A 563,989-nucleotide genomic window follows, 5' to 3' on the forward strand; every position below is an offset into this window, starting at 1 on the left:
CACCGTATATAAACGGTATACCGTGCAGGGAGCAGTATTTCCCTACCTTGGTCATTACCGACCTTCGCATTTTCTCTGGCAATTATCTGAAAACAGAGCAAGAACGTGGAGTAACGATTTTGGCACACTTAAGACCCTGGGAGGATCAAAGAAGCTGGTGTGACAGTTCATGAAATGGGGAGGAAGCAAACCGTCCCCCACTGCCAATACTAACACAGCCCTGTACTTGAGAGTCTGGGAGAGTCCAGTTGCCAAGTGTCTGCCTGCATTTTCTTTGAGGGGGCTGAGCTCAGAACAGGTCAGGAAAATTATGGCTTTTATCAGCAGACTCTGTGGCTCTCTTTGAGGATGGCCAAAGTCTCACTCAGTGCTGCTAATGGCAACACATGTGGTCTTTTCAAGAAAGGACATGAATATTTTCATGAACTGGGGGAAAAGGTGCCCACACGAGACTTCGCTTATTAGAGATACTAGGGCAAGGCTGAAAGCAGTGAGATGTTTGTAAAGAAATTAAGGGCGAGAGCTGTGGAGCCAGATTGCGTGGGTTTGAATCTTGGTCCTTTCACATAGTGCTCTGTATGACTTGAGCAAATTCCCTACCCCGGTGCCTCAGTTCCGTCGTCAGCAAAATGAAAATAGTAGTAAAATCTGGGCATCTGGGTGGTTCAGTGGTTGAGTGTCTGCCTTTGGCTCAGGTCATGCTCCTGGGGTCCTGGGATCGAGTCCCACACCAGGTTCCCCGCATGAAGCTTGCTTCTCCCTCTGCCCATGTTTCTGCCTCTCGCTCTGTCTTTCAAGAATGAATGAATGAATGAATGAATGAATGAATTCTTTTAGAAGCAATAAAATCAAAATCACAGGATTGTCTCACCAATGAATAGATGTGAAACACTTATAGAACAGTATCTGGGACAGCCCTGGTGGCTCAGCAGCTTAGTGCCTGCTGATCCTAGAGACCCGGGATTGAGTCCCAGTTAGGCTCCCTGCATGGAGCCTACTTCTCCCTCTGCCTGTGTCTCTGCCCCCCCCCCTCTGTCTTTCATGAATGGATGAATAAAATTTAAAAAAAAATAGAACACTATCTGGCACATAGCAAATCCTCAATACAGGTCAGCTGCTGTTATTTTAATTTTAATCATCATTATTCAGGAAAGAAAGCAATCAGGTTTTGTGATGTCCCAGGAGTGGCTTTTTCAGACTTAGTGAGTCCTCCCAAATCTTCACCGAGGGCGTAAAATGTACTAAGCATTGTGTTAAGCAACTGTAGATAATTCAAGAACAAACAAGTCCAATTATTTGCCTTTATATTCCAGAGGTAGAGATAGGAAAAGTCTGCACACAGGGGGACACTGCGTGATAGAGCGCTCTCTCCACCGGTGTGGCACTGATTATAAAGTACTTTCAGATTTCAGAAAGAGAAGTGAATTGCTCAGTAAGTGGGATGGGGCACTCTTTATAAAGGAGGTAGCATTTGACCAGAATTTGAATTATAGGTGGGATTTTGGGGTTTTAATGGTGGAGACTGCCATGGTGTGGGTGGCAGGCAGGTGCGGCAGGCGTAGAGGACTCAAGGCAGACGAAATGACAGAAGAGGTATTTGAGAGACAGGCATTAAATCAGAGTTTCTTGGTGGGAAGTTTCCAAAGGTAAAAAGGGGAGTCAGTGGGGGGCCTGGAATAGACATAGCCAAAGGAGTTTGCATTTTTACTTCATTAAGAAATTGGGACTTGGGGCTCCTGGGTGGCTTGGTCAGTTAAGCATCTGCTTTTGGCTCAGTTCATGATACCAGGGTCCTAAGATCCAGCACCACATCTGGCTCCCTGATCAGAGGGAGTCTGCTTCTCCCTTCCCCTACCTCTCCCCATGCTTGTGCTTTCTTCTTTCAAATAAATAAAATCTTTAAAAAATAAAAGTCAATTAAAAAAAAAAGAAATTGGGCCTGTTTAGGGACAAATCGGTAGTGCTAGAATTTTGGAGTAGAGGTGTGCTGTAGAAACTCATTCTGAGAGAATATCCTGACAAATCACTGACACTTTCTTACACAACACAAAAAGATATTTCTATCATCTATCATTGTCTCCAAGACATATTTTTTTAAAAAGAACTTTAAAAATTAACAAAATATCTTAACAAAACACTAATTCCTCAAAGATTATGTGTTATGAGGTTACAATTACAGAGTACTTTTACCAAAGGCTTATAGAGCACGTTATCATTAATCTCAATCATTTTTATAACAAAAGGGATTTGCCAACTGAGATTTCTCTTTTAAGAAGAGTCTCTTTCCCAAAACTCCATGTACTTTATTAACATAGTGCTGGCACTCGGATCTGTGTAACTACACACAAAATATTTCTTATGCAACAGTTTTGGTCAAAAGGCCAAGTTATTTCAATCATGCAAACATATGAAAAGAAACCTCAATAAAATAGGTTTTTCTAATATTCCTTGAAATTAACCTCAAAACTTCACTCCAAGTGTTAGTCACAAATTCTACAAACAGACTATTTTGAAGAGGCCCAAATACTGAATCTACATTCTCTTTGGGATACTAAGCCACTTGAATTTTGGGTTCATTCTTTTCTGTTTCAAAAGCTGTTTTAAAAGCTCTTCCATCTTCTCACCCTCCTTTTTTCCCTTTCCTTCTTTCCATCAATAAACATTTAATGAGTACCCCTTCTCTGCCAGTTATTGTACCAGATGCTTCCATATGAGTTTCCATCATGTAGGTGTTTTTATTTGTTTGTTTTTCCTGTGAAAGCTTCACTGTCAGTAATGATAGAGAAAAAACCCTACATCAAACACCACTTCAGTTGTTTCGTGAAGTTCTTTTATAAAAAAGCTCAGTCCTTCATTAGGGAGAGATGATTGCAAAGTTTTTCAGGGATTCTCTGGGCACTCTTTAGCCCCTTATAATCTCCTTTTTCAGTGCACATGACCCTCCAAACAGAAGCTCTGGGTCATAGTGACCTTTGAGGTTAATTAGGATTCTTCAGAACTGGATTCTGGTTATGATTCCTATATGACCCAAAAGTAAGCCAGTAACGCAATCTATCTGACCTTTGGTTTCTTAAACTGATATTGTATTAATAATACTTGCTGCATGCTGCAGAAGGATTAAGGCATGTATGTGGGCAAAGTATTTGGATCTCCTTAGGAGAAAAGAATTGTATGAATTATTAAATAAAAATAATAGAAATGGTAATAAAACCAAGATGGAAGAATATTGTGCTGTTTACTTCTTCCTCAATGGAGTTTTTCCACACCCTTAAAGGAGCTAAGAATTAATAGTTTTTTAAAGGGACAACTGACTGGCAAGTAGACCATTAAACAAAAGTGATATAATTTTGTGCAGCCTACTAGCTATTAAAGAGAGCATTTCATAGTAGAAAAGCAGCACCTAAAAGTTATCAGAAGATAATGTGGTGCCGTGGAGAGAATGCAGACTTCCATGCACAGCTGTGAGATAATAATAACTCAGGTTCCATGTCTATAAAACAAGGAAGTTTGACTACAGAATTTGTAAGATCCTTTTCAACACAAAAGGTCTTGCATTCTTGGAACCTCTTAATGCTAACCCCTAGCGTAAATGTCCAACCACTAACTTGAAAGTTTTTAGAATCTAAAATAACCATAATTTCTATTGTTTTGGTCTAGCCCACTCCAAAACTCACACCTTTCGATGGGTTAGCCAGAGAACACAGTGTTTTCCCAGGGTTCTTTGTTCTCAGTAGAATTATGCTCCGGTTCAACTTTCTCTAGTTTACTTACTCCACATTTTACTGAAATTTGGCATCCAACAGCTCAATGAAACATTGCACCACAATTGAGAGCTCAAGACCATTTATTATCTAGGGCCCTCTCAAATTTATTCCCAAAGAATGAGAATCTGAGAGCAGCTGAAAGAACACTCCTAAACCTGAACTTCTCTTTCCAGAGGCAGCTGAATTCAAGTGCGGGAGGCTGGTCATCTTGTCTGTCATCAGGAGAGTATATGGCCAGGTATGCTGCAATTCTCAAATAACATCACCATTTGTATTTAGATGAAATCAGATTGAAATGAACAAAGAATTCTGAATAATACTTTCTCATGCTGTTGTTTTAAGGTTTTAATTTAATGTATATAAAGTTTCTGAGCTGCATGAGGTACTAGTAGTTTGTGGTCATTATCAAGGGATACCTTAATTTATTGGGTCAACTCTCACCATACCCATCCCCCACTCTAAGCCTTACCAAAGCAGAAACCTCAGTTTCTCCATAGTTATTATGCTTTCAATTGCCACCGGGCCATTGCATATGCTGTTCCTTTTGCCTGTCCCAACCCTTCACTCCATTCCCTTTAACTAACTCCTTCCTACTCAACATTTTTAATATCAAAATTCATTCATAAATTCAACAAATATTTACTTAGCACCTACTACGTCCAGGGAACTGCTTTATGATGCTGTGAATACATCAAGAAACAAATCAGACCAAAACCCAGTCATGTGTTCTCCCTAACATGCCTTGTAATTACCAGATGCTCCTCTGGTAATGTTCTTTTTTATCCCCATGTGACTGCTTGCTCCCTGGGAGGGAGGACCATGCCTTTCATAGAAACAGAGCACCAAGCAAATGTCTGGCGCTCAAAATTGAGCAAATAAATCACTAAGTAAATAAAATTAAGAAGAACCAAGAATAAGTGGAAACAGGAAAGGGACAACACTTAAGCTATGTTATTAGACCATTAATTATAACAGAGCATGAGGAAAAGAGAATATTCAGACCCTGACCAATTGAACCCTAGAAGCTTTCTGCTGATCATTATAGATTTTATTCTAAAAAAAATCACAATTCTCTTAAAGGTAAATTATACATTTGTTTGATTCCAGCACACACTTAAAATTTCCCGTGAGTTTGCATGTTTTTTTTCCAAAGGGGGAAAAATCATTCTTTAAGATGTTTGCAAGGAAGCATTTCAAAGAGACCCATGAAAAGTGTGGCATTTGCAGAAGAGGAGCATGGAAAGAATTATGGAAAGAGAAGGAAACTTAAAAATCAGGAAGAAAAAATACTAAGAAAAATGCACTATAGAGGAAAGATACTGACAGTTTAAGAACATAAAAGCAGCAGAAACCATGCAAGTAGTAAATATGATTGTCATAAGTTATTCCTGAAATTGCTTTATTTGATTCATTCAACAGCTCTGTAAGCTCCGTAAGGGGAGTATTTTCCTTCCCATGTTATAAATAAGGAAACTATGGTTCAGCACTTGCCTGACAATTACATGGCCAGTAATCAATGATCTCTGATTTATTGTCTAAGAATTTTCCCATGAAAAGGGGAAGATAAGATCTCAAAACAAAGATAAGTATAAAAAGCAAGCAGTGCTCAATAAATGCTGATGGAATGGGAAACAGACAAAGAACAGGAAACAGAGGTTGAAGACACAAATTTCAACTTCAATGAAAGTGATTTCTCACAAATAACTAAGCATTTTCAAGACATTGGCTCCTGACACCGATAGTTAGTGCAAGAAATTAGTATTCTTAGTTTATAAATGAAAGGATTGGTGAGCAGTAAGTCAGTCAATAATTTGAGCACAGTATCAGCCACAGTGCAGGTGGGAAACAGCACACTCAAAGGGCAAAGAGAATTTAAGCAAGTAATGGATTTACAGAGATGGAGGCTGGAAGAACAACCCATGCACTGGCCATAGTGGGAAATGACTCCTACCCCAGACTGAAAGGGAACATGAACCTCAGTGAGAGCTGCAGCCAGGAGAGAGGGCTACTTGACAGGAGCCAAGGTCTTTGGGTCTCTGATAGAATAATGTAGCCATGGCCATAATGGTGGGGAGAGGGAGGCTGTGCTAAAAACCCTCTTCTCTGAAAACATAAAATCAAGAAATAAGGACAAGAAGATGAAGAGAAGAAGGATTACACTACTTCTACAGGATATAAAAAAGGAAGAGAAAGCATTTTTAAAGGTGTATGAATTTAGAAAATGGAATTTCCTAAACTGTATATGTATACATATATGGTTTGTTTGTTTATCTTTTAAATTTCCCTCCATTCATTCTGCAGCAGTGTAATGAGCCCATGATGGCAGACATTTAGAACCCCTGGGATGGGTGTGAGAACAAAACAAAACTCCTGCTCCAAAGGAAATCACAGTCTCCTGAGGAAGAAGATATGCAAGTGAACAATGCAAGCAACAATAACAAAAAATATGTCATGTTATAAAAGAAGTACACACACAATACCATGATGCGAAGATGGCAAGCACAACTCTGCTAGTGGTGAAAGGAGGGCTGGAGAGGGCTTGCCATTGGGGGTGATAGTCAAGCTCCATTTTGAAGTAGCAGTTCTGAAGCAGACCTGTGGACAAAGGCATTCTAAGTCGAGAGAGTGTTCTATGCACAGAGATAGGACTCAAAAGGGCATAATGACTTGGGAAACTGGGATAACTTGACAAGGCTTAAGTTCAGATGCATGGCACTGTGCTAAAGACCATGAACTATATTCCATAAATGAGGGCAAGCCATTGGAAATTTGAAAGCAACAAAGTGATGTCATTAGGTACAGAAACCAGCAAGTCTATTAATGAAGTCTGCTTCTAATTTAGGGACTGGAAAGGAAGCAATGAAAGGAGGAAAAAAGAACAGTAGACTATAAGTTTGTTTTCACTAAATTTCTATTTTTTAGATCATGTTTTCACATGTCTGTTGTATCTGTTTGATAAAGAAAGGCTATTGTGATCTGAGATCAGGAGAAGGGAAAGTCAGCGTGAAAGATGGAATGTATTGTCACACTGGTGTCTTTGGCTTATAGATATCTTGAATCAGGATCAGGTGACGGGGATCTGCTCAGGCATTGACCTGCAAAGGACCTTACCATTCAGGCGATTTCCCTCTGATTTTCCTTCTCCATGTGGCCAGCCCACTGAGGAAGGGAAAGGGAAAGGAACCCTCATCCTCTACCCAGTGCACCATTGGCAGTGCTGAGAAATGGAGCTGGGAACTTTGAGAGGCAAACCAGAACCCCTCACTTCTTTCTGTTATTCCTGACAACAGATGGAAAAAAGGCCAACCCTCACCTCCTGTGGTCACTGCTGCTACTCAACTGGGAACCTCCTCCCCAGTAGCTACAGATTTTCCTAATCATTCATCTTAACTAAACGTGACACTGAGTTCTATTGCCTCTCACGAGAAAGGCCTTGGGAGGCTATAAACCTATGTGGTTGGGAAAAGAATGTACTGCACTGAATGGGGAAGGAATGGAGCTACAGATTTCTGACTTTCACAGTTTGTCTGCCTGTGGAGACTGTGCTGCAATGTGCTCTTGAAATCATTTGGGTGGGCCTTGTTTCTGAGGAAATAAAGAGGCCCCAGAACCTCCCAAGTGAGTGAAAGAATGATTTCCAGATAGTCAAGTGGAGCAGCCTCTGGCTACATGAGCTGGATGTGCTTGGCAGTTATTCCATGTGGCTGGCCAGTATCCTGAGGTTAGCAAAGCAGAAGGCAAATCTTTGGGGAGCTCAAAGACATGTGCACATGCCAGTATTTTTGACAAATGCTCAGTTAATTGTTGTCTGTGATTCTTCTCCTGAGACACAAACTGTGTATACCGGGCACCAAGAACTACCTCCTCCCACCTTCCTAAACCTAGGGGGAATCTTCATAATTACAGATATTTGGGCCAAGTGTCTACCCCACAGGAAATGGACAGATCAGCCCCCAGGGGTTAAAGAATGATGCAGGGCATGGGAAAGTAGAGAAATCTCCTGGGTGACAAGGAAGACAAACTCACACAAGTAAATCCAAAGAGTTTATCTACCAACATGAGAAACTCAGAATTTCTTATAAGAATATGAAGGAAATGATGATCAGAAAAGACTTGGGTAAATTGCTGAGAAATCTGGATCATCATCCCATAACTGGTAAATAATTTAGTATTTGGAAACCTCAACATTCCAGGATGGAATTCAATTTGGGATGAGTTACTGGAAATCATGGCATATACAGTGAATTCAAAAACAAATTATGCCTATGCAGAGGTGAAACAGAAATCTAAACTCTCTAATCCATGACCTTCATGACTATTTTCTTCAATATCTAGCCTTTTTACAATTTTGCATTTTTTCCCCTACAGCTTTGTCTAGTTATGTTAAAGTCCTCCCGTTTGTTCATCAGCTATTTAGAGCTGCGCGTTGTGTAGGATGCCTATATACTCCGCTCTTGTTGAGTTGGAAAGATTTGGAAGCTGTATCTCCTCTGAATAAATGCTAATTGAATCAGAACCTTGCCAGTTAGCAGTGTTGCTTATTCAAGCAATAAACTGAAGTGGTAAAAAGTCCCACTTCTACTGCTAAAACTGCTCTGGAGATTGGCTTCAGCGGAAGATAACTCAATTTTGTCAAAGGGTTTGAAACAAGAGATTTATGCATTAGATATAAAATTTAACCTCTCTATGGTAGTGTTGAGGTGCTTCTTCATTACTTCTACCAAAGGTTGATTTTATGAATAATGACAATAACATGTCAAATCAATTTCACAGCAAGATCTTCAATCTAAATAAGTACCTATAGGAAAATTAAGATGCTGAATAATTGATTCAAGGATGAGTTATCCATTCTCTTTGATCCAAAATTCTCAAAAACAATGGAAACTTTCTTGGAAAAGAGGTTGAATTTAAAAGGCTTCAAATCATAAAGATAAGAAAGATACGTAGTTGAGTAAAGGATTATAAATATCTAGGGAAGTCTGTAAATAACCTCCCACAGAATATACTTAGTAAATGAGAATATAAGAGAAGAATGTATCAAGAATTTAAAATCCTAAACAACAAAATTGTTAATCAGAAAATAAAACAGGAATCGGGATTCGCAAATTCAGATTTTAAAATCTGACCAAGACACTCAGTATAAGTGGCGCAATAAAATTAAATAAAGGCAAAGAAGAATCTAAGCAGAAAGGGAGAAAAGAAGAGAAATAAGACTGATTTTTCCTCTACAAAAAAAAAAAAAGAAATAGTTTATCTTGAGCAACCATATTGACTTCCTCTAGGAAAAATAAAAGCGTTTTTTTTTTGTTTGTTTGTTTGTTTTAGTTTATTTTTTGAAACTAAGAAACAGCTGGGTCTGACTGAAATAAAAATAGTGACCAGAAAACTTGGTTGGATAAAAGATCCCACCGAAGCTCTGAAATTAGCACAAAGCTATTTGCACATAGAGTGTACTTTAAGAAGCAGTAGTAAACATTCTGGTATGCTTTGTTTGAAAAAAAAAAAAGTTAAAAAGCCCTCAATGAAACCTCTTTCAGACATGTGTCATGGGCTTTTTGTTGCTGAACTCTTCCATATTAACAAACTAAGTTGCTCTTCCTTTCATTCCTTTGGCCACAGGACAGACAAAATTCACCAATGTCTCTACCACAGACATTCTCAGATGTTGCTAATAAAAAGAAGAAACCCAAACCAGAATTGGTGGTCCACATTGTGAGAGTTGCTAAATATCATCACAAAGCAATAATTATCCTACAGCGTGCTTGGTGGCTCAACATTCTGAAATGCAAATGTCAAGAGCACATAATCTGGATGATGTTGCTAATGAGAGCTCATGTTTTGTGTTGGGTGGTCTTCTGTTCTGCCTGGTGGTCTTATTTCTGCCTGCTATGACAGCACTAATGGTTTCATGTAGTCCCCAGTCCTACACAGGATTCACTTGTCTCTCTTTAGTAATGCACGAAAAGTCATAAAAGACAGACTACCCAGAAATGACACTGCAAGTATTCCAGACATTTTCTCTCTTGGTGGTGACAGTTCCAAATCAAGTTGGCTCAGTGTTTAAGTCAAAGCATTTTTTTAAGTGGCGGCTTAAAACACAGCCTTAGATCTGGAAAATCAAACTGGGCTCCTCTTGCCTCTTCCATCATTGCTTGTAATAAATATTCAACTGTTGGACCGCAACTAGAAGCTTATGATAGATGACACAGAATAGCATCCAACTCTCTCTTTCCCAGATGTAAAGAACTCATCTTTTGGTTAGAGAGACTTCACTACCTTTTAATAAACATAGGCAGATCATTTTACATACTTTCTTGTCACACTCATTTAGGATTTATTTCCTAAAGTCCCACAAAGAGTAGCAAGGGAAAGTTCATAGCTGCACAGGATGTCAATATAATCTCTGTTCAGAGGGTCAAAATGTCACTTAGCCCAAAATTAATCCAAGCGGCTACCCCAGCTTTAACTCTAAAGTGGGTACCAGAATGTTCTTCAGCATAAGCTGACCTATGACTCTGTACTTACAGGACGTCAGAACAAGAATTTAATCTCAATAAAATGTGAGGGATCATAAGTTGAACTGGGCTTGGCCATTCAGTCCCAGCCCCCCATAAGCCACCCATCCCAAATTAATTTCCCTGCAAACTCCTTCAGCACTCCCTGCCTCTCCCATTCACTAGCCATTTTACTACATTTGGCCTTGTACTGTGGTTCCATTTTCATAGTAATTCCTTTGTTGAACAAACACAAATTGAGTTCCCACTAACCCTTTTTAAAACCTAGGAAAAGCTTCCCAAGGACAGTGAAACCATTCTAGGTGCTTCTATTACATCTTGAAGAAATGTCTGGCCTGGAACCTGTCAAAGTATATTGGAACAATTTTTCTTTTTTGTCTGTTTCCCCTTCTTTATTTTAAGTCCCTTGAAATTGGATACCAGACATATTCATCATCATTTACTCAGTGTCTAGCATGCTGCCTGGTACATAGCAAAGGGTTCATACATTTCTTAATGAGTGAATTAAACTTGGCCACGTTGGACTGCAGAAAGTGATTCTAAAGATGAATCAGTTCCTCTTCCTCCCCTCAAGGTCTTTCTAATCTAGCTCATGTCCAGTACAGGGGAGGTGCTCAATAAATGCTAGTCAGTTAGTCAATTCTCAGTTACCTTTTTTCGAATAGAAAGATGATGCTACCAAAACGAATGTATGCCAGTAAAGCCAATTACTATTTTGTTTCACTCTTTCTTGTGATATAAAATCTCTCCTCCTCTCACTCAGGATCCCAAGTACCTAAGAACAAGAAAGGATCAAAACATAGGAAATGTTTAACATACCAACCATAATATCTGAAGCCTGAACTTGGACACATGTTCTTAACCAGGAGAGGATATTTGAAAATAGGACCATCCTGGATCATTCATGATGTTTGGTTTTTAGTATTTCTGATCTCCAAAAAAGTCAAAACACATTTTATTCTTTAAGAATTTCTATTTCCTTCACAGTTGCATGAGAAAATAAATATGGACGTACTTTGAAACTGTATAACACACAATGCAAAGATAAGGGCTCTAAACAGAATATGTATTTCTGCAAAAAAAAGATACAGGAACTGATGTGGTGAGTGTATCTTACACAAAAAATAATAATTTGAAATCTTCGCTAATTTACATACATTCTTTATTGAATAGCTTAAAGGATGAGATCTAATGTGAAATCAAAGCCAAAGCATACCATAGAAGGACATAAAGCAGATGGCAGAAGAGTAGGGTGTTCTAAGAGTGAAGAGATACAAAGAGTCAATATGGAGGTATACAACCCAAGAGAGAAAATTGGAAACTTTCTATTCAACATCTATTCAACAGATTCATAAGTGTGCACCTCTAAGGTGCCAGGCATGGAGCTTAAAAATGTGGAGGACACCAAGACAAAAATCCAGCCTGGTGAGGGAGAACTCACAGTTTAGTGGCAGTGTTGGTAGGAGGACAGATAGAGAGAAAAAAAGAATGACAACATGTATAAATATAACAGCAGAAGTGCTCATTGCTGGAGGAGGGATTCAGATAAAGTATTTTGGGAGTTTACTGAAAGAATATATCTCTTCATTGAAGGATGCTTCTGAGTAATTTTATAATTTTATAAAGGGGATAGTATTTAAACTCAGCCTGAGATAGAAGGAATTCAAGAGTAGAAAAGGAATAAAGAACACTCCAATCGGAATTAACAGCATGAGAAAGTCATGGAAGCAAGAGATCTACTAGATTTGTTTAATGAGCATTAAGAGGTCCGTTTTGCCTTAAGTTTAAAGTATACACAGGGACATGGTGAGAAATGAGATTGATCAGCTGGACTGTGGATAGATTATAGATAGCCTTGAATACGAAGTGAAGGGATTTGGAATTTATTCAAAGCTTTTGAAAGCTATTCAAGATCTCATGAGATCAGAGCTATATTTTCAGAAGTTTAAAAACAATGCAAAGAGTAAAGAAGCCTGGGGTTGGGAGGTAAATTTGGTTTTTATAAATTAGTATAGAACTAAAATATCTTCAAGAAGGAGATGACTGCTAGAATGTAATACTATTAAATGTGGCAAATACCACTTCCTGTTTTTATCAGTGGGGCAAAATGAGTCAACATGGACTTGGATGGGAAGCCAATATGAATTAGAACTGAGGTGGGGAAAAGTCCCACTTTTAGGACTATAGCATCAGGCAAGACCAAAATGACCAAAGTCTTTCACGGTGAAGTCACATATAGAGTCTCCTGACAGATAGAGGAAGATGTGAGTAAAGTATCAGTGAATGTGAGGCAGACTTCAGGACTGGGGTCCCTTCCAGTGAGAGTTACTCAGATAAGAGACTTCAGACAAATGTGGCTTTGTTACCGAGGTGATTCTAACCTTTTCTAGAAAGGTCTGTCTTCATGGTGGTCTTTCTAGGTCTGAAAGAGCCCCTGAGGGTCTTTCTTGATCCACCAAGTTATTTACACAGAACATAGTAATAGGATGAACTCAGCTAAAAGGGTCTCCTCCTCTAAGATACTTTTCCTCCAATCACTCATTTATTCAATTAGCATGTGTTTATCACATAATTGCTGTTTGCCAGGACCTAGTCTAAGGACTTGGGATATGTCTGTGAACAGATAAAAAAAAAAATTCTACCCTTCTGGAATTGACATTATAGTAGATGAAAACATTAAACATAATAATTGAGCAAATTATATAGTACATTAGAAGGTGACAAATTCTATGAATAGTTTAAGTAGATTACAAAATAGAATGGAGTCAGAGAGATCATGAGGGTGGAGATGAGCTTGAGGAAATTGAAAGCAATTTTAAAAAGGTCATTGGGCAGGCCTGATTGAAAAAGTGTAACTTGAGCAAAGGCTTGTGTGAGAAGAGTGAGTTATCCATGTGGGTATCTGGGAGAAGAATGCTCCAGATGAAACTGCTAGCTCAGAGGCCTTGAGGCAGGAAAGTTTTGCTGTCTGCTAGAAAAAGTGAGATCAATGTGACTAGAATAGCAAATGAGAGAAAAATACTGAAAGATGAAATCAAAGATGGAAGAGATGGGCAGATCATGAAGGAACTTCAGGCCACTGCAAAGACTGGCCTTTCCGATGAGTGATGTGTGGAGCCGTTAGAGAATTCTAGCTCTAGGATTGACAAGATCAGACTTGAATTTTCAAAGCATCACTCTGGCTGCTTTACCAAGAATAGACTTTAGGGAGTCAAATGTGGACTCAGAGAGACTATTTGGGGGGCAATTACAGTAATCCAAGTAAGAAAAGATCATGTCTTGGCACATATTAGTGGTAACAGAGGTAGTGAGAAGTGATTTGATTCTAAATACATTTTGATAGTAGAGCCAACAGGATTTCATGGTAAGTGAAATATGGAATGAGAGATGAGTCAAGAATTTCTCAATATTGTTGATCTGAGCAATCAGAAAGAACTGCCAAAAGTTGAGGTGAAAAATTATAGATGCAGCAGGTTTGGGGAGGGTGATTAGGAATTCAATTTTCTATGTATTACATACATATGGAAATGATACATAGACATTTGAAATTCAGTACAAGAGGCTAGGGATATAAATTTGGGAGTCTGGTATATTGATGGCGTTTAAAATTATGAAACTCAATAAGTTCACCAAGGGACTGAATGTCAATACAGAGGAGAATCTGAGTTGTTACAACATTAACAGGGCTGGAAGAGGAAGAGGAACCAGAAAAAGAGATTGACACAGCATAACCAGGAAGGCAAGAGGAAAACAGAGGGAAGTGGTTTTCTGGAAGCCAAATGCGTAGACTTTGTATCAAGGAAGAAGTCAACCAATTGTGTCAGAGGCTGCTGCTTTTTCAGGCAAAATGAGCACTGAGAGTAACCATTGAATTTTTACCAAGGTTGTTAGGGACCCTGACTAGAGTGGCTTTGGTGGGCTGGTAAAAGCAAAAAGCTGAATGGAGTGGTGTTAAGAAAAAATGAGAGGAGAAAGCTGGACATAGCAAGCATATATAACTCTTTCAAGAAGCTTTTCTGTAAAGGGAAATGGGAAATGAGATGGTAGTAAGAGAGAGAAGTGGGGTAAAAAGAGGGTCTTAGTGTTTCTTCTTGTTGTTAGTTTGGGTTATAGCCTGAATTTTGTTTTACCCAAAATTTGTATATTGAAGACCTAATCCCCAATATCTCAGAAAATGACTGTACTTGGAGATAGGGCCCCTAAAGAGGTAATTAATCTAAAATGAGGCTGCTAGAATGGGTCCTAATCCAACATGACTAGTGTCCTTATCAGAAGAGATTGGGACACAGAGACACTAGGGATATGCACACATGGAAGGAGCACAGTGAGCAGGAAGCCATCTGCTAGCCAAGAAGACAGAACTCAGGGGAAACCAAACCTGTTAACTCCTTGGTCTTAGACTTCTAGATTCCAGAATTATGAGAAAATAAAGTTCTGTTGTTTAACCACCCAGTCTGGGGCATTTGTTAGGCAGCCCTAGGAAACTAATACAGTTATTTTTGTTTGGAGTGGCTTTGTTTCTGCTTTTGTTTCTGTTTGAGGGGGTAGTTTCTAAGATGGAAGAAATAATAGCATGTTTATGTATTTTTAGGAAATCCTAAAGAAATTATTATCTAGGAGTCAGAGGAGAATATTGACAGAGAGACATTTGTTGAGAAGGTGAAACCGGATGGGATCTGGTCTTTGTTATTCATCCCAGAGCTCCTCTCAGCCTTTGGCATCAAACAAGGACCTAAAAATAAATCTGATTTCTTGATGGTTATTGTACCAGAATCAGTAAACTTAATAAGGGAAAGAAGGAGTTTCTCCCATATCTGATTTCTAGAGAAACTGTGGATCTGTTAACAGAAATAGATCCAAAAAAGAGAAATTGCTTTTAAGTGGAAGGAAAGAGACAAGGAGACAGAACAGAAGAGAGCCAAGAAAAAAGAAACAAGGTGAATTTAACTTTGTCAACGAGAAGTTTGAGTTCAATAGATATGCAGGTGGAGATGTTCCTGTGGGTGTTGAAACTGTTACAAAAATATTAGCAAAATCCAGTGAAAGAGATGGAATGAGTCTTACAAACAAATCTCCCCTAAAAGGTTATATTTTCAATAAACAGTTTTCCTACTGTGAAAAAATTCCTGCTACCACACCACCCCTCCCTTTCTTTAAAAAGGCATGTAATAGTTATCAAAATAAGGTTAGTAAGATGAAAAAAAAGTGGTTTGGTAAAGGGAAGTTGGTTAAGAATGAGTTCCAGTTGGAGAGAAGAGAATGCCCATTCAGTCTTGGCATCTTTGAGATGTTTAACCACAGGCCGACGATACCACAGGAGATAAAGAAAAGAACACTAGGATTTTAGAGCTGATGTGAAGGAAAGTGGATCATCTTACTATCCCGTCTCACAGCATCCCTGGAATTAAGAAACCTACAAAGACTAACCCCATTTTGCAGTGGTGGGGGAATCTTAGCAAAGTGAGGTTAAGAGATTGGATTCATAATAAATATATTTTGAATGGGTCCCATATGTTTCAGTGAGTCAGTACCAAAATAAGGACTGGAACCCAGGGACTCCTGGTTCTTAGCCAGGACTCTACCCACAAAACTATATTTCTTGTGTTTTTATTTTTGATCTTGAGTTAATTCACCATCTCTTGCACATGCTCTTTCTCTCACTCTGGGTCTTTCTCCCTCCCTTTCTCACATGCCACAGATGACCCTTGTGCATGTCCTCCATAAATCACTCTATAATGGAGCCCCTTTGTTGTTCTCTTCTCTAGGTACCCAAAGGAAGATTATGGCAGAAAACCAGGGCTCAACATTAAGGGAGATAATTGAAGGTCATTCAGCTGAAAATAATTCCTATTTATCCATGGCTTCCTTTACCAGAGCATCTGGTTTCCGTTAGCCAGCATGGTGTCCTCTAGTTCTGACAGTGGTGGCCTACAGTAACCACATTTTTTGCTAAAAAGGAAAGAGAGCTTTCTTACATCTGTTCCCGAGATGTTTTTCAACTCTTGCTTGTACAAAGCAATGCTCTGCATTTAGATGAACAAAGACTAAAACTTGATGGTATTAGGTACTAGTGACTAAGCCTGCTCCTGGGCAGGTTCTCTGTTGCTTTCTCTTTCTGTCAAGATCAATCATAGAATTAAAGATTAGGAAAGTGAAGGTCAACCAGTTCACCCTGCTAACTCCTGCCAGAACTTCACTATTCTAAGCAGGTTTGGATTTCTTCTATTTGTGAAGAGATTTTGTTTGTTTGTTTGTTCTTATCTCCATGTATGGAGAATACATTAACTCACTCACTAAGTTATGAACTGAAATCTGTGTGCAGGCTTCAGAATACCTGCCCTCAGTAGGCACTCTTTATTTTTATTTTTATTTTTTGTCCATGACCATTGCATTAGCAATAGGAACTCTAATTTAGAACCGTAATCTCTTTTGGCCTACTTTATAAAAAATACTATATTTAAATTCAATTTGCCAATATATATAGTATAACACCCAGTGCTCATCCCATCAAGTGTCCTCCTTAGTGCTCATCACCCTACCCTACCTCCCCCGCCCTCCTCCCCTTCTGCAACCTTTTGTTTGTTTCCCAGAGTTAGGAGCCTCTCATGGTTTGTCTTCCTTTCTAATTTTTCCCCACTCAGTTTCCCTCCTTTCCCTTACAGTACCTTTCACTATTTCTTATATTCCACATACGAGTGAAACCATATAATAATTGTCTTTTTCCCATTGACTTATTTCTCTCAGCATAATACAGTCCAGTTTCATCCACGTTGATGCAAATGGTAGGTATTCATTCTTTCTGATTCGGCCTGTTTATTTAACAAATAATCCTTTGGCTTTACCTACTAGTTATCTTTTAAGAAACTTGTTAGCTAAAGGGACAAAACATGAGAAACAAGAGAAACAAAAGTGAGAAAGACACATTTCTTACCATAGGATAATATAAGAAACAATATGCATAAATATTAGAAAAATAGAACATGGAAGTGTAATCAACGGAAGGTGAATTCTAATCTTATTTTTAAATGAATGACATTGCTACAATAGTAATAGCTAAAATTTATCAGCTGCCTTCTGTATATGATGTATAATGCCTTAGGTCTAATATCTCATTCAATCCTCACAGCAAGTCTATTGGGCAAATAATATTCCTATACTGATTTTACATAAAAATAAATTGAATCTCAGATATATTTGTGAGTCCCAGCAGGAAACAGATGGAGCACTCAAAAATGGACTAGTTGGAGGAGGTTTTAATAAAAGAGCTGTCTGCCAAAGTATAGGCAGGGTATAAGGAATTCATAAAGGATAACACAGGACCCTGACGTGGGTAATGTTGGGGCCATTGCCATCCTTAAACCTGGAGCAGAAGGGAATGATTACCAGAAGCCAGGAAGAGAGCTAATGGGGATGATCACCTGACAGGATCTCCTTTTGCAGAAGCATGCAGCTGGCCTAAGGGAAACCCAAGGAAGTGGGGAATAGATATCCCAGCCTCATTCTCTTCCCATACTTCAGTGTAGCCAAAACCAGCCCCATATCAAGGGGTCCTGTGGATACATCCACAAATATCAGACTAGTAGAGAAGAAAATAAGGGGGGGTGAGAAGGGTGGAGAGTAGATCTAGTAGATTATGGTCTCCTTTCTAAGGTCACAGCAACAGAGCAAGTCACTAAGTGAATCAAAGTCACTAAGTGATAGAGCAGGGATTCAATTCCATAGCTGCCTGACTTTGGGGCTCAGGCCCTTAACCACTATGCTCTAATGCTAATGCTTTGAAGTGGCAAAAAGAAGGGAGGTCAAATCGGGCAGTATAGAGTATATGGAGAGGTAGAGAGGCAGGAACACACAATTATACATTTGCTAGACTTCCCTGAATCTATTTTCACATCTACAATATATATCTCTAACACAAAATGCAGCCCTTTTCTCTCAGAGCTAATATCATCAATTTCATTATAATAGCTTTGATCTAGCCTGGAATAAAAATAAGCCACCCAACCTTGTGCTCAGAGACAGGATCCTGCTCTGTCTGACAGAGTTCAATGCATTGTGGACAACTAACTGCCTACTCTGTAGGCCACACATTGTTAATTGGAGTCAGTAAGAAAGTGGCCATGAAATTTTCTGTTACTTTTTCATACTATTTGTACTTCACATGAGAGAAATACCCAATCATTTCACCAAACCTGATTGGAGAAATTTTGTATCTGTGGCAAAAGAAAACTTAGGAGAGGTGATTTGATTACAAGAGGGTTTTTCACTTATAAAAGAAATCCCTTTAACACAAAAATCAGTAGTAGTGATAATATAGGGGATTCTTTCATGCTGTGATCAGCCAACAGTAATGGGCCTGATAGTAGCAGTGCTTATGGGAGTCTCCATGGTGCCAAGGCCCTATGAGGTCTAAAGAGATGTCTCATAGCGGCTTACAAAATATTGTTCAGGAACTTCCTGTGCCAAAAGCAAAGGTGAAAAGCAGGACTGTAAATTGAAGAGGAAACCAAGAGAGCCAGAGGGAGCCAAGTAGAAAATGCACAGCAGGAGCAGTTTGGAAAGGAGTCCAGGATCATAACAGGGCCTCTAGTTTCATTGACATATGATGTAAGAGAGTATCAAGTTGAGTTAGAAATCAAATGTCCAGAATAAAACTCCAATAGAAGGATAGAAAGATACAGTCTAGTTTGCTTCCTGGAACTTCCATTACTCCTGGAGTAAAAAAGAAGAAAAATGGAAAACCCAAGAAAAGATAAGAGATTTAAGAGATGAATCCAGAAGACTGAACATCTAACTATTAAGAGTTTTGAGATGAGAGAGTAGAGAGAGAAGAGAAATAATCAGAAAAACAAAACAAGAATAATTTTCCAAACCGAAAGGCAAATCCAAAATGGAAGTTTCCACCAAATGCCAAGTAATGTAAATGAGAAAAGAAGCACACTTAGGAAAATTACTGAAAACATGAAAAAAAATGAAAAGAGTAAAGCATCCAGGGAATTCGCGCCTTGGAGGCTTTGTTAGCTAATGCTGTGGTGGCATTCATTTTGCAATGTCTATCTGTCTCAAATTGATGCTATGTGTACCCTCAATTTAACAATGTTGTATGTCAATTATATCTCAATAAAGCTGGGTGGAAAAGCCTCCAGAGAGAAATGCAGACTTCTTGTCAGTAAAACCATGTGCTACAAAACAGCATCTTCAAGTTCAAGGATCAATTTGTTTTAGCTTTGAATTTTATTTATTTTATTTGCTTTTTCATGATTTGATAAAGATATATTGTAAAATGATTACTACAGTAAGGTTAGTTAACACCTCCATCCCCTAACATCACCACCTTTGTGTGTGTGTGTGTTGATTACATTTTTAAGGTCTCTCTTAAAAACTTTCAAGTATATAATACATTATTGTTAATTATAGTCACCATGTTATACTTTAGACCCCCAGAACTTACTTATCTTATAGCTGGGAGTTTGTGCCTTTTGATAAACATCTCCCTATTTCTCCCACCCCTCAGCCTGGGCAACCACTATTTGGTCTATTTCTATGAGTTCAGCGTTTTTTTTTTTAAGATTGTTTAAATTTATTTTTGAGAGATAGAGAGCAAGCAGGTGGAGGGACAAAGCGAAGGAAACTTCAAGCAGACTCCTCACTGAGCACAGCCCCAATTCGGGGCTCAATCTCATAACCCATGAGTTTGTGACCTGAGCCAAAACCAAGAGACAGAGACGCTCAACCAACCGAACCATCAGGTACCCTGAGGTCAGCTTTTTTTTTAGGTTCCACATGTAAGAAAGGATATGAAGTATTTGTCTTTCTCTGTCTAACTTAATTCATTTTGGAAAATGCCCTCAGACTCACCCAAGTTGTCACAAAAGGCAGGATTTCCTTCCTTCTCATTGTTGAATAATATTCTGCTTTTTGCATATACCACATTTTCTTTATCCATTCATCCATTGATAAATACTTAGTTGTCTCCAGGTCTTGGCTATTGTGAATAATTCAACATAGAATTTTTTAAAAGATTTTGTTTATTCATTCATGAGAGACACACACAGGAGAGAAAGAAAGAGAGAGAGAGAGAGAGAGAGAGAGAGAGAGGCAGAGACACAGTCAGAGGGAGAAGCAGGCTCCATGCAGAGAGCCCCATGTGGGACTCTATCCCAGATCTCCAGGATCATGCCCTGGGCCGAAGGTGGGGCTGAATCGCTGAGCCACCCGGGCTACCTTCAAATAGAATTTTATAACCAAGCTATCAATCAATATAAGGACAGAATAAATATATTTAAGACAGGAGAAGACTACAAAATTGTACCTCCATTTATCTTTTTATAGGCTGTCACTTGCAGGAATAAACAAACAAACAAACAAAAAACAGGAAGCCATAGGATCCAGCAAATGGTGTATCCAATATGGAGAGATATAAAAGAAGCCCCAGGTCATGACAGCTAGATGAAAATCTAGATGAAAGAGGTCTCTGCAGGGGAAAAAAAGAGAGCAACTGGTGTTGATTCTCTGCTTTAAAAAAAAAAGTTGGTAAAAATTACATAGAATAGACATTAAGATGCAATACTTGGGAAAACTTAAGATTTTGATCAGTATGATACAGACACAAAGCAAAGAAGAAACCTCAAGATTAATATTTAAAGAGAACTCTATAGGGAAGGCAGAGTCCAAACAACAACACAACTGAATAGTGGCATGGTTTTCATCTAGAGGTCTGGGTCAGGGAAGGGCTGGAGACAGGAAAATCAGCTGGGAGACTATCTCAGTCATCCAAGTGAGAATTAATGTTGGTCTGATCCAAAGTCATGGCAGTGGGATGGAGATGAGTGGGGAAATTTTAGAAATAGGAATTAAAATAAACAAATTGAGAGGTTGATATCAGAGAGGGAAGAGTCAAGATAGACTCCATGGGTTTGGTTTAGAAATCTGGGCACAAAATAGTACATTCACTGAGAGAAGAAACAAGCCAGGAGAAGCAATATTGAAAATGATGAGCTTACTTGGGTCAGAGATGCTGAAGGGAAATCCAAATGAAAATGGCCAATCCATAGCTGGACATATGGCCTGGAGCACCAGAGCATAGTCTGGTCTAACATGTGGCATCTTAAGAGCAGAGAGTGGGTTCCTTGGGCGTATGAATCAAAATATACAAGATCAAACTTTCACGGAAAGTCATTTAGAATAAGCAACAGAATTTCTGTTGAATCTTCCTAAAGCTATATCTCAGTTGTTTTGATTCATACAGATGTTGAGCTTAATAAAATATATTCCATTCCTCCCAACCAAAATAATTTCAGAATAACAACTATTTTACTTTTGTTTCCTCAAACTGTAAGAAGTTGATACATAGTCCTTTAAGACTTCTTATTTCTCTCCTCAATCTGCGTCTTACACAAACCACTGCAAATCTCCTTTACACACTTGTCTTCTTACTCCTCCAGGCCCACTTTTTCCTCTCAGTTCTCCATCACAAAATTAAAAAAAAATGATTCAAACAAATTCAGGACAATGGCTGTAGAATGGGAAAAGAAATAGCCTGAGGTAGCCCAAGCTAGAGTCCTTTTCAGCATCAAGGAAGAAGAAATATTGGAAGTATGCATTTACTGATAAGCCTTATCCCATTCTCTGTGTATTATTTCTAAGTAATGACCCAGCAATATTAAATGTTCAATCTAGTTAGCAGCAAACTACTTTCTGGAGGAAAATCAGCTTCATCTCTACTGATGGGTCACAGGTGACCCAGTGCTGGATGTGACTTGCTAGTGTTTGTGCATTGCCGTCAGTCCAGGGAGGCCTGTCTCAAACTACTCAAAGTCATGGTAGATTGAAACTTATCAATCCAATTGACTGCCTCATCCTCCACTTAGGAGGAGATTCTCCTTCCAGGGTTTAGAATAATGCTATCTCCCCACACATAATACCACCTTCTCATTAACAGAATAGCTCATAATAAAAATGTAACTTAGTGAGCAGAGAATAAAAGCAATTGGAAATACATATGATCTCAAGCAAAGTTTCATCTGTATGCTAGAGGCGGGGCTGTGGGTGAAGAATCACTACCCCCATGGCACCCTGCAGTGACTGAGCATCTGTATCTCCCAGTTCCCCATCTCCAGACTTCCCAGCTGTAGGGCCCTTTTCCATTTGTCCAGACTGAACTGTCTTCTGTTCATTCAACTCTTTCTCCATAGAAAGTACAACACAGTTGGGTTCCAATTACTAAATTAAAATCACATTCTAGAACTGCCTGCTTGAAATTACACCCAGGTGACCTTAACTGGAGTTTTGTGTGTTCCCAAACACTTCAGGAACATATTTACAGATAGTCTCCAGACTTACTCCCACAGATGGCAAACCTTATTTCCCCTATTTCCAATTTAGGAGGAAGCATCTCATTGCTGTCTTAATTGTATTGCTGTCACTCAACAGAAAAATAAAAACCTATCAGTATCTCCCAGGAATGTTGGAGCCCTCCTTCTTCTGCCTTTTGTCTTCTGTCTTCTCTCGCTCTCTCTCTCTCTCTCCCCCTCTCTGAAGTGTACCTTCTCTAGCTATCCAAAAGTCAGAAAGTGTAAAAATAAGAGTTTTTCATGTTAAAGTATAAGAGTCCTAAGCCAAAGCAGAGATTAGTTAAAATATTTGGAGGTTGGTAACATCTCATTCGAATACTGGTAGGAGCTTCACATTAGATGGTTTTTCATAGATTTTTCTCTTTATTTTTTCATAAACTTTTAATTTTAGCCAAAAATTTTGCAAATTTTACTTTGATACAGCCCAAGTAGAACTTATATTCCTCAATTCACATAGCTGCTTCCATGGATTGATTTGTTTTGTGTTCTGATATAATTCCAACTGCTAATTTACCTTAATCTCCTCTAGTGTGTCAGTCTGCCATTTGGGAACACTGAGGAAGGGGTGTGACTGTGTTAGAACACAGTGCCTGGCATGCAGTTGATGTGATGATTCAACATGGCAGGGTAGACATTGGCTTCCTGTGCTCTCTGTCTAGACATTTCTCCTGCCAGTCTTCTCCAGACCTCACTGTCCTCTCCTCCTGTTTAGAAGGAACACAGAACAATCATTCAATTTGATGATGCCCAGGCAGAGCGAACAATAATTCACCAGGATAGAGAAGGGTTGAGGTAGAGATGGGTAGTAGACGCATTTAAGACTGGCAAGAGAAGAAGAAAGGGGATATAAGACATTGTCAATTCCATTTTCTGGCCCTTCTATGCCTCCTAGTTCTTAAGGTATCCATAGCAAATTTCTTTTATGCTTCTGACATCATTGTCATTTGGAGTTTTGGGCTCTGGATGGAAATCTGGAAAAGCTATTCAGAAGTTAGCTCTTCCTTTAGCACTCCCACATACAGGCAGAGAAACCCATACACAGACACAACAGGCACACCCACCAAGAAGCCACATGTGTACCTACGAACACATGGACAGACAGACAATGAAAATGCTCAGTGGTAGCCAGAACCGCTGCAGCCACACATGCCTTCTGCAGCAGACAGAACATGTGCTTACATCCTCACTCCTACGCGGACACAAAGACCCACACACAGATGCCACCACCACACCCACAGCCCGCCCTTACTCAGCTGTGACTTTGCTCCCGCATGCCCCATTTGAATGCAAGACTGTCTCAAATTAGAATTTCTCGAGTCCGTCTTGGCTTGACTAATTGAACTTCTCTCTGTGCAGCCTCATGAAAATTCACCTTCTGAATTCTTCCAAATAACAGAATGGAAAGGAAATAAAGTACAACTCACGAGCAAGCTAGGGGAATGGAGATTTGGAAAGCTAAGTGGGAAGGTGGTCAGGGCTGGTAGGGTCCCGCTCTTGCTGGCTTTTTCAGTGGATGGATACCTGAGTGGTCCTGAAATGGTAACGATACAGTAATTACTAAGGAGATGACCACTGATGCTAAGTGAAGAAGAAAATATGATGTACTATGGAAAGAAAATGAACTTTAGAACCAAACAGACTTGGACCTAAATCTGGCAATGTCATTTAGTAACTGTAATCTTGGGCAAGTTATTTAATATCTGAGTATCAGTTTACTCAACAATAAAATCTACATTGCAATATTTTTGAGAGGGTTAAGTGTAATGATATATGTAAAGTGGCTATTACATTGTTTGGCTTCATAAACATGTGTTTTATTTTTGTTACTTTTGTTCCTAAAGTATCCTATGAGCTCTCCAGGCAAAAGACAATGGTTTTGGCTTTCAGATTCTCTAAGGCAAGTTAGAAAAGCTACATGCTCACTCTTCCCTCAAGAATAGAGTGACATTGGTAAGCAATATTTGGTAAGGGAATAAACAAATGAGTGAAAAAATGGATGATTGAATGAATAGCATAACTACCTTTTACCTACTGTTCTTGGAATCACCAGTATTTAATAATGAACCTTGCACATAGTCCTAGTGCTAAAGGTTTCTCAGTTTAATGGGAGAAACAACTAGAAAAAAAATTCTAATGAAGAGAGGTATTGCAAGTTTTTATTAGAGCAGAGGAAAAGAATAACTCTACTGAGAGACAAGGGATGTTCCAAGAAAGCTCTTCAAAGCAGTGATATGTCTTCTCAGTCTTAAAGGATAAACGAGAGTTTATTGAACAGCAAAAACTAATAAAGCCACTCCAAGAAGAAGAGAGATCATGAGTACATTTTATGGCCTGGCCATAGAAGTTACATAAGGTCTCCTCTGCTTCCCTGGTCGAGGTAATCACAAGGGTCCACCCTGGTTCAGGAAGGGAACAGAGACCCTCAGCTCTGGATGAGAGGATTTATAATGTCACATCACAAGATCACAATGAGACATACTGTGGTAGTCATCATAGGAAAGTATAATCTGCAACAAAAACATATAAAGAAAAGTAAGTTTGAGTCCTGTTTTTAATGTGTTGAGCTTCAAATACCTGCAGGACACCCAGATGAAGAAGATAAATGGGAAATAATAAACTTGGTTTGGGAGTTCAGGATTTGTCAGAATTTATGTGGTGATGGAAGTCATGGGAGTTCTGTTATGGTTATCCAGGAAAAAGGAAGAAAAGGGAAAAGGGAAAGGAAGAAGAGGAGAGGGGTGGGAAGGGGAGGGGTGATGAGCAGTGAGGAGGGGAGGGGAGTGCAGTAAGTTTCATAGGGCTACAGGAACCAAGTACCCACACGCTGGACAACAAAAAGTGTTGTCTCACAGTTCTGGAGGCTAGAAGTCTGAAATCAAAGTGTTGGCAGGGCCATGATCCATCTGAACCCTCTTATAGAGGAGTCTTCCCTTGCCTCTTCTAGTTTCCAGTGGCTCCTTGGCTTGTGGCAGCATCACTTCGATCCCTGCCTCTGTCTTCCAGTGGCTGCCTTTCCCCTAAATATGCAGCATTTAAATTTCCTTTTCTTACGTGAACACCAGTCATATTGGACTCAGAGCCAACCCTACTTCACTGCAACCTTATATTAACTTAGCTAATTACATCTGCAATGACCTTATTTGCAAATAAGGTCATATTCTATGATATTAGAGGATCAAGACTTTAACAAATCTTTTTGGAAGGGACCCAGTTCAACCCATGTAGGGAAGAAGGCAAGGGAAAAGTAGAGGATGACAGAACCAGAAGCTCAGGGAAGTCACAATGTAAGGGTGAGGAAGAGGAAGAGGAGGGAAATGAGAAGGAATAATCAGAGAGGAATATGTGGCACAAAGATTTGGGGATGAAGAAAAGAAATATGTGATCCAAAAGTATTCAATTAACAAAAGGCTGAACCCTCTGCATTTGAGTCATGAACTGGGAGGTGACTAGAAACTTTTGTGGGACCAGACTTAGGAAGAGTGGTGGGCAGGAGCTCATCCGCCGGATGCTAAGGAAGATGGGGCAGTGGGAGCTGTCAGTCTACATCATAGGGCTGCAGAAATTCCAGAAAATCTCCTCCAGAACTTTGCCCAAACTAGCTCTAGTAACCTCTTCTTCCAATTAGCTCAGTTCCACACAAGGAACTAAAAGTAAAACTTGCAAGTGAGAGGAAGAGAAAAATCATGGGGAGCAAGCCGGGACTACCATTTTAGGAACTGTCTTGTGGTTGTCCCTGAAGTGGAAAATCAGCTCTCCAGCATGATCTGGGCCAGGACAGCTGCTTAATAGGGAGCACCCAGCAGCCCTTCACAGGGGTGAGAGCTGCAGATGCAGGGACAGGACACTGCAAAGAGAAAATGAGTGATTAACTTAAGGGGTAATATCAAAGGTTTGAAGAATGGAGAAAGGATGCAAATGCCAGGAGAAAAAGGATGTGGCTAGGGCTAGGCTTAATTGTTTATTTCCTTGATGCCTAAAGAGTCTCCAAGGAGAGAGGCAGTTCTGGGCAACTTCCTTTAAAACTGTAGCTTCTACAAGTGAGAGCCTGGGAGAACAGACTTCTTCCCTAACACTCTTTAAAGACTCATCCCATCCCCCAGACCCAGACCCCCTGACTCTCTCATTCTTCTCAAGTCTTCTGTTCCTTGTACATTCTACTCTTATAGTTTCTGCCCTCTTCTATTAAATACTTCTGGCTCTTGCTTTTCTCTTACCTCTTTTCTCCACCCATAGTTGGCCTAATCACATGCAGATGACTATAGGGGCAATTTGTCCTCCTCCCTCTCTGGAGCTTCTGTTCCATCCATAAAATCCAGGTCAGTAGTTTACATGCTTTGTTCACATTTTCTGAATCTCAATGACAGAAAAATGGAAAGACAACACTTGTGTGGTTCCCCCAGGAGATGGGGATATGCACACACCTGAAATCCAGGCTGTGAATTGATAGAAATAGCAAAATTTGAACTAGAGCTTTACAAGCTGAATATGGTCAGTGCAATGGTTTCCAATTTGTTCCCAAGGGGCAACTGATCCCTTCTTACAATGGGCGAGAATTTTGGCTTTAGATTCTCTCAGAGGGAGTTTTGTTCTTTTTATTTATTTATTTTTTTAATATTTTATGTCTTTACTTGACAGGGAGAGAGAGAGAGAGAGAGAGAGAGAGAGAGAGAGAGAATAAGCAGGGGGAGTGGCAGAGAGAGGGAGAGGGAGAAGCAGGCTTCCAACCGAGGAGAGCAGGGAGTCCAAACTGGGCTCAATCCCAGAACTCTGTGATCATGACCTTAGTTGAAGGCAGATGCTTAAATGACTGAGCTACCCAGAGGAGTTTTGTTTTATTTGGTTGAGTGCCCAAGGGTAGTAGTGATCTACCTCCTAATTTGTTAGCTTACTGGGAGAATAGAGTAAAGGAAAGTGGCAAATCCATTTATCCCAAAGTGTTTGGGATGATAAAGGGACAGTATCTTTACATACTCAGATAAAGGACTGAATACGAAATGTATTAAAAATGTGGCTCAGCACAAGTTAACAAGTAATATAACTATTCTCATATGAAATATACTGAATATTACTTGGGAGGCAGCTGAGTGTAGTGGGCAAAAGAGCATAATCTAGAGCCTGATTATGGTTCAGATTTGCTTTGCTGGAGCAAATTAGTCAATGTCTGGGGATGACCATGGTACCAAATCCACAGAGTTAGTGAGAAGACTAAATGAGTTAATATAGACAAAGATCATGGAACAGTACCTGGCACATAGTAACACTAGATAAATATTACTCATTATTATTTAAATTAACAATTAATCAAATACCTAAAACTGTCATAGTGCTATTTTAAAATTCTAGCCTCCAATAATATAGCATGGTCTATTTTATACAGCACATGGTATAATAGAACATTTTTAATTTGTCAGTTTTATTTTAAGTCATTTTTCTTACAAACATTTTAAATGTTTAAAATCTACAATAGGGTTTTTTAAAATGCAGCTTTTTGTGAATGCTGTTTGTTCTTTACTCAAATATCCAAAAATATAAACAATATATTTTGTTTTTATAAAAGGAAGTAAAATGAGGTTAAAATTGAAAATTAAAAGCAGATTTCTTTTTAAACTTGGCTTCTGATAAATACACAAGCTATTGTTTTCCACAATAAAATATAGCCAATGTCTTGGAAAGAATGCTATCCTGAGTATCAGATTTAATTAATGAAATTTAAAATCTCGATTCCTAACCTCTCCCATGTTTAAAGTATGACTTCAAAGAAACTGACAACCTGTCCCTGCTTTCACTTTGAAAATATCCAGATGACACTGAACCAGCTAACTTTGGGTACAGTAACATGTATCTTCTTACCATCACCTTTAAATGCTCTACTTGCCTACACACCCACCCCTCCCACACACACACATGGACAGAGCCAACTTCCCCTTAGTTTCATCAGCCACAATTGGGTCACCACTTATAATTGCAAAAGAGTCTGGGAAAATGAGAAGAACAAATTACTTAGGATCATCTTAGATCAAACATGATTCACACCTGGGCCTAGGCATTGCAACCCTGGATAAAATTAGGGCTATGTCTAGAGAAAATTTAAACTTTGGAAAAATTGATCAGAAAAACAAGAAGAATAAGAATACTGCCTTTGATTCCAAAGATACTCAAGTGGTCTGAAGATTATAAAAGGCAAAGTAACTGACATTTATATGTAAAATCAATACTGACATTTACATAATACAATTATTGGCTTTGAAATAAAAGTAAAACAAATCTAACGATCAAAAGAAAATTAGAGCTGGGGGTCCCTGGGTGGCTCTTTCAGTTAGGCATCTGCCTCTTGGTTTCAGCTCAGGTCATGATCTCAGGGTCCTGGGATCAAGTCTTGAGTTGGGCTAGCTCAGAGTCTACTTGAGATTCTCTCTCTCCCTCCGCTCCCCCCTCCACCCTGTGCTCTCTCTCTCTCTCTCTCTCTCTCTCTCTCTCTTCCTCTCTAAAATGAATAAATAAATCTTTAAAGAGAAAAGAAAGTTAGGGCTGTGTTACCAAGGAAAAAGAAAATAGAGCTATTAGGCAGGTAACCAACAATGTCTGTCAACTTAGGACTTATTGAGATCCTATATGTAGAAGGCACAGACATAGCCACTTTACATGCATTATGTCATCTAATCTTCACAACATTGTAACATAGTCATTTGTAAATGCTGGTTCTCTGTTTCATGTAGATAGGGCCTCACTGAAGTTCTAAGTATCTCACCCAAGGTCAAACAGCTAGTAAGTGGCAGGCTGGAATTTGAGCTCAGGTCTGATTCCAAGTTCACGTACTTTCCACAATGTCATACTGCCCATAATTTTACCATCTGTTCCTTGGCCATTCCTAATACTATCTGGCTACAACATATACCCTTAACTTCGTGCTGTCTTGATCACAAGCCTACCCACTACCAAGTCATCTGGAATCTTGATTTAGAAGATTGCACATTTTCTTTCTATATGTCAAAAGGTTGGAAATACAACAGTGAACAGAGCAAACTGTTCTTGATCTTTGAGATTCCACTCTGGTAGGGAATAAAGGCACTAAACATGCAAACGAAGATAATTCCAGGTAATGAGAGACTTGTGAAGAAAATGAAACAAGATAAATGGGATGGTAAATATATCTGCAGGCTACTTTTGATGTGATGGCTAGAATTGAACCCTGACTCCTAGAGATTAGGAGAGGATAGTCTGATCAAATGTAGGGGAAAGAGAACATCAGGCAGTGGATCTGTGGTGTGCAAAGGCTCTGAGACTGAAATGTTTTATGGTACAGAAAATTGGAGAATAATGATTGGAGAAAGACTTGATAAGAAATCTGATTTGAAAGAATCTGCATTTTTTTCAAAGTGTACTGAGAATTTTGACAGGTTTTAAATAAGCAGGGATAACACCACCTCATTTTTTTAAATCACCGTGGTAGCTATGAGAAAGCGGTTATACAAGGTACCTCAGAGGAAGTGAAGATTTCGGCAAGGTGGCTTGGCCAGAGCAGTGCTGGCAGAGATGGGGTAAAGGTGAATAGTTCAAGATAGACAAATACTGTTACAGAACTTACCTGTAAGGAATTTGTTCATTCATTCTATTTTACCTGGCTTTGCAATACTGTTGCATTTCATCACCCTCTTATGTATAAACTCTAATGAATTGTGGCTACATTTTCCTCTTAAATGCTTTTAAAATAAATGTCTTACCATGCTGACAAAATTCAACCTGATATTTAGCATTTTCTCCTACTTGAATTAACTGTATCTATAAGGCAGTCCTGGGGCAGTTAGTTCATTTAGCCTCTGAATTCAGAGCTCCCTCACCCTTCAAAAAAAATAAATAAATAAATAAATAAATAATGGCCAGTCATATCTTTTTATAGATACAGCCTGTCAGAGGTTTAGCTTTGCATAATTTGCCATGATAAATCATAAGCTACTCCATTTTTCTCTGAGTTCATGAAATTAGGATAATAGAAGTAAGATTCTCCCAGAAACTGTGTTCTGGGGTTAATCAGTGTGTTCCTAATTGAAATTATGAGTGGAGTAAGTGAGGAGAAACACATGTCACTTTTGGAAGCCTCCATCATAAATTTACTGTGGCTGAATGCTAACTCCTTCTGGAAAAGCCATCTTAATTTAGTTGCAGTGGGAACTGATATTAGTGCTAGTGTTCCTTCGAGAGACATTTAGATGACTATAACCCAGCTTATCCCATTCTGCTCTTTTGGTATCTAAGCCCTTTCAACAATAGCCAGTCATCCTCAGGATATGCTTTGTGCATCAAGTTTAACCTTCTTAAATTATGATGGAAGGGAGATATGTAGCACCGGAAGGAGTTCTTTGTCAATAATTTAATTATTTCACTTTCATTAATTTGGGAAGAGATGGCTTTATCCGCAAGTCCCAAGAGGAAACTGGGGTCTGGCTGTTGTATGCAGAATCAAACAATAGATGAAACTGACCTGGGTGGCTGAGGCCAGAAGTACTCCACGCAGGACATCCTGGGCTCTTGAATCTTTACAGCCTGAAAGATTCTACTTTTAAGACTTTCAAGGGGTAGGCCTTCACTTGGCGATCTTCAGAGGCTTGAAAACAGGTCTCCAGGTGATCAACACAGAGAGTTAATGTTTCCAGTCACAAGATCCAGTTCAAGTGTTCTTGTACAACCAAAGAAAAGAAATCAGAAGATATTTAATGCATTTTAAATCCAGGTAATTTAAGCATAATAAAAACACATGCCAATTCCTTGACTTCCTGACCTGATATGCCAGAATATGGTTGTAAAGACTGATCGAAACTACAGGACCAATGAACCAGAATGACTTGGTGCAATGGCAAAGTTTTCATAGGTCCTCTATTTCTGAGTTAGTCTCAGCAGCCAAAACTGATTTATAAAATGTTGGGGGAAATGGGTTTTTTATTCCATTCTTTAGCCTCCAAATAAATAATAGACATCTTTTGGTTATTAGGGATTGCTGGCCAATACTTGGTTTATCTACCTTACATCCTGTTAATGAAACAAAAAAAAAGGTTAAGAGAGCTGCTATTAGTTATCCATAAATTTTTTAAAAATTCATTAGAAACAAAGAAAGGGAGGCAGAGACATAGGCAGAGGGAGAAGCAGGCTCCCTACAGGGAACCTGATGTGGGACTCCATCCCAGGACCCTGGGATCATGCCCTGGGCCGAAGGCAGATGCTCAGCCACTGAGCCACCCAGGTGCCCCATCACATGCATTTTCAGTAGCAACAGACTATGTTAGTTTCTGTTTATTATAGACTTCCCTAATCTTGTTATATGGCTTTTAGATCGTATTAGTCTGATAAATATATTTGGAGCCCTCAGAATCTCAAATAACTGTTAGGATTTCATTCCCCACCCATCTGACTATTGCTCATCTCACTCTTAATCATGCAGTTCCTCCTTCCTCCCCCACACAGCAATGCTGCTTATGTACTTTGTCGATCAGAAGGCAATAATACTTGTAATACAACCATGTGACTTTCCCTTTCTGGCAAGCCAAACAAATCACTGCATATTTCTGTACTTCCCTCTCCTTTTATCAGTGGTCGGGGGGTAATCATCCTGACCGCCTACTTTGTTTTCATGGGTTCGAAGAGGACTGACATTCATAGAACATTGTGAACAAAGAAGAAAGCTGCCTATAAGTGCCTCGAATTACTATTTTCACATGTCTTAACTGCCATAACAAGAAGGAAAATCTTCACAGTTGAGAAGGCTTTCTGAAAATTAGCCCCACTGCACCAAACCTTTGATCCTTTGGTCAAACTGTCAATCTCTTGAGAACTCTGCTTTCTTGTGAAATTTCCAGGCTGTTCCCATAACAATTGGTTGCATAAGTTCTGAGAGCCAGACCCACAAAGCTTCTCTGTGTTTTGGAAAGTTCCCTAAATAGACCTAGGTAATGATGACACTATCACAGAGAAGGGTGAGTGGTGCCGCCCTGTCCTTTCCTAGCACACTACTGGCTTTTTTCTTTCTCTCATCATCTCTTTTTTTCCCTCCTACTACCCTTCTTTCTGTATTTCCCTCTCCTATTCCCTCCTTTGTTCCGTCCCCCACAACACTTCCAGGCTTTGGGCTGGGCTCTGACATCACCAGCTTTGCTTAGGCAGGTCTGCTGCTTGACCTATGGATGGAAGATGTTTCCCCATTCAACTAAAACCCAGGTGGGACACCACACACCACATCTGGACTGGAGTTCTGATTGCCAAGTGCTCCAAGGACAATGTTTTCCCCAATATATCTGAACTTTTGGTACAGGGCTTCAAGGAAGAGCTAAAAATTGAGTTAAAAATACGTAATATGTCATGCCAGATAACTGAAAACAAATAGTTGGTTTATAGTAGGACCTCACTGGTTTTCACTTTTATGAATTATAGAGAAAAAAATCAGATTCCTTTGTTTTGAAAGCAGGGTTTATTTGCTAAAATAAATATAAATGGAATAAATATAAATTGAATAATGTATAATAAATTATCAATTTAACTTTATTTTAAATTTATAATTTACTTTGATGTAGACTCCCTTTTGATTTAATATTAAAGGACTTAAATAAAACTATGCATGCTATTCTGTATTTTATATCAGTTAGTAAGCTTATGCTTACCAGTTTTATATACAATGATGAGGTACATAAAACTGACTTTTCAAGTATTTTACTTCTTAAATATGAAATTAATAAAAAATATAAATAAATAATTATAAATTTAGGAAATGAAGAAATAGATTGAGATACAAATTGAGATAATTTGAGAGACACCTGGGTGGCTCAGCAGTTTGGCGCCTGCCTTCGGCCCAGGGCATGATCCTGGGGTCCCGGGATCATTCCCACATCGGGCTCCCTGCATGGAGCCTGCTTTTCTCTCTGCCTATGTCTCTCATGAATAAATAATAAATGTCTGTCTCTCATGAATAAATAAATAAAATCTTTAAAAAAAAGATAATTTGGGATTATTGAGACTTTTCATCTACTAAAGACTTTTGAAGTAAGTCATAAACTGATTTCAAGGAACATTTTTTTTTCTCCTGGATAATAATGTTTCCATTAAATTATTTTGTTTTATTTTTTATTTAAATTCAACTAGCCAAATGTAGTACATTTGGATACATCAGTTTCAGATGTAGTGTTCAGTAATTCATCAGTTGTGTATGACACCCAGTGCTTCTCACTTCATGTGCCCTCTCAAGGAATATTCTTAAGCCAGTGCTAAATATCACTATATAATATCAATATAAATTAACCTAGTACATTTTGTTTGGGAGGTCCCTGTATATTTTCTTCTCTCCTTTGTAAGTGATAGTCTGTGATATTTCATAATCAGCGGGACCTCCTGCATGAGCATAAATGAGGAGCAGCTACTGGGGCTGAGATTAATAGCTTCAGTTAGCTCACCAAACTTAAATAGAGCAATTTAAAAGGTGTTTACTTTTCAAAAATCAGAGAATGTTTGGCAACAGAAATCAAATGAAGTTTTTATTATAATCAAAATATAATTGGATCAAAATTCCTAAAGATTAAAATTTATCTAAAAACAAGCTCTCCCACTGTGCTTCCCCCCCACTCCAAAGAGATGTCTATAATTGTTCTATTGCTTCCTAATGCACCATCTCTTACTACTCTGGGGGGAGAAGAACCATGAACTACTTTATGAACTATATAAATCAGCTTTTTCAAATAGCTATACTCACTCTTTACAAACACAGTTTTAAGGAAACCAATTTCCAGATACTCAACTTCCATATCTACTCTTCCCTAAAAGCAATCTGCCTACATAGGTGTCTTCAAAGAGATCTTCATAGGCCTTCTCTTTCTGACTTCCCTTTGTCCATAGACTATCTCCCACTTGGCAAAAGAAAGGTATAGCTGTCTCCCACCCCTGTCAGTGCCATGCATTGTTCCCAGGTATAATAATCTCTGCAGTGTCAAAGAAACAATTTTAAATATTTGTGTCACCTCATTGATCAAAACACCATAAACTTCCACCACCCATCACACTAAGAAATGCAATTTTCATTTTTTCCAATACAATTTTTATACACACTAATTACAAAAATGATAACATATGTATATTAGTTTTGATCATTTACATATGAAAAATAACTGTAGAGGGATACCTGGGTGGCTCAGTCAGCTAAGAGTCTACCTTCAGCTCAGGTCATGATCTCAGGTTCCTGGGATCAAGGCTTACATACAGCTCCCTGCTCAGTTTAAGGAGAAAAGAGAATGATAAAAATATCTAATTATTAAAGAGATTTGTATTCCTTTAAAAATAGATGATAGTGTACATATTATTGCTATAGATATATTTAAAAAGTAGAGTAACAGTTTTACCTTAAAATTCAATTTAAATGTGCCAGAAACATTTTAGTTTTAAACTTTAAAATGTGCAAAGGGGAACCATAGTGAAAATTATCTTAAGAAGCATAAAAGAAACAAAAAAGGTCCCTGATAAGGAGAATATGCTCTGCCTTGTGAAATTTGCATTCCTAACTGAAAGAAGTCAGACAGGGAGGGTAAGCACTTGGTGACATTTTTTGTTCTTACAGGAAATATGTCTTGTCCTTTCTCTTCCCATCTGGAGGAGAAAAAAAAAGAGAAAAAATCAAGGTAGACTATTTCCCTTCTGGTCTAAGTTGAGTTTACTTTATAAAATGACAAGAAAATACAAACAGATTTTGGCTGGATAATCTATGTCAAGACCTCCCAGTATGTCCAAGTGACTGGATTAACCTTGTGTTTACTGTATGTTCAACCAAATGCCAGCAGCCAACAAAATACTACATATAGCAGCAGGGCATTAACATCTTATCTAAATGAAATCGGTTTAAAATGTGCATCACAGGGATCCCTGGGTGGCGCAGCGGTTTGGCGCCTGCCTTTGGCCCAGGGCGCGATCCTGGAGACCCGGGACCGAATCCCACATCGGGCTCCCGGTGCATGGAGCCTGCTTCTCCCTCTGCCTGTGTCTCTGCCTCTCTCTCTCTCACTGTGTGCCTATCATAAATAAAAATAAAAAAAATTTTTTTAAAAATGTGCATCACAGAGAGATTTGAATGAGAAAGGAAAACATATAGAAAGTATTTGAAAGGAGACTCAGGGAAGGAAGAAAATAAGACCATACTATGACAGTACAAAGATCCAGGAGCTGGGGCGCCTGGGTGGCTCAGTGGTTGAGCATCTGCCTTTGGTTCAGGTCATGATCCCAGGGTCTTGGGATCGAATCTTCCATCGGGCTCCCCACATAGAGCCTGCTTTTCCTTCTGCCTGTCTCTCTCTGTCTCTCTCTCTGTGTGTGTGTCTCATGAATAAACAAATAGAATCTAAAAAAAACAAACAAACAAAAAACAACAACAAAAAAAAGATCCAGGAACTGATAGGATGTGTATTATTATCTCAAGGTAGGTGTGAGTGTTGGTGTTGGGGATGCTTTGTTCCCTGCACTCTGTTTGCTATGGATTAAATGGTTGAGTCTCCCAAAATTCGTATGTTGAAGCTTTAATTCCCAGTGTGCTGTCATGTGGAGGAGGGCCTTTGGAAAGTAACTTGGTCAGGAGGTTGGAGCCTCACCATGAGATTAGTGCCCTTAGAAGAGAGACAAGAAAGATGCTGTCTTTCTCTCTCTCTCTCTCTCTCTCTCTCTCTCTCTCTCTCTCTCTCCTTCCTTCCCTCTCTCTCTCTGCTCCCCATGCAAGGATACAGCAAGAAGGCAACCAACCATTCACATACCAGGAAGAAAACTCTCACCAGAACCCAACCATGTTGGCATCCTGATCTTGGACTTCCACCCTCCAGATCTGTGAGAAATAAATGTTTGTTGTTTAAGTCACTCAGCCTATGGTATTTTGTTACAGCAGCCTGGACTGACTAAAACTTTAATCCCCCCAGGTCTCGGTACTCGAGAGAACATAGAGACCAATGAAGATGAAAGAAAAGAATCTAAGAAGAAAAGGATACAAAGAAAAAAATGATGGAACCTGGGGAACAGTGGGAAAAATCAAAATTAAAACTGTGAGAAAAAATAAAAAATAAAATAAAATAAAACTGTGAGAGCATATTATCCAGTCTCAATGGAAAGCAATTCTATCCTTCGTTGGAGAGATATAAAGCAAATTCATTTCACCTGCCTTGTCATTATTTTAACTCAGTCATTCAATACCCCCTAAAAAATCACATTGGGATACCAACAATTGAGTTTTCTGAATAAACCACCAGAACAGTTATGGATCATGTCTGATTGCATTAGCTAATTGGAAGGGTTACCAACTAAATTTCAGTGAAGAACTAGTTTTGAGCAGACTTAGCTCTTCTTAGTGCTCTTGTAAAGATAAGGGGAGAGAGTAAAACCCTATTCTTAGATTTCACCCCAGAGGATGATTTACACTGAAGTTAATGACACTTAAGCTTCTAGGTGGCTCTTCAGCTACATGGACTCTATCCAAGGCCCTGAGAGGCCACATATGTTTTTGTAAATTTTCAAAAGTAAGATATTTTAGCCTCAATCAGTCAAGACCACTGTCTCTCTACATGCTCACTTTCCTGTCCATACATTTCCATACATTCCATAATTGCAAGGTTTGCTGTCATTTCCATGTGTACAAAGCGATTGCTAGCTATGCTGGTGTAGAAATATTATCCAGACCAATGCCTGTGGCCACCTGTGCTTTCTGGCCACTATCACTGCACAAAGGTGTGGGGCCAGGGGACATATTAAAATGGGAACATGTCCTGTGGCCCCAGTGTTGGGAGTACATAAGAAATAGCAGAGATGGAAGTGCAAAACCCGTGAAGCCGGAAGCCAATCTGCAGAATATTCTGCTAGTCCTCAGTGGTGTAAACTTTCAGTTTCTCATCGATGATTTGCTTTTCATAGATGCCTCGTCAAGACACACCTTCTTCCCTGACAGAAATATAATGTATCATGTACAGTTATAACATATTGCACATTATCATTTCCATTTTGATGGGAGCTGTGAGAAACAGAATATTGGAATCATCATAATTCTTATGTCTGTAGAGCACAAACTGGAAACGGTAGTAAAAACAGCATGTCTGCATATGAAATCACGTTTATATTCATCTAACCCAAAAGTAATAAAAACAAATTTCAATCAATTGTGCTAAAGGACAGACTGAGTTACCTTTCTAATCTCTCTAGAGAAAATAATACAAAATTGTTTTAATGTGAAAAGGTAATCAAAGAGTATGCAGTCAAAAATAGAGGAAGACAACATACTGATATGTCAGTCAATTAAAAAATATTATGTTATTTTTCTGGATTTTGTGACATTTGTAGTGTCAATCAAATTTTTTAAAGTTATTTTTGGGAATCTCTTCTCTCTTTCTAAGCTCTTCAGTTTCTGTTTAAGTCCCTAAATTGTAGAATCTTCACACTTCACTAAACCCGACTTGCTCTGCCCTGAATCCATGCCTCATCAATAGACATAAGTGATCCTGTCACCTCTTGTCTCTGTTCCAAGTGACATCATGAGCTTTGCCTCCTACATATGAGAAGCGATTGCTCTAAGAATAGGTAAGAGTTATTAACATGCATTTTTTTTCTTCAACACAGTTAAACAAGGGCTCACTCTCTGGATTTCCAGATGCACTTAAAATGAAATAATAATGTTGGGCCAGTCTTGCCCTGCTTTAAATTAATCACTCCAGGAAGAGACATTAAAGCTTTCAGACCACCAGTGTGCATAACTGCTTTAGTGCCCCAGACCATACACCTTCTCTTGATTATTCAAGACACAAGGAAAGGTAAGCTCAGTAAATGAGGCTGTTTTATGATCCATTTAAATAATCTGAAAAGGAAATTAATACTTTTATTACTTTTTATAAGTGAAAAACTTCCTTAAAAATCTCTAAGAGTTCTTTATGTTACAGTGGTTAGGACTACCCAAACCAAAACATGGATCCAGAGAAATAATGGAAGCTTAGGGAAAGGATGTATGGCCACACAAATCAAAATGGAATAAACAAGAGAGGTTGGAAAGTAATTTGCAGGGGGAAAAAATCACCTCTAACAGAGCCAAGAAAATTCACCTGATTGGAAATCAGGTTGTAATTAAAAATAAAATATTTCTTAGTCTTTTTTGAATAATATGAATGTTTGCTAGAACTATTGCACTTTGGAAGGGGAATCTGGAAAATATGTGAAAACAGTTTGTGGCTCTTGGCCCACATTGGTACCTTCGGTACTCCTTATATGTGAGAAATATCCTATTAGTCAGTTTGCAAACACTCATTTCAAACTTTAAGTGCTCATAACAATCCAGTAGAAAAAAGCAAAAATTTCCTAATTGGATAGAAAATACAACTATGGTTATTTTTCTGATGTCATCTTTTACCTGTTTCTGCCTCATTCAGTTCCAGCTGTGCTGGCTTTTGCCCTATGTTTGAAATACACCTTGCACACTCCAGTCTCAAAGTCTTTGAATCAACTGTTCCCACTGCCTGGGACGCTCTCTGCCAGATTCCACATGGCTTCCTCTTGCTGTATTTAGATATTTCACTTTCTCTCAGAGCCTCTACTACATTCTTCTTTATCTCCTTACCCTATTTCATTTTTCTTCTGAGCATGTCACAGATTTTCCACTCGCACTAAGTGTCCTCAAAAGCTTATAAATATTTGGAGATGAAACTTTATTAGAGCCTTGCTGAAAAGGAACAGAGAAATTACCTTTGCTCTACAAGCATGTCACATAAATGCTGGTTTCTAATCTGAGGCCTGGATCTATCTTACATGAGAGATTTTCAAACAGAACTCACAACTCGATTTTAACTAGGTATACCTTGTCAAATTCTTCTGTTAGCTGGACATTATCCCAATAACTTATTTCCTTTTACAGTGGCATTTAGACCAGTCAGGTTCCTAATAGGTACCAGTGGACATATTCAAGCTAAGAAAACTCTAGGAATGTTAAGTAAGGTACTCTTTACATGGGATATTAATTTCTTATGGCTGCTGTACAACAGACTAGGTGGCTTAAACAGAAGAAATTTATTGCCTCACCGTTCAGAAGGCCAAATGTCTAAGATCAAGATTTCAGCAGGGTTGGTTCCTTTGGAGGCCTGTGAAGGAGAATTTGTTCCTGCCTTCTCTCCTTGCTTCTGATGGTTTCTGGTACTCTTTGACATCCCTTGACTTGTAGATGCATCACCTTCAATCTCCACCTTCACTTTTACATGGCATTCTTCTTGCATGTATGTCTCTGTGTCCAAGTTCCTCTTTTTTTTTTTCCTAAAAACACAGTGATACTGGATTAAGGTCCATCCTAACAACTTTATGGTAACTTGATCATCTACAAAGATCATGTCTTCAAATAAGATCATAGTTATAGACACTGAAAGTTAGAACTGCATTGTGTTTTGAGAGGACACAGTTCAACTCATAATACACAGTACAGATGAGATGAGGTACAATTGTATTTGCAGTGTAGTTAGGACAGAACTGTTTCTACCTCTGGGCCTCAAAGAATGAAGGAAGGACCCAGATACTAGAACAGGAAGGAGGAAGTTTGTGTATAGAAGCTGCCTCAAGAAGAGCAATGAACTTTGGTTGGGCAACGTTGCCAGCTGTGGATGACCCAGAAGAGAGGGACCCCCTTTCCAATCTCCTACCAGGGTTCCTGTTAGCCCAACCCAACCAGGAGTCAATCTTTTTTCAGTAATCAACACAAATCAATGTTTTAGAAACACTTCTAACTTTTAGTATAATCTTACTGTTTTTAGTTTTGGCCTTTTGCAATTCTAAGAGAAATTTACTTGGAGGATCAGTTTACATTAGCTTGGAAGATTCTTATCTTTTTTCCTTTATTAGTGGAGAGAAAATGCAGGGCTTAAGAGGAATAGCTCAATGAATAAAGAGGTTTCTTTCATTACTTGCACTGGCTTGCTTAGAATTTTGTGTGGCGTCATGGCTCCACCATTTACTAAATAGTTAGAAATGGCATGCTTGCCAAGCATGTTTACTGTTGCATAAAATGAGGAGGGCTGGAGGTGAAGCAAGGAAGTTAGTGGTACTGTGTGTGATGTGACTTCTCCCATAACCTCTCAGATCTTCAGTAAAATCCCTAAACTAATGACATATTTGGGGAAAGCAGATTTTGTGTTTGGATGACACAAGATGAATGGAAAACAAAGTAGGGAAAACCAAGAGAAAGGAAGCCATTAGGAATTCAAAGAAACTACATAGGTATTTTTGAACCTGTCTAGGCATCAAATTGGAATCTTAAACCAAGTTGGTCTAAGTCTGCATTGGTTAGTAGGACTTCAGCTGACAGACTACTTCTAAAATTCTCCAAGGATTTTTATGCTTTAAAACTTTTTGTTCCATTATTTTAAATATAATCCCTCTAGTCAAGAACTTCAAGTCTAAATTTAAATTCTTATTTATGTAATTTCAGCTGAGAATAGTAGTTGTAGTAATAACCATAATAGCCGCCAGGGATGAGCAATGGAGTCAGACTCTCTGGGTTTGAGTCCCAGCTACACTACTTATAAACTCAGGTAAATTACTCACACTCTTGAAACTGGAGTCTTTTTATCCATAAAATGGTATTATGATGTCTACATCCACCATAAGGCAGTTGTGACGATCAAATACATTAATGTATACAAAAAACTTAACAGAGGGGATGCCTGGGTGGCTCAGCGGTTTGGCGCCTGCCTTCAGCCCAGGGCATGATCTTGGAGTCCCAGGATCTAATCCCACAACCGGCAACCTGCATGGAGCCTGTTCTCTTTCTGCCTATTTCTCTGCCTCTCTCTCTCTCTCTCTCTCTCTCTCTCTCTCTCTCTGTCTCTCATGAATAAATAAATAAAATCTCTAAATAAAAATTAACAATATCTAGCACAGAGCAAGTCCTCAATAATATTAGTTATTAATATCATTACCATATGTTGAGTATTGTGCTATTTAAATAAATCATCATATTTCATGCCCACAATAACCCTCAAAATTAGCTGTTTTAATCTTCAGTTTACAGGTAAAGAAATCAAAAATTGGAAAATTTAAATAATAAAAAAATAGCTTTTTATCCACGTCCTGCTACATTTATTGTGGGGTCAATGTGATCATGGAGAAATGAATGTTTGAATGAATGAATTTCCTCCTGTGACCTTTCATGGACCCAGAGAAGGGAAAAAAATAATTTATCTCTTAATCCTACCATTTTTTTACTGCTCACTAACACTCTCAAACTAAGGATTTGAGTGCCAATTTCATTAATGTCCTATTTTCTTTTTCTTCCAGAGAAGCAATAAAAATATTTATATGAAAGAGATGTAAACCATATTGCTTCCCAAGCTGCAACACCTTGACTTTTTTCTTTCTTGATTCTTCTACAAGCCGCCTTTGGAACATAATCTATGCCAATTGAAACTATCAAAATAAATTAAAAATACAATTTTGCAATTTCCTAACCAAACATTCTATAAAAACGTTAATAAATAACATCCGCTTTTCCCTCTCTCACTAATATAAATTTATTCTCCCAAGAAGTAATCTAATCTTCTTGGTACAGTTTTTCCTACAAGAAATCCATACTCTCTCTAGCTCATGATTTCCCTACTCATTGCCAATTTTTCTTCTTAGAATGCATCTTGTGATTCTTTAAAACTGACATTAGATGATCCAAATGATCCTAACTACAAGCACTTTCTCCATTTTGGGGCTGGGTCTGTAACTGAAGTTAGTATTAAGTCCCCTTAAACAGAGCCAGTATTTCTTGTAGATCCAGAATTACTCTGCTAAGAGTCATGGGGACATAATAATCATCAAATGTCTACACTTGCCATTTCTTACCTACTACTGCTTCTAATCTTCTGCTAGTTTTGTAAATAATCCTTTACTATTTTGTTGTTCAAATTCTTCTTTTCATTTGATAATGAGAAGCAAGCCTATGGAGGTATGTCCATCAATCCTCAAAGTACACTGGCCCAGCTCTAGACCATTCTGTCCTTTTCCACTAACTAGTCTGCTCCATATTATTAAGAGGTAATATGTACAGAATAGACTAGAGGGCATGGGAACTAAAAGAGCTAAGCAAAGATTTGAATCTTATCTATTACTATGTATCATTTAGTAAAAGATAAACTTCTTCAAAATTCAGTTTATTCAACTTTCAGTGGTAGTACAGTCTCCTCTTTTGTAGACATCATGGGCAACTGAAGAGCTTTAACTTCTTTACATAAAAGTGACTATCAATGTCTCCCAGGTGAAGGGCCTCTTATTTGGCCTTATTGCCTACTTGTGATATTTAACACTAGTGGCCCCTTGTTCTTCCTCAGATGTTTTTCTGCCTTAATTTTGCTGCCATTGTGCTTTCAGTTTTCTGCCTCTCTTTTGGATTTCTCCTCCTCCACTTTCCTCATCATGCATACTCACTAACTTTTGCACCTTTACTCACACACTCAACAAACTGGCACAGAGGAGAGGATACAGAAATGAATGGCACCATCCTTGTTCTCAGGCGACTTTTAGGCTTATAGTCAGGGATAACATGACATAAGATAAGTGGACTAATATGCTACTGGTGGCTCTGAGCTCCTTGAAGTATGGAATTATTTATCTTTCTCTCACAACTAAAGTCTTCAGAAAAAAAGGGAGGAGTTCTTGTCTAGCTGTGGTTACAATATCTCATAGCAATAATTATCTCTCCCTCTCTGACCGTTGGGTTGCTTTCACAGAATCAGAGAATTTCAGAGCCAACTCTCTTTTCATAGATAAGTCAACTGAACATAGAAGAGAGGAAGCAACTCGCCCACGGCCATAAGGTTTGTGCATAGCAAAGCTGGACCAGAACCAGACGACCGTGCTCCCACTGCTCCTGCTGTCAAGCCTTATAGCAGCTCTTTGTGGGCTGAATTTTCCATGTTAATCCATAAGTAACTTTATACTCAGTGACATAATGGTTTGGTATTTCCCTCCTGCTCCACAGAGGGGACAGCATGGCCTGCAGCTCTGAACAGGAACAAAAATTCACACTTCTCTTGACAGAACAAACAAATTCTTCAGGTTCCATGTAAGTTTGTGGAATATTCGCTCTGAAAGCCAGTGACCTCTGGCCTACAGGTTGGAGAAGTGGCTCTAAGTCCATTAAAATTCATGCTTGGAGTCTGATGGATCATAAGGGAGCTGCTGGAACAGAAATCATTCCTAAGGTCACACGGTGAGTTAACCCCCCTTGCTCCTCATCACAGTGATGACGGCTCAGATAAACAACAGTGGATTTAATGAATCCTTAGATGGAAAAGTCTATCTATGAATGGTCTCCCCCAAGGCTGCCTGACACAAGACAAAGTGTAGAAGAGCAAACATTGACAGAAACCTGATAATATTTGCCTTTCCAGTGGTAAAGATGACATGCAGATATTCTGTGACCAAGTAAGGAAATGGGAGAGATTTTTTAAAAAGCAAGGGAGAGGAGGGAAGTGGAGGAGGAAAGGAAAGGAAGGGAGGTTCCTGGAGGGGAGGGAGAGAAAAAGAAGGAGAGAGAGAGAGAGAGGGAGAGAGAGAGAGAGAGAGAGAGAGAGAGAGAGAGAGAGATTTGAGAGGAAGGAAGGATGGATAGATGAAAGGAAGGAAGGGAGGAAGAAAAGAATGAAGGGAGGAAGGAAGGAGAGAAGGAAGAAAGGAAAAAAGGAAGGAAAGAAGCAAAGGAAGGAGAAAATGACAAGAAGGAAAACTGTTTCACCAAACTGATGCCTGTCAGATAAAAGAGACTGAAGCCATAAATTCCTCGCAGCGTTTCTAATGGGATTTTAATACAGCATTTGGCCATCATCTTTTTTTCATTCCTTTAATGACATACATGCCTGAAGTGTAGCCACGGAGCCTCTGAACTCTGTATATTTCTGTAATACACAAAGAAAACAGCCGTCACATCCATTTTAAGGAACTTTTAAATACATTACAGTGAGGTCTATAGGCCCTGGATCCGAAGGGAACTGCACAAAAGCCTGTCTGTACATCATCTGTGACGGGCCTGAATTCCAGCCAAGGCAAGGTTTTTTTCTTTTTTTTTAAATAATAAAATAAAATACTGTGTTTTTTTAAAAGGAACATTATATTTTTAAACTGGAAATCATTGTATTTTGTATCTTATGTGGCATCTGAAAGTGATTTAGTTGAACAATGTGGTTTCTGATTGGTATTTGAATTGGTTCCAGAACATTTTTCATAATAACCATCTTAAAGATCCCAATTATCTGATCCTCTTTCCCCCCTTCACATGGTTTCATAGGAGGTTTCCAGAGAAAAAGAGAAACCTGCAGGGGCAGACAAGCCAACTCACATCTAGCTAAACCGTGTTTGCCTGCTAGGCTCAAAGGAAAGGGCTTGCTAGTTATTCTGAGTTGTCCAGGATGCATTTATGACTCCATAAAGGAGGCCTTGGCATTACCAGAATAATTACTTACTCAAACAAGCCCATAAAACCAAAGGGTTGCCCCAACTAAAAGGCAAGCAGGGAACTTTTTCCTTTTAGTGTTAACATGTAAATCTAGTAAACTGTATTTAGATTTCTATAAAATCAGCTCTGGATGCAAAATGGATGCTTGAGTTACCAGGTGGGCAGCTGAATCAATTCCCCAGGGTTACAGAGGGGCTAAGGGAAAGCAGTCCTGTTAAATATGAAAGAGCATTCATTCGTAAAGAGGCCCAGCCTCATTTGCAATGTGCAGAGATTGTGCAGAGGCTAAGAAAACAGGTCCGGGGTCAGCTGGATCCGATCCTGTCTCTACCACTATTGAATGGTGATCCATATTCTTTGTGTCTCACCTATAGAGTAGAGATCATGTAATACCTTTTACGAGGTCATTGGAAGAAACGAATAGAATAATACATGTGAACGGCTTAGAGTAATACCTTGCATATGGTGGGACACACAATAAGTAGTAGCTCTTATTGTTAGAAGTAATAGAACCTTATTGCAATAAACAGTAGTTTTTATTATTAGATATATTAATAATGCGAATAAATATTTTTGAGCACTAAGTATTGGCACATAGTGCCCAACACTATGCTAAGCATTTCGAATATGATATTTCGTGTAATCCTCTCAAGGTAAAATTCCTATCTCAGGTGAAGATTCTGGTAAGTGGCAGAACTAGACATAGAGCCACCAGATTTACCAAATAAAACTATGGGGTACCTAGCTGACTTTGAATTCAGATAAACAAGAAGTAATTTTTTTAGACTAAGCACATCCCAAATATTGCGTGAGACGTGCATATGTATCTGGCAACCCTAACTAGAAATCAAGCTCCTGGATTTATTTTATCAAGCCCATGCTCTTTTTAATTCATACAGAGTTATATCTGGAATATAACTTATTTTTTTATTCTCTAGCATTTTTTCCCAACCAGAAGGTTCTTAGATAAGAAACAGCCCAGGAACAGTATGTGCTTACCAACTATTAAGAAAAGTGAGATGCTGAAGATGAACAAACTAAACCAGGGCAGCTGAGTATAGAACTGGTACATCAAGCCCCATGTCCTTGAGATTATGATCTTAAAGCACATTCACAATTACTGAAAGCACTTAAAAACAGTGTGGCAAAATATCATTTTAGATGAGAAAAAATATTTTTGCATCATAATTTACAGCTATAAATTGAGCTTACCATGCTTAATTTTTTCTTAATGGTATGGATTAATAATCTGATTCACTCAACTCTTTCAATGAATTTACTGATTATCTTTACATCAAGTTACCATGTAGATACTGAAGGAAGAAAAACAGACGCTGCCCCTGTTCTCACAGAATTTACACTTTAATGAAGGGAACTTAAGTGATTAAAGAAAGCACAAAAACAAATACAAAGCTGAAATCATCATAAGATCTATGAAACACAAATACATGGTGATGAGTTCATAAGAGGGGCACAGCAGTTCAGAGAAGCTTTCCATGAAATAGGAAGGTTTCCTGATTCCCTGAGCTAAGGTGGAAAGAATGAATACGATTTGACCAGACAGTGTCAAGGGAACGATTACTAACATATGCAAAGCGCCATAGAAGACAGGAACATGGCCAATATGAGGAACTGACAGACTGTGTCTTCAGCTGATGTGGAGAGGTGAGGCCTGAGCAGTGTTGGGGATAGACGGGGCAGGAAATGTAACGTATTGGTTACAGTAGACCAGTCCGCAGCAACAAATGGACCCAACCACATCATGGCTCAAGACGAAAAATATCTATTTCTCTCTCACATTAACATCCCAAGGCAATTCCAGATTAGAGGTGGTGATGGGAGATCCACTGTCAGAAATTCATGCTGGTACCTTTCTGTCATCTTCAACATGTGGCGGCTTTCAAAGTCAACATAAATATCACCATTCCAATCACCTGGAGAGTCAGGAAAATACCTATCAGAGATTCTTAGGGCCTGGGCTTGAAAACAGCACAATATCACCTTTGCTCACATCCCACTGCTAAATTCAGTCACGTGGTCACCCCCAACAGTAAGGGAGTCCGGGATTTGCAAACTAAGTCACAGGAAGAAGAGGAATGGGTATTATTAACAGCTTGCAGTGTCTCCCATAAGCAGGTAGAGCCAGATGACACAGAATTTTAGTTTTATCTCAAGACCAGTGAAAATCTGTTGGGGGGGGGGGATGTAAGTATAAGGGAGTGAGGTGATCTGATGTATATTTTGAAGAGAGGACTCCGGCAACAAATTGGAGAACAGATTAGAAAGGTACCAGAATGGTTGTAGGGAAATCATATATTTGAGGAAGATATTCTAGCACACTAGGCCAGAAATCGTAGCAGCATGGCACAGAGAAGTTGTTGGTGCTGGAAATAGGGAATGGTGGATGGATGCATTAGCACCTGGTGACCAAGCAGTGGCCAGAGAATGACAAGCAAATATATAATAAGCCTATTTTCTTTGTTAAACTGTTTTCTACTTCCTGTAATCCCCCCACTCCCGCCGCCCCGCTATCCTTTTGTACCACTAAGGTTCCTCAATCAGCATCAGTAACAATGAAGATATAAGAATTATCATAAAGAATTCCTCAAATTTGGAAAAAGCTATCAAAAGGGCTTTAAAGAACCTCTACACAGAGTCCCTAGGGTGTGAATTGGTTCTGCACAGCCCACAGCTTTTTTTTTTTTTATACCAGGCCTGTAAAATGAAGTTAAAAGTGTTTCTTTTTTTTAAAGATTTTATTTATTTGAGAGGGAGAGAGTGCACACAAGCCGGGGGGTGTGGGGGTACAGAGGGAGTAGCAGGCTCCCAACTAAACGGGGAACCCACTTGGGGCTTAATCCCAGGACCCCAGGATCATGACCTGAGTCAAAGGCAGAAACAACCAACTGAGCCACCCAGGTGCCCCTAAAAATGTTTTTTTTAAAAAACAGAACACCGAAATGAGTATAAGACAGGAATCAGAGAAAAATAGGGCTCTTGTGTCACTGTTAGATTGTTTTCTTATATATAAAATGAGAGCAGTAATATCTATACATCCTAGCCCTTGTGTTTTGGATGTTGTGAGGATGGAGAGCTGTGGAAATCGCTTGCATTGAGATGTATAGTGGTTCATATGAACAGGGCTCCCTGGTGTTTGAAGTTCTGTAATTGCTTGCTCAAACTATTTAAGGAGGCATTCATCAAAGAATTTACATGTAAAATAAAGAATTGCATGTTCAAAAGCCTGTTCATTCTTCCCTTGTTTTACTGCTACCTAATATAACAGCAAGTGAAAGTTATTTGCCTAGTATAATGAGCTAAGCAAATACAAGACATATAAGCATGTTATTCAGTGTGCCATTTAATTGAAGAATTGAGAGTTCGTTGTTTGATTTTACTGGTGTGAAAGAGGGAACTGTTAAACCTGATCTTCCTTACTTCCTTTGGTTTCTCCCTTGTCATCTAATAAGCTGAAAATAGTAGATAGGAGCAGCTGGGTGGCTCAGTGAGTCCCACTCTTGATTTCCCACAACCTCAGGTTGTGATCTCAGGATCATGGTACTGAGCCCCACGTTGGGCTCCTCACTGAGTGTGGAGCCTGCTTAAGATTCTCTCTCTCTCTCTCTCTTTTTCTCTCTCTCCCTCTCTCTCAAAAAAAATAGTAGTAGGTAACACTTATTAAATACCAAGCACCATTCTAAGTAACACATGTGTAGAAATGTGCATACCACACACATATATATCAATATGACTTATGCCCCTCACCACAATCCTATCTAGAGGATACTGTTATCACCGTATGCAGTTTTGCAGTGAGGAAACTGAGGCACTGACAGCCTAAGAAACTTGTCCAGAGTCACAAAGCAAATGAATAGCTGGGCCACAATTCGAACTTTGGCTCCTCAACTCCAGAGTCCATGCTCCTTAATCCCATACTGCTGCATCTCTGTAATGTCCTAAATGCTGGATAAAGTGCTATATTCTGCCCTTTATTAAGATTATCCTCATTCTTAGGACTGCCTGGGTGGCTCAGTTGGTTAAGCATCTGCCTTCAACTTAGGTCGTGATCCTGCAGTCCTGGGATCAAGCCCCAAGTCAGGCCCCCTGCTCAGCTGAAGTCTGCTTCTCTCTCTCCCTCTTCCCCTACCCCATCCCATCATACTCTCTCTCTCTCTCACCCACCAATAAATAAATAAAATCTTTTTTTTAAGTTCTCCTCACTCTAGTTATTGCATTATTTTCTCTAGAAGAATTTTCACTGAGAGTCATCTGACTAAATTACTCCAAGAATTACCACTTGTCCCCACAGTTATTTAAGTGAGGCTAGTAAGATAATCCCAGATGGGTGGAGGAGCTGGAAAACTCAACAAGGAACTGCAGCCAGTCAAAGTCTTGCCCAGCAAGGAGCAGGTTGCTGTCACAAAGTTGCTACATCCATGTGACAAATTCCCAGGCCCACCAATGTGCAAGGACAGGGAAGTAAGGATTCAGGCCTGCCTTTTCTAATGTCCACTATTTTGTGGGATGGTGATAGAGAAGGCAGTACTTGAACTGAATCTTGGAAGTTAAATAGATGCTCATCAAATTGACAAAGGGGTTGGGGGCTGGTGATTTCAACTGGACCAAAAAAAGAAATAACACAGAAGGGAGAGAGCAAGGGATAGCAAGACAGCGGAGAGTAGAAGCCAAGTATGAGAAGAGGCTGCCAGGAGCCAGGTCATGCAGGGCTTCATGGAATTTAGTAACCTTATTCTGTGTAGCTGTGTAGGGTTTTGAGCAGATGGATGATAAGTTTCGAATACCAGAGAAAGTATTAGGGTTAGATTATAGTTTCAGCTTTGGACTTTCTGAGCTGGAGAAAGCCAAACTGAAGGAAATCCGGTGGAAGTGTCCTGCGGAAACATGGACATAAAGCCTACAGTTTAGAAGAGAGATACGGGCAAGAGACAGATTTGGGAGGCAACACCAGTGAATTGGCAATTGAAGCCATGATAAATGAGATTTTCCAGGCAAAAATACACAAAATGACAGAGGATAGAGATTGGGACCCTGAGGTTCACATGTGAGGGTGGTGGACAGATGAAGAATGAGCCTGGGGAGAGGAAACAAGTCAGGGGAATTACATGAGCAGGGCACCTGCCAAGGAAGGAGAGAGTATTATTGAAAAGGGTGTGGGCAAAAATGTCAAATGTCTCAGAGCGGTCAAATGAGGTGAGGGCTGTAAAACCCTTCCTATTTAAATGGAGTGACAGGGCCAGCTCCTAACTGCAGGAGGTGAAAAATGGCCTTGAGGTTAGGAAATGAAACGAGACAACAGGTGGAGAGGTTTCTGAGGAAGGAGAGGCAGAGGCAGCAACTTGGCAGCCATTCCACCTTTTGCTTCTCAAGGGCCCGGTTTCTTCAAGAGGCTGAGAAGAGGTACCTGGCTACACAGCCCTCGTCTCTCTGACAGCCTCTTAGAAGAGATTAGGGTTGCAGACACCTTCCCAGTTGGAGTTTCATGTGGGATTCCAGCAATCAATTTTTAAGGTTATTTTCCAAATCCTAAATCCCTATGACATGATCCACTGGGCCCTACTTTGAGACTCAGTTACCTACTACCTAATAGGCATGTGTGACTGCCTCAGAATGCAGGGTTTTGGGTGTGCCAGAAGCACGCTGTCTGAACCGAGTCTTCCTGTTATTATAAAACCCAGGTAATTTCACAGGCTGAAGGGAATTTTCACTGATTAGTTTTGCTTTCCTCTAGGGTTTATTAGTAAGTTTGGTTCATAATGATCAGGCAACCTCAGGGGTATGACTTAAGACAAAACTATTTGAAGGAACCCAGCTCTATAGAGATTTCCCTGATTGCCTTTCCTCATGTTTAAAATGTCATGGTTTGTTATCTTGGCCCCCCTGCCCCGCCTTGTGTCATCTTGGAAATGTCGGTTAACTTTGCAGGATGGCCTCATCTGTCTACAAAGGGGACTGGATAAGATGCTCAATAAAACCATATTATTCTACACCAGGGGTCAGCAAACCTTTTCTATAAAAAGCCAGATAATAAACACTTTTGGCTGAGCAGGCCATGTGGGCTCTGTTGCAACCACTCAGCTCTGCTGTCATAACACTAAAGCAGCCACAGACAATATATAAACAAATGAACATGGCTGTGTTCTGATAAAACTTCATTTACAAAAACAAACAGTGGGCCAGATTTGGTCTTCAGGCTGTAGACCTGTTCTAATCTTTAAAATTAAGTCCTCAATTTCCTAAGCTGGAGCTCATAGATTCACCTATTAAAACATCCATATCCAGAAAAGGCAAATTATTCAGCTACTATCAGCTTTTATGTGGAGGGAATCACAAAATGTAACTCACCCACTGCAAATGAGAAAAAGCAGAGAAATATAAGGTTTAGTATTTCACTGGTAAACAGTCTGGTCTTCCTCAAAAGGTAAGTGAGAAAAATATACTAACAATCCAGTAAAACTGACATATCGGTTTAATCCAATAATTTAAACAGTCTATTTGAGAAGTATTTAACATCTTTTTGTTGCTGTTAAAAATTCCCAATATCGGGATCCCTGGGTGGCACAATGGTTTAGCGCCTGCCTTTGGCCCAGGGCGCGATCCTGGAGACCCGGGATCGAATCCCACGTTGGGCTCCCGGTGCATGGAGCCTGCTTCTCCCTCTGCCTGTGTCTCTGCTTCTCTCTCTCTCTCTCTCTCTCTCTCTCTCTGACTATCATAAATAAATAAAAATTAAAAAAAAATTCCCAATATCTGTAAAAGCCTTTCTTCCCCCTACATAATGACAGTCATGAGTGAGGAGGTCAAAGAAGAGGAAGATGATTTGTGGGTCCCTAAGGGCCATAGGGAAGAGCAGGGTCTCCAGAAGCAATGCCCCCTCCTTCCAGCTCTGGGATACTGTCCCTGTCCACAAGCCGGTACATGCCCTGCTGGCTTTCAACAACTAAAGTCTACGGTCACTGTAACTTGCCATCCAGTGGGTCCTGGCTTGGGCTTTCTGGCCTCCATAGTGACCCTTGGCTGACTCTGCCTCACCTCCACTCCTGCTGGTGTTAGACAGCCCTCTGAGGTCTGGCCATAGCTATCATTCATTAGGCCCCAGTTGGATAAGTGTACCTTGCAACTTTCACCATGGAACCACCGCAACCCCCTCCCCCAATACTGTGACACCTCTGCCAAGTTTCAAAGCCAGATGCTCAGCTTTCTGAAGTCTGTATGCAGACATGGCTCAGGAAAAGCTCAACCTCAGACCCTTTCTCTGCCTGAGTTTGCTGCGTGACCGGGTGGGTGTGACTGTGACCAGCTTGGTTTAAGGCAGTCACTAAGCTGGTCTCTGCTCCAGTCCCAACATGTTTCTTTGAGTTCTCTTCACTTTACCCAAGCAGAGAGGAAGTGAAAGATACCTGACCACTTCACTGCCTTACTCTCTACCTTAATCTCCTTACAATCTCTGGAGCCAAAGGAAGATTGGCTTTTTTGTTTACTGCTCATTTATTCCGCACCCCCCACCCCCCACCCCCGCTGCCAAGGAGCTGCCTCCACCTCAAGGTGGAGAAGCTGTCTTATTAATGCTGGAAGAGAAGTCTCAGAGCACAGCCCTTCAGGCTGAGTTGTTCTTATGCTAAAGGCAGCAATGAAGGGATTTGGGGAATCACACTTTCCTTTTAATGCCTGCTTGGTTCTCCAGACTGTTGTTCTAAATCTATTTTGTATCTTAGAAGCTGTTTCCTATCTTTCTTCCTTGAATTCCTTATGCAACAAATCATAATCTTGCCCTAGGTGAATGGATGGATGAGTGCATTTGGAGCACTGGGGTAAAGAACTACCTTTAAGAGGTCAAGTAAGGAGTGCATATTTTCAAAGCAATATGTCTTTACAATCAATTTCTTAATTTATTCAATAGCTTTTTATTTTTCATTAAGACAGCTGAATAAGGGGAAGCTCCTGAGAGAAATAATCTCAGGACAGATTGGTGTTAATGCAGAAGAACAGGGAGATACAGCTAGCACTACATCAAGAGTATTTCTCTGAGCTCAGAGTTCAGGGCTCAACATGTGGCCATGCGGCAGAGGGAGGAGAAGGAAGGTTGTAGAAATGCATCATGATATGTACAGGATTAACATGACTCAGTATCACAATGGGAGAAAAAGACCTGAAGCATAAAACAGTCTACGATCCAGTAAAAAGGTTTGGAGAGAAACTTCTCTCATGAAGGAACAAGCTAGAGCAATGGTTTTACATTATCTGAGCACTAGAACTTCAAGAGTCCGTCCTTTTGGTAAAATGGTGTCAGAGACATAGAACCTTGTTCAGAAACAGGGCAAGTTTATTTAGTTGATTGTCTGTATGTGGTTCCCTTGATTATGGGACCAGATTCAAAATTCAGGAGGTACTAATGGTAAAGGATCCAATAGAATACCCCAGGGAGAACTAAAGAGAATAGCTTAAGAGAATCATACATAAAAATACTTAGTAACTGAATAGAAAGTTTATATTTTATTTAAAAAAGATAATTGCTTACAGTTAGAAACTTATACCTTCAATTTAAATGCCATCCTGCTACCTATAAAGCCATAGAAAACCCATAGGTAATTTACTCTTGACTTTGAAGTGCATTGTGTAATTTTAGAATTTTATTTTTTTCATAATTATGTCATCCCAAGGCTGACATCAGCATTTCTTGAGCATGCACTGACTAGTAAAGAGATGGAAGAAGTGAAAAACAATCCAATCTAGCATTAAAATGCTCTTCAGAGTGTGGAATATGTGCTTCATTTATTGACTACACATAGGAGTCACAAAACAATCCCAGGCACTTGTGTATATAGAATAAAGATTGTGCTGATTCCTATCCTCAAGGAGATTAAGGTTTAATGGGAGGGAAATAAAATACATAAAATCAACATAAATACATACAGATGTGCACAGCAATTACAAGAGTGAGGTGGTCATATGGAATCAAGAGTTAGGCTGATTAGTTAGGGAATGATTAGGTAAACCATATATATATATATATATATATATATATATATATATATATAGAGAGAGAGAGAGAGAGAGAGAGAGAGAGAGAGAGAAGGGCTGCAGTAGTCAAGGTTGCTATCAATGCAGTTTCCCCACCCCAAAATTTAGTCTCATAGCATTCCTTAAATCTATACCTATAGCATGCAATCCCCAGCATTTAAGAAACTTTATTTCTAAGACTTATTTACTTCCTAATATCCAAAATAACCGCATGGATTAAGGATGTTACTAATCGTCCCAGATTGCTGTTTCTCTAATAACATGAAATTAAATCTGAAAGCTTGCTCTAGTGTGATGGCAGACGTATGTATAAAGATGCATATCAATAACTCAACTGGGGCGTTTGAGTGGCTCAGTGGTTGAGTGTCTGCCTTCGACTCTGGTTGTGATCCCAGAGTCCTGGGATTGAGTCCAGTATCAGGGTCCCTGTAGGGAGCCTGCTTCTCCCTCTGCCTATGTCTCTGCCTCTCTCTCTCTCTGTCTCTCATGAATAAATAAATAAAGTCTTAAAAAAGAAACCTCAATCTTGTCAGGTACCCACAGCTGTGGTGTGGATAGTGGAGGATATTCATTTTCTCGGTGGGTTATCTGTAGCCACAACCCAAAAAACACTTCCTTTGGCCCTGTCTCCCTTCACCAACACTATATACATTCCAGTGAGCATTTATCTGTGCCCTGGAACAGCTGCAGAGCCTAATATCCTATGACCTATTCTGCAGTCTGATATAAACAGCCTCTAATTAGCCATTCCCTGGGATCTTCCATTCTTCTACTCCAGGCTAGAGGAATCAGGAAGAAGATCTATCTGCCTGTTTGTAAGGAATGCTGAAAGCACAATTTCTAAGAAAGGAAGGAATTAAAGGCAGAAACAAGTGAGAAACCAAAGAATATTCTTTATCCAAAGGGGGAACCAGAAAAGACATCCCATTGGAGAAGAAAAGAACCAGAAATAAAAAAAACATCAATATAGCAGAGTCTAGAAAGAGCTTAGAAGGGCTCTGGAATCCTACAGGCTGTTGCAGTCATTTGCCAAAAACCCACCCAGCAGTTCTCTGGGAAGAAAAAAAAAGCCCATAGGGACTGAAAACATTGACTAATAATTCTTGAATCCATCTCCACAATATTATTCATCTCTGCCAAGGTCAAGTTTGGTCACTGCATGGCTGGAGGTCTGGGCATGCTGTTCCCAGTTTTATTTTTACAGTAGTTATGGAGCCTTTTATATTTTCAAGGGCCCTCCTGTCACTTATTACCCACCCGTCCAGACCACCCACCCACGCTCCCACACACAATAAGTCCAGACACACCCACAAATACCCAGATTCTTTAAGCCTTATGGTGATTCAAGCTACAGGAATATTGTTTGCTCCAAATGACTCCATTCTACATTCTTGGAGTTTCCCAAAATAAATCTGTTTCCTTCTCTGAGGACCGATCTGTGGATCTTTCCACTCTGCAAACATTTACAGAGCACCTACTGTGTGTAGGGCACAGATGGATTCAGGAGCTAGAGGAGGCTCACTGGGAGGTGGGAAACCGGACGTGAGCCCCATCCTGCTGAGCAGGTGGCCTTGCTTTCTGTAACCGCAGAGTGTTGGGGCAAGGGGAGGCCCTCTCTGAATGGAGACCATTTCTCCCACTCACACTTCCTCCGCCCTCCTTCTTTTTCCTTCCCCTTTAATTCATTTCTTCATTTTTTGTGTCTCTCACTCTGACCCTCCTTCCTTCTCCTTTCTCTTTTTTCTAAGAAAAAGGGGAGGTTTCTAAAACCACCTCAAAGGTTCTGTCAGACTTGGAAGCTATCGCCATGCTTTTCCTGCCTCCTTAGTAAACAACTCATGGAAGAGGCCCTATGGCCATGCAAACTCTGAAAACATAAAAGGAGATTGAAAATACTTGTCCTAACTCAGAAAAGCTGACTTTGAGAAAACTCTTTTCCTCCACATCCTAACACTGGTGCCCGCATATCAGGAAGGGCGGCCCAGCCACACTGCGCTTAGGGCTGACTGTGGTGTGGACCTACAGCCTTCCCAAGCCCCCCAGGCCCTGGGCCCTTGGGATAATTTATGAGGTGTCAGGATATTCTGGCCACAAGGTCAGAATAGAACGGTTTTTACACTTCAGCTGCCGTGAAGAGAAACAATTTAATTCTGTTTTACTCTGGCACTGTCTGTTTTCACAATGAACAGGGGATCTGAGTCTTCTCAAGATTATTTGTCTAAGCAGAGACCAAGCCTCTGCTGAGTCTTGAGAGGTCTAACTTGACTCTGGCTTCCTTCTCCTTCCTCCCCAGCTAGCTAAGGAAGGACATACTTGCCTTTCCTATTGTACCAAAATGAGATTGGAATCCATTTTAACCGGGCAATTGTTGTGTGCCATTGAATAAGCCAGATGTCTCCCATCATTCCATCCTCCTCTGTTTTAATGGGAAAGAGTGGTTCTGGCATGGATGAGGGATGAGAGAGCCCTCTCCTAAATTCAGCAGGCCTCACAGTCTCTGCCAAGTCGTGGTCTCGAGTCTGAAGCAGTGTTTCCCTTGGCCTGGAAGCACAGCCTCCTGGCTCCTCCTGAAGCTACAGAACCAAAGACATTCCGCTGAGTAGCCTGAAGGTCTGCCTGCCAACAAAACCCAATGTCTCCGCCGAGAGATCTCAGAGTAGGAGCACAGGCCTCCCTTACTGACAGAGCAGCCAAGAAGACACACACAAGGCAAGCCAGCTTCACAAGACCCCACCACCCCCCCTCTCTGAGCCAGACTGGAAAGGTCATCTGAGAATCAGAATGGGACAGATAATTGCATTACGGACAAGTCACCCAGGGTGCTTATGAAGTAGAGAGGGGTGCCTGGACTCAAGGGTCTGGAAGCAACAAGCCTTCCCATACCAATCCATGTGATCTGCTGTGTTAAACTCATCTCCTAGGATTTGGCCACATGGCAAGCTCTAGAAAGGCAGGAACAGTAACCAGATAAAATAGAATAGATTTCATCAAAGTTTAAATGTAACTAAAAGGAACAAGAGAAATCTCTACATGCTGATGGGTAATAATCTTTAAGAAACATTAAGTGGAAAAAACAAAGGTACAATACAGTGAGATAAGTAGGCTACGAAATATATTAAATATATACTTATAGGAAAACAGAAGAGGCTTGTTTTATGGTTTGTCTCCAGAAAAGAGAACTAGAAGACTCAGGGTCAGAATTCAGGTGGAGATTTTCTTCTCACTATACCTCCTTTTGTGTTTACAAAAACTTTTTAACCCACAACTCATATTACCTTTACAGAACAGTTTTCACGAAGAAAGAAAAAGTAAAAACCCAGAGAATGGCAAAGAGAAAGGAGATAGAAGAAGAAAAGCAAATGATTGAACTTTAAATTGCTTCTTTATGTTGGGCCAGCCACTTCTGCAAAAAACCACTCCCCTAAATTAGAGCACTCAATTCTTGTTGCGAAGGGTAAAGGAGCTATTTGGTAAATGACCTCTTGGAGTTCCCTGAATAGTAGTACTTAAATATGTATGGCAGAGTTCTTTACTTTCATGTGGGTGAGATTAATCCCCCAAAAAGGCCTTCAGTCAATGCATGGACTTCTCCTCCTGTAATTTCACATCCAGTAAGCTTCAGTTTCAAGCTAAATGCTGAGTCAGACTGGTTTGCTCTCCACTCTGCCCTTGTCATGGTTTCTGAAGTTCTTTCTCTATACTACTTGTCACAGTAATAATTATCCTTTGCGTTTCCAGAATGTCATTGATCCAAAGCAAGTGTGTGTATGGGAAAGAACATTGGCTCCTAGGTCGAACACCAAATGTTACAGCACCAGCTGTTTTGGGGGCAGTTTGGTAAATCTTTTATAATTTCTCTGGGCTTCAGTTTTCTTATCTGTGAAGAGAGACATTTGAATGAGGTGCAGTACCATAAAGTGCCTTAAACACTACAGGTCTCTGATTTTTTGAAAATAACAGTCATCAGGCTGTGTACAGATGGAGCCCGGGGCATATAGCAGGCCTGTCACAGATGTCTGTGGTTCCATCTGACCTTCAGGTGAATGAAAGTACTTTCGAATTTGCTTCTTCGTTAACTAGAGGTAATTGAATTGTTTTCTCAAAGATGTTGCCCACCATCAGACAAGATTCTGGAAATACATTCTGCCCTGGCATATGACAGACAAAAGAAACTACTACATTGTGAAGTAAGCTTCAAAGGTATCCTGGTATTGCCGCCAGGACTTTGGATGGCTGGCCCACCGCGGGCCACGTTGATCATCCAAGAGGCATATCTTGTCACTGAAGGCTACATCCCTGGGTAGACGAGACATGCCCCCGCACCCCACCCCCCGCAGATGAAAGCCCCTCTTCCCATTCTCCATCCCCCTTCAGGTGGTCTGGGATGTCAGAAAATACTTTCTCCACATCAGGACAAGATACTTTGGTAGAGCAGCCTAGTACCACTGTCATGGTTCACATGAACCACAGAGGCCCGAGAGATGGTGAGAAAGAAAGAATGACAGAATTGCCAAGATGGCAGCCCTCATCTGTCCACTCTACTCTAACCTCAGATGGGAAATTTAAAGAACTCAGTTACCAGCCACACTGACATGTGTCTGATTCCTTCTCCGCAAATTTCTCTTCCTCCAACACATTCTCATCCAAAATATAATTAATTGCTCCTCATTCCTTTCCTCAGATATTCCAGTTCATCAGTGCCATGTGTGAACTATTCTACTCAATCTTATAACAAGTCTTAATTGGATCTTCCTGTTAGCTGTGCTTTTGAATTTATAACCTTGCCACAACTTCAGTACACCAACATAGTGTGAAAAAATGGATTCTAAAAAAATAACAGAGAACGGAACTTAAGAACATGAACTCTGGAGCTAGAACACCTAGTTTACTTCTAACTCGTTCCTTGACAACATGGCAGCAGCCAGGCACACCGTCAGTGACTTTGGACCTGCTGCTCATTGAGGACCAGGTCCTGTTGCATTGCAAGAGGTCTGCTGATCCTTTAGAGAATTCTAACAATGAATGATTCTTGGAAAGATGTCCAGAAGGTTTGAACTAGACTAGTGAATGCTATAGCTGGTAGTAACATAATGAAATCATAGATGCCAGTGGAGGGGAAAGGAAAACTTTTGGCTGCCAAGCTTTAAGATATTTGGCTGTGGTTCTGAAATTGACCCAGGCTCATTAGCCATTGAATAAGTTAAAGGAAAACAGTTGAAGAAGCCATGACTATCAAAGGCACAGGCATTGCCAAGGAACTGTGTCTTCCTCCCAACGAAGCTGCACTGCTCCATGCTCACTGGAGACACAATCATGGTAACTGTAAACTGTAAATTGGAAAAGAATGTCAAGAAATGAGAGATAGAGGGATATTTGGGTGGTTCAGCAGTTGAGCATCTGCCTTTGGCCCAGGGCGTGATCCTGGAGTCCCAGGATGAAGTCCCATCTCAGGCTCCTTGCAGGAAGTCTACTTCTCCCTCTGCCTCTCTCTCTCTGTGTCTCTCATGAATAAAAAAATAAAAAGTAAAAAAAAAAAAAAGAAAGAAATGAGAGATAGAAAAGAAACAAGCCAATGGACTGATGTCCATTGGATCTAGTCACTTGTTTTCCCACTCTCGGGGTGGCTGCCTTAAATGTCAAAAAGCCCTTTAAACCCTAATTAAGGAGCCATGGGATACAAACAACATTCAGCCACTTATAAATTATTGCTTTAATACAGGTGATGGTTAAATGACTTAATGTAGGTACAGTGCTAAGAACAGTGCCTGACACACAGAGCACTTTATCATCATCATCATCATCATCATTTTTATTAGTAATTGTTGGGGATATTATATATCCTTTAGGACCTTTACACACTGTGCCAGATTTACCAAAAGAAGTAAAACTCCTATTTCTGAATCTTTCAGGCACTTCCAGAGCCCTTTGTCATAACGATAGTTGACTGTTTCTTCACATGCCATGCCACACGTAGAGCTTCATCCATCTTTACTGACACATGTTTACTGACTTACATACCTATCCGTCACTTGTCCATAGTCTCTCAGAAAATAAAGCGTGTCTTGCTCTTTAATTTTGAACCATTCTCCTCCACTTTCCTGTTCAAAGTTCTAGTATTTAGATTTGAATACTAACAGAATATTGAAAAGTTTGAAAGGAATAGTCAAACTGACCACAATCTTTCATGGGATTCTGGTTTCCTCAGCATCTTTTTTTCCTTGAAGCAAAATATTCCATATGGATCTGCTTTCATTTGAAAGAGATAGAGGAGGGCATTTTCCCCTGTGAAATGAATAAGCTGGTATAGCAGACATTGTTCATTATCTCCCCAACAGCCATTTCCCCTCTTACTTACTGATTAATCTCCAGATATATGTAGGTGGCAAGCAGAGGTTTTGCACTTTGGAAGATGTTTAGCCCCTTCTCTGGCCCCCTTTGCCGTTAACATCCCCTTTGCCAAGAGAGTTGGTCTATGACTCAGATCTGGCTCATAAAATATAAGAGAAAGTCTGCTGGGGGGCAGGGTGGGAGAAGCTTCTGGCAACTATTTTCTCTTTATTTTTTTAAGTTTTGTTTATTTATTTTAAAGAAAGCATGAGGGATCCCTGGGTGGCGCAGTGGTTTGGCGCCTGCCTTTGGCCCAGGGCGCGATCCTGGAGACCCGGGATCGAATCCCACATCGGGCTCCCGGTGCATGGAGCCTGCTTCTCCCTCTGCCTATATCTCTGCCTCTCTCTCTCTCTCTCTCTCTCTCTCTCTCTCTCTCTCTCTCTCTGTGACTATCATAAATAAATAAAAAAAATTAAAAAAAAATAAATAAAAAAATAAAGAGAGCATGAGCTGGGGGAGGAGCAGAGAGAAAGGGACAAACAGACTCCGCGCTGAGCTTAGAGCCCAACACCAGGCTCAATCCCAAGACCTTGAGAACATGACCTGAGCTGAAATCAAGAGTCAGACACTCAACTAATTGAGTGCACTCCTATTTTCTTTCTATAAAAAGGAAAAAAAAAGTCACAAGGAGAAAGCTTGTTTTCTTTATCTCTAAATGAGGTGAGAATGTGATGCTGTGGCAGCTGTCTTAACATAATGAGGTACAAGTCTAAGGACCAAGAGCCAACAGGCTGACAATAGGAGAGTAAAAAAAGACAAAGAATTGAACCACTGTGACATCCAGACTTCTTTTAGTAAACTGTAAAGCAATTGTAATCTGGTCTTCTGTTACTCAATAGCTGATCCTAATACAAATACACATTTCACATGGAATGTTGAGTCCCTTGCAATAGCACATTCATTCCTCCTTGAGAATCTTCTGTGAGAGCTAATAAATACTTATACATATAAAGACCTTTCTACATTTCAAATCATTGTCATGACTCTATGATTTTTATTTGTAGATATTTCTGTTAAAAATGATTTACTTATCACATAATATTATAATTATCTCATCCCAATGAAGTCCAAATTCTTACAAGTACAAAATCATTTTCTTTTTTCAAATTACACACTTTTTTAAAAAAGACTTTAGTTATTTAAGAGAGAGAGACAGAGACAGCAAGAGAGCACAACTAGGGGGAGTGACAGAGGGGAGGGAGAAGCAGGCTCCCTTCTGAATGCAGGGCTTCATCCCAGGACCCTGGGATCATGACCTGAGCCAAAGGCAGACACTTAACCAACTGAGCGACCTAGGCACCCTTCAAATTACACATTTAAATAATTATAATCTTATTTTGTTCTTTCTACCCCCTATATTTATTATCTTTCCCTAAAGAAACTTTCGTTAAAAGCATGGATTTGGAATCAAAGACCCAGAGTCACATGTAGTGGTCATGTGAATGAATGAATTACTTATTTCTTCTGATACTTAACATCCTCATATAAAAATAATATCTAGGGCTGTAACCAAGGTGAAACAAGGTGACAGAAGTAAAACACTTCCCTAAATCTTGGCACAGACTGAAAACTCAAAAAAGTTTGGAGGAAAAGAAAAGGAATGGGGATAGGGAAGAAATAGTGAAAGAAGAAATAAAGGAAAAAGAAGAGAAAAAGTAAGATATGGAGAGAAGAAAGAAAAGAAAGGAAAAGGAAAGATGAGGAACAGATGAAGAAAGGGAAAAAGAAGAAGTGGAGAAAGTACAAAATAAAAGGAGAAGGGAAAGAGAGCTAGAAGACAGAAAGGAAGAAGAGAGGAATGGGAGGGAAAGACAAGGACAGGAGGTAAGCTGATGACATGATGTCCGTTTTAACACAGAGAAGAGCTTGGAGAAACAAATTAGTGTTAAAGTTTTGAGCCCAGACAAAGCCTTGATCATCTATATCTTACAATGATGTGATGCTTTTCCCCTTGAGCTTTGGTATTTTGTATGGCTAACTCTCATGCAGTTTGAATCTAGTTACTCCAAATATCACTACAAAGAAAATTACAAAGGATTATAAATCCTGGGCAATAGTCCTAGTATTTCAAAGAAGTGGTTGATTCATCAAGATTCCAGTGCAATCAAAGAACTTGGAGAAGTCCCTGGAGTTTGTTTCCATCAATGTGAAGTATGCCTCAATTAAACAAGCAAAAAATTAAATGAGTGATTCATTGGGTTTCTTCTGTAATGGCCAGGTGTCCTCTTTCTTTAATGATGACAAGACAAGAGGAAAGAGACTTTTTTTTTTCCCTGACACAAGAGGGAGATTCTTTTAACAGTGAAGGTTGGTAAAATTCCTGTAGGTTACAAGTTAGTTTCTACAGAGAGCAGTCGGGGTAAAGTGCAGCACAAATAAAGGTAGGTAAAGGTCTAGGAAAGTCTCTAAGAGGACCTTGTAGACTTATGTTTTTGCACTGCAGTCAGTGCTTATCTGTTTTTCAAAATGGGGATTTGGGGAGGGGTCTTCCTGTCACTTCTTCAGGTTTGTTTGTATCAGTTCTCTCCTTGCCTTCTGATCTCCCACAAAGGCTGACACGGGTCCTGGATCTACAACTCTTTCTTCCTGCTATGAAAAACATGTGCAAGTTCCCATTTTGTCTGTGCTACTCACTTCACACCATTTATACTTCCAACTTTCATTGGTATGCTTTATGAGCCTGAGACTTTCTGACTTCCTGAGTGCCATAAGCCCACAAGATCCCTCTCCCTTTTCTGGCTGTATCATCATTGGCAACCGTTTCTCAGACCATCCATGGCTAGTATTGCCAGCTCTCTTCTCCCCTCTACAGGATTCCAGCTTGATCTAATGCTACCCTTCATCACCATCATCCTAACCCTCCACCCTCTGGTCCTGATGCCTTCCCTTCTGCATTTAAGCTTTCACTTGAGAATCTTGTTACCTGGCATCACAATTCCAGTAGAGTGACTTCACCCAAGAAAGGCAAAGGAAGGAAACTCTTCTGTTGGCCTGAGTTAATAATGGAGAAAGGGGAGAAGTCTAATCTTTCCAGTGCAGAAGATGTGTGCATTGTTTGTTGTGAGTAGCCCTCAGGGACGCAGAGATTTCAAGTTCAGCATTTATGTGGCACATTTTTCAATTAGACAATATACTGTATGGCATTTCCCTTCCTCCCCCTGCCCCTTCTCTTTTATTACCACATGACATCATCTCCCCAGTGTGACTGACAGAGCCCATTGGGCTCAACACTGATAAAAAACATCTGGGGGAGAAACACTGCAATTTAGAAAACAATTAAGTACATCAATTTCAATTCATTTAGTTGGCCAGAGAAAGAAAAGTTCTTTCAAAGAGGTAACTCGATCTCCAGAGGTCATGGATTAAAGGGCATACAGACCCATTTTCTCTGGGTTGTACTGCAGAGGAGTACATCTTGGTTCAGAGGTCTAAACGCAGACATAAACTCCTGTGTTGCAATTTTTTAACAAAGAGTAAACCACAGTGAGTTTCCCTAATTTTCTCATTCCTACTCATTTTAAGACATTCTTTCCTTATCCTTCGCAAATTCCCAAAAACTTAAGAGCTTCCTCGAAAGATGTGCTTTCTCTCTCAAGTGCTCACCATATGCTCATTTGTTATGAGAGCTCTGTAACTGAACCTCAGTTTACTGTTAAAGACCCCGTTTGAAGGGCTGATGGGTGTGTGTTTGTGTGTTACTGAGTTTTCCTTCCGCTTTCCTCACTAGCTCTGTGAGCACCCATGGCTCCATTGCTTTAAAGGGTTCAGAACCTTTATGAATCATGGTATAAATTTTTATGCCCAAAACTTTAAATAATTTTATTATTTTTTCCACCTTCATTGAGAAATAATTGATATACGTCACTGCACAAGTTTAAGGCATTCAGCATGGTTTGGTTTACATATATTGTGAAATGATCACCACAATAGGAACCAGCTAACATTCATCTTCTCATACAGATGCAATAAAAAGAAAAGAATGAAGAAGAGAAAAAAGGAAAAAATTTCTCCTTGTGATGATCCCATTGTAACAACTTTCCCATATAAGGTACAGCAGTGATAGCTGTAGTCATCATGTTGTACCTTACATCCTGTATTGATTTGTTTCATAACTGGAAGTTTGAACCTTTTGACCACCTCTATTCAGTTACCCATTTCCGCACTCTCCACTCTGGTAACCACAAATTTGATCTCTTTTCCTATGACTTTGTTTTTACATTCCACATACAAGTAACATAATTTCTTCCTCTGACTTATTTCACTTAGCACAATGCCCTCAAGTTCCATCCATGTTGTTGCAAATGGTCAGATTACCTTATTTTTTATGGCTGCATAATAGTCCTTTGTATTATATGGTACAACTTCTTTATCCATTTATTAATCGATGGATACTTAGATTATTTCCATGTCTTGGCTATCGTGTATTCACGATATGTAGTGATGGACATGGGGTTTTCAAGTCAGTATTTTTGTTTCCTTTGAATATATTCCTAAAAGTGGCATTGCGGGATTATATAGTAGCTCTGTTTGAGGATCTCCATACCATTTTCCTTATATATATATTTTATTAGAGTTTGATTTACCAACATATAGTATAACACCCAGTGCTCATTCTGTCAAGTGCCCCCCTCAGTGCCCATCACCCAGTCACCCCATCCCCCCCGCCACCTCCCCTTCCACTACCTTGTTCATTTCCCAGAGTTAGGAGTCTCTCATGTTTTGTCACCCTCTCTAATTTTTCCCACTCATTTTCTTTCCTTCCCCTATAATCCCTTTCACTATTTTTTATATTCCCTGTATGAGTGAAACCATATAATGATTGTCCTTCTCCAACTGACTTACTTCACTCAGTATAATACCCTCATGTTCCATCCACGTTGAAGCAAATGGTGGGTGTTCATCATTTCTAATGGCTGAGTAATATTCCATTGTATACATAGACCACATCTTCTTTATCCATTCATCTTTTGAAGGACACCAAGACTCCTTCCACAGTTTGGCTATTGTGGACATTGCTGCTATGAATATTGGGGTATAGGTGTCTCGGTCTTTCACTGCATCTGTATCTTTGGGGTAAATCCCCAGTAGTACAATTGCTGGGTTATAGGGTAGCTCTATTTTTAACTCTTTGAGGAACCTCCACACAGTTTTCCAGAGTGGCTGTACCAGTTCACATTCCCACCAACAGTGCAAGAGGGTTCCCCTTTCTCTACATCCTCTCCAACATTTGTGGTTTCCCGTCTTGTTTTCACCATTCTCATTGGTGTGAGGTGGTATCTCATTGTGGTTTTGATTTGTATTTCCCTGATGGCAAGTGATGCGGAGCATTTTCTCGTGTGCTTGTTGGCCACGTGTATGTCTTCTTTGGTGAAACTTTTGTTCATGTCTTTTGCCCGTTTCATGATTGGATTGTTTGTTTCTTGAGTGTTGAGTTTAATAAGTTCTTTATAGATCTTGGGTACTAGCCCTGTATCTTATATGTCATTTGCAAATATCTTCTCCCATTCTGTAGGCTGTCTTTTAGTTTTGCTGACTTTTTCTTTGCTGTGCAGAAGCTTTTTATCTTGATTAATTCCCAATAGTTCATTTTTGCTTTTATTTCCCTTGCCTTCATAGAGGTATCTTGCAAGAAGTTGCTGTGGCCAAGTTCAAAAAAGGGTGTTGCCTGTGATAGAGAACCCAGAAATGGGCCCTCAAATCTATGGTCAACTAATTTTTGACAAAGGAGGAAAGACTCCACGGAAAAAAGGACAGTCTTTTCAACAAATGGTGCTGGGAAAGTTGGACAGTTAGATACAGAAAAATGAAACTAGACCATTCTCTTACACCATATTCACAGAGGAACTCAAAATGGATGAAAGATCTAAATGTGAGACAAGTATCAATCAAAATCCTAGAGGAGAACACAGGCAACACCATACCATTTTCCATAGTGGGCGCACCAATTTACATTCCCACCAACAGCATACAAGGGTTCCCTTTTCTCCATATCCTCTCCAGCATTTGTTATTTTTTGTCTTTTTGATGACTATCATGTAATAGGCATGAGGTTGTATCTCATTGTGGTTTTAATTTGCATTCCCTAATGGCCAGTGACTTTGAGCATCTTTTTCTGTACCTCTTAGCCCCTCATATATCTTCTTTGGAGAAATGTCTATTCATATCCTTTGCCTATTTTGTAAATGGGTTGCTATTTGGCCACAGGCTGGTATTATATTGGGAGGGGCAGAGCAGTCAATGTATAGCCGCTTCTCCTACCTACTAATCCAGTGTGTCTTGGTCCTTGTGGTGCAAAGGAGGTGATTCAGCCTCACCTGCATGTTCCAGGATGACCTCAGTGGTATCCTGTTCTTGAGTGGGTTTTAGTTGTTTTTCTTGTGAGGAGTGAATCAGGAACAATGTATGTCATCATCTTGGTTATATACCTCCCAAATAAAGGCCAGAAGCATATACCTAGGTAAAATGATAATCACTGCTCTCATCTCTTGAGCACCTACTATAGAGTAGTCACTATAATTACACCTTAATCATAATATCTGATTGACTCATGTTAGAAGGTGAAGGAGGAACAGTGAAGTATCCCCCAAACTGACACAGCACTTTGAGATTAGAAAATAAAGCAGGTGACTCCATTACAGTTTGCACTGAGTTTTATTCAGGGTAACTTACTAACAAGATGAGGATCACAGTAGCTGCAATGTTACTCTCCACAAGTCTGGACGTTAGTCCACAGATTTGATGTAGCAAAGGGACATGCAAAAGGGCACTGTAGTGAGATCAAAGGGTTTGCATGCACCTAATTGACAGCTAACTTTAATTAGATCTTGTGGCACCACCTGTAAATTAGGAAGGGAAAAGACTTATTTCCAACAGATTCATTGGAGGCCAAAGCAAGCCGTGTCCACCTCCACCCCCCCCACACCCAGCTTTGGCAGGTATTTCTAAGGTATGTGTATTAATCTCCAAGGGACCCAGAACATATAGCTCCAAAAGAGGCCATTGATTGGACATGAAAAAGATGGAGGACCAAAGATGGAGTCAGTATCATCAGCACTCCTACAACTTGTCACATCAGTCTTATTAAGTAGGTATTGTCATTCCTTTATTGAGAAATTGATTATCTTATTTTAAGGCATTAAGACTTGTACTCATATAAAAAGAGGAAAGACTTGAAGATTTGTCAGCTTCTTAGGTTCATGCTCTAAATATCACAAGCAAAACAACAGCCTAGGAAATAAACTCTGAAAGATAGGATCTAGTGATAGCTCTGAATTGAAAGTCTCTAGCCACATTTAATTAAGACAACATATATAGAGGAACTAATTAGTGCCTGGTTCAAAGTAGTTCCTCAATAAATTATAGCTCTAATGATTACATAAAACCATCTCTACTTATTCTCTACTCATCGTCAATTTCCCTCAAACTTCATAGTACACTTGGGATTGTCAAGTATACTGCTGAGGTTTTCTTACAGTCTCCACTTAAAATTTTCACCTATGCAGTCTAAAGACCTAAGAGCAAGATCCAAAAGTAGGTATTTCATGTTATCTGATTGAGAAATATTAACTACCAGGAAATTCCATTCCAGGAAGGAACGAATAGGTAGAAAAGGTCCTAAAGGAGAACTTGCTCTCCTTTTAAATTCTGCCTTGGGAAGCAGCTTAAAACATAAGCACTTTCATTTTGCCTACTGTAGACAGAAAATGCAATTACAATAATATCATGAGGCCATATGGAAGTGTGAAGTTAGGACATACACATTTTGTAATGAGCAAGAGTTGACTGACAGGATCACTCAACAAGTGGACCACATTGGCACTGGGAGGGCTTGAGGCTAGGAAACATAAGCAAAGAGTGGATTTCATGTCAGTGAATGGATGGTAAGGAAAGAAGAAAAGGACACCTGGGTTAGAAGGCATTGAAAGGCAGAGGAAGCTGGCAAAGGAGCCACTGGGAAGCCTTGGTTAAGCCAAGAAGCCTATAAGCTCCTGAAATTCAAGAATTTGGGCTCCTGGGTAAGGAATCCAGAAGTGATCTTGCAGCTCAGGAGAGTTAGAAGGTGGCTGGAAGAGTTCATTGGACTTAATTGTAGAGGTAAAGCAATGGGGCAGATACCTATTTTGAGCAGTAGAGTATTTGGGAACCTGGAAAATCATTGCAAATTGGAGTGTTTAAGGCACATCTGCTAAGGCAGGTCTCTTGGTAGGATTTGAGGAGATTAGAAGAAATCTGGATGGCCTGCTCATTAGAGGTGAGCAACAGGATGATTTCAGTAAGACAAAAGTGGGCAAAGTAACAGCAAGAAAAAGAAGAAACTGAAAATATGTCTAAAGACTACTGAGCCCCTCACCATTGTCCACCCCATCGATTCTTGTGTTTGGTTTCTTGATAATAATAGGAACAGGAGAGCTACTGTCTCCTGGGGCAAATGTGCTCACAGAGAAAAGGAAAAGTTGCTCATGATATGGTTTGGGTTATTTTTTCTATTTTTTGTTCATTTTAGTTTGGTTTGGTTTTTAACCTCTCCAAGTCAGCTCAGGACAAGAAGTCAATTCAAATTCAAAGGTATTGCTGAACTTATCAGAACCACTTGTCTTTTTGACTTTAAAAACCAGGCAGAAAATGTTGCAAAATAAGATTTCCAGTCTTTCTGGTCCTTGCTTATGCCAAGAATGCCCCATGACTGCCCTCTGAGAGGCAACAGCCCTTCAGATCATCAGGAAACCCTTGAGCTTGCTAATAAAAAGAAAGTGATTTTCCATACAAAGTAAACAGATCCCTCCTGCACATCTAAAAAGACTTGGCTTCAGATGCGGGTGAAGGTTTAGGGTGGAGTTTTAATTTTCATATTACAGAAGCTCACTCTGAGCTTGCATTTTCACATTATTCTTCAAAGCACAACAGAACCCCCTGTCAGGATATATCCAGCAACTGCATTCTTGGAACAGCTATAAATTAGCTTGCCTTTGCTTTTCACTCTTGAACTTGAGGCTCCTTTCAGGGACCCAGCAGAAACCCATTAGGAAGCAAGAAATGAAGCTTCAGGGATCTGTTCTGTTACCCAGAAGGATCGTTCATATAGAATCTAGTCTTCTTTAGTTTCCCCCCAAAACTGAAGCCTGCTCTTCCGTATCAACATAGCATAATAGATTCTGAACCCAAAGAATCATCTCTCTGGGCTGAATTGCTTTGTCATTGCACAGCTGAGCAGGAGATTTCTACGATAAAATTTTCCATGTGAATTAGAAGGAAAAAAGAGAGAGAGAGAACTCTTCTCCAACATCATCTTTTTATTTATGAAACACTTCTGAACCTATTGGCAGAAAGGCACAATCTAATGTAACCATACAGGGTGGTCCATTTAAAACAGTCCCCTTTAACACAGGATAGCTTTAAGTGTGGCCCATTGTAAGTGGGTCACCAGATGTATTGTTATGTCAGTCCTTCCTGGCATTGTAAAAACAGAGAAGGCTTTCAGGGGTTGGGAGTATATGTGGAAATACAGGAAGACTCATTGAGCTTTAGAACTGTGAAAATAAAGGAATCTACCAGGATGCCTGATCATCGGGAAATAAAACATAAGTAAACAAATAAGAAATGTGTTCAATCTCGGTGCTAATATCTTTTTTTTTATGACACGTAAGATTTCTGGGTTTTATTTTGTTCTCTTTTGATTTTTTTAACCACCCTGATGGTTGGTTGTATTTGTATTGTATTACTCATTCAATAAATATTTATTGCACATCTACCATGGGACAGCACTTGACTGAATGCTGGGAATATGACAATAAAAAGGCAAAGGCAATGCCTTCCAGAATGTATATTTTAGAGAAAAGAGATAAACAGATATATACATGATGTGTTGCTGACATGATGTCAGAATCTGATAATGTTTTGAAGAAAAATTCAGAAAGTGAGGAGAAAAGGGAGGAGAGAGGAGAATTGGGGAAGTCCTGCTTAATAAAGTCACGTTATAGCAGAGATATAAAGGAAGTGAAAAGTTTAGCCACATGCCTATCAAGCAGAGGAAATGGCAAATGCAAAGGCCCTGAGGCAAGCATGTGCTTGGTGATTCCAGGAACAGCAAAGACAGAAAAGCCTACATGGCAGGTCCTTGAGAGGTAAGCTTCATTCAAACTTTCCTAAAGTTAAAGATTAAGGGATAGAAGTGGAATAGGATAGAGCTTGGGTTGCTGTTATTTTACTGAAAATAGAAGTTGAAGTACAAAGACAAGAATCAACCTATCTCCGGTGTCCCTGAGCAAGTGGTCCCACAGAATGGTATATGGTTAGTGGGGGCTTAGAGGGTGAGGAAGATGAGGGGACAGTTTTGCCTACTAAAGTGAAAGAGGCAACCACTTTTCAATTAAAGACATGGCAAATTTCATGGTGCCCTGTCCCAGGAGGTGGCCATTCCAGAACCTGTACAATTATTCTGTTGACTTTAGTATGAAACTTGGCATTAGCAATGAGGTAAAAGTTTAACTGAAATAAACTATTTGTATCCTAAAAGCTTGCTATTGAGGATGGAAAAGGGAAAAAGTATTTTATTCCATGTCCCCCTTTCCCCTCTCCCTCCACCTGAGCTAACCTGAGTCATTGTTTTCCCAGAGCTGGTGAGTTCTCATTTCATTTTTAAAGGCAGTACTGAAGAGTGCTGGAGGACAGAGAGGTGGGTCTCACCTCATTGGTGTGGCCCCCTAGACCAATGCTACTGAGGCTGAAATAAGAGGCTGGACTGGCAGGGACTTACTGCCTCATACCAAACTTTAGGCTTTTAATGAGATGATTCTCTTTCCTTCCTACTGGTCTTTGACTTCTGCCTTCAGGACCTTTTTCTGGTATTGTTTACAAGTTGTTCATATATTCTGCAGGGTATAAAGTATGGGATTTATGAGCTAAATCCAACTCCCAAAGTTCCATCTGTCTCTTTACTTCCAGCTTTGTCCTGACCCACTCAAACAGAAACAGAGAAACAGAGAAATGTCAGCTTTTAAAGCATTTCATTTTTTCAACAAACATTTGTTTGACATCTACTACATGCTAGCCATTGTGCCAGGTGCTGGGAATGAAATAATGAATGACACTGATCTGACTGAGGGACAGTGCAGGAGAAGGTACAGAAAAGATGGAAATTTCTTACCTTTCCAAGTCCACCTTTCTCCCCTGAGACCCCATTTATGGGGACCCCATTCAGAGAATCTCATCACAACTCTCATTTCATAAATCACCCCACGTGGAACCCTGAAGAATCCAAGATTTATTGACCAGGAAAAATCTTTCTGTATCCTCAAGTATACATTAGACATCCCACACCCATTATTTTCTTTCTCATGTGTTTGCTTCATGGCATTCATCACAATAAAGATTACAGTTTATTTGAATACATGCTCATTTCATGTCTTCCCTTGACCAAACTGTAAGTTATTTAAATCTGTTTTGTTCCCCATAGTACCCCCAGGGCCTAGCATGTATTAGGTACCAAATAAATACTTGCCAGTTTAGTGAACAGTTGGACAAATGAGTCAAGCACTTCTTATTCTTTGGAAGAATTTGGAATTAATAATAAAGATTAGAACATATTTTTTATATATCTCTCTGAAGGAGGGATCACTGACATCACATTTCCAGATTAAACACAATCCATCAGGGGTACCTGGGTGGCTCAGTCGGTTAAGCATCTGCCTTCAACTCAGAACATGGCCTCAGGGTCCTGAGATCAAGCCCCACATTGGGCTCCCTGCTCAGTCTGCTTCTCCCTTTCTCTCTCTCCCTCATCTCCACTCATGCACTCTCTCTCTCTCTCTCAAATAACTAAATAAAATCTTAAAAAAAGCAATCCATCATCATTTCCCTCAGAAATGAAAATTTAAATATGCCTATTTGTAAACCAAGCTGTCTGGCCTCACCTTTCTTCCTTATCATCATGGGTTAAACCTGACTTGAGGGATCCCTGGGTGGCGCAGCGGTTTGGCGCCTGCCTTTGGCCCAGGGCACGATCCTGGAGACCCGGGATCGAGTCCCACATCGGGCTCCCGGTGCATGGAGCCTGCTTCTCCCTCTGCCTGTGTCTCTGCCTCTCTGTCTCTCTCTGTGTGACTATCATGAATAAATAAATAAAATCTTTAAAAAAAAAAACCTGACTTGAATATCACACACCAGACCCCAGGCAAGGGCCCGTGTATAGAGCACTCATCTGTCCTTAGCCAAGACTCTAATATTCCACTTTAGACAATCTGGGCTCCTGGATCCTTAAACTACTTCTTGTGCAGCCAGGCCTTGAGGCCCCAGAATCTACCCACATTCCAGAGAGGGTTAGGGTTTCTCATCAATCTCTGTCTAGACCCTGTCCTCAAATTAGCAACCAGTGAAATGCAATCCCTGTGAGGAGAAACAGCATGGCCCATGTAAAGTGTAGCCAATGAACCATCACTTCCCTGAGACCCGTTGTCTCCAACTTCTCACTTCTCCCAAGCACAGAACATTGAGTGAGAGAAGCCATTACCATGTTCTCACTGCCAAGCAGTCTTCCATCATTCCAGAAGGAGTGTAAAGGAGTCCTGCTTTCCCAGCCTGCCATCTCTACCCACATTTGGCATCCACAGAGGACAGTCTTCTGGAGTAGAGAAAGGGAATCACTTGGGTTCTGGACAGCAGAGTTGAGACTCTTTTTCCCAGAGTGAAAATAAAAGAGCAGGGAGGCTCTAGACAGGATCTATTCTGTAACAATTTGCCACTTTATAGTTTGTGCTCGTTTATTTCTAGAATGTCATACTGTGGGGTTTGAGGGTAGAGGAGAAAAGGGTTACGCAGACCAGAATATGGGAATATCAGAAAAGATCCAGAGATCACACAAGGCCTTGGGATTGGTAAGGGCAGAGGTAACCTCTTCTAGATCATCTTTGGTGCAGTTATTCTGCACTATTGCATGGTGCTGAAGAGCTCAGAGACACAACTGTAGCTGTGTAACTTCAGTTCTTATACTCTTTAAGCCTCAGTTTGCTGTTCTGTAAAATGGGAATAAGGATGGTACTGAACTCCTAGGAACATGAGGAGGCTAAGTGAGTTAATACTTAAAATACTGAAATATTTATAGGGATGCTTAGAAAAAAGCAATAAATACTTGCCATTATTATTTACCATCAGAATCAAATGTTGGGTTGGAATCTTTCCAAAGTCAGTTCCACCTTTAAGATTCCAGTTTACAAAGGTCCCTTCTTTAGACACATATGTATTTAAAAAATGAAGGAATCTGTTGAGATGAATCAAGTCTGGAAAAGAAATTCAGTCTAAATAAGGATAGTTTACCACCATAATAATTTCTATTCTAGCATTTCTCTTGAATTGACATGTAAAATTCCTTGTGTACACAGAAAAAGGGCTCAGAGCTTTCATCAAGTTTCAAATTCCAAAGATAAGGAAAGACAACTTTTCTGCAGGGTTTACTGAAACAACAGTGTACAAATCAAAAATCAATCTTAAGTGCAAGTTTCTTGTGTGGTTAAGTTAATTACCATATAATTTTCTATATATAAATAAATAAATAATAAAGGAATTATACTGATAAAATTTCTGAAATGTCCTGAAATTAGTTAAATGGATTGTAAACGCTTAGACTGTGGTAAAAGCTTGCTAAATACCTCCTTCCTGCAGATTTGGAGGAATGATCTAATAATACACTCTAATAAATAAATTAAATAAATAAATAAATAAATAAATAAATAAATAAATAAATAAAATAAAAATCAATGATAAGTCTACTGAAAACAAGTAGAGAAAGCCAAAGACCAAGGACAAGTCCAGGATTTTCCCAAAAGAGGGGTAGCAGTTCTTTTTGGACCATCATCTTATATAGTGAATGTTTGCCTGTGGCCTCCTGTGGAAGGCCTGGGGCCTGGCCACTCTGGATTATCCTTTTCACTGTAGATCTACTTCTCCAAACCAGGAGTCAATGGCAGTGGGATCATCTCAGGAACAGGCTTCAGGGCCAGTCTTCTTAGAGTGGCCATCTCCCTTAAAAATAATCTTAAGGGATCCCTGGGTGGCGCAGCGGTTTAGCGCCTGCCTTTGGCTCAGGGCACGATCCTGGAGACCCGGGATCGAATCCCACGTCGGGCTCCCGGTGCATGGAGCCTGCTTCTCCCTCTGCCTATATCTCTGCCTCTCTCTCTCTCTGTGTGTGACTATCAAAAATAAATAAATAAATAGAAGTTTAAAAAAATAATCTTAAGAATCTTCTGATATTATATGTGAGTGGGACAAGGATTTTTCTGGAGGGCAGAAAGAGAAAGCCATTACTCTCACCCAGACACAGGTGGGAAAACCACTAAATCAAGTTTAGGAAGCTCTACTTGCTGACTTACAAGTTTTACTCATCTAGAAAGAACACTTAGCTGAATCTATCTATGTATGGGAACGTAATGATGTAATGTAAGTGTGTAATTATTGTAACCATAATATTTTTGTATTCCCAGATATCCCCATCATTCCTACAGATTCTTTCAGGAGCATAGACTTTGCTATCAAATAGCCCTGGGTTCCCAATTACATTCGGTCCTCTGATCAGCCACTAATCTTGGGCTATTCTATTAACTCTTTAAAAGTCAGTTTCCATACTTATTAAATATAGAATTTATATAAAATATGTAAAATATCTATCTCACAGGGCTGTAGAACAATAAAATCATAGATATAAAGAACTCAGGCAGCCTTTGCTGAGTACTTACTATTTCCCCACATTTGAAAGGAAATTCCAGAAGCCAAAGTGAGGAGGAGACAGAAAGAACTACTCCTTATGTACTTTCTGAGCCTTGGAAAGGGCCAAAGGGCTAATATTCCAGAGATAGACTGACATTTTGGGTCAAGAAATGGTAGCTTGACCTGGAGCCACACCCAGAAAGGCTTAATGAATGGGACTCAAAATGCCACTGGCTATTTCATTGTTTGGCATGCCCGGCTTTCATCAGTTAAATTTCAGTTTTAACAATAAGTATTGTCAGAAAACATCTGGCAGACACAGAGGGCTTGTCTGCCACATTCCTTGTTCCTTCTTGACAAATATTCCTAGAGGGGGTGACAACCACACAGTCTTCCTTGACATCCTTTTGTTCTTCTTACAATAACCCAAATCCCTTCTGTACATATGTTTAATCCAGTGGTGCAGGAAAATGGCAGTCTACTTATTTTAGCTAAGGCCCCAAATGCAGGTGTTGGCTGCCTTTCCAAGACACTCTTGTAAAGAGTTTCTATCAAGAGACTGCCTAATTGCATTTTAGTGCATGACATAAACATGTTACATGACTTTAAATTTTCTGATTATTTCCTGATCTTAGTCACTGAAGGCACTCAGACACTGAAGATAGTTTTGGGGTATCATCCCAGCTCACCTCTCTTAGCTGTGTCAACTATAGCCCACAGCTGGGGGTGGAGACGGTGGGATACACATAGCCATGCTGCAATAGTTGAGTGAACAAGAAATGAGGCTGTGACCTAGGCCAGGCCAGCTAGTGACCTGATGATCCTAGCCAGTGAAATGAGAATGGAGAGCAAGATCAAGGGTGACTGAGAAAGAGTCAATCACTCTGTCAGTCACTCGGTATGGCTGAACCCAGAACAGGCGAACCAGGAAGCCCTGGTGGCACATGTTTTCTGTTTCCTGTTATGGAGATGAGGGAACAGAGAATGCCACCTGCAGGGAAAAAGAAAAATGAAGCATGTGCTCAGAGAGAAGCCAAGACTTGAGATAGAGAGGGTCTAATATCATGGGTTCCCAGTGGCTTTCTTGTCTCTGGTTCCATCCTAGGGCCCAGCTCCACTCTTGTCCTTGAGTTTTATAAAGCACCCTTGCACCCATGTACTAAATGTTCCCCTTTTTGCCCAGCTAAACCAATGATCCAGTCGATTTCCCTATCTTCTGTCTCCCTGAGTGCCCTAGTCCTACATTTTGTCCATGAGGCGGCACATTTCCTGTTTAGGGCTCACATATGATTAGACTACTTTACCTGAGTTGATATTTCCAGTTCCATTCCACTTACAGGAGAATGGAACACTTTGGGCCCTTTTCCATCTCTTACTCCTCCCCACACAAAAATACCTTCTCTTGTTGAGTTTGGGGAAAGCGATTGGATTCACAGAACAAGCATCATCTTCCCTCTTGCCTTGTTTCACTGTGGAAATAAAGCATAGAAGCCTGATGTTTGACAAGCCTTTCTTGTCAGTCTTCCATCCTCCCAGGGTCAGGAGAGATGGCAGATACTCTTGTATCTGTCTTGGCAAATACAAACCCTTCAGACCTGAGTTTACCCTGGTTGGGGTGCAGTGGGGCACAGGGGGCAGGTGAGGGCATCCAAGCCCCAAGATCTAGACTTGTGGGGTAGGAGGAGACATAGCATGAGAGAAAATCTTGTTTAAACTCCTTGCTTTATACTTAATCACATTAATATTTCATCCTTGATTCCTGAGTCCATATTTAAAGTAGCTAAACTATTTAGAAGAAAAAAATATGATTGGTCCCTCACAATCCTCACCATTCTTGAAGATACTTTAAGGAATGTTGAGTTCTACAAAAGAAAAAAATATATAACTACAGAATAAGGTATATTCATTAAGCTTCTGCTGAGTGATTACCTATTAAAAGGTGGGTCATCTGCTAAGGCATTTTAGTTGTTCTCATTTATTCCCTAAACTATAGAAGTTAACATATCCCACCCAGTTACTATAGTTGAAAATTCGTCAAGTCTTCCTTGATTCCTTTTTTTTCTCTCACTAACCACACTCAGTCAAACACCAATACCTGTTGAGTTCACTTTCCTGAGTTTCCTCTGCTCCTATGGGCATTGCCTAAATTCAGACCCTTTGATCTGTAGTTTGAGCTACTGCTGTACTGGCTGGTTATCTTCTCTGTCCCCAACCATTGCTACATTGTAGAGAGCCTTACCTTTGTGAAGTAAACCTGGTGAATGAGTGCCCTGACTACAAGCCTTAGGTAGCCCCTTTAGCTGGCAAATCTGAATGTATGAGACATACCACAGTCTGCCCCAACCTACACATTTTAGCAACTTCATTTTCTTCCATCATACTCTCTCATACCCCAGCATTTCTACACTACAGTCACTGTGGTCTAATTGGATGCCCCAGCCAGATTCATATATTCACCATTTCTTAAGTTCTGTGCCTTAGTACATGCTATTAAATGCCCAGCCATTTCATTTATGTCTAAAATATTCTTTCCCAGCCTGTTCACATTGTCCTGTCAATAAGGACAACCACTTATTCTTAGAGTCTAATATAAAATATAAATCATATATAAGATGGGTACCCTCCATGCTCCTCATTGCTATCTCCAAACCATTCTCTTCTCTTCTCTTCTCTTCTCTTCTCTTCTCTTCTCTTCTCTTCTCTTCTCTTCTCTTCTGTCTTTCTCTTCTCTTCCCTTCTCTTTTCTCTTTTCTCTTCTCTCTCTCTCTCTCTCTCTCTCATTCTCTCTCTTCCCTAGACATTCTTGGGATTGAAACTCATATAATTAAATCATATTGCCTGTTATCCTTCATTGTGATGTCACCAACCAATCCCTAGGATATATCCCTTTACTTCCCACTGGTTTTACTTCCTGGTTCACTTTCACTATCTCCACTTCTGTTAACGTCTTCATTCCTGGATGACTGCAATATACACAATAGATGATTCAGTCCAACACTCTAGCCTCTCCATTTCTTAAACTCCTCTCTTCCAGTGATCTGACCCTCCATACTACCTCATTAATTCATTTATATGTTCATAATCCTAGACCTTCTCATTACCAATAATCTCTCCATAATCTCAATTTAATTAAGTCCATTCATCTATCTATCCCTTCACTTCCTCTAGTGACCCAATTCAAATTTCACTGGGATTTCCAACCCACTGAACTATCTTTTGACTATCTCTAAGCTTCTTGATATTCTCTCTCACCTCTTTACTAATCTTAAAGTCCCTGATTAATCAGTATATCCACTTCTTTGTTTATACCCTTAATTTCTTGATGTAGTCACTTAGCAAAACCACAACCCTGGCTAAATCCATCTTTTTACCTAATTTGTGCCTTCATCCATGCAAAAGAATGAGCTGAAGACCAACGCTGTTGATCATGAGAGTGAACCTAAATGCTGCTTGATGACCATATTATACTCTTCTAGTCCATTCACTCTACCACATATGTGATGACTATTTTGTTCATTCTCATCTCTCTTCAAACCCCATAGTACACCACCTCAAACTTCATTCTCAGATGATGACCTTTTTACCAACTTCACTGAAAAAACTAAAGCCAACAGAATGGGACTTCCATCACCATCATCACCTTCTCACCAGAATCTACACATATAAACCCTTACTTCCACCTGCAACTGGAGGGGATTTAACCACGCATCTAGGGCAGCCCGGGTGGCTTAACGGTTTTTTTTTTTAAGATTTATTTATTTATTTATTTATGAGAGAGAGAGAGAGAGAGAGAGAGAGAGAGAGAGAGAGAGCCAGAGGGAGAAGCAGGCTCCATGCCGCCGGGAGCCCGACGCGCGGGACTCAATACCGGGACTCCATCCCGGGACTCCATCCCAGGACTCCAGGATCGCGCCCTGGGCCAGAGGCAGGCGCCAAACCGCTGAGCCACCCAGGGATCCCCTGGCTTAGCGGTATTTTAGCGCCGCCTTCAGCCCAGGGCCTGATTCTGGACACACGGGATCGAGTCCCATGTCGGGCTCCCTGGATGGAGCCTGCTTCTCCCTCTGCCTGGGTCTCTGCCTCTCCCTCTCTCTCTGTCTCTCATGAATAAATAAATAAAATCTTAAAAAAAAAAAACCATGCACCTATTGAAAGTCAATCTCCCCATTTGCAAATTAGATCCCATCTTTCTTAGTTACTCAATGACATTGCTCTAGCAATTCTCCCATTTCCTTTCCTAAATCCCAACTTCCTCCTTCCCTACCAAATCTTTCCCATCAGTGTATAAACACATAATTCATTTCTCCCATTTTAAAACCAAAACCACTTCACTTGCCCCACTTCCCTTGACTGATATTGCCTTGTTTGCAAATTACTAGCAAAACCCCTTGAATAGGTTGTCTATATCCATTCTCTGTAATTCCTTTCCTCCCATAGTCACTTAAAATGACTGCAAGCCAGTTTTTGTTCCTACCTGCTCTACCAAAACTGTTTTCCCTCAGTTTTCCTCTTACTTGACTTATCAGAGAGATAGGATACAACCCATCCCTGTCCTTGATATCCTTTCTTTTTTTTAAATTTATTTATTTATGATAGAGAGGGGGGGGGCAGAGACACAGGCAGAGGGAGAAGCAGGCTCCATGCACCGGAAGCCCGATGTGGGATTCGATCCCGGGTCTCCAGGATCACGCCCTGGGCCAAAGGCAGGCGCCAAACCGCTGCGCCACCCAGGGATCCCCTTGATATCCTTTCTTCAAGTGGCTTCCAGAATATCCCATTCTTGTTTTACTTTATTGCTTACTCCTTAGTCTCTCCTACAACTTTTTCCTTCCTTCCAGGCTCTTAATGTTGACATGCTTAGGGCTCGCCTATTGTTTTCCTCTCTATTCTCACTCATTCTTCTGGTAAACTGACTCTATGCTGATATTCCACCTCCAGCCCAGAATTCTCTCCTGAGCATCAGACTTGCACATTCACTCAGCTTCTCAAATCCTTAACTTGATGTAATCTGAAAACTCAGAAATGTTGGGTTTAAGCTCTTGTGATTCCTGATCTCTCACCATGAAAACTGAGTCACCACCCATTTTCCATATCTCAAATGATAGCAACTATGTTCAGGTCAAAAATTTTACACTCATCTTTAACTTCTTTATTACATTCCCACACAAACCATTCAGCAAACACAGTTGGCTTTCATTTCAAATATATCTAGAATCCAAACAGTTCTTTCCACTGTCAGTGCCACCACCCTGGTCTGAGCCACCATTACTTTTCTCCTTATTCAAGAATCAGCACAGGTTTGGGTTTTTTTGTTTTGTTTTGTTTTGTTTTTTTGTAAAGGGCCATATAGTAAATGTTTTCTGCTTTACAGGCATACAGTCATTTTGGCAACTACTCATCTCTGCTGTTATAATGCAAATAGACACAGGTGTATTTGAATAAAAGTGTATTTACTCAAAAGCAACAAGCTGAATTCGGAGCATGAGTCACATTTTACCAATTCCTGATCTACCTGGTCTCCTTGCTTCCATCCAGTGTTCTTTTCTCAAATCAGATCATCACTTTTCTGCTCAAAATTCTGTAATCTTTCCCCTTCTGGATCAGAGTAAAAACTCCTTCCCGGATCTTTGAGACCATACATGATCTGGCCAGTCATATCCCTAAATCCCATACTTTATTGCACTTTCTCTTTCACCCACCCTGCTGCAGCTGCACTGACCTCATTGCTTTTCCTCAAATAGGCCAGGCATACTCAAGATATGGGGCATTTGCACTGGCTGTCCTTTCCTCCCTCAGACATCCACACAGCCAATGTCCCTTACCCTCTTCACTTCTTTGCTCAAATGTCACCTCATCAAGAAAGCCAGTGCTGATCACAGTTTGAAATTACAGCCTTCCTTCATGACTCTCAATCCCCCTTACTCTTCTCTATTTTTCCCATTTTCTCCAAAACTTACTGCTTTCTAACATAAAAAGTAATTTACTAATTTATATTTACTGCATCCCCAACTCTCCTAGAATACAGGCTCCACAAGGCCAGGGATCTTCGGATTTGATTCCCTGGTATATATCCTGAGACCTTCAAGCTGTGGATGACACATAATAGACATTCAAAAAATGTTGGATGAATGGAATCCGTATGGCATCCCTCCAATCCCAGAGATGTGGTGAGTCATTCTGGTCTCTATATTACTTTAATTCTTTGTGCATGCTTCTCTTGTAGTCCTTTTTGGCCTGATTCATTATTATTTATGTATCTGTCCTTCCCATTACAAAGCCATGATCTCCTTGGACACTTTCTATGTTTATTTGCCTGTCATCTATCAAAAGGTCAGACCATGCCAACTTCATGAACCTACAAAGTACCATATATGCATAGTTCTCTGTCACCAAATCACTAACTCTGCAAGTCAGTTATTATTTTGAAAGTCTCTCCTCAACCCCCACTCTAGATACATCTATACACACACTCTACTAATTGAGATAATTTAAAACTATTTTTCACATATTTGCTTAATTAGCTTGCAATGACCTCTGCAAAAACACTGGCCTCTGATGATTGTAAGAGGTAGTTTTCTGGCATGGACACCAAAGCATCAAAGAGTCAGCTGGAACTAAGGAAAGCATAACACAACTGGTTTTAATTACTCATGACAGGCAGCTGAATATATCTGACACAGGTCTTCTCCCCAATACATCATTCAAAGCAGGCCAGTTTCAGGAAATGGTAGAAAGAAAAAAAAACAGGATTGAGCCAAAATGTGTCCATAATACAAAGCAGATCATCTTTCACATCGATGACCTTATTCATTTTGTCTAATATTTTTATGATGGCCCCAAATCTATAAAATTGCTGACCCCTTAAGACTTGGCATGCTCCTTTGCTGATGTTTAGGAGTGGTGGCTCAGGTTCTCAGAAGAGGAGGTAGGTGAAGACTGCACCCATTCATGAATTACTACATAAGCTAAGGGGTCCTCCAAAGTTCATCTAGAATTGCAAGTATGTTTGCAATTAATTCATCTGTGAAGTACAGGTGAGCACTTTCTACTTGTATTCAATGTTCACAGAAGGATTAACTTCATCTATAACCTAGTTTGTTTCTTTGGATTTGTTGCTTAGCAGAAAATGAAAGAGGATTAGGAGTTGCTTTGTAGACCTACCTACAATTTTAATATATATCTCTGATGAAATCTCCCCTCTCATCTTATGAAGCTATGGGCTTTGAGTTGGTCATGCCTTTGGGTTGGCTTCTATTAGAAAGAGATTTCCTAATTAGGCAGCATTTCACCTCAGAAACTAATTTCCTTGCTACAATCTCCTCCCAGATGCTTGATCCTTGAACTCACTGCCTTCTTGTTTCTGTGCATTTCCAAGTTCTTATGAGTTTGTGTTGTTTTATCACAGTTTTGACAGTCTTGCACATCCCAGTGCTCATGCAACTGCAGAAACCCTTGGTTTTTCTACCTGCTGCTTTGCTCTGATTCATGTTTGATGCCAGAAACTTAGACCGCCCCTAAGTCTTTCTACTTATAATACCACTTTTTATACTTTCAACAAAAGCTTGAGTTGTGCTTTACTAGGACCTATGCCTATGACTGAGACTCTAACCATGAATGCTCCATTAAAGAGCTCAGAATTTAACAGAGGAAATAGCAAGTAGCCTTGATTACAATACCAAATGATGAGGGCTGTGATGTCAAGCAGGGGGTATGAAGGTAGCACAGAGTAAGGGCACCTAACCCAGCAACTAGGGGCTGAGGGAAGCTTTCCTAGAGCCAACAACATCTAAGCAGTCTGTGCTAGACAAAACAGAATGAGAGATGTTCTATGCTAAGGAAGTCATATCTATAACTGATAAAGTTATAAATCATAGCTCCTTTAGGGAACTAAAGTAGTTAAGTATGGCTGCAGGGGATGTGGAAAATCTGAGGCTAGAGAGGGAAAGCAGGGCTAGATCACAAAGGTTAATATGTCACTCTAAGAAGATGGAATTCACCCTATCAGTGATGGGGAGTCATTGAAAGTTTATACATGATATGGTCAGATTTATATTTCAGAAAGACCGGCATCAGTGTGGAGAACGAATTTCACTAGCTATTACCCTGAAAAAGGCCCATGCTCTCACCTTCCCTGCTTTATCTTTCTGAGGTTCTGAATAGCTCAGCTCCACACCTCTTTTCCCATTAGTATTCTCAAACAAAACTAATGATCAAAATCAGTTTGAGACCTTATTAAAAAATACAGATTATCTGAGTCCACATCACAGAACTAGGTTCTCATGGGAACAGAGCCTATCAATCTCTATTTTATAAACCTTCCCACATAATTCTGAGGCAGGTGGATGGTGGACAGAATCGGGGGGTTAACATAGACTGTCACTGGCACCACAATGCAGATGTGTTGATGAACATCAGCAGCATGTTTGGCTTGTTGAATTAGATTGAAGATGTCTGAGGTCTCGACCGAAATGTCTTCCTTCTACACGATCTACACCTCTAATCCCAGGACTAGGAAAATCAGCCCCTTACTTAAATCCTCCGAAACCTTCCTTTGTTTGAATAACATGTCCAGTACTTAGCATGACCATCTCCTCTCCAGCCACTCTTCCCTTTACCTTGTACCTGTAATTAGCAGTACAAAGAGGGGATGTTAATGCAATTTACTCCCCAACTTCTACTTTCTCAATTAAGGATGGATATGGGAAATTGTATAAAGCAGTAGAGATCCGAAAACTGTCTGAGGAGCATTGGAAAGTGACTTGACTTAGGAACATAAAGGGACTGCTGGTCAGCCTCCAAGACTCACCTGAATTAAAGAACATATTTTTAGGACAACCATGTTATTTCCTCCAAAGCTCAAGAACCCAGGAGCAGAGAACACTGATAATTTGTCAACTAGCATTTGAGTATTGGCAAAGCAGAAAATCAAGAGATAAAAGAATTAAAGGTGCAAGTATAAAAGAAACATTAAATTTCTGGAATGGGCCTAAATAAATGTTTTGGCTGATTTGCTCTGAGGTGCAGAGGATAAAAATATGAATGCCCTTTTTTTTGCCATATTCAGTCTTTAACAATGGCTAGCCATTTTATTTAGTTCTGGTCTTTGGCTTGTTCCTAAGGTTCCAACTCACATTCTGTTATGTTACCCTAGAGTATGATAAGTGACACAACAGGTAGAGGCGCCAGAGGCAAAGTAAGTGACTTAATTTTCTAGGACATGACTAAAATTACCACAGTAATCCTATAACAAAGTAGTAAATGTTTCACTCCTAAATTGTTTTACTCCTAAATTAGAGCTCTGACATACAAGTATAATTTTTATGGTTACAGCATATCCATGCAGTTTTTACTGAAGATTGTTTTACTCCTAAATTAGAGCTCTGACATACAAGTATAATTTTTATGGTTACAGCATATCCATGCAGTAGACCTTCTTTACTTAAATTGATATTTTGTATCTCATACAAGACTCAATATGTATCAAAATACAAATTATGTCAATATACAAATAGATGCTTCAACATGAAGATATTGGAGTGCCTTAAAGCAGTTATATTTAAACATTCTGCTAATAAAAATTAAATTTTGTATTTGAATGATTTTAGATTTTTTTTTTTTTGAGGTGGAGAGGGACAAAGGGAGAAGGAGAAAGAAGATCCTCTGCCTAGCACAGAATTTGACACAGGATTCAATCTCACAACCCTGAGATCATGACCTGAGCAGGAATCAAGAGTGGAATGCTTAACCAACTGAGCCACCCAGGCATCCCTAGATTATTTTTAATTAAACCAATGCCTTAAATTAATCCACTTAGCTTAGTTTTCAGATTTATCATTTCCCTTCTCTTTCCAGTGTACATTCATATCAATGAAAGAAACAGGAGTGGCTGCAATGAAGCAAACAGTATTGAAGTCCAATGGTTAAAATTAGATTATCAATGACATTTACTTACATATTTGCAGCTGAAATTGCAATGTACAACATTATTTTTTCCTGAAAGGAGACACTTCCTCATCACTGAAATGTAGACTTCTGTTATCAAATTACATCCATATTACATCATCGGGTGGTGAATTTGACCCAAAATAGAAAGTGAAACCACATATACTTTTTCTGGGAAGAGAAAGGCTAGAGACAAAATTAAGCAATGGACTGGTTTTCATGAGATTATTTTGACTGGTGCCTTCTTAATTAGGGTGAGACTTTTGTCCAAGAGAATGATAGTCCCAAAGAGGAAGGAAATAGAATGTATCTAGCATGAGGGCAGAGATAGGGAGTCTAGACTTTTTACCCCACCCATTCCAGAATACTCCATAATGCAAATCTTCACTGAGAAGGCAGTTTGTGAACATTGATCCCTTTTCTGTTTTTGTGTACACTTGTATAGTTTGGGCGTACACAAGTAGTTCTTAAAACATTTTTCCTGATGTTTCACTCTATTCCGAAAAATCTGAATGTGTGTATATCCTTATAAAATTAGTGGAAATTTGTACATACTACATTAACCATTTCCAGACATGCATTACATTCCTTCTCTCCATCCCCTCATGAATTATGAGGAGAGCACCTCTGTCCTAAAGCACCACTGTGCAGTCCAGCTGTCCATTCCCACTGCCCATCAGGAATGTCCATCACTGTGCAGTGCAAACATCCACACTGGGATGCACTGCTCTGGAAAGCCATCCTGCTTCTCCTGGCCCAGCACCACCAGCCCACTCTTCCTAATGAGGCTCCGGAGGATGTCCATGTCCCGAGTCACACTGCTGTCAGAGAGATCGAAGATACAGCCCTCCCGAGCCACGTTGTCCTTCAGTATGATGACACCATTTTCTTTCAGGCCCGCTCGGCACCGGGAAAGAAATGCAAGAAGGTCTTTATCAGTCAGGTACCCTACAGGTGAGGCCAAGTAGATGGGGGAACAGGAAGAAATGGTGGGTGGGAGGGAGGAGAGTAGGAGGGCAGGTGAAGAATCAGGAGACCATTTGTTCGCTCATTCGTGAATTACTTAATAGCCTGAATTGTTCTAGTTTCAGGAGGCTTTGAGAATTTAGGTAAGAAGACAGGTATCCTCTCTGAGGAGGCTTGGTGTCCTGTCTATAAAATAGGTATTATACTAGCTGGTCTATCTACCTCACAGGTATGAAATAAACTATTGCTTATCCTATGAGTCCCTGCCATTGTCTCCAGACAACCCAACTCTGTCATCACTTCTTTGTGTTTCCTAGACACACACACTCACTTAGACCAGACTCTAATTCATTCCTGTCTCATTTCCTGGGAATTTATATCTTAAAAAATCTACTTTTGCCAGTAAATGGAGATAAACTTATTTCGACCCCACTTTTTGAAGTTTCTCAAATATTTGGTTTTCTTCTGTGAGTTAGGTTGGTCCAAAGGCACTCCATCCCTAAGGATGGGAATTTTCAGGCTTGTAGCAGAGGATCTTAGGGGAGAGATTGGGAAGACCAGAGCTTTGGGAGAGTATCTATGATGCCTAAGGCTAGCTAACTGCTCTAAGTACACCTACAACTATATCTCCCTTTACATCCATGCTCCCTCTCCACAAATCCTCAAATAGCCCAGGTCTTGACTTGTCTATGTGGGAAGGTGAGAAAGGCAGATGTCATGCCATGCAGGACTAACCAGAGACCCACTGAATCCAGATGACATCATATCTGCCCAGTGGGGGTGTAAATTCCTGTAGGCTGTAGCAGTGGTAGCTTTCTACCTTTTCCCCATTGACCTGCAGGTAGTTCTGGGCTTCAAGAAGGAATGATTCCATCATGTCCACCAGTTCCACGCTGTTGAAAACCGGCAACAAGACGTGCTTGCTGACCCTTCCTATCCCAGAGCCACAATCCAAAGCACAGTCTGTTCCAGCTCTCCCGGGGCCCTGCAGAAAGGTATTTTGTGGGATACTTCAAATACAGACAACCCCCTCTGAGTCTAGGACACTCCAATTGCCACTTTAAACAACTTTATTTTGGTCAGTTTCATGTAATAAAATGCACTATTTTAAATATACCATTCAATGAGTTTGGATAAAGTATACAGGCATGCACCCTCTACTATGATCAAGTTCTAGAACATCCAATTACCTTTTCAAAAAAAAAAATCCAACATTGCCAGTTTTCACTTTCTTTATTTTATCCAAATTTAGGTCTTCAAAAGAATTTCAAAGTAAGCTTTTGGAAAATAATGTCTTGGGTCTAAAAAATTGGCAATTTTCTCTAAGAACTGAGCCACTGAAAGCCCTTTAAAAGTAGAATTTTGGGCAGCCCGGGTGGCTCTGTGGTTTGGCACCGCCTTTGGCCCAGAGTGTGATCCTGGAGACCCAGGATCAAGTCCCGTGTCAGGCTCCCTGCATGGAGCCTGCTTCTCCCTCTGCCTGTGTCTGTGCCTCTCTCTCTCTCTCTCTCTGTGTCTCTCATGAATAAATAAATAAAATCTTTTTAAAAATTTTAAAAATAAATAAAAGTAGAATTTTATTAACTGCAAATTTGGGTCAGGTCAACAGCTAAATGGATGTGCATGGTAGCTTATTGCTTTCTTTAAGATGGGAAGGGAAGGGAAGGGAAGGGAACGGAAGGGAAGGGAAGGGAAAGAATGAAAGAGCAAAGCAGTGAGAGAGCCTTTCAGGCCAGGATTTTACTTCAAATCCAGCCCCAATGGCACACAGTCACATGGATAGAAGGTATTTGCAGCAAAGTCTCCTCGTCTCTTTTCATGCTAGAAATTTTCTGCCTTTGTAAGAAAAACTATATGGTTTACTGGGCACAAATTCCCCCCTAAAATTGCTTTTATAAAGTAGGTCCGTACACTAAATTAACTGGAAGTGAAGGGTAGATAGGTAGCACAGGGGGAAATCAGCCAATGAAAAATTTTTCACACTCACTTCTCTAAAGTAACATATACATATACACATATGTATGTATATATGACAGCTAAAACTTTGAGATATATACTATTTGGTTTCTATATATTATCTTGTCCAAATTATTTGGTCACAATTGGGATGACTGCGAAATATGTTTTGTTAGAAATTACAGTAATAAGATACTTATGCTGCCAATCAGGATCTTAAAGAGAAAGCCTACTCTTGGTTTCACAGGAACTAAAGATTTAAAAAAACATTTGGCTAAGGATCATGAGGTGAAGTTTGATCAGGAGGAAACATCAGAAATGCTGCTTTCCAGCCCACCCAAAAGGCCAAATGAAGAACAAGAAGGGAAACAATTGTAGCTTCTTTTCAAATGGAATCATAATAACCATGATTTATCACCTGCTTAAACATAGAAGTTCTTTGTGTCTGTAATAACTATGATAATCAAAACAATACCACAAGATAATGATTATTCCCCAATTTGAAGCTGAGGAAATTAAGATTTCTAATACCACACAGCTAATGGACTTGAACATGGAACTGTGTGAATTCAAAGCCAGTTCTACCTTAGGGCTGTCACCTTAAGTGACAACTCTGATTCCTTTGGTAGTATCTGTCTAATGCTATGCTGAAAAAGAAATTCTAAGGTTTCATTGAGACTTACCAGGAAAGAGTTCTGTGACTGACTAGTGATGTCTGCCTAGAGTGTGGGAAAGGGAAGTGGTGGTACATGTACCATAGGTTTGCCATTCCTACTGACACTATGACACCTCCCTCATCCTGATATTTTAAAGTAAACTAAGATAATTCAGAAAAAAAAAGCCTTAGGCTAAAGGTTTATGTTGTGAACACCATAAGGAAAACATTTTTTAAGTAAATCCATTACATAAACAAGATGGGACAAGTATAGGAAAATTATTTTAAGCTACTGAAAATGATGTTAGTAGAAATTCATATGCCCAATTGAAGATTATAACTACAGATTTTTCTTATGATTACTTGGCCTTAAAGTCCCTATAGATAATGTTTCTCAGATTATTGTAGCAAGTAGTCTTAGAATTAGAACCATAGAATGATCTCCTTTATTTCAATGAACTAAATAAACACGAAGCTGCTCTGGTTAAAGGGAAGCAGGGTCTCACTCACTCACCCTCCCTATCATTCTCTCAATAAAACCTTGAAGGATCTCAGTAAAACCCTAGAGTTTTTAAAGAACTCATGTCTAATTTCCCTACTTTTTTAGACAATGAAAGCAAGGCTCAGAGAGGTAAAATGTTTGAAATAAAATTCCCTTAAGAATTCTCAACCTTGGGATCCCTGGGTGGCGCAGCGGTTTGGTGCCTGCCTTTGGCCCAGGGCGCGATCCTGGAGATCCGGGATCGAATCCCACGTCGGGCCCCCGGTGCATGGAGCCTGCTTCTCCCTCTGCCTGTGTCTCTGCCTCTCTGTCTCTCTCTCTCTGTGACTATCATAAATAAATAAAAAAAAATAAAAAAGAAAGAATTCTCAACCTTTTTGTTTGTATTTTTCTCCAGTTTAGATGTGTGATCCTTGACTATAGTTACTTTTGAAACAACAGTTATTTACAGATTTTAAAAAGGTACCTTTCACCCTAATTCCATGTGCTGCTAGCCTCCCACACTATTGCTTATTTCTCTTTATCCCATTCCACTGCATGTGCTGGCACTGCATCCGCTATCTTGACACCAAATTTCTCTCTCATTCACACAAAGCTCCTCTGGGAAGGAGTATTTAAAGACTGACCCAGGGACATCTCCCACCACTTGGACACGATGGCTGTCCCTATTGAAACCTGATGTCTTTCCATGACTGTGACTGGACCTATGCATGATATGTGATTTCAGAACAAGATGTTTTGTTATTTTCATTGTCACTTATGATGCTGTCTTCCTATATTATGGATTCATATAAAACAGTAAAATGCTCTTAAGAATTTCATTTAAAAAAAAGAATTTCATTTTAGCTTTGACTCTGCCTATATATTTTGTTTTGAAGAACATAATTTTAAGCTCACCTAGGAAGTTTAAAACTAAAAGGAAAGTGTTAAATGCCACTGTATAAAAACTATTAAGTAGAACAAGTTAGACCCAGGGTATTCAGTCATCCAATTTCTGAGTAAGGTTAAAAGATAAATACCATCAAATGCTGATTACTTTTTATAAATTGCTGCTCCCCCCACATCAGAAAACTAAAACTAAGGAAAATTATCAGCCATGCCATTGACATCATCTTGGTATCATTTGTTTATTTGCTAAAGTAATCATATTTGTAATGAGTTTAAACACCTTTTCTCACTGTCCCATGTCACTGAGTGTTGAAAGGAAAGCAAAACTTTAAATTAAACAATCTGTCTTTTCCCAGTTGACATAAGGATAAATCATGTCAGATACTTATATTCCCTGACTCCTTGTATCTTGACCTGGATTCTAATTTAGCAGATTATTAAGGTCAAAGAACCAAAATATCATTTCTTTAAAAAGACTGTTTGTACTTAGTTAGAGGTCATGATTTCACAATGAGCCTTGTCTACTAAGAAGGACTCCTTATATTTGTTTGAAAAGAGCAGGCTTCTCTTTTCCAACATAAATATGCAAGCACAAGGCTGTTTCCTTTCCCAGGTCCATGGGTGTGTATATGGGCTCTGTCTGACCAGCATCCCTGTGGTCAGCCTGGCATTCCACATGGAGTGACAAGACAGCTGGATTACTAACTAAGCTTCTGAAATGCACTGGGATCAAAGCCGGCCTCACCACGAGGCAAACAGGAGGGATTGCTTTCAGCCAGGCTGGAGAAGAATTGAGGTCTGTGGTACACACACACACACACACACACACACACACACACAAAGAGAGAGAGAGAGAGAGAGAGAGAGAGAGAGAGAGAGAGGATTTTTCTGCTTTGTGAGACAAATGGAAAAAATATGTCATGGTTAAGAGTAGAGAGTTTGGTGTCAGAAGACCTGGCTGGGCTTAAGTCCCAGCTCTTGTCTCTTACCAGCTGCATCACCTTGACAACTTATTTAACGTCTCCAAATCTCAGTTTCCACAACTGGGAAAAACAGAGATAATGATAGTACTTATGTTTTAGAATTTTTGTGAAACATAAGACAATAGTTCTAAAGTGCTTAGCAGAGTGGCTATCTCAGAGAAACCACTCCATGTCAGCAATACTGATTTAGAAATATTCCCAGCAGCCCTGACCTATAAACAGCCACGGCCATCATCTCTAGCCTCACAGTCCTTCGTGGCTGTAGCTGATGTTCACACACGTCAGCCCCAATGGTGCTCCATCCTGACCCAATTCTCTCTGCTCCAGCACTTGGTGCTCCAGGGAGGTTGGATGTGAAGTGAACCTCACCTCAACACTAGGGATATTCTTAACAGCATGCTTCCGAGGAGGTTGACACCTAACCCAGATACTTATAATATTTATAATGTTTCTTTTATCAAAATAAAATGGACTCCAAATTTTCCAAAAGATGACTTCAAAATGAATTGGAGCAAAATCTGTTTGCAAATTAGGACTTTATGTCTTCAGCAGGAACAACAGCAGCTTTGTTGTGCTGGCAGCTTAAGTCTATCCTAACAACTACATGAAGCTCCTTAAACTGTAATGAATGCATTTTGTGAAAGCCTGTTATTATTAGGAGTGGAAATAAATTAGATTTATTGGGTAATAATTATTCATAACAAAGAAAGTACTTGATATATATTATCTCATTTGTTTTTCACATTATCCTATGAGGTAGGTTCTATGGTTATGCTCTAGTCACAGGAAACAGAGACTTAGAGCCCTTAAGAAAAAATTCCAACATTGCTTATACATTGAATAGAGGAACCTAATGACTCTGGAGTGCAAGATTTTGGCCTCTACGCAATACTGTCTATCTCCATGTGACAAGGAAGTAAGGAAGCAGTTTCACCCAACACCAGAGCTTCAAAGAGATCACATTTTTTCAAGGCAAAGTCTGCACTATTTATTAAATATATGAAGAGATTCTACTGTACTTAGTATCATTTAAAACCAAACATAAGCATGCATTTACTTGCTGTATTGAATTTGTATTACAGAAATCAATAAATCACTCCATGATCCTAAGTGGCAAAATCTCTCATCAATCATCTGGGTGTCAACTGTTTGATCTGTAAAACTCAAAAAGAGATGTCTTCTTAATTCCTAAATTATAATATTAGCACTGCTAGTTCACCTTCCCCTGAAGCATGAGAGATTAGCTGATACTAGGATGGTTAAATGCCAAGTGGGTTGAGCCAGTGGTTTGATGCAATCCATCTTTTCTGAATATCTTAAAATAGGCTTTCAGGCTAAACTTCTAGCTGAGCCATATGGGTTTAATATGACTTAAAAGACAACACAGAAGAGGTATGTGAGCTCAATGTTTGCAATGACTTTGCTTCCTCATCAAGCTGCAGTTGGATAACTCACCCCAACAAATTTCCTAAGAAATTTCCGAGAAGACTGGATATCTGGGTTGGACAGTTCAATGAAATTTCCCATCATACCCTCTTCAGTAGCAGGTACTTCTTGGTAGAAAAGTTTAGCTCTGGCATAGAACTGCATCTCACCATTGATGACTTGACTTGTTAAAGCATACAATTTCACTGCAAATGAAATATTATGAATATTTATTAATATTTATATGGCAAACAAGTTCACTCTTATCATACATTTAATTGCTTCTTAGAAGCCTGTGAATTTGTGCTGTGGAGGAAAGGCACAGTCAGAAGATATGGGTTTCAGTTCTGGTTCAGTGGCTTACTATGTAACTTTGGAAAAACTTCTTAACCTCTCTGATTTTCAGGTATTTCATGCATTGTGGCATTTTCATGACTTATTAACCCTATAGTTTAATGAAACTTTAGCTTAATACTATATTTTTAAAAAATTTAACAGCATTCACTATAGTAAAATAAGCAATGTCACAAGCTTCATAGTGAATTGTATCTTTGAGCTCCAAATGTTTTATGAGAATTTAATCATTAATCCTTCTAATCACAAGGTACGTTCAGGGTAGCTATTTTTTTCACTGCTTTTTCAAGCAACTCAACTGAACTATCTCTGTCTACTAATATTACAGAAGATATGCTTGAAGTCTTTCTTCTGAAAATAAAAAAATAAAAAATATAAAAAGATTTATTGAGCAACTATTCTGTACAAGATAACACCTTAATCACATTCACATACACTATGTAACCTCATTATTTCAGAAACCATATGAGGCATTATTTTAAGACACTTACTATTAGAAAAACATATGTTCCATTTTCTGAGGAGTAAGTGTGAATGTATGTAAGTGTTTTTTTTTTGTTTTTGTTTTTGTTTTTTTTGGTGGATGAAAATGCACCTCTTCAGATATAAAATATTCTCATTAGAAGACATTCACGAGAAATGATAAAGAGTGGATGAAAGGAAGGAATTTCTGGTTCCTCTATTGTAGGTTGAATACACGCATTTGTCTTTCCTCCTTCCCCATATCCCCCTTATGTTGTTTTAATAAACAACACATAACAGTGAACAAAATGAGAGGGGGGGCCACCGATGGACTCATGATTTCATCAAATGTCTGGAGACAAAAAGCAAATAGAACAAAGCTAAAATATCTTGTAGTCTTGGATAGATGCAAAAGGAAATAAAAATTAATCAAAAAATCTGTCTACAAGCCAACCAGTGAGAGGACAAATGCTTCCTCCCCCAAACAGGAAGTAAAGCTATAATCCTAGATGGTGGAAGTATCTTCTCAAAAAAGAAAAAGAAAGAAGAAAAAAGAAAAAAGAAGAAAGAAAGAAAGAAAGAAAGAAAGAAAGAAAGAAAGAAAGAAAAAAAGAAAGAAAGAAAGAAAAAAAGAAAGAAAGAAAAAAAGAAAGAAAGAAAGAAAGAAAGAGGAAAAGAAGAGAAAAGAAAGAAAAGAAAAAAGAAAAGAAAGGAAAGGAAAGGAAAGGAAAGGAAAGGAAAGGAAAGGAAAAGAAAAAGGAATTGCTTAAGTAAACCTAAAGCAGTTAGTGTTAGGATCCTGGAATACAACTCATTTTAGCATATAGATGACTCCAAGTACCTCATCTGCTCACACAGATCAGAATTTCATAAGATCTAAGATCTACCTGTACATGTAGAGCTTCTTGTCATCCTTTTTATTCAGGGAAGACATATGTAACAGAGGAAACCTTCTCCATTACCTAGAATCATTGACCCTCTCCTTTATTCCTAACTATGGATAAAAATTATTTCCAAACACATGGGGGTAAAACAGCAGTCTGAAGGAAAAGATAAAGATAAAAATAAACAATTAGAAATGACCCCAAAAGAAATAGAAATAATTCAGGAAATGGATGAGAACTTGAACCAAAACTAAGCAGAAAAAACACATCCCTGGAAAGATACGAGAACTGGTGCATCCATAAATCAAAGATAAGATGCCAAGAAAATGATAATTCAAAGAATAACAGAGAATTCTTAGAAATTAAAGTTTTGATTATCAAAAACATTGAGTAAATTTGTCAGGACATAAACAAAAAGACAGATATGAAAGATTGAGGTAAAAGATTACAGCTATAAAGACTTAATTTGGGAGGCCTAAATATCAAGCCAATTGGGATTCTCAATAATAGAGAAATGGAAAGAAGAAAATTACTAAAGAAATAATAGAAGGAAATTCCCCAGAGCTAAAAGTGATTGTAGGTTCCAACAAGTACTGAGCAGCATGGATTTTTTTTTAATATTTCAAAACACAGGGATGCCTGGGTGGCTCAGTGGTTGAGCGTCTGCCTCTCGCCCAGGGCATGATCCCAGAGCCCTGAGATTGAGTCCCACATCAGGTTTCCTGCATGGAGCCTGCTTCTCCCTCTGCCTATGTCTTTGTCTTTCTCTGTGTGTCTCTCATGAATAAATAAATAAAATCTTAAATAAATAAATAAATAAATAAATAAATAAATAAATATTCCAAAAGACAAAGAATAATAATCCTAGAAGTAGAAGATCCTAAAATTATTTAGAGGGGAAAGGTGGTTGACTATCAAGGAGGGTTGCCAGATTTAGCAAATAAAAATATGAGACACACAATTAGTTTTGAATTTCATACAAAGAATAAATAATTGCTTAGTAGAAGTATGCTTGAAATGTTGTATATTGCATGGGACATACTTATATAAAAACTATTTGTTGATCATTTTTAAGTTGAAATTTATCTGGAATATTATACTTTATCAGGCAACTATATTCAAAGGACTAGAATCAGGCTTATAACACAGATCTCATTAGAAACACTAGAAAAGAGGGGCACCTGGCTGGCTCATTCAGTAGAGCATGTGAATCTTGATCTGAGGATTGTGAGTTTGAACCCCACACTGTGTATAAATATTACTTAAAAATAAAAGCCTTAAGAAAAATAAACACTAGAAAACAAAGAAGTAACGCCATTAATATTCTGAGAGAAAATTATTTTGAGCCTAAAACTTAATACCCAGTCAAACTGTGGAAATACATTTACCTACCATGGATTCATTCTTCAGAAGTTTCTTGAAGCTATATTCCAATCCAATGATGATCAAAATCAAGAGAAAATATACGTCAAAAGAATGAAATTAGCCCAGGAATCCAATGAAAAAGAAATCCCAAAATGACAGATATTTATCAGATCTAAAAAGAAATCAGTCTTTATTACAACAGATACTATAGGCTTCAGAAACAGAAGTTCATCCAGAAGTAGAATGAATTGGATTCTGGGCAATAGAGTAAGAAAGAAGCAAAGAGACATTAGTGATATTCTAAAGAAGACATATTTTTTATCTCAACCATCTCACCCCCCCACACACACACACAAGAAGACAAGTGAAAGCTCCAAGCAAAATCAACAGTACAAAAATGTTATGATCAGCAAATCAAAATAGTCATAATTTTCAGTAGAAAGAGTATAAGAAAAGAGAATCTATTTAAGCTTAACCAGAATAATTTTTCTTCAGGCAACACCAAGGTTGACAAATTGGAATAATGCACTACTTGGCTCTGAATTGAATAACAATTACATTCTCCCAAATTTTGAATCTAAAAGGTAAAAATCCAAAAAACACCACTCATAATGTTTCATTGTAAAACATTCCATCTATGGAGTTACTACAGTATTTTCCAACTTAGATGTTGGAGCCAATGTTTGGACTTTTGAATGGTCATGGGTTTACTGAAAACAATATAAGAATCAGTTCCAATGTTCATTTTCTAGAGACTAACATTATATGAGATAGCCCCCATATATGTTAACTGTTATACATAGTTTTTTAAAAAACACAAATCTTTTAAAAATATTAAATATATAGATGCTTTTTTGCCATTTTATACACATATTAAAAACTGACTGAGAAAACACAACATTAAAAGGGGAGCCTTGAAGTTTAAAACATTGGGAACCACTAACCTACACCAAATCCTCTTCCCTAGCCTTAGTAAAGTGTTGTATAAATAGCAGGTGGCTCAATAAATTCTACAGGGATGACAAAAATAAAGTATAAAACCAACCCAATGACATGAGTGCTCCAAATTCTTCTGTATGTCTCAGAAAACCAGGCTAGGAAATCACAGCTCATAGAGTCTTCCTCCAGTCCGGCATGCTGCCTGGGATCACAAGCAAGCCACAGCCCAGTACTCTCCTTGATCCAACCAAAGTGGCAAAGCAGCCACACTCATCATCACCTGCTTAAGTCAACTAGTTGGTGAAGTCTATTAAAACCCTTAATCTGGAAATGGGAATGGTCCATTATGCCAGCAACATTTAGACCACAAGTGAATGCCAAGCCCAGCAGGGGTCAGACTCAATAGGTAGGTTTTTACGGTTATGGGCTTGAGTTCTCATTTTCACCTAATTGACAGGAGCATTTCACTAAAACGATATATGAGGTGTCATGGCCAGCCCCAGGTACTCCCCTCTTGATAGCTCCTGCAATGGTGCAAGTTGGCTCAGATAAGGTAATCAGTCATCAGCCTGTGCCTTTTTATTAAAGAAATACATCTAGCAGCTCACTCTTGTAGGATTGCAATGTCTCTGTGAAATTTGGGGTAGTCTAAGAAAGAGTTCTTGATATAGTTCTATTCGTTCTTGATATAGTATGGTACTTATTTCTGGACCTACATTATGGACTGAACTCTCAAGACCCTTACAATAGATTACTTGTTACAAAAAGGAAAGTAGAATAGAAGCTGATATGCCTTGAAGAAGAATTTGGATCTTGTGAACTCTCTAAGGAAGATTTTTGCTAATAGCTAAATGCTTATGTATGCTGAGTATCTTCTTGTCTTTTTGTTTCCTTTTTCTTCCTTTTTGTTTTTCTAAATGGTGGGTTATAGTTATTTTAGACTTCATTCCAGATGTTAGAACTGTTTGTCAACTGAAAATTGATCTGAAAGGATAGGTACACTAAGTTTAGACATTTAGTTTGAAATTATTTGAAATAGGATCATAGATCATGTTAATCTTTTATTTATAAGCAAAAAAAAAAAGCCCAATTAGGGAATGCCTTTATGAAGGATAAGACCTTCCATGAAAGAGATTTGCAGGTGAGCACTTCCTAATTTAGCTGTTCAAGAATTAATGGTAAAAATGGGAAGAAGGATAGAAGGAGATAGGGAGGGAGGAAGGACATAGGTACCATGGAATATATTATTCAACCATAAAAAGGAAGGAAATCCTTCATTTGTGACAACATGAATAGACTCTGAGGATATTATGCTAAGTGAAATAAGTGAGACAACTAAAAACTAACACCGTCTGACTTCATTTATATGTGGAATCATAAAAAATCTGAACTCATAACTATTTTTTTCACCAGCAGGGGAGAGTGAGAAGTAAAACTTTATCACTGGTCTCTGGTGGAATCCGAAAGTCTTGTGTGCCAAGAATACTAGAACGTTGTCATCATCAAGTCTCGGAATTGCCCTGAGGGACGCTGTAGGTTTGATTTGTTCCCTGAATGCTTTAGGTGTCTGGTGTTTCTCATCTCTAAAATAATGCACTGCCTACCATAATAATTTTAGAAGGTTTCTTCCTTTTCAGCTGAGGGCTAGTTCAGTGGTTCCTAATTTTTAACACGAATAAGATGACCAAAGTGAGGGCAGAGGGGACAACACACTTTCCCCACTTCGGCAAGGATCTACCACCCCACGTCACATCCCATACCCACTTGGCCAAACGTCTTCCCAACACTCTATTCCTACTTGAGCTTTCGACCTCACCTACTATCAAATTTTAGAAGGCTAGAAGGCAGGCCAAGAATTAGGGACAGGTTTCTCATCATGGGATTTGCATCAGAAGAGTCAGACACTGATTCAGCAGTCGCCAGGTGTCCTGTGCACCTCCACTGCATCCTGTGAAAGTTTCTAGTGCTCTATTTCCACATTTTACAAAAACTGTGTGGGTCTCTCTCCTACACTGAATTCTTCGGGATAAGCCTGTATCTTGTCTTTGCAACCCCAGCACTTACTACTATGCTTAACACATAGCAGAACTCTTTTGAATATTCATTGGCTAAATGAATATTGTCACACTTTTTGTTCTTTGAATAACACAGGTTCAACAAAGTAGAGAGTGGTTATAGGAAAACGCTGACATAAGTGACACAGGTTACACTTTTCGCAGAGTTTATATCTATCCTAATTAGGCATACCCATATCATAAAAAAATAGTAACTACCATTGATCAAACATGGTTGTATGCACAACCTATGCTTAGCATTTATGCCTAACAGAATAGGTAAAATGAATGTTGTTATTTATGGAAGAACACAAGGCTGCAAGAGGATACCTGAATTGCCCAAGATCGAGTAACTGGTGAGGACATTTCTGGAATTTAAACTGAGGTCTATTTAAATCCAAAACCCATATTTCATCCCTCTCATCCTGTGTGTGTATATCTGAAAGTCTGCTAAATAAAAAAGGAAGTCATATGGTTCTCCATTTCTTCAAAGAGAAAAATCATCTTGCAGTGTCTGCATTGCAAAGGTAACAGTAAACATTTGAACAATGTTATCACTGCTCAGTGAGTTGTGCAGCCATGATGCCACAGGGGTGAAATCAATTTGAAAAATACCAATGGTTATATGTTGAGTTTTATTTGGCAGTCCCACGTGTCTTACAGGAAGTGTTTTTACTAACTCTGGTCTTTAATTGTGATGGCAAAGAGGTGACCATTGTTATCAATTTCCTCCTTAGAGACTGATTCCTATAGAAAGAGGTAAGTGAAGTGTGGATACTAACAATTGGTGGGTACCTCCCATGCAACAGATATTATATTAAGCATTTTCATATCATCTCTTCACATTATTTCTTTTAATCTTCATGATGATAACACAAAACTGGTATTATATTACCATTTTGCAGATAAGTGATAAGATACTCAGAATTAATAACTTAATATACAGAAACAAAGTGTCAGAACCAGGTCCTACCCCATCCATATTCTGCTGAACTCTGTGGAACCATTGTTCTAAATGTGAAGTCAGACTAAGCTTTTAATGAAGTGCAGGAATAATAGACTCCTAGTATATGATTAACAAATAGTCATTGACTTCTATGTACTAGGGAATACACTGGATAGCATAGTGCTAGAAGGATTATTGAGTGGTTAATTTTTAGGAACATTTCACCCTTGAGCACTGGTACACAAACTGGAGATGTATACAATTATTTTCCTATTTATTTCCTATTTGCTCATAAATAGCCACCTTTGGAAAAATCATTCATTCCATGCCCCACCTTGTGCTGGTAGAAATAGGTTAAATGGACCTACTCACTGGCCTGCCTACCTTGTTGATTATCTCAGCTGATGCTTTTCATAGACTAGGTTTTATGTTCCTGTCGAGTCAAAAACCATCGTAAAACTCACATTGCTGCCTACGTAATTCAAGTTAACATTTTCACTGGAAGGGAGCATGATTTTGAGGTTCAAAAAGGGCAGACTCTGTGGTCAGACTACCTGAGTTCTAATCCTGCTTCCCCACTCACAGTCATGTGTCCTTCAGCAGGTTACTTAACTCCACCACACATCAGTCTCTTGGATACAAGGTGGGGAAAAGCACAGTACCATCTAATAGGCATGCTGTCAAGAGTCACTGAGCTGATACATGCAAAGCACTGAGAACAGTACCAAGCTTGCTTCCATTCCTTCCTGAAGAGGTGTTGTAATCAGTGGCATAGCTAAGCTTTCATTGGAGATTTGTGGTATGCGTGCCCTTGCTTCTCCACGAATTTCTGAAGCTAGCCAAGGATATTCCAGCAAATGTCCCCATGACTGAATGTCCTTTCATAGTGTACTGTGTGGGACTGGCTACCTAATGCAGGCAGTTGCAGGGAGGAAGGCAGGAAAGAAAGAATCAAAGAGTCTGGTTAGCCACTGTTCTTTCCAGAATTACCCCCAAACAACACACTCTCTGTGCTGACTCTACAGTAGCCATTCCCTAACCTTTTCAAAGAAGGGCTTTATTTTCATTTCTATGAAATTTTGAAATCATCAAAAGGAGGGGAAGTTGATTCCAACACACTTGAGTGGAGCTGGGGAGAGAGCACATCTACTGGCTAAGTTTTCATTTCAAACTGAAAAGCTTACTATCCCCTGCCACCTGAAGAGTCCCATACAGGGAGCTGAGCCTACCATTTTTGGTAATGCCTGTTCTAGGGAAGACCACATGGTGACATTAAAAGAGGCCTGGCTCTGAGGAAAGAAAGAAAAAAACTAATCCTTATTGAGCATTGACTATATGTAATGACTTTTAATTCTTCCAATTGCCCTGAGGAAAATGATACTCAGAGACTTTAGGAACTTGCAGAGGTGACTTTCTCTATCAGTAGCAGTGTCAGAATTTAAACTCAAGACTTTTGTGACCTGCAACTAACTAATTATTACTAAGGGGCCATTTAATGTGCTGTGAACAGATATCAAATTCTTTCTATGTACCAGGAACCATGGTAAGTGCTAAATTATACAGATATAGAAGAGGATATGAAAACTAGAGTCCAATCAGGGAACTATAGGTACACGTATTCCATATATAGAAATTACAATCTCCTGGGGGCAAAAAGCAAGGTTTAAGCAAAAAAATCAAGGCTTTGGGGAAAACTTGTGATTGGATAAAAGTTGTAGTGGCAGATGAGACATATGTGCTGGTTTCTTCCTGCACCTGCAAGTAGCTGATAGTCTCCTAGAGGGACTTTAGCTTCTGCCATGAGAAGAAAACACTGCAAAAAAGCTGAGTATATGAAAGAGCTGACAGTCTCCTGTAATCCTAATTTAAACCTTTTAAGGATTAATAAAAAATTATTTGTGGATTTGCCTCCATTACCAGTTTATAAAATCCTGAAGAATAGAGACTGTGTCTGTTTGAATTTTCTCCAGTACTCAGAACAGGACTTTGGATGACAGAGTTCCATAAATGTCTCTTCCACTAGATTGATCAGAAAGCAGAAATGTCTGGTGTTTCTATCTCTAAAAAGCAATGGGTTCCTCCCTGGCAGACACATTTCCTAGTGACTGGATATACCTATATTCCCTCACATTGCTCAGCATCCTTGCAGTTAGACAGGGTCACGTAACTGGTTCTGGGCAATGGTTTCTAAACAGATGTAATGGATGTCCTTCTGGGCAAAATATTTAAGGGTTATTAGGCAAAACTTTAGCTCCTATCTTCCTTTACCATGGTGCATAGCAGTGTTCCAGATGGTGGAGGCTTTATCATCCTAGATTCCTAAATGCCTATGTGGAGCACAGCTCCCCCCACCCAACCCCCATAATGCATGTTGAAATTATATAGCTGGGGATTTACCCCAAAGATACAGATGCAGTGAAACGACAGGACACCTGCACCCCGATGTTTCTAGCAGCAATGTCCACAATAGCCAAACTGTGGAAGAAGCCTCGGTGTCCCTCGAAAGATGAATGGATAAAGATGTGGTCTATGTATACAATGGAATATTCCTCAGCCATTAGAAATGACAAATACCCACCATTTGCTTCGACATGGATGGAACTGGAGGGTATTATGCTGAGTGAAATAAGTCAATCGGAGAAGGACAAACATTATATGGTCCCATTCATTTGGGGAATATAAAAAATAGTGAAAGGGAATAAAGGGGAAAGGAGAGAAAATGAGTGAAAATATCAGTGAGGGTGACAGAACATGAGATACCCCTAACTCTGGGAAATGAACAAGGGATAGTGGAAAAGGAGGTGGGCAGGGGGTTGGGGTGACTGGGTGATAGGCACTGAGGGGGGTACTTGACAGGATGAGCACTGGGTGTTATGCTATGTGTTGGCAAATTGAATTCCAATAAAAAAAAATTTAAAAGAAATGATATAGCAAAAACAAAAAATTAACTTTTATACATTCTGCTATTGAGATTTTAGGGTTGGTTTGTTATTGCAGGATAGCATAGTCCATACTTACTAATATAGCCCCCAATTGCTAAAATCAAAGTGATACTGTGGATGGGGCTACCTCTGTTACTCTCAGGGGAAACTAATGCCTGGGACAAGTCATCGGAATCAGAGAAAAGAAGCATTGCTTATTTATGGAAAACCAACTAAGTAAAATGGAGTCATCTTTGGCTTGGGATTGGACTAAGGGTTTTCAAACAATGTTTATGGAACCCAATGGGTGTTACAGAAGCCACTGGTGAGGCTAGGAGGACAGAGCAAGAAACAGATTCTGTCCCCAACCCTAAGCAGAAAATTTTCACTTTTTCTTGTTTTATACTGGGCTTCCATGGAAGACTTTGTTAAAATGTTTGTTTTTTCTCAATAATTTTTTTAAAAGATTGGAAATCTTTTTGGAAACCATCAGCACATTAATAGAGGAGAAAAATAGGTAAAACCAGAATGACTTTATGGATTAAAAATAGAATTGAGATCAAACATAACTTATAGACTTCTTGTCCCCAATTGATTTTCACTTGATTTTCAGAAGATTCTGTTTTACTCTTTCTTTTTAATATATCTTCACTACTTTCAGAGGTGAGTTCCTTTTTCTCTATAGTAATTATTTTTAAAATTTGGCAGCCATCTGCCCCATCATGAGTATCTTAGTAATTGTAATTGATATATTTCCCCAGACTACTGTAGCTAAGGCCACTAAGCTACTGTTATTGAGATGTGACACGCACAAGACTCTCAAGAGTATCTTTAGAAAAGCAGTGCTGTGCTAGTGTGTGGAGCAGAACATCCTCACCTTCCAAATGGACTGCTCTAGTTTTTCCACTTGGATGCAAATGAGATGCATAACATTTCCTAAAAGAATTACTTACAGGCAGTGTGATCTACCAGAAAGGGCCCTCGTCTTGGGTTCTTTTTCTTTTTTAAAGATTTTATTTACTCATGAGAGACACACAGAGAGAGGCAGAGACATAGGCAGGGGGAGAAGCAGATTCCCCACTAAGCAGGGAGCCCAATGTAGGACTCTATCACAGGACCCCGGGATCACGCACTGAGCCAAAGGCAGACACTCAACCACTGAGCCACCCAAGTGCCCCTCTTCTTGGGTTCTTCTTTGACATCAACATGAGACCTGTCTAGGTTTTACCTCATTATCTCTGAATTTTCTTTTCCCAGTTTGAAAAAATAAGATGGGGGCAGGGGTGTGAAGGCGGGAGGAGAAAATAATGATACTTATCCTATCTATCCCATAGTATAGCTGTGAGGTTCAAATAGTATCATAAATAAGGAAATTTGGTAAGGAACATTGAATAAGTATGAGATGAAAACATTTGTATGTCTAGAGTTAAAGATTCCTTCAAGAATGGACTTATAAAAAGAAAATTTGGTAGGCTGCTAGCATCTAGTTTCTTGAATGCAATACACAGAACTAAGTAGTGCCTATGATGTCTGGAAACCCTGGCCACATCAAGTGCACAATGGGGCTTTCAGGCAGCCTTAAGAAAACAGACTGGGGCTGTACACACTGGGTCCTGCTTTCATTGGGGGAAAATATAAATCAAAGGGTCAACCTTTAATCGTAAGTTATTTCCTCTTCAGTGCTGTTAAGAGTTCCTTGAAGTAACACTTTTCACAGAGGCTGAGAAAAATAGTGTAGACAAACCCAATAAGCTTTTTATTGCCCTATTGTCTAATTCCCGGAAAGCTAAAGGAAATAAGGAAAAGGGAGACATACCACCAACCCAGGGTTTTTTTCTTAATATTCAAAGACCCGACTAAAACCTGCTCCTTTTTGGCCCTCTACTATTGATTGTGACTCAGGAAAGCCAGATAGGATCGTGTGGAGTGTGGGCTAATGTACACACACACAGAGAAAGAACAAGGAGTCCTTGATCTATTATTGTTTAGTCTTTCTTTTTAATTCTTAGTTGACATATTACTGCATTAATACTCTCATCTTTTAGTTACCTAATTTCCCCTGCCTCCCTCTCAATTTTGGCAAATATTAAAAATGTCCTTCAAAACTTAGGAAATGAATTTCTGTAAGCCTGATACTTGGGCAAACCAACATCCAGGGAAACAAATCATGGTGCCCGAGAATGCATGGAAATCCCAAAATAGAGGACTGACTTGCCAGGCAGCACTTGATCTTTGCACCCTGCAAGAAAGAATGCCATTGAACCGTTTAAGCCCTCTGACAGTGGTTATTGGTTCTTTTTACATGAAAAGTGTCCTTGTCCTAACTCCTGGCAGAGGTCCCAGGACTTCACACAGTGCCCCTTTCTTGTCCCTTATCTAGTAGCTCTGACTCACTTACCCAGGGGAATTTTTTCCAGCAGGTAGAGATAGCTCTGAAAGAAGTCATTGCGAATGGCTTTGTGAAGGATAAAGGACATGCTATGTCGACAGAGTTCATCGTCGGTCTTCTGCCAGCGGGATCTGAAGGCAAAATGGGCTCCCAGGTGGGCCATGGTGAAGGGGGATGATAATTATCCCTACAGGGAAATGAAGCTTGCCTGGCTGTTTCTTTGAATTAGCCTTCTCCTCCTAAACGAACTTGAGACTGTCATTTTAAACCAGCCCCTGTCCATCTATATCAGGAGAAGCTGTCATAGGGCGTGGGGGAGGGGCCACAGACGCGGGAGGTCAAGCTCCTGGCACATTCCAACCCCCCCCGCCCCCCCCACCCCCCGTCTGATTGCTTGGGCGACACCACTCCAAGCCAGCAGGTGCTAAGTAAAGATGAAAACAGGCTGAGTGAGATCCTGCTTCATCCAGTAAAAAGCAGCGTCCCTTCTTTAGCTGCCACTTCAAACAGGGAGGAGCTCAACCCGCTAACACCCTATTTGCTTTAATTTGATTCCTAAATTGGAATAGCCTAATTTCCATTTCAAAGCGTTGGAAATATTTTGCAAGAGATCCTGTTTCCTGATTTCCATCACTCCTCCTGGAACATAGAATCCTCAAGTTACAAGGACCCTTCAAAGTCATCCTAGCCAACCAGTCTCCTCTCATCAGTGCAATTTTGCCCAAATAATTTCATAGGGGTGGATCCATGTTTCCCATTTTTAAGGATTCTATAAGAGACACAATTACATGAAAGCCTGTTTGGATGTTATATACCCATCTCTGCCAGCAAACTAAACCCTTCCAATCCAGCTTGCTCTAAAAAACACCTACTTTGCCTGTTTCTTCCTCTCTGTATATTGTGGGGATGATTTCCTCGTAAGTCCTCACTTGATTTCTATACTTCTGATCATCCCTCTGGGTTCATTCTCCACTCTTCCCACATACTGTGTACCCTGGAGGCCGACCTGTGTTGACAACATCAGTGGACTCCCTTGCCTTCTCAGTTCTAGTTGGGTTCAGCCAATGGGTAGTGCCAGCAAAAGACGAGGAGAGTGAGCTGATGTGTTTACTTCCCTGGCACCTTCCCTGTGGAGATGCCATAGGCTGACTGCTTCCTTTGGTGGAAAGTCATAACTCCTGTCTGGCATCTTCCCATACAGCTATCCTATTCTACGTCTGATAACTGCTCCCTCCTTTACTGCTTCAGCCCTCTGGGTAATGACATGCCAGACTGTCAAGAGCCCTGGAGTAATGCACTAGTCCTTACAATTTTGCTATACTTGCCTACATCTTTGTAAATAGTCTCTTTATCAAACTGGCTCAAACTCTTAACTTGCAAATGCCATCTGTTTCCTATAGGAAATACCACTACCATTTTATTCCTCTAATGTCCCTAATAGGAAAGTCCATAAGAACTCTATGCAATCATATCATGTGCAACCCCAGACACCCCACCAACTCCAAACATAGACACATACACACAGATGCACCAACGCACACATTGTGGTAGTATCTAAGACGGCTCCTAAAGATCCCTTGCTACTGCTTGATATTCACACTTTTGTGTAATCCTCTTTCCTTAAAGTAGGGTAGACTGACTCACTTCTAAAGAAAAAAATATAGCAGACATGACAGGATGTCACTTCCAAGATAAGGTTATAAAAAGACTATCTTGGACATTTTCTTTTGCTCTGTTGCTTGCTTTTTCTGAGAGAAGACAGTGCCTGCTGTGAGCTACCTATGGCAAGGAAACTGTCTCAGTGCGACAGGCCTGGAGTGCAACGGAGGGACTACATTATGCCAACAATCCTGAGTGAACTTGGAAGATCTTCCCCCAGCCAACTTGGTAAAAGTCCCTGAGTCAGCTAAGCTATGCCCAGATTACTGACCTACAGCAATAAATGTCTCTTCTTTTAAGCAGCTAAATTTTGGAATAACTTGTTTCAATATAGCAATAAATAGCTAATTCATACATCGTCAGTGTAAGTTTTCTAAGATGTGGAATCTAACCATGATCTTTCTTTATGTTTAATTTCCATGCTAATCTTACTGGGCAAGGAAGTAAAGATTCCATTTGTTTGACTCTGACTTATTTTCCTTCATTTTCCTATCTATTTCCCCATTTGCTCTCACTCCACCTCAAGGGGCAGCTATCCCATTTTGATGAAATTGACTCCATCCCTGGCTTCAGGAATTGCCCAAACTGCAATCCAAGTTATCCATTTTCTCCTTGCTGTAGTGAATGGTTCATGGAGGGGCACAAAATCCCATCCTGAGCCAATCAATACAGTGTTCTCTCAGGTCTGATTTTCTTTTTTTTTTTTTTTTTTTTTTAATTTTTTTTTTTAATTTATTTACGATAGTCATACAGAGAGAGAGAGAGAGGCAGAGACACAGGCAGAGGGAGAAGCAGGCTCCATGCACCAGGAGCCTGACGTGGGATTCGATCCCGGGTCTCCAGGATCGCGCCCTGGGCCAAAGGCAGGCGCCAAACCGCTGCGCCACCCAGGGATCCCCTCAGGTCTGATTTTCAGTTGGAAGCAATACATTATCTAAATCTGTTGAATCCAAAGCTGAGTTTTCTATGCTAGAAACATGGAGTTCAACTAACACAAATCCCATCCTGCCTCATTTATACTCAATTCTCATAACGATGGAAATGAAGTAGATGATACCAAACAGAACAGGGAAACTGAGCATTTCATTTGTGTTAAGAAAGGCTCTTAACTGAAACAGATTTGGCTAAGTTAGAAACTCATTTCTACCACTTACATACTGGGCAACCTTGACGAATTCTTAGTCTTTGAGCCTCACTTCCCTCTCCTGTAATATGAGGGTAATGGTAATAGTACATATCTCATCTAATTGTTGTGAGAACCAAATATACTCCCTGTAAAACACTACTGTGCCTGGAACACAGTATATGTTCATATATATGATATGATAGGTATCATCATTATAATCTCTGGAAGAAAGTTGATGATAAGTTATAGGTTTTGAAATTACTTTGTCTATACAGGCTTCTTGGATTATTTTCAATGTATACTTCCTCCTATCATGAAATTTCACCATCTACCCAGGAGATTATTTGTACTAGATACATTCCAAAGTTAAAAAGAAAAGACATCCAAATAAAATGTGCTATTAGAGTTCATTCATCTATCCTTCAGAATTTTCTATTGTTATCAGAAAAACTAAGTAGCAGCAGAAGAAAACTAAGGGATCCTCCTTTGTTTTATTTGCATTTGTCAATACATATATTAACAGGTTCTTAACTTTGACATCAGTGATGTTTTGATGACCCTTCCTATGGTGAAAAGGTTGGGATGTTTGGTTGTAGGAGAGCGATTGGCAATCACCGACCTCAGCTACCCACTATTCTTTATTTGGCAATGGATATTGGCAAGTTTATCAGTTTTTACAGAAAGAACTAATTTTCTTCACTATAAAATGGACATTAATTACTTATATTTGGAAAAGGATTATTAAATGCTCTAGGATCTCTATATTTCAGACCCATAATTCCTGAGTGGGGATGAAATACTCATTGGTTTATACAAAATGCCTTTGTCAGCTTTTGTTTATCTCTGTGAGTTACATAAGATACTGTACCTATTTCTCATACTGATATAGCTTGCACCAGTTTCTGGCTCATTGCATTTGTTTCCTTATGCAAATAATTTTTTTTCTTCGCAGATAAAATGCTCTATTTGTTACCACCTCACACCACTCACCTGTATTCACACAGTGAGTGAGGTTAAGACATAGATCTCCAGTCTACTACAGGCATTTAATTTCCAGGCAGGAAAAGAAAGCAATGAATGTAGAGAAACATGACAGTAGCAAGAGAAGGTGGTAACTCTGAATTTATTCAGATTGGTTTGCCTTCTCACAAGGGATCATGAAGAGAGACTCAGAAGTAAAAAAGATAAAGGAAAAAAAATATGTAGAAAACATATTCATCCAGTAGTATGCAAAGCTAAATATTTGGGAAATTCCACTAAATGTAAACTACTTATCAAATTAAAATTCCATAATCCTTGAAATTGAAAATTCAACAAAGAGGATGAAATAAAGTTAGCTTCAGGCCAAGATTGAATTCACATTCATAGGCACTCACAGAAAGATTAACAGAAAAAAAGTCTACTGCAGGAAAAGAAAATGAAAACAGTGTGTTATTAGCACAGGAATAGGTAAAAAGATTGTGAAAACAGGATAGAGCTCCCAAACAGATCTATTTATATATGGTAAGTTGATATAAGATAGAGATTGTTTTGCAACAGAGAAAAAATATTTTCAATAAGAGTACTGATGTTGGTACAATTGGATCTCTACTCACCTCCTGCACAAACTAACTCCAGATAGATTGAAGGCTTAGGTGTGGAAAGCACAATTCTAAAACTTTTGAACAAATTATAGGAAAACACATTTACAATACCAGGGTAAAAAAGATCATCTTTTTTAAGATGCGAAAAACAACTGGGTGGCTCAGTCAATTAAGCATCTGCCTTCCATTCAGGTCATGATCCCAGTGTCCTGGGATCCAGATAGCCCCATATTGGGCGCCCTGCTCAGTGAGGAGTGTGCTTCTCCCTCTGCCTCTCTCCTGCTAGTGCTCGCTCACTCTCTCTTTCTCTCTCTCTCTCTCTCTCTCTCAAATAAACAACGAAAATCTTTTTAAAAATTGGAGTTAAATAATTTGATTAAATTAATTTTTGAATAATGAACTTCTAGTCATCAAAAGAAACCATAAAGAAAGTGAAAAGTCAGCTAACAAAAAGATAATAAATATTTAGAGCATCAATGATCAATAAAAATTTGTGTACTAAATTAATAGCTCCAACAAAAAATAAGAACAGTATAAACAATCCTATAGAAAAAAAAGATGAAGAATAATATATATAGATTGGTGGCCAAAACAAGACTAAAATAAAAAGCACCTAAATGAGGATTCCCAAATGCAACCCAGGGAGGTAGATTTAGAAGGCTAAAATAATAACCTCAAATCAATGAAATTAAATTTAGGATAAAATCCTCAATGTATATTCTCATATACAGGTTTTAGTGAAAATTAATGAGAATACAGAATGAATAATTCTGGCTGATGTACTCAACGTGTCTTTCTGCTAAGGTGGGTATGGAAGTAGACTTCAAGTTAGAATGAGACAAAAGTATAAACGATTGTTCAAAAAAGAAGCAACTCAAACCGACCACCAGGCATTACTCCACCCTGTACTGGTCCAATTTCATATAGAGTATTTGCCTCTTTCTTTATCCTGTTTTGTTTAAGGAAGAGACATTCAATCAAGGTTACCCTGATAACAATTTGGAAATCATTCACAAAACCCATTACCTGATATGTGATTGGAATATATAGTACAAGAAGAAGTTTAGATGACTATTTTCCTCCACCATTGAACTTCATAGAGTACAGAAATGCTGTCTGTTCAGTATATAAACCAATTAAATTCAAGGTTAGCAGTCAGGTTTTAACTTCACCTTCCTTATTAAATGAATATGGGGTTGGAGGTAAGTGACCCTTTGCAGCTGAAGAAATAGTTAAGCCCATAGTTTTCATGTCAAGTCATTCAGTTTAACAGATGGAAAGGTTGGAGTGGCCCCTGAAGGACTCCTTCCTGTCGTACTGAGGAGAATTCAACTGGGCTGCCTAGTTTTCATTAGGGGGTTTGATTCCCCCAGCATTTAGATTTTTAAAAAATACATTCACATCTCTAATAAAGGAAATAATGTCCCTGTCTAAAGCATTTGTTTGGTGTGTGTGTGTACTTTTCTCCTTTCTATCACTTAATGTTAGTGGAAGAAAGTATAAACTATAAAATTATAAGACATTATATATATTATTGTATCACATATAGATAATATAAATTATAGAACACTCAACTTCTTTTTTAATTTTTTTTAATTTATGATAGTCACAGAGAGAGAGAGAGGCAGAGAGGCAGAGACACAGGCAGAGGGAGAAGCAGGCTCCATGCACCGGGAGCCCGACGTGGGACTCGATCCCGGGTCTCCAGGATCGCACCCTGGGCCAAAGGCAGGCGCCAAACCGCTGCGCCACCCAGGGATCCCCGAACATTCAACTTCTTATCAAACTCTCCTTTAAAATATAATGAAGCTTTATTTCACATAATTCCCATAATTTAATATTTCAACAGGACTTTGGATAGGTAAAAGTGCATAGAACACTATCCAGACAAATTAATCTTTGCACATTTTCCTCAACTAAAAAATATTAGGTAATGATTAATATAAGGAAATAAAATTGTACTTCTTTTCTTCATCTTACTTATAAAGTTAATAAATATGATGAAGTCTCAAGTTGACATCCTCATATTTCAATTTTCAACTCTTATTTCCCCTGTCAGTAGGAAGGCAAGTTGAGAAAAGAAGTTGAAATGTGGATTGGAATGTAAAGAGAATCTGTTTTCTCTATACTAATAGGTCTTCTTTATAGTTTAGGCACTGAGCATGGTGAGGTGGACAAGCAGGTAGTCTCTGGCCTCCCCACCCTCCCATGGACCAGAGGAGCAGACTTTAATTTTTATATATGAGAATTCTGTGTAGACTTACCTTTGAAAACAGTGCTGTGCTCCCATCACTTCCCTTCATCATACTTCCTTTGTACCTGATATCCTGGCTCCCACTTAATTTACCCCTGGCTTTCTATTTGACAGTGTTTTCATAAGCATATGAGCCTCCATGCTTATTCCATTGTGCATTTAGCAGACTAGATTTGGGGTGAAGCATTCTATTTAAACCAGACTCTGACATTGTGAAACTGAACATATGTAGACCAGATATAAATTTTTAGGAGCCCTAAGTACTGAAAGTAATAGGCTGCTCCATACACAATATATAATACAAAATAAAATATTCTCTCTCCCCTTTCTCTCTCCCTGGACTAAAACAAGCATTCATGTTACCATCTAATGTTGTCAAATGTAATATATCGTGTAAGCTTCAGATTATTTTTTCTTTTTAAGAATTAGACAGTTATACAAATATAATCAGGAACTCTTCCCTACCCTCATTGCTCTGCTGCCTTCCTTGGAAAATGTGTATATTAATATGATTAAATAATTAAAATGTTTATATTAATAAAAATATGTATTAATCAGCTAATTCCATGGGATGTAATGGTAGCAGCTCCAACTTTTCATTGTAACTTTGAGTTCCCTTTTTGTTTCTGGGGCTTTGAAATTTCCCCATTATTTTTAAGCACAAGAAAGTATTTAAAAATTTTAATTGTTGTCAGGCTGGTGTGACAAAATACCATAGACTGGGTAGCTTAAACATAGACATTTATTTCTCATAGTTCTGGAGGCTGGGAAGTCCAATATTCAGGTGCAAAATGGTAGACCCATTTTTCATTTCCAATATTAGTATTCTGTCCTGATTTAATCCATTCAAATCCTACAAAATGGTAAAAAAAAAAAGAAGAAAGAAAGAAAAAGAAAGAAAGAAAGAAAGGAAGGAAGGAAGAAAGAAAGAAAGCTGTCATATGAACAGTAAAGTAGCAAGTCTTATTGTTACAATTTTCCATTTCAGAATATTTTAATGAGGCTCTGCTGTGGAAGAGGAAAAAATATCTCCAGTTGTGCAAGCCGAATCCGGCCCTGGGAAAGCAAACACGAAATAGTTGAGATGGCCAAAGGTTGTCACTGGGGACTAGGGATTAGAACCTGGTCAAAGCAGCAAATAAAAAAAATTTAAAAAGCTCTTAAAAGAACCTGACAAGGGAAGCTTAAATCTTATTTAAGGGGTTGGGTTGTACTAAGCCTTGAAAAATTCAATCCTCTGGAGGACTATATCTCACTAAGAAAGCTCCGTGTAAGTTTATCATGTATCCAACACCTAGACATTGGGCCTTGGAGACCACTAGGATAATATTTCCTCTGGATTAGCACTGAAGCTTGGAAGTGACATTTGTACGAGGCAGAGTTTAAACTCTAGGGCTTTTCTGATTACAAAATGATAATTCTGAGGGGGGAAAAGTGCTTACTGTAGAGAGAAGTCGCCATGATTTATAAGCATTGGACAGTCTTCCTTTTTCACACAGGGTAACTTACTAGACCAAGTTATGTTTTGCTTTTCCTTTTGTTTTTAACTAAAGTTGTCTTTTGATTGATATTAAGGATAGAATATATTTGTTCTAGTGTGTTTCTATTTTTGCAGTTCCACCATGTCCAAAAGAATGATTGTATAAATCCTGGTTACAGGTGATATCAGCAGTTCATTTGTACACCTAGCACAGAAACATTAGCATGAAATACCAATGTTAGGTCAGGGTAAGCCCTGCAGCCTCACTGACTGGCCTTTCTCTGCACAGACTCAATAGACCACTTTGCAACTACTCTGGCTCTCTGATGAAAGCCAGACAAAAATGGGGTGACTCTGAAAAGCTGTCCCTCCTTTGCTCCTGGTGCATCTATCAAGATCTCTGGGATCACTGTGAAATCTCCTATCATTCCAGTTATAAAGGTATTTTGGATGAATTAAACGTCTACTGACAACCAAAGTCATAAACTACTTGGCTCCCTTGGGTCATTTTTCTGAGCCCATATTAATAGTGCTTTGGCCAGCAAGTATATTTTGTGCAGTTGGGAACATTGACGAGTCCAGGGATGTCATTTAAAATAGTGTGTCTCTCTATTAGCATTTGTATGAATACATTCAGGGTATCTAGAGAATAAGCAAGGCAGACTTGCATTTGAGGCCAAATTAAACCTTCTAACTTTTGTTCCACTTCATAACTGCAGGCTGGATTCCTAATTGACTCATCTCTTTTATAAATCTGTAAAACCTGCCAGTGCTGGGACTGAATAACAAATTATGGCTACATCACAGAAAATCCATCACCTCTGGTAGAAAAACATCTCCTAGATTTACTGACAAGGCCAGTAAAATAATCATTATACAAAGAATTCTTCCCTGTCAAAATGAAAATGAATCTTAAAACCAAATGTCATAAGCCAACCATCAGAAGATTTTTTTACACTCCACATATTCTATAGAATAAGGTTTAGAAACCTGGTGCAGAAAAATTCCTGACGGCAATTCACTTATCCACGCTGTCTTCTCCTTGTTTCTTCTTTTATCCATTGCTCATTCCCTAGTCCTCTCCTCATCTCTTGCACTTTTTTTATCTGGACTCTGGAGGTTTTATAGAGGCCTGAAAGTCATTGTAGGTTTTTGAGGTATGTGAAAGTTCTGTACATACTCAGAGCAGTTTTCCCAAATGTTTAAAAAATTAGGATATACACGTTTTTAGGAAACCATGAAGATTGGTGGTTCTTAAAGTTAGGCAACTCTAGAACCACATTTAAAATCAGCATTATGCGGAGTGAAGTAAGTCAATCAGAGAAGGATAAACATTACATGGTCTTATTCATTTGGAGAATATAAAAAATAGTGAAAGGGAATAAAGGGGAAAAGAGAGAAAATGAGTGGGAAATATCAGTGAGGGTGACAGGACATGAGAAACACCTAACTTACGGGAAACACATGAAGGGTAGTGGGAGGGGAGGTGGGCAGTGGGATGGGGTGACTAGGTGACGGGCACTGAGGTGGGCACTTAACAGGATGAGCACTTGGTGTTATGCTATATGTTGGCAAATCGAACTCCAATAAAAAATATAGAAAATAAATAAATAAATAAATAAATAAATAAATAAATAAATAATAAATAAATAAAATCAGCATTAACCAAAGTAAGACCAGAAGAACATAAAATTGTTGGTAATTTTAATATTAATTAATGGCAATATTCAATACAATGATTGAAATCAAATTCCAGATTTGAAGAGCCACACGAAGCAGCTATTAACAAAAGAAGGACCAACAGAAGAGCAGATGTGCAGATCAGCCAGGATTTTGTAGACTCTACCACGTATCACCTAAAGGAGAGGGAGCAAATCCTAAAATTTAAAATACCTATATAATTTGAGGAATCGTGGTATATTGGTGGTTGGATAAAATCTAACATAGAAGGGCACCTGGGTCAGTGATTGAGCATCTGCCTTTTGCTCAGATCATGATCCTAGAGTCCTGAGATCTAGTCCCGCATTGGGCTCCCTGCAGGGAGCCTGCTTCTCCCTCTGCCTATGACTCTGCTTCTCTCTCTGTGTCTCTCATGACTAAATAAATAAAATCTTAAAAAAAAGATCTAACATAGAATGAAAGTCGATGTCTAAACACACTATTTTATACCTACGTATGCATTTAAAAAGTTTTTTGATTACCTACTGTGATCCTGACACTGTACATGCCACTAAGGGTAAACTAGTGAACAAACTTAATCTCAATCCATTATTCTCATGAAGTTTACAGCCTAGTGGGGACAATAAGAATTACCCAGATAATCACAGACACATGAAAGCACGATGAGTGCCAAGAAGAAGAGGCACACATGCCATGAGAGACCATCAAAGGTGGATATGTTCTAGGCAGGGAACATTGCCCTGAGAAAGTCACCCTTAAGCTGAATCTGAGAAATAAGCAGAACTTAACTAGATGTATAATTAGAGAGAAAGATGGCTGCACTCCACTGCAGTGAAATTGAGGGTCCCTGGCTGACTCAGTCAGTGGATCATGTCACTCTTGATCTTAGAGCTGTGAGTTCAAGTCCCACACTGAGTATACAGATTACTTAAAAATAAATTTCAAAAAAAGAAGTGAAATTGACAATGTTTCTAGTTGTTTCTTTTTAAATATAACTCATCTACTTAATACTCTTAAGACTAGGATTAAGAGATATTAAAAGCGGCAATATGGATGGGTAGTTCCTTTTCCTCACCAAGCTTATTAAGGTACAATTGACAAATAAAAAATGTATATATTTAAGGTATGCAAAATGATGGGGGCTTTTTTGTTTTTGTTTTTGTTTTTTTTCAAAATGATGTTTTGAGGTATATCTACATTGTGAAATGTTTATCCATTACCTCACAGTTAACTTATTTATTTCTTTATTTCTTTGGTGAGATTAGTTAAGATCTAGCCTTAGCAAATCTTGAGTATACAATACAGTGTTGTTAATTATTGTTACCTTCCTATATACATTATATCTTCAGAATTTATTCATACCACATTTCTGAAACATTAAAACTTTATATGCTCACTACCCAATGAATCAAAGGAGCTTCAGTTTCTTGTCTGGTTCTGTTTGCAGGCTCTCTCCCCTGTTGGTTAGAATGTGGCTTTGATCCAGGAGCAAATTTAGCAAAGAAAGGAGGGAAGGGCATTCCGAGGAGAGGCAAAAGCTTATGAAAAGCCGTCTAGCTCAGGCAAGAAGCAATCTATGCAGAGCTTTATAGACCGTGTCAAAACACTCTGTCTTAATTCTAAAAGCATGGAAAGCTTTTGGGGACACTTTATGCAAAGAGGAAGAAATGTAGAGATGGGGCTGACATGACCAGTTTCTCATTTTGGAAAGATTATTCAATCTACAATATGGAAAAGAAGCAAAAGTAGTAAAGTTGTAAACAGTTTGATTGTATACACAACCTTTGCCTCTGAAATATTACTAAAATAAAAGGCTTCCATCATATTATATGGAAGGATATAATAATCCCTTTCCCATTTATTCATTCAAATGACATTTATGATGCACCAACTATGGTACCAGGCCGGGAGACAAAGTGCACTGCCTTCCTAGAGTTTACATAATAGACAAAATATAAAAGTAAATAATATTTATACCACTACTCCCAGATGAAGACAAAGCATAAGGCTCTGAGACATTCTTGGTCTTACTGGTGACCTCCCTCTTTGATACTATGCAGTCCTTGATGGGAAACCTGGATCAATAGACTTTTTGTCCTCTCTCATGTTGACCTATGGAGTTCCTGACCTGGGCTGGGCTTAGCAAGCCACCACAGCTGTCGTGTTTTCTGATTCTTCTCTGGTCCTCTTCTTGCCTTAACAACTTGACTCTTATCACTAATGTTCCTAAATATGGCCTGGAAATCTGATCTAATTCTCTGTATTCTTTATTTTCTTCCAATATGCTGCCATCTGTTATGTCCTTCATGTGAATCTGTTTCTCAAGTAAACCTGGGTAGTCTAATCTTGATCTTTGGTTGCCTGAGTTGATTAAGGATTTGGTGTAGTAGTACTCATGACACTATTTCTGGTTAATGCTACCATATGGTCCAAACCTTTTCTCTTGACAGCATTGTTACTGTGCCAGTATTGGTTGGCTTCTGCTTAGAAATGGTAATGGTCAAACCATGTTTATACAGTTAAACCAGAAGATTGGATAAGTTAGATCAGATACTGTCAATGAAGATATTAAAATGCGCTCCTGGGACAAATAAATCAAATAGGAGACCCTTGAATACAGACAAACTTCGACCCTTCTCCCAGAGAAGGAAAAGAGTCCAAAGAAAGGGCTGGAAATGTCATATAGAAACTTCAGCTCCCAGAGGAATTCCTTGAGTTTACCTTAGGGTTAGAAGGCTTACTAACAGGGTGCCTAGGTGGCTCAGATGGTTAAGCATCTGCCTTCAGCTCAAGTCATGATCCCAGGGTCCTGTGACTGAATCCCGCATCAGGCTCCTGGATCAGTGGGGAGTCTGCTTCTTCCTCTCTCCCCTGTTCATGCTCTCTCTCTCTCTCAAATGAATAAATTTAAAAAATAAAAAACAAAAGTCAAGAGGCTGCATGTGGGCTGGCATACCATTATAGAATCCTGAGAATTCTGGACACAAGGAGAGGCTGCAGTGTTCATCTACTCTTCATTGTCTTTAACTGAGAGTTCATGAAAAGATTGAGAACAGGGCAGGAGAATAGAAAGTCATCTGCTAAGTCACAGGTATTAAGAGCATGCACAAGCCTGAGGACAGTGTGGGAAATGTGAGTGAAGCCTCTCTCTGCTCTGGACCCTGCTGAATATAAGATAGCAACTGTCTACCACTGGAGAAGGAAAATGAGACTGAAAGAGATTACCTCTGAGGTTCTTGCAAACAAGGGCTGCTTAAATCCAAGGACAGAGAGAGAAAACCCAGTGGAATACTCTCTAGCTACTCCCAGAACCCCCACACACCTTGTACCAAGCGCCAGGCAAAGGCAGTCTAATGCTAAGGGAAGCGAAATGCTAAAGGAGCATTGAGAGAGATCTCACTGTGAAGATACAAGAACACATCTCCCCAAATCTAAGGGAGGAGTAGCAGAACCAATAAAATCCTCCTGCATTCTGGACACTGCCAAATATGAGGCAATAGCAGTCTAATTCTGGAGCAGAAGAAGGAGCGTTGCGATAAGACCACCTTTTGGCACAGGTACTTGACCTGCTAAATTCTGAGGTCAGAGTAGGAGAACTGAGATATATGTCTGGCACTCTAGGTTTTATTCTAAGTACCAGAGAGCAACAGCCCACCATGGGGAAAATGTGAGGCCCATGGTGCCCCGAACATAATTAAAGCAACCACAAGACCAGACCCATTCAATTACAGACTACTTTAAATGAATTCTGTAATTAATGAATTCATAGAAGAAGAGAAATGCCCTTTTTAGGGAGCAAATGTTGTTTACCACATTATATATTTCTACTCCATATCTGCATTCATTTGAAAGTTATGAGATACAGTCAAAAACAAGAAAATATGACCCATCATGAAATGATAAAATGGAACAAATCCAGGGATAGCCCAGGAGTTGTGATTACCAGACAGACTTTAAAATAATTATGATAAAAATGTTTTAAAATAATCTAATGGAAAAAGAGACAACCTACATGATAAATGGGGAATTATAGCAAAGATATAAAATACTCAAATGGAAAACTTAGAAATGAAGAAACATAATACTGGGAATAGATAATACTTTCAAAAGTTCAGCAAATTAGGAACAGCAGAGAACAGAATCATTGAACAAACCCAAAAGGATGTATTAGTGAATTCTGTAAAACATTTTAAAGAGAAATACTATGGGAGGGAGGAGTTGAGATGGCAGAGGAGTAGGGGACCCTAGTTTTGTTTGGTCCCTGGAATTCAGCTAGATAGCTATCAAATCATTCTGAACACCTGTGATATCAACCAGAAATCTGAGAAAAGAATTGCTGCAATTCTACAAATAGAAGATTGACTACTTTTTGCAAGGTAGGAGGTGTGGAGAAGTGAACCTGGGGATATATGGGAAGATAAATGGCAGGGGGACATCCAGGCCTGAAAGGTGCTCAGATGGTGAAGCAGGGGTGGAATCCTAGGTAGGAAAATGTGGTCTCAGGATCCTCAGAGTCACAGGAAGACTAGGGAAATGGAGTGGAAGGGCTGGGGGCCTAAGTGCAGCAGAGTTCTCAGGATCAGAGCAGGGAAACGGCCACAATCAGTGCCCAGGAGCAGGCTCTCAGCTGGAGGTTGCCATAAACCACAAACTGCTCTACAACTAGGGGCCCAGCAAGAGGCAGAACCAGCGCAAGATCTCTCTCCCTTCGCTAGGAGGACCTGTGCGATCCACACTGCAGGAGTCCATAAAGTTTGGAGACTGGAAATGGGATTGTGTAGCTGATATAAAAATGCTCAGTCAGAGGCTGAGGGAACACAGAGTTCTGACTGAAACCAGGGAGACCAGAGTGATTGCTGATCTGTGAGGGCTCACTGAAGACTGGGGGCGTGAACTTTCAGCGCCAGGGCTAGAGATCAGGGAGCCACCATTTTCATCACCCTCTACCCTGCGCCGCCCCCCCCCCCCCCCCCCCCCCGTCCATGCTGAAAGCCTTCAGGGAACAAAACAGCCACATAGAGCAATCCAGAACCGGCCCAGTGGTAAGGGCCCTGTAATTTACCTTGGGCAAAGACACCAGAGAATCAGTGCAACAGGCCCCTCTCCCAGAAGATCAGCAGGAACATCCCACTAAAACTAAGTTTACCCATCATAGAGAATGGGAAAACCACTGCTCTGGGATGATGGGGATATAGCATACATGGGTGTTTTTTGTTTTTTGTTTTTTTTTTTATTCTTTAGTCTTTCAGGGGTTTTGTTTTTCCCCCTCTTCAGCTATTTTATTTTACCAATTCTTTTTTTAAGTCTTTTATAATTTTTATTTTTACATTTATATGTGTATTTTTTTCATTTTTGATTTCCTTTCATTGTATTCAATTTTATTTTTGATAAAATTTTCCCTTTTTCCTATTTTGGGATCTGGTTTCTTCTAACAAACAGAATAAAACATACCCAGGATCTAGTTTATTCTTGTGTTCTGTTTTACTTTCTTGTTTTTCTTTTTCCTTTTTTGGTTTCTGTTTTCTTCTGATTTGTTTATTTGTTTGTATATTTCTGGTGTTTTTGTTGCTATTTTTGTATTTTCTCTGTCTTTCATCTATTATTTTCTGGACATAATGACAAGATGGAGAAACTCACCCAAAAAGAAAGAACAGGAGGCAGTACTCGCTGCCACAGTGAGTACTTAATTTAATAAATATGGATATAAATAAGGTATCAGAGCAAATATTAAAAACAATGATTATAAAAATACTACCTGGGCTTGAAAAAAAGCATAGAAGACACTAGAGAATCCCTTACTGGAGAAATAAAAGAACTAAAATCTAATCCAGTTGAAAACAAAAAGGCAGACTGAGATGCAGTCAAAAATAGAGGCTCTAACTGCTAGGATAAATGAGGCAAAAGAAGAGAGTCAATTATATAGAATGCAAAATGATGAAGAATAAGGAAGCTGAAAAAAAAAAGAGAAAAAAAACCCCTACTGGATCAAAAGGGAGGATTCAGATTAGTGACACCATAAAGCAAAATAATATTAGAATAATAGGGATCCAGAGGAAAAGGGGGGGCAGAAGGTCTATTTCAATAAATTATAGCTGAGAATAATCTGGGGAAGGAGGCACAGAGAACCCCCTTCACAATCAATAAAAATATACATATGACAGTAAAGCTGCAAATTTCATAGAAAAAGAGAAAATCCTGAAAGCAAGCTCAAGGAAAAAGGTTCTTAACCTGCAAGGGTAGAAACATAAGGCTGGCAGCAGACTTGTTCACAGAGACCTGGCAAGCCAGAAAGGACTGGTGTGATATATTCAGAGTACTAAATGAGAAAAATATGCAGCCAAGAATACTTTATCCAGCAACTTTGTCATTCAGAATAGAAAGGGAGATAAAAATTTCCAGGACAAACAAAAACTAAAAGAATTTGTGATCACTAAACCAGCCTTGCAAGAAATATTAAAGGGGATCCTTTGAGTGAAGACAGAGTCCAAAAGTAACAAAGATCAAAAAGGAACAGAGACAGAGATTTTACAGGTAATACAATGGCACTAAATTCATATCTTTCAATAATTACTCCGAATATAAATAGACTAAATCCTCCAATCAAAAGTCACAGGGTATCATATTGGACTAAAAAAACAAGACCCATCAATATGCTATCTACAAGAGACATTTTAGACCCACAGATACCTCCAGATTGAAAGTGAGGGGGTGAAGAATCATGTATCATGCTAATGGACATCAAAATAAAATAAAGCTGGGATAGCAATCCTTATATCAGACAAACTAGATTTTTAAGCAAAGACTGTAATAAGAGATGAAAAAAGACACTATATCATTATAAAAGTTCTATCCAACAAGAAGATCTAACAATTATAAATATTCGTGTGCCTACCTTGGGAGCAGCCAATTAATATAAACCAATTAACAACAAATTTAAATAAATGCATTGATAATAATAAAATAATAGTAGGGGACTTTAACACCCCACTCACAACAATAGGCAGATCATCTTAGCAGAAGATCAGCAAGGAAACAAGGGCTTTGAATGACACATTGGACCAGATGAACTTAATAATATATTCTAGCATTTCATCCTAAAGCAACAGAATACACATTCTTCTGGAATGCAAATGGAACACTTTCCAGAATAGATCACATACTGGGTCACAAATCAGGTTTCAACTGGTACCATGAATAATCTCAGACCACAATATTTTATTTTAAAAATTGTTTTTATTGAAGTTCAGTTTGCCAACATATAGCATAACACCCAGTGCTCATCCTGCCAAGTGCCCCCCTCAGTGCCCATCACCCAGTCACCCCAACCCCCGCCCACTTCCCCTGACCACAATATTTTAAAACTTGAACTCAATCACAAGGGAAAGTTTGGAAGGAACACAAATACATAGAGATTAAAGAGCAGCTTATTAAAGAATGAATGGGTCAACTAGGAAATTAAAGAATTTTAAAAATGCATGGAAACAAGTGAAAATGAAAGCACAACAGTTCAGAACCTTTGGGATGCAGCTAAGGGAACCAGCTGCACCTCGGAACCAGTGCTGCAGCTAAGGTGACCCTAAGAGGGAAATATATAGCAATACAGCCTTTCCCAAGAAATAAGAAAAGTCTCAAATTGTACCAAAACCCATAAGATAACTAGGAATAAACCTGACCAAAAGAGCTATACTCTGAAAACTATAGAACACTTATGAAAAATATTGAGAAAGACATAAAGAAATGGAAAAACATCCCATGCTTATGGATTGGAAGAACAAATACTGTTAAAATGTCTATTCTACCCAGAGCAATCTATACATTCAATGCAATGTCTATCAAAATACCATCAACATTTTCACAGAGCTGGAACAAATAATCCTAAAATTTGTATGAAACCAGAAAATACCCTGACAAACCAAAGGAATATTGAAAAACTAAACCAAATCTGGTGGCATCACAATTCTGAATTTCAAGCTGTATTACAAAGCTGTAATCATCAAGCAGTATGGTCCTGCCACAAAAGCAGATGCATAAATCAATACAATAGAATAGAGAACTCAGAAATGGAGCCTCAACTTTATGGTCGACTAATCTTCAACAAAGCAGGAAAGAATAGCCCATGGAAAAAAGATAGTCTCTTCAACAAATGGTGTTGGGAAAATTGGACATCCACATGCAGAAGAATGAAACTGGACCATTTTCTTACACCATACACAAAAATAAACTCAAAATGGCTGGGAGACATTGGCTTGTCTACAAGTGAGACAAGAATGCATTGAAATCCTAGAGAAGAACACAGGTAGCAACTTCTGTGACCTCAGCCACAGCAACTTCTTACTAGACACATCCTCAAAGGCAAGGAAAACAAAAGCAAAGATGAACTATTGGAATTTCATCAAGATTAAAAAGCTTCTGCACAGCAAAGGAAACAGTCAATAAAACTAAAAGGCAACCTACAGAATGGGAGAAGATATTTGCAATGACCTATCAGATAAAGAGCTAATATTCAAGATCTATAAAGAAGTTATCTAACTCAACACCCAAAAGACAAACAATTCAGTCAAGAAATGGGCAGAAGAAATGAACAGACATTTCTCTAAAGAAGGCCTACACATGAAAATATGCTCAACATCGCTTGGCACCAGAGAAATACAACTCAAAACCACAATGAGATACCACTTCACATTAGTCAGGATGGCTAAAATAAATAAGTCAGGTAACAACAGATGTTGGTAAGGATGCAGGGAAAGGGGAATACTCTTACACTGTTAGTGGGAATGCAAACTGGTGCAGCCACTCTGGAAAACAGCGGAGGTTCCTCAAGAAGTTAAAAATAGAGCTATGCTATGACCCAGCAATTGCACTACTAGATATTTGTGCAAAGGTTACAAACACAGTGATTCAAAGGGGCACTTGCACTCCAATGTTTATAGCAGCAATGTTCACATTAGCCAAAATATCGAAAGAGCCCAGAGATCCATCGACAGATGAGTAGATAAAGAAGAAATGGTATATATAGAGAGAATGGAATATTTATTACTCAGCCATCAAAAAATGAAATCTTACCATTCCCAATGATGTGGATGGAATTAGAAAGTGTTATGTTAAGTGAAATAAGTCAATCAGAGAAAGTCAATAATTATCATACGCTTTCATTCATATGTGGAATTTAAGAGACAAAACAGATGAACATAGAAGGGAGGGAAAAATAAAATAAGATAAAAAAAGAGAGGGAGACAAACCGTAAAAGACTCTTAATTATAGGGAACAAGCTGAGGATCACTGTAGGAGAGGTAGGTGGGGGGATGGGGTTACTGGGTGATGAGCATTAAGGAGGGCATGATTAATGAGCACTGGGTGTTGTATGTCATTGATGAATCACTAAACTCTACCTCTGATACTAACAATACACTGTATGTTAATTAGTTGATTTTAAATAAAATAAAAAATAATGAAATTAAACCTCATGATAGTATTGTACTGTAAAATAAAAACCCACCTAAACTTTAAAAATAAAAAGAAATATTAGGAATATTGTACAAACAGTTCCCCAAAAAAAAGGAGGAGGGGAGAGTTAGCAGCTGGTTTTATTAGGCCTGTATTACCCTGTTACTAAAACCAAAGAAAAGAAAAACAAAAAAGAAATGAAAACTGCAGAACAATATAAACATAGATGCAAAACTCCTTAGCAAAAATTAACAAATTAAATCCAGCAATAGATAAAAAGGACAATACACCATAACAAATTGGATTTAGCACCAGAATACAAAGTTTCTTTAACATTTGAAAAATATTCAATATAACTCACCACATCAACAAGTTAAGAAGAAAAGTTTTATGATTGTTTCAGTCGATATAGAAAAGACATTTCACACATTCAGGATAAAAAACTTACACCAACATAATAACAGAAGAAAGCATCTACAGCCTTATAAAAGACATCTACCAAAACCTCACAGTTAATATTACACCTAATAGTGAAATAACAAATGCATTTCCCCTGAGACTGGGAACAAACCAAATATGTTCACTCTAATTACTTCTATTGAATTCTATACTGGAAATGTAGCTTTAAAGATGTAGACAGAAGAAAAAAATCATTAAAATGGAAAAATTGTCTGTCTTAGCAGATGACATGATTATCTGCATAAAAAATTCCTAAGAATAGAAGGGAAGGGAGAAGAAATGGGTTGGAAATATCAGAAAGGGAGACAGAACATGAAGACTCCTAACTCTGGGAAATGAACTAGGGGTGGTGGAAGGGGAGGAGGAGAGGGGGTGGGGGTGAATGGGTGACGGGCACTGAGGGGGGCACTTGATGGGATAAGCACTGGGTGTTATTCTGTATGTTGGTAAATTGAACACCAATAAAAAATAAATTTATTATTAAAAAAATCCTAAGTTATCTATAAGAAAACTACTAGAATTAATAGTGATTTTAGCAATTTTGCATGATACGAACTCAATATGCAAAAATCAACTGCATTTCTATGTGGTAACATTGAATAATTAGAAAAATATTTTAAAGAGTATCATTCACAATAGCACCAAGAAACATTAAAATGTTAGGGATAAATGTAATGGAAGGTATGTAAACCTCTTTGAAAAAGTATAAAACATTGCTGAAAGAAATTAAAGGAGTCCTAAATGAAGAGATACTAAATAGAGGGAAGCTGTCAATCCATTCCCCTCACCATCACCATGTTGGTTGAGGTTCAGTGCAATTTCAATCAAAATGCCAGAAAGGTTTTCATATATATAAAATGATAAGCTAAAAAAATTGATAAGCTGTTTATAACATGATATGAAAATCAAGGACATTAGAATTGTTAAAACAATCTTTAAAACAAAGAACAAAATTGGAGAACTCATACTACTCAAATTCAAAACTTTTTTTTTGCACCAATAGTGCAACAGTTCCTTTACTCCATATCCTCATCAGCATGTATTGTTTCTTGTGTTTTTTATTTTAGCCTTTCTGACAAATGTAAGGTGATATCTCATTGTAGTTTTGATTTGCATTTCCCTGATGATGAGTAACGAACGTAAGCAACTTTTCATGTGTCTGTTGGCCATCTGGATTCTTCTTTGGAGAAATGTCTGTTCGTTTCTTCTGCCCATTTTTAAATTGGATTAGAATTTTGGGGGGATATATTGAGTTTGTAATTTCTTTATATTTTGGATACTAATCCTGTATCAGATATGTCCTTTGCAAATATCTTCTCCCATTCAGCAGGTTGCCTTTTAGTTTTGTTGATTGTTTCCTTCACTGTGCAGAAGCTTTTTATTTTGATGTAGTCCCAGTAGTTTATTTTTGCTTTTATTTCCCTTGTCTCAGGAGACATATCTGGAAAAAATGTTGCTACAATGAGTATCAGAGACATCACTGCCTGTGCTCTCTTCTAGGATTTTTATGGTGTCAGGTATTGCATTTAGAAAATAGGCAGCAGGAATTATGGAGTGCACTTATGCTGAGCACTGGGTGATGTATGGAATTGCTGAATCACTGTATTGCACACTTGAAATTAATATAACACTGTATGTTAACTATAGTGGAATTAAAATAATAAAGAAAATATAATATATAAATATAAATATAATTTATCAACTTTTCTTAAGCTACAGTAACCAAGGCAGTGTGTTATTGGCAAAAGAATAGAGAATGAAACAGAATGAAGTCCTAAAATAGACTCACACATGTAGAGTCTAGTGATTTTCACAAGTGCTTCAAAACAATTCAATTGTTAATGGAAATCTCTTCAACAAATGGTTCTGGAATAACTGGATATCCATGTGGTAAAAATGAAAATCCTGTAGAATGTTACTTTGTTTATTAGGATGCCCCAGAGAAACAAAACCAATAGGATGTAGATTATAAATAGATGATGATAGATGATGATGATAGATAGATGATAGATAGATAGATAGATAGATAGATAGATAATAGATGAGAGAGACAGAGAGAGACAGAGATTGATTTTAGGCAATTGTCTCATTCAGTTATGGAAACTGGTAAGTCCAAAATCTGCAGGGTTGGCCAGCAGGCTGGAGACACAAGGAAAAGTCAATGTTGCAGTTCCAACCCAAAGGCCATTTGCTGGCAGAAGTCAGTTTTTTGGTACTCTTTAGGCCTTCAACTGATTGAATGAGGCCCACCCACATTATGGAGAACAATCTGCTTTACTCAAAGTTCCTTGGTTTAAAGGTTACTCTCATTGAAAAAACACTCTCACAGAGACATCTAAAATGTTTGGCCAAATATTTGGGTACTGTTGCACAGCCAAAATGACACATAAAATTAACAATCATGGTTACCTTTTCAGAATTATGAGAGGAATAGCATAATATGACGTGTTTTCACAAGATGATCTGACTTCTGATTGAGAATCGACTATAAGGTGTTAAGTGTGAACTCAGTTTATCAAGTAAGAAACTATTGAGAATAGACTATAAGGTGATAAGTGTGAACTCAGACTACTAGGTAGGAAACTATTGCATTTGGAGGTTCAAGTCAAGTTGTTAGCAGTGAGTAATGAAGTAATGAGTAATGAAGTAATGAGTACCTTTGAAGTAACCAGATTCCAGATATAGTTTGAAGGTAAAGCTAATAGTTTCTCAACAGAGTGGATGTGGGATGTGAAATAAAGAAAAGAATGAAGAATAAGTTAAAGGTTTGGAGTCCAAACTGCTGGGAGGATGAAATATCCTACAACTAATGGAAAAGGCTGTGAGTAAAGCAAGTTTTGAGAAAACCTCAGGACTTTAAGAGTCATATACATAAGTAGAGATGTTAAGGAAGTAGTTGGCTTCATAATTCTGGAGTTCCTGAGGGACACTAGAGATATAAATTTGGGAGTTATCAGTATACAAATAGAGTGTAAAGCTCTGAGACTAGAGGAAATGAAAAAGAACTGATTATGGATAAACATACTAAAAACCCTGGCCACTCCAAAATTAACATAAGTATTATTCAGATTCAATAAACAATTTTTAAATAAAATGAAATTTATATTGGAAAACCATCTTTAATATTAGATAGACCGGACTTTATTTTTCAATTACTTAATGTATCTGTATATAAACAATTTATTACTAAAATGAAACAGGGCTGATTATAAATTCTATTACAATTTTTTAATAGGTATAGACACTGAGAAATGGTTCTCATGGTATGGGAATGGAAATTTTCTTACATTATATCTATATATTTATTTTTACTTATTGTTTATGTCAAAAATCCTATATGACCTATTATCAAAATATTATTAATATAAATTAATGTAATTATAAATTATAACATAATATATATTTTATATTATAAATATAAATAAATAATTTATATAAATATATTATATATTTATATATTTATAATTATATATGAATATATTTATATAAATATATTATAAATTATATATAAATACATTATAAATATAAATAATATAATTTATCATATAAATTAATATAAATATAATGTATAATAAATATGAATGTACAAATATGTAATAAGTGTAAATATAAATATTATTAATATAAAATAATAATAAAATATTATTATTTTGTTGAAAACAAAGAGTAGAAATTTTATTTGCAGATGCAGCTGTAACCCAGAAGCAACCATTTACTCAATATCACATTTATATTTCAAATTGCCCTATTGATTGGAGCCATAGAGATTTTTTACCCTCCAGAAAACTAAATCATACTATTATCCTAAATAGGATATCTAGATTAGACAATGAAAACAGGACAACTGCAAAAAGGAAGGTGGGAAAGGTGTTTTGTCAGGCAGGATCAATCAAAGTCAAGGATGTGAACATTTATTCTCTTAATTTTTTTTCAGATACTTTATTCCTAAGAAGGTCTTTGCATACCATCCAGGGTTTATGTATTCTAACTTGAAGAGTAGTGTAACAGGTGAAAAAGCTGAATCTCGACCCAATTTGAAATACTAACAAAATCTTGCATTTGCATATTAAGTTTTTTTTTATTTATTTAATTATGATAGTCACAGAGAGAGAGAGAGAGAGGCAGAGACACAGGCAGAGGGAGAAGCAGGCTCCATGCACCGGGAGCCCGACGTGGGATTCGATCCCGGATCTCCAGGATCACGCCCTGGGCCAAAGGCAGGCGCCAAACCGCTGCGCCACCCAGGGATCCCGCATATTAAGTTTTTGTTTATAACATGTGTTTATATTCATTGTTTCAATTCATCCTTTCAGCAATAACATGAGATAAGGAAGATAAAATTCAGAACAAAAAAAACCTTTAAAATGTGGCTTTATATATTCTCTTTTAAAAAGTTTTAGCAGGGGCACCCGGGTGGCTCAGTTGGTTAAGTGTCTGCCTTTGGCTCAGGTCAGATCTTGGGGTCCTAGACCTGACCCCAGGTTGGGCTCCCTGCTCAGTGGGGAGTCTGCTTCTCCCTCTCCCTCACCCTTCTCCCACTCGTGCGCTCTCTCTCTCTCTCTCTCTCTCATAGATAAAATCTTTTAAAAATGTTAACGTTTTAGCGACAGTGCTTTAAAAAGTTGTTCATTTATTTCTTCTCCTCTATATTCAGATACTATTATACAATGACTCTCACATAAATAGACTTAGTAAGAAATGTGTGTAGTGACTTTCCTTTTTCCGCATTGCAGTTCCATGTATGCCTAAGCACATATAAAAATATTCATCCACAAGTGAAGTTAACATAATAGGAAAAATAGGTCTCAAGATTAATGTCATCAGGTATACTTAACTCAGAATTTTCTTACTCTACGCAGTTTTCCTCACTTTTTTCTATAGGTGTTAAAAAACTATGTATGAAAGTAAAAAGTTGGGGTGCCTTGGTGGCTCAGTCGGTTAAGCATTTGCCTTCAGCTCAGGTTATGCTCCTAGACTCCCAGGATAGTGCCTCATGCCAAGCTCCCTGCTTATCAGGGAGTCTGCTTCTCCCTCTCCTTCTTTCCACTGTTCCCCTACACGGGGGAAACAATCCTTTATCTCAAAGAATTCATGCTCCAATGGGTGATATAGACAAGGATATAGCAAGCTGTAACATTGTAATAAATTCTATTCCCACAGAGGTGGAACAGTAGAAAGAAGTGCTCTCTTTCTCTCTCTTTGTCAATTAAATAAATACATAAAATCCTTTCTAAAAAGGAAAAAGTTATCCAAAAGTAAATTTGAGCATGAATATCAACCTATACAATAAATCTAATTTTCTTCAATGAAGTTCCCTGCCTCTCATGAATGCTTATTAGTAGTTGTATCATGATTTGCTTGACAAAGTCTTAATTTTATGAAGTTACCTACAGTACTTCCATAAGGAATTGTGATAAGAGTAAGATGTATAACTACACTCACATTTTAAGTCCCTGAAGAAAAATGAAAATATTCAGGAATGATTTACTTCAATCTATTTTGTATTGAGAAATACTATTTAGAAATGATGTGTTGTGAGCATTGATAGCATTACATATAGGCACATGTTAAAATATAACCTATGAAATAAATTAAACTAGTGCTAGGCTGACAATGATTTAATTTTTATGATGTTGTGTAAGACCATATGACTGAGATCATCACTTGCAATTTAAATCTTCAGCACCATGGCCAGCATCCATATTGCCTATGAGCTTCTGCATAGGCTTGCAATGAATATCATAGGTATCATCTATTTTCAGAGGTTAAGGAACCTTTAGGTCAATCAATCAACCATCCATTTAAACTTTCAATTTTTTTATTGCTATTGTGACTCTGTCTTGGATGATCAGCATCATTCTATGGTTATAGTAATATATACAACTCACTTTGTTAATGCCATCAACATAAACAAAAACCAAGACTAATGCAATTCTATAGCTCAAAAAGAAATATTTATTATAAATATATAAATGATTTTAGTGTCCAGCATATGCTGGTTCATTGATTAACTGACTTTACTTATTATTACAAGCCTCCATTGAGGTAAACTGCTATAGGTTTCTAAGAACTGATATGGGTTAAGAAGAAAAAAAAAGTGTGTAGAAGATACAATCCTTTATCTCAAAGAATTCATACTCTAATGGGTGATATGGACAAGGATATAGCAATCTGTAATATTGTAATAAATTCTATAATCTAGTTAAAAACACTGGGAGAGAAGAGGAAGCAATTCATTTTATTTTGAGAATCAATAACTATTTTCCTAGGAGAATGGCACTCAAAGATGAGCCCAAATTTTAAAAAGAGATAAACAAAAGAAGAAAATTCAGGGAAGCAAACTACATAAGCTAAGTTATTGAGTGTGAAAATACAGAGCAGTTTGGTGTTTTATAAGCAGACTTATATGACTTGAAAAGAGAAGATGTGGTGGGTAGACTGAGAAGGTAATGAGAAGCCAGATTGGAAAAGGCTTCAAACAGCATGCTAATGTACACAAACCCAATTACTATGCTGGGAGTTTAGTTTACAGAGCTGGGGCAGAAATCTGTGTGGTAATTAACCAAAATCCTAAAGAATAAACATTGAATAGGTCAAGAAATCAAAATGTCAAGTTCCTGAGACACACACATCAAAGGAATTTTAGTTAGCTCAACTAAAAGGAAGCCTGTGATTATTTTTAGCCAGAATTTCTCCGAATTGAATTTGGTCATTTGGGAAATTTGGTCATGTGGGAAGAACTCACAGTGGATTGATCTATGGAGTTCCAAAATTACTTAGCAAAAAGCAATAAGAGGTAGTGGTTTAGTTAGTATAATTTAACCAGAACTAGAAAGTCTCATGCCTGCCAGGTAGATTTCCCCTGTTCAGGTGTCTTGGTTCCTAAAATTACATAAGTCATTCTTTTGTTATATTCCTCATTAATAACTTCATGTGCACTACTGTAAGACATATTCTTAATCAAGAAAGAAGCCTGCTGGAAAGGCATGAACACAAAGAACTATGTATTGAAAGTTAGGAAAGGAGGTTATAGAAGAAGAATACCAGAGACAAACATCACATTTCTGCTTATTGCCAGCCCTGAAAATATACTTGGTATATAAAATATATTAAGCATCAAGTTTCAATAAAGTTAGTAAACGTTAACTTAGTACCTACTGTGTGTCAAGAAACTCGAATAAAATAAATTAATAAACCCTTATTTGAAGAGTTTACACTCAATTGGGAAAAATAGATGGTAAAAAGATAATTCCAATATAGTGTAGAATGTGCTCCGATAAAGATAGAAACAGGGTTCTGTAGATACTTACTCTAACTCTGTCAGGAGGCTTGGGCAACTGTTCATGGAGGAGGCAATAGTAAAGCTGGTTCTTGAAGAGTGGCTCTCTAAGAGAATGAGAGTGGGAAGGATATTCTAGATAGAGAAAACAGCATAAACAAATTGACCTCTGTAAACAGCATTCTTTGTATAGAGAATAATATACAGTGTTGGGTTTTTTTTTCTATATTACAAATTCCTAGATAGGTATTTTGAATGCAGGAGATCCTGAAACATGGAAAACTTCAGATTATTCTTTGTTTGCCAAAAATAAATGTTTTGTTATAGTGACCTTTACTTTTTGAGCTTCAAATTTGTTGGTCAACACTTTTACTGAATCAAACTAAAAATTACACTTATTTATTTAAATATGTATTAAGCTAGTTAGTAGGGGGAAAATCCAAAAAAAAAAAACAGCATTGGAAAGTCAAATGACAATATTATTTTATATTTTGAGAAGCAATATCAGGATGTCATTATCTGCATAGGGAAACATATATCATTGTAAGTCCAACTTTATTAAAGTTTGATCATTCTCCTATTAGCTGAACAGTGCATTCCACAAGTAGTTGAAACTTTGTTAACCAGGTTTTTGGTTAAATGCAAGTTATGCATTCAATAGATAAATGATCTCTAAAAATGGGAAGGAGAAAAATTAGAGAAAGGAGTCAAGTGCATTGATCCCATTTAGGAGAGAAAAGAGTTGAATTCACTCTTTAAGAACTTATTTTAGTATATAGTATATAAATATATATACTATATACTAAAATACTATATATACTAAATACTAAATATACTATATACTAAAATATATATACTATATACACACTAAACACCTCTGATATGTTAGGCACCATTGTCAAAGCTAGAAAAGCAATAAAAATAAAATAGTCCAATGGTTGGAAAAACATATAGTCTAGCCAAAAAGGCAGTCATGGGTGCTTGTGACAAGCTACAAAATCAAACAAAACCCATTAACTTTGAGAAGTTGAAGGGTTAGAAAAGTTTTCATAGTGATGACATTAAAGCTGAGTCTAAAATGAGTTCATCAGTTGAACAAATATGGAAGGAAGAGGAAATTCATGGAAGTTTAAAGTGCTATTTTTATTTGGCCATTTCCCAAGTAATGTGGGATGGCTAGAGGTATCTCACATAGGGTTATATAAGATATGCTGAGTTTAGCTCTTCTGTAGGTAATAGAAATTCATCAGTAGTTTCTAAACAAGGTTGTAATAAGTCTGTGTTTAGAAGGAAGGTTTATCAGCAAATAGAAGATTAGTTAGAGATGAGGGAACCACTTAGAAAGCAGTTCTACTTGCTGAAGTTGGTTCCATTTCACTAAGAGACATTGTTTCTTTTGCCCCTAGGACTTTGCGCTTTCTATTCCCTTGGTACTCTCTGTGCCTGACATCCCATCTATGGTGAGTTCAGCCCAATACTTTCCGAGGCAGTGAAAATTCATCACCACTAGACTATAAAACCAGTGAGGGTGGGGACTGGGCCAATCTCATTCACCTTCAAATTCCTATAGCCTGGTACATTAGAAGTTCTCAATAAATGTTTGTTCATTGGATGGATGAATTCAGAAGTGTTTAAGAGTGAATCATCATGATTCAGTGATCAATTACCTATGAGAAATGTGAAAGTAGAAGGAATAAAAAGCGATTCCATTAACTGTGAAAAGTAATTCAGATGAGAGAATTCTTTTTTTTTAGATTTCATTTATTTATTCATGAGAGACAGAGAGAGAGAGAGAGAGAGGCAGAGACACAGGCACAGGGAGAAGCAGGCTCCATGCAGGGAGCCTGATGTGGGACTCGATCCCGGGTCTCAGGGATCAGGCCCTGGGCTGAAGGGGCAGGCACTAAACTGCTGAGCCACTCAGGGATCCCCAAGATGAGAGAATTCTTGAAGAAGAAAATACATGTTTATTTGTAAAGAATACAAATACATGAAAAGTTGTTTGAGGCATGATAACAACTAGGAATAAAGTGGAAAGTGAGAACAAAGAGAAATTTAGGGGTAAACCAAACACAGTGCATGTAATAACTGGAGGCAGCACTTAGGAAATTTTTTTTTCAAAGGATCCATGATTTAGAAACCAGGATGGATTGAATAAGTGACTTGAAGTGCTAAGGGATGGCCTGAATAGGCAATTCTACCTTGAAGTGAATTTTTTACCCAATACTCAACCAAAAGGGGTTGGCATTTCCATGGGGAAAGAGTCTAAGACAAAAAGTCTAATGGACCTGGAAGGGACAGGGTGAAGCTTACTAAAAAGACTCCCAAATACCAAATGGAACAAAACCGGCCTCTATAATCAGAATGTGTAATTGTAAACGGTCTGTCCATAGTCAGCTAGAATTCTGGGATTTTCATGTTGGAGTGTGAAGCTAGATTGACAATATGATGACCAAGATGATTACCCCTAAAATATTCTTTAAAATTCCATTTTAGAGGGATGCCTGGATGGCTCAGCAGTTGAGCATCTGCCTTCCACCAAGGGTGTGATCCCTGCGTCCAGAATGGAATACCACATCAGGCTCCTGGTGAGCTACCTGCAGGAAGCCTGCTGCTCCCTCTGCCTATGTCTCTGCCTCCCTCTCGTGTCTCTTATGAGTAAATAAATAAAATATTTTTAAAAATTCCACTTTAGAGAGAAAGAGAATTTGACACCATACACTATTTCATCCCGGGTGTAGTGGCAATAGAGCCAGCCACAAAAATGCAGTCTTTCTCGGAGACAATATCCAACTCTAAAACCCAGAAAATTTAACCCCAAAATCTCAGATGACATAAATTTGCTTCTTGTTCTGCTATCTCAATTTAATAAACACACAGAATAAAATTGTTTACTTAAAATTTAAATTCTGAACACTTAACATGGTTCAGCACTTTGGTAGCCTTTGGAAAGAAATTCTGAGTAGTATTATCCTCCTTTTCAAATATAAAAAGGTTGTCCTAGTCATTTGGTTTGCGTCCCCTTAGTATTCATATGTTGAAGCCTCAGCCCCCAGTATGTCCGTATTTAGGGATGGGACCTCTAGGAAAGTAATTAGATTAAGTGAGCTCATGAGTGAGTGGGGGCTCTGATCTGGTGAGATTCGTCTCCTCATAAGAATAGATGCCAGAGAACTCCTCCTCTTTTTCTCTTTCCACATGAATGCATGTTGGAAAGGCCAGATGAGGGTTGAGAGGTGTCTGTTTACCAGCCAGGAAGAGTCCTCATTAAGAACCAACACTACCTGACCTTAATCTGGGATTTCTAGCCTCTACAACTGTGAGAAAATAAATGTCTATTGTTTAAGTCACCCAGCCTGTGGTATTTTGCTATGTGTGTCCAGGCAGAATAACACAGCTTGTAAATAACAGAATCAGCACGTACGCCTCAAGTCCTCTGCCCAAATTTCAAGTTTTTCTTACAGTACCAAGTACTTTAAAATCTAGTAATCCTCCTAGATAAGAAAAAAATGCACATGAGAGAGAAAAAGACAACAAATGATAGAATGTTCAACTAAATATAAACGATGCAAAGAAGAGGGTAATATTGGAGATTTCACAGAAGATTGAAGGACTGGTACAACTTTGAGTAGGTAATCAAAAGATGGTTGGGTGGGGATGATGGAGACAATATAAAAGAAAGAGCAGAAAGCAGCTTAGGCAATTAGGCAGAAGGCTATTTCATGGGAGAACTGGAATTTGAGGTTGGGATTAGTGAAGTAAAGCTAGTTGTGGTTAGAGATGATGGCAGAGCCTAAGGCAGTTACAGCAGGAAAGCACATCACAATTGAACTCAACTCCACTCCTGAGTCAGAAGTAAAGATTGGGTTATGCCTGGCAGGATTGAGAATCATTATCTCAAAAGCCAAGGGCAAGCTGATGCCTAACTGTACTTAATTCAGGGAACTCCTCTGGGACAGGAGTTTTACAAGAGTGTATGTCATGAAAAAAAAATGCAATAGCCATGGTCTAGAGTCAGAAAGTTCTTTAAGAATAGGAAACAAGGGACACCTGGGTGGCTCAGTGGTTGAGCATATGCCTTTGGCTCAGGTCATGATCCCAGGGTCCTAGGATTGAGTCCCACATCAGGTTCCCTGTGGGGAGCCTACTTCTCCCTCTGCCTATGTCTCTGCCACTCTGTGTCTCTCATGAATAAATAAATAAAATCTTAAAAAAAAAAAAGGAAACAAAAGGGGTTAGAGAGAAGCCTGGAGTCTACAATAGGAATGGATGCCAAAGAGTATGAAAACATTACCAGAATTTGTTTAGATCAGGTATGGTGAGACCCATAGATCAGATGACTGCCATTGAAAAGATTTAATTATCTATAATTCTCGAGAAAAAGGGCAATCCATGGCTTACAGAGCCACATGAAGAAACACTATGAAAATTATAGGCCAGACCCTTTATTTGGGTTTTTGAGGGAAAGAATGAGTGAGACAGGTAAGTACACTGCATAGGTTTACGATTGGATAGTCTGAATAATTTCCATGGACTCTGGGATATAGGGGTTGCCCCTGGTTATCTGGTACCTGCCTGTGGGGTGATTTAGGGCAAGGAGACTACTTACTGGTTTGGTGTGTCAAATTTGAAAAAGAAGGGGATTGGAGATATGAGCTCTGATTAGTTGGTTTGCATATCATAGGTGTGCTCACAGGTAAGATGTTTCCTATCTCTATGGAACTAGATAATAACCATGGGAGGGGCATGGGTCCCCAAGCTTCCCAAGATGTCAAATACAGAAAATAGAAGATGTGATCAATATACAAAACACTATTTAAAATATGTAGGATGAGAGAGTGAACTGAAAGATATTAAGTAGTCAGGAGGCGACATGAACCTGATACCTGGATCTTAAAACACCTGATTTAGCCACTTGGATTCAGATATGTAGACAGATGATTGATAAGAGACACAGAGAGAGCACGCCTTCCTTCCTCCCTTTTTGCCTTAATGGGGCCACAGCATTACCAAGTTGAATTTGGGAAGAGATCCTAGGTAATTAAGTAAAATAGAAATAGATTCAAATAACTGCACTTCCAGAAATTTATGAAGTCATTCGGGTGTACGTATGTTATGTTGGTTATGAGGCTTTACCAAATCATGCCTTTGTAGGGTGAAACAATTAATACACGTTCAAATTTACAGTTGTTGTATTTGTCAATCAGCTTACTTGTCTTTCAGCCTCTGGCCCAGTAACTTTCAATCCTGAAAATATATTTACAACAGACATGAGTTTAAACGATATTCTATTAACAAGCTCTATTTTAAATGAGTTTCTTTGTATAAGTTATGCTACTTTGTGCTTAATTTGTTCAAAAGCAATTTAAAATCCCTTGAACCTCAAGTGTATTACTATGTCTTAATGCCACTCTCATTTATGGAAACAAGTATAGGAGCAGAAATATTTCATTTTTTCTTTGCCAGTTGCTCCAACAGTAATCTAATTGTACTTCTTTAAAAGCAAAGTGACAATTTTTGATACAGGTTTATTTAATTAAAAAAAACTACTTAGAACAATCAAGCATAAACCTTAACAAGAAACATATGTGAGGCTCCAAATATTCTGAAAATGAATGCAAAGCAATGTTCCAATCAACATGAGGTCAGGTTTCCTGGCCTGTTTCTGCACATGCAAAATCGGAGAGCGTGCGAGGTTGAGTGTAGGTGTGTGACTGACTATTCATGACTGTAAGTGTATCTGTATGTGTTGTGAAAGACCCACCTCTGCTGCAGCTTCCAGCAGCCTAGAGAAGCAATCTTTTACATGTAGCAGGACACACTCCAGGATATTAACACTCTACCATTTCCAAGAGCCTCTGTTCACACCAGATCCAGAGTAAACACCATGAAAGAAGGAGCCTCAAGCTGCTAAAAAGCACACAAAGCAACAAGGAAAAGCAGTTCCAAATCTCATAAAACTAGAAAATGTTTCAAGAACAACTACCGATTTGTTCAGAGAGTGCCCACAGAGCAGAAGGGTAAATAAAACTCAGTACCTGTTAGATTTATAGGCAAATAACCATTATCTACTATGTGTAGATGAGTGAATGATAATTTTATGCAAACCACAATAAGTAAATTCAAACAGTATGAACTAAGCCTGCACAGTATGAGCAGGAAGTTCAAGGAAAGAAAAATAAGGAAATGGTGTTTTCTGTGTGGTGTATCACCAACCTGGGAAATCCATTATAGAGCCAAAAAATTGGAACAGGATTTTATAAAAGCACTGGCTTAAAATAGAGCTATAAGTCCCTTAGGACTTGTATGGTGACTTCATACCTTAAGCAAAACTCTGCTCCCCACGATCTAATTACTGATTGACTTTACATAGAGGATTATGGAGAATTAGCAAATTGGAATTTTTATATGACAGAGTATACAGTATAAATTTCTTGGAAGCCTTCAAGGTGCATTCAATTCTTTGAATGAATCCATGTCAAGTATCATCAATAGCCAAGCACCCTAACCAAATGGAGCTTACAATTTTATGGACTTGTGTCTAAGAGCTACATAGTTTTCTAATCAAAATAGTGCTTCTATAAGATTTTTTCAAAAGTGGAACATTCAACTTTGGCCAAGTTTAAAATCTCTCTGAGCACCATGAATTTTAAATTTGAAAGTGAAATAAAAGTTTTCAGATCCAGATCTTATTGACTCCATATCAAATGTAGTTTCCTGGGTGGTAGTAGAAGACAAGAAGGCTTATAAAAGATTCTATAAAATGCCTATAAATGGATTCATTCAAATAAGGGCACCACTTCACTTCTAACAAACCATATTTTAATGAGGCATGTGTCAAAGAATCCAACATTTGTAGATTCCGTTTAAAAGCGTGTGAGCATAAAAACATAGAGGAAAATGTTCTTAGGTCTTAGTGAACCTCATTTTGTTTAAATTTGTTTAAAAGCTCTAGTGACAGTATGGGATGGGATAGAAGCATAACATATTAAATGAGCTTTCAGGGGCTTTGAAGTCAGAAATAAACTGTTTAAATCTAGGCTGTGGAGGGAATGAAGAAAAATTGGAGAAAGGAAGGAAGGGGAGAAGAGAGGGAGGAAAGGGAAGAAGGAAGGAAAAAGCATGCCTTAGGCAGTTTCCCAGTCCCTAGTAATATCAAAGTTCTTTACATGTACATTTATCTTCTGCTGTTTGCTGGGTGATCTTGGGCAAATAACTTTACTTCCTTGGGCCTCAGATTCATTATATATAAAAAGAGCACCTATAGTAAATTCTAGAAAGATGGTTGTGGCAGCATAATTTTGAGGGGCTCCTCCCAAATCACATTATATCACATTTGGGCAAAGGCCAAAATCCAACAAAACTGGGTAACTAGGTACATCACAAGCCTCAAAATACAAGCAGGTAGAGACATATGATCGAGAACCACCAAATTTGTCTGTTGTTGGCATCTGTCACTTGTGTGGAGAAAAAGCAAGGGGAAATAGCAAGCCATTTGATGATGCTCAGAATAAGAGAATCAAAAAACATCCAACAGACACTATCTGAAAAGTACAACAGATCAATTTAAGAATGGCAGAAATTGAGAAAAGTATCATTTACTTCGGTAACATGTGAGCACCTTCTGTAAGTTCTATAAAGATGAAGCAGTTTACTGTCTGGGAACTCCCAAATCTGACCCATTACGGCACAGGGCTACTCACTGAGGAAAAACTACTGGGACTGGCAACACTTAGCAAGAAATATATGAGAGGTAAAGGAAAGAAGATATACATAAAAATGAGGAAGGCAAACAGAGCTAGGAAATCTCAAATAATCACAGGAAAAACATGAAAGAAAAACATGAAAAATAGAGAGATCAAAACTGCAACTTATTAGGCCCCTGGGTGGCTCAGTCAGTTAAGCGTCTGCTATTGGCTCAGGTCCTGTTCCCAGAGTTCTGGGATCAATTCCAGCATCGGACTCCCTGCTCGTCAGGGAGTCGGCTTCTCCTTCTTCCTCTCTTCCCTGCCTGTGTTCTCTCTGTCTCTCAAATAAATAAAATCTTTTTAAAAAAAAAACCCTGTAACTATTATTTCAAAAGAACCCAAACTATATTAATGACTTAGAACATGAAATAACACACATCAAGATTAGAAGTCAGAGATAAGCTGATACAATTCAGAAAAATAATTAGAAATTTAAAACCCTTTACAGATGTAACCTATTTGAGAACACATGAATAATAAATATGAGAAATAATAGATTAATAAAAGGAAATCATTAAATTGCAAGATGAAAAAGAGATAAAAGAATTTAAGAAAAAATAACAAATATTGAAGATAAAGAAGAGATGAGTGCTAGAAGTCCCTGAGAATAAAACCCAAGCAGGAGAATAAAACACATTTTAAAAACTATAATTAAAAACAATGTTCCTGATATTTTTTTAAAGGATGTGAAACTACATATTGAAAGAGGACACCATATAACTGACTCTATCATACAGAATATCTAACATCAAAAAATATATTTAAGTAAAATCATTGAACTTTGTAAAAAAAAAGGAAAAATATCTTTGGCCTATTATGCAAAAAAAAATGTGACTCATGAAGCAAGGAAAATTAGATTAACACGTTTTCATAACCCTTCATGCCAGAAGAAAATAGAACATACTGAAGATATTGAAGGACAAAAAATGCGAACCAAGGATTTTATATCCAGTTATACTGAACTTCAAGTAAAAAACACAGACAACTGTTATCAACAGGCAAAGCCTCAAGGAATATTGTTCCTATGAGCACTTCCTAAGAAATATACTCACGAATAAGTTTTAGACAGCAGAATGACTTACGGAGAAGCATTGAGCACAGGTGGATGGATACTAACATCAGAAAGAAATGAATGCAGGTGCTGTGTTCCTTGAGTAAATAGTATAATACCATCTATTATCTTGCCAAAGGAGTCAGACAGGAGCCTGATCAAGCCTCTGGATGTTGCTGCCAATTAGGACAAAATATATTTTTTTCAGGAAGAAGATAATAAACTCCATTGCAAGCATGCACTCAGCAAATCCAGAACATGGAAAATTTATAGGTAAAATTCTGCTGACTCTTCAACAAGTATAATGTAAGGAAAAGAAGGGGATAATAGAAATCTGTAAATCAATAGAGACTTAAGAGACATATTAAGTTTTTAAGAATGGGCAAAACCAAATATAACATCTAGAGTTACACAAGCAAAATTGTGATTGCACTCACAGGATAATGATGACTTTTGGAGGCAGAAAGGGGCTGATATTGGGAGAAGCTTCTGGAGGCTGGAAAAGTTCTACATGTTGATCTGATTACATAGGCATTTGCCATATAATAATTCACTGGGCTTTGCATCTAATTTGCATGGTTGTCTATATTCGTGTCACTTTATAATAAGAAGATAAGAAGATAAAGATAAAACAGGTAGATTTTACAAAAATAATCTGTTTTCTGCTAACTTGTACTGATTCTCTGCATTTCTTCATCTATAAAACATAATTTTCCCTCTTGTAATTTTGTTTCTGTTGGTACCTAGCCCATAGTATGCCCTCAATAAATATTCATCCCTCTGAGGTGCCTAGGGGGCTTAGTGGGTTAAGTGTCTGCCATTGGCTCAGGTCATGATCCCAGTGTCCTGGGATCAAGCCCCACATTGGGATCCTGCTCAGTAGGAAATCTGCTTTTCCTTCTCCCTCTGCCCGTTCCCCCTCTACAATGGCTCTCAAATAAATAAATAAAATATTTTAAAAAATAAAATATTCATCCCCCTTTCCTCCATATGACTACATAGAGTTTTTTTATGCAATAAAACAAATTTATCTTTCAGCCACAGGAAACCAATAGAACAGAAACCGATAGAACAGAAACCAAATAAATGTATACCAAGGTAGAAGTAAATAAAAGACAACCGCCCAAACTTCCTCTTCTTGACTACCCTCTCCATGACAGGATAGCATTATTTATGAGAACAAATGTCGAAGCCCAAATTTCTTTTTTTTTTTTAAAGATTTTATTTACTTATTTTAGAGAGAGAGAGAGAGAAAGTGCAAGACTGCAAGCACAGGGGGAGAGGGAGAAGCAGGATCCCTCAGGAAGCAGGCTCAGCAGGGAGCCTAAGGTGGTCATTCCCAGGATCTTGGGATCATGACCTGAGCTAAAGGCACACACTTAACTGACTGAGCCTCCCAGAACCGCCCCCCCCCCCCGCCGAGAAGCCCCAATTTCTATATAGTCTTCACCCTAATGGCCTACATGCAAAAAATTAAATGCAACCTACTACTTTATGACAAAGTACCACTAAGTTTCAATTTATTTGGTGATTTGACTCCTCTATAAGTAGTCAAAACTCATTTACTGAGCACTTCCTATAGCCTGTTTAGTTTGTTTGTTTCTTTGCTCTGAATAAATTGATCAGCAAATGAAAAAGTAGAATAAGTGTTCCTTAGGTGATATTTGACTTTCCACTTCAGTTTTTTCATATTTGTTCCATTTTAATATTATAAACTCATATGTATAGACAACAGAATAACCTTAGAATCAATCCTGGCCCCAAATCTCGGGTCAGTAAGAAAAAGGTATTCTGGTATCCAGGAAAATATTTTACTAAAGTAAAATAAAACCAATCTTGCTTTTAAAAATGTTTAAGTTGTTCATGTTTCCTTAGTTCAGATGGAGGAATTTCCATTAGCATGTCCACTTGGTTATGGTGGAGATTATTTCATAGAGTTCAGTGAGGATAAGACAGAGCAGGAACTAGACTCCGGTCCCTTCAACACTGACCACAAAACCAAGTATTCTTTGGCTGCCTCCACAAGGACAAAACAACAGCAACAACAACCTAAAACTCTATGTCCTTGAGTAGCATATCTTGCAGATATGCCTACCAAAAGGAGAATGCTTACTACAGAGATTGGCGAAGACCAGACCAAACTAGTCTGCACCAAGGTGGACCCCAGTGCTGAACTTTCATCAACCTTTTCCTTCATTATAATACTAAATATCACACCCAAGGCCCAAGGGCCTGGTTGGGTATCAAGGGCCTGGTTCAGTATCAAGGAAGTGCTTGAAGGAGAAATCTTATCACCATGCCAGAGAGAAAAATTTAGGGAAGTTTACTTTGTTTACTTTGTTTTGTTTTTCTGATGGCTTACTAGCACCTTTTATTAAGAGAATGTTGGCATCCTTAACTGACTCATTTGGAAAGAAAAAAAGTTCACATAGCAATGAAAGGGAAATGCAGCAAGACTGATTTGAGAGAAATATTTTACATTTTGCCAAGTTTGGAATAGAAGCATCTTACTTTTCAGCTCTCCCTCTTTGAAGAGAGATAGATTTGGTAGGAAATGCTCAAAATCAGATACAATTCTGTTTCTTTTTTTTTTTTTCAAGATTTTATTTATTCGTTCATGAGAGACAAACAGAGAGGCAGAGACATAAGCCAACAGAGAAGCAGGCTTTCTGCAGGGAGCCCAATGTGGGACTCTATCCCAGAACCCAGGATCATGTCCTGAGCCTAAGGCACCACTGATTCACTCAGACATCCCTACAACTCTTTTTCTAATGTGCAGTTATTTCTATGACACATGTGCTGTCTACACATGAAAAGAAAAAAAAGGGAGGAAAGAGGGGAGAAAAAATGGAAGGAAGGGGTGGGTGGGAAGAGAAGGGAAAGGAAATGAAAGAAAGGAAATATCAAAGTTCAAATTTTAAAGTCAAACAACATGTGATTTAATTTTAGCCCCTACTTAGGGGATTATGTCACCCATTAGATCGTAATATATTTCAACCCTAGAAGCACAAATTCATTTCACAACCAACTTCAAAGTTATTGTTGCTAACTGGTTGTTGCTAGGAACTGATTTGGAATGAACTGATGGTTCTAGTTCTGTTCTTAATGACATGGAAGGTATGTCACGCTTATGTTATGGCAATACCTTTCTTTAAGAGGTGGAGAAGAAGCACTCCTTGGTGACCCAACAGTTTTCAACTCATTTCAGCAGAGACGTTTGGTAGTAGTTGTCATATGCTCTCCAGCTAAAAGTTTTCCAATTCTGCTACTAAGATTTCAAAGGAAACATCTGGTTGCTAATACAGATGATACAAATTCAGATGCCTGAATTTACCCTGCCTGGACTACTACATTAGCTCTGAATTGTGCCTGGAACATATAATGTGTACTAAACTAACGTGTACTTGAATGAGAGATTGGATTCACTTAATATCTCCAACTCAAATGACATTTCTATCATTGTGAGAGATTATGAATTGAAGTAATAAATTGAAGATATAGTGTGGCATCCTCTTATAAGAACAAAATTAATAGGTAAGACAGTTTAATATAACAGGATCCATAAAAAAAGAAAAACATAAGTTGGGATGTGGGTGTGTGGGAAATATGGCTGAGACCCCAGTTACTTGTTCTTTGATTGGATTGCCTCTTTATAGACTTTGAACTCCTTCAGGGTAGGTCTGTATTTCACTCTCATTGCAGCCTCAATTCTTAGATGAATGCCCTGTGTTGGATAGGCATTAAGTGTCTTACTAATGATTCCATAGTCATCTTGATTTCTACAGAGATACAGTGTAACTCTACCATAGAACGTTTTACTTTGAATTTCATTTATTCACCTTCTGTGTATCCCTACTAGATTTAGATACACTTCTTCAAGTCAGGCACTATGTCTATTCACTTTTTGCATACTCAGGTCTAAAGCAATACCTGCTCATAAATTTTGGCTAAATTAATAAATATAGCTAATCTGGGTGAATATATTCAGATCCTCTTCCTTCTCACCATGTCATGAGCATCTCTCCAAACGCATAACAATACCTATGCTCTCTTGCAGAGAACTTCCAATTGAACATGTATGTATATATTCACATATATAAATTCAAAATCAGGGGTTTGTGTGTGAATGAATGTTTATGGATATATGTATGACTAAAGGTGCACATTTTCTACTTATATTTTATGGACTATTCATTTAACTGCATGTCTTTGAGAATCACCAGGTTGACACACAACACAAGTATTTTCTAAAAGTATGATTCAGACTATAAGAGAACCTGAGGAAAGAGAAAAGCACAGAGATTCATTATTTATTGTCCTTGTGGGTCACCTACCTCTTGTTCTGACTATTGGAGCAAACCAATGATGTCATAATTGTTGTCTGATGTCATACTAGTTGAAAACAGAGGTTACTACTGTCAAGAGGAGGATGTATTTTAAAGGGTCCTTTTAACTGAAATCTCCTTTACTTTAAGATGTGCATTGTGAGCTCAAGTTAATTTGAAAAGAGAGAAGATGACTGCATTAATAGCCGGTGGATGTGGACTCTTTGGACTACAATGGCCATTTAATGATATCCCAAAGGCAGTCACAAGGTAAGAAAGGGTTTTCTTTTTTTTTTAAGATTTTATTTATTTCTTCATGAGAGAAACACACACACAGAGGTAGAGACACAGGCAGAGAGAGAAGCAGGCTCCATGCAGCAGGGAGCCTGATGTGGGACTTGACTCTGGGATCACACCCTGGGCCGAAGGCAGACACTCATCTGCTGAGCCACCAAGGCGCCCAAGAGAGGATTTTCTATAGATTCTCAAAGCATATGAAGGAATGTAAAAGCAACATATTTGGAAAATAAAAATGTAATTCTTACACATCTGTTCTATGTTGCTGTATGGTAAAGTATAGAACAATTAATATTGCCAAAAGTAATAAATTTCAACATGACTTTCCTATATTAAAACAGTTCCATGGCTCCCCATGCCCAAAGAAAATATCCAAATATCATATTTTCTTATACTAGACTTTCCATGATCTTGCTCTTGCTGGCTCTTCTGAAATTATTTTTACTGCTCTTATGCAAACCTAATTCTCTAAACATCTCAAACTGTTTGCAGTTACTTAAACACACCATGATACTTCAAGCTTTTGTGTCTTTTTATGTCCTATTGCCTTTTTCTAGAATATCCCTGTTATGCGCTCTGCTAAGAAAAATTTTGTTCATCCTTTGTGACCCCTACCCTGAACTCTATCTACCAGAACGAGTGGATTACTCCCTCCTATATAAAACACTCTACCTGTTTCATGTTACCATTATGACATGCACTAATATGTTCAAAAGGTATTTGTTTACAGACCTGGTGACTACTTTATGAGCTCATTGAAGGTTGTAATTGTGTCTGATACAGCAGCAGTTACCATACATTAATTATGACTATGTGCGAAGCACTATGATTAGAAATGTAGTTGGAAATCCATGATTTTGTACCTTTTTAATCAGTCTTATTCAAAAAGATAGAAGTATAAACAAATTGTTTATACTCCATAATGTACAGTAAATGCAGTAGGAGAAAAAAGAAGGCACTTTACTGAGTCTGGAGTTTAGAAAAAGCTACCAAGAGGAAGAGTTTTGCTTATAGAGCCAAACTGTGATATTAAGAAGGCTTTCCAAAGCAGTGCAGCCTGACTGTTAATAGCTCCAAAGCCCTCCAGGAACCATTCTTGGAATGTCAATGTATCACTGGAGTTATTTGTATTTGTATTTTTAACACCCAGGGTGTTAAATTATAAGACCAAGAAGTTGCATTAACTATTCTCTATACTTTTAAACTCCTCACTGTAGCTAGTACAGTATTCAAAATGCAGTTGAACAAATCTAAGGGTAAAGTTGAAATCATAACAAGTTTCATGTAACTTTACAGTCTACAAGACTTTCACAAAATATTAACTCGTTTTCTACTCATCTAAATCTTTCATATTTTGGGTATTAATCCCAATTTTTCTAAATTAAGAAGATATAGTTTGAGTGATTTCTTCAGAGTCACATGATTAATATATGGTTTTCAAATACTTAGTTTATCTAATAACAGTTACTTACATTTATGTCATAATTACCCTGGTGTAAATTTACCTATGCTACCTCATTTAACATTACAATAACTCTAAGATACATAAACTATTATCATTCTTATTTTATAAATGAGAAAATCAAAGCTTATAATGTTTAGCTTGCCCAAGGTCAAAGAGTAAATAAATGGTGGATCAGATACTCTACACATAGTTCTGAGAATTTAGTTTTCAGGTTTTTAACCATCACAGAATTCAGGCTCTTACCTATCACAGCCGGTTCCATATGCTGAATGGGATTGGTTTCTTCATTCAAAAAATTTATAATCAATTTGACAGGAGGTTGGAATAAGAGGGAAATTTTAAATTAATATATATAAAATTATTTTAAAACTTCTGAAATCTCTTTATCTTTGGAATTATTTAATTTAATTATGTCTAAATATGAATTTCTCATTTCCTTGTTTATTATACCTTTTAAAACAACCAAATTGAGAAATAATTTATATACAATAAAATGAAGTCATTTAAAGTATACAGTTTGATGAATTTTGACAAGTGTGTTCACATATATAAATAACCAATACCCCAAATTCTTCCCAATCTGACTACGCTCTGTGTGTCCTCTCTGCCAGGCATAAGGAACCACTTGTTGGTCTTCTATCATAATAGTCTTTTTATTTTAATTCAAGAATGTCTTATGCATGGAATCAAACCATATGTTTCTTTGATCATAATGTTTTTAGATATATTTATGTTGCTGTATATACTAGCAGTTTATTTTTTTTAATGCTGACCCTCCCACCATTTGTATCAGTTGACATATTAATGGACATTTGGGTTATTTCCAGTTTTGTATTATGCAAGCAGCTGTGAACATTTGTAGATACCAATTTTTGTAGACATATGTTTTAATTTCTCTTGGGTAATTATCTAGAAGTGGAATTACTGGGTCATGTGGTAAATGTATGCTTAGCTGTTGTAGAAACTACCAAATTGTTTTCCAAATGGTTGTGCCATTTTGCATTCTTGCAAGGAATGTAGAACTCTAGTTGCTCCACATTCTTGTCAACATTTGATATTTTCTGATGCTTTATTTATTTTTTTTTCTACTTCAACTGACAATATTTTATCAGAGTTGGAACAAAGGATAAGTAAACCCCCCCACTCATTTATACTACCTCTTTCTAGCACTGCATAGTCTTCATTTGAAGGACAAGTAAGAAAAACAGAAAGGGAAAAAGGCACAGAAAGAAAGATATTGGAGCTGAGATTGCTTTTCACTTCTATTTTCATTCGTCTAAATGGCATAGAAAAATAGTCTATATTCTATGAAGTCCATGTTAGATTCGTAATGAATTTTTAAATCCTGCCTCATACACATACATTTTACTATAAATGAATTTATTTTAGGAGCATAAAGGGTTTTTTTTTGCTTGATATTTGTTTTGTTATATTTGTTATAATTATATTTATATTATTTTTATTGGAGTTCGATTTGCCAACATATAGTATAACACCCAGAGCTCATGCCAAGTGCCCTCCTCAGTGCCTGTCACCCAGTCACCCCATCCCCCACCCACCTCCCCTTCCTCTACCCCTTGTTCATTTCCCAGAGTTAGGAGTCTCTCATGTTCTGTCACCCTCTCTGATATTTCCCCACTCATTTTCTCTCCTTTCCCCTTTAATCATTTTCACTATTTTTTTATTCCCTGAATGAATGCAACCATATAATGTTTGTCCTCCGATTGACTTACTTCACTCAGCATAATACCCCCCTGTTCCACCCACGTTGAAGCAAATGGTGGGTGTTCGTCGTTCCTAATGGTTGAGTGATATTCCATTGTTATCACATTGTCTTTATCCATTCATCTTCCAATGGACACCGAGGCTCCTTCCACAGTTTGGCTATTGTGGACATTGCTGCTATGAACATTGGGGTACAGGTGTCTCGGTCTTTCACTGCATCTGTATCTTTGGTGTAAATCCCAAGCAGTGCAATTTTTTGGTCGTAGGGTAGCTCTATTTTTAACTACTTGAGGAACCTCCACACAGTTTTCCAGAGTGGCTGTACCAGTTCACATTCCCACCAACAGTGCAAGAGGGTTCCCTTTCTCCACATCCTCTTCAACATTTGTTATTTCCTGTCTTGTTAATTTTCACCATTCTCACTGGGGTGAGGTGGTATCTCATTGGGTTTTGATTTGTATTTCCCTGATGGCAAGTGATGCGGAGCATTTTTTCATGTGCTTGTTGGCCATATGTATGTCTTCTTTGGTGAAACTTTTGTTTATGTATTTTGCCCATTTCATGGCTGGATTGCTTGTTTCTTGGGCGTTGAGTTGTTTAATAAGTTCTTTATAGATCTTGGATACTAGCCCTTTATCTGATATATCATTTACAAATATCTTCTCCCATTCTGTAGGTTTTCTTTTAGTTTTGTTGACTGTTTCTTTTGCTGTGTGGAAGTTTTTTATCTTGATTAAGTCCCAATAGTTCATTTTTGCTTTTGTTTCCCTTGCCTTCATAGATGTATCTTGCAAGAAGTTGCTGTGGCCAAGTTCAAAAAGGGTGTTGCCTATGTTCTCCTCTAGGACTTTGATGGATTCTTGTCTCACATTTAGATTTTTTTATCCATTTTGAGTTTATATTTGCATATGGTGTAAGAGAATGGTCTAGTTTCATTCTTCTGCATGTGGCTGTCCACTTTTCCCAGCACCATTTGTTGAAGCGAGCGTCCTTCTTCCAATGGACAGTCTTTCCTCCTTTGTTGAATATTAATTGACCATAGAGTTGAGGGCCCATTATTAACCAATATAGTGGTTGTTTTTGTAGGCAAAATAATACTCTCCCCCTTCCCCCACCTAGCCAAATGCCTATATCCTAATCCCTGGAATCTGTAAATATATCACCTTAAATGCAAAAAGGGACTTAACTGATACAACTAAGGGTAAGAACTTAATTTAACATAGAGAAACTATCTTGGATTATCCAGGTGGGCCCACATGACTTATTAAAATTCTTATGGAAAACCTTTCCTGGCAGTGGTCTTAGGAAGAGTGATGATGGAAGGAGGACTATCAAAAAGGCAGTATGAGAATTTGGCCACTCTTGCTTGCTTTGAATATGGATAACAGAGGCCACGAGTAAATAATGGGAATGGCCTCTAGAAGATTAAAAAGGACACTGATTCTACTCTAGACCCTCCAGAAAGGAATAAAGCCCTACTGACAGCCAAGAAAATATATAGTTATAAATATATATGCACCTAAATAGAAAGCAAGGAAATATTAACAGAATTGGAAGGAGAGATTGACAGAAATAGAATAATAGTAGGAAATATCAGTATCCCACGTTCTTTCCTTTTTTTTTTTTTAGAGAGAGAGAGGGGGGAGAGATGGGGAAGTGAAGGGCATAGGGAGAGGGAGAGAGAAAATCTCAAGCGGGATCCATGCCTGGCACAGAGCCCAACACAGGGGCTTGATCTAACGACCCTGAGATCATGAACTGAGCTGAAATCAAGAGTCAGATGCTTAACTGACTGAGCCACCTAGGTGCTCCAATACCCTACTTTCAATAATGGATGGAAAATACAGACAAATCAATAGGAGAAACAGTAGACTTGAACAACACTATAGACCAAATGGGCCTAACAGATATATACAGAATATTCAATCTGACAACAGCAGAGAAAACATTCTTCTCATGTGCACATGAAACATCCTCCAGGACAGATCACGTGTTAGATCACAAAAAAAAGTCTTAATAAACTTAATAAGACTGAAATCATATCTAGTATCTTCACAGTAATAATGAAACTAGAAATCAGTAGCAGAAGGAAAACTGGAAAATTCACAAATATGTGGAAATTAACATAGTCCTGAACAACCAATGGGTCAAATAAGAAGTCAAAAACAAAATCAAAAAATTTCTTGAAACAAATGAAAGTGGAGACACAATATACCAAAATATATGGGATACAGCAAAAGCAGTACTAAGAATGAAATTCATAGTCATAAATGCCTGCATTAAGAAAGAAGATCTTAAACAACCTAATTTTATACCCCAAGTAACAATAGGAGAAGAGAAAGAAAAAATAACAAAGATCAGAGCAAAAATAAAGACTAGAAAAACAATGGAAAAAATAAACAAAACTAAGAGTTGATTTTTGAAATACACTAAGATTGAAACAGTAATCAAACACTTCCCAAAACAAGTCAAGCCTAAGACCAGATGGTTTCATGGTGAATTCCACCAGATATTTAAAGAAGAATTAGCACCAGTCCCCCTCAAACTATTCCAAAAAGAGTTGAGGAAGGAAAACTCCCAGACTCATTTGATGAAACTAGTATTGTCCCGATGCTAAAGCCAGATGAGTACAGTTCAAGAAAACTACTAGCCAATACACTTAATGCATATAAACACAAAAATTCTCAGAAAAAAACACTAGCAAACTGAATTCAAATGCATATTTGAACCGGATCAAAGAACCACAATCAAGTGAATATTGTGATGCAAGGATGGTTCAACATACCCAAATTGATAAATATGATAAATCATATTCATAGAGTTAAAGATAAAAATCTCACGATCATCTCAATAGATGCAGAAAAAGCATCTCACAAAATTCAACATCCCTTCATGGTAAAAAAAAGTTTCAATAAACTAGGAATGGAAGGAAATTATTGGAAGGAAAACCACTGCTAACATCATACTTAACATTGAAAAAATTAAAGCTTGTACTTTAAGATCAGGAAAAAGGAGGGATCCCTGGATGGCTCAGTGGTTAAGCGCCTGCCTTTGGCCCAGGGCATGATCCTGGGATTCCAGGATCAAGTCCCACATTGGGCTTCCTGTGTGGAGCCTGCTTCTCCTTCTGCCTGTGTCTCTGCCTCTCTCTCTGTGTCTCTCATGAATAAATAAATAAAATCTTTAAAAAAAATCAGGAAAAAGGCAAGGATCCCCATTCTTGTCACTTTTAATCAATATACTACTGGAAGCACCAACCAGATCAATTAGGCAAGAAAAAGAAAAGGCATTTAAATCATAAAGAGAGAAAATCATCTCTGTTTGCACATGACATAATCGATATATAGAAAGCCCTAAAAACATACGAAATCTGTTAAAACAAATTCAATAAAATTGTAGAATACAAAATCAACATAAAAATTAATTACATTTCAATACACTAACAATTAATTATCTGAAAAAGAAATGAAGAATCCCATTTACAATATAATCAAAAGAATAAAATGCTTAGAAATAAATTTAACTGGGAGCACACGGGTGGCTCAGTCAGTTGAGTGTCTAACTCTTGGTTTAGGCTCAGGTCATGATCATGGATCATGGATGGAGCCCCAGGTGGGCATCTGTTTAAGACTCTCTCCCTCTGCCCCTTCCTCCACTCATGTGTTCCCGCTTGCTCTCCTTTTCTGAAATAAATAAATAAATCTTAAAAAATAAATAAACTAAGAAGATAAAAGACTTCTACTCTGAACATTACACCGCATTGATAAATAAGAATGAAGAAGACATAAGTAAATGGAGAGACATTCTGTGTTCATGGATTGGAAGAATATTGTCAAAATGTTCATACTATCTAAAGTGATTTAACAGATTCAACACAACCATATCAAAACTCCAATGGTATTTTTTTACAGAAACAGAAAAAAAAATCCTAAAATTTATGTGGAACCACAATGAACCTAAAGTAGCCAGAGCAATCTTAAGAACATAATGGGAGGGATCATACTTCCTGATATATAGACCAATAGACCATAATAGAAAGCCTAGAAATAAACTGACACAGATGTCTTTATTAGAATGAGGAAGTCATCTTCTTTTTTTTTCTTTTTTTTTTTTTAGGAAGTCATCTTCTACTCTTACTTGCTGGTAGCTCTTTTAAAAATGAATTTTGCCAAATTCATTTTCTGCCACTATTGCTGTGAACATATTGTTTTTCATCTTTATGTTGTTAATATGTCAAATTATATTATTGGATTTTCATATGTTAAACCAATATTGCATTCCTGGGATAAAGCCTATCTGGTCATGATGTACTATTTCTTTATGTACTGCAGGTTTAATTTGCTAATATTTTATTAATTATTGTTGCATATATGTTCATAAGGATATTTGTGACTTTTGTTTTATATCTTTGATAATGTTAATATAATTAAATTAGTTGGTAAATATTCCTTCAGTCTCTATTTTCTGTCTAAATATGTAATTTGACATCATTTCCTAGGTAGAATTCATCGGTGATGCTGTGTCTAGAATATTCTTTGTGAGAAAAACTTCAACTAGTCATTTGATTTCTTTAAAAGTTTGTTTATTCATTTGGGGTTTTTTTAGATTTTACATATGAGTAAAATCACATGGTATTTGTCTTTCTCAGTCTGACTTATTTCACTTATCATAATACTCTCTAAGTTCATCTATGTTGTCACAAGTGGCAAGATCTCATTCTTTTTAATGGCTGAATGATATTCCATTACACATCATATACACACCATACCTTCTTTATTTATTCATATATTGATGGACAAACAAAAAGCAGAATCAGATACTAAGAGCAAACTGATTGATGGTTGCCAGAGGTTTGGGGGAATGGAAAAAATAGGTGAAGGGAAATAGGAGATACAAGCTCCCAGTTATGGAGTGAAGTCATGAGGATAAATGGTACAGCAAAGGAAATATAGTCAATGGTATATTGTATGGTAAAAATGGCAGCTATACCTGTGGTGAGCGTAGCATACTCTCAGGTGTTCAACACTGTTGTACACCTGAAGCTAATGCAACATTGTGTGTCGTCTACAGTCAGATTAAAAAAAAAACTTTTAAAGATACAGAGTGTTACCATTTTCTATTTCCTTTTGTCTTGGTTTTAGTAATAAGCATATTTCAAGATATTTGTCCATCTGAAATTGTTAAATTTATCAGTATAAAGTTATTCACAGTGTTTCCTTATTATCATTTTTTAAATATACCTATAAAATCTCAGTGATGACCTTTCATTTCATAAATCAATAATTTCTCTATATGTCTCTGTTTCCCTCTGATCAGTTTGATCACTTTGCTGGCAAAGACATAAAAAATGAACAAAATATTTGAGCAGAAGCTTCAAAAATGGTATACAAATGGTAAATAAGAACTTGGAAACATGCTCATACCATGAATCACCATGGAAATGCAATTTAAATAAAATAAGATAGCTCTGCACACCTGTTGGGATGACTACAGTAAACAAACAAACATGACAATAGTTTGTCATGAGAATCCATGAGAATGTGGATCAATCTGAATTTCTACATTGTTGGTAGGAATGCACAATGGCACAGCAATCTTGGAAAACACCTTGGCAATTTCATAGAATTATTCATATATTTACCATAAACTGAGCAATCCTATACCTAGGTGTTTGTACAGGAGAAGAAAACTTTAGTTCACACAAAAACCTGTATATAAGTATTTATAGTACTTTTATTCATAGTTGCCAAAATTTAGAAACAACCCAAATATGAGGAATGAATAAAGTGTGGTACATTCATACATAGAATATTACCTAACAATGAAACAGGAATAAGTTACTAGGAAAAAAAGGAATAAATTACTGAAACACAACATGAATGACTCTCAAATGTATTACCTAAGTGAAAGAAATCAGGCATAAAAAGCTACATCATGTAGGATTATTTTAAGATGACATTCTGGAAAAGGAAAAATTTCAGGAACAGAAAACAGATTAGTATTTACCAGAGCATGGGTTTGGGGGAATTGGGTGATTCATAAGGAACACAAAGAAATTTTAAGGGATAATGGAACTGCTTTATATTTTGATTGTTTAGTTGTTATATGATTTATGCACTTATCAAAACTCATAGAGCTGCACACCAAAACAAATATACTTAATTGCATGTAAGTCACACGGAAAATTTTTAAAAAGTTATCATACTGTAAGAAATCCCCTGCAATTTGCTCTTTTCATTCAGTATAATATTTCTAATACTCATACATGTGGCTTGTGTAGTTTTAGCTTATAAATTTCTTCACTGCTTAGTATTTTTTTAAAAGATCTTATTTATTTATTCATGAGAGACACACACACAGAGAGAGAGAGAGGCAGAGACACAGGCCGAGGAAGAAGCAGGCTCCATATGGGGAGCCCAATGTGGGACTCAATCCCAGGATTCCAGGATCGCCCCCTTGGCCGAAGGCAGGCATTAAATCATCCATCCACCCAGGGATCCCCATCTGCTATTTAATATTGTATAGTACAAATAATTCAGATGTATTTATCTATTCTCCTGCAAAAATACTTTGGAGTTCTTTTCCAGTTTTTCTTTTTCCATTATTCACAATGCTGTTCTGGTAAGTCTGGAACAAACCTTATTGCACACATGTGCTTGCATTTTCTGAGGTATATAACTAGAAACAGAATTGCAAAAAGTTAGGGTTATGTGCCTGTTCAACTTTGCAAAATAATACATTTTAGTCTCAAGTGGTAGTCCCAATGCACTCATACCTGAAATGTTTACTAAGTAATTTTCAGAGCTTCACATTTTCACCAGTACTTGATATATTCAGACTTCTTAATTTTTGCATCCTTGCCAGTGTAAAAATACATTCTTTTTTTGGTCTTAATTGGCATCTTCCTGGTTACTAGTGAGGTCGAGCACTTTTCATGTTTTGTTTGCTTTCTTTCTTGCTATTCCTATTTCCTCTTTTTCTTCTTTGCTCATTTCCCTGCTGGATTATCTGTTTTTTCCTTTTTGATTCATAGGGGATCTTAAAATAATCTTAATTTAATCCTGTGTTAGTTTTTATGTGATACAAATAGGTGTATCATTTTTTGATTTATATTTTCACTTTCTTTGTGGTGTCCTGTTGATAATCATAAGTTATTATTTTAATGCAGTGAATTTATCAATATCTTATTTTTAGTACTTTATCTTGTTTAAAAATGTGTCCTTAGCTGGAGGTCAAAGAGTAATTTATATTTGCCTCCTAATGTTTTTAAAGCTTTGTTTTTTACATTTAAGTGTTCACCGAATATGGAATTAGTTTTTGCAAATGGTCTGAGGTAAGGGTCCAATTTAATTTGTTACATATGCATAACCAATTGTCTCAAAATTATTTATGATAATACATTTTCTCCATAATGTTCTGAAAATTCACTTGTGTCATATTTCAAATTCACATATATGCATAAGTCTGGTTCTCTTTTTTGTTCCACTGGTTCTATTCTTATGCCAATACTATACCTTGTAATTATTATTCTCATAATATATCTTGATATCCAATTAGGTATATTCTCCATTTTTCAAGATCATCTTCTTTCTTTAATAAAGAAGATGTGAGATCTAACAGCTTGGTTAGATTCAGATAAATTTTTGGCAAGAATATTTACTGGATGATTTTTTGCTTTCTATCACATATATTCTGTTATGTACTGCCACTACCAATGATACTATCTGCTTGTTTATCAGGCTGACAGCCAGATCTCTCCTCTCTAAAGTAACATTTTTTTTTTCCTTTTGGAATTGTCAGGTAATATGTGGGGTGAAACTCTGCACATTTCAAATTATTTTGTAATAAATCATTGAGCTGTAGGTGAATCCATTATTTGTTAGGGCTTACAAAATAGTAACTGTCTTTAATTATTGTTCTCTGTTACTAGCAGGCATTTTAAATAGAGAAGAGATTTCACCTATCAAGAGGAGGTAAATTATAATTCTTTTCCCTGGATTAGGAAAGACCTGGATCAAATGCTTATTTCTTCCCCTTAGTTACTGATTTTCAGAGTAAGGTTATAAGGTAGCTGTTGCCTTCAATGAAAGTGAGGGTTTTTCTATCCATTGTTTCATAACATCATAGACCTCTGGATTTTATTAATGTGTTAAATCAACCACAGTAATAATTCCCTTTTTAAAAAAATATATTTATTCATTTGAGAGAGAGTAGGTGTGTGGGGGGAGGGGCAGAGGGTGAGAGAATCTCAAGCAGACTCCTTGCTCAGCAAGGAGCCCAACACAGGGCTTGATCTCATGACTCTGAGATCATGACCTGATCTGAAATCAAGAGTTGGATGCTTAACTGACTGAGCCACCCAACTGCCCCAGTAATTATTCCTTTTGATGTAAATTATCTCAAAATTGACCAGTGTCTTTTGGACACAGTCTCATAGTCTTTGAATATTTCTTTACTTTCAAGCATAAAATGCCCAGGCTCATCTTGTACTTTTCCTGTTATAGACTGGCAAGTCTTCCAGCTCAGTCCCAGTTTCAGTTTATCTTCTCATTGCTCTAATTTTCAGCTCTATCTTCCTTTCTGTCCTTGGGGCATTTCCTCTAGATTTTTGTTGTTTTTTCAAGCTCGGGTATGCATTTCTTTTTCAGCTCTAAGTATTTATTTAGTGCCAATTATTGGTCAGATGCTGTTCCAAGGGTACAGTGGTTAACACAGCAAAATAATCTTTGATCTCAAGAAGCTTACTTTGCAAGAACGCTTGTTATATTATCTATGCATTGTAATGGATATTGTGATCTGGCAGTTTTAGATATTGTGAGGGTTTTAAGGTAATCTAGCCATGAATGATAGCTTGTAAAATTTCATATCATTGTTCAGAATGAATATTTAGGAAATACAGAAAATAGGAAGTCCTGTTGGGAAAGAATATATTCCAGGTATGAAGTGGCTAGATGAACAGAAGTAAGAATGGAGAAGAAAAGCTGGATTACAAGAGTATCGTGAAGGAAGAAATGATAGGATTTTGTAACAGTTTAATAAGAGGGCATGACACAGAGGAAAGTAAGAGGCTTTCTTATTAGTGTAAGAGTTGGCATTTCAGGAGTTCCTTTGTTTGTATGTGCGTGGGGGATGGAGGGGTGGGGATGGGGGAGTCCACTCCAGATGCAGAATAGCAAACTGGAATCAATTCAGTGCACTGAATCAAAAGTGATTAACGGTACTCATTTTGAACGAGGATCAAACTATCTCCACAAATGAAGAGCTGCTCAGTGCAATCAGAGCACTTCCCTTTCCACAATGTCTCCAAACACAAACCTCAACTTTACAGGTTACAGCCCAGGGCTGAACTGTTCTACAGCATTCACTAATTAAAAGGCTAATGGATTCCCTTTTACTTTCCTCTTTTTTTTTTTTTTTTTTTGAAGTAAGACCTGAAATTTCAACCCAGTTGACCTAGATGACTCTTGCAATTTCCATCCTCAAGGGGGCGGTGACCAGAAGAGTCATTCCGCGACGGCCCACGCCGAAATCTGCCGCAGAGTCCTTCACGCTCTGCTCCAGGGTGCGTCAGATTAATCCCAGGGACCAGCATCTCACACTGAGCCTGCGCACAAGGCGCGGCGGAGCGGGCGCATGCGCCTTTGGGGCGGGATTGGGGGAGGCGGGGCTGGGCGGGGCTGGGTCCCTCCAGTGTTTTGGGGCCTGGGAGCTGTGGGAGGAGCCGGCGGTCTCACCGTGGTAACCGCAGCGCCGCCGCCGCCGCCCGGCCTTGCAGGCCTCGGGACTGTCATCGCCTTTGGGTGTGGGGATACTTTGGCCACCGTCCCCGGAAATTGCTCCGCCGGCTTTCTCAGATATCCCCATCCTCCCCACGCTGCCGTCGCCGCCGCCATGCAAGGGGAGGACGCCAGATACCTCAAAAGGTGACCACTCCCCAAGACTCGGTCCTGCTGCCCCGCCGGGCCCTGAAGATATTCCTGGAGGGCCTTGGGTTGGCTTTGAGGTGTCACTGGGCCAAGCTAGAACCTTAGAGTAGGGGTGGAAGACCGGGGGAGAAGTCACGGAAGGGAAAGGGGAAAGGTGCACTGGGGAAAAGATGAAAGGGCCCTTCGGGGGAGGGGGGGGCGAGGCTCCCCCTCTTACCTGGCAGGACCCTGACGGCATCGAAGACGGTATCCTCGCTGCATGCATCACATTGTGCACGGGAGGAGGGCGAAGGGCCCAGTAAACCGCGTCTTCCTCCCCCCCTCCAACTCTCCCTTTCTCCCTAGTGGAATAAATCCCTTAGGAGCCTGGGAATGAAGTCTCTTGGTGCCTCTGCTGTCTGTCTCCTGTTTGGGGTTCCCCGCCATGGGGTTTTGACACGATGAACGAAGAGAGAAATGGTGGCGCTTTATTTATGGGAGAGGCTGGGCTGAGCGGGCTCCTTCCTTCCAGCCTGTTTCTGCTGTCCTCATCCATTTCATCCCCTGGACTACCATGTGTACAGTGTAATATTCGTAGGAGGTTCATGATTATGAAGAGGTTTGTTCAGGAGCTTGTCGTGGGATGGGCCATAATGTATTTAGTTTAAAAATACTTGCAGTATCCCTTCCTCTTTAAAGAAATTGTGTCTGTTGGGATTATTTATTTGACTTCCTGTCAAAGATAAGATCATCCCTGATGATCCCTGATGGAAAGGATGCCTGTCACTGGACCAAGAGTTAGCAGTGATCCAATAGAAAGCAATCCTAATTAGGACTCTCCATTTTTAGTTAAGTCACTGTTAGGGATAAGGGGAGTACACAAGGAAAGTCACATGTATTCTTTTTTTTTTTTTTTTTTGGACACAGTTTCCTTATTTAAATATGGGGCAAATACCGCCTTATGGGAGATCTGTGGACCAAATATGAAAATGCCTTTAAAAGATAAAACATGCACATAATGTGGTGACATTATTTCAAGTCATAATATGCTTTTGCTGAATGTGTTCATCCCGGCTTGATATGGCCTTGATCGTTACAGAAAGATCTTCCAGCCTTTAATCGAGTCTTAAAAAGGTTTTAAATAAATATACGATCTGTCAGTCAACCAACTGCCTTGTCTTTGAGGACTGAGACATATATGGCTTGCCTTCCTCATTGTAGGTGAATATATCTGAAACTATAGAATAACCAGAGTTTATCAGTAAAATTTTTATAGCATTGTGTGGTCGTGACTAGTGTATGGTATTTGTTTCCTCACTCAAATTTGCTTACATTGGTCTTTTAAAATATCTTGATTGAAAATTGTATGGCAGAAGAAAATAATAAATTATTTCTCTTCCAACTTTGGATTCAAGATTATTCTAGACAAAGAGCCACTATTATACATACCATCAGCTTATTTTCATGTAATATAAGTGTGCCAAAAGAGAGTTTTATTAGGATTCTTGAACCTGTACGGGCCTTTAGACATATTTCTCAACCTAGTGCTTATTTTTAAAGGCAAGTTATCTAGAGTTAAAAAAAAATAAAACCAAACAAGTCACTACTGTAATGTTTGAAGTAAAATAAGGCCAGAATTTGGAAGGTTGAAATACACTCTCCAGTTTTGTCTAATTTTGACAATATAAGTAATGAACAGGTTGCATTGCTTGCTTTCAGATTAGAAATATGCAGCTGATGTATAATACAGGCCTGATGGTTTCTGATGTCTGGCAGAAACTTCCATTTTAATTATTGGTTCTTTGATAATGATTACATATATTCTATTCCTTTTGTAATATTTTTACCTTTATATTTTGTTTTTAACAGGACAGCAACATGTTTTCAATCTAATTGATTCACTTTAATTTTAATTAGTTGATTTCAGTGGTTTCATTGCAGTTATTACTGAGGAATCTCTAGTCTCTTTATGTTGAAATGTGTAGAAGATTATAGAATCAAATCCAGTTTCATTTTTTGTTCTGCTAAAAGTTAGTTTTGATTCAGGGGCGTTTAATGAATACTTGCAAAATACCTATTATATGTCTACCATTGTTCTGCTCATTGAGGAAATGGTTAAGTAGACATGGTCATGTCCTCAATCAGATATACACAAAAATACATAATTATTTGTGATGGGTTTTTTAGCCTCCTCTTAAAACTGTTCGACGGCTTTTTATTGCTTTTAGAGTTAGAAGCAACTCTCAGCTTTCTCTCTCTCTCAGCTTCCTTCTTACCCCCAATAATTTCCTACTTGACTCTTACAGAAATAACTTATTTTAGATCTCTGTGTCTCAGTATTAGGTTCCAAATGCCCTTCCCTTTGTCTGGATCTTGCCCTGTTATTCACCTAGCTAGCTCCTCATTTTTCTTATTTTTGCTTGAGTAGGAAAAAAGTCCTTTTTCTAAAAAGTCTTTCCTGAGCCGCCATTTTCTCATCCTACAAGCCACAAACCAGGTCAGATATACCAGCTAGGTTCTCATGATGCCTAATACTTTGTCTTTACCCACTCTTACAAGTAAATTGTTATAGTTTGTCTTTCCTGCTGGTCTATACGCTTCAAAAAGCTAAGGAACTATATATTTTACTTCTCATTGTAGCCTCACCATACAGCACAGTGCCTAGAACATAAGTATTCACTAAATAGTTATTAAATGAAATGAAAATAAGGCTACAAAGAAAAACAGTCCGAATCATATTGGTCTCAGGAGCTTTAGTAAAGAGTTGAGAAATGTAATAGCAGTGGGGAACCACTGAAAGATTTTTTAAGAGTAAATGACATTCATTCATTCAGTCAGTCCGTCAGTCAATGGTTATTTGAAATTCTACCATGTAAAAGTCACTGGGCTGAGTGATTAAAAGTATCGGATAAATGATACATACTTTCTCTGCCTATGTGGTGCTTATAACATAGCAAGGAATACAGACTTTAAATAATATATAATCAGAAGTAATTATTTATAAGTGCTATGAATATATGATAAGCAAAATCAGTATATGGCCTTTGTGTAAAGCTTCTTTTTTTATATACAATAAAATGTTTCAACATTCATCTATGTTTTAGCATTCATTAGTACTTCATTCCATTTAATAGCTGATTGATAATTCATTGTATGGATATAGCATATTTTGATTATCCATTCATCTATTGATGGAGATTTAGATTGTTTCTATCCATTGACAATTGTGAGTAAAGCCTCTTTGAACATTCCTGTACTAGTTTTAGTTTTTGTTTGAATACTTTTTTTTTTTTCACTCTCTGGTATATCCCTAGTTGTTGCAGAGTTATGTACTAATTCTGTATGTTTTAACTTATTGAGGAACCACCAAACTGTTTTTCACAGTGAGTATACCATTTTACATTCCCAGCAGCAGGGTATGAGAGCTCCAGTTTTTCGAATCACCAACAGTTGTTACTTACTTTTTTTAATTAATGGCCATTCAGTGGATGTGAATTAGTGTCTTATTGTGGTTTTGATTTACATTTCCCTAGTTATTAGTGACATTGAGCATCTTTTCACATGCTTCTTGGCCTTTGTCTATTTGCTTTGGAGAAAAGAGTTCTTTATGTGGTCTAGATACTAGACTCTTATCAGAAAAATGGTTGCAAATATTTTGTCCCACTCTGTGTTTGTTATTTTTTTTTTCATTCTCTTCATAATATCCTTCCTTATGCAAAAGCTTTAAATTTTGATGAAGTCCAATTTAATTTTTTCTTTAGTTGCTTTTGCTTTTGATGCCATTATTTAAGAAACCATTGCCAAGTAGTTAATTTCTTTTGTTTTCCCTTGCCTCAGGAGACATATCTAGAAAGATTTTGCTAAAGCTGATGTCAGAGAAATTATTGGATGTGCACACATTAAAAGAATTAAATTGGACCCTTACTTTATACCACATAATTAACTCTAGGATTTTTATGGTTTTGTATCTCATTTTTAGGCCCTTAATCCATTTTGAGTTTAGTTTTGTGTATAGAGTAAGAGAGTAGTCTAGTTTAATTCTTTTGCATATAACAAAATAAAGAAGCTTCTTAAAGCAAACAATCAACAAAACTGAAAGACAACCTACTGAATCAGAACATATTTGCAAATAATATATCTGAAAAAAGGTTAGTACCCAAAATATATAAAGAAATTTCTACAAATCAACATAAAAAACCCAAATAATCCAATTTTAAAAAATGGACAGAAGACATGAACAGACATATCTCCAAAGAAGATATACAGATGGCCAAAAGACACCTGAAGAGATGCTCAACATCACTTATCATCAGTGTAATGCAAATCAAAACTACAATGAGATATCACTTCACACTTGTCAGAATGCCTAAAATCAAAATCACAAGAAGCAAGTGTTGGTTGGGATGTGGAGAAAAAGGAACGAACTTTCATGCACTATTGTTGGGAAGGCAAACTGCTACATTCACTGGAAGACAGTATGGAGGTTCCTCAAAAAGTTAAAAATAGAACACATCTTATAATCCAGTAATTGCACTACTATATATTTATTCAAAAAAACACTAATTCAAAGGAATAGGTGCACCCTATATTTACTGCAGCATTATTTATAATAACCAAATTGTGGAAGCAGCCCCAGTGTCTATCAACAGATGAATAGATAAAGAAGAGGTGGTATATATTACAATGCAATATTATTCAGCCACCAGAAAGAATGAAATCTTGCCATTTGCAATGACATGGGTAGATTTGGAAAGACTTAGGCTAAATAAATTAAGTCAATTAGAGAAAGATAAATACCATATGATTTCTCTCATGTGAAATTTAAGAAACAACAAATGAACAAATGGAAAATAGACAAATCAAGAAACAAAAACTTAAATATAGAGAACAAATGGGTGGTTATCAGAGGAGAGGTGGATGAAGGGATGAGTGGAATAGCTGATGGAGATTAAAGAGTATACTTCTGATGAGCACTGGGTGATATATAGAATTGTTGAATCATTATATTGTACATGTGAAACTAATATCACTATAAACTATTCTTTGGATGTGGATACCTGGCTGTCTGGGCACCATCTGTTAAAGGGATCATTCTTTCCCCAGTGAAAGGACTTGCTACTTTTGTTGAAAATCAATTGATGGTAGATATAGGGGTTTATTTCTGGACTCAGTTCTATTCCATTGATCTATATGTCTCTTTTTTTTAATAAAAAATTATTTATTTATTTATTCATGAGAGAGAGAGAGAAAGAGAGAGAGAGAGAGAGAGAGAGAGAGAGACAGGCAGACACAGGCAGAGGGAGAAGCAGGCCCCATGCCGGGAGCCTGACACGGGACTCAATCCCGAGACTCCAGGACCGTGTCCTGGACCAAAGGCAGGCACTAAACTGCTGAGCTACCCAGGGATCCCCTATATGTCTCTTTTTATGCTAGTATTTCACTGTTCTGATTACTGTAACTTTGTAGTATATTTTGAAATTGGAAAGTGTGTCTTCCAACTTTGATCTTTTTCAAGATTGTTTTGGTTACTGAGGGTCCCTTGTGTTTCCATATGAATTTTAGGATCCCTTTTCCATTTCTATAAAAGAGGCCTTTGGGGATTTTATAGGGATTATATTCAATCTGTAGGTCACTTTGGGGAATATTGCCATCTTAACACTGTTGTCACTCATTCTGTGAACAAGGGATATCTGTCCATTTATTTAATTATTACCAAATTTCTCCAGCAACATTTCATAGTCTTCACTGTGTAAGTGCTGCTCTTCTCTGCTTAAATTTATTAGTACTTTTATTCTTTTTTTTAAAAAAATATTTATTTATTTGTGAGAGAGATAGAGTACGAGTGGGAGCGTCAAAGGGAGAGGGAGAGAGAATTTCCCCAGATGTGGGGCTCTACTTCATGACCATGAGATTGCTACGAAAACCAAAACCAAGAGGTGGACACTTAATTGGCTGTGCCACCCAGGTACCCCTTAGTATTTTATTCTTTTTGATTGTAAGTGGAATTGTTTTCTTGACTTCTTTTTTGGAATTTTCATTACTAATATATACATACACAACTGATTTTCTCTGTGTTCATAGTGTATTCTGCAACTGCTGAATTTATTAGCTTTAAAAGTTCTCAATATGTGAGATCCTATCATCTGCAGATATAGTATTCTTTTCCAATAGAAAATGCTTTTATTTTTTTTCCATACCTCAATTCTGTGGCTTGAACTTCCAATACTATATTGAATAGAAGTGGGTGAAAGTGCGCATACTTGTCTTATTCCTGTTCTTTAGGGAAAGCTTTGATTCTTTTACCACTGAGTATAATATTAGCTGTAGCTTTTTCATATATGCCCTTTATCATATTGAGGGAATTTTCCTGTATTCCTAATTTATTGAATGCTTTTATTTGAAAGAGTGTTAGGTTTTGTCAAATGCTTTTTCTGCATCAGTTGGAATAATCATGTATTTTTTCTTTATTCTATTAATGTGGTATATTACATTAATTGATTTTCATATGTAGAACTTCCTTGCATACATGGATAGAACCTATTTGGTCATAGCTTGTAATCCTTTTAATATGCTGTTGGATACTGTTTGCTAGTATTTTGAGGACTTTTACATCTATATTCATAAAAGATAAAACTATCCCTTTATAAAGGGTATTTATAAAAGATTTTCTATTTTGTGGTATCTTTGTCTCACTTTGGTATCAGTAATGCTGATCTTATAGAATGAGTGAACCAAAACCAAGAGTTGGACGGTTAACTGACTAGCCACCCAGGCATTCCTCTATTCTCTATTGTATCTCTCTATCTTTATTATTTCCTGCCTTCTACAATCTTGGGATTTAGTTTATTCTTTTTCTGGTTCCTTGAGGTGTAAAATCAGGTTATTGATTTGAAATCTTTTTATTGAACTATAATTGACATACAGATAAGTTTCAGGTGCACATCATAATGATTTGTATTTGTATATATTATGAAATGATCATCATATTAAGTCTAGTTAACATCCATTATTGTACAGTAATGTTTTTTCTTGTGATGGGAACTTTTAAGATTTACTCTCTTAGCAATTTTCAAGTATACAAAACAGTATTATTAACTATAGTCACTATGCTATACATTATATCCCCAGGACTTTTTAATTTTATAATTGGAAATCTGTACCTTTTGAACACCTTTACCTGTTTTGCCCACCTGCCACTACCTACCTTTGGCAACTACCAATCTGTTCTGTATATCTGTGAGTCTGAGTTTGTTTTGTTCTTAGATTCCACATAAAAGTGAGATCAGTCAGTATTTGTATTTCTCTGACTTATTTCACGTAGCAAAATGCCCTCAAGGTCCATCTATATTGTTACAACTGGCAAGATTCACACATATACATATACATACACTTTATCCACTTGTCCATCGATGGATGCTTAGATTGCTTCTATATATTGAATATTGTAAATAATGGTGCAGTGAACATGGGGGTGTGTATATCTTTTTAGTTAATGTTTTTGTTTCTTTCCGATAAATACTCAGAAGTGAATTCGCTGGATTATATGATAGTTTTGTGGTCAGTTTCTTGAGAAACCTCTATATGATTTTCCATAGTGGCTGCATTGATTTACATTCCCACCAACAGTGCACAATGGTTCCCTTTTCTCCATATCTTTACCAACACTTGCTATTTCTTGTCTTTTAGGTAATAGCCATTCTAACAGGTATGAGGTGATATCTCATTGTGGTTTTGATTTGCATTTCACTGATGCCTAGAGATTTTGAGCATCTTTTCATGTACCTGTTGGCCATCTGTATGACTTATTTGGAAAAATGCCTATTTAGAGCCTCTGCTAATTTTTTAATCAGATTGGAATTTTTTTTTCTGTTGAGCTCTATAAGGTCTTTGTATACTTCAGATATTAACTCATTATCAGATATATTATTGGCAAATATATTCTCCCATTTAATAGGTTGCCTTCTCATTTTTTGTTTCTTTTACTGGGCAGAAGATTTTTATTTTTATTTTTTATTTTTTTTATTTTTATTTTTTATTTATTTATGATAGTCACAGAGAGAGAGAGAGAGAGAGAGAGAGGCAGAGACACAGGCAGAGGGAGAAGCAGGCTCCATGCACTGGGAGCCCGATGTGGGATTCGATCCCGGGTCTCCAGGATCGCGCCCTGGGCCAAAGGCAGGCGCCAAACCGCTGCGCCACCCAGAGATCCCTGGGCAGAAGATTTTTAGTTTGATTTGGTCCCAATTAATTTATTTTTGTTTTTGTTGCCTTTGCTTTTGCTGTCAAAAAAAAAAAAAAAAAAAGAACTAAATCAAGACCTATGGCGAGAAGCTTACTGCCTATATGTTCTTCTGGGAGTTTTATGGTTTTAGGTCCTATGTTCCACTCTTTAATCCATTTTCAATTAATCTTTATATATGGTATAAGATAATGGTCCAGTTTCATTCTTTTGCATGTAACTGTCCAGTTTTTCAAACACCATTTATTCTTCCTCTGTTGTTGTAAATTATTTAGCTATATATGTGTGGGTTTATTTCTGGGCTCTGAATTTTGATGTATTTGTCTGTTTTTATGCAAATACCATATTATTTTGATTACTTTAAGTTTGTAATATAGTTTGAAACCAGGGAATGTGATGCCTCTAGCTTTGTTGTTTCCCAAAATTGCTCTGGCTATTCAAGGTCATTTGTGATTCCATACAAATTTTAGGATTGTTTATTCAATTTTTATGAAAAAAATGCCATTGGGATTTTGATTGGGATTGCATTGAATTTTTAGGTTTCTTGGGGTTGTATGGACACCTTATTAGTATTCTTCCAATCCATAAGCACAGACTATCTTTTCATTATTTGTATTATGTTTGATTTCTTTCATCAATATCTTCTAGTTTTCAGTAGAGAGGTCTTTTACCTTCTTGGTTAAATTTATTCCTAGATATATTATTATTCCTTTTGATATAATTGTAATTGAGAGTATTTTCTTAATTGCTTGTAAGAGGTTCATCATTACTGTATAGAAATGCAACTGATATTTAATACTGGTTTTTGTAACCTGCAACTTTCTTGAGTTTATTAGTTCTAACAGTTTTTGAGTCTTTAGGATTTCCTTTATAATAGTATCATGTCATCTGCAAATAGTGACAGTTTTACTTCTTGCTTTCTGACTTGGATGCCCATTATTTCTTTTTCTTGACAGATTACTCTTGCTTGGACTTCTGTCATTAAAAGTATGATATTAGCTGCGTGTTTATCATATACGGCCTTTATTATTATGTTGTGGTACATTTTGTATATTCATTTTGGTGACAGTTTTTATGGTAAATGGATGTTGAATGTTGTCAAATGTTTTATGCATCTATTAAGATAATCATATGACTTTTATATTTCACTTTGTTATATAGTATATCATAATGATTGATTTGCATTTACTGAACCCTCCTTGTATCCCTCAAATAAATCACACTTGATCATGATGTATGATGCTTCTAATGTAAACTTGAATTTGATTTGCTAGTATTTTGTTGAAGAATTTTGCATTTGTATTCTTTTTTTTAAATTTTTTTTAAATTTTTTATTTATTTATGATAGTCACAGAGAGAGAGAGAGAGGCAGAGACACAGGCAGAGGGAGAAGCAGGCTCCATGCACCGGGAGCCCGATGTGGGATTCAATCCCGGGTCTCCAGGATCGCGCCCTGGGCCAAAGGCAGGCGCCAAACCGCTGCGCCACCCAGGGATCCCTTGCATTTGTATTCTTTAGAGATATTAGCCTATAATTTTCTTGTGTCTTTGGTTTTGGTATGAAGGTAATGCTTGCCTTGTTAAAGGAGTTTATAAGTATTCCCTCCTGTTCTATTTTTTGGAAGAGTTTGAGAATAGTTGGTATTAATTCTTTGAATATTTGGTAACATTAACCAGTGAAGCTGTTAGGTCTGGACTTTTGTTTGTTGGGACAGTTTTGATTACTAATTCAATCCCTTACTAATAATTGGACTGTTCATATTTTCTATTTATGATTCAGTCTTGCTACGTTGAATGTTTTTTAGAATTTTGCCCATTTCTTCCTTGTTGTTAAATTTGTTGGTGTATAATTAATTGTTAAAACTCAGGATCCTTTTGTATTTTTGTGTTATCAGTTGTAATGTTTCCTCTTTTGTTTCTGACTTTATTTTTTTGAGTCCTATCTCTTTTTTTCTTGGTGGATCTAGCTAAAGTCTTGCCAATCATCTTGTAGTTTGATCTTTTCTCTTGTCCCTTTAGGGTCTATTTAATTCATTTTCACTTTGCTCTTTGTTATTTCCTTTCTTCTACTAACTTTGGGCTTTGTTCTTTTTTTTTTTTTTTTTTTTTAAGATTTATTTGTTTTGGAGAGAGAGCTGGAGGGAGGGGCAGAAGGAGAGGGAGAAAAAATCTCAAGCAGACTCCAGGCCGAGTGTGGAGCCTGATATGGATCAATCTCATGATTCTGAGATCACAACCTGAGCCAAAACTGAGTCAGACACTTAACCAGTTACATTACCCAGGTGCTTCTGGGCTTTGTTCTTTTTTCTAGTTCCTTGACGTATAAAGGAAACTTGTTTATTTGAGACTTTTCTTCTTCCTTGATGCAGATATTTATCCTTATGAACTTCCCTTTTAGAACTGCGTTTGCTGCATACTTTGATTTGGTATGTTGTAATTCGATTTTCATTTGTCTCAAGGTATTGAGCTCTCTTTTGATTTCTTTGACCCGTTGATTGTTCAGTGATATGTTATTTAATCTCCACATATTTGTGAATTTTTTGGTTTTCTTCTTGTAGTTGATTCTAGTGTTATATTATTGTGGTCAGAAAAGATGCTTGATATATTTCAATCTTTAAATATTAAAACTTGTTTTGTGGCCTAACATATGATCTGTCTTGGAGAATGTTCCATGTATGCTTGAAAAGAATATGTATTCTGTTCCTTTTGGATAGAATGTTCTATTTATGTCTGCTAAGACTATCTGGTCTAATGTATTATTTAAAAACCAACGTTTCCTTATTGACTTTCAGTCTGGATGATCTACCCATTTATGAAAGTGGGGCATTAAAGTCCCCTAGTACTATTGTATTGCTGTTTATTTCTCTGTTTAGGTCTGCTAATATTTTCTTTATATGTTTATGTGATCCTATGTTAGATGCATAAATATTTACAGATTTTATACCCCTTTGTTGGATTGACTCCTTTGTTATATAATAATCTCCTTTTTCTCTTATTGTAGTCTTTTTTATAAAGATTTTATTTATTTGAGAGAGAATGTGCACAAGTATGGGGCAGAGGCAGAGGGAAAGGGAGAAGCAAACTCCCTGCTGAGTAAGGAGCCCAACATGTGGCTCAGTCCCAGGACCCCTGAGATCAGGAGCTGAGCTGAAATCAAGAATCAGGCACTTAACTGACTGAGCCACTCAGGCACTCCTTTATTATTTTTTTCTTTTTGTTCCTGATTGGGTGAGTTCCACTGCCCTGTCTTTGAATTCACTCATCCTTTCTTCTGCCTCAGATGAACTGTTCTCTGTTCACTCTAGCCTTGTGGGTCTCATGAACACAAGACTTCCTGGTTTTCAGTCCTAAGCATTTTAGGGCTCATCTTCCAGGTGTAGGTCTTTAAAAGTTGAGGTATCAGATATAGGGTTCAAACCCTTTGCTCCTCAGGCTGAAGCTCAGGTTTGTGAGTTCCCTACTGATTGTAGGTCACTACACATTGGCAGGGGTGGGGTTTGTGGTGAGATTGTATCTTGGTTTCTCCTACCCACTTCAATGTGGATTTTTTCTCATTCACTTAATGTGTAGGAGTCACTCAGCTAGTTTTTAGGTGTTTTTATCCCCCAGAAGGAAGGTGGTCGTCATCGTCATCATCGTCGTCTTCTTCTTCTTCTTCTTCTTCTTCTTCTTCTTCTTCTTCTTCTCTTCTTCTTCTTCTTCTTCTTCTTCTTCTTCTTTTCTTCTTCTTCTTTTTAAGTTTTTATTTATTTTTCATTGTGTGTGTGTTTTATATCTTTAATACTTGAATGGCTTTATTTATTTATTTTTTAATTGGAGTTCAGTTTGCCAATATATAGTATAACACCCAGTGTTCATCCCATCAAGTGCCCTCCTCAGTGCCTGTCACCCAGTTACCCCAACCCCATACCTACCTCCCCTTCCACCACCCTTTGTTTCCCAGAGTTAGGTGTCTCTCATCATTTGTCTCCCTTTCTAATTTCTCTCACTCAGTTCCCCTTCTTTCCCTTATAATCATTTTACTATTTCTTATATTCCTTGTATGAGTGAAACCATATGATGATCATCCTTCTCTGATTGACTTACTTCACTCAGTATAATATCCTCTAGTTCCATCCACATCGAGACAAATGGTGGGTATTCGTCCTTTCTGATGGCTGAGTAATATTCCATTGTGTATATATATATATATATATATATATATACACACACACACACACACACACACACATACATACACACACACACACACACCATATCTTCTTTATCCATTCATTTGTTGCCTTCAACAACATCATGGCTCCTTCCACAGTTTGGCTATTGTGGACATTGCTGCTATGAACATTGGGGTTCAGGTGTTCCAGCATTTCACTACCTCCATATCTTTGGGGTAAATCCCTAGTAGTGCAAATGCTGGGTCATAGGGTAGCTCTATTTTTAACTTTTTGAGGAACCTCCACACTGTTTTCCAGAGTGGCTGCACCAGTTTGCATTCCCACCAACAGTACAAGAGGGTTCCCCCTTTTCTACATCCAGAGGAAAGTTTTTCATATGTAGCTGCAGATGTGATGTATCTATGGGAGTTCAGAATCCTCCCATGCTACCATCTTGAATGGAAGGTTGGAGTAAATTCTTTCAACAGCAATAGTTTTTTTTTTTTTTTAAGTACCTGTTTAATGAAAGATAATGAATTTTTGTTTTTCTAGAAAATTGATGAATGTGTAATGTAATGTCAGCATTTATTTTCTCTTTAAGGATCATAATTATATCATCAACCACATAAAGTCTGGAAACATTAGGATGTACTTCAGAAATTATTAAGAACATTGTATCCCCAGAATGACAACTATTACATGGAGTGCTAGAAGATATATTTTTATATCACTCTGTGAAGCATAGACTTCACATTGGTATTAAAAATGATTTTTCTAAATTAACTTCGCATATTTTAGGTTCTGGTTTTCTTATGTATATAAAAAAATAGAGGTGTTATTGAGAAGGCTCCATTTGTTGAAAAAATTTACAGTTAAAAGATAGCAGTTTTGTTATGTGTCATATGATGCTTCAAATAGAAAAATCAGTTAATTCCAATAATTAGTTAAATTTTTAAAAATCTAATACATGGGTTCCAGGTAAAGCATTTGAAAGTTCATTCTCTTGATATGTAAACATCTGACATCATTATGATTACCATGTTAAATTCAGTTTGAAAGTTCAGCTTTAAGACAAAATTATTCATTTTGTGGCGATAATTCAAATATAAGTTTGGCAAGGCACATTGGTTTGGAAAAATTTTCATACTAAATCAATTATCATCAGCAGATATGTACGTGTTATAGGTTGCATGCAGACATAATTCATAACAGTATCCAAATAAGCTGGAATATTTTACCAGCTGAACTAGAATTTGAAGCCATGGTTGTCAGTGTTGAAATATTTGTATCATACGTAGAGTAACTGAATTACAAAATGTTTTTAGCCTTTACAGAACTACTTGGTAAAGCAATCAAGTGCCCTATAATGATTTTGAATGTTTTGTAAATGTGTAAATTTTGTTCAGCATCAGTTAGAAATAAAGAATCAAGGTATTCAACAAATGGAGAATCTGTAATGTGAGTGTATGAATTTCTAAAGGCAAAGCATTGTCATAAAGTGACTACATAGTAAGTTTTAAATGTATGTTACTATTAGTGTAATATGAGCTTAGTTGTAATATATGTATTTTATTTTATTTTGAAAGATTTATTTATTTATTTGAGAGAGAGAGAGGCAGAGGGGCAGAGACAAAGGCAGAGGGAGAAGCAGGCTCCTCACAGGGAGCCCGCCGTGGGACTTGATCCCCAATGCTGGGATCACAACCTGGGCCAAAAGCAGGCACCCAACCGCTGAGCCACCCAGGCGTCCCTATATGTATTTTATATATTCAGTTACAATGCTAGGGAGAGTGGGAGGGGTTTATCCATCCATAATTTCCATCAGCCCCCACATTGATATAAACAGTAACTTGTGTTACTCTAATGTAAAGTGCCATTCAATGTAGTTTCAACTCTACCAGATTGTTACCCTTAGGTCTCTCCTATAAAGGAAATCTAGAGCTGCCACTCTATTATTTATATTTGGTAGAAAAATATCTGAATGTACATGTGCTAAATTTTTAAAATTGGTTTCTAGTTTTTTTTTTTTTATTTATGATAGTCACACAGAGAGAGAGACACAGAGGCAGAGACATAGGCAGAGGGAGAAGCAGGCTCCATGCACCGGAGCCCGACGTGGGATTCGATCCCGGGACTCCAGGATCGCGCCCTGGGCCAAAGGCAGGCGCTAAACCACTGCGCCACCCAGGGATCCCCTCTTCTAGGTTTTTGAGTTTATTTTTTTCTTTGCAATTTCGGTGTTCTGCTTTTCCTATAAAAACATAACCTGCTTTAGTGATAAACTTTTAAAAATTGAATGAATTTATTACTCTTTAAAACACACACACACACACACACACTAGCAAGAAGTGGGAAGATTCTTTGATCTATTTAATTTCTTTGAGAAAGGCAAGATATCAGACCAGAAGACAGCAATTAAGCTTCTATCTCACCTCTTGGTACGTGGAAGACCTACTGTGAAAGTGGTGGTAGGAGACTTCTCATAAGATCTGCATTTTTTATCCTTATGATTCTCTTCATTGAATTTGCCCCTTTCTGTATAGGAAATTCATGACTGGGTTTGCTCTCCATCTCATCAGGAAACAAATAACTAGTTTGCTTTATAATTAAGATAGTTTGTGTAGTGCTTCCTATTTAGTGCATCTTTTTTTTTTTTAAGCTCTTCTTAGTTCTTTTGATTCCTGTGATTTCTTTATTTTTTTTATTTTTATTTTTTTTAATTTTTTTTAAATTTATTTATTTATGATAGTCACAGAGAGAGAGAGAGAGAGAGAGAGAGAGAGAGAGAGAGGCAGAGACACAGGCAGAGGGAAAAGCAGGCTCCATGCACCGGGAGCCCGATATGGGATTCGATCCCGGGTCTCCAGGATCGCGCCCTGGGCCAAAGGCAGGCGCCAAACCTCTGCGCCACTCAGGGATCCCTGATTCCTATGATTTCTTTAGCTTTTAATTGCTAACCTCGACTTGTATCCATTTATCTTACCTTTTGGACTCTGTACCATCCTGTTTAGTATATGTGTGTTTATCTGATTTCCTGTTATTACTGGCCTGCCTGGTTTCTAGTTGCTTCCATTCTTTACCAGCTTTGTTCTGAACACCTTACTGTCAGTTTAGTTGCTGCTGATGTACCTACACTCTAGCACTGTTATATTTGATTTCCTACTCTGTCTCTCTACTTGAGTCTTAGTCATGGTCCCAATACAGACTCCATGTTCCTAGCTTTTTTTTTTTTTTACTTGAAGAATTCTGATGAAAATATCATTTAAAAAATTACACTGAAAATATACATAAGAAGCCATTTATTTCTAACAGAAGGAAAAGCTTTGGGTTTCTAATTATTGGAATCAATTTAAGACATTGTCATATTTGTGTTTCTTCTCATCAGGCTAAAATGCCCCCTAGCCCACTGTGACCACAGGGAGAAATTTATCTTGTTCTATTGCTTAATCTCTTTGAGTACAACTTGTCACCTTCAAATGTGTCCAAGTGACAAGGAATTAATTTGTCATTGGTTTTCAATAATTAAACATTCATTGTATAAACTCTAGAAGCTCGGAAGGATGATGTATATAGGAACTTTCCATGGGAACTGCTAGTGACACTATAATTTGAGATGTATAACTATAAAAAATGTATGATTTGAAAAATGATTAGGTACTAATGCCACAATCTACAGAGTTATATAAGATGATACATAATAAATATTGCAGTTTACATAATTTCTTCATGTCATTTTGTGTTACAGTTAATGGGCTAATTGTTAGGAAGATTGATTTTTTAAATATAAATTTTGGGGTGTGCTTGGGTGGCTCAGTTGGTTAAGCCTCTGAGTCTTGATCTTGGCTCAGGTCTTGATCTCAGGATCATGAGTTTAAGCCCTGCACTGGGCTCCATGCATGAACCCACGTAAAAAGAAAAGAGAAGAAATAAAACAAAAAAATAAAATAGAAAATAAAATATAAGTTTTTGGGCAGCTATCTGTGTTTTTGAATTGCTAATTTTTGTTTGAGGTTATTCTCTCCAAAACATTTATTTTATTTACTTGCTTTTATGCATGGTTCTTTGTGTAAATGTATTTCTTCCTCAGGTATAGCTATTTATTAAGATGCTTTCTGCAAGACTAAGCATAATAAGTATAGTACAGAGTTTACAGACTTGGAGAAAAAGACTGGTTTCTTGGTCCAAGTCAAGAGAAAATATAATTTAAATGCATATGTTAATCCAACCCACATGCTTTTGGAACTAGAAACTAGGTAAAAACCATGAACATTTTGTGAGTTTTTAATCTGTGTCTCTTTTTATCATATAGGAAAGTTAAAGGAGGAAATATTGATGTACATCCATCAGAAAAAGCACTCATTGTTCAGTATGAAGTGGAAGCTACTATTCTTGGAGAAATGGGTGATCCCATGTTGGGAGAACGAAAGGAATGTCAAAAGATGTAAGTTTTTTTCATTTGTGTATGTTTTGAAAGTAGTGAACCTTATACAAATTGTGTAGAAATCTGATGGTATTTATATCTGCATAGATGATAGATGGTTATAGCATTCTTCTAGACATACTTCATCTTAGTGAAGCAGAGACTATATTAAACTATAAAATCAGAGTATATTTATTCCAGAGAAGATCAGGTTTACATAAGCATGATGGGGCTTCTTGAAAAATATAATTTCTAATTTATCCCATTTAGTAAATGCATATAATAGAATATAAACTACTACAACTTGTGAAATCAGTAATAAAAGATATGATTATGTGAGACTTTTTTGCTTAATTTAGGAAATGTCTATTTTAGGGGATCCTGTCTGTATTCTTTTTTCCCTGGAACTGTAGAAAATACTATGAATTCTAGAATTCTCAAATGGGGCATGTACTTTTAATTCATCCCTTAAAAGTCTAGCCCTATGAAAGATGTTAGTAATAAAATGAGCATTTCTGACTCAATGAGTTGAGCTTATATCTCCTGACATCCTACATACTTTCCTTCCTTCTTTTATAATACTTTCAGGAGCCCATTGGAAACTGGCCTTTTTCATTAATCTATTAGTTGTGCTGCTAATTGTCTTGCCCTTCTTCCATAGTGTTGTGGAAGTAAAGAAGGTCTGAGATTACCTAGTATTCTCTCCAACATCTCTCCCTCCATTTAAAAAAAAAATTGATGTTGGAACTAAGTTAAAAGAGTTTTAACTAGTTAAAAAGTACTAGTATGTTCTGGTGGTGTAGCACACTGAAAAATACTGTATTTTAAATATATAGCAGTGGTTCTTAATTGGCTGTGATTTTTTTTTCCCCCAGGGAACATTTGGTAATACCTGGGGACATTTTTGGTTGTTGTAACTGGAGGAATCCTATTGGAAATCTAGTGGATAGAGGACAGGATACTGCTAACCATCCTACAATGTACAAGATAGCCACCTACAAACAAAGAATGATTTGGCTCCAAATTTTAATAGTGCTGCAATTAAGAAATTGCATGTGTGTAGCAACCTGCAAAGAGAAACTGCCTAATATCTTAGTAAGATCCCTAATCCATCTTCCTTTTTTGTGTTAGGAGACTAAATTACACAGATATTTCATTAAAATAACTGAGTCCTTGCATAATCCGCTAAACTGAAGAAAATACACATATACACACACACAGTACTTAGACTGTGTCCTCTTACACTTTCTCTTCCATTAATGTGTTTCTGATTGCTGCCTGAATTTTGTGCATTTTGAGGACATGTAAAAATCTCTTGAGATCTTATTAATTTGACTTCCAAAGAAGGTAGCAGATTAGTCTTTGCCTTTAGAACTTCAGATATCCACATTTCAGGTGAGAGATTTCATTTTTAGTTCTTAAGAATGCAGTAAGTAGCCTCCTTCAGCTAGAATTAAACGAGAATGTTGTTATTGCTTGGAAATCCATGGACTTTTTAGACAAAGGATACATTCACCCAAGTGTCAACCACTTGGCAGGAGTTACTACCAACTATGGCTAGAGTACGTGGATTTAAACTTCAGTAAGGGAAAACGTAAGTAATTCAACCTTGTGATACTCAACTGTGGCTGTGCAAGGTTTGGAGAGAAATCACTGTAGGACCAAAAGGAGAATGTAGTTTGTTGATAGTTCAAGAAGTTTTAGCAATGGCAGCAAGTGGGGATAAGGATTTTGAGAGGGACACTCATATAGGCTGATTTTGAGAGGGACACTCATATAGACTTAGACAAATACGAAGTGAAATTGTCATTAAATTGGGGGAGTCAGTGCTATGGCCCAGGTCTAAAAGACTTATACTATATTTCATTTTCCCTTATTAGGTAAAGGAATATTTAAGCCCATCTTCAACGGAGTCCCAGTTTTCTCAAGATTTCTTTATAAGATACTGATGATTATGGACCAAAAATAATTTGGGTATTTTTCTTCTAGGTTTTTGATGTTCTTAGTAGGTATGGACTGCCTAATGAGGTTCTGATTTTTTACTATGAGTATAATCAGTAAACATATGGTTGACATTTTCTAAAAATTCTAGCCCTACCTGTTTTTTCTTTGTCTTTTATAATGAGGGAAGGAGTTAGGAGAGAGGCATACACACTGAAAGAAGAAAATCTATTACCTTGGATAGAAAGAAGATGAGTCAGATTGTTAATATATATGTTGGTAGAAAATAGATCTAAAAAAGGATAGAAAAATCTACTTTATCAAATCAATATACCACTACATACCTATTGGAATAGGTAAAATCCAAAACATTGACAGCACCAAATGCTGGTGAGGATATAGAGCAACAGGAACTCATTCATTATTAGTGGGAATATAAAATGGTATTATAACCACTTTGGAAGACAGTTTGGCAATTTCTTACAAAGTTAGACATAGGCTTACCATATAATCCAGCAGTTGTGTTTCTAGATATGAACTCTAATGAGTTGAAAACACATGTCCACACAAAAACAGGAGAATTAATGTTTGTAGAAAATTTATAATTGTCAAAAATTGGAAGCACGCCAGGTATCCTTCAACAGGCAAGCGGGTAAACAAACTGTGGTGCATTCATATAACCAAGTACAATTCGGGGCTAAAAAGAAATCAACTATCAAGATGTGAAAACACATTTGAGGTACCTTACTATATTAATGCATATAAGTGAAAGAAGCCAGACTGGAAAGATTCCAATATGTGACATTCTAGAAAAGAAAAAACGAAAGTAGAAAGATTAGAGGCTGTCAGGAGTTCAAGGGATGAGGGAGGGGAGAATAGGTGAAGCACAGGGCATTTTTAGGCCAGTAAAACCATTTTGTATGATACTATAATGGTGTATTCATGGCATTATACATTCAAGACCTAGAGAACTGTAGGACACAAAGAGTGAACCCTAATGTAAACTGTGAACTTCATTCAGTGATAATGTATCAGTTTTGTTTCATCAGTTGTTGTAAAGGCACCACGTGATGCCTTCTGGATATGCAGCTAAAATTATACAAAAATAAATAGTTTAAGAGATTTAAAACCGTAGGAATATAAATAGATTAAAGAAAACTTAAATGGACTAAGTATTGCTGGTTGTCGCATACATTAGAAGCCATTTCAGCACATTTTTTAAAAAGATTTTATTTGTTCATGAGAGAAACAGAGAGAGAGAGACATAGGCAGAGGGAGAAGCAGAGAGAGAGAGAGAGAGAGACATAGGCAGAGGGAGAAGCAGGCTTCCCGCAGGGAGCCTGATGTGGGACTTAATCCCAGGATCCTGGAATCACAACCTGAGCTGAAGGCAGATGCTCAACCACTGAGCCACCCAGGTACCCCACCACTCTAGGGAATTTAAGCATAAAAGGAATTTGTTAAAGACTATTAGGTAATTTGTAGAATCCTGGGAGGACCAGATTGAGGGAAGACTGTTTAGCTGGGAATAATATATAAATCACTATGCTGCACTTATTTCAGATCATCAGTATTTGAATAATGATTTCACAGATGCTGAGGACAAAGCATTTTTCAGAGATTTCTGTCCCAACTGCCTCTAATATCTTGATGTCTCTTCCAACATCGGCTGTCTTCACCAAAAAATAATTCCACACAGTGGCTACTTTGTTAATGTTTCTCTTTTTGAATGTAAGGCATACATGGGTACATCTGCTTGAGTCTTTTGCCACCAATTGAGTTTTCACCTGAACCGAATTTTGCGTCTTCATGGCTCTCCCTGGTACCACAAATCCATGTACATTGCCAATTGTTTCCACCAGAACAATTGAATCTGAAAATACTGATATTATGTGTGTGTCCATAGTTAAATAATTGTGAGTTTGGTCAAGAAAATTACTTATTTTTGGCAATATGGATTCTCATATCCAATAATGATTAATTAAGACTTCATATATATTGTCAGAAAGACTGTTTTAAAACAAGATACCTGTCTTAGACAAGATATGCTATCTTGTCTAGAAGAGTCAGATGTAGATTTTATGTTCCTTTTGTGATCTTGCCTGTCCAGTTCAAAGAAATCATTTGTTTGCATTTTTCTAAGCCTAATTACATCTAATACTTTATTATATTTTACTAAAAGAGTCTGTGTCAGGTACCTTTAAATACTTTATAACTATTTATTTGTAAGTAGTATTTTTATCACTTACTTTGGCATTACCTGAGTTGGAAAATTTTGATATGCTTACAGCATTCGTCTTAAGAGTCTCAATGCCAACACAGATATATCTTCCCTGGCACGGAAGGTGGTTGAAGAATGTAAACTTATTCATCCCTCAAAATTAAATGAGGTAGAACAGCTGTTGTACTATCTACAGAACCGCCGGGATTCATTGTCAGGAAAAGGTAAGTATAATTCCTTACTTTTTAATGCATAACCAGAGTTCTTTATAGTTTTTGCTTTTGATATTTCAATCATGGGGTTTGTTTTGTTATTGTTTTATTTTATTTTGCCAGTGCTATAAGTAAGTAATGAATGAAAGAATAAACCTATTAGTTTCCTGCAGGAAGGCTCTGTATTAGATACTTCTATGCAAAATGATGTTTCTGTTTCATATTGTGGTAGGTGTGTGTTTGTGTTTGTGTCTGTATGTTTGTGTGTGTGTGTGTTGTCTATATTTCATATTGTGATGTGTGTGTATGTTTGTGTATATATGTGCTGAGGTAAGGAGTGAAAAAGCAAATGTCATATTGACTCTAGAATAATGAAAGGAGAGAATTTGGGGCGGCAAAATCTATTTTCTCTACACAATTAGATTTTATTTTCTAAATTTCTTATAGAGATTTAATTTATAATTTGAATGGGTTACTCAAGCATTTAAATGTTAAAATATATGTCATATGTTTTCAACTATCCTAAAGATAGAAGTTTTATGAATCTTTCTTAGGAAAATATTGCTTTTTCATTCATAATGTCTTCCTTGTTGCCATTCTTCTGTCTTCAATTTCTTCATAAAGAACCAAGCCATTAAAATATTAAAGCTAAGCAATTATCTTTAGAAGACATCATCAAATATTCTAAACCAAAAATGAAACAAAGTAAAAATACAGACATTTGAATAGAAAGTCATCTCAGATTATTGAATACATATTCTACTTCATAGTACTGATTAAGTTTACATGTCTTTCTTTCACCATTGGTGAGTTAAAATGTGGTGCCTTTGAAATAATTCATAAATGCTTAAGTGTTGATTATACTAAGTAGAAAGAAGTAAAAGAAAATTTGCTTGGGCTTTTTTCAAATTATTCTGTCTTTTCTATTTACAACAAATGAAATGCCTTGTGTCTAACATACACTTTTATTAGCCCTGAATATAATATCTAATGTGTTCAGTATGTATTTTTGGATGAATTAAGTGATGATAAATTTATTTAAAAGCAAAAATAAGCAGTTTGAATTTGATTCCATCCAACTACATAACTGGCATTCAATGTATGTTAATTATTCATAATAACTGCTATAAGGAAAATATTAAGAAGAATTTTTATTGTTTCATGATAGAATATTCTACTTAAGATCTCTATAAATGAGGGGGATAACTCCTTTGATAAATAAGTTCAAAGTGAGCAAAGTAAATCCTGTATTCTAGCAAGAAATGTGTGTACTTATTTTGAGTTATACAGTGTCCTTAAAATTGATCTTTCCTCATGCCTAATTAATTTAATCCCAAGTGCATTTACATTAGAGTATCTTTACTACTAAAACCCTTGAACTGTGTTTTCAAGGTAAATTAGTTTTCTCACCTTCTTCCCCCCAAATTAAAGGAATATAAAGAAATTTTCATGTCAACATGGGTAAATCTGTTCAAATCAATCTGCTTATGTAGATATTAATGTTTTGAAGACATAAATGAAATACTGTTGCTATGTTAAATACACACTTATTTTTTAAAAACTATTCCATTTTTCTTTTTTAACTTTTTTACTTGATATTCACTATTTCAAAGCCAGAATCTTGCACCCTAAAAGTGATTGAAACAAAATAGTAATACTTAATTTATGTGATTACTTACCTTCAGTGATTTTTTTTGCATTTTAGTTTTTATATTACTCAACTTATTAATGTATCGTTGCCTTATTGATTTTCCTCCTCCCATCTTAAATGTGAGTTAAGAAGGGACTATTTTGCTTCTTGTTGGCGAGTCTGGCTGTTTACATACCCAAAAAGATAGTAACAAAGGAGGAAATGAAATTATGACTTTGGGATCATTTATACTCTCCTTGATATCTTCATTAGAACAGATGGATTATAGGTGAACAGTTTTGAATTTTTTATTTATTGGGAAAAAGATGATTTTATAAACTTTGAAGTTTGAAGTTTGAAGATCCTCAACTCAGCCATAATTGAAGTCAGCTGCTAAAAATAAAAATTGCCCAGTAACTCTAAAAACTTAGTTCTTCTCATTAAAAAAAAAAAAAATCTTTTTACAGAAAAAAAAGAAAAATCAAGCAAGCCTAAAGATCCACCTCCTTTTGAAGGAATGGAGGTAAGACTGTATTCTGATCTAATAGATAACTGATTGATTGTAAGGTTGTTCCATTTTCCCATCAATAATTCATATAATAACATTAAATAGATATGGAAATTTTAAAAATTATTGAACTTAGAACCTGGAAAGGTAGATATTCAGTATTACATACAGGCAAAAGTTAGTGGCATGTTTTTTAGATATATTTACTTTGACAAGTAAGTTTTGAAGTGTTTTAAATATTCTTATTGCATTATATTTTGAAATACCAATTAACCTGTTGAAGTAGAACTAAATTATTTTGTATAACATTTAAGATACTTTATATTAATAGGCCAATTTTAGAGTATATATCTTATTTTTATATAATATATAATTACTTTTGTATTGGATTCCTAGCACCCAAAGGTCTAATTTTCCCCTCTATGAAAGGACTATGAGTACTTTGAAAACTTGTCTGTTATTAAAAGGGCAATATATTGACCATAAAATATCCTTCTTTTGACAGTAGCTTTGTTGAACATTGTTGTTCTTTTAGAGTACTTCCTCTTCCTTTCTTTCAGATTGATGAAGTTGCTAACATTAATGACATGGATGAATACATTGAGTTACTATATGAAGATATTCCTGACAAAGTTCGGGGTTCTGCTTTGATCCTGCAGCTTGCTCGAAATCCTGATAACTTGGAAGAACTGCTATTGAATGGTGATTTATATCTATAAATATTAAAAATAGAAAATTTGTTGTATAATATGGTTTTTAAGTTTATTACAAAAGAGAAAGCTAACATTATACCAAAGTTAGGAATGCATTTGTTTCCCAGATCTTTGTTACCTTCTTATGAAAATTTTTTAACATAAGACCATAACACTTAACTACTGTGAAGAATTCACATATCATTTAATTTAAACAATAAATAAAGCATTAATGGTACTATTCTCTTCTGAAGGACTTTTATTACCAGTTAAACTGGTAAAAACTCTACCAGTGTTTTAATACACTAATAGAGAAATGGATCTTCAGAGGTCCTTACTTTGGTGACAGAAATGCTTGGCCCTGAAATTCATTTTTATTGAAAGTAGAAAGTAGAGATGTAAATTTTTTGCATATTTAATAGACAGTTATTCCAACCTAGTTAGTGAATACTCCTTTCCCCAAAGATTTGAAATGTCATTTCTGTTAAATGCCTGGCATTCAGTTATTCAATAGATACTTCTTAAAAACCTATTCTTGCCATGTACTGTTCTGGTATATTCATAGGTATATTTTAATGCTTTTTTTTTCTTTTCCATTGATCTATTTGATAATTTGCATACCACTATTATACTGTTTGTTTTGTTATGTTTTGTTTTGTATTTTGACTAGAGTTTTAGAGTAGGTAGGAGAAATGTTCCAATTTGTTGATTTTTTTAAATAGGTGTTGCTGGTCTTATACATTTTCTTAATAAATTATTTTGAGATTGCTTTATCATATGCTCTAAAAAATTATAATGGAATTTTAATTATGATTGCATTTAACTGATAAATTGATTTTGGGTTATATTTTGGCCTTCAGTAAACTTCATAATTTTATTTTGGCTATTTCTTGATGATCTATGTACAATTCCCATAGCTATATTTTTATTGAGACACTTTTCTATTCTATACTAATGGAGAAAAATGAAATGAAATTTGGAAAATAGGTTATTAGCCATATACCTAAATTCATGACATTATAGTACATTATTTTCCAAAGCACAGTTGACTCTTGAACAATGGAGAGGGTGGTTTAGGGGTGTAGCTCTCCGCTCCAGTCAAAAATACACATGTAATTTTTGACTTTTAAGAAACTTAACTGCATATTGTACAGTAATAGAACAAGGCACCACACCTCTCCTTGTCCCCAAAGTTAAGCTGGATCATGGAGTGGCACCCGTTCCTTGCTTCCATACCCAAGAATGTGGGAAATATTTGTATACATGGAATCTGAGTGAAGGCAGAACACTTTCACCTGTCTCTCTAGGTTGCTTGCTCTATCAGACCAGACCCCCTTTATGAAGTTCTAATGCAGTTTCTGGTTATAGGAGATGCTGGCAAGTAGTGAGCTGCCAGTTCCCTTGAGGAGTTAGTTCCCCACTTTGGAGAGATTTCAGCACCACGGACAGCAACCTCCCTGCTGTCCACTCTGCATCCCAGGTTCCTGCTTCGTGCTCTTGGCCCCATTGTTCTGGACTTGTTACTCCTAGGTGGGGGATAGTGGAGGGCTGAGGGAGGATGGCAAGTTATTCTGTGGTCCTTGGCCGATTCTGGCCTGTGACTGACCATGCCTCACCACCTCAGTAACAGTCTCTTCCCAGAGCTGGTTCCTGTCTACCTCTCAGTTCAAGACCTCGATGAACCTACCTTCCAACAGATAGTGAGTGATGTGAGGCATGCCAGGAGCAGGCAAGAGCCCTGCTGTCTCAGACTTCTCTGCATCTTTCATTTGCCTTCCCTCCTAGTCATTTGGCAACTTCTATGTTTCTTTCCAATCATAATCCATAGAATTCATACCAGTGTGTTCAAGGGTCAACTGTATATTCTAAGAAATACTGGTTCCTCTGGATTATAGTGGTGAAATACTTTTCATTAGTACTGAATAAAAAAGTTACCAGGTTCTTTAAGTAGAACTTTGTGGAGCTTTTACATGTTAATGTATGTTGCCTAACTATTTACTTGACTCCAGACAGTTTTGTTCAAAGCATGGTATACCAGTGCTCTGCATTGTGAGTATTAATAACATTATGAAATGATATTGTAGGATGTTTTTTAGCTTGAAAAGTTCCTAAGTAGATTAATAATAGTTTCATATTCTGAATGACCAAAGAGCAAAAATAAGTTGAACACTTTCATTACCATAACTAATACTAGTCATGCAGTCCATAAAGTACAGTAGATTCTGAGTGCCTATTATAGAAAGTTGAATTATGATCTCTGTATAACACACATATTTTTTAATGCTTTAATATTTTAAGCATTGGTAAGCTATGTAACAATTCTAATTTGAAACTCGTCTCATTATTTTATGTTTACTTAGCATATGGTAATTCTCATTAATCAGTTCATTAAGTTTTTCCCTTTCTCAAGATAAAAATCTACCAGAGATGTTTATTCTACCCTGAAGCTAATTTTATGAAAGATTTTTTGTTTTATGTCTGTTGGCATTAATTTAACATAATATTAAAATAGATTTATTTTTATGTGTGTAAGTTTTATTTGCTTATTAATTTGCTTCAATGGAGCTAGTGTTAGCCTGCTAAACTGCTCATTACTTTTTAGACTGATTCTAGTTTTTTCCTTCTTCACAAACACATTAAATCAGATGTTAAAAAACAAACAAAAAATGGCACTGTAGTAGCAAGATTATAAGTGGAAATACAAATTTAAAAAAATTCTTTTTATTTTTTTGTCACTCAATGTACTTACCATGTTACTTTATCTAAATCATATTTTACTTTTCTGTTTGTAGTTAGAGACTTAAAGTTACATGTTATGAGTTTTTAAGTAAAAGCTGTATTTCAATTTTAAAAACAGCTTTCTGTGTTGGAAAGAAACACCTTCCTTTTTTATTCCAGTTCTAGCTTAGCTTTGTTATTTATTAATAAGTAGACATTTAAAACCAATCACCCTTTATACTATAGGCAAATGATCATTTTTATATGTTTCTTATGTCATTAGAAACTGCCCTTGGTGCATTAGCAAGAGTCCTAAGAGAAGACTGGAAACAAAGTGTTGAGTTGGCTACAAACATAATTTACATCTTTTTTTGCTTTTCTAGGTAAGTATAAAAATTAAGAAATAAAAGTAGAAATCTCTCTCTGTTTCTTTCACTTTGTTAATGGTTTGGATTGTGGATTACTGGTTTGCTCAGTCTTCCTGTATGTCTGCCCATGTTCTGTCTCTAAACTCATGCTCTCTTTCCCATTCTCTGTCCTTTCCATTGTTCTGTCCTTCATTCAGTCTGTACTGATCCATGCATGTGCAGAGTAGAATAGTAAAATGGTTTAGAATTTAAGAGTATGGACTCTGAAAATAGACTGGATTTGAATCCACGTAATAGCAGTACTGCTATTTACAACCCGTGTTGATTACATTATTTCTCTGTGCTTCAATTTCCTCATCTGTAAACTGGATAATAATAGTAGCACCATTTTTGGATAGTTTTTAGAATAAAGCCTGACTCAGAGTAAGCGCCAGTGATGTATCACTGTGTGTGTGTGTGTGTGTGTGTGTGTATGATAACTTTTAGGTATCCATATGTGTTTATTTGTATACATGTATTCTCTGGAAAGTTGTTCATTGAGATACTGTGAAAAATTTTCGAGTCAATTCCCAGAGAACTGCCTCTATTTTAAAACTGTGCCAGCATTAGCAAATAGATATTTATTAAAATAAATACTTGGATGAATGAATTGTATAGGAAACACATGCAAAAACCTGATTACTAATATTTTACTGATCTATATTCTCTGGTATCTATTTTATTTAATATTAGTATTGTTATATTATTAGCTTTGTTTTACAGCAGTCTGAAAGTTTATTTTGAGAGTATTAAAATGGTGGTTGATTACAAAAAAATGTGTTTTCTTTCATTTCTAATTTAAAAGTAATTTTATTTCAGGTAAGGATAGTATGTGAAAATATATTTAAAGTAATCTTATAACTTCAGGTCTCTGCCTAGTATACCATGGATGTAGTCATTTATTGAAATATATATCAAATTTTATTTTCTACATCCATTATACCAACGTACAAGTGTTTACTCAAAATAAATTTCCTGAATCTACAAAACATATTGCTTCAAATATATACTAAAATCTCTTCTTTAAAGCTTTTCTCAGTTTCATGGACTTATCACTCACTATAAAATTGGAGCTCTATGTATGAATATCATTGATCATGAGTTAAAAAGACATGAACTGTGGCAAGAAGAACTCTCTAAGAAGAAGAAAGCTGATATCCTTTCAGAGTGGCATTTCACCCCATGGTTGTTGCTATGAGATGTAGATAGGTGGGATAGTTTGGGGTTTTTTTTTTTTGCCATTTACATTATTTGGAAAAATAAAAGAGTGTGGAAGGTTAAGATGAAGATTGAAACTATCAGAATGAATATAGTTTGACATATGCTTTTTGTCTCTTTGATTAGTTTATTAGAAGGAGCAGATAATAGTGGTCCTGGATAATTGAGCTGGTGATTCTCTTAAGTGACCTTATCGTTATATCCCCTAAGATCCTTTGGTTAACTGACGCCCTGTCTCACCATGGTTTATGTAGTTCTGTCTGTAATAAGTTGACTTTGATTGGAATTAAATTCTGTTTTACTAATTATGTCCAAAAATTCTTAATATATTCAAATCTAAGAGGCTGCAGAATGATAGAACCTATGAAAAGAATCTTAAAGTGAATGGGTGGCGGGCACTGAGGGGGGCACTTGATAGGATGAGCACTGGGTGTTATTCTGTATGTTGGCAAATTGAACACCAATAAAAAATAAATTTATTATTAAAAAATTTTTTAAATGATGTATTTTAAACTATCTTTCAATGAAGAAATCTTTTCTGCAGCTTCCTTTACAAATTGGATATTTACTCTTTTCTTCAACAGTGTTTCTTCTTATTTATTTAGTTCATTCTGTGGTTTGACATCCTATTTATTATAATGTTCCTTTGCTTAGTGTACTAAAATCCACTTGTCAGTAACTTCTGTCCCTTGAATCTAATCTTGCATGCTAAATCAAAGTAGAATAGGTTAGTCTCTTAAACATCACTTTTCTTGTATTTGAAAATATTTATCATACTGCCTCTGTAGCTTAATTTTTCTAGATTATAGGTCCTAGTTTATTCATATGGCTTATTTAGCAACCATACTGGTAATTTTCCTTTGAACCCAATATTTATTGATCTCTTTTAAGAAGTAAAAATATGGGTACCCTGGGTGGCTCAGCGGTTTAGCACCGCCTTCAGCCCAGGGTGTGATCCTAGAGACCCGGGATCGAGTTTCGCGTCGGGCTCCCTGCATGGAGCCTGCTTCTCCCTCTGCCTGTGTCTCTGCCCAACCCACCCACCCCGTGTCTCTCATGAATAAATAAATGAAATCTTTACAAAAAAAAAGTAAAAATATTGTTCCTGTTGTGCAGAGTATCATATATTTCTTACCTTTCCATCATGAAATCCCCAAGATACTCTAAAAATTCACCCTAATGTACACACAAGTTTGACTTTTCTTAATTAAGATCTTTGCAGGTTTAGGGGTTTTCTGTTTGTGCTATGAACTTCTGACATCTAAATGGTATAGATTTAAATCCTATGGGCAGCTCAGTGATCCTGGAGACTTTAGATCATTTCTAGAGTTACAAGTCTCCTAAATACACCTGAAATTCATTTAATAGGAGGTGTATGGAGAGAACCACTAATGGAACTTTTAGTAATTATTAATTAATATTGTGTGATTGTTGGGTGACGGGAATTGATATTTTAGGATATATCATATTCCTGTTAAGTATCAGATATCATGGATTACAAGGCATACTGAAATGCAGGCGATTCCTTGTGTTTTGATACAAGCAGCAGTCAATGAGAGGGAAGTTTTTAAGTGCTTCCCCAAGCACTGATCCTGAAGTCAGACTGAAATAACTAGTTATTTTTGCAGTTGTCCAGAGGGTTACTTGGGGCCATAAGGTATAATTTAAAAATCTTGTTGACCTCTAACTTCAGGATAGTTCTCTTTGATGGGGAGTCTGAAGAGGATACTAAAGCATTTTAGATCTAATCAACATCCTTTGAATGTTCTGGGCATCTGTCCAAGGTGGAATTAAGTATTCTTATTAACTAAAACACTCTCTGAGGCAGCAATCCTTTTGATTCGTGGATCCACTGGTGTCCATACATAAGATATTTGCATAAAATTTCTGGGGATTCAGGTGTTTGGTAAAACCTAAACATGCATTTACCCAAAGTCTCCAAGCATAACCACGAACTCTTGTTTAAGAAGTTCTAAAATTATTGTGTAGAGATGAATATTTTAAACTATTGGTTATAGAAAATAACTGGGTAACACTGCACATAAAATAGTACTGTTCTTCATAGTATATTTCAGTAGATTTTCTTTGTTTCAACGAGTATGGATGATCCTTAACTTAAGTTGCTTACTTGATGAAGACCCTGAAAACCAAAGCTTGAGAAAAGATTATGAAAAAACCTTTAAAAAATACCAGGGACTTGTGGTAAAACAGGAACAGCTCTTACGAGGTATGATTTCCTAAGCAATGAGAAACACAACAAAATGTTCACACTACATTGATTTTGTTCAATCTTTTTTTCAGATTGGTAAAGCTAATATTAGAATAATTTAAAAGTCTCTAAGTTTTAAGAAGCTGTAAATTCTTTTGTCTTTAGCATGGGTAATAATGTTTTAAGTTTCATTCCATTATTTTTCCACCAAGAGGCCTATTCAGCTCTTTTTTTTTAATTTATTTTATTATTTTATTTTTTTCTATTCAGCTCTTAAATGTGTATATACTTGTAATTTGTTTACTCAGAGAGGATCTTTTAATCCAGTGTTTGTCCTTTTTGATGACAATCTGATCTCTCAAACACTAATATTAATTATAACATAATAGTACTAATGTCTTATTTATTTTGTGCTTTCCTAGGAAATCAATATAAAAATTCTCATAGTATTTCTCTTGATTAATAAAAAATAGTCTCTGAGGTTTGTTGAGAGCTCTAACAATTGAATAAAGTTTCACAGCCATTGATAAGATACAAAATTTTATGAAGGTTAGTGAGAGTAATGTAGGGATTTTAAGTGTACATTCCACTCCTGCTTTGGAGTTGACTATTGATTTTTTCCAGTTTTATTGAGATATAATTGGCATATAATTGTGTTAGGTTTAAGGTATACCATGTGCTGATTTGGTGTACACATATATTGCAAAATGTTTACCACAGTAAGGTTGGTAAACATGTCCTTCACCTCACGTAATTACCATTTTGTTGTTGTTGTTACGGTGAGAACACTTAAGATCTGTTCTCATGGCAGTATTAAAATACACAATACAGTATTGTTAATTGTATTTGCCATGGTGTGCATTAGATCCCTGGAACTTATTCATCTTATGACTGAAAGTTTATATCTGTTGACCAAGGTCTTCCCATTTCCCCCACAACCCAGCTTCTGGTAAGCATGATCTACTCTGTTTTTATGAGTCCAGTGTTTTTAGATTCCACATACTCAGTGAGAACATACAATATTTGTCTTCCTCTGTCTGATTTCACTTAAAATAATACCCTTAAGGTCTATCTGTGTTATCACAAATGGCAGAATAGCTTCCTTTTTTATGAATGAATAGTATTTTGGGGTGTGTGTGTGTGCATATGTATGCCACATCTCCTTTATCCATTCATCCATTGATGGACACTTAGGCTGCTGCTGTGTCTTGGCTATTAACAATGCCTCAGTGAACACAGGGATACAGATATCTCTTTGAGATCATGATTTTATTTCCTTTGGATATATACCCAGAAGTGGTATTGCTGGATCATATGGTAGTTTTATTTTTAAATTTTTGAGAAACATCCATTTTCCATAGTGGTTGCACCAGTTTATATTCCTTTAACAGGAATTTATATTTAACAGGAATATAAATTGCTGATTAAATTCCTCCCAATTTACATTCTTTTTACTCCACATCCTTGGCAGCATTTATCGCTTGTCTTTTTAATAATAGCCATTCTGACAGGTATGAGGAGATCTGTCATGGTATTGATTTGCATTTCCCTGATGATTAGTGATGTTGAACACCTTTTCATTTATCCGTTAGTAATTTGTATATCTTCTTTGGGAAAATGTCTGTTCAGAGCATTTGTCCATTGTTAAATCAGATTTGATTTGTTTTGATTTTATCCTATTGAGTTGTATGGGTTTCTTACATCTTTTGGGTGTTAACCCCATATTTCCTCCCATTCTGTACATTGCCTTTTCATTTTGTTGGTTGTTTCTTTTGCTGTGCAGAGCTTTTTTAGTTTGATGTAGCCCCACTTCTTGATGACTACTTTTGTTGCTTGTACTTTGGTGTCATTTCCCAAAAATCATTGCTGAGACTGATGTCAAGGAACTTTTCCCCTCTGTTTTCTTCTAGGAGTTTTACATTTTCAAGTCCTTAATCCTAATCCTATTTCAGTCCTTTTTTCTTTTGTAAGTCAAATTAATTTTCATGAGTGGTGTTAGGGGCCCAATTTCATTTGTTTCTATATGAATATTTAGTTTTCCCAGTACCATTTTTTTGAAGAAACTATCCTTTACCCTCTTGAGTATTTGTGGCTCTCTTGTCAAATAAATATTAGTTGACCTTTATACGTGGGTTTGAGCTCTAAATTGTTTCATTGATCTAATATCTGTTTTTATGCTAATACCATACTGTTTGATTACCATAGCTTTGTGACATATTTTTAAACCAGAAAGTATAATGCCTCCATCTTTATACTTTATCAAGATTGCTTTGGCTATTTTGAGTCATTTATGGTTCTATACAATTTTTTGTATTTTGTTCTATTTTTGTGAAAATGACATTGGAATTTTGATGAGAGGATATGGTTCCATAGATGTCTTTGGGTACTATGGATATTTTAATTATAATAACTTGTCCCATCATTGAACACAGCATATCTTTACATTTATTTGTGTCTTCAGATTTCTTTCATCAGTATCTTATAGTTTCAGTATATACATTCTTCACTTCTTTGCTTAAATTTATTCCTAAGAATTTTATTGTTTTTGATGCTATTGTAAATGAGATTGTTTTATTTCCTTTTATATAGTTGTTAGTGTATAGGAGTGCAAATGATTTTTATGTATTGCTTTTTTAATCCTGAAACTTTATTGAATTCATCTATCAATTCTAACAGTGTTTTGGTACTCTTAAGGATTTTCTATATAAGAATTAAGTCTTCAGTAAACAGACACAATTTCATGTCTTCCTTTCCAATTTGTATACCTTTATATCTTTTTCTTGCCTAAGTGCTCTAGCTAGTTCTTCCAATATTATATTGAATAAAAGTGTCAAGAGTAAGCCTTTTTGCTAATTTTAGAATAAAAGCTTTCAGTTTTCCACTGTTGAGCATGATATTGGTAATTGGATTTTCATATATGGCCTTGTATGCTTACTTTCTATTCTTAGGAGTTTTATCAAGGAAGAATGTTGAATTGTGTCAGATGCCATTTCTGCATCTATTGAGATGACCATATGATTTTTATCTTTTATTCTATTAATGTGATATATCGTGTTTTTTTTTTATTTGTGTATGCTAAATCATCTGTATATCCCAGGGATAAATCCTATTTGGTGATGGTATGTGCTTTGCATTCAGTTTGCTAGTATTTTATTGAGAATTTTTATATCTCTGTTCATCAGGGATATTGATCTATAGTGTTTTGTTTTATGTTTTTCCTTGTAGTGTCCTTATCTGGCTTTGTATCAGGGGTAACTCTTCAATTTTTTGGAGGAGTTTGAGAAGGATTGACATGGATTCTTCTTTAAATGTTTTCTAGGAGTACCCTGTGAAGTCATCTGGTCTTAGGCTTTTCTTTTTTGCAAGGTTTTTGGTAATTGATTCAAGCTGACTCTTTATTAGTCTGTTCAGATTTTCCACTTCATGATTCAGCCTTTTTTTTGAGATCACAAATAATTTTTATTTTTAAAATTTAATATCAATTTGCCAACATACAGTATAACACCCAGTGCTCATCATATCACATGCCCTCCTTTAATGCCTGTCACCTAGTTACCCTATCCCCCCACGCACCTCCCATTCAGCAACCCTCAGTTTCCCAGAGTTAAGAGTCTCTCATGGTTTGTCTTCCTTTCTGACTTTTACCCATTCAGTTTCCCCTCCTTCCTTTATTTTATTATTCTCCTTTATTCTCCTCCTGCTATTTCTTATATTCCACATATGAGTGAAACCATATGATAATTGTCTTTCTTCGACTGACTTATTTCACTTAACATTATACCCTCCAGTTCCATCCACATCAATTTAAATGGTAGGTATTCATCCTTTCTGATGGCTGAATAATATTACATTGTATAAGTATACCACATCTTCTTTATCCATTCATCTGTTGAAGAGTGGACATTGTTGCTATGAACATTGGGGTGCAGGTGCCCCTTTCTTTCACTACATCTGTATTTTTGTGGTAAATACCCACTAGTGCAATTGCTAGGTCATAGGATATCTCTATTTTTAACTTCTTGAGGAACCTCCATACTGTTTTCCAGAGTGGGTGTACCAGCTTGCATTCTCACCAACAGTGTAAAGTAGGTTCCCCTTTCTCCACACCCAGACCAATATTTGTTGTTTCCTGTCCTGTTAATTTTAGCCATTCTTAGTGGTATAACGTGGTAACAAATCATTGTGGTCTTGATTTGTATTTTCCTGATGACAAATGATGTGGAGCATTTTTTTTTTCATGTGCCTATTGGCCATGTGTAGGTCTTCTTTGGAGAAATGTCTGTTCATGTCTTTTGCCCATTTCTTGACTGGATTGTTTGTTTTTTGGGTGTTAAGTTTTATAAGTTCTTTATAGATCTTGGATATTAGCCCTTTATCTAATAGGTCATTTACAAATATCTTCTCCCATTCTGTAGGTTGCATTTTAGTTTTGTTGACTGCTTGCTTTGCTCTGCAGAAGTTTTTTATTTTGATGAAGTTCTAGCAGTTCATTTTTGCTTTTGTTTCCCTTGCCTTTAGAGATGTGTCTTCCAAGAAGTTGCTGTGGCTAAGGTCAAAAAGTTTGCTCCTGTGTTCTCCTCTAGGATTTTGGTGGATTCCTGTCTCACAATTAGGTCTTTCATTCATTTTGAGTGTATCTTTGTGTATGGCATAAGAGAATGATCTAGTCATTCTTCTGAATGTGGCTCTCCAGTTTTCCCAACACCATTCCCAACACTGTCTTTTTTCTATTGGCTATTCTTTCCTGCTTTGTCGAAGATTAGTTGGCCATGGAGTTGGTCTATTCCTGGGTTCTCTATTCTGTTCCATTGATCTGTGTGTCTGTTTTTGTGCCAGTAACATGCTGTCTTAATGATCATAGCTTTGTAATACAGCTTGAAGTCCGGCACTGTGATGCCTCCAACTTTGGTTTTCTTTTTCAGTATTCCTTTGGCTAAAGTATTTTGCTTTCATTTTTGAAGGACAACTTTGTGTAAAGTATATTTGGTTGGCATTTTTTTTTTCTTTTCAGCACTTTGAATTTACCATTCCACTTATTCCTGGCCTGTAAGGTTTCTGCTGAGGAATCTCCTTATGGTCTTCCCTTGTAGGAGATCTCTCTCTCTCTCTCTCTCTCTCTCTTCTTACTTTGAAAATTCTTAAAAAAATAAAAATAAAATAAAATAAATAAAATTATTTCCTGGGACACCTGGGTGGCTTAGTCAATTGAGCATATGATTCTTGGTTTTGGGCTCCATGCTTAGCAGGGAGTCTGCTTGAGATTCTCTCCCTCTCCCTGTGCTCCTATCCATGCTTGCATATGCTCACTCTCTCTCTCTCTCAAATCAATAAATAATATCTTTAAAAAAATAGATAAAATTCTCTCTTTGACTTTGATTTTACATGATTTTATGTGTCTTATAGAACATTGTTTTACATGTAGATTGAAATTTTGTGGTGAATTATTAATATTGTGATACTCATATCTCTCCCGAGACTTGGGACATTTGCAACCATTCTTTCTTTCTTCTTTTTTTTTTTTCCTCAGCCATTATTTCCTAAGTAAATTTTCTGCCCCTTTCTTTCTGTTCTCATTCTGGGACTCCAGTGATATGTAGATTGTTTTTTTAATGCACAAGCTTGAAGTTAGCCTTTCCTGCTGTGCACCTGCATTTCCACTGCCATGTGCACTTCCATTGTCTGTGATGATACCATACAGTCTCAGGAATGTACACGGAGAGCATAATTAGAGATTCATCTCATATTAATAATTAATTTCTTTTCATTATTGAATGATATGTCGTTGCATTCATCTATTAAGGGTTATCTGGGATGTTTCCAGTTTTTCTCAATTACAAATAAAGTCTGTGAACTTAACTGATTGAGCCACCCAGGCATCCCAGGAGTTCTTTTATATATTGGATACAAGACTTTATCAGACATAGGATTTGTAGACATTTTCTCCTAGTCTTTGGCTTACCTTTTTATCCTCCTAAGAGTGTCTTTTAGAGTGCAGAATTTTATATATTTATGTAGCACAATTGATTTCGTATTTCCTGAATTACAATTTTGATATTGTATCTAAGAAATTTTTTTGCAAAGATTTTTCTCCTCTGTTTTCTTCTACAAATGTTACAGTCTTAGGTTTTACAGTTAAGTCTATAATATGTTTTGAGTTAATTTTTGTATCTGGTGTGAAGAATGGATCAAAGTTCTATGCATGTCCAATTATTCAAGCATTATTAGTTGAATACACTATGCTTTTATCCTTTTATCTATTGGATTGTTATTTGTGAAAAATCCTTTATCCATGTATGTGCATTTCATTTCTCTACTGTAATTTGTGCTGTCCATCACTTTTGTAGCTCTTGATACCAATAGCACAGTGTCTTCAGTATAGTGGCTTTATAGAAAATTTTTAAATGAAGTAGTATTCCTTCAACTTTTTTTCCAAAGGAATTTTGGCTATTCTAGATATTATGCATTTTCATATTATTTTATAATCAGTGTATTCGTTTTCTTAAAATCCTAGGTTATTGATTCAGGATGCATTGAATATATATGTTAATTTTGGAAGAATTGGTTTCTTAACAATATTATCTTTGACCCGAGGAAAGGATCTCTCTTTCCATTTATTTAGATTTTCTTGAATATCTCATAGTGGTGTTTTATTGTTTTCAGGTTTTTTCATATCTTGTGTCAGATTTATCCCTAAGGATTTCATCATATTTCTGTTGCTATTCTGAACACTCTTTTAAAAAAATTTCAACTGATTATTTGTTGCTTGTATATAGAAATATTTTTTAATATTGGTTCTGAATTCTGCAACCTTGGTAAATTTATTTATTACTTATTTTTAATAACTTTCCTTTAAAGATTCCATCACATTTTCCACATAGGTGAATGTATTATATATAAATAAAGATAACTTCATCTTTTCAGATCAGGAAACCTTTTAATTATTTTTTAGTTTGTTTATATGGTGAATTACATTGATTTTTCAAATGTTAATTCAGCCTTGGGCTTCTGTATTAAATCCACTCATGTATCCTTTTTATGTATCAGTGGATTAAATTTGCTAACTTTGTTTTGCTTCTATGTTCATAAGGTATTTGTGTGTAGTTTTCTTGTGTTGTAAAATTTTTATGATAATGCTGGTTTCATAGGTTGATTTGGAATATATTCCATTCTATTTAACTTCCTGGGAGACCATGTGCAGAATGGTATTATTCCTTTAAATATTGGATAAGATATTCCAGTAAAGCCATCTGAACCCTTGTTTTCTTTATGGGAAGATTTTGTTTATTTATTTATTTTTATTTATTTATTCATGAGAGACACAGAGAAGCAGAGACATAGGGAGAGGGAGAAGCAGGCTCCCTGTAGGGAGCCTGGTGAGGAACTCGATCCCAGGACCCTAGGATCACACCCTGAGCCAAAGGCAGACGCTTAACCACTGAGCCACCCAGGCGTCCCTTTATGGGAAGATTTTAAACTGCAAATTCAATTTCTTTAATAGGTACTGTTCACATTCTTTATTTCTTCTTGAGTGAGCTCAAGTAGCTTGAATCGTTCAGGAATTTCTAAATTTCAGGTTGTTCTGTATTAATATTTCCTTATTATTTTATTAATACCAACAGAATCTATAGTGGTATATAACCTCTCTCAATCCAGAGATTGGTAAATTATGTCTTTTTTTTTCTCATGATCATAGTTGTTTGAGGGTATCATATATTTTTTTTTAATCTCAAAGAACCAACTTTTAGTTTCATTGATTTTCTGTACATTTATATTATATATTTGATTAATTTCTGTTCAGTTCTTTATTATTTCTGTTTCTGAACTAGCTTCGGGTTCGGTTTGCTCCTTTTGTAGCTTCTTAAGGTGGAAGTAGGATCATTTATTTAAAACCTTTCTTCTTCTATACTAAAAGTATATAGGACTATAAATTTCTCTTTAAGCACTGCTTTAGGGATATACCATAGATTTTGATATATCCTGTTTTTATTTTTATTTTTATTCCATTCAAAACACTTTTCAATTCCCCTTTTACTACTTCTTTGACACATAAGTTATTTAGAAAGGAGTTAGTTTGTTCTGAATATTTGGGAATTTCTGAGAGACCTATGTGTTACTAATTTTTAATGTGATCCCATTACTGTTAGAGAAGATACTTTTTATTTAAATTCCGGTTACCATGCAGTATACTATTAGTGTCAGGTGTTTCAATATTTCTATATTCTTAATCCCCTTCACCTATTTAACTCACCTCCCCCCCACATCTGCCTCCCCTTTGGTAACCCATCAGTTTGTTCTCTATAGTTAAGAGTGTTTCTTGGTTTGTCTCCCTTTCTTTTTCCTTTGCAGATTTGTTTTGTTTCTTAAATTTTATGTGAATGAAATCATATAGTATTCATCTTTTTCGGACTTATTTTACATAGCATTATAGTCTCTAGCTCCATCCATGTTGTTGCAAATGGCAAGATTTCATTCTTTCTCTTGGCTGAGTAATGTTCTATAGGTATGTATCTCCTACATTTTCCTTAACCATTCCATTCATCAGTCAATAGAGGCTTGAGCTATTTCTGTAATTTTGCTATTGTAGATAATGCTGTTAGGAACATCAGGGGGCATGTATCCCCTTGAATTGTATTTTTTATTCTTTAGATAGTGCAATTGCTGGATCATAGGGCAGTTTATTTTTAACTTTTTATAGAACCTGCATATAGTTTTCCAGAGCAGCTGCACCAGTTTGCATTCCCACATAGTACAAGAGGGTTCTCCTTTCTTGACATCTTTGCCAACACCTGTTGTTTCTTGTGATTTTGATTTTAGCCATTCTGACAGGTGTGGTGTGATTTGTAATTTTGATCTGAATTTTCCTGATGATGAGTGATTTCGAGCATCTTTTCATGTATCTTTCAGGCCATCTCTACGTCTTTGAAAAAAAAATGCCTCTTCGTGTCTTCTGCCCACTTTTTAATTAGATTATTATTATTTTCTGTGTATTGAGTTGTATAAGTTCTTTATATATTTTGGACACTAACCCTTTATCAGATAATGTTATTTCCAAGTATCCTCTCCCATTCCATAGGGTTGCCTTTTAATTTTGTTGATTGTTTCCTTTGCTGTGCAGAAGCTTTTTATTTTGATGGAGTCCCAATAGTTTATTTTTGCTTTTGTTTCCCTTGCCTCAAGAGACATATCTAGAAAGAAGTTGTTACAGTCAATGTCTAAGAAGTTACTGCTGTGTTCTTTAGGATTTTTATGGTTTCAGGTCTCACATTTAGGTCTTTGATACATTTTAAATGTATTTTTGTATAGGATGTAGCAAAGTGGTACAGTTTCATTCTTTTGCATGTTGCTGTTCAGTTTTTGCAACACTATTTGTTAAAGAGACATTTTCTCATTGGATGTTCTTTCCTGCTTTGTCAAAGATTAATTGAGCATATAATTGTAGGTTCACTTCTGGGTTTTCTGTTTGTTCTCTTGATCTATGTGTCTATTTTTGTGCCAGTACCATACTGTTTTGAACACTACAGCTTTGTAATATAACTTGAAGTCCAGAATTGTGATGCCTCCAGCTTTGCTTTTCTTTCTCAAGGTTGCTTTGGCTACTTGGGGTCTTTTGTGGTTTTATACAAATTATAGGATTGTTCTAGCTCTGTGAAAAAGCTATTAGTATTTTGATAAGGATTGCATTTAAATGTGTAGATTGCTTTGGACATTACAAATATTTTAACAATGTTTGTTTTCTCAGTCCATGAGCATGGAATATCTTTTAATTTCTTTGTGTTGTTTTCAATTTCTATATAGAGTATTATGTCATCTGCAAGTAGTGAAAGTTTCACTTCTTCCTTACCAAGTTGGATGCATTTTATTTATTTTTGTTGTCTGATTACTGTGGCCAGGACTTTCAGTACTATATTAAATAACATAGGTGACAGTGGATATCCTTGTCTTATTCCTGACCATCAAGGAGACACTCTCAGTTTTTCCCCATTGAGAATGATATTAGCTGTAGATTTTTATAGATGGCCTTTATTAAGTTGAAGTATGTTTACTCTAAACCTACTTTGTTGAGGGTTTTTATCATGAATGGATGTAGTACTTTGTCAAATGCTTTTTTTGCATCTATTGAAAGGAACATATGGTTCTTGTCCTTTTGTTTATTAATGTGGTATATCCTCTTGATTGATTTGTGAATATTGAACCACCCTTGCAACCCAAGGTCCTTTGGTCCTTTCTCTTTCTTCTTTAGGTCCTTTCTCTTCTTTTTGAGAAGGCTGGCTAGAAGTTTATCAGTTTTATTAATATTTTCAGAGGACTAGCTCCTGGTTTTTCGTCTGTTCTATTGTTGTTGGGTTGTTATGGTTTTTTGTAGTCATTGTTTTAGTTTTTATATCATTTATTTCTGTTCTAAACATTATTATTTCCTTCTTCTGCTGTCTCTAGGCTTCATTTGTTCTTTTTCTAGCTCCCTTAGGTATAAAGTTAGGTTGCTTATTTGATATTTTTCTTGTTTGGCTTTCCTGGTCTCTTGGTTCCATCTCTTGAACTCTAGAGTTCTTTTGAGTTCTGCCAGGATTTTTCTTCTCTGTGTCATGACCTGGAAACTCTCAAGGCATTATTCTGGGGCAATCATAGGGCCATCTCACTTACTTCTGTTGGGTCACTGTCCTTCATTATCTGATGTCCATTGTTGTGAAAATCTTTATTTTGTATATTTTCATCTGGTTGTTGTCGTTGTTGTTATTTCAGGTAAGAATTTAAATCTGGTACCCATTACTCTGTTGTGTTAACTTCCTAGAGCTGCCAAAACAAAGTACCACAAACTGGCTCATTTAATAAAACAACAGAAATTTATTTTCTCACTGTTTCTGAAAATTAGAAAGCCAAAATCACAGTGTTAGCAGGACCATATGCCCCCCGAAGGCTCCAGAATCCTTCCTTTTCTCTTCCTAGGTTTTGGTGGCTTCCACCTCAGTATTTCTTGGCTCATAGCCATATCACTCTATTCTCTGCCTCCATCCTCACGTGGCCACCCTCCCCCTGTGTCCGTGTCCTCTCCTATTCTTTTAAGGACACAAGTCATTGAATTTGAGGTCCACCTGGCCCATTACGACCTTATCTTAACTAATTACCTCTGCAAAGACCCATTTCTAAATAGGGTCAGATTCTAAGTTTCAATGGGGCATGAATTTTGGGAGATCACTGTTCAACCCATTATATTTCTCTTGATTATAAGCAGAAGTCTACTATATGCTTTTCAATACAACTTCATTTAGAAAAATTTTTTTAGAGAAATTGATTCATTGAGTGCAAAAATACTGTTTAAATCAGAGAGCATTCAACACAATTTTTTAATTCCCAGGGTTTTTGTTTTGTTTTGTTTTTATTTATTCATGAGAGAGAGTGAGAGAGAGAGAGAGAGGCAGAGACACAGGCAGAGGGAGAAGCAGGCTCCACAGGGAGCTGGACGTGGGACTCGATCCTGGGTCTCCATGATCACACCCTGGGCCGAAGGCGGCTCTAAACCGCTGAGCCACCCAGGCTGCCCTAATTCCCAGTTTTTTAACTGTATTGCTTGGTTTCAGACAGAGAATCAAGCCTTTTGTTGACATGAATATTAGGGGAACAGATCTAAAATACGTCAAAAATAGTCACACAAACATCCCACACCTTCTGTCCATGCAAAGACAGCATGGAAAATGGCATCAGAATGATCTTACAGAAACTTCCTAAATGAAAACACCCCAGTCACCTACTCTTAAGGTTGAGCATGGCTACCACAGAACCCCATCCAAAGATCCTGGGCAGCGCATGTGTGCAGCCAAAAAACATATGGGGCTGAAAAAGCCCACCGTCCCTGGAGCAGGTCTAAGTTTTGAGGACCCCCCCCTCCCTCCCATCTGAAAGAGACTTTAGATTTCACACAACTGTAAAACCTTTTAATAGTGCCTTCCATGAAAAGTCAGTATGATGCAGTAGTATAAATATGTGAGCTTTGGGTTCTGATAGGCTTGATTTTAATTTAGCTCCATCACTTTTTTGCTGTGTGGATAGGGCAAATTATTTAACTTCTCTGAATCTGAAGTTGCCCATCTGTAAAATTTATAATAAATACTTCTTTCACCATAAATTATCTTAAAGATAAAATGGTTTACTGTTTATATATCCACTAGTACAGTGCCTGGCCTACAGTGGCCCTAATTACTGCCTTTACAGCTCAAATATTTGCTAAATAAATTAAATATTTACAACTATTGCATATATTACTTATTTTCATAAAGGTATAGAAATGGCTTATAAGAATGCATGAAGTGAAATGCTAAAGTAATACAACCAAGATTATAGGATTGCGTTGATCATAATAGCCTACAAATTCTGATAGAAATCTTTTAAGTCTTAACTCTGAAACTTCCCGTCAGTCGAGGCAAAATGGAAAACAACATATGTTACAAATTCTGTCAAAAGGGAAGAATCATATGAGTTTATTGGAAAAACCTAAGCATTTTTATTAGAGGTGTCTAAAAGAAATTTTACTCAGAACTAGTAGACAATGCCTTAACTTTGTCTAGTATAACAGTTGTATTACTGAACTTAATATGGCATTTTCTGTAGTAACTATCAGAAAATCAGTTTGGATATGTAAAATAGATTTTACTATCCTCATATTTAGGTATAGCTATTTTACATGTTTTGGATTATAGTTCTTTTTGTTGTTTTTAACATCTAGTGTTATATTAGTTTCAGGTGTACATTGTAGTGATTCAACACTTCCATACATCACCCTATGCTTATCACAAGTGCACTTTTTAATCTCCATCACCTATTTCAGTCATTCCTCCGCCCACCTCTCCTCTGGTAATCATCAGTTTTTTCTTAGAGTATAGTTCTTTTTAACATTGTGGCTGCTTGTTGTTGAAGTTTTACCTTGTTTTCTACACATATACAATTCTTTCCCCCTGTTTTATTATATAGTAACATGTACCTTTAATACCATTTGCTTACTATTAAGCTTTAAAGAATCATTATCTTATTTTGGTTAGTGTCCTCAGCATCATAAGAAAATTATTTTATGTATGTATACTTTTTGTTTATTTTGTATAACATACATGTATTTCTCAATAATAACAAATGTTTTCTAATGAGCCAATTAATAATATTTTCAAAATAATGTATTCTCTTCTTAGAACTACGTGTTACTATACTGAGTAGAAATGATTAAGTTGTTGATTCAATATGCCAGTCACTTAACACTCATCTATTTTACTCTTCTAGTTGCTCTTTATTTGCTTCTGAATCTTGCTGAAGATACACGTACAGAACTGAAGATGAGGAACAAGAACATAGTTCACATGCTGGTGAAGGCTCTTGATCGGGACAATTTTGAGCTACTTATCCTAGTTGTGTCATTCTTGAAGAAACTCAGCATCTTTATGGAGAATAAAAATGATATGGTAACTTATATTTAAATATTAAATAGTCCATGTCCACTATTTTCAGGTTTGAATGTGTTGATAAAAAGTAAACACATTATATCCCTACTGAGATAATTCTGAATGAAAATTTTACAATAGCAGTAATTCACTTAAATGACTTCATTAGGAAATATATTCCTTATTAGTTCATATCCAACTTAATTGAGACTATTTGGATAAAATTTTTTTCCTAATATATTGCATAGGATGTATCTTTCCATATTCAACATAACATGTAGAAAGTAATTTATATTCTAAGATTGTGCTTCAGAATCACCTGGCTTATTATTTTCCCCTTACATTATCTTCTCTCCTACATTTCTGATATTAGTGTGTAGAGTTACAGACTAGCCCAATTCCTCCTTATTAACCTGCCATTCTAGTTGGTTGCTTCAACCTGTTTATTTGGTTTCTGAAGATCTCCTAAAGCTATACCTTCTTTCTTTCTCTGTTTTATTAGTTCATGCCCTCTTTATTTATACCCTTTGCATTTTCTTGTTTGAAGTATTATAGTAAGTTCCTGTTTGCCATCTTATATTGTGGTGATGCAGCAGTCTTTAAGAAATACAAGTTGATTATATATAGTACTTCTGAAAAATATACATAATTCAGAAATAATGTAAAGACGGAATAAAAGTTATCTGCTTTTTTTCACATTAAAAAGTCTTTGTAAACACAGTGTTACATTACATAGATCATATATTAACCATACCTTGTTTTCAGATATTTAGGTTGTTTATAATTATAGCTATTATAAATAACACTTGAGTGAATACGTTTGTACATGCCTCACTGTCTATAGTTCTGATTAATTGCTTAGATTCCTAGAAATGAAATTGTTAGATCATTGGCCTTAACTACATTGAGGACCATTTTAGAAGTATATGCTAATACAAGTCATTGTATCACTGTGTATTATTGGTGTAAGTGGATTCTCCTTCAGATAATCATAATATATAGTATTTTCACCTCTTTTTTCTTCTTTTGAAGTTAAATGGACTAGGAAGTACCTTATGCTCAGTGAATGACACAGCATAAAACCTGAGACTCCTATATCAGATTTAATAAGTGCTTTGAATTCTGATACTAGAAATAAATGAAATTTTATTTTGACCACAGATGTTTAATATCTGTCATTTTCATCATTAGTGTATAATTATTGGTGATCTGATGTATGCCTGATACTGTTTTAAGATTGAATTTACTTAGTAATAAAAAACATTTCTTGTTTTCATTGATCTTGTATTAAAGAAGACTATAATGAGACAGTGATATATATATTCATGATTAGAGTGTAGCTAAATAATTGCTTCTCCTTGCTATAAATTGAAGTATATTTTTTTCCATTTACATGTTTAGATTAAGTTCACTTTAGTAAGTTTGTAGAATTCAAATTGATTTGCCATCAGCACGTGTCTACTATGTTTTGGTTAGATTTGTGTTTCGGAAATAAACTTATGTGTTAATTCTATCAAAAATGATCTCAAAATCATTATTAGAAATCATTTTCTGGTAAGATTTGGGGAGATACCATATAAATTTTCTCATCAAATCTAACGTTTTATTAAGTAGGAAAAGCAGAGGTTCAGGAAGGGTCATTGATCCAAGGTCATAAAAATGATGTAATTAGCCACATTTTTACTATAGATGGCATGCATTTCATCTTTTATTGTGGAAGAAATGCATTTTTAAGGCATTGTGTAGAATCAAAATCTTCAGAGCTTGACCATATCTTACATCCATGTCTAGATTTAGCTAATTTTGCAAATGAAGTCACAGAAAATCAGAGAGGTTAAATAAATTACTCAAAGAAACATCTGCAGGTATTTGGCTTCCTACTCCTCTCTCTGTTCCAAGAGAAAAAAAAATGATTTCATATTTAAAAAAACATTTTTAGCAAGATTAGTGATAAGCAACTTTTAAATGTTGACTTCCAGAGACACTGAAAAAGAATTACTTAAAGGCTGAAATAAAATTGCTGATTGTTGATAAGCTGTCACTTTATATAAAACATTTAATAAAAGTACTAATTAACTATAAATTCCATTTTATAGACATAGAATTGGAAAGGCATTGCATGCTGAGACAATTACTAAATTTAGTTTTTGGGATTGGGCTTTTATCAATCAGAAACAGATGATTAGAAAGCTATGTCTAGTGTTTAGCCATCTGATTGGACTACATGGTACATATTTCACATTCCATTTTCTGCAATGGAAATACAAACTAATTTTTTAAAAAAACTCTCCAGTTACTTTATTATTAAGTTTACTATAACAACCAGTGTGTACTGTTGCTATTTCAAAAGAAAAATATTAACTTGATTTGATTAGTAACAGATGAGGCCTGTGGCAATTTTATTTAAAAAGGGTGGACAGGAGAAATGGTTGTTCTATTTGTGAGGTTGTGTTATTTGTCTAAATAAAATGTTCATTTTACTGTTGATATGAACTGATACTGACCTCGCTTTTTATAGTTAATGTATTTTAAAGGAAATTTAGTTCACTTTAAAAAGTCTTTCAATTAATGATTTAAATTGAGTTTGCATATTTACTAAGTAAATATAATAACAGAAAGGGAATAGGTCATATTAGAATATGATTTTAAGAGGAACAAGAGAAAGGATATGTATTCCTTAGATTGCTTATTTTCCTATTAAGTTTTCAGAGGTATTTTTTTAAATTTGGATAGGTCTTTTATCAGTTATATGTTTTGCAGGCATTTTCTCCTTTTCTGTGACTTTCCGTAAAGCAGAAGGTTTTAATTGTTATGAAGTCCAGTATATCAAAAGTAATTTTTTTTAGTAGATTGCATTTTGGTGTTGTATCTAAGAAATATTTGCCTAACTCAAGGTCACAAAAAGTTCTTCCATTTTCTCTAAGAAGTTTTGTAAGACATGTGTTATTGTTTATGTTTTAATCTAGGATATTCATTTTTAGTTAATTTTATATGGTATAAAGTATGGATCAAGATTCAAGTTTTGAATAAAGATGTCCAATTGTTCCAGCACCATTTGTTGAAAAAAAAGTCCTTTCTCTACTAAATTGCCTTTGCAATTGCTTTTGTACCTTTTTTGGAAACCAATTGGCTATATATGTGTGGTTTTATTTTTAGACTCTCCTATTTCATTTATCTACCTGTCTGTGCTCTCACTGATAAATATTTGCCTTGATTACTGTAGCTTTATAGTAAGTCTTGAAATCAGGTGGTATAAGGGCTCAAATGTTATTATTCTTTTTCAAATTTTTCTGACTATTTAATATTCTTTACCTTTCTGTATACACTTAGAATCAACTAATCTATTTCTTTAAAAAAAAAAAAACCCGGGAATCTTGACTGGGATTGCATTAAAATTATTGGCAAGATTCAATATATTTAACTACACCAGATTTTCCCCCATGAACATAGTATAGTGCTCCATTTATTTAGATCTTTCCATCATTTTATGGTTTTTAGCATAAATGTTTTACACATATTTTGTTAGATTTATACCTGTTTTACTATTAGAAATAGTTCTTAAAAAATAAATGATCAGTTTCCTGTTGTTGAATAATGGCATATAGAAGTTACAATTCATTTTTGTATATTTACTTTGTGTCCTATGACCTTACTGAATTCAGTTTTGTCATTGTAATGGCTTTTTATAGATTCTTAGAGATTTTCTAAGTAGACTATTATGTTATCTATAAATAGAAAGTTGTATTTCTTTCATTTAAATCTGTATGTTTGCTCTTTCTCAGCTCGTTGTTTTCTTTTTTTCTTTCTTTCCTTCTCTCCTTTATTTTCCCTTACTGTACTGGCGAAGCCCTCTAGTATGATGTTAAGGAATGCTACAGGGATCCCTGGGTGGCACAGCGGTTAAGCGCCTGCCTTTGGCCCAGGGCGCAATCCTGGAGACCGGGGATCGAATCCCACGCCGGGCTCCCGGTGCATGGAGCCTGCTTCTCCCTCTGCCTATGTCTCTGCCTCTCTCTCTCTCTCTCTCTCTCTGTGACTATCATAAATAAATTTTAAAAAAATTATAAAAAAAAGAATGCTACAAATGGATACTTCTGTCTTGTTACCAATCTTAGGAGGAAAACAATGTGTTTTACTATTAAATATAATGTTATGTAGATTTTTTTGTAAACACTGTCAGTTTATATAAGTTCTAGGTCTAGTTTGCTGAGACTTTTTATCATAAATGGATGTTAGATTTTTGTTAAAGGCCTTTTCTGCATCAGTTGAGATGATCACATGGTTTTTCTTCTTTTGACTGTAGACATAGTGAATTGCATTGATTGACTTTAGATATTGAGCCAGTCTTACATTCAGAGGATAAATATCACTTCTTCATGATATACTTCTTTTTATATATTGTTAGATTTGATTAGGTATATATTGTTATGGATTTTTGTGTCTGTGTTCATGAGGGATTACTAGTTTATAGTTTTCTTATGATGTCTTGGTCTGGTTTTGCTATTAGAATGACTGTGTCCTTATAGAATGAGTTGGGGAACATTCCCTTTTCAGTTTTTCTGGAACAGTTTGTGTGTGGTATTATTTCAGTTTAAATATTTAATAATATTCACCAGTAAGAAAGTCATCTGGGCCTGGAGTTTTCTAATTTCTTTCATAGCAGTGAGACTATCATGTTATCTGTTTCTATTTGAGTGGTAGCTTTGTAGTTTTTATCTTTATCTTTCAAGGAATATATCCAGTTCATCTATGTTGTCAAATGTATAGGCATAAAAATTTTTTATACTTTTTCCTTCTTATGTTTTTAGAGTCCAAAGGACTATGGTGATTATTCCTCATTTCATTACTGATATTGGTACTTTGTTTCTTCTTTCTCTCTCTTTTATAGGTTAGTCATTTATCAATATTATTAATATTTTCAAAGAACCAGCTTTTGGTTTCATTATTGATTATTGGAATATATTTTCACTGTATTCAGAATTCTAAGTTGACATACTTTATAAATATCACTCCATATTCTGGCTTTCATAGTTTTTGACAAAAAGCATAATTTAATACTTATATTTTGTCTTCTATATGTAATGAGTCTTTTATTTTCTACCTGCCTGCAAGATTTTATCTTTGCTTTTCAGCAGTTTCAACATATGTCTTTCTAGGCATATGTGTATGTTTGTGTGTGTTGTATTCTACTTAGAGTTCCTTGAACTTATATATGTGGTTTGATTATTTCATTATTTTTGGAAAATCCTTAGCCATTATCTCTTCAAATACTACTTCTGTCCCATTCTGTACCTCTTCTACTGGATTTCAGTTATGCATGTTAATCCAATTGTTACTGTTTCATGGCTCTTAGATACTGTGTTGCTATTTTATTCTTTTCAGTTTTTTTTTCTTTCTTTTTTTTGGGGGGGGTCAGTTTAGAAAATTTCTATTGACCTGCCTCCAGGCTTACTTACTCTGTCATTAGCTATATCGAGTCTGCTAGTAAGCCCATGAAGGTTTTCTTTCTCTGTAGTGTATGTGTGTGTGTACTTAATGTTTCCATTTAATTCCTTCAGTATCTTTTTCTCTGCAAATTCTCTGTTCATTTATGTTATTCATTTTTTCCAGTAGAGCCTTTAACATATCAATCACTATATTAATAGTAATTCTTTGATGTTATTTTAAATTCTCTGATAATTATACATATCATATTTAAGTCTGGTTCTGTTAGCTGCCTTCAGTAGGGTATTCTCTTGGTCTTCATGTATCATAATTTCTGATTGAAAGCTAGACACCAGATGTAGATTAGTTGAGATTGAGATAAATACTATCTATATCTAAAAATGGGCAGACCTGGGGCAACCTGGGTGGCTCAGTGGTTTAGTGCTGTCCTTCAGCCCAGGGTATGATTCTGGAGACCTGAGATCGAGTCCCACGTCAGGCTCCCTGCATGGGGCCTGCTTCTCCCTCTGCTTGTGTCTCTGTCTCTCTCTCTCTGTCTCTCATGAATAAATAAATAAAATCTTTTTAAAAAATGGGCAGACCTTATTTTCTCAGCCTTTAATGCGTGAGATTAAGTCAATCTTGTCAGGAGTTTAGCTGTATTTGGTTACTCTCCTTCATTATGAGCTCACACCCATGTAGCATTACTATGTCTTCAGTGTAGGGTATTGGTGCCAGAGAGTTTTTCTCAGTGTTGATGTTCCATCCTTCTCTTCAGACTTTCCCAATGTGTCTGTGTTTCAAAGAGGACCTCTCACTTCATTTTAACCCCTCCCAACAATATAGCGCTATATTACTTGTTACTTGGCTTTTGCTAATTTGGTACTAGGGCCAAGGAAGAGGAGGGAAGAAAGGAGACTTTTTTTGTTCTAATTGAGCTTTAGGTAAGTCTTAGCTGGGTGTTGTGTCCATAGTTCTCAGCAGTGGGGCTTCCTAAGTCATCCTGTCAACACCTCTCCTCAGGAATTTTTTTCTCTTTTTCTCAGCTGCAGTGGGCCTTCACATGTATTTTGGATGTGATAGGGTTTGAGCTTATTTTAAGTCTTTTTTTTTTTTTTTTTAGAGGAAAAAGGAGACAAAGATCTGGACAGAATTTTATGCCTTTTCCCCAGTGGCAGCAATTACCTCCCTAAGGTTCCCTCTACTGGGAGGGAAGTTTCCTTTGATCTCCGGTCCTGTCCCCAGTATTTTCTGTGATCTTCTGATAAGGTGCTTGGAAAAGACCTTGCAAGTGGTTTCAAACTCCCTGAAAATCTGCAGCTTCACAGTAGTCAGGCTACTTCACACTTGACCTTTAACAATTTGTTTAAAATTTTTCTTTCAGTCTTCTTTCCCAGTACAACTCTTTTTTCTCCAGGGATTTGCCATATATAAACCAGTGCTCATGACTCTTATCTCTTTAAGGGTGCCTATTTTCCTTATATTTCAAGCCAGTTGATTTCCTTGCAACCTCAGCTCTCTGATGGTTATTTTTTAAGTTATGATTTATATTTGGAATTTTCTTGTAGTTAAGAGTAGGACCCACATATCCTGTTCAGATTTTTACATCCTAAGAGTAAATTTGAGGTTCTGCCTACTTTTCTTTTTTTTTCCTTTTTCAGAAGTATTTTTTATTCATCTTTATATCTCCCACCCTGTCCAGCATAGGACTAGGCACATAGTTCTGCTTTTTTTTTTTTTTAAATCACTAATGCCTCTACTTGACTACTTCTGTAGCATGTTAATTAATCTCACTGTTTCTATTTTGGCCTCCTTCCAATACGTTGTCTACTTTGTAGTCAGAAGGATAATTTTTAGAGTTCCTTGAATGCTAAATTTTCCATGTCACCTCAGGGCCTTTGCACATGCTATTATTGTTTCCATCTAGGCTGCTCTTTGCCTCCTCAATTAACATTAGATAACTTCTGTTCATCTAGGAGATTATTCTTCCTCAGAGAAGCTGTCTTTGACAACTCTTCACACTGAGATTATATCAGATCCACTCATATTTTTCATGGTACTATTTCTTTACTATGTATTACTCCTTTTAGAATATAAGCTCTATGAAGGCATGAATTATTTCTTCCTTGTTCACTAATGTGTTCCAGTGGTTTAAGGTAAAAATATTTGTTGAATGAATGAACAGAGCTAGAAAAGGTGTTATTCATGCTATTGATAGAATTATGGTTTTGTATAAATCTGACAAATCTTTGTAACTGGCCTCTGTGAAAATTGTAGGAAGTTAACAAATGAATGATTGTCCCAGCTTGCTTAGAATACTGAACTCAGAGAAAGGGAGAGCCAAAGTTAAAGAGTCTTTGAAGACGGATTTGTACTTTTTAATTACAGTGTAACTGTGAAGATAGAGGTTTAAAGGAAAAATCATTGTTGGATTGTCAATTTAGTTTTTTTTTTTTTTAAAAAAAAAACAATGTTCACTCCTTAGCATGGAATGAGAGGAAAGGTTTTATGGAAGTCTCAGTTAGCAATGTGATTTTTTGTAGTCAATGAAAGACTGCAATTAAGAAATGGCAAGGGTGGGGATGCCTAGGTAGCACAACTCAGATAAGCACCCACAGGTCATCATCTCAGGGTCGTGAGATCAAGCTCTTTTCCCTTTTCTGATTTTGCTTTGCATCCTTTCATTGTAATAAATCAGTTATGAAGATGAGTACATGCTGAGTCCTGTGAGTCCTTCTAGCAAATTACTGAACCTTGGGGTAGTCTTTGGGCCCCCCAACACATTGACCAAGCCAGAAACCTGAAAGTCATCTTCAGTGCTTTCTCTTCACTTCTCCTTCAGATGCTCTGACCATATCTCCTTAACATCTCTCAGATTATTTCCTCTTCATCTTCTTTTTCTTTCTTTGATTCAGACCCTAATCAAATATAGTGCCTAATGCAAGATACTAAGTGTACCTACTTTTGATCTCTGCCTATTTCAGTCCATCCTTATACAATGCCCCCAATTCATTTGTTTGTGTCCTATTCTTTGCATGCATATATTTATATATGTCTGTATGTAGTGATATGCTTATCTTTATGCTACTGTTCTGACCACATTACCCTCTGGACTTAAAATCATTTAGGCATTCTTCTTAGCAGAGCATTTAAATCTTTTTGTGATTTGTCCAATATGCGTTTAACAGGCTCCTGCCATTTTCCAACTTATACTTTATGCCCTGCCATACCAAAGCATTTGCAGTGCCCCCCAGATAAGCTCTTTCAGGCCAAATGCCTATCCACTGGCTTTTTTTGTCGATTGTCCTTGCCTTTCTTAACCAGAGATCAAATTATTACATATTTTTAAAAAATTGTTCATCATTTGAAGTCTTTTCTGTTCTAGGTAGCTTAGTAGTTTTTCCATATTGCTTCCAGAGGACTTTGTGCATTCCATTCTTATTACATTACATTTTAATTATTTGTTGTATTTGTCTGCTCTCTTTTTAGACTGGAGAATCCTTGAAGCCCTTGTTTGAGCTAGCACAGGGTCTGGCACTTAGATGGCATTCAATAATGTGTTTTTAAGAACCCAGTGTAATTTGTCCTCCAGTTGATACTGTTAAGTAGAGGAAGGAAGGGATGATATAGAAATAATACATTTCTTTCCTCAAAAGTTTTATTTTAGAGAAGTTTATAGTTTAAAATGAGAATAAATAGATTAACACATAATTATAAAATAGATACACGAGGGTAGAAAAACAATGAAAAGTAATTGTTTTTTTTGTTTTTTTGTTTTTTTGCCGTATTGTACAACAGAACCTCACTGCAGTTGTATTATTATATTACATAGGTGGAAATGGACATCGTTGAGAAACTGGTAAAAATGATACCTTGTGAACATGAGGATCTGCTGAATATCACCCTCCGGCTTTTACTAAACTTATCCTTTGACACAGGACTGAGGAATAAGATGGTACAAGTTGGACTGCTCCCCAAGCTCACTGCACTCCTAGGTATGCCTTCTAGAAATTAATGATAGTGTTGCTTCACATTTCCAACACCACTGGAAAATTGAGCCTGTGTTGAAGTCTGCTGAGCAAAGATTATTCTGTATATGTTTTTTGATTGTGACTTAATACTAAAATAAGCTGAATGAATGAAAAATAACATGTGCCAGGATTTCCATGGTGCTATAGAATGAAATGGAATAGAAACTTTTAACTCTTGACTTCATTTATCCGTATGAAAGGGAAACCAAAGTGAAAATATGAACATACTACCAAAGAAGCAAGAAGGAAAGATTATATTCTCTTCAGTTTTTTAAAAAGTGGATATCATTTAAGTCCTTATATTCTGCTATACTTTTAAAATAATGCTTTTGAGTACAGAAATTGCCACAGCCTTTTTGTCATTAAATACAAAAGGGCAATTTTTGTAGCATGAGATAGAAAATACTGTATTGGCAGATTTGGTTAGTAATACATTATTTCCTTTAGCTGTTAGCAAGATATCTAGCAAGGATGGATTCAAGAATTCACTCTTGAATTCATACTTAATGCTTCTTGGAAGAGTATTAACAAATCCTTTATGATCCGTTCAGTGTCTGTCCTTACAGGCACCTACTATTCCCCAACATATACTTTATACTTAGGTTTAGACTGAACATATACTGAACATACATTACACTGTATACAGTTCCTTAAACAAGCTCTTTTATGCCTAGGTGTCTGTCCACCTTCTTTTTGCTCTACATGGAATGCCACTGTGTTTTTTTCAGTCAGAAAGTAAATTCTTACTCATCTTTTAAGACTCTGTTCCTTTGTTTCAGTACTGTTTCATTCTTTTTTTTGTAGTTTTCTGTTTTCAAATATTTTCTAACAGTTACCAATAGTAGTAACTGATAAAAGGCAAAGCTCATATTGAAACTCAGTTACATCTGCTGCCACAGTTGGATTTATTATCTACTATAATAAACTATACTGTATAGTTATATTAAGTAGACCATGTAAGTAGAATGCAGAGCTATAATTTAAAATTTTAATTCTCCAATTCCCCTTAAAGTAAGTTTTAAGGAAATTTATTCCTTACTCCTTTTCTCAGAATAGGAAAATCCTTTGTCACTTAGTCCAAGAACATGTGGCCCATTGGCCAGTCCACAAATATTGCACAGGACTTTTATTTTATATTGTAGAAGAAACTATTGAAAAGCACTTTCAAAAATTGCTTTTGTGAAATAAAGCAATACATTTAACAAGGAAACAGAAAACTTTAAAAGCAAAATTGATGGGGCTTTGAATTTAATTCATGTGATCTTTTATTTCTCACAAATCTAGCAGAATTATGTAACAAACATTAGGTCAGGTTTCAGTGTATGCAGATGAATAAGTTATACTTCTTGTCCTGCAGGACTTCAGAGACTATTTGGTTTATACAGTATCTAGTGACCTACTTTTATAAAACAAATGGTTTAAAAGAGATTTTGGGGAAATTACTTAAGGATACCCAGTCTATATTTTGTTAACAAATAATAAGTTTTGTTATATTATATTGTGATTATAATATTATAAATAAGATATAATATTTAGTACACAAAATATTTCATCTCTTCTAGAGCTCAATTTGCTGGAGTCAGACTGTCCTATTAGAATTATGACTGCCTTTACTTCTAACTGTGTTATGTTGGGCAAGTTATCCAAACTTTGATTCAGTTTTTTCATCTCTAAAATGGTGATAATAATTATAACCTACTTAAAGTTCTTTGGAAGATTAAATAAAGTATTGCATACAGAGTGCTTAGAATAGTACCTGACACAGTATTTTCTTAATAAATATTAGTTATAATCATTTTTTACCACCACCATCATCATCATCACTTGATCAAAGTGGACATTCTATAAATGTTGCTGACTTCCTATTCTCTGAGTGCAAATACCCTCCTCATAGATATTAAATCTTTATTGACAAACTAAGTAGATTATTTATTTTTACTTTCCTGTGATGTATGTGCAGTTTGATTCAATTTTAATTCAGGAAAATGTTGAAAATCTATGGCAAAGCACAAATGCTAAGCACTATAGGGAAATACGTTTCAATCTGTGGGTATATTGAGATTCAAAAGAGAGACTGTTCCCTTATTAGTAATTCATAGGCAGAGTGTCATTTGAGATGACATTGACAGATTTGTCCTTTTAACAAGGTGATCTTTATAAAATTAAGAAGAATGGAAGCTATAGGAAGTATTTCTGATAAAGTGATGAACATTATCTAAGGCACAGATGGTGCTAGGTCAGTATGAGGAAAAACAACTAAGAAGATAGCAGGAGATAATCCTGAAAATAAATGGGGTTTATGCTCTTATAGGGTATTATGAAGGTTAAGGCTATGCTAAGAAGTTCTACTTAATTTGTTTGATGGTGAGAATCACTGCAGGTTTTTGAGCTATTTATATCACAATCAGAGTGCTGCTCTAGAAAAATTAATCTGACATTATTCTACTGGAGGGACTAGAATTAGAGTCGAAAGATGAGAATCGTAATCAGTTGTAACAGCAAGACCAAAAGTACAGAAAACATGGAGTAGGGAAGAGGTAATATGTCAGGCATAAGGCTAATGTAAAGAGCTAAAGAGATACATATTAAAGCAAGACTTAGTATGACATGCTACTTTTCAAATGTGGGTAATGATAGAGAGGTGATGGTTAGAATGCTAGTGCCAGGAACAGGAAGAAGTGTGAAGGAAGTAGTTGGAGGGAGACAGCAGTAGATTCAGTTTGAGACATTTTGGAGACACAAAGATGTTCAGTGAGCAGATAGAAACATAGGTCTATAGCTCAGGAGAGAGAAAGGTTAAAAAAGAAAAACTTGTCACACAGAATAAAAGTCATTTAATTTTATTGAATTTTATTCAATGACTTTTATTCAGCTCACAAGTCATTGAATTTTAACTTAAGCAATTTTTTCTCAAATGTTCATGTATGCTTTGCTTAATAACTTTCTTTAGTTCCACCTTTTCATTCCACTTGCAAGCCATGGAAGCAATGGCAGTCATACATAATAAACAAAAGAGAAATCTACTGATATTCCAAGATCAAGATAAGGGAGAAGATGTACATATTGAAGAGGAATTAAAATATACTACAGAACAATGCCTTCAACTTCTTTAAAATACTTCAAAATGTCTATCAATGATGGGATGAGCACTGGGTGTCATACTATTTCTTGGCAAATTGAATTTAAATTAAAAAAATTTTTAAATGTCTATCAGTATTTAGAATATCTGCAGGTTTACATTTATTTGCTTCTCTCACATTTTTTAGTTTAATTATTTTAAAGGTACTATTATTTTCTACCTCTTTTTCATTTAAATTATTAAATAAGCTTCTGTAGGCCTTTTAGAAGGTGAGCCTGTGGAAAAAAAAAAGTTCCAAATTCCAAGTAACTGATTTCAATATGAATTTTTAGAACTTAACCATTTTGTAAACTTAAAATTGTTTGTATTTATCATGGCCCAAAAACGGTCCCTTTATTACCTCCCAGGAAAAACCTATCAAATTTTATTAGTGGAAGACAAGGCTATAATTGTTAATAAACAACCTTGAGATCTCAGTAGCTTAAAACACATCAGAGGTTTACTTCTTGCTCATATATCCATAATGAGTAAGTAAAAGTGTTGGTCTATGTTAGCATCAGTCAGAGACCAAGACTACCAGAACCTCCAAGCCACATGGCTCCAGAGAAGGAAGAAAGAAAAATATGGAGATTGGCAAACCTCTTGAAGGCTTCCACTCTGAAGTGATAAATATAATTTTTGTTTATATTTCCATTGATAATAGGAAGTCATATGGCTAAGTCAAATTTAAGGGGTAGGCAAATGCTTGGAAGGATTAGAACTGGAATGCTGGTGAGGAAGCAGCCTAATGATCCTGAAAGGTATTTTCTAGTTTTTCTGAAATTTTTAAGAAGATTTTATTTTATTTTATTTATTTATCATTTTTTATTTTTTTATTTTTAAGGTATTATTTATTTATTTGATGAAATAGCACAAGCAGGGGGGGCTACAGGCAGAGGGGGAAAGAGAAGCAAGCCTCCCACCAAGCAAGAGCCTGACGTGGGGCTCGATCCCAGGACCCTGGGATCATGACCTGAGCTGAAGGCAGATGCTTAGCTGACTGAGTGACCCAGGTGCCCCTAAAGATTTTTATTTTTAAGTAACCTCTACACCCATTGTGAGGTTTGAACTCATAACTCCAAGATCGAGTCAAACGCTCTTGCCTAAGCCGGCCAGGTGCCTAGGTTTCCAGGATTACTAGAATCCCTTAAAAAATACATCCTGAGACATTATAGCTATCCTACCATATCTAGTGTATCTAGCAACTGTAGTAGCGCAGGGCACATTGATTAAACCTAGAATTCTGGAGCCAGACTATATGACTTTGAATATTGGCTTCATTATTAGCTATTGTGCAAATTATTTAACCTATATGTCAGTTTTCTCATCTTCAATGTATAGAAAATAGTTCATATTAATAGGGAAGGATTAAATGAGACTACAGTGTTACAAAATCATAAATATGTGAAATTATATAGAATACAAACTATAGATATCCAGAAATAGATCTTTTTGATAGGTAAGTTTTCTCAGCTTATACCATTAAGGGTGTTTAATCATTTTATATAAAGACTTTTAAAGTTGATTATATCTTTCTTTTATAAACATTTTCTTAAATGTACTTTAATACAATAAACATAATTTAAATTTTTATTGAAAAGTATAGTGTAGGTGAATACTTTGGGTTTAGAGCCAGAGTACCTGGGTTCAAGTGCTTTATGAGTATTAGCTGTGACTGTTTTTTAAAATCGCTGATTCAAGTTGTAATTTTGAAGACAGTTTATTATATAGGAGTGTAAATATGACTGTGCTGAAGTATTTCTCCTTGCTAAATGGTTCCAAAATTCCATGTATTTTTAATTTTTATACACAGGTTTTCTGTTTTCTCCTTATTTTTAGCTGCCGCTTCTCATTTCTGTACCAGCAGTTCTATAGCAGCAATTTTCCTTTCCTCTAATGATATATTTCTAATCTCCTGTGGTCCTGGAAACTGACAACTGAGCTTATTTGAAGTGTATATTTTGTTAAAAACGAATTCCAAATAAATGCCCAAAAGTTTTTCTTCCCAATTACATACTGCTCCTAGTAAAGTTTATTTCATGGACTTTGTAACGTTTCTTTTAACTGTAAAGAAACCTATTTTGTTTGATTGTTCTCTCTGCTGTGTCCAAGGAAATTGTACTTAGTGTATAAATGATTTCCTGATAAATGATTAATAATAGAAGAGTCATTTTCATACTTGTTAATTTGTATGTTACTTATGTGGAAAATTATATCATTATCTCTTAACACGATAAACTGAACTTCTCAATTAAGTAATTAAATGATATATTTAATATCTCTGGTCTGTGGCCACTATTATTATTATTTTTTAAAGATTTTATTTATTCATGAGAGACACAGAGAGAGGGAGAGAGAGAGAGAGAAAGAGAGAGGCACAGACACAGGCAGAGGGAGAAGCAGGCTCCATGCAGGGAGCCTGACATGGGACCTGATCCCAGGTCTCCAGGATCACACCCTGGGCTGAAGGCGGCGCTAAACCGCTGAGCCACCCAGGCTGCCCTGGCCACTATTGTTATATAGAAGTTATAGTAAGGAAGCATTACAGACAGGGAGCATAGATTTTAAAGGGATAGGATATAATTAGTATAGAGCAGTGACATTCAAACATCTTTTATCGGGATCCCTGGGTGGCGCAGCGGTTTGGCGCCTGCCTTTGGCCCAGGGCGCGATCCTGGAGACGCAGGATCGAATCCCACATCGGGCTCCCGGTGCATGGAGCCTGCTTCTCCCTCTGCCTATGTCTCTGCCTCTCTCTCTCTCTCTCTCTCTCTCTGTGTGTGTGACCATCATAAATAAAAAAAATAAAAAATAAATAAAAAAACAAACATCTTTTATCACTATCTATAGGAAAGTACAGTTTGCAATCTAGTACTCATGTGTGTAACATGCTTTATGTATGCATGTGTATATATCCATATTAATATACATTATATTTTATTATATATTACTATTTTAACTTTTTAATATTCAGAAAGCAGTATTTACCATTTCTATGTGCAATGAACTGTATTTTCTATTCTTTTTTCTATTTATGACTTACTCATTTATTTTATGTTCTCTGATTTGATTCGTTCATTTGGAAAAAATTGAACTAGGAGAATGTAATTAGACTTCTTTACCATCAAATCTTTAGAAATATCAGTTACTGTCTCCACTGGAATTTTTATGTGTTGAACAGTAGATAATTTAAATTTTTCTAGGTTATTCTTGGCAAGTAGTGATTGGAGTGATTCCATGGAATTGAATTTTTTTTAAATGGAAAAAACCTTTTGCAAATCAAATATTTGAAGAATTTGGGGTACATTTTCTTCATTGTAGTCATGGAGAAGGAATTGAGCATAGAGAAGAACATGAATAGTCTGGGGTTTTTTATTAGAAAGAAATTCAGCTTAACATATGTTCAAGTTAATGACTGAATTAAAGAATTCAGTCATTTTATATGTAGAAATTGCTTATTTTTTAAAAGTTGCAAAAAATGTAAAACCACTTTAGTAAGGCTATACATGTGCTAGAACTTTTCAGAAGTGATTTTTAAGGGATGCTGTTTCAACTGAAAGCGCTATCAGATTTTAAGTAGGTTTTCTTTATTATCATTTGGGGATCCCATAACTGAAAACTCTTTTTATACTTAATGAGAGATTATTTTAACTAGAGTACAATGAATCATGAATCTTTCAGGTTCTAATAAAGCTGTGCAATATGAACATTTAATCCCCTTCTCTTGTATCCTGAAACATTTAACTAGTATATTGCGACCCCTGCTGTTGTGAGACTTGCCACATAACTGAAAAAAAAATACGTAATTGAGGATGATTGTGTGATTTGAATTATTACTAAAGGCAAAGGAGAAGTTTTCTTATGGTTCAGCTTTTTTGCCATGTGAGGCTCTGAGTGAAATGTAATTCAGTAGAACTAAAAATTATTTCAAAATTTTGTCATATAAAGCATTTCATTTAGAAATTTTGAATTTAGCTGTTTCTTTGACATCAGGGACATATAAAGGGATTAATAAGGAATTTTTGAAATCATTACTTAAAACTTTCTTTCTCCACTTACCCTGAAATTGATTTGTTTGAATAGTTTCAATAGTTTCCTAAACACTGAGAAGGAAGACTTATGTTCCAAAATGTTTCAGAAATTTTATTTGTATCCATGAGTAACCTCATATCTAAATATTCCTTTGTTTTACTTTACTTAAACACTACCAAAATGATTCAATTCTTACTTCATTTTTGATATGTTACTTTCCTAAGGTTTTATAAGGATCCTAAACTTACCTCTGCTTATTAGTATCAATTATAAATCTTTTCGGTTCTATTCATCCCCATACTTGACAGATAATTTCTTGTGCCTTGTAATTGTATGTTCTTATCTGGGAGACCTATCACAACCAGTGGTTTCAGCAAATGTGATTAAATGCGAGTTGAATTGGACCTAGAAAGTTTGGCTTTATTTATCCAATTGTTAGTTTAGTCAGGTTTTTTAGGGTATTGAATTAATTTTTTTAAGTATTTAAAGACTTTTTGGCTTATCTAAGAATCAAATCATTAAAAAAAATTCCCTGTCATAAATCCTTAAGCCATTTGGCCTTGATGTGTCTCAAGAGTGCTTTCTTATGTCAGAATATCCTAGGTTGGGAGATGGCAAGGAAATTCTTTGTCATGGTGTGTTCTTCAGTTTCCTGGAAAAGGCACTGATAGTGTTTCAAAAGTAACTTGAAAACTAAATTTTCTTAGGTTTTTGTCTGATGCACCAGGCAAATGTTTTTGTACCCTTCAGTCACTTTGGCTTGGATGTTTCACAAGCTAAGTATTGTTTGATGTGCTTAAGGGTGATGTTATAAAGATGCAAGCATAAATTCACAACTGAAGTGTATTCTTTGGACAAACCTAGATCATCATGACATAGTTCATACATATAACTTAAATATCACATAATGGTAGAGACAGTGTATTGCAGAATTTATAATCAATAATTTAAAAAATACATTTCACTAGTGAACTCTTTTGAACAATTTTGAGTTTATTTACAGTATTCTTTTTCCTGTGTAAATGATATTGATATGTATTTTAAATAGAGTAATATTCCGAGTTTTCATGTCAGCTTTTCAGTTTTTAGCTTGATTTCCAAAGGTATCTAAACTCAAGAGAGTAAACCTTATAAAATGTGCAGGTCTCATCCTACATATATGAATTTTTGTGTTTGTTAAAACAAAAATGGAATAGGCACAGCCAGCCTAATGTTTAAACAGATTAGGTAGCTGCTACCTGTAAGTTATAGGCAATCACCACTTTCCACAATTTTTCCGCTCTTTTGTAAGTTTCCCTTGTTTATTAGGAGAGACTGTAGGAATTCAATAGTTAGAGCATCAGTTTTCAAATTTTTGGTCTCAGGACTCTAACACTTAAAAATTATCAAGGACCCTCAAAGAGCTTTTTGTTTATGAGGTGTTATATCTATGGTTATTTATTCTATTTATAATTGAGAAAATTTTAAATATTCATTTAAAAATAACAAACCTGCTACATGTTAACATAAATATTTTATGAAAAATAACTTTCCAAAACAAAAAATTGGTGACAAGAGTGGCATAGTTTTACCTTTTGCAAATTTCTTTAGAGTCAGGCTTAATAGACAACATTTGGCTCTCCAAGCTCCCTCAACAATCTGTTGTGATATCATATTTTATGTATGTCTTATGTAGCCTCTTAAGAGAGAATGGGAATTTAAAAAAGAAAAGTAATATATTAGTATTGTTATAAAAATGTTGTGACTTTGTGGATCCCCTTAATGGGTCCTCAGGAAACCAGTGAGTTAAGGCATACCTTTCAAGATTTTAATTCCTATTAAATGCAAACACTCCTGATTGTAATAATACACTAGGAGTCTCAAATTAGCAGCTTAAATCCAGCTAGATGTGCCTGGGTTTACCAAAGTTAGTTTCTTAATTTTATATTTGGACTTCTTGGTATGACCCAAACTGTCCCATTCCTATAAGATAAACGTTACTTTCTCTTATCCTTAGACATTTAATTATATTTCTTGTCTTGCCCTTTAGACATTTTGAGTCTTCAACCATTCACATCTTAGAATCATTTTTATCAATTTGTTTGATGCTTTGTGAAGGAGGGTGGGGAATCTATGACATGGTATAGGGGTATGGAGATGGAAGATCCTGGGCACAGAGGGACAACAGTATACAGTAAATTCTGGATAATTAACCGGTACTAGACTTTTAATGCTGCCCAGCAGCCATACTACATCTTCTTTATCTGGTAACTCCCATTCTCCTAAGTGAGAATTTCATTCCTATACCTTCTCATAAATCTAACACCTCATCCTCAGCTCATTATCTTGTTTTGCTTCCTATTTCACTGAGAAAGTAGAAGCAGTCAGAACAACTTCTGGGAGTTCCTATTGCCACACACTTAACCTCCCCTCTGTCTGTAGTTTGCTTCCCTCCCACTACTCTGGATGGACTTGCTTCTCTTTCCATAGGCCAACATTCCCTCCCCATCCCATTCCCTGTCACCTACTCAATATTTTTGCTCTCGCAGTTCTCCTCTCTGCATTATTTTTTTCCTTTCTAGAAGATCATTCAATCAACACACCAATATGCTATTATTTCTATCATCTTAATGAAGATTCTTCTTGACTCCCACTTCATTCTTTTACCTTTCAACTATTATATTTCTTTTCTTCCGATTGTAAAATGCCTCAAGAACTATGGTCATTTCCTGCCTCCCAGTTTTTCTCTTCCTTTTTTCATACATTCATATCCTTTCTTGTTTCCTCTCTCCTCTTTCCTGTCTTGCCTCTCTCAACAGCCCCCCCCCGCCCCCCTGCATTCTACACTCTTTTTAATCTTTTCCAGTTAGGCTTTCACATATATGCCCCATCACACTACTTTGGTCAAGTTCCAGTGACCACTACATTGCTAAATCCAGTGGTAAGTTCTCAGCACTCATAGTACTCAACCTGTGAACAGCATTTGTTATAGTTTCTCTCTTCATCACTTTCCATTGATTTTCCAGGACACAATACTCCTCTGGATTTCCTCCTAAGTATCCAGTCCTTCCCAGTTGCCTTTTTTGTTGCCACCTTTTCTCCCCAGTCTGTAAGCATTAGAATACCTCCCAGGGCTTAGTCCTTAGAATTTTTCTCTATCTGGGGCAGCCAAAGTGACTCAGCAGTTTAGCGCCACCTTCAGCCCAGAGCGAGATCCTGGAGATGCGGGATCGAGTCCCACATCAGGCTCCCTGCATGGAGCCTGCTTCTCCTTCTGCCTGTGTCTCTGCCTCTCTCTCTCTCTCTCTCTCTCTCTCTCTCTCTCTCATAAATAAATAAATAGATAGATAGATAGATAGATAGATAGATAGATAAATAAATAAATAAATAAATAAATAAATAAATAAATAAATAGAATCTTTAAAAAAAAAGTGAAGGGGATGCCTGGGGGGCTCAGGTGGTTAAGCATCTGCCATTGGCTCAAGTCATGATCTTGGAGTCCTGGGATTGAGTCCCAGGTCTAGCTCCCTGCTCATTGGGGAGTCAGCTTCTCCCTCTGGCTCCCCTCCGGCTCTTTCTCCCCCCCCCCACTCAAATAAAATCCTTTGAAAAAGAAAGAAAAAGGGAAAGTTTGAGGGCTAATGGTTGCTAAATGAAAAAAATGAGCACAGAAAGTCTTGTTACCTCATATTTTTTACTATTTCTATGCCTGCTTATAGGAATTTGTTTTAAACCTTGAAATAGCACTTTAATTTCAATTACATATTTCTTTACTGAATTGTGTAATTCAACGCGGGAGTCCTCTAATTCAGTATTAACTCAAAAGTGTGTTCCAGCGACCAATGCACATTCATAAACTTTTTTACTCATCTGTAACAAGTAAATCTAGAAATCGAGGATAAGAGTTTAGACAACTTATGGCAACTTACTCAAATAATTATGTCTGTTGAATATAATACTTTATAAACTTCTATTTTGTGTATATTTTGCTTAATTTTATTTTTAGTATACTTTATAAAAGTATCATCTTTGACACATGGGATGAAAAATAAAAACTTGGCCCTCCACCACAGATAATTTGATAAACACTATTCAAATAGGTGAAAAGATAGATTTTTTTGTATATTTTTTATTGGAGTTCGATTTGCCAGCATATAGTATAACACCCAGCGCTCATCCCATCAAGTGCCCTCCTCAGTGCCCATCACCCAGTCACCCCATCCCCGCCCACCTCCCCTTCCACTACCCCTTGTTTGTTTCCCAGAGTTAAGGAGTCTCTCATGTTCTGTTACCCTCACTGATGTTTCCCACTCATTTTCTCTCCTTTCCCCTGTAATCCCATTCACTACTTTTTATATTCCACATATGAATGAAACCATATGTTTGTCCTTCTCTGATTGACTTACTTCACTCAGCATAATACCCTCCAGTTTCATCCACGTTGAAGCAAATGGTAGGTGTTCATCGTTTCTAATGGCTGAGTAATATTCCATTGTGTGTGTGTGTGTGTGTATGTATATATATCACATCTTCTTTATCCATTCATCTTTCAGTGGACCCCAAGGCTCCTTCCACAGTTTGGCTATTGTGGACATTGCTGCTATAAACATTGGGTTGGGGCAGCTCCAGTGGCTTAGTGGTTTAGCACCACCTTCAGCCCAGGGCGTGATCCTGGAGACCTGGGATCAAGTCCCACGTCGGGCTCTCTGCATGGAGCCTGCTTCTCCCTCTGCCTGTGTCTGTCTCTCTCTTTCTTTCTCTTTCTGTATCATAAATAGATGATAGATAGATAGATAGATAGATAGATAGATAGATAAAATCTTTTAAAAAATAAACATTGGGGTGCAGGTGTCCTGCCATTTCACTGCATCTGTATCTTTGGGGTAAATCCCCAGCAGTGCAATTGCTGGGTCCTAGGGCAGTTCTATTTTTAACTCTTTGAGGAACCTCCACATAGTTTTCCAGAGTGGCTGTACCAGCTCACATTCCCACCAACAGTGCAAGAGGGTTTCCCTTTCTCCACATCCTCTCCAACATTTGTTATTTCCTGTCTTATTAATTTTCACCATTCCAACTGGTGTGAGGTGGTATCTCATTGTGGTTTTGACTTGTATTTCGCTGATGGCAAGTGATACGGAGCATTTTCTCATGTGCTTGTGGGCCATGTGTTTGTCCTCTTTGGTGAAATTTCTGTTCATGTGAAAAGATAGATTTGATTTTAGATTAGCATACTGTTCTTTTAAGGTATTCAAAAACCCATATATGTACCCTTATGTTTATAGCAGCATTATTTACAATAGCCATGATATGGAAGAAGTCCAGGTATCCATCGATTGATGAGTGGATAAAAATGATGTGTATATATGTATACACACAGACACACATAATGGAGTATTATTCAGCCATAAAAAATGAAATCTTAACCATTTGCAACAAAATGGATATGACTCTAGAATATAATCCTAAGCAAAATAATTTAGTCAGAGAAAGGCAAATACTATATGATGTCACTTACATGTGGAATTTAAGAAACAAAACAAGCAAAAGGAAAAAAATAAGAAAGAGACACATCAAGAAACAGATTCTTAACTCAAGGAAACTGATGGTTACGGGGGGAGGGGTGGAGGGTTAAATAGGTGATGGGGATTAAGGAGGCATATGTTGTGATGAGCACAGGTGATAGATGGAATTGTTGAATCGCCACTATATTGTACACCTGAAACTAATATAACACTGCATATTAACTGGAATTAAAAACTTGAAAAATTCTGAAAAACCAAACCAACAAAAAAAGCCACACACACACACACACACACAAAAAAAAAAAAAAAAAAAAACAGACAAAATACTGAAATGTTGAATCCAGCATCACAAATTACCCTACCTAGGGATACTTCTTTAGTTCATTTATGAGCAGAGTAGAGAATATTTCCTTAAAAAACTGAGGAATTAGGAGTGTTACCTACAGAAGTTGCTAGCTTTTCAGCATTTGTAATAATAAAGATCAAACTCATACTCAATAAATATTCATCAGGTGCTTAACTTATATTAGGCACTTTCACATGTAATTTATGAATCTGTGTGCAAGTTAACTAAAAAAGTTAACTAGACCAGACATCTTTGTTTAGGTTGCCCTTTAATCACCAGAGGCACCAGCTCATTGATACAGATACAGCTGATTGCAACTAGTATGAGAGTTTGGTCCATAATTTAAATCTTGATTCAGATTTCTCTCTGTATAAGTTTTGATTCTTCTAAATTTGAAAGTTGTGAAGCATGGTAATTTGCATGGCTGGTTCTAAAGCTAATTTTATTGGTTATGGCCAGAAAATTAGGATTCCAGAGGTTCAGTAGCATATTGTCATGCCTTGTAATTCCACATGAATCATTTCTAAAAGACCTGAATTTTAGTCAGAGTATTGTTAGATGATATTCTCCTCACTGGAAGATAAATTAGGGTTTCTGAGGTGTTCTAAATGGATATAAATGCTTCTCCGTTCTGTGAGTAGACCCAGAATAGTTTTGAGAGTAAAAATGACACCTGATTCATCTTGATCTAGATTACATTAGGTAATCTAGGTTTCAGGGCATTTTCCAAGGCTGTAGAAAGATTTTATCAGCATGTAGTGAGTCAGACCAGGTCAAGAGTTAAGTGATAAATGTTTGATTTCTTCCGGTTAAGACAAGTCTGATTTCCCCTATTGTGGGAGATCACCAGCACAGATACTGTTGGACTCTAAACTTTGATCACTTAAAAATTAAGGGTTATTTACTTTGACCATTCTGTCATATGTCCTTAAAAGAAAATTTAAAAAGTTAAATTTTGAACACCTTTGAAATTCCTACCTGTTATTTTTCATTATAATTAATATGACTTAGTTTTTATTTTATCAAAAGCATCCTAAAATAAGAAATAAAATTTCTTTATTTTGTAAAGGGCATAGTATTTAGTAAATGCCTTTTTGACTTGTTTATTAAAAACTGGAAATTGTCAACATTAAATTTTTTCATATTAGGAGGTGTTTTCCATTTTTAAAAAGCTAGGTTAGGTTGTCTTTAAGATGATTTAAGAAACTTAAAGTAGACTTTTTAAAACAATTTTCATTTGGCCTGTTTATTACAAAACTGTTATGGAATTTCACACATCTGTTTCAGTAAGCAGCTCCTCATAGACTACTGCACTGTTTCTCAATTTTAATAGGCCTCATTTATCCTATAAATAAACCTACGTTTTCTTACCTGATCAAGTGAGCAAACAATAGGGGTCAGATGTGGCAAACGATTTAACAAAAAGCACATGTTTAGCCGTCAGGGTGAGGTAGAGTCATATCAAGATTGCTTGAAGTTATTAATGGCAGTAAAATTTATGCTTCCTCCTGTTTTCCCAATTAAATCAAGAAGCCTTTTTTCTTAGGATTCTTCTATCACCAGCTGGTTCCAATACTCTGTGTGTGAATATTGCCTGGGGTGTCTCCATTTCTACGTGGTAAAAGCTGACCAAAGCACATTAAGTCAGTGGTGTGGACCCGTAGGCTAGAAAGCAGTCATTATTAAGGGCTTTATTTCGGTCCCTATCATTTGTACCATAAATGTGCACATTTTGTAGGGTGTATTGTAAATAAGTTGTATGCCCTGGATGTAATAAAAGACTACTACAGACAAGGTAATACTTGAAAAATAAATTACATGGCTAAATGTACAGTTATACATACTGAAAATGGGTGAAAATGCATAATAGGTGTTGGATTTTAGAGTACTTAGTGAATACCTACTAATATAAGTGAACTATTGAGCTTAATGGTATAACTTGCAATTTCAGTTTTTTATAGTTTTTAAAGTAACTGAACACATAAATCATCCATGAAATACTGTATCACAAAATTGTTGTTACACTTGTTTTCATACTGATCACTGTAACCTATAAGTTCTGTAATTTTCACCCTTCAGCTCATGATTAAAAATTCTTGGTTTTTGTCGGTTCATCTCAAATCTTTCCTACATTTGACTACGAACAAATCTATTCTAATACAGGAGACTATCCAGCATAGTTGCAATCTTAAAAATTGATCTCTCCAAATTCATTTAAACTAAGGCTCTCATCATACTGGGCATATATCTTATCTTTTCATGGGGCCTTTGTGACTTCAAAGGGAGTTTTTTACTTTGAATGAAGACATGGAGTGCAGAAGAGAACGAGAATCTGGCTAATAATGTTGCCCATAACTTGTGTTCTCACTCTGTTTTTACAAAGTGTTGGGCTGGGTCTACTGCAGAAGCGGAAATTTGGCTTTGAGTTCTGGTGTTCAAACTCATATTTCTGCTTGACTGAACTGTGAACGGAAAATCCCAAGTGTCTTACAAAATTAGTAACTAACTGGTGTTTTTACTAATCACTTCAGAGATGAAAAACTGAAGACATTTTAAAATTCAAAACCCATCAGCATACGTTTGCCCTTTAATTGGCAGAAAATCGATCATGAGAGCAGTCCAGAGAACTGTTTTATTTTTTTCTCCTTCAGCTACTCCAGCTGAACTACAGCTGCAAATTTTTTTTTAAAAAGAGGGGGGAAAAAAAAACTTGAATGTATTTTATATGTGCAATAATTCCCACAAAATCAGTTACTGGAGTTAATGACCAGTTTGTTAAGGCATTAACTGCCCTCAGCTGGGAATGACCAATTTTGGGAGAATGGCTGCACAACTGCTAAGATAATTCAGTAACACTTTCAAATAATGATCCAGCTAATTAACGGTGAATTCCTGTGGAAATCCTATCGAAGTACTTATGACCCCTGCATTTAATAGCCAGTGAGTTCATCATGATTCATGTTTATTACCGTAAATACCAAAGGAATCATAATGACTAGGCCATTTTTTTCCACCCTGGCCTTATTACTTGAACAGATTTGACTAATCCACCTCCAGTCATTAAGGACCTAGTTCTCAAAATATTCAGTCTTTTCACTATGCTGCTCAAAAGTCACAGGGCCTTTGGTGCTATGCCAGCATCAGACTATTGGCAGCCTGTTTTTACTTGGGAATAATTGATGTCTGTAAGTCTTAAAGGAGCCCTTTTGAAATGCCTGCCATTTGTAGGATGTAGAGGAATCATAGCTGGTTAGCTGCAGTTTATGGTTCTTAGTCATGAATTCTTATGGGAAAATCATACCCCCAAGCCTCAAATTCATTTGGGATATACAAGACTTTTTTTGAAGTTTATTTTTTAAGAACTCAGATATCCTTTCTTCCAATGAATGAAGAAGATGATTAGTTTATAATGAAGGATAAGCTCTTAATTTTACTTGGATCATTTAATCTCTCTTAATGGCTGTTTATTGCTGTGTGATCTGCAAATTAGCCTTTAAGTAATAATAAATGTTGACTGCCAGAAAGCCATTACTTTTTGTGTGCAGCTGTGTTTAAAGAGATGAATTTAGGTTATTTCCAGACATCTTCCCACTCTAAGTAGGCACTTTTGTCCTAAAATACTTTGTCCTTTTGTTATAGCTCTCAGATATCTGCTAGATGCCATAAAGTTGTTATATACTGTATTTTCATGAAGCAACTAATCATTTATATAATTATTAATAATTTAATGAATAAGATACCTATGATATATACTATAATCTTCATTTATATATTGCAGTTCTTTAAAGTAGAAGGGAAATATGTGATTTGTAATAATAAGATATGAATTAGAATCATAAAGATTCTATGTGGGTAACAAGATCATTTATAGAATACATCTTTTTTCTGAACAAAAGGGCAAATAACATTTTCTATCTTTTTAAGTTCCCTCAATAAATGCAAAAAAAAGGAAGAAAATCAATTCTATAGGTATTTGTAAATCAATTGATTGGATTCTAGGGAATCTTTAACCGGACAAAATCCAGAAGACATATCAGCAACTTGTGTTAATGTTGACCTCTGAGTACAATATTGTAGTTCCTTAGATCTGTCATCCTTTCCCTTCACACATTCCTCAAGACCAAAAAAAAAAAAAAAAGATCTCTGGGTGTAATGTCAGTCATATTCCAGTTTCTTTTGTTCAGTTGTTCTTAGCCCAAGCAAGGGGGCAGGGGTGTGGGGGAAATATGGGACATGCTACTTAAATAAGTAATGTACCTCACTGTGAGATTTGTCTTCAGTGTCCTCAGACTTCTCTCTGTATCCTTTCACCTTCTTGGTAGCCGATCACCTCTAAAATTTCCTATTTTTTTTTAATTTTTATTTATTTATTTATGATAGTCACAGAGAGAGAGAGAGAGAGGCAGAGACACAGGCAGAGGGAGAACCAGGCTCCATGCACCGGGAGCCCGATGTGGGATTCGATCCCGGGTCTCCAGGATCGCGCCCTGGGCCAAAGGCAGGCGCTAAACCGCTGCGCCACCCAGGGATCCCTAAAATTTCCTATTTTAAGAGTGAAATTAAGTTCCATTACAGATACAGAAACATGGAAGACAGATGAGAGATTCGCAGTGCATTTGTGGTAGTGGTGGAGCGGGAACATGTACTGAATCTATACTTTGGTTATTTTATTTGGTTATTATATTTTGGTTATTTTATTTATTTATAATAAAACTTTCTCAAGTTTTATTTTTGTTAAGGAATTTAAAATAACCCTGTAAGAATGAGAGAATGGTGAAGGGTTCTTGTGAGATATGGGTCACTGAGGGAGTCTTGTAGTATAGGGTAACTCTCCTAAGCCTATATTTAGGAAATAGTAGAGCTTTTTAGAAAGGGACTGAGTAGGACAAGTGGCTCAGCCACAGGATCAGAATGTACCTGAACCCTGTCTAGCTTATCTTAGAGAAATCTCAGCTGCTTTTCAAAACTGCTTTTCCTCTTAACTGTGATCTAATTTTGAGACTGGAAAAACCCACTATATGTAGTAGGGGCACATGATAGTAGTGTCCTGTTGGTCAAATCAAAAAACATTCTTATTCACATAATTATAGTAAGGAATGATATTTACTGAATAGGTTTATTATTGTGTCAGTAAGATTCAGTATTAATTGCTTTACCAGGATTCTCTTAACTAATCCTACATAACAACTCTTTGAGTTAGGTACAGTTCTATCAATTTCATTGATTAAGAAACTGAAGTGTACACATACAAAGAAAGAAACTGAAGCACAGAGTTTAAATAACACTCACAGACTGTATAGCAAGTGAAAGAATCACAAATTGAACCCCAGCAGTCTGCCTCTCCAGACCCTGAGCTCTTAACTACAATGTTATACTACCTATTAACCACTCTACTCATCTTTTAAGCTTCTAAAAAGCACCTTGTTTTTCTCATAAAATCAAACACTGCTTGCTAACAGTTCTTGTCCAATTTAGTGAAAGTGAGTTTCAGAATTGCTAAAAATCTAGTTCCCAAAACTGCTGGGGGGATAATGCAATTTGTCCCTGTCAAGAACTTCTTTCATCCTTTAGAACTTACTGTATCTGGGCACAGGTCCTCCAATAAATAACTGATTGTTCTGCATTTTGTCTTTTTTCTTCCCCTCTTCTGCCACCTTCCTCCCTTTCCCAAGACTACCAGATCTTCCCAGGACTTCCCAGGACTTCCAGTCCCTTCTAATGTTATCTCCTTTCTGTACTGTGTCACTAAGGAATGATTTTGTACTCTTCTGCTGCCTCTTGGAAGACTTAATAGAAAGTCCACAAACAGGCTATGTAGTCACACCTGGATTTGAATCTGAAATTCACAGCAGTTTTTCCTTTTGAAGGAATATCATTGCTTGATGAATATCATTGCCTCATCTCCAAATTGAAGAGAATACCTATCTCTTCAGTTGCTAGAAGAATATGTAAGAAAATGTATGCTTACCATACAATAGGAACAATATCGCTGTTTGTTTAACCCTTTTTCTTTCTTCTTTTCTCAAAGAACTATGATTATAAAAAGATCATCTGTCCACAGTCTCTCAGGACAGCATGGTTTGCCTGTGACTTCTGTTTCCTCTCAGCCCTTTCGTTTTTTTTTAAATTTTTATTTATTTATGATAGTCACAGAGAGAGAAAGAGAGAGAGGCAGAGACACAGGCAGAGGGAGAAGCAGGCTCCATGCACCGGGAGCCCGATGTGGGACTCGACCCCGGGTCTCCAGGATCGCGCCCTGGGCCAAAGGCAGGCGCCAAACTGCTGCGCCACCCAGGGATCCCAGCCCTTTAGTTTTTGACATGCTGTGGGGCATGATAATTATTTTAGGTAAAGATTATGAGGGAAACAAATGATTATGGGAAACTTGGGAGATGTTCAGAGATTCTTTTTTTAATGGAGGATCATAGATTGAGAAGAATTAGGAAGGTATGGAGAACTGCAAGGAACTTTTACCTTTGGCCATGAGTACAAAGGGAGGAGAAAGAGAAAGCACCCAAGTACAGACTCAGGACTGGCTGCAGAATGATTCATTCTACTTCATCAAACTAGATATTTAGTTTTGGTGTGTTAAAAGGTAATGTAAGTTATTGTTACAGCTGAGATCTGTTTTTTTCATATGTTATTCATCTGGGTTTTAGAACTATAATTTTAAGACTCTTCTCCAGACCTCCTATTCTATTGCATATCCTTTGAGCTATCCTTTGGAAGCTATATATATGTGCGTATATACATGTATGTATATAAGGTAATACATATATTATCATTATATAAATTATATTATTATATATACATTATCATTAGTTTATTATGTTTTAGCCTCTGATTTTTTTTTAAGATTTTATTTATTCATGAGAGACACACACAGAGAGAGAGAGAGAGAGAGGCAGAGACACAGGCAGAGAGAGCAGCAGGCTCCATGCAGGGAGCTGGACGTGGGACTCGATCCCGGGTTTCCAGAATCACACCCTGGGCTGAAGGTGGCGCTAAACCGCTGAGCCACCTGGGCTGCCCAGCCTCTGATTTTTTAATGTAACATTACTCTTTTTTCCCCCAGCTTTACTGAGATTAATTAACATAAAACATTAGGATATAAGGATTTGATGTATGTATATATTCCAAAATAATTACCACAATAAGATTAGTTAACACATCCATCACCTTCCATTGTTACTCTGTGTGTGGGGCGGAGGTAAGAATCTTTAAGATTTACTCTTAATAACTTTCAAATTTGCAATATGGGAATGTTAAGTCATTATGCTGTTTAAATACTAAAAGTAAAATCAGTCAGCAGATATTTATTAGGAAACTTCTATATGGCCTACTAAGCCTTGAGAGAATACCAAAGTTCATGTCCTCTAAGAATTTCTAACCATCTTAAAGATATGCCTATTAGGGGCGCCTGGGTGACTCAGTTGGTTAAGGGTCTGCCCTTGGCTCAGGTTATGATACTTGGGGCGCTGGAATCAAGCACCATGTTGGGCTCTCTGCTCTGCAAGGAGTCTGCTTCTCCCTCTCTCTACTACCCCTTCCCCTCTCCCTGCAGCTCATGCATGCTCTCTCTTTCTCTCTCCCAAACAAATAAAATCTTTATTAAAAAAAAGATGCCTAATATATGAAAACTTCAATCAGAATCCAAAACAATTTTATATATTTTTATTTTTTTAATCTTTTTTTTAAGATTTTATTTACTTATTCATGAGAGAGAGAGAGAGAGAGAGAGAGAGAGAGAGAGAGGCAGAGACACAGGCAGAGGGAGAAGCAGGCTCCATGCAGGGAGCCTGATGTAGGACTCGATCACAGGACCCCAGGATCATGCCCTGGGCCAAGGCAGGTGGCAAACCGCCAAGCCACCCAGGGATCCCCAAAATGATTTAAAAAAAAACATTTAAGTATTTTAGTAATTTTATGGTATGATGGACACAAAGATAAAGTTAGAAAATGTATCCTCCATGTTAAAACATATTTAAAATCTTTATACACTATTTATCAATTAAATTCACTTACCTGCTTGATTTTTTTAAACTCTGGATATCTTCAAAGATTTCTCAGGATACTGTTTTTTGAATAAAACTTTATTTTGTTAGGGACACCTCAGAGGTTGAGCATCTGCTTTTGGCTCAGGTCGTGATCCTGGGGTCCTGGGATCGAGTCCCACATTGGGCTCCTGCGGGGAGCCTGCTTCTCCCTCTGCTTATGTCTCTGCCTCTCTCTGTCTCTCATGAATAAATAAATAAAATCTTTAAAGAACCTTTTTAGTTAAACCACTTCTCTAATTCTATTTCTGACTTGGAGTTCATAAATAGTTCCTTAAAATATGACCTACCTAAAAACAAGTAGAAGAATTGCATGATATATAAGAATCTCATTTTATTTTTCAGTATATATCATTTGCTGCTCTTCTCTCAGTTTCAAGGTGTATATGGCAAGAATCACCTGACCTCTGCAGTTCTGAGGCAGCCCTTAGAGTATGCTTAGTTCATAGCCCTTAACATTTTATAGTCATGTATTTTTTAATGTTACAAATACCTATTGCACTTTTTTATCATTTAGATTATTTTTCCAGCTTCTGATTCACAGGAATTAAATACTTTTGGCTTACTATTTTTCATATATTATTATTCTTAAGAACTGTGTTAATCACATATTTTGATGGAAGAGTAAGGGTGGGGAGGCCAGTAACCCAATCTATTTTATGGTAGGCAATAAAAATGATAAATTCATTGGTTTGTGGTTAATTATTTTTACAAACGTGCCTTGCAAAATACATATTATCTCTTGGATATTAGTGATATATCACAGACAGTATATTCCAAACATTAGGATTGAAATGGGGAACTCAGAATATTTTCTAAATCAGGAGTTTGTAATGATTTGATTCAGGAGTTTTTAATGTATTCATTTGAGTGGTTATACCAAGAAAATTCATTGTATCCATGATTTAATCATATCTTTGATTTCTTATGCCCAGGTAATGAAAACTACAAACAAATAGCAATGTGTGTTCTTTACCACATAAGCATGGATGACCGCTTTAAATCAATGTTTGCATACACTGACTGTATACCCCAGGTAAGTGGTTTCAGTGTTTTTTTTTAAGCATTAAAAAATTAGGTTATTTTTCACTTTGTTCTCTTGATTTTTCAGATACATTTTTCCTTTAAAAATTCCCCCTTAAAAGTAATATGAATTTGTGATAGAAAATTGGAAAGTACAGAACAGTATAAAAATGAAAATAACTGTCTGTTATCCCAGACCCAAAGATAAACATTTAATACTTTAGTATATTTCCTTCTGGATAGTTAAAAAAATAGTATATTGAGATTGTATGCTATATATTATTATATATTTATTTACTTTAGGTCATAATATATTCTCCCATGTCATTGAACAGCCTTCAAAAGCTGTTTCTGAGGGATGCCTGGGTGGCTCAGTGGTTGAGCATCTGCCTTTGACTCAGGGCATGATCCCAGGTGCAGGGATCAAGTCGCACATGGGCTCCCTGGGAGGAGCCTGCTTCTCTCTCTGCCCATGTCTCTGCCTCTCTTCTCTCTCATGAATGAATAAATAAATCTTTTAAAAAATAAATAAAATAAATTATTTCTGATAGTTGTATAATACTCTATTGCATAAATGTATCATGATTTTAAAATTGTTAAATTGTATATGTAATTTTTCCAGTTTATCACATAAAAATAGGTGTAAGCAATATATATAAACAAATGAAATAATGTGGAATAAATATCATAGTATGCAAATGTTTATCCACATCTCTGATTATTCTTTAAATTCCTAAAAGTAGAATTACTAAGTCAAAAGGTATGAATATTTGTGCATTTGACATATTATCTTCTAGGAAGGTATGTTTGTATTTAGGATTTCACTTTTTTCATTTATTTCATTTTAATTCCAGTATAGTTAATATAAAGTGCTATATCAGATGTAGAATAGTAATTCAACATTTCATAGATCACCCAGTGCTCATCACAAGTGCACTCCTTAATCCCCATCATCTATTTCACCAACCCCCCCCCCACACACACACGCACATACACACACACACACACACACACACATCCTCTGGTAACTATCAGTTCTCTATAATTAAGTGTCTATTGATTGGCTTATTTCTCTCTTTTTTTTCTTTTGCTCATTTGTTTCTTAAATTCCACATGAGTGAAATTATATGGTATTTGTCTTTTTTTGACTGAATTATTTTACCTAGCATTTATACTCTCAAGCTCTATCCATGTCATTGCAAATGGCAAGATTTCATTCTTTTTGACTAATACTCCATCATTTATATATGATGTATATACATAAATATACACACACACACACATATATATATATATTACACACATCTACACACCATATCTTTTTTATCCATTCATCTGTTGATGGACACTTGAGCTGTTTCCTAGCATTTCACTTTTAACAATATTTTTAACAACACTGGCTAGTACCATTTCTCTAAAAATGGAGTGTTTTTATTTCTTTTTATTTGTATTCCCATGCATATTGGTGAGGTCAAACATTTATTTGTATGTTTATTATCCACATTACTTATAAATTACTTATTCATGTATTTTACCAATTTTTCCATTGACATGTTGGTTTTTAGGTTTAATAAATGAGATCTATATATGAAATAACTGTTTTATTTCTTTGTGATATAATAAATAGTTCCTAACTTTAACTTTTCATTTTATTTATGCTCAATTATTTTAAATGCTTTGCATTCTCTGATGGGAAAATGCTTTATCAAAATTCTTTTACCTTTATAGTACCATTCTTAAAAAAGATTTTGTTATGACTGAGTTGCTTGATATATTTCATATGTTAGACCTCTTTGTCTTGGAGGAGTTTAGTGATTTTTTTTTACATGGATTATGTTGTAAGGGTAGAGATTCTATACATATATACATTTTACTCTTAGGGAATTTATAGTCACAGAATCACTATTGTGCCATCAATTTTTATTAAACTGAGCTCCACTAACTTGAATATGTGATGTTTGGACCCCTGGTTGGTCTGGTTTTTAATATTACATTATTTTTAATAAAATGGTTTTCTAAAATAAAAGCAAAATTGCAAGATGTAAACAATAAAAATGCCACTTTAAAAAAACAATAAATAGTAAGTCACACTTACTAAAGTAATTCCTCTTAAGACTCTCACTAGACAATTCTAGTCTAAAGTAAGTTACTGAATGTATATTACTTGGAAGATAATTAAGATAAATTAGTGAGATGGTTCTAAAATTAAGTTTACTATTCCAGAATTTTATACTTTATCTACATGCATTTGGAAAACTGATAAACTCTCAAGGGTAATTTCTTATCCTTTTATATCAATAGGATAAACTAATTATGTTTATAGGAAATAGACATTCTTCAAAGAATCTACGGCATATCTTATCTAACAAGGCAAGACTTCTTATAGAGATAACACATGTCAGACTCTAGCCAATGCAAAGTGTAATCAAACTCTTTGTCAAACAAGTTTTCAATAAAAGAGTAGCCATGTCAAAGGGAGATTACAGGTGATTTACTACAGTCTCACTCCATATGTTCCAAGGGTTTCTGCTTTGCAGTTTCAAAGGGTGTTCCTTTTCTAATCCCATTTAGTGTCAGAACTTCATTGACTACAGGATATGAATTGGAAAGCAGCCAAAAAAGAACAATATTCTTGTCTAGATTGACTATTTTTACCCAGATTAGATTTTAAAGAAAATAACAGTAAATAAAAAAAAAGAAATAAATGTAAAATAAAAAGGTACAGAAAACTTATTTTGTTGAATCTTCCATTTGGAGTTGTCCTCTTTTACAATGTATAATCCCAAATGTGAGACATACAACTTTATTTTAAATAAAGAAGTGGAGGGACAGCTGGGTGGCTCAGTGGTTGAGCATCTGCCTTTGGCTCATGGGATTGAGTCCTATATTGGGCTCCCTACAGAAAGCCTGCTTCTCCCTCTGCCTGTGTCTCTGCCTCTCTCTCTGTGTGTGTGTGTGTCTCTCATGAATAAATAAATAAAATCTTTAAAAAAAAATAAAAAAGGAAGTGGAAATAAGAGCCTAATGTTTAGGTCATTTCTACTACATTATTATTGCAGTTGAAACATTGTATGGGGATCCCTGGGTGGCGCAGTGGTTTGGCGCCTGCCTTTGGCCCAGGGCGCGATCCTGGAGACCTGGGATCGAATCCCACGTCGGGCTCCCGGTGCATGGAGCCTGCTTCTCCCTCTGCCTGTGTCTCTGCCTCTCTCTCTCTCTCTCTGTGACTATCAAAAAGAAATAAAAATTAAAAAAAAAAGAAAACATTGTATGTAGAAAATTCTCCCGTATCTTTTCAAGAACAATATTTGTGCATGTTTTCTTGATGATTTTCTAACGTCAAACATTTCTGCAATGGGGGATTTCAGAACATTTATGAACTACATTTCATGAATAAAATCTTCCAAAACTCAATTAGTAGTCAACATTCTCTTATTTTTTTATAAAAATTAAACCCTTATAGGAATAGTGAGGTGATGTTACCAAATTACATCATAAACATCCTGAAGCTTTTTAGTATGAGGCCATATTTTGAGAAACCAAATGATATTTTTGAATATATTTGGTCCTAAAATGCTATCCATCCTATAACTTGTACTTGCTAGGGCTCAGTTTTGACATATTTAGGGAAAACTTGACATGACTTGATTGCCACCCAGTACCAAATTCATTATAGAATAACAGAATTGCAGAAAGGAAATCTGGGATTAAATTGCAATTTCCAAGCTTCCTTCTCAAGTTAAAAAGATACTCCTTTCCTACTCAAATTAATGTTTTTAAAAGTAGCAAAGCTTTAAACTATTTGTTGAGACACCAGCTGGCTCAATCAGTAGGTGTGTGACTCTTGATCTCAGGGTTGTGAGTTCAAGCCCCACAATGGGTGTGGAGATAACTTAAAAATGCAATCTTGGGACTCCTGGGTAGCTTGGTTAAGTGTCCAACTGTTGGTTTCAACTCAGGTCATGATCTCAGGGTCCTGGGATTGAGCCCCACCTCAGGCTACCAGACTCAGCAGTGAGTATACTTGAGGATTCTCTCTCTCTCTCTCTCTCTCTCTCTCTCTCTCTCTCTCTCTCACTTTTTCGCTCTGTCTCTTTCTCTTTCTCTCTCTCTCTTCTCTTCCTCTCCCCCTCTCCCTCTTCCTCTTTCCCTCTCTCTGCCTTTCTCCCTGCTTATGCTTTCTCGTTCTCTCTTGGTCTTTCTCTAAAATAAATAAATAAACCTTTAAAAAAATAAAAATAAAAGATCTTAAAAAATAACCCAAACTCTGAGACAGCAATTGATGAACCTACTTCTTAAATAAAGCTGTATCTGATGTTTGGGATCTTAGAGTTAATTTAGTACTTGGTTATCTTTGAAATTATGCACCTTAATTTTTGTTTAGTAAAGACTGTCAAATCAATAAAATAACTTTTTGAAAGTTATGGTTCAGTAGTTATCCATATTCATTTCAATGACAAAAAATGTGGAATATGGTCATATTCTTTAATTACATTAGGCATTTATGTAAAGGAGCTTTATAAACCATAAAACACCATACAAAAGCAAGGTACTGTTAGTAAAATATCAAATGATTCACTTTATTTTGGATCCATTCATAGTCCAGTTTAAATACTACCTTTCTTATATGTGTTTTATAAGATATATCTATAAATTATTTAAAACTCAGAGTAGGTGATTATATGTTCAATATGCCTCATAATCTCTCCCAGTATTATATTGCTCTTTTTCTTTTGTACTTTAGTACCTCTAATTATCCATTATATTCTAATTTTTTCCCCATCACCATTCTGCAAAATTTGGGGTCCAGGGCAAGTCTGACTTTATATATGATCTTAATGGTCTCAGTGGGTGAATTGTTACAGGTAAGCAAACTTGGGGATAACCAGGAGTTAATAGTTGTATTGTAATAATAGTTAAAAGCACACATTAACAGTTCATTGTTATTTAGACCTCTAAGATGCACGTTTTGTTTAAATAGGTGTAAATGCCATCCAGATGCTTTTAAAAATATTTATTGGTATTAGAATGGCCAATCAAAGTACATGTTTAGGTAATGATGTCATGGTGTTATTTAATATTTTACCCCAGAACAGTATGTAAGAATCATAGTGATCCACATGTTTTCCACCACAGTTGTCCTATTTGGCCCCTCTTTGATCTACATGCTTCTTTTTAGCTGAATGCTGGTAAACGTCCTTTCTGACAGCCCCCTTTGCTCCTGCCTGCCATTATCTGCTGAAGTTCAGAAACCAGAGCATCACTTCAAACAGCAGAGTTAGGGAGTAGCCAGTCAGAAGAGATTCCTGAGGCATGCAAAGTTCTGCCATAATCATTCAAAGATGTTTGGGTAGGGGGATGGGGGCAGTAGAGGTGTATGTGAATACAGAGAGCTGTGGGGGTTGGCCTCTGGTCACTGGTAAATAAGTGAAGTCAGGTGCCAGAGAGTCTAGACACAGTGATTTCAGTCATGGGTCTTTGGTATCTGATACTCAATATGGGACTTGTCTGATTGAACACTATTGCCTCTTCATTGCACAGGCTGAAGCCCTTTTAGTGCTTTCCTGTTAGATTAGTAAAAGATGACAATGGACATAGTTAAAACAGAACAAATCTAGTTTTAATATTTCCTAGTTGTCAGCAATTACACTTACTTTTGAAGTGCCATGGGTAGCAACCAAATTAGAGACATAATGTTGTGCATGGAGTTTGAACAAAACTATTTAAAATGTGAATGCTTTAATTAAAATTGAAGTGTTTCCCTTTCCTATTATGAAAAACTAATTCTATATCATGATACATTTCAGTCACATTTAGTCCTAATTTCTCTTGATATGGTGGTGGTGGCGGGGGGGGGTGATATTTGGATAAGATTTCAAACTGCATTATTTTTTAAAAATCTAGCTCCTGATTACTTTACAAGATTTAACATGAAAATTACCAAAAACAAAACCCCTCAGCTTCTAAACAGATCACCTCTAACCCCATCTGTAAGGGCAATTTTCATAGCTACAAGACTGATTTCAAGTCAATAACAACAGATATTTTGCTTTGATGAAATAAGAGATTTTTGTTATTGTAAAGAAATTTCTTGCATAAATACAAGTCTGGAAGAAATCTATAGAAATTAATAACATTAATTAGAGGATTGTCACCTACATTTTTATTACTTAATAATTTACTTTTAATCGATAGTTAATAAATAGGTAGCAAAATTAGTTAAATGTGTATCTAATAGATTAAGATTATTTTAATTTTGCTATAGAATATATTTATTCTGTAATATTATTGAGGGTTAATGATTTTTTATATAAAATTCCATTTGTAGCAACACTTGTGGTTAAAGAGTTGCTCTCTGGAAAAAGGCATAATACATTGCCAACTATTCACCTGCTATAGTATTTTATAATTTTCAGCATATAGTATATATAAAAAAGTATAATATTGTTAGAATTATACCTACCTAAGTATAATTTTTTGAGCAATTGTAGGTAGATCTATGTTTTTATTTTTTTAAGAAATAAGGAAGGAAGGAGAGAGAAACTCTAGAAGACTCTGAGCTGAGCACAGAGCTTGAGGTAGGGCCCGATATCATGACCCTGAGATCAGTGCCTCAGCTGAAAACAAGAGTCAGACATTTAACCGACTGTACCACCCAGGCCCTCTGGATCTGTGTTTTTAATTTTGGTTTCCAGTTCATTGCTAGCACATGGAAATACAATTGATTATTGTGTGTTATATACATCCTTTTTGAAACTTAAAAGTTATCTGAAACTAATATAGAGAATAGTTAAACAAGATTTAACAGAATAGGGTCTTACCAGTCAACAAATAGTTATTATTCACTTACTATATATAAGGCATTGTGCTGGATTCATAAAGTCAAGTTAATCTAAAAAGGTATTGCTCTGAGACAAGACCTAAGGAAATGCTTAGGTGATAAGTTGTAGGATTGACTTCCCTATGTATTAGCAATTTGACTTAGAGAAAAATGTCTTTCCATAATGTACACTAGTTAATCTGATTTACCAATAATAGAAGACTAGCTTCTCAAAACTACAGCATAAGGTTTGTTCATTTCTCCTTTATTATAGCAACTATCTCATTATGACAAATCTAGATTACTGATGGATGGCTTCAGTAGCCTGCCTTTTCTTAGATGTCTACTTTTCTGTTTGCTGCTTTTCAGACCCACCTTTTCTTTCTCTTCTTAATAGAGTTCTTTTCTAATTTTATACCAATGTCCAAATGATTGGATCCAGCCTACAACTTCAGGCATCAACCATATATGACAATTCCTAAATATCCAATGCAAACATTTCTTTTAAATTCAGAGTTGCATTTATTACTTTTACTATCTGAAGCAGACTGTCACATAGGCAGCCTATTAAACTCAACATATCTAAAACTATCTTCCCTTTAAGGTTTTACTATAGTTTCTCTTGTTTGGTAAGTGTTAGCACCACCATCCATGTTGTTGCTCAGTACAGAAACCAGGTAGTCATCTTTGATCCTCCCTTTCCCGTAACCCCAACATCTAGTCAGTTATTAAATCCCATTTTGATTCTTGTTCCTAATATTTCTCTAATCCAGCCTTTTATCTCTATCCCTACAGCCCCACCTAGCACAAGTAGTCATCATCTTACCTGGATTTTCTTCTAGCCTCTTAGATGGTTTTTCCACATATTCTGTTTTAGTCTGTTTTCCACATGAGCCAGATCATTTTGAAATACAAATCTTATCCTGACTTTTTACTTATTTAGAAGCCTTTAATGGCTTTCCATTATCCTTATAATGAAGCTCCACATCTTTAACATGTACTTCAAGATCCTGCATGATCTGGCTTTTATTTTCTTATCTCTGAACAGTTTCACTCACTGTAAGCATCTTGCCTTCCGTTTTTCCTTACCTTGTAACCTGTGTACAAGCTATTTTCTTTACTCAAATGCTCTATTTCTACACAATATTTTAAATTCCTTAAATGCTAAGGCTGTATCTAATATTCCTTTTGTATTCTCTACTGTACTTGGTAGTTTGTATTTAATACCGAGCATCTCGTAGTTCATTAACCATTTATTCATTTAGTTAGGCAGTAGTGACAGCCTACAACTTCTGTGTGTTGAAATATAATTGTATTATATTATTCTCAACATATAATCTAAGATAATACATTGTAATAAAATACTCCTGGTGTTTTTGGTTTTTTGAATAAAACATTTCCTCTGCTTTTTGCTAGTTAATGAAGATGCTATTTGAGTGTTCAGATGAACGAATTGACTTGGAACTCATTTCTTTCTGCATTAATCTTGCTGCTAACAAAAGGAATGTACAGCTTATCTGTGAAGGTTAGTGCCTTTGAGCTCCAGAGATAGCTTTTATCATACAGCAACTGGCAAATGATAGAAAATAAATGATTAGGAAGTAAGAATTATAGTAGCTACGTAGATCCTATTTTTAAGTAGTTTTAAAATTATAGCTCTAATCCTTAAAGGTCAAATAGATTCAGAATAAATACTCTTATATCGTGAGTAGAAACACCCTTTAGTAACATTTTATAAACCAGGGTTTAGTTGTCCTTAATTGATATTTGATTTTTAAAAACATTTCTAGATGAAACAAAACTTTCTATTTGCAAAACAATCTGTTACAGCATAAGATAATACAATAGAAATATATTAGGTATTTGTTTCTATAATACCTACATATAGCTTTTCATGCATTATGATATTTCAGAGTCTGCTCCATCGTTTTTTATTTGAAAAGTATACATTTTTGTCTTAAAGAAAAAAGGACAAATGAGCAATAGGAAAAAAATAAAATCTTTACTCATGCTATCCAGAGTTATGATAGGTAAAATTTTGGTGCAATGCTTCTGTATATTTTTAAACTAAAATGGAATTTTTGTATCTATATATGGTGACCTTTTTTTTAAGTTAGTAATACCTTGAATCTCATTCCATGTGATTAAATACTTTTATAAGACATAATTGCTAATAGCTGCAAAATAATCCATGAAGGGATTTTCTAGAATTTATTCAGCTATTTTGGATATTTAGTTTGTTGCCACTTCTTTTCTATAATAAACCATGCTGCAGTAATTTTCCACTCTCTGAAACTTTTAAAATTTCAATTTTTATTTTCTTAGGATAAATTCCTAGAAGTACAACTTTTCTGGGTCAAAAAGTATTTATATTTTTTAAAATTTGTCGTGCCTATTCCATACACAGAAGAGCACATACTATGTAATTCTATTTATGTGAAATTCTAGGACAGGTAAAACTAATCTATGTTTGAAAAGAAGAAAGAAAAGGAAAACAAGAGGAGGAAGAGAAAAAGGAAAAGCGTTCACATTTGGGGAAGAGAATTGACTGAGAAAGGGGCATTTTCTGTAGTGGATGGAAATATTCTATACCTTAATATGGGTATGAATTATACAGGGGCATAGATTTCTCGAAATTAACCTGTTATACATGGTTATGAATTACCCACAGGCATAAATTTATCAAAATTAATCTTTGTACACTTCATATTGATGCATTTTACCAAGTGTAAATGTTTTTTTTTTGAGAACTATAAACAAGAACAAAAAATCATTAAACTTAAATGAACTTTAATTCTATTGGAAGAGTTTTCTATTTTTTTTTTTTTTTTGTAGGAAATGGTCTGAAAATGCTCATGAAAAGAGCTCTGAAGTTCAAGGATCCATTGCTGATGAAAATGATTAGGAACATTTCCCAGCATGATGGACCAACTAAAAATTTATTTATTGTAAGTAGTTTATTTCTTTTTGTCTAATAGTAGCCTGAGAATTCAAGCTTTAAAGTGCTACATTTGGAAATAAAACTATAACTGAGCTCTTACCAAATATTAACTCATGACCCAAGTTGGTTCTTTTGTTATTAACTTCCTTGTAAGTTTAGCTTCTAGAAATCCCAACCTAAGTTTTAAAGTTGTTTTTGTTCAATGATCCCTACCCCTAACCCTTCCATCCTCATGCCAATTTTATTGCCTTTTAAACCAGTGGCTTCTGGGGTACCTGGCTGGCTCAGTTGGAAAAGCATGTGACTCTTGATCTCAGAGCTGTGAGTTAGAACCCCATGTTGGGTATAGAGATTACTAAAAAATAAACTTTAAATCAATGGCTCCTATAGCAATTTGGTTTAAGTTTATTAAAACAAAGAGAATCATATTTGATACTTATTTTTTCTTCTTATGGTTTACATTATAAGGTTGGTTCTTCAGAAATCATATTTTAAATTTGTATTAAATTTCTGTTTTATTTAGGATTATGTTGGAGACCTTGCAGCCCAGATCTCTAATGATGAGGAAGAGGAATTTGTGATTGAATGTTTGGGAACCCTTGCAAATTTGACCATTCCAGACTTAGACTGGGAATTGGTTCTTAAGGAGTACAAGTTAGTTCCATACCTCAAGGATAAACTAAAACCAGGTCTGTGCAAAGTATTCCCCCTTTTGCATAATCATTAAGTTATTCCTTTCTGTTGTGAATAAGGTTGTCAGAGCAGTATTTTGTGACTAATATTGGGTAACACATTTTCTTCCCACACCTTGAGTTTCAGCTCTAGTTCTAGTTTCTTTCTAGAAAGATGGTCACTAGGTCTTCTTTTATGTGTATGTACTCTTATTCCAGCAATATGTTTTCTTAATATTAGTTTCCCTTCCCTATCCTGCTTATTTTTTATTCTGTCTTAAATTACCGAATACCATTTCTCTATAAAAATGCATACACATGCACACCAAAAGTCTTTGAGCCATTCAAATGAGACTTCTGTTTTCTGTGTTTACATTGTCATTCATTTATATTTTCAGAGGTATATTTTCACTTCTCTTCTGTCCTCCCCCACCACTATGAACTGTCTTCACTGAGCTTAGAAATGCGGAAAAAAGGACATATTTATAAGCATGTTAAGTAAGAATGAAGAACTGACTTAATAGCTTACAGCATCTTTTCTGTGCATTAAAGTTTTGGTAATATAAATGGATTTGGATCAGGAAAATTCAAAGAAAACTTTCTGTGGTTTTGACTTTACTAGGTGCTGCAGAAGATGACCTTGTTTTAGAAGTGGTTATAATGATTGGAACAGTATCTATGGATGACTCTTGTGCTGCATTGCTAGCCAAATCTGGAATAATCCCTGCACTTATTGAATTGCTAAATGGTAAATTATAATTTATCTTTATTTTTATGTAATATATAAACAGAATATTAGTTTACAGTTTTAAATGTAAAAGATCTGTAATCATGAAATACTAATATTCTAGCTTTTCTTTTTTTTTTTTAATTTTTTATTTATTTATGATAGTCACAGAGAGAGAGAGAGGCAGAGACACAGGCAGAGGGAGAAGCAGGCTCCATGCACCGGAAGCCCAATGTGGGATTCGATCCCGGGTCTCCAGGATCGCGCCCTGGGCCAAAGGCAGGCGCCAAACCACTGCGCCACCCAGGGATCCCATATTCTAGCTTTTCTTCTGTTGAGCTTTGTGTTGATTGAATCAGATTGCCTATCTTGTGCAAACGCTTTTTTTGATATCTTGATTTCAAGCTTCATTTGGAAGCTCATCCTAAGCATCCTATTCCTTCCTAAGTCTAGTACTGTCCTCTGAATTTTCTGTAATGAAGAAAATGTTCTCTATTTTCTCTGTCCATGCATGTGGCTGTTGAGTACTTGAAATGGGACTATTGGGAATGAGAATCTGAATTTTGTATTTAATTTTAATTTAATTAGCCTTAGTGGCTATAGTTACAGTACAGTTACAGGCCTGGATAGAGTTTTTCTCTGACTTTTATATTGCTATTGAGGGGCCAGGATTCATTATTTTCCACATTGCATGCAAAATCTATCTGGATCTAATGTTACTCTATTAGCATCAAGTTCTCTAGAACTTTGTGTTAGTGTACTTAGGCTACCATAACAAAATACCGTAGGTTGGGTGGCCTAAACCAAAAAATGTATATTTTCTCATAGTTCTGGAGGCTGAGAAGTTCAAGATCAAAGTGTCAGCCAGTTTGGTTTCTCATGGGGCCTTTTTTCCTGGCTTCCAGAAGGCCACTTTCTTAATGTGTCATCACATCCCCACAGGGCAGAGAGTACAAACAAGTGAACTTAAGCACAAGCACAACACTCTGGTATCTCTTCTTATAGGGATACTTATCCTATTAGGTCAGGACTCCACCCTTATGACCTCATTTGACCTTAATTACTTCCTTATAGACCTGTCTCCAGATTAGTCTCACATTTGGGTTAGGGATTGATTGATTGAGTGATTGATTGATTGATTTTATTGTTAAAGATTTTATTATTTATTCATGAGAGACACAGAGAGAGAGAGGCACAGACTTAAGACAGAGGGAGAAGCAGGCTTCCTGCAGGGAGCCCGGTGAGGAACTCAATCCCAGGACCCTGGGATCACAACCTGAGCCAAAGGCAGATGCTTAACCACTGAGCCACCCAGGCTTTTGGTTTTTTGATAGGCAAAGAGCTATTATAAATAATGCTCCTTGAACATTCTTAAACCTTTCATTTGGTGAATATATGTATGTATTCATTCCTATTAAACATATGCCTAGGATTGGAATTGTTGGGTTGTAGAGTCTGCATATGTTTGCCTTTAGTGAATAGTGCCAATATGTCTTTCAAGGCAGTTGTGCCAATTTTCAGTCCCACCAGCAATGTGCAAAAAGTTCCAGTCCTTCTACATCACCACTGTATCTGGACATTATTGGTCTCTTTAATTGTAGCCTACAGAGTAGTGTTTTTAATTTGCATTTCCCTAATGACTAATAATTGAGTACCTGTTTGTATTTATTGGCCAGTTAGTTAGGGCTAATAAAGTTAAGTACTCCTTTAAGTATTTTGCCCATTTCTCTGTTTTGAATTTTAAAAATTTGATTTGTAAATTCTTTAACATAATGCATTTTAATAAGTCATCTAGAGATAATATCTCCATATTGGAAGTGTTCCTACATATAGTATAAGATATTTACCTTGGTCTACCCTTCTCAAAGCCAGGAGTTTTCAGATTAAAAATAATTAAAGGAGAGGTAGTTGGGAGGTATAAGTGATAACAATGTAGTTGGCAGATTGAGAATGAGGATTTTATGATGAGTTGGAGAAAGTTGAAACAAATGGCTTGTCTTCCTGAATTGCTGTTCCACAGTGCTAACATGTGTATAAAGCAAGTTGACAGAGCCAGTTCACAATGTTTTACTATGTTTTTATGTTCTCTGCCATGAGGTTATCATAAGCAGAGGCTGTATACTTCTCTTTTTAAGAAATGCATGGATTTCTGGGAATATAGTCAATAATATTGTAATAATGTATAGAGATAAATGGGGACTACACTTATTGTGGTGAGCATTGAGTTACAGATAGAATTGTTGAGTCACTGCTATACACCTGAAATAAATAGAGCATATATCAACTATACTTCAATGATAAAATAAAGAAATATATTTCAAGATTAAAATCCTTAGGGTTAAAAAAAAATAAAAAATAAAAAAAAAAATCCTTAGGGTTAAGAGAGGGAACACTGTATACCATGAGAGTAATAGAATTTTAGCCCTGGGAGAGTGGTACATTAGCAAGTGGTTGGAGGAAATCCTTTGGACTTTCAGGGGCCCACAATTTATTCTACATGCTAGTTAGATGCTCTGTTGATCTATAAATCTGTATCAACAGGTATCATTGAACTATTTCCAAAAGCTGACAAAAAAAAAAAACTGTTAGTAAATCAAATTTCATGACCAGTGCCTAAAAATTAGATTTCTATAAGTATTTGCTTTTTCATTACATATTAATCAGTGGACATAAGTTATTCTGTTAAACTTTTTTTTTAAGATTTTATTTATTTATTCATGAGAGATACACACAGAGAGAGGCAGAGGCATAGGTAGAGAGAGAAGCAGACTCCATGCAGGGAGCCCGATGTGGGACTTGATCCTGAGACTCCAGGATCATTCCCTGGGCCAAAGGCAGATGCTCAACTGCTGAGCCACCTGGGCGTCCCTCTGTTAAACTATTCTTTGTATGATATTAAACATTTATTAATTAGCCTTGTGATTATACAACATTATTTTTACTGTTATAAAAAATTTGATCAAATAATTTATTATTTCATGACAATAGGTAAAATTTAATTTTGTTAACATTATTCAAGAATAATACCTCTTCATAATAGTTTTTCTACCAAAAACTTAGAATTTAGAAGGTGCAATTTTTTTTAGGAACTGTTTTTCTCATTTGAAGTCAATATTATACAAAATATAGAACCAGTTTTATTTCACAAATTAGAATAGTTTTAAAAATCCTATGATTGACAAAACCCAAAAAACAAGTGTTAGTAAGTGTTGCCATTTCACATTAGGGACATGGAAGTTAATTTAATAATTTCTTTATGTCTGTTGTCAAAACAGAGTGAGAGTTACAGAAAAGCACTGTTACAATGTTCTTAAACCAATCTCCTCCTTCAGTTCTTCTTCCTAAATACAACCTGATCTTTTGAGACAATGTCAAGTAGTCTGGTTTAAACTCAGAGCTGATATAATTTCTCTTTTTCAAAATAATATTTTTATATTTATATTTCAGAGTAACAACCTACTTAATTGAACAGTAACCAAAACTACTAAAACTTTTGAAAATATGTTAGAAGTTTCCTCAATGGTCATCATCATGGAATTTTTAAAAAATAACTGAATAAAGATAAAAATGGTATATGCCACCCATGTACTGTAAATAATGTAAACTGGATGTCTTTACCTGTCTCCTGTCACTTTTGGTTTTTTCATTCTCCACTATTCCAGTCAATGTTTTTCAGTTTTATATATAACTATAGTATTCTTTCATTTGAAGTTTTCTGCTTCCTTTCAGCTCAACAAGAAGATGATGAATTTGTGTGTCAGATAATTTATGTCTTCTACCAGATGGTTTTCCACCAAGCCACAAGAGATGTCATAATCAAGGAAACACGTATCCTTTTAATGTTTACAATAGATAATGATATTTCACATTCTCAAAAAAGATGCATTTTAGGTATTTTTCCTAGCATATATTCAAATAATGTAGGAAATATCAAACTTCAAAATAATTTTAGAAGGCAGTGTATTTTTCATGGAAGTTGTTGACCCCAAATGAGTATATAGGTAAAATCTTGCAAACAATTCTATTAACTTGTCAGGCTGTGATTCCTAAGAACTTAACAAACATGTAAGAACTTTCTTCTCTATTAACTTAAATATCAGATGTTCTTAGGACCATCCTTAGTACTATTTCAGTCTTACCATTATTCACTCTACATGGGAAAATACATCTGTTCCCAAGACCTCAGCTACCAACTATATGCTAGGTACTTAATATCTTCAAAATTTCTCTCTTGTGTCCCAGGCATTTGTTGCTATCTGCCATCTGGATGTCTTCTACCTATCCATAGAGCATTATAATCATATAGTCTGAATTGTAACTTACCTTTTGCCATTTAAAAGCTGCAGGACTTTGGATAAGTTATCTAACCTCCCTTGAGCATAAAAATCTTGCATCTATAAAAAGGCCATAATATTAATGAAAAGAATACTTCTTGCCTTATATTGATTGTTGTGAGTACTAATGGACTTGCAGTGCCTATAGTTGTTTCCAGCAAACAGAGATACTTAGTAAGTGATAGTTTATCATTATTACATTCGAAGGGATACTCGATAATGTCAATACCCTACCTTGAACAGTCTATCTTCTATATTCATAGTGGATAATAAAAGTACCATCTACCCAGTCTCATAACTGAACATTTTGTGCCTGTCTCTTGTACTACACCTAATCAGTCATTCATAATACAAACATTCGTCAAGTTCTAATCATCTAACAGATACTCTTTTGAGTGCTATATATATAAAAAGTCAATCCCTGTACTCAAGGAGTTTATAATCTAATTGGAGAGAGAGAGACAAGTGAATAAGAAATATAAAATTATAATTCAGTGTATTAATGTCATAAAGGTATGTGCATTGGGCATAGGAGAGAATATATAACCAAATCTGGGGATGTCATGAAATGCTGACAGTGGAAGTGATATCTAAGCTGAATGTGTGTGTGTGTGTGTGTGTGTGTGTGTCTTATTGTGGTGGCCTGCTTGTTTGTGTGCAAAAAAAAGAAATCTACTTTTGAACTCCACTGGTAAAATTTTTCATTACCCATGTGAAAAATCTAAATTTAATTTGACCGTTTTTTCCCAAAATTCCCCCTTTGAAACGAACTAGAGATGGTGGAAGGGGAGGTGGGCGGAGGGTGGGGGTGACTGGGTAATGGGCACTGAGGTGGGCATTTGACGGGATGAGCACTGGGTATTATTCTATATGTTGGCAAATTTAACACCAATAAAAAATAAATTTATAAAAAAAAAAGGAAACAGCCAAAATTCCCCCTTTAATTCTGCAATACACAATTTTTTCTTAGCATACCAAAATTTTTCATCATATCAGACAGGATGCATCTTATTGCCTCTTTGTGTGCCTTAGCAGCCTCAAATACATTTGTCTCTTTCCCTAATAATCTCCAGCTCATCAAAGGCAGATTTATAACCTATCTTCTCAGTTAAGCCTTTCTAATGCAGTTAAGCCTCCCTCCTTCCCAGTAGAAGTAATTTATTTTCACCTTCAATAAAGACCTTTAAATTGCGTATTTGTATGCCTGTTTTTACCAAAAGATTTTGCGCTCTTCAAGCCCAAGGACCAGCTTTGTCTTCCTCACCTTTATCATCAAAACTTAACACAGTACATGGCGTGTGGTTAGTACTTGTTTGGTCAGTGAACACATGTGTCTAATGGTTAATGCCCTTTTAAATTAATACCTTGGAAAACGTTTTTTTGTTTTGTTTTTAAGATTTTATTTATTTACTCATGAGAGACACACAGAGAGAGAAAGGCAAAGACACACAGGCAGAGGGAGAAGCAGGCTCCCTGCAGGGAGCTCAATGTGGTACTCGATCCCAGGTCTCCAGGGTCACACCCTGGGCCAAAGGCGGTGCTAAACCGCTGAGCCACCTGGACTGCCCTTGTTTTTGTTTTAAATGATCTAGGCTATAGTTCAAAACATTTTGCAAATCCTTCAATGTTACATTCAAACCCAATGACACATGCTTTAAGTATCATCTTTGGAGGAAATTGCCTTGCTTTTGAGGACAAGATTAAATTCTGAGGCCATATAAAATCTCCCATGATTCAAGTCTGAAGAATAACAAGTCTGAGAAATACTCATTTTGATATGGGCTGTCAAAATGCAAATACTGTTTGCCTTAACAGCTACATTAGAGAGAGCTTCTTTTATGACAAAGCAGTATTTTTTAAATGTGGCTTATAAACTGACTCTCTCAGGAAAATAAATTTCAATACATTCTTTTGAGCAGTGTTAATGTCATTGGAATGAATTCATTTTCCCCAGGGTGTTCCATGGAGCATCTTTTTATTAATCATTGTTTAATGAAAAAAGATTCTGTGATAAATGAATTGGGAAAACATTGAATTAAACAGGTTTTCTTGCTATGGGATCTTCTCAGAAACTTTAATATGCTTTTCTGAGTTGAGTGTCTCTGTAAGAAACACATGTTAGAAAACATTAATGTGAAAGCGTAGCTTCCCTAGGTGACTTCTTTGAAAGACAACTTTTGTTTACATTGTCATCTCATAGGTGTTTTTCTGAGGACTAAAGAAGAATGAAATATTTTTAGTACCAATCAGGTGGTAGTATATAGTGAGAAAGTGTGCATAAGTGAATAAGTATCTCTACCCTGGTCTGTTTAAAATGTACTCTCAGTACATTTAATATCAAAGTTGACAGTATTAAGACAACTTCCATTTGATTTTTCTTCTCAGTATAACTTTATTTTCTTCCAAGTTCAATTTTTGTTAAGCCATTGGATCTGAAGTGAGTACTTTTTAAATAGTTATTTTGAATAATATAACGTTGATAATGGAGGGGTTGGGAGATAAAAAAAATCTGCTGATTTAAAATTTTTACAAAAGCATCAAGGAATTCCACTTAGACCTGATGCTTCCATCCATGCTTTAAGATTGGATAAAGATTGCTAAAGTGTTTTTGCCCAGTGTTTGGTGTTCAAAATCCAAGATTTTTGTTGATGTCAATGACATTTAAGTATACCTTGTTATTTTTTGTCACATAATTATAAATGATTATTAAAATATTTTGCCATAATTTTAAGCATTTTTTTGTGATTCTTGGTGTGACTGATATACTTAAAATTTTTAAATAGAGATTTATTAGGCAATAAGCTATTTCTTTTTTCCATTTTTTAAATTTAGGGAATTTGATCGTTATTTGATATAATTTTAAACAGAATGAAATTAATTAATTTTCATACAACCCCCAAAATTGCAAAATGAAAAAGAAGCTAAATTTGACTTGGTCCTTTTAGGACTCTCCCTGAGAATATACCATTCTGTATTTTTTTCTATATTTTAAATATATCCTTTTCTTCCCCCATTAAAAATAGTAAGTAGCACTGATGCATAGAAGATGTGGGCTAAGCTCTGTCTTTGCTACTGCTTTAAAACTTGGTTAAAAAAAAAAACAACTTGTAAAAATTATTTCGTCATTACAGTCAGTGCTACAAAGAATGTCATTTGCTTGTACACATGTGCTAAAGTTTCTTGGTAGAAACCTGTGACTTCTGTTTCAAATACAATTTTAACCAAGACTGACTGTATTGGAGATAAATTTTTCTTCACTGCCTTTTTTAGTAGATTCATTGAGGTTTCTTGATGATTTTTCTTTATTCTTCCCTTTCCCCTACGTATTTATCTATTCCATTTCTTTTCCGGAGTTAAACCCAAATTTCAATATAAGTACTCTCTCTGATTTTAAAGGACTGTGTCCTTCTACTTGTAAGTCTAATCTTCCAGTCACTTGCTATCCAATATAATAATTTAACCTCATTTCTAGAACATTTTTCTGACATTTGAAAATGAATTATTTCAGTTATTGCCTTTTAAGAACCAGTGCTTATTTAAGGTTATAATATATTGACCTCCTCCCTTATTTACCATTTTTTCTTGAATTCCATTTCTCTATTTCTCTGTGTTGATTTTCTTTCATAATTATATTCTTATACTGCTAATTGGATATCTATGAATAATTAAATATATATCTGAAAATAACTAGCATCTTTTCTTTAATAATAAGTTAGCAGAATATAGAATTTTAGATTGCTAGTTATTTTCTCAGCAATTGAAAGATATTTTTCCACTGTTTTCTTGCCTGAGTTGATGCCACTGTGAGGTCTGTAGTCTGCTAATTATAGGTATCTGTCATAAAGTCTGATGACAATTAACTTTTTTTTCCTTTAAAAATGAATGACTTGATCTTTTTGCCAGTAACATCAGAGGAATGTCTTTTTTTTTTAAGCCAAGTTGTTTTATTAGATGTTGACAATACTTGCTTGATTTTTCCAAGTATCAAATGTGATCTTTCAATATGTAGTTCTCTTTTTTCCCACCTAATTTCAGGGAAGTTCTCTTAAATTACAGTTTTTAGTATTGTTCTGTTTTATTGCTTTTTTTTTATCTTCTTTGGAATCTCTATTATGTTGGATCTTCTTTGCCTATCTTTAATATTTGCCATTTTCTAATATTTTCTCTATTTTTAAATTTTACAAATTTTCTTCCTTTTGCCTTTCATTTCTCTTAGAGTTTTATCTGTTGTTTTTGTTTACTCATTTATTACTATAAATTTAGTTCTTATATATTTCAAATAATTTTTACTTTTATTTTTGGTTCTTTCATGAATTATTTTATTTCTTTGAGTTTACTAATTTATTATATTGTTCTTTCACACATATTCTATTGTTTTCTTAAATTCTTGTATTTCAAAAAGAAATACAACTTGGAAGGGTACAGCTTCCATTTTATATATGAAAATGTCTTTCTCATAATAACTGTACATAGCATTTGTGATTCTTTTCTGTTGCTATTTTTATGTGAAATTAATTTTCCTGAAGTTGGTGGGCCAGCTTGATCAAAAAAGCTTTATAGCTGTGCAGCTCTAGAGCTCCCTCTTCAGTTATTTTCATGTTTTCAAAAATTAGGGCCTTGTACTGAGATTTACTGGCTCTGTTTTCCTTACCCATTTTTTTTATAAATTATTTTTTATTGGTGTTCAATTTGCCAATATATAGAATAACACCCAGGGCTCATCCCATCAAGTTCCCCCCTCAGTGCCCGTCACCCAGTCACTCCCACCCCCTGCCTACCTCCCTTTCCACCACCCCTTGTTCGTTTCCCAGTGTTAGGAGTCTCTCATGTTCGGTCTCCCCTTACCCATTTTTATTTATTTTTCTTTCTTTCTTATTTCTGTTTTCCCTATCTTTTAAACAAGTTAAATGTTTCTGGTCATCTTTTATTAATGATTCTACTTTAAAATTTGAAGTTAGATTTCAAGGCAGAATTTTAATTTGGAGAAATGTGGGATTTTCTAATATGCTTGAATAGCCTCAATCTCAAATGTAGTTTGTATCTTTAACCACTTTTATTCAGAAGCCCCAGCATATCTCATAGATCTGATGCATGATAAAAATAATGAAATCCGAAAAGTCTGTGATAATACATTAGATATTATAGCGGTAAGTAATTTTGCTTCTTATGCAAAGTATAATAGTGGTCTTCATTTGGGAAAAAAGAAGACTTGATACATCTGTTTAGAACTCTGCATTTCATGTAAATGCAAACTTATATTTTGATAAATCTCTGAAAATACAGTGATACTAAATTCATTAATTCTTTAAACATTAAGATCTTTGACTTTCAACTTTTTAACTTTAGGCTCCTTAAAGCGGTTTTATACATATTCAGAGTTTTAGGTTTGGTCTGCATGTAATCTCAGAATCATTTGTTTTTCAGAGAAATTATTGCATAGGGACTGGAGTTTGATGAGAATTTCTACCAAAAGTTGATACACTCAATTTTGCAATTTGGCTATTAAGCTTTTTTAATAAGTCATGTTATAGCAATTATTTTTTAATTTGATTTTTGTCATATCCATGCACTTGTTTTGTAAGTTGCTTTGAAATGATGAAACATACAAAAATCATGTTATTCATGACTGTAGAACTTTTTAAAGAATATATAACTGAAGGAATATAATCAGAAGGGTAATCTGAGTCCTGAAATAGAAACTTGCTTTCTGTGTATAGTTTTTTCAGAAGTTATGCTCATGCTGCCCACCACAGTCTTCTGCCTAGACTTGGACCATGCATCAGGCATATGGTGCCATGCCATATACTAGATTACTTTAAATGTTTTTTTCATCTATGGCATATAGTGCTGCACACAACTTGCTTGCTTCCTTCTTTGAACTGGATTTATGCTTTTTATTTTGGCTCATTCTGTAAAATGCTTCTTGAATATAACCTATTCAGTAGTTTTCAGATTTTAGCATGCTTTTTAGAGGATCATAATAACATTTTAAAGAATCAGTTAACAACTTTATTACAAATTCTCTAAGTTGGCATTTGTGCTAGTGATTTCATTATGAAATCTGACAATCAGTATTAGGTACCTTCCTATCAATTTCCTGCATTTTATTTCAGAAATTGATCTTAATTGATATGATCTGCTTTGGATCTGAGCATATCATACTAGTTTAAACTTTTTTTTTTTTTACCTTAGCATGCACATGAGGTGGGAGAGGGGGAGTGAGAATCCTAAGCAGGCTCTAATTCAGGTCTTGATCTCACAACCCTGAGACCATGACCTGAGCAGAAATCAAGAGTCTGACACTCAACCCCCTGAACCACCCAGGTACCCCTATCATTACAGGTTTTAAAGTAAATGAGTACATTGTCATTTTAGCTTTGATCTCTAAATTAAAACAAGGAAATTTTACGTATTAAATTCTTGCTCCAGTAAGATGTTTCATACATATAGGTCCCTGGTCACGGGGTTTGTAAATAGAGAATGTTTATTTCTTGTAGAGAATAATTTCATGTCTCATATTCTATTTTTTTAAGATTTATTTATTTTTGAGAGAGTATAGGGGGGAGGGGCAGAAGGAGAGAGAATCCCAAGCAGACTCCCTGCTGAGCATAGAGCCTGACACAGAGCTGGATCCCAGGACCTTGAGTTCGCAACCTGAGCTGAAATGAAGAGTTTGATGCTTAACCAGCTGAGCCACCCGGGTGCCCCTCAAATCCTATTTCCTAGTAGATGATTAATGTCAGTTTTGTATGCAAAGTATATATAGTATAAGAATTAAAAACTTATTAAAGTTCTATTTATGATTATCTTACCTTAAGCAATGAGGAAAGGAAAAAAGATGTCAGTTTGTTATGGATTGCCTTTAGCATACTTTTAAAATTACCTTCTTGTTTGAGAAAAGGTAGGTGGAAGGCAGTAATGTTTAGATTTACACATTAGGCATGTTGGGTTTAGAATGTAAATTAGTACTAGTTCTAAAATGCCAGCTTATTATTATAAAAATATTTAGTATACAATATGAATATAAGGTACAAAAAATGTTATTCCCAATTATTTTTAAACTCTGGGCTACAGTCTCATTTTAAACAGGAATTTTCCTCGTGTGTCTACCTTTTTTTTCTAGATGGCTGTCCTAGTTCTCTCTTTCTCTCTAGAACCAGTGTTTTGAAAAAATTGTCTACATATTACTTTCTTCATTTCTGCACTTCCCCTCATCCTCCTTTCAACCTATACTAATTCTGGCTTCTGCCTCCATTATTACACTGATACGGTGCTCACTAAAGTCACCCTGACCTTCGTTTTTCTAAATCCAATGAGCATTTTTAATACTCATTTTACTTTGTTGATCTTACCATCCTTAAAGGAATTTCTAAATCCTGAGCAGTTAAAATGTAAATAAGGAAAATTATTTAGGTTATTATTTTTACAAAGAATCTTGTTGATATGGTCTTCAAAGAAGAGTAATCGGCAAAATGAAACTGGTGATATATCAGCTAGCTCTATATGTCTCCCTAAGATGCTTTCTGATCACTTGACTTAGTATAAAAAGAAATCTGAACAAGTAATCTGAAGGTTCACCTAATCTCTCTCTGACTCTCTACATGAGACTTAAAGTAAGTACTTGATATGATGCCAAGTAATTTTGGATTGTTTCATTTCACATGTTAGAAAACTTTAATCTGAAAAGATATTTAGAAATAATAAACTTACTAAATAGAAAATATAAAGATATTACTGTGTGAATTATGTAATTTAAAAGTCCTGTTGTGCTACTCAACTGAGTCATATTCATAGCTCAGTTTTTTAGAGGAAAGAAGTGGTCTACAGCTGATAGAAGGGCTAGAAACATCCCATATTCTGCTGGAAGAATGTTTCTTTACCTTTTTGCTGTTATACACTTATGGGAGTCAGGCCCTGGTTCAGTTTTAGATTGATAGTAAGGAGCTGCACCACTGGAAGCAGCTTCTTCCCAAAACTTTTTCTCCCTTTCTCACTTGGGTAGGGGTTCTAATCTTATATTCAACTTTTGGTCTCTCTGATGTGGCAACTTGGTTTAACGGAGTATTGCATCTAAAATATCACTGATTCTAGTTCTCTCACCTGCTAAATAACCACAGACCACTTACAACTTTTTGAAGATTTGGTTTACAATGATGTATCTGAGCATTAGAGAGTTATTAAGGTTAGAGAAAATATGAAGCATCTACCACATGATGGTCACTCTCTGTTTTGTTCAAACTAGACCAAAACTCAGATCTTGTTAAGAAGTTTATATGTTAATTCCATATCTGGACCAACATTTTCTTTACTTGGCACAGTTAATTATCTACTTTATTTTCTGTTCATTTAAATGTTTTAAATGGTATTGGAAGATAATCTGTTCACTGTTTGGATTTTAACTATGGAAAGTTATTTAGAGTATTATTTTGGCCAGACATATTACTATTCAGAGTTTACCTTAATATTTTTCTGCAAAATGACTGAATTTAGCATTTTAAAACTCTAGATCAGGGCAATTCTAAGTAGGGTAATTAACTGAAAGGCCTTAATTAGGACAGTGTGGTAAACAGAAATCTGCCATTTCTAGTATAGAAGTGCCTCATCTGTTAAATTACCCATATTCTGAATCTGTGGTGACTTATTTTAATTTGGACTCAATTTATCAGCTAACCTCAGAACAGAGTTATACTCCTTGCTAGGCCTCCTTATTTGGGAGAAATTTGAGGAGTGGGCCTTTTTAATGCATCAGTAAAATGACAGCCTCTCAGGTTCACTTGGGACATAGCTGCCAGTCTGGTTCTTTGAGCTCAGACTCTATTACTGATCATGACTCAGGGTGCTATTTGCTTGTCCCAAATCTTTTTCAAGAGTAAAACAAGAGGAAATTGACTTAATTCGAAACAGGAGAAATTTTGATTAGACACAGCAAAGATGATGAAACACTAGAAATAAGCTGTCAAGGGAGAATATGAAGCCTCTGTCCAGTTAGCATTAGTAATAACTAAATAACCAACTTTCTGAAATAGTTAGAAACCTGCCTAGAGTGGGAGTGGATGATCTCTTAAGATTCTTTTTACCTTTGGGCTTTGATATCCTACTATTCTCAGGATGAGTATATACTATAATAATTTTTAAATTTTTAAAAAAGAGCTAATGAGAATATTTGTAGTTTAAGGCAATTAAAGAAAGCAAATGAATTTGAATAAAAATTTCTTATTATTCCATGCTATATTTATTCAATACAAGCCTTAGGGAAATATGCCTTCTGCAGTAAAGAATTTGTCCCCCAAATTATGGAAATGATACATTAGTGGTGATTTGTTTAATGTATTTGGGCCCAAGCCCTTAGTATGTGTGGTGGCGGTACTTTTTGTACCCTAGGAGAATTATGTTTGGTGATGTCTCTGTGGGCTTATCAGCAAGTTGTCATCTGTCTGACTAGGCCTTCCATGTAGCTTTTGGAGGCAGAGATTGAAGTAGATGCAGAGAGAAGTGGGGAGACAAGGAGAGAGGAGCTTATCTTCTTAGTCTTCTAAGGGGATATATATATCTACATATAGTCTTCTAAGGGGATATATATATCTACATATATATCTGTATATCTTATATACAGATATATATGTATGTATATATGGCAGTTGATCATTATCTATTTTTCAAGCCTGGGGAATCCTGAAGGGAAGAACAGAATCCTTTAATCATAGAGAGCTTCTAAAAACCCAATTAGATTTTTATCCTCAGTACTTCTTCAGCTTTGTATGAAATATTTGATAACCTCATAAATTCTTCCCCAGTTGGTAAATAAATTCCTCCCCTGAGCTTTCTTAGTTGTAAAACATTTAGTACATGTTTATTAAAGATATACTGTGTCAAAACAGTAAGACACTGGGAATAACAAAACACAAAGTCCCTAGAATACAAAAGTTTACATTCTAAACTCTAGAGAACACCAGGATACTGTCATCTAGACATCAACTTACCTTCCAGGAACAGTACTATTATATGGCCCTATCAATAGATGTTATATACTAATGGCACATTGTGTCTATAAGGTATTTATGGGAAAAGGGATGTATCTAGGTTCCCTGGTAAAAGAGTGATGTCTGTCATCTTTCTAACCAGCCACAGGCCCATGTGATTTGATACTAACACAGGTTTGTGTCACTGAGATTGTGAATGGTGGCCTTTTTTTTTTTTTAATTAAGTCTAATTGTGATCATGGGAAGATTGTGTATATTTTAGTAACTTGGAATTATTACCTAGGTTTAATATTTTAAACTTAGAAAACAAGGTGCTATCTTTATTCCTGGATAGTCAAAATTATATTTAATAAGACTGGTATTTTGAAAAGAGATAAACCAAAGTAAGTTCACTATAACCTCTAAGACATCAGCTGGTATAGTCCCCACAAAAATTACCAGGCAAGCCTATGTCCTACAGAAGTGCATTAATATTGCCTGCAAGGGAAAGCACTTTAAAAAGATGTCTTATTAAGAAAAAAAAAAAGACGTGTTATAACATCTTGGAAAGGGAAGTTATAGAGAAACTTTCATAAGATTAGATTAGGGTTAACATTAGAACTCAGATTTTTTCAGGACAGGCTCTCAAAAGCAGGAAATGGGTGGGGATTGGGTAAAATGGATAGATGGCAGTCAGTTTTAATTGGCTTACAGGTTGGACACAGGTACAGAGCAGAGACAAATGAGTTGTTGACAGAAAACTACTTAGGTGTTCTTTCCAGAGCAGGTGGTGTTGGTTCTTGCTTGTTTTATAGTCTTTGTACCAATTTTCATTGCTCAGACTTCTAAGTTAGATTTTTCTCAATTGTATACAATCAAATTGGGTTTAGTGAGATGAATTTGGTTAGCCATCTTCTGGAGTTCCTTTTGATATATAAACCTGAAAGGCAGAAATTTAGGATATTCTTCTAGCTTGTTAAAATATAGACTATATATATATGATATGAATGTGATCATATGTATGTGAATGTATATGTATTCCTTGCTAGTTCTGTGCATGTTGCTTTTTTTTAAATTGACAATAGTTGGATTCAAAAGAACTCAAGCATAGTACGAAAGATAAAAATCATGATTTCTTAAATAAATTTCACTTAGTTCTAACTTTGTGGCCCTATTGGACATGATATTTGAAATGATATTGCACAGATGAGCTTCCTCAGCACTTTAAACAGGGGTTAAAGAGATGATTATATTTGAGATCTGGTTAGAAAATGTCATAGTCATGACTACAGAACAAAACTTGGGATAGTACTGTTGAGAAATAGTACTATCCCATAAAAGTCAACAACTCCGTTATGTGTGTTTAATTATGTGTACATATCTATATCTACTTATCCTGTACCTATCATCAGAATAAATGTTCTCTAAGACATAAAAAGGCATCTTTTTAGCAGCTATTACCTTAACCTTAATGAGCAACTAAATTACTCTGGATCTGCTTTAATTTAGTATGAAGAAGTGTATTAAATAAACCATATTACATTCTCAATTAGGGGCTGTCACATTAAAGGAGAAAGGAAAATCTGTTTTCCATCAGTTATGTTAGAACACAAAGCAGATCTATGTAGCTCTATGTTATCCTATAGTGTGTTAATCAGATACAAGGTGTGACGGAAGCCAGTTACAAAGAGTTTTTCTGATAGTGAACAGGCTCTGATAATAGGCTGGTTAAGGCTTCACAATGTTTCTGTGGTTAAGTAGTAAACAAAATGATGTCGGACTTCAAAAAGGATGGTACATTCCATTTAAAATCAAACCATAAGTCTTTCATGACACTTTAGTTTTTATGGAAACTGAGTGCCTAAGATCATGTCAGGAGCTGAGAAGAAAGTAAAAAAGCATGTGTACTTTTAAATGCAAGTCAAACTCGAGTCTCAAAGCAAGGATATCAGGGTACCCTTTTTGTAAAAAGAAGCATCTCAAAAATGAAGAAAAAACAACTATATTCCTGGAGTATTTCCACAATGGCTTGATAAATTCTTATGATGTATCTTGGCTGTGATTGAGCTGTACCATCCCTGAATTTCCTGACAATGGAGGGAGAGGGTGTTAAGAGAGAAGGAGAAATTTATGGGAGAGGGATTTTAGAGAGAACAGATTTTAACTGGTATATGTTGAGTTTAGTAAATTTTTGATACTGGATATTCATTTTGGAGTTGCTATTTAATTTTTTAAAATAAACTCCTCAGACAATATTCTTCAATTATGGAGGATAATTGTTTCAACAGTTTTATGAAATAATGGTATTAATCATAGATTTTTGTTTATAGAATGTTAGAACTTCAGTAAATCTTAGATTTGTTTCATTTTAGAAAGGAAGAATCTGAGACCAAAAGATATTAAAATACCTGTAGAAGTTTGCTTACTTCTATTAATATCAGAGCTAGACACAGAACTCAAGCCTCCTAACTCCAAATTTAAGGTTCTTTGAATTATACCTTACCATAATATCATTAATACCTATAAATTCAGACTCTGAGATACAACAGAACTGCCTCTGCCATGGCTGATAAAGTATGCTCTTTGAGGATAAATACAGGAGATTGTTGAAGCTATGTCTTCTGGAGTGCTGATCCGTTGGAGCATGACAAACCTTTTAGTGGTCTTCACTAAAATGGAAGAGAAAGGAAAAAAAGAAAAAAGTGGGAGAAGGTCAACGGAAAGGAGCACACATAGGGAGAGACCAGGGCTGGGGAAGAGTTGCAGATGTTAAAATTATTAACATGTTTTATATTGGGAGAGTAGATCTTCATTTTGAGATTAGCTCTCTTAACATTTTTAGTATTAAAATAGTCTTTCTTTTCTAAGACAGTAAATAGTAGGTGGCAGTTGATTCAATTTAACATCAGTTCCCAAAATTTGTCTTTGAAACTTTCCCAAAATCTAAAACTCTTAGGACTACTATCCTAGCCCTTCAGTTTAACACTGAATAGACTCTCAACAGCCATAAGCTAAAATATTTGATTTTCAAAAACAAAAGATCAAAAGCCAGCATTGCATAGTGAACCAGTACTATCTCATTTGATTTTCGCTAATGTTCTCTATTAAGGAAAAGGAGAAGCCAATTATTTAAACCAGTATTGTATTCCTCATAACATGCTTCATTCCAAAATGCTGTATTTGGGAAACATTCATATACTTAAAGCTGTATTATCACAAGTTAGAGCAAACTTTTATGGCACAAGTACAATATATTAAAAATGTTTCATACTTAGGTTCTAAATTTTAAAAATATGTATCTTAAAATATTTTCTAAAGTTAGCATTTGCTATTAGAATTAAGAAAGTCATTGCAAACTAATAGGATATATACAATACTTATTATTATTCTAGCTAGGTAAAGGTATAGATATTTTTTTCTATAATTTTCAGCTTTCAATACTGAAATAGTTTTATGATTATAAATATATAAATATTTTCAAAAAGTCACATTATATATAACTGCTTGAAACTTTAAGGCTTTGATACTGGTTGGTCAAGGTTTTTAGCCATTTTCTTCGCTATGATTTATAACAAAAAACCACACATACTTATTAAATCATTCTTCATAAGATTACCTCTCATGAAAACTCCTCTTGTCATTGTAGTAGATTCATTATAGTAGGAATCTGTAATCTTTATATCATCTGCAAAACATAATTTTTTATATCCTAAATGATCACACAGTTTGATATAGAATAACATATTTTGTCTACTATTTTCTGAGGAAGAAACTGTTGTTTTTTGAAGAGCTAAGCAAACAGTCATAGTGTTTTCATTGTTATCCTGTAAACAGTAATGCACACATTAATCATTATGCTAGTCATAGAAAAACCTATCGTTTTATAGTACAAAAACTTAAAAATTAGAATAAAATTATTTTTAGTAAAATGACATTACAGTCTGCCATCATTGTTACTATTATTTTTGGACTTACAATGTTAAGATTTGCCTTGGTTCTATAAGTTTACTTGGTTATAAACTGATAAAAAAATGTGGTAAAAACCTTAAAGGAATTCAGGTTGCATAAAGGTAGTCTAATTACATTTAGTTCTAGGTCTGTGTTAACTCACTGCTTTGGAAAATCAGCTTCCCTAAGATACTCACAAAACAAGCTTTAGTGTCAAAAGTTAGTGATGGATGTTCATGGATATTTTTGGTTTGTGTGTTTGGGCTTCTGTCAAATGGATAGTAGTCTGGATAGAGAGTCTCTTTTTAAAAACTAAGCCTTGTGTGTTTAGGTTCATTAATAACATTGCTGTAAGCTTGAAGGGTGATAAGAAGGCTTAAGTTTGAAGGGTATCTGTGAAGAAAATAGCAACTTCGTTACACATTTCTACATTTATCACTGTACTTTTATTATTAGAATAGTGAAAACTTATGAGAAGCATGTAAGATAGTAATGCCTAGAACAAGCATGATTTTTTTTCCTTGTGCAGAGCATTACCTACTCAGCTAAATACATTTTATGGCTATGTAATTTAAGGATTTACTTTTTAAATACTTTTTTAATAATAAATTTATTTTTTATTGGTGTTCAATTTGCCAACACACAGAATAACACCCAGTGCTTAAATACTTTTAAGGTTTTATTTATTTAAGAGCATATCAGCGTACCCCTGTACAAGCAGGGAGGGTGCAGAGAGGTAGAGAAAGGGAAAGAGAGAGAATCCCAAGCAGACTCTGCACACAGAGCACTAGCCAATCATGGGGACTTGGTCTCACAACTCTGAGACTATAACCTGAGCTGAAAGGAAGAAGTCGGATGCTTAACTGACTGAGCCACCCAGGCACCCCGATTTACTTTTAATATTATACCTATTTCTGTAACATTTCACAGATATTAGTAAGCAGCAAGTTTTACTGTCAGTGGAGTAGCAAACCCAATATTTTGTATGTTTTGAACACTTGACTGGGGTTTATCTCTTGTCTTTACCCTAGGAATCCATACACTTGAACCTAAATTATAATAATCAAGTCATATGTCTATCACCTTTCTTGAATACTTCTTCATTCAGATAATCAGATTTAAAATTTTTCTGTCAAAATTAAAAAGTTCATTTCATACCTCTTTCCAAGTGAAATAAGCTAGTATTCACAAAAGAAACAAATACCTATCAAATTAGTTCTAGCATTTAATGTAGATTTAATAGGATTTCTGGTAATATGAGGCATATTCTGGGAGTTTTGGTGACCTGTGACTAACTTTATCTTTTAGGAAAAAAGCCAATTATTATGGAGAATTTCTTGCCCCAAATGCCAATTTACTTCTTGTTTATGCATTAATTTTTTATCTTAATGTATAAGTTCATCCATTTCTTCTATAAGTGTATATGATCATTCTTAAATCATCTAGCCACTTCTAATATAACGTAATATATTTGTGCAGCCAGCTTTGCAGCTAACACACATACTGTGCCATATATGGAACCAAAAAGTATACCTGCAAAATCATGAATTTTGAAGAGGTTCAAAATTATATTTAGCATTTGGGCTAAATTATTTTAAAGCTAATCACAGTGCTCATATTGCATTATTAGCATCACTTAGTATTACATCTAGTTTGGGAAACCCAAAGTGAACCACTAAAATCTATAGTCAGTGAAACTACTTGTAACAACATCTCTGCTACTATTTTTTTAACTCCTCTTTCCCTATACCCTCCCATGTGTGGCCAGGTTAGAGAGAACATGATTGAGAATACCATGTGTTATAAAATAAACTTACCATACCAGAAGCTACTTTCTCTCATATCACTGCTCTGTCAACAATTCAACACATTTGTAGACCCTTAGAGCTGAAAGTTGACCCTGGAGTTCATTTATTATATTCTCATTACTAAAGAATCCATTCTATAGTGACTCTGACAATACTCTTTTATCCTCTGTTTAATTGCCTTTTCCACATTGCTAGCCCAAGGTTTACAATGCTATAATAGCCACAACTAGCTGTGTATACTTAGGTTAGTTCAGTGTTCTGGGCCTCGTTTTCTCATTTATAAAATGACAATAATTATAGTATTAATTCAGAGAGCTGTCACTTCAGTTAATTAATAGTAATGGCTAACATTAAGTGTTTTCAATATAGATTTTCTAAATGCTTTATATGTATTATCTCATTTTATCAAAACAACTTATATATAATCAATAAATGAATGAATAAATTATGGTCATATCTACTCACTGTAAGCATACCAATAAGATGGCATTTAGATTTAGCATTTATTTATATCTAAATTGTCAATTTCAAATATAGATTAAAATTGTAGATGTAAAATGGGATGGAAAAAAAAACCCTCCTTCGGGGCACCTGGGTGGGTCAGTTGGTTAAGCATCCAACTCTTGATTCCAGCTAGGGGTAGTGATCTCATTGGTCCTCATCTCGGGGGCCTTGGGCTCAGAGTGCCTGGCAGTGGGGGGGGGGGTAGCCTGCTTGAAAATTCTCTCCCTCCACTCTCACTGGTGTGTACTCTCTCTCTTTCTAAAATAAATAAATCTCTTTAAAAACTACTTCAGTGATTTAAATATTGAAATTGTAATAGTTGGATTAGTAAATGTTTGTTATTTTTAAAGTAAAATGCAATGTTTGTAACCGATCTTTTATGCAATTAAATTTTAAATCATAGAACTAATCAGAATGTTAAAATTTAACTATTTGAAAAAAGAAAACTTAATTTGGTGGCAAAACTGCCATTAGCAGTATCATCGCCAAAATACTTTCTACTTACCTCCTCAGTCAAGAAGGGGCATCTATTATTTCAAAGATGTCCAGTATAGAACACACAGTCTGACAGCTGCTGCTGTTGAGAGATTTATTGATGATGTAAAACTTTTAAAATTTAACGGGTAAAATTTTAACAAAATAATAATAGTTACATTCTTATAAAATTTTAGATTTATTCTTACATCCCAGAAATTCCTCCTGTGATGACAATTTTTTACTTTGAGCCTCAGCTTTGGATGAAAATTGATCAGTATTTAACTAAAATGTATATTCTGTCCACCTGTTAATTATCATGATCATCTTGACTATTGGAAGACAGTACTATTGGCTGGCACCTTGCCAACTCCTTTTTAGATAACTATAAACAAAAATATTAAAGATATAATGGGAATTTAAAACTAAGACCCTAAAAAAAAAAAAAACTAAGATCCTAGAGTTAGAATGACAAGAAAGATCTTGAATCTTTTTTTAATCTATGTTATCAGTGGTACTGTCCATTAATTGTTAAGTGAATACACCAGTCAGAAGTAACCACAATTTGTGGCAGAAGTTGAGAGCTAGATAGGTTCAGCTGTAGCTAAGAGTAATTTGCTGATAAGTCCTTCACAAATGTTCACCAAGGGCATTCTCTGTGAACAGATATTATAGATAAGCAGCCAAGAAGTCAGTCTTGCTCCTCAGGAGTTCATGATTAGAGGAAGAAATAGATATTTAAAGAAGTAATTATGACTAAATAAGATAATGTTATTTTGTTCTTTTAGATTTTAATATGAAATTAAATTCTAAACAAATAGAATTAATTGTTCTATTTAATAATATTAATAACAAATAGAATTAATTTAATTTAATGTAAAATTAAATTCTATTTGTTTTCCATGGTAAACTATTTCAGTACTTAGGAGACATACCTTTTTTTCCTATTGAAAAGTGTTGGGCAGCCCCGGTGGCGCAGCAGTTTAGCGCCGCCTGCAGCCCAGGGCGTAAACCTGGAGACTGGGGATGGAGTCCCACATCAGGCTCCCTGCATGGGGCCTGCTTCTCCCTCTGCCTGTGTCTCTGCCTCTCTCTCTCTCTCTCTCTCTCTCTCTCTCTCTGTCTCTCATGAATAAATAAAACATAAAATCTTTTTTAAAAAAATGAAAAGTGTTAATCTTAAAAAAAGATGTAGTGAAAGATGTCATATTAATGCTTAACCACCTATCATTAGTGTCACAAACAACTATAGCCACAAATTTGAGAGCTGAAGTCTGATTGCTTACCTAAATTCTAGTAATAGATTCTTATGAAGTTCAAACTTTCCAGTCTTTGCCATTAGCAATTAATTAGTAATTCAAACAGGTGTCTTTAATATATGTATTTAATTGGCTGTATTGATTATTATATAAAATAATTCTGAACAGATATTTTTAATGTTCCCACTGACCCAAAGAACCTCCAAATTAGTACTATTATCTGAGGTCCAAATGAGTTCCTTTATAAGCTTACATAATAATACTTAACTATTTGTTTTCAATAGGAATATGATGAAGAATGGGCTAAGAAAATTCAGAGTGAAAAATTTCGCTGGCATAACTCTCAGTGGCTAGAGATGGTAGAGAGCCGTCAGATGGATGAGAGCGAGCAGTTCTTGTATGGTGATGACCGAATTGAGCCATACATCCATGAAGGAGATATTCTTGAAAGACCTGACCTTTTCTATAACTCAGGTAAGATGATAACCAAAGCAAAATTAAACAGTTTGTGTGCTATAGAGATTTGGGTTGACAAACCTTGCTCATTCCCAAGCTTTGGAATTTATATTCATTCATTCATTCATTTATTTATTTATTTATTTATTTATTTATTTATTATATTTATAATATATATATTTATATACTACTTTCTTGTAGTATATAAATGGACTTCTGCAAATGATTTCAGAAGTACTATCCATACACACCATGCAAACCTATTAACTCACCATTTTTTTCCAAGTCAGTCTTTGATGTGATCTCCATAAAAAAGGTTGTACCCAGGAAAATTAATTACTCTTAGTTTATTACTTTCTAGAATGTGTAACTTAAAAAAAATCCTCAAGGTTTCTAGACTTCTCTTTGAAAATATAATACTCATTTTTCATCATTCTAGATTTATATAAATATATAAATAACTTTTGTTTTCCAATGTATTTCATTTTGCCATGGTTTTGCTCTAATTTTGAACCAGTAAACTGTACTTGGTTGGGAAGATTTAGGCACTTTACAGCAATAGTTTTTTCCTTCCAACTCTGCTAGTGTTTTCAGTGTAAAATTTAATTTTTACATTAATCATACATATATTATAACTTTGTTGATTCTGCCATACTTCCTTTTTCCAAGGATGAGTTTGGCACAAAGATTGGTAAGTTTCTGCATATTCTGGCTTTTAAAGTGTTGTACTGTTGCCAATATTAATATTACTTCATTGAACTCATTTAGGTGAGGAGAGAAAGAAAAGAATTCCTAATTAAGGTCTGTAGCAAGTTGGATATAAAAAGTATTAAGATATTATGTCTGAATTAATGGCTTACTTTTTCCCCCTACTATGTATTCATTCACACTTTGTTTTTATAATTTTGTTTTGTGCACATTGCCCATAAACTGTCTTATTTTTATTTTTGGTATAGATACTAGAATCTTGGAAAACTGATACTTTAAAAATTAAATGGATTTCTTCCTAACTGAACTTTACAGTAGTTATGAAATACTGCCTTGTGTTTCAAACCAGATGGAGTATCATTAATTTCAGCCAACCAGAATGTCTTAGTTCAGTAATGGCAAGCAGCTGTTCCTTACATATTCAGATATTCATGAAGTAAAGTGATGCAAAATATATATGATACGATTTTTTTTGTTAACCGGAATCAAAATTCTGTGGAATCAGGTTTCTTGCTTTGAAGATTGATAGCTACTTTTCAGTGTGAATCAATCACTAGTTTCCAAAACTGAATAAAACTTTTAACCACCTCAGTGTTCAACTTTGTTGTTTTAATATGATTAGAACTTCAGAATAAATTTCTAAAAAATGATACCACGTTCCCAAAATTAATCCACTTAAATTAACCTCTTAAAATGAAAATCATAAACATTTTTCTGAGATATTTTATAATTAAAATGTACAACATATGCTTTTTTGAGATATAGGAATTATATATATATTTTTATATCAAAATTTAGAAGCAGCCACAGCTGATGAACAAATAAATAAATAATTTTAAGTATTTGGGAAGTGGAATATTAGGTATCCTCATAGTTGTTTTGTTTAATTCCTGTAGTCTGATGTTATAGTAGACATTTGACAGTGGAGGTTACATTGCTGCTATGAGTTTAATAAAGATAAAGGCCTCATATCAAGCCATCTGTATAATTTTAGTTGATTAATTATTTTACCTAGTTTGTTTTGCATGAATTGTTCAGCTTGTGGTATTGTGGGATCTCTTAATATGTGTCATGGAAATCAGATAATATGTCTTTCATTGTGTGCAGTTGTGTCTTCAGAAACACAAGATAGATTTGTAAAACTGCAGATACATTTGAACACTTGAGCCATCTTATTTAAGTCCCTGGTTCCCCTTTAGGCTGCTGTTTTTATCAGAGATAAAAACCTTAGTAGCTTTTCAGCCATAGAGGTTAAGCTAAAGGGTCTGTGATTCCCTGGGTCTTATCTTTTACTTTAAAATAAAATAAGACAAAATCAGAGAGGGAGACAAACCATAAGAGACTCTGAATCATAGGAAACAAACTGAGAGTCACTAGAGGGGAAAAGGTGGGGGATGTGGTAACTGAGTGATGGACATTAAGGAGAACACATGATGTAATGAGCACTGGGTGTTATATAAGACTAATGAATCACTGACCTCTACCTCTGAAACAAATAATGCATTATATGTTCATAGAATTTAAAATAAAAAATAGAGCAGCCTGGGTGGCTCAGCGGTTTAGTGCCGCCTTCAGCCCAGGGCGTGATCCTGAAGACCTAGGATCGAGTCCCACGTCAGGCTCTCTGCATGGAGCCTGCTTCTTCTGCCTGTGTCTTTGCCTCTTTCTCTCTCTCTCTCTCTCTCTCTGTCTCTCTCTCGCTGTGTGTGTGGGTGTGTGTGTCTCTCATGAATAAATAAAATCTTTAAAAAATAAAAAATAAAAAAATAAGAGTAAAAAAAGGAAATAGCATTTGCTGCTTCCTAGTCATTAATATTGCCCTCTATATTTTCAAACTGTTAAATATGTCAGAATGTATGTTTCCCTCTTGCTTTTATTTTTAAAAAGGATCTTAAAAAATAAATAAATAAATAAATAAATAAATAAATAAAATAAAAATAAAAAAAATAAAAAAAAATAAAAAAAAAGGATCTTAGTATTGTCATCTGAAAATAGGAAGCTAGCATCCTTTTTCCTTAGAGTCTAAAGTTATTGTGATTGTAGTCACTGAGTAATTTACTCTTCCATCATAAAAATGATCATATTTGCTTTAAGCACGTTATCCATAAAGGAAGTATAATTATATAATTAAATGACTTTTTACTTTTTTGTTGTTTGTTCACCAACTTGCTGAATCTTATTCTTAGCATTTAATATGTGAATATATATTTCTGGAATATAAAGCTTACAATGCTTTGTTTCTGTCTCAATTATTATAAAATCATAGTTTTCATTTACTTATATGTTTCTGTGATATCTCTTACTAGCTATAACCCAATGAATTATAATTTTTCTATTTTAGTAATTTGTTTTTCTCATTTTCTTCATTATCAATATCTTTTTTCTCCCATACAGTCACAGCCTTACTTTTGGCTAGTTCACTAAAGAGCCCAATATTATATTTTCATTTGACTTTAAAAAATAAAGTTTATTTCAGTAACAATACATAAGAAGGTACTGAGTTCTTTTTTTTTTACATTTATTCATCATATCTATAAACCAGTTTTTGGCAACTGACTTGCAAAAATCAGAAGGTTGATAAATTACCTGTGCTAACAATAAATTTGCTTTGATTTCATCCTTGTTTCAGAACATACCCCATTTTACTTATAGCCATATTTATCTTCATTACTGGGAGCACCTCAAAAAGGTGTATTGTATAACTGTGGTTTAAAAGGTTTCATATAATTTAATAACCTAAATGTTTATAATGCTCCACAGTTTAAAAAGTGCTCTGGTATATATCATCTCTGTCTTCTGTTTGTTCTCTGGTAGTTTAAATGTTCCATAAATTTTTTGGTTCCTTGTTGCTATCTTTGAATCAAGGTTAGAGTAGGAGCTTTAGGACACTCTTAGATTTATCTGGACTTGATTGTCAAGAATATACAATTCCTTTTTATTACTTCTATAAAAGAATTAATTTTGGATGCAGAATGCTAAAAAACAGATAATTCCAAAAAAGTTGAGGTGTTTGAGTTGAGGATTTTGGTTATTGTATAATTTAATTTTTATTCTTCATTCTAGTAAAGAAAGATTGCCCATATAGCAGAGCTGCCTAAATTTTGTCAAGACATTTTAAAGGACACAGTAGAGGCCATAGCTTACTGAATGGAATGGCTGTGCTCTCCAATTATTAAAAATTTCAGAAGTATAAATGTCCAACTTACATAATGTCTGATTTATTATATTATTCTAATTGTATTCTAGATTTATAAAATTGCTGACTGAAATTTTAAACTCAGACATTTTTAATTTGATATCTATTTAATGAGCTCCTAGTTTGTAGTTCCTTGTATTCCTTTTGAAGACAGTGGGAGCTCCAGATCAAAATGAGGGTCTTGAAAAATTGACAATTTTTCGTTTAATTTCTTCTTAATCTGGCTTACTTCATTAGGTCATGTTTCATGTATAAACTTTTAAAATATAATTCAGGTATCGTTTTATTTGGTTATATTTATTTTCTGAGTGTTAGAATCTTTGTTCTACTGGCATGCTGAATATCTTCATATTCACTTTCAAAGTGTGATAAATATTTTATTTTGGCATTGTACTTAGTTGTGTGCCACTGATATTGGCAGATTTCTTAAACCTTGATCTTCAATTATTTGGTTTTCATTTAACAGAGGAACTTAATTAATTTCTGTGGTCTTAACCTTGTTAATTTTAGCCAAACTCCTAATATGTGTAAAATATATTCTAAGTGCTTAGCTCTCAATCTATTGGGTCTTGGTTTTTTCCATAATTTCATTTTTTGTAGCTTTTTTGGATTTAACTGGTCTTTTGATTTATTAACTTTTCAAGGACATGGATAATGGACTATTAAATACTTTTACCTCTTAAATATTTAAAATTCACTAAAGTAACAAAGACATTCGTTAGCAATTCAACAATTATATAATAATGCAAATCTTTAGTAGATGACGTGTAACAAATAAGTGGTACAGGAGTCATATGGAAAGACAAATCACCTACTTACTTACCAACACTTATTACTTAACATTACCATTCACTTGATTTGTAATAACTGTACTCCTCAAATAGATTTTGTCATTTAATTGCTGCCTGTCTTTCAAGACTCAAACCAGTTACACCTCTGCCTCATTCCTCCCCAGTTAGATTTTTCTAACCCCTACAAAACACAGTATCACTTTATACCCTCCTCTGCCTCCAACACTCATTCAGTACATGCATTCATTCCTGTTGTAGAACGTTTATTAATGAAGTGTATTATTTAATTGCATCCTAAGTGTCTTATATTTCACTTAATCTAAAATTCTTGAAAACAGAAACAACTTTTTGTATTTCCCACAGAACCTAGCAAAGTATTATTATGCAAACAGTAGGTCTAAAATGGTTATCTGGTGACTAAATAATCTGCTTACCTTGTGCCAACTTTATAAACAATGTTGTGAGTATGACCTAGCCAACATTTATCTATAGATCACTTAACAACCCAGAACACTTTTCAGAAAAGGAAACTTAGGCCTGAGAGCTTTCTAAATAATTACTACAAAAGCCATAGACTGAAATACATTTCTTCCAATGCATAGGTTAGCCCTGAAGCCATCACTTAGAGCTTTTTCCCTAGAATTCTTTCCTTATTCATAACTTATTCATAATTCTATCAGTAATAGGCTATCTGGTTTCTTAGAATAAATAAGAAAGTAGTATCATTCTAAAATCAGCAGGAATTAATAATAAAGACTTAGATAATGGAAAAGGAGCACTCTATAAACAAAGAAAAAGAACTGGAAAGCATAGTGGTGTAGAGCCAATTAGCATAGGCAGTCAAATGTAGCTAATAGCCTGGGGCACAATTATACAGTAATGGATATTAAAGATTAAATTATCAAGAAGTAATATAAAATAAGTTCAATGTATTTTCTAAAAACACAGAGAATGTAAAATATATTTACAAATATTGCTAACCCAAGTTTGTGTGTGTTTTTTAAGGTTGGCACTGAAAGTGTCAGGCATTGCTTATTTAGAAATTTACTTACTTGAAATCTCTAATTTCTTAATTATACTACACAAATGAAGCTGTCTGGGTATAAAATGTTGCTCTTTACTGATTCCATGCTGTTTAATGTTTCCTTACTCATTCTGTTTCCTTAGCCTGGACCATCCTGACTATCCCACATTACCTCACCTCACCCCTTTTTTTGTTTTTTACACAAGGCTATACATCCCTTGAAGGCAGAGATTGTCTTGTCTCTGTGTTAGTGTATTACCACCACATAGTAGCTGTTCAATAAATGTTCAGTTCTTTTGCTTCATCATTGTGAATACTTATGTATGGTCTTCTATATTACCAGAGAGAGTAGCATGTCATGCTAACATTTCTCTTTCCAGATTAAATAGATAATTTTCTATTGTGTTGCTTGATAGAATAGTTTCCTTTTTATTCCCTACCAGTATGTTTCACTAGTTACCAATTTTCCTTCTTTCTAGATGGATTAATTGCCTCTGAAGGAGCTATAAGTCCAGATTTCTTCAATGATTATCACCTTCAAAATGGAGATATAGTTGGGCAGCATTCATTTCCTGGCAGGTAAATAATAGTCTTTCAAGAAAAATCTAATATATTGATGTTTCCCTTGTTTTCGAAAAACTAGAATTCTTTTCACTCCCCATTTCTCTATTTTCATTAAAGAGGAAAAAAAGCCCTCAATATTTTCAAGAACATGCAAGTTTGATTTTAAATTAACCTATGAAGTCACATTTTTCTATATTAAAAAAAATGGAGATCGCAGATCTGAAAAAAAAAATGCTTCATTGTTTGAAAAATACAGGCTGTCCATTGAAGTAGACAGTACTTTTGCCAAATTAATGAACTCAGATTGTTTCCTGAGTGCTTTCTAAAGCTAGTAAAATATAAGAACACAGTACATGCATTTTAATAAGTATTCAGCATCACTATTTTAAAAAGTCTTATGACAGTTCTCAATAGCTCTTATGTGCCTATAAAAATAGAAAATAAATGATAATGTCTATTGATGCCATGGATGTGGTGGAAATATAAATGGTTACTATCTTTTTTGGAAAACAACTAAAAATATCAATTAAAAAATCTGTATACAAAAAAAAAGTTGATACTTTGGTTAAATTAAAGACTATTTATCCTTCCCTGAATGGCATTCAAATAAAATGTTTAAAGAAAAAAAATATGGCATGCCAGCATTGTTCTACAATTATAATAAAGTTTCTCCCAGCAGATTTCCCGCTTCATTACTGGTGGCATAGATTTTTAAAATTTTATCAGAAAGTATGCACAATATTTCCCCCTTCATATCATTCTTAGAGGTCAATATTTTAATTTAGTCTGACTGTTGAAATTTTGCATTACACTCATTTAATATATAGGTGGAGTCTTATCTGCCCCCAAGACTTTTTTTTTAATTGTTCATTTAATATCCTCTTCTAAAATTTCTTCTACTTTTCATTAATATAAATTATTTTCTCTTTGAAGGGTGTATTAATGTATTTTTTGCATGAAAGAATGCAGTTGTGACCAATATGTTGTAATTCTTAAATGGTCACTTATAATAAGCCATTTTAATCCAATAATTATTGCAACCAATATTAACAACCTATCATATATAATCTATTTTATGAACATTCATCATTTATTTTAACCTGCACAGCAATATTTTAAAGCAAGTATTATTATGGCCATTTTACAAATGAAGAAATAAAGGCTCTAATAATTTAAGTTTAAATAACCAACTCACATAAATAGGGTGGTAGAGAAAAAAATTTGAACTCCAAAGCGCAGGTTCTTTCTAGTATAACATGATACCTAATTTGGAAGGAGACATGGTATACCATCATGAGTTTTAGTGGTTTTTTTGTCTTTTTTTTTTTTTTTACCACAACTCACATTAAGAAATACATTTCATATTGCAACCTAGTGCACACACCCAGATATGATTATATATTTGTTAATACATATATACCTATACATATAAGTAAAACAAAAAAAGTGTACATGGTAATTAATCTTACTCCTTGCAATGCACAATTATATATTGTTTTAACCTATTCCATTTCATTTTTGAAGTACAGATTGCAACCTTCTATGTGATTTCACAATTCATTGATATTTGTGACCCAAAGTTTAAAAACATGTTGAAAACTTAGGAGTATTATATGAAATGCAGTATAACCTTATATATAGTTCAGTGTTCTGTAAGCAGACTTTAAATAAATAATAACACTTCAGAAATAGTTTCATTGGTATACTGGATTGTCATGGTAAGAAATTCCTTGCCTTAGGACATAAAAGTTAAACATGGTTAAATATCAGAAAGCATATGGCTTTTGATTGCTTCTGATGTTTTTGTCTATATTAGCTGTAATTATGTAAATATAGGATCTGTTTAATCATTGTAACTACTATATTCCATCATATGACAATTCACTGTAAAAATGTTTTCTGAAATAAAATTGGTAAAGGAAGAAGTGATTTGGATGTATAATCCTGATTACTTATATGAAGATTTTTGCTGATATCATTATAAGATTAATTATTGTGCCATTTATGTTTCACTATGAACAACAACATTATTTTGGTATCTCCTGCAGATATTTACTGATCTAAAAGTAGACTGATACTAATATCAGTCTTATTTCTGATTATAATACTTATTACTGATTATATAATAATGCATTATTTTTTTCATAAAGAGTTGCTTTCATTTTTTATATAATTTTATAATTAAGAACCTGAACACTTTCATTAAAATTGATTATTCAAAACAGTGAACATATGAGCTTAAGTCAGCAAAATCTCTCAATTCTGGTTTTCAAAAATGGTCATTTTATAAACAATAGAAATGTTTTAAGAGATGGTGGTGCCCAATGAATAAATTATATACTGTGTCCAAAGATTTCAGGATTTTATTCCTCAGCTCTATTAATAACTTTTTTTAAAAAGTCATTTTTTATAAAATGACTTTGGGAAATCTTACCTTTGTACTGTCAGTTCCTTCTTAAGGGTAAAAATATTTCAGTAGCTTCTTCTACATCATAAAAGACACATCACAGTAATGGTAGCTTAAAAGATTAGCTAATAAAACGTACTAGACTATTTTTTCAAATCAAAGGAGTGAAATACTTATTATAATCACTTTGATTTGAGAATTGTTTGACCTGTAAAAAGAACTTCCCCTGAGAAAGCTAAGTCTTTCATCTCTTGTCTTTTGTAATTTTTCAGGCCTTAAATCACATAACTATATCATTTTCTCTTTTTATTTCCAGAAGAAATAATTTACAATGAACTTCCTCAGCATTTTTGTAGGTAATAGATCAAATAAAAAAGGACTCAAAATTGTATCAGCAAAGATACAGAGAAGGTATACAGCATAGCCAAATCCTCATCTTTGCTTTTTGCTACATTTTGTTTTATTAACCTACTCTGTCATCATTTACTCTTTTATTCAGTCATTTTTGCTTGATTAGGATTCTTTTTTAATAGGATTTCTGTGCTCTTCTTTGATAGTAACAAACCAGACCTTAACTCTGGCTTACTTCTTAATTCTGCAAAGATTTAAGCATTTTAAATTGCTATATAATTATTCACATATTTATCATGATTATTTTGCTGCATAATGTCCCAGATGTGAAATTTTAAACTAATGGCTACCTTTTGGCTTCTGATATCCAGTAGGTAAATTTAAAGCCTATTAGATCAAATAACATTAACTTAAAATACTACTTTTGAAACTTTTTACTTTAACAAAATAGGAATATTTTTTGAGAAATGTGAACAGAGGGTATTGGACTCTTATTCTTTATCTCCACTGGAAAGACGAGAATATGCAGCCTCAATGGGCAACATGAAGAATTTGAGTTAACTCTGAAATATGAAAGTATAATGTCTTGATTGAATTCTGAATATGGAAAAAGTTGTTCTTTAAATACTTGTAAAAAGAGGAAATGTCACCTATTTTGAGGGGTTTTTTTTCTTTAAATCAGGGAAATTGTCCAGATGACTTACAATTTTTTCCCTGTTCTTTATCATATGTTTTTGATAAATAAGCACCATCAAGTTATCTGGAAGAAGAATTTTATTAAATTAATGTATAAAATGTGAATTTTTATCTTTGCCATTGTTTTTAATGATTCGAGAACATGAAATGGTATGACAGTGCCAAATGGCATACACTTCAGGCAGTACTCACAACTTCTCAGTCCTTGTGTTTTTGTTTTTGTTTTTAACATATTAGTTTTAGTGGGTTCAGGTAAAGTAGATGATCCCAAGTTCCTGAAAGGTAAGGAATAAATTTCTCATTTGTGTGATAAGAGGGTTTTTTCTTAATTGTTCAAAGAAAAAAATCTTCACTGTATTCCTAAAATGACAAAGTTTAGAAATAGGACAAATCTGTTAAAATGAGGACACTAAGCCAGATTTAAAGAATTGTTTAAACCATTTAAATTGGTATTTTTCTTAAAATCCAGGTCAGGGGATCCTTCTTAATCTGAATGCCTGCATTTTTGTAATATAGCAAGGCAGTTTAATTGGAAACAGCGAAAATTGTTAAACTCCTCTATCCTATTCTGCAGGAGAGACTGAATGTTTGATAAAATAGATACTGGCAGTTGGACAGCAAATCCTGGGTTTTAGACATGTGTCACTATCAGTTTGAACCTCTTGGCGCCAGAATTTCCCAACATTTAGAGGTGATGCAAAATACATTAGGGCTCCAAGGCATTAGCTATAGAGTTGCCAGCCCCAGAGGGTTAGATGTAAATCTTCCCCCACCCAAAAAAATTTGAACTGGTGTTAGAAAGTAAAGTGGAACTTGCTATTGAAGCTAATTAAAAATAATAGGAGTAGGACTAGCTTTTTTTCCCCTTATATACAATATATCCGTACCATATTTTTGGACCGTTTTTTTATTATAACTCTTACTTTTCAAGACTAACAAGAACCTCATGTTGAGTATTTTTAAACTGCTTCCAGCTTTTACAAATCAGTTTTTGTTGCAGTAAAAATGGTCCATTTTTCTTTTATAGGAATCCAATTTTCATAAACTGGAAAAAAAATTGCAGAGACTGCTTAGGTTTCCTTGGGGCTTTGAAAACTATTTTTTCGGAGGGCCTGGAGTTTTTTGTGGTTGGCACAGTGATGTCATTGACTGACCATTTCACTGCAGTCAAAGATGAATTAGATGTGTGCATTATCTGAGCCATCTGATTCTTACACTTTCATTTTCTGTGTGTTTTAGATAGCCTGCCTCTTTTTTTCCCTTTCTGATAATACTTAGGCATTAATTGTTCTGTCCATTATATGTATTACATACATACACACTTTTTATTCCATTCTAATTTTTTTTCAAACATTAAATCACAGTTGAAATGGTAGTTGCACTTTTAAAAATCATCCCAAATAGAACAAATTATTTTCTTAATACATAAAAAATAATCTTTTACCCAAATTTTTAAATGTATAATTTTTCCTAAGACAAAGACTCTACATGTCAAAATTAGACTTATTTCTTTAGCTTTCAGGCCACTTTAATTATACTCAACTACTTAGTTTTTTCACTTGAAAAAAAGTAACCTCAACATTACATATTCTTAGTCTAAATGCCATTGTGTAGTGTTTATAGAACTACATGTTATTTTTAGAACTATATGAGATTATTTCAAAGCAGTTATTCAAAAGAAATCAAATTACTGTCTTTATTTGGCTAGTCAAGAAGTTCTTTTATATTGAGAGGAACGTAAATATGCCATAAAATACCTTCTTTTTGATAAGTCCTATATCAATTTTAATTGATAACCCAAACTCTTCTATTCTAAAAAAGTTTAATGACCTTCATTAATGAGTAAGTAGTATAGAAATTATATAGAAGGATCAAAAGAAAAGCAAAAGAACCTCCTAGAAATAATTCTTTTGATAGATATTGAGACCAGCCATTTGTTCAGCAGCATTTTAAGATCTAAATGAATTGGTATACATTTATGAAATCTTTTAAAAGATAATAATTAACTAAAATACCGCTTTATTTAGTGTTATTAAATTTTTATCAAAAATTATTATAGCTTATTATTTACTAATTTCCTATTGATTTTTCTCAGAGAACATTCATTAGAAGCCTTTAAAAAAAAAAAAAAAACTCTGGCTTACTTTAGTAATTTTTTCCAGACATGGTGGTTACAAAATAAAGCAACCAGATTCCATTTTCACCTATCAATTGCCAAAAGTTTTTTTAATACTAATACCCACACATAGGAGCAAAGAAGTACTCTGATACACCCCTGCGGGAATTTAAATGGATAAAACCTTTGTGAAATGTATTTGGTAATAGAAAACAAGATCCTTACATTGTTCACTTCCTATAGCCCTGTAATTTCATTCCTAATGATTTATCCTTATGAAATAATCAGGAATAAGCATCAGATAAATAAGTTATTAAAGAAATAAGTGATCCTGCGTCAAAGTGTATGTCACTGAGTGTAGGGAGTGTAGTGTACACCTATCTAATTGTGGAGTATATGTTGTTTTTAGCACCTGCTTTTGTGCCACATGATTTTATTCATAAATTATATTACACCAGTGTTCTGATTTAAGAACATAAATATGAAGATCAAAATAGGTAAAAAAAAAAAATAGGTATATTTAGCAGTAGGTAATCATTTAACATTAAATTCTCCACTTTTTTAAAGAATTGCCTACAGAGATCTTTTAATTTGATTTTTTTCTTATTGAAAATTCTTTTTAAAAAAATGTTATTCACCTATAATGTTTTGATAGCGTAAAAGTGAGTATACATACCACTGCCACATCTTTGATTTCTAGTAATGAAAGTTGACAGTATGCTTGGAGTATTTGGTCATTCCATTTATATTCATTTACATGTATTGAAACATTATGACAAGATTCATTGATCTAATCTTAATATATAAACATTTTCATTTTAAGATAAGCCTATTACTAAAGAATGTATAGTATTAAAAAATAAAAACTTACTGAATGGTTTGATACACAAGGCATTATTATATATTTTATTGACTCTGTTCTTGGCATACACATTTGCATAGGTCTCTAATATTTGTTCTTAGCTGTATCTAATCTAGGGTATTTGCAAGAGTTACTTCTTAGTTTAAATGCAATTGTGTTAAATCATGATTAAGACACTTATAGTAGAATCTCTGTATAGAAGAAACTGATAGGGTTGGGTAACAGACTATATTCTATTTACTTTTAAAAGTTGCTCTGTTTCAGGTTATATGATTTAGTCTAAAAATAACTAGATCTGTGCAAATATTTATTACAATTGTATTTGGTTATCCAAATAGTATTGTTCTTAATATATGTAGACATGTATTTCAAGCTTAGTAATTAGTGCTATATAATAATAATTTTAAGTTCTTCCTCCTTTCATCAATAGTAACCAATCAGAAATGTATGGTGAAATTTCTGAAAATGAATAAAACCATTTATAAGAAATAATACTGTGACAAGTGAAATTATATCTAAATTAATGAAATTTTACTTTTAAACTTGTGGGATGGTGAAAACAGGAGAACAAGAGTGGCAATATTTATGTAACACAGTTCTGAAAATTAACCCAATGAAAATAAATGGTTTTTACACTCTGAGACCCTTGCTGTAATTCATACATTAAATTGCATTTTTCTTTCTAAATACTCCCAAGGGCAATTCTGCAAGGTTTTTTGTTTGTTTATTTCAGAAGATGAAATGTCTTAGGAGCCTTCTAAAAGTTTTAAGGAATAAAATGCTTAAATTTTTTTTTGGTCTAAAAGTATACAAAAACCAATAATGTGTATTTAGTTAGCATTTATATCATCATGCATTTCAGTTGATCATCAATAGTGTGTGAAGTAGATAAGGGAAAGAATAGTATTGTCCCTATTTTAATGAATGTAGAAATGAAGGCTTATAGATTTTTAAGGGACTAGTCCAAAACCAGATAGTTAATAAAAAGTGAAGCCTTTAGTATTATACCATTATGGCCTCCAAAAGGCAAGCAAATTTATTACTCTAACAGTGAACTGTATGTTAGAGTGTCTTGGAGTAAATGTTATTAAAATTCAGAGTAAGATATGTAGCTTTTGTTATGCAGCACAATATTGTTTTACCTACTTTGCTTTAATACATTTGACATTGTCTATTGCAGATTGGTGCTTCAGATTCTTGGAGACAAGTTGCTAAAAATATAGTAACACATTAATTAGTTGACTACTGTTAAATTCTTTTAGGTACTTACTAGTTCATTAAGTTCTCCACAGAATAATCTAGTCATATAAAAAATGAGGATGAAATGAGCAAAATAATCTCAGTCTATAAGGGTCAATGTCTCATGCAAATCATTTATTTAACTAATGAACTGAAATAAATGTTTATATATATGATGCTGTTGTTTTAAGCCTGTACACAAATCCTCATATATTGGTCTTAATTATCTTATTTGTTTAGACATTTTATAGACAGCTTCTTTCTGGCCTTGAACAAAGGCAAGGAAATTTGGTTCTGCTGCTTGGACACTAATGATTTGCATTTCCCAAGGAGAATTGAATTAGGTTTTATTAGTAAATTGGGCCCATAACTTTTAAGGCCAGATTTTATTAGATTATCACACATCAGCATTAGCAAATTGTAAACTCTACTGAAATCTAGAAAAAGAGGCCAAAATTCAAGGCTTAGAATCCTGGAAACTTGGGAAGATGTTTTATCCTAGAGAAGTTACACTCCTGACTTGGAAAAATATTTTAAGTGATTAACTTTCCTTTGGAAATTTAGAAGCAAGAGAAGAAATTAGCAACAAAACTATCCTCATAAGTTTGTGGTAATTTTCAGTGTGGCGATCTGAGCAGAGTTTTGGGAGGCATACATGTTATATATATAAAGTCCAAAGATGCTCCCAAAGAAAACCAAATTTATTGTCACTTTATTAGAACTTTTATTTAGATGGAAGTCAGCATAACAGAGTCTATAAATAAAAAAAAAGTAATCTATGACTAGATCCTATAAAAATGTTAACACATCAATTATGGTGTAGCTTTGTACTAGAAGAAATGACATGGGAGTTAATCCAGTCATGACTGGGAAGTTAATTATATCACCACCTTTTAAGAGTGATTGTCTAGTGTTAAAGTTTATACATTTTTTATATCTATTAATCACATTTTTGTTGACTCTACCAATATATAAAAATTAGTTGTAAATTTAAATGGAAAGAAAGTAGAAAGTCTGTCAGCAAAGATGACTGCTTTTATGACATGCTCTTAGTTTAAAAAAAAGGATTTGGGTTTTTTTTTTAAGGAAATAGAATATAAATCACTATTATAAAGACTTGCTTACTGACATTCTAATGAAAATAACAAAATTATAAGTTATTTATTTGATAAACACCACCATCCCCTCCAGAAAAATAAGGCAGAGGAAAACACAGCATGTCATCTCTTATTTCCTGTAAATCGGGACTTGTTGATATTGAGCTTACTCCTAAACTCAGAGATATTTTCTCATTTAAGGTTGATTTATAACTCATCTGTGTCTTGATTTAACGTGATTTAAGTATTCATGAACAATTGTTAAAAATTCCTTATATTAGAAATGTTCAACCAAATATTTTTATTTGTTTTTTAAAAAAACATGAAGCCTAGAGCAAATAGGTTCTTAAATATAATATTAATTAATTCCCATATTTCCCATATTGCCCATAGTCCTTCCAGATGTGCTATTACAAATAGCTCACCCTTCAGATATGAGCCATGTGGGTTCTGTAAACTGATTTGCACTTATTTTGAATAGGAATTGTATAGATTGCAGATGAATTATTAAAGTATATGTATAATTGCCAAATAAATCTAAGAGCAAAATATTAAACTGTAGTAAATGAGAAAAGAATGTGCAAATGAAGACCTGCATGCTTTATTTAATAAGTTTAGTGGTTACCTTCTCAGTTTCAACCAAAAGAAAAGAGTTGCCTTTTTTTTAAGTTTTTTGGTTATTGTGTTTTAAAAAGGGGGAGGGGGTCTATAAAACTGCTTACAGAAGTATCTAAGACAAAAACAAGGAAATATAATGTTCTAAACTCAGCCGATCCAAACCACTTGAGCTGCTATGACAGCTCATAAAACTGAGAGTAGTTTTTAACTGGGCTCTGTTTTACATTGCCAAAGTGAATTTTCCTTGCAGGAAGTAGCCAGAGGGTTTATTTAGTTTCCAGTCCATGGCTTTGATCTTTCTGTACTGTCACATCTCGGGTTACATAGCCCTTTTTCACTGCAGTAAATCTGCAACAGTTAATGAGAATAAAATTTCCTCCTCCTTACTGATCGCATGCTGTTAAATGCCAAACCACAGCCAACTGCATATTTGCAAAATTTTAGCTACAGTGTATGAAAACAGTGCAATCAATTTAATCTTGTTGTCTTTGTAATTCATTTTATTGGGCTTTCTTCCTTTTTAAGTGACCTACTTTATCAAGTAAGTGGTTGCAAAGCCAAAGCTGGGAGAAAGATTTAGAATGTTAATAAACTGAGAGGAGAAAGGTGTGCATGTGTTGGGGAGGAGGGGTGAAGAAGTGGGTGCTCATGTGTATATACCATCATTGAGTTTCAGATTGGGTCCTATTTAATACTTTTGAAAGATGAAGCCTACCTTTCTCTTCAAATAAAATAAGCTGATTTGTTATTATTTTGATTATGTTTTATGTTCCATTTCAACATAAATATTTACTTAATGAGCTTATTTAATAAGTCAGAACATTATTTTTCACTTTTGATTGTAAGGAAGATTCTGTAGTTTTTAATGGAATTTAAAGGATTTCAAAAAAGTTGATCTCTACATTATAAGAGCTGTTCTTAAAGTAAAAATAACTTTTTTTAGTAAAAATAACATTTTTTATAAGTATCTACTGAACCATCTTAAACAAATGGGTCATACTTGGTAATATTATAAATATCTATTGAATAAACTGATGGAAATTCAAAATCAACATTAAGCAAGCTGATTTTGTACATTATCAAATGTATACATCTTTATACTGAAGTACAATAAAATTTTATATTTTTTTTCTTTTGTGGCTACAGTGAAATCTCTCAGTTGAGGCATTATTTGATTCAGTTAGTGTATATTGTTAACTTTATTTCACTTACACCTTTAATCTTTTCTTCTGTCTTGTTTTGTAGTTGGCAACTGGAACTTAACTTCCCTCTCAAGAAATTCACACTTAGAGGCCATTTTAGATGATAGCCATTGATAAATATACTTAACTGATATTATATGTTTATATAGATCATGTGTACACATATAAATATGATATATTATAAAATAAATTAGATATAAAAGAAAGAAATCTGCTTTTAGTTTCTCACTATTAAATTCACAGTTCTGTTACAGCCATCTGCTTTCACAGAGTAAGGCATTTCTACTCTCATAAGAATCAAACTGTTGGTATATAAATCAACACTGCATAATACCCATTCATTGATTTAGAGCACTGTCATAAAAACAGTGACTAAAAATGTATTGAAGAGAATATTTCTAAATGGGAGGCAGTAAAGTCACATCTCCTAATAAAACAGAGGGAGGACCTTCTTTGGGAAAAGTGTCAGTTGCTAATTACCACAAGAAGAAAAGAGGGTAGGAAAGGAGTGGCTTGAAAATTTTAAAAGGCCCTAGGTCTTTCCAGCAGGTATTAACATATAATGTAGAAATGTTGAGCTTTAAAATTTTAGTTTGTTCTCTTAGAATTATTGTGTTTTTCAATAAGCCTGTCTATGTGTACTTAAACTGCAACATTGTAGTTTCAGGTTAAAAAAATTATTGAGGCTGAAATAAAATTTTAGCCTCTGTATCTAGTATGGAAGGTTGTTCCATAGTCTGTTTCTTTGTTTTTCTGTGTCAGACCTTTAGTCCATAACCCACCCAGAATTCTGTATTTGAAAGCCCATAGAAATTTCTGCACAAAATAAACATTATTTTTTTTAATTTTTGTTGTTCTTTAAAGAAAAATCTTAAATAAGTGAATCTCCTCGAAAAAGTTTGTTTCTGAAACATGCACAGTCCAGTTTTAAATGAAATTACTGGAAAGGAATAGAAACAACACAGGCTTCAAATACCATACAAATTGAATCTTTATTCGAATTGTATTATTTGAAAAGTTACTCTCTAAAATGGTTGCATCTGACTACAATCAGATATGTTGATTAATAATGATGGTATTTATTGAAATACATTTAATGAGTGCCAGGCAGTATGCTGATTGTTGTTTATCGCATTCTTTATCTAATTTAATCTTAACAACAGCTAAGGGAAGAAGACATTAAGAAAACCAAAGTTTATGAAGTAAAGCACCTTGCTCACAGTTATCATTCTACCACTTAATATCTTATTTTTACCCATCTTTCTTTCTCCCTTCTGTTATGATGAAGAAAGTGTCCTTTTTTTTCAAAGTCCAATCCATTCATTTTGTTCAGTCAGTCCTTCTTGCTTTCCCAAAGACTTCTCTCATGCCACCCTTCTTTTCCCCTCTTTGGTCATTCTTGCCAACATATAATCATAGTCTGGAATCCCCCACATCACATTTTACCCACTTTTTGTTTCTCACTTCCCTTCATGTAATACTCCTCAAAAGACTCCCATCTACCCTTCACGTTCTCTAGTCTGAAATCACCATTTTCATACTGCCAAATCCAGTGGACCTTTCTCATCTTTAACTCAGCAGTGTTTGACACAGATGTCAAAGCCCTGCTTTTTGAATCTCTCATCTCTCAAGATACCCCACTTCTCTGATTTTCCTCTAAGCTCTTCTCCATTCCTTTCCAATGTTCTGTACTGGATATTCCTCTTCCTTTTCACCTTTACACTGCTTGCTTTAGGGTTTCAGCTCTGTTCTCTACAACACCTCCTACCTAAAGGATTTCATCTAGATTCCATGGCCTTAAATACTAACTATAAGCTTATGTTTTTATCTGAGACCTCTTCTCTGAGCACCAACCATTCCTGTCACAATTTAACAGATCCAATTGCATGTTTCATAAAATCATCAAATGTAACTTTGATTTCCTACATGCAAATAAGTCCTTCCCCTAATCTCCCATCTCAGTGAATGTCTTCATCATTCCATAAGTCAAGCCATAGACTTTGGAGTATCTATTGGTTTGTTCCTTTTCTTCAAATACTACTACTTCAGAGAATCTTTTTCTGACAAAACCATCAAAGCAGCTCTTTTTCCCCCATCCTGTAGTTACTGCTTTAGCACCCTAATCATCTGTTTTGTGGCTCACTTGTGTATTTACCTCCTTCCACAAGAATGTAGTCTCCAGAAGACCAGGAACTTAGACTTTCTTATTCAAAGTTATATCTACAGTGCCTGGCATACACTAGCCTCTGGGTACATGTTTATTTTATAAATGAGTTATAAGGGTCAGAGCTGTTACTCAAATATATTGTATGTCTTACTTCATTTCCCATGCTGTATTTTGTTTTCAATGTTAACTTTTTTGTTATAATGTCTTAATTTTAGATTTAATCTTTACTATTTCAATATTCTTTCAAATGTACAATGCATGGTATTAATATGTAATCGATATATATAATATGCTTGTATTTTAAAATTTAGGATAGGAACTTATGCTATATGGGAAAATTTTGAATAACCTATATAAGATTTAAAAAAAAACTGTCTTTTGTATTGCAATACTTTATACAGATAAAGATACTTGCCTTTGTAGTTAGGATTGAATTAAATTCTTAGTACCCGTGTATTATATTACTACATATCTATTTGAATCTACTAAGAAGCACTCATCTGTATTGAATGTAAGCATTCTCTACCGTAAAAAAAAAGTATTGCCAAGAGAAACTTGTAATGTCCCAATATTACAAGCATTCCATTAGTTTTCATTACCAAATAGCTTAGTTCTGTTAGAAAAAAAATTCTATATCATACTTAAAATGAATAAGGGGTTTCTTTGATATTGTTTATTTCCTAATAATGGGTCTTAAATAATCACCTGTTGGTAATCAGTACATCAGAAGTTTAGCACATATGCTGTTGGAGGTTATTTTGTTATCTCCAAAAGATACCCTAAACTTTTACTTAAAGAAATTTAATGAAATTATAGAGAAATGACAAATGAAATTACCTTTATAGAGTGTAAAATAAAGATATTGTCAAGGTAAGGATGTGCATTAAATGTCTTAACACTTAAATTTTCCTTTACTCAGTAACCTTTTTAATTGACAAGCACTTGGATGGGCTCTAGGGATATACAGATCAATAAGAAATAATCATTTTCCCTTTGAGAAGCTTATAGTTCAGGTTAAAATATAATTTTTTGAAAAGATTTACAGTATCCTATTTATTATTCTTTGTATCAACTTTCTTTCTTTGAAAACATTTCAGGGTAATATATTAGCAGGCTTAGGAAGGGAATTAAGGAATTAATACTAAGTACATTGCCAGTATTTGGACATGGATGGTCTAATACATGTTCTGGCCCATTTTTATGTTATTTCCAAACCTTGATTAAATAAATGAATAAATAAGTGTATTATACATTTCTTTTATTTTTTAAGATTTTATTTATTCATTTGTGAGAGACACACACAGAGAGAGAGAGAGAGGCAGAGACATAGGCAGAGGGATAAGCAGGCTCTACACAGAAAGCCCACCCAATGCGGGACTCCATCCTGAGACTCCGGGATCACACCCTGAGTCAAAGGCAGACACTCAACTGCTGAGCCACGCAGACGTCCCTGTATTACACATTTCTGAATTGTCTGTAATCTTTAGCAGACACAGAATTAGTCTTTAGAAAAGAATGCCACTTTATCTTAATAAACAGTATCTTAAGAGTATGCTATTTGAAATATTGCTATTTCTTAACTTCCATTACAGTATATTATACCTTCAATATTTTTTTAAAAATCAGATAATCTGATAATCTTACATGTCAATTGTATCTCAAAGCTGGAAAAAAATTTAAAAATTTTAAAGATTGTGATGAATTTCTTAGATAACAAAGAAAATAGAGTGAAAGATTCAGATTTTTTTGCATTTTAAGCTAAGCAGTGCAATACTTGACAAGTAATCACATTATTATTGAAATATATAACCTCTTGAATTATATAGGCTGTTTAATAAAACATCATGCTTTGATAGTCCGGTAATTCCTAAAATTTAGTTAATTCATTAGAATGATAAGCACTTTGGGAGGATTAGTCTAGACAAACTTGTTATGGCTTTGTGATAGAGACAATGCTCTTTATAGACACATCAGTGTCCTACAAAGCATGATTTGAATAATTGCAATATTTGAGGAGAGCCGTTATATCAAAGAGTTTGATGTGAATGTTGATTTCTGATGCCTCCGATCTCATGAGCAAAGGTTTACTGAGTAGAAACTTTATTTTACATGGTAGGTATGTGGATAGACTGATAGATATTCCCAAGGGAACACATGACACTACATTTTAGTCTTTGAACTTCTTTTAACACTGACATGATTATTGATGAATTCTCAAAACTTTTAATTGAAAGGGGTTTCGATTGCAAAGGATTTGTATCAGGTTTTCTCATTTAAAAAAAAAATGAACAACAACAAAAAAAATGGCGGTAAACCTCCATTGGTGGTTATTTGGAAATGGACATGTTTGGAGTTAAGGAATTAATTATGAACTATAATCCTGTAGATTATAATCCTGTAAGAATTTTAGGCCAGTATGCTGCTTTCAGTAGTGACCCAAACCACTTGGTAATCTCATAACTGCTTAGTGCCTCTACCAATTATATAGAACTCAGACCTACTTCAGAGAGACAAGTGGGACAGTCTGTAGTAGAATCAATTTTCAAATATTACTTTGTTTTTATATCTTAAGAGAGTGATTAGTAATTTTCTAAACTGTATACTTCTATTTAATTGTTAACAATTATTGGTGAATGTAAAATCTATGTATGTCAATGTTGGTTTTTACGTAAAAGCTACATATTTCTAGTCTCATTTCAGACTAGAGAGGCACAATCAACAAATGCTTTCTTATGCTTTTTGATTGAGTTAAAGATTATAAAATAGTCTTTTGAAAAGACTCAAACAGGACCATAATTAATGATTTCCTGAATATCTTCTCTTATGTGGTCATAAATCTGCATTGTATCTCAGGTAATATCATATAAATTAAGCCTATTTTCTTTGTTTAGCTTGATCTAAAGTTAATACATCCCAGTTTTTCAGAAACTCTTTCCATTTCAGGTTTTTCCAGACAAAAACAAAGTACCTTCATATTGGCCTATCAGAAATTAAAAGGCAATATAATCTTAAAAAGGAATCCACACGTTTGTGTGAACAGTATCATGTGGCTAATTAAGAGCCCCTCAAATGTGAAAGGATGAGAGGAGGCCTCTATGAACATAGTTAAGCAAATAAATCTTTAAATTGCAACTGTAACATAAAAATTACATCTTTTCAAATTGACCCAAGAAACCCCATTCAAACATCATACTAAGATCTTTTTTTGAGGTGGTAAAAATCCAGAAATTCTTAAAAGTCTCAAAAAGTTTTTATAAAAAGTTTTCTGGGTTTTAAGGACTTTATAAATATTGGACTATTGTAATTTAATTTGTTCTTTGTATACACTAAGGGGAAAAAGGAAACTATTACAATTTCTTACAGTTGCATCTTGACTTTTTCCCCTGAAGTCTTGAGGTGAGGGTACTATTTGGCATCTCAAATGGGCACTGTAGTCATTTTAAATAAATCAATTTGTAATCTTTCCTTGTCCTGCATACTTGAAAAAAACTAATACAGATACACCTATATGATAGTTTGAAATACTGCCTAAAACCCTATACTGTCTGTAATCTCAAAAATGTATGGTTGGTGCATTCCCATCTCCCTGAAGATTTCTCCTCATAGTTGCCCAGCTTTGCTTATAAGTCCCAGGTTGTCAGGTTGGCACAACCCCAAGATAATGAACATCACAGAATGAAATACTCTATCCTACACACATGCATGACCTGTGCCCTTTTCAAACAGCAGTAAACCTGAGTACAGAAATGTGTGCAGTTTGGGAAGTGATGATTTGTGTGGAATAACCAAAAACCTTATCCTTGATTTACTACTCTCAAAATAAACTGACTGAATATAAAATAAGGTAAAGAAGCATGTAAAAAGACATTCCCAGTATTTTTCATCCCAACATGTGTTGCATCATTTGCATCAATCATGATATAGAATCTGAAGGGTTTTGATTGAATAACCTTATTTGTACAAGCAGTCTACTCTCAGTATGGTAAAAGGAAGATATGATTGGCCATGGCGTTATTTTAGTGCAATAACAATTAGTTGCCTATGTGTAAGCATAAATCTCTATGAATTATGTAATAGCCCTATAAAAGCAAACAGAAAGCATGTGTAAGAAGCATGCCAAATATGATAGAGTATGTCTTAACTGTCTAGATTTTACAACAGGAGCCAGAATTTCATAAGTATTTTTAGGAAAGGGTCTATCATTTTCATATGTCATAACAATAACAACGCCAAATATATGAGTCTGTGCTGTTCTTGTAAGAGATTTGGAAGTATAATAATCTCAAGGCATTTGTTAAAAGGGATGGTGATTATTTTTATTCTACAAAAAAATTATGACAGTTACAGATATAGACTATAACAAGTTATATCATTAGAAGCAGAAATCATATCCAGATATTCTGGTTTTGAGGTCATTGCACCCCACTAACTTTAATAAAATTCAGGAGTTCTTGATAAGTTCATACTTAAGCTAGTTTTGCTAATAAGTATAATTTCCAGTTCTTAAGGGAGAAGAAATATCCATGCATGTCAGTGATAAAGGGAAAAAAAGTATCCTGTTTTCTTATGTTGCTTTGAAAATAACTTTAAAATATGGTAATAGGAAAAAAAATATGGTAATAGGTATAAAGTCAGAAAGGTAATTGTTAGTATCATATACATTCCAATCTACATTGAATTTGCTTGGTATCAATGCAGCGTGTTTCCAAAGGGTGCTTGGCCTTATTCTGTGGAGATGATCTAGAAATACCTTGTTTCATCATAAGACTACAATTTGGTTGAACAGAATGACTTCAATCAGTCCATATCTTGACAATCTAAAATTAGCCTTAAATAAGTCATTCGGAAAAGGACAAACATTATATGGTCTCATTCCTTTGGGGAATATAAAAAATAGTGAAAGGGAATAAAGGGGAAAGGAGAAAACAATTAGTGGAAAATATCAGAAAGGGAGACAGAACATAAGAGACTCCCAACTCTGGGAAACCAATGAGGGGTGGTAGAAAGGGAGGTGGGTGGGGGTGACGGGCACTGAGGGGGGCACTTGATGGGAATTTATAAAAAATAATAAAAATAAATAAAATTAGCCTTAGACATAAGTAGAAAATGAACTATTTTTGTTTTTGTTTTGCAGACCTATAATATAACAAATATATTCTCAAGAACAAGAGAGCTTATGAAAGTTAAGAGTAGAAATTTTCTTAGTACCTGTTTGTCTAGTGACAAATGCAATTGCTATCATATTCTACAATATACTGAGATTTCAAATGCTCTAGAGGACACCAAATATACTATGAAACATTTATCTGACCTGTAGTGATTATTGAAATTGCTGAATTAGCAGCTGGAAGTATTTTATATAACACTGCCCAAAATAGATGTTTTAAAATATCATAATAATGTAAGGCAGTGCCTTTTAGTTTTATATTTAATATTATAAATATTATTTTGGATCAAATTTTCACACTATCATGCTTAGCTATTTAAAAATATGCACTTTTAATTTATTTCAATATAGTTTCTATTATCTTTACTTATGCCCTCAATTTTAGAAAAATATCACTTGGTTTGATTTTAGGTACCAAAATAAGTCTTTACTTATCAACCATCATTTGGTATTTTTTAGCCTAAAAATTATTGAGACAAATGAGTAAGTAGACTATGAAATAAATGGAAACTTTACGTTAAGCTTCTTATATTTGATAGAATTTTTTGAGATTGGTTTTTTTAATAACACTTATCTACCTCTTAGGTACTAAACAAAAGTGAAAAGTTTTAAAATATATCAAAATATCCCCAAACTGTACTATTTATTTAAAGACTTTGAAGACAAGATTTTAACAGAAGCTTAATGTTAATTTTTCATTTATGAAAGAGTGGTATGTAGCATGCATGTTAGGTAGCCATATTTACTCTGATTGTGTTTGCATGTCAGATTTTTGTCTCATAAAGAAAGATGAATTGATATAGCCCATTTAGCATAGCACTCATGATAATTTTAGATTCTCTTCCATCTTTTGATCTTGTTCACTTTGATAATACATTGTCACTTTAAGATTCTGGATGGTGCTTAAATTACACCAACTGAGGGTCATTATATATATTTTTTACTGAACTGAAAAGTTTTTAGTACTAATATTAACTTTTGAATTATGCTCAAGGTCTTAGACTTTGCAGCATGTTTAGTTTCTTTTCATTTCTTATTAGTATTTTTCAGTACTTAATAGTCTCCTGCTCCCACCTCCAACAAGAACTTCTCTCTGTTCAACATCAGAAACATTTTCCTATTTGGCATGTGCTTTCTAGTTCCCCAAGCAGTATAAGCAAATTGGAAAGTTCAGCTGTCATTCTTGGAAGGTCATAGATCACACTAGCAGCCTGAGTAATCCAAGAGGTTTTAAGTATCATAGCATTTAGTTTAAAGTGAAATTTGCTCTGACAGGGCTGGCAGACCAATAGGAAAAAGAAATATTTGTGCTTGGAGAAGTGCATATGTAGAGACCAAGAGTATAACTGATGGCTGGAAGTGATTTCAGTCTAAAAAAACAAATCATTAAGAGAGTGCATAGGGGTAAAATACACAGTTCATATTTTAAAGAGTCTCAAAATGAACCAGCAACTAAGGTTAGCATTACATAGTAATTAGCTGTGGTGTTCAGGCTTTAACTCACTCAGTACCAGACAGTATGGTTAAACTATCACTGTGAAAACATTGCTACTTATGTTATATTCTCTACTTTAAGCCTACAGCAGTCATTTTCGTACCTTAAAAAACCAAGGTATTATGACAGATTATATAAATGTTGAACCAGTAACAGACAAACAATTATTCAAAGGAGGTGCTAATGACTCAGTTTATTGACCTAGGGGTTACTTAAGCAGCTCAGTAAGTTCTCTTAACATTTGGTGGTATGAAATGAGGCATTGCTTGATATTATAGAACTGCCAATTTCAAGAAGTCCTTGCACTTAATTGAAGAAATATAAGTTAAGGATGACTAGATGGTATATTTTCATTAAAAGATTATTATAAAAAGTTTGAGCCCGTTATAGGTTTGAGTAAATATTCACTTTAGCTTGATAATCGCATCTGACAGCTTTCATTAGGCACCTATGAGAGTATTTATCCTGTTACTTGCTACAAATAAGGAAAAAGAAAATATGTTCTCATGGGTCCAGTTTTTTCTCTCAAGCCATTGTTCTCTTCAAGCAACCTTCACAGGACAAGGTCGATAGATTCTTTTCTTGAATTCGCAGAGCAGAATAATAGAAGCAAAATGGAAGGGACTTCCGGCTAGATTGAGTTGACTTAGAAACCCCCCTCCCCATATACACATATGGAAAAGGTTGATAAAATGTAACAAAAATTTATAATTCATGGCCAAATTCACAAAGAAAATAAACCCCAGGTGATACACATACACACACAAAATAACCACCCACAAGAATATATTCAAGTATAGGTTATATAGGATAGAAAAATGAAACTGAGTTCCCTATATAAAGCCTAGAATTTCAGTGGGCTGCCTTTTTCTTATTTGAAAAAAGGACTAAATGATCTCAATTCACCAGACTAGATAAGTGACTAAAATTTATCTTCTGCCCCAAGGTCCTAGGTTAGGAGGATAGCCATCCAAGGGAAGGGGAAATCACAAGCTTTCCCATGTGCATGAGTAGGTTCAGAATTTATGTTATTCATCTAACTCAGGGAACCCCAAATCAAGAAATTATTAAAATTGTTTCAGGATAGTGGAATCCCCAGGGCCTTGATATAAGCAAATACAGAACCTCTCTGTAGAAATATTTCCAAGTTCAAGGGCCAACAGACAGGCAAAAATAAATAAAAGAAACTAGAAGTTGAACATAATAAAAAATTGTAAAGCTCATGAAGAGAAAGGACTCATGAAGTTGAACTGTCAGATAAAACATTTAAGAGTTAGGATGCCCAAGAACTGGAATTAATAGAAGAATTTCAATTACACTATAAAAATTTTAAAAATAAAAAGGAATTTAGAAAATTAATGCAATGGTATAATATGAAAAGGGCCAACTATAACATCTCCACATAAAAAATATAATTAAAATAGCCCCTGGAAATCGGTTAAACAGATTAAGATGCATTATAAGAGAAGTGTGAATTAAGTGAAATTAGAGGAGCATCAGTGAAATGGAATTTCTTTACCATTTGGAATAAATCAGTGACTATTTTACACATGCTTCTTCCATAATAATTACTACAAGTTAGTTTTTATCTGAAGCATCTTAGTATAGTAACTAAATTGACAGGCTCTATCCCCAAGTTGGTATATTTCTTCTTAAAACTAGTAAGATGTCTTTAAAAATATTTTTTAAATAAATTCTAGATGAATACTTTAAGTAAAACCTCCTACTACTCATTTCATTTGCCCTTGATTTTTGGAAAAATATTACTTGGTTTTATTTCACTAAAATGTGATTCTTTAAGATTGATTAGCTGAATGGATAAAGAAGATGTGGTTTATGTATACAATGGAATATTACTCAGCCATTAGAAACGACAAATACCCACCATTTACTTCAACGTGGATGGAACTGGAGGGTATTATGCTGAGTGAAGTAAGTCAATCGGAGAAGGACAAACAGTGTATGTTCTCATTCATTTGGGGAATATAAATAATAGTGAAAGGGAATATAAGGGAAGGGAGAAGAAATGTGTGGGAAATATCAGAAAGGGAGACAGAACATAAAGACTCCTAACTCTGGGAAATGAACTAGGGGTGGTGGAAGGGGAGGAGGGCGGGTGGTGGGGGTGAGTGGGTGACGGGCACTGAGGGGGACACTTGACGGGATGACCACTGGGTGTTATTCTGTATGTTGGTAAATTGAACACCAATAAAAAATTAATTAAAAAAAAACTTAGCCATTAAGTTTTATCATAATAAAAGGGAAATTGATACTCATGCATATAAAAGGTTAAGAATAAAAACTAAATAGAAAATAACAGCTAAACTTGATATATATATTGGTAAAGCTTATCAAAAGACTGCTTAATTGTGCTCATCTCAGTAATACAAAGGCTCAAGTTCGATTAAGTAACACCTTCAGCAACCTAAAATAAACATTTATTACATATAAGTTTATAGAAAAGGTGCTTCTGACAAGTTCAATGAAAACTTCAGAAGCTGTCATATAGTAGTTGTAGTACCTTAACATGCACGTGCATTACATATTTCTGTGTCCAAGCCGATCAGCATCTTCTGTCATTTTCATGGGCCCCCACAATCAGAATTTTTTTTTGCATGTGAAAACTCCTATTTAACTCTCACTAAATTATTTCACAATTTATAAAATGATTAGATTGACCAAATGAGAAACCATTGAAAACCACATTCTATCACTGTTAAATATGCTGAGAGTTTAAATGAGAAGACTTGCTTTAAAACTTTATAAAAGTAAATGACACTCAGTGATAAGACAAGCTCTCCATCTAGTGGTTGGTTTATAAATTACAAGCATTTAGATCTCTAATAATAAATGTAAATTAAAAAAATAATAAAATAAAATAATACATGTATTGGAGGGATTATCTTATCAGTATTGTCTCATTCTATATATACTTCTTTTATTACTGTGTAAAAGTATTTCAAGAAAAAAAATGTTCTCTTCTGCCAGAATAGTCCAGCCCTACCTATTGAATTCAAAGACAAACTACTTCTACAGTCTGATTTCATCTGCATGGAATACCACAGCCTCTTAGTTATTTGATGAAGCATATTCCCACAGTAAAGGGACAAAATTGTTTCATTCCTATTAATTATAACCTCTAAAATTTCAGCCAGTTTTGAAACACTTTCCCTTCATTCTCATTTCCCAAGTGGTAAAAGTATAACTAAAAGAACCATTTCAAAAGAGAAGAAATACCATTTTTGTCAGGAAATGTAGCATGTTTGATTGTTATTTCTTCCATTTGCCTCTACAGGCTCTCAATACTTCACACATGGACAGCTGTGATATTCTCTTAAATGTTCTCCATGCTTTTGTCTCTTTACACCCATAGTTACCATAGTTATCTTTCTAAAACACAGAAGTAAGTTGTCCCCTTTCTAAAAACCACAGAGAACTCTCCAGAAGTATATAGTTAGCATGGCATATGAAGAGCTTTCAAAATCCAATCTTAACCTCCCTTTCTAGCCTTATCTCTTGCCATTTGCTTTCATCGTAAACCTAAGAATTTAAGCATAACAAACCAGTTGCTATTCTTCAGCGACTTCTCTCTCTCTCTTGCTGAAGCTGCCACATTAGGAATTCTCTCTCTTCACTGTGAAGTCCTACTTGTCCTTCTAGATTTGTCCATTCATAAAATAAAATATTTTTTGAATGCCCACTCTGTGTCAGATACAATGCTAACTGCTAGTGATATAGCAATTAATAAGACAGTGACAGTCTTTACTCCTTTATGAGACTTATAGTTTCATAGGAAATAAAGCAAAAGGATATACAGATAAATGTAGGTATAGTTAGGAAGTGACAGATGCATTAAAAGTATTTTTACTTTTAAATGTGCCTGAGTGGCATAGTCAGTTAAGCATCCAACTCTTGGTTTTGGCTGGGATCATGATCACAGGATCTTGAGATGGAACCCCACATCGGGCTCTGTGCTCAGCGCAGAGTCTGCTTGGGGCTCTCTCTCCCTCTCCCTCTGCCCCTCCGTGCCACTCACTCACTCTCAAATAAATAAATACATAGATCTTTAAAAAAAAAAAAAACCACACACAACATATTTTCTTTGAAGACTTTCTAGCCCCCTAGATTCTTTTGTAACAATTTATGTATACCTCTAATATACTCTCACCTTATATTAAATATCTGTCCCCCCCAAAAAAAAACAAAAAAAATTAAAAAAAATAAATATCTGTCCCTCTTCTAGTCTTCTGGATTAATTTATAAATGTACTAGGGTAATACAACACCATATTATTATTGGAATTTTTTTCCATGTTTAGTTGCCTCCAGTCCTGGTCAAGGACAATATCTTATTGCCTTCTCGGTACCACATTTTTTTAACATTGACTGTCAACACTACTTAACACATTGTAGGAACTCATATACCATTTGGATTAATGGATGGGTGGATGGATAAAAAGGATCACTATTACATTGCACTACTACAATTTCATATTACTAAATTTCTCATGACAAATTATAGTTAGGCTGAAATTACTCTGATCAATTTATAATCTCGGAAAGGAAGATAAAACTCATTTTGATTCTATGATCAATATATTGGAATAATGGATAAAAAGAAAAAACTGTTCTAGGAAGCTATTATCAGATCATTTCATACATCTCTATAACACCCTGGAAAGCTTCCTCTGAAGAAAATTAGCCTATGTTAAGTCCAAAAGAATTATTCCATGGATCACAAAGATAGGTAATAAGTAGTAATAAGAATCACTACCCTCTATAAATATATTGTCATAAAGTATGTTATCTTAGGGTGAATAGAATTCCTAAAGAAAGACTCAAACCAAAAAGGTGAAATTCAATGTGAAAATTTCATGTATGTCTGTGTATACACATGGACACAACTACACACACACATACACATTCAATGTGAGCCATTTTGTGGTAAGGACTCCTTTAAAAAAATTTAAGATCAATGCATTTTTAGCCTTCATTATTAGAGTCAGAAACAGTATTTCATTATATTCTATGCTGGTTTCAGACCACATAATAAGTACAGATACACATTATTTTCACTTCTTCATTTTAAAGTAAACATTGAAAAATATCAGTTATTTTAGAGAGCAAAAGAGATGGTAAACATTCTAGAGACTAATATATGAGTAGTATATCAATCATGAGGATTGATTAAATGAGAGTTGTGAAATAGCCATATTAGGGAAGATTTGGTTTATTTTGTGGTTCCAGAGGGTAATTCTAGAACCAATAGATTTCAGATCAAGATAAAGAACTTTCTAATAGTTTAACAGGCCTTTAAATGGAACAAACTGCCTTGTGAGAATTCCCACTTCTGGAGATGTTCTGTAAAGAATTCAATAGACCTGGTCAAGGATGTTATGAATGGAAGTGTAGTCTTGAGTATTTCTAAAAATGTTTCTAAGTCAAAGATTCTGTGAACCTATGATAAGAGAACTTGGCTTGAATTTATTTATTTGTAATTTATTTTTTGTAACATTCTCTAATATATACATTATTTACTCTGCATACCTTTTGCTGACTTGGGAATTTCAAAGAAGATAAAGACTTGTGTTGCTTTTTACCAAATTTTAATAAAATAATGATAATACTTTTCACTTATGCAGCACTTTTCATCCAAGGATTTCAAAGTGCTTTACAAATATGCACTAATTAAGGCTCACAAACAGCTAGAGGTAGGTGATTTTCTTCCCTCTCTACAGGAATGTCAACCCTGGCATAGAAGGCCAGTAGGAGCCTCAGAGTGCCGAGGATTCTTTACTGGCTGCTATTCCCCCTGTAACGTGCTGCATGTGAAGTATCACTTGTCATGCCTGGATTTCTCATTTTCCCCCTCTGAATTATTGCAAGTTTAGAAATACAATGAATGCTATTAAAAATTTGTTTGACATCTTGTTAGTATTACAGAAAATCCTGTCTCTTGCTTGCTGAATGCTAATTAGATTTCTAAATGTTTGGGTAAAGATAAAATCTAGATGTGGTTTTACGTTTGTTGTTAAATTTTAAATATATATTTTTTCTTATGAAGAATTTGTCATTTTCCTTTCTAGGTACCTCAAATCACTGTTCTTGGGACATAAAATTTAGTAGCAGACAGATTTGGGGGCCTTACCTGGTTGTCTTTTCATCACAAACCGGAACCATTTTCTTTTAACTAGAAATATACATTTTTAAGAAGAGATTGCATTTTGTTGCTTTTCTAACTTAAAGATCTAAAAAATGATATCTAGACATTGAGGATGATGGTTAAATGACACTACATAGTCCTCTTTTAAAAAGTGGTTTAGTAGTAGCATATTCCGATCTAGAGGTACACACCACTTTTTATGTAGGTTAGGAATACCAGGAAGAAAATATGTACATATGGAGACACACATGCAGTGTTAGATTAAATTCCAATAAAAATAGCCAGATATACAAACTTTCATCTGAAGGAGAATGGTCACACAGGGAAAGGACAGGAGTAGTGTATCACAGCTGTTTGAGTACTTGTGTTTCCTAGTGAGGGCATGCCAGTGCCTTTGTTACTGTGTCCTCAAAGTCCTTAGTGGATCAGGAAAGCACAATTTTTGCTGTCACAATTCCCTTTTATATTCACAGTTTCAATCCCCTTCTTGTAGAACTTATGTAAAGAATCTATCTGCTTGTGTTTAAAGGAAAACTTACTGTTAGGCTCTCCTCATTCTGAGCTAGATTCAACATTAATAAGGCTACATCTTGATTCCAAGGGTGAAAGTACAGCAAGTGTCCACGTATCCCAAAAGAATATCTATCTTCAGCTTTCAGCATCCTGAAAAGTCCAAGTTCTCCTCTATATTAGAATCAAATGAGAGTTTAAAGAGTCAAGCTTTTGTGTTTCAGAGTGAACTTTATTTAAAAGATATTAACTGTGTGAATATAGCTGATCTTTCATAAAACAAAAGGACCTACAACTTACATCAAAGTACCATGCAAACTGGTCATAATGTTTCAGACATTCTTTTCTTTAAACAGCAAGTTCATCTGTGATACATGATGGATAATTACAGAAAAACTGATTTTTAATAGTTTCTAATTTTTCCCCTTAAAATTTTTTCCCAAGGGATATCTATGGAAGTTCAAAAAATTTGGCCTAAACACACAGATGTCTCTGGGTGAACTGTCGACTGAGTAAATAGAACTTCATTACAGTAAACTTGCAGGCTCAGAAACTCAAACTCATCAGTTTGAGTTCAAGGTTTGATCTTACTTTAACTGACTTGGGAGTGCAAATTCTTACCAACAATGTGACGGACAAATCTTTTTTAAAACATCTGAGTATCTATCTGTCAGTGTACATCAGGCAGATTGAATAATGTCTAAGTTTATCCTTTACATAACCTTTTGTCAAATCACATGGGAATACAATAATCGGAAGTTTGCTTTTTGGTCGTAGAAATAAAATACAGCTTTGCAGTTAGAATGTATAATGACCTCAGACTCTCAGAACCTTTTTTAAGTCCTGTTCCTCAATGAGGACAAGCCTGCCAAAAAGGTCAGATGTTCCTGATAGTATCCTGATAGTCACCCCAAGGAATTGCTTGGGTTAGTTGCTAGCTTTGCCTCTGAGGAGCATCTTGTTCTGTGCCAACATGGCTAACAGTTTCCCTTCTGAGGATTCTCTTCTTCTTTTAGAACTATGGTACTGTTGCTGTGAGGTCCCTTTGTGAGATGTTCTGTTTTTAAGGCGCCTTTGTATATTTGTTTGTGCTTGTTGTTTCTACTCTGTGCTGCTTGTTTCCAAGTTCCTGAAAGCCTCTAGATTGAGAAAAAGAAGATAAAATTAACATGAGTTTAACCTAAGTCTCCTGCATCTCAGAAGAGATGCTAAAAAGAATAAGCAGTATCCGAAGGCAGGCAGTAAGTAGATGAAAAGGAAAGGAGTTGAAACCTATAAACTATACAATCAACCTTTACATAATTGAAAGTAGTTTGAATATGTGGGTATTTGTTAACCTTAGTGCTTCAGGAGAAAAATGTCACCGGCCAACTCTTCCTCTAATTTTAAACTGAGTTTGTGGACTGCATTACTTTCTAAAACCTCTTTAAAGCTACCTCTAGAACAATGTTTCCCTTCATCATAAAATTAAAATTTCTTCCCATGAGACCAAGGAAATATTTATATTTTTCCATTTCAAAATAAATTCAGACTTAAAAATTTCAACCAACTTTTAGGAATTATAGGCAGGTTTTGTTTGTTTTCTTTTTTAGAAGGAGCCCAAAAACTTTCTTTTCTTCAGGATGACTCACTACCAAATGTTAACGTAAAACTTATATCTCAGAAGACCCATTTCCTGAGCAGTAGATTCATGTGAATAATATACTCCATAGGCATTATATTTCCTTACATTTAGTAATTAGTCCTGTCTCAATAAACACATGCACACACATGCATGCACATACATACACAAATTATTTAAAACCTTAACATTTTAATAGTTACTTTTTTTGTGCTTTAACTTAATCTCATTTTGAGTTAAGAGGAAGTTAGTGCCTATGTAAATACAATTTTTAATCATATTGTGATTTTTCTGATACAGGAAAAATATTTTTTTTTCTTAAATATTTTATTTATTTATTCATGAGCGACAGAGAGAGAGAGCGAGAGAGAAAGAGAGAGAGAGGCAGAGACACACAGGCAGAGGGAGAAGCAGGCTCCATACAGAGAGCCCAACGTGGGACTCGATCCCGGGTCTCCAGGATCATGCCCTGGGCCGAAGGCAGCACTAAACCGCTGAGCCACCCAGGATGCCCAGAAAAAATATTTTTCCATCTAGTATACTCTCAAATCTTAAAACACTTAAATATATGTATTTTCTCAAAGTCTATGTTTCTACATTATCAATTGTTTCCTTTGGAAATAAGCTCACTAGCATTCACTGCATGAGCTATGCATGAGCATGTTATAGCTGCCATCTTTGCCTGGCAAAATAAATATCTTGTCATTTTGCTAAGTGTTGGATAATTCTCTGATCCTTAGTGTTTTGGAGAACAGATTTTCTTTTAAATTAGTAGTAGATGAAAGAATAATTTTCAAAGTAATAAAGTTTACCCATGCTTCAAATATCTTTATAACTCTGAAAGTTATCTTTAGGCTTCTGTTATTTCCAAGGAATAAACTGAAACAAAATTTATAATTATCTTGCTGTCAATCAAAAGAAACATGTACGATTTATTTGTTTTTTTCTAATTGAGGAGTCAGAAGAATTTGCAGATCAAATCTTGCTAACTCAAATGTTGTAAAATTCCTTATCATTCTTTCAGTTGTAGGTTTATAGTATAATTTGGCCTGAGTGAGAATTTACAGCTAAAATTCAAAATGCATGTCCTTTTTAACAATACTATATCTTCATATGAAAAAAAATGGTCTTGTTATAAAAACAAAAATCATTTTACTACAGTTTTAGTTTTATCATTCCCTACCACTGATACTTGCTAGCGCATAAAATCTTTTCATATTCTGGCATAAAAGCCATATGTGAATGTAATTTAATTTATTAAGAATTTTCTGATCTGTCCTCCTCTTTGTCTTGAATAGTACCTGATGACAGAGGTTTCCAACATTTTTAAGACATTATTAGAAGTAAATATTTATTATACAAGTTTTATGACTATATTTAATATATATTATATATAACATGTATATGTGTGTATATTTCATATGTGTGTGTGTGTATATATATATATATATATATGTATATACACATACATACTCACAGAACAAGAAAAAGGCCTAAATGACAGCCACACTTTTGCTGCTAGGAAGAGAATCTTGGAGGTGTAAAATTCCTGGCCTTCTCTTGGCCTACATTGTGTGATGAACAGTACAACTTATCATTCCTTTTTCTCTTTTCAGCCTCGGAATGGATGGCTTTGGCCAATCAGTTGGCATTCTTGGACGTCCTGCCACAGCTTATGGATTCCGCCCTGATGAACCTTACTACTATGGCTATGGATCTCGATAAAGTCATCCTTTTCCTTGTGTACTCTCAGCTTAGAAGAAATCTGTATGGGTTGGGTTAACTTTGAATCTTGGCTAATAATGCATGTTGATATTATTGCGGGTCTGTGGGGTTTTTTTTTTTTATTTTTTTTCCATGTTGTTAACTACAAATTAACTCTGATACCTTTGTCCTCTGTTAGGTACAGTTGATGTTTGACACTGTTCACTCATGAAACTACATATTAATGCTGAATAACATTTCCCATGTTATAAAGAGAGATGCAGAATTAAATACTGAAAGGCAATCAGACTGGAAAACAAACACTACATTATGTACATTAAGTGACTAATTTAATTTCTATTAAAAAGAAGGATAAAGTACAAATGAATTAGCAAAAGTCATGTGTTTCTGTTTAATGTGTTTCATTAAGAGTTTCATGCTTCTATACAGTGCATATGAATTTTCTTTTTCCCTGCCCATTTTTCCCCCTGTAAACTCTTGAGTTTTTCATGTAATGTGTGCTACTTTAAAATTTATAAAAAGAATATCACCTTTTTCCCCTATGCCATCTGCATTTTCAGGGTTGCTTCCCCAAGTTAACTATGTGTTTTCAATTAACAATGGAATATATGCCATAGATTGTTACATATATGTAGACTCTCTTCAGCAATTTGAAGTCTTTTCTTTCTGATTTTAAGGTAGAAAACCTGACATCTGTTAGTGCACATGAAACTAGATTCATACTAAGCTTTTAAATTTTATCATTCATGAAACCTAAAGTGTGGAAAGCTGTCTAATTGAGGAAAACTAAGGAACAGCACTTTTTCTTAACTGTTTCCCATTCATTTACTTGTATTTATAAGATTTAGGTGGTAAGAAATAGACTTTATAATTATTAATGAGTTTTGAAAGCAACTCATTAATGTTACAATGTTGGAAATTTACTTGACATACAAAGCAAAATAAATAACTATAATCTAGAGATATTTCCTTGAGCACCTGCTATTTAGAGAGAGGAATTATATGACGCTTTGAAGGAAATATATAAATCAAAAATAAGACTTCTGTCCTTAAATTTTAAAACCTCTGTGATCTACTACACTATTTATTTGGCTTAATTTATATTTTAAGCATAGAATAATAGAGCTAGAAAGGGCCTTTTAAATAACTCTATGTATTTGAGAAACCAAACATAAAAATTTGAAATATCATAAACAGATTTTCTTAACCACCTGCTACGTATCAGGAAGTATATATGCTCCTAGGGTATATGTGAGTCTAAGATATGATTTGTGTCCGAACTCACAACGTAATTGATCTTTCTGAAAGTATACATTTATTTTGTCTTCGTTTCCATTTTAACTACAGAATATTAAAGGTAGAAAGGGCCTTTGATGCCAAACCCTGTCACACTCTTTCTTTTGGTTGAAAAAGCTGTTGGCTAGAAGAGATGAAAAGACTTGCCCAAGCTTATAGATTTGGTCAGACTCTGAACTATCTCCATGTTTCCAATGCAGTAACCTCAATACTAAATATCTTGCCTTATTATTTATAATACATACCAAGTAAAATACATGTAATAAGTGACATTAATGATGTAGGAAAAGACTTTAGGTTTCGAAGCCGATGGCCAGGAAAGAATTCTTGAGGCATCTTTGGTACAAAAAGATGATTTTATTAGAGCACGAGGACAGGACCTGAGGGCAGAAAGCTGCACCAGGGTCATGAGGAGTGGCCCATTATGTACCTTCAAGTTGGGAGGGAGTTTGGGATAGCGTCTCTGAGGAATTTTGGAAGCAAGGTTCACAGGATCTTGAGGGTGCTAGCTATTGTTGGGAAAGGGTCATTTACTACCATCTAATACAATCTGAGTCACGAGATCCTTCAAATGTACATTGGTCAGTCATATGCTTGGGGGCTGATTGCCAACATGAATCTCGCGGGGCTTAGAGATAAAGGAAATTTCTAAAGGAATCTTTTTATTTTATTTTATTTTTTAATATTTTATTTATTCATGAGAGGGGGTGGGCAGAGAGGCAGAGACAGGAGGCAGGCAGGCAGAGAGGGAGAAGCAGGCTCCATACAGGGAGCCCGATGTGGGACTCGATCCCGGGACTCCGGAATCACGCCCTGAGCCGAAGGCAGACGTTCAACCACTGAGCCACCCAGGGATCCCTCTAAAGGAATTTTTATATGTTAAAGTTGACTTAAAGGATCCTAGAGGTCAGGCTAAGACTGCCTTTTGCCCTTAGCAACATAGTAACATCAAGGCAGTTGAGTCCCTAGAGGAAGGTCACTCTGCCTGTTTCAAGGACTTTCAGTGTGCTGTAGGCAGTAAGGAAATTTCATAATTTTTCTTCTGTGTTTGTTTCCCTCATCAATTAATAGGAAGACAAAGCCAACATTGTAAAACATTGTGAGCTGATTTGGGAAGAACACCACCCAAATTCAGAACGTTTCTGGGGCTGTGCTCACTGAAGTTCAACGCACACACTCCCTCTCCCTGTATAATTTTCTCATTATTTTAGGACTTCACAAATTTAGAAATTGTGAACTTTCCACTCAGTCATGAGCTGGCTTATCTTTACATTATTTATGAAGGAAAATTTTACTAAAGGAATAAGGAAGAATATCTAAAATTCTTACATACTTCAGAGAACAGAAAGTTTTGGCCTTGGGCACTTTTAGAAATACAATTTATATGTAAGTCAGATATCTTGGCCTCACTAGATTTTGACTGCAAATTAAAGTCACATTTACTTCAATAACTAAATTGCCATGGCCGTAGGCCATGATATATAGCTGGAAATTATTTCTCCTCATGAGGTTTCTGCTCTTTCCGAGAGAGTTCCCTAAGGTGCTTTCTCACACAGGGCTGGGAATAGCTTCCTCATGTTCTGTTTCCTCCCCTTGTCTTCATACTGCTGCATCTCTGTTGGTCATCTTCATAAGGTTAGCGTTGCCCCCCAACCCCCACATGGCAGAGCCACTGCTGTGTCCAGTCAGGACTTGGGGACGAAGACACTCTACCCTTTCTGATCCCCTTCCATATGTAAGAGCAGTACCTATTCTGCGCAGCACAGGACAACTGAAGCTATACATTTTACCACGACTCCAGAAGCTCCAGAAATGACACATGAGGTATATCACACAAAATAACTTGCTATTATTACTAGTTGTAGCTGTGATCAGAGCTGGCAGTCAGAAGGCTCTCACTTGGCCTTGCATGGTAGGGCTGGCTCCATGCCACCAGAAGTATGCTAAGAATCTTTAGGACAAGCCTCAGCCAGATTGTCAGAAGGTCCCACAGAAAAGAATGGTTTTTCTTCAACCCAGTTGAAGTCCTGCTTTTAGAGTCTTTATTTCTTAGAACAAGATTAGTTTTTACCAGCTCTCTGGTCTTCAGTCATGAAACAGAATAGGGAGAAATATAAAGTGATCTTTCTACCTTTTTCCAACTGTTACCTGGAGGGCTTTTTTCTAAATCCATCCAATTGTCTTGATTATTGGCAAGTCTTCCCAAATTCTATCATTGGGGATACACTGAGGTTTTCAATGAGGTGAAAGGTCATTGGTTCAGATCATGATGTCAGGCTTATGAGACGGAGCCCTGCATCAAGCATTGGCTCTGCACTGGGTGTGGAATCTGCTTAAGATTCTCTCCCCTTGAAATACAAATCAAAACCACAATGAGATACCACCTCACACCAGTGAGAATGGGGAAAATTAACAAGGCAGGAAACCACAAATGTTGGAGAGGATGTGGAGAAAAGGGAACCCTCTTACACTGTTGGTGGGAATGTGAACTGGTGCAGCCACTCTGGAAAACTGTGTGGAGGTTCCCCAAAGAGTTAAAAATAGAACTGCCCTACGACCCAGCAATTGCACTGCTGGGGATTTACCCCAAAGATTCAGATGCAGTGAAACGCCGGGACACCTGCACCCCGATGTTTCTAGCAGCAATGTCCACAATAGCCAAACTGTGGAAGGAGCCTCGGTGTCCATCGAAAGATGAATGGATAAAGAAGATGTGGTTTATGTATACAATGGAATATTACTCAGCCATTAGAAACGACAAATACCCACCATTTGCTTCAACGTGGATGGAACTGGAGGGTATTATGCTGAGTGAAGTAAGTCAGTCGGAGAAGGACAAACATTATATGGTCTCATTCATTTAGGGAATATAAAAATTAATGAAAGGGAATAAAGGGAAAGGAGAGAAAGTGAGTGAAAATATCAGTGAGGGTGACAAAACATGAGAGACACCTAACTCTGGGAAATGAACAAGGGGTAGTGGAAAGGGAGGTGGGCGGGGGGCTGGGGTGACTGGGTGACGGGCACGGAGTGGGGGCACTTGGCGGGATGAGCATTGGGTGTTATGCTCCAAGTTGGGAAATTGAACTCTAGTTAAAAAAAAAAAAAAAGATTCTCTCCCCTTTAGCCCTACCTCTCTAAATAGATGATAGAGATAGATAGATAGATAGATAGATAGATGATAGATAATAAATAAATAAATTTTTAAAGGTACAGGAACAATAGCCAAGATAGAAGAAAACATCTCTGAGCTAAAAAGGATTTCTCCCTACAATACAGGAATCATTTTTAAAAATTGGTGTGACATCTATCTTGACTTATCTAGAAAAATTCTTGAGAAAAATGAATTAAAATCTCCATAAGAATATTGAAAAGAAATATAAAATGCCTTCCAAGAAACAGACTGTCCGCAGGATTCTGACATTAAGTGGCCCTAACTAAAGAACATTCCCTGACCCAGAGTAAAGGGAACTTGACAGGTTGTAAGTGCGCCTGGCAGGATTTGAGATTTGTGATGAACCAATAACTTCTGCATATCTCCCACCACTCTCCTTTTGGAATGCAAGTATCCTTTGTGATTATCCTGTCCCTGCTTCAATCATTGTATGTTGGGTGGGAGTGGGCAGGGTAGGTGGCAAATAACTTCTCGCAGTTCATAACACCCGAATCAAGAGGAACCATGAAAACCACACCCAAGAAAGCTCATTCAAGCTAGAACCTAATGCCATAATGATATGAGACTTTTGGGAGAGGAGGTGAGTATATTTTGATGTGAACAGAATGTCAATAATTGTGGCCAGGAAGCAAAATATATTGATTGAAAAAGGTGGCCATAGTATTCTTCAGTCTTCACATCATGAGATACTCTGTTTTATCGTGTCTTAAATTTGGGCTCACATTGTACTTTGCTTCGACCAACAGAATGTGGCAGAAACGATGTATGAGTCTAGGGCCTGCACCTCAAGAAGACTTGCAGCTTCTGCATTTGGCCGTGTGGATTGCTCCCTGAGACTGACATGCTGTGAAGAACTTGGAAGAGAAGCCCAGCCATCTCAGCTGTCTCATTGGGGCACACCCCTCCTTAAGCTGACATATCACCAAAATACAGTCTTGTCAGTGAGTTCAAGAAAGACCAGAAGTAGGACCACCTGGTCAACCTTAGAGAGTTGACCTTTTGTGGAAAATGATAAAGTGCTGTTTAAAGTTTCTGAGTTCTAGGCTGATGTGCCAGATTGTATTTTCAAAAGATGGCCACCCCCACCTATTCCATTTCACATGCTCATCTTACAAAATGATATGGATACTCCTCCAGTCATTAATGGCATCTATGTCCCTTCCCCTAGAACCTGGATAGACTTTTTTTTTTTAACTGTTTCAACCAATAGAGTTAAGCAGAAGTTATAAAGACTAAGGCTAAGTCAAAGACAGTACTTTCAATTCTGCCTTGTTCTCTTGGGTTGCTCATTCTTGAAACCAGCCTCCATGATGTGAGAGGGCCAAGCAACATGGAGAGGCCACGTATAGGGGCTGCAGTAGGTGATCACAGCTGAGGTCCCAGCAGACAACCAGTCAACTGCTAGAGGTGAATGAGCCTTCAGAAGACTCCAGCCCCCAGCTCTCAAACTACCCCAGCTGAGGCCCATGAGCCAAGACAAGCTGCCTTGCCACACCCTGCCCAAACCCCTGCAAATTCATGAGCAAAAATATGTCATACTGTTTTAAGCTACTAAGTTTGTGATGGTTTGTGATACAGCAATCGATAACTGATATAAATTATATCAGGGATATATCAAAAGGCCTATACAAGTCCTCCAAATCACAAGTAGTATGACTTCCTTAGCCTCCTCACTTTTTCTTCACATCTATCACCACCACAGGTAATTTCCATAGGCACAAACATTATGAATTCATGAGAGTTATAACCTAAAATAAGAGCAATGGAGAACAACATCCCACTCTAGAGTGTGAATTAATTTAGGTTCATCTCTTAGCAAAATTATCAGTTACTACAAATCATGATCTCTCAAGGCATTTGAAGTATTTTGATTACCAGAGGTCCAGCATACAGGATTTTGAAGTGTCAAAAAAAATACTTTTATTTGATCCACATGACCACTTAATACAGAAACCCTGCAGTTAAGTAACCATGAGAAGAATTGTTTAACATGCACATCACCTCCTCTACTCCTTTTCTCTTCCAAGCCTTCTAATCTTGCTAGGTTGGCAGTTTGAGGAACTGAAGTCATTCTGGAATCTGGATGATGGTAACCACTATTTAAAGGCAGAATAAATATCTCTTACGAGTCAGCTTTTCTTCCTCCATCCCTACAATTTACCAATGTCTCAAGTCTGCTGTGTAATGAGCACTCAGCTATAAGTTGAACCCCACAGAGCATAAATATTACAGCTTGCACCAGGTGGGATGTGGAGCTGCCCATCAAAGCTTAGACCCCAGAAAGGCAAGTTAAGGAAGCATTGCTTTTCAATTAGCCTAACTTTCAGAGCTCATTTATTTCCAATGCTGGGTATGAAGGAATCAGTTTTAATTCAGTGATTTTGAAAAGGAGACCCACACAAATTTGGGGAGCTCCAAGCATCTACAAACTCCAGAAATGCAATGGAATGCTTTGGAAAGAGAAGCCGAACTTATCAATCATTTCTCATTGAAATTAGTTAAGTCTAGCTGGTTTTGTTTTTAAATATTTCTAATGCTATCTTTAAGACTATTCACATTTTTCCATTTTTCTGACATTTGACTTTTAATAATGTCACCAGTAGACTCCACCTGTTTATACTCACCGACCTTTGGTCCCACATTTTTCCTTAAGCTCTTCTTTCCAGCTTACCTCTTAACTCAAGCAAATGGAAACCAAAACTGCCCCTCCAATGATAATGATTGCCCTGATGAGGACTCCAGCTGGTGCAGACTCCCAGACCAGTGTGAGTGTAACCTTTGACTCATCTATGCAGATGGACCATGGAGTGACTTCTAGAATGACTGGCAAAACTACCTTTACCTCAATATACTAAAATCGCCATCGAGGGAGGATCACAAGCTTCATTCACATAACATACAATGTGTGTATAGGCATGTTTCCTTTAGGTGCATGTGCCTTATGCCCACCTCTACATCCCATGACAAGGGTTTCCTATCTCAATATTCATTCTAACCCTAAAAATAGAAGCCCATCCACCCTTGCTCTGGGGGTCACAGCTTTGGAAGCCATTCCCATGTTCTATTTGCTGCAAATTTACTGTAACAACTCCACCTAATGTAGTTTCTATCCTACCAAGGTGTGAACTCATGTTACTTTGGTTACAGTAACAGAATATGACATAAAGCACTTGCTATTGATGTAGAGTTCTCTTTTGTTACAACTGTTGCACAATGAAGATGACAATGATATCCATACACAAGGGTGCCTGCTCACACACATTAGGGTTGTTTTTGTTTGTTTGTTTTTTGAGAAGTAATGCATGTACTGTAAAAGTCACCATTTAAAAATGCACACACACAAAAAAAATAAAATAAAAATAAATAAAAATGCACACAAGGTGGTGCAACCATCACAACTATTTAATTCCAGAATATTTTCAGCACCCCAAAAAGAAACTCTACACCCTTCTACCCTCAGCAGATGAGGTAGCCTGTGAATCACTTAGGACAACTCATGGGAGTGGCAAGAAACAGGGACTTCCATTTTTAAGGAAACGGGGCAAATAATGTTTAACTTATCCTGAGCTAAAAGTGCAGTTTTGACAGGTAACAGAAAATAGGAGAGAATCACGTGTTACTATTTCTTGGCTTAAGTGTGTGACATTAGCTCAGTTGCCATCTACACCTTATCAGGAAATGTGAACAAGTTCTTCATAGTCACTGTGATATGCCTGCCCTGCAACATTGTTACCACATAAGAATCATGAGCAATGTTATAGATACAAGAATGCAAGAGCTTCTTGGGGCACCTGGGTGACTCAGTTAAGAATGCAAGAGCTTTCAATCTAAATTTACATTTCAGCTCCTTATTCCTTTATTAAATTGACTTCAAAATTAACAGAAGTAACATATGCTAACTGTAACACATAAAACTATATGCAGATACATAATGCAAAAGAAGTAATCCCCTCTCCCTATCCCAGATAGGGACTGTTAACAGTAGTGTGTATCTTTTGATACTTCCATTCATTCCGTCAAAAAACAAAATTCAAGTAAATTTGGAGACCTGATTTTGTGAAACAATTCAAGAATTGGGCAAGCATCCCAGCTAGCAAGTAGAGAGGAGATCTGAACAGCTGTACAAAGTGGAAGGTTTTTATAGGAAGGAGGGTGGGGCAAGAAAGTTATTATTAAAAATAAAAACGAAAAGAAAGGATTGTTCCAGACAAAGTCACTTTCCTTTAGGGGGAATGGTAGGGTGGTCTTATCATGCATAAGATCTCATCTTCCTGTGAGGTTGGAGGGCCCTTGCGGCAGATTCATTGGTGCCCATTGGGGAATTTCTGACTCCTTAAGACCTTCTGGGGGAAGGCTGAAACTACAGCTAGATTAAGTAAAGCCCTGGTTTGGGCCTAAGCAACACCATTTTGGGCCTGTGGTTTTCTTTTTTAACAATTCATTTATCAATACTTGTTGAGCTCCTGTGCCAGGCATTGTTCTAGGCACCTAGGATCCATCAGTGAACAAAGCACAGATTATTTTCCTTGGGGAACTTATGGTAGAGAAAGAAGGCATTAAAATACAATTTTTGAAAAGGCAGAATGAGGCAAATATGAGAGTCACAAGTCGATCACCTTTGGGGGATGCTGTCATGGGAGGTCCATCTAAAGTAACTCCCTTTCCTCTCCTGTCTTCTCCCTTACTTGTTGCTCTCTATCACATTAGGATGACAGTATGGTACAGTGGTTAAAAATATGAAATCTGTAGGCAAACTACTTCATGACATTGCCAGCTTTGTGACTTTGTTCAATTTAACTGTTAGCAGCAGGTCCCTTCCTTGCCTCCGTGCTGACCTTATTTCTTGAGTTCAGCCAAGAAGGAATTCAGAGTGAAACCTTTAAGTAAGCAAGAGTTTATTATAAAATCCAAAACTGAAAGTACATCCTCAAGATGGCAACTGTAGTGGGAGTACGGGGGTCTTTTCTTTTTATCTTTGCATGGCTTATGGGTCATAGTGCCTCCAACCAAGGGTGCTTCCCATCATCCAGGGGACTCTGCCTTCCTGTTGAGAGGGGGAGTTTGGGCCCTACAGGGCCCTAGTCAGAACCGTCAGGGCAGCCATCCTCCACAGGAGAGGTGAAAACTGCAATGTAAATGTATAATAATGAAGCTATAGGCTACTGTAGGGCAGCAGGTTATAGGGAAGAATGCATGTTTATCCCCTGGGGTCTTTTCTGGCTCTTTGTGGTCTGGGGGTGATTGGCAGTTTCTCAGATTATTATCTTTTTAATGGATGGAAAGTCCCATTCCCTGATAGTATCCAGCTAACTTTTCACTCTGTCATAACCTCCCTGTACATCAGTTTCCTTATGTGTAAAATGGTGTCGATGTCTAGCTTAAATGAATTAAACTCCAAGGTATGCCTCTTTGGCATATTCAATTATTCTAAACTGATTATTTTTAAGAAACTGCAGGATCAGGAGAAGTTCTGAAAACTGAGTAGAAATTACCCTTTTGTAAGAGATATTTATATGTAGAAGGGAAATCTCCATTCATAAAAGAGAGATGACCCTAAATCGCTAGAAACTGTTATGCATGGAGAAGCAATGGCTTTAAACCTTATCCTTCTTTACTGGGCTTTTCCTGGTAACCTTCCAAAAATGCTCCTCCACTCTACCCCTTCTGTCTTTAACTGGAGATGGTATTTAACATGATGGCTTTGGTCATTCTGGTGAGTTACTTAGTTTTCCTGAGTCTTTCTCATGTGTACTTGGAGGTATACATGTTACTAAACTTTTGTTTGATTTTCTCATGTCAATTTAATTCTTAGTATAGCTAGAAAACTCTTGAAGGGCAGAGTAGAATTCCTCCTCCTCGACATCTTGTTTTATTTTTTAATAGAACTTACCACTGTGCATACTGACCTTTGTTCATTTATATGCTAGTCTCTACTTCTCCCCTTAGCCATCAACCTCCTAAAATTTGGGGCCTATGAGAACAGGGAATTAATCTTGCTTTGTCTCCCTGGTCTGTAGCGCAGAGGCTGGTACACCATCCATGAACATTTGTAAAGTATTTGCTGTATTGAGTAAGTAAACAAGAAGCAAATGTCAGAAAAACCTGAGAAGGGAAGTATAAGGTCATTTATCTCATATTCAGCTTCAGACAACAGTAGCTTGAAACTTGCAGGTTCTTGGTGGTGGGGCAGGGCACTTTGCAAAACTAAGATAACATTTCTAGCATTAAGCTACTCACACATCCTCAAGCACTTAAAAAGAAAAAAAAAAGTTTTGTTTGGGCCCCTTGAGCCCACTTTTTTGCAATGATTATGTCTTCTTCCTTCTTTTCTTAGTGGTCAGCACAGTACATGACACGGAAAAAGTGTATATCAAACATTTGTGGAATATGTCTGTATCATCAGGTTTAAGTTTTGCAACATTTGTGTACTGCTTACAGTGTACAAAGTAGGCCAACAGTCCTTACAATATGGGTATTATGATGTCTGTTGCTGACTTTAAATTATTTCAGTATTGACAGTGTAATATTCTGTGTGGGTTAACTGGTTGAAGCCATGCCCTAGAAGCAGCTAGCATTCTAGTAATCAAGAATTCACACTCCAGAGGTAACTAGCTGGAATCATACCAGAAAGACTACATTCCAGAGATGGAGCTACAAATGCTTTAGCCACTTGGATTTCTGATGACACCGGATGTTTTGCTAATTATAAATGATACGCCAGAATGATGTAATTATAATGAATGCCAGAAATAGGTATTTACTGGCAAAAAATAACAGCTTATTAATTATCACAACAAATAGAAATGCACTCTTCAAAGAATTCAAGATAGACGAACTGTTTAAAACGTCTTAGGAAAAAAAAAATCTTAGAAAAATGTTCTCCACACCTGAATAAACACAGGCTAAAAATTCAAGGTGCCTCAGCCTCTGGAGATGCCATTTGAGGCCGTGTCCCTAATGGTGCTGGCTCTGCCACTGGCCTGGAAGATTTCTGGTTGCCAGAAGCTGAGGACACTGATAATGGAAACCTACCTCTGGAGCACTGTACTTCTGCTTCTCAACTTTCTAGTGCAAGGTGGTTGTCACCCTGCCCAGAATGGTATTCTCCGCTATGGTAGTTACTACCCACAAGGGACTATGGAGCATGAAGATACGGTGCGTAAAAATTCTTAAAAAAAAAAAAAAAAAAAAAGTATCACATTTTGAAGACCGTGCAAAAGATGTAAAATATCTCAACCATTCTGTATATCGGATGAATGTTTAAATGCCACTCTTCTGGATATATTGTGTTAAAATATATTAAAATTAACTTCATTTTTACTGTTTTCTAATGTGGCTACTAAAAAAAAAAAAAATCTTTTGGAGTTACATTTGGGGCTTGAAGTCCATTTCTAAAGGACAGTGCTGACCCAGAACAGAGCGCTCAGCGCTGGTCAAGCTTATCCAGCCTGCTCCCTAATAAATATTTAATACGTTTCTGAATTAATGGCATGTATCTGACCTTTTTTGCTTCCACTCAACCCTATGCAGACATTGTGGAATCCTTATCCATCTTAAACCTCTTCAGCTACCAGGAAGAACCTAAAAGTTTGGGATGATCGAACTATTCAGGTCAGCTGTCAACGGTGAGGTTGCAGAGCATTTAGCAGGGATGCGAGCGGGGAAAACGCAGTTCACTTAGTCGTTTCAAGACTATTAGGTGTATTCCCACAGCGTCCTATTAAATAAGCACCATTAATATTGATAATAGGTACCATAAATAGGAGCACCCGCGATTTACCCTTTGCTGAACCAAGCGTAACTCCAAACTTCCGTCTCAGCGGCTGAAGCCAGAAGCACCTCCAGCGCCGCCCGCCTCCACCAGCCACGGCACGACTTCGGCCCACGCGGCGCCACCAATCGCCGCCGCCGCCGCGAGCGACGTCACTCCGAAGGCCCCGGCCGGCTTCCCCACTTCTTTTCTGCGCCCCGCCCCTTCACGGTTTGTCAGAGGCGACGGCGGCCATCTTGGATTCGGGCGGACATCAAATTGAAACTGCGCGGCTAAAGGCCTAAAGATCAAAATCAAGGCAAACTTGAGAGTTCAACGTAAACGCCAATAGAAGAAACGTTCTCCCGGGCCTCCCGGGCCGCCCGGGCCGCTGGAAGGAGGGAGCGGAGCCGCGACCGGCACCGGCGCCCACACTCAAGATGGCACGGGCGTGAGAGTCACCTGTGAGGCCGCTCTATCTCGGTTCCGGGTTGGTTCAGCTCAGTGGTGGTGCCGGAGGGCTGGAGGCTGGCGTTCTGTCCGGTTTCCGGACCCGTCTCTATGGTGTCGGAGGGAGCGTACCCCCCGAAGATTGTGGGTGTAGTGGCTACAGCTTCACAGGGTAGGCGAGGGTGGTTGGTGTCAACAGGGGGCGAATTGGGGACCGGAGCCAAGACCCTCGGCCGCCTCCCCCGCCGCCCTCCCGCAGGTAACCGGGCGCGCCGCGCCGCGTCCGCCGTCAGTGCGGGGCCGGGCCGGGCCGCGGGGGAGGGGCCGGGCCGGGAGCGCAGGCAGCGGGGCGCGCGCCCCACTCGCGGGTCCGCGCTCGGCGCGGCGCCGCCGCCGGTTGAGCTGTGCCCTCCGCCTCCGCTCGGCCTCCCGACGCTTGTTTCCCGGCGCCTTCTGGGTCTGGGCTCCGCGGGCGACCCCGGGCCGGCGCGTTGCTGCCGCGCAGCCGGGCGCGCGGGCAGGTGTGGAGGGTGAGGGGCCAGCGAGCGGGAGCGCCCCCTCCCCCTCCCCCTCCCCCTCCCCCCCCCCCCCGCGGTGGCGGTGCGACCCCGCCGGCCCCGGGTCGGAGCGTGCGGTGGGAGCCGGCGAGCCGCCTGCGTTCGCGCTCCAGGGCGAGTGCCGGGCCCGGAGGAGGCCCAGCCGCCTGTGTCCTTGCAGCGTGCTTTTGCTTTAGGATAAAAAGGAAAAACCCTTCTTGTTGCCGGAGTGTATTTAGGAAACCATGAGACTACCGAGTGGGTCCTGAGTTCTGGAATCCGCGTTGCGGTAGCTTTTAAGGACCGGTGTGCATACCACGTAACACCTCAGATCCCAGCCGAAATCCTACTTCTTTTGGCCCATAAAGGCTTCGTTGTGTATTGCCGGTCAGCTGGCAAGGCCGGACTGAGCGCAGTCCAGGGAATAGGCGCTTGAAACAGACCAGAGCAAAGGAGGGGGAGTAACGCCGCCACCAGATAACTGGTGATCCACCGGCACAGGCGGCGACCTAAGGACTCACCATGCGAGCCCTTAAGTATCTCTGGAACCTCCAAGCAGAGCGAGCTGGAAACCAAGATCATCTCGATTAATTTTTGAGGAAGAAGAGAGAGTTCCTCGGATGACGTGGGTTTCTTGGTTGAGTGACCTCGACCAGCGCTTGCATAATCCACAGGTGGCCCGGAAATGCGATGTGCTCCCTGGGAAGCAAAAGGAGGGAGGAAGACCGGTGAACCAATACCTCAAGAGAAGGCTTTGATGCCGGCTTAAGTCCGAAACTGCCCGTCTAGCATTTTTGCAATAGCGGGGACGGTAAATTCTGCAAAATATCCATGCTGAGGTCACAGTATTAGACTATCTTTTTGTGGGTTTTGATTTTTTTTTTTCTTGTGACTTTTTTATTGCAAGGCGATCAACAGCACATCTCTTTATCGCCACCAAATAAAGTCTGTGCTGGAGGCGGCCTGTAATCCTACTACCCTGTGAGCATTGCCCTCCTGGAACGGAGCGTCAAGGTTGATCATGCTATCAAAAACAGTCAAGGGGCATCCTTTCTCTCAAGAAAGGGAGACATTTCTTTTTTTCTTTAAGGTTGAATTTCTTCATGTCTTAGACCCAAAATATACACTGCGAAGAAAAATGACCAGCGTGAAGCTTGTAAAGCTTTTGTAAGTCCAGATGCAGAAAAGCCCAGGGTTCCCAGAAAGACGGGTTTTGCTGTCTATAAATGACTACGTAAATGTCCATCGCTGTACCTCTTCTGACTGCCACTCATTCAGCCAGAGCATCGCTCTTCAGTCCTGGTGACCATCTTACCCTCTTTGGGGACTAATACTAAAACTAAACAAGCACCATGATTTTCTGTCAAGAGGATTTTCGTTTTCTTGCCAGTTGCACAGGTGTTGATTTTGGAGAGCTGTTATTTTGTGGCTGAGAGAGAAGGAAGTTAGACTAGCCTCCGATACATACTTTTCAAAGTAAGCCTTCTCTGACTAATCCCTCTAGTCTGACTGGTTTTTCAGACAGTTGTTGTAGAGTTGAGTTTTCTGCTGACAGAGTGGCAACTGGTTTCAAAGAACATGGACCCATTCAAGCTACCTCAGGTCGACCTCCGGCTACCCCTGATTATAGGGGTGTCCACGAGGCAGGGAGGAAACGGATTTGCAGCTGGGCTTCCCCAAGCCTCAAGATGGAGGGTAGTAATGTGTCCCTATAAATCTGACTAAGCTACTCCCAGTGTTTGCTTTTCCTCCTTCTGCCAGCTGCCTTCCTCTGTGTTTGCCAAGTTTCTGCTTGCTTCTTCATGGCTTCGGCTCACCAGAGACCTGACTCGACTCTACCTCATGGCATCCTTTTACCTTTAGCTAATGGAAATATCGCATGTTCATTCAGATTCCTGAGGCAAGCAAAGATCTGGCCATTTTAGCTTTTCATCCAGGCAGTGGGTCGTAGAGATGGCTGACGTGTGAATTGACTGTCCTTTGGCCCAGAATAGGCACTTGACCCATTCACTATGCACCAGAGGAGCAAGACCCAAGTACTGAACATGACCCTCACTGTTTAGCAGTGAGATCGTCACAGGTGGGCAGGGGCCACACCATCTCCACAACAGGGGAGTTAACAATAGTCACTTTTCTCTGTGAGCCTGCGTTAACACTAATTTTATTTACTTGTGGTCCTAGTAGAGATTGGGACATATGGTTGAGATACTTGGCATTTTTAATACGATGTGGTTTTTTTTTTTTCCCCACTGTTCTTAAGATAAATTGCAAAGCATATAGGAGCTCAGTGGATTTGTTGCAAAGATGACTTAGTTCTTATCCTCGGAAATATTCTTGGATTTCGAACAGTTTCATTTTTAGATAGCTTTAGCCCTCATATGTACTGTCTTCCTTATACAGTGATGTGTGCGGGTCTGTAGGCGCTGGGGATTCTCTGTGTTAGGTATGTGTCTTGAGCAGCATTTCATACTTTGGTAACACAAAGTGTCATGTGGGACTTCACTAAAGTGGAAAAAGAATCTAAGTAGTGGGTCTGTGATGATTATTAGGTGTATATTTATTCAAAGGATGGACTTCCTTAACTGAAAATTCTAAAGCTCTATGTAGCATTTTCGGCCATGTTATTTTGAACTAGCAACTTCTTGCGGCATCGCCAGAGTTAGTAAGAACTCTCTTTTGTGTTTTATTTTTTACATCATGGTAAAGCCAGAACTGCAAACTGACCCAAACTTTTCAAACATACGTAGTTTGGCCTATACAGGTTCTAAAAACATTTGAACTGACTTTGAAAAAAAATGGAAATTTCACATAAATATTCAGGCTCTTGGATCCTTATGGTGAAATGCATGATCTGGTGCCTCTGGAGTTGCAGTCCTGATTGGAGCTTGGTGAAGGCCACTCCCTCCGAGTGCAAGCCTTCTCGGTAGGTGCCCGTCACACGTGGTAGGTCCTGTGCTGCTCTCCTGACTCTGCAGGACTACCCTGCAGTCCTGGTATAACTGTGGGAATGTGTCTCCCCATTGTAGAGAAAAAGGTGTTTTTATTGTAGAAGATTTGGGAGGTGCAGGCACATGTGTGTCTGTCCGCCAGCCTGTGAATTACCCATGATCCGACACCCACCACAAATCTCTATTAATACTTACTTGAGCATATTTTTTCAAGTCTTTCTGTGTATGTGTCTCTATGTATATAAATAGGTAGATACATGCATATATGTAGACATAGATACATAATGTGTATTTCTTTTTGAAACAGTGTTATTGAGGTATGATTGATATAGAATAAATAGAACAAGTTTTAAAGTGTACAGTTTGATGAGTTTTAGTATTTGTAATCTCCCTTCACCATAATCAAGATAACAAATGTATCTGTTCCCCTAAAGTTTCCTTATACCTCCCCCTCCCCATCACAATCCTCTCTTCTCCCACCGGCCCCTTACCCTGAGCCCCCACCCCAGGCAACCACTGATTTATCTCCTGTCATTATAGGGTAGTTAGCATTTTCGAGAATTTCGTGTATGTGTGGGGTGTTTTAGCATTTGGGATGATGTTTTGCACAGTTTTGCACTCCCCTTTTTACTCAGCCTGACCAGGAAGAGCACGGAGGGCACTCTCTTTGTTATATTTCCTTTACTTGGTGTTCAGTGACTTGTCTCTTTCCTTTCCCACTGTCAGACTGGTGTTGCAGTGCTTTGCTTGGCCTGTATGAACTCTCCATTTGTTAACATGTTTCTAATCATTGTTAGAAATACTCTAGGTTGTAATGTTCTTTTTTTATAATTTTAAGTTCTTGTAGAACATACAGAAATTTTCTCACTGATGAATAATCAGATTTTGCAACACTTCCCTGTTAGGCAGGGCATGTGAGCCCGCTAGGGAGCACAGATGATCTTATTCTGGTTCTGTTTGCCCTCGCACTCGGGAAGGTCTCCTTAGGGCCGCGGTGTTGGGGAAGGGCAGTAACTGCCTGTACCCGGTTCAGTGCATTTTCTCTAGAGCAGATGGTTGTTAACTTGACAACAATTGCTGCTAACTTGCTGAGCATTTGCCATTTTCATTGTCAGATGGCCTAGTTGATGAGGATCAAAGAAACAAGTGGGTCTGAGTGGCTGGGTTGGGTCCTTGGAGAGCTCCAGTGCGTGTTGCAGATGGAGACTTCTGTTTGCCAGTGTTTTCTGTTTTCTTTCAGCTCAGCTTGGCTTGCAGAGGAGCTGCAGAACTGCCTCACCGCATAAGGGATGGGATCAGAGAGCAGTGCCTTGAAGAGCTATACGCTGAAGGAGCCACCTTTCACCTTACCCTCTGGACTTGCCGTTTATCCCGCTGTACTGCAAGATGGCAAATGTGCTTCAGTTTTTGTGTATAAGAGAGAAAACGAAGACAAAGTTAACAAAGCTGCCAAGGTACCGTGATAGGTGACAACTTCATAGTACTTTATACCGTCTCGTTTTTTTGTCTTTGTTTTTTAAAGATTTTATTTATTTATTCATGAGAAAAACACAGAGAGAGAGAGAGGAGAGAGGCAGAGACACAGGCAGAGGGAGAAGCAGGTTGCAGGCAGGGAGCCTGATGTGGGACTCGATCCCAGGTCTCCAGGATCACACCCCTGGGCCGAAGGCAGCGCTAAACCACTGAGCCACCCGGGCTGCCCCCGTCTTGTTTTCTGTTAAAAAGTATGACTTTGAAATTACTAAAGGTCAAAGGAGATAGACCATAAGGGATAGTGTTTTTATTCATATCCTTTAAGAACATAGCTGTCCTTACTTCATAGGAAAATCTCCCAACTGGCATTGACATGTCAAATACCACAGATATAACCCAAAAGCTTAATAAAACTCGGTGTGATAACTTTTATCATATTTTTTTAGTGAGAAAGTTTGGAAGGTAATTAATATGGCTAATATGAGGTAAAGGAAGTTAATCTAGCTTAGCAAAAATCTGTAAGTATTGACAGTTTGGTAAGTGTATTTTTTAATTTTTAAAATTTATTATTTTGATTTTAATTTTTAACTTTTTACTTTTTCTATTTTAATGTTTAACTTTTAATTTTTATGTTTTAATTCTTAAATTCGAGTGTAGTTGATACACCATGTTACATTAGGTTCAGGTGTCCAACACAGTGATTCAGCTTCTCTATATGTAACGCTGTGCTTACCATTAGTATATTGATGATGGACCTAGAGAAAAATATTTTAGAAATTTTTTTTTTTTTTATATTTTAGAAATTGTAACTACTGTTGTTTTTTTTTTTTTTTTTCTTTTCCCGAGGTATTGTGAGGTCCCCAGAAAGATTTGAGCTAGAATGTTGGGTTGGATGCCCCTGAAAGAACATTGGGCCTGAGCTCTAGTTTTTGCTGAGAGGCCTTAGTCAGATCAATTTCCTCTTCAGGGAAGAGGTCCTCCTGGCTCGCTCACACCTTCAGGCCACTGCTCCTGAAGGGGATCCCAGCCTCTTATCAGAAAACATGATTGCACCTCAGAATATAATTCAGTAAAACAACCCTAAATGTCATATTGAATTGGAGAAAAAGGCATTCATTGGTGGTTCTTTGGATAGCTAGCCATTTCCTTGGATATTGAGCCATTCAAAGTATCTTCAGGAAGTAGAGTTGTGGCTGTTCTGTGTTAATGGCAGGCATACTAATTTCAGATTGACTTACAGCTTTATTTTGTTAGAGTTGTGATCTTTGAGTCCCATCATGCTAGCAGTTACTTAGACATTGATCTCTATTTCATATCTGCTTCATAGGTCTGTTTAAATGGCTTTTACCTTTTTTTAATGATTATAAAGGGTTTTAGTATATATATCGGTAATGGAATTTTGGCATTTTATTTGTCACATCAGTTCATTATTTGATGTTATGTCTTTGATCAGGCATGAAGTTAACAGTTAAAAGATGGCGCGTAGGGAAAATGTTCTCCTTGGGATGCATTTTCTATTAATTGTGGTAAAAAGTAGAGCTGGCTGTTTTATTGCTAAATAATTTCGCTTTTTGGTAAGACCATGTTTTTGTCTTTTCCATCCCATGTAGGAACTGTTAATATTTTTTATTGCGATTTTGCAAAAGATAAAATGCCTTGCTTCACTGTCGTATTCTAATATGCAGTTCATATCTGACATACTTCCTGCTATTTTCATCTAATGAGATTGCATTTTTTTTAAGATTCATTCATTCATTCATTCATTCATTCATTCATTTATTTATTTATTTATGATAGACACACACACAGAGAGAGAGAGAGGCAGAGACACAGGCAGAGGGAAAAGCAGGCTCCATGCTGGGAGCCGGACGCGGGACTCGATTCCGGGACTCCAGGATCGCACCCTGTGCCAAAGGCAGGCGCAAAACCGCTGAGCCACCCAGGGATCCCCGAGTGCACATTTTTTAAGTAAAAAGTTAGGGTGATTAGGATGACTGTAAATACTAGAGATTTATCATCTTTTTTTTTTTTTTCACGAGACCAAGAAAGTTGAACAACTCAGATCATAAATTTTTGTTTTGTTTTGTTTTTTTAAATTGGCTCCATGCCCAGCATGGAGTCCAACACAGGCTTGAGCTCATGACCCTGAGATCAAGATCTAAGCTATGATCAAGAGTCAGATGTTCAACCAACTGAGCCACCCAGGCACCCCCAGATCATAATGTTTTTGAAATAAAAAGAAAAGATCCACTGTCAGTGTTTGAGACCTCTGGGCTATGGAAATTTCAGAGCTTGAGAGGGAAGATATTTTCCTCCCTAAGTATATACTTTTCTAAACCATGGCTGCATCTTTTCCAGTAGTTCATACTTGTCTCTTATGTTCTGCAGGCCATCTTGTGGCTTTGACACATGAATCTGAGGAATTTGAAATAGCAACAAAATGATAAGGAATCCCAATTTAGGCCACAGTACTTGGAAAAAAATGTATCTCATTACATCAGGTTTGAGGACGTTGATTTTCCTAGATACCTGAAATATTAAAACAATATAGTCTGCTCATGTCACTTTCTCTGGAGTTCAGGCTCCCAGTCCTACCTGTGATAGTTTTAGTAACCACTTCAACCACTTCAAGAAGATATACAGTGTTTTCCTTGTAAATTTTGTCAAGTCACTTATGTGTTCTTCCTCTTGTGTTATAAATAAAAAACAACAGTCACACTGTACTGTGACCTCTGGAATAAGATAAAGCGCAGGTATAACCTTTGGCTACAAAGCAGTATTAGAAATTCTTTAAGTCCTTTAGATCTTCTCATTGTATCTTGAATTCATTAGCTATAATAGTATAATTTTCTCATTGGTGGTTATGACTCATTTCTAACGAATAATCAATAAAGAATGGTAACTGCTACATCAGAATTTGGTTACGCTGGTTTGCTGTAATCTGAATGCTTTGTTGGGGCCTCATGGTAAGGACAGACTCCTAGACTGACTCCTAACTGTCTTCACACCACCAAGGCAGCCCACTGACTCCAGGAATACATACATGGATGCTGTGCGCATGCCTTGGGAGACATACGTTCTTCTTCCTGATGGATTCAAGCTGCTTTCTGGAAGGGTTGGTCAGCATTTTTGAGAGTGGTCATGAGAGAGAAGTAGAAGAGATGATTGTGTTGCACTTGGTGAATGCTTTGCCACTCTTCCTTATATTGACAGGTTCTCTTTGTTCCTGCCCCTTAGCCCTTTTCTATGCTATTTACAACTCTTCTTCCAGTAAATCAACTTCCCTACGTCGTCAGCTTTAAAAAAAAAAAAAAAAAAAAAATCCTTTCCCTTGTAATCAAACTCTGGTCCTCTTGCAAGACTCCTGAGCACGATCCACTCAGAACTTCAGAAGTGCCCCCATCCCTCAGGTGTGGTGAGCCCTCCAGATGGTGCAGCCCTTTTCCAGCCCCCACCTCAGTTTTCAGAGCTCACCCTCTCCTCCTCTCCCCTCTAGTGCTTAAAACCATCTGGCCTTCCACCCCCAGTGAAGTATCTGCTAAAACCTCTTGTCCAAGTTTCAGATCTGCAGTCTCACTTGCCCATGGAATATCTCTACCTGGGTATTTCATCAGCATTAACACCTCGGATACAAGCTCTCTAACACAGGATTCTATGTCCCCTTTTCTTCCTGCATGTTATTCTTTCTCTCTCATCTGACCTCCAGTTGGCATTTAAAGACGATGTACTTCCATCATTGTCTCACATTTACATTTTAGGGGAAGAAAGAAGAATATTTCTCCCTGAAAACTCATGCTCTGTAGTGTAGGCATCTTGGTTATTTTGTTTTATTTCTTCAAAAGAGTGAAATTATGGCTGACTTCCAGTCTGAAAACTTGAGGGTGCATTTCAGCTAAATAACTACTATGTTGTGTAGTTCTCAAAGAGAAATCACAAACCAAAGTAGAATGGGAATGAAAAGTTACACCCCTGGGGCTTGAATGAATTCTCTGGAGAGCTGGATCATAACCCATTCCTGAAAAGTAGAAGTAGTTTATATTCCAGACTTGGCTTTCACACGTCACATCTCTGTGTGGGCATAGATAAGTATAAATCTTGACAGATTATCCAGTGCTACTCATTTTTAATGAGAGAGGTCCTTACTCAGAATCCTCTTTCAAAGGCAGCACTGGAGCAGTGTATGGGTGTACCTTGAAGGCAGTCCTTCCACAAAGTCCCTTCTCTCCACCAGAACAAATCATTGATCTCTTTTTGGTTGATGTTCATTGAGAAAAGCTCCTAGTTACACTTAGCAGGTGCAATCTTGTAGCTCCTTTGGTTCTTTGGAGCAACAGAAGGTTGAATCAAGAAATGTTTCTATGTGATTAATTGCTAACTTTCCTGTGAATCTTTATGCAAAATATCATGTATGTGTTGAAGGGGAGCAACAAATGAGGCTCTTGCTAAGTTAAATGCCGTTCTAAGTCATAGGATGAGTCATTACTTTCTTCCTTCATTAAACAAGTCACTGTGGACCAAGAATTTTACTGAGAATGTAGAATTAAAAAATAAGCAGAATGAAATTAATTACTTCATTTATTTATCAGGTAAAATTTACTGACACTGTATTTCCATGCCAGTACTCAACCAGGGAGTATTTCTCCCTGATTTACTAGTCTGCCCTGAGTATTAGTAGAAGAAGGTACATAAAGCCAAAGGAAAATAATTACAGCCCTAAGAAATAAAAGCTGAATGAATCATTTTTTCCTGAACAGGAAAAAGTGAAAAGTTAAGAAGTATTTAATTTTTGTTTTGCAGATAATTTAAAATGATTCTTAAAATGCAAAAATAGGAAAGAGCCTGTATAATTTTACTCAGAAACTGTAGCTCAGAAGACACTTGTAAGAAGTTCTCTCCACTTAACTAACCATAGTCATTCAACCAGCGCACTAGCACACTTGTGATTCCACTCCTCTGGGTCTTTGCTGTATTTATACGCATATGTATGGATTATTTTTTTTAAGATTTATTTATTTATTTATGATAGAGAGAGGCAGAGAGGAGGAGGGAGAAGCAGGCCCCATGCCGGGAGCCCGACGCGGGACTCGATCCCAGGACTCCAGGATCGCGCCCTGGGCCAAAGGCAGGCGCCAAACTGCTGAGCCACCCAGGGATCCCCTGTATGGATTATTTTAAAGGCATATTATAAATCAATAGTTCATAATTGCTGAAGAATTTTTTAAAATATCCTTTTATGTTTTTTAAAAAATATTTTGTTTATTTATTAGAGATAGCAAGAGAGAGAACGAGCAGAGCAGGGGAGAGGGAGAAGCAGGCCCTTGTTGAGCAGGGAGCCTAACATGGGGCTTGATCCCAGGACCCTGAGATGATGATCTGAGCCAAAGGGAGACGCTTAACTGACTGAGCCACCTAGGTACCCCGCTAAAGAATTTTCTTAATTATTTTTTATTAGAATAACCCAGGGAACAGTAACAGCTTTCTTCTTAAGAACAAACGAAAAATCCTATTGGAGCTATTCCTACAGTTGTCCAACTTTGAGGTTATTATATGAAAAGAAAAGAAACCAAACAGACAAAATTTTTATTAGAATAACCCAGGGAACAGTAACAGCTTTCTTCTTAAGAACAAACAAAAAATCCTATTGGAGCTATTCCTACAGTTGTCCAACTTTGAGGTTATTATATGAAAAGAAAAGAAACCAAACAGACAAATCCATATCCTCAGAAGGCTCTGCTATGATCTTACCTAAGAGATGGGTTTGAAGTGACTGATAAAGAACTTGTACCAGTGCTGTGTTACAGGCTCCTACATGATCTCATAGTCTTTCAAGAAGGTATTTTGGAATGTTCCATCCTGAGTTCCATCACTGAGTATGTGAAAATGAGTATGTGTGTTGAGGGGTTTTCTCCAAGTGAAAACTCCCATTGGTCTCCTCCAGGTTCAGTGATGGGTTTACAAGGCTGCCTTAGTGTCTGGAGGACTGTTCAGGGCAGACCCTAAAGATTTGAGGCCATGTAATTTCTTTTAGAAAAACTAGGTGATTTGTAAGGAAAGCCATCATTCTAGAATTTTCATTTTGGTTGTAAATAAATGATACAGTTATTACTACCACCTGGGTTGGGAATTGTGGACTATTGATCTGAGTTACTCAGGTCAGGTTTTTCACAATATGCAGCATAGGTAGAGATTGGAAAGTCTGCATCTGATAGGGCTGTTACAAAACCAGGCAGGGAAGAAAGGAACCCTGCAGCTTGAACCTCTCATAGTCAGAATTATCACATGTTTGTCCTCCACCTTTGCATACTCTGTGTCTACTAAGAGAACAGGATGATGGGAAGAGGTGTGGGGCGGGGGAGCACTACATGTCAGGAATTTCTGAAGTGGGACGTCCATAACTTCGGGATTGTGCAACGTGATTCATTGCAGTTTGGGGGAGAAAAATAAGAATGTTTAAATTTACTTTTCATCTTTTGGTACATTGTATTTTGTGTGTATTTTATGTTATTTGTAGTTTATATATGTAAATGAAGTGTATATTGTATATACATATATGAGCTACTTATATAATGTTTCTACTGGTGTGAAGTGTGTGAACAAAAATGTTTCATGCCAGCTTTTCTAGATTAATACAATGATAACAGTTTTTTTTTTAAAAATCTTATTTATTCATGAGAGAGAGAGAGAGGCAGAGACACAGGCAGAGGGAGAAGCAGGCTCCATGCAGGGAGCCTGATTCTTGGACTCGATCCTGGGACTCTGGGATCACACCCTGGGCCAAAGACAGGCGCTAAACCACTGAGCCACCAGGGATCCCCAGTACTCTGTCTTGAAGTATATTTTCTCTGATAAGAATATATCCACTCTAGACTTCTTATGCTTATTGTCTTAATGGTGTATCCTTTTCTATCCATTTACCTATGTCTGTCTTTTTAAAGAAAGTCTCATAGGCAGCATATTTTTGGGTCTTCCTCTTTTATCTGCTCTTAATTGGAATGTTTAGATCATTAACATTTCATATAATTATTAATGTTGAATTTTATTATTCATTATTTGTTTTCTATTTGCTCCCTTTTGGATTTTGTCCTTCTGTTCCTCTTTTCTTTTCTTTCTTTATTTTTTTTTTTGGTTTATTTAAATAGCTCTTAGTATTCCATTTTATCTTGATTTTTCAGTTATACTTCTTTATGTTTTTTTAATGGTTGTGCTATGGATTTCAGTTTAATACCTAGCTCTTAATCATCTACCTGTGGTTAGTATTGTACCAGTCACATAAAATGTAGAGCCCTTGGAATCATATAGATATTTCTAGCCCACAACCCTACTGTCCTTTTGTTACCTACATGTCAGCTGTATACATATACAGATATACGGTTAACCTTTGAACAATACTGGGGTTAGAGGTTCTAATTCCCTGCACAATCGAAAATTTGCATATAAGTTTTAACTCCCCCAAAACTTAACTACTAATAACCTACTGTTAACTGGAAGACTTGCTGATAACATAAATAGTCGATTAACATGTATTTCCTGTGTGATATGTATTATATACTGTATTTTTATAATAAGGTAGGGTAAAGAAACTGTAAGTTATAAGGAAAATCCACTTATAGTACTATACAGTATTTATTGAAAAATCCACATTTAAGTGGGTTCTTGCAGTTTAAACCTATGTTGTTCAAGGGTCACCAGTACATCAGACACATTGAAAACCTCACTCAGTAGTGTTAAGGTGTCTGCTTTATTTTTTATAATTTTTTAAGTTTTTTTTTTTTAATTTACGATAGTCATACAGAGAGAGAGAGAGGCAGAGACACAGGCAGAGGGAGAAGCAGGCCCCATGCACCGGGAGCCTGACGTGGGATTCGATCCCGGGTCTCCAGGATCGCGCCCTGGGCCAAAGGCAGGCGCCAAACCGCTGCGCCACCCAGGTATCCCAAGGTGTCTGCTTTAAATAGTCATACAAATTTTAAATAAGAGCTAAAAATGTAGCCTTCAAATTGATCCTGATACTTGCCATTTCTGATGCTCTTCCTTCATTTCTCGAGATCCACATGTCCCTTTGGCATCATTTCCTCTTCAGCTTGAAGAACTTCCGTTAGCATTTTTTATAGAACAGGTCTTCTGGCAGTAACTTTTTATGATTGGGATGCCTGGGTGGCTAAGTGGTTGAGCGTCTGCCTTTGGCTTAGGTCGTGATCTCAGGGTCTTGGGATTGAGTCCCACATTGAGCTCCCTGCCAGGAGCCTGCTTTTCCCTTTGCCTATGTCTCTGCCTCTCTCTGTGTGTGTCTCATGAATAAATAAATAAAATCTTAAAAAAAAAAAAAACTTTTTATCATTTCCATGATCAAAAATGCCCTTATTTTGATTTTTTTCCCGAAGGATATTTTTGCTAGGTAATTCAGGGTTGATACTGTTTTTTTCTGTCTGTGCTTTAAAGGTATTCCTCTTTGTCTCTTGGCCTCTGTGTTCTTCCTTTTTTTTTTCCCCCCAAAGATTTTATTTACTTATTTGAGAGAGAGAGACCGATCAAGCGAGAGAGTGAGTGGGGAGTAGAGGGAAAAACAGGCTCCCCACTGAACAGGAAGCCTGACATGGGACTGGATCCCCAGGACTGGGGTATCATGACCTGAGCTGAAGGCAGATGCTCAACCTACCAAACTACCCAGGCATCACAGCCTCTGTGTTTTCTGTTGAGAAATTTCCATCATCCAAATTGTCAGTACCATTCACATACTATAGTTATTTTTTCCTCTAGCTGCCTCTGAGATTTTTATCTGATTTTTTTTCCAATCTGATGATAATGTGTATAGATGTGATATTCTTTGATTTATCCTGTTCACTGTTCACAGAACTTCTTAAATCTGTAAACTTAAGTATTTGACTGAATATGAAAAGTTCTCAACCATTACATTTTTTATATCCTAGTTCCTTTCTTCTCTTTTGGGACTCCAGTTACATATGTTAGACTTCAGTTTTTGTCACACAAGTTCTTGATGCTGTGATCATGGGGAAAAAAAAAAGAAGAGCTTTTTCTCTTTTTCTTCAGATTAGCTCACATAGCTAGGTTCACGGACTCTTGCCTCTACCATCTTCATTCTTTTGTTGAGTCTATTCATTGGATTATTTTCTGATACTTTATTTTTCCTTCCTAAAACTTCCACTTATTTTTTTTAATAAATTAATTTTTATTGGTGTTCAATTTACCAACATACAGAATAACACCCAGTGCTCATCCCGTCAAGTGTCCCCCTCAGTGCTCGTCACCCATTCACCCCCACCACCCGTCCTCCTCCCCCTCCACCACCCCTAAGTTCATTTCCCAGAGTTAGGAGTCTTTATGTTCTGTCTCCCTTTCTGATATTTCCCACACATTTCTTCTCCATTCCCTTATATTCCCTTTCACTATTATTCATATTCCCCAAATGAATGAGAACATACACTGTCCTTCTCTGATTGACTTACTTCACTCAGCATAATACCCTCCAGTTCCATCCACATTGAAGCAAATGGTGGGTATTTGTCGTTTCTAATGGCTGAGTAATATTCCATTGTATACATAAACCACATCTTCTTTATCCATTCATCTTTCGATGGGCACCGAGGCTCCTTCCACAGTTAACTTCCACTTATTTTAAATAACATTTTTTTTTATCCCTGAGGACTTCTTCCTATTTATTTCATAATTGTTTTCCTTCACCTCTAGGGAAGAATGGCCATAATATAATGGTTAAGCTGCTTTAAATTCTTTCTAATAATTCTAATATCTGGTACATCTTGGGATTGATATTTGCTGGTTGGCTTTCCACCTTTTTATGGTTCTTTGTTGAGTAAAAACATTTTGGATTGCATCCTGGACATTTTAAATGCCATGTTCTGTAGACTCTTGGCTCTGTTAAAATCTTCTAGAGATCATTGACTATTTTTGATTTAGTAGGCAGTTGATCTGCTTTGCTTCAGGCTTTAGGTTTTCTAAGTACTCTCCTCCTACCCTTCCTGTATATAGTTCAAACCTCAGTTCATTTCTCAAGAGTCTGCTACCTTAGTTTGGGTCTGTTTTGTCCACACTCGTTCAAGAGTTACTCTGAGACCTGTGTGGGTGTACAGATAACCAGAGCTTCTCCCTTCCAGTTCTTCCCCCTCTGTGATACCTTCATTCTCAGGCTTGGTGTGGCTGCTTTCTATCATTCTTCTGGCCAGAAAGATGGCAAGGGCTGTCTCAGAGTGGGGCCTACCTTCAGAGCTCAGCTGTGAGACAGGACAACCCTAACACACAACATGTACATACCCTCATGGACATCTCTTCTCCTAATTTTGACTCCCCTGCATAATCTGCCTAATTTTGTTTACTTTGCCAAGTTCTAAGTTATTGTTTTTGGTACTTTGTTCAGAATTTATAGTAGTACTCACTGGGAGGCCTGGGCTCCTAAGGGGGCTTACTCTGCGGTAAAGGAACTGGAAGTCACTGTAGAATTATGTAAATGTTGGTAAAGTGAATGAAGTCAGAACAGGTCATAGATTTTCCTTTGCCTTATTTGAAATTTAGGGGAGTAGGTGAGGAAGGTAGGGAGCTGGAGGGACCTTGAATGCAAGTATACATTTTCTGACTCTTACCACAGTGAATATGAAACTACTATTAGTCTAGTTCTGAGTCATTAACTTTATCAACCCTTCTGTTTGTATTTTTAAAGCATTTGAAGACACTTCGTCACCCTTGTTTGCTAAGATTTTTATCTTGCACTGTGGAAGCAGATGGGATTCATCTTGTCACTGAGCGAGTGCAGCCTCTGGAAGTGGCTTTAGAAATGCTGTCTTCTGCAGAGGTCTGTGCCGGGATCTATGACATATTGCTGGCTCTTACCTTCCTTCATGACAGAGTAAGTAACCTGGACAGAATCTGTCTCATAGGCTTTGATGTAGCCCAGAGGGCTGATGTGTGTGGTAGTGCTTTTAAGTTATGGAAGGTATAGAAATCATATATTACTATTCTTCTTTGAAAGCTTCTGGAGGGGAAGCTTTTTTGGAAGGCACAAGAAGTATTCCAGAGAGGCAGTTTGTGGAATGGGCAAGGGTTCTCCGACCCTGGGCAGTTTTCTATAGAACTTTATTTCAGTTTACTGTTGTCTCACTCTAGGGTAAGTCTTTACCTAAAAATACCTGTATCTGATGTTACTGTTCTTAAGACAAAATATAAAGGCTTAATTAACATTAGTGTTGCTGTGGACCATATTCCTGTTTGGTTCCCAGAATTTTGTTACATTTTAGATTTTGGAGGAAGAAAAGACTATTTCTTAGAAAAAGGCAGAGTTTTACACACTCCTTTTTTTTTTTAAGATTTATTTTTATTTATTAATGATAGACATAGAGAGAGAGAGAGGCAGAGACACAGGCAGAGGGAGAAGCAGGCTTCATGCAGGGAGCCCGACGTGGGACTCGATCCCGGGACTCCAGGATTGCGCCCTGGGCCAAAGGCAGGCACCAAACCGCTGCACCACCCAGGGATCCCCTACACACTCCTTCTTATTCAAGTAGGCGGTGCTATTGAGAGACAGCCTCTTTTTTTTTTTTTCCAAGGTTATTGTCACACCTGGGTGGCTCAGTGGTTGAGCGTCTGCCTTTGGCTCAGGTGGTGATCCCAGGGTCCTGGGATCAAGTCATGCGTCGGGGTCCCCACAGGGAGCTGCTTCTCCCTCTCCTATGTCTCTGCTTCTCTCTGTGTCTCTTATGAATGAATGAATGATCAATCTTTACCAAAAAAAGTTATTTATTAGAGAGAGACAGAGCAAGCATGAATGGGGGGAGGGGCAAAAGGAGAGGGAGAAGCAGACTTCCCACTGAGCAGGGAGCCTGATGCTGGACTCAATCCCAGGACTCCATGATCATAAACTTAGCTGAAGGCAGACACTTACCACCTGAGCCACCCAGGCACCCTCAGAGTCAGTCTCTTAACACTGTGGTCAGGTTTGCTCTTAAGGGGATGAGGGTATAGTGCCTTTGTTTACTTCTGGTCTATTCTTGACAGTATTATTGAGCTATTTCTTGATAGGATTTATATTCTGAAGTACTAAGGCCTTTGGCAGTCCTCCAAGATTTAAAATTACTAGTCACAAGTTAGAAACATTTCCATTTGACTCATCTCGGTGTATTTTTTTTTAACTTTTTCTATTAATGGGAGACAGATTCCAAATATCACTTTGGATTTATTGTCTCTTAAAAGTATGTTTAAGATTCACGTGGAAGCATTTTTCTTTGTTGGAGACAGTACATGCACATGGTAGAAAGTTTGAATAGTGTGGGAGTGCATATAAGGAAGAATAAGCCCTCCCATCCTGAATCTAGCACCTTACCTCTCTCCAGAGGCAACCGTGGTGATCAGTGTATTCATCCAGAGATGTCAGTGTGCATAGAAACAAGATATGCATATACTTATTCTTGTTTTTTCTCAAATGTAAAAATACCAAACATATTCTGAACCTTCCTTTAGAATATATATGTCTTGGAGTGTTTCATATCAAAATATGTGCATACTTGATCTAGTGAATACTATATTTAAGATGTACCTATGTACTGAAATGATTTCTAGTTTGGGAAAAAAACATATGCTCCAATCTTGTTCTCATTTTCTTCTTCCTTCTTATTTATTTGACTATATTATTTTTTATAGTTTCAAATTTTAGCACTCCTGGGTCTGTAGGGTATTTCTGGTGGTCCTTACCATTCCATTTTCCTCTTCTTTGGGCAGTTTTTTAATGCCTACAAGATTTCAGGTGAAGTGGTTCTGAGTTCATGATAGAATATAGGTGAGAAAGAATTTAGAGGAGAAAAGTAATACAATAACCTATGGAAGCAAAGATAAGCTTTTATCTTTGAAGGGTGGAAGCAAACGATGCGGGTTTTAACTCAGTTGAAGGAACTTTCAGTTCTCCTGACACCCATAGAACCAGTGATTTGAGCAAAGGAAAAGCCTTTCCAGTGCACTTTCCTGTACTTTAGCCTCATGATGCTGAAGCAGGCTTGTTCAGGCTGTCATTCCTGACATTTGTACCTTGATTCATTATGCCACAACTGGGGCAACTTGTCATATCTTTTTTTGATGTTCAGTATTTAGTTTTTAATTTAATTTATTTTTAAAAATATTTTATTTATTTATTTGAGAGAGGGGACGAGCAGAGGGAGAGTCAGAGGCAGAGAGAGAAACAGGCTTCCCACTGAGCAGGGAGCCCAACTCAGGGCTCCATCCTAGGACCCCGGGATCATAACCTGAGCCGAAGGCAGACGCTTCACCAATGGAGCCATCCAGGCGCCCCAGTATTTAGTTTTTTAAAACTCCTACTTCAAAAATTCTAGTGGCACCTCTTCCTGTTGTTTTTTCTAGGGACACCTAACACACAACAACGTGTGCTTGTCATCTGTGTTTGTGAGTGAAGATGGGCATTGGAAGCTGGGAGGAATGGAAACCGTGTGTAAAGTTCTGCAGGCCACACCTGAGGTGAGCCATGGGATAGGCCCTCTATGGCCCTCGACTTTGAGAGCATTGTGGTAGGTGGTTCTTACCTAGAACCAATTTTCCTTCAGTGGTAGGGTGATCATAGACTTGGAAACTTGACTTTTTTGTCAGTGCTCACATTCACAGGACACTAGGGATTTACCCTTCAGAGGGGCCCTGGCCGTCATTTATTCCTGTCTCCTCATTTGGCAGCTGAGGCACTTGAGACTGAGAGGTAAAATGGCTCAGTCAACTTTTTAATTCAGTGCTCCTCCTGCTGTTCCTATAGTACCCTGCCCTTAATGACTTCACTTAATGTTTAATATTAGAATTACCTTTACGTGTCTGTTTTCTTTCCCAGTGTTTGAGCTTCTTGAGAGTGTGAACATCTCACACATGTATCTTTACATCTCTGCCTAGACTAGTCCCCGGCATACATAGGTACTCACGAAATGTTCCTGAACAACCATCCACATTGTCCAAAGTTGTACATTGTGTCCTATGAGCTGGAATCACGATACTCCCAGAGGGCTGTGTTGTTGCTGCCTCCATGCTTCTTAGTTGTCTGACCGGGATCTGCACATTTCCCTCCTAGCTTGATGCACTTAGTCTCTTTTGTTTCTTGTTTTCACCACTTGCTGTTGCCACTAGACCTGGTCTCTCTAAAAAAACAAACAAAAAACCACAACCAGTCCCATCGTGGCAATCCCCCTGACATGGTGGCTCACTGACTTACCGACTCAGGCTGCTTTCCCCTGTTCTCTTGTGGGGCTCCCACATGTGAGCCATGCTGAATGTGCACCTTCCTGGGCTTTTCCACCATGAAGATGCTCCTCTGATTATTGCTGCCCCAGGCCATCCCTTTCTTCTCAAAATTCACCGTACATCTAATGAGTAGACCAGCATGTAGTTCATCCTGTGACTGATGTTCCAGGTTCTTTACCACAGCATCTAAGGCCCTCCACAGTCTCTTCCCTGGCCTCCCTTGAGCCTACCATACTTCATCCGGTTACCAAGCTGCAGTCTGGTCCCACCCTGTTCCAGGCAGCTCTGCCATGTTTTTGGATGTGGGGTCCTCCTGCTCTTCCTCCTTTGTGCGCCATTCTGTTGCTGGGAGGCCCGTCTTCCCCTGGGCTCTCTGGAACGTATAAGGTGAAGCTAAACTCTAAGATCTAGCAAGGTCTCTTTGTGAAGCCCTCCCCTGGGTATTCCCTACCCAACATAATTAGGCCCTCCTTCTGTGCTTCCATGGTACTCGGCATGTCACTGAAATTATTAGTTTACATTCTAGGTTGTGGGCACTTGGCTGGGGGCAGGGAATTTATCATAGTCCTTTTGTATTCCTTGGACCGTAAGTGGACATGGAAGCTCTTCAAAAATATTCTTTGAATCCATGAATGAATGTCCTTGTTCTGTGGATGTCATCTCTAGCTTATAAGGTCCTCCACTTTTGTATCTCATGTGGCAGCAAGCCTTCAGATTGACTTGATTCAGTTGGAAGTTTAATGATAGATTTGTTCTATGCTAGAAAAGCCTTTTATTGGGTAATAACTATGCAGGATGTATTCCTAATTGTTAGTATAAGGCAGTGAGATGCAGAGATGCCTATGAACAGCAGAGGGCGTCTTATGCCGGCTGGAGGGGACAGGCAAGGGTACTAACCTGCATTTTCTACCAAGCCTCCTGCCATGCCAGGTACTGTATTTACATTTTTTAACTAGCAAGGTTTTAAATTTGTCTGTTTAACATGTGGCATTGGTTTGAAGGCTTCATTGCTGCTGTTTCATTGCTGGTTGCTTCTGTAACTTGGTGTAAGAGATTGGTTCACCAAACCTATGTATGAATTATTTTCCTTGATTTATTTCTCTGTCTAGTTTCTGAGGACTATTCAGTCAGTAAGAGACCCAGCATCTATCCCTCCTGAAGAGATGGTAAGATGATATACGTCAGCTGTAACGAAGGCTTCTTTGTGTAACTGAGTATGAAAAACTTAAATGACCTTTCGTCTGCCCCTTCTTGCTTGGCTACATTGTGGATACCTCATAATGCCTTTGGCCGTGACAGCTTCTCAGATTAATCTTATCACCACAGCAGGGAGCCTTTTTCTTGACAGTCTGGTTCCATTTTTGGTTGTACAGACTGCCATGACACTGTGTAAAGATAGAGGTATGGCAGGGTGAAGAGAGTTGGTGCTTCATACACATTTCATGGTCCTTATATTTTGCTGGAAGCCCTGAGAGCTGGGGAAGCCACAGCCCTAGCCTTTCTAGGGCTTCCCACAAGCCTTTCAACTATGTATTGGTGATCAGTTAGGATTCCATGAGGCACAGAAGAGAGATTATTGGCATTAATAATCTTGTGTGACAAAGGTCCATCTACAAATTTCCCTACTAGGTTGATGAACCTTTCTTTTCTGTTTTGTTTCTGGTCTTCACCACCAGGTACTGGTGAAGAAAGATTGTATTTACCAGTAAATATGAAGAAAGTTGCTCCCTCTAAATTTGTTTTTTTTTTTTTTTTAATTTTTATTTATTTATGAGTGTCAGAGAGAGAGAGGCAGAGACACAGGCAGAGGGAGAAGCAGGCTCCATGCACCGGGAGCCCGACGCGGGACCCGATCCCGGGTCTCCAGGACCGCGCCCCAGGCCAAAGGCAGGCGCCAAATCGCTGCGCCACCCAGGGATCCCTAAATTTGTTTTATTTTTTTTTTAATTTTATTTTATTTTATTTATTTTTTGATAGTCACAGAGAGAGAGAGAGAGAGGCAGAGACACAGGCAGAGGGAGAAGCAGGCTCCATGCACCGGGAGCCCGACGTGGGATTCGATCCCAGGTCTCCAGGATCGCGCCCTGGGCCAAAGGCAGGCGCCAAACCGCTGCGCCACCCAGGGATCCCTAAATTTGTTTTAATAACTGTTGTAAACAGTGATTCCCCGAAGACATATTTAATATACTGTACAGGAAATACAAACCCAATTACAAGTCTAAATATAGACATAATACTAGAAATAAATCATGTTGATCCATATCAGTACTGTGTGTATGTACTAGTGTTTTTCAGACTGATTTGTGGGGTTTAAATCGAGTTAGAAGTTCTGACAAGCATTTTGAGAAAAAGGAGTAAAAAGGAAGTATCACTAAGTACTGTAGTAGTAAGGCTAATAAGTATTGTTTTATGAAGTTTTTGTTTCCATTATGTGTGTATTTATATATATGTGTGTACAGTACTACTACCACTAAAAATAATAATAATAAAAAATTTTTAAATCTGGGTTGCAGTCAAAAATATTTTTGAAAGCCATAGACATATCATATTTAGGCCTTTTATTTTCTTCTCGCCCTTGTTTGATACTTTTAAATTTTTGATAAATTGCATTCACTCATAGTTTAGAAGCCTGTAAGCCAGTGTTTGGTACTATGTAGTTAGCTGTATCATAAATGCAAAAATGGGAGACAGTGCTGCAGAGAAAAATTAGACATGTTTTATTCGGCAGATTCTCAAGTTTTAATGATCTCTACTGCTTTTAGTCTCCAGAATTCACCACTCTGCCAGAGTCACATGGACATGCCCGTGATGCCTATGCGTTTGGGACATTGGTGGAAAGTTTGCTCACAATCTTAAGTGAACAGGGTGAGTCGGAGTTCTTCTACATCTACAGAATAAGTAAGAAAGTTATTCACAGCCTGTTCTGCATGGATTCAATGGACTGCAGTCTGTGATGATAGTTAGGAACCTGTTGCTTTCCAGGTAACCTGTTTAGGGCAGATCTTCACAGCAGTGAGGAAGGAAGCTTTGATTTCTTTACTTTGCATAGTTAGAAGCATTTGAAGTAGGAGCCCCTCTCCGCTCTGACTGCGAGTATCACTGGCTACCTTTCTTATTAAGTGGTGTTGATATGCCGGTCTAACGCCTCTGTTCCTTACTCAGCCAGCCGTGTAAATGAATGCTGTTACTGACTGACATGTGACGATCTGAAGGAAAGAGGAGGATTCAACATTTTTTATTAATCTAAGTCAAGCTTACCATTTATTTGCTCTTATTCTTTCCAAGTCCTTTTGATTTGTTTCTTCTGGATATAATGTACTCATCACCTTTTCTTTGGTTGCCCCGGAAAGTCCAGGCTACTGAGCACGTGGTTTTCTTCTCTCTTTTGAGCTCTCCAGTGGCATACCTGGAGCCAGCCTCACTCTGCTCCTGCCACTCGAGGCCTCTAGGTGCCTGCCTGCCGCTGGGACTGGTGCTTAACGCGTGAGGCCCTCGCTGGCCTGGCTCGGGCTTGCACTTGGCCCAAGCTTCGTTCAGTTCTCATGGGGTTTCTTTTACTAGGTGCCTGCAGGGTTCTGAAGTTACAAGCATCATTCAGCTGCTGGCTCTAAATTGTCTCAGCCTGAATACTCCCTTAGGGTCAGGAAGCCTCCCTTGTGGGGAACGAACTCACTACTCCACTGTGTCTGGAATGGTGGCAATTATGTACCATCCTTGGAAGATGAGAGAATACAGCCACTCAGAAAACATTTCCTGTTCTGTGGAGGGGAACCCTGGTGGGAAAGGCCCACAGACCTGCCCTGTTAGACATTCTTCCGGCCTGAGCTGCATTAAAGTGCCAGCCAGGGAGCAAGGTTGGGGGGCTGGCTGTGTCGGCAGATCAGTTTTCCTCACCTGCCGGAGGAGTCTGGCTTCAGGCAAGCAGGAAGCTGGTTAGCAACAGCCAGGGCTTTGTTTGTTTGGGCTTTTACAGGTTGGTTTTTGCTCTCGTCAGTCTCCAGCTATAGAGGTCCTGGAAAGAGGGAGAAGGCATTGGAAACTAACTGTAGCTCTGGATTTCAGTTTCAGCGGATGTTCTCTCCAGCTTCCAACAGACCTTGCACTCAACCCTGCTGAATCCTATTCCAAACCGTCGGCCAGCGCTCTGCACCTTACTGTCCCATGACTTCTTCAGGTGAGGGCGTCTGGTGGGCCTTGCAGACCCTCCCACTGCCGCTGGCCTGCTCTCTGACCTGTGCTCGGCCCTGGGGCTCGGGGGCTCCGACACATGGCCCCTTCTGTTGTTGCTGTTCGTTGTCAGGAGAGGTTAAATCATGTCCATGTGGGAAAATAGAGGGCGAGATTGGGCTGCCTCTCAGGTTCCTATCACAGGAAGTTTGAGAAATCTTTAACTGTGGTGAAGGTTTGAGTCTAAAGTTACACCCAGGTCCCCTTAGGACTTCTGATGGAGAAGAAGCTAGGCTGTGTCCAGCGGTTTGCGGTTGTCAGGTAATTGAGAAACTCCCCTGCCATCATGTTATTGATATGAATTGTTACTGTTGAAATTTTTTCTTGTTGGGGGAACGGAGCTCATTTTTCTTCAGGCCGAAGATTGTCTTCTTGGTTTAGTAATTCGTGATGGACGAGCACAGAGGTCGATTTAAAGGGAGGGCACGACAAAATGTTAATACTGTCACTGGATTCAGAGATGTTTCTGAACCTCTCTTCAAGGTCAGTTTTAATGATGCATCCTCCTCCTCCTTTCCATGACTCACAGGTTAACTTCATGGTCACAATTTTTATTAGCAAAATTGACATTATGTCCATTTTGAAACTAAAGATCCTTATGTGTTTGCAGTTGGAGGGCCTGAGAAAAACCAGAGTGAGGGGAAAGCTGATGTTATCCTCAGAGGGGGTGAGTTACCTCCAGGGTGGAGCTAGGGGCCATATTAAAAAGGGCAGAGGGGTCATTACACTAAATTTATTAGAATTTTGTGTTTCAGAGAAACTGTTCAAAACCTTTCCCATTACAAGTCTTTTAACCAAGGCACTTTATTTACCTTGATATAAGGCCTCTACAAAGAATAGTCCTTTACTGCAAGTAGATTCATCGCTGTGTGATAAGAGTTCTTTAGTGAGAATTGTATTTTAAGTAGAGATGGGAGAGAAAGCTAAAACACACACTGTTTCCCCCTTCCTGAACTCTGATGGGTAGATGTGAGAGGAGAACCTGGCCAGAGAGAACAGGAGAAGCCGGGTTGGCATCTCTTGCTGAGGCAGCCGAGCCAGCTTGATTAGACTTCAGTTAAGAATTTTGTGCTTTTTGGGATCCCTGGGTGGTGCAGCGGTTTGGCGCCTGCCTTTGGCCCAGGGTGTGATCCTGGAGACCCAGGATCGAGTCCCACGTCGGGCTTCCGGTGCGTGGAGCCTGCTTCTCTCTCTGCCTGTGTCTCTGCCTCTCTCTCTCTTTCTCTCTCTCTCTCTCTCTCTCTCTCTCTCTCTCTCTGTGTGTGTGTGTGTGTGACTATCGTAGATTTAAAAAAAAAAAAAAAAAAAAGACTTTTGTGCTTTTTCTCTGCTGCTAAGCCAGAGTTTGGAAAGGGGTGTGGATGTAAGATGTGGCGACCCCGGGACAGGAAGCTGGTGAGGCTGAACACAGCAGTGTCCGTCCCAGGCCCAGTAGCCTTGTCCCAAGGGATAGGGGAATGGGAGCAGACTCTGGGACCCTGTGGGGAGCCCACAGCCCCTCACCCTCCTCCCTACCAGGTTGAGAAAATGGCCTCCCCGCTTCAGGCAGGAGTGATGGGAAGGCTCCTGTGATTGGCACACGAGATGCCTCTCCCCCAATCCTCTCATAGTTCTCACTCCACCATAGCAGACTAGAGATTCAGCAACTGTTGCAGTGCTTGATCACCTCAGTACCATCGCTCCCAGGACAGTTCATTTCACCACATCTGTTGCAACAGAAGTTCAGATGCCTCTGATTGCTCAAACCACCGAGTCTGTGGGTGTTTGCACACCATGTGTGCTGAAGCCTGTATCCTTTTCACAGATCTCTTTGCTGTTCTTAAAATGCTGGATTCTTCACGAGCTGGTTCAGAGCCCCTGCCTCATGAGCTACGTAGTTTAAATTATAGTCTTCTAAGTGGCACAGGACATTGTTTCCTTGAAGACTTACGTAGTGTGGTCTGTGGTTCTTGCTTCTGTGTTTAACATGCCTTCTGTAATCTATTGTCCTGTATATTTTTTTTCTCTTTGGCATTTAGGAATGATTTTCTAGAAGTTGTGAATTTCTTGAAAAGTTTAACATTGAAGAGTGAAGAGGAGAAAACTGAATTCTTCAAGTAAGTTCAGAAAGTTAAAGGCTTAAAATTCAGTAACGTGGACTAAGTCTGTGTCATCACTTCAGGTATTATAGAGAGAGGAGTTAAGACATTTTCTTTCTTGGACCAAGTTTATCAGACATTTCCTATGTGCTGGCTTTCTGCTAGGCCCTGGGTTGGAGGGAGGGTTCTGGTGGAGAAGCATACAGACTGGTAGTCCTTAAATGGTGATAGAGCTTGTAGGCGGCATTCTGAGACTCCAGAGGATGAAGGAGGCAGTGGTTGGAGAAGAAGTATTCTAGGCAGAGGGGCAGCATATATTAATGTGCAAGGCAGAGCACGGTGCATACTGTGTGTGGCACAACTAGCAGCTAGGTTCTAGTGGAGTGCAATCTCCAGGGCAGGGTTGGGTGAGAGACACCCTCAGGTAGGGTGGTGAGGAGCATTGACACTGTTCATAAGCAGTGGGCTTCAGGCATCGAAACTGTGGAAGTCATGGAAGCAGGCTATTAGATGGTTAAATCTCCTGAAGCAGATCACTCTGTTGTCTCTGGGGGGCACAGATTTATTTCTCATGGGACTCGGATGTTGGTAGACCATGGCAGGCCTCAAGTGAGGTCAAGATAGAGAAGAAGTACTCACAACATCAAATTGGCAGGCCCGTAATGATTATCACCAAGAGCATGAGAGGATCCTGGAGGAGAGGCCCTAATGCACAGGGATTGGGAGGAGTTTGGGATCAGGCCATCTCTGTGCTGAGATGTGGAGCTATAGGTGGAGATATGTGTGGGCATTTGGCCAGATGGATCTGAGGCCCAAGAGAGACATCTGCAGCTGACAAGCCAGTAGTGAGGATTGGGGTGGAGGAGCTTGCAGTTGGTAACAGTTTCTCAGAGAAAGCAAGGACATGGGGAAGACCCTGTGCTCAGATTATAACCCTGGGGCACCCACCCAACCTTGTAAGGGGGTGGCTGAGAAGTGAGACAGAACAATGATGGTTAGAGGAACTTCAGAGAATGCCCAGAAGCCTGGGAAAGGTGGGGAGAATGCCTGGTCACCGAGGAGTTCAGGGAGCACGGGCAGCCTTGTCTGAAGGGGAGCCAGGCCACAGTGAGTACAGAAGGGAACAGAAGGTGAGAAAGTAGACATTGGATAAAACTTCCTGAGGCTTCAGAGAAGAGAGAATAGACAGTAGCTGGAGAGGGGAGTGGAGATGGGAAGGACATTTTTAAGGGTGGAAGAGATGTGAGTACATCTGTAGGCTAAGGGAGTAGGGCTCATGGAAGATAGCAGTCCTGGAAGAGGATGGGTGAAGGTGATGGCTGCATGGAAGGCAGTCGGAAGAAAGAGGCGGCCCTGGGACCCTTGGGACCTAGGGAGGAAGCAGGAGTAAATATGTAGACCTGTTTGTTCACAGTGGCCTGTTTCCTCATGTGGTTAGAGGCAAGACTTCTAACGGTGATAGTGAGAGTTTACTACTGTTGCTCCCTAATATCTGGGTACCTCTTTTTTTTCTTTTTTTAAGATTTATTTTTTTGAGAGAGGGAGACAGAGAGCAGGGGACAAAGCAGAGGTTGAGAGAGAGAGAGAATCCCAAGCAGACTCTCATGAACATGGAGCCCAACATGGAGCTTGATTCCACGACCCCAAGATCATGACCTGAGCCAGAATCAAGAGTCAGCCGCTTACTGAGCCACAGAGCGCCCCAAATTATCTGTGTGTTAACAGAGTGCTCTTACATGTGTTATTTTAGAAAGTTTAGTAATAAAAGCCTGGTTTTTTTTTTTTGTTCGCTGTGGAAACTCTACATAATCTACTATCCTCCATGTTTTTTTTAATTTGAAGAAAGTCTTTTTTATTGGCTGGGAAGCCTTTGGCTTATTGGGGAAAGGATTGCAACCTTTCATAGCTCAGATCAGAGCTTGTATATATGTCGGCAGCCTTGTCTCACCCTCTGCATTTCTCCTAAAAACCTCGGACCTCCCTGTGCACTTTTTCTAGCCACAGTGCGTAGTGCTTCACTCTGACAGAAGTAGGAGAGAGCTGTATGTCTGAAGTGTACAAGGGAGTGGATCCGATGTCACAGCCAGGTTCCCAGGTTCTTTTTCTTTGCCCTCAGATTCCTGCTGGACAGAGTCAGCTGCTTGTCAGAGGAGTTAATAGCCTCACGGTTGGTGCCTCTTCTGCTTAATCAGTTGGTGTTTGCAGAGCCAGTCGCTGTGAAGAGTTTTCTTCCTCACTTGCTCGGCCCCAAAAAAGGTGAATTTTTTTAAAGGATTATTGGGTATTAAGGAGTTTGGGCATTACTAGTCTTTATTTGAGCAGACTGAGATTACTACCTGGTATAGGTAGAGAATGTCTCTAAAAATAGCTATTGGCCTATGAGGTGATCATTTTGACTCAAACCTGGGTACAGGAGCCCATGAGGTAAATAAGGAGCATCTCCTGGAGAGTCAAATTTACCGTAGAAGGGTAGTATGTTGAAAAAGTCCACACACACACACACACACACACACACACACACACACACGTAAGATTAGAATAGGAGATGCACGTGGAGTTTTAAGGTAAGGCATACATCGTCACAGGACTTTTACATTTGCAGTTAGGCCTGTGCCTTCTGACTTCCCAGGAGCAACCCATTTATTTTGTATTTTCAGTGGAAAGATTGAAAAGCATGGAGATCACTTTCCTACTTGGAGCTTCCGTTTTTTCTGAATGTGAAATGAGGTTATTATTCTAATACCCTGTTATTTTATAAGCGCTGCAAATGGTAACATACCAGGTTAGAGAATACAGCATTAACCCAGTTCTATAGAATTTTTTGTTAGGTAGAATTCTGTTTCAGAATTTATTGAAAGATCTCAATCCAAGAAAGTAGCATTATAGGTAATTATTTTACAATGTAGAATTTTTTTATATCTTTTGTCATTCCCTGAGGTGTTTTTTTTGTTTTGTTTTTTCCCCAATTGTATAGTTGACGCACAGTGTTACATTAGCTTCAGATGTGCAGCATACTGATTGGCCAGTCCCCGAATTTTTCTTTATAGCTCTGACATTTTGTTGCTCGGTAGACCTTAAATGGGGGTGTGCTTCTGAATCACCTGGGGAACTTTTTAAAAATTTGCTATAAGACTGATTCACTGGTCCCCAAATGACGATGATGGGTGTCTTTGATAACCACTGCCATAACTAGCAGGAAGAGAGGACCACCCAGCGTCAAGTCCTGTTGTGACATTTAACACCTCCTGGTTTTGCAGATAAAATGCAACAGCAATAATGATCTAATCTAGTTATGAAACTCCACATTAAGTGGAAACTTATAAAAAGTTACTGATTCCGGAACCTATTAAAATAGAAGCTTTTTTGTTACTGATGAAGTCTGATAGACCATTTCAAAAATATTTCTACAATTAAGATAATTGAGCCTTGAGTGATTTGGGTCAACGACAAAGGTTCCCTTTGGTTTGGGGCCCCTAAGAATTTAGAAGAGTACTTAGAATGTGTGTGCAGTTGAGGGCTCAGTTTATAAATTATCCTTTGTGCTCCCTTCATGGAAATGACAGTGTGCTTTTTTATCTCTAACCACCTGTGATCTTGGGGATAGACAGTGCACGGGGACAGACCCCCTGTCTGCTGTCACCGGCCCTGTTCCAGTCACGGGTCATCCCGGTGCTGCTGCAGCTGTTTGAAGTTCACGAGGAACATGTGCGGATGGTGCTCCTGTCCCACCTGGAGGCCTACGTGGAGCACTTCACTCAGGAGCAGCTGAAGAAAGTCATCTTGCCACAGGTTAGAGGCGGGCGCTGCACAGGCCATCTGGAGTGTGGCGAGGAGTGGTGGGTGCAGCAGGCACTGGTCACTTGGGGCCCAAAGGAAGGCGGGGGTTTTGGAGCATGGATATTGTTGCTTCGGAGGCTCTCAGGCAGCGGTTGGGTTTCAAAGCTACTGGGGTTCAGAGGGCTCAAGTTCAGCTTGCATTTCCATTCACATAGGCAGATTTGCTGAACTAACATATCTGGTCTTAACCCAGGAAAAACTGTTATTCTGTTTGCTAATTCTTTGGGGAAGAAGAACAGGAGTCCTTTGTGGATGCTTTGTGACATAAACCACAAGTGTCCATAATTATATACCATAAGATAATTAGGTTCTAACCAAGAGGAGCATGAAATCATTCCTACCAGTGGTCCCCCGCCTGTTGATCAGCTGCTCGGGGGCTCCAGGTTTGCGCTGGATTACTGTGGCTGATGGAAAAAATTACCACAGCTGGCCTGGCTGAAAACGATAGAAATCTATTCTCTTCTGGTTCTGGAAATCATGGTGTCAGTGGGACTGTGCTTCCTCTGAAGGCTGTAGGGGAGGGTCCTTCCTTGCCCTTGTTCCCAGCTTTCTGGTAGCTCCCAGCAGTTCTTGACGTTTCTTAGCTTGTAACTGTGTCATGCCGATCTGCCTCTGTTGTCATGTGGCCTTTTTTCTCCGTGTCTTCACTTGGCCTTTTTAAAAAGACACAAGTCATTGGATTCAGAGCCCACCTTTACCCAGTGCAACCTCATTTTAAGGTCGCATTCCAGGTGGACATGAATTTTTAGGAGACAGTCTTCTAAAGTACAAGATTTTAAAAGGTTTTGTCAGCCCTGTGATATCTTTCAGGTTAATTTGTTTTCCTGAGATTAATTTATTTGCACATTATTCGTAAGGCCTGGTTTCCTGCCAGGTCTTTTGTTTAGGCCCTGGGACTGTAGGCGTATATAATGCCCCTTGCTTTCAGGGAGCTAAGAGGTAGGAGAGAGACGTGTTTGTTGCTGTTGCTATGTGACACCCCCCTCTCCCCAGTGCCTTAGTGCCTTAAGACAACAGTCATTTTTGTCTCACAATTCTTTGGACCGACTGGGCACAGTTTGGGGATTCTGTGATTCCAAGTAACATCAGCTGATGAGCTGTCCCTTGGCACGCTGGAGGGGATGGCTGAAAGGCTGAGCTGGGCCAGGCTCCGCTCTCCATGTAGTCTCAGGATATGTCAGGGCCTCTGTTCCCCTTTGTCCCATCTCTAACAGGGTGGTGGACATCTTGCATGGCTGCCCAGGACTACCAGAAGCGCTAGAGTGGCCTTCCTGAGGCACAGGTTAAGAATAGATGGTGTCACGTGTCACCTCCATTACATTCTCTTGGTTTGAGGGAGTCATAAAGTCAGCCCAGGTTAAGTGTTGGTTTACACAAGTTCATGGATATTGGGAGACCCGGGCGGGGTGGGGGCTGGCTTTAGGGCCAAGCAAACCCAACGTAGCACTTTGTGTTTACATCAGCAGTAATGTTATTCTGATGTTGTGTGTCTAAAGGGGTAGAAGAGGGACAGAGCACTCCCCCCACAATCGAGTTCTCATAGGTCTCAGAATTGGCACTGAGCCGAGCTCAAAGAATGACTCGTTGTCAGTGTGTGAAAGACTATGAAGCCTCTCCTCTGTAGGGGAATAACTTGGCCAATTTTTTAAAAAGATTTTATTTATTTTAGAGAGAGCACATGAGCAGGAAGGGGTAGGGAGAGAGAATCTGAAGCAGACTCTGTACTGAGTGTGGTATCTGATGCGGGGCTCAATCCCACAACTGTGAGGCCATGCCCTGAGCCAAAACCAGTCAACCAACTGTGCCACCCAGGCACAGACCAAAACTTCTAAGACCTGCATGTGGCTGTCTTAGTTGAGTTTCTTTAGGTTGCAAGGAACTGAAACCCACTTAAGTGAAAGCAAAACAAGAGGCTTTAATAAAAAGATGTCAGGACCACCTTACATGGAAATCAAGTGCAGATGGAACTCAGGCATATGGTTTTCGTTTCTTCCTTTCTCTTTTTATCTGTCCCACTTTTGACTTAACACAGACCAATTTCATTGATGGGCATGTACACATGGCCAAACATGGTTGTGCCCGTAGCTTCCAAGTTCATTGTTCTCATTTTAGCAAGCCATATTGGTGTCTTTACATTCCAGTTATTGCTGGAAAGAGATCTCAGTTGGCTCAGTTTGGGCCAGATGTTATGTGCATCAGATATTAAGAGAGTTTTCCAAGTCCTGTCCTTTTGCATGTGTAAAGCTGGGAACAGGGTGGGGCTGGGAACATAAGCATGAGAGCCTGGATGAGTGATTCTGAGTGTGCTCAGTGGAACACTGCCAGCTCGAGAACTGTGTTTATGGTCCTGAAATGATATGAGTACAGATAAGGAGAGTGAACATTTAAAACATTTTTCAACTGGGATATAATTTACGTATAACGTTAGTTTTAAGTGTACCACATGATTCAGTATTTGTATATATTTGTAAACTGATCACCCCAGTAAGACTTCTTGGTATCTGTCACCATACATAGTTTATAAAATTCTTTTTTTTTGATAACTTTTAAGACTTACATTCTTTGCAACTTTATGCAGTAAAGTAATATTAGTGATAGTCGCCATGCTGTGTATTACATCCCCATGACTTTTTTTTTTAAGATTTTTATTTATTTATCTGAAAGAGCATAAGCGAGGGGAGGAATAGAGGTAGAGGGCTCCCCACTGAGCAGGGAGCCTGACATGGGGCTCGATCCCAGTGCCCTGATGAGATCATGACTTGAGTGGAAGGCAGATGCTTAACCAACTGAGCCACCCAGGTGCCCCTGACTTTTTTTTTTTTTCTTTTAAGATATATTTACTTGAGAGAGAGAGAGTGCAAGCACAGAGGAGGAGTAGAAGGAGAGGAAAATTCTAGCAACTCTGTGCTGAGCGAGGAGCCCAGCACAGGGCTCGATCCTGTAGCCTGAGCCAAAACCAAGACATTTAACTGACAGTGCCACCCAGAGACCCCTGACTTATTTACTTTATAACTGGAAATTTGTACCTTTTGACCTCTTCACCCATTCTGCCCTCTCCTCACCATCCTCTTTCCCACCTCTGGCACCACCAGTCTGTTGTATGAGCTTTTGTTGTTTATTTTTTCTATTATTAGTATTTTAAATTTTTAATTTTGGGGGGCACCTTGATGGCTCAGATGATTAAGCATCTGCCTTCGGCTCAGGTCCTGATCTCAGGGTCTGGGATTGAGCCTTGTGTCAGGCTCCCTGCTCACAAGGAGTTTGCTTCTCCCTCTCTCTCTGCCCTCTCCCCCACACAAACCCGGCCATCCCCCCTGCTCATGTTCTTTCTCTGTCTCAGAGTCTCTCTCCCTCTCTCTCTCTCTCTCTGTCTCTCAAATGAATACATAAAATCTTTAATAAAAAAAGATTTTAAAATTTTTATTAAGTCATCTCCACACCCAACGTAGGGCTTGAACCCATAACCCCAAGATCAGGTCACATGCTCCACTGATTGAACCATCCAGGCACCCCTGTTTTGTTTTTTTGATTCCACCTATAAGTGAGATCATATGGTATTTGTCTTTCTGTCACTTATTTCACTTAGCATAATGCTCTCAAAGTCTTTCCTTGTTGTCACAAATGGCAAGATTTTGTTCTTTATATGGCTGAATTATATTCCTCTGTGAGTGTATGTGTGTGTGTATAAATTCACATTTTCTTTATTCATTCATCCATTGATGGACACTTAGGTTTCCATATCTTGGATGTTGTAAATAATCCTGCAGTAAATGGGAGGGGGTTGTTAAATGTAAATTAAATGTAAGTTAGTGTTTTTGTTTTCTATGGATAAATTCCCGGAATTGGAATTGCTGGATCTTACAGTAGTTCTGTTCTGTTCTCCTTTTTGAGGAACCTCCATATTGTTTCCAAGTGGCTGCACTGATTTCCATTCCCACCAGTAGTGCACTAGGGTTCCCTCTTCACATCCTCGCCAGCCCTTGTTACCTCTGGTCTTTTTAATAAAAGTCATTCTAATAGGTATGAGATGATGGCTCATTTGTCCTGATATGTCACTATTACAGTATATCATTGACTGTACTCCTCATTCTGTGCCTATTACTCCTGTGATTTACTCATATGTTGTAACTGGAAGCCTGTACCTCTCACCCGACATCGTGCCCAGCCTTTTTCTCCCTCCTCTCTGGCAACCATCAGTTCTCTGTATTTATAGGTGTGATTCTGCTTTTTGTTTCATTTGTGTGTGTGTTTTGTTTTTTAGATTCCATTCATGAGTGGAATCGTATGGTATTTGTCTTTCTGATTCTGACTTATTTCACTTAGCATATCCCCTCTAGGTCCATCCATATTGTCTCAGGTGGCACGATTTCATCTTTTGTCACGGCTGAGTAGTATTCCACTGTGTATATATCCAACATGTTTCTTACCATTTGTCTATTGATGGACATGTAGGTTGTTTCCATGTCTTGGCTATTGTAAATAATGTTGCAGTAAACATGCAGTAAGCCATGTAGTGAACATGTGCCTGTATCTTTTTTTTTTAAAGATTTTATTTATTTATTAGAGACAGAGAGAGAGAGAGAGACAGGCAGAGGGAGAAGCAGGCTCCATGCAGGGAGCCTGACGTGGGACTTGATCCCAGGTCTCGGGGATCATGCCCTGGGCTGAAGGTGGCACTAAACCGCTAAGCCACTGGGGCTGCCCATGTATCTTTTCAAATTAGTGTTTTCATTTTCTTTGGGTAAATATCCAGTAGTGGAATTTTTAGATCATATGGTATTTCTATTTTTAATTTTTTGAGGAACCTCTATACTCTTTGCCACAGTGGCTGTACCAATTTGCATTCCCACCAACAATGTATTAGGGTTCCTTTCTTTCCACATCCATACCAACACTTGTTATTTTTTGTTTCTTTGATTTTAGCCATTCTGACAGGTATAAGATGATAACTCACTGTGGTTTTGCTTTGCATTGTATGGCTTTATTTCTGGGTTCTTGATTCTGTTACACTGATATATGTGTCTGATTTTAAGCAAATACCATATTGCTTTGATTCTACAGCGTTGTGTAATATGCTTTGAAGTCATGGAGTGTGATACCTCCAGCTTTTTTCTTCTTACGTTTGCTTTGGGGAAAAAAAAAAAAAGATTTGGCTATTGGAGGTCTTTTGTGGTTCCATAGAAATCTTAGAATTACTTGTTCTAGTTCTATTAAAAATGCCATTGGTATTTTGATACGCATTGCATTGAATCTGTAGATTGCTTGGGTAGAATGGCATTTTAACAGTATTAATTCTTCTAATCCATGAGCACAAGAAAATTTCTATGTATTTGTATCTTCAGCTTCTTTTATTAAATACTGACGTTTTTCAGGATACAGGTATTTTACCTCCTTAAATTAATTCCTAGTTATTTTATTCTTTTTGATGCAGTTGTAACTGGGATTGTTTTCTTAACTTCTCTTTCTGGTAGTTTGTTATTAGTGTATGAAATGCAACAACTTTTTGCATATTAATTTTGTATCCTGCAACTTTACTGAATTTTTTTTAAGATTTATTTATTTATTTATCCATGAGAGAGAGAGAGAGAGAGAGAATGAGAGAGAGAGAGAGGCAGAGACACAGGCAGAGGGAGAAGCAGGCTCCATGCCGGGAGCCCAACGCGGGACTTGATCCTGGGACTCCAGGATCGCGCCTTGGGCAAAAGGCAGGCGCTAAACCGCTGAGCCACCCAGGGAGCCCCTGAATTTTTTTTATTACAGATTTTTTTTTAGTAGAGTCTTTAGAGTTTGACTACATATATATGTTTTCTGACTAGTAACATACATATATACATCATCTGAAAATCGTGACATAAAACTGAAAAAAAAAAAGTAAAACCTTCTTTGTGATTTGTATGCCTTTGATTTATTTTCTTATGTAATGGCCATGACTAGGGGGATCTTTCTATTCCTCATCTTAGAAGAAAAGCTTCAACTTTTCAGTGTTGAGTATATTGTTAGTTGTGGGCTTGTCATAGATGGCATTTATTATGTGGAAGTACATTCCCCGTATAGCCACTTTGTTTAGAGGTTTTATCATAAATGGATGTTGGCTTTTGTCAAGTGGTTTTTCTGCATCTACTTAGGTGATTTTATGATTATTAACCTTTATTTTGTTAATGTGGTATATTACATTGATTTGCAAAAGTTGAAACATCCCTATGTCCCTAGAATAAATCTTACTGGATCATAGTGTATGATCTCTTTAATGTATTGTTGAATGTGGTTTGTGGGTATTTTTTGAGGAATTTTGCATCAGTGTTTATCAGGCATATTGGTGTGCAATTTTATTTTTTTTATAGTGCCTTTGGTTTTGATATCAAGGTAATGCTAACCTTATAAAATTGAGTTCTCTCCTCTTCAATTTTTGGAACAGTTGAAGATTGGTATTATTTCTTTAAATGTTTGGTATAAATTCTTTTTTATTTATTCATTCACGAGAGTGGTATTATTTCTTTAAATGTTTGGTATAAATTCTTTTTTTATTTATTCATTCACGAGAGACACAGGGACAAAGACATAAGGCAGAGGGACAAGTAGACTCCCTGCAGGGAGCCTGCTGTGCGACTCAAGTCTCAGGACCCTGGAATCACAACAGGAGCCAAAGGCAGACACTCAACCCTGAGCCACCCAGGTGCCCTGAATGTTTGGTATAATTCACTAGTGAAACCATCTGGTCCTGGACTTTTGTTTGTTGGGAGTTTATGGATTATTCGGTCTCCTTCCTAGGGATCAGCCTGTTCAGATTTTCTGTTCCTATATGATTCAGTCTTAAGAAGTTGTATATTTCTAGGAATGTATCCATTTCTTCTAGTTTATCTAATTTGTTGGCATATAATCACTCATAGTAGTCTCTTACGATGCTTTGTATTTCGGTGGTATCAGTTGTAACACCTCTTTTGTTTCTGATTATATTTATTTGTGTCCTCCCTTTTTTTTTTAATGTGTCTAGCTAAAGCTTTCAGTTTTATCTTTTCAAAGAACCAGCTCTAAGTTTTTTTTTTTCTGTTGTCTTTTTAGTTTCTGTTTCATTTTTTTTTTCATTTCTTTTTCTAGCTCTTTGAGGTATAAAGTTAATGTTTGAGATTTTTGTTGTTTCTTGAGGTAGGCTTTTATCACAGTGAATTCCCCTCTTAGAACTGCTTTTGCTGCATCCCATAAATTTTGTTATGTTGTTTTTCCATTTTCATTTATCTCATAAGGTTTATTTTTTGTTTCTCTCCTTTGATTTCTTCTTTGACCCATGGGTTGTTCAGTAGCGGGTTTAATCTCTATGTATTTATGAATTTCCCAGTTTTCTTCTTGTGATTGATTTCTATCTAGTTCATACCATTGTGGTTAGAAAAGATGCCTGATGTGGTTTCAGTTTTCTTAAATTTATTGAGACTTGTCTGGAAAATGTCCCATGTGCACTTGAAAAGATTGTGTATTCTGCTGTTTTGGATGGAGTGTTCTGTATATATCTGTTATGTTCATTTGGTTTAATGTGTCATTCAAAACCACTGTTTAAAAAAAAAACAAAACACTGTTTCCTTGTTGATTTTATGTCTGATTTATCTTTTGATGTAGGTGGGGTGTTCAAGTCACCTATAATTATTATTACTCTCTATTTTTCTATGTTAATATTTGCTCTGTGTATTCAGGTGCTCCTATGGTGTGTGTATAGCTGTTTACTATTGTTCTGTCATTTTGTTGGATTTTTCTATCCTCTTGTTGGATTGATCCCTTTATCATTATGTGGTGCCCTTCTTTGTTTCCTGCTGCAGCTGTTTTAAAATCTGTTTTGTCTGATAAAAAATATTGCTACCTCAGCTTTTTTTCACTTCCACTTGTTTGGAATATCTTTTTTAGTTCCTTCACTTTCAGTTTGTATGTATCTCTAGATTTGAGTGAATCTCTTGTAGGCAGTATATTGATGGGTCTTGTTTTTTTATCTGTGCAGTCACCTTGCATCTTTTGATTGAAAATTTAGTTCATTCATGTTTAAAGTAATTATTGATAGGTATGTACTCACTGCCATTTTAAACATGTTTTCTGGTTGTTTCTGTAGTTCTTTTGTGTTCCTTTCTTCTCTTGCTCTCTTCTGTTGTGGTTTGATGGTTTTCTTAGTGTTGTGCTTGGATTCCTTTCTCTTTTACATTTTGTGTATCTATTACAGGTGTTTGATATGTGGTTAGCACTAAGTTCATATATAAAATCTTGTGTGTATAGCAGTCTATTTTAAGTTGATGGTCTTTTCAGTGCTTTCTTTAGACTGTGTTTGAACTTAATTTTTACTCCCCCCCCCAACCTTTTATGTACATGAGGTCATGTTTTATATCTTTTTTTTGTGTATTCTTTGATTTTTGTAGATTATAGTTGATTTTACTTCTTTTGTATTTTAACCTCCATATTGCTCTAAAAGTGGTTATTTGCCTTGTACTATATGTTTGCTTTTGCCTGTGAAATTTTTTCCTCTCATAATTTTCTTACTATGGATTATGTCATTTTCTTTCCACTCAAAGAATTCCTTTAACATTTCTTGTATGGTTGGTTTAGTAGTGATGTACTCCTTGAACTTTTGTCTGGGAAACTGTCTCTCCTATTCTGAAAAATAACCTTGCTGGGTAGAGTATTCTCGGTTGCAGGTTTTTTCCTTTCAGTATTTTGAATATCCTGCCACTCCCCCTGGCCTGCAGAATTTCTCCTGAAAAATCAGCTCATAGTGTTACGGGATTTTATTTGTCTGCAACTGTTTACTTTTTTTTTTGCTGCTTTTAAAATTTTCTCTTGATGATCATTTTCATTATATTGTGTCATGGCATGGGCCTTCTTAGGTTAATCTGGTTAGGGGCCCTCCTTGCTTCTTGGGCTTGGATGTCTGTTTCCTTCCCTAGATTAGGGATGTCTTCAGCAATTATTTCTTCAGATGAGTTTTGTTTTCTTTCCTCCCCTTCTTCTGGGATTCCTGTAAGTACTGTTATTATGCTTGATGTCACTGAATTCCTTTAACCTATCCTCATGTTTATTATTTTCCTTTTTGACGTTCAATTTGAGTGCATTCCATTACCATTTTCCAATTGCTGATTCGCCAATATCAATCTTCTGTATCCACTAATCAACTGATATTTCCTCTAGTGTATTTTTGTTATTGAATTCTTTTTTTAATATTTTGTTTGTTGAAATGCTGATTTTTTTTGTTTTGTTGAAATGCTGATTTCACCCACTCTTTTCTCAAGTCTATTGAGTATCTTTATGACCATTACTTCAAATAAGGCATATTGTTTATCTCCATTTCATTTAGCTCTTTTGTTGTGATTTTGTTCTTTCATTTGGGGACATGTTCCTTTGTCTCTTCATTTTGTCTCTGTTTGTTTCTATGTATTAGGGAAATCAGCTACATCTTGTGTGGAAGAGGTCCTGTGGTTCCCAGAAGGGTAGTCCTTGCCAGGTTGTCGGTACCAGGCACTCCAGAGGGGTCTCCTGTATGGGCGATGCATACCCTACTCTTGTGGCTAAGCCTCATTTGCCTTTAGCCCAGTCAGCTCTTGTGACCCACTTTGCCTGCTGTGGACACAGCAGACAGTGTTTGCTCCCTGTGCTGTTGAGGCCTGAAGCTGCTCTACGCTTATTGGTAGGTAGGGCCAGTTGTCAGACTAGATGTCTGCAGTTAGCTCCTCTGCCACAGGTATAGGCTCTTGTCACTCTGTCTTTTGACTGAATATTTAGATTCTCCAAAGATTTGGAGAGGCCTCTATAGCCATACCACCCTGAACCCCACCCCATCTCAGCTAATCTGACAGTAAGCAGGGTCAGGCCTAATCAGTAGTTGCTGGGAGGCCTCCTTGGAATACTGGCTGTCATCAGTATTTAAGAGGCTGTCGTCTCTTAAAGAGCTGAGATCTCCAGAGTGCTCAGCTGCCTCTGATCCTGGGGCACGAGCTGACCAGAATGATGGACCCAAGTCTAGAACCTTTTATAGCAGTTTCACAGTAATTTTATATTATTTCTAATGTCTTTATTTTTGTTTTTTATTGTATTTTTAATGGTGTTTCAGTCTGTGATTGATTGGGAGGGGAAAATACTGGTCCTTGACCACAGTCAGTTTTGAGAGCTACTGACCTAGAACAGCTATGTAAAAAATGAAGTCATCTGAGCAAGCATAGACTGATTGCAGTCCAGTTAGTTGTTTATGGGAACAAAAGACAGGCAACATGGTTGTGTACACTTATGACCTGATTTGCTCCTAGGTGTTACTGGGCTTGCGTGATACCAGCGATTCCATTGTGGCAATTACTCTTCACAGCCTAGCAGTACTGGTGTCTTTACTTGGACCAGAGGTGGTTGTGGGAGGAGAAAGAACCAAGATCTTCAAACGCACTGCCCCAAGTTTTACTAAAACGGTCAACCTTTCCCCAGAAGGTAAGAATGAAAAGTACAGCTTTTTATTTTAATTAGATTTTTAACATTATACAAATAACATGGTGGGTTGTCTTCAGTCAAATGATACAGAGAATGGTAAAGAGTAATTTCCCTTTCCCAATTCCTTCTGGGTGTGTAAGGTAACCAGTTTTAATAGTTTAGTGGGACTCTTCCCTTTTGTTAAACCCACAATGGCACAGGCACACACATGTATGTTTATACACACATGCCCATATGTAGAATTTTTTAACAAAATAATGAGCAAATACTACATGCAATTGTACAGCTTAATTTTCTCACGTAGTGGCTTATCAGAGACTGGTTTCTAGGTCAGTACATAGTAATGGCACCTTTTTTGACAGCTGCCTAATATTTCACTGATTACGATTCAGTGATTTCCCTCTTAATGGATATTGCTTTCATTTCTGGATTTTTAACCACTACATTGATGCAGCAGATGTCTTTGTACCTGTATCTTTATGTAGTTTGGCTTTTATTGCTAAAAGATAAAGTCCCAGAAGTAGACCCACTGAGTCAAATGATGTATATTTAAAATTTTAATAGATACTGTCAGCTTCTAAAAGGGCTATAGCACCTTATAACACTAGATATTCAAATTTTTCTGGTATTGATGGCCTTTTAAGTAAAGAGCTGTTGGTTTTTAGGTACTTCAAGAAATCTTTATTTCTGGGCTATTCCCATTGGATGTTACATGGGACGGAGCATTAATTTCTGGTCTTTGTAGGCAGTAAAAGTCAAGAATTTTATATCAGCATTATTGCTTCTTTGGTCCTGGGTATAACCTAGAATCAGATGGTGACCTTGTGAGGAAATGCAGATCTCTGGTTCAGTTGTCGTGGATAGTGTATTTGATACTATCCAAATAGTTACAGTAGAAAAGACCTATCAGATTTTCCCCTAATTTTGATGCCAAGAGAATCTTTAAAGCAACACTGGCTTTCTGAAGTTTTGATGGGTCCAAGTCTTCATGGTGCCAATGAAGTCTGTGTCCAGATTTGCAGAAAGTCATGAAGAAGCTGCTCCCTCCTCTCCTGCCAGGATATGTTCACACTGCATTGAGTGAATGAAGGCCGTGTGTTACCAGTTTTTCTCTTAGCAGAGTACAACAAACAGCAAATGAGAGATTTATTTATATTTCCTAACAGAGGAACATTGAGGGGATGGTGGCGGTGGTATGTGCTATTTTGAGATAAGACTGTGGGAGTCCATCTCAGGGCAGCTTTGCATGTTGAATTAGCAAGAGTCCCCATTCTTCTTAACTGTTTTATTTATTAGATGCAGTTTCCTAGTTCTGGACATTTTATATACTATTGACGTGTAATCTTAGTCAGAAACCAAAAAGGCACCAAAAGCAGGAGTAACAAATGAATTTTTATTAAAAGAGATGTTCCTGGATACTTTACAAAACAGATCAAGGTCTGATCCCACTGACTTCCCAAAGTAGTTAAACTCTTCATCCAAGATGGCTGTCGACCCCTGGCTGCAGCCTGCATTTCAAGTTCATAGCTAGAGTGGTCCTTCTTCTGAAGGATGAGAGAGAATGCTGGGGAGGGGGCATGGATACAGGAGGCTACCCTTAAACTTTTTCCTCCTTCTGTTCTTCTGCAGTTTCACTATATGGTCAGACTTCATATGGGATAATATTGAGGTTTATGAAAAGGGTAGTATCTTACTTACATTAGGGAAGTCAGTCTGGATGGAGGAGAGTTGGAGGAGACCCTGGGAGACCCTCAGCAGGGAGGGTGGTGGCAGAAGCAGGCAAGAGGCTACAGGGCTTGCAGAGGTCAGGCAGGGCCTCCCTGTGATGACCTACCTAGGCATAGGAAGTATTAAACCAAAAATTTTGCTGGAATCCTTTTGACCAAAGCCCACTGTTGAGTATGAATTTTCTGGCAAACTGTTAAAGACCATTTTTTTTCAAAACATTTTTTTTCCCCAGCTGGGAGTTAAATGTTTGTAACATAAAATTGACCATTTTTACTGTACAGTTTGTGGCATTAAGTACATTCACATTGGTGTGCTTGTATTCTTAGACTTTTTTTTTAAAGTAGAATCAATTATTTTAAATTGACAAAATGTTCAGTGGCTGTTAATTTTTTTAATTAGGTATTCTAAAGGTTATATCTAATCCAACTGCTCACCCAATGCTTGAACCGTTTCAAGTTCCTTACCATCATGTAGACCTCAGCCTGCCCTGAAACACCTTGAGGACACAGGCAGGCCATTCTGTAATAAGTGTGTTTCTTCAGATATTTAAAGATTCTCTCTGCAACTTATCCTTTATCTGTGTTAAATATACCCATTTCCCCTGCTACTCACTTACCCTGACAGAGCAAGAAGCTATTTACTATCCTTTTTATTTTTGGGAGTTTTTATTTATCTTCAGATTCTCCCCCGCACGTCTTCTGTAGCCAGCAGAGTCAGACGGCGCCAATCTTGGAGAACCCCTCCTCTGGCATGTTCCCTAAATGTTTCTTTTCTGGCAGCATGCCCATCAGCAAGAAGCAGATACAGCGAGATTGCTACAATACTCTTTTACAGACAGGTAGAAATATTCAATTTATATAGTTTTTCCACTGTTACATGAATGTTATTCCTGAGTACAGAGTTTTAAATTCTAAAAATTAAGGGCAGTTTGGGAATAACGAGGCTGATTTCTGTATAACTGCAGTCAGCTGGGGTGTCCTCTGCTTTTCCTGGACTACAGGTTATATACCTACCATTTCTTCATAACTGGTAAGGAGAGCTAGCTGACGTTATTTTGGTACTTCTGGTGCTTTAGTGCAACATTTTCCAAACTGTATCAGAGGATGCTAATTCTGTTAGATGGCAGTAGGTATGCCATGAAAAAGAGAGTTGTGTGGTTAAGTAAGTTTGGGGAGATGTTAGTAGCAAGAGTCCTAACACACTACACTCATTGTGCAAGATTCTAGGACCTTGACTACATTTAAGGAAATCTGATTAAAATGAGGGTATGTTAGGGTTGCCTGGGTGGCTCAGTTGGTTAAGCATCTTACTCTTGATTTCAGCTCAGGTCATGATCTCAGGGTCTTGAGATCAAGCCCCTCTGTGCTGGACATGGAGCCTACTTAAGATTCTCTCTTTCTCTCTTCTGCCACCCCTCCCCCCCCCCGCCCTTCTAAAAAAAATAAAAGAGATACTATGTTGGGTTAAGGCAAACTTATTTGAGCACACAACACTTTTTGGGGTTAACACTGCCTGGCTTAGAACATTTCTATATTTGTTTATAGATAATACACCAATAAACAATACGCTTGAATATTTAGTGAAGAATTATAAGCTCTAGTTAAAGTATCTGAATAACCTGCCTCGCGTATTTGTTACATTCTGCTGGGATATCTCTTTTGCAGGTACAATTTAGTAACCTGGATATTTTTATGAAATTAGAGCCATACATTTTTTTAAAGTGTTAACCTTTTCCTAAATATATTACTTGCTCTTAATACTTTATGAAAATAACTTCTGTACATATCCCCACAGGTGATAAATTTCCTCAACCTATTAAGTTTCCCATGAATGGAGTCTCAGATGTGAAAAATAACTCTGGAGATGGTGAGAACTTCCCACCAGATTCTAAAAAGTCTGAGGAGTGGCCTGATTGGAGTGAGCCTGAGGAGCCTGAAAACAAAACTGTCAGCATCCAGAGTTGTCCCACAGAAGCCTACAAGACCTCCACATCCCCGCTCACTAACTTGAACATGGTGGAGGCGGTGGCTTGGGACGACTATGAACCCAGCAGCACAGATACTGAAATAAGTGCGAGAGATGGAGTCCCAGCTGTTAGACCGTGCACCTCAGGGGAGCAGGAGGCCATTCCTACTTTGCTTTCACTCACTGAAGAGTCCAGGCCTTTAAAATCAAGTCCACCCCAAAAGACTAATCATGCACAAAGCAGGGACAATCCAGACCAAACCAAGCCACCGAACATGTCATCACAAGAAAGGCGCCTTAAGGCTCCATCAGAACTTGGTTTAGGAGAGGAATTTACCATCCAAGTAAAAAAGAAGCCAGTACAAGATCCAGAGTTGGACTGGTTTGCTGATATGATTCCAGAAATTAAACCTTCAGCTGCTATTCTTATTTTGCCTGAACTGAGGACAGAAATGATGGTTTCCAACAAGGATGACGTCTCAACAGTGATGCAGTTCTCCTCAAAATTTGCTGCAGCAGAGATTACTGAGGTGAGGATTAGTAAATCGTACTAATTTAAGGGATATGTACCAGTTGCACTGTCTCATTTATAACAGACATGCTGTTTTCTCAATGAGGGAAGAGACTGATGTACACAGTTGCTTACAGTGACGGGTGAAGCACAAATGAATGCAATGAGTTCCTATAAATGATATCTTTCCTTCCCCAGAAAAAAGCAATGCTTAGACTAAGTGTTTAATGGGCCACTGGTTACTCTTAGAACCCATTGATTAAAAGGGGTTAAACCTAAGAATAGGGTGTCATCAAATCAATTTAATTGTACATATATGGCCCTTGGGAAGTTAACTTCAAGTGCTGTGGTTTTGTAACTCTGGAACCAAAGTAATCCTACTTTGCAGCTTCCTTTTAGAATAAGTTATTTTACTTAGCGTGGGGGCTGTCTTCTGGCAAGTGTTAGGTCCCTTTACATCCAGAAATGATTTGTCTCAGCAGCCTGCCCTTGATTTGCTCTGTCTTGCTGCAGGGAGAGTCTGAAGGCTGGGGAGATGAAGGGGAGCTGAACTGGGAAGATAATAACTGGTGACAACGGGTATAACTTTAGGGAAAAGGATTTCTTAAAAAAAAAAAAAAAAAATCAAACTAATACCTCAAAAGCGGGCTCTGCAGACAAGAAAACCCAAAAGCATCCATTTCTCCCATCTGTGCCAACTGAAGTGTGAGTGGTCGAGTGCTGGCTAGCACCCCGGCGGTGAAGAGGCTCAGCGCTGGCTTCTTGGAGGAGGAGCCCGTGTGCGTCTGACTAAGGCCAGTTTCTGTGAAGAGCAAGTAGCTGTGGAAAGGTTGAATTTACTGCTTTTTTCCAGGACAATTCCAGAAGAAAATAAATACAAAAATTCAAGCTGATTAGCTTAATTTTGTGCCATTTCTTTAACAGAAGAGTAAGCTTTATTATGAAATACAACTTACTGAAAAAGTTTTAGCTGTAAAGTATATAAATGATTTTAAATCGCTAAGGTTTCCTTAGGCAGCTTATTTATTTGTTTACAGTTGTACTATCTGTTGGCCCTGTGGGTACCTGGGCAGTCTTTGACTGTTCCACATGTATTACACTGTACCAAAGTTCTTCTTGAGAAATATCACCCCCCCACCTGTTCGCTAAATGTCCAATAAAGAATATTTTCACTAGATTCAACTTTACAAAAGTTGTTTTATATGTGTTAGAAAATGCATACTTACATCAATATATTCATTTACAAAATATAGTGTAGGATGATAAAAATCATACCCAGTTCTATCTATGTATGAGTAACATGGTCCAATCCATTTAAGGGCCACCCTAGAGTACACGTCGTTTTAGCTCATCAATCCTTTCTTGGAGGGTCTCCATTTTCATTAGAAACCATTCTGGAGCAGGAGACTTCTGGAGTAATGACTCAATTGCCTCCAGGGCCCCTGATGCTGCTTGCAATGCTGACCTATACTCTTCTTCCAAGGGGAACTCATGACGGGCTCTTTTTGAATAAGGCTGGCAAATGAGAAAAACATACGATAAGTAGTGCCATGGTACCCATTCCCAAGATGATAAAAGAACTTTTGGGAGTTTTATGTGCACATTTTATTTCGTCATTGGTTCACAAGGACAGGAGGGAACCTCCAAGCCCGTAATCACCTAGATACTATGCAAAGGCATTTCTCATTTGTCACAGTAATTCGGGGTGCTATTACTGTTAGGGTTCAAGGAAAGTAACAGGAATGCTGCCTCATCCAGTCGTTTCCAATGAGTACTCTTTGGAAATATCTTGTAATCTGTTCTGACAAAAAAAGCCCCAGGTATGCATCTTCTGAATGATTCCAGTTTACTTTTTTTTTTTTTTTCCAGTTTACTTTTTAATGCTAAGTGCTATGGCCTTTCAGATGCTTTTCAACCCAATTAAAAATTGTCAGGCTTTCTAGCATCAGTGCACTGGAAAGGGTGGCAGGGGGAGATCTGGGCCAACACATCTTTAGTAATCATGGTCTTCCCAATAAGGAAGATCATAATAAATTCTTGAGGGCTTATTTATACCACTGCTATGAAACTTTTAGGCCTGAAATCTATAAAGTTAAATATGTCTTGAAAACAAGTTACTAACATAAACTTAAGTTCTTTATATAAGAGTTCTAACTAAAACCAGAATATTGTTCCTCTTACGGATCGTTATCCTAAATATACTACCGGTGCTCAAAACAACATCCTTGGTGGTATCAGACTTCTGCCTTATAATAGGAAGATAGGATTTCTGGACACTGTCAGAAATTATTCAGGCTGGTTTGATGAAGGAGGCAAGGGATCAACCTAAACATTCTGGAAGGTGAGTTCATTGGTTTTCTTCTGTGGTTCAGAAACTGCTACATTTGTAGCTTCACCTTCCTAAAAGTTACTAGAAACAACTGAAAGTCATATTGAAAGAGTGTATGACCTAGTATGATATCTAAAACTTTTTTTTTTTTTTGTAGTCCCACCTCTGCTCTATGTGTTGATAACCTCTCAGGAGGAAGAAATGTAATTTTTAAAAGAGCAGCTACTGTAAAACAGGAGAATTTTATATGTCTAGATCTATTTGATTATATTTTGATAGTATGATAGTATGATAGCCAGGAACCATACTAATTTTTTTTATCAACAAGGGCAGAATTTCTCTTAAAGCTTGACCCATACTGAAAAGCAGTCCGTACCTGTAAAGATGACCACTTTGCTTCTTCTACAGGAACTTTAGCCAAGTGTTCCCAGAAAATGCCTTTTTCCTGTTTCACACGTTCCACTCCAGCAGCTGCAGTTTCCTCTACAAAGCCAGTCTGCCACAGATGATGAAAAATCAAGTGAGTATCAAGCATTCTCTAATAGGTGGCAAATGGTTTAATACTCAGAAAATGAGAAGGCCAAGGTGCCTGGGTAGTAGCTCAGTCCCAACTCTTGATTTTAGCTCAGGTCATGACCTCAGGGTTGTGAGACTGAGCTCCCACATTGGCTCCGTGCTGGGCATGGAGTCTGCTTAAGATTCTCTCTTCCTCTGCCCTTCCTCCTCAACTAAAAAAAAAAGGCTGTGTGTGCGTGCGTGCGTGTGTGTAGGCACCTAGTATTAAACTATTCTGGATTAGTCTGTAATCTAGGCAAATTTTGGAAGTTGGACTCATGTAAATGCATCATCTTTGTATAATCTGGATAAAATTACTATACAGCGTTCTTCCCTACAAAAATGTTGAGTGTTGTTTTTCCAGGGGAAGAAAATGATAGTCTGCAAACCTTCACAGTATAGGGTAAGCAACTGGCAAAAACATGTACACACACAGCTTCTGTGTAACGTATATGTGTATATAAAAACATAACCCAGTTTAATAACGAGTATAGTATAAAAAATAAGTATAATTCACTTTCTCCCAGTCTTCTAAATTTGTGGTTTAACTATTCTAGTAGTGTTAAAGTTAGTCCTTATATCCTAAAACTCCCCACGTAAGTTGCAAGGTGTGCACAAACATGGAAGCCAAATGACAGAACAAGTTTGGTTCTAACTATAAAAATAGCTTTAGGGACACTTGGGTGGCTCAGTCCATTAGGCATCTGCCTTTGGCTCAGGTCATGATCCCAGCGGGGATCCTGGGATGGAAGCACATCAGGCTCCCGGCTCAGTGGGGAGTCTGCTTCTCCCCCTGCTTGTGCTCTTTCTCTTGCTCTGTCAAATAAATGAATAAAATCTTAAATTAAAAAAAAAAAAAGAACAGCTTTAAAAATGTCATTTTTTGGAAAACTAAGTCTTCATCTCTGTATGGAAAAACTATGTATATAAATTGTATTTAAATTCGAGTGGTAAACATGTTGTGCAAGAGGCCTAGTCTGAGCAGGAGCTGCTTCCGGGCTCTTACTGCCTGAATGAGCAATGCTACCAGAGCCCACGCTGTGTGACTGCTCCACTACTGTAACCTGTCACACGGTCCCAGCTGCTTAATGTGTGTCACCTCTGTGCTGAACACTAGGTCACATTTACATGTATGGTTATAATCATACAATTTAAAAAAAAAATGACAAAATCTGTGGCTGCTATTTTAATCTATAGAAATAAATACCTTCTCCAGAAAGGATATTACTTTGTTCTTAGTGTCTTCAGAACGGAGGCATTGTGGAACTATTTCTTCATGATTTGTTCCCTATTAAAAGATCGATAAACAAGACCAATTTTAACGTATCTCAACAACTTGCAAAGCCAACTACATAAGTTTTAAGGGCTGAAATGCAGCAGAAATGCATTTTATTTTATTTTTTTTTATTTTTTTATTTTTTAGAAATGCATTTTAAAAAACTGTGTCAGAAGTGACTCAAATGACCATCAGCTCATAGCTCCCTTGGGGAGTCTAGGGACCACGCGGTGTTCTGCTTGAGCACAGGGCTATAGGCTGTGCTTACTTTTGCCCAGTCATCCTAATGTCTATAGGTCCTCATATGCCAAGGTGTGACTGCACAGCTACTGGCAAGAGAAGAGGAGCATCCCACAGGAGGCTCACCTCCATGGACCCGAGCTCACAGGTCCCTGTGTTCATCCACCTAACTCCTGTATGATTTTGAAGTGAAATGCACGATTCATTTCACATTCAAAAATACTGTCTGGAAGACAGTGAGTTAATAGGCCTGGTCGGAATGCATGGTTCTGGTTGTTACTACTCTCCTAGGACCTTAGGAAAGTACCTTCATTTCTTTATGCCCTGTTGGATACTACAAAATAGATCATTGGTAATATCTCCTCCTTAGTCATTGGTAATGACTAAGATCAAAAGTTGCTCCATGAAGGTTTTGGAATACCTGAAATAAGATAGTTTGGGAGTCACTGTGATATGTTGGTCTTAAAATTACCTCGGCAAACTGAGTAAATGCCTCCAAGGTATGTTGTTCTATTATCCAATTCCTGTCAGCTAGCAGGAAGTCAAAAATAGAAGACAAGTTGGGCAGAATTTTGTCCTAAAAAGAAAACCAAACCTTATTAAATAGAGGAAAACTTCAGTATTCTATCCTTAATATTGTCAAGCTCCCCTAATCCTGTCCCAGTGGGCACATATTAGTACGTGTTAGGGCATGTCAGTCCTTTGCTTAAATGCATCCAATAGCTTCTCATTTCTTTCAGAGTAAAAATCAAAGTCCTTATGATGGCCTACAAAGTCCCACTGCCTGTGTTTTGGCTCTATTGGCTCCCCTCAGGATATCAGACATGTTCTCAGGCTCCCCTCAGGATATCAGACATGTTCTCATCTCAGAAGCATCAGGCTTACTGTTTCCCTTACATGCAGGATACCTGCATGACTTGCTCAACTTCAGGATTTTACTCATGGGTCACCTTGGTGAGGACACCACTGCCCATACCCTACTTAAAACCATATCCCCACATTCATGCTCCTCTGATTTCTTTCCACAGCACTCAAAATAACACGCTACATCATAGCTTTATTAGTTGCCTTCCACAGGCTGAGGGTGGTGGATTCATTAATGAATTTCCAATTATTAAAACAGCACGTGACACATAGCAAAAATTCAAGAAATTTTTTCTTGAATAAATCAATCCATCTCCCGCTTTAAAGGCTTCTTAAATGTTGATGAATCCACCAACCTGTCAGACTACAGCCAACTCTAAATTATTTGTATGTCAAAATACATTTTTCTAAAAGAAAACTTAAAATGAGTTCTATTTTGATAAAGTGACTATCTCTTCACAAAATACATTTTCTCCCCCAACTTTCATTGTCAACAATCCACAGAATTCAAGAAATTAAAAGCCTGAGAATTTTAATAATTCTTACAGGGATTTTGTTAACACAGGCACAAAAGAATTAAGAGTATTACCTGAAAAGCTTGAGGTATAAAAAATTTTCCTAGAGAAGATACAAAATCAAGCACTGCCAAACAAACATGGTCAGGAGGCTCTAATTTAAGCAGTGAGGTCTGTAAAGTTACTACCTAAAGTGGCAAAAATCAAAGAACAGTTATAAATGAAAACAAATATTTTGTGTAGACATAATGAGTAAGATTCTGATGGGTATGTGGGGAGGGGAAACACAAAAAAACCCAAAGCAAACACTCTACAAAGCCTAAACTTCGTAAGTGGAATTTGAATAAAATGATCAAATGATTGACTCCATTTATTATAGCATTCATCCTACCCAGTGCTGTAAAGAAGAAAAAAAAAATGTATTTCTGAGAAATAATATACCAGTATGTGCTCTTCTTTCAAATCTTTAAAAATTGTTTTGTATTTTAAATTCCAGTGAGGGAAATTCACTATTTAAAGCAGGGACTGACAAACTTTCTATAAATGGCCAGATGGTAAATATTTTAGGTTTTATAGGTAATATGTTCCCTGCTGCATATTGTTTTTAATTTTTATTTTACAAACCTTTGAAAACCTAAAAATCATCCTCAGCTCTTGTCCTATAAACAGGAGGGCAGAACCTAGCCAGGAAGCTATACTTTGCCAACCCCTGATTTAAAGGAACACAGAAAGTGGTCTATAAAAGAAGCAATGCTTAAAAGAACAATTTACTAATGTTGAAATTTTAGAACTTTAAGTTATTTGGGTTTTTTAAAGGTAGGCACAAATATATCAAAATTGTCCATATTTAATTTCTTGAAAAGGATAACTAAAACCATCAGAACCCACAAAGTCTGAGTCAGTTATTTTACTGCATTCTCATTCTCTATAATTTAGTAATCCATGTTACACATACGGTAATTTAAAATATACCTAATTAGTATTTGTTAATGCTAAGTTCTTAATGTACACAACCACTAACCAAGCTACTAAAACAAAGCATTAGTAGTTTCACTTTCCAGCATATATGGTACTACAATATAGAGTGTTACTTCTAAGTAGGAATGACTAGTTTTACCTCAGAACTGTTTCTAAATGTGCCTGTAAGCTTAGGGCCAGCTCCTGATTTAGGGGATCAATTCTGTCCTTAGGGACTAATTCCAAAGCCTCTAAACCACTTCAGAGATGAAGGCCTTTGGCCTTTTCTTCTCTATTGGCTCAGAACCTCCAAAAGCAGGTCCCCCCCACCAGGGACCTCAGTACTGCCTGTCCCAGCCAGGCAAGCTGGGGGTCAGACCGAAAACTCAGTAGTCCTCCTGCTTCAAAATCACTTTATTTCTTCAGAAAAACAATGAGGATTATCCTTAAGCCCACACTGGTTACATTCCATACTCCCACAGCTGCAATGCCTCTGACAAGGTCCTGAATGCAGAGTTCACACATGAACTACGAGTCCTAACCTCAGGGATGTTCTGCGGTAGTGAAAGTTGTGACTGTTCAGCCTCAGGAGCTAGGAAAGAACAGATACAGGCTGAATCAACAGCCCCATGTACTAACCATACTCTCCTGGAAGAGCGAAAGAGATAGGGAGACCTTCCTGAGACGTTTACGTTCAGTTCAACAGGAAAAAAGTAACAAGCAAATTGGGCAACAAATCATTAAAAAGGACTGTTTCTAAAAAACTTTTTTAAGTCTTGCCAGTTCAACAATTTCCTCAGCAAAGACAGTATCAACTTGCTTACTGTTCTTACCTGACTTATCAGATGAGGATCTAGAGTTTGAACGAAAACTCCCAACAGTGGAAGCAAAAAACTAAGTGTCTGCTGAATATAAGGTTGACCTGTTACCTTAAATAAGAAACACAAAATAATTCTGGTGAAAATTTTCAATTACATGAAAATAGCAACTTTAGTGAGCATTTATTATATATTGGGCAATATGCTACCTCACATACACCTTATAACTTTATGAAGTAGATCTTATAACCCTCACTTTACTAATAATTAAGAGAAAGGGGCAGAGAGGTTACATAATTTGCTCAAGATCACATGACTAGGAAATTTAATCCGGACGGAGATCTAATTATTTTTGTTTGCCACTGAAAAACTTGTATATGCCTTAGTGTTCTTAAAATTCCATTTCTCTTCTTCATAATCATTTCTATCATGGTATTATAAACTATATCACCAGCAGAGAATCCTCAACGAATATTTATTGAATGATTCGTGAGGATTGGGGAAAAGCAATCACTGAAGTCAAAATACTGCAGAAAAGAAATTTAACTATTTATAAACATTAATGGTAAAACATTATCTGCAAAACCATTTCTAGGATTTACCAGAAGTATGAGTTTTGCCTTCAGCTTCCAGTGGCTGGCACTACTTAGTCAAAGAAAATGTCATACTTAGATTTTTAAATGTCATTTGTAAATTACAATAACCTAGGGGACCCCATATCATCCTAATTCTAGCCTGATCATCACCTGGCCTTCTACCAATGCTGGGGAAGAGGAACACGAACCAGCTAGAGCTACTCACTTGCCCCTGCCACCTTTAAGCCAAGCCACTCTCCACTGCCCAGAGGATTGTATGGAAGACCCCAGAATCACAGAAACACGCTACACTAAACCAGGAGAGGACAGAAACAATAGAGGAAGAGTTCGGGGGGTTTTAGGGTCCAAATGGTCATGAAAATAGTTAGCTGAAATATCACTGTCATTCATTAAGTTCTAGTTTTACTAATTTAATTCTATCACACTCAAAAAGAACCGGCTGAAAGAGTACAAAAAGTTATTTTACGTTCTAATTGCAAGTTCTACCAAGCACTTAAAGAAATTACATACATTTTACTCTACAGGGAAATTTCAGTACTATGCTCTTTTTTCAGTACTTTATTAGTTCTTCAGGGAAACAATCAGTTGCTCTCCTTACCAGTTTAGGGTTTAAAAAAGCCCAAAGCTGACTCCCAATTTCCATAATTGCAGTTTGCTGTGCAATATCCAGAACTTCACTAGCAGAATTACATACAGCAAGCAAAGCAGAGAGCAGTGTGTTCTAAAGGGAGAGAGGGAAGGGTCCAAGGTTAGATCCCAGTCTACTACAGGAGCTGAGGCTGCAGAGGTTATGATTTACTTATAACTCTTCATAAAAACCTGTGTCAAATTTATACTGAGGCCTGAAGCCATCTTTTCAGCTACTTCTTTAATATATATTATCTTATTAAAATAAATTTTACTTATACACAGAAACATTTGCTTCACTTTCTAAATATTTTTCCCGTTTAGGTTAAAATTTAATATTAAAATGGAAACACCAATATATTTTAATAAAGAAGTTTGATATAAATTGTCAATAGGATCAAGCTAATTTATAATGTTCATCAACTAAAAATTCTATTGTTTTTCATATTATGTATCTAGCAATCTTTTAACATTACTAGATTTCATTGTTGCTGGTGTTTTATACCTAACCTTTAAAATTCCTCAATGACACGACATTCAATAAGCAAATATAATACTTGAGAAGTACACTACCTAGAATTTGAAACTAAAAACCATCTTTTCTAGATTCACTCTTCTCTATATAGAATCTTTCTCTCTGGCCAGGAATGGGGTTCATTGAGGGGACAGTGGGAGTAAAGTGAAAGCCACTGGGAAAGTAATGATTAATAACAATGCCTTTAATCCATTATACCTCAACAGTCATACTTAAGTTTCGCTGATTACCATACAAGCTTTTTAAGATTTACCTATTTCCTTCTACAAATAAGCATGTAAAATGACCCACTGAACTAAAGTTTCAGTCAGGGCAAAAATATATTCAATTTTAGAAAATAGGTGTATTATTTTACATAATACGAAAGGTTTTTTGTCTTCAACTACAAAAATCAGTGCATAATAAATGTAAAATTGGAACAATTTAACCTACTAATTAAGTATTTAATAGTTTTCTCAAAAATAAATGCAAATAAAAACTTGTATTTCCTTTGGATATATGTATAGGCTTTAAATTATCTTAATAATTATCATCAGGTGCCACTATGTAACACTGTCAGAACATCTGCGCTTACTGTGGAAATATAAGCCTTGAGAAAACTCTGAACTCCTAATTTAAAATTGCAGATAGGCCCCTAACCTCTTGAATGCCCTGTCCCCATCCCTATTTTTCTCCACTTATCACAAACTGATACAACATATGTACATATATATTTATTACTTATTTTACTGTCCACAATGCAAGCTCATGAGAACAGGAATTTTTGTTTTGTTCTTGTATGCCTAAAACAGTGCTTGGCACATAAGAGCACTCAAAATATATTTGTTGGATGAATGAATGAACCAACAAAGGAGGAAACTAGACTGGAAGATTCAACCATATGTACTATAGTTCAATTTTAAAAAACCATGGATTTTTTTTACTTCTCATAAATGAATTTCTTTTATATTTAATTATTTTAAGAGGGAGCATTCTAAATGGAAAGCTACCTAAAGGCTCAGAAAAGGTGTGTGTAAAATGGGGGCTGTGTTTTATCAAATAGAAGAATCATGTACGCCTAATCTAATGATGTGTCAGCAAAACTCCTATAAACAAAATATTTCACAATAGGTTTCATCTTGGTCCAGTGTGTCTTGAACTAGTCTCTCTACCCCCAATATAATTTCATCAGTCAAGATAACAGGAAGTTTCTCACAGATCCCTTTACAATGCAGAAATCTGAAAATCCTGCTAGTTTCTAGCCTGAGGGCAGAGACTATATACATCTGAGTAAATAGCCCATCACTAGTACCTTGAGCAGTGCTCAGGAAACAGCTGCTAAATGAATCAAATCCAACAAAATTCTTATTTTACCAGAGATTCAAGTTCTCCCAAAGTCCGACTATTGCTTAGCCACTCCTGACACTGTGCAATCCCGACTCTGGTGATATCACATGCAGCTTGCTTCCTGAGCTCGGTTGGTAATGCCTGCAGGGAAATACACTGCCACAGAGGCAGATTTTCTGCTGCTTTAGGAGAAAATTTCTGGATAAACTCCACCTAAAATAAATCGAAGAAATAATAGTAACATGAGACAATCTGGTGAATGGATGAGTAAAAGCTAAGTACTAGTTTCCATGCTTTATATTTTTAAAAAGTTTTTAATTGAGTAGTAATACCACAAGTACCAGACCAAGGTAACTTAAAGGAACATGATTATTTTTTCTGTCGTTGCATTTGTTTGCAAAACAAACAGTTTAAGTGAATGTGATATGAAGACACGAGAAAGGTTGAAAACCACGCATTTCATTATTAGTCCAGTCAGCTCTTTTATTCTGCTTCTACCCATACAGTCTATTATTTTCCTACAAACTTTTGTGCTAGTGACCTTGTTTGGTTAAGTCCAAAAGAGGCCAGAAGACTGATTCAGCCAACCCTGGTGGCCACTAGCACAGCAGACTAGAACAGAGGACCTAAAGAAAGAAGCAAGTGGGTCATCAGTTCTGTTTCCTGTGGGGCTAGCTGGCTCTGCTCTCAGACAACACACAGAATCGGTTTCATAAATGTAAGCCACCAGCCCAGTGCAATGTGGCTGGCAAGTCCATTTTACCACTGCAATAATGCAAAGCCACTGCCAAGTTAACAGAAAAACAGCACTGTTATGTTAAAATGAGACATGAGCAGACAAACTAAAAACAAAACACAAACGGAAGAGGCCCGGAAGCAGGTGCATGCCAAAGAGTGGAACATGAACACCAGAGTAATGGGAAATGCAGCCTTTGGAGTAAGACAGATCTTGCTTGGATCCCAGCTCGGCTATTTATCACAGTGAGTTTGGAGATGCTCTTTTACTTCCCTAAACTACGGATTCTTCATCTGTGGAATGAACGTAATCCACATATCCCACAAGGCTAAGAACCCAGGAACTCCATGAACTGAAGTGCCTAGAACACAACCCAGTACATACTGTTGTCGCAGAAAAGGTCCATTCCCTCTTCAAAAGGGGGGATAATGTCTTTAGGGAAAAGGAAAAAGACAAAGCCTGGCAGAAAAACAAACTCTTGTGAAATGCCCCCTTCGAGCAGCTTCCGTTCCAGGTCTCAAGTCTCAGCCCTGCCTCTAGGGAAGGTTAGTATCTCAATTTTAGGATTAACTACACCCACAGACTCTCAAGACAAGAATTCAAGTTTAGGTATGCCCCTTTAAATTTTCACACCATTAACTTGACCAGGAAATCCGTATTTGACAACTGAAGGAAAAAATTAAAAGTAACCCCTCAAAATCCATAAAGTAACTTAGTATTCAATAGCCTCAATTATTTGGAGACACTTAGAAAATTGAGGAGTATCTAGATCCCTAAACAGAAACTAGTTTATCTATAACAAAGTTTCTAGATCTCACTTAGAGGTCATTCATTCTGAGTTGTATTTTCTAAAAGTTAAAATTTCACCACAACCCCGGTAAAAGGATAATTTTATTCCCATTTAATAAATAAGAAAAGTGAGGTTAAAAGAGACTTTCCCTCCCAATCCCACATCTTTAGCTAGGGCCTCCGTCACCAGAGCCACTATTAAGGTCAGTATACCAGGAACCAGGGAAAGACCTTTCAGAGAATAAAAGGTACTCAAATCTGAAGGGACATGGAGCAGATAATTCCTCTGAAGTTTTGGAGGGGAGAATACACCCCTTATGTATTTTCCAGAGGGCTAGGAAGTGGATCTACTGTGCTTTCAGCCTCAGAATCACCTGCATGGAAGAGGGCCAGGAAGTTGGGCATGGTTCCTTGGGGGCCTGGCAATCACTCTCAGGCAGGAAAGCAGACATGGACTTGAGGCAAATATTCTATTCAGAACAAACTCCCCCAGGGCACCGGGGTGGCTCAGTCAGTCGTCTGACTCTTGATTTTGGCTCAGGTCATGATCTCAGGGTTGTGAGATTGAGCCCCATGTCAGACTACACACTGGGCATGGAACCTGTTTAAGATTCTCTCTCCCTCTCTCTGTCCCTCATCCCCCCTCTGCACACTTGCTCTCGCTCAAATAAATAAATAAATAAATATTAAAAAAGAAAGAACAAATGAACCAACTACCAATATTTACTGAGCACCCTTCTAAGCATGGCATGATGCTATGCCTGGGACTGTCCATCCTTGGGCCTGCATTGTCCGGTTTTAGCAAGAATTCTGCTAAGTCAATCTAGAAAGGATCCCTCAGCCTTGGCATTTGATCACTTTGGTCTATGTTCAGCAAGAATCTTACTTGCCAGTTTAGCAAGAACCACCTCCTTACCCTTGATGTTTCCTCTAAGTAATTTCACCCACTGACCAGCACCTTGCTTGAGATCCTATGCTATATTCAGATCTGAGCCAAGTTCTACCCAGAGGCCTCTTTTCCCTACAGCAACAATCCCAGAATAAAACCCACTTTTACCACTTTACTGTATGGCTCTGGTTTTTAACAATATTAAAATCTAAACCCATCTAAAAGCAATAAGCAAAGCAATCACTACATTAAAAATTTATGCTCAGACCATGTCAACATTTAAACATAGAATATAGGGGCAGTGGGAAGCCTTCCAAGAGTTTGAATCCATTTCTCAGCAGCTGCTCAAAAACAGTGACTAACATGCTATCCTTGCCTGTTGTGATGGAGCCATGAAGAAGAAGAGCCGCCTCAACAGTACTGATAGGTTGGCAAGCTGATAGCACTCTCCAGGGCAGGATTTTATCTGGGAAAATAAAGGAGAGGAAAGATCGATTTAAAATCATGGCTTTTACAAGTTTTTATATGCTATAATATTAATAGCAGCGCTTTCCAGGACCAAAGATTTTAAGTAATTTAGAACTTTAATTAGTTTTTCTTCTATTAACCTAGATTACTTTTATAATGAGAAAACAATTCTGACATTGTGTTTATAAACAACCCTCTGGAATTTCTATTTGGAGGATAGAAATAGAATAATCATCCATACCATTTGGATGATAACTTGATATGTTAATCTTCCTACTCAAAGACAATTCATGGAAACTTTTAAAGATCTAAGCACAATAGTGCAGAGGTGGGTGTAACTCTAGATAGGAGCTCCATTAAAAGATTCTATAAGTTCAATTTTCTGAAGATCAATTCCTATCATAATACACTAGGAGAGCTTTTACTTAATTAAATGAATGCTTTTATTTGAAGAAGATAATATAAACATAATATTACTTTGGATCTGTCTTGTGCAAGATGTATTAAGGATTCAGAAGTGTGTATGGGCTCCAGATGATTAGCCCTGGAGACACATGTGCCAGCTGTTAGGTTATTATACACCTCACCAGACTTAGTCTACAACATTTTTAAACTGCAAACTAAGAACCATATGACATAACAGCTATTAAGAAACAAAAGACACATGGACCCAGATGACATCTTTATCAAAGGCCAGGGACAAAAAACTGAAATAAAGACATGACTATATCACATGGAATATATCAAACATCTCAAAATTTAAAAGCAAAAAAAGGTCAATGTTGAAAAGATTAAAATAAATCATCACTAAATCATTTTCTCTTTGTAACCATTCACAAAGCATGAGTTCTTTCCCAAAAAGGCATTAATCACTGCAACATTTAGTCCCTCTCAAATCATTATGATACAACAAAATCAAGAGGTAGTTAGTCTAAGTCATTTTAAAGAAAAGAAAAAAAAAAAGAAAAGAGAACTCTCAGTAATCAACATTACAACTAACTCTTTTTTCTTATTTTCTACTTTGCATTCAAGTTCAAATTTATTCTCCATTAAACTAGTCTTTCTTTTCCAGAACAATTCATAGAACTCTGTAAGATTTTGACAATATGAGACAATTTCTCCAGTTTGACATTGTTTCTGGCACACCTTTCTCAGTAGCATCAGCATTAATGCACAGCAAAGACACTGTCAAAGTAGCTACCATACTATCTCTCCTTTTGATATTCACATTCTTTAAGATTATCATATCCTTAAAGGAACTGCATGGAAAGTGGGTGTTTTAAGCCCTGTAATTCTACTCACCAGCTGAGCCACTATGGTGACATGGTGGGCACAGAGTTCAGCAGTCCCATATCTGATATAAGAGAAGATAATCTTTATGAAATAATTTATGCAATTATTCAGAAAAGCAAGGAGATGAACTTCCAAAAAGCACTAACTGTTCGAAGCTGCAATTTCCCCATGGGCAAAGAGAATACCACAATATACAAAACTACCTAAGTAACAGTTATCTATTACTTGAACCGTAAAAAGGAAAGAAGGAAACTGGTTCCTGATTTAGTGCTATGATATGAAATCGAACTATTTTTAAGGATTATTAAGACAGAATTTTTCTATAAATTTACAAGTACAACATCATTTACTATCAGTTACTACTATAAATCAATCCAAAAACCAAAAAAAGTACATCATACCGGGAAAGGAAGCACCACGCATCCATAGCTAACAAAGAGGTGATCATGTTAGCACTAAGCACAGCATTCAATAGGGCAACATCCTAATGAAAAACAGAAAGCACATGGTACATTATTATGATTACATTTCTCAAAATAAAACAAAACACCATCACAATCCAAGTAACAACAGATCCTCAGTGTTTAAAAAGCTCAACTTTCTAATATCAAAGAGAGCCTATAACACGTTCCCTCCATATGTACTGAGCACCTACTATATACTAAGCATTATGCTGGGCTATGGAGATTCAAAAGTGATTTTAAATATGGTTACTCAATCATTAGGATCCACAAAGGTTCCAGTGCTAGATATTAACCACTGTAAAATATCTTAAAGGATATTGATCCTTATATAAATCTCAAGATTTTTTTCTTATAATTTTCTCAACATCTTTTCTATTTTTAATTCCGTTAAGGAAAATCAACGTTATGCCTAAAATCTACAGGAGACTTGGTGCTATAATCTACTATTCTCCTTCTCTTTATGAAATTGAATTCGGTAAAACCTAACACTTTTCCTCTTTTCACTCTATCTTTCCAAATTTTCCCACGCAAAATGTTTTCAAAGGTTTTAGCTAGCCACTACATCTGAGTACTACAGGACTCTAGGATTACCATTTCCTAAGACAAAACTGACTTACAAGCATAAAATGTGCAAATTGAGAGAATGACATTCAAAAAGAGTACACATTAACTATACCTTTCTTCTGTATAGAAGTCAAAATTTCAGTGAAAAGAAAGCAGAGGGGTAACCTCAGTTTAGACAGTAGGCAACTAACTTACCAGTTCAGGAAACAGTGAAGGATGAAAGGAAGTAATAAATGTACACAGATGAACGCAAACATGCTCATACAAGGTGACAGCAACTTCCATTTGCCCTTTACTCTTTATTCCTTGTAAATGAACAGGCAGAGACAGTTCACCAGCACATTGCTCAAAACTGTAGAAAATGGCTTTGAGTAGAGATACCCTGCAGGGAAATTGAGAACACTGAACTTCTCACTATTCACATTTAACATTTAGCAGGTATCATAATAACATGGTAATATGGAAGGTTACTTTCACAAAGCAAAATGTCTCAAGAGGTGTATATCAATGACAGCTTCCAATATGTGTGAATATGTCACCATAAAAATAAAATATAGTCATTGCTAGACAAATTCCTTAAAGGACAATTTTCCTGTACTTTTTTTTTATCATTTATCACATTTATTATAGTACTGAACTACATAAAGATAAAATTAAAATTAATCAAAGAACCCGAAATTTAAATATATATTAGATATTACATAGAAAATAGAAAACAGGTGTAAAACAGAGAGGGATTTTTTTTTTTAATTTATGATAGTCACAGAGAGAGAGAGAGAGAGAGAGAGAGAGAGAGAGAGAGAGACATAGAGGGAGAAGCAGGCTCCATGCACCGGAAGCCTGACATGGGATTCGATCCCGGGTCTCCAGGATCGCGCCCTGGGCCAAAGGCAGGCGCTAAACCTCTGCGCCACCCAGGGATCCCCCCAGAGAGGGATTATTTTAAGATTGAAATAGTTTAAGAAATCTTCATAGAGGATTTGAATAACAAATTATACAACAGGCAAAATATACACAGGCAAAGATGACAAAGTACAAGGAGACAGCAGGTGTGAACAGCCAGTGTGACCAAAGTGAGGCATGTGTTCAGAAAACTACATGAGTGACAAGATGAGGGGCACCATTCAGGGGTGGCGGCAGAGGGCCGGACTTGGAGCCCAAAGCTGGGCAGCCTGGCATCGGCTTTGCTGTGTAAGCAGGATCAGGAGGCTCACAACAGGGCTTCAGGAGGTGACCTGCTCTGGCACACAGAGTGCACTCAAGGAAAGGCTGAGCGCTCCAGCACAGCAATCACCCCTGCAGTAAGATGCTACAGCCTGGTGGTGACCAGGGGGACAAATGAGGAAATTTCCTAGGACAGAACTTAAGAATCCAGCATTCTATTTAACAGAACTCATCTTTAAATGTTGGTAAATATATCTACCTTCTTCCATGCAAAGGTTTATAACACTAGGTCTCAGGCAAAAACTTCTAAAATACTGAATAAAATTAAAATATTTTTATCATCTCTTATAGACTTCTATTTTTTATATCTATAAAGTACCAATACATATGAGGTCTACACAGCAATTATTAACTAGCGTATCTGATGTAAACAAAAACTTAATTTCAAGATCATTCCAATGACAGGGCATTCTACACCATCTGTGAGATGACTGGATAGAAACACCACCACGTTTTCTACCTGGCTGTAGCTTCTGTGAGCTGGTTTTCCGTGCACCACAGGGCCTGCACATTCTCAGGCTGAGACGGCAGCTTATCCATGATGACAACCAGCAGAAGACATTGTGGGAACTGTAGTTCACTCGGCAGCTCTTACAGGAGATAAAAACATATGCATTAAGTTATAACAAATTAGTAAAAATATACTCTATGTATTTTCAACAGCTATCTGTGATGCGTAAGAAGTCAGAGGCATAACTGTTTCCTTGGACTGTTTTTCTCATTTAAAGAAAAAGTAGAAGGAATCTTAATAATCTTTAAAAAGGATGATTACAAAAAGGAAATAACCCTGTCTCTAACACATCATAATTATCAGAAGGTTTAAGATTAAATCTGTTTTGAAGCTTACCTAATTTACTGTCCAAAACCACTTGTACAAAAGGTTGGAACGTGAGAAGCTGATTGATGAGTGGATCCAGTGTAACTAGGAAAGTACTCGCTATTTCCTCCTGTTGTGCTTTAGAGATCTGGGCAGCATATAGGCTGGGAGGAAACTTGCTAGAAAGAGAGAGAAAAAGTTCATCCATTAATAGGTTTCTTCTAATTTTAGGTAGACATAAGTACTGCAAACCAATTGTAGCAGTAAAATATATAAAAAATATGTAGCATGTATTTTATAAAACAAAATTCAAAGCACTAATTGATACCACAATTGTATGAAGACCTCCAAACTAAGTAACATGAATATAATTCTACGGAATTAGAAGTTTATAATCTTAGAAAAATCCTTACTATTATTTTGGTCATTTTAATACCATTTTAACAGTAGTATCCTTAAAAAAAAAGACCACAAAGGAGTGTCTAGGTGGCTCAGTTGGTTAAACATGTGACTGTTGACTCAGGTCCTGATTTCGGGTTCTGGGATGGAGACCCACCCTGGGCTCCAAACTCAGCAGGGAGTCTCTTCGAGATCTCTCTCTCCCTCTGCCCCTCCACCCACTTTTTCTCTCTAAAATAAAAATGAATAAATCTTAAAAAAAAGACCATGAAAATATGAATATCAAATAACCAGTAAAAACATTACATATAGAAAGATATTCTGATAAATTGTGGCTTTGTCACTTCTGTTAAAAGTTGATTTGAATTAATACTCAGAAACAAGGGCTTTGTAAGAATTAAACTGTACCCTAGTCCTGAATGACAATTCAAAGACTTTTTCATGGAAGACGTCTCAGTTTATAGAGTTGAAACAAAACTTTAGTCAAACCTATGTGAAGTAAGATGTGTACTTTTTGCCACGTTATTTAATTGAGGATATTTAACTTGTTATTTAACTTGAAGATACCTAAGAAAACCCTAACGGAATAACAGCATTTAAAGGGATGCACTTAAGAGAAACACTTAAGGCCTTTATAGTGTAATGGAAAAGCAACAGTCTGTCAGTTACTAGTTGTGTGACTTCGGTTCATTCATTTGACTGCCTGATTCTTCATTTGTGGTGTTGATTCAGAGTTGCTGGTAAGGATTAAGGTATAAGTAAGGTGAAAGATATATATTAATAAAATATATAGTGAAACTCCATGGACTTGAACTACAGCTACTAAGCATCAAAGCAAGTACTTGTTTTTCAATCAAATGGTGTACTTTTTAATTAATTTATGTGACAAGTATTTCTTAAATGCATGTGTATACATGCCATGCACTGTTCCAAGAGCACGTAACACAGTAGTAAACAGAATGTACAAGGTCACAGCGTTTATAAAGTTCACATGCTAATGAAGGGGGCAGTTAGCAAACAAGTAAGCAAGTAAATCCGTAATATAACAGATGTTAGTAAGTGCCGTGGAGAAAAAAAAATAAAACAAGGTACGGTAGACAGGAAATTCTACTGAATTCTGTTTGAATAGTGAATCATTTGTGGGTTGGTACAGAGAAGTTCAGTGATCTCACTGATGTCTCATCACTCACTTTGGCCAACAGACTAGGCCAGGGTAGGATGCTCTCTGTGGAAACCCAGGTAAGAATACAGTACTGTATGGCATTGGATGTGAGCAGTTCTCGTGGTAAGAACTGGCCGCATTCAATAGGTATACACATTGAATACACACTGAATATGTCTATACTGGAGGCGATACTGACAATTTGCTAATGAATGGCACATAGAAAAAAATGTCAGCGATAATAGCAAGGTTTTTTGGCCTGATCAATTTGAAGAACAGAGCTGCCTGTTACGTATTTGGGGGGAAGGACTGAGTACTGGCAGAGGGAGAAGGAGAGAAAATCTCGAGCAGACTTCTCACTGTGCATGGTGCCCAACATGGGGCTCAATCCCACAACCCTGAAATCATGACCTGAGCTGAAACGAAGTCAGATGCTTAACTGACTGAGCCACCCAGGCGCCCCCAGAGTTTTCATTTAAACTGAAATGAGGATGCTATTAGGGAAGCAGATTTTTGTCAGGGGTAGAGATGGAATGGGTGGGAATCAAGAGTTTGGTCTGGGTGGATGTAAGTGCAGATGCCCCAACTGGCAGAGTTCGACATTAAAGGGGGAGACACACTTATCATGAGACAAAATGACCTAAGAGAGAAATGAAGCCTGAGGACCAAGACCAGCCGCTTAGGCACACTCAGCTTCAGCTGGGTAGACAAGGAACCTGTTGAGGAGAAGCAGCCAGTGAGGTTAGAAAAGAATAAGAGGGAGAAGTATTCTAGAAGCCAATGGAAGAAAAAGTTCAAAAAGAAGGATCAAGTGCTACAGACAGGTTACATAAGATGAGGCTGAAAACTGACCACTGGATGTAGCAATGTGGATGTCACTGACAACCTTGACGAGAAGTTCTAGTGAAGTGATGGAATGGAAAGCCTGTCTAGAACAGTCCCAAGAAAACAAAGTAGAGACAGTGATATAGACAGACAACTCCTAGGAGTTTGTTTTAAACAGAAGTGGAAGGCATGTGGAGGAGGATATGAAGTTGAGAGGTTTAGTTTTGTATTCTTACGATAAGAAAAATAACAACATGCTGGATATTGACAGGAAACCCGTAGGGAGGAAGACTAGTGATGCAAGAGGGAAAGGAAACAGTTGCTTGAGCAAGGTCCTTGAACATGTGCAGGCAGATGAACCAGTGCAGGCATGGAGGCTCGCCTTGGGCAGGTGCACAGAAAACTCCTTCACGGGAATGGGGAATATGCAGACCAAGACCCAAGCAGCACAGTCAACGTGTGGAGGAAATCATGCTTTCATCTTTTTCAGTGACAAACACAGTGAGGACATGAAATGACAAGGAGAATGGGGAGGAGGGGTGAGAGATGTGGAAAGTTTAAGGAAGGAGAGGCATGGAAAATGCTGTCTAGGAGAATAGAGGACTGCTGGACAAATGCTGGACAAATGAGTTGACAGAGTATTTTAGTGTCAAATTGAGGGCTCCTTGGAGGTCTGCAATTCCACATATCACTCAGCCCCTATTTAAATGATTCTTTACTGTAATTCACTTTTTTGTTGTTGTTGTTGTTGTTTTCTGAGACGGAGTTAACTACTACTTGACTTAAATTTCTAGAAATAAAACAAAAAGCTACAAAGATAAAAAATAATATATCCATGTATATATAACCTCTTTTTTTTTTGGCCTTTGGTATTTATCATCATACCAATTATAAGGTATAATTGGTATAATGTACTAGTTAAGATAGTATAAGGTATAAGGTACCTGTTATAAGGTACTAGTTAAGAATACAAAGATAAGTAAAACTCACATGGAATCTACTCTTTAAATCTTCAATTATTTTAAACAAGCAGATAAAAATGTACTAAAATAATAAAAAAATTACTCTTGTGTTTTATTTTAAATGGCCCACACTTTTAACCTTTGTATGGTTCACAAGGCACTGTTACATTTTAGTATCACATGGCATTCTTCTTACCTGTGTATCTGAAGATAAAGCTGGTGCAATGTACAGCAAGAATCAGAAAGTAAAGGAAGAAATTCCTAAAATAAAACAACTCTATTCATTCTTTGTATGTACTGTGCTTTTCTAACACATATCTTCTCACAAAGGCATGCAAAATAAAATAAAATTCTGGATGTGCCGTATTAAAAAAAAAAAGTTTCTTGTATGAGAATAAAAGGCTAAGGCTAAGCACCTAATTTACCACTAAAACTATCACCAAAACCATAATTAGCAGCTATCACTGAGTACCTACCAAGTGCTCCGTAGACATGTAGCAAATGACTTTAGGTATATCACTTTATCTTAGTCCTCTCAGAAATTTTATGACATACTATTATTCCATAATATAGAAAGCTAAAGTATCAAGTAACTTGATCAAGTTACATAGCTGAAAACCAGCAAAGTTAGAATTTGAGTACAGCTGTAATTGCCCCATTATGGCTAGGCTATCTCTTAGGAAAAAATAAATAGTTCTTATTGTACTATAGGATATAGAAAAAAAACTGAGGATATATTTTAAAAATTAAAAATTCCTCTGATAGAAAAAGATTAATTAAAAATGGCATAATTAGGCATAATTCTGCCTCCTACATATCAAACAAATATCAGATAGGTAATTGCCTATCAAGTGCCATTGGTGCCAGGACCCTTCCACCAAGGGGCCCCTGCCCAGAAATACACCTCCTGTAAGCTGTAGGGAACTGAATGTTAGAGCAGCCAACTATGGTAAGTAGCAGTTGCCCAGAAGGACCAGTTCGGAAGCATATCAAACAGGCTGACAATGTGTCAGGAGTCAGTGTGCCTGTCATGGAATTCTGAGTGTGATAAAGTCACTGGAGAGCCTTACCTTTTCCTTCAGAGAGGAAGACAAGGTTAAGGACAAATTCAACACAGACAACCATTTTTTTTTTTTTTTTTTTAATCAGCAGTACCTATTACTAATGATGTTTCTTTGGCTGTTATAAGCATTTTCTGCTCTTCTCTCCAAATAATATCTTGCTAACTTATCTACTCTATTCATAGAACTTCAACTATCATTGCTATCCTGATGACTCCCCAATATGCAAGTATTCTTAAAATTAGTATACAGTTTTAAAGCTTTGAATATTTCAATTAAAAAATTTAAAAAGAAGACAGAAGTTAATAAACAGTATTTAAAGCCAAACTGAATTATCTTCTGAAAATTGGCTTGTCCTTATAATTTTATTTATATTTATACTTAAAAAAATAATTTTTTCAGAGAATTTAATAAAAATAATAACATGATAATGATAGCAACTCAAATGAGATACTGGATGCTCAACATTTAATATTTTTTAGAAAACCTATAAAATACATTGACAAAATACCTTCATAAGATTAATTTGGCAGGAATGACAGAAGTAGGACAATTTATTATTTATTATAGATTTCACATTTACACATTATAAAAAATAGTTCTTACCTTAGTATAGTGCAAAAGGGAGTTAGCAAAGAAACGACACAATTTGAGTGTTTTCTGAAATAATCTATAATCAGCATTATCCTGTTCCAAATAAGGAAAAAAGAAAGCATAATAAGAATGAAATTAACTAACCTTGTAAATGAGACAATATTTTCTAAAAATATCTCTTAATAAACAGAGTATAAATCTTTTCCAAGCAAACATAATTCTTCTCTGAATTGTTAGTAGCAACACAAATACCAAATGACAGATATTTCAAAAAATTAAACTCTACTGAAGAGAAATCTTAAGTTATGAAGCAAAAGAGGTAGGTGATCATTCTTGGTTGGTCTGAAAGTGAAAGAAATTTAAATACCTTGTTGCTTTTTGCTATATGGAGATCAACAGATGGTCAAAAGAAAAAAAGTTTCAAATTAATAAAAGAATGACATGTGAAAGAAAACAGGAAAAATACATGAGAAGGCAGTTCACAGAAAATACAAATTGCCAATAAACTAATACTGAAAAAATTCAAATTATGACCTCATTCTGTACCTTTTGAGGAAAAGGCCATTTGATTAGCAAATATGAAAAAAAAAAAAAAAAGACTGGTAATATCCCAAAGTTACTGAAGAAGTGGGGTAATAGGCACTTTGTTTTACCATTTCTGGGAGCATAAGATAATACATTCTTTGCATTATTATTAAAAGCTAAAGTGTTGAATCCCCTTAAACCAGTAGCAGTTCCACTTCTGGAAATATATCCTATAGAAATACTAGCTAGGACAGAAATGCAATACAACTCTTTTTATATAGTGAAAACTGAAATGAATCAAGTATCTGTCACCTAGAGAATGGGTTAATAAATTCAAGGTATTTTCATAAACTAATTGCATAGAGCTATTAAAAGAATTGGGTAGATTTATCTTCACAGACACAAAAAGCCCTAAGATAATTCAGTGAAAAACCAAGCTGTAAAACTGTATGTATATCATCCTATTATTATTTAAAAGCGTGTCAATTTGCTCCCTAACCCCACAAAAATAAATCAAAATTTTACCTGTGGTTCTCTCTAGAAGATGAAGGTAGGATTTCACTTTCCATGTTAAATATTTCTGTATTATGATGTGAGGGTTTTGTGTGTGTGAAATTTGCAAACTGATAAAACAGTGGTAATACCAAGATAGCTATGTGTATGTGGGGGAGTAGAGACTATGGAGTCATCCTGCCTGGACTGAAATTCTGGCCCTACTACAGCTACTACATACCTTGGGAAGGTTATTAAACCCCTCTATGAGATTGCAATATGTGGCTTATCCTATAGTTATGGTGAGGTTTACGTAGGCAACTTAACTCAATAAATGTGGGTTGTTGTGTCACTCCCTATGTGTTAATATACACTGTAATCCAGAAAGCTTAAATTAGTACCATAAAATTAAGTCAAATAGATATCTTATTGTCTTTAATTCTGACAATTTTGTATGAAATACCCTATCTTAACTTTAATGTTAATTGACTATTTTTGATTTCTTTCCAATGTGGCAAAAACTTAAATAAACCAATCAAAACAGAACTGGATGATCCATTAATTAAATATGACCCTTCATTGTGATCTTTATTAACAATTTTTGGAAACAATTCCTCACCAGAAATACGTTAGATGAAAATTCACCATTCTCTGATAAAAAAAAACATGAATTTTCTTATAGAGTGCTATGGAAGCTTAAAAGTACAGAAATTAAAGACGAATCTACACTGACCTTATACTCAATAAAAAATCTTAGGCTTAGATGTCATATCACAAGAAATCTTCCCTGATTTCATGATTGGGTTCCTACTTTACTCTTATCAGCCAACATCCAGGTCTCCAAAGATCACACTATTCCAGGCCTAGACTGCAAATTGTTGAGGGCAAAAAATTTGACTTACACAGAGTAAAAACTCTGGAAATGCTTATTAAATGAATGGCCAGTAACATACAACTTATCTTGTTTGCCTACTTTCAATTTTTCTTTCTCATTCAAGGGGAAATTTTTAAAACGAGTGGTCAGAGGATCTAGTTTTAAACTTCATTACTAACCAGATTCATTAAATCTAGAGTTTTTATTTTGATATTTTCAAAAAGCAAGTGTAAAACTTATTTTCCCATCTTGACTTACTGAATAGCTTAAAACAGAAAGTTTATAGGGGCACCTGGGTGGCTCAGTTGGTTAAGCATCCAGCTCTTGATTTCGGCTCAGGTCATGATCTCAGGGTCCTGGAATGGAACCCCACATTGGGCTCTGTGCTTAGAGGGGAACTTGCTAGAGATCTCCCTCTGTCCCTCCCCCTTCTCTCTTAAAAAAAAAAAAAAAAAAGGAAGGCAGGCAAAAGAAGAAAGAAAGAAAGAAAGAAAGAAAGAAAGAAAGAAAGAAAGAAAGAAAGAAGAAAAGGAAAAAAGAAAAGAAAAGAAAAGAAAAGAAAAGAAAAGAAAAGAAAAGAAAAGAAAAGAAAAGAAAGAAAGAAAGAAAGAAAGAGAGAGAAAGATAGGTTTGCATCCTAATGTCAACAAAGAAGGTGTGGGGATATCATTTTCAATGTTTCTAAATACCAAGCATCCTTTCTTTAAAAATAAAACAAAAATACTAATAAAGCTAAATGTAGCATGCAATGAAGCTAAGTATAGGCATACAGATATAGAAGTACATGTTTATCATCAACAAAATGAAAAGCAACAAAAGGGAGAAGTTGCAAATAATATACTGATAATGAGTTAATATCCAAAATACATAAAGAATTCCTATGACTCAACACCAAAAAAGCAGACAATCTGATTAAAAAATGGGCAGAGGACCTGAATAGACATTTTTCCAAAGAAGATATACAGATGGTCAACAGATACATGAAAAGAAGCTCAACATCACTATCATTAGGAAAATGTAAATCAAAACCAAGATATCACCTTACACGTGTAAGAAAGGCTAGCATCAAAAAAATAAGAAATAGTAAGTGTTGAGGAGGATGTAGAGGAAAAGGAATCCTCATGCACAGTTGGTGGGAATAAACTGGGTAGACACCATAGAAAATAGTGTGGTGGTTCTTTATAAAACTAAAAATAGAAATACCATATTATCTAGTAGTCCCACATCTGGGTACTTACCCAAAGAAAATGAAAACATTAATTCAAAAACATATATGTACCTCCATGTTTACTGTAGCATTATTTGCAATAGCCCAGATATGGAAAGAACATAAGTTTCCAATGATAGATGAAATGGATAAAGAAGATGTAATGTGTACACACATAAATACACACACACACACACACACACACACACACACACACACTGGACTATTACTCAGCCACAAAAAAGAATGACATTTTGCCATTCGCAACATGGACTGATCTAGAGCATATTGTACTAAGAAGTCAGACCAAGAAAGACAGGTACTATGTGATTTCACTTACATGTGGAATCTAAAAAACAAAACAAAACAGAAACAGACTCATTAAGTACAGAGAACAAAATGATGGTTGCCAGAGGTGGAGGTGGAAGATGATGTAAGAGGATGACCAAAAAGGGTGAAGGGGAGTGAGGGGCACAAGCTTCCAGTTAAGGAATAAAAAGCTGCAGGAATGAAAGGTACAGCATAGGGAATATACTCCATGGTATTGTAATAACTTTATATGGTGACAAGTGGTAACTTAATTGTGATGAGCATTTTAATATTGCCTACAAATGTCAACAAATCACTATGTAGTATATCTGAAACTAATATAATATTGTAAGCCAACTATACTTCGATTAAAAATATTTTACGGGCACCTGGGTGGCTCAATTGGTTAAAGCACCTGCCTTTGGATGGGGCCATGATCTTGGGGTCTTGGGATGGAGCCCCACATTTGGCTCCCTATTCAATGGAGAGTCTACTTCTCCCAATCCCTTTCCCTCTGTGCACATGCTCTCTCTCAAATAATCTTTTAAAAAAGTATTTTTACATTTATTATTATAAATAAATATATATAGCTTATTAGCTATATATTTATATGGAAAAGTATATGTTTATTTTCCAAATATCAATTTTTATAAGCATTATATAAACAAAGGTAGCAATTACAGTGGAAATTAAATTTATTTTTAAATGCCTGATAAATAAATTTCCCTATCTTTATAGAAAAACTAAATCACTGGGCAGCCCCGGTGGCGCAGCAGTTTAGCACCACCTGCAGCCCAGGGTGTGATCCTGGAGACCTGGGATCGAGTCCCACATCAGGCTCCTTGCATGGAGCCTGCTTCTCCCTCTGCCTGTGTCTCTGCCCCTCTCTCTCTCTCTCTGTGTTTCTCATGAATAAATAAATAAATAAACCTTTAAAAAAAATTTAAAAAAGAAAAACTAAATCACTGGGGTTAAAAAACTATATGTTAAAAAATTTAATATGACATTCTCTTTTTGAAACTGTGTTCAAAACTTAATAGAGAATAAATGTCAATCTTAGGAGACTGTTAAAAAGATATGTTAAAGTTTTAATCCCCAGTACCACAGAATATGACTTTATTTGGAAACAGGGTCATCAAAGATATAATTAGGTAGGCTGAAGCTACAATGGAATAGGGTATACCCTCAGTTCAGTATGACTGGTGTCTTGTCCTTATATGAAGATGATGTGAGGACCCAGAGAGAGAATACCACGTGATGATAGAGGCAGAGAAAGGAGTTCTGCAGCTATACACCAAGGAATGCCAGTGACACCACAAGCTAACAGAATGGCATAGAGCAGACTCTACCCTAGACCTTTCAAAAGAACATGTTCCTTCTGATACATTATAGACTTGTCTCCTCTAGAACTATGGAATAATAAATTGTGTAAGGCACTCAATTTATGGTCATTTTTTTTTTTAAGATTTTATTTATTTACTCACGAGAGACAGAGAGAGAGAGGCAGACACATAGGTAGAGGGAGAAGCAGGCTCCCTGCAGGGAGCCTGATGCGGTACTCCATCCCAGGACCCTGGGATCACAACCTCAGCCAAAGACAGATGCTCAACCACTGAGCCACTTAGGCACGCCTGTGGTAATTTCTTCATTTTTTTTTTTTTTAGATTTTATTTATTCATGAGAGACACAGAGAGAGGCAGAGGGAGAAGCAAGTTCCCTGCAGGGAGCCCAATACAGACCTCAATCCCAGAACCCCAGGATCACCACCTGAGTCAAAGGCAGATGCTCACCCACTGAGCCACCCAGGTGCCCTTATAGCAGGCCTAGGAACCTACTACAGGGACTGATACATCTCTATGCTTTCATAAATAGCATAGCAGCTATTAAATTTGGTAGTTTTATTTTGATGCTTTTGAAAACAAAGTGAGAAAACTGCTTAGAAGACTTAAAATAATCATTTAATTCCTGAATAAATATCAATAGTGAACAGCAGAGGGCGTTGCTGCTCAGAATTTAGAGTTCAGAAGGGAGAAACCACAGAACCTCAAAACTCCATTTCAGGCAATGGACTGAATACAATAGTAGTGCTAGTCCCTTTATCAGTGCCAAATTTTCACAAGGAAAGCATGAAAATTTGCTTGGATGGTTAGGATAGTTTATAATTTATTCTTTGATTTCTACATACAAATGGTGTATAGAAGCTGAACGTTAACTATTCTGTGTACTAATAGCCACCCTGATCAGGCACCATCAGGACTTCTCTTTTCTCTTCCATTATACTATTGCTTGGACTCTCTCCATGTTTCTCCTGTCCCAAATCTCTTCTAATTTTACTCTCCCAGCACCAGCTGGAGGGTCTGTGGGGTCAACTTAAGAAGGAAAGCAAGACAAGAGGAGGCTGGGGTTGAGGATATAGACATACAGGACAGAAGTGGAGAAGAACAACCTTCCTGCCACGACACAAGATACTCAGCCAAATGCCCCCTCCTCACAGAAGAGTGAGGGGAACTGGAAAGGAGACTTGATGCAAGAAAGTAGGGGTGGGAAAGAAAAGGAGAAAAGAAAGGATGTAAGGGGAGAATAGATAAGAGAAAAAGAAGAGAAGCAAGAAGTAAAAGGTGACCCTAAAGTCATAGCTGCTCCTCAGTTCCTTCTTACCAACTTCAGAACTCCTTTTCAAACTACTGTCCTCCCCTTGTGTGGGTCCTTCCAGATAACCTCTGCTCCTGGAGTTGCAACCCTGTGTAGCAAAGGGAGGAACTTACACATCCACCCCCATGGCTGCTGGGTAGGGAGGGGCACAGGTACAAATGAATTGCCTGTATCCGCTAGCAAGTCCACAATGGGAAGGGAGGTTACTGTTACTTTACGGACGAATATTTAACTCATTTTCCCACCTAAATTATTACATATAATTCTTAGGTCCTGAATACTATTAATCCTATAATTTAGGGCCATTATGGGTTAAATAAAATTTAAAGGGCTAGTCTGAGAACAAAAGTCACTATGTATAAAACTGTTATAGGAAAATGAACTATTAATTCCCAATAAACTTATTATACATTTTAATATACTATGTTTCATAAATGGGATGCCAATTCAACACTGTAACTTTTTGAAATCAAAATAAATATAAGTGTGCATGAATTTGAGCCCACAGACACATACACACACAGCTGCATATCCTATCACTATAGGGTTGGTGAAGAACAGACAGTCTGCGCCTCTATCACATGACCTGAGATAAATACAGGACTAAGGAGTTAGATCTGTGACCTCGGGTAGGAAAGAATGAAAGAATTCTGAAGATAATGCCTTGACTAAACCAGTTATTACATAAAAAGCTGGGGATGGGGGTAGGTGGGAGGGACAACAGTCAGTTTCTAGAGGGAATAAGAGCAGGCAGGAGTCTAATGCAATGTTTGGGGTGAAAAGTAATTATGGACTATAAATAATCATAGATTAAAAAAATGACCACAAAAAAACAAATCAAAACCTTTTGAGGTAAACTGATACATAGATTCAAATGAGACTGAGTAAAACTGCCTAATGAACATAGAGCTACTGTCACACCATACTTACCTGTGCATCTGACTGTGTTATCTGCTCGGCTAACTGTAAACAGGAATGGAAGGAGAAAAGAATATCCTCACACAAGCTAGTGATTATATCTCTGTGTTTCAGCTGACTCTTTATAACTGACTGGTGCTTAAGGCTCTGCCTAAATGAATCAAAAAAAAAAAAAAAAGAATACAGTCATAAGTAACACATCAAGTAACATAGGGCCATAAAAATATGACTTGAAGTAACATGTAAAAATCATAATGCATCATCTGTATTAGACATGGCATCATTAAGACATGCTGATGTTACCTCTAAAGTGGTCATGTTAGCTTTATTAAGTGGCTAATTTCTTATTCCTCTTTATGAAATTTATTGAACTCTTACTAACATTCCACATATTCTGCTAGGCCTTGAGGATGGACAAGTGAATGAAGATACAATCTCTGCCCTGTCTGCATGGAACTTGTGGTCTAGCACAAGAGAGAACATTAAATAATTTTAAGAATAATTAATTACAGTTGTGAGAAATACTAAGCTAGAAAAGTCCAGGATACTATAGTAGAGATCTAAAATAACTCATTCTCAAGGTAAGAATAGCAAAGACCACTATCACAAGGACGTACACTTAAGCTGCTGACATGTGAAGGATAAACAGGAGTCAGCAAGATGCAGAGTATGGAGAGGAGCACCCCAAGCAGAGGGAGAGAGTGTGAGAAGGCCCCAGGACAGGAGATAATTAAGATTTTGGATATGGAAAATACATTACAAAAAGCAAAAGAAAAAAAAAAAAAAAAACAAAAAAAAAACTTACTTAATTATAAATTTCCAAGTATTGGCATGAAACGCATGGTCCATACTGGAAATAACAGAGCAGATATCCAACAATGAATGAATAACTACAAAAAAAAAAAAAAAAAACAGAGCTCTGAGGACATTCAAATGTCATATGGGGTGAGTTTCTTCATAATTTAAATCTACTGAACAGTTTAGACATTTGTTAAGATAGGCAATGCAGTTAGAAAAAAACAGTTTCAAAATAATTTTTAAAATAAGTGTCACATTTTTGATTTACGGTTTTTACAAATTACAGAAAATTAATTTTTGACATTTATACATATCTAAATAAAACTCAATGTCCTAAATAAACTAAAATAAAATGTTCAGCAGAATAAAAGCTGTGCCCTTTTATAATTGAAATATTCTATAGATATTCTAATCCAAAATGCAAAATAAGTTGCAAAGGAAAGAACACCAAATAAGGAAGAATTAAAGTAAATTTGCAAAGTATTTATGGAAGGCTTCTACGCTTCCCTTTTACTTATAAAAATGACCAGTGACTTCCCTTTCTGTGTCTACACTCCTGGACGTTTCTTTTCACACTGATCTGGGCCTCAGCTCCATGACTTACTTTGGTCAACAGGATAACAGTGCTTGCACATTGGGGCTTGTCCTCTCCTGATGGTGACCCTGAGGCCGTCATCAGGTGACAGAGCCTGGGCTAGCCTCCTGGATGATGTGCCATACATGGCCAGCTCCATGCTTCTGCCTCCAACAGTGAGATATGGGTGAGGTCAATGACCACAAAAACACGAGTGAGTGAATCAGCTGTTACCATGTAGAGCAGAGAAAGCTGTTCCAGCTAAGCCCAGCCTAAACTGCTAACTCACAGAATCATGAATAAGTAAAGGAGTTGTTTTAATCCAATAGATTTTGGGGTGGTTTTTTGTAGAGCAGGAGGTACCTGATACACTGCACAAAGCCAACTTAACTCTAACCCAAAGCTATAAAGTTTTGCCCTTATATATTACTGTTTTTCACACTCTGGGTTATAATCCACTGGTGAGTGATAAAATTATGAAGTAGCAATCAGGAATTCTCTAAAAATAGTATGACAGAGCACATTATATGCAAAACAGGTATTATTTTACATATAATAAATGCAGTCTATATATACAGAGTCACGAACATACATATATATGCAACTTATAATTCTCTGGAAAGAAATGCAAACTTCATTTCTTACTCAATTATGGTTTAAAAACTCTGAAAGTTACTGCCTCAGAATCTGGACTACTTTACAAGATATAAAGTTGCATGACTTTACTAATCACTGGGGAAAAATCATGTATGGTGAACATTAACTGAATATACAAATCTATGTTAAGGTACCACATATCAATTTTATAAATTCTAAAATTTAAAGGATTAAAAATTTATCAGATAGGATTTAAATTTTTTTATACATAATGAGTAAATACCATGAAGCATTAGAAACAACACTGGGTTCAGTAACTTAAATGGATATACAGTTTAGTCAACATATATCACATAAGTAGGAAGTTTCCTCACTCACCTATTACCATATTCAAAACATCATCATTTTCATCTATTAAAGGATCCATGCATACCATATCCAGTAGTTCCATTAGCTGCTTTTGAAGAGAATAGGCCTCCTTGAAAAGAGCCTGGAGAAGGTCTGAAACTAGGTGTAAATGTCCAGAATAGATAGATTCACTAGCCTGATCACAAATAAAAATGAGAGAAATTGCAAATCATAAAAAGCTTAAGGCCAAATTTATTTTAAGTCATTCTATCAAAGCTCATAACTTCAGTGCTTTCTACTGAATCACATATTTACTCATTAAACAAATGTTTAGTGATCATCCCTTAGATAGTGTGTCTTTATTATATAGAACTAAAAGGGAAATACATAACATTCAGTCAGGTGCATGACTTTTAGCACTCTATCACCAAAGAGAAGCATTAAACTAGTGATTTTATTCACCCTATGAATACCAGGATCAAAACTGCCTGTGACCCACAAATCCTAATTTTTATGCTTTAAAGCTGCCTCAGGAATAGAGATGGACTACAAAAGGACTCGTGTCCTTTTTATAGGCACCTAATCATTAAGGAATTCATCTGATCCACCACTGCCATAATAGAACAATTTCAGGATTCCTTTAACTCAACACAAATCTGTCTCTTCTTTCTTTGTAGAAAGGAAACAGAATAAACAACAACAAAAAACCCACAAAAGCCCATTTTTTAATAATCACTTCCTTTTAACATTTTGAAACAAATATTTACATACAGGTGCACCTCAGAAATACTGCAGATTCAGTTCCAGACCACTGCAATAAAATGAGTTAAATAAAGTTTTTGGTTTCCCAGTGCATATAAAAGTTATATTTATACTACACTGCAGTCTGTTAAGCATGCAATAACACTATGTCGACTGCTGATGGGAATGCAAGCTGGTGCAAGCACTCGGGAAAACAGTATGGAGGCTCCTCAAAAAGTTAAAAATAGAGCTACCTAACAATCCAGCAATGACACTACTAAGTATACACCCCAAAGATACAAATGTAGTGATCCAAAGAAGCATCTGCACCCCAATGTTTATAGCAGCAATGTCCACGGCAGCCAAACTATAGAAAGAGCCAGATATCCATTGACAGATGAATGGATAAAGAAGATGGGGGGGGGGCGGGGGGGATGACATTACTCAGCCATCAAAAAAAAAAAAAATGAAATCTTGCCATTTGCAACAACATGGATGGAACTGGAGAACATTATGCTAAATGAAATAAGTCAATCAGAGAAAAACAATTATCATGTGATTTCACTCAAATGTGGAATTTAAGAAAAAAAAACAGGATCACAGAGGAAGGGAGGGTAAAATAAAACAAGATGTAATCAAGAGGGAGACAAACCATTAGAGAATCTTAACCATAGGAAACAAACAAGGTCACTGGTGGGGAGGTAGGTGGGGGGATGGGGTAACTGGGTGATGGGCATTAAGGAGGGTACTTGAAGTAATGAGCACTGGGTCTTATATGCAACTGATGAATCACTAAACTCTACCTCTGAAATTAATAATACACTATGAGTTAATTAATTCAATTTATATTTAAAAAAGCAATGAATATACCTTAATTTAAAAATATTTATGCTAAAAAATGCTAACCATAATCTGAATTTTCAGCAAGTCTTAATCACTGATCACAGATCACTATAACAAACACAATAATGAAAATGTTTGAAATATTCCAAAAATTACCAGAATGTGATACAGAGACAAGAAACAAGAGAATGTTGTTGGAAAAATGACACCAACAGACTTGCTGGACACAGGGTTGCCACAAGCTTCCAATCTGTAAAAAACACACTATCTGGGAAGTGCAAAAAAACAAGGTATGCCTGTACGTGGTGGTTCTTTGTTCTAATGAAAAGTTTATTCCAGTAATATAGGCTAATATGTAAAATCCTAAATGCAAACACTATATCCCTCAGCTCTTTTGCCTGTGGATTCCAGGCCATTGAAAGTATACTCAGACACATTACTCACCTTACAATGTACAAATGTACTTTTGATTACATGTAGGACTGAGGAGGGAAGACTATGAATATTTTCTAGAATGATGGATTCCTGTGTGGCACAGACATGCTGAACACATCCTGTAAGAGCTGCTAGGAGCTGCACCATTGTCTGGAAATAAGGAAAGAAGTTTCATTCACAGTATGTTTTTGTGCAAAGATGTAGAAAAGGATCAGACAATATGCTGAGTATTAGGGATATAGCAGTTAGCAAAATGCACACTCTGTTCCTCCTTTCATTGAATGTTAGTCTATCAGAACTACAAATATTGGAAGAACTGGCTCCCATTTGGTTTAAAAAAAAAGTTGGAATCCTAACCCACACATCAAAGCATACAGCAGATGTTGTACATATATGCTTTAAAATTACAGGTAAGGCATGCTGTCTTGATTATTTGTTGTCTGATACAAGTTTGATGTTTACTCAGCATGAAACTGTATTAAAAAATACAAAATTTATCTTTTTGCATTCATATCTTTAATTCTATAAATTTAATTCCAACACTGAGTCACTACATAAAGGATACATAGCTAATTACTGTCAGTATAAAAACTCTTACAGTGTTTAAGCTCTTTCCCTATGTCCTTCCTAATAAATTTGACATACTTGTAAAATATTCCTTAGAGTGGTCTGGATTTCTAAATTATGGCTTGATAGTCCTTTGGCTTGACTGGTTAACTCGTACATCATGTCATCAAATAATTTCACAGTCTGTGAAAAGCAAGCACATTATAAATAAAGAGTAACAGAAAACACTACAAAGGGAAGACATATCTTTAAAGGAAAAAAAAATCAGATAATTTTTCATTAGTAATAGCTATGGGATATTATCTGGTTTAACAACAGCACTCAATAAAGTAAATGAAATTATACATATATATCATATATGTAACAGCTAGATCTTTTTCTGCTGGTCAAGAAAAAATTCTAAGAAACTTTGAGACAGAGATGAGATTGAGAACAATCAAGTGAATATGAGTAATAGGAATCTTGATGATTATCTGCTTCAAAGCTAAACCTAGAAATCATTTTAAAATGTTTCATTTTTGGCAAGAAAATACCTTTAATTCCTACAATTAAAAAAAAGTCTCTTTTCAGAGAAAAGGTATACCAATATATCTAAAAGGTAATAATGTAGTTGGTGAACTTAATGTTTTCTCTTGGTTATTCTAGGCTCTTTTTAATTTTAAGACTTCTTTAATAAAATTTGGCTCCTGGGGTGCCGAGGTGGCTGAGTCAGTTGAGCATCCAACTCTTGGTTTCAACTCAGGTCACGGTCTCAGGGTCATGAGATCAAGCCCTGTGTCGGGCTCTGCACTCAGTGGGGAGTCTGCTTGGGATTCTTTCTCTCCCTCTTCTTCTGCCCCTCCCCCATGATCACTCCTGTGCCATTTTCTTTCTAAAATAATCTTTTCCTAAAAATTGGCTCCATTTTTCTAGACAATGAAATTTAACAATAAACTACAGAGAAGATACTTAGCTAACTTCATCAATCTTAATTTTTCATTGAATTGCTATGAAATACAAGAGTATTTAAAATTAGCTATAAATAATGTAAATTCAGTTAGTAAAGGATCTATACTACTTAAAATAATTTTTAATTACCTAATGATCACACTCACCATCATGTTCTCACATGAGATCTATTTCTGATGTACAAATACATTATTTGTATTTCAGATATGCTGATACATTAGGAAAAAAGGAGCCACAGTTAAGAACAAATGATCTAAAATTGAGGCTAGATTAAAACAGCCTTTAGAACATGTAGACTGATTAAAATGATATTACACCTTTGGCAGCACTTGTGAGAAGAAAGTCTGTTCCAGTGTCAGGTGGTTCATATGAGGTAAAAACATTTCCACAATAATCTTCAGAATTTCTATAAAGCAAAACAGTAACATATTTTATTAGAATATTAAATCATGTCAGTCAACAGAGATCACTACCACCCTTCCCCAAACACAAAAATATGGAAGTACTACCAATCTGAAGCCTTGTACAACAGTTTCAAAATGCCATGTTCTCTGTAAAGAAACTATTTTTTAAAGATTTTATTTATTTGACACACACACACACATACACAAGTTGGGGGTGGGGAGGAGAGGGAGAGGGAGACTCCCTGTTCAGCAGGGAGCAGGACACGGGGCTGGATCCCAAGACCCTGAGATTGTGACCTGAACAGAAGGCACTTAACTACTGAGCCACCCAGATGCCCCTATGGAGAGAAACTATTAAATATCTGAAATAATAACATGAAAACAAAAGCTCAAAAAGATTCTGTATGTCCAGCCATTGAGGACCACTTATTGGATGTGGGTACATCTACTGAATAGGATTTGCTATCATTAAAATTATTGTTAGAGATCATTTAAAACTATGAAAAAGGGGATCCTTGGGTGGCTCAGCAATTAAGCATAATGCCTTTGACTCAGGGCATGATCCCGGAGTCCCGGCATCAAGTCCCGCATCAGGTTCCCTGCATGGAGCCTGCCTCTCCCTCTGCCTGTGTCTCTGCCTCTCTCTCTCTCTCTCTCTCTCAATCTGTGTTTCTCATGAATAAATGAATAAAATCTTAAAAAAAAAAACACTATTAAAGTATTCACAATACTTTAAGGCTAAATGACTAAGCTTCCAAATTAGTATACTCCCAATCTTACTATATCTAAACATGTATATACAAATAATAATAGCCTAGAAAGAATGTATAGAATCAAGATGAGAACGTGCTATACCAAAACCTTAACCATGTTGGATGTGGGTACATCTACTGAATGATTGTTTCATTATCTTTTCTGATTTTCTGCATGTTTTAAAATTTTTTTTTAAGATTTATTTATTTATTTATTTATTTATTTATTTATAAGAGAAACACACACAGAGACAGAGACACAGGCACAGGGAGAAGCAGGCTCCATGCAGGGAGCCCAATGTGGGATTCGATCCCAGGTCTCCAGAATCATGCCCTGGGCCAAAGGCAGGTGCTCAACCACTGAGCCACCGAGGGATCCCCGTTTCAAATTTTCTTTTTCTTTTTTTTTTTAAGATTTTATTTATTTATTCATAGAGATGCAGAGAGAGAGAGAGAGAGAGAGAGAGAGAGAGAGAGAGGCAGAGACACAGGTAGAGGGAGAAGCAGGCTCCATGCAGAGAGCCTGACATGGGACTTGATCCCGGGACTCCAGGATCATGCCCTGGGCTGCAGGCGGCGCTAAACTGCTGCGCCACCGGGGCTGCCCGCTGTTTCAAATTTTCTACAGTGAATGTATAACTCATACTCAGGATAAAAAAAAAACTTTAAAAAACTAGACTCAAAAGTCAACATAGTTGAAAATTATAAATATCCACAACCAACTGAAGTGCAAACAGAATAACTCAAATTTGAGTAAACTGTGTAGTCTAGTCTTTAATTCATCTCTTCTCCTAACCAAATAAGTAAATTAAAAAATCCAAGTAAGATTAAAGAACACAGATAAAGATGAGAAAGTCAACCGAGAGCAGACTGCAAATTATGTTTTACATAGGTCTAACCAGTTTAACAATTAACATTTAAAATATCAATGTGTTTATATGGACATTATCAACAGTTCTGGTATCCATCTAAAAAAGAGCTTAAAACTTTAAGTACTACAATTTAAAGGAATTTGGTCATTTTAAGTAACTGAAATTTACAGAGGCTCTAACACTAATAGAACACATTTGAAAGGAATATGAAACTGTACTGAGATATGTTGGACTCAGACTGTAATGACATCAAAATATATTAAACAATTAAGATAATTTTACTTACGAATATGCTCGATCCAACTGTCGGAATGCTGATACATAGAGTAAAAAAATTAAGGAAGACACTAGTATCACAGTAATAGGATGTTCACTACTAAGAACAAATCTAAAAAACAGCCTTCTTTAAGATTAGGCAATGATCAGTAAGAAACTGAAAGTAGATTCAATTTACTGGCTTAATTTGCTTTTAAAAATTTAATGTTCTTAGGTAGACTACAGTTTAATGAAAATACTTCAAGGAAATACTTTCAAAATTGAGCAGGGATAAGATTGTCTTTTCAAACTATGTATAGTTGATATACTTTTGACAGATGAGAATTAGTACTATATTATCCATGGATTTCTGGTTTCTAAAACGGAAAGAAATTTCTTCCTCCTTCACATCTCTCCAGTATTTTATTTGCACTCAACACTTTGTCTCCTTTCCATGTTACTTGTGTATCTCTTACCAACTGTATCAGACTGAAATTCTTCTGCGCATAGCAAACACAAATATGTGACATTAAATTATCCTATGTTCATTACAATAGTAATTATATTATAAACTGTACACTTGTATACCATCAGGAACTGTTAAAAATGTTTTATTGTAAAATAAGATTAAAGAATGTGTCAGTAAGAAAAATGAACAAACTTCATCACATTAATACAAGAATTGATCCTTCTTCTGACATCTTACTTTGCATATGAATTTTACAGCAGAAATCGAAATGAGGTATAGTCAGTTCATTTTATTTAGTTTAATAGGGTCGAATTTGTCTTACAGAAAAATTTCAGCAATGGTCAAAAAAATGTTGTACCCTTCCAAAATTAAACCTAAGTTAATGATTATGTAGACATGCTGCAAGTAAAGACAGGAAAATAATATGTAAAGTTCAAAACATGAAAATAATTATGTTTGGGTGATGTGACTGTATAGATTTACTAAAAACATATCTTTCATTTGTTGAAAAGTGTTGAAAATTGGGGGAAAGGGATCCCTGGGTGGCTCAGCAGTTTAGCCTCTGCCCTCCGCCCAGGCGGTGATCCTGGAGTCCTGGGATGGAGTCCCGAGTAAGGCTCCCTGCTTCTCCTGCTTCTCCCTCAACCTAAGTCTGTGCCTCTCTCTGTGTCTCTCATGAATAAATGGAAAAAAACCTTTAAAAAAAGGAGGGGGGGGAGAACAGGTTTAGGTTCTTTTGAATGTTAAGTCTGAGATGCAAAACCAAGTGGAAATGTTTCCTTCAATAACTGAAGTCCCTCATAAGGTTGAAGGAGAAAAGAGGAACCATGTTCCTTATCTTTGTTCCCCCAAAGCCTAACACCCTGCTTGGTATGTATTATGTAACCAGTAAAGGTTTTGAAGTTGGAGGATGGCTGTGCATTTCCCGAGTGGAAATCCTTCAAGACAGGGATTCCGAATCCACACAATGACTAAGAGACGGCTTTGGTACCTAAGCGGGGTTTTGCCCATGCCTATGTGAAAAACTTCTACATAAGGGTAATATGAAGAATTGCCTTCAGATGTAAAAAAAAAAAAAAAAAAAAATTGAAACTCTCTACAATGAAGGTCATTTTTTTTTTCTTTTAAGCGTAGCTTATGTTGAAAGGTGAGCTCCTGGGCAGCCCGAGTGGCCCAGCGGTTTAGCGCCGCCTTCAGTGCAGGACCTGATCCTGGAGACCCGGAATCGAGTCCCACGTGGGTCTCCCTGCATGGAGCCTGTTCCTCCGCCTCTCTCTGTGTGTCTCTAATAAATAAACAAAATCTTAAAAAAAAAAAAAAAAAAAAAGGTGAGTTCAAAGATGTTAAAAAAAAAAATTACCTTTTAACATGGAGAGCTAGGATTCCAGGCACATTCACAAGCACGAGAAAAAACAGTATGCACTTGGACCACGGAGACGTTAATGACTCAAACTCAGTATGTGAAAGCCAATTACAAAAGGAAGCACCTCCTTCTAACCAGCAATAAAGCCCAAAGAGGTCTGAGAAGAACATTTTTATTACAGGACGTCTGTTACACACATGGCACCGTGGCAGATGTACGTCCTCTAATTCTCTTCATCCTGAGAAAGGCATCCATATTCACCATCCAGTTTAGCGGCGAGCGCTCGGAGCATCTCCCTAACCTCATCCAGCTATTAGGAGTCGGAGCTCACCTGAGAGCTCGGGCCTGAGGGCCTGCCTCCCCTGCCCCCCAGGCGAAGGTGCCTCGACGCTTAACCGCAAGTGACAAGTACAGAAAAACCCAAAGGCACAAAGGGATGGAGAAAGCGCCACGGCCACGGCCACGGCCAAGATCATAGGGCGGAGCATCATGCGAGCCCTTCCAGCGCCAAGCGGAGGCCCCCGCCCGCCCCCTCCCCCTCCCCCCCCCCCATCTGGCTCATCAGCGAGGACCCCAACACGGCCCGGCGGCCCGTGGAAGAGGCCACAGAAAGGCTGCGACACCTGCCCCAACCCCCTCCGGGTGGAGCCGACAGTGAAGGATATAAGGAGCCGGGGCAGCACGGACGGCAGTTCCCGGCGGCAGAGCTCCTCGGTCCAGCCGCTTAACTCCTCCAGGGGAGCCGCGCTCGCCGGGGCCGCGCGTTCCTGAGACATATTTCGCCGACCAGCACAGCTTCAAACCGCTCCCGCCACCGCCAAGACCGGAAGCTCCCGCCGTCCCGGCAGGCCTTGCGAGCTCTCCGCCGGCGCCCGTAACCATAGAGAGGAGGCCGGGCGCGTTCCTAGGGAGCCCTGGCGCGCGCGGCTGGGGAGGCCGTCGGGCTAGTCTGGGCGGCGGAGGGCTCGCCTCGCGGGTGCGCGCTGCCCCTCCCGAGGGTCCGAGTTGGCGCGGGGTTCGTCGGCCCTGGGCCCTGGGCGCTGGGACCTTCCCGGGCGGTGAGCGTACTCAGGTCCTGGTCACTGGAAACGTTGCACTCAGGCGCTTTGCGGAGATCCCCAGAGGCGGAAGGCCCCAGGTTTGCTACGGTCTGTCCCATCGGGCTTGGAGACCGCACAGCCGCGGTCTGGGTGCAACTGGCACCTGCAGCCAGAAAATGAATGCAAGCCTCAGGGCGCGGTGGGGTAGGCAGACACCGGCGCCTTTTTTTTTTTTAAGATTTATTTATTTATTTGTTTATTATTTATGATAGACACAGAGCGAGAGAGAGGCAGAGGGAGAAGCAGGCTCCATGCCGGGAGTCCGACGTGGGACTTGATCCCGGGTCTCCAGGATCGCGCCCTGGGCCAAAGGCAGGCGCCAAACCGCTGCGCCACCCAGGGATCCCCCACCGGCGCCTTTTTACCCGCTTCACCGTGCCACCCAACTTCGTCTGTCTCGTGTGATGGAAATAAAGACCCCGCCTGCCGGAGTTGTGCAAACTGAAGCAGATGGTATTACAGAGTATCTAGCACGGTCGATCCTGTGAAGAGTTTCAACCAAGTTGCTCCACTTTATAAGGGCCTCTGCAGTCAGTGCCCTTATTTTGTTTCTCTACCACCGAACTAATCTTGACTGATTACTCCAAAATTCTCCTGCTGCTTTGCATCTAGGGCTGCTGGTCTTCGCTAGATGTTTGTAGGTGAGGTCATTTGGATGAATTTACGCACACCGGAGCATACCCCGTGCAGGTTTCTAAGGGGATGCTCACTTCCCAAAATAAAATCTTAAAGGCTTGTTGCTTGAAACAGTAACAGACCGCAGTGAAGAGATGGTGGCAGTTTAGGGGGTAGGTATGTTTGGACAGAGTCGTGATGGGTGAGAGACTAAGGTAGGCTTGTCCTTTGCGGCCTGACAATTTTGGACCTTATGTGTTTTTCACGTTGTTCTGTTGTCCTTTTGTTTGTTTTTACAGTTTATTCTCTTTCCCGTTTTTTTGAACTCTGAAGAGTGTATGTGTTTCTTTTTAAGAGAGGGATCTCTCCTTACACAGCTTTTACAGAAAAGGCAGCTGTGTAACAGAGCAGGATACTGGTTAATGTTACATTACTGAAATATATCATTTTACCTTTCTTAAAAGCTTTTTGTTTGTTCGTTTGTTTTTATGTAAGCTCTGCGCTCAATGTGGGGCTTGAGCTCAGAACCCCAAGATCAAGAGTCACATGGCTCTACCAACTGAACCAGCCAGGTGTCCCTCAGTTTACTTTTTAATAAGAATTCTTTTCTTCCCCCCCCCCCCCTTCAGAGCTAATTTGAAAGAAGAGTCACATGGCTCTACCAACTGAACCAGCTAATTTGAAAGAAGAGTCACATGGCTCTACCAACTGAACCAGCCAGGTGTCCCTCAGTTTACTTTTTAATAAGAATTCTTTTCTTTTTTCCCCCCCCTCAGAGCTATTTTGAAAGAAGATCAAAGACCTCTAAAAAGTCATTTGGAAACATCAGTAAATATTTGTAACTGCATATAAGCAGCTATAGAAAAATTAATCCTCAGTGAAACTAACTGAATAGTTGAAGCAAGGTTTATGTGTGTGTCATCGGTTCTATCCAGAAGTAGAAGAATCTTCATTTGAATTTAAGGATTGTGTGCCTTTAGTGAGAGGATGACTTTTCAGTTTAATTTCACCATAGTAAACCACCTGGAAAATGAATCAATGCCCCTTGGAGATGGAGCTTTGGCTGTGGATTCCTCCAAAGAGTCTTCAGTGTCAGAAGGTAAACACAGGGACAGGAAATGTTCTACAGAACAGTTTAACTTGCCTCAGAATCATTTGTTGGAACATAAGCAACTGGGAAATGCAGCTCCCTCTCAAGACACAGACAGCTCACTCACTGCAGCAAACAGTTCAAGTAACTTGGAGCCACAGGAAGAACATCCCTACAAGAGAGTTGCCAAAGAGCATACAATGCCTGAAGATTTAAAGAAAATGTTAGAAAACAAAGTCATAGAGACATTACCAGGTCTCCAACATGTATCAGTAGTGAAAACCATCTTGTTGAAAGAGAATTTCCCTGGAGAAAACATAATTTCACAAAGTTTTTCTTCTCACTCTGATCTGATCACAGGTGTTTATGAAGGAGGCTTAAAAATCTGGGAATGTACCTTTGACCTCCTAGCATATTTCACAAAGGCCAAGGTGAAATTTGTTGGGAAAAAAGTGTTGGATCTTGGCTGTGGATCAGGGTTGCTGGGTATAGTTGCGTTCAAGGGAGGGGCCAAAGAAATTCATTTTCAAGATTATAACACTTTGGTGATTGATGAAGTAACCTTACCTAACGTAGTGGCTAACTCTACTTTGGAAGACGAAGGAAATGATGTAAATGAACCTGATGTGAAAAGATGCAGGAAATCAGAAGTAGCACAAGAATTATCTAAATGCCGGTTCTTTTCTGGGGAGTGGTCTGAGTTTTGTAAGCTTGTACTAAATAGTGAAAAATTCTTTGAAAAATATGATCTCATTCTCACCTCAGAAACCATTTACAATCCAGATTATTATGGTACTTTGCACCAGACATTCCTTAGATTGTTAGATAAAAATGGACGGGTGCTTTTGGCCAGCAAAGCACATTATTTTGGTGTAGGTGGAGGTATTCATCTCTTTCAGAAGTTTGTAGAAGAAAGGAATGTATTTGAGACTAGAACACTCGAAATAATTGATAAAGGACTAAAGAGATTCCTAATTGAAATGACATTTAAGTAACCCAGTTAATGTCCACTGAGTGTCCCAACTGAAATAAACAGAATAACCAAAAATTTGTTTTGAAATGTTTGATTTCTGCTTTGCTATTATTTCTTTTGAAATTATGATGTTTGCTTATCCAAATAATATATCAGCTATATTAATAACCTTGTACTTGTTAGGCTAGACTAGATGAATAGTATCCTGAGCATTTGATGAGATTTAGATTATTTTGTAGGAAAGTGTTCTGTTCTTGACCTTTATTTGCCCTTTCTGCCACCTTTGATGTTATATAAATTTGTTCTTGGAGAAACTTGACATTTCCTATTTCAAGTTTGAATTTCACCTCAGTTTCTGTTTACATGAAGTGTCTGGTCAGATCACCATGCCATTAATTCTAAGGGCATACATATACATCACTAAAAGATACAAACCTAAATACTAGACTGAAAGCCTTAGGTAAATAGGAAGAAGTTTTTGTTTTATTTTTATATTCATTTACCTCATATATAAGAGTAAGAATGCTAAGCAGTTGAATTCACAATGAGATTGAAGCAATACAGGGGAATCATGATAGTATAAAATTGATACCAAAAACCAAATAAAAAACAAATATTAAAAAAGACAAAATAATCTATATTTTATCTTAAGAGACCAGAAAAAGAAGAGCAAAATAAACCCAACAGAGACAGAAAGAAGGAAATAAAGCTTAAAGCAGAAATCATGAAATAGAGAATAGAAAAAAAAAAATCAAAGCCAAAAGTGAGGTCTTTGAAAAGATCAATACATTTAACAAGCCTTCAGCTAGACTGACCAAGAAGTCTCAAATTATTAAAATCAGTAATGAAAGAGGGAGTATTACCAGTAACTGACAGAAATCAAACAGCTTTTAAGAAAATTACACAAGATCTAATTCAGTGAAGACACTGTGTTTTATGTTTGGGAGACAGTATTGTTAATCCCCAAATTGATCTGCAGATTCAATATGATCCCTAACAAACCTTCACATATGTACCAGCATTTGTTATTTCTTGTCTTTTCCATGATAGCAACTCTAACTTGTGGGCATCTGTGCATTTGCGAAGTATCTTTTACAACCTTAAAAGGCACAAAAGCAAGTATTGAAATATAATGAACTTAGAATTAGGCCTTTGGATCTTTGTATCACAATGTTGAAGCCAGATTTTGAAAATCAGACTTTTTAATTTTGATAACTGGATTTCATATACAAGAAATATATGTGAAAGGGACACCTGGGTGGCTCAGCGGTTGAGCATCTGCCTTTGGCTCAGGGTGTGATCCCAGGATCTGAAATCAAGTCCCACATCAGGCTCCCTGTGAGGAGCCTGCTTCTCCCTCTGCCTATGTCTCTGCCTCTCTCTCTCTGTGTGTCTCTCATGAATAAATAAATAAATCTTCTTTAAAAAAAATATATGTGAGAAATAATACAATAAGATTTTGTGGAATCTTCATCTGTTTTCTTCCAACAGGAACTTCTTGCAAAATTACTGTAAAATATGACAACTGGAACATTGACATTGATATTGTCGAGATATAAAAGAATATCATCACAGAGATTCCTTCTGTTGTCTTTTTTTTTTTTTTTTTTTTTTTTTGGCCACATCTTTCCTCTCTGGTTCCTTCCTTTCCTAACCCCCCAGAAACTACTGACCTGTTCATCTCTATAATTTGTCATTTTTTAAATGTCATACAGAAGTGTCTGGGTGGCACAGTTGGTTAAGCTTCCAACTCTTGGTTTCAGCTCAGGTCGTGGATTTCAGGGTTGTGATCTCTGGGTTATAAGATCAAGCCCCAACTCAGGTTCTGCTCAGTGCAGAGTCTAGTTAAGACTCTCTGCCTCTGCACCTCCCCTATCCTCCACTCTCTCTTCTCTTGCTCTCTCTAAAAAAATCTTAAAAATAAAAATTAATAATGTCATACAAGTAGAACCACACAATATGTCACCTTTTAAAAAAAAAGATTTTATTTATTTATTCGAGAGAGGCAGAGACACAGGCAGAGGGAGAAGCAGGCTTCCCACAAGGAGCCCGATGTGGGCCTCCATCCCAGGATCCGTGATCACACCCTGAGCCAAAGACAGATGCTCAACTGCTGAGCTACCCAGGCATCCCATGTATCACCTTTTGGAACTGGCTTTATTTCAGTCAACATAATCTATAGATTCATCCAGGTCCTTGCATGGATCAATTGTTTGTTCCTTTTTTTCTTTTTGTTGTTGAATAGTGTTAAAAAAAAAAAAAAAAAACAGTGCTTACAGTTAAGCCCTTGTAGCCAAGGAAGTAGGAGACCCTAGGGGAAAGAATGGAAAAGGAAAATCTCAGATTCTGGGAAGCATGGACTCCTTACTAATTAGATAGGAAAGAGGAGAGAAAAAGGTTTTGAGGCTAGTGTGAAAATGTTCACATTTGACAACCTAGAGTTGGGATCTGCCTTCCCTAACTGTAATTATAGCATAATTGAAAGTTACTATTTTTATCTTTCTTAGGGGTACCTAAAATAATGGTACAACTTGGATTCAATGAAATGTGTTATGGATATCAGGTAGGCACTTTATATAACATTTAATATGACCTTGTGAAGTATATGTCATTCCCACTTTAATAAGATTATGATTGCCAGCAGTTTTCAGCATTGACTGTATGGTGGGCAGAAGAGCTTTACATAAGCTAACACTTGGGTAAAAGAGCACATTTAAAATCACCATCACAGCTTGGGTGCAGCCCGGTGGAGAAGGTGCTCCGTGTCACAAAAGGATCCTTTACTGCAGCCCAGGGTTGAAGCTCCCAGCCAACCAGGATGGTTAGAGGAAGCCAGCATGTATTTATCACACTAGGTGTTCTCTCACAATTCTGATTCCTGTCTTCTTAAGGAACTCTAAGTTCAGATAACCTTTAAAAGTAGGTGCATCACTGGAGCACATGGATGGCCCAGTCAGTTGGGCATCTAACTCTTGGTTTCAGCTGGGGTTGTGATCTCAGGGCCCTGCAGCCACCTGGTGTTGGACCCTGTTGGACCCGGCTCAGGCTCCGCCTGGGCTCTGCACTTGATGAGTACTCTGCTTGGGTTTCTCTCTCCCTCTCCCTCTCCCTCCCCTCCTCCTCTCTGGAATGGATAAATAAATCTTAAAAAGAAAAAAAAAAAAGTAGGTCCATCATCTATAGAGGAGATTGTCAAAGATTGTGTTTTTTAGGAAGGATTAACACCCTATTTAAAAGATTATTGTAAAGGGCAGCCCGGGTGGCTCAGCGGTTTAGCGCTCCCTTTAGCCCAGGGTGTGATCCTGGAGACCTAGGATCAAGTCCCACGTCAGGCTCCCCGCATGGAGCCTGCTTCTCCCTCTGCCTCTCTCTCTCTCTCTCTCTCTCTCTCTCTCTCTCTCTCTCTCTCTCTCTCTCATAAATAAAAATTTAAAAAAATAAAAGATTATTGTAAAAATTATAATAATAACAAACAGCTTGAAAACCCAACTGTTCCTAAAGACAACAGGCCATTCTACCCCTCCCAGAGCAGGATAAGTGGCCAGTAAAGTTATGATTTCCAAAAAGATGATGAAGGGGATGCTATAGCTATTCTTTACCATGGTGTCCACTGATGGAATGGAAAAAATAGTTGGGAAGGCTTGCCTTCAGCAGTTACAGATCTTAGGCCTCTACAGTAGAATCAGAGGTACTCAGTCTCAAGGAACCCCAGATGCCTCAGCCATGCTGCTGCTGGACTGCACAGTGTCTTTGTGCAAAGGAAAAAAAGCTTCCTCCTCTAGGCCAACTCAGCCCCACATTAGGAAACATGATGGGGCAAACAGAACAGGGCTTTTTTCAGCTCCATTTGCCCCCCTCAGCTCTTCTTAATAGCCCAGTGACCCAGTCCTACAAACTTCCACAACTTTCCAACTTTCCTTTTGCATGAGACATAGGAAAAGGGACAATAAGCTGAGGAGCATCAAGAGACCAATGTGACACCCACCAAATGCAGAAAATAAGCACTGTAACAGATGGTGACTTTTTTTTTTTTCTCAAGATGACTTACAGTCTTTCTCCAGGGGCCAGCCTGCAAGGTAAATGGAATAAATCTTCATTATCTTATCACACAGCATGTGAACTCTAGGGAAACGCTGGATCTGGGGCTTAGAGCTACAGAGGCAAGTATTCCCATGTGACCTCCACTGGACACTGGACACTGCTGTGTCAGTCATCAAGGAGAGACCTTGAAACCTGTTCCTATTCCCCTGACAGGAGTCTCAGAAGCTCTTGGGCTGTCCTGGCTGCCTAGCAGCTGCAGCACAATTCTGAAAACCTCTTAACATATCCAGCTAGCCATATAGGACACATGTAACTCTAGCAATTTCCTCAGTACATCTGTCATCTCCAACAGTCCCCCACCAGCAAGGTCCAACTCCTGCTCCCAGAATAACAGACACCCATCATTCAATTGCCTCTCAATCTGAGGCTACAAAGGACCAGTCAGTATGCTTCAGAAAGCAATAATGAACTCACCCATTCTGAGAAATTTATTTTCTCAAAGAAAGACATAGAACGAAATAGTATCCTTGTTCTGTTCAGGGAAATCTGAGGCAGGAAAGATCTGGGCTCATTTAAATTCTTTGTGTCTAAAATCTCCTAGAACTCAAAATTTACTAGGTCCCTGCTAGTTTAGGCTAAATAACTTCTGGTGGATTTATATGAACTTGATTCTGAAACCCGTCTTAAAAAATGTGAAAAAGACTGTTTGAGGGGGCATCTTTTAGGAGAGAATTTGTGTGAAGAAACAGAATTAAGTCTACAAACTCAAAACACCCCCCATTTGGTCAGTGGCACACCACATTCTCATTAACCTATCTCTATGCCAGATTTTTTATATTCAGCCTCTGTGTTTTAAGAATCTTCAGAGGGAGATGCATTTTCAATGATTTGCTTTTCTTTCCAGAGCTTTCCACAAATTGAATTCTGTTTCCTGTTTCCTTTGCTCTTTTCAGCCTTCTCCAGGAGTTTTACAATAAGAACAGATTCCCTGCTCTAGGAAACGACCTCAGAGAAACATTTTCTAGGAAGAGTGGCACAGATGTTCCTAATGCTCTCAATTTTAGTTCCTTTAACAGGAAATGTATTCAAACCTGTGTTTTAAACATTAAGCCACCACTCTCTTCACCTTATGACTGGTTTTCATTTTCTCAGAGTGGGAAAAAGTTCTTATTCTGTGACCTCCCCACAAAATACTTCAGAAACTCCTCTTCCCTGTCTCCTATAATCCTGTAGTTTAGCATAGAGATAACCTTAGAGTGAAACTCATTAGAGATTTTTATGTCTCTAGTAATTTTAGTTTTCTATCATCCATTATTATCATATGGACATTTTACTCAATTGCTTAAAAGTAAGTGACAAAGCCAAATGTCAAAGCCTGAATATAAATTATTTTATCCATAATTGGTCTAAAGAGTCATCCTGGATGGGTCACATATAAACATGCTGCAAAGGTTTCTATCTTTTGGAAATACTTTAGTAACAGGAAGAATTGAGCCCCTCCCAGGTGCCAGCACCTTCAAATTGAATTTTTCCAACACTTGCCTATCACATAGAATTCTGCCCTAAAGCCCAGATGTGTTCCCATTCCAACAAGAATTCATCAAGTACTTATTTTGTATCAAGAAGACAATTTGTGTCTTTAATAATTTCTGTTAAAGAAATATAATACTTGTAAGAAAAATTTACTGTTCTGTAGTAACTGAACGCACTTGTAGTTACACCCCATTTCCTGGATGTTTATAGAAGTGATGTGATGAATAGATGAATCCTCAAACATCTTTGACTTCTATGTACCCCTTTTACTGTGATTTGTGCATATCCTTTGTTAATCAAGGGATTTGTCAAATTTAATTTATGAAGGATCAGAGGTTAACTAACAGGAAACAGAACAATAGGTAACTGACAGCTTTGGACTGGAGCCTCAAAAGAAGAGAGATGCGTGAGAGCAAGCAAGCAAATAAACAATAGAAAACCAGGGAACATAGTGGGGAGAGAAGAGAAATAAAGGATGACAGTGAGACAAACAAGGAATTATGTTAATTAAAATTTAGAGCAGCAGAAAGAGGTCTGGGAAAGGTAAGATGGTGGAACCGAAGGAAAAAGACCAAAACCAGGGAGTCAAGAGCTGCTTAGAACTTGCACAATAGTTGAACTTTTAAACAAATGTCTAGAGGAGAAATCACTGGTAACTCATGGCAGAGAAGCCAAGCAAGAGACAGGGTTGTGTGACAAAGATAAGAAGCCAATGTCAAGCATTGAATGCCAGCCCAAATGATCTTGCAGTGGCTATAGCATTTCATCCCAGTCAGTTTGGGTTTATGCGATTACACCAGTGAGCTTTATACATGAATGACCATACATTCTAGTATGCCTGAGGCAGTCCTGGGTTATACCCGTTGTCATGTCTGGCTTAAAATTCCAGCACCCTCAAAAGTTTATCGATTTGGATGATAATTATATGGTGAGCCTATTTCTATCAATCCTGTAGCAGTATCCTTAACTTTACAATTGTGTGGAATGAGTTGCAATTGAAAAAAAAATCACTCAATAAATGTTAACTTCCCTTTTTTTGATATTTTTTTATTGGAGTTCGATTTGCCAATATATAACTTAACATCCAAAGCTCATCCCATCAAGTGCCCCCTCCATGCCCGTCTCCCAGTCACCCCAGCCCCCCGCCCCCCTCCCCTTCCACTATCCCTTGTTCGTTTCCCAGAGTTAGAAGTCTCTTATGTTCTGTTACCCTCACTGATATTTCCCACTCATTTTCTCTCCTTTCCCTTTTATTCCCTTTCACTATTTTTTATATTCCCCAAATGAACGAGACCATATAATGTTTGTCCTCCAATTGACTTACTTCACTCAGCATAATACCCTCCAGTTCCATCCACATTGAAGCAAATGGTGGGTATTTGTCGTTTCTAATGGCTGAGTAATATTCCATTGTATACATAGACCACATCTTCTTTATCCATTCATCTTTCGATGGACACCGAGGCACCTTCCACAATTTGGCCACAGTGGACATTGCTGCTATAAACATTGGGGTGCAGGTGTTTTGGTTTTTCACTGCATCTGTATGCATCTTTGGGGTAAATCCCCAGCAGTGCAATTGCTGGGTCCTAGGGCAGTTCTATTTTTAACCCCTTGAGGAACCTCCACACAGTTCTCCAGAGTGACTGTACCAGTTCACATTCCCACCAACAGTGCAAGAGGGTTCCCCTTTCTCCATATCCTCTCCAACATTTGTTGTTTCCTGTCTTGTTAATTTTCACCATTCTCACTGGGGTGAGGCGGTATCTCATTGTGGTTTTGATTTGTATTTCCCTGATGGCAAGTGATGCAGAGCATTTTCTCATGTGCTTGTTGGCCATGTCTATGTCTTCCTCTGTGAAATTTCTATTTATATCTTTTACCCGTTTCATGATTGGATTGTTTGTATCTTTGCTGTTGAGTTTAATAAGTTCTTTATAGATCTTAAATACTAGCCCTTTATCTGATAGTTCATTTGCAAATATCTTCTCCCATTCTGTAGGTTGTCTTTTAGTTTTGTTGACTGTTTCTTTTGTTGTGCAGAAGCTTTTTATTTTGATGAAGTCCCAATAATTCATTTTTGCTTTTGTTTCCCTTGCCTTCCTAGATGGATCTTGCAAGAAGTTGCTGTGGCCAAGTTCAAAAAAGGGTGTTGCCTGTGTTCTACCTAGCATTTTGATGGATTCTTGTCTCACATTTAGATCTTTCATCCATTTTGAGTTTATCTTTGTGTATGGTGTAAGAGAATAGTCTAGTTTCATTCTTCTTCACATGGCTGTCCAATTTTCCCAGCACCACTTATTGAAGAAACTGTCCTTTTTCCAGTGGATAGTCTTTCCTGCTTTGTCGAATATTAGTCGATCATAGAGTTGAGGGCCCATTTCTGGATTCTCTATTCTGTTCCATTGATCTATATGTCTGTTTTTGTGTCAGTACCACACTGTCTTGATGATCGTAGCTTTGTAGTACAACTTGAAATCTGGCATTGTGATGCCCCTGGCTCTGGTTTTCTTTTTCAATATACCCCTGGCGATTCGGGGTCTTTTCTGATTCCACACAAATCTGAAGATGATTTGTTCCAACTCTCTGAAGAAAGTCCATGGTATTTTTATAGGGATTACATTAAACATGTAAATTGTCCTGGGTAGCATTGACATTTTCACAATATTAATTCTTCCAATCCATGAGCATGGAATATTTTTCCATCTCTTTGTGTCTTCCTCACTTTCATTCAGAAGTGTTCTGTAGTTTTTAGGGTATAGATCCTTTACCTCTTTGGTTAGGTTTATTCCTAGGTATCTTATGCTTTTGGATGCATTTGTAAATGGGATGGACTCCTTAATTTCTCTTTCTTCAGTCTCATTGTTAGTGTATAGAAATGCCACTGATTTCTTGGCATTGATTTTGTATCCTGCCACATTGCCGAATTGCTGTATGAGTTCTAGCAATCTTGGGGTGGAGTCTTTTGGGTTTTCTATGTACAGTATCATGTCATCTGCAAAGAAGGAGAGTTTGACTTCTTTGCCAATTTGAATGCCTTTTATTTCGTTTTGTTGCCTGATTGCTGAGGCTAGGGCTTCTAGTACTATGTTGAATAGCAGTGGTGAGAATGGACATCCCTGTCGTGTTCCTGGTCTTAGGGAAAAGGCTCACAGTGTTTCCATATTGAGAATGATATTTGCTGTGGGCTTTTCATATATGGCTTTTAAGATGCTGAGGAATGTTCCCTCTATCCGTACACTCTGAAGAGTTTTGATCAAGAATGGATGCTGTATTTTGTCAATGCTTTCTCTGCATCTATTGAGAGGATCATATGGTTCTTGTTTTTTTCTCTTGTTGATATGCTCTATCACATTGATTGTTTTACGAGTGTTGAACCAGCCTTGCATCCTGGGGATAAATCCCAGTTGGTCATGGTGCATAATCTTCTTAATGTACTATTGGATCCTATTGGCTAGTATCTTGCTGAGAATTTTTGCATCTGTGTTCATCAGGGATATTGGTCTATAATTTTTGGTGGGGTCTTTGGTTTTGGAATTAAGGTGATGCTGGCTTCATAGAACAAGTTTGGAAGTATTCCATCCCTTTCTATCTTTCAGAACAGCTTTAGTAGAATAGGTATTGTTTCTTCTTTAAATGTTTGGTAGAATTCCCCTGGGAAGCCACCTGGCCCTGGACTTTTGTGTGTTGGGAGGTTTTTGATGACTGCTTCAATTTCCTCCCTGGTTATTGGCCTGTTCAGGTTTTCTATTTCTTCCTGTTCCAGTTTTGGTAGTTTGTGGCTTTCTGGGAATGCGTCCATTTCTTCTAGATTGCCTAATTTATTGCCATATAGCTGTTCATAATATGTTTTTAAAATCATTTGTATTTCCTTGGTGTTGGTAGTGATCTCTCCTTTCTCATTCATGATTTTATTAATTTGAGTCTTCTCTCTCTTCTTTTTAATAAGGCTGGCTAATGGTTTATCTATCTTATTAATTCTTTCAGAGAACCAACTCCTGGTTTTGTTGATCTGTTCCACAGTTCTTCTGGTCTCGATTTCGTTGAGTTCTGCTCGAATCTTTATTAACTCTCTTCTTCTGCTGAGTGTAGTATCTATTTGCTGTTTTTTCTCTAGCTCCTTTATGTGTAAGGTTAGCTTTTGTATTTGAGTTCTTTCCAGTTGTTGAATGGATGCTTGTATTGTGATGTATTTCCCCCTTAGGACTGTTTTTGCTGCATCCCAAAGATTTTGAATGGTTGTATCTTTATTCTCATTAGTTTCCATGAATCTTTTTAATTCTTCCTTAATTTCCTGGTTGACCCTTTCATCTTTTAGCAGGATGGTCCTTAACCCCCATGTGTTTGAAGTCCTTCCAAACTTCTTGTTGTGATTTAGTTCTAATATCAAGGCATTATGGTCTGAGAATATGCAGGGGACGATCACAATCTTTTGGTATCAGTTCAGACCCGATTTGTGACCCAGTATGTGGTCTGTTCTGGAGAAAGTTCCATGTGCACTTGAGAAGAATGTGTATTCAGTTGAGTTTGGATGTCAAGTTCTGTAGATATCTGTGAAATCCATCTGGTCCAGTGTATCATTTAAAGCTCTCGTTTCTTTGGAGATGTTGTGTTTAGAAGACCTATTGAGTATAGAAAGCGCTAGATTGAAGTCACCAAGTATAAGTGTATTATTATCTAAGTATTTCTTCACTTTGGTTATTAATTGATTGATATATTTGGCAGCTCCCACATTCGGGGCATATATATTGAGATTGTTAAGTCCTCTTGTTGGATAGATCCTTTAAGTATAGTGTCCCTCTTCATCTCTCACTACAGTCTTCGGGGTAAATTTTAGTTTATCTGATATAAGGATGGCTACCCCTACTTTCTTTTGAGGACCATTCGAATGGTAAATGGTTCTCCAACCTTTTATTTTGAGGCTGTAGGTGTCCTTCTGTCTAAAACGAGTCTCTTGTAGACAGCAAATAGATGGGTCCTGCTTTTTTATCCAGTCTGAAACTCTGCGCCTTTTGATGGGGTCATTAAGTCCATTCATGTTCAGAGTTACTATTGAAAGATATGAGTTTAGTTTCATCATGATATCTATTCAGTCCTTGTTTTTGTGGATTGTTCCACTGAACTTCTTAAAGGGGAATTTTAAGAGTTCCCCTTAAAATATCTTGCAGAGCTGGTTTGGAGGTCACATATTCTTTCAGTTCCTGCCTGTCTTGGAACAGGAAGACGCTCTTGGAAGCTCTTTATCTCTCCTTCCATTTTAAATGAGAGCCTTGCTGGATAAAGTATTCTTGGTTGCATGTTCTTCTCATTTAGGACCCTGAATATATCCTGCCAGCCCTTTCTGGCCTGCCACATCTCTGTGGAGAGGTCTGCTGTTACCCTAATACTCCTCCCCATAAAAGTCAGGGATTTCTTGTCTCTTGCTGCTTTAAGGATCTTCTCTTTATCTTTGGAATTTGCAAGCTTAATTAAATGTCGAAGTGTTGAACAGTTTTTATTGATTTTTTTTTGGGGGGGTCTCTCTATTTCCTGGATCTGAATGCCTGTTTCCCTTCCCAGATTAGGAAAGTTTTCAGCTATGATTTGTTCGAACACATATTCTGGCCCTCTGGCCCTTTCGGCGCCCTCGGGAACCCCAATTAAACATAGGTTTTTTTCTTCCTCAGGCTGTCGTTTATTTCCCTTAATCTATCTTCATGGTCTTTTAATTGTTTGTCTCTTTTTTCCTCAGTATCCCTCTTTGCCATCAACTTGTCTTCTATGTCACTCACTCGTTCTTCCACCTCGTTAACCCTGTCGTTAGGACTTCTAATTTGGATTGCATCTCATTCAATTGATTTTTAATTTCTGCCTGATTAGCTCTAAATTCTGCACTCATGAAGTTTCTTGAGTCCTTTATGCTTTTTTCTAGAGCCACCAGTAGTTTTATAATAGTGCTTCTGAATTGGCTTTCTGACATTGAATTGTAATCCAGATTTTGTAACTCTGTGGGAGAGAGGGCTGTTTCTGATTCTTTCTTTTGAGGTGAGGTTTTCCTTCTAGTCATTTTGCTCTGTGCAGAGTGGCCAAAAACAAGTTGTATTGGGAAAAGGAGAAAAAGAGAGAGAAAGAAGGAAAGAAAAGAAAAAAAGAAAAAAGGAAGAAAAAAGAAAAAAAGAGAAGAAAAAGAGAAAGAAAAAGAAAGGGAAAAAAGGTGGGGGAAGCAAACAGAAATCAAAAAGAAAACAAATAAACAAACAAAAAAAACACGGGGGAGTATCTTCTGATTCTGTAGACTTTAAGTCCCTTGACTTCCCCTGGAACTGGTCCGTCCAGCTGGTCTTCTGGGGGAGGGGCCTGCTGTGCTGATTTTCAGGTGTTAGCACTTGGGGGAGCTGCTCTGCCCCCTGCCTGGTGCAGGGCTCAGTGGGAGTCGTTCACCCCGTGAGGCCCCAGGAGGAACAGCCGCAGTGGCGGCGCCAGCTCTGGAGCCCTGGAGTCAGCCCCCGCAGGAACTACGGGGTTCTCTGTCTGCAGGGCCTGGAGGCTCCGGGGCGGGGCCGGTGATCTGCTCAGCTCAGGGCAGGAGCGTCCGTCCTCGCTGTCTCGGGCCCTCCCGGCCTCTGCCTGTCCCGGGGGAGGCCGGATCCTGGGCTGTGTCCCGGCGCCCTGTGCTCCGGGGCCTGCGCTGGTGGATTCGCGCTCCCGCCCCGCAGCCCCCTCCGCGGAGCCGCTGCCCGAGCCCCTCCGAGCTGCTCCCGGTCCTGCTGTGCGCGCTGAGCCCTTAGGGAGCTCGGCGCACTCTCCCGGGGCGCAGGTGTCTGTTAGTGTCCCCGGGAGCCCGAGGGCATCCCCGCCCTCCTGGGTCCTGCTCTAACTCCCTGCGAGCCCCTTTCCGCCCGCCCGGGAAGGTTGGTGCAGCTCCTGCTCCTCCGGGACGGGGCTCTCCTGTCCTGGGGACACTCGCCCCGGCCTCAGCCTGGCTCCTCGCGGGGCCCCTCCCCCTCGGAGGCCTTTTGTTCCTTTATTTCTTTTTCCCCGTCTTCCTACCTTGATAGAAGCGCGAACTCTTCTCACTGTAGCGTTCCAGCTGGTCTCTCTTTAAATCTCAGGCCGAATTCGTAGATTTTCAGGATGATTTGAAGGTTATCTAGGTAATTTGGTGGGGACAGGTGACTTGGGGACCCTGCTCTTCCGCCATCTTGCCCCTCCTCCCAGCAAGTAAAATCTTGGGGAAAAAAAAAAAACAGACAGATAGTACAAAGAATAGGAGAAATGGGCACTTAATGGGGTTATGGTGGTTTGAGAGAAATTTAGCCTCTCCTAAACTAATATCCCTGACCTGTCCAAGTTGTGAGTTTCAAATGTATATTAAAGTTTCCTATAAATCTGTGACAGTCGTCTTATTTAAAACCACTGCTCCTGATTCCTATTTCCTTTTTCTTTATCATGTTTATCATGTTTGGCTAAAACAAACATTTCTAGTGCTGTAACTGCCATTATTTAATTAATTGCTTCCTATGTTTATCTCTCTCTAATCAAGGATTCCCCAGTTCACCCAATACAAATTCAACCATTACTAATACATTCAACCCTTACCAACACATAATAGTTTTCATAGCACACTGATTTCATCCCATCTCTTCTTTGATTTAAATTTTTAGTAGCTTCTCTTTCTCAAAGACTATGATCTCCAAAGTGAGGATATAAGACACCTTAGTGTAATGCAGGAAGAAAATATTAGACCATACACTTGTATTCACTTTTTATCTAAAACATAAGAAAAAATTAACTCTTGGTTTATCTCCATGGCATAAGATGCACCAGGATGTTTGTACCATCTCTGGTATACTCCCCTCATTACTGTCTCAATTTACATTACCTCCAGACCATAAGGACTATGTCTATAGGAATGAGGACTCATGAAGCTTTCATAAAGAAGGATAAAGTGGATCGCTATGGGAAGACTTTGTAGGGGAAATTGTAAAAATGACTTGCATTGATACCATTGATTATACTAAATGCAGCTGCTTCAACAGACTTCTGGAGAAAGATCTATGTGCCTGAGAAAAGGGTCAGTGTCTTTTAACTCTTCTACCTAAAAAATGTTAGTATCTCTATTATCTAAAGGATAAAATTCTAATCACTAAGTCTGTATTCAAGACTCTCCTAATGTAGCCAAAACTACTATTTCTATCCTGTCTCTACAACATTGCTATAACTATTCCACCCAAAGCAATATTTCAGTATCAAAGATTACTCACCCCATTATGACTACCTGTGCTTCCTTTCTCTTTCTCTTATTAATTTTATTTTTTCTTTCAGTTTTATTGAGACACAGTTGGCATACAGCACTGCACAGGTTTATGGTGTATAGCATAGACTTGACTCACATACCTTGCAAAATGATTGTCACAAGTTTAGTTAACATTCATCATCTCATATAGATAAAAAAAGAAAAAGTGTATTTTTCTTATGAGACAATTTTTAGGATTTACTCTTAGCAATTTTTAAATATACCATATATCAGAATTAACTGTAGTTATCATGTTGTACATTATCACATCCCCAATACTTATTTATTTTATACTTGGAAGTTTGTACTTTTAACCTCTTCATCCAATTCTCTCAGTCCCCTGCCTCTGATAACTACAAATCTGATCTCTTTTTCTGTGAGTTCTTTTTATTCCACATATGAGATCATATAGTATTTGTCTTTTCCTAACTTACTTCACTTTGCATAATGCTCTTGAGGTCCATCCATGTTGTCATAATGGAAGGATTTCCTTTGTTTTCTATGGCTGCACAGCGTTTGTGTGTGAGTGTGTATGTGTGTGCATACAGTACATTTTCTTCCATTTACCTATTGATGGACACTGAAATTGTTTCCAATTGTAGCTATTATAAATAATGCTGCAATGAATATGGGGGTGCAGATATCTCTTTGACAGAGTGATTTTGTTTCCTTAACATACATACCCAGAAGTGGAATTGCTAGATTGTATAATAGTTCTATTTTTAACTTTTTGAGGAAGCTTCACACTGTTTTTCTTTTTTTTTCTCTTAGATTTTAACATTTCTATTCCTCATTCAAGGTCTACCCTAAGCCCTCCCTCTGTGAGGCCTATCCTAACCTTTTGATCCACTATGTTGGCTCTTTTCTCTGAACTTCTTTCCCTATAATATGTCTGTGTAACCTCAAATGAAAAGCTTTACAGTCATATAATTATCATCCAAAATTGAGACACTTGAGATTAAGGTGAAACAGATTTAATAAACTTTCCAGGGCATCAGGTGTAAACTAGGACTGTTCTAAGCAAAACAGGATAGGTGGCTCCTGGTTACAATAATGCTTATTATTCTCCCAGTGAAATTTTAATGTCTTCAAAGTGAGAACTACATGTCTTAAATTCTTGTATTAGCTGTGCTTTATCTATATAATAGAGTTTTGTAAATGTCAATGGATGGTTTCATTGATTGGTGGAAATATTCACAATCACCAGATTATATATTATTTCTGTCATCATTAACGTCAACATGCAAGAAATCAAATTTGAAAAAATATAGCTTTTAATATGAGAAAGGACAAAACATGAAGCCATAACATGGAAAAAGTCCTGCAACAACCATCCTAATGTCAAATTTTGCTCTAAAGTTAGCAAAAGGCTAAATATATGAAAAGCTGATGAATGGAAATTTGAATCCTTTTACATTTATGTTTTATGTGGGGCTCTCTTGATCTTGTTGTTTTTTCAGGGGACTCTCCCGAACATAGGACAGTCGTTCTGTGGTCCACAATGACCCTTTATCCTAACAGACACAGATGCCTGATACAGTGATTCAGTGCCTTGTTACCCTCTGGGTCTTTGACCCTTGGATTAATTAATTAGTTGTGCTGGTGTAGACCATACCAGTACTCTTTTCACTGTCAATTCTCAGGAGATATTTCCAAACTTGAAACAAAGGAAATCTGGCCTATTCTTCATGGTGTCCCTTTATTGGATTTCATGGTGAATCAAACAAAACAGCACTGCCCCTTCCAGGAACTGCCATTCATCACTGGGCACCATTGCTTCTTTAAGGCCCTGCTCTCTTTAGTGGGTACCAACAGTGCTTCCAGTGGGCACCACTGGTTCTGATACCTCTTACCAAGCACCTACATTTTCCACAGAGCACAGTTCCAAGATGCCAGAGCTGTTCTGACACAAGTTCTTTGCAGAACCTTCTGCTGTACCCCTTTCTTGGATTACATTCTATTAGTGCAAAAGGTTTTTTAGTTGTATTTAAAGCTTTTTTCTTTCTTTTAGCAAGGCATTCACCTCCACCTCCTCTGGATTCTGTCATGAGTTCATTACAGGTCTGGGCACATACAGAACTGGGAGGAAGATGTCATAATTAAAAACAAACCTTTTTCCCATCCTAAAGATTTGTGACAAAATCCTCTTTCTTGAAAATAGATGAGTCCTGTCTCCAGGAGAATTGTCAGATAAAATACAAATATTTTACTGAACATATGTATACTAAAAAAGAATTTGTTTATCTGACATTCAAATTTAACTGTATGTTCTGTATCTATGTTCTAATTCTAATAAACTTACTCCCAGGGAGCTCCTTAGTCTCCCATAGTTGTCTTTTGGTGAATCTAGCTAAAACTCAAGCCAAAAGCCCAACTATATTTATTTATACCAATGTAAATGTTTGTCAAGTTTCCTTCATGGTAGATAAACTGATGTAAAGGAAACAGGCAAGAATATGAAGGATAACATAAAGGAATCACATTGAAAATAAAAATATGCCCTGTGATGGGAAGGAAATCACCTTTATCCTAATCAAGGAACTGACCACTTAATGTCTTAAGTGACCATTGCCTGTCATCATTCACTAGGCAGCAAAATGTAATACACTTACAAACCTGTAAAAATGACTGAAACTGGAGAGTGTGATGTCCTGGAAAAGGACGGATGAATGGAGAAAGAGACTGAGTGTCAAATGCTGTAGACTGGCCAAGGAAGATGAATGCCACTGGATTTAGCAATGTGGAGGTCCACAGTACTGTTAATAGGAGTGGTTTTGGTGGAGCGATTGAAATGGAAGCATAAATGGAGTATGTCCAAAAGAAATCAAGAGGAGGCTAGGGACAAAACACATACAACGAGTTTGAAGAGTGGAGAAATAAGGTGACAGCTGGAAGAAGTGAGATTTGGAGAATGGCTTCTTAAGGTAGGAGGAAAATAGAACATAGGATGTTTGAATGATGATAGACTGATTCCTCTAAGATGGAGGACTTGATGGAAGAGAAGGAAAGAAAGAAAATTATTGGAGTAGTGGCTCTGATTGACAAGAGTAGATTATATGCAAGGCCATGTGAAAGGGTTGACCTGAGAAGCACAGACAGTACATCCAGAGAAGCAAAGACAGACAGTACAGCCTGAGAAGCACAGACAGATAGTACACACATGTAAACAAGAGGAAATTTAAAGCATATGGTATAGGGGAAAATGAAACTGTGGGACTTTGTAGAAATCTCATTGATGGCTCCTATTTCTTTCAGTGAAATAGCAAACAATGTTATCAGTTAACACTGATTGTAGGGAAGACGATACCGGAAGTCTGAAGAGAGAGGGAATGGTGTGAGTAGTCATCCATTAAATAGGCAAATTAATAGAACTTGGGAAATATAGTATGATTAGTAGGTGACAGTGTAGGGACCGCTTGAAGTTCATAACCATGAATTTCAAGGAAGACCAGTGAGCAAGGCTTTTCTCCAACCCCTCTCAGTTGCAGGGGTGGGGTGGAGATGCAGAGTAGGAGAGAGTGATATTTCCACAGCTTTGGGATTTGGCTGAATGAAACCAATGACCCAAGTTCAGTGACTCATCTGTAAGACAACAATGCTAAGTCCTTATACCTGGAATATGTCTCCTGTCCAGTGCAAAGAAACGACCATGCATCTGTGAGCTGCCAACAGACCCTTGATGGTAACATTTAGTAGGATCCTTGCATGTGTGTGTTGCCTGAGGTAAAAGATTAGTGTAAATATACATGTATAGTGCCTCCAATTGTGCTAAGAAGGTGATATAGTCAAGATATAGCCTCTCATAAGAACCCTTCTACTCATATCCACTCATTAGCCCTTCGTATATTTTTGCAATTTGCAAACTTGGATCAATATGAAAAAAGTAGGTTGGCTTCAGCTGGCAGGGGGGTTGTGGTTCTATGCTACATTTCAATGTTTTGTGCTTTCCTATATTAGAAAAGCACTGTTCCCTCAATTTAATTGCTGATGAGGATAGAAATAATATATGGTCACTGGTGGCTCTGATATTTCTGCACATTGATTAAGCCATCAACAACCTTTGCCAAACTCCCACTCTCTCTAGGCCCTGTCTGATGTAAGAATGTAAGACACATAGTCCCTGACTTTGTATTGAGTAGTTAATAAGCACTAAAAACCTTCTCATCCAGATGGTGAGTGAAAGAAAACATTTTCTAGGAATTCAGAGAAAGAGCTAGAGTCTGGGGGGTTATGGCAAGATTCACAGAGATAGGTTTTAAGGTGTGGAAGCAGCTAAATTAAAAAGAAAGGGAAGCCATCCTGGGAAGATATTGGTGTGAGGAAGATTTGTTAAGGAAACGCTGACGGTAGTGTTCTTGAAAATGATTGAGCCAAATCCTAAAGTCTTAAGGAATTTTGCCTTTATCCTTGAGACAATAGAAAGCCATTTCAGATTTAGATAAGTGCTGTGAAACACTGACTCTATTGCTACACTCCTCAAGGTTCTCAGGCGTTCTCATAGAATGTTGTTAGGGCAGGCTGTATTTTGAAGGGGGTTAGAAATTTAAAAAACAGCTTTATAACAGGAATTGAATGATGGTGCCACATTTAGTCTCAGTCCATATGTTTAAAGCATTTGTAACCATGCTTTGACTCTTAGTTCTATACTTTAGTAACTGCATGAGTTTGAACCAGTTAGCTAACTGGATCTGAGCACCAGTTTCTTCATCTGTAAAATGGGGATCATAAAACTAATCTCATGGAGTTTGTTTGTTTGTTTGTTTGGTGAGGATTAAATGAAATAATACGTGCTAAACATTTACCTAGTTCCAGTACCTAGTAAAATGCACTTAGCACATGATCGGTAAACGTTTGTCAAGTAAATATTGTCACAGAGAGCCATAATCCCCTAAAAGTCAACTGCGAGTGGTTTTGCTTTGTATTTTCTTAGAGAAGAAGGTAATTCAATAATGGATGAATGGTTACAAGCAAATTTTGATATAAAATCTGGTGCATGGAGTGCCTGCACACATCGTATGATTGGAGGGGACCAAGGAACCCCCATTCACATGTACTTCTCAACCCTTTGTCCAAAGCATTTGAAATGGAGTAGAGAGGCTATTGTTGCATCAAACAGTGTTCTCTTCATGGGATTCCTTTGAAAGCATAATGACATTAGGACACTAATACATTCATGTAAATTATTTTATCGAATCACTTTTTGTATACGTGCGTGGGTAGAGGTGAGACCTGAGGACAATGATACCTCTGGTGGCTATGGAAGGAGAAGACACACACATGCAAAGAGGGTCTCCAAAGATTAATTTTGCTTGTGTGATATTTTCTCCAGTAATTTCTCTGAGAAAGGGAACCCATTTGCAAATGAAAAACTCTCATTTTCAGTTCAGGGTATTTCCTATTAGTCAGTTATCATCATGGCTTATAAATCTGCCCATTGTAAGTTTGTGAGTCTACAGCAATTCTCCAGGGGCTATTCAGCCCTTAGTAAGTTTATGATTTTCACAGTTTCAGGAACAAAGGGTGGAAAGATAAGGTACAGCGAGGCAAGAGGTTGGGGGAAACAGCTTCCATCCTTTGTCTTACCATGTTAGTCACTGAGGACTATTGTCCAATTGCTATGGAAAGTGTCTTCATAAAACAAATCTTGTTTGAGAACTGTTTTTCGGTCGTCTAGTCCAGTCAAGCATATAAGCACTTTTCTTGCTACTGATAGAATTTTGGAAACAGTTAATCCTAAGGACCTAATGAACCTTGGACCTTTCTAAAAGGGTCTTCAAGCTTCTATCCTGAACAGGAAGCAACTTGCAAGATATTAGTCACAATCAATGAAAAACCAAAAATTTTCCACTAAAAACATGTCAATATCAATGATCATATTTGAAAATTCTAAGAAACAATGTATCTGAATTTCAAGGACTCTTCTGGTGTCGTGTTTTACTGACATGGAAGTTAGAACAAAACTCTAAAGCCTCCTGTCTACAATGTTGATTTATTCTGTTACCAGTATCTCTTTCATGGCAAATCGTAAGTATCCATCTATCCACTCATCCTGTCATTCAGCCAGTAAGAATTGAGAATAGTGAGCATAGCTATATGCTGGGTAGTACAGATGTATAAAAAGAAGGATAAGATACTGTTCCTTATCCCAAACCATTTACATTTCCATGGACAAAGAAGATATATTATGACTCCATGCCTATGTTCCCTCGTACAAAAAATATATATATATATATCATCTCTTACTGTTTACATGTTCTTATTTTTCATCATTTCCTTAATCTGTTCCAGTTGATCTTCTGTCTCACCGTTTCATTCAATGGACACATCACTTCATATTCCCCAATCCAGTGGTAATTTTCTGTCCTTACTTATACAACTGCTCGGGAGTTGATGACTGCCTTGTTAAAATCCTCTCTCCTCTTGCCTTCTTTGATGCTGTATCCTCCTGGTTTTTCTCCCATCTCACTGCCTCCTTTGTCAGTTCATATTGCTCTGATAACTGTCTAAATGCACCGAGAACCCTTAAGCCTTTTTACCTCTTCATCTTCATCTTCTTCACTCTGAGTACCTAATCTACTCTCACAACTTTAAATACCATGCATGAGCCAATAGCTCTCAAATTATTTTCTTTGGCCTTTTCTTTCTACTGAGCTCTGCTCATATGCAAGCACCTTCTCAAAATATTCATTTACATGTCTAAAATAACTCTCATGATAAATTTGGCAAAATGAAGCTTGTGATTTTAATTTTTCTTCTCAATCTTATCTCGATTCATAGCACCCATTCATTTGGTTGCTCAGGCACAGATATAGGAATCATTGTTGCTTTCCCCCTTTCCCTACTCCCACATACACTCATAAACAAATTGCATTAGCTTTGCCTCCAAAAGAGATCTCAAATATGTGCCACTTTTATTTATTTCCACTACTACAATCCTAATCCAGTCCTGGTCTGGGATACTGAAATGGCCCCTAACTAATTTCATTCCTGCCATTTCATAATTGATTCTACATAATTACCTTTTAAAAATAGAAATCAAACCTCCCACCCTATTTGAAAACTTCTAATGGTTCTCAAATGCTATTGGAATATGATCCATGATAAATTTGTATAAATTTACTTATGCTCTCTAAGGGTCTGTATTATCATGCCCTGTTCATAGTTCCAACTTCGGCATATCCCCTTTTTTCCCTCTTTGCTCGCTACATACACTACAGGCACACAGTCATTCTTTTTGTTGCTGAAACAGGCCACTAGTACTACTATCTTAGGAGATTTGTACTTAGTTATTCACTCTGAACTTCTATACCCACATATTTGCACACATAGCTTCTTGGTATTCTTCATATCTGAGCTCAAATGTGCTTACCTTCTCTAAGAGACCTTTTCTAACCATTCCAACTTAAGTAGACATTCTGCTTTTGCCTTGTCAGTGTCCAAAACCTGTATTTTCTTCACAAGTGACATAATTGTCTGAAATCACCTTGTTCAATTATATGTTTACTCATTTACTATCTACCTTCCCTCTCTGGAATGTCAGGTCTGTGAGGTCTGGAACTTTAGCTTATTCACTGCTACATCCTTATTGCTTAGAATGGAGCCTTGCTCATAGAACACTCAATCTATGTTTGTTGAATGAATGAGTGAAACAATTCTTAGCTGTTTCCCACTGCGTGGAGGATAATGTCCAGGCACTTATTACCCAGGGCTTACAAGCTGCTCACTGCTTCCTTATCTGTCTAGGATTTTTAAAAAGATTTTATTTAGTTAGTTATGAGAGAGAGATTGAGCACACAAGCAGGGACAAAGGCAGAGGGAAGCAGACTCCTCACTGAGCAGGGAGCCCAATGCAGGGCTCAATCTCAGGACCTTGGAATCAGGACCTGAGCCAAAAGTAGATGCCCAACCAACTGAACCATCCAGGTGCCCCCCTTATCTGTCTAGGCTTATCTTTCACTACCCAGAGCCCCTCTGAATGCTTCATGTCTTTGATTGCATTGTCACTACTTACCACTCTGCATATATTGTCTCTGTCCTTGGATGCTCTTCCTCCTCTGTATCCGTCTTTGCCTGACTAATTTCTGCTTACCTTTTAGGTCTTAGCTTGGACTCCATTTGCTCTGCAGTCATTGTTGATGATCTTGCCAAACTGTTCCCATTCAGACCAGAAGGCTTGGAGGCCACATTTAGAAAGTTCAGAGGTCTCTTTGTCTTCCTGGAATTGAGTATTTCCATAAATGTCAATAACAAGACAAATCCTGGTGGCTTTGACTGAGACAATGGTGTGACAATTTCTAACCAAATCCTGTTTTACTTATTTATTTATTTATTTATTTATTTATTTATTTATTTATTTATTTTTGAGTACCCTCTATGCCCAGTGTCTGGCTTGAGCTCATGACCCTGAGCTCAAGGGTCGCATGCTCTATTAACTGAGCCAACCAGGCGCCCTGAACACGTATTTTAAATAGCTTATTGCCATAGCAATCAGAAAATAGTCCTAGTGACTAATATGTAAAAAAAAAATTTAAAGGTTCAGTTAATCAAGGCATTTCCTATACAAACCAACGGCTTTTGGTTCATTACCCTACTGCACATGGACCCCTCAGCTCTTTGCTGCATGTTTCCTATGTATCAGATTGAGGAATCGGTCTCTAATCACCAAATTTCAGAAACATATTTCTAAGCCAAAGTCAGACATCTGATTAATTTTAACTGGGCAGTATCCTTGAACTTGAGAATGGGAATTTGCCATTTGTAAAAGTTATTTCTTTCTTCAGGCAGACAACTGAGGCAGAAAAAAACAAGTATCATCATATATACATGTTCACTGTGATCTTGCAACTTGTTTTTCCTGGACTTCCAGACTGGATTAAGTTTCCCCTATCCTGTGCACTAATACTTCTTCTATCACAATACTTAGTACATTATAATTGTTTTTCTACTTGTCGATTAGAAAATAAAATCTCAGACTGACTGTAATATACTTAAACACAATCATCTTATTCTATTTGGCATTTAACAAATATTTGTTGAATCGTTGGATTATCAAGTGAAAATTAAAAGTAAATAAGTCAACATGGAATATCACAAGATCATCTGTGAATAAATGTGAATTACAGAGTCAGAAGAATGTCCTGAAGTGCAGAATAGGTAAAAATCACTGTGGGCTGGAGTAGTTGTGGGATGCTTTATAGGGGGTGGACAAGAACAAGGTTGAATACAGTCAAGTAACAAGCTGAGTAACAGTTGAATAACTGGATACAGTTGAATAGAGAGAGGATACCACTCCAGAAACAATCAGTGGCAGAGAAGGCTTAGGCAAGAAGCAGAGGGCCAGTGAATGGCCAACTACTGGGGTGGAATTAATCCCATACCGTCAGATTGAGTTCTGATGGGGGAGAGCTTTGATGCCCAGGTTAAGGAGTCAGAGCTTTATTTATATAGATAATGGGAAAACATTAAAAATCTTTAATTGTACAAATAATATACTGCAAATTCAATTTAAGGAAAGTGTATCTTGTCATGGAATGCAGAATGTTTTGGACACAGGAGGAAATGGAAACAGAGAAACTAGTTTGGAGTCTCCCATGAGGTGTGAAGGGAGTGCTTAGATTTGGCAAGTGACTTGGAAAGGCGTATTTAGAGGAGAAGGATGGCAGCCAATGGTGGTGATACAACAGGTAAGGGAAGAGATGATCCACAAGTCCTTTTCTTCAGAGTAAGTGTGTGCTTGAATTCCCGGTGGCCTTTGTGAATTCTCTCCCTATATTCTTTATATGCATCAAGTCTCAATGTCCTTCATCAATTCTAAATCAAGACCTTAAATCCATAAGATTAGGGCCTTCCTTCCTTCCTTCCTTCCTTCCTTCCTTCCTTCCTTCCTTCCTTCCTTCCTTCTTTGCAGTGTAACAGATATATTCTAATGGACTAGAAACTCAGGCAGAACCTGATGTCACACTCTTGAAGCAGAATTTCTTCCTTCCTGAGAAACAACAGTTTTTGCTCTTAAGACCTTTCAATTGATGTGGATTGGTTCATCCACATTCTTGAAGGTAGTTTCCTTTAAGTCAACTAGTTTTGTATAACTATAGTTCAATTTTAAAAGATGGATATTGACATTGGTAAAATACACAGCTTTATCAGATTTCACCAGCTTTATATGTGTGTAAAGTTATGCAGTTTTGTCACATGAGTAGATTCATGTAACCACCACCACAGCTAAGACACAGAACTCTTCAACTGCATGGCTGTCTTTTGCTACTGCTTAATAGTTATATCCCACTCTCCAAGCTGAATCAGAGGCAACTACTATTTCATCTCTATTTTTATTATTTTATTATTTTAAAATGTTACATAAGTAAAATCACACAGTATGTACTATTCAGAACTGCTTTTTTATTTTGCTCAGCATCAATCCCCTTGAGATCATCCATATTATTGCATGTATCAATCAAATTGTAGCTCATAACTACATTTCTTTTTATTTATAAGTAGCATTCCATTGAATGAATGTACCACATTTGTTTAACCATTTACCTACTAAAGGACATTTGGGCTATTTCCAGTTTTTTATGAATGAAGTTTCTACAAACATTCATACACAAATTTTTGTGTCAACAGATCTTTTTTTTTTTTCCATTTCTCTAGAATAAGTGTTCAAAGCTCAATTGCTGGGTTGCATGGTTAGTACATGTTTAGTGTAAGAAACTGCCAAACTATTTTCCAGAATATCTGTACAATTGTCCTACCAGCTTTTGGTTATACTTCTCTCCTAAGGTCCAGAACTTTGCTTCCAATTGCCTATTAAGTAAATTGACCTGGATGTGTCACATTCTTGAACTCAGCTTGTTAAAACTTGAGCTCATCATCTTCCCCTACATACCAGCAATACTGTATTTTCTATGTGGATTAACATAACCCTTTATTACCCAAACCAAACATGGAGAGCAACCTACATTCCTCTCTCACACCTATATCTGTGCTAAATTCATCAATTGGGTTGGTCCATTTTATCTTCTGTCTCTCAAACAGAGGGGGAAAACAGACCATCATCCACAGAAACGACTATCTGTCCTCACATAAGAATGTCCTAACTTGAGGAATTTTTGTCAAGTTAAGAGTAGGTATTTTACAGTTGTTAGTTATATTAATGCTTAAAGCAAAGAGAAGTGAAAAAAAAAAACCTACCTGGTCTTCTATAAGTAGGTCTAAATTGCCAAGTAAACTCAAATTCTTCCATATGGTAGCAGATTAGAAAACACAGACCTATTTTTGGCAGAGCTGTAGCCTCAGGTTTGGGTAGAAACTACACATGAATTCCATTGCATTTGTAAAATAACTTATTTTAGCAGTATGGACAATCAATCATGTATAGCATAGTCTGCTGGCTTGGATCACTGTCAATTATAATAATTTGTAAAATAGTAACTAAAATACTTACCTAGGAGTTTAGTTAATAATAATTATGCTTTGCTGACATAATAGTTACTAAGTGTCTATGCTTAGGATTTCTAAAGGAAATTTTCAAGTGCTTTGTGAAATGGGCCAGAACATACTTGTTCCTGCTCAGTACTTCAGGCATTAAATACAATTTGAGCATCATCACTCACTGCCACTCACTAGCTACACTTAACTGGAGTCAATCACATGACTCCAGACCCCAAACTAGATCTTCCTTGTCCCTGGAACAAATTCTCCTCGGATCAAACCTAAGGGGCATGAGTTAATACAAATCAAACTGATATTCTGGAATAAAGTCTGCTGAGAAGTAAAATAAGGAAGTACACAACACAGTCAGGTGGCAATCCACTTCGTGGCTTCCTGGAGATCACCCTTTTCCAATCTTCCTTTCTAGTTGGATAGCCAATTTACTCCTAGTGGAAAAGCCATTGACTCTTTTGCTCCTAGTATAAATATCTATTAAGAAGTTGCTTATGTTGAAAGAAATCACTAATATAATCTCCCTAGAGACTGTGTAGTGTGACTACTTGGCATAATTGTAGATGAGGAAGCCAACTCAGCTTTGTAACAATAGGGAATATGTTCAGGAAATCCCCCATTTAAGCCAATTTCCAACCGGTTTTGTCCAACTAGTGCTATGAGACATTGGAGACCTTGGAAGATAAAGCCATTATTACTGTTATATCCTTCATTATGACCAGATTCCATCAGGCACTGTGACTGCAGCCCAAGTCACGTGAGAGAAGCCAGTTTCCTACCACTTGTTCTCCTGCTTGAAGCATAACTCATTTCCAATCCCATTTATCTTCCTAGCTACTCAGGATCCAGCATTGACTTTCCTATGGATATACTGGATATAAAGTGAGCCTAAGAAAGTGAGGCTGGAGATCTGGACATAATAGTTTGCCATAGAGCCAGCTAATCATCTGAGAAGCTTGTCCAGCGTAGGCGCAGATATCTGCAAAATTTTCAGGAAAGAGCTCACAATGAATTCTTCTTATACTAGCTTTCCATTGTTGAAGTAATAAGTTACCATAAATTTAGCAGCTTATCACACAAATTTATTATCTTACCGTTCTGTAGGTCAGAAGTCTGACACAGGTCTCTCACCTGGCTAAAATCAAGGTGTCGCAGGGCTGCATTCCTCTCTGCAGGCTTGAGGGGGAGATCCGTTTCCTTGCTTATTTGAGTTGTTGGCTGAAAACAGTTCTTAGGATTGAGGTCCCTGCTTTCTTGATTGTTGTCAGCTGAGCACTTTTCCCAATTTCTCAAATATATCCACATTCCTTGGCTTGAGACCTCCTTCCTTTAACTTCAAAGCCAGCAGTAGTGGGTATACTCACTTTCCCACTTCAAATCTCTTCTTTTTCCTCTATCTCATCTCTTTACAACCTAGGAAGGAAATGTTTTTTGCTTTTAAGTCTCACATGATTAGTGCAGGCTCACATGGGTAACCTAGGATAATCTCATAGTCTCAGGGTCTCTACCCTTAATCATGTCAGCAAAGTCCCTCTTGCCATGTAATGTAGTATATAAAATTCAGGGATTAGAGTTTGAGCATTTTGGGAGGGGAGAGTCCATAACTCCACCTACTATATTTTCTAAAGGTAAGGATTTGTTACTGATTTATTCAACAGGCATTTATTTAGTGCCTACTATATACAAGACAATTTGCAAGGCACTGGATGCTCTGTCCTATTTCACTTGTGAACTACAAGAGGTAATAGAGAAGTTGTGCATTGGGAAAACTTACCTACTGAATTTTCTCTTGAGCCACACTCACATTGTCCACAAAAAAGAAGAGGACTGGGAAGGAACTGACGACATAGAAGACTCTCAGACAAGCTTAGCAGTGAATGGTGATCTAATTCTCAGCCTGATCCAATTCACTTTTCATAGATTAGGGCCTGAGTGTGAAATGAGGAATTAATGATGTGGAAGTACTACTGTGGAAGTTGTCTTTAATTCAGAAAGAATCAATTCATGTAACAATACATAAAAACTTCGATGTGTGCCATAGTGTCAAGCTAGCATGCATACATATAGGTTTTGCTCTATGAGAGCTTATAGTGCAGGTCAGGAGACATGGCACTACAAGCAGTTTGACACCAGTGCAGAGCAAAATTCATTTAATTAAACCAAAAGTCATGCTTCACCTCACTGGCAAATTGAAAAGGATAAAACCAGTGTGAGCTAATTACACAGGAAAAGTTCCTTTCCTTCTTGTGCATGTCAGAGGCAGAGGTGGTGGAGGGGATGGGAGAGAAAAGGATAATCATTAAAAACACCAGCTGTGGCCAGAGTATCTCATTAATTGATGGACTCTTAACAAAAGACAGTACTGTCATTACATAGGAACTCTCATTCATTGTTGGTAGGAACACAAATGGTATAGCCACTTTGGAAAGTAGTTTGGAAGGCGGTTTCTTTTCTTTTTTTAAGATTTTATTTATTTATTCATGAGAGACACAGAGAGAAGGCAGACACATAGGGAGAGGGAGAAGCAGACTCCTCACAGGAGCCCTGTGTGGGACTCGATCCCGGAACTCCAGGATCATGCCCTGAGCCAAAGGCAGACACTCAACCACTGAACCATCCAGGCATCCCAGGAAAGCAGTTTCTTAAAAACCAAATACACCCTTACCATATAATCCAAAAATCACACTTCTACACAAATTGAAAACTTATGTCCACATGAAAACCGGCACATGGGTGTTTACAGCAGCTTTATTCATAATTGCCAAACTTGGAAATAAACAAGATGTCTGTCACTAGGTAAATGGATAAATAAACAGTCATACAGGTTATTTATTATTTATTTATTTATTACATAAATACAATGCTATTATGTATTTATTTATTACATAAATACAATGCTATTACTCAGCGTTAAAAAGAAATTAGATATCAAGCCATGAAAACATGAAGATAACATAAGTGCATATTATTAAATGAACAAGACCATCTGAAAAAGTTGCATACTCTAGGATTCCAACTAGATGACATTCTGGAAAAGTCAAAACTATGAAGACAGTGGGTGTCAGGAATTGAGAGGAGGGAGTGATAAATAGGTGGAGCACATAGGATTTTTTAGGGCAGTGAAGCTATTTTGTATGGGACTACAGTGCATATCATTACATATCATACATATCATTATGTACATATCATACATATCATTACATATTGTACAGTACATATCATTATAAATTTGTCTGAACTCATAGAATGTACAACATCAAGAGTGAACCCTAATGTAAACTGTGCACTTTGGATGGTAATGATGTATCACTGTAGTAGATCCATTAATAGTGACAGGTATGTCACTCTAGTGGGGAACATGGATAATGGGGGAGGCCAGGTAGGATGAAGGAAAAGGGTTATATGAGTACTCTACCTTTTGCTTAATTTTGCTGTGAACCTAAAACTTCTCTAAAAATAAAGTCTGTTTTGAAAAATGCCACTGTTTTTTAAATTGCTACTATTTTTGGAGTACCTATTCTGTGCCAGGCAACAGGTTAGGCTATGTTAGTTATCTCTTCTCTTCACAGCAATCCAATGAACTAGGCATTATTATTTTTATTCTGCAAATTAGAAGCCTGTTATTTGAAAAGATTAAATTAATTACATTAATTTCTCAAGGCCATTCAGCTAATATGTGACAATCTGAGATCCTAACCCAAATTATCTGGCTACAAAGATCAGCACTTTTTTCTTATACTATTCCATTATTCACTAATAAGCAGTAATATTTTTCCTTTTTCTAAATACCACAAGGGAAATTATATTTAACCATATAGGGGACACTTGATAATGTCAATAAATCTACAAGAAGTGAAATATCTGACTTAGGAAGTAAGGAAATAAAAAGAATATGACTGAGAAAAACGGGAAATAAGGAAGTACACAGGAAGTTAGTTGAAAGTCCTTTCCAAAGAAAAATACTATTCAGAAACCAGTTATATTTAGAAGCTTCTAGCTTCTAGTTATGGAGCAGTAGTTCCTATCAGACTAACTCTCCCATAGAAAATAACCATAAATTCTGAACTCTGGAGAGTAACCTAAAGTAGGCAGGCATCAGAGGAATGTCTACACTTGAAGAAGTGAATAACGCAGAGATGAAAAAAATTCCCTTTTTTTCTAGATTTTTTTTTTACACTCAGAGCAAGCTAAAATTTTTTATAGTTCTTTTTTTTATTGGAGTTCAATTTGCCAACATATAGCATAACACTTAGTGCTCATCCTATCAAGTGCCCCCCTCAGTGCCCACCTCCCTTTCCACCACCCCTTGTTCGTTTCCCAGAGTTAGGAGTCTCTCATGTTCTGTCACCCTCTCTGATATTTCCCACTCAGTTTCTCTCCTTTCACCTTTATTCCCTTTCACTATTTTTTATATTCCCCAAATGAATGAGACCATATAATGTTTGTCCCTCTCCAATTGACTTACTTCACTCAGCATAATACCCTCCAGTTCCATCCACATCGAAGCAAATGGTGGGTATTTGTCGTTTCTAATGGCTGAGTAATATTCCATTGTGTACATAAACCACATCTTCTTTATCCATTCATCTTTCGATGGACACCGAGGCTCCTTCCACAGTTTGGCTATTGTGGACATTGCTGCTAGAAACATCGGGGTGCAGGTGTCCTGGCATTTCACTGCATCTGTATCTTTGGGGTAAATCCCTAGCAGTGCAATTGCTGGGTCGTAGGGCAGATCTATTTTTAACTCTTTGGGGAACCTCCACACAGTTTTCCAGAGTGGCTCCACCAGTTCACATTCCCACCAACAGTGCAAGAGGGTTCCACTTTCTCCACATCCTCATTGTGGTTTTGATTTGTATTTCCCTGATGGCCAGTGATGCGGAGCATTTTCTCATGTGCTTGTTGGCCATGTCTATGCCTTCCTCTGTGAGATTTCTGTTCATGTCTTTTGCCCATTTCATGATTGGATTGTTTGTTTCTTTGCTGTTGAGTTTAATAAGTTCTTTATAGATCTTGGATACTAGCCCTTTATCTGATAGGTCATTTACAAATATCTTCTCCCATTCTGTAAGTTGTCTTTTAGTTTTGTTGACTGTTTCTTTTGCTGTGCAGAAGCTTCATCAAGCTAAAATTTAGATAGAAAATCCAAAATCTTATTAGCCTGAAGAACCCAAAGGGCAGAACTCAGACCAGTCATAAGAACTGGAAGGAGGCAATCCACCAAATGACACATCTAGAAACGGGAGCCCCAAATTCTGTATATAATGTGTCCAAATCTTTAGCCTACCCATGAACTGTATATATACATGGCAGATGTCAAACATATAATTAACGGTTAAAGAACTGAACAAAGATTGCAGCTGCTGTCCATTATTGAGAGGCTAAAGCTCAGAGTTTAAATTCAATCAAGTTACCTGCCTGGTGGAAAAAATTCAAACTCTTTAGAGAATCCAGGGTCTCCACAATAAGCAGTTCAAAATGCTCAGGTGGCAACCAAAAATTATTATGCATATAGATAAACAAGAAAATATGACCCATACTTTAAAAAAAGGCAATTTAAAAAAGACTGAGCCCAAGATAATGCAGGTGTTGAAATTTGAAACAATGATTTCAAAGCAGCTATTATAATCATGCTCAAAAATTATTTGGGGCTCTTCCCTCCGGTCCCGGGCGTGAGCCGTGAGGGGCGAGCGCGTGTGCCGAAGCCGCAGAACCATGGCGTCCCTTTCCCTCGCACCTGTGAACATCTTCAAGGCTGGAGCTGATGAAGAGAGAGCGGAGACGGCTCGGCTGTCATCTTTCATTGGTGCCATTGCTATTGGAGACTTGGTGAAGAGCACCCTAGGACCTAAGGGCATGGATAAAATTCTATTAAGCAGTGGACGAGATGCTTCTCTTATGGTAACCAATGATGGTGCAACTATTCTAAAAAACATCGGTGTGGACAATCCAGCAGCTAAAGTTTTAGTTGATATGTCAAGGGTTCAAGATGATGAAGTTGGTGATGGTACTACCTCTGTTACTGTGCTAGCAGCAGAATTACTAAGGGAAGCAGAAACTTTGATTGCAAAAAAGATTCACCCACAGACCATCATTGCGGGTTGGAGAGAAGCCACAAAGGCAGCAAGACAGGCTCTGTTGAATTCTGCAGTTGATCATGGTTCTGACGAAGTTAAGTTCCGTCAAGATTTAATGAACATTGCGGGAACAACATTGTCCTCAATACTTCTTACTCATCACAAAGACCACTTTAGTCAGTTAGCCGTAGAAGCTGTTCTCAGACTGAAAGGCTCTGGTAATCTGGAGGCAATTCATGTCATCAAGAAGCTAGGAGGAAGTCTGGCAGATTCCTATTTAGATGAAGGTTTTCTGTTGGATAAAAAAATTGGAGTAAATCAACCAAAGAGAATTGAAAATGCTAAAATTCTCATTGCAAATACTGGTATGGATACAGACAAAATAAAGATATTTGGTTCCAGAGTAAGAGTTGATTCTACAGCAAAGGTTGCTGAAATAGAACATGCCGAAAAGGAAAAAATGAAGGAGAAAGTTGAACGTATTCTTAAGCATGGGATAAATTGCTTTATTAACAGGCAGTTAATTTACAATTACCCTGAACAGCTCTTTGGTGCTGCTGGTGTTATGGCTATCGAACATGCAGATTTTGCAGGTGTGGAACGCCTAGCTCTTGTTACAGGTGGTGAAATTGCCTCTACCTTTGACCACCCAGAACTAGTGAAGCTTGGAAGTTGCAAGCTTATTGAAGAAGTCATGATTGGAGAAGATAAACTTATCCACTTTTCTGGGGTAGCCCTTGGTGAAGCTTGTACCATTGTTCTGCGTGGGGCCACTCAACAGATTTTAGATGAAGCCGAAAGATCTTTGCATGATGCTCTTTGTGTTCTTGCCCAAACTGTGAAGGATTCTAGAACAGTGTATGGAGGAGGCTGTTCTGAGATGCTGATGGCTCATGCTGTGACACAGCTTGCCAGTAGAACACCAGGCAAAGAAGCTGTTGCGATGGAGTCTTACGCTAAAGCACTGAGAATGCTGCCAACTATCATAGCTGATAACGCAGGCTACGACAGTGCAGACCTGGTGGCCCAGCTGCGAGCTGCCCACAGTGAAGGCAACACAACTGCTGGCCTGGATATGAAGGAAGGTACCATCGGAGATATGGCAGTACTGGGTATAACAGAAAGTTTCCAAGTGAAGCGACAAGTTCTTTTGAGTGCAGCTGAAGCAGCAGAGGTGATTCTGCGTGTGGACAACATTATCAAAGCAGCACCAAGGAAACGTGTCCCTGATCACCACCCCTGTTAAACATTCCCATGTGCTGTTGAGCTCTGGACCAGTTAGTTCATAGCAAAGTTGTGTTTGAAAGACTTCGACCTCTCAAAGAAGACTGTGGAATCGAAGTTTATCTGTGGCTCTTATATCCTTAAGTTTGGACATATAACTGACCTTCTATTTTAACATGGGTCTAATTTATTTGCTGTTTCATTTTCCATAAGATTCAGATGATTTAAAAGTTTGTTTCTCATACTGTGCATCAAAATAAAAATTTGAACAATTAAAAAAAATTATTTGGGAAATCAATGGGAAATATGATCCTAATTAATGAAGAAATAGGAAATCTTCACGGAGAAATGGAAACTATAAAAAAATCCATGGGGAAATTCTAGAACAAAAATATATAATATCTAAAATTAAAAATTCACTGAATAGACTTAGCAGCAGATTAGAGAAAACAGAATAGAGTTCTTGAACTTGCGTTAGTTAAATTAGAACTATTCAATCTGAAGAACAGATATATTGAATATAACTGAAAAAAAGGAAAAAAGAAATAAAACCGTCAGAAACATGTGGAATTGACAATGTGGTTGGTAAGATAAGACAAAGATGAGGTTTCTCTTACTGGCCATAACTCACATTTTCTATATTCTAAGTGCATACTTTCTGCCTATACTAAATCTTCTACTTTCAGGATGATGTCAAATATTTGGCTCATAGGTCTCTCTATGAGAGCTGCTCTTCCTATTCTTAGTGGATTTATTAGTTCATTCCAAGCTTTTATTGAGCCTTTTTTTCTCATTACAGCCACTATGCTAATTGCTCTGTTCCTTTCTTTTATTCTCTTTCCTTGTCACTGACAACTTTCTGTAGTGTTATGCTTGGCTTCCACTCTCTTTATTTTTGGTGTATCTATTATTGGTTTGAGGTTTATGGTTACCATAAGGTTCACAAATTACATCCTAAGTATATAGCAGTTTGTATTAGTTTGATAGCCACTTAAGTTTGAAGACATTCTAAAAGAACTGATTTTTTACTCCCCCAACTTTACATTTTATGTATGTTGTCACAATTTTTTTTGTTATTACAAATAATACTGCAATGAACAACTTTTTATATGGTTATCTACGTGGATATTTCTGGGTCAATAGGTAGAATTTTGATAGCTATTGACAACATTTCTTCCAGAACATATTGTCACAATTTTTACACTTAACTAATATTTCACAAACTCTTATCTCTTCATTTGGATCATGTACCTGTCCTCACTGAGACTTGTAAGAGCTCTAATTTGACTTCCCCATTCATCCACATCTCAGTGTGGTTAGTAGCCATAAAACACTGTCTATTGTCTGGGACATCCTGTGAAACATGAAATATTTACTAAAATATGTGTAGTCCTCTATCTCCTTAATAATATCTCCAAAATTTATATGCAGAAAACACAAATATAAATAGTTTTCCAATATATGATGTGAACATGTGGATGTCAGACATTATGCAAGATTTATTTAACCATGTGAAGTTTAGCATTTCCTCAGGGCGTGGTGGTAGGGGATGGAGATGAAAAAAAATAGGATGGAAGTCCTTTTTCGAGATAAACCTGGAACATGCCAGTGAGGTTAAATCAACAATTTTCCTATCATCTCTCAGAATAACTTTACTAAAATAATGAGAATAGCAATTTTCCTGTGTTTGCTTTTAGAACTTACAAACCCTTAAAAGGTAAGTGGGGTATGAATTAATATTCCCATTTTACAAGCAAAGAAACTGAGGTTGAGAGAACACAATGGTCTTGCTGGGTCACATTGTAAACGGCAGAACAGGAACTTAAATACAGATCTACTTTCCATTGTATGGACAAGAAAGACCGAAGTCAGATTAAGCAGCGCAAACAGCTAGGAGCATGCCTGACTGCCTTTCCTCTGCCTCCATTCATGAAAGGGTAAGCAAAGTTCCTTTTCAGTTCCTGAAAAGGAATCAGCAAAATAGCTCTTTGATGGAAGCATTGCTCCTGAATTCTTACGTAGCTGTCTGCTCTGGAACTGTCATCTTTCCTAAGATCCTCTCTCTTGGGGGCTGGTGCTGCCACATCCATGCTGGACCTCTCAGGGGGCCTTGATCCCTCTTCACCCCTTGCCTTACTGTGATTAAGTATGAGAAAAAAAAAGGTTGATAACCATTTATTAACTATTTTCCATGTGACGGTTACCGAGTTAGATTCTTTAATATCATGTCATCAAAACTGGAATTAAAGTCCTCATTTTACACCTGAAGCAACTGCCAGGACTCCAGGAAGAATAGAATAATCAAACCCATCTCTTTTTCCCTTGAAGTGAAGAATTCTTTTGCATTTTAAAATTAAAATGGTGCACCAAGTATTAAAGAAAAAAATGAAAACAAAATCAACCATAATTCCTCATTCTAGCAACTACCTTTTGTGTATCATCTTATTCTTATGTGCACATATTTTGCTAGAAGTTGCCATTGGCATGTGCACAAATTTTATGCTCCACTTTTAGAATTTAGCATCAGAATTATCTTCCACGTTAGCACAGTCTTCATAATAAACATTTTAGTGGTTGCACACTAAATGATTTCCCTAATGGACATTTAGGTTCTTTCCAGTATTTGGTTGCCCAAATCAAATTGTTATGTTTTATGCTAATAGCATTTGTTACTATTATATTATTTCCTTAGAATAAATTCTCAAGAGTCTTCTTATTGAACTAAAGGGTATAAACATTTTTATAGCCCTTATCACATTACTAGGCAAAAGGCCTGTATGAATCTACGTGATACACACAAAGAAGTATAGAGTTAGACGTTTTCAAAAAAACCATGCCATTTTCCATTTCTGGCCCTACGATGAACCTCCAAATTAAAACAACCAACATACTGAATAAGAGATGAAAACTATCTTTTTTTTTTTATATGATAGTCACAGAGAGAGAGAGAGAGAGAGAGAGAGAGAGAGAGGCAGAGACACAGGCAGAGGGAGAAGCAGGCTCCATGCACCGGGAGCCCCACATGGGATTCGATCCGGGGTCTCCAGAATCGTGCCCTGGGCCAAAGGCAGGCGCCAAACCGCTGCGCCACCCAGGGATCCCTGAAAACTATCTTAAATGAATTCCTGACCTGCCAAGAAAATAAGGAATCTCACATCCTGAAATTAAAATCAACAACCCCAGAAAGTAGGTAACAAATTTGGTCTTCCCCTTAGGTGGCTTGCTCTAAAGGAAAAAATATGACATTGATGATGTTGTATTCTTTCCAGTGCATCATTTTAGGAGACACATAATTCAGTTTGATCTATTGTTGGTGATGTTCAGTTAAACACTAAAATAAGGTGGTATCTGTCAGATTTCTCCATTGTAAAGGCACCTCTTCTCATTGGTAATTAATAAGTTATCAATTTATTGATACCATAGGGTGATGTCTTGAGACTGTATGAATACCTCATTTCCCAATTATCTTTACTCAATGACAATACATCCATTAATGTATTCTTGCCTGAAAGAAGGTGATTTTCTCCATTATTTAAGTACTGTCAAATTCAAATCGTTTCAGCCAGTTTGCACTCTACCACAGGGGTGTCAGAATTTCCAATGTTCCATATCTTCACCAAGCTTGCTGAGATCAGATTTACCAAGTTTTATCATTTTAATGGATATGGGATGGTATTTTCTATAAACTGATGGTTAGATTTAGAGGCTTGTTCGAGATTCAGGTTCATTTATTTAGTCAAGAATACTCATACATAATGGTGTATACTTCTTACTATATCACATAAAGAGGCACAAAAATGTCTGCTTGTCGTCAACAGGTTCAAATGTGGTCGACCTTATCTACCAACAGATATAATAAGGTTTATCATTTTAAAAACTTTGCATATGGTATTATCTATTTTTTTTACAAAACAACAGTTTTATATATGCATTCAGATGTCTCTAAAATGATTATTACAAATGTCATTTGCAAAACAATTTTTCTCCAGTTCTGTCATTACTTCTCTATTTGTTATTTGATATTCTTCAATAAGTAAGAGCTTCCCCTCCCTTTTTCCTCCATGGGCTATGGATTCTCTTTTATTCAAAGTATTATAATCTATTTATCTCAAATTCTTTTTTTTAAAGATTTTTATTTATTTATTCATGAAAGACACTGAGAGAGAGAGGCAGAGACATAGGCAGAGGGAGAAGCAGGCTCCATGCAGGGAGCCCAGTGTGGGACTCAATCCTGGGACTCTAGGATCACGCCCTGGGCCAAAGGCAGACGCTCAACTGCTGAGCCACCCAGGCACCCCTCATATTCTTTTTTAATGCTCAAGTTGTCCCAATTCTGGCCCGTGAGGCTTATTACTTCCAGCTGTCTCATATGTCCTTTTGACATGTTCCCCTAAGTTTTTGCACACTTGCTTATTTCTGGCACAGCAAGAAATTCCAGGCTCACCTTATACTTTACCTGTTCCAGACCTGGATTCAGTTATTTCCCTAGGAAACCTTGTACCATTTGGAGAAAGGTACTTAGAAATCACATTTTTGGCAATAAATGCACTTATTTCCACTAGGATATTACTGAGTGTAGGCCCTGTCAGTGGATAAAGCTAGGAGATGTATTTTTTTTTTAAACCATGATTTTATAAGGATATCTCATCACAGGGTCTTTCTCTCATTTGTCAAATCTACATTTATATTTCTCTTCTCCCACAGTGATAATTTTAGTTCCTCATAACATCAATATATTTATTCACTTATTCAACCCTGTAATACGCAAAAAGTAGTTTCAGAATTAGGCATCAATGTTACTACTAATAAAATCCTACAAGCCAAAGTCCAAGATGTTTTTACAATTCTTTTTGTCCTTAGAATATATCCACTAAGTATGGACAGTCAGAGCACTATGTTCCACTGGTATTTGAATTGGCTCTTTTTTTTTCTTCTCTGAGTTTATGTTAGTTTATTTTTATTTTTTTAATGTATAAACATGAATATGGGTTTCCCAGTGAAAACCATATGTAGATCCATACTCAAAGAAGCCTCATTCTTTTCCATCCTATCCCCACTAATGCCAAGAGATAACCAATATTATGAGTTTCTGACTTAAACTTCTTGTGCTTATTATTGCAAATAAGCAGATGCATACATAAATATCTTATTTCCCATTCTCTATACTAAAGCTGGCATACCATACACCCTTTGGCACGTTGAGTTTTTAAAATTAACAACATAATTGAACAGCACTCCATTGTAAAGATGTATTATTGTCATTCATTATGTTTCCTATTTTGTCCATTTAGAATATTCCCAATATTTTGCTTTAAAATTATACTGTAGTATATAAACGTGTGCATATATACTTTTATACTTTTGGAGTATATCTTCACCCCAAATTCCTAGAAATGGGATTGTTTGGTTAAAGAATAAGCGCAGACAGCCTGGGTGCCTCAGCGGTTTAGTGCCATGTTAGCACCGCCCAGGGCGTGATCCTGGAGACCCGGGATCGAGTCCCACATCAGGCTACCTGCATGGAGCCTGCTTCTCCCTCTGTCTGTGTCTCTGCCTCTCTTCTCTCTCCTCTCTGTGTATTCTCATGAATAAATAAATAAAATCTTTAAAAATGTATTAAAAATAAATAAAGAAAAAGTGCACGTGTAATTTTGCTACATATTTCCAAACTCCTCTTTTTTTTTTAAGATTTTTATTTATTCATGACAGACACACCGAGAGAGGCAGAGACATTGGTAGAGGGAGAAGCAGACTCCTTACAGGGAACCTGATGCGGGACTCAATCTCAGGACCCTGTGATCATGACCTGAGCGGAAGGTAGACACTCAACCACTGAGCCACCCAGGTGCCCCACCCAAATTCCTCTCTATAACAGTGGTACCATCCACACCAGGAACATTCAAGTGACATTTCCCCTCAGTCTCACTATAAGTGTGCAGTCAAACTTTTGAAAAGACCCCCCCCTCTTCAAATAATTTGATCTCATCTGGTCCTGATTCTCCTTCTTCCTTTCACCTTCCATAATTTTTATAATATTTTTTCTTTGTTGAGACTTTCTATGGTTCTCTTAAATCTCCAGAAATAGCACAAATGGAGACTCCCCCATATCTGCCTTATCTGCCTTGGAATTTTTATATTTATATTTTGAGAGAATCTGCTTATTTGTAACTAGTCTGGTCTAAGGCAAGAAGGCTCTGCTGCATAGTCTCAACAAAGTATTTTTGAGTCTGCATAGTCTGCATAGTCTCAACAAAGTCTCAAAGTATTTTTACTTTCTTTAAAAAAAACCCCACAGTGTTACAATGTAGAAAGAATTCACATTTGACAGATACCATATTGTTTTACAGACGATGAATCTGAACTTCAGAGAGATTTAATACTTCACAGAACATTTAACTAAATAAAAACAGTTTTAAAAATGATTATCTCTGAAAAATTCGCACACTATTACGCTGAACTTTGCAAAAGCAAAGCCAAATTTCTTCTAGGATCAATTACTCAGCAAAACAAATCTCAAAACAAGTTTCTCCTACCTTGAACTTTTTTTACATGACTATGTACAAAAGGGAAAATGAGTGTCCAAGTCAACGTCAAAGGTTGTAAAATAGATGGGAAAAATGATAGGAAAACATCTTATATTTCTGCTTATGTAGGTAGGAGGCTGGAGAAATTTATTCTTGTGCAAATGTTTTCCTTTTTTTTTAATCAACAGGACAATTTTCATTAAAGCAGAACCAATGTTTACAGAAACACTTATCTATCCAGCGGGCCCTTGGCTTACTAAGACAATTTATTTGCAGACTTGAGTGTTGAATGGACACAACATTTGGTAATTTATAATTTTGCAAAGACTGGAATTGGCATGATTTACAAAGCACACAAGAAAGGCAAGTATAGACTGTCCCCTAGCTAGTGCTAGAAAGGCAAGGGTAGACTGTCCCCTAGCTAGTGCTGAGTCGTTCTCTCTAGGGCTCTATGAGTTTTAATTATGTATACACAGATTATGGAGAAAGGATAAATGGTGTGCATTTTAATTTAGGTTGTTCCCAATATTCTGCTACTAAAATTATGGCCATAATGAATAACCTTGTCCATAGTTTTTCATACTGTTAGCGGTACATCATAGAATGGTGTTGTAGGGAAAAAAGAATCCATAATCAAGTAGATTGGGAACCTATTGAATTAAGAACACATATCCACTATACTGAAGAACTTCTCAGAGCTTTTAACAGGCTCTTCGAGACTCTTCAAGAAGGGAGCTGTATTATGTAGTGTTTCCAAACTTATTTGCCTCTGATATTTTTTTCACATCAATGGAAAGTAGTGTTCTATGGAACATATTTTGTAAGCTACTGCTGTGGGTGGCATTATATACAACTGGGAACTCTGGTAGGCCTTGGTGCCCACTTCATAGGAAGGTGGAGTATCTTTTCTACTTCATCTTCCGGGGTTCAGTCCATCCTCTCCAAATTTTCCAGAGAACTGTATTGCTTTACCATGGGCAGTCTTTCCTATTTCTTTTCCTTCATTCAATCCAGGATCTGTTTCTCAAGGAAAGGGCTACAGAACACTAGCCTGGAAATTTTCCACCTGCGCAGGTGGATAGAGTCTAATTTAGGATTCAGGCATTTGCTAACAATTATTTAGTCCTGGTATAAAGGCCAGGCAAATTCTCAGTTGCCATCTGGCATAGATAGCTCCGCCATCTCTGAATAGCTAATTCTAAAATTAGCATTTCTAGGGCACCTGGATGACACAGATGGTTAAGCCATCTGACTCTTGATTTCAGCTCAGGTAATGATCTCAGGGTCATGAGATTCTTTCTCTCCCTCTCCCTCTGCCCCCCACCCCCCACAATAAAATAAAATGTACATTTCTAGCAGTATTTTACATGGCACTATTTATTGAGTGACTATCCATAGCCAAGTATTTTATTCATATTATTTCCTTTATTTTTACTTTCTTTAAAAAAAACCCCACAGTGTTACAATGTAGAAAGAATTCACATTTGACAGATACCATATTGTTTTACAGACGATGAATCTGAACTTCAGAGAGATTTAATACTTCACTGAAGATCACACAGCCAGTTTGTGGCATTAGCCAAAATGTTTGTTTGTTTTGCTGACCTTCATAACTACAATGAGCAGATTTTTCTTCTATTTCATGCTACTTCCCAGTAATCCAGCAAAGTGAAGACTGTCATCAATTATCTATTAGATAAAGAAAACCCAAAAGAATGTACTTTTGCTTCAATTTTCTGAATATTTCAAGGGAGGAAAATGACTCATTTCTGATCACTTCAGATAATTGCCTTAATTTTCCTGAGTTTTTGGTCAATGGGAATTATGGCTGGCCGACACTCACATCAGAGAAAGCATTTCATTTTCCCAAGTCAGGGGAGGCTCTCTTAATTAAGGGAAACATTCCACTTGGTGGAATCATAAAGACGCTCCCATGCTGATTACCTTTAGCTAGACTGACTGGAGGCATCTTTTTGTAAGATCAAGCGATAAAACTGAGCTTCTTAAAAAGGTATTGTTCATCTCTTCCTCTCTTCCTATCTACTAGAAGCAGAGATGAGTCCTTGCTGGTTTTGTGAAACTGCCCTCTGTATTCCAGTAACATTCCTCAGGGGATGACCTGTGGGTTTTTGAGCTCTGTTTTCTCTCCAAAATCAACATTGTTGAACAAGGAAAGGAACCTCTAACCATCAAAGGTCAAGGAAGCCAACATCCAGAGAGCGAGAAAATTCTATTTTGGAAGTTAGCCCCAAACCTTCTTCCGCAGTCCTCTTTCTGGACAATTCGTGTAAGCTTCTCATTGTCAGGTTTATCATTTATTCACCCTGGATGCTCTGCTTCCCCATAAACATTACCTTGCCCCCCTGTAACACTGGCAAACAAGGTGAAGTGGATGCAGCTGACTGTCCTGATTGCTACATCATAGATAGATGGCCCTTGTCTGTGGACAAGGCATAGTTGTACACACACAGACTCAGTGCCAGGGTGGCTGACTTGGTGTGGGAGGAGTCCAGAGGGCTCTTCTCTCTAGACGTTCTCATCATAAAAGAGATTGGTTTCCTACCTTTGTTCTAGCATTGTCCAGTTTTGACATGAAGGCTATAACTTCCCAGAACTAGGTAGGGAAGTTCCACATATTCTAGTAAAATTTTAAGATTTTTTTAAAGTAGGCTCCATGTCCAGTGTGGCGCACAAAATGGGCTTGAATTTGCTACTCTAATATCAAGACCTGAGGTCAGATCAAGAGTTGGACACTTAACCAACTAAGTCACACAGGCACCCTAGAATTTTAAGGTATTTTAAAGATTTGTGAATGGCATAGGTCAGAATCATTTCTTACTGAGAAAAATCTCCTACTGCCTTTAAAGATAAAAACCACTTATAATAATTGAGCCTCATTATTTTCCAGTGGAAGTATCCCCCTAAAGGAGTGCTCCTTACTCCTCTGTGATTTGACTATAGGTAGGCACTCAGCATGAAGAGGGACGTGGATAGGTTCATCAAACCTCTCACTTAGCTTCTCAAATTTGGCATTCAGTTTGGTACTAGGAGATATTGAGGCTTTTCCCATATGGTTTTCTGTCTTTACATTGTATGAGGTTGAAGCAGAAAGAACACTTCCTTTTTAGGATGCCAACTATTCTGAAATTCATGATTAGGACGCAAAAGTCATGATTTCAAGTGCTTCATTCATTTGTTAATTTAACAAATATCTGTGATCATTTACTAAAAGCCAGGCTGAATCAGGTGCTGGGGATGCAACAACAAATGAAATACTCTATGATGTCCAGAATTACCTGAATTTTTCAATAAGAATTTGAACACCAGCAATTAATTGACAGTAAGTAAAAGTAGGTTATAGCAAACATCATGTATTGGAAAATGACTCCAAATAGTGAATCAGTCCTTACATATCTCTCTTTTTTAGGATGACTCAGCAAAATAAAATTCCAGTTTATTACTGGACAAAATTGTTTCACATATACATCACACAGGCCAAAAAATAAGCAGCAAGTTCACAGATCAAAAAAGAGAGAAAAAGAAAGCTTTTATCTTTGGCCTTGCTAACCATTTTATACAAACCAACTATTGATAGTACAGCTAAGTATAAACATAAAAAAGTTACTGGAATGCTCAGAATGAGATTATTTTGTTGTTGTTTTTGCCTTTTTTATAAGTTTTATTTTTCTCCTTTGAGATTATAGCAAAAATGGTCACACCATAAGTAGAGTCAGAAGTAGGACAGGATACACACTGAAGGCTGGTTAGATCATCTGAGATCCTTAAAAATAGCTGACCTCTAATAATATGTATAGAAATATGAAAATAGCAATTTTCCTTTTTAAAGCACTTTCAACAAAAAAGTATGTCCTTGGGATTACTGGTCCTTCTGTCCTCCCTTGTTTCAAATCCATGCAGAAGTGGTGGACAGAAGAGCAATGAGGCAGAAGAAGAAGTTGGAGAGATTTGAGAGAGGGATTCAGCCATTGCTGAGTTTGGAAAGAGAAAGGGTCATAGGCCAGGAGATGTAGGCCCCAGACACTGAGAGGGACTCCTGGTTGGCAGCCAGCAACCACAAAAAAACTGGATTCTGACAACCATCTGAATGATCTTGGAAGTAGGTTCTTCCCAAGATCTCCCAAGAAGAGCCAAAATGGCTTACACTTTGATTTTGACAATGTGAAACCCAGAGTAAAGAAGCCATCCACCATATTTCTGACCTACAGAAACTATGATAAATTTGAGTTGTTTTTAGCCATCAAATTTGTAGTAATTTGTTACAGCAGTAGTAGGAAACTAACAAACCCATCTTGTCCCAACACTGCATACAGAAGCCAGATCATGTCATTCTCACCTGTAAACACCTGCCATTCTTTGTGGAGGGCTTTGTCTGGCCTCAGGAATCCAGACAATTCCTCTGAAAGTGCAGAAGAATTAACCACATCCTCCCCGCTCAGCTCTCAGCCAATGACAGATTGGAGTTGGTGGGTCCACCCCAATTCCTTCACCCTTCCTTGGGGCAAATCTTAGACATCTCCCAGAGCTGCCTGGTGGGCTGAGGCCTTGTTCCCACAGTGGTAACCTGCTTATTAGCACACCCTTTACCAGGTTCCTTGCTTTCCCTGTCATACTTCCTTACTCACCTACTATGCTTCCTGGGATCGTGTCCCAAATAAATGACTTTCATTCGCATCCTTGTCTTAGGGTCCACTTTAAAAGGATCCCAACATGACACTGAATTGACAGGGCCAGCCATGGGTATGGAAAGTGAAACATGCTGCTTTAACATTTTTTACATGCAAAAACTAAGGTATATTTCCTGCTGGGGTTTTTGTCTGAGCAGGCATGGAATGAACACAAAGGACACAGTCTTTAGAAGAACACAAACATGGATTTGAATCCCTATTGATCATTTAATAAGTCAAAAAAATCACAGCATGTTGTTTAACTTCTCTGGGTTCGTGTTTCATTCTCTGTGAAATGAAATGAATAATGTCTGCTTTTATTTTGTGAAATTTGTATGGAGTAATGTATGTAAAGCACTTGGTATCCAGTAGACACTTTATATATGATATAATTATTGATTATTACCTAAAGATGTCACAGCAAGGAAAAATAATGAACATTTGGACCTAAATTGGTGTCTTTTCCTATATTTATACATTATGTTATAATATATTATAGCAGCCAGGACTTCAGTCAAGCACCTTTGGTTCTCAGATGGGAAATCTGAGGCTTAAAGAGACAAAAAAAACCTTGCTCCAAGTTATGGAACTAACTAGTGTGAAACAGTAATCTCTTGTCATTCAAAGACTGACCAGACCCCAATTTTTCTGATGTGAAGCACTGAGAGCAAAGCTAAGAATAGTCCTTTAGGAAATCTCTGTGTTACAAAACAGGCAGCACTATGGCCAAGGAAAACAAGCAAAGGGATTTTTCTAAAATCTAGGGACATTTTCTTCAGTCGGTTAACCAGTGTCGGCAAACAGTCTGGCTACACTCAGGAAAAGCTCTGTCAATTCACCAGGCTGCCCGCACTTGTTTCTTCCGCTTTGGGAATTCACCGCAGTTGGCTCATTTTGAAGATATTCCCATTAGTTAGTTCTTAGATCCCAAAACAGAAAGAGGAAACTTTAAGATAAGGCGCTGCCAAATAGGAAGCAAGGAAACACATCAAATTTGTAAGTCTCACAATTGTTTAGGAAGTTCATAATGGGAAATTTGTGGAATTACAGAGTGCTTCTGAAGGAAGGGAGGAGAATACCTGAATATCTATATACTTACATCACTTCTTCAAGCAGTTGTTCTCTTTCTTTAGTTAAAATCCACTTACTTTCACATATAAGAACTCAGAGCATCCACTCATCCCACATATTACTTGTTTGGTCCCAGCACTGTTACAAATAGGGCCTCTGGCCATCCAGCAGAGAGGGTCAGGATTAGCTACAGTGACATTTTAGTAAAAATTCTGGTACCTATCACTAAGCACCAGCCATAGGGTCTTCTTAATATTCTCTCCTAAATTAGGGTGGCCCTGGGCCGTTACATCTCAAAGTGTGGTGGGGTTTGGGCATCTGTTTCAGAATTATCTGAGATGTTCATTGACAATGAAGATTCCTGGGCCCCACCCAGACCCACTGAGTCAGAGTCTCTGAGCTCTGGACCTGAAGACACACATTTTAAACAAGCTGCGCAGTGAGCCTTCTTCCTGTGAGAGAAGTGTCTGAACCCCACTGTCCCCTCTGAGCGTGGGAGCTCAGACTGAGGAAGAGCCTGGGGCTCTCACCTGACTCAGGTGTTCTAAGATAACTACAAATCCCAAATGAGTGAACATGCCTACCCGGGGCTCTCACCTGACTCAGGTGTTCTAAGATAGCTACAAATCCCAAATGAGTGAACATGCCTACCTATTTTGATAAATTCAAAAGGAACAAGACCAGCTTTCCATTGAATAGGCTTATGCTTTGATGAAGAAATGACATTTTAAAACATTATATTGTTTTTTTTAAATCATTATATTGTTAATTTCATTTCACAATCGGGGTGTATGAGAAATATCACATTTTTATTCTGTAAATAGAATTGTGTCCATATTGGGATTTCCTCTCCTTACCTTAAACTCTGCAGAAGTACATTAGGTGTTGGCAGAGTAGAATGTGATGAGGAAGCTATCAAGACTAAAACAAAAAAAGTGCCCAGCAATACTCCTCAGGGGAAAGGGAACCAATCAAGAGCCCTGAGAAGGCTACAGCCCATGCCTTGCAGTTTCCCTCCAGCAGTGAGGAACCAAAGCCAAATTCATGCCTTGAAAGTTGGTCTTGCCCCATGTGGTTATGGCTGGTGCTACCATCCATTAAACCCAACAGTCTCCTGTACATACCTTTTATTTGTCCCTAGCTGTTGGAAGTATATAGGATGGCTTTGGATAAAATTGGAACATTTGTCTTGGCAACCCCCATATCCTTTTCTTGGCCGTCTCTCACTCCCTAAGGGATACCTCTTCACCATAAAGGTGAGAATGAGTCTGGGCAATGAAGGGAAGGTCGGTAAAGTTCTTGATGCCCATTAAAGGCTGGCAAGAAGAGGACAAATGACTTCCAGGAAAAGGGATGAAGAAGCTAGGATGTGTGGCGCCTCACAGATGAAATAGTTTTGGTGCTGGAGCTTGGACTGAGCTCAGGTTTGCATTGTCTTTCCTCTTCCCTTAGTCTCCCCAGTGTGCAGGCTGTAAAGGAATCCATACGAAGCCAGAGTTTAAACTAAGCAGTAGAGGGACTGCAGCGTACATCTTCAGAACCTGGGAGATTCTATGGGGCTTTCAGGCACTTCTAGTCAGTGTATTACTCAGGGAACATAGGTTTATTTGGGGAGGGGGAGATTATGCTCAAAATCCCCAGCTATTCAGCTCTTGCTCAATTGTTCAACTCATCCTCCATCTCCAGCAAGTGGGTGCCCTCATCAGATCTTGACAGTTGCTGTCTCTCCCCCTCCTGCCTCTCACTGTGCTGAGGTGTCTCCATGAGAGGGAGACTAAGTCTGCTCATGGCCTCTGCAGCAACCCTGGAGCCTGAAGAAAGCCTCTAGGTCCCAGTACCCGGGTACCTGATTTGCTGACCCAATCTCAGGGGAATATTTTGGGAGAATGCAGGATAACTTTAAGGGTGAGTGGGTTTGGAATATCATAAGTCTGATAATAAAGTACCTTTCCTCTCAAATTTACTCCACTTCTTATCTCTCTTATATCTCCTTCTGGTATTGGATTATCTCCCCGAAGTTCTCTCAACGTAAATTTAGCCAAAGAGAGAATTTTCCTTTGCAATTAGGATCTTCTGGAAGGTACTTATAGGGGTCAACAACTTTCCCTATGGAAATTTAAATGATCTGCATTTACTGTGTCTATCATTTAAATTAGACAAGATGCAGAGAAGGGGATATGCTATCACCCCAAATAAATGTCAATATGAAGAGTAGAATAAGTGATATTATATAGATCCCCTTCACCTGCATTTGGACATAGGATCCTTTAAACTGTGTTATTTTTACTATAAAAGTAATAGAGAGCCATTGCCAAAATTGGAAAATGCTGAAAATACTCATGAAGAATTTATTCATGAAGAAACTTACCCCAAGTCTTGCCACCCAAAGTTAGCCACTGTTAACATTTGGGTACAGTTTTGTTATTCTTTACACATACATAATTTAAAACTCTTAAATAAAATTTGAGTCAATTTAATTATGAACACATATAGTTTTCATCTTTTTTTTTTCACTGAACAAATCATGAATAAATGTTTTCCAGACATGGACAACTAAATGTTTCCCATTTTTGTTGTTTTTAAGAAACAAGGAATTATTTCAAATATTTACCTGGGAGATATTATTTCTAGTAATTTAGCTATCATTATGCACAAGATCTGAGGATATACCTTGTGACTCATTCCTATGTGTGACACTGTACGTTAAAATGGGTTGAATTGGTAGATGAGAGAGAGAGAGAAAAAAGATTGGTGGCCCACAGCTGACAGCTACAGGTGAGAAAATTAAGAATGGTAGTCCACAGATAATAAAACTAAGTCTGAGTTTTGCTTCTTTTCATGGAATTCTGGTTACCACCACAATTACAGGAGAGATGCTGCTAATAAGCAAAGTTTTTAAACTTTTTAAAGACATCAATTTTATGTTATTAAAATTTAAGACCCAAACGTATGCCATATTAATAGGATTAATGTAAAATAAAAGGGCATGTGAGCAAAGAAGAATTAGCTTGGAGGCTTAGAGTTTCTGACATCACTGTAATTTTTTGGAGTTATGGATATTCCCGGGAAACTTTTTGGATGCTGCTGGGGAATTCCTCTTCACTGGGCTTGGACATATCCTCCTATTACTCACAGGAAGCGAGCTTCCCTATAAAGGGGCTCCAACAGGAGCAATGCTCTGCTGTTCTTGGCTGACTTCACATCAGACCTGTGAACTGGTACGAGACAGAAGCAGCAGTGACACAATCAAGAATCAAATCGGCATCAAAACCACCGCTTCACAGAATAGTAAGTGCAAAGAGTCTTTATGTGGGTGGCCATGAAACAAGATTATCCATATGAATAGAGATGCAGAAAGCCTTTTGACAAAAGACTTGTTCAGGTTCTTGTATTCAGACTCATTAAACTCTGGCTTTTCTCTTTCATCTACATGATGAAAATTTTAATTTTGTATGTGTGCAATCCAGTCAACTTCTTTGAAACAAAGATGATGGCACTGTTATCCTTTACCTAAAGTCTTATGATACTACTAAAAACATCATTGTAGAATGATCTCAGTAACCGGCTACCTAAAATTTCTTTCTATAATGAATTTTGTACTCCCTCTCTCCACAGAAAGTCATTTTAAGACTAATTTTTTGATGAAAAGAACTCTAGAAGTCATGATCACTTCACAGCTTCTCCCTGCTCTTACTCTTGGTAAGTCAGTGTCATTTGTTAGACCAGAGTTTCTCATCCTTGACACTACTGGTATTTCAGACAGAATATTTGCTCCTCACAGGGAGCTGGTGCATTGTAGGATGTTTAGCAGCATCTCTGGCCTCTCTACACAATGTGTTCCAGCCTGGGCCAGGGGCAATTGACCTCTTTGTGTCTCAGCTTCCTAATGTATAAAGTGTTGATCATAGATAGCCTATTTCCCAGAGGCATTGTGAGGAGCCAGCATCACAGAAAGGGCATCAGACGGTGCTTAATGGTGTGTATTAAGTGCTCAAAAAGCTTAGTTACTCTGATTATTATTCTACCGTAGTGGACATACTGATAGATTATGGTGGATGAGCGCAGGAGGCTCAGTCATAGGCGTAGTTTATGGTAGTTTCTCATCTGTACCCCTTCTTACTTTGGAAAAGGTGAAAAAAATTTGAGACATTCCAAAGGCCACTGTATGATGACAATAAGATTGTAAAAAGCCCAGTTAATAGCACATAGCAGTGCTAACCTTCCCATGCCTTTCATCCTTTCCCCTTTAGTGCTTCTCCTATTTAAAGAGGGTGGAGCCTGGTCATACAATGCCTCCACAGAAGCCATGACTTTTGACGAGGCTAGTACTTACTGTCAGCAAAGGTACACACATCTTGTCGCGATTCAAAACCAGGAAGAGATTAAATACCTGAACTCCATGTTCAACTATACACCAACTTACTACTGGATTGGAATCAGGAAGGTCAACAAGAAGTGGACCTGGATAGGGACCCAGAAGCTACTGACCGAAGAAGCCAAGAACTGGGCTCCTGGTGAACCAAACAATAAGCAAAACAATGAAGACTGTGTGGAGATCTACATCAAGAGGGACAAGGACTCGGGGAAGTGGAATGACGAGAGATGTGACAAAAAGAAGCTTGCCTTATGTTACACAGGTATGGGCTGCTGTGGGAGAGAGGTTCAGGCTGTGGGCATCTTGACAAGTTGTTGACAGCATGAAAAATCTGGTCTCTACTATGGTAATATTCTGTTCTAAAAAATACAATTTTAAAGCATTCTATTTGGTACATTATATCTTTTTGCTTCTTTGTGTGAATGTAGGCAAGCATGTAGGCAAGAAAGCATATGTGTACACATATGCATATATGTACGTCAATACATATATAGTATTATATATATATTGTATATGTATGTGTATAGTGTATACACATACAACACACTTTACTCATTTATGTGTAGAAGGAGAACTATCTATCAAATTTATGATAAAGGGAATTTTCTATTCTTGATGCCAGTGACAGCTATACCCCTGACATCTCTACATTAACATCAAGGTTTAAGATAGCTGAGCCCTGGCGTTATGTGAAGCATTTCAGTTAAAATCTCTGGCAGTCCCTATAATTAGTGACACCTCTGTCACACACTGCTGATCCTAAGTCCAAGGGAAAGCATAACAAGCACAATGATGATCCTCCTCATCATGGATTGTGTTTTCTGCAGCTGCCTGTACCCCTACATCCTGCAGCGGCCATGGTGAATGTGTGGAGACTGTCAACAACTATACATGCAAGTGCCACCCTGGCTTCAGAGGTCTCAGGTGTGAGCAAGGTAAGTCCTCGTTTCACCCATTCCTTCACTTGAGTTGATAGCACCATCCTGTGTCCTAGATGACTTTGGTATCAGGTGTGCATGTCTTCCCTTCCCTGGGACATGTAGTGTCACGTGGTGCGTAAGAGCCAAGGCCATCATGTCTTGGCTTCAAAACCACTATTACTTACAGCACCTGGACTGGGTAGTTAAACTCCCTGAGTGCCAGCTGTCTCACTGTAAAATGAGGGTGGTAATAATAGTATGAACCCCAATAGTTAGGTCTATGTGAATGAATGCATAGTGCCTGGCACATAGGAGGCATTTGATAAATTGTAGTTACAGTTTCCAGGACTTTCTTATTTTATGCTGGGTGATAGAGAGCAGATCTGATGTGGTTTCTCCTTTCAGTTGTGACCTGTCAAGCTCAGGAGGCCCCTGAGCACGGAAGCCTGGTTTGCACTCACCCTCTGGGGACCTTCAGCTACAATTCTTCCTGCTTTGTCAGCTGTGACAAGGGTTACCTCCCAAGCAGCACAGAAGCCACACAGTGCACTTCCACAGGGGAATGGAGCGCTTCTCCTCCAGCCTGCAATGGTAAACCTCTCTCCAAATGCACACACAACATTCTCTAACTCATCCCTGTTGCCTTGGTTTTTGATCCAACTTACAGCATTTTCAAAACTCCAGGGAAAGTTCTTTTTGTTATTGTTTTTAATAAGACTTCTTCTCCCAGCCAGCTTGTGTGGCCTATAGGGCACCTGCTTGGGTTGAGAGAGGTTTTTATTCCATGTTTGAGATGGGTGCTTCTGAGGCTCTGGTGGTGTGTAAGGGAGTGCCTATAGCAGTGGCACCACACTTTGAGAAATCTTCATGACTTCTCTCCCCCTGCCCGGCCTCTCTCAATGCAGTACATAAATTGAAGACCATGGTAGTCAAGCAGTCCTGACAGTGTTTTTTTTTTTTCCCCTCAGGCTTATCTTTCTAAGCTGGAGATGGAAACTTTTTGTCTCCAGGTCCTGCTGGGCTGACATAAATGAATGTGTTGTGTATGTCAGTATTCTTGCTGTCACCATTAGTCATAAATCCTGATCTAGAATCTGTTTATTTTTCTTTGTTTTTGCCTTACTTAAAATAGATCAGAGACATGATGAGGTATGTTAACACAGGCCAGAGACCACTCAGCATAGTCAAAGTATAAATCAATCAGGGAAGAGGAAGGTATTAGGAAAAAGCATAAAAGCTTTATTGTGTCTGTGCATGCTTCCAAGAATTAACCTAGGACTTTGGGATCTGCTGTTCGAAGGCTGCTTCCTTGCCCTGTTATAAACTTCAACTCAATAGGAAGTGAACGTATCATTCTTCTGTAAAATTCATGATGCTTTCTCAATCCCCAGTGGTTGAGTGCAGTGCTTTGACAAATCCTGCCAATGGAGTCATGGACTGTCTCCAAAACTCTGGAAACTTCCCATGGAACACGACATGTACCTTTGAGTGTGAAGAAGGATTTGAACTAATGGGACCCAAGCGCCTCCAGTGTACCTCATCCGGGAACTGGGACAACAGGAAGCCAACATGTAAAGGTAGAATGGCTCCACAGCAAGATTTACCGTAAACATTCTTTTTCTCAACTTGTACTTTAAATGGTCAGACTTGCTAATGTCCATGATTACCTATGTTACAGCTGTGACATGTGGTGCCATCGGCCATCCTCAGAATGGGTCTGTGAGCTGTAGCCATTCCCCTGCTGGTGAGTTCACCGTCAGATCCTCCTGCAATTTCACCTGCAAGGAAGGCTTCCTGATGCAAGGGCCAGCCCAAATTGAATGTACTGCACAAGGACAATGGAGTCAGCAAGTCCCAGTTTGTAAAGGTAAGCCCAAGAGCTCCTCCTTTACACATCCCCTTCCTGAAAGGGCAGCGATCTTCAAACATGGGCAGTTAAAATGAAACTAGATGCCTACTTTGACTAGAGTAATCAGATGTGATGGGCAACATTCATCTTCTATTTTGAGTTTCATACAAAAGAACCAAAGCTTACCTGGGGAAGGGATTGTATGTACTGAGAGTGCATGCTTTGCAGGCTTCTTGACTGTGCCGAGCAAATAGAGCTTTGTAGACATTGCTATGGAGTGGGCAGAGAGCTTAATCTAAGGGGAAATCACATGAGAAGATTTAAAGTGGGATTGTGAGAACATGACTTGATTTTAAAACTCTTAATACTTTTCTTCTGAAACTGCTCATAATTAGCAGTGATGAGAATGCACCAAGTGTGGTGTCATACATAAAGACACCCTTAATACATGCCTAAGTGCTAAAACTTAATTTATTTTAAAGCAAGAGCAGTGATGCTGAAAGCAAGCTATCACAAACTGGTATTCTTACAGCCAGATATTGTACACAATCATTTCTAGTGGTAAGAAGCCACAAGACCAAAGCCAAACTGCAAAGCAGACACATTTTATGTGCTGCCTCCTTACCTTCCTTTTATTTTGGCATCATCCATTAGCAGCCAGGACCCATAAGTTGGTCTCTGACTATGTAAAATCTTTCTCTTGACTGTAACTTCTTTCGAATGTCAGAACAGTGCTCAGGATCCACTGGTTCTCTTAAAGGCTGTCCTTTACCGAGGGCCATTATCAATGAAGGGGCTGGCATTCAAAGAAAACAGTCATCTTCCCAGTTGTCCAGGGATTAATGAAGAGCCTTGGTATCTCTGAGCATTGCTTTGTCCAAAATGAATGGATTCGTTCATCAAATTCCAAGGACTCGCCAGTTCCACTGCAATCTTTTCTGACCATCATTTTGATGTCTCAGCTTCTCAGTGCAAGGCCTTGTCCAGCCCAGAGAGAGGCTACATGAACTGTCTTCCTGGTGCTTCTGGAAGTTTCCAAAGTGGGTCCAGCTGTGAGTTCTTCTGTGAGCAGGGATTTGTGTTGAAGGGATCCAAAACACTCCAGTGTGGCCTCACAGGCAAATGGGACAGTGAAGAGCCCACATGTGAAGGTACAGTTTTTGCTTTAATATTAAGATAAAAACTATTGAAGAGCTCAGGATTTGATTATGTGAGACACCTGTTGCTGCCTGCTACAGACTTTTAATGTGCTCACTCATGTCTTTCAGCTGTGAAATGTGATGCTGTCCAGCAGCCCCAGGACGGCTTGGTGAGGTGTGCCCATTCCTCTACTGGAGAGTTCACCTACAAGTCCTCCTGTGCCTTCAGCTGTGAGGAAGGCTTTGAATTACATGGGTCAGCTCAGCTTGAGTGCACATCTCAGGGACGGTGGTCACAGGAGGTCCCCTCTTGCCAAGGTAGGACTGAATTTAGACTTTAAGGAGTTAGGTCAAATACTTTGTATGTATCTGAAGCAGTATTGTCCCACGGGGCTTGATCCTAATTCCCTACATGCTGAAAACTAAGTGCTTATATGTTATGTTTACTGATGACTTTTCAGTCAGTTTTAGCCATTTTCCCAGGAGATTTTTGTTAACATCTAATTATGTGCTCATCATTTGCAGTGGTGCAATGTTCAAGTCTGGCAGTTTCCGGAAAGATGAACATAAGCTGCAGTGGGGAGCCTGTGTTTGGTGCTGTGTGTGCGTTTGCATGTCCTGAAGGATGGACACTCAATGGCTCTGCAGCTCTGATGTGTGACGCCACGGGACACTGGTCTGGGATGCTGCCTACCTGTGAAGGTGAAGCCCTGATTGGCACTGGTTGTCTGGGGGACTGGAAGGAAGAAGGGGAAAGCAATGAACCATTCATTAAACCAGAAAGGTTCCCAAGGTTAATAAGCTGGAGAATATTTAATTTTGTGATGATAGAGAGGAAACAGAAGAGGTGGCAAGTGACAAGGGGTACGGGTAACAGAATGGGTAACATTCTGACAAGTGGAAAAAGGGGAGATACCGGTCAAAGAAGGGAAAAGGAAACCAAGTAAGGGAGAGAGCACACATGCGGTATTGACCGAGGAGCAGTGGGTTCTGGCAGATAAGAGCTCTCATGGCAGTGGCGGGATACCGTCTGGCACGGGTGGTTTGGGCTGACCTCAGAGGCCGTTAGTACCTACCATGCCTCCTCCTTATGTATTGAAGTTGATGGCTAATCAATGTGCAAAGGAAAGGGCAAATGGCCAGAACAGAAAGACTTTAAATTCAGTTCCTTCTCATGACAATTCTTCCTCCACTGTTTGCCTAGCTCCCACGGAGTCCAGCATTCCCTTGGCAGTTGGACTCACTGCTGGGGGGACCTCCCTCCTGACAGTAGCCTCATTTCTCCTCTGGCTCCTGAAACGCCTGCGGAAGAGAGGTAAGGGAACTTGTGAGCGTATCCCACCCAAAATGTTTTTGAAAAATGTCTTTTCCCCCCTCACTGATGAATCCTGTTTTCTCTTGCACATTTAAACAGTAATTAGACTCGAGTTGCTAGATAAACACCAATAAACTGCCATTAATTGAGCCATGGTCTTAGAGAAAGGGTTTATAGTACAACTCAAAGTGGGAAGAGTTTTAGGAAAAATAAAAGTTAACAGTGGACAACTCTAAGGGATGCTGTTCACCGGAATTCTGTGGTTCCCCTGGGAGCTGTGCAGTCAGACTTATGTAGTTAGTGCTCCCAGGAAATGGCTAAACATTTCCAAAATATTTATTTGGAATACAGGCGTAAATGTGGGGTATCTCCTGGGGACTTATGCAAACATATCTAGCCACACTTATGATCTGTTTGGTTTACAGAATATTTATTATTTTTTGAGTTAAATTCTGATATTTATAAAATGGGAAATCGCACATAAAATCTAGACTTCTCATGAAAAACTGGCAGATGAACTTGACAAGCTAAGGCTACAGCTATCCGCTGAGCCCTTAGGATGAGCGCGTGCTTTGCATGTCACCAAGATGTGTTTGCGCTCTGATTATTACAGGGTCCCCAAAGGAATGGTGTTCCCTGGTGAATAGAGCCATATTGTTTCTGAATTTGATATGTCCTTAAAAGTCTTTTAGTCCAAATTAATAGTTTTCTTTTTCTTGCAGCAAAGAAATTTGTTCCTGCCAGGTGAGTTGTATTCTTGTCTGAAGCATGCCATTGACTATTCTGTACATTTTTTATCTGTTTGTGTTGGAAAACAGTGTTTGACTTAGTGTTCTCATGTATTCCACAGCAGTTGCCAGAGCCTTCAATCAGACGGATCCTATCACATGCCTTTGTAGTTATTTTAAGTCCAAAGGAATGAGGTAAGACTTGAAATCACATATGATTTTGAGAGAACGTATCTGTTCTTCATGTTCTGTTGCTCCTTGAATTCTCCAAACCTGCCTATTTTCTGAGGCAGAGTATTACCATTTTCACAGTGTTTTACGGAAAGCTGTTTCATTTCTTTGTAGAAGGAGGGGAAAGCAGCAAGGATCTGGCCTTTACATAGTGATTTCCCTTGTGAAAGTTAATAAGAATAATGATAGCTAACACTTACGTGATATTTACTATTTTCTACCTACTGCCCTAAGATAGGAATTGTGTGAGATAGGGACTGTTGCTATATTTATTATCATATAGATGAAGAATATGAGGCACAGACAAGTTACATAACTTGCCTGAAATTTCAAAGCTAGTGAGCCAGAGTTCAAACCCAGGTAGTCTAGATCTAGAACTGTGTTTTTGGCCACTCTGCTCAGCTTTGTGAGAGTTTGGAAGAATCAAGTCCTCCCTGAATAGATTTTGTAAACTAAGAGACTTTATATTTTTAAGCAGTTTTAGATTTACAGAAAAAGAGAGCAAAAACTAGAATTCCAACATACCCCCTGATGCTCCAATTTCTTCTGTTATTAACAACTCAAGCTAGTGTGGCATTTTGTTACAACGGATGGGCCAATATTGATACATTATTATTAACTAAAGTCCACAGTTTACATTAGAATTCCTTCTTGGTTTTGTTTTTTTTTTTAATTTTTATTTATTTATGATAGTCACAGAGAAAGAGAGAGGCAGAGACACAGGCAGAGGGAGAAGCAGGCTCCATGCACCGGAAGCCCGATGTGGGATTCGATCCCGGGTCTCCAGGATCGCGCCCTGGGCCAAAGGCAGGCGCCAAACCGCTGCGCCACCCAGGGATCCCTCCTTCTTGGTTTTGTATATTCCATGGGTTTTGACAAGTGTATAATGCCGTGTTATCCACTGTTATGATATCATACAGAATAGATTAGTTGCCCTAACAGAATAGGAGTTTGCTCTTCAAATTTGGACTCCCCAGTGACAGTGAACACAGTGGTTTGTGCGAGAAGGTGAATTTTGTTGTTGCTATTAATGTAGAATATTAAGTGTCCTGATGGCATGCACTCTTCCTTTGCAGGAACACCGGTACCTCCAGGGAACTAGAGCAATACTCTGATGATGGTAGAGACAGAGAGCACTCCTCTGGTTCCTGGCACTTCTCACCTCCCACAACCTGCCACCTTTACAGCTGAGAGCATGGCCCCATGAGGACTTCAACGTTCCAAACTCCAGTGGGTGAGGCCAGCCTGCCACCAGCAAGACTCGGCTTTCTCTTTCCTCTTCTCAGCATCTGGAAAATGTTGGCTGATGGAGGGAAAACATGTTCTCTTCCAGGCAAAAGTGAAGAGACTCAGGTTCTGGAATCTCCGAATCCCTGTTCTAACTCTCTTCCCTGCTCACTGTGAGATCTCAGCAGAGAAACAGTATTTTGTGATATTATTTCTTTCTTTTGCTCCTCACGGTGTCTCAACTACTGATTACATGGTTGCTGTCACTGGGATGAATAATTGTCAAGGAGTTTAGGGGAAACAACTTGGTCAAAGATACTCTATCACCAACATGCAAAAAAATATTTTAAATGCCCACAGGCGAGTACATGGGGGAAATCCTGCTTAATACTCTGTGCAAGGATTGCTAAACACAGTCCTAATCCCTTTTACCCTTGTGGGATTCAGTGCATTTTAAAGTGTTCTTAGAGATTTTAAAGTGTTCTTTTATTTGCATTGGCTAAAGTACAATTTTCCCTAATTCTTAATTCAGTGTAAGTGTTTAGAGACTTTAAAATATATGCATGTTAGGGCTAGGATAGGGTAAAAGTTACTTATCATGGATCTTTGTTTATGAAGGGACTCTAATGTTATATCTGTAGTAAATTCATTTTTAAAAGGGGCAAATGCTGTCCCCAGTATTACGTGAATCAGTGGAAAGTTGTGAATGTTTTTACTATAGTTGCTTTTAAAAACATGAATGGTAAAAAAATAAAAATAAAAATAAAAATAAAAATAAAAAAATAAAAACAATAAAAACATGAATAGTGGAGCACCTGGGTGGCTCAGTCAGTTAAGTATCTGACTCTTGACCTCAGCTCAGGTCTTAGTCTCAGGGTCATGAGTTCAAGCTCTTCATTGGGCTCCATGCTGGATGTGGAGCCTACTTTTAAAAAAAAATAAAAATATGAGTAGTATCAGGAGAGTAGAACCTGCATGGCATATATTTGTACACTGTCAGCTATTTTTTCAGAGGTATGTGGTTTTCCATGATGAAAAACTTCCGTGAGGCCATTTATGTATTATGTAAACATAAATGCAAACCAGTTAAGGTACACTTTTATGAATATCTTTGTTGAAAAAAACATATAGAAATATGGATGTGCTTTGCATTCTTACAAAGATGCTTGTCAGGTGCAATGTGTCAACATATAATTCTTGAATATTACATAAAATTTTAAATTCATGGTAGGAACTCACTGTGTAAAGGATTTGCCCAGTGGATTCTTTTAAAAAGTGAAGACTTTTAATATTTATTCCCTAATTGAGTTATTTTGTTTATTAGGATGTTCATGAAGAAAGGAAAGTCTGTATGAGTGTTTATATTTATGTATAAAGGAGTTTAAAATTCCTAAGGAATCTCCAAGATTCGATTGATCATTGACAGTGAGAAATTCTTGGCCCGTCCATCACCAGAACTTCTTGCTCCATCTTGCAAATGATGTGAGAATCAAAACTCTCCCACACTTTCACTAATTTAGCATGTATTGAAAAATAAAAGTTTCAGATTAAGTGCAGGCTGCATGTTGGCAAAGGCAAAGCCAAAAGTAAACAGGGAAGAGGCTCAGGGTCAGAACGTCAGAGATTTTGACAGGGCAAAAGAACTCTGGGAAATAAAGCTACCTATGGAATAGGTACCTATGGAATACCTACGTATCATTTTCTCTGAAATTGCTCAAATATTGTAAATATGAATATTTGTATATACTGCAATGGAAATATTGTCTGGAATGTAAGTGTGGTCTGTGTTTGGGTTTGATAAAGTATTTTAAATTATGATTTTAAAATATTTTATAGCTTTTAAAGTATGTATTTATTTAGGCTTATGCCATACCTATTTTGTATTTGACATGGCAGTACTAAGTTTGATAATAAAAATGTTTGTATTTAGATCTGGGTGTAGGTCCTTTCTTAAAAGTTCTATTTTATTTGGATAAAATTCACGTACCATAAAACTCACCCTTTTAAGTGTACAGTCCAGTAGTTTGGGTATATTCTTTTGGGGGGGGGTATATCCTTAAGATGGTGCAACCAACACCACAACAGAGCTTTGGATATGATAAAGGGGATTTTATTTGTCTTCGTAATGTCCCAATGGTGCCAAATCCTTTCTATTAATAGCTCTTTTAATAATCCTTAACCAGCTGTATTCCATTCACACTGACAGCCTCAGAACAGACCCTTACCACCATCCCTGGATTACATGATAAAATCCCCAAAACTCATTTGTCTCCAGGGTCTCCGTTTGCTGTTGGGAGGGACTGTGTGGTTCCAAGTCATTGCCACAGGCCACAAGTCACACAAAATCTAGTCTTGCCTATCTACACTCCTCATTTCACACCATCCCCCTTTAGGCGTTACACTCTATCCACAACGGAGAGCTGTGTCTGCCCACTTGGAGCTTTTGAACACGTTGGCTTCTTTCACCTGGAGTTATCTACCCTCCCCATCTAGGAGATCCCCACTTTTTGCTTGTTTGACTCCTACTCAGGTTTCAGGTTCTCTGCTCAAATGTCCCTTCATGACAATTGACTGCTTAGACTAGGTCATCTCTTTAATGCTCTTACAGCACATAGTTTTCTTTCTTCCTTTAATTCTAATTAACTAATTATTTGTGTAATTGCTTAATGTCTGTATTTTCTACTAGATTCTAAGTTCCTTAAGGGTAGGAACAAATGACCTTGTTCATTGCTGTGTTTCTAGAATGTAGCATATTCCCAATATGCTGTAGATACTTAACAAATATTTTTTGAATGTATGAATGAATAAGTGGACAAACAAATGCAGATGGGCTCACGATAAGGAGCAGGACCATTTTTCTCAAATGGAATGAATTGTCTCAGAAGGCAAGTTTTAAAATCCAATTATGGAGACAAGATATGTTTGGCAACAGTACAGAACAGAAAAAAAGAAGGAATAAAGGAACTAGTTAATGGCCTGGATGTTCAATGAGGTAAGATTGACAAGTGTTCCAGTGAGATACTTGAACACTAGATCTACAAGAATAGGCAGCAGTAATTAAAGAGTGAGATGCTGTAGTATGTGATTTTAGAGCTGATATAGTTTTGGGTGATGTCAAAGTTGAGGCTATGTCCAACTATGTCCAACCAAACTACTAAGGTAGTTTAAGCTGAGTGAAGGAGATTGGAGAACTGGGCATCCAGGCTGTGGGGTTCCTGGTTGTTGGGTGAGACTATGCATTCCTTCTACCCATGATAAACTCATGTTGGAAACTGCAGTGAACACAGCCTTGGTTGGCAGCAATGAACAAGTAAGTCTTGCAGTCATCTGTGATGGGGGATAGGCACAAGGGAAGGCCATGGTCCTTTTTATGGACCTAAGGCTTCTTCTGTCAATGGTACTCCGTGACCCTTTGTTCGACCATCTCACGGTGGGCAAATAGTCCTCCAGAATTGGCTTCAGTCTCTCCAGGGTTTTGTGATGGTTTATAATGCTCATCTAAACATTCTAGTTCTGTCCTTTGGGGATCACAGAATACCCGAAAAACCACTCTTCTGACCACCATTCAAGTGGCTGCTAATATGTCCTATGACCTTGCTTACCCAAAATCTTCTCTTTAGATTGAATGTGCACTATTTTTAAAATTATTATTATTGAAGTTCATATAACATAAAAGCAACCATTGTAAAGTGTGTGATTCAGAGTGGTACATTTCATAGTGCTGTGCAATCACCACCTTTATCTAGTTAAACATATTCTCAACAAAAGAAAACCCTATACCCATGAAGTCAGTCAGTTCCCATTCCTCTCTCTTCCTAGCCCCTGGAAACCACCAGTTTGCTTTCTATTTCTATGGATTTGTCTATTCTAGATATTTCATAAAATGAGGTTGCACAATATCTGGCCTTTTGTGTCTGACTTCTTTCACCAAGTGTAATGCATTCAAAGTACATCCACGTTATACCATGTATCAATACTTCACTCCTTTTCATGGTTGAATCATATTCCATAGTATAGATGAATGTGTACTAACTTTAAGCCAAAATTTTCACTGAATGCTCAAGAAAAATGTTTTTAATAAATACAAAATCCATCCATATGACTCAAAAACATCCATACAAAAATGCTTTGATAAAAGCCAAAAAACGTCATTGATGAACTCAGTGAGAGGAACTTAGTGAGGAGCTAAGTTGATGTGGTCTGAGTCCTGTAAAATCTAACTTGATATAAAATGTATAGAAAAGTGAATAAATTATGTGTATATCTGACGATGTCACTGAATAACTCCTTTCCGCCCCCACACCCCCCAAAACCCCAAATTTGGTTGGACCTGAGGTCTCGCTTTCCTTCGACAAGGGCCTGAAATTTCGGTGTATCATGTAGCCATGGTACAAGTCTGGAGTCTGGAGGTAGTTTTGGCTGGGTACCAGACAACCTAAACCAGCTTGCTTTTTTTTTTTTCCCCTTCAAAATAAGTTTAATACAAAGGATGTAAAAATCTCTAAATCAAAAAAGTGGTTCGTCTGACCTACTGGATGTCGGGAGAGAACATCACAGAATGAAAGTGAGGACAACAGCTTGACTTCAGATGGAACTGGACTATTTGAAATGGCATTTCCAGGAAAAATAGGCACTGATCTCTCGAAGGAAATTCACTCCTTACTGAAGCTATTTCTTGAGCCAATACGGCTGGTTAACATTTTCACCAGTGCGGAGGCCCCATTCACCCGACGCGGAGGACGACCTCCCCGACTTCATATCAGGGTCGGGTCTGTGTCTTCCCACACTGCAAATGTCTGGTATCATAGAAGGTACCCTGCTGCTTACCCACTTAAACTACTCTTCGAGTTGATTGGAAAAACTTTGCTTAAAAAACCAAGGGTAAGAAAAGGCATCGCGTTATCTCATCCAGGCTGCCCGCCCCAGCCCCCCAACTAGAGGCATGCGGGGTGGGGGGATGGGTGGGGGCACCGGCTGTCCTCCCGGGGGAGGGGGGGCGGACAGCCGGAGGGGGGTAGCTGGCGGGTGGCAGGCCCAGGCCTGGGGGAGGGGGAGGGGCACTGCTTGGGTGGGGGGGATGTTGGGGTTGTAGGTGGGGGGAGTGGGTGGCATGGCAGGAGGGGGGAAGGAGGCTGGTGGAGGGGGCACTAGGGGAGGGGGCGGGTTAGGGGTAGACGTGTGGGTGGCAGGGCAGGTGCGCTGGCGGGCCATAGGCTGGGGGCCGGGTGCCATACGAGGGGCCCTCGTTCTTCACCATGGACCGCAGGCTCTGGTGGCCCCCTCCCGACATGTAGGAGCTGGTGGTAGACGTCGCGGTCACGCAGCTGGAGGGCGGTGGGGGCGGCAGGTGCCCGGAGCCGGTGGGCTGGAGGAGGAATCTGGACTTTGGGGAGCTCACTGGCATCCACAGGGCCCGGGGGCTCCGCCTCGCCTAAGGGGGCCCAGAGGGGACGCTTCGGGTCTGCAGGGGGTGCGCCGGAGGCAGTGGAGGGTGAGCGGTCTCAATTTGGGGGATTTAGGTGGCGGTGTTTCTGCTGCTTTGCTCTCTTCCTTGGGAGAAACAACCATGGTGGCTTCGCTGGCGGGCGGGGAGGACTGGGCTGCGGGGAGGACTGGGTGCGGGGAGGATTGGGCTGAGGGGAGGAGTGGGTGCAGGGAGGATTGGGTGCGGGGAGGACTGGGCTGCAGAGAGGACTGGGTGCGGGGAGGACTGGGTGCGGGGAGGATTGGGCTGAGGGGAGGAGTGGGTGCGGGGAGGACTGGGCTGCGGGGAGGACTGGGTGCGGGGAGGACTGGGTGCGGGCCGGCTTGTCGGGCTGTGGGCCCTGCTGCGGCGGGGGCTGTGTGAGCGGGCGGCTGCGAGGCCTTCTGCGCTGGCTGGGGCGGTGGCACCTGTGGCTCTTGCGGTGTAGACTGGGGAGGTGGGGGCTGCTGCAGCTGGTGGGGTGTGTGATGAGGCATCTGTTGTTTTCCTTGTGGGTAAAGATCCAGGATTGGGTGGCAGATGTCTTCCAGAACGTCCACAGGGACATCCTGCACAAACTGCTCCCACCATCTCCTATATATGGGTTTGGAGGTTCCATTCTCCTATTTCAAATTTGCACAAACGTCCTGTGAGATACATCACTGCCACTGCTATGATCTCTGGCTCCCACTAGTGACAAGGTTGTGCAGAGACTGTCATTTACAAACGTCCATGTCATTTGAACCAACTTTTGAATTTTGTTTTTATCGCCTTTGAGTTGTTTGGCTGCTTGAGGAGAAACTTGTATGGATGTTCCACCTGTAAATCAAACTTCATGGTCTGGAGTAGGATTCTGTCTAGAACCATCACTTCTTCCTTTGGATCTTTTCCAAACTGGCCAAATTGTATATCATTTAATAAACTACAAGCTGTTTTGATGATATCTTTACATTTCTTTGGCGTTTCTTCTATTTTCCCAGCCAGAAGGAGACAACAAGCTCCCGTCACATATCTTGGGAATTGCTTGAAGGAATGAAACATGTAGAAGTGATTAAAATAAATTATTCCAGTTGCCAGGGTATCATAGTGTAATCCCAAGCGTGTGCCCACATCAAAGATGAACAGAACCCCTTTTTGGTGACACCGGGCCTCAGTGGCTGGATAGGGTCCCTCCAGCTGTGAGGGTGTAGGAGCCAAGTCTTTCTTATCCCAGTACCAACGTAGTTTTGTGTGGTCCAGGTTTGCTGAGGTTACTGAAGGGCTTGAATTTTCTTTATTCTCCTTTATTTATTGAAGTAGACTTGTTCTTTCCAAAAGATTTTCTGAAAATGTTAGAATCCGCCTGCCTCAGGCAAGCCCCTTAGCGATGTCTCTCCTCGCCAACTGCCCTAAACCAGCTTTCTAAGAAAACCCTAGATCTCAGCTTTCAAAGAAGAGTAAGAATGTCCAACAAACCAGTAGAATAACAAAGATATCCAACAAAATAATAAAACTTTAAAAAAGGGGGAGATAAAGTCTTTCCTTAAAAGAAGAAAAGGACATTTGCAGTTTGTTTATTCACTTATTCAACTGGCATTTATAGAATTATGGACCTTCTGCTACTGAAAATATAGAGAATTAATATTCTGAAAATTCTACTGCTGTATTTTAAATTTATTGGTGGATTATAATAACCTATTTAAATGAATAGCTGAGGGATCCCTGGGTGGTGCAGCGGTTTAACGCCTGCCTTTGGCCCAGGGCGCGATCCTGGAGACCCGGGATCGAATCCCACATCGGGCTCCCGGTGCATGGAGCCTGCTTCTCCCTCTGCCTGTGTCTCTGCGTCTCTCTCTCTCTCTCTCTCTGACTATCATAAATAAATAAAAAAAATAAAATAAATGAATAGCTGAGCTTACAAAAGAAGAATGGACATCTCAGAGAACAAAAATGATTAGGAAGCAGGTGCCTGACCATGTAAGATTTTGTGAGCCATCATAAGGACTTTAGATTTTACTCTGTGTGGGGTGAGAAGCCATTGGAGGATCTGATGTGCGTTCTTGTGTTCTGGTCATCTTCTTCCCCTCTGCCACACCCCCCTCACTATCTATCCATTCTCAGGCCTCCCTGCCCTGTGTCCCAGGAGGCTGAGCCCTGCAGACTGCATCACTGGCGGGATGGTGCCTGACTGGTTTGACTAATAAGTGATTGGATATTTTGATGGCAAAGCCAACAAAATTTTATGACATATGAGATATAAGTTGTCAGAAGAAGAGGGGAATCTCACTAACACCAAAAGCTTTGGTTTAAGTAACTGGAAGAATGGACTTAGAATTTACTGAGGTGGCAAGAAGCTTGGGAAGAGGAATTCAGAAGTTCATTTTGGCACATGTAAAATTTGAGAGGCTTTTATTTCATTTTTAAAGATTTTACTTATTTATTCATGAAAGACACAGAAAGAGAGAGGCAAAGACATAGGCAGAGGGGGAAGCAGGATCCCCATGGGGACCCTAATGTGGGATTTGATCCCAGGACTGCGGGATCACATTCGAGCCAAAGGCAGACACTCACCCACTGAGCCACCCAGGTGTCACTTTGAGAGGCTTTTAAAACAATTAAATTAAAATATCAAGTAGGCATTTGGCTGGGAAGAGTCCTTGCTGGAAATACAAATTTGGGAGTCATCAAACATTTAGATGCTCTTCAAGGTGAAGAGGCTGGCTCGGATCACCAAGAAAAGAAGAAAACTAAGATGAGCACTGGAACACTCCAAGCATTTGCAGAGTGGAGAGATGAGATCAACAAATGAAACAGAGAAGGAACATTCCTGCGAGGTAGGAGGAGAACCAGAGGCTGATTGATTAGATAACATGAGGATGGAGAATCTGTTGTTGGCTTTGGTGAAATGGAGGACCTTGGCGGGAGCAGTCTCAGGGAATCAACATGATTGATAGTCTGATTGGACAAGTGTCAAGAGAGAATTGAAGGAGAAGACTCAGAAATACAAGTCTAGGCATTCCTTCAGGTTATGATAGTAGGAACATGGGCACCTCATGGAGCTCCTTGGCTCCAGCTTTGTCCCCACTTCAACTTATCCTCCAAGTTCTTGGTAGAAGGTGTGCCCCCTAATCATCAAGATCAGAGGCTTCAGAACTGACTGGCCTTGGTTAAAAACCCCAGCTGTGTCTCTTATTAGCTTTGTGACTAAACACAACTTCCTTAAGCTCTCTGAGACCCTTTTAAAATGGGAATGATGATAGCGCCGGCTGGGGGATAGTAGTACTTAACCTTCATGAAGATCCAATGACCTGATCCATGTGCAGTGTTGGCAGAGCTCTCCAGTTATTGCTGTTATTACTTATCTTTTAAAAAATACAAAGCTGATTATATCCTCACTTTTCACTGTCCTCCATCATATAGGTCCTAGTTTCATATGCAGCCTATTTCCTTCATATTTTACAGTTCAGAAATGTAAAAGTACTCTAGGCCCCCAAAGTCACAGGGCAAAAACCTCCCCAGGGCTTTGTTCTCATTAGGGCTTAACTTTAGGAGGTACCATTACCAAGGACCTCCACCTGGGGGCGAGCAAGGAAAGAAGGAGCAGGAACTGTTTACTGAGGCTAAACAGGCATCAGGAATTGGTTCAAAACGCTGCTGTTTTGACTGTGTGGTGTTTGCAGTTATCTGGGACCCTTTACCATGGATAACCAAGAGTTAGCACAGGGTTTATTCAAAAAGAAAGGCAGGAAAGAGAGACAGCAAGAGAGATGGGAGTGGAGGAGAGAGGGAAGCAAAGAGAAGGAGAAAGAGGAGAAGGAAGGCAGGAGGGAAGAAAGGAGGGAGGGAGGAAGGGAGGGAAGGAGGGAAGGAAGGATGTAGGAGAAGGAGGAGGGAAGGAAGGGGGAGAGAATCTAGCAACAATGCCCCTGGTTAACAGCTTTTCTTTTCTCTGGGTGGTGACAGAAACTAGACTAGGAAAGGGGTGGGGAAAGGGGAGGAGGATGTGAGACTCAGTCTGAGAAATGAAAGAAAGCAAGCCTTTCTGGTGGCACTCCACCTAGCCTCCCAAAGCACAGCACACCCAGCTGTGGGCAAGGAGCCAGACACCTTGGTGCTGAGTTCACAGGCTGAAGTCCAGAAGAACTAAAGAAGGAAGGACAAAGCCATGGTGAGCTTTTCAGCCTCAAGGACTTCCAGTTACTCAGCTAGAACCCGTTGGGATTTCAAAGACAGGTGGCAAAGGACAAGAAATAACACATTTCATTTTTGGTTTTAGCAAAGCCAAGAATTACAAATGCTGGTTCTAAAAAGTGCTCTTAGAACCTTTCTTCTCAGATGTGCTGATTTCTCCTCATTGACTTGTCTTTGGTGAGATTCTTGAGGGAGAACTACCTTGTTGAAATGAGCACTTTTGTGGATAAACATTGGGGTTACTGGAGAAGTGATACACTTCAGAAAATAGGTTTAAGGTGTGCAGAGAATTTGTGGTCTGGGTTCTGAAAAATGTGTTCCTTTTAAATGGAAAAAGAAATGAATTGCTTTTCTTTGTTGGTGTCTGGCTATCTGATACTTTTAAGTATCTGAAGCATTGAACCATTATAATCCAGTATAAAAATTTAACATTTAAATCCCAGACACCAAGAGTTCATTAAGCATCAAAGAACTAAAATATGTATATATATATATATATATATATATATATATATATATATATATATATAAAGTTTCAAATAGTGTCTTCTAACAGCTCAGCAGAAAGGAAATTCAAAAAATTACTGAAATGTAGAGAAAATCAGAGTAGTCACAATCAGCAACCTGAGGCTAAAACATGAAAAAGAAAAGAAACAACTCTTTATCAATTTCAAAGCAAATTTAATGCCACTTTTTTGTACACATCTAAGATACCTCTTACCTCAGACAGGGTTAGTAAGTAAGTGTATTTTATTTTGAACCTTAAGAAAGTTCAGCCACCTTCTTAAGGTGCTGTTAACTTGTGACTTAAGAACATAATCTAACTATAGCTTTGTATTTTCTTTGCAGATATTTCCATGGAAATGTCAGAGCGCTCAGAGGTGCTCATGGAATGTCTTCAAGTTTTGGGTCTGGACAGTGCTCTATTTTGGTACGTTATGGTATTTGTATATTGCTAAGCCCTTTTTAACTTAATGCTTATTTTTCTTAAATATCCACTGGGTGTACATAGTTGCAGCAAAGATTATTAGGTAGATAGTTGTTAATTCTATCTTTCCTATGAACATCTTTTTCTTCTTGTTACCTCTAGTACTTCCTCAGAAACATCCAAAGCCTGCCACACCCTCATTGCACAGTCCAGATCCTGATAATCCCACATAAGTCTTAATTATGAAGAAATAAAGTCAGTTAAGAAATGTCTGATGGGGGCAGCCCGGGTGGCTTGGCGGTTTAGCGCCGCCTTCAGGTCAGGGTGTGATCCTGGAGACCTGAGATCGAGTCCCACGTCGGGCTCCCTGCATGGAGCCTGCAGCTCTCTCTGCCTGTGTCTCTGCCTCTCTCTCTCTCTCTCTCTCTCTCTCTCTCTCTCTCTCTCTGTCTCTCATGAATAAATAAATAAAATCTAAAAAAAAAAAAGAAAAGAAAAGAAATATCTGATGGGACATTTAAAATCCATACCAAATATTTAGCATGGTTCTTTCTTTTTTAAAAAAAAAAATTTTTAAGTGTTCTCTACACCCAATGTGGGGCTTGAACTCACATCCCCAAGATAAAGAACTGCATGCTCTTCCAACTCAGCCAGTCAGGTAGGTGCTCAGTACTTTCTATTTTTTATCAGTAGTTTAGTGCACATCTAGGTCATTTCTACAATTAAAGTATGATCTCCTTAAGGTCAGACCCTCTATGTATTTTTTTATTCTTCTCCCATTGGTGTGACAAGTTTTATGTCTGATCCTTGAAGACTCTGCTGCAATTGTTTTAAACCGTCTTTGCCATTCCCAAGTAATCTAGTGTCCTTTTACCCTTTAGCCTAGATTTTTAGCTCTGGCCAAACAAATGTACTTTCCTCTGCCCCTGACATATTTCTTATACTGTGTCTGCCTCATGTCACCTGCAAAGTTGGCACTCTTTTCATTCAACGAGTGTTTTCCAAGTTCCTGGAATGTGCCAGACACTCTTCTAGGCACTGAGGATACAACACTGAACCAGTTTCTTCCTTCTTAGGACTTATATTCTGGCAGAATGTTTCTCTACAACTCAATTCCAAATGTTTATTTTATTACATTCTTTATATTCATTAATCATATCTGTTTCTCTGTTTTCTGTTCCCTTCTGACATATTTAATTTGATCAAAATTAATTGTGCTTTCTTTGCATCTGTTATTCCTTGTTCATAATAAGCCTTAGGAGACTGTAAAAATTGGATCTATGTTTTCTTTGGTATCTTCCATGGTTTTTGTCCTACCTGGTGAAAACTCAACAAATGTTGATGGTCAAAAAAACATTTACCTTAATGGTAGAACTGTGTTTCACATAGATCATACCATGCTTAGAATGGCATATGCTACCACGAGGTCATGGCATAATTATGTATTTATTTCTATTTTTGTCAAAGTCCTCATATTCAAAGTGCCATATGATTGTTAAACACCATCAGCTGAGTATTTTTGTGCACAGAACATGATCTAAATCAATTTCATAATCCTGCTTCATTTAGTTTTGTAAATTTTTCTTTTTAGAAATATATAGTTAAATATATAAGGCTTGAGTTATGTATTGAGGCTTTCCCAGAAGCAGCTCTTCCTGTGGTAAAAGATTATCTTTTTGATATGAAAAAGATTACTTAAAAGTATGTTGTTATGCCTGTCCTCATATTATTCTCCCATAGAAAGATAAATGTTGGCTTTTAGGAAATTATCCCAGGATAAAAAAATGGAGAGTAAGTTTTAGGGAAATATAATTATACATAAATGGAAAAAGAAATATGAATTTCTAAAATATGTCAGTTAAATTTCACTTGGAAGAATTTTGAGAAAAAATGATGTTATAAAAATTAATCTAGGAAGCCACCAAATTTGCCTAAAACAGAGAGATGAGTAAAAAAGTATTTTATGTTACTGTGAAAAGTGATTAGAACCCTAAGGTCTAGGTTCTACTTCAAATCTGCAAATGACTGATTCTGTGGTCTTGGTTTCATCATCTCTCCGTGGCAGGCTCAGCCTGGATTACTTCTAGATTCTTTTCAGCTGTTAACTGTGAACCTACATAGTTCACACTGGTGTCTTTCAGATTTCCTTGCACATCATGGAACCAACTGCTGGACTTACCACCATTCTGAAAAACCCATGAACTGGGCAAAGGCTAGAAGGTTCTGTCAAGCAAATTACACAGATTTAGTTGCCATACAAAACAAGGGGGAAATTGAATACCTGCAGACGACACTTCCCTTCAGCCCCACTTACTACTGGATAGGCATCCGGAAGGTAGGGGGGATATGGACTTGGGTAGGAACCAACAAGTCTCTAACCAGAGAAGCAGAGAACTGGGGAGTTGGAGAGCCTAACAACAAAAAGTCCAAAGAGGACTGTGTGGAGATCTACATCAAGAGGACCAGAGATGCAGGAAAGTGGAATGATGACTCCTGCTTCAAACAAAAGATAGCCCTCTGTTACACAGGTAGGGAGTGGCCACAGTAGAGAGAATGATGGGACTAATCCCAGAGTGGGTGGCAGGAAAGAAAGGAGTTCCTAGTACAGTCTAAAATAAATCCAGTCCTCATAAATAAAATAAAATAAAATAATAAAATAAAATAAAATCATGTCACTTCTGTGCATGTGAGGCTGGTCCTAACACTGAAAAATTACATTCTAAATCAATTTACATCATTATTTGAGTGTATGTGAGAAGTAAGGTAAGGAAGTGGAAGCAGAAGATGGGTCTGGCCAAGAGCTCAGGCCATGCCCCCTGTTTCCTCATTGGAAGGTAAGGGGCTTTATGCTCATGTTTCCTTCTTGGCTTAATCTTATATGGTTCTATATAATGAAATACTGCCATATTTCATTATCTGTGGAAGACGAAAATTTCTGTTTTCAGTTCTAAAACAGATTTTTCCAAGTCATATTTCAACATTGAAACATCCTGAATTTGATCTCTTGTAAATTGGGCTCTCCACAGACTTCTTAATCTTTCTCTGGTACTTTCTATAAAGAAAGGGATTGCCAAGCATATTGCAGAAATAGTTAGGTCATCATTTAACCTGCTTATAATATTTATAACAAAGTAATTCCAAGAGTTTCAAAGTATGTCACTAAGTTTCCGCAAAATGTTATGTAGTATTGGCCTTGGTGAATTCATTCTATGTATATGTCTGTGGCTACATGGCCAGTATATTACATAAACAAAAAATTCTAGCATATGGCTTTTATGCAAAAATCCTATGAATGTACAAATAAACCTTTCCTGTTTATTAAAATAGTTGCAGCAAAAAACTTATCTATTCCTAATGAAATAACTATGAGTACTAAGAAGTAATCACATTACAATAATTTATTTTCGACCTCTCCTTAAAGCTTCTTGTCAGCCCTCATCATGTGGCAACCACGGAGAATGTGTGGAAACCATCAATAACTACACCTGTAACTGTGATGTGGGCTACTATGGGCCCCAGTGTCAATTCGGTAAGCTCCCTTTCCTGACTTTGTCTCTTCCTATGTAATGTTACAGGGGTTATTGTAGCTTGTGGAATTTGACTGGGGCGAAATTATACTAGCCATTCTGAGAAATGAGAAGTTTTGATCTGAAGGATATCCTTGCACAATGTTGTTAGCTTTCCTGAAAGATTTCATAAGTCAGCATGAAGTTTCACTTCTTAGCAAATCTTTCTACCACAAAGAACCCAGGGCTGGGAAGAAAGCTGGAACAATGACAATAATGCATCAAGGATGGTAGATTCCTGTTCTTAGGGAACTCATAATCTAGCCAATTTGTTGGATTCATGAGAAGCCTAACACTTGAAAGAAACATTGTCATTTATTATGAGGGGGATGAGTTACCCATTAGGTAATCTCGCTTTTTTATGTAATCCACAAAGTCATGACAGGGAAGCCCAAAAAGTTCACAAAATGATATGAATATAGGTCATAGAAACATAGTAGTAAATCCAACACATTTAATTGGGCTGGGTATTTGGGGGGACACAGAGACAAATCTATTATAGATTCTGCCCATAAAGGATTTGCAATTACCTAGTAGAAATTATATATGCTCATAATTTAGTTTGATGGAAAGCAAGGTAAACTGGAGTTAACTGCCTAATGCAAGAATCTGGCCTTTATTTGACAATGGGAGGCCACTTAGCATCTTAACACCTACATTTGGGGCAATTTTCCTAGAAGCAATGCATAAAATGGATTGGAGATCAAAAAGAGAAGATGGAGAAAATCGGTGGGAGTCTGTTGAAATCATTCACAGTCATGGTGGTAGAAACAGAAAGGAAAGAGCATATAGATTCAAAGTCAAGGAGTCTTTGACCTAGTCAACTCACTACTGAAAGAAATATTAAATCCTTTGATATTTATTGAGTTTCAAAACCATGGTTGAAGTATCTGGTGCATAGGAGAAAAAATTATAAGAAGAGAAAAGCAGTGTTTGTAAAGAACAAAGAATTAGGGGCTCCTGGTTGGCTCAGTGGTTGAGCATCTGTCTTGGGCTCAGGACGTGATCCCAGAGCCCTGGGATCCAGTCACATCAGGCTCCCTACAGGGAGTCTGCTTCTCCCTCTGTCTATGTCTCTGCCTCTCTCTCTGTCTCTCTCTCTGTCTCTCATGAATAAATAAATAAAATCTTAAAAAAAAACTGAGGAATTAAAGTCAAATGTCAAATAACTGCAATAGGTCTAATTCATTTCACTCAATTCCTACCCAATACCTTCACTCCACTTCTGAAGTTTATTTTTGTTTATTTCTTTATTTATCCTTAATATTTTTATCTTTTATTTTTTAATTCTTATATCTTTGGCATGCCCATTTCACTCCTTTTCAAACATTTTACTCTTTTTCTTTTTTATCTCAGCTTCCATTTTATCGTTCTTTTCTGGTCTTCTTTCTACCTGTAATCATTTCTTCTTGTGATTCTTCACTGGCACTTATCCAAGCCCATACAATATTGTTATTTCTCATCTTCTTCTATCTTTTGTCCAAGGACTCTACATGACCCCGTTTTGGTCAAACTACCAACTTCTGTGGACTCACAAATGTATGTGAGCTTCACACTGACAGATCTTTTTCCAGCCCTTTCCAGCTAGGCATATCTCTTTTGATGCCCCAGAGACTGTAAAATCAACTGTCCTGGCCAGGTTTCCTTTTTGTATTTCTTATCTTGGTATGAGACCTCACCATTTATGTGGGCAACCTGATATGAAACTCTTTCACCTCCCCTTACATTTATGCAAGGTAACATACTACACATTTTTATAATTTAATTAATTATTAATTATTTATTAATATTTCTCTAATTTGCCTCTTATTTGTTGATTCTGCTACCACTGCCCTCATTCCTTCTAGGTTATTGCATTAATTTCTTATTTGAGTTCCACAACTTTAAATTAACTCCCCATTAACATACTATTCATACTATAGGTAGGCTGATCAATCAAAAACAGACAAACATCACACATATATGCACCCTTCAATTTCTAACTATCATTTGTCCTACAGGATGAAATCTGAACTCCTCACGCTTAGAGAAAAGCTCAATGTATAGTAGGTACTCATTAGATCAACGAAGAAAAGATAATAGCATTTTGCTTTAACTTCTACCTTTCTTTCTAATTTCATCTCACATCATCTCCTATCTCCTCTTTCCTTCTAGTTACATTAAAATGCTTGGAGTTCTCCACACTTTTCATATGTTCCTTGGATCTCATTGACTTGCTCAAGGTTTTCTCTCACTTTGCTAGTGCTTTCTCTCACATGGCTAGCGCACCTGTTCATCTTTAAGACATAGTTTAGGGACCATTTTTTTCAGAAAGCTCTCTTTGGACTTAGAACAAGCTAAGTCTCCCTATTCTATGTTCTAATAGTTCCACATATTTCTTTCTTGTTTATCCCACATTTATTGAAGTCATCCATTTACTTGTCTATGTCCCCTAGAAGACTGATAGAAGCTTGAGATTAATAAGTATTTACCATTTCATATGTCAGAATGAGGCTATGCCTGGAATATATTAAACACCTACTTGTAGGCATGGGTTGAATTGGAGAACATAATTTAATTTGTGTTTGTACTGTATATGGAAAATATAAAAATTCTTCTAGCTCCTCAAGTCCATTCTTACCTGAAATCTCAAAAGTAAGGTCTGAACGATGGCTCAAATTTGATAAGGAATAGGACAGAAGAGTAGAAATATTTGCTCAAATGATATGGCAGGACCTAGAAATGTGAAAATTGATTTCCAAGGCTCAATTTGATCTACTATACCACCAGTCAGAGAAGGAAAATAGATAATTTCTGAAGAGGGGTGAAAGTAGGAGCTAGAGTGGTTGAAGACAGAATCAAGGCTGAGATGTTTCCTAAAGCTTTCCCACTCTTTTTCTATGCCTCCTGATCCCAGCACTCTAATATACGTAGGCACTCTGATGCGATAGTTATTTCCAAATTGGTCTGGTCATTCCCATGGAAACCTACCTAGGTTTAAACATTCTCTCCTTAGATAATGCCAATAATAATAAAAAGACTAGCTAATGTTTAATTAGTCCTTCCTATGAGCCAGGTTCTCTTCTAAGTTATTGATCTGTGTTAGATCATTTAATTCCCACACCAACTCTAGGAAGCTAATACAACTATCATGATTCCTCTTTCATAGAAGAAGAGACTGGAGTTGGAAGAGGTAATTTACCTTGTGCAAAGGCAGAGCTAGGATTTAACCCCAGACATCAGATCTGCTTAACACTAGCCAATGCTGTTTCTTTTCTTGCTGCAGTGATTCAGTGTGAGCCTTTGGAGGCCCCTGATTTGGGGACCATGGACTGTAGTCACCCCTTGGGGGACTTCAGCTTTACCTCCACCTGCACCTTCAATTGCTCTATGGGGACAGACCTCATTGGGATTGAGGAAACCACTTGTGGACCTTTTGGAAACTGGTCATCTCAAGAACCAACCTGTCAAGGTGAGTAACTCTTCAGACTAGAAGCTTTGTCATGGCTGTCTAGGGTTTACAAACTGAGAAAATGCAGTTGAAACTTGCTAAGAAGTCTCTGTCCTCTTTGGAACATAATTTAATCTAGCTTAGATCATACCATGATGTTTTTAAAGGGACCGTTGTTGCTCATATCAAGAAGAAAAGCCACAAATAAAAAACAACCAAATACCTCTGAAACCATCTCACAATATGCACATAATTTTCAGTAATACATGGTGTAACTATACTGTAATTTTTATTTTAGTTTTCTCATTGTCATGGCATAAATAGCCAGTCTTGCTGAGTCTCAGTTAAATGTTGGTTCTTCTGTCCTCTCAGTAACACCCATTTTATGTGGCATCTTACTGAACACCAACCAGTTTTCTTCTCAGGGAGTTGAGGGTTTGGTGTTTTGTTTTGTTTTGTTTTGTTTTGTTTTAAAGTGGGCTCCACGCCCAGTGTACCCAATGTGGGGCTTGAACTCACAACCCTGACTGATATCAAGACCTGAACTGAGATCAAAAGTCCGACACTTAACTAACTGAACCACCCAGGAGCTCCAGTAGAGGTTTTTTGATTGTTTTATTTGGTTTATTCTTGAAATCATTTTTACTTTTCCTTCTCTGTGAACTCTCAAGGAAATAACAACTGCTATGAAAAACAAACATAGTCTCTTGATCTTCTTCTTTTTTTATTTGAAATATGGTGGATTTTTTCCTTTTTAACTGTCATGTAAACTATCCCTATATGGGAGAAAACTGGTGGTGTCTGAACTTGTAACGTTGTAACGTTTTAGTTACATTTTCTCCATTTATGCACCTGCCTCACTAATTTTAGGTGGTTTAACTCTGAGAAAAGCTCTCAATATAATATTGAAGTCATAGAGCTAAATTGACCAACCTGCTGAATTTTGCAAAAGTTGAGTGACTTATTTCAGACAATTGGGGTGTTTTTCAACCCTGTTTGCTTTAGAAGAAATGGAATGGTAGGAATTCTCTGCATTCACTGAACCTATTCCATAAGATCTCTGGAGGCCAAGGCCATGTAGCATGGCACTTCCAGTGGTGTTGCAGAGTTACCAGGACTAGGGCAGCAGCCAGGAGCAGCAACCTGGGCAGCAAACTAGGGTAGCAACCTGGAGCACCATCCCCACTTCCCCTCCCTCCTACCCCCCAAGGGCTGTCAGTGCTCCTGGCTTCCCCCTCTGACACAGCACTCTCTATCATTCTCAGGAAAGTAAAGTATGGAAGCAGCATTATCAGAACTAATTTTTGGAGATTCTAAAGGTCTAGATTCAATCAAGTGGTTCTATAGTTGTGTCAAGCCAACATTGGTTAAAACATTTGGTCAAGGTCTCTGCTCAGAAATACTGCTTTTTTTTTTTTTCTTTTTCATTGAAGTAATTCAATGTGTGCCTTTGGAGGCCCCTGATTTGGGGACCATGGACTGTAGTCACACCCTGGGGAACTTCAGCTTTACCTCCACTTGCACCTTTAACTGCTCAGAAGGAACCGAATTAATTGGGGAGAAGGAAACTATTTGCCAATCATCTAGAATCTGGTCAAGCCCTAAACCAATATGCCAAAGTAAGTAAGTTTGCCCTGATATACTAAAGATTAGAAAATGGAGCTGGTGGATAGGAAGATAGTGGGGAAAATAGAGTAAACTTTTATATTTCATTTTGCTAAATGTATATGGCCTAAAAATAAATTTGTACATCTTAATTTACTGTAAAATCCTGGGCTGTTCTTGTGTATTTTTTTGATGGCAGCCATTTATTTCTTCAGCTGATTTTCAACTCCTCCTACCTTAACTCTTAACATCTACAGGCACTAATTGTCTCTGACTTATTTCTTCTTCATTCTTCTATTTCACTGCTATCGTACTTCTGTTAGGCCATTAAAATGTCTCTAAAAGGTCGCCAATGACTACCTAATTCCCCAAATAGTGGACATTTCTCTATTATCACTAAGCTGATGCCTCCCTAATCTGTGTGTGAGGAGGACTATGTCTTCCTTATTTCCATGGGCTCTCCACTTGATGCAGTGCCTATGATAAGCAAATAAGTTGTTCTCTGTTTTCATCGTCTGAGAACTTGAGCCCTTTTTCTATTATATTTTTGGGTATGAAGATGGAACCACTTTGAAAGGGTTCATCAAAATAACATGAAGAATAAGGGATACAGACCCTGTACTAATATGCAAAAGTATGTCTATTTAGTTGGCGGTATCAGAACATACACTTTATTCATATGGGTATTTCTTCAATAAAAGTTCCCAAATGAACTTAGTTCACTCTATTTTTTTTAAGATATTATTATTATTTATTTATTCATGAGAAACAGAGAGACAGAGAGGTAGAGACACAAACAGAGGGAGAAGCAGGCTACATAGAGGGAGCCTGACATGGGACTCGATCCTGGGTCTCCAGGATCATGCCCTGGGCCTAAGGCGGTGCTAAACTGCTGAGCTACCCAGGCTGCCCCTAGTTCACCCTTTCAAGAGGATATATAGGTGTATCCATTTGGTTATTTGTGAAGGAAGTAGAAATACATGGTAGGACTACATCATTTGAAAGACAGTTTAGTGTGGGTTCTTGGCATGTAAACAACAAGTGCCTATGTTTGCACAGCTGTTTCAAAGTAAAAGCATTAATAGTTTCCTTTGATTGATATGTTATCTGGTTCAGATCACTGGATTTTATTTTTTCTGAGGTCATATTAGATATTTTAGATCCTCCTTGTATCTTAGAATCCCAACTATTGAACAAGGCCATGGAGTAAATGCAATGATGACCACAGTTTGCCAAGATTTTTAGGCACTTCTTCTGGGAATTCCATTAATTGCATATCTAGAAATTAAGAATTTATAGGCTTCGGCCTAGAAAAGTTTGTCCCATCTCTGCCTCTGCTGAATACTCATCATGGTCCTTCCCATGGCGGTTTCTTCATCTGTCAAATGGCATCAAATGGGCTATTACTGGAATACGTGGTGGAGGAACAAAGTCTAATGTCACAAGATGGTGCCTAAGTAAGTGGTGCTGTGGCCTCATGCTATGTGCCTTACTGATCTCTTTCAGAAGTGGACAGGAGTTTCTCAATGATCAAGGAGGGTGACTATAACCCTCTCTTCATTCCGGTGGCAGTCATGGTTACTGCTTTTGCTGGGTTGGCATTTATCATTTGGCTGGCAAGAAGATTAAAGAAAGGTATGTGAGTTGCCTTCATATGAAAGTAATACAATTCAAGGTGGAAAAAAACATTGAAACCCACAGGAAGTTAAGTATGATCAATTCAACTGAAGCAGGATACCAAGCTCTGTGTTCTATAAACATCATCCCTGGGGATGTGTGAAACAACTCACGTATGCTTCCATTAAAACAAGTTGGCTGTATTGTGCCTTTTATCTGACAAACCTTTTAAAAATGCCTAGTGTTTTCAAGGCATGCTAGAGTAATAATAGACAAATTAGATATTTTAATGATTCTTTGCTCTTATTTAATTCTGAAAAAAGGATGCATAATCTCTGTCCTTTAAGAAGTCTCCATGCCTTTGATCTCAGTGCTTCAATTCCACTAGAAAATGAATCTGATGTTTTTAAGGTACTGTTCCTCAAAATCTGAGCCACATACCTGTCTGGCTTCTAATGTGTGGGAATTACAATGTCCCTGGAAGAAATCCTCACACTTTCTCCCCAGTGTCTATTCACTGAGGTCACAGCTCTAACCAAATGCACTGTATTTGCTTTCCCTCCACTCTGGCCTGGAGAAGAAAAGGGAATAAGGAGGACTGTTTGAGAAGCTAATAGCTGCTGTCTGGAACAGTACATGGAACACTAGGGAAAAACAATTGAATCACTCCCCTCAACTCCCCCCTAATTATGTCCAAACCTCAAAGTGGGATTGACTTGCTGGTTAGAGACCCACGGTCTGGCAGGCCCTGGGTATACACTGCCACGTTTGGACAAACTGACCTAACAGAAATGTTTAAGACTATGAAATTCATGGAGATTAAGCAGCTTTTGAGATATCCCTGCTTTAAGTTCAGAGGCCATTGATGATCTCAAAATAACTGCTAACCAACTGCTTTGCGTTGCATTTCTATGGAGTCAGCTGATTGCCATTTTAATTTTACTTCCATCAATTAATTAGTATGTATTCTGCTCATTTGAATATGGTGTATAAAGGCTGCCCCTCACCCATCCTCACTGCCAATTATAGGAATATTATCTACCAATCAATCTTCTACTATGATCCGATCTTTCATTCCAAATTTAAGAATGGCACTAGATTCATTTTATAACCAACTCAGAAAGAAAATGGATGGGGGCACCGTTGATGTGCTAAAACTTCACTAGTGTCAAGTGAGAACACTGAGCAGTTCAAATGTCTCTGCTCCTGGTTTTGGAAATTCTGCTAAGATTGGATCCCATGATCTTACTGCACGATAATAAGCACTTAAGTATTACACTAAGGCACAGGAAGAATGATATTTTTTCTCCCACCATTGGTTATCCTTTCCATTGAGTCTTCAAAGCCGGACCCCAATCATCTTTTTTCCCCTCCTACCTTGGGTGATGGTGATAGAAATGAGGGGTAGAGAATACAATGGGCCATTACACACTGCCCTCTGGACTGTTCTCTAAATAACCTTTAAGGAATTGGGGGCTGTGAGTCATCTTAATAAGAAGGATATCTCCAAATTCCAGTCTTTTAATAACTGATAGTAGAATCAAAAGAATACAATGAAGTCACTTGTATTCAGTGGCAGGGTGAGGGGTGGGGTTAGCTAGCTCAAGTGGTACTATCAGCAGGGCTGAGAAAAGTAGTGGGGTTGTTGTTTTTAAATTTTTTACCTTGGAGTCATTTCTGTACAAGATCTCAAACTGATAACTTGAAAACTACATGCCCCTGCTGTGGGAATAAGTGTGGGGCAAACAGGAAACAGATAACGGGCAGTTAGGCTAGATACATGTATGCCAACAAAAAGAACAGAAGCCCCAAAAGATCACTGACTTTGTAGGAGAGTCAGGGTATCTTTAATGTAGCATTTTAATAGCCTTCATTTATAGAACATCTTCTGATATTTCCAACTTCCAAGTAACTTTGTTTTCCAACGATTGTAGTTGTAAGTTAGTTCTTTGCAACACGAAGAATGTTTTTCCTATAGCAATGGTATTAGGAATGATGGATAGGTTCCCAGGCTAACCCCCCAGAGCTTTTCTAACGGTGTAGCTGGCACATTTACAAGAAAAAAGTGAAAAGCAATAAACTGCATATATATAGTAGTTATCAACTGGGAAGATTTAATAAGTGTTTTGGGTTCAACAAGCTGGAAAAAGAGGAAAGGTGAATATTTAGGACATAGTAGCCAGTGAAATGACTAGATTCTTTTTTTTTTTAAGATTTTATTTATTCATGAGAGACACAGAGAGAGACAGGCAAAGACATAGGCAGAGGGAGAAGCAAGCTCCCTTTGGGGAGCCCGATGCGGGACTTGATCCGAAGACCCCAGGATCACGACCTGAGCTGAAGGCAGACACTTAACCATTGAGCAATGCAGGTGTCCCACAACTAGATTCTTGATACCTGTCCTGTCCTTGGATGGATTTTCTGAACCTGCACTTCAGTCGCTGCTCTAGTTGTCTTGATACCCAGGCATTTGCTCCTTTCTTCTGGAAGAGAAATAAATGCAAATCCAGAAATGTGTGCCCTTCTGTATGAGCTTATCTAGAAATAGTTTTTTTTTCCCCTAGATAATCGTTCTCTGATTAGTCATTATCATTGGCCCTGTTTGATAAATAAGGAAACTGAGGCAGTGATTTTAGACCAAATCTCTCAAATCCCATATTGGCAGGGGCCAGAATGAGAGATAGATTTCCATCCATACATGTCCCCTAACACCAAAGGTGTTCAGATTAATGAGGCTCTATATTTTCTCTTGGTTGGGAGAATTTCCCACCTGAATTAACCCACAGGGTTAGAATGGGGCATGAAACTGAACACATGCCCCTTACTTCCTTTTTCTTCACAAAGAACTCTCTCAATAGTGACAGATTCTTGCTTATGTATTGTTATGCGTTTCATTGTTCCTAAAAGGAAAATATATTTCTATGAAGATAAACAAGCAGAACTTGAAAGTAATTCAGATTTAATTCTCCTTTCTCAAATGCATTCAGCTCATGTAATCAGCAGGCTGAATTTTGGAAGAAATTTTTAAAATAGTAAATTCTAATATTTTAAAAGCTTAAAACAGTAACTGAGCAAGCAGCATTGTGTATGTGCTAGACCCTGGCCTAAATACTTTGAATACGTTTTATTTTACCAACTCCATGAGGAAGATGTAATTATCATACTCTTTTTACAGATGAACTGTGGCTTGAGAGGGTAAGCAGTTATACAGAGACATACCACAGTTGATAAAACAGAATTTGCACCCAAATTGGATGATTCTAGAGCTCCAGTTTATAGCCACTGAAATATAGTGCTTCCAGGTGTTTTTTTTTTTTTAATCTTCAAAAAGCTTTTTTTTTTTTTGCCTTTTTTTCCCTCTAGAGTCCAACCCTGCAGTTCATTCATTGATCTATTTATTTATACACTGCTTTTTTCAGAAATTATGTAAGACGGTTTATGAAATGCATTCAACATAGTAAGTTAAAATTAGTCTAAAAGTAGATAAGAAAAGAAGCCCAAAATTTAGGTTGCAAAAATAAGTTGGAACAAGAGGTGCGGTTCGTACACAAAAATATGTGTCACAAAGCTCTGTACACTTGACAGAAAAGGGTCTCAGCTCTGGTCTGTTTCCTGGCAGCCAAAGAAGGGAGTGTAACTTGTTATGATATTTACTGTGTTTGTGAGATAAAAACACATCAGTTACTCAGATGAGATGAGTAATTCCTGCCACTGAGACCCAAGTGAAATTTCTTTGTGGATTTTCACAGACAAGGTGATGTGAGACGTAATGACACATATTCTTACAGGATTAGCAGCCAAGTCTCTTAGGGAAGAATCTGCAGGTGGGCTAAGATGATGGGTGAGAAGGGGTAAACAACGTGTATGGGTATAGCAGGACTGACAGCCAGACAATTTGGGCTAGACTTCTGTCTTCATGATCAGCACAGAGGGTGGAATGGAATGCAGAAGCATGTGCATCAGTGGATCAGTCATACCTGAGTCTCTACCACTGTTTGAATTAGAACATTAAGCCAGTATCTCAAATCCCCTTACACACAGATGGGGTCCACCCAACCAATGTGTGATACACTTCAAAAGCCAGTTTTAGGAGTGGGACTCTGCCTTCCCTCTTACTTAAAAAAAAAAATTGGAATTGCCTACTTATGCTGATGCCATTTTTTTATTTCTTCTTTTTTTAGGTAAAAGATCTCAGAAAAGGTAAGTTTCATCAGTGAGGAGTTTCTGCATTTGTTGATCTTTTCTCTACCTTCCTTGAGGTACTTCCTGTTATAGCTAGACACATTAACTCCTTAGTAACTATTTACATGGGATCTCATTCAATGAAATTTCCATATAAAGTGATTATCTACTAGCCTCCTTGAAAAGCTATGCTTTTGGCTTTTTTGTGTATTGGTGGTTTTGTTTCAGTGCCAGGGGATTAGAATGAATGAATGGTGCCCTATTAAGAAAGGACAGTTATGTGAATGAAGCTCTTTCTGATTATCCCTGAATTTTCTGTAAGGATTGGAAGCTTTATGATATGTCTCTTCTTGTCCTAGAGGAATACAAGGGCAATATCAAGTACAGTATTTAGGAAACATTCAATTCATCAAGCATTTTTTGAGAAACTAATAAATCCCAGACCCTAATTCTGGACCCCAGGCCTTCAGTGCCTAGTACAAGAATATAAAGGACTACTGCTCTGATAAGCATTGACCTTCCGAAATATGGAAGAGGTAGGGAACATGAATTCTGCCTGTGGCTTCCCCAGTGAGGCAATTTTTTTTTAGCTTGGTTTTGAACCTCAGATGTTTTTTCAACTGGAGAAACACAGACTGAGAAGAGATGTACACATGTGTCCATACATGGTCCACCTGCAGAAGTGAGGATGGCAAACATTTCTCAGTTCAGGGGTCCAGTGACTTGCTTTGGGATTTTGGGAAGGAGATTATAAATAGGAACAACTATGGAGGTGAGGCTTTGGTATATACTGAGAGCCCAGGTAGAAAACTGAAATACAGGACACTTGGGTGGCTCAGCGGTTGAACGTCTGCCTTCAGCCCAGGGTGTGATCCTGAAGTCCCAGGATCGAGTCCCACATTGGGCTGCCTGCATGGAGCCTGCTTCTCTCTCTGCCTCTCAGTCTCTCTCTCTCTCTCTCATCTCTCATGAATAAATAAATAAAATCTTAAAAAGAAAAAAAGAAAACTGAAATGCTGGAAGAAGCAGAATGGTCCCTGAGGAGATTGGCTGCTTATTCAGACAACCATGCTACCAACCACAAATTGTTATGAAGTTCTTACTAGTTCAGTGAGCTGTAGCTGTGAGTGCAAAGGAGAAGTCATGGGACACTCAACTCTGGGGAACACACTGAAGGTTGCTAGAGGGGAGGTTGGTGGGGGGATGGGGTACCTGGGTGATAGGCATTAAGGAGGGCATGTGATGTAATGAGCACGGGTTGTTATATGCAACTGAAAAATCACTAAATTCTACCCTTGAAACTAATAATACCTTATATGTCAGCTACGTTACATTTAAATAAAATATCTGTTAAAAAAGAGATTCCAAGGAGACATAAGGCAACATAAGCCAGATCATAGAATAATTTATAAGCCATAGTAAGGAGTATGGACTTAATCCTGAGGTCTTTGGGGTAAAGCAGGTGAATGCCATGCTGAAATTTGCATCTTATAAAGATCATTCTGCAAACAGGGGAGTTGGGTGAGTCTGAAGGCAAAGAAGTGTTTTGGGGGAAGATACTAGGTTAAAGATGATGGTGCCCATCTAGAGAAATACCAATGAGGTTGAGTTCATGAGGTGAGAGTTAAAATCATGAGGTGAGAGTATAGTTAATTGGCTGAGAAAGAAAGAAGAATCAGAAGTCATCATGTTTTTTATTGGGAACTGGTGGATGGTTACTATATACTATACTATGTACTGAGAAGGGAAGACAAAAGAATGAGAAGTTTTCGAGGTGAAGATCATAGATTCAGTTTTGTCTTTATTGAGCTGTGGTGACTGTGGCTCATCCACATTTAATTGGTTCAGTCTGTAGCACAGGGGCCATCTTGGGGCAGGAGAGTGGATTTCGGAGTTCTCTCATTCCAGGAGGTTATCTGCTATTTTGAGGAGAGCGTGGAGTGGGAGAAAAAAAAGAGGTTGTGGGAGAGAGGTGGGAACCAGGGGAACATCCATATCAAACAGGTCAGTGAAGGAAAAAAGAGGATGGGGAGAGGTTGCCAGAGAGACAGAAGGAAAATGAGGAGAATCTGGATCATGAATACCAAGGAAAGAAAGAAGTAGAAACAGTTTCAAGTGCTGCCTGGTGAGTTCTCACTGGATGTAACAAGGGTGTCAGTGCAAAGACTGTTCTCAGTGTTTGAGGTCATGACGGAAGTCTGATAGCCAAGTGTTGAGGATTCAGTGGAAATGAGGAAGTAGAGAGGCAGAACATGTAAGCCATCTCTTTTTAAAAGCTTGGCTAGGAGATGAGACAGTTAGAAACTGGATAACTGGGGAAGGACATTGGGTCAGTGGAGGTTCTATTCTATGTTACCACCCTATCTTCCATTTGACAGTGCAGATGGGGACCTAGACCCTTCTCTGGGCTGGGCTGCCTATCTCTGTGGGCAGGAAATCCACAAGATGTAAAGATTTCTTTCAAGCTCACACCTACCGAGTGAAAGTCTTTTCTGGCACAATCCACCCAGAGCCCTTTTCTTGCCACAGGAACCACCTGTTTTTAATTGCCACTAGATGGAAGCAGATCAATTCAGTTTTTTAGAAGACCTTGGGGGACAGGAAGAGAGGCTAGCAGGAAGAGTATTAACATTAATTACCACACTCAACTAATTGCCGTATTAAGTTTAATGACTCACTGATTTTTACAATGAATCAATCAATAGTTGTTTACTGCATACTTTTGTGCTGGAGCAATGCTAAGCTTGACTGAAAACTGAAAGAAGTTAAGTCCTTGACCCTGACCTCAGGAAGATTATTATCTAGTAAGACAGAAAAATAAAAGAATTATTTTCAGAACAATATAAGGCAGATGGTAATGGCCAATGAACTCTGTGTTAAAGGACTTTTTTGATACAAAGAAGCTTGGTGATCACAGAAAACCTTATAAAGAAGGTGGACCCTGGGTTGGTTTCAAGAATGGATAGGATTTAGGTGTATGGAGAGAAGCAGGGAAGACAGACTACAGGGAAATGGTGTAAACATACTATGGCAGTGGGGCAGGGACAGCATGTTTGGAGATCACTGACTGGAACTGCCCAGAGCCCAAGGTGTAGAGGAGCTGTGAACAGAAGTTGTAAGGGAAGGCTGACCCCATCAAGGTAGGTTCTGAACGCATCACCAGATATTCTAGGACTTTGCAAAGAAGCATTTTTTGGTCATTTATTGACCAAGGTGACTTTAATTCATGCAATTATAAAATTTTAGGTCTTGAAAGGATCTTGATGGACATCATGTTCAAACTTTCCTTATAACTGAGTCAGTTAAATAGCTTTCCAGTAGGCCCTGAGCTAGTGACATAGTTAAAATAATTGTAAACATTTGTGAAACATTAATTCATTCCATGCTGCACACTGCTCCGAGTGTTTTAAGTGTCTGAGATAATTAAATGTTGCCTACAAACCTGTGGTTGAGAAGTACTATTAATATCCTCACTTTACAGGTAAAGGAACAGAGGCAAAGAGAAATAAAATATCTAGCCTGAGGTCACAGAATGAGTGACAAAGCTGAGATTTGTACCCATCTAGATCCAAAGATCATGCTCTTAATCCTTATGCTTCTAGAACTCAGGACTCATGACTCTGATGATAGAGTTCTGAGTCCCAGACACCCTCCACCCACGATGTATAATTTTTCACCCTGAAACCATTTGTGATGGCACTGAGAAAGGATAAGATGGAAGAAACATTAAAAAAATGAAAACCATCACATGAAACACTGGAGCTTTTTTTTAAAAAAAGTTCTGGAGCCAACCTTCATAATCCATTGTGCTCATCTTTATTAACTCTTTGCTGGCAAATGACCATCTCCTAGGGCATTGGTGGTTTCAATTCTTGCTGGGTTATTTTCATTCTTCTGCAAATTGGTTCTGTTTACCACCTCATTTGGTTTCTAGTGTCTAAATTCTGCCTGGGTAAAACCTACACCCAAGATACACAGGAAGATACAATGCCAACCTCAGTGGAGGGTATATGTGAAACTTTGTTTTCAGAAACATTTTTATCTCTGTATTGGCAAGCACATTTGCAGCTGGTGAACTGTGGTTTGCCCTGGCAGTTCATCATGAGAGCAGAGTCTTAGAATCTGGTTCTCCCTTTGAAAGGTGCTATTAAGACATGCCATATTTGGTTCCCTCTCTCCCAAAGGCCTCCCCCATCCTCTGTAAGGAGGAGACAACTGTGTCACACACATAAAAAGGTGCCATTTATTTCAGGAAATGAGATTTGTCACTATCCCCTTAAAACATGTCCCACCAGAATCAGACATTTAGAATTACCACCATACCTTTCATGAGTTTTGATTTTTCTCTAATTTCTCTTTCCACTTGAGCATTGTCATCTTCTACTTCTCACTGAATTTCCACTGCTCAAAATCTATCTAAAATGCCCTTTGAACTCATTCAATCCAAAGTCAAAGCCCGTGCCCCAGAAATGTCTCCAAGTGTGGTTCATGGACCAGCAGCATTAGTATCACCAGGGAGCTTGTGAGAAATGGAGAATCTCAGGCCCCACTCAAACCTACTGAATCCGTCTGCATTTTACCACCACCTCTGGGGTTAAGCAGCTGCAAGTGTGAGAAGCATTGCTCCAGGATTTTCTTCTCATTCCTTTGCCTTAGTGATTGTCCTGTGCCCTGTCCAATCTATTGGAAAGGCATTTTCCTTCACTCCTCTTCTGACCTTCATGAATATTTACCTATACTGCTAACACTGTTCAGTTTTGCAAGTTTTAAGCTACCTGTTTTAATTTATATTCTCCTGTTTTTCATTCAGCATGGATGATCCGTATTAAAGCACCTTCTGTGAAAGAAAATTCTTGGGATACTTACTCAAGTGTCCCTGGATGCTTCAAATCCCTCCCTGAATAGTAGTGCGTGGTGGTGTCTCCTACGTTGAAGATGGAGTGCGTCTCTTTCAGCACATCTGGAAAGATTTCAACAGGACCAGCAGCAATTTCTGCTCCCATTGTGTCCCTCACCCACTCCCGCACCCTCACCTACAGTGCTTTATATAGCTCAGTGTTTTAGTCTCTTACTTGTGGACCCTGCGGGGGGAGAAGATTGCTATGGATTGTGAAGATGTCTGATTTTGCTGTCTTAACTCTACTTCCAATTTCAACCCAACGCTCTACCTGATGACTTTAAATACAGTGGAAACTTGATACATGTGTACTTATAGACTCCATTTTGTTGTGAGTCATGTTTGATCTCGCCTGCCCTCCAGTCACCTCTAGGAGTATATTCATGTTTGATCTCCCCTGCCCTCCAGTCACCTCTAAGGGTATATTCTTAGAGAGAAGTTCATAAAAGTGATGTTACCCTTGCTTTCCAACTCCAGCAAAGTAATGGGGTTCTGCTCCAAACAGAGAAAGTCCTACTTGCATCGTAGCCTCACCTGCTATAAATTGAGACCATCCTATTTAACTGCCTCCAGCCTCCCCACCTTCTGTCTCCTCTTCTTAGTTGGCTGGCTTCCACATGTAGCATCTCAGGAGCACGAAACCAAGAGAGAGAACACAGAGATAGCCTGCACTGATTTGTTTTTGGTTTTCAGTGTTGCTCTTTTTATTAGACCCACCAAGATGTCTTGTATTGGATGCTTTTTTTTTTTTTTAGTGACCACTATATTGTTAATAAAGAAACATCACTAGGATGCTAACTGCAGGGAACACGTCTTCAATGTTACATGGAAGAGTTAAAACAAGTGAAAAGAGATTCCTCCATCCCAGCCCTCTAACCCATCTATGGAGAGTCTCTCTAGTCTTTAAGATCCATCTCGGGCACCCTCTCCACCACCCGCTGCCCGCGCCCATTTCTTTCATAGCTACTCCTTTCAAAGCTGGTCCAGACTTGTGGCTTCTTGATGCAAAATTGGTTTTGTATTTAGTCTTTTTTAAATGTTACTTAGTCTGTTGTTTTAAAAATTGTCATGTGTATGTTTTCTACCAATGAAATTCTATCCACCTTAAAAGCAGAGATTGTCACATCCCTAGAGTGTCTAGCTCATTACTGGACACTCAGTAACTGTGTATTCATGTAACTCAGAAAGAGCATATAGCGTACTCTAGATATAAATTGCAGTAAAACATCTCTCCATGGCATATGATGACTTGAACAGATACTCATCTACAGATATTCATCTAATGTGACTAGCTTCCTATAACAGAATAGGGACCTGGTAAAAACTAGTTGAAATACCTTCTTGCCCCACGACCAATACTTTTTTCATACAAAATTACACATGTTGTGAGGATGATTTTTTCATAATGATTATATTTTCTTTTCTCAAATCCATCTCGGATCCTGCATTACAGTATGGGCTGTTGCAAAAAATTCTCCATATTATACAATATAAATCTAGGCTATACCATTCACATTCATGTAATTTAAGATATATCCTGTAGAGTTGTACAGTGCACGACCTGCACAGACTCACACAGCAACCATGATTGCAAGGCCTTATTCAACTAAGACATCAGAATCCAAGAACCCATATGGTGGCTATTTCTTGAGAATGAGATGTGTACAGACTTAAAAACACAGTCCTTTGTTTAAGCCATAAAGCTAATATGTGATCTTAGGAATTATGTCATGCTACATCTGTTAGATAAATATTCACAACATTCATAAAAAAAATAAATAAGGACTACTAAGATAAATTTCTCCAAATACCTTGGGTTTAACGTCCCTGAGACTTAGTTTCCTGTTTCCTTACTTGTAGCATAAGAATGAAATATGCCTTATTTGCCTCCTGGAGTTATTGCGATGATTGAATCAGGTATGAAACTGATTTGTGACCTGAACATTAAAAATAATGTTCCAAATCTTGCTTTCCATGCTTTCTCGGTGTAGGATTTTGGATCTTATGCATAAGCTTGAGCAGAAGCAGGTCTGAGAACTTGTCCTGAGCTTAGAAACCAGAGAGTTCTTCATTTGTGTTCAAATAGGAACCTGGTGCTCAGATTTTTCACCACAGGTCAGCTCTGCTACCTGCACTCTTGCTGGGGTGACATGGAAGGGCACAGGCTGGGGAACCCCCCTCAGTGGGAATCCTGCCCCTGCCCCTATGATGTGACCCTGCAAGTCATTAACTTTCTGAACTTCAGATTTATTTATGAAATGAGGCTACCATTATCTTCCTCACACAGTTGTGTTCCAGAGTAAATGAAATAAGCCTTTTCTCTCATTACCCAGAATACCAGCCTTTTGAAATTGACAAGAGTCCAAGGGATACACCCATTTCTATGTATTTGTTCACTAGAGCTCAGTGAGCCTGGGCTATATTAATGCAGTTTCCTCGGGAAATATTTCATTAAATTGATATTTAATTTTATGACCTTAGCTCTGTTAAGGAAAACCTATCATCTGAGTGTCACACACTTCCCATGTATGCCCTAGTTTTCACCCTTGACCTCCACAGGACTGTGCTCTCTTCTTTGATACCCTCTGAAACAGACATAGCTCCATAATGATTTAATGAGAAACAGATGAGTCAAGTAAAAGGCTTCATATCCAAATCAGACTGTGGAAAATTAATAAAGTTATCCTTTAGACATCTATGCTCTTCATCCTCAAAGATCCTATTCTCTGCCAGCTGTCTCTTCATTGTCTTTTCCCAAATTTCTTTGAACATTTCCATGTCTTGACTCTAGAAATTTGGTTCTTCCCTCTGTTTACATGACCCATTCAGGAAATAAAAGTCACTAGAACCAAAACAGTCCATTACCTGTGATAAAGGACAGGGAAATTATTAGCAGAATAATTAGTAGAAATAATGAGATTTTTTTATTTCCCTTCGGCCTTGGCAGTCTTGTCTTATTAGTGGCTGTCAGCATTCCATGAGGTGCAGCCTTCCCTGTGTGACCCTGAAAGGCTAATTGGAGCTAAGCTTTACTCGGTACCTTGGTCGAAGCAACAGATCTGATGGTAGTGTACTAATATTTGTAATAGTAGTAGGTAGCATGATGATCATATTATTAGGGTAAGGGATTTTTAAAGTTAATTATCTTAAACTTATTTTAGGTGACATCCAATTATCTTATTTAACATCCAATTTCGGGCAGTCCGGGTGGCTCAGCGGTTTAGCGCCACCTTCACCCAGGGTGTGATCCTGGAGAATTGGAATCAAGTCCCATGTTGGGCTCCCTGCATGGAGCCTTCTTCTCCCTCTGCCTGTGTTTCTGTCTCTCTCTCTCTCTTTCATGAATAAATAAATAAATAATTTTTAAAAATCCAAATCCATATTATATCAGGAGAAAACTGTCCTTTCTTGATAAGGCTCTCAGGTAGAAGAACATTACGAGAAACGTTACCAGAGGCTGCGGACACACAGAGCATCTAGAGGTGGGAGGGAAAAGTATCTCCAACTGCAAGTCGAGGCAACATATGCCATAGCATGCTGAGGAGTGCAAGCCAGAGATGCTGTGGTTCAGAGAAGGGAGAGATCTCATGGCAAAAGGCAGCAGAATTTATAGATAGAATTAGATCCTGAATGAGGTCTAATCAGGAACCAGAAGGTTAAGTTAAGCAACCAATGTAAAGGTATTGAAGTCAGAGATGTCAGACAGGTTTTATGGGCTTAGCAGAGAACCAGCAATGACAAAGGCATAAAACAGCTTTAAATCCCAGGTGAAAGCCTGCAAAATTTGTTCTGGGGTTTCTGGGAACCCTTGAGCAAAGAGTGACAGGATCATAGTGACATTCTGGGAAGATGTTCACTTCCAAGGGTTTAAGAGTCCAGAGAAACGGAAGCAGGGAGACTAGTCAGTGAATGTAATTATTCAGGCCTGATGATTTGGGTGGGGGCCAGGAAGATCTCAGGGTGAAACATTGTCAAGGCTTTGGTCTCTGACTTGCTGGGGTGGAGGGACAGAGAGGGCAACTATAAGGAGCTGCAACAAAGCATTCAGAAAGGAAAAACATAAAACAAAGGTTCTGGTTAAATATGGTTTATGCAAATATTCTCTTTTTCAAAGAACTTGTAGGAAAGTCCCTTCTTTGTTATATTTCCTCTTCATGAACATATCTCCTTTATTGTTAATATAGGACTGAGTCAGGGATACAGTCAGAATGGCTCTGGATTCATGAAAGCAAGTGGTGAGACCGAGGATAGGAAGGTTAGGAAAAGCCCCCAAACTCAAAGCTCTTAAAAATGTGGGTTTGAATCAATTCTGACTCCTTAAATGAAAGCAATATGAGTTTAGTTTCAGAAATGCCATTTTGATAGAGACTCTAATGCAGACAGGCCAACCCTGTCTCAATGTGCTGGGAAGCTTCTGGAAATGTCTGTGGGTAGGGCTCACTTGGACTGAGTGGTCAGTTTCATGTGGATTTAGACTTAAGCGGAAGGCAAGTTTGATGGTGCACAAGACATGCTTGATTGTTCTAATTACCTCTGGAGTTTTGGATGAACTTCCTAGAGAGATCAGTATCTCTTTAGAAAGCATGTAACTGCAGGAATCCAAACTTTTCTATTATGAGGAATTCTCGTTAAAGTTACAAAATTGCAAGATAGTAGTTATTTTTACTATCCACTAGTTGAGAAAATACAGATGTATGTATGGATGATTTAAAAAAAAAAAAGACTTCTTGCCTAGAGGGTAACTAAGGCCCAGAGATTAAAAATCACTGCTTGTTTCCACACTGCAATTTTTTAACAAGATTTTAAAAAATTTTTTTGAGAGAGAGAACACACGCATGAGCTCCAGCAGGAGCAGGAGCATGAATGGGGGAAGCAGCAGAGGGAGAGGCAGAAGCAGACTGCCCTCTGAGTGCAGAGCTGCCCTGGGGTTGATCCTAGGACCCTCAGGTCCCAACCAACCAGAGCAGAATTCATATGCTTAACAGACTAATGCCACCCAGGCATCCCTGCAATTTCTTTAAAGAGGCCAACTTTGGGACAGCTGGGTGGCTCAGAGGTTGAGCAACTGGCTTCATTCAGCTCAGGGCTGATCTGATCAGGGAATCGAGTCCCACATTGGGCTCTCTTCGAGAAGCCTGCTTCTCCCTCTGCCTATGTCTCTGCCTACGTCTCTGCCTCTCTCTTTGTGTCTCTCATGAACGAATAAATAAAAATCTAAAAAAAAAAAAAAAGCCCAACTTTACAGATAATCAGTCTTTTCATCTTCATCAGATTGTGTATTCACCTGCAAACCCCATGCAAAAAAGACCTATGCTTGATTTCATGAATGTGTACAGAACATCTCACTTAACAATTAGGCAATTCTACTACATTTGGAATATATACAGAAATAAACCATATATTGAACTGTAAAGCAAGTGTCAATAAATTTCTAGGAACTAGATCAAAGATTCTTCTATTTGTTTTAAGTTAATAAAAAATAAATTTTAAAAAATTCTAGTATCCTTAATATTTAAATATATTTAAATAACTCATAAGTCAAAAAAATCAGAAAGAAAATTTTGAACTATTATAATTGAATGATATTAAAAATAGTGCATACCAGCAAAAAAAAAAATGTCAAAGAAAATTTATCATTGTAATGCTTATATTAGAAAAGCCAAGAAGGCTAAAACTTAAACATTCAATTTAAGGAATTAGAGAAGCAAATGATAGAACAAGCCATAAGCAAGTAAAAAGATGGAAAGAATATATTTAAGAGAAGAAATTAATATAGAGAAACAAAGGACAATAGGATCAAAGAGGATCAAAAGTAGACAACCTAATAAAAAAAGAAAAATGGTATAAATGTACAAAATTAGAAGTATAAAATATATATATTTAAAGATATCGTGGATGATTTTTTTTAAAGATTTTATTTATTTATTCATGAGAGACACAGAGACAGAGAGAGAGGCAGAGACACAGGCAGAGGGAGAAGCAGACTCCATGCAGGGAGGCCGACATGGGACTGGGCCTCCCGGATCCGGGCCTCCCGGATCACGCCCTGGGCTGAAGGCAGCGCTAAACCACTGAGCCAATTGGGCTGCCTGATGGATGATTTTTTTAAAATTAAGAAAACAGTAAGAACAATTTACTAAAATTATATTTGGTAATATTGGGATCCCTGGGTGGCGCAGCGGTTTGGCGCCTGCCTTTGGCCCAGGGCACGATCCTGGAGACCCGGGATCGAATCCCACGTCGGGCTCCCGGTGCGTGGAGCCTGCTTCTCCCTCTGCCTATGTCTCTGCCTCTCTCTCTCTCTCTCTCTCTCTCTCTCTCTCTATCATAAAGAAATTAAAAAAAATAAAAATAAAATTATATTTGGTAATATCAATTTAAACACATTTGCTAAAGAAAAAAATTTACTTGAGAATTTTATTCCCCCCAAAATAGAAAGACTGAATGGTCTCCTATAATCATTAAAAAAATTGAACCTGGAGTTAAAACTCATATCACATGTTTTCATCAGTCTCAGGGTGCCTGAGTGGCTCAGTTAAGTCTCTAACTTTTGCTCAGGTCATGATCTCAGGGTCCTGGGGCCTAGCCCCACTTTGGGACCCCACTCAGCAGGGAGTCTTTCTCTCTCCCTCTGGCCCCCACATTCTCTATCTCATATAGATAAACAAAATCTTTAAAAGGAAATAAAACATCAGACTTAGATAGTTCTACAGGTGGGTTCTACCAATTTTCAAGCAAGCAAACAAAGAAACTCCAGATTTTATCACATACGTTCAACAATTCCTAGAGATATAAAATAATGAACTATTCTCCAACTATTCTATGAGGCTAAAATATTCTAGATTCATAAACCAGATAAAAATTTTGGAAGAAAAAAACAATTATAGTCCCATATCACTCATAAATATATGTGAAAAAATTTTACACATAGTATTAATAAGCCAAATATAGCAGAAAACAAAAAAATATAACCTTGTGTTCAATCTAGGTCTATTTGTGGAGTATAAGGGGAGAATTTACATTAGAAAATCTTTATAAATCACCAATTAATAGATTAGAAAATAAAAACTATATAAGCATCTCAAAATTGCAAAAAAAAAAAAAGAACTTATGATTTTTAAAAAGGAAAACTTTTGGCAAGTCATAAAAGGGAATTGCCCACAACATTCACCATGTAGTACAGGCTCATTGTATGTGTGTGGGGCTCCTCTCATGCAGGACTTTGCCTAGAGGATTCCCAGCTGGGCTGGCTGAAGCTGTGTCAGGGCTGTGCTACCATCTGGTGTGCCTGCTACCCATTCTCCCTTCCTTCCCCCTTCTTTTATAGGAGTCATGCTTGCATTCCATTCTAAAGGTTCTTCCTCCCTACTGATTTGTTCCGTTTAGCCTCCATGGGTGTTTCTTTCAACACGACTCTTGAACCAGATGGTGAGTTAAATATCTGTCTACCCATCTAAGTGCCTGTGTATTGGAGAACCTGACCTGACACACTATCATCACTACTTCAATTCTCCATTATGCTGTGTGCCCAAGGTCTGGCTGGTGCAGTCTCTGGTCCTCGACTTAGGCTCTAGACACCCTAGAGTAGTTGCCTTTCCTGAATTTGCTCTGTGCTTTCTTGTTTCCAAATCTTCACTTGAGCTGTTGCCTAAACCTTCCCCGATCCCCATTTATTCAAGCCTAGCTCATCCTGCAAGACCTAGCTCATGAAAGGGGATTTCTCCTAAATCCCCAAATTGGAGTCATCTCTTCCTGTACTAAAATTCAACAACACTCTGTGGAATTACAGTATTGATCACAATCTGTCACATATTTGGTGTATAATTCTTCTTCCAGATGATTAGCTACTAAAGTATTGTCAATGGCCAGATGATTAAGGCCTGAAAATTGCTCGCAGCTGTGCTCAGTAAATGTTAGAGTGAAACCAAGATAAAAATGTAACCCATCCATTTATGCCTTGTAAATAGGAATAAAAACATCCTTTTTTTTAAAGATTTTATTTATTTTATTTTTATTTTATTTATTTATTCATGAGACACACACACACACACACAGAGAGAGAGAGGCAGAGGGAGAAGCAGGCTCCATGCAGGGAACCTGATGTGGGACTTGATTCCAGGACTCCAGGATCACACCCTAGGCCCAAGGCAGGTGCTAAACTGCTGAGTCATCCAGGGATCCCAAGAATAGAAACATTCTAACACAAAACACTCCCACTCATTCCACCATACTTCATGACAGGGATAATATGTCATTGTGGACCCAAACCCTGCAGAGTTCTGCTTAGCTGCAATCATTTTAGCTTTCCTTTTCCAGGAAGGATCCTGTACAGTACCTCCCTGAAAAAAGTAGTTGTGACATGTAATTAAACTAGTATTACAAGAAGTTCTTTACATCTAGCTTAAATCCCTCTTGCTGAAGCCTCAGTATATTTTCTTTTCTTTGGGGGAATGAGTAGAGACAGATGTGATTGGCCAACTCTTCCACAAGGGGAAAGCCAATATTCTAGTTACAGTTAACCCAAGATCATTTATTTTTGACAACACCTGAATGCCTTCAAAAAACTTTAAACAGAAACTGGTGGTGGTCCTGAACCATCACCCCTGGCTAAGGGTCTGCTTCTCCTGGTTAGGGTTTGTATTTCTCCCATATGTGAGTTGTCTAGGCTGGGCCACTTCCTCAGAGGACGACAGATATTGGGTGGGCCATCTGGAAAAGTTCCCTGAGGTTACAGGTCACCACTTCCCCTTCCTGCTTTATTGAAAAGTAATGCCCAGGCTTGGCTGAAGCCTCCCTGGCCAAGTGCTAGTCAGCCCCCGGGTTGGCTGAAAGTGTACTCATCGAACATTTTCAGATGATGCCCAGAAGAAAGTCCTAGGGAAACATCTGAGTCGGAGCCTGATTCATGCCCTGGTAGCAACAGTAGCAATGCAAACAGATAACAATTTGGATAACAGAGTGTGTTGGTATAAGTGAAGATAAATTTAGCTATCAGCTTTGTAATGCTGACAAGGGACATGCCAAGAGACTCACTTTTCCTCAGAAGCAATTTGTTATTGCCAAATATCCGGTTGGTCGGATTGCAGAGGAGGGTCTTTCTGTATATTCCGTCCCTCTGTCCTGACTGTGAGCACCAGCTGAACTGCCCCTGGATGCAGAAGAGAGATGGGGTACACAAGGGAATTGATATGACCAAGCTCTGGAGTGTGAATGATAAAGGAGCACATAGCACAAGCACCGATATTAACTTGTCTAGTCAGAGTTTACTTTATCCTTCTCCCTCTGCCACTGTGTTTATTGGGCTTGAGAGGAATAGTGAAGCTGGAATTTAAAAGGCTTAAGATTAAACCCAGTTCCCAAGTTTATAGCTGTGTGTCATTTTCCATAGCCTTAAAATGAGAATATCACTTGTAGAAGGTCTCTGCAGCTAATATTAACCCTAAACTGCTCTTATGAAACCCAAATACATTCAGCCTGAGAGACTAATAAAGGGCTACTTCATGATGATTATGACCTGCAAAGTCACTCTGGATAGCCTTAGAGCTCCTATACATACTTCACTATTCCAGGGGACACCATTTACGATGTAGTTCATATGGATGGCACCCCCTTGGGTTAAGCAAGGTATTTACTCTGGATACTAAAATGTAGTATTTGTATAAAAATTACTACCATTTATGGATAGACAATCACAATGGTCTCAAATTCACATAAAAATGTTGCAAGAAGGAATTATCTCTGTTGTATAGATGGGAAATCAGAAGCTCAGAAAGTTCAGTCAGTTGGCCTCCCCTCTCTCAAAAAGAGTCAACAGTTGAGGATGAAGGAATAAGGTTTGAAATCCATTTGCCTGAGTGTACCTGAGTGGTTTAGTTGGTTAAGAGACTGACCCTTGATTTTGGCTCAGGTCATGGTCTCAGAGTCATGAGATTGAGTCCTGCTGGATGCAGAGACCCTGTTTGAGATTCTCTCTCTCTCTCTTCCTTCTCCCTCTACCGACACCCCCCCCCCCCGCCATTCTTTCTCTCTCTCTCTCTCTCTCTTTCTCTCTCAAATAAATAAAATCTGAAATCTGTTTGCCTGACTCAAAAGTTTGGGCATTTTTCCACCATTCTGTCAAACTCAAATACCTCAGCAGTAAACTAACTCTGTGAGGTTAATATTATTTTTGTCTCTATTTTGCAGATGAAGAAGCTGAGGAAGAAGAGTAACTTGCTCAAGATTACATATCTAGTCAATGACAGATCTGGGATTTAAAGTTATTTTTTTTAAGATTTTATTTATATAATAATGAGAGACAGAGAGAGACAGAGACGTAGGCAAAGGGAGAAGCAGGCTCCCTGCAGGGAGCCCGATGCAGGACTCAGTCCCCAGAGCTGGGATCATGACCTGAGCCAAAGGCAGATGCTAAACCGCTGAGCCATCCAGGCATCCCAAAACTGGGATTTAAATCCAGGGGGTTTAGCTCCAGAGTGTGCCCACTTAACTCCTGGCGATACTAACAATGATTATGTAAATCACTATTTCATGGCTGCCATGGTACATGCTATAAAGTAAAAGCATAGTGTTAAAACATATAACGTTGTATGTATTTTTATTCAAATGTCATTACTCTCTCAGTTTTTATTCAAATTTATATATGTCTTATACTGAGAAAGAAATATAGGAATATGTGTGTACATGGGTGTGTACATGTATGTAGATATTCTATATCAAATTTTTAACCTCAACTATCTCTAGGTGGTAGGATTTCAAGCAACTTTTAAAAAAATATTATTTATGATTTTTGTAATATCTACTTTTTAAAAACAAGAATGGTATGTTGATTTAATTATAAACATTATAACGCATTTTGGGAAAATATCCTATATACTATAAAAACTAGATTTGGATTTAAAATATTATCTTCTGGTGGAGTGGGGGGGGGCTGATATCCAAAGGAAAAAAACATTCACACTGAATCTTTCCATGACTTATCTCTAAAAAAATACATAAAAATTGAGACCCACATCCACTAAATTTCTCAACTAAATGTTGAATAAGAGTCCTTAAGCTTCAGAAGACATGATACTATACTCAAATTTTTCACCATTTAACAATAAATCTCTAACATTCAAATCAATATTTGCCTGACTTAAATCAAACACAGGAAGGGGCTTCTCTTCATGGGAGGCATGCTATTGTGGAAAAGCAAAGGCTTCCAAATCATTTAGAACTGCAGCCAAATCCTGACTCTTCCACTTCCTAATTATATGACTTTGCCCTATCATATAATTTAATCTCTCTGAGGCTCTATGTCCACACATATATATATCATGGAGGATATGTCAGTGCTGCAGGATTGTTATTAGATTCAACTCCATTGTGAGATTAAACATCACATATGTAAGGTGCCTGGTTCTTTGCTTAATAAGTGTTAATTTCTCCAGTGAATTAAACATTTTATTTTAACACAAATGCTCAGATCTATGCCACAGAACATTTTAATTCTCCCTCACCTTCTTTTGAGTAAAATGTGTTACCAATACTCAGCAGGTAGGAAGAGAAAAAAGTCTAGGATGGCATATGTATATACATGTATGTATGTATATGTATATGTGTATGTGTACCCATGCATGTGTGTACTATTTATATACCACATTCTTTACTATTTTTTCTGGGTGATAGAATTCCAAGTGGTTTTTAGAAATATACTCCTATTAAGATGGTTTTATTTTTAAATTTAACTGCAAGTACTAGGATGACTTCCATTTGTGCTTCTTTGGAGAATCCTTCCTGGCCCCAGTCTGCTCTTTTCAGGACTGACCCTGTGGATGAGAAATGAAGCAGCAGCAGATGGGACAGCCGATGGACTTAAGGAATAGATCTTGAGAACAAAGAAAGGGAAGTATGAAACTTCCATCCTATGGCATACATATAGTTTCAGATTATTTTTCCTGACAAGTTTTAAATACTTTCTACCCTATCTGATAGGAAATAGAACCAAATTTCTCCTTTTCCCTTTTTACCAAGTGTGGTTAAATGCATGTTTCTGGTGTTGGAGGTGGATGTTGAGGGCTGGAATCAAGGAATAAACCATGCTCTGTAATGTATGGGAAATAAACCTATTAATGTAAGAAACCTATGACCTGATAAATGACCTAATTCAACCAAAGTTCTTAATTTTTTACTCCAATCTTTCCTCCCAAATTTACCCATTCTTAAAATGATTGATGGCTTCTTTTCTGGAAAGGTGAAACCATGATCAAGCCAGAATGCTGAGAGGCTAACTTAGCTAATTATTGCTGATCACTGTTTGAACTTTTTAAAATAAAAAATAGACACGAGAAAGGGTACATGTCAAGAAAGTACAGCTTGATGAATTTCCTCGAACTGAACACATTCATGTAATCAGCACCCAGATCAAGAAACAGATCATTACCACACCCCAGAAGCGTCCCTCCTATCCTGCCCAGTTGTTAACCACCCCCCACCCACCAAGGATAACTCCTTTTCTGATTTCTGACAGCACAGGTCGGTCCCACCTGTTTTGAACTTTATAAAATATTTCAGTTTCACTATGTCTCCTTTTTTTGGTTTTTGGCGTGGTTTCTTTCCATATTGTAATATAGAGATTGTTTACCATCATTGCTTTATAGCAACCTGTTCGACATATAAAATTTTTCTTATCAGCTATTTGTTTTCAACACATAAAAATGATTACGTATTGATGTTAAGGCTTTCTTTTTCCAATTTTATAAACCCCCTCCCAAAATGGAGTTTCCTAAAAGAGTTCAGCAAGGAAACTCCTCACTATAGAAAGGAAGATGTTGAATTCCAGTTAATCTGGTTTGTTTAGAGTTTTCCACAATGGAAGGTATGAAAAGGGAAGATAATGCTGCCTGGGAAAGGCATCGACTATTTATCATCCAAGTTTGCCAGATCAGTGTAACTGGCTTCCTGTGTAATTCTCCAAAAACTGGAAGGCAGGAAGAGACAGTGCCGCCTGGCTGCTCCGGTGGCGGTGCCCAAACCAAAGCTGGGGCCTGGCCCAGTTGTGACATGGGCTAAATCAGTCTCTAGTGCTGCCGCATTCTGCTTATCACCATCTGCAATCTTATATTGCTCCCTAGGGAATCTCGGATTTTATGCCCCCCCTTTTTAAAAATATTTTATTTATCTATTCATGAGAGACACACACAGAGAGAGGCAGAGACACAGGCAGAGGGAGAAGCAGGCTCCAGGCAAGGAACCTGATGTTGGACTCGATCCCGGGTCTCCAGGATCACACCCTGGGCTGCAGGCGGCACTCAACCGTTGCGCCACCGGGGCCGCCCTATGGCCCCCTTTTTAATTGATAGGTACACACCACCTAGAAATGATAGAACCGGGTGGTTTACAATTGTTTCTCCATTGCTTATTACCCCAGTTGGGATCTTAAGAGATGGTATGAATAAGCCAATTTTCCTACACCATGCCACGACCCTTTGTATGTGATTGTCTTTATACCAGAGATCCTTGAAGATTATCTTTTTTTAATTTTTAAATTTTTCATTGAAATATAGCTGATTTATAATATTAAATTAGTTTCAAGTGGGGCAGCCCAGGTGGCTCAGCGGTTTCACACCGCCTTCAGTGTGATCCTGAAGTCCCGGGATCGAGTCCCACGTCGGGCTCCCTGCATGGAGCCTGCTTCTCCCTCTGCCTGTGTCTCTGCTTTTCTCTCTCTCTCTCTCTGTCTATCATGAGTAAATAAATAAAATCTTAAAATAAATAAATAAATAAATTAGTTTCAGGTGTATGACATAGGGTTTCTGAAATTATGTACATTACAAACTGCTCACTAATTAAGTGTATTACAGTATTATTGACTATATTCTCTATGCTGCACTTTTCATCCCCGTGACTTATTTATTTTTGAGGATTTATTTATTTATATTTTAAATTTTTAATTCAATTAATTAACATATAATATATTATTAATTTCAGAGGTAGAGTTCAGCGATTCATCAGTCTTACAGAACACCCAGCGCTTATTATATCAGGTGCCCTCCTTAATGTCCATCACCCAGTTACCCCATTTCTCTACCCCAGTCCCCTCCAGTAACACTCAATTTGTTTCCTATGATTAAGAGTCTCTTACAATTTGTATCTATTTCTCTGATTTCATCTTTTAATTTTCCCTCTCTTCTTCTATGATCCTGTTTTGTTTCTTAAATTCCACATGTGGTTCAGATCATATGATAATTGTCTTTCTCTCATTGATTTACTTCACTTAACATAATACCCTCTAGTTCCATCCATGTTAAGTATCCCCCAAGTAGAAGAATATGAGTTGGCCAACCTAGTAACATAGGGAACCCTAGTGAGAATATGAATCTTTCATAGGCAATGGAAAGCAGTTTATGATTCCATACTAGACTAGGGTCTGCTGGTACCACTAGTATTCTTCTAGAACATTCAGGTCAGTCATCTGCATAGGAATGGGAGGATCCAAAAATCTGGTGCTTCCCTTGTGCCTCCCTTTACCTGTTTTATTCATGGTCACACTGGGGAGATATAGCTTTTGCTACTCTTCAAAATCTCATTCTTTTTCTTAGGCAATTGTTTAATCAATTTGCCTTGTACAAACCATTTGCCCTTACAAATGGCCAACAGACACATGAAAACATGTTCAACATCACTCAACCTCAGGGATTCACATCAAAACTGCAATGAGATACCAACTTACATCATTCTGAATGGCTAAAATTAACAAGTCAGGAAACAACAAACGGTGAGGATGTGGAGAAAGAGAAAACCCTTGCACACTGCTGGTGGGAATGCAAGCTGGTGAAGCCACTCTGGAAAACAGTGTGGAGATTCCTCAAGAAGTTAAAAATAGAGATACCCTACGACCCAGCATTTGCATTACTAGGTATTTACCCCAGAGATACAGACGTAGTAATCCAAAGGGAGACCTGCACCCAATGTTTATAACAATAATGTCCACAATATCCAAACTGTGGAAAGAGCCCATATGTCCATCAACAGATGAAGAATAAAGAAGATGTGATATATATAGTGGAATATTATTCAGCCATAAAAAATGAAATATTACCATTTGCAATTACTTGGACGGAACTAGTGGGTATTCGGGTAAATATTACCATTTGCAATTACTTGGACGGAACTAGTGGGTATTCGGGTAAGTGACATAAGTCAATCAGAGAAAGACAATTATCGTATGATCTAACTTATAAGGTGGAATTAAAGAAACAAAACACAGGAGTATAGAAGGGAGAGAAAAATAAAACAAGACAAAATAAGAGAGGGAGAAATTATAAGAGACTCTTAACTGTAGGAAACTGAGAAAAAAAAAAAAGGAAACTAATTGAGGGTTCCTGGAGGGGAGGAGTTCAGGGGACAGGATAACGGGGTGATGGACATTAAGGAGGGCATGTGATGTGATGAGCACTGGGTGTTATATAATACTGATGAATCACTGACCTCTACCTCTGAAACTGATAATACACTCTATGTTAATTAACTGAATTTAAATAAAATAAAATTTAAAAAATTTAAAAAACCAATTTGCTCAACAATAGTGATCATATTGTACATGTCTCTCTCTTCTAGGGATGTTGGAAAATTGATAGAAGATCCTGAGTGCCTAAATCCAAAGAATAAATGCCAAATTTATTGGTTAACAAAAAAATAAAAATAGGCGTTATTTTATAGATTATTTGCTAGATACCAGGTACTATGTTAAGATTGATAAATGCATTATTTCTTTTAATCCCATTACCCTTATTTTGTGAATGAAACATAAAGCTCTAGCAATTTTTTCAAGGCCATATAGCTGATAAGTGACAGAATTGTAATTTGGTTAAAGCCAGACTACCGGACTTAAGAGACAAGTTCTCAGTCATAGAGACTCCTTTGTATTATGCAGTTACTTTTCACAACAACAATTCTGCTTTTTACTGTTTTTGTTGTTGTTGTTACCATTATTTCTTTGCTCTATCACATATCATGAACTTGTTTTTTTCTCATACCTGTCCCTGGTGCCATTTCCTCTTTTATTTCACTGAGCATAGCAAATAACAAGTTGTGTATGATGGTCTTCTGATTCTTCAGATTGATGAAATTAAATCCTTTTTGGCGGAAAGCTTTGTTTAGCTCATGACTTGGTTTCTCTTTTTTTAAACAAGATTTAATAACTTTTCAACCATGTTATGTAAGTTTTTACTGTAGTATACTTGGCATACAATGGTATTTTATTTTCATACATACAACATAGTGATATAACACTTACATACATCATAAAGTAATCACTGCCATACATCTAGCTACCATCTGTCACCATACAAAGCTGTTACATATTATTAACTATATTTCCTATGCTATACATGGTATCCACACATCTTATTTATTTTAGAAGTAGAAGTTTATATTTTTTTAATCCTCTTGCCCTGTTTTTCCCATCCCCCACCTCCCTCCATTCTGGCAGCCACTGCCAGATTATTCTCGGTATTTATGGGTCATTTTCTGTTTGTTTTTTTTTTAACTATTGTTCATTTGTTTGGCTTTTCAGATTCCACATATGCTATTTGTATTTCTGATTTATTTCACTTAGCATAAGAATCTCTAGGTCCATCTGTGTTGTTGCATTTGGCAAGATTTCATTCTTTTTTATGGCTGAGTAATATTCCATCACTTATATATACACTGCCTTTTCTTTATCCATTCATCTATCAATAGGTCATTTCCAAATCCTGGCTATGTAAACACTGCTGCAATGAACACGGAGTGCATAAATCTTTTTGAATTAGTGTTTTCATTTTCTTTGGGTAAATATCTAGATGTGGAATTGCTGAATTGTAAGGTAATTCTATTTTTAATTTTTGAGGAACTCCCATACTGTTTTCCACAGTGGTTGCCCCCAATTTGCATTCTCACCAACAGTGTGAGAGGGTTCACTTTTTTCCACACCCTCACTAACACTTGTTATTTTTTGTCTTTTAGGTAATGGTCATTCTGACAGGTGTCAGGTGATTTGTCACTGTGGTTTTGATTTGCATTTTCCTGATAGTGATGTTGAGCATCTTTTTTGTGTCTGTCGGCTATGTGGATGCCTTCTTTGAAGATATAACTATTTAGGTTCTTGCCAAGTTTTAGATTGAATTGTTTGGGGTTTTTTGATGTTAAGTTGTTTGAGTTCTTTATATATTTTGGATATGAACCCATTATCAGTTATGCCATTTGCAAATATCTCCTCCTGTTGAATGGGTTGCCTGTTGATGGTTTCCTTTGCTGTCACAAAAACTTCTTATTTTTATGTAATCCTATGTGTTTATTTTTATTTTTGTTGTCCTTGTCTTAGGAGACATTTGGGGTTTATTGTTTTATTTGGGGTTTATTGTTTTATTGTTATGATGTAAGACAATGATCCGGTGTCATTCTTTTGCATCTTGCTGTCCAGTTTTCCCAACACCGCTTATTGAAGAGACTGTCTTTTCCCCATCATATTTATTCTTCTTTATGAAGTATTTTTCCCCATACTATTTAGTTTCCAAGTCTGACTTGTTGATTTGCATTGCTAATTGTTATTCACAGTTTCAAAAGAGAGTTTTAAGTCATCATCTTACTTATTGAAGCTTCTTAGGACAAGGCCAAAGTAGCAGGCAATAAGGAATGGTAACCCTGAGCTTGCACCGGTGGGCCACCAGGGCTTCCTTAGCTCAGAGGGGGTATGCAGATCCCAAACCCCATTTCTGATGCAGAGTTGTGGATAGATATTCCCTCCACAATGCATCTGCATGTCAAGGTTAGGCAATTTAGAGGAGAAAGTTGGACTATAGCAAAATCTTACTGAGTTGTGGGGCAGGATGCAGCCTTCATTATTGCAATTACTGAAAAAAAAAACATTAAAATGTAGTAAGGCATTGAAGATAAGAACTCTGCTGACATTACCACATAGTCCATGATCTTCCCGGAATTCCTGCAGCCTGAGTCTCCAATTCATGGCATTTATTTGAAATAGTCCAGGGAGGATAGCTTTTAGAAAAGAAGCATCCCTGTGATCACATCACAGCTGCTGAGGCTTGGCCTGAACAGAGCCCCATGGTGGCAGCGTGTGTAAGCACTCAACACACACTGCAGCAGCAAACCCCACAGGAGGCTAGATCCTAGGACCCTGAGATCATGACCCAAGCTGAAATCAAGAGGCAGGAGTTTAACTGACTGTGCTCCCAAAGTGCACCCCACCCCATCACCTCTGAAGCAAATCCTCAGGAAGGTTATTAAAACTCTGGATAAGGGAATTCCCTCCTATTGGAAGCCAGGATCATAGAATTATTTGAGGATTAAAAAAAATCAAACTTGATTTGATTACCTCCAGCTAAGTGACCTTATGTATTGCTGTTTTTGTATTTCCTTATTATGTTATCGTATATTTGATATCACAGAGTATAAATATTTCATTCAATGACCCATTTTGGTAATGAAGGGATTTGAATATCAAGTTTTCCACAATATGTAGGGAGTTTTCATACTATTCACATTCACATGTTTACCAGAATTCCCCTCTTAGAATTAACGGATTTCTAGCCACGAAGTCTCCAGCACACTGAGGAATGAAAAGACTTCATTTTCTAAAAATGAGCCACTTCACCAATCCTCCAAAAGGCAGTCAGAAAAAAAACAAAAACAAAAAACAAAAAACAAAACAAAACAAAAAACCAAAAGGCAGTCAGGCCGAAGTTGAACAACTAGAGAAGCAACAGCCACAAAACCCAGGGGGCAGTCCCCATTTGTGTCTTGGATGCCTATCTTTTCATTTATTTTTCACCTTCGTTGAGCCAGCCTTTCACCTTTCATGCCTCACTGCTTGTGTCTGTACCAAAGTCCTTCAGCTTGTGAGTGACACAAGGTGACTTCCAAGGCAACTTTACACAGTGTCCTCATTTTTAAAAATATTTCTTTGAAACATTACATACTGGGTGAACTCCACAGTAACCTAAGTCATAGAATTTACAAAAACGAATCTTCTGTTGTTGCTGTTGTGTACCAGCTTGGCCAAGTCTCTTAAGACTGACAAAAAAAAAAAAAAGACTGACAAAGCTGAGTGCCAGAGCAGGTTTGGGTGCACTCTCAGATACTGTTGCAAGAGTTCAAATTCATACTTTCATTTGGGGATAATGAAATTATATCTGTCAATATTTTAGGTGCACATGTGTTACCAAACCCAAGTACAACTGGCTGCCAATCACCTGAATGGCTCTTCCTCAAAAGATGAGTTTTTGCTTGGAAAGGAGTTTGAGCTTTATGCAGGAGGACAGCCACCTGGAGAGAAGGTGGGCTTTTGTCCAAAAGTCACTCCCATGCTTCTGCCTGGCCCAGGGTTTTGTTTTTTTGTTTTGTTTTAATTTTATCTTATTTAAATTCAATTAATTAATATATAGTATGTTATTAGTTTCACAGGTAGAATTCAGTGATTCATCTGTTGCTTATAATACCCAGTACTCATTACATCACATATTCTCCTTAATGTCAATCACTCTGTTACCCCATCTCCTCACCCACCACCCTTCCAGCAACGTAGTTGTTTCTTATGATTAAGAGTCACTTATGGCTTATCTTCCTCTCTGATTTCATCTTATTTTATTTTTTCCCTCCCTTCCCCTATAATTCTGTTTTGTTTCTTAAATTCCACAGATGAATGAAATCATATGTCTTTCTCTGATTGACTTACATCACTTAGCATAATACCTTTAGTTCCATCCAAGTCATTGCAAATGGTAAGATTTCATTTTTGATGGCTAAGTAATATTCCACTGTGTTTATATACCACACCTTCTTTATTCGTTCATCTCTCGAAGGACATCTGGGCTCTATCCTCCACAGTTTGACTATTATGGACATTGCTACTATAAACATTAGGGTGTGAGTGCCCCTTTGGATGATTATATTCATATCTTTGGGGTAAATACCTAGTAGTGCAATTGCTGGGTTATAGGGTATCTCTATTTTTAACTTCTTGAGGAACCTCCATACTGTTTTTTTCCAGAGCAGCTGCACCAGCTTGTATTCCCACCAACAGTGTACAAGAGTTCCCCATTCTTCACATCCTCGCTAACATTTGTTGTTTCCTGACTTGTTAATTTTAGCCGTTCTGACTGGTGTGAGGTGGTATCACATTGTGGTTTTGATTTGAATCTCTAACATTGGGTGATGTTGAGCATATCTTCATGTGTCTGTTGCCCATTTGTATTCTCTTAGGAGAAACATCTGTTTATGCCTTCTGCTCATTTCTTGACTTATTTTTTTGACTGTTGAGTTTGATATATTCCTTACAGATCTTGGATACTAGTCCTTTATCTGATAAGACATTTGCAAATATTTTCTCCCATTCTATAGGTTGTCTTTTGGTTTTGTTGACTGCTTCGAAAACCCAAAAGACTTCACCCAAAAAACTCTACCCACAAAAGTGGCAGGATATAAAATCATTGCACAGAAATCAGTTGCAAGTCTATACACTAACAATGAGACAGATGAAAGAGAAATTAAGGAATCGATACCATTTACAATTACACCATAAACCATAAAATACTGGGAATAAACCTAACCAAAGATGCAAAGGGTCTTACTCTGAAAAGTATAGAACACTTATGAAATAAATTGAGGAAGACACAAAGAAATGGAAAAACAGTCCATGCTCATGGATTGGAAGAATAAATACTGTTAAAATGTCTATACTACCCAAAGCAATCTATGCATTTGGTGCAATCCCCATCAAAATACTATCATTTTCACAGAGCTGGAACAAATAATTCTAAAATTTGTATGGAATCCAATTTGTATGGAATAGCCAGAGGAATGCTGAAAAAGAAAACTAAAGCTGGTGGCATCACAATTCCGGACTTCAAGCTTGTATTACAAAGCTGTAATCATCAAGACAGCATGGTATTGGCACAAAAACAGACACATAGATCAATGGAACTCAGAATTTCTGAGTTCATAGAGAACTCAGAAGTGAATACTCAACTCTATGGTCAACTAATCTTTGACAAAGCAAGGAAGAATATCCAATGGAAAAAAGAGAGTCTTTTCAACAAATGGTATTGGGAAAATTGGACAGCCACATGTAGAAGAATGAAACTGGACCTCTTTCTTACACCATACACAAAAATAAACCCAAAATGGATAAAAGACCTAAATGTGAGACAGGAATCCATCAAAATCCTAGAGAACACAGACAGTAACCTCTGTGACCTCGGCTATAGCAACTTCTTGCTAGACATGTCTCCAAAGGCAAGAAAAACAAAAGCAAAAATGAACTATTGGGACTTCATCAAGATAAAAAGCTACTGCACAGCAAAGGAAACAATCAGCCCAGGGGCTTTGGAAGGGGTTTAGGGTAATTCATCAGCACAGGGAGTGCAGTAACTGCAACATTTCCAGATCTTGTGCAGACTCAATGCTACCAGCTACAAATATTGTCTCAGGGCTTGTTATCTCAGTGCTTAGGGATTGTGAGAGGGTCTTGTTCTGGCTCCATGGTGTGCAGGAGTACTCTGTTCTATCTGCAAAGAAGGGCAAGATCTATAGATGCACAAAGAGAGGTTAGTAAAATCATTTGTGTGATCTAAAAAAAGGAAAATGCTTTGCTAAAAAATGCTCGCCTAATCAGAAAGCCAGTGTGGCTTCAAACACATGTCCTTCTTCTGTGGCTTGGGAACATTCCAGTTCTTCACTCCTCAGGCCAGTGGTCTGCAAATCTCAGAGAAAGCAAATTAGTTCTGTTCCACAAATAATCTTAAGATTTGTGTGGAATCAGAAAAGACCCCGAATATCCAGGGGAATATTGAAAAAGCAAACCAGAGGCGGGAGCATCACAATGCCAGAGTTCAAGTTGTACTACAAAGCTGTGATCATCAAGACAGTATGGTACTGGCACAAAAACAGATACAGATCAATGAAACAGAATAGAGAACCCAGAAATGGGCCCTCAACTCTATGGTCAACTAATATTCGACAAAGCAGGAAAGACTATCCACTGGAAAAAGGACAGTCTCTTCAATAAATGGTGCTGGGAAAATTGGACATCCACGTACAGAAGAATGAAACTAGACCATTCTCTTACACCATACACAAAGATAAACTCAAAATGGATGAAAGATCTAAATGTGAGACAAGATTCTATCAAAATCCTAGAGAAGAACACAGACAACACCTTTTTTTAACTTGGCCACAGCAACTTCTTGCAAGATACATCTATGAAGGCAAGGGAAACAAAAGCAAAAATGAACTATTGGGACTTCATCAAGATAAAAGCTTCTGCACAGCCAAAGAAATAGTCAACAAAACTAAAAGACAACCTACAGAATGGGAGAAGATATTTGCAAATGACCTATCAGATAAAGGGCTAGAACAAAAATTTCACCAAAGAAGACATACACATGGCTATCAAAACAAGCACATGAGAAAATGCTCCACATCACTGGCCATCAGGGAAATACAAATCAAAACCACAATGAGATACCACCTCACACCAGTGAGAATGGGGAAAATTAACAAGACAGGAAACAACAAATGTTGGAGAGGATGTGGAGAAAGGGGAACCCTCTTGCACTGTTGGTGGGAATGGGAACTGGTACAGCCACTCTGGAAAACTGTGTGGAGGTTCCTCAAAGAGTTAAAAATAGACCTGCCCTATGACCCAGCAATTGCACTGCTGGGGATTTACCGCAAAGATACAGATGCAATGAAAAACAGAGACACCTGCACCCCGATGTTTCTAGCAGAAATGTCCACAATAGCCAAACTGTGGAAGGAGCCTCGGTGTCCATCGAAAGATGAATGGATAAAGAAGCTGTGGTATATGTATACAATGGAATATCACTCAGCCGTTAGAAATGATGAATACCCACCTTTTGCTTCAACGTGGACAGAACTGGAGGGTATTATGCTGAGTGAAGTAAGTCAATTGGAGAAGGACAAACATTATATGGTCTCATTCATTTGGGGAATATAAAAAATAGTGAAAGGGAATAAAGGGGAAAGGAGAGAAACTGAGTGGGAAATATCAGAGAGGGTGACAGAACATGAGAGACTCCTAACTCTGGGAAACGAACAAGGGGTAGTGGAAGGGAGGTGGGCAGGGGGATGGGGTGACTGGGTGATGGGCACTGAGGGGGCACTTGACGGATGAGCACTGGGCCTTATGCTATATGCTGGCAAATCGAACTCCAATAAAAAAATATACAACGAAAATTAGTTCTGTTCCAGATCAAGGGCCTTAGGTCATCAAGTAAGGAGTGTATTATCTGGGAGCAAGTTAACCCTCAAGACTGGCTGAAGTGCTATACTATACACTTCCACCATAGTAAATCTACTTGTAGCAGTTTTCCTAGAGAAATTATAGGAAAAATACAGGCAAAAAATAAATGCCCTGGGATGTCTTGCAGTGTTGTTTTTGATAGCAATTACCCCCCCCAAAAAAAGATAATACCAAGAATTTCTTTAAGAAAGTGTTTTAAATTACAATGCAATTTCAAAAACGTTTATTACTTTTTTTATCATGTACAGAAGTTTTTTTTTCTTTAAGCTTCTCATGCTTATAAATATTTTAAGCATAAATGGACTACTAAATATGTGATTTTTTTTAAAGATCCTAACAGAACATGGTATAACAAAATTGGTCTTCCAGGTTTTATTTATTTCAATTATGTATAGTATATCAAGGCAGATTTATTTGTGTCTTATTTCTTTAAAGAGGTGTACAGCTAATAGCCCAAACTTTCAGTGTGTAATTTGAATAAATAAATCTGTATTCTGTGAATTATCCTGAAAGTTTTAAACAGATGACCTCATAATTCTAATAAAGAATATTATTTACCTAAAATGTGCTAGCAGCATCTTGCTCAGCCATAAAGCAATAAACTTCTCAATAATCTTAATTTTGACATTTGGATAAACAATGGAAACTCTCTATTTTGAGGACATATACCCCATCAGTTGGACTTAGTGCCTTAAAAAATAAAAGGCAGCTTTTCGATGGAATTAATAGTGATATGAGTGTTTGATACAGGCAATACTTTCTTTTTTTAAAAAAAGATTTTATTTATTTATTCATGAGAGACACAGAGAGAGAGGCAGAGACACAGGCAGAGGAAGAAGCAGGCTCCGTGCAGGGAGCCTGACGTGGGACTTGATCCCGGGTCTCCAGGATCATACCCTGGGCTGAAGGCGGCGCTAAACCGCTGAGCCACCAGAGCTGCCCAGGCAATACTTTCAATGCTAGAAATCGCTCCTTGTAATTTTTAAAATAAAAGGTCAATTATGATAAAAACAAATGGCAAGATTTTCATCAGTATGGAATATTTTAAATAAGTTATGCTGCATTGTAAAATAGAATATTATGCAGCCCTTATAAAGGTTGATGTAGACCTATATTAACATGAAAAGATGTCTTTAATATACAGTTTAGTTTTAAAAACTAATAAAAAATAAAGCTTGAATATATTTTTGCTGAAAATTTATTTGTGAATATATGAGCTAAAAAATTCTGAAAGCCTACCAACTTGTTAACAGTGATTGTCTTTAAAAAAAAAAACAGTAGTTGTCTTTAGTGAATATGACTAATGGCTTTTACTTCTTTTTGCATTTCTGTATGGTATGGATATTTATAAGAGAATATATTACTTTTATGCTTTCATTTTAGCAAAGGACTATTTTCATATGGAAATTTATTTTTATTATTTACAGTAACAGATGAGCTACAAAATTTTAGTTTTACTGTTATAACAAAGAAACAAGAAACTAGCCATTGAAAGAGAATACTTAGGAAGTAAAGTTTAAGTACAAAAAAAGCTGTCACCCAAATAACAATCTCAAATTATGCCTTTACCTGTCTCTTAACTGTTAAAAGGAAAGCAAATCCCTAAGTGGCTATTATCCCTTTTGGTAAAACAATTCCCTTCCCTTTTATCAGAGCCAGAATCATAGAATTATTTGAGGATTAAAACATTGCATTTGATTTGATTACTTCCAGCAAAGTCACTCTACACAGCTGTTATTTTTCTGATTCTTTATTTTATTCTAATCTATTGTTTAATGTCATAGCTTGAGGTTACATGTGTTTCAGTAAATTACCCATTTTGATAAGCAAGATATTGACAAGAAAGGGAAGCAATTTTGAAACATAGTTCAAAATTACCTATCCACTGGGTGCTAAAGTTGCCTTTGTACTGTTCAGGCCTAGAGAGTCTGCCTCCCCTGGGTAAGCACACCCTTGGTCAGATTGCACAAGCAATCTAGTATTTTTTCAGTTCTTTTTTTTTTTTTTAAGTTTTTATTTTATTGTTTACTCATGAGAAAGAAAGGGGGGGGCGCAGAGACAGGCAGAGGAAGAAGCAGGCTCCATGCAGGGAGCCCGATGTGGGACTGGATCCCCAACTGCAGGATCACCCCCTGGGCCAAATGCAGGCGCTAAACCGCTGAGCCACCCAGGGATCCCCTATTTTATCAGTTCTATTATGTTTTTGTTTAAACAGAAAGCTGTGTAATGGGAAAGTCAGTGTGTGGCCAGAGAGGACTGGCCCAGAGGCAAGGAATCTGATGTGACTTGAATTGACTTTTAACAGGGTTACTGAAAGCCAGGGGACACAAAAACAACTAAGGCATGGTTTCTGCATTGGAGAAACTTAGGGTCGCAGAAAGATGGATTTCCAGGCCCAATCAGGAAAGGCAGTGGCTGCCTACACGCCTTCTCTCATGTGACTGTCTCATGCCTGCCATTTCAGATCCTCCAGAAAATACAGTTTCTCTTCCAAAACTTGAAGAGCCGCCACCTCAAATACTTTCAGAATGGAGTAGATGGTGTTTGCCTTTTCTGATACTCATTCTGACCCTCCTATGCGGTAAGCCAGGCCAATCAAGAAGGAGTATGGGCTCCTTGCTGGTGCCCTAGCCTGTCCTCTCACTGTCCATTGGCCTCCTCTCCTTTGCAAAGTTCCTTCTCTCTTGACGTTGTCTGTGGCTTCAGGGATTTGACTTTCAGATCTCCTTAAGGTCCCGACCTGCCCATCTGACTCTTTCTTCCCAGAACCTTCTTCATTTAGTTCCTAGGGACTTAGCCCTAAGCTTAAACTGGCCCAGACCCTGCCCCGCAATAGAGTTTGGACACTTTCTGCCAGGATGAGGTCAGACATTTTTGACTCAGAATTGAGGAAGTTAGGGAAAAATAGCAAAGAAAAAGGAAAAGAAAGTTCTACATTCACCAGACTCATAAAAAAATTATTATAGTTGAAAATAGTACTTAAAAATAAAAGTGTATGTGCAATGTGTGTGTGTGTGTGTGTGTGTGTGTGTGTGTGTGTGTTGGGAAGAAGTATAAAATGCATTTCTCCCCTGCAATCCCTCTCTGCTTAATATGAAATTACTCAATTTCTTTTCTTTTTTCTTTCTTTGCACTTTCTTCTTCTTTCTTCTTATTTCTTCTTCTTCTTCTTCTTCTTCTTCTTCTTCTTCTTCTTCTTTTCTTCTTCTTTTTGTTTTTTGAGAGAGAGAGTGAGTGAGTGCTAGCAGGGTGGATGGAGGTGGATGGGAGGAGAAGCAGAGAGAAAGGGAAAGAGAATCCCAAGCAGGCTCCATGATCAACGCTCATTGTAGAGCCCAATGCAGCCAATGCAGGATTCAATCCCACTACTCCAAGATCATGACCTAAGCCAAAATCCAAAGTCAGACGCTTAACCAACTGAGCCACCCAGGCGTCCCTGAAATTGCTCAATTTCCAAAACCCAATAAATATTAGCATTTTCAGAAATAATTGAATTGGCTATCTAGGAAGAGTCACAGCTGTACAGGATGCTGTGGGAAGCTGACATCCTCTAGACTTGTGTGGTTGGGGGAGAAAGCGCAAGATGCCTCTCCTGTCCAGCCCCAGTTCTTAGCTAGCTCACAGTCTCACTGCACTCTAGCCACCTCCTGGTCTGTATGGGCATGTACAGTCTCATGTCATCATCTCTCCTTTCTCTGCATGTGGCTTACATCTCCAGCTAGATTGAAAGCTTGCAGAGGCAGCTCTCCATACAGACTCAGCAAATTGACTTTCATATGTGTCAAGTCCCAAGTTCTAGGACAATGTCTCACTCACAAGACCCAGTCAATAAATTATTGATGATAATGCTGTTAAGTAGAGGGATGCTTGTCTGAGAGGTCTTATTGCATAATACACTTAGTTCTCAATTAAAAAAAAGTTTAATTAATAAGAGAATCACTTTTCTGAACCACCAGAGGTGCCTCTGAATGACAAATTCATCTTTTTAATTCTGTATTTGGTTGTCCTGCCTCTAGATTGCTGAAGGTGGTGGTAACTGTGAGGTCGTTATTAGTCTCAACCGCAATTCAAATCATCAAACTGGCTTTACTGGATAATATCTTGTAATGAAAATATGTGATGTATTTTTCTCCCAGTTTGCTATCTTATTTGCTATTTCAGAGATATATCCCTCAAAGAAATGAATGATTTCAGAGAGCAGGCATAATTGCCATTAGAGGCACTCCTCTGGGTGCAACAAAAGAAAGCAAATTATATGATGCAAAGATCAGCAGCTCTTCAATCTTTTATTATATTTGATCTTGGGAAAGAGCAAAGCAAGTCAGTGAGGAAGGTTACAGGAAACTGTAGAAACTCTGAAGTATATAATCTTAGTCTAGATGACTGGATGGGGGCTCAGAAATTAGCCTGTTCTTCAATGTTTATAGCAGCAATACCTGCAATAGCCCAAGTGTGGAAAGAGCCCAGATGTCTATCAACAAATGAATGGATAAAAAATATGTGGTATTTATACACAATGGAATACTATTCAGCCATCAAAAAGAATGAAATCTTGCCATTTGCAGTGACATGGATGGAACTGGAAGGTATTGTGCTAAGCGACATAAGTCAATCATAGAAAGACAAATACCATATGATTTCACTCATACGTAGAATTTAAGAAACAAAACAAATGAACACAGGGGAAGGGAAGGAAAAATAAAATAAGATAAAAAAAGAGAGGGAGATAAACCATAAGAGACAACCATAGGAAACAAACTGAGGGTGGCTGGAGGGGAGCTGGGTGGGGGTATGGGGTAACTAGGCAACTAGCATTAAGGAGGGCACGTGATGTGATGAGCACTAGGTGTTATACTTGCAACTGGTGAATCACTAAGTTCTACCCCTGAAACTAATAATACACTCTATGTTAACTAAACTGAAAGTAAAAAAAAAAAAGAAGAAAGAAAGAAAGAAAGAAAGAGAAAGAAAAGAAAAGAAAGAAAAGAAAAGAAAAGAAAAGAAAAGAAAAGAAAAGAAAAGAAAAGAAAAGAAAAGAAAAGAAATTAGCCTGTTCTGCTTCCCATCCATTCTTGCCTTTTTTTTCCTCTGAAGTGAATTGGAACATTTTTATGTTTGCCTCACATTTTCAGATAAAAGATACCTTCCCCAGCAGATTGGCTACAATTTCCCTCTGTGATCAAGGTAATGTTAACCCAATCAAGCTCAGTAACAGCAGACCCTGAGCTGAGAAGTAATATCGTGTCCTGATATGGATGTGATAAGTAGCTTGATTCAGTTTAACTCTTAATACATCTTTCAGTGCCAGAGCTTTTGAGCATAGAACACTTACCAGACTACAAGAGAAGGGGGTCAGAGGCACCTCTTCTTCCCTTCCCAGGAAGCACTTTTTACTGAGTTTAATTTAAAAAAAAAAACCCAGAGCTTAGTGTAATATTGTTTTAATTAGACTCAAATTTGAATTCTTTCCTTTTATTTTGTCAGCTGTCATCTTGAGCAAGGCATTTAACCCCCAAGTCTCATTTTTTTCAATAAAATGCCAGTTATAATAACCTCTGAATAGATGGACCACCTGGGCAGATAGAATCTGCCTCATAAAGCCATTGTGAGAAGTAAATGAGACACAGATTTTTAAATGCTTCCCACAAAGTCTGGCCTAAGAATAAAGTGCTCAGCAATGGTAGCTCATAAGTCTAACAGTATCTCTGTTTCACTTCCTCAGTGACTTTTAAATAGTCTATTCATAGTGTTGATTTATAGACAAGTCACCATTTCATTATGTTTCTAGTGTTCTAGTATAGGTGATAACCTTTCTATGGTTATCACAGCCTTCTGATAATCAAAGGGCCCCAGACATATACTCTTCCAATATGCTTTTGGAGTAGTAAAAATACTTTTAATGTGATAAAACAAGTCCTAATTAATCTGCTGAATTTAGAGTATTGTCTGTGTGTACATGTCCAGCCACTGAGCTTGCACAAAAGTATCCTACTTCTTCCATTCAGCAGAAGGGCTGTTTCCTCCAAGCACCTCCTCTAACCACTCTCCATTGCTCCCATCAAGTAATTAGCTGTCTTCTGATGGGGCTGATGCAAGAATGGGTGCATATGCTGGCTCCTCCAAGGTGTTCATAATTATCTGTTTCTGTGTCTGTGTCTCCACTAGTTTTTGAGCTCCTCCAGGATGGAGGCTGTGTCTTATTCACTTAGATGATAACACAGAGCACAACCACGTAAAGATGCATAGGATAAATAAATGAACCCCCAGTGGGGCTGAGAAGGCATAAACATAGTAATGGGGAATTTGTCCAAGGAATTCAATTTCTTTTTAAGGTTATGTGGGTGGGCATATTCACTGCCTGAGACCTTTGCCAAGATGACTGATTGCACTGCCTTTCCTTCCCTTCCAAACTGGAGGGCAAAGATAGAGAAAAGAAATGCTTAATCATAACACCACAGGCCAATTTAAATAGAATTTCTGCGGGAAGATTTAGAAGCTCAAGAGTCTTGTGGGTGGTATCTTCTGAAAGCTATACAGGGAGGGTTGATATCTTTTTTCATGACTGTGTCAGCCACCAGGGGAGGGACAGATACTTCAGGCAAATAAGCCAGAAGGGCTCCTTTTGTCTGGTAAGTTTTTTTCTTCTCCCAATCCCTGTTTTCTGGGAAGTTTTGATAATGTCCACTTAAGCCATGGAAGAGTTGACTTTATCCTTCATTGTGGATCTTTATGTTGTACGTATATCTCTACTTTCATCTATTTATATATTGGGTTTTTTTTAGTTGTAACTATAGCATAAATATACTTTAAAGCATCACAAAGGTCTATGATATATTATGAAACAAAACAAAACAGCATTGTACTGAATGGATGTAATCGGATTTCAGTTCTATTCCAATTCCAATTCAGTATTATGGGAGATCTCTTCCCCCTTCTCTGGCTTTTCTGAATTTTCTTGTCTTTTTTTTTCTTTTTTTATTAGCAACGAACACATTGTATTGACAATAAGGGGGAAGAGCAATATACTCTTTTTAAAGTTCTACCCTGGGGCAGACCCAGTGGCGCAGCAGTTTAGCACCGCCTGCAGCCCAGGGCGTGATCCTGGAGACCTTGGATCGAGTCCCACGTCAGGCTCCCTGCATGGAGCCTGCTTCTCCCTCTGCCTGTGTCCCTGCCTCTCTCTCTCTCTCTCTGTCTCTATGAATAAATAAATAAATAAATCTTTAAAAAAAATAATAAAGTTCTAGCCTGTCGTCCTACAGCCTGTTATGTAGAAAGTTCCCTAGCGTTCTCCGAGTAGAGGGAGCAGGCGTACAGAAGGAATTAACTGCCTTTTATTTCACACGATGACACATGGAACACATACTGACAGCCATAACATGATCTGAGACTGGGCGTGGTCCAGAGGCTCTCTACCTGTCTCGCCTCCTTTACCACCCTCCAGCCAGGCTGCCCCAAGTCTTTACTGACCTAGAATGTTCTCCCCACCTGATGCAGTAATGCTTATTCGAAGTAAGACCTCAGCTCTGAAACCACTGTCTCTGGGGAGCCTTCCTCAGGTCAAGTTCCCAACATATCCTTTCACTGCACCACGTTTTTTTCTTTCTGAATTTATATATGTGATTTTTATTTAATATCTAATGTCTCCTCCTTAAAAAAAAAAAAGTGAATCCCACTAGGGTTTTACCAAATCCCTAGTGCTAGCATGCTTCCTGGAACCCTGAAGCAACTCAAATACTTGTTGCATGTATGAAGCATCTATGTAATAGGATAAGTAGAAATCCACGTAGAGAGGGGAGGTGGCATTTTCATCGGTCTACCCAGAGTCATCAATCTAACTAATAAGCCACAGGTATTTGCTGAGTGTCTATTTGTCCTCTGCTAGACACAATAGCAGAGAAAAACTAACATAGGAGAGGGGCCCATAGACTATCAAGAGATGAGAAAACATATGAAACAGATAAATTACACTACTAACTAAACTACATTGGAATTACATTGCATTTTTAATGGCCACATAATTAGAAACGATCTAAATTTTCTACATAGATGATATCTCTTGAGCAAAATATTTGTTCAGATATTCAGCCTGAACAGCTTTTCAACAAAGTCAAGAATTTTTCTGCCATTTAGCTTCCCAGAAATCCTTCCCTACTTCCCTCAGACTCTCTAAAACTTAACATTCTGCACCTTAAAACACACTATCAATATGGACCTACCATCTACAGAGCACCTTCCCTCAGATCCATCTGAGAAATTTTTCTAATAATGACCCATGTTTGTTATATTTCATTTTAAGACTGTTTCCAGCAATCACCCCTCACTGTCAGGATTTTCTCAGTGGCTTTTTCCTTTCCTACCTTATTTTTTTGTATTATTATTTTTGCTCCCTTGCCTGAGAAGGCTGCTGGAATTGTTAACATTGACTGAGACTTCACAATAACTGGAAAATTTGCCCTGGGCATTATGATTAAGACAAAACATTTTCCAATGTACGACCTTAAACTGAGGCTTGTATCATAATTAGAGGAAATTTGACTCCTGGGGGTGTGGGCATGATTCCTGCACTGCACAGCCCGGGATGTCCAGGAGTGATTCACACTTGCCCCTGTCTCCAGACTATCTCCCATGGAAGTAGGTGACCTTCTGCCCTCCTGGTGACCACTGCTACTAAGTATTATCAACTGCTCTTGTGTTATCAACATCCAACTTCGTGGGAAGGGCTGTGGTGAATTTCTGGAACTTGCTGAACTAGGAAGTTGCTTTTCTAAACAGCTTGACACTGAAGGGAGGCAGCAAGACTATAAGAAGTCTGGGTTGGGCAGACGGCAGAGAGGAAGCCGAGGCTCAGAGGAGATGGTAAGTTCATTTCTCTGTATTCTGGGAACTGGAGGCTGAGTCCATGCAGGTAAAGGATCAGAAAGTGAGGAGGAACAGTAGCAGTCATGGTATTTTATGTTGAATAGCCCTTTAGAGTGTGAGCATCTCTAAGCCTGCTGTCCACATTGACCCTCCAAATATCCTTGGGTGTTGAGGTTGCCATTTCCACGTTCCACTAAGCCTTATAGAGACCAGGCATTTTACCTATGGCCTCACTGCTAGGCTTGACATGGTCTGGATCTAGACTTCTATCCTCTGACTCCACTGCTGCTGTTTTTCCTATTAGAGTTTACAGAAACTCTCATGGCGCAATCATAGGTGCCCTGGGACAACCTATGATTGCATGTGTTCTTATGCCAGCCTTTCTGGTTCCTTCTCTAAGCCCTAGGAGTCCACTGGGACTCATGTGGAGTATCTCTATATGGCTTCCATTTCTGCCTTAAGTCTCTGTCCTGTTAATGACTCAGTTTCTTTATCTGTAAAATAGATATAATTCTAGCACCCCACAGTGTCATTGTGAAGATTAAATAAGTTTGCACTGAAAAGAATTTAAATCTGAGGCTGACACATGGGAACTTCTTAGTAAATGCCAGGTATCATTGTTGTGAAAAAGAAAAACATTGTGGGGTTTAGGATCCAGGGAAGATCCCAGGAAAACTAGACATTCTTGAACTCATTAACAGATAAGACCCACGTTTTTACTCCCGACTTACCAGGAGTATCTCCCACAGTCTCAAGCTCCCAAAGTCCAAAATCCTGCAATCTGTGGCTAACAAGAAACCAACTGTCTCTGTTTTTGAGCCCCTTTCTAGATGCCAGAAGAAAGTAGCACTCTTACGTGATTCACGCCACCTTTTTACTTTACATACGCTTTTCAAATATTTGCAATGGGGATTTTCTTTATTGGGGATAAAAGAGAAGAAGACTCTGAAGAGAACAGGAATGAGTTTGAGTCTCCTGAGTTTGAACTCCAATGACATAAGAATGTGGATTGCTTTTGTTTCATCTTTTGCATATTATATTGTGTTGGTCAACTTACATGGACCAGGAGTTAGTCATCTCTTCCTTCTATTTAATTTGGGATCCTCCTCTATTTCAGAAGTATATTGACCCATTGGATCACGGGGTTCTTTGAGGTTCTAGTGAAAGTACAGCTCTTCACCCCAGATGAAAATGCAAATGTCCACATAAACACTTGTCCACTTTCTGGACAAGTACAGGGGGTTCCCCAGCCCCCACATGGGTTTTGGGTTAAGAACTCTACTCTATTGCCTCCTGTGCTTTCTTCTTAGAAGCTCCTCCACTAGTATCTTGAAGCTAGGCTGGAACTCTGCAATCTAGTGCTGAGGACTCCAGCTCTAGAACTGTTACCATAGTCCAAAAGTAAGACCTCTTCCTTTGCCCCTGAGTACATTTGGCTCTTGGGATTCAGGAACCTCAACCCTCTGTATGTAAATCTGGCTTCAAGGTCAGAGTGGTTTCAATTAACCTCCAGGACCTGAAGAAAGAGATTAAGTATTCTCTGGTGGAGTGTTTTCAATCAGAGGAATCTCAGAGAGAGAACTCTTGACTGGTAACTTGCAGCTAAAGTGTTCTGATGTTAGAGTTTTCGTGGATTAAGAAGCAGATGTAGATTCTCTTCCATTTATACCATAACAAGTGTGGATTCTATTCCATTTATACCGTAACTACTTTAGGTCTGTGGCTTCTAGTTCTTACTCTTCCTTCCATGACCTGTTTTTTGAAATGTAGCTACACAGTTCCCACTCTTCGGGCTGGCTATTGGCTCTTAGAATATGTAGCTTCAGAATTCTGTAGGTGGAAGCTTATTAATCAAATCTTCAAAAGTCAAAGTGACCTACTGCATAATGGGCAACACTGAGAAAAGAACCTGGATCAATACTGGAAAGTAGGCACATGGTTTCATGAACGACATTTATTACATTGTCTTCTAGGTGTCTCACTTCTTTGAAAAGCAAACAGAAATTTTATCAAGTCAAATACAAAATGATCCCTCTATATTTGTAGGGATATATAGCTCAGTCATGCTCCAATGGACTTTTGAAAACTAGGTATGCCACTTTATTTTTATTTTTTTATTTTTTATTTTTTTATAAATTAATTTTTATTGGTGTTCAATTTACCAACATACAGAATAACACCCAGTGCTCATCCCGTCAAGTGTCCCCCTCAGTGCCCGTCACCCATTCACCCCCACCCCCCGCCCTCCTCCCCCTCCACCACCCCTAGTTCATTTCCCAGAGTTAGAAGTCTCTATGTTCTGTCTCCCTTTCTGATATTTCTCACACATTTCTTCTCCATTCCCTTATATTCCCTTTCACTATTATTCATATTCCCCAAATGAATGAGAACATACACTGTTTGTCCTTCTCCGATTGACTTACTTCACTCAGCATTTCCCTAATGGCAAGTGATGCAGAGCATTTTCTCATGTGCATGTTGGCCATGTCTATGTCTTCCTCTGTGAGATTTCTCTTCATGTCTTTTGCCCATTTCATGATTGGATTGTTTGTTTCTTTGCTGTTGAGTTTAATAAGTTCTTTATAGATTTTGGAAACTAGCCCTTTATCTGATATGTTATTTGCAAATATCTTCTCCCATTCTGTAGGTTGTCTTTGAGTTTTGTTGACTGTATCCTTTGCTGTGCAAAAGCTTCTTATCTTGGTGAAGTCCCAATAGTTCATTTTTGCTTTTGTTTCTTTTGCTTTCGTGGATGTATCTTGCAAGAAGTTACTGTGGCCAAGTTCAAAAAGGGTGTTGCCTGTGTTCTCCTCTAGGATTTTGATGGAATCTTGTCTCACATTTATATCTTTCAATAAAAACCGTTCAACTCCTCAACATCTAATAGTGAAGCTTGCAAATTCCAAAGATAAAGAGAAGATCCTTAAAGCAGCAAGAGACAAGAAGTCCCTGACTTTCATGGGGAGGAATATTAGGGTAACAGCAGACCTCTCCACAGAGATGTGGCAGGCCAGAAAGGGCTGGCAGGATATATTCAGGGTCCTAAATGAGAAGAACATGCAACCAAGAATACTTTATCCAGCAAGGCTCTCATTTATTTTTAATACTAGTATTTCAACCTAAATAATGGCGATTGGTAGTCTAATGTAAATATGTGCTTTGATTCTTTGTGTTAATGTCCTGGGCTCCTTCCTGTCTTTATTTCTCATTTGCTGTTGGCCTAGAGATCTCTCTCTGTCTCTCTCTTGCTGTGTTTCATTTTCTACCTTTAAATTATTGGAACTACTAACATCTGTGCTATGCCACCACCACTACCATCCAGAAACTTCAGGGAAGTTTGTGGCAGTTGTAATGCCTTGTGAAACCTGGACTCTGCTACCAGCTATTTGTATAGTTCTGTCTCCTCCAGGACTCTCACATCTACTTCCCTGCTTTGCATTCCCATTGTTCCCGACCCAAGCCAGAACCCCTTTCACTCCTGCTGAGACTAGTACAGTAGCCTTCCCTTGTCACAGCACAGCCTCTCTGCCGCTAATTCATCACTGCCATCACTGTCAGGTGCATCTGTTCAGGATGCTTCTCTGTTCACAGCCCTGACAATTAGATCTCTTTTGTGACATATTATGTCAGACTCACAAAATCCGGCCCTAACCTAATGTGGTTTGGAGTGGGGGTGTTCAGAGCCTGTGGCCAAGAAAGAATTCTTGAGATATTTTCACTGCAAAAAGGGTGTTTTTATTATAGCACAGGGACAGGACACATGGGCAGAAAGAGCTGCACTGGGGTTGTGGGGAATGATTGATTATAAAAAATTTTTCTACCCTATGGAGGGAAGGGTGATGTTAGGGTTCCAGGAAATTGAATCTATAGCTTTCTGGAGATTGTTTTATTCTTGTAAATCATTTGGACAGTCGCAAACTGATGGAGACTCCTGTCCTGCAGGACTGTGATCTCATATAACCCTTTGTTTCTCCCTTCCCTTTGTTCTTGGGTAGCCAGGAGTGTCTGAGGAATGTCACACATGTCCCACCAGGAGGGAGGCGGGGTGCCAGGTGTTAACTTGTGCTGTGCCCTCAGTTTCCCTTTTGCTCCCTCATCAAACCTACTTTTTCAATTAACCTCTAGGACCTCCCAGTCTTTAACATCAATCAGACCACATCATTGCCTCTACTAAAATCCACACCCCCAAGCCTCTGACTCCTCTTTGCACTTAGAACAAAATCTCATCCCCTTGTTTTAGTTCTCAAAGCCCTGGAGTGATCTGTCACCAGCTTCATCTCATGCTCTTCCTTCCACTGCTCATTCCATTCCAGACACACTAATGGCTTCATGTTCTGTGAACACTCCACACTTTGCTACCACCCAAAGCCTTCACATTGGATTTTCCTTTTGTCTTTAATTCTCTTCTTCCTGCTTCTTCCTGGCTGGCTTTTTCTGGCCATTCTGCTTTCAGTTCAAAATGACCTCCTCAGAGAGATCTGCCTTTAGCTCCCTGCTTAAGGTAACCATGCATTCCCTCTACCACTTAACCCCACTTTGATTCCCTACCTAGCACTTATCACTAGCTTCCAGGTTTATTTGTTATGAACTGCTTGTATTTATTGGCATTTCATTGTCTTCCTCAATAGACTGTATATTACACAAGGAAAGGAATGATTTCTGTTTTCATCATTGTAACTCCAGTACTTCAAAGAGTATCTGACACATTGTAGACAATTGATAGGTCAATAGTTACTGAAATAAGCAATGGGAAAGAAAAGGCAATAACAGGGAGCACCCGTCTTGGTGGGGACAGTGGGGGAGGGCAGGATTGGTGATAGAGAAGTCTCCTTTAGGAGATTTTTGGATTTATAGAGCTAGGAACACATAAAAGGAGAACATAGGGCACATATAGCGCATTCTGGAAACTACAAAATGTTTTGTTATAAATACATTGTAGAATTGTATGGAAGCAGTGAATAAATTGAAAATTAATGGCAAGAGATGAGATAGACAAAAGGAAGAATCCACATTTCAAGGGGTCTTAAAGAGTTCTTCATCTTGAAGAGTTTGTGTTTATTGCTCAAGGAGTAGGAACACCTGATGGATTTTAAGTAGTAAAGTGATATGATCAGGCTTTTGTGTGAGGAATATCATTCTGACTTCATTCTAGAGAAAGAATTGAAAATGGGTAACTTGAGGATAAGAGGCTAATTAAAAGATATGCAGGAAAAAAAGAATGATGTCTGCACTAATACTTTAGCGGTAAGTGTAAATCTGGAGAATGACTAGCTATCTGGTCAAAAGGTAAAATCAATAGGTTTTGATGACAAGTTGATGTGAAGGGTTCAGACAAGGAGAGAGATCCTTGGTCTTCCCTACACAGCCCACTTGATGAAGGACTTCAGGGTCATAGGACTCACGTCAATGAGACTGTCTGTTAAATCCTTATATGACCACCCTTTAGTGCTGGAGCCTTTTTTAAAAAATTTTATTTATTCATTCATGAGAGACACACACAGAGAGAGAAGCAGAGACACAGGCCGAGGGAGAAACAGGTTCCACACAGGGAGTACATGGGACTTGATCCCAGATCCCCAGGATCAGGCCCTGGGCTGAAGGAGGTGCTAAACCACTGAGCCACCCAGGCTGCCCTGCTAGAGCCTTTCTGAGAGTCACACTCACTCCAGAGGGTTAGACTGAAATTTGCTTTCTCATCCCCAACTTTGAGGTCCTGCTACTATTTGATGCCCCACAAGCTTTCCGGAAACACAACACCTATTATAACAATCCTTGGTTTCCCCACTTCTTCACGTATCCCTCTATCTCACCTGCGGGGTATAAGAGAATGAATCGGCTCATTTGTTTCCTCACACAGGGTGCTTGTCTCTCTCACACGCAAATAGAATGAGACATAGTACCAAGATCATTTTTTTGCACAGCTTTCTTATGCTCTTCTGCTTAATCATAATATATTTTTAAATTTGATACAACCACTGCTGTAACCCTTAAATACTGAGCAGTATTCATCACATATCTTTATATTTTCCTACTCAGCACACACTTCTCTTACTTCTAGTCATTCCTCTGCCATTGTTCTTTCATTTATTTTTCATTCATTCATACAATATTTATTAAGCATTAACTTCTGCTCTCTACTATAGCTGAGATTCTGACATAAGTCATCTGGCCCTTGAAAAGCCTCTACCAGCAGCATCCTCCAGCTGTATGCTCATTTGCTTGCTTTGCATTTAGATTGCAGATGGCATGCTCAGGAAGATAGTCAGGAATGGAGATGATGCCTGAGGGCCATTTGGCAAACGGATGGCCAGAAGAAGACCTCTGGAAAGCAGAAGAGTCATAAAAAATAGGGTCATGGAGTCAGGAACCCAGGGAAATCTCTATCTCTACAAGTGCAAGCAGAAGGTTGAGGTAGATTCAAAGGAAGACTCATCAAAATTGCTCAAGATGTCAGAGAAGAGCCAAGAGAAGAACCAATGGAAGCATTTTAAATAAGAGGAAGTAGTCACTAGTATTTATTGCTGCAGAAAGGCCAAGGAAGATAAGAAGGGAAAGTGTTCATTGGGTTTTGTAATTGGGATTTCAGTGGTAAAGTTAGCAAAAGCACTTTTGCGGGCTGGTGATGGGAGAAGGCTGGAGAGTAAAGGGCGCCAAGGAAGTTAAGGAAGCTAAACTGTAGAGAAAGGAGAGAAACCAGTATCAGGGCAGAAGGCAAACAATCCAAGGAAGGACATTATCAATTCTGCCTCTAAAAGGGCACAGCTGTGATCTACAACATGGGCAGGAGACTGAATCCCTTTCCATGGTACCCTTTCTGCCAACTGTACACCACCCACAATGCTGGCAGCTATGGGACTCCTGCTGGCATCCATAGGTCTTCCCGAGCAAAGTGAGAGTGAGGGAAAAAACACTCGGTCTTCCACTTTCTCTCTGCCCTTCTCTTCACCTCATACTTTTAATTCTTAGGAAAAGTAAAATTAAAGATAACCACAGTGTGAAGCAGCTTTAATGAAGGTTTACACAGCTGCAGGATGTGATTCTAATGACCCAGTCTCAGACTTTTTCCCAGTGGCTTCCAGTTTGAAGTTGGCTGCCAGAAAATATTAAAGATTAGCAAAGCACGTGGCCATTTCTCTTAGAGACATTTCCTCTTGTTTCAACACTTAACTGGCTTTGTAATATCAGGGAACAGTCCTTAAATCTCCAGGATCTTAGATTTGAAGATGACACTGTAGAACAGGAGCAGATGTGAAAAAGCCTGCCCACCCCAAGGAGGTTTCAGAGGAAAAGGGCCACTCAGAGGAAGATTATTAGGGATCATGCATCTTCCATGCCCACACACAAAACCCTTGTTCTTTGCCAGTGACTTACTCTGTTGCCTTACAGTTCACAAAGATTTGAACTTGTGGTCTGTCCTGACTATAGCTTTGTTCAGACTTTCAAAGGAATCAAAAAGTCCTGCAAGAATAAGAATCACTCTATTAACCCAACATCCACCTTGAAAACCTTGAAATTGGGGCACCTGGGTGGCTCACTTGGTTAAGCATGCCTTCATTTCAGGTCATGATCCCAGGATCCTCCTGGGATCAAGCCCCACATCAGGCTCCCTGCTCAGCAGAGAGTCTGCTTCCCCCCCCCTTCCTCTGCCCCTCTCCCTGCCTGTGCTCTCTCTCTCTCTCTCTCTCGGTCTCAAAGAAATACCTTTAAAAAAAGAAAACCTTGAAATTTTAAAAGCTGTCTCTCAATTCTGTTTAAACCATATTTCAAATTTTAAACTAGGTAAAATATAAAACAGCTCTTTTGGGATAGTGGCTGGAGTTGGGCACTGATACGGAGACAGCAGCCTCCCCTGATCAGCCTCCCACACACTTCCTTGGGCTCACCCTAAAACCAGAGAACCTCCTAGAAGTGTTCCAGGGAGGAATGTACAAGGAGACAAACACTTCCAAAGGGGACAGGGAGAGCACCCCTAGATTACAAACACTACACCTGTCCTCTAGTCTACTGGTGAAGAAACCCAGTGCAGGTTCAAAGGTAAATACTGGGATCCCCTTCATGAAATCCACATTATTGTGTTTTTCAGTGCAAAAGTATTGCCTCTGAAAGAATTCTGGAAAATTATGTAAAGTCTCACACCTTTCTAAGTGGAAAGCTTTTTTTTTTTTTGCCATCTAGGTTTTAAAATTAATAAAAGATGGGATGTTCCATACATTGTAAAGTTTAGCCTTTTAACATAAGTAAATGTCACATCACTTCTCAAAATTTATTCCTGTGGAATTAAATACTGTAGTGATCTAATGACCCTCATCACTTTAGAAAAATATTAAAGTTTTGGATAATAGGAACTTTTATTATTTGTTATTATAGTTATAGTTATTTTTTGTTTTCTTTCCTTTAATACCTATCTCTTTTCCACTTCCTCTATAGAATTTTAATCTAATATAATGCAATTTTAAGCTTAAAGTCTCTAATTGATCACTAAATCTTCTTTACAAAAAAGGTAACAAATCAAAATTTGAAAGATTCAATTTTCTGAAAGTATATGTGATTTTAGATTCCCCAACCTTCAGGACTTTCATGTGCAACATGAGAGAGTTGGACAAGATGAGCATTCCCAGAACTTATCAAAAATTATTTTTTAAATAATAAGATATTTGATGAAATCCCAACAGAAGGGAACTTATTAGAAATAATACTTATAATTGATCCGAAGGGAACAAGTTTATTATATATATTAAAATATATATGTACTATGCATATATATTAAATATTGAATAGTATTGTGGACACAGGCTGAAATTATCAAGCAGGAAGGCAAAACATAGATCAGTAATATAGGATAGATGATATAACACAGCACAATTCATTGATACCCTATGCATCAAAGTATAGGTCAGCCAGGGAGTTTGCATGCAACTTCCTAGTATTTTGGAGTATGGCATACTAGTTCTTCAGGGGAAATTACTGCATAATAATAATGACAATATTTTTCTGATGTGTGTATTACAAATTGTTTCATAAATGGAAAATATTGGTTGCACCAAGTAGTTACTTGGTAAATATTTGTCAAATGAAAGAAAAAACAAATTCTGTCCTCAGCCTTGGTTCAGAATATCAGAAAGGGAGACAGAACATGAGAGACTCCTAACTCTGGGAAACGAACTAGGGGTGGTGGAAGGGGAGGAGGGCGGGGGGTGGGGGTGACTGGGTGACGGGCACTGAGGGGGGCACTTGATGGGATGAGCACTGGGTTTTATTCTATATGTTGGTAAATTGAACACCAATAAAAAATAAATTTATTTAAAAAAAAAAAGAATACAGACTCAGAAGCAGAGCAGTAAGAAGCAAGCAGGAAGCAGAGGGCTTGAACCTCCACCCTGATGGAAACAGGGAGGATTCTAAATATAATGATTGTTAACAAGAATTTTTTTGGCCACATTGATTTCACATGGATACTAAAAGGAAGTTTTCTTTTCTTGTTTCAGGCCAGCTGCCTAAAAGCCATTACGAACTGGAGATTTCAGAGAGTGATCTTCACAAGTGCCAAACTCCTTTGCTTCAGTGTCCTGATTTTTGGTAAACTTAGTTTTAACCTATCATCTGGACCTGAGTAATTAGGGGACCTTCTCCAAGTAGGAGAAGTGAAGGATAGTAGCCAGTCATTATGAGACATGGGGATACTGTCCCTGCCCAGATGCCCAGAAAAAAAAATGCACCCAACACCATCCTAGTGCTGGAAAGACTGTAGACAAACTGAAATGGACATCTCCAGGGTCCATTATCCATTAGGCACAGCAGGCACTGGCCGACACTACTGATAGGGACACACAAAAATGTCTTATACAATATGAATGAATATATATATATATATATATATATATATAAAGATTTTATTTATTTATTCATGAGAGACACACACACGGAGAGAGAGAGAGAGAGAGAGAGAGAGAGAGAGAGGCAGAGACACAGGCAGAGAGAGAAGCAGGCTCCATGCAGGGAGCCCGACGTGGGACTCGATCTCGGGTCTCCAGGATCAGGCCCTGGGCTGAAGGCGGCGCTAAACTGCTGAGCCACTCAGGCTGCCCTGAATATATATTTATACCAATGCAACTATAAAATACAGTTTTTAAGATTTTATTTTTTTAAGATTTTATTTATTCATGAGAGACACAGAGAGAATGAGGCAGAGATACAGGCAGAAAGAGAAGCAGGCTCCCCACAAGAAGCCCAATGCTGAACTCGATTCCGGACCCTGGGATCCTGCTCTGAGCAGAATACAGACAATCGCTGAGCCATCCAGGTGTTCCAGTTTTTAAGATTTTTATTATGGAGGAAGCAGCTGAAAAAGGCATAACTGCCTAGGCTCCGTGAAAGTCAATAATGCAGCCCTGGTGGCACCAAAATAATAGTCTTAGGGCAAAATAGTGCAATAGAGGTATCAGTGAAGGAGGGACAAATGACCTTCATATGGGCAGCAGAGGACAGGGGTGAATAGGAACAAAAAAGACTATAAACAGGAAAGAGAGCCACTTCCAGGTCTGATTGCTTGCATTGTACACTTCTTCACCTGGGATCTGGCCTTTTCTGGCCTGGATGAGTTCCCACTGGCTACAAAAACAATATCTTTCATCAGAGTGCCCCTTACACTTTTGAAGGGCACATACTTTATTTCATCTGATGTGACAAACATTTCTTCAAAAGGCTTGTTGTAAGCCTTATTTTAACAAGTGAGTGAGCAGGAGGAGAACATAGCATAATTTATCAAAGAGAGACAGTCAAGAGAGATGGAATGAGTGTAAGATTGCAGACCAGGAGATTTGATTTGTAAGCTGCCTCTGCCACAAACATGCTGTGTTTCACTCAACAAGTCTTTACTGAACACCAGTGAAGTGCCCAGCTCTGTGCTTGGTGTGAAGGACCCAGAGATAAAAACAGACCACTCTCAGGATTCACAATCCAGCAGGTGTGGACCATGTCACAGGAAGAGACATTCTAGGGCCCAGTTATAAGGGAGGTGGAGGCAGAGATGAGGTGTGGTGGGAGCCTGGAGGAAGAGGAGCAAGCCTACCTGGGCAAGTCAGGGAAAGTAGGGGGAGGAAAAGTTTACTAGGCATAAGTGGGGACAGCAGCCAGAATAGCAGAAAGCACATTGCAAAGGCACAGAAGTGGGAGTCTGTTTTGCTAAGAAGGTAAATGTGGCAGGTGATGAATCTGGGCCAGCAGGTAAGCTCCAGATCACCAAGCGTCTTATTTTCCATAAGAGGTAGACCCTGGAGACTTAAAGCAGCCACCAAGACATTTTATGTGTCATTTAAATTGGGCAAATTCCTCAAAATGTCTCTTCAATTTATGAAAGGAGGAGAAGATTAGATGACCCAACTCTGTTATCACATGATTCCAAATCTTTAATACTAAGGATCCTCAGAGTACAATTTCCTATTCTGACTTCATGTGTATTTTTTTAGGTAAAAGATGGAAACTACTCTTCTTCCTTAAAAAAAACCAGACTAGACATAAAATAGTCATGTTTTAGGTATTTTTCTTCCAGTCAGAAACTCATCTGACTACTTAGAAGTGTGTTTATGCTCATAAAATCCTTCTGGTTAGGGATGTTAACCTGGCATTCACTCTCCTTCACCCAGAATTAATAAAGCAGAAAGAAGTGGCAGCATGGACCTATAATTACAGCACAAAAGCGTATTCATGGAATTATTCCCGGATTTTCTGCCAGAAGCACTACACAGATTTAGTGGCCATCCAGAATAAAAAAGAAATTGCTTACCTCAATGATGTCATACCTTACTACAACTCCTACTACTGGATTGGGATCCGAAAGATCAATGATAAATGGACCTGGGTGGGAACCAAAAAGCCTCTCACCAAAGAGGCCGAGAACTGGGCTGACAATGAGCCCAACAACAAAAAGAACAATCAGGACTGTGTGGAGATCTACATCAAGAGCTTGTCGGCCCCTGGCAAGTGGAATGATGAGCCCTGCTGGAAAAGGAAGCGGGCGCTATGCTATACAGGTAGGATCTTCTCTACTCTGAAGTTTGTCTGTTTAAAAAAAAAAAATGCCTCCCCTCGTTCATTGATATAACCACTGAGTCAGTAACATTGAGTCACAAATCCAGGGAAGTGAGGACAAGGGATAAACTATAATCAGCACTGTTGAGGACCTGAAAGGATATAAGATCAAAATTAGAGAAAACTGGATTTTTGAAACCATAAAGGACATTTTTATGATCATCTGATCCACCTTCCTCATTTTGTAACAGATGAAATAGACTCTCAGGAAGTTTTAGTCTCCTAAAATTTATGTCCTGAGCTTTTTTGCACCACTCTGCTATAGTATAAGAGATGGTATAAGTTGAAAGGTAGGTTGGCCCCGCCCCCAGGAGACAGCTCTAACTCACACCTACTGCACATCAGTATGTTGCAGGTATTGTTATTAATTTGTGGGTCATGAGTCTATTTCGTGTTAGTTTCATTTAGTCCTCATGAGAACCCTCGTCAATCAGGTCCTCTAGTACTCTCATTTCACTGATGAGACAAAGGCTCAGGCTAGTAAGGAATCTGCTCAAGGTTCTAAACTACTTGATGGTGGAGGAGCCATATGTAGACTGATGGTGGAGTTGGTTTCAAACTCATGATCCACAGTTGGTGCTTATTAACCACATATGCTACTGTACTCTTTGCTCTACGTTCTCATAAGACAATGTGAAAACATGACCAACAATCACAAATGCTTTATAGATTCCCTTCAACAACAGCATATATTCAAGTGTGCTGGACTTTGGGAGGGGCTGGAGGTGTGAGGAAAGGGAAGAAAGAGGTAACTGGGAGTGCATTTGCTTCTCACCAAAGTAAGCAGTTCCTGAGTAAGCAGACATGCATGGAAGCTTGGTCTTCATATAGTCATGCACCTGTGCCAGAACCAGTTCCATCTTTCTGATGTGGATTCTCATGTGGAGGCGCTCTTTCTGCCCCATGTAGCACCCAAACACTGTGGCTAGGGAGAGACTTGACCGTCCCGGGCAAGATAGTCCTGAGTCCTCTGAGCCTCTTCTTTCATAAATCATCTTACAGATGCCACACTCTGCTATGTATGTTCTAAACTCTTTAAATTATAAATACATCCCCTCAGGAGTCTTCCTCCACTTTCCCTCTACTTCTCTCTCTCCTCACTCAAGCCTCCTCTGAGGGAGAACATATCCATAAATGCTTTGTCATGTAGTTAGGTCTCATTTTGTAAATAATTTATAAACAAATGAGCAAACAAATAAATTTATTAATTAAAAAAATCACAACCTGTTCTTTATAGGCTAGGATGAACATTACCAGAATATTTGCTCATCCTGCTGTTCTCCCCGTCAGCTCCCTACACTCCCTGGGTTATGCCTTCCTGAAACTATGCCTGTAAGATTAGTTTGGTTGCCAGTAGATGCTCCAGTATGCCTCTGCTTCCCCTCCCTGCTCAACCTTCAGCATCCATATCTACAAGACTATCTTCCCCAACAAAGCTTGCAAAAAATTACAAGGAAGAAAAGGGATCAGAAACCACTGGTATGCACAATGCCACTCCTCTAACCTGCAATAATGGTGGATATGGCTAATTATTGCAATTTTGCCTGACTGAACACAGCCAGTTTCCATCTCCACCAATACAACACTCTAGGCAGCCACTATCACTGAGTCACATTTTGCCATCCAACACATAAAGGGTATAGGGGAACCACTGACTCTCTGTGGGAGATAGATGATAAATAGAATATCATCTGTCTGCATCAACTGTCTGCAGTCGTAGACTGCAACAATAAATTAAGTTGGGCCAATTCTCTAAATTTTAGGATTTGCTAGACCACAGAATAGCCTAGCAAAAAAGATTCATTCAGTGAATCATCATTATGTCTTTTCCTGGGTATTCAAAGCTATAGAAAGTTACTAACCTGTCTGAAACCCTGATGTGGAGTAGAATACAGACCATTGACTGTTCTCTAATTTCTAACATTCTGAGATCCTGAGGAAGTTATAATCAGAATAGAATTTGTGTGCTCCCAGAGCATAGGACAGACAGGTATTGCTGCTGGGAGACACTGGTAGGGTCAAGGGGAATAGGATGGAAGATGTGGACCAAACCTCTGTCTATTGGCTACTGCTCCTCCTGCATCTTCCTGTTACTTGGAACCCTACCCAGTGCTCCCGTGCAGCTTCACCAAACTTGCTGGCTGCCTCAGGGAATGTTTTCCTATAGAACCTGCATAACTTATGGAATGAGAGCATCTCAGAGTTGAGATCTAGTATAATCCTCTATGTGACATATGAGTTTCCTTTTGTAATGGACCAAAGTGGACCATGTGTAGTCAAGGCCTAGTGCAGAGGGAACATCCCCAGAAAATAGTCTAGCCTCAGACCTTGCCCCCCAGTTCTGACCTCATCAGCAAAATTATTCTCAGTGCTTTCATAATATCAATTCTAATGTTAACCCTCTGTCAGGTGCATAGTGTACACATTCCCAAAAAGTCTATTGCAGAAAAGAAACCCTAACCCTTCTGCATTCAGACCTTCTTCTATTGAGAAGGGCCTGGCTGGCCAGTCATATTGCCCACACATAAGCCTGGCATAGTTGGACCTGTGAAACATCTCTTCAGCAGGCTGTTTGTCCTGTACCATGAAGAGGTCTTAAGCATCTCATTTGCTTCCTCTGCCCCTCCACCATGTGGTGTTGGGTGCAGATTTGAAATGAACAAAAGGTGCAAGGGCTTTGACCCTGATCTTGGGCCAGTTGGCCTCAGAGAAGTAGCTTGCCTGAGGTCGCATAATAGTAGGCAGCAGAGCCAGGATTCTGATCACATTTATGTGACCCCTCACATCTGATTCCTAACCTTTGTCTGTCATGGGGGCTTCTGTAATGATACAACTCTAAGAACATTATTGGTTAAAAAGCCACAATCTGTTTTGTACCACATAGAGGAGTTTTTCTGTCTACACATCTAAGAGTGGCTCTTTGTCTCTCTGTGCCACACATAACAATCCCTCCTTAGGCAACACTAAACTCAGCCTAAAGTGGAAGCTATGCACTGCTCTGGTGGGCTCCTACAATGTCCTTCACAGGGACCAAGATGGCACACCAAAGGACACTGTCATTTTCTGCTATGTGGCCAGCATGATCTTATCTAAGAGGGGCTAAGAAAAGTCAGCTTTTCTTCACATCTCCTGGGAATGCCCATGATTCTTATCCTTCTGTATCCATGCAGCCTCCTGCCAGGACATGTCCTGTAGCAAGCAAGGAGAATGCATTGAGACCATCGGGAACTACACCTGCTCCTGCTTCCCCGGATTCTATGGATCAGAATGTGAATACGGTGAGGCCACTATTTTGTTGATATTATTGTGGCCATTGGTCTTGTGCTGGAAGTGGTGCCAGGAAGCAAACTGTGTTGGAGACTCTCCAGTGAATAATGGCTAGTCCTGGCTCTCTCTATGGTCTGTCATTTGGCCCCATATCAATTGTCCCAAGACACATGCTCTGGGTAAAACATTTCATTAGAACATTTGCTCAGAAAATCCTAAAAGGGAAAAGGGAAACATAAAGGAAGCAAAACAAAGGCTGATTTTGCTCACTTGAAGTAAAAACCAGTGAAAGACTGATTATTTCCCAAGATGTAGTCAATACAAAGGAACCAAGGAAAGATGACCAGGTTGGGTTAGAAAGACAGGATTAAGAGGGTTATACAAATAGCTTCCAACTTCTAGAAAACATGACATTGTCTTTAAACCTGCAATTAAAAAAATCAATATTTTGTCCCTACAGTCAGAGAGTGTGGGGATTTTGATCTTCCACAGCATGTGCTCATGAACTGCAGCCACCCTCTAGGAAACTTCTCTTTCAATTCAGAGTGCAGCTTCTACTGCACTGAAGGGTACAAATTGATTGGACCCAGCAAGCTGGAATGCTTGGCTTCTGGAACCTGGACAAATAAGCCACCACGATGTGTAGGTATGTAGAGTCTATTCTTTCTATCTTCACTGATAACTAGAATTTCAGAGGGGAAAAAAGCTTTCTCCATTAAAAGCATGAGAAGTAGTGAGTATCTGCATTAGATGGGGAATTCTGGTTTTTACTATTATCCATCAATGAGAATAACACTAATACTGGTTTTCATGATGTTTTGTATCTATAGTGAGATAATCAGCATAATTTTTGATTCTCAGGAAAAAGCATCACAAAGGGATCTACCTCTCTTTGTTAATTGCAAAGCAGAGTATAATAATGAGGATTTAGGGCTGAGTATTATTAATCTGATCATTTTACTTTGCTTGCTTCTTTATTTTTTTTTTAATTTCTTTATTGAAGAGAGAGAGAAAGCATGAGTGGGGGCAGTAGGAGAGGGAGAAGTAGACTCCCTACAGAGCAGAGAGCCAATCCCAATTTGGGGCTCATCCCATGACCCTGGGATTATGACCTGAGCCAAAGGCAGTCACTTAAGCAACTAAACCGCCCAGGTGCCCCTTACCTTGCTTCTTTAAAAAGTAAATGCCTGGGACGCTTGGGTGGCTCAGTGGTTGAGCATCTGCCTTTGGCTCAAGGCATAATCCCAGGACTCTGGGATTGAGTCCCACATCAGGCTCCCTGCATGAAGCCTGCTTCTCCCTCTGCCTATGTCTCTGTCTCTCTCTTTCTGTCTCTCATGAATAAATAAAGTCTTTTTAAAACTAAAAAGTAAATAAAAAATAAGGATGTTTGGATCCTTTATGTTAAAAATACCATTTAACCGTTTAACCAGTGTATCACCTTGTCCTGTAGGAAAGGTATAGATAGCTGCTCTAGCATCCTGAGGTTTCTCAGATGCTGAGCATAACCCAAGGGGCTCATGCTATTTCTCTGTGGTTGTTTGCAGCTACCCAGTGTCCACCCCTAAAGACTCCTGAGCAAGGAAGCATGAACTGCCTTCACTCTGTCGAAGCATTCCAGTATCAATCCAGCTGCCACTTTAGTTGTGAAGAGGGATTTGCATTAGTTGGGCCAGAGGTGGTACAGTGCACGGCCTCAGGGATGTGGACGGCTGCAGCCCCAGTGTGTGAAGGTGAGTTTCCAGCAGCTGAGGGTGTGTAATGTTCACTGCACCCAGTTCTTGCTGTGAGTACAGATGACAGTGGCCAGCTATGGAGAAGTTTTCCTGATTATCACAACTTGACTCTCCTTCCACGTGCCACTCAGTACATTGGGTACATCTGGGATAGGAAAAGGGTGTCAGGCACCAGAAAACAAGAGTATGACTTCACTAAAAACTAAATTTAGAAGTCCTCCCTTCTACCAAACTCACACTCCCCACTCAAGCAGTTACAGAATGGCTCCATTCATAAATTTCTCTCAAGAAGGAAAGGATGGCATCTACATCTGTGTAGAAGACCTACCTGGACAGGTTTATAGAGGTAAAAGGAATAGAGGACATTAGGAAAAAGCTTGGAAGACTCTTTTCTTTAAAGATTAAGATTATCCTGTGGACTGGTCCTCCAATTCTGGACAAATATCGGGAGAGACCCTTAGAGTTTTCTAGGTCTACCTGGATTTCCTGAGGTAGTTTTATCACTGCTCCCCCACTGTCGGCCTGGTTTTCTCCTTCCTTAGTATCTTTCTCTCTCTCCCTGGTTCTTCTCTGCAGTTGTGCAGTGTCCACTCCTGGAAGCCCCTAGCAAAGGAACCATGGACTGTGTTCATCCCCTCGCTGCCTTTGCATATGGCTCCAGATGCAAATTTGAATGTGAACCAGGTTATCAAGCGAGGGGCTGGGCCTCACTCCACTGCACTCGCTCTGGCCAGTGGACTGCACCCCCACCAGCCTGTGAGGGTAGGAGTTTCCTTTAGTTGCCCCCTTCCACCCGGGATAGGGTTATGGCACTGTGAAAAGATCAGGGGCTCTTCACCTCAGGATAGCCTCCTCCAGACTGACACTTGAACAGGTTGCCCAACCTCCATGCTCAACAGCATGCTTTTCTCATCCATGAAATGAGCTAAGAATTGTCAGGTGCTTTTGTGAGAATGAAATATGTAAACAGTACACAATTAACTGGCACGTGTAAAGTAGCTAGCATTAGACTAGGCATTAGATTTCTGCCTTTTTTCCCCTTCCTGACTTATTGGTAATATAGGCTGTGGGAAAAGTCCTCTCCTTGAGAGGAAGTCAGAACACTGGCTATTAGGACAAAGAGGGGGCTTCCCCATGGTCTTTTGGAGGTGGCTTTGACTATGGAGAGAAGCACACTGCAGTGGCAGAGGCTGTGATGCAACCCTTCACAGTTGCACAAGAGCACAAAACTGAATTCTGTACAGTTGCCTCATACCCTCAGCTCATAAGGCAGAAAGGGGGGAAATTGAGGATTGGATCAGTGAGTGCCCAGAAGACCTAGATTACAAACCCAGCCCTGCTACTGTCCAGATATAAGACCTTAGGGAAATAACTTAACATTTCTGAACCCCACTTTTCTCATCTGTAAAGGAAGAGAGAAGCACTAGAGGATCTTTGGTTCTTAGAGGCCCCAGTTCTATAAAAAGCAAAGGTCTAAGCCCCGGGTTTGATGGGGGTCTTCATACTATGAAAAAACCCAGGAATAGCCTGGAGACAAAATGCTTTATCAAGGAAGCACATGAGGAAACCAGTCTTTATCAGAACTGAGGTCACTCAGGGCTTAATTTTGTGCAGGAACTCCTCTTGGGCTGCACTCACTTTGGCAATTGAAGTCTGATGAGGATGACATCCTGTGTTTCAGAGACATGGCCCACTCAGGATCATTTTATAAGCCTAGGCAATTAATAGTGTGTCAACCATAAGCTATGTTATTCCAGCTTTTCCCTTAAAAGTCCAGCCTGTTCTGTATCTACTCTTTCCATATCCAATTCCACAAATATCACCAATAAATATTTAAAGAGTACCTTTGATGTACCAAGTACCGCCAGGCCCTGGGATATAAGTATAAATGACTGAGCCCAAGCTCTAGTAGACTGTGGTCCAAGGGGCAGCAGTACAGTAGTGTCTGCACAGTGCAGACTCACTAGACATTAGAGCTCACTAGAGGAGTCCCTACCCCTCAGCTGGGGTGGGCAGGAACAGCCTCCCAAGGATGGTGAAGTCTAAGCTGAGATCAAAGGCAGGTGAGTGATCCAGGCAAAGAGGTCATAGGACAGTGATCCAGGCAGTTTCCCTTACGGTAAAGGGAGGATTCAGGGTTCTGAACATACTGATAATATGGGTAGGAAAGATGCATCTCTTGAAAGGCTCTCCTGAGAAGGAACTGAGCCCTTCCATTACCCAGTTTCAGATGACAACTTTCTCTATTTAGCTGTTGCCTGTGGGCCACTGAAGAGTCCTGTTCATGGAAGCATGGATTGCTCCCCATCCTCGAGAGCATTTCAGTACAACACCAGCTGTCGCTTCCATTGTGCTGAGGGTTTCAGGCTGGAAGGAGCTGACCTAGTCCAGTGTACTGACTCGGGACAGTGGACAGCACCCGCCCCTGCCTGTCAAGGTACTGTGACATTGGAACTTTCCTTCTGCATCTCTCATTTCATTAAAGGTATCACACCTACATTTAGAAGACTTTCATTTATTCATCAGACATTCACTAAGAACTACTAGTGCCAGGCCCTCTTTGTGCTGCCCTAGGGATGAAAGCCTGGGCAAAGCACATGTTCAGGACAGCATATTAGAATTCAATGTGAAGCTTGCGCTGGTTCATAGAGTGGGTTGGCATGAAGGAGTTGGGGGTTGAGAGGAAGGAGGAATGATGCATGAGCAATGATGTGGGAAGGTAGAAGAGTAATGGGCAAGGCATTTGATCTAGTTCTGTCATTTCCTGACAACAAGCTTTTGATCTCTCTGGAGTTCAGGGCCTCTTGTAACATAGGAGTATTTGTGGTTGTGAATTCATGTGTGTTTTACAAGCAAGTTTAAGTTTAAGCAAGCTTAAAACTGCTATGAGTTTTACAAATGTATGTAAAATAATAATAACATTACCTTATATATCATATGTCTGTGATCTGATTTTACAAAGTCATCTTTCAATAGTTCACGTTTTCATATTTGCTCTTACAGATTAAAGGCATAGGGAAGTCACTAGGATTATTTTTATGAGGGTTACTCCACACAGAAGACATGCCCCAGGAAGGCAGTGTTGGCATTTCACGTTGCTATTTACTGGGCTCCCCGCGCAGTTTATATGAATCCCCTGGATCTAAGTAAACCCTGATTTAAAAACGAGGCAGTGTGAGGTGAACGTGATAACCACTACACTACGGGGATCCCCGGGTGGCGCAGCGGTTTGGCGCTTGCCTTTGGCCCAGGGCGCGATCCTGGAGACCGGGGATCGAATCCCACGTCGGGCTCCCGGTGCATGGAGCCTGTTTCTCCCTATGCCTGTGTCTCTGCCTCTCTCTCTCTCACTGTGTGACTATCATAAATAAATTAAAAAAAAAAAAATTTAAAAAAAAAAAAACGAGGCAGTGATTTGAAAGCAGGGTTGCAAAGAGAGAAAGGGATTTATACACTCATGTCCATAGCAACATTGTTTATAATAGTTAAAATGTAGAAACAACCCAAAGTGTCCATGAGTGGATGAAAGGATAAGCCAAATGTGGTTTATATGTACGGTGAAATATTATGTAGCCTTAAAAAGGAAGGAGATTCTGACATATGTAATAACATGGATGAACCTCAGGGACATTCTACTAAGTGAAATAAGCTGGTCATAAAAAGACGGATAAGGATAAGGTATGAATGCACTCATGAAGTTCCTAGGGTTGTCAAAATCATAAAGTAGAAGAGTGGTTGCCAGGGGCTGGGAGGAGGGGAAATGAGGAGTTCCTGTTTAATGAGTATAGAGTTTTAGTGTGAGGTGATGACAAATGATCTGTAGCCGGCTGGTGGTGGCGGCTGCACAACGATGTGTTACTTTTTATTAGTGAGCTGTGTACTTAAAAACAGTGAAGTGGTACATGGTAAATTTTATACTATGTGTATTCTACTGCAATAAGAAAATAGAAAAACCAAAAAAATGAGGCAGTGAGGGAGTAGATGACCATGCGCCACGATGGTGAGGGAATGGGATGTGTTGTGAATGTATTGTCAGAGAGACAAAGACACAGAAGGGCCCTTTGCTGTGCTTAAAAGAGAGGGAGGGATCTTAAGGGATCGCTGGGGCCATTTTTGTCTCCAGGTATGTAAATGTCATCACACTCCAGGGATAGTTGGATACTCTCTTAAACTTCCCAAGATATGGTCTCAATAACTCCCTTGCCAGGTTTTCCAGGTGTTTTCTGCTATGATGGTCAGGGTCTGCAACTATGTGTACTGTTAATAGTATCATTACTATCTATTACCACCATAGCTGCTGCTGCTTGCTGCTACCAGCAGATAATATTTATTGAGGACTTTATAGTCTATCTCCATAAGATAGTTACGATTATTGTTCCCATCTTTAAGATGAGAAAAAACAATGTATTAGAATACACCTGTTCTCTATGACCTTCTATTTTATATGCTTGAGATCATAGCATATATATATAATTTTTATTCTGCTTTTTCACTGAACGTTGTACATCGAGACACCTCCCATATCTAGGTGGAATATATCATTATTAGTGACCTTTAATATTCCTTTCATCGACCCGCCATAATTTATTTTCAGCTTCTGATTAGTGGCATTTGTGTTCATTTTCAATATTTTGCTCTTACAAGTAATGTTTCACTAAAAAAAAAACCTCTGAATTGATTTTTTGATATCCATCTTGATTACATTCTTAGCATACATTCATGGGTCCAAAAGCATAATCTTTTAAAAGTAATTCATGCATCTTGTGAAAATACTTAACAATGGCTTAGAATTTTCCTTATAAAATCCTTCACGTGCCATTGTGATGGATGCTTTTCTCATCCTCCAGTTTAAACACACCCCATTCAGAAATATCCGTTCTTGGCACTAGAAAGAATAAAAGGGTGAAAATCAATGAGTACTTGTGTATTACTCTGTCCTCACTCTCTTCCTCACCTCATAGCTCTGCAGTGTCAGGATCTTCTGGCTCCAAACAAGGCCCAGGTGAACTGCTCCCACCCATTTGGTGCCTTTAGGTACCAATCAACCTGCAGCTTCACCTGTGATGAAGGCTTACTCCTGGTGGGAGCAAGCATGCTGCAATGCTCGGGTACAGGGAACTGGAGTGCTCCTCCCCCAGAATGTCAAGGTAAGGTGAATTCTTTCTGGCATCTTGTAAATCAATTGTAGGCTGTATTTTCAAAGGCTATATTTTAGCGGTGGTGACTGTCTAAGGACCAGAAGCTTGAAATGGACTGGAAAATTAACAAACACTTTCATCCTGTAACTCACTGATTCCAAATGCAGGTGCCTTTAGTGGCCAGGCATATATAACATGAGCTGCACAATGCTTGGCAATAGGAGATAGGGAATGGCCCCTACTGTAGAACCTGGGGGCTTCTATCATAAACCAGGTACACCGTTCTTTTGGCTAAAAACAGTGTCTAGAAAGGAGGCCAGAAGGAAAAAAATAGCTTCATGATGGTTGTCCCAAGGCTGACCCGGCACTTTGTTCCTAGGAACCATGGAGTATATGGCGGAATGGGGGGCAACCTACAGGTATAATAGTGCAATGAGAGGGGCAAAATTCATAGGTGCCTGGCTGCAAACATCCTCCAAGTTCTGTGTAGGAATGGAGAAATACACTCAGGATACTATGTGAAGAGTGATGAAAAGAGGAAGATTTTCTCTAAATGCAAGATTATAGAATTCTCTGAAAATAAAAGATGCACATTCAGCCTCAAGATGTAAATCTTCATTGTACTTGACCAAAAAGAAAGCCAGGATAGTCTGCCAATATTTTATGAAATAGAACTGGTTCTAATCATTTGTGTTTGGGATCTGAAGGCCAGATACACTTTTTATACTCCCCATTCCTTTCTCCACTCAATGTGCCAAATTCTTCAGTTAAATTTATGCCAATATCACTTTGTTTTTATTTTTTAAATACTTTTATTTATTCATTCAGGAGAGACACACAGAGAGAGGCAGAGACATAAGGCAGAGGGAGAAGCAGGCTCCTCACAAGGATCTCTTTTTTTTTTTTTCCCTCACAAGGATCCTGATGCGGGACTCGATCCCAGGACCCCAGGAACATGACCTGAGCCAAAGGCAGATGCTCAACCATTGAGCCACCCAGGTGCCCTGGCAATATCACTTTTATGAAGCAAGATTTTCATTCATAAAAGCAACAGAAATATAAGAAAAAAAGTAAAAAATCCTCTTAAATACAGCCTGAAATAGGCATGGTTAGCATTCTTATATGAATTCTTCCAATATTTTTCCCGTTCACTTTTCCCTCTATGCAATTAGTATTTTTATGATGCATATGCAATTTGAATGATAAAATCAAATAGGTAAAATACTAGATAATTCTGCATTGTTTGCCTTTGCCTTTCACTTTGTACAGACTTTTAACATCTGAGTGAAAGCAGGTAGACGTGTTTTTAATGAAGAGGAAACCACTTGCTATTCAGGTCACACACCAGTGTGTTCACACACACACACACACACACACACACACATACACCCCACTGTTAAGTTAGGTCAACAGTGAATAAATGAGTGAATGAATGAATGAATTCAACAGAATTGGACATTTTTCATTTCCAGGCACCAGAGAGCATGGCAAGCCACTGGTGCTGGGGTTGAGTACACCCTGCAAGCATGGTCTGGAAAGATCAGAGTGAGGCTTGTGACCTTGACTTCTCTGCTTTAATACTGGCTACACTGAAGCCTGGATATATTACAAAGTCCATGGAGCTTTAGGGAAGAACTCAGAACCCCTGAGGAAAGTGATCACACTGATTAGAATACTTCCACAGAATTCTATCACAATAATCAGAGTTTACAGTTCATTGCCCCATATTGTCCTGCCTGTGGGTGTTTCACAGCAAGGAGGTTGACACTCACCATGGCTTCCTGTGACCTTCCAGTTCCCTTCTGCTTTTAGCTCTTTGTTTACTCTGACTGAACTTTCTCCCTATTGTTGCTGGGTGAGCATCAAGTGAAATACCCAAATGTGGGCTGGGCAGGAAGGTACATGAGGCTTGCAACCCTCTAGCTGTTGTAAGACTTCTGAGAGAGTGTTATCAGACAATTTCCCTTTTCAATGTCCGCTTTGCCCTGTTGCCCTCTGATATGCACCCCAGCTATCAAAGGCAAGGCCACAAAATAGCTGGAGATGGATTCCATGGCCCCAAGACTCTCCCAATATGTCCTTAAAGGTTACAAGCTTCTTGAGTTGTCTCCTCTCCTCTCTCCCACCACACACACATATACTGAATAAAAGATGTTTCAAGTGGCAGAAAATGACTAAGTCTTTGGAGAAGTTGATCAGGTTGAGGGAAATGTAGCTGCAAAAGGAGGGGGGGAGGAAAGAGAAAGATATAAAAAATACTCTTGGAACCTCAAGCAGTTCAAGTCAGTGACAGAAGAATGGCCCCGGGTTCAACTCTACTGTCACCAACTCTGGTCTAAAGCCATACACAAGTTAATCAGACCAAACAGTGAAGAGGAAACCCCTAAACCATGCATTCTTTTAGTCTTCATTTTTTAATGTCAACATGTTGAACCTGGGCATTATAGCTTAATTAATTGGCTCCAGGATATCTCAACAGCTATTAACATTTACATACAGTGTTTTTGCTTTTGAACCTTGTAAAAAATTTTGGGGAGCTGTGCAATGCCATTCTCCACATTTTAGATACTGAGGCCCAGAGAGGTTAAGTGACTTGCCCAAAGTCACAAAGCATGACCTCCAACCCAAGCAAGTCCCCTAGCATTTCAAACTCCATATGTTTAAACTGTGGTAAAGAACCATGAGATCTAATTTACCTTTTTTATAAGTGAACAAGTAGAGTCACTGGAGCTGGTCATAGGATGACACTGATGGGAAGAGTATTTGCAGATGGCCAGTTACATTATGTGCCTACTATGTATCCATGATTTTAAACATATTTTTAAATTTAATTTTTACATATGATTTAATTAACTTATATTTTATATAACTAAGGATCCCTGCAAGGCAAGAAGTATTATTTTTCCAATTTCGTAGATGAAACAACTGAAGTTCAGAAAGGTCTAGAGACACATTGCTGGTAGGGAACACAACTAATATTTGGACCCAGATTCTTTCTACCCCTTAGTTGGGGAAAAGAGCTTTTGTGAGGGGAGAAAGTATTTTACTTCGTTTTCCTATTTCCAATCATTTGTCACTGCTTTTTGGCAAGGTCATTAGGTCTTTTTTTCTGAAGGTGTCAAGGAAGCAGCTACTTCCATGCCTGTCCAGGGACACCTGAAATGAGCTGCATCACTATATTTCCAAACCACCAGCTCCCTTTTAGAATAGCCTCTAAAGCTCTTTGTGGGTGGAGGTTTCAGGATGCCAATCAACTGTTAACTGCTGCTATTTTATATGCCCAAGACCTCTAACTGGTGATAAAACAGCATGAAATTCAAACAATCATTTATAACCAAATACTGCCCCTATGTGTGCATATACACTAATTTCAGGTTGCTGTGTTCTAAAATGACCCCTTCTCTCCTCTGTCTGCTGTACCCATGATAGCCATGAGCTGTACACCTCTGCTAAGCCCTCACAATGGAACAATGACCTGTGTCCAGCCTCTTGGAAATTCCAGTTATAGGTCCACATGTCGATTCACCTGTGATGAAGGATTCTCTTTATCTGGACCAGAAATATTGGATTGTACTCCATCTGGACATTGGACAGGCTCCTCACCAACATGTGAAGGTAGGATCATGGATCTCTCCTTTCTTATGGCTTCTCAGCTAATATTATAGAAGGAGAAATCACCAGGGATTCATGTAAAACTGTTCTTAAGCTAAAAGAAACACACTCTCTACAAAGCATAGTAATTTCTGTCTTGCTCTCTGAATATTCCTATAACTTTAAACATTTCAGTTTCATATATACTTTAATATCACTATGACATTTGATGTTTGCCACCATTCTGAAATAATGGGGAAAGGCAGTGTTCTCTCCATTTCCTAGATGAGGAAGCAGAGGCTCAGGGACGTTAAGTAACTTGTTGCAACTCACACCCTTAGTAAGTGACAAAGCTCATCTGTCACTGGACTTTTACTTCCTTATAAAGTGTTTTTCCACTGACTATTCCTTCCTACATTCACCTTCAGTGAGCCCCACTGAAGCCCCACACACTGAGCTTATGCAGGGATAGATGGGATGTCATCCCTGCCCCTTGAGGACCTCACAGGCTACTTGTGCACTTCTGTCCTGGCTCTGCCTCCACATGGGCTATGAGGTTCTCTAGGGCAGGAACCATATCTTCTTCATCTTTGTATCCTTTGCAGCAAGTAGACAGAAGTGACTATGTGACAAATTCTTGCTCAGATGCAGCTTATCATTTACTGGTTAAATTTACTCAAGCACAAACCCTATTGACAGTGAATTGGAGGATCCTCAAAGGCAGGAGCTGGATCCTACTATCTTTGTTTCCCCAAAAACATCTGACTAACACAGTCCCTAGCATTTAGTGTACTCTAAAATAAAAGTTTACTGAAGTAATTAATGCACAGCTCACATTTACTTTCAAAAGACATCATTGGTCCAATTTATTGTTCTGTGTACTCAGTAATAATAAAACCAGCACTAATAACTAATGTTTATTGCTTGTGTGATAAGTACTAGCTATTTCATAGATAGAATCTCATTCTATCCACACAACATGGTTTTTATGATCCCCTTTTAAAGAAAAAGTAATGTAGGATTTGAGAGGATCCATAGCAGGCAAAGGCCAAAGAGCTGGGAAGTATGGAGCTGGATTCCAACCCAGGTCTCCCTGATTCTAAGCTAGTTTTGACACTGCACTGCCACCCAGTGGCAGTGTCCATAACATCCCTGGTCAGTCTCTGCGTTCTTTTCTACTGGCCAGCAGCCAGGCTGCTACTCTAAGTGCTGAAATGAACTTCAGAAATGGCAATGCCTAGCAATCAGACAAGAGAATGTGTTGGTAGAAATCTATTAGTGTTGTGTGAAAAAATAGCTGAAATATTGCTTATTCCTTCTTGTGGAGTGAACACTAGATTAATACCCAAATACCTATATTGCTCTTCCCCAAATCCTGTGCCATATAAGTCACATCACACTCTGTGAGCTTCAGTTTTCTAGATTCCACAAGGAGAGGAGTGGAAGAGCTAATGTCTGAACTCTCTTCCCTGGTCAGGAGTTCTGAGGTTGAAAACATAGAATGCTGCCATCAATCTAGAACACTATGGGGGACAACACTAAGGGCTCATACTTCCCCACTTATTTCTCATTTGCTTGTTCATTTATTCCATCAACATTTACCATAGGCTATATTTTCCCACATTCTGCATTAAGGCTAAAAAATTTAAAATGCCAAAAATTATCTCACTAAAATTTTAAATCACGTATGTAACCAATATAGTTGTTACACCCATAACCTCCAAAGCTCCTGTTTCCTGTTTTCTCCTGCAAGCACCCCACAGCCCTGCCCAGGGCCAAGAGCCAATCCTGACTGTGGATGGCAACTTGAGATCACTGTGGGCTTCAAAACTGGCAGCCTTGTCTGAGCCTGATCTTGAGCTCCAGTTTTTGTGCTTGTGCTTTCATCTCATTCTCCAAATTTATTTTCTGGATTTAGACAAATCATTTCTCTTCTTTTCCCACATGCCTGAATCCATAAGTTTTAACCCTTCAGCTTTGACCCCAGAACACTGATTTTTGCATAGAGTTTTGTGGATCTAGGCTATATATCAGAGGAGCTTGAGGGCCATTGAGTTAGCAGGACATTGTAGCAGGTGGACCACTCAGTCACTCATTTCACAGTGCAATGTGAGATTTCCTTTTTGATTAGTTCCAAAGATATTTCCTTTTTAGCTAGAACACCAGTTCTTGGGCCCTCTGCTGTCCTTGATGACCAAGGACCAATGAACCTAATGATTCATGAATTTACATGCAATTGTATGCGCTTACCTCACTGATTACAGGAAAACATCAGTGAAGGTCATTGTAGTAGACAGCACTGCCTTAGAAGTTCATAAAAATAGAACCCTAAGCATGTGATAAAAGCAACTGTTATCTGTTTTCTATTCTTCTTATAATTGTTTGGCTTTTGGTAAAGTTTTACAGTAGGCTTAAGAATATGACTATTTTTTCAAGTTATCCAAGAGGTCATTCCTTATAGACTTCTATGTACCTCATCAAGCCTGCTTCTCAGTCAGGAAAACATACTACCTTACATGATTCAAAGTCAAATCTTTAAAGTTATATAGAGGCCTTTGTTTGGACAAGTTTAATTCTTACCTAAGAGAGTTAGAAACTTTCATGTACAAAAACAAAAAAAAATTTAAGATTTTATTTATTTATTCATGAGAGACACACACACAGAGAGAGAGAGAGAGAGAGAAAGAGGCAGAGACACAGGCAGAGGGAGAAGCAGGCTCCATGCAGGGAAACCAACGTGGGACCGATCCCGGATCTCCAGGATCACGCCCTGGGCTGAAGGCAGGTGCTAAACCGCTGAGCCACCCAGGGATCCCACAAAAACAAAATTAAAAACTCCCAAATACCTGTATCTACAATCTTGTCAGAACAAGACTAACAATATTGAGACCAAATCAATAGCCCCCAAGTGGATTTAATGCTATAGGTCACACGAATTAAGTTTTTCAAACAGTAGCTCCTCCTGTTTATTTTCAAACATAAAAACATTCGTTAGAATGCATTCAAATTAAATTGTGCTCACTAACTTATTCATTCATTTGACAAACATTTAAGAGCCCTTACTAGGTGCCAGACCTTATTCCCTGGAATGCAGTGTTGAAAAGAGCTGACAAGGTCCCTGCTGTCCTACAGCTGACATTATACATTTTCTTGGGCTTTACTATGAAATCCTGAGAGAGTCTGAAAAAGTTGTTTTGGTGAAAATGTTCAGAGGTGGTTTAATGTCTATGACTTATATCAATAGACATATTCAATAAATGTTTGGTAAATGAAATTGATCTGCCAGACATGGAATTATTAATTACTCAAAACGTGAGCATTCTAAACTGAAATTCCTTGTATTACTTTGTTTATTTGAATGGATTCATGCAAAGAGTCATGATCTTTTGGTGAATAGCCTATAACTGAAAAACACATGGGCCAACATATAAAGGCCAGAAATATCACTTTACTATGAGGCACTATTTAAGACTTCAACAGGTTTTATTTTGTTTTGTTTTAAAGGTAAAAATGCTACGCAAAATGAGCCTGACTTGACCAAGGCATTGCTTTCAAATAACTTGGATTTAAAGAAAGAATAATCAGTTTGTCAAATATTTGATGATAAAGAATAGTCTTAGGTCAGAGAATTTCATGGAAACAAACACATGATCCTAACAGAAATATACGACCATAATAATTTATAAAAAATTTTGAGGGAGGGCAGTCCCTGTGGCTCAGCAGTTTAGCGCCGCTTTCAGTCCAGGGCCTGATCCTGGAGACACAAGATTGAGTCCCACTTCGGGCTCCCTGCATGGAGCCTGCTTCTCCCTCTGCCTGTGTCTCTGCCTCCTCTCTCTCTCCTCTCTCTCTCTCTCTCTGTCTCGTGAATAAATAAATAAAATCTTTAAAAAAAAAACTTTGAGGGAAATGGTTATTAAATTAAAATTCATTTATTTGTCCACTTGGCAAATGATTGCTGAGTACTACCTCTTGAGACCCAGTAATGTCAACTGTGAAAGACACAAAGCTTTATGGCTCTTGGGATTTTTTCTTAAGTTTTTTTTTTCAATTTAAATAATCTCTATACCCAATGTGGGGCTTAAACTCACAACCCCAAGACCAAGAACTACATGGTCTTCCAACTTAGCCAGACAGGTGCCCCTGGCTCTTGGGTTTTGGAAGCATTCCATCCAATAGGTGAGGGAAAATACGGCATGTGTTATGACAGCATGTGAGTTCAAACAAAAAACTGATGTGTTCAGAGAAGACTTCAGGCTGCAGTGAGCAGCAGAGGCTCTACAAGAGGCTGTGTTCAGTTGGATCCTACAGGATCCAATGGGTAGGATTTTTTTCAGTGAAAATGGAAATTTAGGGCAGCATGAGCCAAAAAACAGAGGCAAGTATACATGAAGTCAGTTCAGAGAATTTCCAGGGACTAATCTAGCTTGACCAGGAAGCTTTCAGCTTTCTTGTGCTGTGGAACTATGGCATTACAAAAACATTCTGGGTATCCAAGTGGTGGAAATAGTTTAGAACAGAAGATGGTCATTGATTTTTAGATGTACTGAGTTTGAGGAGATGGCAGGATATCTAAGAGAAAGTAGTTCTAGGCAGGAGGAAGAGCAGGAGTGGAATCCTGGACTGCACCCATCCAGACAGGATAGTGAGAGCCATGGGAACTTGCAGTCTCTGAAACACAAGTGCATAGAGAAGAGGATGAAATTGTGGGTTTTAAGTATGACCTTGACTTCTTCATTTTTGTAACTTCCACCTATACTTTCATCTGTGAGCTCACTATCCGTCCCCCTGCCACTGTAGCAAATGATCTGTGCTATTTATTGTGGAATGCCTGCTGCCTAGCAAAATACCTGACATAATGGGTGCTCAATACATATTTGTTGAATACATGAATGAATGAATTCAGTGCAAACCAAGCTTCTGAATAAACTTGAAGATTGTTACAGAATTTATTTGACTCTACAGCCATCAAATGCCCAGAATTATTTGCTCCAGAGCGAGGAAGCCTGGCTTGTTCTGACACTCATAAGGAATTCAGCGTTGGCTCCACCTGTCATTTCTCCTGTAACAAGGGCTTTAAGCTGGAGGGATTCAATAATGTTGAATGCACAGCTTTGGGAAAATGGACAGCACCTGCACCAATCTGCAAAGGTAAAGTAGTATACACTCACTGAGACAGTTCTTCTTCCAGAAATTTCTTCAAAAATAACAAACACTTATATAAGTTCTTTCTTACTATTTGACAGGTACACATTATAATATTGTTATTGTGAAAGCTCCCTTTCTTATTTTAAAATGAGTTATCTATTGAGATCTAGGAAACATAGCCTATGGATTTAAAGAATTTATAAGGTGTGGCAGGACTTCTTATTTTTGTGAATAAAAGATATATTGATTCTTTTAAGGTTTTATCTATTTATGAGAAAGAGAGAGAGAGGAAAAAAAAAACAGCAGGGGGAGGAGCAGAGGGAGAGGGAGAAGCAGGCTCCCCGCTGAGCAGGGAGCCTGACGTGGGGCTTGATGCCAGGAACCCGGGATCATGACCTAAGCCAAAGGCAGACGCTTAACCAACTGAGCCACCCATGTGCCCCAAGATATATTAATTTTTAAGTAGAAATTTTCTTTCATAATTTTCACCTCTTTTTCTGAGACCTTTACAGAGTTGATTGAATAGTCTCTATTGCTTCATTGCCAGGAAGGAGTACAAGGGGTGGAGTCACTGATCCAATTTCTCAAATCAAGGAACTGAGGTGTAGAGAGGTCACTTTCTGCCATATGGAAAGCTAGTGGCAAAGCCAGTGGCATCATGCATACCTCACATTTCATGCTGACCTTCTGCCAGCAGATAGTGCCACCTCCCAACAAAGCAGAAAGGGCAGGCAATTGGCTTATGCATATTTTGCTTTCTACCACATTTCTTACATTTCTGCACCAACTCTTCAATTTTTATTACTTTTTAAAAATATTGGTAACATTGATCATTCCCCACCCCCTATTCTTCCTCTGGTCTAGAGAATTATCTCTCCAAGGATAGAAAGATAGGTGATAGAAAGATAGATAGATAGATAGATAGATAGATAGATAGATAGATAGATAGATAATAGACTTTTTTTTTTTGAGAAAGTGCATGAGCACTTGGGGTGGGAAGAGGCATAGAGGGAGAGGGAGAGAGAGAATCTTAAGCAGACTCCATGCCCAGTGTAGAGCTCATTGCAGGGCTCGATCTCATGACCCTAAAATCACAACTTGAGCCGAAATCAAGAGTTGAATGCTTAACTGACTGAGCCACCCAGGTACTATTCTCCAAGAATATTTTTAAGTATTTTTTCTCATCTGGTTTTCCATACCTGAGATTAACAATTTTCCTTAACTTCCTTGAGGAGCTATTGCTAGAGCCTCCCTTATTACGAGAGTGGAAGGCAGTTTATCGCATGTTAGTCTTGACTCTGTTATGCTCCGTTTATTGGGAGCTCTCTAAATGGAAACATGTTTTCACAGCAGGCATAGTGTCAGCTCCTACTTCAAAGGTTCAGTGTCCAGCCCTCATCACTCCAGAGCAAGGAACAGTGTCCTGTAGGCACCATCTGGGAACCTTTGGTCTGAATACCACTTGCTACTTTGGATGCAAAGCTGGATTCATACTCATGGGAGACAGTGCTCTCAGATGCAGACCTTCAGGAAAATGGACAGCAGGAACGCCAACATGCCAAGGTAATGGGAAAGGAACAGCAGCTCTGAAGCTATCTTCCAGCTGGCACTCACACTTAAAATTGTACCTGCCTGTTGAAATTCCATCCAATCCCAATGACCTCCATGTCAGCTCCTCCATGAAATCTACACCAATCCCAGTTGGAGGTAACGTACCACAGGCATGTCACTTCTCCCCTTGCTATGTCACAAGCAAATGCCCTAGCCTCAAAGACATAAAGGAGGAAATATTTGCAAATGTCCGAATGTATGAAAACAAGCATGCCGAACATGAAACAAACTATAAGAATTTGCAAATACAAGTTGCAATTCCATTAACTATGTGATAATGTAAACATTCCATATTTTCATAATTGGAGTCCAACTAAAAAGATAAGCCATCATGATACTTCTGGCAGAGCTGTCACACCATATGTGAAGTACTATGTCTCCTCCATGTTGGATTCCCCACAAAGACCAGAACAGTGCCTTGCAAATGTCACTATTGCTCAATAATGTTTATTTGAGTTAAACTTAATTTCCCAAGCTTTAGTTTCCCATCTACAAATTAGGGACGATAACCTGAAGTTCCCTGAAGGAAAATTTAAAAGAGGGTGACAATCTCTACTTCCTTCAAACTTCCAGAGGCAACTATGCTGAACAATTACTATTTTAATAAACACCTGCTGACATGCCAGCTAATTATCAGTGGTAGTAATAATAACGTTTAGAACAGTATTTTTGAGAAATGAAATTTTGAAAACAGTATTTTTATAGTTAAATTGATCAAGCCATTAGTAGGTATTTATTGAATGTTGCTATGTGCCCATCCTAGTTCTTTGGCTACTGTTCTCTGAGTGAGTGGACATCTTAAAATATGTGGTGTTGGAGGAGCTGGGATGAATGTCAGAAGTGGCTCATCTACTTTCTGATCTTTTACATTCTACCTCATTTGCTGCCAATACTAGCCAGATTACAAACGAAACCATAATCTCTATTACCTTCATTCTCCATGTTGGTTTTTCCTGCATTCTTTTTCCCTGCAGCTATCAAATGCCCTGAGCTGCATATTATTGAGCCAGGCATGATGAACTGCTCCAATCCTTGGGGAAATTTCAGCTATGGATCAACCTGTAGCTTCCATTGTCCGGAGGGCCAGTTACTTAATGGATCAGCGAGAACAGCATGCCAAGAGAATGGCCAATGGTCAACTCCCATGCCAGCCTGCAAAGGTATATTTTCCTTTTGGTTAGAAAGTCATTTTGAGAAGGAACATAATAAAATCAGTGTTTCATTTCTGTGCATTTCTGACAGTGGTCTTACTTTCCATCACTGGGTTTCCCCTGCATTAATAAATATTTTGTGACAAATCAAGCAGAATCTCCTTGCCTTCTGCAGAGCAGTGGGAATTAAATTCAATGACTGTATAGACAATCACCACACCTTTTTTTCAAAGCTTGGATTTGTCAAATGAATCCTTTCATTTCTTTATAATCTTTGTGTAATACTTCTCGATCCCAGGACCCTAGGATCATGCCCTGAGCTGAAGGCAAGACGCTCAACCACTGAGGCACCCAGGTGTCCCAAACTTCTACTTCTTTAATCATTTTATTCACTTTATTAGGTCCTTCCCCTGTATCCTTTGGACATTATGTTTGATATTTAATCATTAGGAATAAAGTCAGGCCCTGCTTCCCATTCTGTTGTGGTAGTTTTGTGGCTTCTAGATCTCTCCTGCTATGTTGTCAACAGTGCCAGGACCTTTGATGATCATGCTTGATCTCACATCTCAGAATTCTTGGGACATCTTCTGGAAGAATGATGGTCTTTTGTGCAACACAGTTCTTATGCCCTGTGTGTGTTTGTTTTGCAGCAGGGCCATTGGCAATCCAAGAATCCCTGACTTACTTTGGTGGAGCAGTGGCTTCTGCAATAGGTTTGATAACATGTGGGACACTCCTGGCTCTGCTAAGAAAGCGCTTCAGACAAAAAGGTAAATAGGAAAAAGTCTTCTCCTTCTTTTCTTCTTTCTTATCGTTTGGAGAGGGGTGGTAAAACTACAACATCAGTAGTTCGTATTTGAAAAAAATTGCATTTAAAGAAAACAAGCCCAAGAGAAGTCATCTTGGAATCTGACTGCCCATCAGAATCACCTTTATGAAAGCACAGATCCTCATAGAGAGAGACATAGACATAGTCTTGGAAATCCGAGTTTCTCAAAAGCCCTCCTCTCCAAATTCTGATGAGGCCAGTTGGTGCATTGGCACTTGGGAACCTCTGGTCTAGGTAATCTTAGTTATCTCTATGACTAACTGGAAAGTGTCATGTTCTCCTCCATCATCATTCTCTTATGTGATGGTTATTTATTGATCAATGGTGTTAGGTAGTGCCTATGAATCAGAAATGCTGTGGAGGAAATGAGAAATAAAGCTAGAGGTGTGAAGAACAGCTGTTTAGTCATGACCTGGTGTGATACTCTAGGACATCTGTACATTCTTATGAAAATGTGTGGAGCTAATGCTGGACTGAAGCAGGGAAGAGACCCAATGGATGAAGACCCTCTATAAGGGAGCTGTGTTTACCAGACTGTTCATCAAAGGAGGAGCTCTGGCCTAGGAGTGTAAGAGGCGAACTGTCTCTTAAATGTTAAAACAGTCTTTCTCTGTCTGCCTCAGATGCTCAGCCCATAAGCTCAGAAACCTTTTCATAAGCTAATGGGTCTCTTCATCATTTCTCATGGAAGGTAACTAGGGGCACCTGAGTGGTCAGGATGACTCAAATGCAGGTAACTGAGAATGGCTGTTATATCTGATGGAGTTTTTGTGAACGGAGGACTTTCAGCACCCATTCTTAACTGTTCAAGGACAGAACCTCTTGTTCTATACTTTTGAGCTCTCTCCATCCACAGTCATCATTGCATTGAGGCTGGTTTTCTAAAGCTCCTTCATATACTCTTCCTGTGAATGGGTGAGTGGGACAAAAGACACAGCGTAACACTCTGCTTCAAGATTAAAGAGCCACAACCAGATCTTCCATGTAACATTTGTGTTTATTTAACCAAATCCAGAAGGCAGAGGCAAGACCTCCTAACCCTCTAGATCCTACTCTCATGTAGGAATCACACTATTCCTGCATTTTCCCCAAATTCTTTCTTTAGTTTTGAGACATTGCTAGAGAATCCTCTAGACTATGAAGAGAGACCAGCAGCCACCCATCCTCCAATATCTTTAATAATAAATAAGCTCATTTGGGAGAATGGGGAACTTTTCCTTGACCTGTCCCAAGGTTATTTTAAACTTTCTAATATTCTATGGTCAAATATAGGAAAATGCTGCATACATGTCCTGCAAATTCAAAATGCATAGTCATTATCACCTTGAAGACTCAGCAATGCCCTGTAATAAATGTATTTGTTCATCTTCATTTGACCTAATATTTTCTTTTTTTAAAATATTTCATTTATTTATTCGTGAGAGACGGAGAGGAAGAGAGAGAGAGAGGCAGGGACACAGGCAGAGGGAGAAGCAGGCTCCATGCAGGGAGCCTGATGTGGGACTTGATCCCGGATCCTGGGATCATGTCCTGAGCCAAAGGCAGATGCTCAGCCACTGAGCCACCCAGGCATCCCAGACTGAATATTTTCTAAATTTATTTAGCCATGAGATGCTTTCCCCCTTTTATGTATCCATGGGATGGTTGACAGGCCTGCTGCCATATTTAAAGTTTCCACTCTCAGAGTCCATCATTTAGATTAAGATAGGAGGCTCTGGTCACTTGTGTTACCAGAAAAGGAAAATAGTCCTTGTTATATTGGTATGGATTTTTTTTATGTGATTAACTTGCCCAATTAGTGACTGGAGGGAGTGTGACACAGGTTGCAATGATAGGGAGCCACAAGTGCCAAAGTAATAGGTTTCAAGAACCAAAGATCTCAATATCAACAATAACCAAAAGTAGCCCAAAGGCTGAAGGCAGGGACCAGAGGAAAAAGAAGAGGTTGTCACTGAATGGGAAGAGAAGAAAGATGAGAAAACTCTAGATTACATACTGTCAAATGTTTAATTTAGCCTAACAAAGGCCTTACCTCTCAGAGAGAGCTTGTTCCTAATATACTCTTGACAATGAACCCATCTGAAAATCAGTTTACTGACTTTCCCCAATAACTCCCACCACTGATGACCTTTCTCCTGCGTATAGTTTTTTTTTTCTCTTTTCAACTGATCATTTGTGTCTTCTTGCTTATTCCAGATGATGGGGAAAGCCCCTTGAACCTTCACAGGTAAGATAGACATGTTTCATGAGTGATTAAATTGGTAAAATTTGGATTTTTCATTCACTGTAATATATCAGAATGATTATACATAATGACCCCTTTCTGCAACACATCTTTTGCAATGTCCCCTTTACTAATTCTAAAGTAAAATACACAGATAACATATCCTAACCAAACATAGTGTTTTTAAAAATCAGTAAGTGCTCTAATTATAAAGCAAAGCAGAGACAAACTGATGTAAGTGATATGTAATAGAAATAAAACTCTAAAGCTGAGAAACTACTCTAATGGATGCTATGAGGTTATCAGAGACTTGCACCTTTGGACATAAAGACCAATAGTTAGGAATACCGTATCAGTGTCTCAAACAGCATCAGAGGCATTGTCAACACCAACTTGATTTTTTTTAAATGATGAATGACTCTGGTAAAGGATTGGAAAACCTGTCATAATCTTCCCTCAACTCACATGGCAATTGTATTCTAAAAGATGCAAAAATATATATTATTTATATCTAAAGCAATTAAGTTCTAGGCTCAGATGTTATTCACCTACAGGAATATTGAATAGATATTCTAAAATTTTATGGAATGTATGATAATTCTTTTGTGTCCAGTGCCTATTGGGATATCCAGCAGCCCTTTCCCTTTCCCAGTGTCAGCAGAATTCTTGATAATTGTGAAAATTAAAAAACACCCATAGGAGGCAGTACTCCCATCCTTTGAAAACTATGGCCAGATGATCAAATATCAAAGCTGGGCATGTTCTGAGGATTTCTTCTCACCAGGGAGAGCCATAGCAGGTATTCTAGTACCTAGAGTGTCAACAATAACTTCACGTGGGTGTAAGTGCAGTGTAAATTACCCAGAGCTGCTACGTGGGATCTCAAAAATTTCTTAGGCATTTGTTTTTGTTTCCCTTTAAAGCAGAATTCCAGGGTGGGGTGGTAATCCACAGTCTCTGTGGAAAGTATGTGCTGGACTGTGGTCAAGGATCAAGCACTGTATGGCAGGTCATCTTTGTATTTCTGTTCTTTAGCCATCTAGGAACATATGGAGTTTTTACGAATGCTGCATTTGACCCAACCCCTTAAGGTAAGTTACCTATGAAGATATATATTTTTTAATTTTTATTTATTTATGATAGTCAGAGAGAGAGAGAGAGAGAGAGGCAGAGACACAGGCAGATGGAGAAGCAGGCTCCATGCACCGGGAGCCCGACGTGGTACTCGATCCTGGGTCTCCAGGATCGCACCCTGGGCCAAAGGCAGGCGCTAAACCGCTGCGCCACCCAGGGATCCCTGAAGATATTTTTGAAGGAAATGGACCAGTAGGGTAAAGAGAAAGAATATTAGAACTTGATGTTTCATCATATAATTATGAGTTAGATTTTAAGCATGTATTAAGTTTTTAAGCCTTGAAGGAAATTGTGTTGGCAGCAGGGGACAAGATATGTCAGTAGACTGATAATAGAAAGTAAGTTTATTTGAGGATTTCCATTTCCTCCAGGATAGAAATGTTCTAATAAGATATAATTATTTCAGGGTGTATGACATCCCCATTAATGGCTGCTTGAAGGTATTAACAACACCATGGTCCTTGCTTGGTAACCAGAAGTCATACTACTGGAAAAAATTTTTATGAACTTTTATGGAGCTAATCCCCTATGTGACTTGCTGGGAAAACAAAAATAATCTGGTGCATTCTCTCCTCCAAAAAGCTAACTGGGTTGCCTAAGGAAAGTAGCCTAGATGCCAGAAGGGATTATGTTGATCCTCAAGGGACAGATATGCTGAGAACTAGCTAGCTAGCTTGCTTACTTTTAAGGAAAATATAGTTATTTTAATTTCTTTCGTCTCATTTTCAGAGACCTGTCCTGCTGGTCTCCTCACTCAACCTCCACAGGATCCTATTTTTGAACACCAGTTTTCCTGCCAGACTTGAGTTACACTGTAGCATATTAGCTGCAGTTTTCTGGTAATACTTGTAAGGAAAAAAAAAAAAAAAAGACATGGAGTTTCCTTTAGATTAGTTCTGGATGAGAGCAGAGGGATTGTGCCACAAGTCCAAAGTCTCCACCCACCCCCCCTTTCCTGCTCCACCTCTTCCTTATGTCTGAGACGCCGGGACTGAATGTCTGCAGTGGTCTGTGGGCTTTGCCCAGCTGTACTTTCTTGACAGACTAATTAACCAGAGACTGAAGCATCTGACTTACCAGAAGACCAAACTGCGGAAAAAGAAAAATGCCTCTTTATTTTTGGATTGGAGGAAGGCGTTCTCTAATTTGTTGGAAGGCAGGTGGTATCTGTGACTTGAGGGAATTTCTATAAGATCTTCTGGGGTCTCCAGTGTTTGCTGCTTATGAAGCGTATTGCACCCTTGCTGCAAGGCTTCCAGAGAAGCCTCTGGATGGCACCAGAGTGCAGAAGACCAAGAATCAAGATAGGAAGGCACGTGTTACCTTCCCTCCACTGGTCACTCTCCTCAAAAGAACCTCAAGACCAAAATTTAAATGTGCGATTTAAAAGATTCTTCCCAAATGCCATGCTTTATTATTTGGTGTTTTGTTCAATAATGTCTGTGCACATCGTTTTTTTTTACATCAATGTAATGCATAATTACTGTTGTCTTGATTACAACTTAACCCTTCAATCAGTCAGCAAATATATACTATACCACTGGCCCCTACACAGAACCAGGGAAGAAATAAAATCAGAAGAGCAGAAAAAATCTTCATCACCTGAATGTCCTATAAGGAAGAACAGATGTTATTTATTAAATCACATGTTTAATATGTAGATTGTTGAAAGTTACATAGTAGTTATCTGGAACTGGTGCAAAAATAGACAAACAATGCCTTTGTCTTGCAATAAACATGTCATGTAGAATGAATAACATGTGGGTAAATATGTAAATAAAAATGATAAAACAGTCTAAGAGTTACGGTAATTTTGCAAGACCTTTGGTAGTAACCTTGGGATTTAGGAACACATTGCTTTTAAAAAGTTTCTCCTTAGGGAATCCCTGGGTGGCTCAGCGGTTTGATGCCTGCCTTCAGCCCAGGGTGTGATCCTGCAGCCCCAGGATGGAGTCCCGCATCGGGCTCCCTGCATGGAGCCTGCTTCTCCCTCTGCCTGTGTCTCTGCCTCTCTCTGTGTGTGTGTCTCTCATGAATAAATAAATAAACAAATAAATAAAAATAAAAAGTTTCTCCAGTAGCACCCGGTGGCTTAGTGGTTGAGCATCTGCCTTCAGCTCAGGGCATGATCCCAGAGTTCTGGGATAGAGTCTCGCATCAGGCTCCCCGTGGGAAGCCTGCTTCTCCCTCTGCCTATGTTTCTGCCTCTCTCTGTGTGTCTCTCATGAATAAATAAATAAAATCTTTAAAAATAAATAAATAAAAATTTAAAAAATAACTAAAAAGTTTCTCTGATACAGCGTCAATAGCATCTCTGACTGCTTATCACTAGGCTGGGTATTAAAGGACAATAGTTAACAGTCCTATGTCCTTAGTCAGAATCTCTAATTTGTAAAAGCTCTCCCAGGGAATTCTGATGGTTTATCAGCTTTCAAACCAATTATAGATTGCTTCAAACTATTATAGATAGAGAAGAAAGAGGAAGGCACTGTTCGTGCTCTTGAACAGTTTATAATCCAATTGAGGAAACAATAAACACTGACACAAAGTAATAGAGGGTAATTAATTCGAGTATTATATTTTAATAGTGTTGTAATCTATAAAATGGAAATAGTCTATTTGAGTCCAGAATTAAGGAGATGGGTAGGACTCTGAACTGAAGCAGTGTTCAGTTAAGAGGAAGAGATGGATATTCTAAGTCCACAGAGTAACATCAGCAAAGGAAGAAACAGAAGACTGTGTATGGGAGGAGTGAGTGTGGAGGAGCCTAACATCATGGAGACCTCATGTGAAGTGCCAGATAATGTATCAAATCAATTGATACAAACCATAAGACAGGAGCTTATGCAGATTCAGGGAATCTTTTTTTTTTAAGATTTTATTTATTTATCCATGAGAGACACACACACACACACAGAGGCACAGACACAGGGGAGAGGGAGAAGCAGGCTCCATGCAGGGAGCCCGACGTGGGACTCGATCCCCCATCTCCAGGATCACGCCCTGGGCCGAAGGCGGCACTAAACTGCTGAGCCACCCGGGCTGCCCTGGAATCTTGAACAGTTATAATGATGCTTCAGACAATATATTCTCAGATTTTCTATCAATAGCATAATAAGATCTTAAGGCAGTGTGAAACAGCCAGATCCTCCAAGAAACACAAGAAAACCATAATCATAGTAATACACATGTGTTATGTGCTCTGGAATTAGACACCTCACAATATCCTTTTATCCTCCCAACAATTGCATCTGGGAAAAATTCATATCCCCCTCTTGTGCAGATGTCAAAACTGAGCCCTAAAGAGGTTGAGTCACTTACCCAAGCCCGCACAGCTAGTAAGTGCAACCGAGTCTGCTCCTCTGATTGTCTCTGCTCTGCTACTTTCATGGCCACAGACCCTCATCAAGACAGAACGGTGCGGGATCCCTGGGTGGTGCAGCGGTTTGGCGCCTGCCTTTGGCCCAGGGCATGATCCTGGAGACCGGGGATCGAGTCCCACTTCGGGCTCCCGGTGCATGGAGCCTGCTTCTCCCTCTGCCTGTCTCTCTCTCTCTCTCTCTCTGTGACTATCATAAATAAATAAAAATTAAAAAAAAAAAAAAAAAAAGAACGGTGCATGGGTAGAAATCAGTAAAGTGGTCCAGGCCTGTAGGCCCCGT

The 563,989-nt window shown here is 37.8% G+C and overlaps 9 protein-coding genes, 1 long non-coding RNA gene and 1 pseudogene across 27 annotated transcripts; 7 read left to right on the plus strand and 4 right to left on the minus strand.

Annotated features, from left to right (window-relative positions):
- Positions 1–85,829: 85,829 nt before the first annotated feature.
- Positions 85,830–105,005, minus strand: NTMT2 (N-terminal Xaa-Pro-Lys N-methyltransferase 2). The gene is made up of 4 exons (XM_055323548.1): positions 104,852–105,005; positions 92,559–92,734; positions 86,855–87,104; positions 85,830–86,101 (listed from the first exon to the last, which is right to left on the minus strand). The coding sequence occupies exons 1-4, from the start codon at positions 105,003–105,005 to the stop codon at positions 85,830–85,832; spliced, it is 852 nt and encodes a 283-aa protein (XP_055179523.1).
- Positions 105,006–158,126: 53,121 nt separating this feature from the next.
- KIFAP3 (kinesin associated protein 3) lies at positions 158,127–303,826 on the plus strand. 2 transcript variants are annotated; one of them, XM_055323683.1, is made up of 21 exons: positions 158,127–158,340; positions 175,024–175,155; positions 179,366–179,520; positions 181,606–181,661; positions 182,207–182,348; positions 185,340–185,439; positions 186,493–186,617; positions 188,810–188,908; positions 202,154–202,332; positions 211,568–211,730; positions 233,753–233,853; positions 242,077–242,185; positions 243,496–243,608; positions 244,125–244,290; positions 244,895–245,020; positions 248,729–248,827; positions 254,395–254,480; positions 267,570–267,759; positions 273,940–274,039; positions 299,083–299,151; positions 303,351–303,826. In XM_055323683.1, exons 1-20 carry the CDS (start codon positions 158,309–158,311, stop codon positions 299,126–299,128), a joined length of 2,319 nt encoding a protein of 772 aa, XP_055179658.1. In that variant the 5' UTR covers positions 158,127–158,308; the 3' UTR covers positions 299,129–299,151; positions 303,351–303,826. The 2 variants fall into 2 exon arrangements, with proteins under 2 accessions (XP_055179658.1, XP_055179657.1); XM_055323682.1 differs by lacking the exon at positions 299,083–299,151 and having other exon boundaries at positions 158,128–158,340.
- On the minus strand, positions 259,007–315,780 carry LOC129508712 (uncharacterized). Its single transcript, XR_008664230.1, has 4 exons — positions 315,711–315,780; positions 266,058–266,129; positions 262,909–262,977; positions 259,007–261,961 (listed from the first exon to the last, which is right to left on the minus strand). It is a non-coding gene; the product is annotated as an uncharacterized LOC129508712 (long non-coding RNA).
- A 153-nt stretch (positions 315,781–315,933) lies between these two features.
- SCYL3 (SCY1 like pseudokinase 3) lies at positions 315,934–362,971 on the plus strand. Of its 11 annotated transcripts, none has more exons than XM_055323694.1 (14): positions 315,934–316,302; positions 320,855–321,068; positions 331,778–331,963; positions 334,462–334,575; positions 336,447–336,503; positions 338,100–338,202; positions 339,400–339,511; positions 341,583–341,660; positions 343,759–343,898; positions 345,247–345,431; positions 355,748–355,919; positions 358,327–358,485; positions 359,442–360,142; positions 362,861–362,971. In XM_055323694.1, exons 2-14 carry the CDS (start codon positions 320,904–320,906, stop codon positions 362,867–362,869), a joined length of 2,181 nt encoding a protein of 726 aa, XP_055179669.1. In that variant the 5' UTR covers positions 315,934–316,302; positions 320,855–320,903; the 3' UTR covers positions 362,870–362,971. The 11 variants fall into 11 exon arrangements, with proteins under 11 accessions (XP_055179669.1, XP_055179660.1, XP_055179659.1 ...); XM_055323685.1 differs by lacking the exon at positions 362,861–362,971 and adding an exon at positions 360,637–361,300 and having other exon boundaries at positions 315,934–316,389; XM_055323684.1 differs by lacking the exon at positions 362,861–362,971 and adding an exon at positions 360,637–361,300.
- FIRRM (FIGNL1 interacting regulator of recombination and mitosis) lies at positions 361,429–400,805 on the minus strand. Of its 3 annotated transcripts, XM_055323678.1 has the most exons (24): positions 400,617–400,796; positions 398,151–398,190; positions 396,154–396,242; positions 394,967–395,071; positions 394,331–394,471; positions 392,333–392,498; positions 390,791–390,875; positions 389,998–390,136; positions 383,021–383,101; positions 381,550–381,614; positions 378,036–378,184; positions 377,649–377,778; positions 376,160–376,346; positions 375,338–375,420; positions 374,946–374,997; positions 373,552–373,641; positions 370,789–370,974; positions 368,872–368,994; positions 367,693–367,788; positions 365,977–366,090; positions 364,996–365,100; positions 364,215–364,295; positions 362,829–362,948; positions 361,429–361,638 (listed from the first exon to the last, which is right to left on the minus strand). In XM_055323678.1, the coding sequence occupies exons 1-24, from the start codon at positions 400,725–400,727 to the stop codon at positions 361,450–361,452; spliced, it is 2,727 nt and encodes a 908-aa protein (XP_055179653.1). In that variant the 5' UTR covers positions 400,728–400,796; the 3' UTR covers positions 361,429–361,449. The 3 variants fall into 3 exon arrangements, with proteins under 3 accessions (XP_055179653.1, XP_055179654.1, XP_055179655.1); XM_055323679.1 differs by lacking the exons at positions 394,331–394,471; positions 394,967–395,071; positions 396,154–396,242; positions 398,151–398,190; positions 400,617–400,796 and having other exon boundaries at positions 392,388–392,446; XM_055323680.1 differs by lacking the exons at positions 361,429–361,638; positions 362,829–362,948; positions 364,215–364,295; ... (13 more) ...; positions 389,998–390,136; positions 390,791–390,875 and having other exon boundaries at positions 392,334–392,461; positions 400,617–400,805.
- METTL18 (methyltransferase like 18) lies at positions 362,896–405,253 on the plus strand. 4 transcript variants are annotated; one of them, XM_055323698.1, is made up of 3 exons: positions 362,896–362,972; positions 401,264–401,692; positions 402,443–405,253. In XM_055323698.1, the coding sequence occupies exon 3, from the start codon at positions 402,654–402,656 to the stop codon at positions 403,749–403,751; it is 1,098 nt and encodes a 365-aa protein (XP_055179673.1). In that variant the 5' UTR covers positions 362,896–362,972; positions 401,264–401,692; positions 402,443–402,653; the 3' UTR covers positions 403,752–405,253. The 4 variants fall into 4 exon arrangements, with proteins under 4 accessions (XP_055179673.1, XP_055179672.1, XP_055179671.1 ...); XM_055323697.1 differs by lacking the exon at positions 362,896–362,972 and adding an exon at positions 400,838–401,099; XM_055323696.1 differs by lacking the exon at positions 362,896–362,972 and adding an exon at positions 400,838–401,089.
- Positions 405,254–434,680: 29,427 nt separating this feature from the next.
- On the plus strand, positions 434,681–436,600 carry LOC129508862 (T-complex protein 1 subunit beta). Its single transcript, XM_055324089.1, has one exon. The coding sequence runs from the start codon at positions 434,739–434,741 to the stop codon at positions 436,344–436,346; it is 1,608 nt and encodes a 535-aa protein (XP_055180064.1). The 5' UTR covers positions 434,681–434,738; the 3' UTR covers positions 436,347–436,600.
- Positions 436,601–451,800: 15,200 nt separating this feature from the next.
- On the plus strand, positions 451,801–462,276 carry SELE (selectin E). Of its 2 annotated transcripts, XM_055324607.1 has the most exons (14): positions 451,801–451,892; positions 452,220–452,303; positions 452,855–453,241; positions 453,807–453,914; positions 454,305–454,490; positions 455,291–455,476; positions 455,578–455,766; positions 456,711–456,899; positions 457,017–457,205; positions 457,413–457,589; positions 458,092–458,202; positions 458,925–458,946; positions 459,053–459,125; positions 460,238–462,276. In XM_055324607.1, exons 2-13 carry the CDS (start codon positions 452,246–452,248, stop codon positions 459,099–459,101), a joined length of 1,851 nt encoding a protein of 616 aa, XP_055180582.1. In that variant the 5' UTR covers positions 451,801–451,892; positions 452,220–452,245; the 3' UTR covers positions 459,102–459,125; positions 460,238–462,276. The 2 variants fall into 2 exon arrangements, 1 of the variants encoding a protein (XP_055180582.1); XR_008664279.1 differs by lacking the exon at positions 460,238–462,276 and having other exon boundaries at positions 458,092–458,946; positions 459,053–459,085.
- Positions 462,277–465,287: 3,011 nt separating this feature from the next.
- On the minus strand, positions 465,288–469,148 carry LOC129508997 (cyclin-K-like; annotated as a pseudogene).
- Positions 469,149–469,896: 748 nt separating this feature from the next.
- On the plus strand, positions 469,897–490,534 carry SELL (selectin L). Its single transcript, XM_055324197.1, has 9 exons — positions 469,897–469,999; positions 470,872–470,953; positions 473,092–473,478; positions 474,372–474,479; positions 477,782–477,967; positions 479,380–479,565; positions 481,058–481,186; positions 485,350–485,368; positions 490,161–490,534. The coding sequence occupies exons 1-9, from the start codon at positions 469,997–469,999 to the stop codon at positions 490,177–490,179; spliced, it is 1,119 nt and encodes a 372-aa protein (XP_055180172.1). The 5' UTR covers positions 469,897–469,996; the 3' UTR covers positions 490,180–490,534.
- Positions 490,535–528,765: 38,231 nt separating this feature from the next.
- On the plus strand, positions 528,766–562,086 carry SELP (selectin P). Its single transcript, XM_055324334.1, has 16 exons — positions 528,766–528,822; positions 531,897–531,987; positions 534,054–534,440; positions 537,669–537,776; positions 538,226–538,411; positions 539,313–539,498; positions 541,753–541,938; positions 544,463–544,648; positions 548,069–548,254; positions 553,196–553,381; positions 554,729–554,941; positions 555,964–556,149; positions 556,791–556,910; positions 559,166–559,196; positions 560,229–560,284; positions 561,057–562,086. Exons 1-15 carry the CDS (start codon positions 528,766–528,768, stop codon positions 560,281–560,283), a joined length of 2,364 nt encoding a protein of 787 aa, XP_055180309.1. The 3' UTR covers position 560,284; positions 561,057–562,086.
- Positions 562,087–563,989: the final 1,903 nt, after the last annotated feature.

The sequence above is a fragment of the Nyctereutes procyonoides genome, unplaced genomic scaffold, assembly GCF_905146905.1.
Source record: "Nyctereutes procyonoides isolate TBG_1078 unplaced genomic scaffold, NYPRO_anot_genome, whole genome shotgun sequence".
NCBI lineage: Eukaryota > Metazoa > Chordata > Mammalia > Carnivora > Canidae > Nyctereutes > Nyctereutes procyonoides.

What these genes read in the sequence shown, in the direction of transcription:
- NTMT2 (XM_055323548.1), bottom strand. Translation starts at nt 105,005, where the DNA reads ATGGCCCACCTGGGAGCCCATTTTGCCTTCAGATCCCGCTGGCAGAAG. An exon ending in TTCTTAGGAAATTTGTTGGG is followed by an intron (nt 87,105 to 92,558) that starts GTGAGTTATCCA and finishes ACCTTTCTGCAG; the next exon opens with GGCCCCGGGAGAGCTGGAAC. An exon ending in CTGGATTCAGTGGGTCTCTG is followed by an intron (nt 86,102 to 86,854) that starts GTTAGTCCTGCA and finishes CCTCACCTGTAG; the next exon opens with GGTACCTGACTGATAAAGAC.
- KIFAP3 (XM_055323682.1), top strand. Translation starts at nt 158,309, where the DNA reads ATGCAAGGGGAGGACGCCAGATACCTCAAAAG. An exon ending in GACGCCAGATACCTCAAAAG is followed by an intron (nt 158,341 to 175,023) that starts GTGACCACTCCC and finishes TTTATCATATAG; the next exon opens with GAAAGTTAAAGGAGGAAATA. An exon ending in ACACTGACTGTATACCCCAG is followed by an intron (nt 233,854 to 242,076) that starts GTAAGTGGTTTC and finishes GCTTTTTGCTAG; the next exon opens with TTAATGAAGATGCTATTTGA.
- SCYL3 (XM_055323685.1), top strand. Translation starts at nt 320,904, where the DNA reads ATGGGATCAGAGAGCAGTGCCTTGAAGAGCTATACGCTGAAGGAGCCA. An exon ending in TTCTGCAGGCCACACCTGAG is followed by an intron (nt 334,576 to 336,446) that starts GTGAGCCATGGG and finishes TTCTCTGTCTAG; the next exon opens with TTTCTGAGGACTATTCAGTC. An exon ending in AGAAAGTCATCTTGCCACAG is followed by an intron (nt 345,432 to 355,747) that starts GTTAGAGGCGGG and finishes ATTTGCTCCTAG; the next exon opens with GTGTTACTGGGCTTGCGTGA.
- FIRRM (XM_055323678.1), bottom strand. Translation starts at nt 400,727, where the DNA reads ATGTCTCAGGAACGCGCGGCCCCGGCGAGCGCGGCTCCCCTGGAGGAG. An exon ending in CCCTTTTGCACTATACTAAG is followed by an intron (nt 381,615 to 383,020) that starts GTAAGAACTATT and finishes GTTTTATTTTAG; the next exon opens with GAATTTCTTCCTTTACTTTC. An exon ending in TGGGAGAACTTGAATCTCTG is followed by an intron (nt 368,995 to 370,788) that starts GTAAAATAAGAA and finishes CTCTCCCTTTAG; the next exon opens with AACACACTGCTCTCTGCTTT.
- METTL18 (XM_055323698.1), top strand. Translation starts at nt 402,654, where the DNA reads ATGACTTTTCAGTTTAATTTCACCATAGTAAACCACCTGGAAAATGAA.
- LOC129508862 (XM_055324089.1), top strand. Translation starts at nt 434,739, where the DNA reads ATGGCGTCCCTTTCCCTCGCACCTGTGAACATCTTCAAGGCTGGAGCT.
- SELE (XM_055324607.1), top strand. Translation starts at nt 452,246, where the DNA reads ATGAAAAGAACTCTAGAAGTCATGATCACTTCACAGCTTCTCCCTGCT. An exon ending in TCTCCCTGCTCTTACTCTTG is followed by an intron (nt 452,304 to 452,854) that starts GTAAGTCAGTGT and finishes TTTCCCCTTTAG; the next exon opens with TGCTTCTCCTATTTAAAGAG. An exon ending in TTCTCCTCCAGCCTGCAATG is followed by an intron (nt 454,491 to 455,290) that starts GTAAACCTCTCT and finishes CTCAATCCCCAG; the next exon opens with TGGTTGAGTGCAGTGCTTTG.
- SELL (XM_055324197.1), top strand. An exon ending in GATAGCCCTCTGTTACACAG is followed by an intron (nt 473,479 to 474,371) that starts GTAGGGAGTGGC and finishes CTCTCCTTAAAG; the next exon opens with CTTCTTGTCAGCCCTCATCA. An exon ending in TCAAGAACCAACCTGTCAAG is followed by an intron (nt 477,968 to 479,379) that starts GTGAGTAACTCT and finishes TTTTCATTGAAG; the next exon opens with TAATTCAATGTGTGCCTTTG.
- SELP (XM_055324334.1), top strand. Translation starts at nt 528,766, where the DNA reads ATGGAGTCAGGAACCCAGGGAAATCTCTATCTCTACAAGTGCAAGCAG. An exon ending in TGGATCAGAATGTGAATACG is followed by an intron (nt 537,777 to 538,225) that starts GTGAGGCCACTA and finishes TTGTCCCTACAG; the next exon opens with TCAGAGAGTGTGGGGATTTT. An exon ending in AGGAACGCCAACATGCCAAG is followed by an intron (nt 554,942 to 555,963) that starts GTAATGGGAAAG and finishes TTTTCCCTGCAG; the next exon opens with CTATCAAATGCCCTGAGCTG.